This window comes from Gorilla gorilla, chromosome 23 (genome assembly GCF_029281585.2).
Source record: "Gorilla gorilla gorilla isolate KB3781 chromosome 23, NHGRI_mGorGor1-v2.1_pri, whole genome shotgun sequence".
NCBI lineage: Eukaryota > Metazoa > Chordata > Mammalia > Primates > Hominidae > Gorilla > Gorilla gorilla.
The window spans coordinates 15344623-15921338 of record NC_086018.1 but is presented as its reverse complement, the minus strand read 5'-3'; the positions used below and the strand labels follow the sequence as shown (position 1 = coordinate 15921338).

General features: G+C 46.7%; 7 protein-coding genes, 1 long non-coding RNA gene and 3 pseudogenes across 69 annotated transcripts in view; 6 read left to right on the top strand and 5 right to left on the bottom strand.

The window, feature by feature from the left end:
- Positions 1–109530, top strand: part of MICAL3 (microtubule associated monooxygenase, calponin and LIM domain containing 3) — a 238472-nt gene extending 128942 nt beyond the window's left edge. For 4 of the 32 annotated variants that reach the window (XM_055374866.2, XM_055374865.1, XM_055374867.2 and 1 more), the window contains exons 10-40: positions 109–235; positions 1611–1707; positions 3924–4071; positions 6327–6523; positions 8121–8233; positions 8324–8386; positions 9491–9664; positions 11187–11270; positions 14235–14333; positions 16118–16174; positions 21868–21975; positions 24567–24674; positions 25398–25584; positions 31407–31495; positions 32405–32492; positions 55636–55831; positions 65494–65744; positions 69809–69946; positions 71075–71137; positions 74536–74649; positions 75426–75566; positions 76087–76169; positions 78375–80193; positions 80720–80814; positions 84950–85000; positions 86699–86809; positions 88568–88661; positions 103388–103453; positions 105875–105974; positions 106105–106178; positions 106260–109530. In XM_055374866.2, the coding sequence (XP_055230841.1) occupies positions 109–235; positions 1611–1707; positions 3924–4071; positions 6327–6523; positions 8121–8233; positions 8324–8386; positions 9491–9664; positions 11187–11270; positions 14235–14333; positions 16118–16174; positions 21868–21975; positions 24567–24674; positions 25398–25584; positions 31407–31495; positions 32405–32492; positions 55636–55831; positions 65494–65744; positions 69809–69946; positions 71075–71137; positions 74536–74649; positions 75426–75566; positions 76087–76169; positions 78375–80193; positions 80720–80814; positions 84950–85000; positions 86699–86809; positions 88568–88661; positions 103388–103453; positions 105875–105974; positions 106105–106178; positions 106260–106444 (5320 nt within the window). In that variant the 3' untranslated portion in view covers positions 106445–109530. Of the gene's footprint in view, positions 1–108; positions 236–1610; positions 1708–3923; positions 4072–6326; positions 6524–8120; positions 8234–8323; positions 8387–9490; positions 9665–11186; positions 11271–14234; positions 14334–16117; positions 16175–21867; positions 21976–24566; positions 24675–25397; positions 25585–31406; positions 31496–32404; positions 37231–55635; positions 55832–63048; positions 63264–65493; positions 65745–69808; positions 69947–71074; positions 71138–74535; positions 74650–75425; positions 75567–76086; positions 76170–78374; positions 80194–80719; positions 80815–84949; positions 85001–86698; positions 86810–88567; positions 88662–93638; positions 93690–103387; positions 103454–105874; positions 105975–106104; positions 106179–106259 lie in introns of those variants that run through there. The other 28 variants (XM_055374883.2, XM_055374882.1, XM_055374884.2 and 25 more) reach the window with 22 other exon arrangements.
- A 6283-nt stretch (positions 109531–115813) lies between these two features.
- Positions 115814–119795, bottom strand: LOC129529654 (uncharacterized). The gene is made up of 4 exons (XM_055375387.2): positions 118992–119795; positions 118795–118888; positions 116224–116409; positions 115814–116056 (listed from the first exon to the last, which is right to left on the bottom strand). The coding sequence occupies exons 1-4, from the start codon at positions 119654–119656 to the stop codon at positions 115814–115816; spliced, it is 1188 nt and encodes a 395-aa protein (XP_055231362.1). The 5' UTR covers positions 119657–119795.
- Positions 119796–122658: 2863 nt separating this feature from the next.
- Positions 122659–163699, top strand: BID (BH3 interacting domain death agonist). Of its 3 annotated transcripts, none has more exons than XM_055374862.2 (6): positions 122659–122808; positions 147687–147756; positions 153846–154056; positions 158358–158497; positions 159616–159828; positions 162255–163699. In XM_055374862.2, exons 2-6 carry the CDS (start codon positions 147745–147747, stop codon positions 162264–162266), a joined length of 588 nt encoding a protein of 195 aa, XP_055230837.1. In that variant the 5' UTR covers positions 122659–122808; positions 147687–147744; the 3' UTR covers positions 162267–163699. The 3 variants fall into 3 exon arrangements, with proteins under 3 accessions (XP_055230837.1, XP_055230839.1, XP_004063032.1); XM_004062984.5 differs by lacking the exon at positions 122659–122808 and adding an exon at positions 123168–123580; XM_055374864.2 differs by lacking the exons at positions 147687–147756; positions 153846–154056 and having other exon boundaries at positions 122694–122808.
- Positions 163700–167200: 3501 nt separating this feature from the next.
- Positions 167201–274726, bottom strand: BCL2L13 (BCL2 like 13). 17 transcript variants are annotated; one of them, XM_063704950.1, is made up of 9 exons: positions 274651–274726; positions 264908–265506; positions 249424–249594; positions 214568–214675; positions 208757–208913; positions 201708–201777; positions 195512–195655; positions 192489–192562; positions 167201–171210 (listed from the first exon to the last, which is right to left on the bottom strand). In XM_063704950.1, the coding sequence occupies exons 3-9, from the start codon at positions 249542–249544 to the stop codon at positions 171081–171083; spliced, it is 804 nt and encodes a 267-aa protein (XP_063561020.1). In that variant the 5' UTR covers positions 249545–249594; positions 264908–265506; positions 274651–274726; the 3' UTR covers positions 167201–171080. The 17 variants fall into 17 exon arrangements, 15 of the variants coding, with proteins under 15 accessions (XP_063561020.1, XP_063561011.1, XP_063561014.1 ...); XM_063704941.1 differs by lacking the exons at positions 192489–192562; positions 249424–249594 and having other exon boundaries at positions 264722–265506; XM_063704944.1 differs by lacking the exons at positions 201708–201777; positions 208757–208913.
- On the top strand, positions 262080–262193 carry LOC115932025 (uncharacterized; annotated as a pseudogene).
- A 7-nt stretch (positions 274727–274733) lies between the features above and the next one.
- On the top strand, positions 274734–308165 carry ATP6V1E1 (ATPase H+ transporting V1 subunit E1). 2 transcript variants are annotated; one of them, XM_004062979.5, is made up of 9 exons: positions 274734–274954; positions 284041–284106; positions 289925–290034; positions 290383–290449; positions 300256–300345; positions 301343–301411; positions 303166–303260; positions 305720–305807; positions 307598–308165. In XM_004062979.5, the coding sequence occupies exons 1-9, from the start codon at positions 274922–274924 to the stop codon at positions 307658–307660; spliced, it is 681 nt and encodes a 226-aa protein (XP_004063027.1). In that variant the 5' UTR covers positions 274734–274921; the 3' UTR covers positions 307661–308165. The 2 variants fall into 2 exon arrangements, with proteins under 2 accessions (XP_004063027.1, XP_063561029.1); XM_063704959.1 differs by lacking the exon at positions 284041–284106.
- Positions 308166–309801: 1636 nt separating this feature from the next.
- On the bottom strand, positions 309802–341208 carry SLC25A18 (solute carrier family 25 member 18). Of its 8 annotated transcripts, none has more exons than XM_063704957.1 (12): positions 338292–341208; positions 330649–330711; positions 318391–318512; positions 318144–318231; positions 316959–317081; positions 316705–316760; positions 315466–315556; positions 314578–314696; positions 313055–313220; positions 312277–312431; positions 310686–310761; positions 309802–310257 (listed from the first exon to the last, which is right to left on the bottom strand). In XM_063704957.1, the coding sequence occupies exons 4-12, from the start codon at positions 318161–318163 to the stop codon at positions 310116–310118; spliced, it is 948 nt and encodes a 315-aa protein (XP_063561027.1). In that variant the 5' UTR covers positions 318164–318231; positions 318391–318512; positions 330649–330711; positions 338292–341208; the 3' UTR covers positions 309802–310115. The 8 variants fall into 8 exon arrangements, with proteins under 8 accessions (XP_063561027.1, XP_055230836.1, XP_018874039.2 ...); XM_055374861.2 differs by lacking the exon at positions 338292–341208 and adding an exon at positions 330827–331352; XM_019018494.4 differs by lacking the exon at positions 318391–318512 and having other exon boundaries at positions 318144–318363.
- Positions 330575–342693, top strand: LOC109024594 (uncharacterized). The gene is made up of 3 exons (XR_002004104.3): positions 330575–330657; positions 337502–337572; positions 342611–342693. It is a non-coding gene; the product is annotated as an uncharacterized lncRNA (long non-coding RNA).
- A 1263-nt stretch (positions 342694–343956) lies between these two features.
- Positions 343957–534364, bottom strand: CECR2 (CECR2 histone acetyl-lysine reader). Of its 5 annotated transcripts, none has more exons than XM_055374858.2 (19): positions 533818–534364; positions 423372–423466; positions 403464–403647; positions 401489–401628; positions 400310–400414; positions 397914–397963; positions 396013–396182; positions 389137–389220; positions 377030–377183; positions 363297–363426; positions 361970–362007; positions 361796–361887; positions 361404–361530; positions 359727–360115; positions 358562–358690; positions 357526–358372; positions 350972–352388; positions 348406–348517; positions 343957–347707 (listed from the first exon to the last, which is right to left on the bottom strand). In XM_055374858.2, exons 1-19 carry the CDS (start codon positions 533941–533943, stop codon positions 347702–347704), a joined length of 4395 nt encoding a protein of 1464 aa, XP_055230833.1. In that variant the 5' UTR covers positions 533944–534364; the 3' UTR covers positions 343957–347701. The 5 variants fall into 5 exon arrangements, with proteins under 5 accessions (XP_055230833.1, XP_030861148.2, XP_030861146.2 ...); XM_031005288.3 differs by having other exon boundaries at positions 350972–352391; positions 359811–360115; XM_031005286.3 differs by having other exon boundaries at positions 350972–352391; positions 533818–534363.
- LOC109024509 (dnaJ homolog subfamily A member 1-like) lies at positions 380664–383125 on the top strand (annotated as a pseudogene).
- LOC129529554 (telomeric repeat-binding factor 2-interacting protein 1-like) lies at positions 480237–498676 on the bottom strand (annotated as a pseudogene).
- Positions 534365–576716: the final 42352 nt, after the last annotated feature.

Below are 576716 nucleotides of genomic sequence, written 5' to 3'. Positions count from 1 at the left end.
TTGTCAGCATGTCAGGTGACTTGCTGCGCTGTCAGAACAATCATGAAACGAGAGGGAGATGTTCATGGTGCTGGTCCCGACTCTGAGTATATTGTTGTGTTATTGCAGGGAAAGTATTTACAGGTTGCTGCCTCAGACCACCCCTGAGAATGTGAGTAAGAACTTCAGCCAGTACAGTATCGACCCTGTTACTCGGTATCCCAATATCAACGTCAACTTCCTCCGGCCAAGCCAGGTAAGACCTTCTTGTCAGTATTTACATCTGGGCCCATCTGCAGGACCGATGAGAATTCTGATCTGTTGAGATGCGTGCATCTATTAATACCACACATACAAGGATACTTTTTTAGTCATCCAGGTAGATGTCTCTCTGAATTGGTAGAAGTAGATAGTATTTTCCATCAACAGATTGAGAGCTAAGGCATAGAGTTGTTAAATGACTTAGAGAAAATCAAACATGATAGGAATCCAGGCCTTTATGCCACGTCTTCTAATTCAAATTCTTACTTTAGGGAAGAGCACTTGCCCGTTAGTGAGGAGAGGTAACTTCCACCTGTGTTGTTGCTGCCGGTCACGTGTGACTTACATTGTCTGAACCTCAATTTCTTTACCTGAAAAACGGGAATAATAATCCCTGACTACTCACAGGATTATTGTGAGGACAAAAGAGATTGTTCACTTGAAAGAATTTGTTCTAGTGTAATTTTTTTTTTTTTTTTTTTTGAGATGGAATCTCGCCCTGTCACCCAGGCTGGAGTGTGGTGGCACGATCTTGGCTCACTGCAGCCTCCACTTCCTGGGTTCAAGTGATTCTCTTGCCTCAGCCTCCCGAGTAGCCGGGATTACAGGCACCCACCTCCACGCCTGGCTAATTTTTGTATTTTTAGTAGAGATGGGGTTTCACTGTGTTGGTCAGGCTGGTCTTGAACTCCTGACCTTGTGATCTGCCCACTGCGCCTGGCCCCTAGTGTAATTTTCTGTTCACCTTCTAGTTGAAGTTTATACCTTTAGGCCTTCTGTTAAGAGGCAGCATTATTAGTAGTCCAACCGAGACTCTTAGAGGGACCTCCATGACCGAGTAACTAATTTTTTCTCTTCTTTTTTCTTTTTTTTTTTTTTGAGACAGAGTCTTGCTTTGTTGCCCAGGCTCTCTGGGGTGTGGTGGCACTATCTCAGCTCACTGAAGCTTTGACTTCCTGGTCTCAAGGGATCCTCCCACTTCAGCCTCCCAAGTAGCTGGGACTACAGCTAATTTTTAAATTTTTTGTAGAGACAAGGCCTCCCTGTGTTTCCCAGACTGGTCTCAAACTCCTAGCCTTAAGCCATCTGCTGGCCTCGGCCTCTCCAACTATAGGGATTATAGGTGTGAGCCACCGCACCCGGCCCTGTGTAGCTGATTTCTAGCACAAAGTCCCACAGTTAAAATGTGTTTGTTTTTCTCAAACCCCACCTTATTTCATAAAAGATTTAAAGGTCGTCATCCTAACTTCTGTCTGAACTTTGCCCAGCCTTCTATCCCAGACTTTCCTTTCAGCCATTCTGCTCTTAGGTAGGAATTTGTTACTTGATATTTGATTTTCTTTCTGTTTGACTTTGTAAATTTCTGCCAGGTGCGCCATTTATATGATACTGGCGAAACAAAAGATATTCACCTGGAAATGGAGAGCCTGGTGAATTCCCGAACCACCCCCAAATTGACTCGCAATGGTGAGTTCTGGTGGTGGCTTTTTAAAATGCAGGCAGCCCCTTCAGAGAAGTCTGTACTCATTCCCTGAGCCACAAGGTGCGGTCCGAGGCAGTGGCTGAAGTACTGTCTGAGACAGTGGCTCTCAACCCAGGGTGATTTTGCCCTCCAGGGGATACTTGGTAGTTGTCTGGGGACATTTTTGATTGTCATGATTGGGAGTGGGTACTCCTGGCCTCGAGTGGGCAGGAGCCAGGGATGCTGCTAAACATCCTGCAGTGCACAAGACAGGTCTCCACCACACAGAATTACCTTGGCCTGAGGTGTTACGAGAGCACAGAGAGAAACCAGATACAGACGCTGGGCAGAGGGGAGAGAGGGAGAGAGTGTGAGAGCTAAGGTTTTGGGAGAAGACTTTGTGGAAAAAGTCTTTGGCTGGGTCCTGCAACATAGCCAGGATTCAGTGACAGGTGAGGACCACTCCAGATTTTGTATGTATTGAAGGCCCTGAATACTTTTTTGAAAGAGAATGACATGAGCACACCTGGTCAGCCACACGTGAGAGGGGATGGAGGAGGGAAGTACCAGAGGCAGGGAGAACAGGTAGAAAGACCTCGCCATAGTCAGGCTGAAGGTGGTGGAGGCCCAGATCTGGGCCTGATGCTGGGGATGAAGAAGGGAGGAGGCAGTGGAGGAGACCTCAGACTTTGGGCCAGGTGAAACTGGGTCCCAGGCCAAGCGCAACTGGGTCCCAGGCCAAGGTTTGCTGCTGGTGAATTGTGCGGCCTGGAAAAGGTGATTGAATAGCTCTGAACTTCAATTTCCTTGTCTGTGAAGTGGGGGCAGCAGTGTCTACCTCACATTGTGATCATGAGTGCCGGGCCTGTGGTGGATGGTCATTGCCATTGTTGGTTATGTGAGAGAGAATGGTAAGGAGGTGAAGTCGATGGGCAGGGGCAGTTGATCGCCTTGTGGGGCAAGAGGTAGGTGTTTGTAGATGGTGCTACATCAGTGTAGGCAAGGCAGAGGGAGGGCTGAGAGGGTTGAGAGGTTTGAGTCATTTGGACATTGTGAATTTGACGTGCCATTGGGATGCCAGGGTGGATGTGAGGACCAGCAGGCAGCTGGAAACATTTGCATTTTTCTCCACTGGAGCGTCTTCTCTTTGAAAGCAGAGAGTGTATCTTTATTCACTGTTTTTATTTTAGAGCATGGAATATTGAAGTTGCCTGTTACATATTGGATGGTTGGATATACACATAGGAGACAGATCTGAGTAAAAGCTCATTTCTGAGCCAAGAGATGGCACCAGAAGGTGGTTTTATGTGTTATCGCAGAATACATTTTCATGGCGAAAAACCTAAATGAAACAGGATTTTCATGATACTTGGTTTTTAGCTTATGTTCACAAATTACTAAATGACTTAGTACAAACTTCAGTTGCCCTCGGTAAGGGAACAGACTTTCTTGGATATAAATAGTTCGTAGATTCTCTTGAATGGCCGATATCAGAGCTCTTCTGATGTGATTAATAATAGGATTTTTAAAGAGGCTGTTCAGCTTTTAGAAGACGTTTCAATGAACTGTAAAAAGCATCCCAGCACATGTGTTTGCCTATTCAGTTTCTCAGGGTTGAGAATTCATAGTACAAGGTGCCAAGCTCTGTTCGGGGACTGTCTGGTCTGGGGCCACAGCGTTGTCAGTGGAGCCCTGCAGGGCTTCTTCTCTTGGCAAGTTATGCAGTGCCTTGGAAGTGCAAGGGCAAGGCCTGGGTGCTTTGGGTTGAACGTGCCACCCTATAGAATGGAGCCTTTTCTCCTCTCCTCTTCCCAGTGTTACTTTGGAGGGGGTAGGCTTCCTCAGCTAGGTGCCAGCGACTGTCCGGGAACTCAGAGCTGCTGTAAGCAGGCTGGCCACACAGTAGGTGGCGCTCCTCCACCTCAGTGCCGTGGGGACAGCGGCTTGTGGCTGTCAGGCTGTGGTCCCTCAGGGTACTGGGGGGTGGACGTTGACCTTACAGTCTGGATAAACTAGTAGTTTCTTTTCTTAGGATTCACTGTCATGATACCATTTGCATAACCTTATTCCTCACTGTTTTCTTTGCATGGAAACTAGTGTTGACTGTTTCGTCCCTACCCTCAGTAATTTTTCAAAGTGGACATGTGTCCTGCAAAGAGGATTCTCTGTCAGCATTACCAGGTGACCACACCTCCAATAATAATGTGTTTTGTTGTTTTAGAGTCTGTAGCTCGTTCAAGCAAACTGCTGGGTTGGTGCCAGAGGCAGACAGATGGCTATGCAGGGGTAAACGTGACAGATCTCACCATGTCCTGGAAAAGTGGCTTGGCCCTTTGTGCAATTATCCATAGATACCGCCCTGACCTGATGTAAGTTGTGATCAAACTTTGTGTTTTTTTATACTCCTCAAGGATCTCAGACCACTCTGCTATCAAGTAACATTTTGTCCTTTTTCCTAGAATGAGGTACATAGTAAGATACTTTCTCTAGAAGGCAGTGATTTTGATTTCACTATATTTGAAACTCTGTATGTCATGTATTATATAGCTCAACCCAGGAATGATTTTTATTTTTGTTTTTTTCCAATTTTTTTTTTGTGCTCCTATAGCTGAGTTTTAAAAATCACAACACTCATAAGTCAAAAACTGGTTTTGACACCCACCTGGGCCTGTTAGCTTCCCACAAAGGAAAACTGTTTATTGGCCCCGGTTGAACTCTTCATTTCGGCCAGCTATCTCTCAAATTCTGTGGGTCACAAGGGAAACCTGGCTAGAACATTTGGCCAGCTCAAGGCAAATGTGTCACTACTAACAAAGCAAAACATCATGAACAGTTGACCAATTTATGATGGTTCATTGGTATTTTCTCTGTGTTAAAGACTGCGTTTTTTACAGACATACTCTGTTGTCCTACCCACCTATCCCAGTGACATCTCCTTTGGCCATTCTCCACTCACCTGTCTACAGAATCAGAGTTCTAGGGTGACCCCAGGTCAGCTGTGGGGACCAGCACACCCAGGTTCCCCCATCGGCATTTGTTACCACGGAAGCCAAACAGAAGGATTCAGAAGCAGAGCATGTTGCATTATTTTGGTTTCCTGTCCTTTTCATCATTAGGTCCACTTAAGGGGCCAATTTCTGTTTGTTTTGTTTAATGATTGCTTAAGGAATCCTACAAGATACAGTTGCTATTTATATGATGGTTATAAACTGACGAGGCAAGAGCTGGTAAAAATAGCCTTGTGCAGTGTGGATTACAAATGGGGATTTCTGGTGTGCTTGGATGGAGGTAAGTGACCTCTGGTGCTCCTGTCACTTAGCTCACCCAGAAGTTGATAGCAAGTAAGTAAAAATAGGGCTTATTCACTCCTGCCAAAGAAAGGGGGTGGGGCAAGGAAGAGCAGCTTGGGAAAGATTGTGATCAGTGGCAGAGGATGGGCAGGTGAGTCAGCTCTGTTCCAAAGGGAACAGGCAGAAGTGGTTGAGGGAGCCTAGCAGGTGGGGGTGGAGGGGCGCCTGGAGAAGGTTAGGGGACCGTCTTCTAGGAAGGCAAAGCAGCACAGGGACAGCGCGGCACTGTTCAGCAGCAGTGAGGTCATAGTTTCAGAGGCTGAACCTACGGTGAGGAGGAGTTTGAGAAAATGGAAAATGCTGTGGGATCCTAGATTAACACAGAATTAAGGGCTGCTGGGTTAACCTGAAGTCATGTAAAGAAGAATGCGATCAGTCTTCTGAAAAGCAAGAGGCTTAAACCCAGTAGGAAATGGCCATTAATCTAAATAGGAAACTTAGCAATGGAAAAATTTTTTGAGGAGGATTTTGGAATTTCCCCTCCAGGAGAAGGCTAAGATTGATCAGAGCTGATTTAGTACCTTAACAGCTTGTCAGGTCTAAGGGCCATGGTGGGTGATAGTCCCAGGCCTGTAGGAGCAATCTGATCCAAATGGGAGATGTATCATGTTTTGACATTAGTTTAATGTAGATGGGCCATACACAAGGATCAAGATATATTAAAGATAGTTCCTATTATTTTTTATTTTTATTTTTGGAGACAGGTCCCGCCCTATTTCCCAGGATAGAGGGCAGTGGCACAGTCATAGCTCATTGCAACCTTGAACTTGCGGGCTCAAGTGATTCTCCTGCCTCAGCCTCCCAAGTAGCTAGGACTGTAGGCATATGCCGCCATGCCTAGCTAATTTTTAATTTGAATTAAATTTTTAATTTAAATTGAACTCCTGGGCTCAAGCAATTCTCCTGCCTCACTCTTCCAAAGTGTTGGGATCACAGGTGTGAACCACTGTGCCCAGCCAGTCCCTATTCTCGAGCTCACATTTTAGTAGTAAATTTGTGTTACTAGAAAAATGAGAGTCGTTTTTTGACTTTCTCCCTTTTTTTTTCTTTGGTGGGTAGACCTTTAATCACTTCCTGAGGTTGCTTTGCTTTTCCTCAGTAAAAAGAAAAAGAACAAGAGGTGAGATAAGACAGGTTTGCTCTCAGATGTCAGCGATGCACAGCACCCTGGATTTTAGCTGAAAACGGAGAAAGGACGATGACTCCAGGATACTGCGTTTCTGTTTAAGGACAGTCAGCCTATCTTGATATGTTTTCCTTGTCCTGTTTCTCAGAGATTTTGATTCTTTGGATGAGCAAAATGTGGAGAAGAATAACCAACTGGCTTTTGACGTTGCTGAGAAGGAATTGGGCATTTCTCCCATCATGACAGGCAAAGAAATGGCCTCCGTGGGGGAGCCTGATAAGCTGTCCATGGTGATGTACCTGACTCAGTTCTACGAGATGTTTAAGGACTCCCTCCCTTCTAGCGGTAAGGCCTGGGAGGAGCTGCTTTGCGGCCCCCTGCTGCTGTGCTGTGGCCCAGCTGTTCCTCCTTCCTTCCGACTGTCCCGCAGCAGTGCCACCAAACACAAAGTTACTCTGTGTTTTTACCAGTTAGCTGTCAGGGAAATCTCTGGAGCTTTGCTTCATTATTTCTCCCTTCTCTAGTAGTGTGTTCTCAACCCCTCCTTTCTTTCTCACTGCGTTTATAAAAATGCAGAAATCGTTCTTGTGCCGTCTTTTTCCATGACCACCACCTTCTAGTGCTCGTGCTCTCAGAGCCAGTCTTTTTGAAGAAGTGGTTTGTGCTTGTGGCCTCTGCTTCTGCACGGCCCAAACTTTGTAACGGGTTATAATCCGGCTTCTCTTCATACCGCGCTACTGCAGCTGTTCCCCAGTGAGGAGGATTCCCACCTCATACTCTTTTCTCAGTTCCCATCTCTCATGCACTTGCTTTTCTGCATTGTTGAGCACCGGAGAACGATGTCCCTTTTCATGGAATTATCTTGTCTCCTCTGTGTCTGTGATCCTGAACCACTCTTGTTCCCCTTCTTTCTCCTGTCACTGTGCATTCTCTGGCTTCTTTCTACTCCTACTTGTTAGCACTTCCCAAAAATCTTTGCTTGGCTCTCAGCTTGCTGCCTCAGGCTCTCATAGTGCTACAAAAAATATTCCTGTTGTCATTAATTGTCCCTTAGAGTAAGTGTAGGTTGAGGCTAGAGTGTTGGCTGTGGGGTCTGACCTGGATTTACAGTATCCCAGGCTTCCACTTGGCCTTAGGCAAGTTACTCAGTTTTCCTGTGTCTCACTTTCCGTCAACCTGTCTTGTAAAATGGGGTAACGGGTGTAAAATGGGGGTAATATGTATAATTACATTGTGATGTGCCAAGAAGGATGTTTGGCCAGTGGAAGTACTTAATAAATGTTAGTGATTTACTATGAATTAATGACTATTTTAAAAATTGCTGTTGTTACTAATGAAACATTGAAATCCAAAAAGCTTGTGTTACCACCCTCCAGTGCTTTCCAGCCCATATATTCTTGTAAGGATCTGTGGCTTTTCCTGGTTAGCCATGCCGTTCTTACAACAGAAAGCCACAGCTCTAACATCGACGTACCCATTCAGTGCCACCCCCATCTGTGTGCAGCTCAGAGTGTGGCATCTGCATACACTAACACCAGGAACCCTGAGTTCATCGCCTCTCTGCTTTTCTCTCTCCCTCCCTCTCTCTCTGTTCTGAAACTTTTGTCACAAAAACGAGCCTTCAGCACTCTGCTGTAACTAACAATCACAGCCAGCTTCCAACTTTTGAAAAGCAAAAGTGCAGGTTTTGGTAACTGTAGTAGATTGGGAAGAAGCGTCATTTTTGTTTATGTGGATGAACAAAAGAAGGCTCAATGTCCATACCCAAGTGTGCATTTCCTCCGTGGCGTTTCCTACTGAGACCACATGCTTGTCATGAAGCTGGTGAACCTTTAGAGCCTTCTGAGGCTCTGCGAACCATCCACGAGGGAGAGTAGTTTTGGTCAGGATTTTGCGGCGCCCTCAAGGGCTGTGCTTGAACATCACTGGTTTCTATTCCCAGACACCTTGGACCTAAATGCCGAGGAGAAAGCAGTCCTGATAGCCAGCACCAGATCCCCTATCTCCTTCCTAAGCAAACTTGGCCAGACCATCTCTCGGAAGCGTTCTCCCAAGGTATGTGGAGGAGTCTCTTGATTGGCTGCAAAGCTAATGGCAAGGTATGTATGGCTAGAATAATGCAGTTTCCCTCCTCCCTTGGTACAGGATAAAAAGGAAAAGGACTTGGATGGTGCTGGGAAGAGGAGAAAGACCAGTCAATCAGAGGAGGTGAGATTCACTTGGGGAATTGCTAGAATGGTCATGTGGAATAGCCCCTTTTGGTTAAAATTCTTCATTTCCACATTGGTATTGCTAGGTCTTTTCATATTCATCCTTTATGAGAATTTCTGTTGGGCTTTTTCTTTTCTTTTTTTTATTTTCTTTTTATTTTATTTTATTTTTTTTGAGACAAGAGTCTTGCTCCATTGCCCAGGCTGGAGTATAGTGGCGCGATCTGGGCTCACTGCAACCTCCACTTCCTGGATTTGGGTTCAAGCAGTTCTCCTGACTCAGCCTCCCAAGTAGCTGGGATTACAGGCATGTGCCACCACACCCAGCTAATTTTTGTAATTTTTTTTTGAGACAGAGTCTGACTCTGTTACCCAGGCTGGAGTGCAGTAGTGCAATCTCGGCTCACTGCAACCTGCACCTCCAGGGTTCAAGCGATTCTCATGCCTCAGCCTCCCAAGTAGCTGGGATTACAGGTGTGCATCACCATGTCCTGCTAATTTTTGTATTTTTAGTAGAGACGGATTTTCACCATGCTGGCCAGGCTGGTCTCGAACTCCTGACCTCAAGTGATCCGCCCACCTTGGCCTCCCAAAGTGCTGGGATTATAGGCATGAGCCACCACACCCGGCCAAATTGTTCTAATTTTTTAGTAGAGATGGGGTTTTACCATGTTGTCCAGGCTGGTCTCAAACTCCTGGCCTCAAGCAATCCACCCATCTTGGCCTCCCAAAGTCCTGGGATTACAGGTGTGAGCCACCATGCCTGGCCTCTCTGGTTTTTTCTGTGGATGTTTGCCTTTGTTTAATTTTCCAGAGCACACCAGGGATGCACACATGTGTACCAGGGCCTCCTTGTCTCTTTGGATCACACATGTGTTCGAGGGCAGTGGCTTCCTGGAATGTGGCAGTACCAGCACAGGTCCCAGTACTCTTTATACGGCCCTACCTCCCAGCTTGCTGTCTCCGTGTGGACACGGGAACCTTGAGAGCTGAGCCAGTCCACCAGCCCCCATGCCAGGTCCTGAGTGCACTTCTGTGAGGGAGGGGCATGGGGGGAGCCTCCTGTCACAGCGCCGGGTTCTTCGGGGTTGGCATTGACCAGGAGGAAGCTCCTCGGGGCCACAGAGGAGAAAGACCGACCCTGGTGAGCACTCTGACAGACAGGAGGATGGACGTTGCTGTTGGGAACCAGAACAAAGTGAAGTACATGGCGACCCAGCTGCTGGCCAAATTTGAAGAGAATGCGCCCACACAGTCCATCGGCATACGGAGACAGGTAAACCCAACCCGTGCCCTACCCACACCGATTTGGTCAGATCACACAAGAAGGGGGGATCTTTTCCATCCATTGAGATGGGCTGTGTCACAGACCCTGGCTGGCGTTCGTGGGCTGGCGTCTGGCTTTCCCTCGCCTGACTGCAGCAAAGAAGAGCCCTGTATATGCTTGCTTCAGGCTCTGAGGGTTGCTCCGTCCTCAGTGTTCAGGCCTGAGGTGTCCACTGACAAGAATCAGCAGAGGGATCTAAAAAAATCTGTATTCATATACCTGTACATCTGTACACGTTTGCAGACATATTTAAATTCTAGAGAAGTACACACTTACTGAGGAAAATGCTGAAAAGTACAGTAAAGGTAATTAAGCCACCTGTAATTCTATTAATTAATATTTTCCTGCCCTTCTTTCTGGTGTTTTTTTCAGTGTATTCTTGTTTTTGTAGATGAGGTCATTCTTAACATATACTTTTCGGTTCTCCTTTTTTCATTTAACCATAGGCATTCCCATGTTGTTCCTGACTCTTTACAAGCACCTTCTGGAATGTGTGGGCATCAGGCTTCTCTTAGCTGTTGCTCTACTGTTGGATGTTCGAGTTGTTTCTCATCTTTGGATAAACGTTCTTATGATAAAGCTTCTTTTGTGTGTTGCAGCTGTTTCCCGGGATATTTTCCTAGGAATATGAGCATTGAGTGCTAAGCAGCACTCCCACATGCCATGCATGCGAGTGCATGGCAGCAGCTTGTGGCTTGGGGTGTCTTGGTTAGGGCGTGTCTCTCCCCTTGCTTGTCTAAAAGTCACTCTGACTTCTTACAAGAGGCGGGGCTGGGATTTTGAAGATTCGCACTGAAAGTGTCTCATAAATCTCAATGATAACTGGAGAGAGCAGCCGGAGGGCAGGGCTGCTTCTCTGAATTTCCCTTCTCTCTCTCCGTCTTTTCCATGCCCATCAGCCATTCTTCCTATGGACCAGATGGGTGGGAGCAGCTTTGCTTGGAGTCTGGCCATAATTAACTACCTCCCACATCTAGTCTTTGCACGCCAGTCTTTTCATGCTATGGCTCACAGAAAAGGTGATGATATTCATTGATAAACAGTTGTGGTTGTCTGGAGGCTCTGGCAGCCCCAGGTGCCCCTACCTTGGGAAGGCTGGAATGCTGTCCGTTAGAGGAAGGTTGCCTCTAAGAGAAGGTTGCTTTCCTCATTTTGGATGGGAATATTAGTTTTCCAAATCAGAATTAGTGGCTTAGACTCAGAGAACATTTAGCTTGGAAAAGAGATGATGCGTATTACAGCTTCTGTCTTCCTTTTTCTGTTCTTTTGCATTTGCTTTTGGTTTGGGGGAGGCTGTTAGCTTTGCTTTAGAAGTGTAACTTTCTAAGAATGAATCCCCCTCTTCCCCACAGTTCACAGATATGGGGCTGTCGCCTGTGAGTTCTTTCTGTTCTTCTCCCACCTTAATGTATTTTTATTTTGTTTTGTCTCCATGTCCTGTCCCCACCCACACTTGGCCTGTGTGTCCCAGCTGACACAAGAGCGTGGGGCCAGCCAGCCGTCCTGCTGCCTGCCTGGGCAGGTTCGCCCTGCCCCCACCCCCCGGTGGAAACAGGTAAAGGAACTGCCAGGGCCAGGATGGGTGCTGTCTCTCCAGGCCTTCCTACCCCTCCTCCTGAGTCAGCCAGGGTTCAGGCCTGTGCTCTGGAATCCTAGCTCATGAGGGCAGGAAATCTCTGCTCATTCGAGTAGTAGCTCTGGGAAAACATTGAACAGGCAGTGCTGATTGATTGCATGATTTATGTAACTCCTGGGGATTTGAGAAAGTTAAAAGGGAGACTGTTGATTTGGTTTGAAACTCGCTGAAGCTGTGTGGTAGGTGGCTCACCCAAGGGTACCCGCGCTCTTGGGTTTGCTGTTGTCACGTTTGTCTCAAGTTGACTTTTTTCTAGCATGTTTCCTCGTGACCTTGGGAGAGAGAATTCTGAGTATGTCAGGCCTGAGAGTTGGGTTGTAGAGCCTTTAACATTAAATAGGAGAATGTTATCCAGGAAAATAGTCTGGAACTATGAGTTTGTGTTTGTTTTAAATCCTGGATGAAGGTATTCCTGGACATTTTCTTGGTGTTTTCTCTACATTTAAATTAATGTTTTTGGAAATTTTCACTAAAACCTTGGCAGGATCTCCTGGAAAGCTGCTTATCCTAAGTAGTACAGAATAGGGCAGGTGATGGCACACGCTTTCTAAGAGAAAACCCAGCAGAGGAATTGGGAGCCCCAGCTGCGTTTCCTCCGTGTCACAGCTGAGCAAGTCCCTGCTCTCGAGTGGAGCCAGGGTTGGCTACCTCGTTGTCCGATATCATTTAGGTCTGCTGAGATGCTGAGAGGGCCATGAGCTGGCCCTGGATGCCGTCAGTGCCTTCCGTAGTCGGTCTCCCCAGCCTCCTGTGCTGTAAAGTGAGTTTATTGTTAGGAGATACTGAGGAGTGGTGAGTTGGGTTTTATTTAAATTACTTACATTCAGGCAAAAATGTTCCTTTCTAACCATTCTTTGATAATATAGCACATTAAAGGCAGGTCCCAAAAGGCTGAGATGGAATTTTGGGAGCAGTGTCCAAACTCACAACAGAAGGCGAATTCACTCTTTCTCTGTGCATGAGGGAGGTCTTCTGAAAAATGTAATTGGAAGTTTACTTGCATTTTATTTTCTTAACCTTTGCCTTGATGTCTAGGTGGAAGATATGATTTGAAAGATGATGCTTAGTTGCGGATCTGTTGCAGGGGAAAGTGAACTCTAAATTGGATTCCAAAACCTCTTACAGTATTCATAACGGGTGCCTGAGGTGGGAGGAGCAGAGGGAGAGGGAGGTCAGGAGTGACATAGGCGAGTGGGGGAACAGGTGGTTGTGGCTGGAATGGCACTGAAGGGTCGCCAGAAGCACTCTCCCTGGAGAATGTTGGTAGTCCCTGCCAGCGCAGCTTGTCACCTGAGTCGGTATGGTCATGGTGGAGTAGGAGACTGGCAGGCTGTGTGGGCAGTGGAATAGAACCATGAAAGTCAAACGCAGGTTCTGTGGGATGGGCACCGGAGATTACAGTTGGAGACAGTGTAGCTGGGCAGATGTATAAATGAGACTTGATTGGTGAGAAATCGTTAGCGGTGAGAACCCCGTTAGGTTCTTTGGTACAGGGGATATCCAATAGGGATTTGCGAATTTACCAGGTGGCAGGGAGATAGCACTGTGAACCAGAACTCACAGTTCTTATGTCCATGTGAAATGTATAGTATTCACATAGAACTTCCTCAGCTCTAAATCATGCATTTGGGCCTTCTAAATTTATCTCCTGAAAGAGAGTTGGAGTTGCAGTGCCAGATACTTGCAGAAGCCTGGGACAGAGGAACTCCAGTGGTACCCAGGCCCTGTGTCTGATGCCTCCCATGGCTGGCCCTCCGCATCTCCCTTCAGGAAGCAGGGCTGACTGGCAGCATCCCATTGTGACTCATGGTGCTTCTCTGGAGGTGGTTCAGAGGCAGGAGGGCATTGCCTGGCAGGACAGTGATAGCTGAGTTGACAGAAGGGCCCGCTTCAGCCTAGGTCACCATATGGAAGAGGGAAAATAATAGCAGCTCAGCCTGCCAGTGGCTTCTCTTTATTTCCTTACTTTGTAAACACTGTGGCTCTTCCCTTCCCCACCCTTTTGCCTTTTGATCTCAGAAACACATCCTGAAGGCAAGCTCTGTGCGTTAACCAGCCCTAGTTTGGAAGTAGATTGTCATGGGAGCTCTGAGCGAGTACGGGGCTGTTTCCCCAGACCTCGTGGCTTCCCTGCTCCCCGGCTCCCTGCATGCTGCCCCATGGGTCACCTGGGCACAGGGAGATGAGACTTTCCTTGGAAGGTATCAGAGAGGCCTGGGAATGTGTGATTGTTTCTCAAATACCAGCGGCTTTGTAAATTGTAGACAGACTCTCAAAGGGAATACGGTGGAGGGGGCAGAAATGAGGGAAAAGCCAGGGACATGTATATGGCATTCAAATGTTAGTAAGACACATTTAATTTTGACATCATGCTCCTGCCTTTCTTGCATTTCCTTGTTAGTTTCCTGGAGCCCTTTGAGCGCAGGGACTGAGAGGAGGGCAGCAGTGCCAGCCACTATCACAGCTGCTCCCTGAAGGGGCTGCTGCTTCGCTGCATTGGATGCACGTGACCAAGCCCTTGAGAGGGGGTCTCTGTGTCCCCTCTTAGTGGTTGGCCTGTTTGCCCTCTCTGCTCATCAGCAAGCCTATTTCTTGTATCCCCAACTTCCCTGAGAAAACTGTTGCTCCCTGGCACCTGGAAAGTGCTGCACCACTGGTTCTCCCCAGTCCCGCAGATCACCCCTGTGGCTGTGCCTATCAGAAGGTGCACCTCCCACCTGGGGGCCCACGGGAGACCACTGGGCTGCCCTCTGAGAATGGAGGGGCAAGGAAAGGCCTCCCTGGGGTGCTTCTGACAAACACCCTTCAGTCCTCCCAGAACCAGCTTCCACGTGGCCACTGTTTGAATAATGTTCTCTCTGTTTGTGTCTGTTGGTGTAAAAGCAACGGGAAAAGGAGTGTTCTCGGACCTGCCCCAAAAAAGTGATCACCCTGTCTCCTCCCCCTACTCCACCTCCCTGTCGGGCACATGGCGGCCAGCAGGTGATCCTCTCTGCATGCTCCATGTTCCTGTCTCTGTCTGCCTGCCTGTCTGTGTAGGTGGCTAGTGTAGAGACCAAGTCACTTTCCCTCTTACCAGCAATAACTGTCAAGAAGAAAGGCCATGCGTAGAAACCGTTTGTGGTGGAAGCAACTTTTATGGCCCTCAGGATGGTGCATCCTACATTCACACCTGACCCTGGTCAGTCCCACCCACATCATGGAAACACGACTGTCCCACCATGAACTAGAAGTTCAACTGTAATTGATGTTTGTCATGCATCCGAGGCCCAGGAGCCCTGAGAGCAGCCTGTTTTTCTAAAACCCCACTGAAAGCAGCCCTTTTCTCTCGCTGCACAGTGAGGTGGAGTAAGGCCTTCGGGCACTGCCGCAGGGCTTCTCCACGTGAGTTTCGTTCCTTCTGATTCTGGGAGCTCTGCCTCTTGCCCGTTCAGCATCTTCCAACAAACACTCCTCCCCCCTGCACTTGCACGCCAGGCACAGCATTCAGGAGCAGCCCCATAGTCAGCCACAGCTGTGGCCAGTGAGGACAGCAGGCGTGTGTCTGCAGCATGTTTGTAGGATGGCATTGTTGACCTTCATGGTATGTTTCTATAAAATGTGAGTTTCAAGAGCAGGATCTATGGAAAGATATTTTCCCACCTAGGGTGGCCTGTTTAAAGTGTGACCGTATTAATGTGACTGATTTTAAAGGCCCCACCTGTGTCCATGGTTCTCAGAACTGAGCCGTTGCAGGTTGAGCAGCTGCTGGGTGCCTTCATCTACACAAGAGCTAGCCGTCCTCAGCGTCCGCTGTCGCCTGGGAAGCACGCTCAGTTCTTCTCAAGCTGTGTCTCCGTCAGTTCTCACAGTAACCCTGTGAGGCAGGTGCTGTTACTGGCTCCGTTTTACCAGGGAGGAGACTGAAGCATAGGGTGGAGAGGCCGGGTCACATGTCTGAGCCACATAGTAAGCAATGCAGCCAGACTCGAATCTGGCTTGTGGGACCGGGGCTATGCTCTGGCCTCCCTCTGCCCACACAGGCATTATGCTCACGGGTGCTAGATAGGAGCAGCCACGTCAGAGGCCTTGGGGCTGTTTTTCCACCCGCACGTGGCTGTAAGGTGAACCCTTAGCCAGCCAAAGAGTAATGCGAGGAGCCTTCCCTGGTCCTGTGATTGCCGCTTCTGGCTCCTCGGATGAGCAAGGCCATGTCCCTACCTGCAGGTCTCTACCCTTTCACATATACCTTCCTGTCCATTTGCCAAAACACATTCACTTCTCCCTTTAGTAAATTATGCTTTGGCCCGATGCTCCTATTCAGGAACCACTTCCCACTCTGGAGTTTCCTCTGGACTGCTGTCTTAGTCATTTATTCTAGCCAATTTCCACCTCCCCACCTTTGCTTTCTAAAATGTCTTGTTGTGGAATGTGTCACCCTTTTAACCTGCCTCTCCTTCTAAACCTTCCATTTGATGCCTCTGATCTTATGCCACTGTGTGAAAGAAATATGCTTGTTCCAGCTTTGTACTAACCATAGTTCTTTATCGATCCGTGTAGCTGGCCTCATCGGAGGCCGGTGGGGGGCGGAATGGCTGTGCAGAAAGTCGGCCTTGTGTCATGGGATTTGATACAGATGGGATTATGGTTACCTGGGGATGGGGTTAGTAGGGGAAGGCGATATGTGTTGAACTCTGCATTTCTGCCCCTGAATTTCCCACTGTCGTTTAGTAGGTCCAAATAGAGCGATATGCATGGAGCTTAAGTTTCTACTTTGTTGCCAACAGACATACAGGGATCTTGATGCTGACAACCGTGGCAAGCAGAGCCCCCACCATGAGAGGGTAAAAGAGCATGAACCCGTGGCATGGGATGCTGAGAGCCAAGCACACGGGGCACGCTGTGGTGGTGGGGCAGCGGGAAGGGATGTGGGGGACGGCCCCCTCCCCTTGCTTTTTGCACGCTCTTGTCACCCAGCCAAGAGCCAGAATTCTTTTTGCTAGCAGTGTTGACCAATGCAAATAGCATTCACTGTAAAGCAGTCACCCATCTGGCATTCAGATGGGATGCTGATCCTAAATGTGTGTGTTCTTGTAAAGGGCCTTAATGACTTCCCATTTCTGCCCACTGTTCCCCTTCCAAGACCATGCTATTTCTACCCCCAAACTATGTGCCAGTGATAGAGTAGTAGCATTGGACTGTCAGATACAACTTCTTAGGGAGAGGGTCTAAATCAGTATTCAAGTGGCATTCAACAGTCACGGATCTTGAAGTGGAAATCCTAAGAGAGCCAAAGCTCTTACCAGCGTGAGGATTTTTCCAGTGGGATGAGAATGAGGGGGAGAAAGGTAGGTGATGGCAAAATGGGGCTGTATCCGTGGAAAGCTTTAGTCTTTTCTGAAAAACTGAGGGGAGAAATTACTGATTGCAGCTGGCCATCGTATAATGTGAGGGATAGCCGAGATGCCCAGTTAAAGAAGCCGGCTTACTTTATGAAACTTTTGTTCTTGTTATTCCTACCCTTAAAGATCTCCAAGTGGGTACAGCTCTGCAGCTAGCGGGAAGAATCATCTCTAGTTGTTAATCTCACAAAAGCCATTTTGGTTTCTAACTCCCTTCTGCCTTTGCTCTCTGAGAAATGCAGTTATGGCCAAGCAGTAAATTAGGTTACCCCTCGGACCCGATAGGAGCTAATCATAGTGCCATCTTCCTGCGCCCTCTCACCAGGCTAGCAGCGGGCAATGTGTGTGCTGCCTGAACCTGGTGCTGGGTCGGGGAGTGGAGACTGGGCTGGAGGTGGGGGTCTTTCCCACCCCCTTTCCATGGCCTCGCCCCACTGTGCTCACCCTTTCTGGGGCTGCTCTCCCACAGCGCTGTGTGCCGAGCCTCTTTCTCCCTTCTTCCCAGGCTGTGTCCCCTCAAAAAGGAAAGCAGCCCTTTTCACTGAGCAGGGCAGTGCCCTCCATTTTGCGGATTGTGTATTTAATGAGATGCTGATAATGTCTAATGAAACAGCGCCTAAAAGAAGAAGGGAGGGGAAGGCCGGGTGCGGTGGCTCAGGCCTGTAATCCCAGCACTTTGGGAGGCCGAGGCAGGCGGATCATGAGGTCAGGAGATCGAGACCATCCTGGCTAACACAGTGAAAACCCGTCTCTACTAAAAATACAAAAAAATTAGCCGGGCATGGTGGCGGGTGCCTGCAGTCTCAGCCACTCGGGAGGCTGAGGCAGGAGAATGGCATCAACCCAGGAGGCAGAGCTTGCAGTGAGCCAAGATCGCGCCACTGCACTCCAGCCTGGGCGACAGAGCCAGGGCGACAGAATCAGACTCGGTCTCAAAAAAAAGAAGAAGGGAGGGGAGCATGTTGAATAGGAGAGACTGGCAGTGAGAAACAATTTGAAGTTTAGGGCTGCGGTGCAGAGAGGGGATGAGTTAGGGTTTTTGAGCTCAGGAGGCAATAAGGCTTGCAGAGATGTTTCTCTCTTTTTCCCTCTGAACTGGTTTCTGCACTCCTCAGTGCAGGGCTCCAGGCTGGATACTTTTGAGGACACTACTTAAGTTCTTTTCTTGGACTCTGCTGCCATCCTCCATAACCTCCCTAACCTCCATAACCTCCATAACTTCCCTAACCTCCCTAACCTCCATAACCTCCCTCACCTCCATAACCTCCATAACTTCCCTCACCTCCCTAACCTCCCTAACCTCCATAACCTCCCTAACCTCCATAATCTCCCTAACCTCCATAACTGCCATAACCTCCATAACCTCCATAAATTCCCTAACCTCCCTAACTTCCATAACCTCCCTAACCTCCCTAACCTCCATAACTTCCCTAACCTCCATAACCTCCCTAACCTCCATAACCTCCATAACTTCCCTAACCTCCATAACCTCCATAACCTCCCTAACCTCCATAACTGCCATAACCTCCATAACCTCCATAAATTCCCTAACCTCCCTAACTTCCATAACCTCCATAACCTCCCTAACCTCCATAACCTCCATAACTTCCCTAACCTCCATAACCTCCCTAACCTCCATAACCTCCCTAACCTCCCTAACCTCCATAACCTCCCTAACCTCCATAACCTCCATAACTTCCCTAACCTCCCTAACCTCCATAACTTCCCTAAATTCCCTAACCTCCATAACCTCCATAACTTCCCTAACCTCCATAACCTCCCTAACCTCCATAACTTCCCTAAATTCCCTAACCTCCATAACCTCCATAACTTCCCTAACCTCCATAACTTCCCTAACCTCCATAACTTCCCTAAATTCCCTAACCTCCATAACCTCCATAACTTCCCTAACCTCCATAACCTCCCTAACCTCCATAACCTCCATAACCTCCCTAACCTCCATAACCTCCATAACTTCCCTCACCTCCCTAACCTCCATAACCTCCATAACTTCCCTAAATTCCCTAACCTCCATAACCTCCATAACTTCCCTAAATTCCCTAACCTCCATAACCTCCATAACTTCCCTAAATTCCCTAACCTCCATAACTTCCCTAACCTCCCTAACCTCCATAACCTCCATAACCTCCATAACTTCCCTAACCTCCATAACCTCCCTAACCTCCATAACCTCCATAACTTCCCTAACCTCCATAACCTCCCTAACCTCCATAACCTCCATAACTTCCCTAACCTCCATAACCTCCCTAACTTCCCTAAATTCCCTAACCTCCATAACCTCCCTAACCTCCATAACCTCCCTAACCTCCATAACCTCCCTAACCTCCATAACCTCCATAACTTCCCTAACCTCCCTAACCTCCCTAACCTCCCTAACCTCCATAACTTCCCTAACCTCCATAACCTCCATAACCTCCCTAACCTCCCTAACCTCCATAACTTCCCTAAATTCCCTAACCTCCATAACCTCCATAACTTCCCTAACCTCCATAACCTCCCTAACCTCCCTAACCTCCATAACTTCCCTAAACTCCCTAACTTCCCTAAACTCCCTAACCTCCATAACCTCCCTAACCTCCCTAACCTCCATAACTTCCCTAAACTCCCTAACCTCCATAACCTCCCTAACCTCCCTAACCTCCATAACTTCCCTAAACTCCCTAACCTCCATAACCTCCCTAACCTCCCTAACCTCCATAACTTCCCTAAATTCCCTAACCTCCATAACCTCCATAACTTCCCTAACCTCCATAACCTCCCTAACCTCCCTAACCTCCATAACTTCCCTAAACTCCCTAACCTCCATAACCTCCATAACTTCCCTAACCTCCCTAACCTCCATAACTTCCCTAAATTCCCTAACCTCCATAACCTCCATAACTTCCCTAACCTCCATAACCTCCCTAACCTCCCTAACCTCCATAACCTCCATAACTTCCCTAACCTCCATAACCTCCCTAAACTCCATAACCTCCCTAACCTCCATAACCTCCCTAACCTCCATAACCTCCCTAACCTCCATAACCTCCCTAACCTCCCTAACCTCCATAACTTCCCTAACCTCCATAACTTCCCTAACCTCCCTAACCTCCCTAACCTCCATAACCTCCCTCACCTCCATAACCTCCATAACTTCCCTCACCTCCCTAACCTCCATAACTTCCCTAAACTCCCTAACCTCCATAACCTCCATAACTTCCCTAACCTCCATAACCTCCATAACCTCCATAACTTCCCTAAACTCCCTAACCTCCATAACCTCCCTAACCTTCATAACCTCCATAACCTCCATAACTTCCCTAAACTCCCTAACCTCCATAACCTCCCTAACCTTCATAACCTCCATAACCTCCATAACTTCCCTAAACTCCCTAACCTCCATAACCTCCCTAAACTCCCTAACCTCCATAACCTCCCTAACCTTCATAACCTCCATAACCTCCATAACTTCCCTAAACTCCCTAACCTCCATAACCTCCATAACTTCCCTAACCTCCATAACCTCCATAACTTCCCTAACCTCCATAACTTCCCTAACCTCCATAACCTCCATAACTTCCCTAACCTCCATAACCTCCCTAACCTCCATAACCTCCATAACTTCCCTAACCTCCCTAACCTCCATAACTTCCCTAACCTCCATAACCTCCCTAACCTTCATAACCTCCATAACCTCCATAACTTCCCTAACCTCCCTAACCTCCATAACTTCCCTCACCTCCATAACCTCCATAACTTCCCTAACCTCCATAACCTCCCTAACCTTCATAACCTCCATAACCTCCATAACTTCCCTAACCTCCCTAACCTCCATAACTTCCCTAACCTCCATAACCTCCCTAACCTTCATAACCTCCATAACCTCCATAACTTCCCTAACCTCCCTAACCTCCATAACTTCCCTAACCTCCCTAACCTCCATAACCTCCCTAACCTCCATAACCTCCCTAACCTCCCTAACCTCCATAACCCTGCATGTGTACTCGCCCTCTCTGCCCCACCCCTACCCAGTCCCCCACTCCTCCCCTTGGCTCTGACTGCTCTGCCCCCCAGGGGGCTACTGAGTCTCCCTCTTGCTTCCTTCTGGGGGCGGTGCTTACAGCCATCCTCTCCAGCTCCCTCTGGGGCCTGTGTTACTGAGCCCAGGGCCAAGGAGCTGGCTGAGTGTCTCAAGCAGAGGCTGTTGAAGTACCAGCTAACTGCCAGTCTATGTCGCCACCCCACGGAGCTATGAAGTGCACGTGGCTGAGGTAGGGAGTGTGACCGATCTGGCTTGGAGCTGGAGGAGCAGAGGGCTTCCTAGCATCATGACTTAATGCCGTCCTTCCCACCTGTAAATAGTTCATTCTGAACCTGGTGGGAAATGAAGCAGTTATTGGTTGCCAAAGCTTTCGGTCACTGCCTCACTCTCTGGGGACTGGGTTCCTAGCTGCATGGGCCCACGGCTAAGGGAGACCCTTGCCCAGTTTTGTTACGTGTGCTATGTGCAGTCTGCAGAGGATTTGGGCTCAAGTCTTTTCTCCTCATCTTTGCTTGGGATTCAGCTGGCTCTTTGGCAAGCAGAGCCTCTCTGAGCACTAAGTGGAAGGAAGAGATGCTGCATTCCTGGCCCTTCTGTAGAAGGAGCGAGCTTCACTCTAGATTTGCTGTCTCCGCTGCCTGCTACTTCTAAGGCCAATGGAGTGATAGGGTGGCGGGAGAATCTTTTTGCCCTGGAGAAATCCCAGCTCAGGCCGGGGGTTGCTCGGCAGAGCACAGAGCATGTGAGTCGACAAGCCATCCCCCTGCCCCTCCTGCGGGCTGCCTTACCCACTCAGAGGGAGGCCGAGGCTGTGCCGGGCGGCCCACAGCTGCGGGACCGCGTTCCAGGGTGTGCTCTGCTGCAAGCATGAGGGAAGGACAGTTAAAAGCAAAACGGAAGCCTTGCATGGGCCGCTTATGCTTCTGGAGCTACTTTTTTTTTTTTTTTTTTTTTTTTTACTACACATGGTATTTAGATAAAGGTCTAGAGTAAAAGGCTTTACAACTGCCAACCATCTTATGTTCAGAGGTCAGTGTGTGACTTAATTTAACATTTCCTTTACTTTTGTTTTTCTCCATCTTGTATTTTATAGCCAGAGCCTGAACCTCCTCGTCGATTTTTTGTCGACCAGTGGGAGCTTTCTCTTAGTCTCCGCTCCTCTGCCCGCCCCGCCTCTCCCTCCTCCGACTCCCTCCGACAGGTAGCATGGCCTAGGACTCACTAAAACTCTGCCCTCCACAGCCTCCACTCACATCACTTTCGCAAGTGTCATGTACCCCAGGAGGCTGCAATGTTCCTCACTTGGGCCCGTCTCCTGTAGGGAGCCGGCTGCATGTGTTGCTGTTTGCCTGTGTCGGTCTCGTGTGTGAGGTCTGTGGCACACTCCTCAGCTAAAGTGGCTGCTGGCTTTCATCCAACTGTATCTGACACGTCCAGGTCTGTTGATGTGAACCCGCTTTGATCCTATTTCAACTATATCAAATAATGATAAATGTTTTGCAGCCATTGGCTTTTTTAACTTCACATGTCTTCCAAAATAATATGTGTTAAAAAGTAGGAACCACAGTGTAATTAAATCACCTTAATGGAGGGGTGACGATGCGGTATTCTGGCTGCCTGTTGTCATCATTTGAGGAATGTACGCGGCTGTCACCTGAAGTAGCGCTGGTCCAGTTGTAGGGAGTTTCTAGAGAGATTGGAAGGTCTCTTTGCCGCTCCTACTGGTATTTCCCATGCCTGAGTTGACGCCAGACCTCACGTCCTATGTGCATGGTAGCATATGCACGCGTATGGTGTGCGGCGGGATCTGAAGTAGCACTGGTCCAGTTGTAGGGAGTTGCTAGAGAGATTGGAAGGTCTCTTTGCCGCTCCTACTGGTATTTCCCGTGCCTGGGTTGACGCCTATGTGCATGGTAGCATATGCACACGTATGGTGTGCGGTGGGATCGATCCCGCAATTGCCACATTTCTGCTATTTTTTATGAGTGATGAGAAGGAAACCATCGCTTTTCATGCCAGAAACAAATAGAACTTGAGTCTTCACCTCTCTTGCAGGGATGCTTGTCAGTGTTGCCAACTTGCTGAGAACTGAATGTGGCAGATGCCTTTGCACGGGCAGCCCCAGGTTTAGTTCAACTAAACCCAGATGGTTTAGTTCAGGAGAAAAGGGTCCTGGCTGAGCAGTGAGGGCCCAGGGCTGGCTTGGTGTCCTGGCCTCATACTTGGCATCTGGCCCACACTCCCCTGTGTCTGCTGCAGAATGAGAGAAATGCCATTTTCTGCTCCCTCAGTGTCAGCTGTTAAGTTACCTGCTCAGCTCTGCCTGGTGTCTGTCTGTCCCAAGCCTCAGTTTCTTTAGTGTCCCTAAAGAAGGTTTAGATCTGAGAGCCACGTGTTTGTCTTGACCACTAATAGGTATAATCTGTGACGTTAATGGGCAAATAGCACCAATCCTTGGGAATCTTATTTTTGAATTAAAAGCTATAATTGCTTCTTCAGTTCAGCTGAGCCTTGAGCTGAGCCACAAGAACGGCTTCGTCGTGTGTGCATCTGTGAGCCCCTCGAGCGCCTGCTTCCCCCTGCCCGGTGCTTCTGTGTTTCTTCCTCACACGAGGCCTTATGCGTCTGTCCATTCAGGCCATGTCCTAAGGGGGCTGTTGGCATCCCCGGGATAATGGCTTATGGTGAGTTTCTGAGTCAGAATTAGGGTCAGGTTCCCCCAGGGGGCAGGGAGCCCCCTTACTCCATGAAGTTCATGAGAGGAGCATCACCCACATGGTGGCATGGCCATCTCCACATGGAAGGGTGACTTGGTCGTGGGAGTCTCTAGAGGACTTCCTCTCGGGACAGGTCAAGGCAGGGCTGCCTGGGCACCCAGCTTAGGTGTGAGCAGGGCGGCTCATGATGGAGACGTGGAAGTTCTCCTGTGGTTTCAGTGTTGCCAGAAAGAGGCTTGAGTTGGTTGGGTTTTTTTCTCTTACCTTTCTTCAACCTCTAAAATAAGCCCTCCTGGCCTAGAACACATTCCCACCTCCCTGGGCTGGTGGAGCAGCTTGGCTGCATGGCCACACCTCGTGGCCAACATGCCCAGCCCAGTCTAGAAGGCTCTGGCCTCAGCACCTGGATGGGCCACACGGGCCTCATCATGCTGCCCTCAGACCCCCAATAACATCAGCAGGGAGAAAGGGCTGAGAAGGCTTCTTCCAAAACAGCCTGGGAGCATTCGCTGCCTGTGGCAGGCATTGTGGGGTCAAGCGTCAGGAAGCAGGAAGAGCTGGCGACGTGCGCTACCCACACAGAGGCGGCCTGTGCAGGAGTGAACATGGTTCCTTCTGAGTGAGGAGATGGCCTCCTGGACCGTGAAAGGCGGGCTCAGCCTGGGCACCACTGCGTGCATGGGGGTGCCCCTCGAGTTCTGTGAATGCAGCCCAGCTCTGCAGGACCCAGGCCCTGCCTGCCTGTCTCTGTGCGCGTTCGCCCTGCCTTCTACCACCATTCCCTGGAACTGTGCATTCCACAGAGATGGGAGAGACCCAGTTCTTCCCAAGGAAGACACTTTCCCTGCAGCCGTCCTGCCTGTGCCGGTACCCCTGTGTGGACACTGACGCGATGTTTTTCTTCCACCCGGTTTCCCTGCCTGTGAGCACTGTGTTGGCATGGTTTGCTGCTGCACCTTGTATTCAAATTGCACTTCCCAAAGATTTCTTTTTTTCCCCGTGTCTTCTTAATTTATGTATTTTTTTCCTTCTCATTTCCCTTCATTCTGGTCATTTTGTAATCTTCCACCGATAGAAGTGTATAAAGATGTACACGGGCGGAGTGAGCTCATTGGCTGAGCAGATAGCCAATCAGCTTCAAAGGAAAGAACAACCCAAAGCCCTTCTAGACAAGAAGGAACTGGTAAGAGACGCCTCCAGGCACTGTGTAGCTAGACCCAGCACAGCCATGGGAAACACACCTGTGTGCTGAGTCACTTATAGCTTGCGTAGCCCGTGTATGCTATGCGGTAATTGCTTTTGAGGTTGTCTGGGTTTTGATAACCAAATTCCTAAGACTGCAGTAGTTGTTGTGTGAGTCCAGGGACCCACATATATTCATGTGAACTATGTCAACACGGAATAGATACAGATACAGCTACCCTCAGAACAGAACTCTGCTAGCGTTTCCATTTGAGCTGGGGACCCTCGGGCCCCTTCCTGCCTTCTTCCATGTGTGTGTTTTCCATCATGCCCCTCCCACCCCTTCTCGCCCCTCTCCCTCCATTGCTCTTTCTCTAAGACTCTTTCTTGTCGATATTTCCCGGCGTCGCCAGGCTGTATCATAGCATTACTCAAGTCTGGTGTGAAGCACTGTGATGCTGGCTCCCTCGTCAGCAGCAGGCTGGCCCGGGCTTTCGCGGTTGTGCCAAGTGTTCTCTGTCAGTGCGTGGAGGCAGTGACTGTGGCGGTGCCGTCACTCTGTGGCAGAGCCAAGAGCACAGTTGACTGTAGCCAGTTAGAAGTCTGTCTCAAAGCAGACCCCTTAGTGAGGGTTGGCTTTGCTCTCGCAAGGCTGTGCCTCTAGGAGGGCCTGTGTGGCACTCCCTGAGGTGCTCCCCTTCCTCCCGACCGCCACTTCCTACAGGGCTCCATGAAGAAGGAGTTCCCGCAGAACCTGGGAGGCAGCGACACATGCTACTTCTGCCAGAAGCGGGTCTACGTGATGGAGAGGCTGAGTGCCGAGGGCAAGTTCTTCCACCGGAGCTGCTTCAAGTGCGAGTACTGCGCCACCACCCTGCGCCTCTCGGCCTACGCGTACGACATCGAGGATGGTGAGACACCCTGCGCCTCCGGCCCCACTGAGAAACTGCTTGGACAGTGTTTCCATCTGAGCTGGGCGCCTTTGGGCCCCTTCCTGCCTTATTCCATGTGCGTCTTTTCCATCATGCCTCTCCCAGCCTTTCTTGCCCCTCGCCCTCCATCACTCTTTCTCTAAGACTCTTACTTATCAGTATTTCCCAGCGTCACCAGGCTGATGAGAATGGCATGCATTTACCTAAGTCATTTCCCTGACTTCAGGGACACTTACTTGCTTTCTGACCTCAGGGTGGGAACTTGAGATAAAAGGAACACAATAAAAATAAGGTTTTTTGTCTTTACAGAAGGGGACTTGCACGTCCATAGACGTCACATATTTTGCCTAAGGTTGATGATGACAGCAAGTTGGAGCTGGGTCTCAGGCCCCTAGGTTCTCAGACCTTTGCTCTTGGAGATGTCTGCAAGGTGGCCCGTGTTAACACCTCTCTGGCATCTGTCTGATCTCTCTCTGGTGGATTGCGAACCATTGCACAGGGCCTGAATCTGATTTACTGTGGTGTTCAAGGCCTGGTCTTTGGCAACATGTGCTGCCAGTTTTTACAGTGAAAAGACCTTGATAAGGTAACAGTAGAGAATTCTGCACGCAGACGATAGAGCCATCGTGATGGGCAGAGGCAGGCTGGCCGCCATCTGAGGACCCTGCATTGATGACCCCCAGCCCCATTCCTATAGGATGCTGGAGGGACTTCGTGGGAGGCAGTCTTATAGATTCCAGAGTAATGAGGGGGCCTAGATTAATAGGAGAGGCAGTAATCTTTATAAGGTGGCATAAAGACCTTGACATTGATAGAAGATTGCGTGACTGTGAGATTATAAAGTGAGGTCATATAGGAGAGGGATGCCATGCCGTTAGGACCTAGTCACTTCAGCTGTCCTGAGGGTGAACAAACAGTCACCTCTGTTAGAAGGAGCAAGGAAGGAGCCCAGAGAGGTGAGCCGAGAAAGGCTGACTCCTGTCATGGTGCCTGGCCCTTCTGCTATGTTGGTAAAAAGCACTCCCGAGTCGGGGAAGAATGGAAGAATTAGGACGCTGTTTAGATAAGGCAGGCAGATTGTTTGCTGTCAAGTCTTCTGTTCCACCTCTCCCACACACCTGCTCTCTGGATAGCTCATTTGATCTCAAGGATGGGGCCTGGCAGAGGGAGCCACCCAACCTCGCTCAGCTGTCCCTGATGCTCAGGGTGTTCTAGTTAGCCTCTCACCGTGGAGTCTGCCCGGAAAGAAGATGTCGCAAGGTGCAGCTAATTGACCTACGGGTACTTTTGCCCATGGGTGTGTGTGTGCATCTTTGCTGCATTCTGTGAAAGATGCAGAAGTGTAATGTGTGCCTCCAGGAGCTCACTGTCCTATGGGGATGAGGCCCATGAGGAGTAGCAGGCGACACGAGTGTGTGCAGCGAAAGGCTCGGTTACACAGCCTAGGTTGTCGCTTTGTAGAAGCACAGGGGAGGGGGAAATCTGTGAAGTTCAAGAGCATCTTGGGATGACCTCCCTGACCCTTGGCTAGACTTTGAGCGAGAAGGGTATGGTGACTGAGTAGAGGGCAGAGGTGCGCACCTGGTGGGAGATCGGGTGGCAGTGAGAGGCCGAGACAGGATGAGGCCAGCCTGGTTGAGTGCAGTATTGTTAACACTGGAGCAGAGAAGACAGCCGTTCTAAACCAGCTCCCCAAATTTTAACCCAGATAAAATTTTCATCAGCTTAGCCCTCCACAGTCCTCCCCCTCGTCTGTCAGAGGACAGATGGACTAGAGCCAGGAAGGAACTTTCGGGGCACCGAAGTTTTAGCCTGTTTTTTATCCAAGTTGCCAAGTGTCTCAGAAATCTAACTGAAGAGGCTCAGAGAACAAAGAATAAGCTGGGGAGGTTGTGGCAGGAGGAAGTAACCGAGGCCTTGTGCTGCGCCCCAACACATCACGCCCTTTGTCCTCACAACAACCCCATTAGGTAACTTTTTATTACTGTAATTAGAAGTCAGGAAGCTGAGTTCAGAGAACTTGTATGTTGTTTGTCCAAATTGACACAACTAGTAATAGCTCACTTGCACCAAATGACACCTGAGATTTATTCCAGGTCAGAGATTCAGGGATTGTGACTCCAGGCCTGCTGCCAACTCCATACTAGTAAATTAAGAATCATATTTGAAGATGTCCCCATATTTTACTTGTGGTGCTATTTGTTCTGTCTTCAGCTCTTTCTGGAGGATGCCGTCTGCTCAAACACAGAGCTGCTGTTTCTTTTTTTGCAAAGCACTAGCTCATTTGTGATCGCTGCCAGCTCTTAAGACAAGGACTCAAAGTTAGTGTCAGGCCCTTCCCTGTCATCTTGAGAAGAGACATACGCTACCTCCACAGGTGGTGTGTGCAGGGTGGCCCTCGTCAGTGACGAGCCTGAGACTGTCTCCATCCCTGCAGCAGCCTCCAAGCCAGCCATGCATCTTCCACTTGGACCACTGGTCTCCTTGCCTCTGTTACACCCCAGTCTGTTTCCACAGAGCAACCGGAGGGATTTTAAAAGGTGTGACTTGGGTCTCACCAATGTCCTAGCCACTGCCGTGCAGACAGAGCCCACAACCTTGTCCCAGGTGGAGAGAGCATTGCGTGTCCACCCCAGCCTCTGCCATCAGCTGCCCCCAGCATGCTGCACTCTTTGCTCCAGTGTCTTTCCATCCCGTAAGCATGATGAAGCCACTGCTCCCTTAGGACGGGGCTCTGCTGTGTCCTCTCCTGGAGCACACCCCCTGGTCTCCACAGGGTGAGACGCCTGTGTTTCACATCTCCATGTGGCGCTCCTCAGAGAGGGGTCTGGCTCTTTTGATAGAGGGCAGCTGCCCAGGCACCGGTGCGCCTGTGTGGTTCTCCATGCAGGGCTCGCACTGTCTCATCCATGCGTCTGTGGAGAACCATTCTGTCTGCTTGCCTGGGGGCACTCAGTGGAGAACCAGTCTGTCTGCTTGCCTGGGGGCTCTCGGTGTTCAGATCGGTAGCTCTCATACAGCGGCACTCGGGCCTGGGTGAATGAATGAATGAACGGCCCACTTGACCTTGGGTTTGCCCTGTGGCCATCTGTTTTCTCCATTTCACTTTTCCAGTTACTCCCATATTCAGTTATCAGGATTCCTTAATTTGGATCATTGAGAATCAGTCACTTGACTGAATCACCCACAATTCGTAGCTAATTAAAAACATAGCAAGGCTGGGTTTACCACTGAGGCAAGCATAGTAGTGTCATGGTAGTGCAGGCTCTGGCACCAGCATCCTGGACCACATCCGCCTCTGCGGTTCACTGACTGTGGGACACGCTGGGCAGGTCACTCAGCCTCCTGTTCCTCGCTGAGAAAGAGGTGGGTACTAATGGCACCTGCCTCACCAGCTTGTTTGGGGATTAAATGAGTTGATAGATGGAAAGCAGTTAAAATAGTGTCTGGCACTTGGTAAATGTTAACATTAAAATTAGCTTTTTTTTTTTTTAATTTAAAAAGCAAAAAGTGCCATCGTGTTGAGTTTGGGAAGGCATATGGGGAGATGCGTACATGTGACTTGTGCCACCTCATTTAATATCTCCACCTATGAGGGGGGTACTGTGTTCTTCTCCATGGGAGGAGATATTTTCCAAAAGACAGATGAGTTCACACGGCTACTGAGCAGTGGAGACAGTGTTGGAACGGAGATCACACTTAGCGCTCACATTGCTCGCATCATCTATACTGCCTTCCTAGAGAAAACAGTTTTCTGGAACTTCTTGATTAGGCTTGGAGGACTTGTTTCTGAAATGTAAACCTCTTTTCTTTATTAGTTTAGGATACCAAAGCAGAGTTCAAGGAGGATTCAGTTGAGTTCAATTGAGTTATACTTTAAGATCTGGGATTCCACTTTTGCAAAAACAAGCAAATTAATGTAGGAAAAAAATAGAAGGAAGAAATGAAAACCATGATAACATTTTAGTTTTCTGTTACTGTAATAAGCAAGGCTCTTGGTTACAAGTAATAGAAACCCAATGCAGATGACAGTTGAAGCCTTAACTTTATAGCTTCCATCCAGATAGCAGTCCCCAGGGAAGGGCTGTCCCTTCCCTCACCTCCCTCACCATCCCCATAACGTCTCCAGCGAGCCTGCCTTTGGCCACATGCCAGTCCCCAGAGCACCCTGTCCTGGGTGGGGTGGAGGGAGTGAGTTGCCGAGCGGCCTGGGTCATGCGTTACTGGTGGTGGAAGGTCAGGCCACGTGGTTGCCAGCCCCTGTCAGTCTCATGGAGGAGGGAGGGGTATTTCTTAAAGAATGAGATACAAAACAGACCAAAACAAGTAGCTCATGATCCAAGCACTCATACATCTTATCTTATCCTAATTATTGGTGGCCAACATTTACAAAAGCTGAGTGGCTTATTCAGATGGGAAAAGGAAGTTGTGGCCAAGCTCCAGGCAACAACCTGTGGCTCCACTCCCCTGGTGGAGAAACAGGCGGTAAGACTGGCAGACTTTTGGCTGTCAGGTGTTGCCACTGTAGAGTCTCTGCATCCTGGCCAAGTGCCAGTGGCCAGTGAAACATTCTGTCTGAGAAAGTATACTAGGCATTATGAAAATTATTTAAAATTTGTGTCTTTCTAATAGATTTATTCAGCATTGGATAGGGAGTGCAGGTAAAACAAGTCAGTTTCTCTGAAGGAAAAGAAGAAAGATATAATCAGATCATCAGGGAAAGGGAAAGGGAAGAATGCCATCTTGCCTTTATTTTCTTTGACTTTTAGGTCCTCTTATTGTAGCTTTGAGATCAGGAAAGCTCATTTGTCTAAGAAGCACTCTCTACAAATGAGGAAAATGAAATGGGATTACTTCTGTTTCAACAGTTTCTATAGTAGGGTTTATCACTTGAGATTCAAAAGTCGTCAGTCGCTCTTTAAGTGAGAGTAAAAAAGAGTCAGAAAAAAATGACTGCGTGGGTTAATTCCATTACCAGAGTCATGGGAAAAGCCAAGTTCAGTGGTGTTCAGATTTTTCTGACGACACCCGCCACGGGGATGCACGTTACATTGAGACCCAGACACAGCTGCAAGTTCCAAGAAATAACGTTTTATTCTCATCATGCCACAGTACACTCTGCATTCGATTCTATTCTATTCTATTCTATTCTATTCTATTCTATTCTATTCTATTCTATTCTATTCTATTCTATTCTGTTCTATGCTGTTCCATTCCATCCTACTCATAGTCCATTGCAGTATTTTTTGTTTTCTAATGTCCTTTCCTGCTGATCCTGACCCTCTGAGGGGACTGGGAGGGGGTGAGAGATAGGGTGCGGGAGGGGGAGCAGCAGAGATGGGCCTGTCAGAGCCAATGCCAGGCGATGCCCCACCCCTGCAGCCTCCACGCCTCCACGCCTCCACCCCGCACTTGTATTCATTCTTGGTTTCCCCAGCAATGCTACTCCCAGCGTTTCATGTGACCACATCTTTGTTCCTCACACACTGCCACTTTGTTTGCTGGCCCTGCCACACAGGCCTCACATCTTTGCTCTGGGCACTGATTGGGTGATGGCTTAATGGCCTTCACATTCCCAAAGGAAAAGACCCCCTTCAGGCCAAGGGAGAGGAGAGCTAGAATCAAAGTTTACCCGGAGGAACTGGCTTCTCTGGACAAGAAAGCTGGGTCCAGGGAAGGCTGGGTGGCTTGATGGCCTCGTGAGGCTGGAGGAGATGGAAAGGAGTGGCTGAGACCAGGGAGGCACGTTCAGGATCCGTGCCTGGCTCATTGCCTCTGTCCCTGCCTCTTGCTGTCTGCAGGTAAATTCTACTGTAAGCCACACTACTGCTATCGACTCTCTGGCTACGCACAAAGGAAGAGACCGGCAGTGGCTCCCCTGTCTGGAAAGGTAATGGTGACTATCCTGTAAGTGGGGGAGAAGCAGTGGGTGTTGCAGCAGTGTGGCTATGGGCCGGGGGCGGCCAACCTGCAAATGCCCCTGCGTCCTTGCCTCTCCTGGGAACGGGGAGGGCCCGAAATGCAGTGGCAGTCCCGGGTGGAGAGGGAACCATCTTTTCATGGATGATCTGAGGTTGCCTCGCTAAGGTAAAGGCTCCACCTGCCGCCTGAGTCGGACCCAGGAGATGATGCAGCTCTCCATCTCAGCTGCGTAGACATCTGCCCTCGTCAACACACATCTTTCTGAGAGGACACCCTGCCACTGGGGTGATGCCGCCTCATGTTCCACATGATTAGAGCCTCCTCCAGAAGGGCAGGGTGGGAGAGGAGACTGTTGAGAGGATCCCTCGGTGGCCCCACCCTCACTCCCCACACCCAAAGGGCGCCCTGCCTGCGGGGCCTTTCACTAGTTCTGTGAGTTATTTGTCTGTGAATTTTTTCCTTCCTTATCCTCTTTTTAATGAGGGTGGTCCACCTGTCTTTGTCGCGGTGAACCCAGCAGTCTCTTCAGCATGGCTGCCACCTTGTCAGCACGCCTGCCTGTCAGTCCTCCTTGAGGGCTTCTGTTGCCTGCAGAGGGACTGGCAGGAAGAGGTGCACCTAGGTGGATCTAGACTTTGACTCCCGGTGACTCAGGAGGCTGAGGTGGGAGGATTGCTTGAGCCCAGGAGGTCGGGGCTGCAGTGAGCTATGATGATGCCGCTGCACACCAGCCTGGGTGCCAGCAAGGCCCTGTCTCTTAAATAAATAAATAAATAAAATTTAAAACCAGCGTGTCAGATTGTCAGTGCCTCTAGGGATTTGAGGATTTGAGTGCATCAGTCAGAGTCACTCTTCTTTTTCTCATGAACTTTCCTAGGAGGCCAAAGGACCCCTGCAGGATGGCGCCACCACAGATGCAAACGGACGGGCCAACGCCGTGGCCAGCTCCACTGAGGGAACCCCAGGTAGCCTCACTTCCTTGTTTGGCTGGGTGGCGCGTCACTCCCTCGGCCTCTGTGACAAGGCCAAGGGCATGAGCCAGCACCTCCAAAGCAACATTTCTTCATTCGGGCATCAAGTGGCCCAAAACCCTCTGGACTCCTTTTTCATGTGCCAGCTGCTTGCGTTCGGAGTCCCCTTTCTCTATGGCCTGTCAGAGGTGCTGGTGCAAATCAGAGGGGAGTTCCACTGGCAGGCTGTGGCCCAGTGATGGGGCCGTCCGGTGGGCGGCAGAGCCGTGAAGTGCTGTCCCTCAGCCCCGTCCCGCACCATCACACCTGAGGGCGGCCCAGGTCCTGTGTAGGTAGACAGGAGCTCGCAGGCGCTCAGACACTGCTCCCATCACCCGCCCTGGTGAGGCCAAGGCCACTCGGCCTTCATGCAGTTTGCTTCCAAGCTCCTCTGACGGTCTGGAGCTGTGTTGATTAAGCCCCGTGGTCTTGTTTTGGGTTCACCTTCACTTAAGATTCTGCGTCCTGTTCCCTGTCACTGTGTGTGGATGAGCTGTGGCTGCTCTCCTGTCTGCCCTGCACCGTGATGGGACATGCCCTGTCCTGACCCCTTGGCCACTGGGCTTGTCATGAGGTCCAAGCCCTCACCTGTCCCACTTTCATGACCACTTCCTTGTGTTGGGAGGTGAACAGTACCATCTCTACAAACACATTTATTCTTGTCATAGCATGACAGGACTCGCAGGGTTTGTGGGTACCAGGCCTGTTGGGAAGAATTATGTAGCTTTTTCCTTAAAATGGCCTCTCTCAGCAACTTGTAAAACTTGCCTGTGAGATGCGTCCAGAGCTCCACAAACTGCTGGGTGTTCTGAATGTCCCACATGCAGCTCCAGGTGGTTCATGGCCCAGGGTCACTGTGGCAAGAGGGGGCCAGCAGGGCTGTGTTTCTGTCTGTCACACTTTCCTCTTGTTCAAAACACATGTATCTCAAGCAGCTATATACAAAACTCATAAAAATTAAAGATGGTCAGCCAGTGCCAGGAACTGTGGAGGAGGAGTTGGTCATAGAATTTCCGTGGTGGGACAAGAGAATTACCCATTTGGCCTTCAACGAGAGGTTCCCAGAGTTGCATCCTTTCCCTTCCCTATCAGCTGGTTCATGTAGGCCTTGTGGTGCTCATTCTGGGAGAGGGAAGATGCGCCCAGAGGCTAGGCTGTGTGCCCTGGGAGCCATGAGAACCCAGCCAAGCCAGGTGAACGCAGCTTCTGCTACTGCACGTGCCCTTATTATCATCTGAGCAAGTTTTTTAAGTACCCTGCAGGTGGGACCAACATTTTATAGCCATGTTTCAACCATTAATGACTTTTAAACCTTCTACAATCTTGAAGATCTTTATAATCCATCTTTCTCGTGAAGTACCCACAGGCCTTTGCAGCTGACACTCTCAGAGCGTGGGCAGAATCACTGGTAGAGAAAAATAACCAAAGGGGTCTAGACAGAGACTTTGGCTTTATGCTATAGAATGTACATTCAGTTGGAGAGAGCACCACCTTGTTAGTCTGGGCCCTATTTCATCAGAGATGGATTTTCTGAGGAACCTGACTACTCAGTAGAACAACTCAAAAGAAACTAAAATTTCCATTTCGGTTTGGAGTACAGAACATTTTTTAAGAAGAATTAAACACAGTGAAGTTTAGGTTATTCCTGAATGATGCCAGGTTTGCTGACTTTCCCATCTGGTCAAGGTTGCCATTCTTGCCATCTAATTGAAAGTATAATGGGTTTCAGGTTTTTAGGAGTTCTAAAGAATTACGGGTTCCATAGAAAATAAGAGGAAGAATGTTCTACATAGTGGGGAGAGAGGATGAGAGTTGGCAGTGTGGTTAAAGAGCAAAACCACCAAGAAAGAGTCAGAGCCCTGAGGACGTCTCTGTCCACGTGGTTCTTGATTCTGAGCCAGAAGGTGACTTGGTATAGCACGGGAGTTCAAAATGTGGTGTCCCAAAGGAATCACAGTGTGGACCCTTACAGTTAATGACAGGCACTGTCCCCCAGCTTGGGTGGCAAAGGCCAGTGAGCTCAGGGCTGAGGGGCTTACCCTCCGGCAGCTCAGAGTCCGGAACATCTTAGTCCGGCAGCTCAGAATCCAGGGCACCTTGCTTCCCGGTGAGCTCACTCTGCTGCTAGCCTCAGTAGAAATGGAACAGAATTATGGGCAGTATTTTATGGCTGGCATGAAATAGATACCTTTTTCTCCTTTGATAGAGATTTCCTTCTTTAAATATGAAACTGAAGCTTTGAGGACTTAAGTAGACTTCCTTTTGAAAAGTTTCAGAAAAGCTCAGGTGTGGCCAGGCACAGTGGCTCATGCCTGTAATCCCAGCACTTTGGGAGGCCGAGGCAGGTGGATCACGAGGTCAGGAGATCGAGACCATCCTGGCTAACACAGTGAAACCCCGTCTCTACTAAAAATACAAAAAAATTAGCCGGGTGTGGTGTGGTGGCGGGTGCCTGTAGTCCCAGCTACTCGGGAGGCTGAGGCAGGAGAATGGCGTGAACCCAGGAGGCAGAGGTTGCAGTAAGTCGAGATCACACCACTGCACTCCAGCCTGATGACAGAGCAAGACTCCATCTAAAAAAAAAAAAAGAAGAAAAGGGAAAGCTCAGGTGTTTCAGGGTCCCAGAATGTATGTTGTAGAGAACAGTCATTAGCTCAGGCCCATGGTAACCGCCTCCACTGTGCACTCGACCAGTAGAGGCGATGATGACGGCACTTGATTCTCTTGTGTGTAACTCAGCCATCCTCCCTAGACCCACGTCCCCAGGAGGCAGGGCTGGTAAAGCTATGACTGGGCAGTGTTTGACCCAGCTGTGCTTTTACTCTGTGCCTCCTCTTTATATTGTGGCATTTCTCTCTTCTCCTTTATGTTCTTTTTCTTTTTATGCCAAAATTCTTGCTGTTGCCAAAACAAAAACAAAAAAACACACCCATACCCAATTACAACCCGCAGTTCAAAGAACCACTCTAGGTCGGCTTTAAAGTATTGTCTTTCTCTGGTAACCAAATCTGTACCTGCTGCCTAATTTAGTGTTTGGGGGCATTGTTTACAGTATTTCTGTTTGTAATGTGCTTTTAATATAGAAATCCTCTTTTTTGTTCTTAAATCTATGAATGCTGTGTTTCCAAGCTTATACTTACTACTGCGTGTTAGTGGTCCTGGCACAGATTTTCTTACCCTGGCCTTGTACTGTCCACCATGACTTTAGAAAAAGCTTGAACAATAGGCAGAGAAAGGAAATCCCCAAAAGGGATTATTTTCCCCTTGGACATGAGAAGTTTAGTTACAGGTTTCTTGAATTCGTTTTTGTCCAGAGGAATCCTCTTTTTATCTGATATGGTTGATGACCAAAAATGAAGCAGGGAAGCTGAAGGCATAGCCGGAAAGGAACAGAAGAGCTTTTTCCCCGAGTGCTCATCACCGGGTTCATTACCGGCCAGAGATGGACGGGGAGAAGCACGTTAGTTTCCTGTCATCTTATGGAAAAGATGATCTGAAGTTAAAAAGTGAAGGTCACAAGTGGCAGTTGCCTGACCCCTGTCCCCAGACATTCCTTGCCCGATAACCATGAGGTTCCATAGTTCGGATCCTGAATGGGCCTTTAGGAAATGCAGGCCTTTCCCACACCAGCTAGAAGGGTAGCCAGGCAGTAGAATTTCATTCAACCCTAGGGTTCCCACCTGACAGACGGAAGTTAGGAAGTCTTACTGCTTCCCACATCCCCTTCCCTTCTAGGCATTTATGGAAAGCCTTTTAGTGGAGCAAGAGAATTCTGCAATCCAGCTTACTTCCCACCTTACCCCAAGAGCCATAGCTGACGGTGATGTGTGAATGTTTATATATAGGTACACGTTTGTATGTATATAGATCTAATTGCACATATATGGGTAGATATTTATTTATATATTGCACCCTAAATTATAGTAATTATAATCATTGTGAAGCTGTTTCTAAAGCTGCTTGTTCCTGGTTCTGAGAACCACGGGAGCCTCACACTGGGGAGCCGTACTCCAGGTCAGGGCTTTGGGGATGCACAGCAGCATAAGAGCAGCACGCCTGTAAGGAGGTGAGTGGGTGGGTGTCTCAGAAAATGAGCAGCACGCCCCCAAGAAAGGGCCCCAAGAGCAGACTGGGAACGCAGGGGGCTGCTGCCGCCAGGGCACCACGGAGAGCCGGGCACCCGCATCACATGTCTCCTGTCTGGCTCCACTGAGTTAGCCGTTTGAGCCCACTCCTGTCTTTTGGTGGTTAGTGCATCTTCAGCTCTTTTCTGCAAGACACTGGAACATTCTTAGGCTGTCCCAAAAGGAGTTCCACCATAGCCTTTAAGGTCCGAGCAGGGCACCAAGGGGTTCACTTTTCTCCTGAGCCATTCAGCTTGGGGTGCCTGCGGGAGGGGCGGACAGCCAGCCGGCTTCCCGGCGGCGGTACGAGAGCCCAACAGGAGAGGATTAGCTGTGCCAAGGAACACGCCACTGCTGCCTGTCTACTGCCCGCCTTCTCTCAACTTTTATTTTTGCCTTTGTTTTTAACTTGTGCTCTTGTGAGTTCTTGGTGTGTTTCTTTGTGAGTTTTTATTTAATTGTGTAACTTTGTTTTTGCTGTTTACTGTGAAACCAAGGTGTCGTGCTTTTAATTTTTTTTTTTTAACAAATGTTACATTCTTATTTAAGAGAATAAATTCCAAACAATCTTCGGGTTTCTGAGTTTTTCTTTTCCTTCCCTTTCTCTTGACCAGAGGGTGGGAAAGGGGGAAGCTCAGGCAGGTCTTGGGAGTGAGCTTGAGGCCACTGTGGCTCAGGACTCCCACTCCGGGGGGTCAGCAAGACAGCAGAGGTGCAAATTGGGGGAAATAGGTTTTTATACCTGACATAGCTTCCCGTTAACAGAGGACTCCTGTGTAGGGGCTGGAGTGGTGCAAAGTTTTGCTTTGCAGCAGCTGCAAGTGGAGAAAAGCAAGAAGGATGCCACCTGTGCCCATGGGCCTCAGGTGCAGTCCACCAGCAGGAGGGCCCGCAGGCTGGGTGGATGGAGGGGTAGAAATGCCACACAGAGCCTGGTCAACCATAGGGACATAGAGCCAGGCACCTTCTTCCTGCCTCCAACTGTGGCAGGGAGCTGGGGCCAGGGGCGTGTCTGTCTTCTGCCTGGAGGCTCTGCCAGGCGTGCCCACAGGCACAACAGCCTTGCTCCTGGTAAGGTTGAAAGTTCTTGCTCTTTCTTCCTGAGCTGATTTCTCTCTCATGCTGTCTTTGGTGTGACCTGGACGCTAAGCTGGGATATCTGATTCTTTTTGGCCCTTCTCCAGCCTGGAGGGACTAGCCTGTATTAAAAACAGACTATTCCCTTCTCACACACACCGCTGCTGGCATTAGCAGCCATGGCACTGTTCCCACATTTTGCCAGCTGCAGTGGGCACAGGCCTAGCCTCATGCTGAATTGGCCCAAGAGAGGGCACTGTGCTGTGGTGGGCAAAGCACTCAGCCCCGAGTCTGCACCTGCCGGGCCCTAGGCACTTGGGTGTTCTCACATGAAAGAGCCCTCTCTGGCCTCCATCCCCCTGAAGCAGCTCTCTTGGAACGTGAAGAGGTCTTGGCTTCCCCATAGATCAGAGCAGCAGGGCCCTGGGGTCTGCTTGGCATTCTCGACAACCACAGTCCAGGTTAGGGAGGGCCTCACCCCCCAGTAGCTCACAGCTCTGCTGTGACACTGTCATTTTCCTCAGAGCCTTGATGGTTCCGAGAGTCTGGGCGGTGTCTCCTGGCCTGCTTATGTCCTTCCTCCCCTCAGCCCCCCAGGTCTGTAGCCTCTTGCTCCCCTTTCTCTGAAATAAGTCAGTCAGTATCCTAGTGCCTGCAGAAGGGAGAGAAGGAATTGGAATGTGGGGGGCGCAATAAGTGACAAATTAAGCGTCAGTAATAAAGATGGATACATACGTGTGCATAATTTTCAAATCTCAGCCCCTGGCTGCTGTTGCCTGCCCATCCCCCAGCAATAAAAGGGAGGGGACCACTGCTGTTCAGAGCGATGCCTGAGGCTTCCAGCAGGAAGGTGGGGACACCCAATGTGATTCTGTGCTGCCCATTGGGAACACCCCAGAAAATCCCCTTTGGATCTCAGTTTCCTTCTGAAACTTCTTGAAATCTGTTCTTTTTTCTCATAAATTCCCTGTCAGTTTCCCTAATTAACACACTGCCTAAGAGGGAGGCCGTGGCACAGACATGGAAGGAGAGCGGCTGTGAAAATGGGCCACTCTTATTTTTATGCTAAAAAATAGGGCAGGATGATGTCGTATAGGACCCGGTCCCACAAGTGCTCCCCAAGATAAAAACACCCATGTGGAGCTCTGAACGGCAGCAGCCAGGCAGAGATTTCAGAAGGAGTCTCTCCGAATTCCAGCCCCTTTCACGAAGCCCTGAAACCTCCTTGAGACTCAAAAACCAGCCCTTACCTTGCAGTTCACCCAGCCAAGCGCCTCACAAGTGCCAGCAAGTAGATTAGTCATAATGAAACAAGGGGTGGTGAGGCCCATTGGCACTCCTGCCCAGATCAGGTCATGGCACTGTGGGCTCCTCTCACCACCACCCGGAATTCTCAGCGCCCAACACCTCTTTCTTTATAATTGCTCCTTGTCTCCTCACCGCTTACCTTGGCAGGAGGGGGTGGTAGGCTTGAACGCAGAAACACGTTTCATTGCCCGGGAGGGGATGCGGGCCTCCAGGCGGATGGGACTCTCCATCAATTACTTCCGGGTTCTACCAGCCACGTGAACACCAGCTCCATTTTACTTCCTGTGGGCCAACTTCCACATCACTTTGCAAAAGCAGTTTATGAACACTTTCTGAACATTTTGGGGGCCCTTTAATGGGTCTCCAAGAAGGACAGTGGGCAAGAGGTTGAATCACTGCCAGCATCTTCACCCTAACTCAGGCTAGCTAAGCCCAACCTTGTCACTGATGTGCTTTTCCTCCCAGCAATAAGTATGCCGTGCATAGGCAGAATGTGCCTAAAACGGGAAGAAGGCACACGCCCCTCAGAAGGCCCTTGCTGGCATGAAAGGAAGTTTTGGAACACCCTTCCACAGACAGGGAATCTAGGGCCCCAGCTCTGCCTTGCTGCAGACTCTTGGGGCCATGCTGGGACAGCTACTAGAAAAATCCTTACAGAACTTCTCTTGGCCTCTTGTGTTTTCTTTATCTCTATTTCTTTCTGTACTTACCCAGCTCTTTGTGCTTCTACATTAATCACATGAGACTGCCCAGGTGTGACTGTTAAGTGACTGATTTCCTTATTCTGTGTTCTGTGAAACATCAGAGTTATTGCCGTTTGATCACTCTTATTTCATAGTCAGTGCAGCCTGATTTCTTTTAGGTCCATGCTTGGAACTGTTGGTCTTCAGTAATTGTTTTACATTGAGTAGTCCCTGTTCCCAGAAGAACCCAAAGCATTTCAGTCCAGTGCCTCCTGCCTCGCTGGGATTCCAGAGCCTTCTGCAAGGTTGGATTGTCCCTGCACCTGCATCTCAGTGTTACCCTGCCTCAGCCAGTGCCAATTCCCCAGGAAAGGAGAACCAGTGGAAGGGCACGGGCCCTGAGTTGTTCTGGTGACAGGCGCTCCTTAAGGTAGAATTAATTCCTGAAGACCAACACCAGGCAAGGTCCCAAGGGCACCAGAACTCAGGGCTTTCGTGGGTCTGGGTTTTCCTCAACAAAAACCTGGCAAAACCAGAGCCATTTTCCTGGCAGAGGCCTAAATGAGTATGTTTTCATGCTGTTCTCATGTTCTTCTGGGCTAATGAAGCTGGGAGCACTGTGTAAGAGAGCTCCAGAGAGGGGCGTAGCCCGGGCACTTGCTCGCTGCCCAGAGCTCAAATCTGAAAACTGAGAAGCATGAGAAGCCGACTCTCCTGCACCTGCGGGAGAAGAGCCACGCCGCAGGCCGTGTTCCCCAACCTTGCTGGCACCAGGGTCTGGTTTCGTGGAAGACAGTTTTTTCACAGGCTGGGGTGGGCAGTGGTTTTGGGATGAAACTCTTCCACCTCAGATCATCAGGCCTTAGTTGGATTCTCATAAGGAGCATGCGGCGTGGGTCCCTCACATGCTCACTTCACAATAGGTTCCCGCTCCTGGGAGAATCTCGTGCCGCCGCCGCTGATCTGACAGGAGGCGGAGCTCAGGCTGTGACACTCACTAGCCAGCCACTCCCCTCCTGCTATGCGGCCTGGTTCCTGACAGGCGGTGGGTCTATGACCCAGCCCGGGCCACAGCACAGGGGGTGGGGACTCCTGCCAGAGTAGTTTTCATGGACAAAGTACAACCTGGTGACCAAGGAAGAGCTGGTATCGATTAACAGGATTACGGCAGCAATTTATTTATTGTTGCCCTGTTCCCCAGAACTAAGACTCTAAAAAGACCAGGTTACAGTGAGACCAGCTATAAAATTTCTTTCCTACCATTTTACTACCAAGAGACTAGGTCAGTAGGTTCTTTTAAAAGTAAACATTTTCTTCTAGAGTTTCATCTAACGTGAATTACTCTGAACCAGCTGCTGCCTTCCTTTTGGCCAGTTCAGCCTTCTTGGGGCATTGGCGTTGGTAGAGGCACGGGAACGCTGGGGTGGAGGGTGCAGGGAAGAGGGCTCTGCGATCTCAGAGAAACAGGAAGCACTGGGTGCTTAGGAGAATGAAGGGCCAGGGAGGTAAAAGTCAGTCCGCACTGGCTTGCTCTGTTGCCGAGAGCCAGCAGCCATCCTTCATGCTGCTCAAAAGACCGTGCTTAGGGCTTGTCTGTGTTTGCAACCAAGAAAGCCCTCTTCTCTGCTGAAATACTTTCCCCAAATAAAAATCGACAGTAAAGCTTGCAGTGCCGTCACTCCTGCTGTTTTCCCCACATGTGACTGATGTTGATCAGTTAGCCCTGGGGGCCCTTGCCATACTCACTCACAGAAGACGATGCTGGGAGACACACAGTAGCGGCAGCAGCGGTCGCTAACATGTAGCACGCACTGTGCACAGGCCCTGAGCAGATGCTTTGTGTAGCTGACCTTGGATCCTCACAGCAGCCATAAGGGAGGCAGGCCCCATGTTGCACATGGGGAAACAGGCACACAGGAGTTAGGCAGGCTTGGCCAAGGCCACGTAACCAATAAACTCAGAGTTGGGCAGAGGCTGTGCAGAGGACACAGGAGCTGCCCTTCATCATTCTCTGCAGCCTGGGCTCGGCAGCGTGGGCGAGAGGCAAGAACCCTATGTGTAGATGCCCTGGAGAAGCCGGTGAGTTTCCATTTCATTATTCCTGGAAAATACAGGTCTCCCAATTTGACAACCATCCCAGAGTTGGGCATGTGCCTCTGGAAAGACAGCACATTAAATAAAGGCAAAGGATTTCATCACTGAGGTGCAATGGGGGAAGTCATTAAAGAAATGGAGGAAGAGAATGACAACCATCCGAATTGACTGTAAATAATATGAAATGGACTTTCTCTTCATTTTCTCTATATCGTCCTTCGTTTTGGTCCTCTCGAATCCAGCCTGAGGTTTTGTTATGAAGAGTAAGCCCTTCCTCCATCCGTCCGCCCTGCCAGTGATGTGGAGGATTGGGGAACATGCTTGGGGGATGTTTTTTCTTCGAGTTCTGGTGTAACTGCTTCTAGCTTATAAATCTGTTGGCTTTTCCTCTACCACCTCATTTTCTGATACATTTCAAAGGCCTGAGTGAAGGTGGAGCTGACACTTCCATTGTGTTACAGCTTCACAGCTGCCATTCACAGTCCTCTTAAGACATTGCCTGCCCTGGGCCTGTGTGGGGTTAGGGATAGGGGAAGGAAGGGATGATTTTGTACCTCTTTTCGTGCTGAATATGGACATTCTGATCTACTCAGGCTTGGGCCACTCTGTACTGAACTCACACGTAAAGTGACTGACTCGTAAGTCTTTGGGCTAAGTGTGCATGGGAAGTCCTGGTTGTGCCTGCCAGCTGCAACGTGGTTCAGCATAGAGAGGTTTTCAGGAAGCCTCCTGGGCATGTGTGGCACGGCCTGGCCTGACCTCGGCAAGGCACACTGTGGCAGGGGCCCTCAGAGCTCTCAGGTTGGAGGTTTCTGGAAAATGGGGAAAAAGAAGAGTTGAGGACACAGCACAAAGGTAGGTGTGTTTTTCCATGCCATGTTCTCCCGTCAGTTTTCTTCCTGGGTTTAGTGAGACGTCCTGCTGTAATGTCCAAGTGGAACGTTCTGTCTGTCAGAGGCTTCTAGCATCCAGCCAGGAGAAAATGAGTGAAAGGCGAGAAGCCCATCAGATTCATCTCTGGTGGTCTCCTTTAATTCCTGCGGCCTCATGCACATGACGAACATGGACGGAGGGGTAGGGGATGTGCAGGTGCCCTCCAGGGGCATTGCCAGGAGGAGCAGAATCACCTTCCATCAGTAGAGTCGCGTCATGAGACAAGGGAGAGTTCAGGCGGCTCATGCAGCTACTTGGGGTGCAGGTGCTCAGCGAGTGGCAGTGACCAAGTTTGTCACAGCATGCACCTCTCTCATGGATTTCCTGTCTGTGGACGGCAAGCCCAGAGCTACCTGTTCACCAGGCAGTTCTCGGTTGGTCCTCCATGTACTGCACTCCTGCTGGTCAGGCATCGCACCTTGGCAGCCACGGTGAAGGGTCGTGAGCTTACCACGTCAGACCTTGTGGAGAGTTGGTTGGTCGGCCTGTTTGGTAAGAGATTAGAAATAACTTGATATAACTTCTAAGCCAGGGCTTCTCCAGCTCAGCACTGTGGACGTTTTGGGCTGGATCCTGCTTTGCTGTGAGGGCTTCTTGTGCCTTGTGGTGTGTCAGGTGTGTCCCTGGCCTCTCCCCATCAGACATCAGTAGCACCCCCTCCCCAAGCTGTGTCAACAGAAAATGTCTCCAGACATTGCCAAGTGACCCAGGGGAAAAATCACCCCAGTTGAGAATCACGGATCCAGACTAAAGTTAGAAGAAAGGACATGACATTGACATGCTGTCAGCCTCAGTTATATTGTGGGAGAAGTGGGGGTGGGGTAGAGGAGGCCATCAGGATAGAGGACGGTGAGAATCAGAAAAGTGATCCTGAACAGTGTTGCCAGCTTCCAGCCCAGGCCTCCAGACCTGTCAGCCCCCACAAAACCGTGAACACACTTCCTAGTGGCTGTGCTTCCTCACACGTCGGGACCCCGTACGAAGACTGCATGCCGTAGGACGGACGGGTGCAGATCATTTTAGAAGGCAGACCTGCAAAATAAAAGCAGAGATCCTGTGTTGTTTCTGTACCCCAGTGGATGTGCACACCCTTTGGTGGTGGCCCCAGCCTCAGAGAGTGGAGCTGGGTCTCAATGGAACCAGCACAGATCTTGAAACAGAAGATGTGAATTTGAGTTTCAGTTCTGCCACCTGTCATGCTTGCCGTCATAACCTCTGTGAGCCTCAGTTTCACCAAGTGTAAAATTTTTAAATGAAGAAAAATGCGACCTGCTCCTCTGTCTGCTAAAGTTGTTGTGAAGAGCGCATAAGTTAAGATGTATGAAACTTGTTTATTTAAAAGCATTACAAGAATATCATATGTGATTGTCATTGGCAAGGATTCCAGGAAATTCTGGAAGAATTAGAGTGAGGGTGAATTAGAATCATTTCTACTGGCTGTGTACGGGCCTCCCTCTCTGGCCTGTGCCTGCTGTGGGGTTAGGACAAGGTGGCCCGTTGAGATATATCTTCAGCCAACAGAAGCTGGGGGAAGCAGAAGAGGTGAGAGCTTGGCTGTCTCCAGGCTGCAGCAGAGTGGGCTGGGGGAGTGGACCTTCGTTGCGTGCCAGCTGTTCTGAAGCACGGTTAAATCTCCATGGCTGCTTGGCTAAATTTGGCATTGCTTTTTCCCTCAGCCTGCGTGAATGGGATGTGAAGTCACCTACTGATTCCATGACACCCTAGGGGCTCTTCACTATAGTAACAAAAGCACAAACAGTCCTACACAGGATTTACATTGAGCTAAATATTCCTTTTTTTTTTTTGAGATGGAGTCTCGCTCTGTCACCTAGGGTGGAGTGCAGCAGTGCGATCTTGGCTCACTGCAGCCTCCATCTCCCAGGTTCAAGCGATTCTCCTGCCTCAGTCTCCTGAGTAGCTGGGATTACAGTCACATACCACCATGCCCGGCTAATTTTTATATTTTTAGTAGAAACTGGGTTTCACCATGTCAGCTAGGCTGGTCTTGAACTCCTGACCTCAGGTGATCCTCCCGCCTCAGCCTCCCAAAGTGCTGGGATTACAGGCATGAGCCACCAAGCCCTGGCCTTCATTAAGCTAAATTTTCAACTCCTAACCTGAAAGTTGGAAATGTGAGTAGGAGCCAGGTAGCTTTCTCTTAGGCAGAGCAAGGGTTTATGCGTGGTCCCAGGGCCTGTCTGGGGTTGCTGGTTAGACCCAGGAGCCTCAGGTGGCCTCTTTGGAGGAAAGGAGGGTACCTGATTTCCTCTTGGAATCAGTGCACCAGTGGGTGTTTTATGGGTGATGATAGACCCGCAGCTGCTCAGCTGCTGCTGATGCTGTAGAAAGGGTGCCCCGAGCCTGGGCTGTGCGCTCCTGCACCATCAGCCTTTGTTCTTAGTGTCTGTCTGCTTGTTTAGAGCCTCTCCATCCCGAGACACTAATGATTCTCTTCCAGGCCAGCCTCAGTGGCCCTCCGACAGGTGAAAACAGAAGTGTGACTGTGATCGATGTTTCTCTTCCAGGCCAGCCTCAGTGGCCCTCTGACAGGTGAAAACAGAAGTGTGACTGTGGTTGACGTTTTACAGGGTAGTCATGGGCACTGCGGCAGGCAACTTTAGTTTCTTTCCGAAAACACATCTGCAGCTAGCCAAGGGAGTATGTATATGTGATTTTGTGTCTTTAAAAGAAAGGCATCTGAACCTATTTAAGAGAAGCCTTTTGTTGGAACGTGGGTTTGTCTCTGTGGATCCTGCGATGTAGACCAAGCCTGCCTGAGGCTGTGTGGCTGCTCACAGGAGGGTCACATCAGAGCTGGCTTTGGATGCATTCTGGACTGAGAGTGTCAGGGGCACTCTGCTCTGGAGGACAGGAGGGTTGGAATAGAGCCTGGAGTCTTGGGGAAAGCACGTCAGCCTGGACTTGCTCGTGCTGACCCATGTCCTCCTCTGCCCTTCACCCGCCACGTGTCAACACTGGGCCCCTTTCTGGTGAGCAAGCTGCTTCCCAGAACCAAACTCCTCTCTACCGTGAAGTGAAGTGCTTGTGTCAGGACATCAAGCCATTCGAGGTAGTCTCTTTTCAGAACTTTGATGTCCTCTGTGCCATTGGCGTCTTCGTCAGAATTTCTCTCCTGAGTGCTGTGAGAACTGTTGCTGTCTTGGTAGACTTGCCCTTTTCATGAGGCGGCCGTTCCCATTTGTTCTTGGGGCCCTGCGTAGCACCGAGCTACCTGACAGGCATGGTGGTCATGAAGTCTCTCTGTTAAGATCAGGAAACCAAGGCCAGAATATGCTCAACATTATAGTGGAGCGAAGCTCAGACACAGGATTAGAATTCTTTATCCTGATCATTTATTCAAAACACTTTATTGACTGTCTACCCTGATGCACTGATGGCTTCAGGAACACAAAGATGATGAGAATAATCCCTCTCCCCAGCAGAGCCTCTGGTTTTAAAGTCCATTGAGACCTGAACAGAAGGGGAGAGATGCCCTAATAAAGACGTGTATAAAAGCCCTTCAAGGGTGTGAAGTGGAGCCAGAAGCAGGATCGGGTAATGACGGCAGAAGTAGGGGGGAAGCCATCCTTCCTGTCTTCACCTGCCCCTTAGGATTTGAGAGATCAGCCCTGCAACTATTGACTTGACAGATTACTTGTTATGTAACTGTATGGAACCTCCCGGTTCACGAGCCACGTATTTGAACCAAAGAGTTAAAATATTTCAAATCCCAGCGCATAACCGCTACCCTTTCTGAGATCTTACCCAGCTACATCCAGGTGGGCAGGTAATGAAGGTAGACAGCTAGAGCGCAGCACTCGTGCAATTTAAGAGGAGACCCAGCTGAATTCCAGTGCTTTAGACATGTCCACAGCCTCCCAACGCCAAGAAGCAGCCATCAGGAAGGATGGCCTGGCCAGTTGATACAAATCAAGTCAAGGTTTACCTGTGAGATGGTATAACACGTGAAAAATACGTTTTCAGGAGAGCCGCATGACACACTGGTGAGTTGTATGTTACTGGAGAGTCGGGTTTATAGCTTAAAAGAAACCTCTTTGCCTTGACCAGATACATCGATGTGTACCAGGATTTCCATTTGCCAAAAAGGCACCTTGGGAGATGATGTAATCATAACAGTAAAAATAACCTGACAGTAAAAAACTAACTCGGCCAGGCACGGTGGCTCATACCTGTAATCCCTGCACTTTGAGAGGCCGAGGCAGATAGATCACCTGAGGTCAGGAGATCGAGACCATCCTGACCAACATGGTAAAACCTCATCTCTACTAAAAATACAAAAATTAGCTGGGCATGATGGCAGGCGCCTGTAATCCCAGCTACTCAGGAGGCTGAGGCAGGAGAATCACTTGAATCCGGGAGGCAGAGGTTTGCAGTGAGCCAAGATCGCACCACTGCACTCCAGCCTGGGTAACAGAGTGAGACTCCATCTCAAAAAAAAAAAAAAAAAAAAAAACTAATTCAAAAGCAAAAGTTCCACAGGGTCACACAGAGTGAGAGCAAAGGACTGTGGTGATGAGGAGCTCTCGTCCACCCTAGCGGTGTCCTCACTGCAGGGGTGTCCTCGGCATGCTTGGGAAACAGTGTTTGGGTCTGAGGGGTGGCCCCCCTCCCATTTGGGTGGTTTTCCCTGGTACAGAACTGGTTTGTTCCCTATTGGGTTTTTTCCTCTTTGGCCTCTGTAGCATATTGTATTTAACTCAGAATTTCCCAATTCTTCTGATAAGTATCTTCAAAGCAACTGAATTTCCCAATGAGCCCATGTCACCTGCTTTCCCACTATTCTCAGTGCCCCGACATACAAGTAAAGTTACCCAAATGAAGAATAGTTCATGTGTAGCAGGCAGTTAAAAATTCCATCCTGGGGCCAGGCGCGGTGGCTCACATCTGTAATCCTAGCACTTTGGGAGGCTAAGGTGGGCGGATCACAAGGTCAGGAGTTCGAGACCAGCCTGGCCAACATAGTGAAACCCGTCTCTACTAAAAATACAAAAATTATCCAGCCTGATGGCGCGCGCCTGTAATCCCAGCTACTTCGGTGGCTGAGGAAGGAGAATTGCTTGTACCTGGTAGATGGAGGTTGCAGTGAGCCGAGATTGCACCACTGCACTCCAGCCTGGGTGACAGGGTGAGACTCCATCTCAAAAAAAAAAAAAAAAAAAAATATATATATATATATATATATACACACACACATACACACACACACACACACACACACACACACACATTCCATTCTGGGCCAGGCACAGTGGCTGATGCCTGTAATCCCAACACTTTGGGAAGCCAGGGCAGGAGGATCACTTGAGGCCAGGAGTTTGAGACCAGCCTGGGCAACATAGCAAGACCCCGTTTCTAAAAAAAATTCAAAAATTAGCCAGGCGTGATGGCGCACACCTGTAGTCTCAGCTACTCAGGAAGCTGAGATGGGAGGACCACCTGAGCCCAAGATTTTGAGGCTGCAATGAGCCATGATTGCACCGGTGCACTCTAGCTGGGACAATAGAGTGAGACCCTGTGTCAAAAACAAATTCTTTCCTGCATGATTGGTTGGAAGGACTCTTAGAGACTAGGGTTAGCCTTAGCTCTGGCTCATGTGAGTCTTTGGACATGTTATTCAACATCACTGACTCAGAGCCCTCAGTGTAATCACAGGGACTTGTGGGATTTGTGATGTTTAAGGCCGTGTGTAGAGCCTGCCTGTCGTCGTGCCCGGCACAGGTAGTCGCTCAACAAACACTGCTGCTTATCCCTCATCGCCCGCTTCACAAGCAAGAAATACCTCATACCATGTGATCTTGGAAAAACTCTTGTGAACACACTCTCCCTGCCAGTAGGAAGCCACAGAAGAAGTTTGTTGGAGGGCAGCGTGTGGGGATAGAAACCACCCTGACATAGCAGTGGCTTAGAAACTTCCTTTCCACACATGGCTCTGGGGCTTGCCCTCCTGGAATGAGAACATAGCTGTCAACGGTATAAAAATGTGAGCCCCATCAAGCAGCCTCTAAGGCTAGTGAATGGGGCAGCAGAGGAGAAAAGCCCAAGTTGGTGGCACCAGGTGCCTGAGAATAAGTGCAGGAAGACCTTTTGTACACTGTAGGGCCCTTTTAACAAGCCCTCTGAATCTTTCCTACCCGGGGTGACTTCTCCTAAAAATAGGCTAGAGCCCTTCTCCCGCAGATACCAGATGATGTGCAGCTTGACCAGAGGAGTGGTGAAGTCCCCGAGGCAGGTAGTGACCCATCCCACTACTTTAGGTTTCTAAGTCAGGATGGTAGCCATGTTGCCAGTGGGATCTCCTGTGGGAACTTTAGCTCAAAGCAAGATAGGAGTGAACCAGTATCCAAGCTGATTCTTCACTGTATTTTGACCAGCCCAGATCAAGGCAGTGGGGTCCCTCTGCAGCTTCATACATTCCATAGGCCTGGCCCTAAACTGGAAAATGTCTGGGCCAGACATGGTTCCGAATGTTTCGGAACAGCCACACTTCACGTGGTTTCATCCCCGTTTCCCAGTATGTGAGGACGTGTGGGAGAACATAGGGACTGTACTGTTTCCAACTTGAACGGGATCAAACAGATGGAGGCATGGATCCCGCTTACAGCCCTGTCCATGATCTGGACTCTGTGCGAAGAGGGCACCCCAGTTTCCCAGGGTGATTTTGTGAGTTTCTGAGAACTGTGGATCAGGCAGCATGAACGTCACTGTGACCGATTTTGCTGCAGATCTGGAAACTTAGGCTCATGCTGCCAACCTGGCCGTTTCTTCACATTTCTCTTCCTTACATCTCCCCTGAGACGTTGCGGTTCAGAATGGGTTCATGGCTTGGTGCTTCCTTTAGTTCAAGAAGATCGGGGCAGGGAAGGCTTTGGGTGGACATATGGGGAAGGTAGCTGAAATGACGTTAGCTGGGCTGGGTGTGGTGGCTCACGCCTATAATCTCAGCTACTTGGGAGGCCGAGCTGGGAGGATCGTTTGAGCCCAGGAGTTCAAGACCAGCCTGGGCAACATAGTGAGACCCTATTCCTACAAAAACGTAAATAAGAGAAATAACCAAGCTGAAATGATGTTAGTTGATCTTTCTTCAGAGTCACAGCGAAAATACCCAGTACCGCCTGGTAAAAGCAGTAGGAATGAGAGGGACTACTTAAGGAGAATCTCTGAATTCCAAAATGGCAGGAGCACACTTCTCAAATGGATGAGTCATTTCAGTCAGCGCCATTCTTGCAGGAAGGTGACACCGGAAGGTGGTCACTGTTGGCCCCTTTTATCTCCCTGAGGTCATCAGCCTCTCTTAGCAGATGGGTGACACCCATAGGCTATCAGAATGTGGGCTGCCCCAGGGCACAGATCTTGTCTGCTGTGTCACTGGTGTGCCTGAGCACCTGCAGGGTGTCTGGCTGGAAGCAGGTGGTAAAGAAACATTTGTTGAATCAGTGATTGGATGAATGAACCCCTGGAGCCATCCTACTTACAGATGTGGGAAACAGGATGGGAATCAGTCTGTGTACACAGCACCTTTCCTTCAGTCCTTGTCAGACTCGGATTCCATTCAAACTTTCCCAAGCTCATGAAGAAGGAAAGGAAAAAGGAGTGGGAGGACAGGCCAGAAAGAGGCAGAAGGAGGCCCTCGACATCCTGATTTCCTATGCGACACCCTTCTCAGTGGCCCGGAGCCCTGAAGTGTCCTCAGCAGCTGCTGTGCCGAGTACAGGGGGGCTTTGCCACCACTGCAGGGAGGAGGAAGAGGAGCTGCCTGCTGAGGCCCTGGGAAGACCCTGCCTCTTAGTATCCTCTGCACCCGCCGATGCCTCTCCAGGAGTCAGGTGGAAGCAAATAAAGCCCCCTGCCAGCTCTTGCCCATCAGCCAAGAGCAGGTTGTCCTGTTAGGAGAAACGTTTCTTCCAGAATGATGTATGGAGCTCATGCAGGCAGTGACTATTCCAAAACAGAACCTGAGGTGCGGCCCAGAGCCTTTTTCCTATTTAGGATATGGCCCAGATCCTGGGAGCTGTTTCCTTGTGGTATGTGTGGGGCTGTAATTGGCCTCCCTGTGACCTGAGAGCTGCCTGCCCTGACTTAGTGAAGACTTGGCCTTGGAAATTATTGCACATCTTTCATCCCGCTTTAAGCTGGAAAGTCCCTGTTGGGCTGTTGTTGCACTAAGGCATGTGAAGCAGAGGGCGGGAGGTAGGGCCAGCTAGCCTGACAGGCGGGGTGCACTTCGGCTTTGCAATCCAGCACCTTGCAAAGTGCTTGTTTACATCTGCACTCCTGCTCTCTCCTCCTGGGTTCTGCCATTAGTTGATGAGGGAGGAGGTCACAGGGCTGTCTTCGCTGCCCAGGCCCCTGCTGTTACCGCTCTCACTATCTTGGTTTCTCATCACCGCCTGATTCATCTGACAGAAAGCCCCTTGCTCAGGACAGAGAATCAAGGATGCTGATTGTTTCGATGTGTTTGTGTGTGTGGTTTTTTTTTTTAATTTCCCATGGTATTTTGAGGTGAAGGGCTGGGAATGTGGAGCATATTTTGGCAGTTGGTGAGTTTGGGGTCCTTGCCCAGTGTCCTCTGAGTACCACCTTCCCTTTGGAAACACTGAACCCCCGGGAATGGCCTGCCAGTGTGCTTCCGTGTCCTTGTCTCTCCACAGGGTGAGCTGGAGCTCTGTGTGGACCTGGCTCAATGGCCTGGTGGGTCTGGCACAGGAGAGGCAACTGCTGCCTCCCAGCTCCCCTTTTCCACCATCCCCAGCGCAGCATTTCTGCAGGCTTTCTCCAGGGACTGGCGTGTGAAGGATCTGAACAGTTCCCAGTGCTTCTGGTTTCTTTTTTGTTGGTTGTAGCCAAGCCCAAAATTAAATCAGCATTTCCCCTTCCAGAGCTCCGGCCCTGGGCTTGGACTGCCAAGTTCTGTTGCCTGACAACCCATTAGTCTGCGGGATTTGCAGAATCTCCAGGGCAATAACAGTGGGAAGACTGAGTGTCTGTCATTCCAGATGCCAGATTCTCTGCTCCAAGAAGCTTTCATGAAGTGCTGTGTCCCTCACCTAGAAAATTACAGTGGGGAGGAGACAGTGGTGAAGATGCCCAAAGGGGAAGGCAGATAGGGCTGTTGCGAACATGTGCCTGGTTTTTCTTCTCGTTGTAAGTCTTGGGACAGCATGGTGATCTCCTGAGTGATGCCTTTCCTCCTCATGTTCAGATCTTGGCTCCAGGGCTCACTAGCTGTGTGACCTGAACTTCAGTTACTTCATTTGCAAATGATAGTGCCTACCTCACAGAATGTTTTTTTTTTTTTTTTTTTTTGCAGCCGGCTAACTCCATATGCCTCCAGAACACCTTTCTTGACTCTGCCAGGTGTGCTGACTCACTCTCTCTCTATGTTTTCCCGTGAGTGCATACGTGGCTCATGGTACTTGACACGTGGTACTGAAAGGATTCCTGCAGGGCCCTCTCCCAGGTGCTACTGAAGCTCTTTTAGAGTAGAGAGTGTTTTAATCTGCTTTGTTTCCCATGGTCCTAGTAGAATTCTTGCCAGACAGTATGCGTTCCCCACGTTACCCACGTCAAACAGACACCTCTTGGATGTTTTCCTTCCCGAGTTTCGTTCACTCTACTGTAAAATCGCTTCCCTCTGAATTGATGGCTGTTAGTTGTTTGTTTCCCTGAAGTGGTAGTTCTTATCCTATTTTTCTTCTCCCATCTAAAAGAAATACCACTTTTTGTTCCGTATTTATGGAATTCCCAGAAAGCTGATTCTTGGGTAGTTGCTTGACTTTATCTCCCTTTCTCATCTGCTTTCCATTGAATGGCAGTTGTCAAAAATAAATGATGGAAAGAATCAAATGGCGCCACAGACAGTGTATCCTCAGCCCTCCCCTGTTCATTATGGGGTGGCCGCCATGGATTTTGATGAGGAGAAGGAAGGGATGGGAAGACTGGTATTTGGGAATGATGAGCTTGTGCAGTTAGGGCCTTTGCTGTCCCAGGCCTGGGAGGGCAGGTTTGGAGAAACTTGAGGCCGGATCTATCAGGATTGCTCTCTGCCTCTTTTCTGCCATTACCTGTAGTCCACATTTCCTCATCTTCAAGATGCCCTAGCCCAGCATCATAGCATATTCTTTTTGTGCCCTGAGCTCGGTGTTGAAGAATGGAGCATGATGTTTAAAAAGGTCCCCCAGCAAGGATGCAAAGGCTAAAACAAGTGGGCACGTGTACAGGGCACAAGTGAACTCAAGTATTCGTGTTTTGCCCCTTCATCACACCATTACCTGAATTTGTATATGAATACGCCACTGGATCTTGCTTTTTTAGTAAAGATTCTCTAGTAAATTCGAAAGATGCTATTTGGTGGAGGATGCCAGTAATTCCAACAGATGTGCCAAGACCTTATCCTGTGACTACCAGGGTTCGTTAAAAGCTCTTTCTGAGGCTGCCACAAAGACGTTCAAACACTGCACACAACAGAATTGCAGGCCTTCAGAAAACACTTTGTGCACAACCTGTCATGCCACAAAAATTGCTAAATCACCTGCCGCTTTCCTTTAGCCAGGTTTTGCCTGATGGACCACCTGTCTCTCAACACTGGCTTGTATGATGTGGCATGCCAAAACCCAGCGTTGTCTCCTAGAGCTTAGATTCCTAGAGCTTAGGAATCGGTGACCTGCCCAGCCAGGATGCCAGCCCAGTCATGACCTGCTCCCTCCAGCACCTCTGCCCCTTCTCTGCCTCCTTGAAGGTCTGGTAACACAGCCGGGCATGGTGGCTCCCGCTTGTAATCCCAGCACTTTGGGAGGCCAAGGCGGGCAGATCACGAGGTCAGGAGATTGAGACCATCCTGGCTAACATGTCTCTACTAAAAATACAAAAAAACTAGCCGGGTGTGGTGGCGGGCGCCTGTAGTCCCAGCTACTCGGGAGGCTGAGGCAGGAGAATGGCGTGAACCCGGGAGGCGGAGCTTGCAGTGAGCCGAGATCGTGCCACTGCACTCCAGCCTGGGCGACAGAGCGAGACTCCGTCTCAAAAAAAAAAAAAAAATGTCTGGTAACACCAGGCTGCTACCACATGGCACTGTGCCTCAGCCCTGTTTCTCAGTAACGACTGTTCGCTCTCCAGAGCCTGTGGATGCAGCTTTCCAGAAGTATGCACACAGTGGTGGGGAAATATTACTGGACACCAGACTTGCTGCTTCACTCATGTTTCCTGGGCACTCCCCAGGTGGCAGGCGTTAAGTGGAAGAGGAAGGTGACCGTGTGTGTGGGGTGCAGGGTCAACACGCACCCCCACATGTGTATGTGTGCGTCGTGTCACTCGGTGTCCATGACGGCTCTGGGAGGTGGGTGGTGCCATCATTTATCTATCAGGAAACGAGCTCTGAGGAGTTCTGTAAAGTTTCTAAGACCCTTCAGCCAACTACTGGTGGAGCCAGGCATCTGGAAGATGAGGAAATCCGACCTGGGGTTGCCCGCCTCCACCTGGACCCGGTGCTACTCATATTACAGGGGACACACCAGAGGACTCATGACAGCCTCCTCTGACCAGGATCAGGAGGACAAGGGACGTCAACAGAGAATAGTGGTGGTGATAAGGGAGGCAGCAGAACTGTTCCATGTTAAAGGAGACCAAAGCACAGTTGCAAAACACATTTTCAAAAATCCGAGTCCACAGCAGTACTTGAAAGTATAAAGTTAAAAATGGGAAAAGTGCTTCTTTACCAAAGAATGGTAGTGGAGGAGGAGTGATGGGATTTTTTTTTTTTTTTTGAGATGAAGTCTCGCTTTGTCACCCAGGCTGCAGTGCAGTGGCGCAATCTCGGTTCACTGCAAGCTCCGCCTCCCAGGTTCACACCATTCTCCTGCTTCAGCCTCCCGAGTAGCTGGGACTACAGGCGCCCACCACCACGCCTGGTTACTTTTTTGTATTTTTAGTAGAGATGGGGTCTCACTGTGTTAGCCAGGATGGTCTTGATCTGATCTCGTGATCCGCCTGCATCGGCCTCCCCAAGTGCTGGGATTACAGGCGTGAGCCACCGCACCCAGCCAGAGTGATGGGATTTTAAAATCACCTGGTGTGACGCCCTGTGCACACAAAGGACTCCCGCCAAGGTCGCCGACGATGCTGAAACCACAGGGTGAAAGGACGCAGGCAGGGCACCCCGTGGCTTCGGAAGCCCACGGAGGACTGATGGGGAAGTGTGCCTGTGCATTGCAGAGAGGCCTGGGTGCCACCTCTGTGAGCGGTTGGGCCTGGTGTCCTTCCTCTGAGCAGCAGTGCTGCGGTAGGGGCAGCATCGCCCACATGGCCTTATGAAACCGAAAGTGCCTTATCTAACTGTGAGGAGACAGATCCGCAGCATGAGACGTTCTTCAGGCAGCTGGCCAGGCCCCCTCAGTGGTGGGGCACGTGCCTGGTGGGGACTTGGATCCCAGGGCAGGCAGTGGGGGAGGCACCTGGTGGGGGCCTGGATCCCTGGGGCAGACTGCACCGGGGATGCCCTTCTCAGGCAAGGCTGCTTCAGGGGCACCTGGCTCCTGGCTGCCTGCGGTCTGGCCCACACCCCTCACCACCAGTCACTCTTGCGGGGAGACTGTGTCTCCCCTCTGGGGGCCGGGTTCAGGGTGATGAAGGAGAGAGAACGCTCTGACCTGGAGGGCAGACAAGGCCACCTTCCTTTCTCCTGCAGAGTGAAATTCCCACTCTCATGCCAGGGTCCTTCTCTGGCCTCTGGCAACTCTGCGAATGCTCTGACCTTTGTCCTGCCCCACATTCTGGCAGGAGGGCCTGCAGCCTGGGTGTCAGCCCCCACCCCCACGCCCCGTCTGTGGTTGGACCTCAGTGCAGTGCTTCTGTGCTTGTCTGCAGGTTCAGGCGTGAACGGCCTGGAGGAGCCCAGCATCGCCAAGCGGCTGAGGGGCACCCCAGAGCGGATCGAGCTGGAGAACTACCGCCTGTCCCTGAGGCAGGCTGAGGCACTGCAGGAGGTACCGGAGGAGACTCAGGCCGAGCACAACCTGAGCAGCGTGCTGGACACGGGCGCCGAGGAGGACGTCGCCAGCAGGTCAGCACGCAGGGCTGCAGGGCGCCCACCCGCCACACGGCCCTAAGAGCCTCCTCACCTCTCTGTGTCTCGGTTTCTTCTCAGTGAAGGGAGGCCTCCTGTCTTTCCTGCTGCCCGCAGTCCATTCTCCCCAGTCCCTTTTAGGTTCTTAGCCTCATCTTCTAGTCAGTGAGGACTCCTCCATCAGACTCAATTCAGAGATTCAGGAAGTATTTATTCCTTGAGGACCTGACATGTCCCCAGCTCCAGGTTTGTCATTGGGAAGGAAAGTGGCAGGCTCTGCCCCCGGGTTATTCACAGATTCAGCAGAGGGAAGGACGGGCACACGGGGAGGGACTCTGGGTGATTCAGCCACCAGTGCACCGGGCCGTCTTGAGGGAGGCCTAGTCCGTCTCCCCAGGCATCTTTTTTTCTCCTGTAGGTAAAGAAAGGGACTGAAAATGTGTGCCCCAGGGGCCGCATGCAGCACCAGTGGATGCATGCTTAGGCAGTTCCAGAGCTGTAATCACATCCAGCTGGGTGACACCTTTGGGGATGTGCATGCTATAACCCCAGGACTCCCTATATCCACTGCCCTGCACCCCAGGGCTTCCAGTATCAGCGGAGAAGGCTTCAAAGTGTTCAGCCGATTACAGATGATCAAGAGAGCCAAGAATCAAAAGGGGGGCTGGTGTCCTGCGGGGCTTCAGGGCAGAAACACAGGCTGCATCCCCGAGGGGCAGAGGCCTCGAGTGGCCTTGGAGAGCATTTGAATCACACACCAGGCACCTTGATTTAGCCATGATGAAGGGAACATGTGGGGATAAGGAGAGCAGAGCAGTTTTTTTAAGGTCCAAGAACGCTTTCCAGAAGGTGTTTGCTGGGCCGAGCTGCTTTCAGCTGCACCCGCCACCTCAGCCCTCATGTCACACACCCTCTGCCTAGATTCATTCTTGGGCTGCCTCACAGACCGCTCCTCCGTGCATGCCAGGGGCAGCCTCTGCCTTGGTGTCTGCAGTTCCAAAGCTGTCACTGATGGCACATCCTCATCCAGAACTCTGCTTCCCTATCCAGAGCACCCATGGAGGCCCCACTCTCCCCACTGTGCCCAGATGAGGGGGAGCCCACTCTCTCTCTACACTGACCCTGCAGTGAGGGTGAGAGATGCTGTGTGTCAAAATGCATTTATAAACCCTTGAGCAGAGCTACTGGCTTGACCTTGGGCTGAGTGTGGGTCAGCACCATTTTCTCCACTGTAATTTATAAATTGTGAGAGGCAGTAGGGCAGCAAGTTCATGTAATGTAGCAAGGACATTCCAGGAAGGCTAACCCCTGGCATTTATGGCAGGTATGACAGGAGGGCAGCACAGAAAACATGAAATCAGTCAGCATCTACGCAATGCAATACATGCCTCATCTTACTCAGATTGAAGTTAAAAAAAGATTTTAAAACTAGCATTCATGCTGGGTGCAGTGGCTCATGCCTGTAATCCCAGCACTTTGGGAGGCCAAGGTGGGCACATCACTTGAGGTCAGGAGTTCAAGAGCAGCCTGGCCAACATAATGAAACCCTGTCTCTACTAAAAATACAAAAATTAGCTGGGCATGGTGGTGCACACCTGTAATCCCAGCTACTTCGGAGGGTAAGGCATGAGAATTGCTTGAACCTGGGAGGCGGAGGTTGCAGCGGGCCGAGATCATGCCACTGCACCACTGCACTCCAGCCTGTGTGACAGAATGAGACTCCATCTAAAAAAAAAATTAAAATTAAAATCAAAAAATAAAATAAAGGCCAGGCACAGTGGCTCACACAGGAGAATCACTTGAACCCGGGAGGTGGAGGTTGCAGTGATCTGAGATCACACCAGTACACTCCAGCCTGGGAGATAGTGAGACTCCGTCTCAAAAAAAAAAAAAAAAAAGATAATTAAAAGTAGCATTCAGTGCTATACAGAATGAAAAACAGTCTCTTAAAAGTGAAGAGCCGGGTGCGGTGGCTCACGCCTGTAATCCCAACGCTTTGGGAGGCTGAGGTGGGCGGATCACTTGAGGCCAAAAGTTCGAGACCAGCCTGGCCAACATGGTGAAACCCCATCTTTACTAAAAATACAAAAAATTAGCCGGGCATGGTGGCGGTCGCCTGTAATCCCAGTTACTCGGGAGGCTGAGGCAGGAGAATCACTGGAACCCAGAAGGCAGAGGTTGCAGTGAGCCGAGATCGTGCCATCAAACTCCAGCCTAGGCAACAAGAGCGAAACTGCATCTTAAAAAAAAAAAAAAAAAAAAAAAAAAGTGAAGAGCCCAGCCAGGTGTGGTGGCTCATGCCTGTAATCCCAGCACTTTGGGAGGCTGGGGTAGGCAGATCACTTGAAGTCAGGAGTTCAAGACCAGCCTGGCCAACATGGTGAAACCCTGTCTCTACTAAAAATACAAAAACTTGCCAGGTGTGGTGGCACGCACCTGTAATCCCAGCTATTCAGGAGGCTGAGGCAGGAGAATCGCTTGAACCCAGGAGGCAGAGGTTGCAGTCAGCCAAGATTGTGCCACTGCACTCCAGCTTGGGCAACAGAGGGAGACTTTGTCTCAAAAAAAAAAAAAAAAAAAAAATGAAGAGCCCGGCCTGGTGCGGTAGCTCATGCCTGTAATCCCAGTACTCCAGGAGGCCAAAGCAGGCAGATCACCTGAGCCCAGGAGTTTGAGAGCAGCAGTAACATGATGAAACCCCGTCTCTACAAAAAATATGAAAATTATCCGGACCTGCCTGTAATCCCAACTACTCAGGAGGCTGAGGCAGGAGAACCACTTGAACCCAGGGAGGCAGAAGTTACAGTGAGCCAGGATCATGCCATTGCAATCCAGCCTGTGAGACAGAGCAAGACCCTGTCTCAAAAAAAAAAAAAAAAAAAAAAGCATCTAGGGGAAGGAGCTATAAATGTTGTCTTACTTTCCTGGGTGGCCGTAGGACACAGGACAGGAAGTGCGTGGTGTTTTTCTCTGTCTTCCCTACAGCACCAAGCACAGAATTGGGTGCCTTTCCAGCCGTCGGTCCTTCCTTGCTGAGATGTTAGACTGGAAGATGAGAAATGGCATCATTTTAAGGCATTAACCGTTCCAGCCAAGGAACTCTCATTTCACAAGTTCAGTGAACTCTTAACTTTGGCCTCTGCTGCAGGGGACAGCAGCGTGATGTTTCAGAACCTGACTTTGAAGTCAAACAAAGCCTGGATTTGAAGCCCAGTTCTGCCACCTGCTAGCTGTTGGCAATTTACTTAACCTCTCCCTGCCTCAGTTTCCTCATCCACAAAGGTGCTGCACTTCATAGGTTTGTTTTGAGGATTAAGGCGTATAAAGCACGGACAAAGCCTGATGCCCGGAGTTACTGCTCCTGTTACTCTCCTGGTGCAGCACAGGTCTCCCTCACCGCAGGGCCAGGGGCAGGGCCAGGCAGCCTTGTATTGGTTTCCTTAAACGGGATTGATGCCGGGACTTGGGCTTGGCTCAAGCTCACCCTGTCCGAGAACGTTGGTAACCAAGCTTTCCCATGCCAGAGTCACCCAGGGCTTGTGATGAAAGCACAACACATTGGGCTGAGTTTCTGATTCAGCGCCTCTGGGGTAAAGCCCCAGAATTTTTAGTTGTCAAAAGTTCCCAGGTGATGCTGTGGTCCAAAGACCACAATTTGAGAAACACCACTTTAATGTTTCTAAATTTCTCTGATAATAAACATCACCTGGGATGCTTGGTTAAAAATATAATTGCAGCCAGGCATGGTGGCTCACACCCGTAATCCCAGCACTGTGGGAGGCCAAGGCAGGAGGATTGCTTGTGTCTAGGAGTTCAAGATCAGACTCTGCAACAGAGCAAGATCCAGTCTCTACAAATTAGCCAGCGTGGTGGTACGCTCCTGTGGTCCCAGCTCCTCAGGAGGCTAAAGCAAGAGGATCGCTTGTGCCCAGGAGTTCGCTGCCTGGGTGACAGAGTGAGACCCTGGCTCAAAAACAAAACAAAACAAATGTAATTTCTAGGCGCTCCCTGGAGTATCTAATTCAGTGGGTTTGGGGTGGAGGCCAGGAATGTCAGTGTCCAACAGACCCCCCAGGTGAGTCTCATAATCAATTCATGGTTTAGTCACACAAGCGCCTGTAAATCCCAAGCCTTGTCACAGACCCTTGGCCCAGGCCTAATCAGCTTCATGCCTCTACCTTGCAGGCAAGGTGGGGCCTGTCTCCTGGAGGAGACCCTGGAAATAGCAGCTTTGTTTTCACTGGAAAGGCCAGTTGGCCAAAGCCAAGGGAGGGCTGGCTTTGTGATGTTTGTGTTGTTTTCCCTGACTGCCTTCCTTTCTGGAAGAATGTGCCCCGGGCAGCAAAGGCAGCTGGTGCAGTGCCCACGTGCTGAAGTTCTTTAGCATTTCCACATTCTTGGCTCTAGAGAGAAGTCAGGAGGGCTAGCACACACAGGTATGTTTTCTGATGGGACAGGCGAGGTCACAGAAAAGTGGATGGCAGGCGTTGCTGTCTGTCAGAATAACACGAAAGTGAGAGAAGGCCGCTCTTTCAGAATAACACCACAAGTGAGAGAAGGCCGCTCCCTCAGGGCTGGCTGTGAATAAATGGGGATTTCTGCCTGTTCTCTCCCTCCCGTCTCACTCCCTTTTCCTGCAGAGGCAGCTCCTGAGCCATTGCTGAGCAGGATGCTAGTTTTAGCATGGATTACATTTCCACCGTGTAAAGCCTGCTGCATGATGTGCATCTTCTCCAGCCGCCTCCTCAGCAGGAGAGGGTTTGCACAGTTGTCAGGGAAGGGAACCTAGGGGCATGGCCCAACAGGACAGAGGATTTGAGTCCCTCTGATTATGAGCGGGTTAATTTAAAAGTGAAAACCATGGTTCCCCATTGCCCTTTAAAAACCACCCAGGGGCCGGGCACAGTGGCTCATGCCTGTAATCCCAGCACTTTTGGAGGCCGAGGCAGGCAGATCACAAGGTCAGGAGATCGAGACCATCCTGGCTAACATGGTGAAACCCCGTCTCTACTAAAAAAGTACAAAAAATTAGCCAGGCGTGGTGGCGGGCCGAGTAGTCCCAGCTGCTCGGGAGGCTGAGTCGGGAGAATGGCGTGAACCTGGGAGGCGGAGCTTGCAGTGAGCCTAGATCGCACCACTGCACTCCAGCCTGGGTGACAGAGCACGACTCCATCTCAAAAAAAAAAAAAAACACCCAGGAACTTCAAGTGGTTCCTGGCAGCAGCCTGCTCTTTCATGGTAGGATCTGCTTGAATTCCTGGTCTGCACTTCTCAGGTTGCATCCAGGCAGGCAGGAGCTTGATCAAGACCTTCTTCCTGACAGTAGCCACCCTGACAGAGGCTACTGGCTGGGAACTCTTGGGTTCTGGGAGAACCACCCAGGAAGGCACAGCATGACTCCGTGTGGACCCTGGTGGGAATCCCGACTTCTCCTTATGCAAATGACCCAACTTCCTCAGGCTTCGGTCTTGTCATTTATAAAAGCAGCGCAGCCCCGTGACCTAGAGCATTTGTGCGATTAAATGAGCTACCCATGGGAAGCACTTTGTGCTGCGGGCACGCGGTCAGGGCTGCCCTCCGTCAATCACTGTCATCCTCGGATCCGCCCCTCTTGACACAGCAGAGGACTGCAGAGCACGTCAAGTGGAGCAAACCTTGTCTGTTTAGAATCAAGTGCATGTGCCTGTTGGATTTCTTTCCCATGCTAGGTCTGCCAGTGTCTCAGTGAGAAGACAGCTGGGGGGAAATTCAGAGCAGGTGCTTTGAGTTGAGTAGCTGGGTATAAACTGAGGCAAGGAGGGATTTTGCTGGACGCTCTTCTAACTGGAACAGCCAGCACCTTCTGATGGAGGCTTTACCGGGGGACAGTCGGGGTGCAACCTCTGACATCTCTGAAAGTAGCGTAAGCCTGCCCTGGCTTTCACCGCAGCCCCTGGCACATTCCTGCTGTCCTGGCCACACTTGGCCCTGTGAGGAGCACAGTGGTGACCCGGCACCTGCCCTTGGAGAGAGTGTGACCCTGGGGGAGGCAGACCCCAGTCAAGCAATCTCACAGGACAGTGCGTTGTCACCAGTGCCAAAACAGATCCTGTGAGGAGGGCAAGGTGATCCTGATGACTAGATCTGACCCCGTCCCTCCTGGGAGGCAGTTCTGAAAAGTCAGCCTCCCCAGAGGGAGGGAGAAGTTGTCTATGTTGCATCTGTTTCTGGTATAGTGATCCTCTGTGCTTAAGAAGTTTCCAGGCTAAGGTCCAAAGGGTCGGCCACACTGCAGGTTCCTCCCTCCTCTGCACCTTTCCTCCAGAGATGCAGGTGCTTGGAGCCTCAAGGTACTGAATTCACACTGCGAATCTTGTGTGTGACGCACAGGACCTGGGCCGACCCAGAGACTGCCCCAGTCCTTTGAAAATCATGGACTGGAAAGGAGTTGGAAATTCCTGCCGGGTTCCTCTGTGTCCTTCATGAAGAGAGGGTGGCCTGTCTGGGAGCTGCAGAAGCAAGCGCCAAGGTGTCTGGGAGGTGGGCTGGGTTTGCAGCTGATGCACGGAGGTGAGGGTTGCTTTCTGCTGTCTTCTGTGCTCCCGTGGTCCTTGAGCTGTTGTGAAACCAGCTGATGCGACACGGCTGTGGGCTGGCCTCGCTGGCCTCATCTCGGGGCATCTATTCAGTGCCCACATTGTGCCTGTGCAGCTATCCTCACGACATGGCACAGGGGGAGGATAGCCCTGTGCTGAGGCCCCCTCCCAGTGAACTGCAGTGCGGCCCTGCCCTGCTGCCAACTGCTGGGCAGCCTTGCACAGGCCCCGGCTGCTCAGCTGGGAAAGAGGAACCAGGGGGCCTTCCCTTGGCCCAGCGAAGATTTAAGATGAACATAGATGCATCCTTAGCCTTATTTTATGTTCAAACAGTGTTAAATGACATGCACTAGGTTATGTATTGTTGTTCATTAATAAGAAAGTAAATTAATGAAAGCACAAGCGTAAGGCAGAAAGAATACCAATAAAGGTAATGCTGAAAAATAACCAAAATCCAGATGCCAAGTTTTCCGTGGCCCAGATTCTTAGGTTTGCCCACTTTCGACCTCTCCTCCCGGCCCTCCGCCCACCGTGCTTGTGTTCTGCTGCGCTTTAGCATGATGTGCGTACACCTTTCCTTCCCTTGAGAATAAGGAGCTTTTGTTATTTTTAATTTATTTTTATCTTTATTTTTTGTAGAGACTGGGTCTCCCCATGGTTGCCCAGGATGGTCTCAAACTCCTGGGCTCAAATGATCCACCCACCTCAGCCTCCCACAGTGCTGGGATCACAGATGTGAGCTACCGGGCCCAGCTGAGCATAAGAGTCTTTTCTGTGTCACCTTTGTGTTCCCTACAGTGTCTAGCAAGTGCGTTGTGAGGGGAAGATAATTGAATAAATTTTATCCAGGTAAATGAACGAGTGAAGCTGATTCACTACCCTGAGCTCCTTGCAGTATATTCTTTTGTCCACTGGCTGAGCTGTAGGTGCTCAGAAATGTTCACCGAGTGAATGAATGAACGTGTCATTGAGCAAACTCAGAGAGCACAAATAATCAACTCACAGTCACACAGCCAGCCAGTAGCAGAGCTGGTGTGGCACAGTGAGGAAATGGCCAGCTGAAAAGAGGGAATACAGCCCACAAGACTGCCCCACTTCTGACCCCAGTGGCGAATTCCGGAGTCTCCCAGAATCACCCACAGGTTTGATAGTTTGCTAGAGCTCGCAGAACTCACTGAAAGCTGTTGTACTCATGGTTATGGTTCGTTACAGGAAAAGGGTACAGATGTCAGTGAGCCAAGGGAAGAAGTACATAGGGTGAGTCCGGGAAGGAACCAGACTCAGCTTCCATTGTGCTCACTGTGGGGCCAGGACAGCTGTACTCTCTTGGTCTCGATGTGTGACGATACGCCAGGAGTATTGCTCACCTGAGCAATACTGAGACCCTGTGTTTGGAGTTTTTATTACATAGGCAATGATTGATTGATTGATTGTCCACATGGTTGATCTCAGTCTCCGGGTCACTGGATACTGTGCGACCCAAAGCCTCACCCTAATCACATTCCTAGACTATGCAACATGAACCGGGGTCTCCGGCAAACAGTGACAGCCCCATAGGCAGGGCATCCCAGGCGTGTCTAGGTTACTTTCATGGAGCCAAGGACAAGGGCTGGGGTCCTCTCTTTGGACAAGGCGAGATTTCTTCACCTGGCAGCGATTGCCCTGGCAGTGCCCCTCAGTGCTCATCGTGGTGTATTCACTGGTTCGCCCTCTCACACACAAGCAGGCTGGGGGAGAGCCTGCCTGGGCAGAGAGAGGACACACCCTCGCAGGAGGTCAGGGCAGATGCCCCCTCGTGCCTGATGCTTCTTGGATTTTGTTGGGCCAGAGGTCGGGCCATGGCTTTAACGTGAAAGCTGATTTCCCCCGGCCTCTCACTGCAGGCAAGGCCTCTCCTGAAAAAGATGCTTTGGGAATTATCAGACCACGAAACACTCAGAAACATCTCCATTTGTGCAGCAGTGTTGGGGTTTTGCGTGTATTGGAGCCCCACAGGTTGCAAGGAACCCAGTTTTGTTCCTGTCCTGCCTCCCTCCACAGGGCAGGAGTGGGGTACACTGCTGCAGGAGGGTGGCCAGAGCGAGGAGCTACGGTTTGGGTAGTGTCCGTTGTGGCATGTGCATTCTTACAGGTGTGCGGCTTCCTATGTCAGCCGCGCTTGCCTGCAGCTGTGAGGGGAGTGCTTGGCAGTGCAGCAGCTGGCAGGAGCGACGGCCCTGGGGTTGGAGGTTTGTCTCCACCCTTTCCCCATCGTCTCTGTCCGGTGGCTTTGCAGTGAGCGATGCCTTTGCCGTCATTTCCCTGTGTCCCCACAGTGTCCTGCTCAGGGATTGGCACGTGGTAGGGTTCTGAGGAGTGCCAGGAAATGGAATCTGTCGCCCCACCCCAGCACACAGACCTTGATCATCAGCCAGTTAAGTCCAGGCCTTTCTGGGTCCCCCCTCCCCCCACCACACCCACAGCTCTCCTGAGAGGCTTCTGACAGGCCGCAGTCACACAGAATTGAGTTCCTCTAACTAGACAGTGGGCCAGGATGAGAGAAGACTTTCCATTCTCAATTCCCAGGGTCACGGGTTTATATCAGAATGAGTCCACTGCCCTGCTTGTGCCCTCAAGGCCGTCTATGAAACGTAAACCAGCGATCTCAGTGTTTGCTGCTTGAAGCACCCTGAGGGATGGGGCTGTGGCTTGAGTTTGAGCGGCTGCAGTCAGGAACTTCCATGGGCTCCGTGAGGAGCTGCTCTCCCAGTTCTGCACACCCCCCTCCACAGGCAGAGGCTGGGCCAGACCCACAGGCAGCCTTCGGTGGTCCCCTCCCCACCCCATCCACCTGAGGAGAAGTGCGTGAGGTCTGTGAGCAGGAGGCATTCTTCCCTTTGTCCCCTTAGTCGGGCTTGGGTAGGTGGCTTCTCATGCCCGGGTATCCTGTCCTGCTGATGCCGCTCTCTCCTCCCTCCTGTCTCTCTCCGCCTGCTCAGCAGCTGCTTTGCCTGACATGCATTGTTTCTGATGGTGGCCCTTCCCCTTCCCCTTCTCAGTTTTTCTTCATTCCCTCACTCTGGCTATGTGGTTATTTCCTCACAGTAGTTCCGAGTCTGAGATGGAGGAAGAGGAAGAGGAGGAGGAGGAGGAGCCTCGCCTGCCCCCATCTGACCTGGGTGGTGTTCCATGGAAGGAGGCTGTGCGGATCCATGCCCTTCTGAAAGGGAAAAGTGAAGAGGAGCTAGAGGCCTCGAAGAGCTTTGGGCCTGGGAATGAAGAGGAGGAGGAGGAGGAAGAATATGAAGAGGAGGAGGAGGAGGACTATGACGAGGAGGAGGAAGAGTCCAGTGAAGGTCAGAACAAAATCTCTGCTCCGAACTCTGCCCTGTCCCACAAAGTGATCTGTTTCATGCGTGAGTGTAAGAGGTTTCTGGGGCTGACGTCACACGGACGTGCCTCCTGCACAGCCCAGGGACCACCCCTCCTGACATAAGACATGGGGGGCAGAGGGGAGGACACCGTAGCGTTGAGCAGGCAGTTGGCAGTGGAAGTAATGTCCCTTGTGCACATTGGTTTAGAAATTGGAAGTGGAAGGCAGAGAGCCAGTCCAAGGACTCATCCAAGTTAGGCCACTCCTACTTGTCTCCACCTCGTTTTCTCTTTTTGCCCTGTAGTTTCAGTTGAAAAAATTAATAAGGAAAGGGAATTTAGCTTTCTAGAGGATTCCCTGATCCTAGTCTAGGGTTTCGGAGGTGGCTATGAGCTTAGTGCCCACTGGATGGGGCTCAGTTGATGGCACGCAGGGCAGCGTTTTGGGGACAGTGTCCTGAAGGGATACTCAGGCCCAGGGGCCAGCCACTCTGGCTGGTTCTGAAATAGTCTCTTGCCTTGGACTTGAGATTTTTCAATTCTGCCCCTATCTCTGGCTGTGTGTGGCCTCAAGTGATGAGGAGGGACTTGCTGGGCCTGTGCAGGAGAGAAGGCCATTCTTTCTCTGCTCCAGCAGTGCAGAAGTCTGGGGGGTGGTGAAGACGGAGCCAGGGCAGGTGGAGATCGGAGTCCCCAAAAGATAGATGTGGAATGAGCAGGAAGGACATGACCTTTAATTTCTGAGCACCAGTGACTCCCTGCAGCGGTCAGAGGAGCGGTTGAGTTCTCAGTGACCCCAGGCCCCGCAGAGCTGGCACTGTGCTCATCTCTGCTTCTCCTGGCACCTGTGGGCTTGCTGCCCAGTCCCAACCGGGGGTCTGTTTTCTCTGGCACACAGGGCTGAGCCCTTTCCTGACAGGGCTCATGTTCCTGATCCAGTCCCCCGGGAGCTGTGCAGCTCCAGGATGTTGGCCCCAGTGAGGTGGGTTGGCAGAAGGAACCGCACCCTTGGGCGTCCGCCAGAACAGCTGGCGTCAGGGACTTCCTCGGGCTCCCTAAGGACCTGCTCTCCCAGTTCTCTACTCTTCCCTCCGAGGCAGAGGCTGGGCAGGACCCACAGGCAGCCCTTAGTAACCCGCACTCCACACCCTGTCCGCCGTAGGAGAAATGGGGTCTGTGAATCTGGGCTCTCCCTCCATGCTGCCGTGTCTGCGGAGCCAGGTTCTGCGTGTCCTCTGCTAGCCAGCGGAGTGAGCATGCACAGCTGGTCCAGGGCACAGTGTTTTGTTTGCATTGTTCCAGACATCGTCATCTCCATCTGATGATGATCACTCGGCAGCTTTGAGCCCTGGCACAGCTTAGGGTCGAAGCACGTTCCCTTTTCAGGAGAGTTGAGCCAAGCTTTCCTTCACGCAGACTTAATTTCCTGGACTTAGTGCTAACGTCAAGACCAAACCTGTAGGAAAAGAGCTTTAACTACACAAACACATACTGACAGATTCAGCCAAACTCTGAGAGTCCCGGACCGGAGCCTGTGTCCCTAGCGCAGGTGTGTCTGTTGGGCAGCCGACGGTGCCTGTGCAGGCAGTGGCTGGACACCACTACTCCCTTCTCTTCCCTCCCTGCTTGATCGCGCTGTGGGATTCCTGATGCTGTGTGGGTCTCTGGCTCCCCCTGCCGTAGAAGGGGAGTACTGCCCCTGGGACACAGAACTGCAAGGCCAGTGGCGCCAGGTACCTCCCACAGGAAGAAGATTTGAGGACATTTAAAGGTACCCACTTTACCCCGTGCCCACCTTCTACCCCAGCTCCCTGACAGCCATCCAAAATTTGCCTCCAAGAGCATGTCTCACAGACAAAGGTCTGTGTTTTATGGAACTGTGCTGACGGGCTCTGCACACATCTCACTGGACTACTCTCCCTGGTCCCAGCCTGCCCAGAGAGTCAGGCGCAAAGTAACATGTGAGTCAGAAGAGGTTCTGGAGGAAGTTGGAGAAGGCTCCAGAAGTGGCCTCATGGAATGCGGCCCCATCTATGCCGCATATGTTTTGCTGCAAGCTCATCTCCAGCCAAGACTTGGCTCCTTCTCTGATGCAGGAAACCTATCGCCAGCGCAGGTGCCTTTAATGTTTCTCTGAGAAAGGAGGAAATGCTGGCTTGTGCTGTCGATAAGTCCCCAAGGCTGCATGTATTAGCAGGAAGCACAGCAGGACTCTGAGAGAAGAACGCGTCTCTTCTCTTTGTTGCTGAGAAGGTAGAGAGAGGCCCTGCACTCTTTGACTTACCTTCCTCAGTCCTGTGCATCCAGGCTGTTAGGTGACTCTGCTGTGACTTAGTCCCACCCAGCACCATAAAGAAAGGCAAATTGACGGCCGGGTGCAGTGGCTCATGCCTGTAATCCCAGCACTTTGGGAGGCCGAGGCGTGTGGATCACCAGAGATCGGGAGTTTGAGACCAGTCTGACCAACACGGAGAAACCCTGTCTCTACTAAAAAATACAAAAAATTAGTCGGGCATGGTGGCACATGCCTGTAATCCCAGCTACTTGGGAGGCTGAGGCAGGAGAATTGCTTGAACCTGGGAGGCGGAGGTTGCGGTGAGCTGAGATCATGCCATTGCACTCTAGCCTGGGCAACAAGAGCGACACTTCATCTCAAAAAAAAAAAAAAAAGGCAAATTCACCTCAGAAAAAGTCCACAAATCTATAGAGACCAGCAGCATCTGTAGAGACCAGCAACTCCAACAAGGGGCTAATACCCCACATACGGCTTGCAGGGCCAGCAACAAATCTATAGAGACTAGCAGCTCCAACAACGGGCTGATACCCCACATACGGCAGAGCACAGGGCCAGCATCACACTGGGTGGTCTTGCTGGTCCTTTCTGCCCATTTCACATTCCCTGTTGCTTGAAGAGGCTGTCATAGTGACTGAAGCCAAGGCCAGATTGTCTGGTTAGACTCAGAGGAGGCATGTCACCCATTCCCAGATGGAAGCTGGCTCCTGGCAGGAACACGAATCCTTCAGATCAGGTGGCACCTGCTGAACAGCCACCTTCCCTTCCCAGTTGCTGGCTGTCCCTTTATCTTAACCCAACTGTGTGGCACGGTCCAAGCACTAAGTACAGGGATCCCACAGGGCAGGGATCCGGAGGGGCCACTGGTGAGTTTCCATGTAGCTGAGAAACCAGGCCTTGTTTCCAGAGGTGATAAGCAGGGCACCACATGGAGTTCTCAGGTGAGGGCTTTGACCTCAGAGACTGTTGGTCTCATTCTCGCCCGTGAAATTCCAAGGGTTTGGAAACGTACATGAAAGAGCTCTGCTTCCCCAGCCATCACCTCCCCTGACTCTACCCTCTGCTGGGATCCGTGTCCTTGCCTCAGACCCAGCATGCAGCATGAGGTCCACTAAGGGACGGGGACTTTTTCTCTCCAGCAGCAGCTCCAGCTGCAGAAGATGCAAACCGAAGTGCCAGCAAAGTCTATCTCTGTCCTGTGTGAGCTGGCCGGCTGGCGGCAGAATGACACAATCTCTTCCCACCTCTCTCGTCACCTGGCCATCAGCTGGGCGAGTGGTGGTGGGCACCTTGCTGTGTGACCAGCAGAGGGGCAGGATAGTGCATCCTGGGGTCTCACACTGTGCTAGGGACAAAGCAGGTCCTTGTGACCCCTTGGGGCTGGGCCTGCAGAAGCAGGCTGGAATCTGCTCTTTTTCCATCTTGGTGCATGGCCACCCTGAATGCAGCTCAGGGTGAAAGGAGCCTCAGAAAGGAACGTGTGATTCTCTTCACTGAATTGAATGGTACATATACGGCTGGAAATGACCAGGTCACACTGAATGAGCAGAAGGACTGTGCGTGTGTGTCTGTGTGTCCATGCGTCTGTGTGTGTGTGTGTGTGTACATGTGCATACATGTTCTTAATTTTTACTTCTTTCTGATTCATACTGACCCTGGCCAATGCTGTAACTTCTCTTTCTGTTTCCTTTCCCATGCTATTTCATGCCCTCCTTCCCCACCTCATTTCTCCACCCCTTGACCCTGGGACACTAGCCGGGAACCAGAGGCTCCAGCAGGTCATGCACGCGGCGGATCCTCTGGAGATCCAGGCTGACGTGCACTGGACTCATATCCGTGAGAGAGAGGAGGAAGAGAGGATGGCGCCGGCCTCTGAGTCCTCTGCTTCCGGAGGTAAACACTCCCAGCCCCAGGCCGCAGTGTGCCCCGAGCACCGCCCGCCTGCTGCCTCTGTCGCCACAGGGGGCCTTTCTGTCAGGGCAGAGCCACCCATGAGGTCACACACGGGAGCCAGGCGCATCCCGCTTTGCTGCTGTCAGTTGTGACACCTGTACTTTTCATCTGAGGATATGTAAAGTTCTCTGTGGATTAAGAGGTTGTGGACTCTTTCTCCATTGATGCAAAATGGTAAAATGAATCTGATCTTGGGTAAACCAAGAATTTTCTGTCTTTCTCTCATGTCTCTGGTCACCGCTGCTCTTTCCTCACTTCGTAAAACGTTCTGGTACTTTTCTCAGAGTGTGTCTGGACGTGAATGTGCGTTGGCAGGAAGGGGGCGGGAGGGGCATGTTTGGAAGTGAAATGAAGTCTTGGGAAGAGATTTCTGTCCAGGAGGCCTCCACAGTAGCATCGTCTCCAGCCCCAGGCTTTAGGTGTGACGGTCTGTGTCACACAGTAGGATGAGGATGAACCTTATTCTGGCTTTTTTAAATAAAGGAATAGCGATAAGAGAAGGACCGTGGAGACTGCTGAGGGACATGGTGGCTGCTGTGCCATCTTCCCTGGCGTGCTGTCTTCCAAATACCCACCCTCGGAGTCATCTCTGCTGTCACTCCTGTGTGTGCACATTTTCATTCAGCGCCGGTCACGGGCCACACCCCCTGCCAGGCTCTGAGCATACAAAAGGGGCATTTCCTGCCATCATGAAACAGCATCTAATAAGACGTTTGTTCCTCCGTGGCCCCAAATCTTCACCTGTAGGCAAGACCAACCTCCGTTTCCGGCTTCTGGTGGCACCATGAGCACCCGCATCACTGGGCTGGCCTGTGAGCTGGGGAGCGCTCTGCAGCCCTGGGCCGGCGGCGGCCCTACCTTGGGTTTTCCCTCTTCTCTTCTCATCCTGATTCTCCATCACACAGGCTAACAACAGGGCTCGCACCCCTTGTTGGTGCCGGACAGGCGTCTGTCCTGAATGCCTTCTCAGTTTCTTTCTCTTTGGGATTTTAAGGATGACCTTGGCTCTCCTCGTTGGGAACACATATTGCTGTGTAACTTTGTATTTGTCGTCTGTTTTAAATTCAGTGCCCGACCTTCCCTCCATACGCCACGCGGCGGTGCAGGCCTGGCTGGAGACGGTCTCCGGAGGTAGTCTGGTGATGTTCACTCTCTCCCCACTCACCGTAACCTCTCTCTAGGCGGCTCTGCTGGTACCTTAACACTAGACTCCTGGGCCTGTTGCAAGTGCATGCCAGGGCGGCAGAGGCGGGTGGGGGTACCTGCATGCCTTGCCAGACAGCCCGCCCTTGCATGGATCAGACGCACACCCCCCCCTTCAGGGCAGCTCGGAGGGAAATGTGAGGGCAGGCAGGACAGACACAGGCAGGTTTTTATTGATAGAGTCGGGTAAAAAGGCCAAAGCCAAAGGAACGTTTTTGGCACTGAGAGTTTTAAAATGTGTTGAGAATGAGGTGGTTACCGATTGAGTGTGAAAGGGGAGGAATCAGAAGATATTCCACAAGCCTACCAAGCTATCAGAGAAGGAGGCCGTCAAAACCAGGGGTTTATGGGAGGATGACGGTGGAGAGGGAAGAGCAGAGGATGGGCGGGTGCTATTCAGCAGAAAGTGGGGACAGGCTGGGTGTGACCAGGGGTGACACCAGCCAAATCCAGCCCGAGCTGCAGGCGTCTCTTCAAGTACAAGAGATCGTTGAGCAGCCTGAGTTGTCCTTCCTACATGTTTCTGGAAGTGTGTGTTTCTCACTGAGGGGCTACTGGCATTTGGGGCAGGACAGCTCTTTCCCTTGCAGAAGGTTTAACATTCTTGGCCTCGGCCCTTGGAGTGTCCGTGCAGCCTCCACCACCTATGAAGACACCAAAAATCCCTCCACGAGTTGTCAGACACTGCTGGAGGAAGGGCAGTGTTATCGCCAACAGCACCACTGTCCTAGCGGTCACTTCTGGGATGCGGACATGGGAGCTTGTGGGGCTTCAGCAGCCTGTCCTTGTGTCCTCCCGGCAGTGGGAGAAACAGGCACACACAGCCGCAGGGAAGGGCCACTGCTCTTTGCGCAGAGACGGCCGGCTCCTCTTCTAGATAGCTTGGGTCCCTAGGGCGGTGGGGCAAGAGCCTCCCAGCTGGCGGCTGAAGGAAACCAAGAGCTGAGCGGGTCAGTGGCTCCTGGCTTTCATAGCACATGGCTCATCAACCTGCGTGGCAGCTTCTAGCACCCTGCACTCCGTCTTAACCTGAATTTCACCCCCAGATCCACCCCTCAAGCTGTGTCTCTTTCAACACTGCTGCTGCTGCGTTGATATTTCTCACCTGTTTATTTTTTTTTTTTATCTGTGTGACGATTTTTCCTTTCAAGGTACTGCCAAGGAGTGTAGACTTCTCACCCGCCTGACTCTACCACAGGCATTTCTTAATAGAAAGTCTACAGGAGAGCCGCGTGAAGGACCCAGGCACCAGGGCGGGATCAGGCTAACCCAGGGTGCCCTGGGCTGTGCCCGGCTGGGAGGCCTGTTTGGGTCTCCTTGGTGCTGGCCTCCAGTTCCCTCGCCAGCAAGAGTGTAGAGTTGCCATATTGATCCCTGGGCACCCAGATTCACCCCAACAAATCTGTCAGGCACAGTGGCCCTCTCCATGGGATGGGCCAGATTCTGTTCCAAACGGGGCGTTTGTTCCTCCTTTTCAGAATCGGTGTAGTGCAGCCATGAATTCTTTTATCTTTGCTTCAGAAGTCCCACTCCCTGGTGTTTGATGAACTGTCTTCCTTGAGTGGCCAAAAGCAGTGTTCTCACACCGAGGTTTTAACCAATAGAAATACTTGAGGCATTTCACCCCTGCTTCCCCCAGCAGGTGCCGATGCTGTAGGATAGCATTTGGCATGGCCAGCAACGTGGGCCACTCTGGTATCTCAGGGAGGTACATGGCCCTAACTGTCAGCTAGTCTGGGAACCCGCCTATCTCTCCCTGTGACGTGGGCCGTCTGTTCCCTTCCAAACCTGTTTCATACAGTTCTTCAGACACTAGATTTGAACCGTCATCTTACAAACTGTGCATAAAAGATAAACATAAGCTTAAGGAATTATTAAAGAAACAGAAAATCATATAACTGCCACCCTGTTCAAGGGATAAAACGTTACCAGCATCTTCTAAGTGCCTGGCCTGTGGAGAGAAGATTACTTCCGAGGCTGCGCCCTCCCATTTCCACATGGCTTTTTAAGAAATCCACCTAACCGGGCGCCATCAGTTCCCTGCTCCCCAGCCTGGGGCTTTGATCCGTGCGGACTCTTGTATATGGACATCAGAGCATAACTCCTTTCTCCTGAAATTAAAACCCTTAGGGGTAATTTGAGGGTGGCTGGGCTTGAACCCTAGGAGAGCCCGCAGGCCCCCGGCCAGTGGTCCCGTGAGTCTCAGGTGGTGCGGGTCTCACAGTGTCCTCAGAGCAGAGCGTGCCGCCCTCTTCCTGCTGGTGCAAGTTCGGAGTGTGGGAGTGGGGGACGGTGTGTGCGTGCTTAGGGGCCGGCTCCTGGGGAGGGGAAGTTGTCGAGGGTTTTGCCTCATTTTGCAGCCCTGAAGGGCCACTTGGAGTCCAGAGGATGAACTTTACATACCTTCAGCCCCCAGTGCTCTCCCAAAGTATTAGTATTTCTCTAAATTATTGCAAGGGAAGCTCATCTGGTGCCCCTGCACACAGCGCTGTGGACAACCCCCTCAGCTGGCTGGACCTCAGACTTCTCGCTAAAGAAACGGTCCCTCTAATTATATTGCAGGCTGAGTGTTTCTTACCTGAAATGTTTGAGACCAGAAGTGTTTTGGATTTCGAATTTTTTTCAGATGTTGTAATCTCTGCATATACATAATGAGAGATCTTGGGGATGGGACACAAGTCTAAACACAAAATGTATTTATGTGTCATATATACCTTGTACACGGTAGCCTAAAGATAATTTTATATAATATTTTTAATAATTTTGTGCATGAAACAGAATTTTAGGTGTGACTGTCACCACGAGGTCTGCTGTGGAATTTTCCACTTGGCCTCTTGTCAGTGCTCAGAAAATTTCAGATTTTGGAGCATTTTGGATCTTGGATTTTCAGATTCAGGATGCTCAGCCTGCATTATGAGGGCTGAATGACCCATGGTGTGTGAGGCGGTCAGCACACAGCCAGGCTTTGGCAGATGCTGCTGGGCCGAGGCCCAGAGAAGCAGCATTTCCCCTTCCACCCTCCTCCAACTGAGGTTCCTACAGCAACCTTTGGGGGAAGAGGAACAATGCCCCCACCTTCAGCCGCTCTTCTCTTCCCACTTGGCCCCTAGCATTGAGAAATGCCCACCTCCTGTGTTTGGGGGCCCCGGGCCCCCCCAGCACCCATGCTACGTGTGGAGAGCCCCCTGGGCCTGGCAGCATCTCCCCTCTCCTGGGGCCTGCATGGCAGCGCCCTGAGAAAGGCAGTACCTCTCGCCCCCGTGAAGATGCAGCCTGTCTTGTCTGTCCTCCTTTTCTTCCTTCCTTTGAACCTTTCTGCTTTGCAGCCCCATTGGATGAGAATGACCTAGAGGAAGATGTGGACTCAGAACCAGCCGAGATACAAGGGGAGGCAGCAGAGGATGGGGACCCAGGGGACACTGGTGCTGAGCTGGATGATGGTAGGGGTCCGCCCTCCCCGCCCCTGTGGTGGGAGCTCAGGGAAGATGAAGGCAATATGCTTTCCAGCAAAATCAAGCTCAGTGAGGCCGCCGTTGGGCCTCCTGGTTCCTTCTTGGCTCCACCGTGGCTGGAATGCATCTCATTCCACCCAACCACCACCTACCCACGAGCACCAGGCGACTTGGCCTGCAGTCATCCAGCTGCAGCTGGGTGCCTGAGCCAACCTGTGGCTTTATACAAGGCCTTTAATTCTGCTGACTGGCTCCCAAAGCTACATACCTGGAGATGTGTTCTGCATCGCAGTCTGGTTGTGGGGGGCTGAGGGGGTCAGGGACGAGGCTGGGAAGAAGGAGAAGAACCCAAGCTTGCAAGGGGGCGCAGGCCTCAGCTGTGGAGTTGGAGTGGTGGTCAGGGCTACTGAGAGGAGGAGGTGCATAGAAGTGGGCCTGTGAGGCCAGGCCTGCCCTCCACAGGCACACCCTGTCTTTCTCTGTCGCAGCCCATCATGTGTGACTGTTGCTGTATTTTAAAAGAAACAGAGCCCCACAGGCTTTGTTGCGGCCCCGCATTGCAAAGGCAGGAGGGTGCTCTTGGCCGGGCCCCTCAGGAGCGGGGGTGGTCTGGTAGGCAGGTCTGTCCCTGCGTAAGAAGGGCCTCCAGGCCTGCACCTGAGCAGTTGTGTTGCAAATGAGCAAGTGGCGCGGCTGCTCTCAGGTGGAAAAGGAGTTGGCCTCACTTAGGGTGTGCACCCACTTCTGCCCCTTCCCTCTGCCAGATCAGCACTGGTCTGACAGCCCGTCGGATGCTGACAGAGAGCTGCATTTGCCGTGCCCAGCTGAGGGGGAAGCAGAGCTGGAGCTGAGGGTGTCGGAAGATGAGGAGAAGCTGCCCGCCTCACCGAAGCACCAAGAGAGAGGTGAGCCTGTCGTTGATGGGAGAAACAACTTTCAGAATTCCTACGAGGGCCATATGCACACAAGAGTGGCTCAGGGGCCAGGCGCTTCAGAGCAGAGCCACGGTGCACGCCAGCCTCCGAGGTGTGGGCAGCTCCTTGCCTTTTCCTCCTCTGTCCATCCTCCCTGTGCCACAGGCTGCTGCAGTTGCTTTGGCCAAAGGCCCTTTCCTTGCGTAGTTTGGGTCTGGGAGAAGGTAGAAGGTTTGTCCTGAAGCTCTGTGTGCAGAGTCTGCACATGGAGGAAGCCCACGGCCTGACCTGGTGTTGACAGGAGCACCTGCAGAGAGTGCCAGGCAGCCCCGGGAAGACAGTTCCAGGACCCTGGCCTCTGAGAGAACCTGTGCTTTCCAGGAGAACTGGGAGCAGACTCAGCGACTCGCCCTCTACCCTCCCCTCCACCCTCTGGGGCTGGCTGATAGGGGTGCCTTCCTGACACATGGGGGGGCTTCCTCTTGTAAGTCCCTGTGTTCATTCTTTTCAGGTCCCTCCCAAGCCACCAGCCCCATCCGGTCTTCCCAGGAATCAGCTCCTCTGTTCATTCCAGTCCACAGCCCCTCAACAGAGGTAAGGGTTTGGGGCTCGCTGTGGGGTACAGAGAACTAATGGGACCCCAAGGACACATAATAACTTCTCTGTTTCAGGGCCCATGGTGTGGGTCCCACCAAGACTGGGGCTAACATAGCCTGCTGGCCTCCTCATTCTGAGGAACACTGAAAACTATCATCCTCCTTGTACTAAGTGGAGCTGTTGATGACAGGAGTGGCCTTGGAGTTCCAGCTCAGTACTCTTGGGGATGAGGCCGTCTGGGTGGTACCTACTACCTCTGCCCCACTCTGATCCCAAACCTGAGTCGTCTACCCCGTGTCACTGTGTTAGGTCCACATACCACACACCATATGTTTAATTTAAACATAAATTTAGTAAAAATAAATAATTTATTATATTTAATAAATGTATAATAAACATAGGTGTATTAAAACTGTTTATAAATATAAATTTATTAAAATTTATGTTTATAAATATAAATTTATTAAAATTTATTAGAACAAATTTATTTTTTATAAATTTGTAATATTAAAAATAATATAATTATAATTTTTATGATAAATGGCATAAAACATTTGATAGTTTATTAAAAATAAATTTGTTTAAATTAAAGCAATAATATCGATGGGATGGTTGGTTTGATATGACAAATGCATTTTTAACATTATGTTAAAATAAATGTATAACCATTGAAATTTACAACATCTGGCCAGGCGCGGTGGCTCACGCCTGTAATCCCAGCACTTTGGGAGGCCGAGGCAGGCAGATCACGACGGTCAGGAGATCGAGACCATCCTGGTTAACACAGTGATAGCCTGTCTCTACTAACAATACAAAAAATTAGCCGGGCGTGGTGGCGGGCGCCTGTAGTCCCAGCTACTCAGGAGGCTGAGGCAGGAGAATGGCATGAACCCAGGAGGCGGAGCTTGCAGCGAGCCGAGATGGCACCACTGCACTCCAGCCTGGGCGACAGAGCGAGACTCCGTCTCAAAAAAAAAGAAATTTACAACGTCCATGCAGACAGCCTGTGGTGTGCGAACCGCATGGAGAATGCTGCGAAGCCAACTGTGACAGCAGGTCCTGTGGAACATGGTTTGGGAAATACTGTCTGCAGGCCAGATCAGGGAGAAAGCTGGAATATAAGGCCTGCATCTGCTTGATTTAGTCTTTGGGATTCTAGGAAGCATGGAACTATTCAGTGATTTTTTTTTTTTTTTTTTTTGAGAGAGGATCTCACTCTCTTGCCCAGACTGGCATGGGCAACAGTGCAGTGGCATGATCACGGCTCACTGCAGCCTCCCAACTCCTGGGCTCAAGCAGTCCTCCTGCCTCAGCCTCCCAAAGTGCTGGGATTACAGCATGAGCCACTGCGCCTAGCCCGTTCGCTGATTGGATTTTTTTTTTTTTTTTGAGATGGAGTCTCACACTGTCGCCCAGGCTAGGATGCAGTGGTGCGATCTTGACTCACTGCAAGCTCCACCTCCCGGGTTCACGCCATTCTTCTGCCTCAGCCTCCCGAGTAGCTGGGACTGTAGGCACCCACCACCACACCCGCCTAATTTTGTTTTTGTATTTTTAGTAGAGACGGGGTTTCACCGTGTTAGCCAGGATGGTCTCGATCTCCTGACCTCGTGATCTGCCCACTTCAGCCTCCCAAAGTGCTGGGATTACAGGTGTGAGCCACTGCGCTCAGCCGTCTGTGAAATGGGGAGGCTTTGTTTGAGGCTCTTGGATGGGGTGATATAAGGGCTGGTGCAGGAATCTCTGCACATCTTTGAGCTTCCTGGGGAGGACAATTTGATCATAATGCACCGTGATAAATAGCTATGGTAAGTCTTCTTACAGTCCTGGCCCCTCTGTACGTACGTCAGGGATCTTGGCGCTCTGGGGCCTCCTGGAGGGTGAGAACTGCATTCCTCTATGTCCTTTTGGCCAGTGTTCCTGTGAGTGGACAGAGAATATAGGATGTATTTGAGATGAACCAAATCCTGAAAACCCAGTTTGTCTAAACTAAGCAGAGTGGTTCTAAGGTTCTAAACACTGAACACCTGGAGCAGAAAGTGGAAAGGGTTCTCCTGGAGCTGTTCTAATAACAGCTGGAAGGACGGGGAAGTCCTGCAGCAGGCACAGGTGCAGGCACTTTGAGTGAGAAGGCTCCCCGAGGATGCTGCTGGCCGTGAAAGCCCGCACCTTCTCAGCGGCTTCTGTCTTCCTTCCCTGTAGGTGCCCCAACTCCCAACTGTCCCTGCCGCCACCCAGGAGAAATCACCTGAGGAGCGCCTTTTCCCTGAGCCTTTGCTCCCCAAAGAGAAGCCCAAAGCTGATGCCCCCTCGGATCTGAAAGCTGTGCACTCTCCCATCCGATCGCAGCCAGTGACCCTGCCAGAAGCTAGGACTCCTGTCTCACCAGGGAGCCCGCAGCCCCGGCCACCCGTGGCGGCCTCCACGCCCCCACCCAGCCCACTCCCCATCTGCTCCCAGCCCCAGCCTTCCACCGAGGCCACTGTCCCATCCCCTACCCAGTCCCCCATACGCTTCCAGCCTGCCCCGGCCAAAACATCCACCCCACTGGCCCCTCTCCCTGTCCAAAGCCAAAGTGACACCAAGGACAGACTGGGCAGCCCCCTTGCTGTGGACGAGGCCCTCAGACGGAGCGACCTGGTGGAGGAGTTCTGGATGAAGAGTGCGGAGATCCGCCGCAGCCTCGGGCTCACACCTGTGGACCGCAGCAAGGGGCCCGAGCCCAGCTTCCCCATGCCTGCCTTCAGGCCAGTGTCCCTCAAATCCTATTCCGTTGAAAAGTCTCCCCAGGATGAGGGACTCCACCTTCTCAAGCCTCTGTCCATCCCCAAAAGGCTGGGCCTGCCAAAGCCGGAGGGCGAGCCGTTGTCCCTGCCAACCCCCCGGTCCCCGTCCGACAGAGAGCTATGCAGCGCCCAGGAGGAGCGCAGGGAGCTGTCCAGCAGCTCTGGCCTGGGCCTGCACGGGAGCTCCTCCAACATGAAGACACTGGGCAGCCAGAGCTTCAACACCTCGGACTCCGCCATGCTCACGCCCCCCTCCAGCCCGCCCCCGCCGCCGCCCCCGGGCGAGGAGCCCGCTACCTTGCGGAGGAAGCTCAGGGAGGCCGAGCCCAATGCCTCGGTGGTCCCGCCGCCCTTGCCTGCCACCTGGATGCGGCCCCCCCGGGAGCCTGCTCAGCCCCCCAGAGAGGAGGTGCGGAAGTCGTTTGTGGAGAGCGTGGAGGAGATTCCCTTTGCTGATGATGTGGAGGACACCTATGACGACAAGACTGAGGACTCAAGCCTGCAGGAGAAATTCTTCACGCCCCCGTCCTGCTGGCTGCGCCCCGAGAAGCCTCGCCACCCGCCCCTGGCCAAGGAGAATGGGAGGCTGCCTGCTCTGGAGGGGACGCTGCAGCCACAGAAGAGAGGGCTGCCCTTGGTGTCCGCGGAAGCCAAGGAGTTGGCCGAGGAGCGCATGCGAGCCAGGGAGAAGTCCGTGAAGAGCCAGGCGCTGCGGGACGCCATGGCCAGGCAGCTGAGCAGGATGCAGCAGATGGAGCTGGCCTCAGGCGCCCCCAGGCCCCGCAAGGCGTCCTCAGCACCCTCCCAGGGCAAGGAGCGCCGGCCTGACTCCCCCACACGCCCCACTCTCAGGGGCTCCGAGGAGCCCACCCTGAAGCATGAAGCCACCAGCGAGGAGGTCCTCTCCCCGCCGTCGGACTCAGGGGGCCCAGATGGCTCTTTCACTTCATCCGAGGGCTCCAGTGGGAAGAGCAAGAAAAGGTCGTCACTCTTCTCCCCCCGCAGAAACAAGAAGGAGAAGAAGTCCAAAGGCGAGGGCCGGCCCCCGGAGAAGCCCAGCTCCAACCTCCTGGAAGAAGCCGCCACCAAACCCAAGTCCCTGTGGAAGTCCGTCTTCTCCGGGTACAAGAAGGACAAGAAGAAGAAGGCCGACGACAAGTCCTGCCCCAGCACCCCCTCCAGCGGGGCCACGGTGGACTCTGGAAAGCACAGGGCGCTTCCCGTCGTAAGGGCAGGTGCGTCAGCAGCCGGGTCTGCGTGCAGGCAGAGCGGGAGGGGTGCGGGAGGGGCTGGGGTCACTGGGGCTCTCAGGATCCACACTCACATGCTCCCCGCCGAGGGTTCTCAGGAGCCGTGCTGACCTGGAGAAGGGACCGAACCGTGGGTTCACAGGGCATAGCCAGCTTAGTAACAGAATTCTCAAAGCCAGCTTGAAACCGGACCAGGAAGACTGTGGAGGTTTGTGCCCTTCCTAAAGTCAGACGACCCCAGAGGGGCCCACTCGTGCACAGGGCAGAGGGCAGTGCTACCAGGAGGGGCTGGGCAGGCCTAGGTGCCACCCGCTTAGCGTCAGCTCTGCCCTGCCCAGGCAAAGGTTGGTGTCCCAGCTCCTGGCTCCCCAGGATGGGGGATGGATCCCTTAAACTAAAATGAATCCAGCCCCCCACCCGGCCTCCTTGGCTGCACATGGGAGCGTAGGAGCAGGAGAGGGCTGCGCCTGCTGTCTGGCGCCGTCCTCACGTGGCCTCCCTCTCTCCACAGAGCTGCAGCTCCGGCGCCAGCTGAGCTTCTCCGAGGACTCAGATCTCTCCAGCGACGATGTCCTTGAGAAGTCCTCACAGAAGTCCCGGCGAGAGGTGGGTAGTCAGGCAGGGGGGCTTCACAGGGCCTGGGGCCCTGTCTGTTCATTGTTGGGCTTTGGTGGGGTAGAGGAGAGGGAGAGCAAACCGGAAGCCAGGGATGGACAGCTAGTGGCGCATAGCCAGCTGACTGCTGACCCAGCCCTATGCACTGAGGCAGTCACGCTGGGCTTTCTACATGGGAGCTAGGGCCGTTGGCATCCACAGCAAGGGCTTCTGATTTCTTGTGAAGAAGAAAAGACTGGAGCCATTCCTGTGTCACACTCCCCTTCTCTGGAGGAGGCAGCCTGGCATTGTCTTTCTTCATAGGTGATCCCGCGGGGAGCAGCCCGCCAGCCCCAGGGCCTGGAGAACACTGCGCAGTCCAGGGCTGCTGGCAGGAGCTGGGACCTCAGGCACTGAGCATTGTGCCTGGTCCTGCCCGTTTGGTGGGTTTGATAGTTAGGGAGGGTTTGTCGTCTTAAAGGACTGGTCCGGGAACTGACCTGCAGGGCTGCTAGGTCTGACTCAGCCCCTCACTTTCCAGAGCCCAGGACTTTGGGTGGATCCAGTGAAGGTGGAGGGAGAGGAATCAGAGCACACTCTAACAGGCACCTGTCAGCATACAGGGTGGGCGGAGCTCTGCGGAGTGTCATGTCACCCCACCTCCACTGTCCAGCCCTGGGGCCTGTGCTCCTCCTCCTGGCTGGGGGCAACCCGGCTGTCTCCTGCTTCCTGCCTCCCTTTTGCGTGAAAAGCTTCCCCAGAATGTAGCATGCCTTCATTGCAAGGCTTCTGGGGCTTGGACTTGAGTCTGCCCTCTCCTGCCATCCAATAGCCCAGTCAGGGTGGGCCATGGTGCGCCTGAGCCCGTCACGTGCCCATTTGGTGAAGATGGCTCCTGCAGCCTGATCCAGTTCCTCTTTAAATAACTCGGCAAACTGGACGCTTTATTTCACATCCCCTCCTTGGTGCATTCGTCTCCCTTGGCCTTTCCAGCTCTTTGGCCCCTCTCCTAGAAGACTCTAGAGAGCCAGACCTCTCCTCCTGCTCCACCCTCTACAGAGCCAGGCTTCCTGGTGCCCCAGCCAGGCCAGCAACTGAGTTAGGGTTGGGATCTGCGCCTTCTCAGGGACCGGGAGAGTGTGCCTTCATCAAGGCTCCCAGTCGAGCTTTCCCAGTTGCACTGGGGCTGAGCTGAGAATTCCCCTGGGTTTCTATGTGGGTCCCTAAACACATCCCAATACTGGTGACGGGTGCTGCTTTAGGGGGTCAGCAAAGAATGGAGAATGTGGTCCCAAGCTCACTGCCTCAGTGGTGACAGTGTGGACATTCAACCTATTGTGTCAGCTTGGCCACCCACCTCCCTCATGTTGCTGTGGTGGGCAGTATGCCCACTGCTTCTCCATCCATGAAGCACCTACTGCCTGGGTTGGCTGTGCCAACGCTGGTACTTGGTGAGCCTCCCCAGGGCCCAGCAGATACGAGGAGCAAGGGAGAAACAGGAACAGGACCCCAGGAACAAGCTATGGACACCAGTCATGGAACCCTAGAGCCAGAGGGCGGCCTCTAAGGCCCCACGCTCCAGGGGCACCCACAGAGGCAAAGCCATTTGCTAGACGTCACATACGGAATACTAAAGCCAAAGCCAAGCCTGGGGGACAGACAGGCTAGCGGATGGCCGACCTAGAGGACGGCTGAGGACCGAGGAGACGGTCGAGCTAGGGGATGGATGACCTACGGGACGGCCAGGCTAGGGGATGGATGACCTACGGGACGGCCAAGCTAGGGGTTGGGTGACCTAGGGGACGGCCAGGCTAGGGGATGGATGACCTAGGGGACGGCCAGGCTAGGGGATGGATGACCTACGGGACAGTCGAGCTAGGGGATGGATGACCTACGGGACGGCCAGGCTAGGGGATGGATGACCTACGGGACGGCCAGGCTAGGGGATGGATGACCTACGGGATGGCCAGGCTAGGGGATGAATGACCTAGGGGAAGGCCAACCTAGGAGACAGATGACATGGGAGACAACCGAACCACGGGCAGCTGACCTGACTTCCGCATGGTGTGGAGTCAGCCTGAGCGAGGGCTGGGTGCTGTGCCTATTCAAGACATGGATGCTAAAGAGGAAAACAAACCAAACAAAAACAGCCATAAAGGACATTTTGGGAACAATTAAATTCAACTGAGGACTGGATGATAGTATAAATGTGTAATATTATCAAATTGTTAAGTTCCTTGCAAGTGATAAAGGCACTGTTAATGTACTTTTATGTAGGAAACTTATATAGGAAAATGTCTGAGTTCTTAGGAAGTCCATCCTAAAATGTTTAGGGACGAAGGGTCGTGGTATCTACCAATGATTCATTACAAAAGGTCATATAAAAGATGACATACAGATGAAGTGTGTGGCAAAATGGTAACCTTTGGCAGACACAGGTGAGAGGCATGTGGGTGTTCATTGTCTTCCTCTTTCAACTTTCCTGTGGGTTTAAATCTTTCAAAATAAGTGTGGGGAACAGGGGCTGTAAAGTGAGGATGGGGTTTGACCTGCCTCGGAAGGAGGAAGCCCCTTCTGCCAGGCCAGGATCCTGGGGCCACTCCAGCAGCAGACGCCTCCTCCCGCCTCACAGCATCTGTGAAACAAGAGCCTGGGTTTTGTTTTGTTATAAATTTTTAAACCAGTCAAAATACTTATTTTTTATTTAAAATGTTTATTATAGAAAATTTAGGATAATTCAGACTTTTAAAAAGTCACCTGTAGCCCAACCTACAAGAGAGAACTTGTGTTTACCTCTTTTCTAATTGCTCCCATTTGACTTTAAATACAAGCAATGCAGCTGCCTCTTGAGCCCTGCGGCCCACCAGGGTGTGGCCTGGGTACCCTGCCACCCCGCATCCAGATTCACAGCAGAACGTCAGCTCCTGTGGCTGGCCACCACCTCAGGCACACAGGGACGGGTGGTGACTTCGCCCCTCCCAGCCCGGAAAACGGGTAGATTGTGGGAAGGCAGCCACTGCCCCCCATTACTGTTGACATCAGCCATAGGTGAAGATGTTAGTGCTGTTCCTTGGGGTGTGGTCCATAGTTCCTGTGGGCTTTTTGCAAGCCGCTTCGGGAAATCATCTGTCTCTTTTTCTGAACCGGCTTGTTCTCATAACGACATTCTCTTGTTCTGATTTGTGGGAGAGGTGGGTCCACCTGAGGCAGGCGGGACACAGGTGCTCAAAGTCGAAGGAGGCAAATTTATTCTTCCCTCGCCTGTAGGCTTGGGAAGCACAGCTCCGCACAAGGCCGCCCCACAGATGGGATGGATGGAGCAACAGGGAGCGCGGCTGGGGTTGCAGCCTGCCTGGAATTCTCAGGACTTCCCTGTCTTGTGCGCCACCACACACCCTGGTTTCCTTAATGCCTTTCAGCCGTTTAATATGGCTGGTGAGACCACAAGAGCAGATGTGACTCACCTTGACCCTCAGAGCGGCTCTGCACAAGGTGTGATGGAATGAGTAGAGGCTCCTGCTGCTGCCTGACATGCTTTTGGTGAACAGCACTTACTGATGCTAGTTCAATTCCCTTTACCGGGCACAATCAAGAAATGGCAGCTGGGTGGCACACAGGAACACTGCCAGCGGAGGGCCTTTTGGGAGAGATGGGCGGTTTCCCTCCCAGTTTTGTTGTGTCTGTCTCTGAGAGCAGGACCCCCTTTCCTCCCGCACCGCACTTCCACTCCCCCGGAGCATTCAGCAGGAAGAAGTGGGCTGAATTTCCACAAGCACATGGTCACTCAAGGAGAAAAGCATCTAGAATCACATATTTTAACAGCTTTAACTTTACACAAGGGACAGTGAGATGAGGCGAGTTTTGGGGGTGGTGAGGAAGAAGCTGTTTCTTCCCAGTATAAGAGTGAACCCCGGCCGTATTCAAAACCGGGTCCACTCAGACACCGCCACTAGGATCTTCACACCCAGATTCCTACCTAGGCAGTCCTGTGTGACTTTGTGAAAAATAATCTCGTGTTTTAAGTCTTGTGTGTTTGTTTTCAACTTCTAACTTATTTTGCTCCATTTCTGTGTTCTTAATTTTTAATTTGTTAATCATTATTATTATTACTATTCTGTTTTGTTTTCTGATGCCATCCGCTTAAAAGTCGATTTATGTACCACACGCCTTGGCATTCAGGAGATCGTGTGCATCAAAGGTAGTGTCTCGTTCCCGTCAGCTGGTCACCGTTGCATGCATGTCTGTGATTAACCACCCGGCGCCGGTGCCGGCCCCGGCCCTCCAGCCACATCCTCACTAACTGTGTTTGTGCGTGCATGGGGCTGTGGCACACACTGGCAGCAGTACTTCCGTTAGCCACGTCATGAGTGGGAAGGAGGATGAGACACCTGCTCCTCACCGGCTGGAGTGCATGTGGTCATTTTGTTCCAGGTTCCTTGGGTCGGGACACAGCTGCCGCTGTGGGGCTGGGCACCCCAGAGAGGGGCAGTTCAGCAGTCCTCAGCTCTGATCAGCAAGGCGCAGCGCTGAAACACCACTGATGACCCTTAGGGACTGCCTGTTCAGGGGACCCTCTGTCATTTGAGCTCTTCAAGTGAAGATGATGAGTATAGACCCCAAGTCATGTTTGTCTTTGAAGTCTATAAAAGTTTTCTTGTTGGCCAGGTATGGTGGCTCACACCTGTAATCCCAGCATTTTGGGAGGCTGAAGTGGGAGAATCACTTAAGCCCAGGAGTTTAAGACCAGCTTGGGCAATATAACGAGATCCTGTCTCTACAAAAAAAAATTGTTTTAATTGTCCGGGCGAGGTGGCACACGCCTATAGTCCTGACTACTCGGGAGGCTGAGGCAGGAGGATCACGTGAGTCCAGGAGTTTGAAGCTGCAGTGAGCCATGATCGTATCACTGCCCCCCAGCCTGGGTGACAATGAGACCCTCTCTCAAAAAAGATCTTTTATATAGTCTCCTTGTTTCATTTTCTTAGAGGCAATAAAGAGGGTCTTATGAATAAAGGCAAATCCCCAACCTTTGCCCCTCTTGTTGCCCACGGTTTGTTCAAAGCATCTGATGCTCCCTTGAGCCCTTGGCACCCACGTAGGCAGGGGGCTGTGGCTGTCCAGTCCGTGGACTTGCACTGGATCAGGCCATTGCCTCCTCTGTTCTCGATGGCGCTAGGCGCAACAGCCCTGGCCAGGCCACAACCTCTCTTCTTCCTAGCGGCCAGCGGCTGCCTCTGCAGACCCCAGAGTCAGTCCAGGTTCGCCTCCACAATTCCTTCTTCAGACTGTACTTGACTTAAAAGAGAAACATCCTTGTTCTCTCTACTTGGGCGTCATTTCTTGGAAGACTCTCATGGATACTGCTGTTCTGAAGAAAGTGACCTTTGATACCAAACAGGAAAATAAAAGGATCCCGATTTCTCTCTTTGCTTCCCCTGTAAGCCTCCTAGAAGCAGGAGGCTTGGTGAAACAGCCTACCAATGTTTTTCCTCCCACAAAGTTTTAAAAAGACCAGACATCGTTATTTGGGAAGCAGGTGATCTCAGTGATAAAGGAGCGTGTGTCCCTTTATTGTTTTAACTGCCTAACAGTCGGTCCCCACTCAGCCTCCTGTGCCTGTGTAGAGGTGGGGAAATGTCTCACTCTGTGGATCTTAGGTGTGCCCGTGGCACTGAGGGCTGCTGCAGGCTGGGGACTCTGCAGACCTCATGCCTTCTGCCTATCAGCACCACCGTCCTCTTAGCACTCTACTCTACAGGGGACAGCTTGTCCTATCTGCCCGGGTACCAGCTCCGACATGGGGGACAGATCTCTCCAGGCCCCTGCTGGCCTGCTGCCCACCCCTGTCCCAGGCCTCCGTGCACCTGACTGAGGAAATTTCTCTTGTTCTCTCCAGCCAAGAACCTACACAGAGGAGGAACTGAATGCCAAGCTGACCCGGCGTGTGCAAAAGGCAGCTCGGAGACAGGCCAAGCAGGAGGAGCTTAAGCGGCTGCATCGAGCCCAGGTAAAACCTTGGAGGATGGGACCAGGGCACATGCATGGGAGGGTTGGGCAGCATCTCCCTATCCACCCAGCTGCTCCCTGCCACACAAGCACAGTGCAGAGCAGAGCAGAGGTAGACGGGCCTTCCTGCCATCCAGGTCACCTTTGGCTAGTGCAGCCACAGAGGCCCTGCCTTGGTGGAGCTGTCAGTCAAAAGGGAAGAGCAGGCCGGGCGCGGTGGCTCAATGCCTGTAATCCCAGCACTTTGGGAGGCTGAGGCAGGCGGATCACTTGAGGTCAGGAGTTCGAGACCAGCCTGGCCAACATGGCAAAACCCCGTCTCTACTAAAAAAACAAAAATTGGCTGGGTGCGGTGGCTCATGCCTATAATCCCAGCACTTTGGGAGGCCAAGGCGGGCGGATCACAAGGTCAGGAGATCGAGACCATCCTGGCTAACACGGTGAAACCCCCGTCTCTACTAAAAATACAAAAAATTAGCCGGGCGTGGTGGCAGGTGCCTGTAGTCCCAGCTACTCGGGTGGCTGAGGCAGGAGAATGGCGTGAACCCAGCAGGTGGAGCTTGCAGTGAGCTGAGATTGTGCCACTGCACCCCAGCCTAGGCGACACAGAGAGACTCTGTCTCAAAAAAAAAAAAAAAAAAATTAGCCAGGCATAGTGGCGGGCCCCTGTAATCCCAGCTATTTGGGAGGCTGAGGCACGAGAATCGCTTGAACCCGGGAGGTGGAGATTTCAGTGAGCCTAGATTGCACCATTGCACTCCAGCCTGGGTGAGAGGGCGAGCCTCCATCTCATAAAAATAAGAATAAAAATAAAAGGAAGAACCCTGCATTGAGTTTCCCGAATCCCTTGTTGTAGAATAATCATTGTAAGTCACCTCATTCAATTGTGAGGACTGTCACCAGGAGTCCATTTGTGGCCCCTCAGCCTCTGATAGGCCTGGGATTTTTGTGGGAAGAGGTCAGAGGTCAGAGCTCTCCTCCCATTCTCCAGCTTGTCTTCAGGCTGCACAGACCCTGAATCTAGACCATTGTAGATTTCTTTTGTTTTGTTTTGTTTTGTTTTTTTTGAGACGGAGTCTCACTCCGTGGCCAGGCTGGACGCGCAGTGGCGCTGAGCTCACTGCAACCTCTGCCTCCCTGGTTCAAGCGATTCTCCTGCCTCAGCCTCCCGAGTAGCTGGGATTACAGGCCTGTGCCACCACATCCAGCTAATTTTTGTATTTTTAGTAGAGACAGTGTTTCACCATGTTAGTGAGGAGGGTCTCGAACTCTTGACCTTGTGATCCGCCCACCTCAGCCTCCCAAAGTGTTGGGATTACACGGATGAGCCACCGTGCCTGGCCTTCTCTTTTAAATTTTTATCGTAAAGATGGGATTTCCACTGCACTCTTCAGGAACCCCCTCCAGCACTCTAGCAGTCTTGCCGTGAGAACAGTCTGAGGTTCTGGTACTCAGGCCTCTCCTGCCACAGATTACATCCACTTCCTGTCTCTGCAACACTCCTGGGAGGGTGGTCACTACTTGAGTCACGTCCACGCGCTTTGATGCTAACTAGCAAGGCCCGGAGCCTGGCGTCTACACAAGCTAGGTGGTTCTGGTGCAGGTGTTCTCCACGCCACACCCTGAGCGCACCGCCCACAGACTAGAGCCCTTTCCAGAGCGGCAGCTCCTTTGTTTCCCCTCATGTGGATGTGGAGTTGTGTGTCCTCCTGAAGCAGGGCTGGAGAGCCGGGTGCTCAGTCTGTGCTGTCTGTCATAGATCATCCAGCGGCAGCTGCAGCAGGTGGAGGAGAGGCAGCGGCGGCTGGAGGAAAGGGGCGTGGCTGTGGAGAAGGCGCTCCGGGGCGAAGCAGGTACTGCCGGGCTCCCTCCTAAGCTCTGCTCCTGGAGGAAGCCCTCCCTCCCGCCGTGGTAGGCTAGTTTTGCTTCACTTCACCTGGAATTCAGCTCCTTTTCCAGCAGGATTTTCTGGGGCCCTTCATCACTGAGATTTGGGGCTTCCTGTTAAGCAAAAGAAAATACCTGTCTGAGACAGCCCCAGGCCCATCCTGCTCCACAGCCCCTCTGGGCTGCCATTTCCCATAGAGTGAAACTCAGTCCCCGGCATGCTGATGGCGAGCGCTGGCTCTTCCCCCTCCTTCCCACCCCACCATTTACTCTAGGAGGGAATAACTGGGAGTGAGGGAGATTGAACCGCAAGGAACCATCACAGAACTGCACTGAGCAGGTCCCCAGCCTGCACCCCACAGACCCCCTCCTGTCGTTAGTTCCCTGGGACCTTCCTGCCCACAGAGCCCTCAACACCACTGGTGGGGGAGCATGTGGCCACCCTCGGCACACACAGATTTCCAGAGGGCACCCAGGCCCTGTGTCTGCTGAAGGCTGGTCACTTAGGGCAGGGCTGGAGAGGCTCAGGGCATGTGACCAGCCGACGTGGAGCAGACTCCGGGGAGTGGCTGGCAGGGCCCTGTGCTCGTGACTGCTGCTCCTGGCAGGGAAGCCCTGGAGAATGTGATGCGCTCATTCCTGCCATTCCATCCAGGGAACCTGCGCGGCTGCGCTCAGCATAGTTGGGCACAGAGAATGCAAGGGAGTGCCTGAGGCATCTCTGGCCCCACGGCCCAGGAAGTCCTATTGGTTCAGGACCTTGAAGCTGCAGGACCAGCCCTGGGGGTGCAGTGGCCACTCTGCCTTCTCAAACATCCACAAATCTTCGTCTAGTTTCTGGATGGGGGAACTTCCGTCTCTTTATAGCCTGCAGGTTCAGCGTTTAAATTGTGAGCTGGGGATGAAGAAAAGGAGTATCCTCTTACTTCCTCACTCTAGTGTGGCAGAGGGGAGCAGGGTGCCTCTGCTGACAGGCAGGCTCTCTGTGAAATGGAAGAACTGGGAGGAGGCGGCCAGGAGCAGGGCCAGCTGCTGCCATATGATCTTGCTCAAAGACTGACCCATGGGCTCATGGGAAGTGCCTGGTGTCAAGATGAATTCCTGTGGCCTGTAGGACTGAAGTTTGTGTGGTGGGGAGTGAGGGAGTCCAGAATGGAAGTAGGTCTCCTTTCCCAGGCCCTTTAAGGCCTGGAAATTGCAGCTTATCGGTCTACTCAGTGATGACCTTCAGTCAAAGAGATGGGATGGGGAGAAAGGTGAGGATGTGGATGTTCTTGGTTTGGGCTCACCTGATGCTGTTAATGCATGAAGTCCAGGCTACCAAAGGAAATGCAAAAACTTGAAGCACTTAGCATCCGATAGGCTGAGACGACTGGGATGTGTTACTGTGAGACAAGCACAGCAAGGAGATTTGGGTTCACCTAAGAAGGTCCGAGGTTTCCCAGCGAACCTGCGGTGCCCCTGCCCCCCTGCCCTGCTCTGCGCGCTCTGATTTGGCCTCCTCAGTTAAGCCTGAGCCCAGATGGAGTTGGCCCCAGCCCACCTGTGCCCGACTGCGTCCGGGCCTATGGGGCCCTGCCCTCGTGCCATTTCTCTTCTTGCAGAAGATATCAGGAGAGAGCCTAGGCTCATCTTCATTCCTTCTTGCCCTTCTCCACAAATCACTTCTGCCAAGATGGAAAGCAGTGGATAGATCTCAACACACAGACAGAATAACCACATTTCATGGTTTAAGCCCTTCAGGAAGAAGACAGCGCCCTGCCCTCCTTACTCATGAGGTTGAGGTGGTGGTGCCATCAAGGTTGGTGGTTTCTGTAAAGCACTTGAGCGCCTGTGGCCTCCGTGAAGTCTGAGTGTAAAACAGTGCTTCGATGCCCCTGTCACAGGCCCTGTTATTCCAGCTTCTGCCAAAGGGCCGGAAAATAATATACCATTGAAGATTGGCGTTAGGATTTTGCCAGAATTATTTCTTCTACTCATTAGATAATCACATTTCCTCAAACATATACAACCCAAATGCCGTCTAAGTCAGTGGTTTTCAAACTTGTTTTTCTAGCAGCAGAACCCTTTTTACAAGATGATAAGTTCAAGTTTAAAGTCAAAAAGAATTACTCTCAAATGTTAATAATTAACACAGATTTGAAAATACAGGTTATAGCAGAGAGTCGTGGACATGACCAAGCCCCGGCATCCAGCCAGTACACACAAGAACTGTAGTTGCTATAAGTGACAACACGGTTTTTTTTATTTGGTTGGTTTTTGGTTTTTTTAACAGCTTACTTGGAAATCTCAGGATTTCTGCAGTTTAAATGATGTAGACACTAGAAGTTTAAAATGAGGCAAGAGCTTTTTTTTTTTCCACAGTTGGATCATAGCAAATCTAACAGCAGTTCCTATTCCTCATGACAAACAAGTCTCAAACAAGAGGCTCCCAAACAAAGTGAACAAAAACCCAGCTATGCTGTAATACCGCAGCAAAACGTGTTACCCACCTACATAAAGGGACTCACTGACAGGCGTGCGTGCTGTCACTGAGCTGTAGCTCTCCTGGACAGACCCTGAACGGTGGCAGGTGAGCACTATGCTGCAGGCCAGAATTTAAATAAATAAATGAATAAAATGTCCTCTTCACTAACACATTTACAGGGAGTTCAGCCACTTACACACAGAGAGAGGTGGAAACTTGATCCTGAGGGCTCCACAAAATCAAGCTCACCTGGCAGCACAAATTATTGGGTTGATGGTCTCCAGTGGGTGAAAAGTTGGCATATAAAACATTTGGGCCGGGCGTGGTGGCTCACGCCTGTAATCCCAACACTTTGGGAGGCCGAGGTGGGCGGATCACCTGAGGCCGGGAGTTTGAGACCAGCCTGACCAACATGGAGAAACCCCATCTCTACTAAAAATACAAAAAATTAGCCTGGCATGATGGTACATGCCTGTAATCCCAGCTACTCGGGAGGCTGAGGCAGGAGAATCGCTTGAACCTGGGAGGTGGAGGTTGCAGTGAGCCGAGATCACACCATTGCAGTCCAACCTGGGCAACAAGAGCGAAACTCTGTCTCAAAAACAAAAACATTTGAAGATGGTGTGTCTTATTTTAATAAGGGCTCTTAAAAGAGCTACAAGTATTTGTACATCAGGTATTTGGGAGACCCCTTGGAATGCCTTTGGAAGAACCTTAGGGTTCCACAGAGGCTTGAAAACCACTGTTGTAGTGCAAACTCCTTCCTTTAGATGAGTCTTCAGCAGATATCTCTATCCAAAGATGTTTCTGTTCTGTTTTTCAAGACGGGCCTTAGTAGCTCTGTTGGGATATTTCGTTGTGATGCATTTGAGAAACTCTCTGGAATTTTCAGGAATTATGGTTCCTACCATAAGAATATAAGAATTTCCAAATATGTTCCTTCTCTTACGTGAATACATCCCTTCCAAGCTGGTCTCCCGTCACAGTTCCCCGTGGCCCTGCCCCTCCTTGGCCGATGCCGTCTCTGAAGCCCAGGTGTGCGTGCTGCTGCTGCTTTCTCTCCTGCTTCTGCGTCCCGTTCCTCTTCTTAGTCTTGTGGCACCTGGCTGAGCCCTGAAGAAGGCAGTGGCAGCTGGGCATGATAATAATCTGGAGTCTTCTCATCATGGCAATCTGCCCTTCCCTGGGGACTGTAGTAAACTGGCTGGAACCTGCCATCATCTCACTTGGGGGTCTCCAGCTTCCATCACCGTCTGAGGGCGTCAGACTTTGTTAGCCAAGCTGCCTTTCCAGAGAAGCGCTCTAGCATGGACCTGCCATCCCGTTCTCCGTTTGTCTAAGGTATGACGACGTATGGCCAGGCTGCAAGGATTAGCTTCAGCACCTTTGATCCTAGGGCCAGGCCACAACTTAGGTAATTTCCAGTCCTGGGGCACCTGGGAAGCCTTTTTGTTACAAAAACACTGACTCAGCCTTGAGCATGCATTGAAAAACTGGGGCAGGACCGCATTCTACCACTGTCTGCTGTGTCACTCTCAAGGGGAGGCCCTCAGGTGGGACCGGAGGCTGTGAGGATCTGCATTCAGAATGCGGGATTTGGAGAGAGGGCAACACCATGGCGGCCGAGTGCTGTGCTCTGTGTGTCTTTATGATTCTGGGGAGATGAGGACCGCCTGCTCAAGCCCAGCCTCTCGGCAGTGCCCAGTCTGCATCTCAGGCGTGGAAATTACATAGCGCTCTTGGCCAGACAGCTGTGGAACTACCAGGCTAGGAGTGCCCCAGGCCGGCACACCTCCAGGAGCCTTCGGCCGAGTGCCTGGGGGAAGAACTCTGCATGAGTCTCTGCTCGTTTCCTGTTGTTAAGAAGGCCCACTGAATTTGGAGGCCTAAGCCTCGAAACAGGATCCCCTTCCTCTCAAACCCATTCGGCAAAAGTGGGTCTGCAAGGCATTTGATAGAGTCAGCAGTGGGGTCGTGGGAATTCCTGGGAGAGCACTGACTGCATGAAACCTAAGGATTTCAGAGCTTCTGTAGGACGTTTACCTCCTGCCTCCAGCCCCTCAGCCTGGGGCTTCCAGTATCAGCAACTGACACGCAGGCAGCCCCGCTCTATTAACTCTTAGAGAAGGTTCAGTCCCAGGGGCAGGAGTTCCCAGCAAAGCCAAAGCCTCTGTCCTGGCTGATCCGTGGTGTACGTGGGATCATGTTGATAGTGACCATTGACTCCCCACAGTGGGTTTTAGTTACCGCCCTCCTCCCACAGCCACGCAGTATGCAGATACGGCATGTGTGGACATGCAGTATGTGATGCACTTAGGCACGCATGCTTTCCAGCCGTTCCTCTGCCGCCTCGCTTTGTCTGTGTTTCTTGCGCTCCATATCATTGATTGCTCCATATCATATCATTGATTGGGTATGGGGGGACAGGAGGGCTACCTGATGGAATAACTCTCTCTTCACCGATTCCTTGTTGTAGACTATTGGGGAGAGTCTTATTACAGTGACCTCATCGACTTGCATCTGGGTGGTATGTATGGCAGCGCCTGTGCTGACACTAACCCCGCTGACACCCTTTCTCCACCCACGCTTCCCAGTCCCTGCTCACAAAAACAAGGAGAAATCAACCCAATAACCAAATGGCAAAAGCACAGACCCTTTTCCAGCTCAAAACAGAGCAGCGTGCTGATCTCCCCGCTGCCCACATGTGCTCCAGAGGAAGATCTGAGCTTGCTTTTGCTGCCTGGGGTCGTTTTTAATTTTTTATAATAAAACTTTGCCCACCCGACTCCACCAGCCTTGCATCTGCGTCCTGGTCCCCTAAATACACACACTCCAACACAGCTTTTGCCCTGAATCTCATCTCTCACTGCTTGTAGGAATCATATCTGCTAGGGAGCTCACTGCCTGCCACACTTACGCAAAGAAGCAAACATGCCAAGATCTCAGCCCGACCATTTTCACTGGGTCGTGCTCTCATTTCTCCCAGAAGAGCTGAGTGCGAGGGAAAGGCTTCTCTGTAGTGATTTCTGCCCGGAGTCACCAAACTCAAAGCCAGGTTGACGGGTGCCCATAACAACGTCTCTCCCTCCTTGCTCTGTCCTGGGGCTCACTTCGTACTTCTTTTCAGTGAAGACAGGAAAAGCTCAAGGCCGTGGTTCTCAGTGTGGTCCCTGGACCAGCAGCAACATCACCTAGGAGCCTGTTAGGAAGGCACAGCCTCAGGCCCTGCCCCAGACCTGCAGAATCAGAAACTCTGGGGTGAGGCCTGGTTATCTGCTGTAACAGACCTTCTAGTGGGTTCTGATGCTCTCTAGAGCAGGAGAACCACTAGCTTAGAGGTTGCAATATGTTTGGCATCTTGCCATTTGTGTTAGTTCAGAGGAATGGCTGACCCCCATGTCTCATTTCTAAGCTTTGGGCAGCTTTTCTCCTGGGCAGCTGCCATTCTGTCGAGGGGAATCCTGGGGACTGTGGCTCCTCCTCCCTGTCCGTGTGTCCTTGATCTGGCAGTCTGCCCCCTTCATCTCCCCGTGGAGGCTCCATGCCTAGAGGTAGTCTTCAAACAGAAGAATGGCCAAGATAATTGTCTCATGTTTTACCCTGACCCCATTCCTTTAAGAGGGTCACTTCTTGGCCCATTCATTTAAAAACCAATGTCATAGTTCTGTGCTTCCACCTATCAGACAGTGCCACATCCAAGGCGGGGCTCTCACCTCCCTGGGAAGAGAGACTGTTGCTGTCTGTGCTTCCTGTGTTCTCCAATCCCACGCTCCCACGGACCCACGCCCTCGGAGACTCCCTCAGTGTCCCAGGGCTTCTGGTGTGTTCAGGGACCTCCACACTCAACGGCCACTGGTGCTGCAGAAGGGCCGGTGCTTACATTCCAATTAACAGACCCTTTTCCCATCTAATGCCTCTTGCCTTCTCCTAACACCACCTCGGGAGTGTTTATGTCTATGCTAAGTGAATTTCACTGTGTGAAAAAATTCACACCTGTTATCCCAGCAATTTGGGAGGCCAAGGCAGGTGTATCATTTGAGCCCAGGAGTTTGAAACTAGCCTGGGCAAGATGGTGAAACCCCGTCTCTATAAAGAAATTTTAAAAATTAGCTGGGCATAGTGGCACATGCCTGTAGTTCCATCTACTAGGGAGGCTAAGGTGGGAGGATCACATGAGCCCAGGAGTTTGAGGCTGCAGTGAGCTGTGATCGCACCACTGCTCTCCAGTCTGGGCAACAAAGCAAAACCCTGTCTCTTAAAAAAAAAAAAAAAAATTGTTTACATTCAGAATCTCCTGGAAGGGGCTGTCAGAACGCGTTTCTTTAGGATTGTAGCCACACTTCCCTCCCAGTTCAAGATGCCGTTAACACTCCCATCGCATCTCCTGCTTGCTTTGTTTTTTGGGTTTGTTGTTGTTGTTGTTGTTTGTTTGTTTTTTTGAGATGGAGTCTCGCTCTGTCGCCCAGGCTGGAATGCAGTGGCGCGATTTTGGCTCACTGCAAGCTCCGCCTCCCAGGTTCAAGCGATTGTCCTGCCTAAGCCTCCCAAGTAGCTGGGATTACGGGTACCCACCACCCCACCCGGCTAATTTTTGTGTTTTTAGTAGAGACGGGGTTTCACCATGTTGGCCAGGCTGGTCTCCAACTCCTGACTTCAGGTGATCCGCCCACCTCAGCCTCCCAAAGTGCTGGGATTACAGGCCTGAGCCACCGCGCCCAGCCCGCATCTCCTGCTTTCTTTACCCGCCCTTGCTCGAGTGAGAAGAGGTAGTGAGCTGCTTTCTCCTCTGGGTTCCCGGACTGCAGCTACTAGCTTTTTGGATTTAGAATTCCAGCAAGTTCCAGGGGGAAATGAAATAAATAGAAAAAGGAAACTCAGGATGCCTTGTGAATCAGACAGTGCCCCACCACTGACACTCATAACCCTTTGAAGGTGGGCTCATCAGCTCATCACTTCCCCTTTCCCAGACCGTTATGCTGTGTAAATTCAAGACTTCTCGGGTTCTGCCCACCACGTGGGGGCTGCTGCTCGAAGGGGACATTCCCCACTGCAGGGAGTCTCTTGTGGACTTCAGGCCCTGTTCTCGCCACGCCCATGAGGACGACGGCAATGCCAGAATTAGGTTTCTTTTCTGTTTCTGCTCTTGTGTCATTCTTAGAGCACTTAGTAATATTCGTTAATTGGAGGGAAAATCACCCTTTTGAGATCTGGAGCCTTATATGTAAAACCTGGTTGCCCTTGCCCCTCTGTGCTTGCATCCCCAAAAGGCCACCCCGAAGCCCCATTTCTGTGCCATAGCACCCATCTCATTTCTCCCATGGGCAGAGCAAAGCTCCAAGCAGCCCTCGGAGCATTGGGAATGCCACCTCCTGTCCAGAGGGGCCGACTCCTACCCCTGCCCCGTGCTCTGTGTGTCACGCTCCAGGCTCTTTCAGTGGCTCTCAGTGAACTACCTAAAGGCTCTGAAAGTTCCTTTTTTCAGCCACAGAGTATAAAGAATGAAGATTTCCCTTCCTCACATAGCTGGACCTTGTGATTTCCAAAGAAATCATTAAAAAGACTCAAAACAACCCTTGGACCAGAGAGGAAGGGTCCCCAGGTGGCCACTCCCCTTCTTTCTTCTTCCCTGGGACCCTGAACAGGCCCGGCCCAGCCTGCTTTATTGCACTAGAACAGACAGATGACTGGAAATCTAGAAGAAAACCACATTTCTTCTAAAACTGATTGAAAATACACACACATAATTTCTAGTTTTCGGGGACCTCATCTCTTGATTTATATGTCTCAAAGGAAATTTAAAGAACACAAAAGGTTTAGAAATGTAACATGAAGGACTGGAGGTGGCCTCTTGCTGTTGTGAGATGGAGGTGCAGGGACGCCAGCCCCTGCCCTTCTGAGCAGCCGTCTTCCTGTTCTCTCTGCTTCTCTGAGTTTCATGTTGATAGGTTCTTGGTTTGCCTGACCAGTCCACCATCAGCTTGGTTCTGCTTTGCTTAGGAACTTTGGAACCTGCAAGGTTTCCCAACGCGCGCGCGCGCACGCGTGTGTGTGTGTGTGTGTGTGTTTTAGAGCAAGGTTTCCCAACGCGCGCGTGCGTGTGTGTGTGTGTGTATTTTAGATTGTAATTCTTACATGCATTTGTTTGTTTTTTTGCCTTCACTTTTCCTCCCAACCTGGAGCTTTATCTCTGCACTAAGTCTGTGTAGCACCGGGTGTCTCCCAGCCCCACTATGTGTATGCTAGACTGGGCCTGCCGGACCAGCCTCACCCTGTCATGACAGCTGCTTGCATGTCTGCAGTATTGCACACCAGCCAGCTGGGACCCCTGTCAGGGCCATGGTGTTTGTCATCGCCCGAGGTTTTAGACTGGACCTCAGCCTTGCAGTGCCAAGGCTGCCCCAGGCCAGGAGCATGGCATTGGTGGTGCCCACCAAATAGGCTTCCTGGGTTGGGGACTCAGAATAGCCGACTGCCTTCTTAGTCAGCAACCCATTTGGTCAGTCTTCCCTCACACTTCCCAGGCTGCATAACCTGAGCAAGGCAGAGTGGAAAATCTACGGTGGCCCCACTCCGTAAACCTGAGCCGCCAAGGAATTCCAGCCCTGAGCACTTTGCTTTGTGAAAGTTTTTGAGACAGGGTCTGGCTCTGTCACCCAGGCTGGAACCCACCCAGTGGTGCCATCTCCACTCACTGCAACCCCCACCTCCCGGGTTCAAGCAATTCTCCTGCCTCAGCCTCCTGAGTAGCTGGGACTACAGGCGTGCGCCACCACGCCCAGCTAATTTTGTGTTTTTAGTAGAGACGGGGTTTCACCATGTTGGCCAGCCTGGTCTTGAACTCCAGACCTCAAGTGATCCACCTGTCTCGGCATCCCAAATGCTAGGATTACAGGTGTGAGCCACTGCACTTGGCTGCTTTCTGAAAGTTTAATCCAGTCAGTTGGGCATAGCCATGACAGGTAATGCCCCTTGTGTTTCCCAGGAAAAGGTGACAAAAGCTCTTTGGTGTCTCCGACAGGAGTTCAATAAAAAGGCATTGCTCTGGCCGGGCACGGTGGCTCACACCTGTAATCCCAGCACTTTGGGAGGCCGAGGCGGGCAGATCACAAGGTCAGGAGATCGAGACCATCCTGGCTAACATGGTGAAACCCCACCTCTACTAAAAATACAAAAAATTAGCTGGGTGTGGTGGCGGACGCCTGTAGTCCCAGCTACTCAGGAGGCTGAGGCAGGAGAATGACGTGAACCCGGGAGGCGGAGCTTGCAGTGAGCCGAGATCGCGCCGCTGCACTCCAGCCTGGGTGACAGAGGGAGACTCTGTCTCAAAAAAAAAAAAAAAAAGGCATTGCTCCAACACTATTTATCATTATAATATTTATGTTATTATTTATAGTGGTACTATATTTAGCAGTAAATATAGTGGCATCACCGCCAAAACAAGTGTGAGAAATGAGAGTCCAGAGAGTCCACCCTGGTAAGCTAAGGGCTGCACGTGGCTGCCCAGAGAGGCAGGAAAGTGGAGCCTCAAAATATGCCTGAGAATAAGCGAGCCTCTTTCCTGTCCCTGACGCCTTGGAGTGTGATCCTCAGAGACCAAAGGGAACTGAAAACCAAAAATGATCTCTATCTATGCAGGATGTTCCAAAAGTGTGGCTGAAAGGGGAAGACGTTAACCTTGGGGCTCTACAGAGTTTGTGTGTGCGTGAAACACACAACAGCATATCAGAAGGGAGGGTGTGGGGCCAGCCTCCACCTCTTGCAAGGCTGGTATTCTAAAACGCTTGCAAGCTGATTATTTGGGATTCTGTATTTTCATGTGGAAATACAGTTGTAAATGGTGGCTCGGCTCATAAAAAGCCCATTTTCCTCATTACACCTCTGTGTGTGGTACTAGTCTGGTGACACTCCAGGACCTAACCCGTGTTCCCTGGAGAAATGCAGCATTCCAGGCTGGGGCCTCTGGGCTCTAGAAGTCTCCCTCGTTGGCCCTCTTTTGGTCTGCTGGACACTGCTTTAGGGACCTCCCCAGCTCTGTGGTGATGGTGCCTTTGTCCAACCAGGGGGAGCTGGGAGCCTGTCTAGTGGGCAGAGGTGGAGACCAAGATGAGGCAGGTCCCCGGGGCCAGTTGTCCAGCAGGCCTGGAGGACGGCCCGCCGACGTGCCTGCCCACTGTGGCTGTGGCCACCTCTGTGTCCTCTGCTGGCTGCCACGTGGTTAGCGTTGGTGGCCGGTGCATTTGGGGTGCTCAGTAAACATTTCTGGCATAAATTATTAGTCTCCCGCATCATCCTTACCACAGGCCATGATTCATGTATGATATTGCTGTTTTTGATATCAGCATCCATGTAGAAGCCAGTGGGTTAAATAGAACCAGGCAGAATTGAATGATTGAGTCGGAAATGCAGAGCATCAAGCCAGCACCCACCGCCACACAGATTGTCACTGGTGGTTGTCGGGCTATGAACAGAGTTGGGCCTTTGTCTTGGCCCCTCTGGGCTATTACTACTTATTTATTTATTTTTTAGAGATAGGGTCTCACTCACCCAGGCTGGAGCGCAGTGGTGCAGTCACAGCTGTCTGCAGCCTTGACCTCCCAGGCTCAAGCAGCCCTCCCACCGTAGCCTCCTGAGTAGCTGGGACTATAGATACTCACACTACCACACCCAGCTAATTGTTGTAGAGACGGGGTCTCACTGCATTGCCCAGGCTGGTCTCGAACTCCTGGGTTCAGCAGTCATCTCACCCTCGCCTCCCAAAGTGCTGGGATCACAGGTGTGAGCCCCCGTACCTCCGAGCTTTCTGACCGTATCCTCACTAATCCTTGTGAGCAAGGCACTCAAGCCTCTGCTCCCCAGTCTCAGGGCTATGGCTCTTGGATTTCGAGTACCAGAAGGACTAAGGTAGGCCCTGCCTGCCTTCCAGATGACCATCTAGGTTCAGTGCATGGGCTCATCTGCTTGCTTGATTTTCCACCTGCCCGGGTGTCTTCTTGATGCAGTGTGCCAAGGTGAAGAGTCTTGGTTGGAGAGAAGGTGGGAATATAGAAGTACAAGTACAGAGAAGGGGACCTGCCCTACAGCTGGCCACTCTTTCCCCCACCCTGTTGGCCATTCTACCCCACACTGGGTCTTGGGCCCATGAGAGGCAGGGCCTGGAGTGAGGTGCTCGGTTGTGCTAAGGGCCAGGTGGTAGTGTAGGGGGTACCCCGACTTAGGAAGGCCGGGCCTGGATTCAGGTCCTGCCTTCACTGTCTCCCCAGGCACAGACAAAACAGACTCTACTTACCCTCTCAGGGCCTCTTCAGAAGACGAGGCAGGAAGGGACATCAGGCCTCCCTTCCAGGTGTGACATTCTGATCAGGGTCTGTGGGACTGCTCTTCCTTGAGCTGCCTGAGACGTCAGCATTTGTTACATTTGCCTGGAGCCTGTGTTGAAGAGGGCAAGCTCTGAGTTCAGAGTGGGCAAGAAGATTTGGCTTCTTTTCCAGGCTCTGCCACACTTAACTCCTTTGAGCCTCAGAACCCTCATTTGAATTTGCCCATCCTGGCAGCCACACCTGGCCGGTGTGAGGATCACGTGGGTGGTGCATGCGAGGGCGCCCTGAAGCCGGAGAGTGCCATCCGTGCCCATCTCACGCGCTGCTCTGGACAGGCCTCACTCCCTGGTGGTGTACTGTTGCTTTTTGAAATTTGGTGACAGGCACTGCCTGCCCGCCAGGTGTCAAGCGAGTGGCACTAAAGAGCCACCCCTGGGTCACACGTCCAAAGGAAGTGCTGCTTCAGAGGGAAAGATGGAGCCGATGTGCCCCCGAGTGTTGGGGACGCAGCAGAGTGCTCCAGGGAGGAGGGGTCCTCTGACCAGGACCCGCTCACTGCTCGGGAGCTCAGGAGGGGTGGCCAGCGCCCAGGGCACGCAGGAGTGCTTTGAGAAGTGGTAAATTATAGCACCTGTTAGCAACAGATGGAAACCCGTTACCCTGATGTTGAGAAAAACCAAAAAACTTCCATTTGCCAGAAGCTTGACAGCATCTTTGTTCTTAGAACCAGTGAACCAAGTCTTCTATTTCTTACATCCCCCTAAAAGGCAAAGCATTTACTATAAACCCCCCACCCCCGCCCCATGCATGCTCAGTCAGGTTCCAGTCGGGTGGAACTCCCCTTGTTGGATTGGTTTTTCCCTTCCACTTCTTCTTTTGAAAATTGTATTGATTGGGCATTTTTTCTGATTATAAAAGTAGCCTCGCCCGTTGTAGAAGTGTGGAGCGTACAGGGAAGTCCGAAGGTAGCGGCCCCGCAGTGCAGCTCGGACTCGCCGGCCGCTCACACGCGCTTCTGCCTCTTGCTAGGAGAAAGCCTTTTTGGCTTCTTTAAATGCTTGCTTTACCTGATGCTCCCTTTTTCTAATTTCATTTCCTAATTCTGTTCCCAGTATTCTGTTATATTGTTCTCTGTGTTGGGAAGGGCGTATGAGGATGTGGCCTACATAAAAACAGCTGAAAGCTGTATTTTGTGCTGTCCAGAAAGCAGAAACATATGTTGTAATTATTACCCGTGCAGACGCCTGCCTCTTCCTTTTGAGTGTGTTTGGTTGTGTATCACATGGGCGCTGTTCCGCTCCACAGCATGGCCTATTCACCTGTGACACCAGTCCCAGGAGGTGGCAGGGACTGTTCACTGATGTATTTGATGGGATTCATCCAGGTGTTCCAAGCCTCAAGACAGACTACACTTTGAAGCCGAGGTTGACTGTAGGTCGGCTGTAAGGCAGAGTGTATTGCTGAGGAAAGAAATCCTCCCTCGTACCCATGCATTCGGCCGGCTGTGCCGTGTGTGCTTAGCACACTGGGTACACTCAGCATTTCACACGCATGCACACTGTCCCTGGCTTTGGTTTTGAAGTTGTACCCAATAGCAGATTCAGTGTGCCCAAGGTACTATGCGCCACGCTGGAAGGGTTGAAAGACAGAAAACACCTGTATTCATGCAGCTGCACCGCTGAGTGGCCTCTCAGCCAGCTGTTTGTCTTGTTGGCCTTCTGTTGAGTAAAACAAGGCCATTTCTTCAACCCTGTTCTCTCTGTAAACCACACACTGCCCTCCCCGCGGGCCGAGGCCCCGTGTCTTCCTGGGCTCTGTTGTCCCTGTGTGTGCTCTGTGGTTCTGTGATGGTCCCTTGCCAAACTCCTCTCCCTCGTCCTTGAGTAGCCATCAGACCCCAGATCTAGAGATGTCTCTCTGCGCACTGTCTCTCGATGCCCCGTCAGCACTCCTCTCAGCATCGTTCCTGTAAGTTTTGGCGTGTCCTGTCAGCTCACCCCTTTGGTCTCACAATCCAGAGTGTGACAGCCCCCAGCTGCAGCATGGGGTCCCTGCACAGCCATAGAAGGGCCAGAAGGAAAGGGGGTGGTTGGCTCTCCCTGTTCCTGGGGGAGAGAGGGGACAGTGACACGGATGGGTGGAAGTCACCTCTGTGTTTGTACATTTCCCCAAAATTGTCCTGGCTCAGAATTTGAAGGAGCGCAGGTGTGAGCGTCCTGGAGGCCCGTCACAGGATGGCGTGCTGCCCCCACAGACTCAGAGGCCCCTCCTTGCCCTGCACTTGTCAAGGCCAGCTTTGCCTCAGGCACATACCTGTGGTGACATCTTAGAGGATTCCACGTGGGTCCGGGAGGTGACCCCAGGTTGTCACCTGCAAGCCTGGAAGCCATGTTGGCCACTTATTGAATGCAGTCTGTCTCAGAGCCAGGCAGACCTATCCAGGGGCTTTGAGGAGGGGGCCCAAGGCCCCAAAGGCCCCTGTATGACAACCCAGATGCCACTGCCCTCCTGATAAGGAGTAGAGGCAGGAGGGCCCTGTGGCCCGAGTGCTCCCGTCATCGTGTAGGGAACACATCATCCCTCTTGGAAGAATCCACACTGTGGCTCTGGCCCCACGCCCCCTCTGTGATGCTGCCAGAGCTGGGTCTGCTCTTGTTCAGTTCCGTGCTGAAAAAAGGACTTAATTCATTTGTAGACTTTGTTTCCCTTGTTTCTGCTTCTCCATTTCTTGTATTATTTTCTTTTCCTCCTGTTGTTCCTTTCTCACTTTTTATGCTTTTTGTCCTCTGCTTGTTTTTATTCCACCTTCTCCCTGTCCCTCTCCACTTCCAAATTCCTGCTCCTCTCCTCCTCTTCCTTTTTTGTCTTTCTCCGTCTCCTCCTCTTCCTTGCTTGGTCCCTTTTGAAGTTGAGCCCAGTGGCGGGACTCCACGACGTAGACCTCTCTCCTTCTGCCCTTGCTGTGTCCAGGAAGGTAACGTAACCTCGCCAACCCCATCCCCACTGCCTCGGAGGGGGTGTAGCAACACTAGTCAAACACAGAGCCAGAACCCACCTACCTCTCTCTCTTTCTTTCTCTCTGACCCTCAATAGTCCTGTTACAAAATGTCATGAGTCTGTGGCAGTTTCTAAAGGTACAGTATCCCTTTGACTGTCTATGGGGAGGACCAGGGTGCAGAGTAAAGCCAGAGAGCCTCCAGGTCTGGGTCCTTCAGGGCTGCAGCATTGGCTGGCCCTTCATGGCTGGGGCTTTAAGTCTCAGATCCATCAGATAGAGGGGCAGGGATGCAGGTGAGGAGCCTCCCGCCTGCGTGCAGCGATTTGGATGGGAGAGTCAAGGAATACTGTCCTTACAAAGACTGATCTACACCAGTGCCCTCGGGCCCCTTTCCAAACAACCACTGAAAGCAAACCTCTCTACCTCGTGTCTTGCTGAGTGTGTGTGTTTTAAGTTTGTCTGATTTGAAGTCTGTTGTGGTGATAAGATTGTCGTTGAAAGGCATGTGGGGGGTGTGGCCGTGACTAACCCTGCTAACTCTTACCTGCCGTCCACAGCGCTCACCCGACTCTCGCTCACACACCACAGCCCCTGCCCGGTGGCCGTGGGCGAGCTCTCCATAGCTAGTGAGCGCTGTCCGCACGTCTCCGGTGGCATTTTCTGTATCTTCGTGGGGAGGTGGGCAGCGGGAGAGACTCCCTGGTGCCGCCGTGGCCGGGCGCACTGGACAGCTTGCATGCCTCGGGCCCCTCCTCCACGGCCATGTGGGCACATTGTGCAGAGACGCTCCGAAAGCAATGCATGGAACTGAGTGGGGACTGGCTTAAAGGCCAAGACCCAAGCCTATTGGATTGGGTGAGGAGAGCGCTGGTCCCCTGACCCTCAGGCACACACTCCACAGTTGCAGGCTGGACAGGCTGGGGGGTTTCCGTCCTTCAGAGGAGGCTCAGGGGCAGGAACCCCCTTGGGAGCAGAACCGCATGTGCACTAGGGCACAGTACAGACACTAACCCCTGCTTGTTGAACATGGTGCATTTCTGCCTCCTTGGTGTGGCCACTGGGTAGAGACTAACTGTCTAGCAGACACCACTGCAGATAAGAGATGTGTCTGTGTACCGTGTGCCAGAAAGGCAGGTGGAGAAAGGCAGCTAGCAGTGAGGGAGGACTCGGGCTGTGGCTGGCCCTTCTGAGGCTGTGTTCCTCACACTCCTGGGCTTGTCTTAACTGGCCTAGAACGCCCCCTGCCAAGGGACACAGAGAGTGCAAGGGCCTCTGAAAGATGTCCCCATCTAGTGCCCCTTAACCTGAGGCCCATGGATGGACCCCAGGAAGCCCAGGAGCAGCTTGGAACTCTGCATCAAATGGTTTGCTCTGCACACATAAGCATTTTTCTAGGAAGAGAGTCCCTAGCTTTTATGAGATTCTCAAAGTGGTTTGTAATCCAAAAATATTGAAGAGCCACTGACACAGTATGTATTTTAGGCAGGACCATACTTTTGCCATGAACTTCTGTGCTCCAAGGAAAAGGACCTTGTTCTCTCCTTGGGTGGCTTGGTCCCTTGGAGACTTCTTCTGTCCTCCTGCCACAGTGAAGCCCAGCGGTCAGGCCGTCCCTAGGGGAGGTTTGGTATTGGCACCTGTTGGTTCAGGCAGCCTGAGCTAGCAGGCAGCCACCAGACACAGGCATTCTGTTGGATTGGACCAGGGCAGGGCGTGGCCACCTCCTTCCATCCCCAGGGGCTGCTAGTGTTTCTCTGCTCTTGGTGAGAAACCCTGCGGCCATCCTGAGATGCCCTGCATCGACCATGCGGGATCCAGCGGGAGAGCATCCGGAAGCTTGATAGGCCACAAGTTAAGGGGTGGTGTCTTCTCTTCCTGGTCAGGAGGTAAACAAATGACAAGGCATCTATTCTGGTGGCCCCTGCAGAGGGGCAGTAGCCCAAGAAAGAGCTGAGTTAAATGAGCATGACCTGAGGGCAGGGTGCAGTTTACAAATTCACATTTGTCTCGTTTACAAGACGGGTTTCCTCCAAGGAGACCTAGTACATAGCAAGTGCCAAATAAACATTGAGTGGCAAAAAAGAGGGAAAGCAATGTAAGTCATCCTAAGAGAGCACACAGAGCAGGAGGGGTAGAAACCTGCCCCGGGGAGGGCAAGGTCCCCGCTGGCGAGGTCGCTGACGGGGTGAACAGGGATGGCAGGACACGGGAAAGTGCAGGCCCCGGGAAGGGAGACGCCGGGGCCCCATGGCTGCAGGCAAACCTTGGGCCTGGCTTGGGAGTGGAAGTTCCGGCAGCATCTTGCTCGGCCCTCTTTGCACATTTGCCCTGTGTGATTCCTGCGGGCCAGGGTGGGCGCAGCACTCCCTGCACCCAACACAAGCGTTCTCTCGGCAGGCATGGGCAAGAAGGACGACCCCAAGCTGATGCAGGAGTGGTTCAAGCTAGTGCAGGAGAAGAACGCCATGGTGCGCTACGAGTCGGAGCTGATGATCTTGTGAGTGGCCTTGGGTAGGGGGCGTTGGCGCTATGCTTGTCACAGCAGGCATGGAGGTCCTTCCGGATTTGGGGGTGAGGGGTAGTCCCCAATCACTGTGGCTTGTCTCCCTCCTGCCCTGCCTCCTCAGTGCCCGGGAGCTGGAGCTGGAAGACCGGCAGAGTCGACTGCAGCAGGAGCTCCGGGAACGCATGGCAGTGGAAGGTGAGTGGGGTAAGGCACCCATGGAGGCCAGGGTGGGTGCCACCTCCAGGCCCCTCACCTCATGCCTTCTTCTCCTTCAAGATCACCTTAAGACTGAGGAGGAGCTGTCAGAAGAGAAGCAGATTCTCAATGAGATGCTGGAGGTGGTGGAGCAGAGAGACTCACTAGTGGCGCTGCTGGAGGAGCAGCGGCTCCGGGAGAGAGAGGAGGACAAGGACCTGGAGGCTGCCATGCTGTCCAAGGGCTTCAGCCTTAACTGGTCCTGAGCTCCTACCCAATGCTCCATTTTCTGTTGGCATCCGCCTGGCCAGGCAGTGGCATCCAAACCACCCGGAGCCGCGATCTGAGGAGGCCTGGCACCTCCTTGGAGTTTACGCTCAGATGCCCGTGTGCTGCTTGGAAAGTGGTCGAGTCCCGCATGCAGTGGGGAGCCCCAGGTGACAGTGGTTATCTGAGACGGCTCCACCTCCTGGGAGGAGGCCCACCTGGACCTCCCACTCAGAGGAGGAGCACGGCGTGTATGGCATGATGCAGGGGACCACCCCGTGCGCTCCCTGAGGATGTGCTGGCTGTGCCCCTTTTTTCCACTGGCACATTTGGTAAGAGAGGGAAGCTGCTCCCCGTCAGAACCACAGTGCGCCGTGCGAGGGGCACTGTCTTCTTCATGCTCCCTGGAGCACCACCAAAGAAACGTAAACAATACCCCATGAAAGCAGGGTCAGGGGTCAGGGTGCGATCGAGACCCAGGATGGGGGCGTCCAGTCATGCCCACCCCAGCATCACAGGAGACATGGAGGTGCGGGCAGGCTCCTGAATTATTATGCAAATTAGGAGGACGCAGGAGGGGTCTGCCCTCCAGCCGAACACCACACACTGGACCCTAAGTGGCCAAATGCCTGGGCCGCTTGCTGGCTGTGGCCTGAGGCTTGTGGGTTGCTGCATTTTGCTTGTAGTTCACAACCATTTTGACACTGGAAAATGCTGACTTTGGGGGACAGGATGAGGCCCTACATTCTAAGCCCCCAGTTGGCAGACAGGCATTGTCCCTGTTCCACATTTATGTCGGGACAGGAGATGACCTTTTCCTCGGTGTTTTTCCTGTGTTTGCACATTGAAATGAAGCTGACAACCTGGCAAGACGCTCAGCCGCTTCAAACCCTTTTTGTCAATTAACTTATTTTTTAATACTTGAAAAGAAGTAACTTCGTTTGTATATCTTTACTAGAGGAACTGATCACCTGCGCCCAGGTGCGGGAGCCACAGCGGTATCTGGTGCGTCCTACGCAACCTGGTCCTGGGCTGCCCAGCGCTCGTCACGTGCATCTATTTATTAGCCTTTCTCTTCGTATCACTGGCCTGGCTGGCATCAGGGAGCTGCCCAGAACCCCTGTGTGGGTCCTCCTCACAGCTTTCTGTCCCTCCTCCATCCGGTGCCTGCCTCACCCTGGCGCTAGACCATCTGGACCACTCATGTGATGAGGGTGCATTTCTGTTCTGTTTTGGGCCAGGCCAACAGCAGAGCTGCCACTCTCACCCTCCCAATGAGAATTCTGGCTCTGCAGAACTCCCCCTTGTCTCAGTTTGGGGGCCAGGGCATCACCTTCCTCCGCACATATGTTAAAGAAGGTTTCAGGATGGGCCCTCATCCACACAGGCCAAGAGGGTGCAAGGTGGGACCCTGGAATCATGTGGCTGGTGAGAATTCCCTCCTCCCAGCCTAAGATTCACCCAGACGGAAACGCGAGTGCTGCAGTGGATGCTGGGATGCAGGCTGGCGCCTCTCAAGCAGATCAGCGACTCCCGCCCTTCCTTCCAAAGGCGACGGGCACCTGCCTTGTGCCGGATCTTCATGGGGACATAAAGGGCGAGCCCCGAATCACTAGCTCCTATAGCCAAACCGTTCCTTTCTCACGGTTCCGCACCAGCCTGGCTGTGTACAGCTCATCGAACCACTGAGCTAATTGGGGTGGGGTGCTTGTCCATCAAAGCAGTTAGCACATAGCCCAGCGAGGAGCCATCCGGACCAGACCCGCCTGCCAGGGGCGCTCCAGCCGCCTGCCGCCTCCGTGGGCTGGGGCCAGCTGGGAGCAGAGGCCTGGCCCCTCCAAGGCGTCCCGCAGTGGAGCAGGCTGAGTGGCTGTGCTGACCTTGGGCTTTCCATGGGAACCACACTGTGCCTCAACTTGAACATTCATCCCAGCTGCAAAGGAGCAAAGAACCTGTGTCATCCTTGTCTGTCCAGAAGCTGCCATCTCTCTCCCATGCACATCCGGGAGATAACGCCGCTAGTGGCCGCCGCAGCGCTGATTCTCCACCTGTTCTCACATGAGGCAAAGGTCTCCTTTTCTTTTCTCTTTACTTAAAAAAGGGGAGAGGAGGGTTTCTAGATTCCATCTTCAAACCCCAGTCATCCCATAAAATTGGACGTGGGAAAAGACCTTCGCTGCCTGCGTGGCTTTTCCCAGACCTCCTCGAATGCCACAAAACCGGTCCAGCCCCGGCAGAGCCGCCTTCGGCCCTTGTAGCTCCTGCTGGCCCCACAACAGGCAAACAGTTTGCAAAGTGGCTTGGAAGGAGTGTGGCCTAGGGATCTGCTATAAGTGGCCAGACGTAGCAGGAGAGCCCAGTGTCACCTTCTGGTCCCGGTCAGCCTTAACACTGTGGCATCCTCCACAGCACACACGGCAGCCTGCAGTCTGGAAGGCGGACGCGAGCCTTTGCAGAGAGGTGCCACAGAGCCGCAGGCCTGCACAGCAGCCCCAGCCTTCTGCTCCTGACTGTGAGGACACCCAGTTCTAGTAGAGCACTTTTTTTAAAGCTCCCATTTTGTAACCACTAGTTTGCGGTTGACTTGAGTACTCTGGTGACTTCCTGCGTCAGGCGTTCTCAAGCTGTGAGAATGTGCGCAGCTCCAGACAGGTTTTCTCTCGGAGAGTTAAGTCTTCCCTTGAAGGCAGGGAAGCAGGATGGATACACATATATCACACGCATAAAACACCAGGCGCGGGAGCAGCCCAGACTCGAGGCTGACTAAACTGGAGGCTGAATACCATGGAGGTCCACATGCAGCTTCCCTGGAGGGCAGGCCGGAGGCGCTGCTGCCCCTGGGCTTGAGGATGCTGCACCCCGTGGGCTTCCAGGCCTGCCCAGATGATGCCTTCAGGCCTCTGCCCCTGGTGGCCATCCTCAGGCCGATTTTGACCAGCAATGATAGACTCTTCTTAACCCTTTCAAAATAAATTTTTCAGTGGGACAGAAAGGAGAGTTAAAAAACATTTTTTTAAAGGTGGTAACATCTGACCCACAAAGGGAATGGGTCTGTTTTATGCAAAATAAAAGTTTTTCAAATAAATAGTGTGTTTCTTAAGTCATTTTACTGTGTTTTTCAGGTGGATGGTGTAGGTGCAAGGTATGATGCATCTAGCTTGTGCCTGGGTGCGTGCAAGACGGTTTAAAGAATACACGGTTTTTTTTAAGTTTGTGCTTTTTTTTAGTCCTCCATAATATCCTGGCTCAGCCACCAACTGCTGTCACTTGAGTAAATGTCTTAGGCAGCCAAGTCTGAGAAGCAGCCACTCTTCAGACGAAGCCCCAGTAGCTTCTGGAAGGGAAGTGTGCTCTTTGAATTGGAGATACTCTGAGTCAGGGCGATGCTGTGGTCCTGGCAGCCCTCCTTCCAGCCCTGCCTGGCTCTGTCCTGCAGCACAGCTGACCCGGGAGTCCATGGCATGGGGTCTGCAGCACCCACGCCTAAACCTTTCAGATGTTTCAACGATCTCGAGGTCATTCAGTGCGTAGGGTCACTGCTCGTTAGCCTGAAAATTGTCCCCAGGAGATTACAGGGAACAGTCCTGGCCAGCTCCTCTTTCTTTGCTCTAAGAAGCCTCCGAGGCATGCTCCAGCTGTCTCTCTAACCCCTCCCTTGGTGTGTTGCATTGTTGGGAGCACGGCTGACCCTGTGACCATCCAGGGGCGCCATGCAGGGAGGTAAAGACCGCAGCAGCTGTGTGCACGTGAGCCACACCGCCTACAGGCAGCTGGAAGCCACTCAGTGGAAGCTGGCTCCCAGTCCTTCCAGCTGCGTTCCCAGCTATTCCAGAACAAAGAAAGGCCTGGCTGGGACAAATGTGGGTGTGTCAGGTAGAAGAGAGGACAAAAATGGATGAGCAGCTCAAAGTGCATATCCTGTGGCCCTAGAGGACATCCCGTACAAGGAGAGCTGGGTCACGTGCCTGTTGGGAAAGGAAATGGGGCTTGGTAGTCACCTGACCCCCAGGCTCTTGTTCCTCAGAAGGGCTTGCTTGTCAGAGCTGCACCAGGCAGCCTTGGGCTGCAGTTCACAGCCACCTCAGGTGGCAGGAAATGATAAGTATTGCTTTAGGGAGGACACCAGAAAGGAAGGCTGCTGGGCCAGGCCAGTGCCACTGTCAGAAGCACACAAAAAGGCCACACGCCGTGGCGCACGCCTGTAATCCCAGCACTTCTGGAGACCGAGGCATGAGGGTCACCTGAGGTCAGGAGTTCAAGACCAGCCTGGCCAATATGGCAAAACCACGTCTCTACTAAAAATACAAAAATTAGCTGGGTGTGGTGGCACACACCTGTAATCCCAGGAGAGCCTGAGGCAAGAGAATTGCTTGAACCTGGGAGGTGGAGGTTGCAGTGAGCCAAGATTGTGCCACTGCACCCTGGGTGACAGTGAGACTCTGTCAAAAAAAAAAAAAAAAGTATAGGCTTTATCATTTTTAAATTTTAAAAACTATCTTAAAACAAAAAACAAGAAGCTCTTCTTTCATGAACCACCACATCTAACAGCTCCAAAGTCCCTCCTGAACCCTGAATCCTCACATAGTCCCATCTTAAGAACCAGCCAAAAATGATGAAGGGACAAGACATGCCATTTTATTCCATTTTATAAGCTGGCCACACTGGCCCACGTACTAGACCCTCCCCTCTTCGTGTCCCCTGCTTGGATGACCTCCCCAGTGATGCCCAGTGAGGAGGGTGAGGCCATACCACCCAAATACTGGCCAGGGGCCGGAGCCTCCTGCCGCACACAGCACAGGAGCCTATGAGACCAGGCCCATGGCCCTCCCAACAGCCTGTGGCTGCTCAGCTTCACCAGGAGCTTTTTCAGCAGCCTCTTCGTGTGCCCCCTGCCCCAAGGTCTTCCTGCAGCGAGGGCTTTGCCGGGGAAGGCAGAGAAGTCCAGTTGCTGTGGGTAGGCCACATGTGCCACAGCCACTGCCAGAGAAGCCACCTACTGCCAGGACGGAGGAGGGAGACAGTCCCTGTGCTGCACACACAGCCCCTTTTCATGCCCCCGTGGCCTCCGAGCCACAGAGTGCACATCCAGTACTGGAGCAGGCTGTTTCCAGCCGTGGGGCCCGGGGTGGGGCCAGGGTGGAGTGGCTCAGGACTAGGTGGATGGGGCTGAGGGCCTCCCTGGACAGTCAACACCTGAACCGTGGTGAGGCTGCCAGTATTGAGTGGTCCCCAAAGTAGCCAGGGACAGCATCCTCCAGACGCGGTAGGTGCGTGTGGAGCTACCTCACGCAGCTGTGTGACACGAGACTGACTGCAGCTGCTGGTGTCTGCCCACCCACAAGAGGGCGGCAGGGAGCACAAGGTAGGTGAGCACCAGCTCAGTGTCCTGGCGGGATGTGTTCCTGTCTCTTCCCCCAACGTCAGCCTGGTCACAGCACTCACCTGGCCGGCGCCTCGCATTCCTCCCACCGACTTGGGACTGCTGACCAACTTAGGATGGGGAAGCACGTGGGAAGGCTGGAGGTTCCAGAGTCGGGGCCTGTGTAGATGCACAGATGCCTCCTGGTGGGAGAACCCTAGGAGGACTCGGGAGGCAGCCCCCTGCAGCTCGAGGCCAGCCTCCCTGTTTCACGAACTTGCTGGGCCCCTGTGGAGTCCGTGTTCCCAGAGCGTTCAGCCGGCCCCATTGCCCCAGCCACCCCTCCACCCAGGCAGTAGGTCAGAGCTGGTGTCCCAGCAGCAGCTCCAGGGACAGGCCACGGGTCCCTGGGTCTTCACAAGGCCATCGTCAAGGATGAGGGATTTGTCCAGATGGGTGCTGGAGTGTCAGCGTTGAGGGGCTGCTCAACCCACAGGCACCCGGCCCAGCAGGCGAGAGGAGCCTCTCAGTGGTCAGCCCCCATGAGTGTCCAGGGCCTGCCTTTCTTTTCTTTTTTCTTTTTCTTTTTTTTTTTTTTTTTTTGAGACAGTTTTGCTCTTGTTGCCCAGGCTGGAGTGCAATGGTGCGATCTCGGCTCACCACAACCTCCGCCTCCCAAGTTGAAGTGATTCTCCTGCCTCAGCCTCCTGAGTAGCTGGGGTTACAGGCACACGCCACCATGCCTGGCTAATTTTGTATTTTTAGTAGAGATGCGGTTTCTCCATGTTGGTCAAGCTGATCTCGAACTCCTGACCTCAGGTGATCTGCCCACCTCAGCCTCCCAGAGTGCTGGGATTACAGGCGTGAGCCACTGCGCCTGGCCCAGGGCCTGCCCCTCTAGCCCCCGGTTGTCTCCCCGGCAGAGTGGCTGCCAGGTCTTTCTTGGGAGAAAAGGAGAGAGAGGCACCTGGCAGCCAGCAGCTCCCTTTCCCCAGTGGGTCTCACTTCTTTTAAAAATGTTTTTAGAGAATTAAATACCTTTCAAAAATGTATCTCGGACCAAACTTGTTCCCTCGGGGGGCTGGGATGCGTTCCACCCGGAGGCCCCAGCACAGGGACCACCTGCCCAGCCAGACTGCCTCAGCAGGCAGCTCCTGCAGGTCCCGACTCTCTCGGCTCCTCCATGGCCAGTCATTCCCGCCCGTCCCCTGCGCTCTGTGTCTGTAGCTGCTAAGTTGCCGCTGCTGGCTGGTAAGAGAATTCTTCCTGTCCTTCCCCTGGTGTGGCCATGTATTTTGACAAGAAAAGACAAGCAGGAAATTGTCTTTTTCCCCAAGCTTCTTGCCCACGTCAAGGGCAGGCCTGCTCCACCAGCACCTGCCAATGCTTTGTTATTTCGGAGCAATCGCGTGCAGCTAATGGGAGGGGTCTCTGCTGTTGGAGAGGGTGGGATGGGAGGAGTCTCAGAATCAAGATCCAGGCAGGATCAGGGATAAAAAATTGGAAACCCACTTATTTCAAGCCAGGATTGTGATAAGAAGGACTTTGGTGAACAGCCCTAGGGTGAGGCCCACAAGCAGAAGCAATCGGATGGCACCAAAGACAGCACCGGCCCCCAGAACCCTGCAGAGCCTTGAGTAAGCGGGGAAGGTTTGCTGGCCTTCCCAGGCATGAGCATCCTATCCCTGGCCCCAGGGAGGGTGTAGTCTCTGCTCCCACCAGGTCAAGGTTTGGAGGAGGGTGAAGAACTTCGTGCATGAGACAAGGGGCATCAGAACAAGGTCCACCCCCAGCCTCCTCCCCCTAGCACCATCCTTTCCTCCTTCCTGGAGAGTCCTCCAAGGCCCCGGGGAGAACTAAAGCACAGCCACGCTCTTGGCAAGGCACCATGGCAGCAGAGCACGTAGGCGTAAGCACATGCGGTAGAGAGATTTGGTGTAGAGAAATAGAGATTAAGTAGGGCTAAGGCAGCTATAAACGTCATAGTTTTAGATGCATTTTCAGGTGCGAAAGAATTGCCCTTGGCTTTGAGAGCTGGACGGTGAGCTCAGCTGGGGCTGGGAGCCAGTGGCACCGTGTAGTACTGAAGCTTTCCCACACAGGGCCCAGGGGTGGCAGCGCCCCATCCAGGAAGTCCCCTGGGTGGATCCACCATTCAAAACTTTCCTGTCCTTTTCCTCCACGCCAGCGGAGATACAGGGTAAGAATCCCTAATGCAGGATTTCCTTTGAGCATCATGTCGGCAAAGATTCCAAAATCTGAAAAATTGAAACACCTCTGGTCCCAAGCATTCTAGATAAAAGGATACACACCCACCTGAAGGCCCCCCCTTTCTCCATCAGCACCTCTAAAGATGATCCCAAGAGCCTTCATCCCTCTCTCCAGGAAGATCTTTTACTGGAGGCCACGTGCCTGTGAGAACCAAGCACTAGACCAGGCGTCTGCCTGGCTGGCTGATGCCGGACGCGGCTCTCCAAGCCTGTTTCTACCTTTGAACCAGGAAAAGAACATCCACTTCTCTGCCCCGTAAACAGATCCTAGACGCTGAGCACTTTGGGTTTTGTGGGGTGCTGGGCCATCCCTCTGTGGCTGCCTGAGTTGGTCCCATACAGGCATCCCTTCCCTGAAGGCTGACCCGGCCCTGCCCACGGCACGCCTGGGAGCGGTTCCTGCCCAGGCCTATGGCCGGAAACGCCACAGTGGCTCCTCTGGCTGGCATGAACTTCACGATGACACCTGGGTCTCAGTGCAGTTTGTAGGAAAGGAAGGATGCCACGGGGTCAGATCGGGTGTGGGGGAGATTTGGTACACAAGCGAACACAGGAATGAAGATGGCAGAAACGTCACGTAAGGCGAGGCGTGTGTCTGCTGGCCTCTCGCCTATCGCAGGTCTGAACTGCGCACAGCATAAGGCTGCAGTGCTGAGACTCAGCCCCTCCCCGGGGGGCCACAGCCTGGGCCGTTCACTCTGCACGTGGCAGTCTTGGTTTCTGCATCTTTGAGCAGAATGCTAGACACAGCGGTGGTTTGCCCTCTGCTCAATATCCCTCTAACAAATCACCATGCAAAACATTCCAGCTGGGCACAGCCACCCCACGCCGGGACCCCCACACCGGGACCTCCACTCCCTTCCCTCTGCTGGGTGTGATTTGGCCAATATCCAAAGAGTTCACTTCAGAAAGGGCAGGGTGAGAGGAAGGATATCATGGGGGTCCCTGGGCTGGGCCAGCCCTGGGGCAGACGCCAAAGTGCCCAGCTCCCTCTGGGAAATCCTGCTCGCCCTGCCCCAGCACCCATTCTGAGCCACAGCCAGACTCTGGGAGGGCCGTGCTTGGAGTTTTCCAGCCCTTGGGCCTTAGGAGTTAGCCCTCTGAAAGTTGGTGGCGAGGGCTCACTAGCAGCTGAGGGTTGTTGGCATTAGATAGAGCAGTCCCAGGGAAAGGCTGCTTGAAGCAATATGGGAAACCCCAGACTGGTCTTTCTGCAACAGCTGAGTCATGCCAGCCTCCCAGAGCTTCTGCAGGGTCACACCCGCCCAGCAGCGGGGCTGGGGAATTCCTGGGGTCTACTTGCCTCCGCTCAGTGGGTGGGACTGGTCTTCACCATGGCCGTGATTTCACCATGGGGGTGAACATGATTTTCAGCCCTCCCAGGCTCTGGTCCTGCATCTCGCCATCTCTCCCCTCTCCTCTAGCAAGACTCTTGCCCTCACAACCCACCGGCCCTTCAAGGCCCAGCGCCTGGGGAAAGCACCTCCTAGGCAGGGAGCCACCCAGCCAGGCACCACCAGCCAGGCCCTTCTCTAGGCTGTCAGGGCAGAGCCCTGGGTCTAGGCAGAGAGGGGAGCTCTGTGGTCGGTGCTGACTTGGCCAGGAGCCACCAGCCCCGGTGCTGTGGCCCTTTGATGTTGGCTGAGAGCCCTGGGCCATCCCTGCAGCCCCAGTTCCTGGGGTACTAACTGCAGGGAGGGCTCTGTGCACCTGGCCTCCTGCCATGTGATGGTGTGCGTTCACTCTGTTTTTCCACCCCAGGTCTCGGGCAGGCGTTTATTGTCGGTTTCTGTCCCAGAGATGAGGGGAATGGGGTGGCCAGGAAGGAGGAAGCCTTCACTCCAGCAATCAGGCCCCCGCCAGTACTGGGGTGGGCTCCAGTTCAGGGGCTTAGGAGGCACCATGGAACGCATGGGCTTATTCCCAGGGGAGCAGAGGCCTTGTGCAGACCTCACCTCCTGCAGTGTCGGGGGATGAGATGCCTGGAAGGGCAGGAGGGAGAAATGGCCCACTTGGTAATAGCCATTACCGCGTGTCAGCCCTGGCCAGCAGGGGACAGGCCACCTCTGCCCCTGCCTCCCCAGCCCTGTCCTCCGGCCAGGAGGACACTGGCCCCTCCACCCCTCATTCCTTCTGCTTCTGAGAGCACCTGAGCTTCAGTGAGAGCACAGCAGCCTGGCCGGGGAATGAGCGGCACCTGGAGACAGCCCACCCTCAAGAAGAGCATGGAAGTGTCTGGGGCGGATGGTAGGGACAGGGGCTTCAGGACAGGGGAAGGCGGTGGGGGCAGCTGGCAGGGAGGGGGTGAAGTTCCAAGTGTGCACTGAGAAGGGGACTGGGGTGGAAGGGGAAAAGGGCAGTGCGTGGCAGCCCCTCTGCTCCTGTCTTTCTCCCCATGCCCCTCGGGAGCCGCCATCCAGCCTCCACTCTGAAGGACCTCCCACAGGGACCCCAGCCACCCCACTCACAGCACACAGAGCTGCTAGGAGCCTCCCACCGCACTGCCAGGTAATCACAAGCCACGCTTCCTGAGCGCATGCTGGGTGCCTAAGACCTTGCGTTTCATGTATTCATAGCCCGCCTCTGAGGAATGTACTATCATCTCTTTAATGACAGGAAATTGGGGCCCAAGAAACTTGATCTGGGGCCTCAGGATGCAGGGAGCTGGAGGCCAGCTTTTCTGGGGGCAGCCCCTGGCCAGTTACAGCTCACGAAGCTCTTCAAGGATAGAGCTGAGAAAACAAACTCTGAAGGCTGAGCTCTTAACCACCAAGCTAGAGGCCTCCCGCCCTCCTCTTGACCTCCGCCCTGGGAGGCCTGCCCAGACCCCCGTGCCCACGCTCCCTCTGCCCTCCAGATGCACAGATGCTTCTGGTCAGAACCACGCCCTGCTCTTCAGTGCACCAGTGTCCCTTGTAGAGTTCTCTGTCCTGGCTTCTATCCCAAGTCACTTGGGAGTAAGCTACGCGCACTGTCTCCCCATCTTCACCCAGGGATGTGAAGAGCTGATGACCGCAGAGACGCTGGATGGGACAGCATCAATCTCGGCACTCTTGGGAGGAGAACCTCAGAGGAAAGCCGGGACCCCGTCACACTGAGCTAGCAATATACCAGGTCCGGAGCTCCCAGTCTGTTACTGCAGCGAGCCTGCGGAAAGAGTCCGCCATCAGGAAGGTGGTGGACTTCTTTCTCCAGGTGCCGCCACTACTGCTCTGGAGCTGTGGGAATGCTGCAGTCTCCTTCCACAGAGAACGTGCTCTCCAGGTGCGTGGAGTGCCTCAGCCGACAGCCTCGGGCTGCAGCCACAGAGGCCACGTGCTCCAGGCACTGAGCCAGTGGTATGGGGGTCTGTCCCTTGCTCCTGCAACAGCATCCTTGGCCCCGAGCTGCTGTTGGTGTCGCAGCAGGGCCCTATCAGATCTGCTTCACAGCCGACCAGTTCTCTTCCTCCCTCTCTCCCCTCCCAGGGGTCCGATCCCCATTGTGATCTGAAGGCTGTCCCTGTCCAATCCCGCCCCTTCCTCTTGGGTGTCACCTCCCACCGAGCTTTGTCTCAGCATCTGCTTGCCGGAGGATGGAAACTGACACCTCTGTCCTCTGCTGAGTAATACCAAGACGAAACCCAAAGGACTTTTCTCTTTTGTTTTTTATTTTTATTTTAGAAACAGGGTCTCACTCTGTCGCCCAGGCTAGCCGTGCACTGACACGATCACAACTCACTGCAGCCTCCGCCTCCCGGGGTCAAGCCATCCTCCCACCTCAGCCTCCTGAGGAGCTGGGACCACAGGCACACACAAACATGCCTGGCTAATTTTTTATCTTTCTTATTTTTTGTAGAGATGAACATCTCACTGAATTGCCCGGGCTGGTCTTGAACTCCTGGTGGCCCAGTCTGGTCTCAAACTCCCAAAGGACTTTTGAACAAAAACTCTCAAACTCATTGTTCACCATGGAAATGCAAAATCAAAATAGCACCGAGCTATCATTTTGTACTATTAGACTGGCAAAGGTTTGGAGGCTAGATCCTGCCCAGTGCTGGTGGGGATGGAGCAGGGCGGCCTGCAAGCCCTGCTGTGGGATTAAAGTGTACCACTGGGGAGACCTCACCACAGGCCCACCTTAGATGGGAGCTCTGTCCCTACAGTTCGGTCCCCAGATATCTCTCTAAAGAAACCCTCATTTGGGCTCAGAGCACCGTGTTTGAGGATATGAATGAGAGTGGCTCGTCATGGCGGCAAGTTGGAGGTCACTGGGGTTCCATGGTTTGGGAAGCAGATGGGCAAAATGCAGGGCTGCCCACAGTGGGGACCCCATGGCACTGGAGGCACACGTGCAGCAATGTGGAGGGACCCAGCAGATGGAGCTGGGTGGAGAAAACATGCCAGCTCACATCTCAGTTAAAACACACGTGCACGAGCAACAGCACACTTGCTCGTGAGACTGCCTAGGAGCCAGTCCACGGCGCGGAGAGAGCCAGCAGCGCTGTCTCATTCACTGTCTCAGTCCAGCTTCCAGCCCTGCGCCATCCTCACGCGAGAGTCCCTCAGGTGTGCGGCAACCTCAGCTCTGCACAGCCAGCCTTGGACACCCACAGCGCAAACAGGGACCCTCCCAGAGCTTCCCCCAAGCCCTCCCCTGGCCTGTGTGCGGGCGTCTGAGCGGGTGGAGGCCAGCCATGGGCTCTGCTTCCCTGTGAGCCAGGGTCTGGGCTGAGTCTAACCTGGAGGCCCAGGGTGAGCTCCGGAGAGGTCACATCATTCCAGGAGTTTGGAGGGATCCAACACAGCTCCCCTGAAGTTGGCTGTGACTTGGGCCTGTCAGAAGCAGCCTGAGAGGAGGGTCGCAAGTGACCCAGACCTGGGAAGGAGGGAAAGGTTTGAATTTTGCAAAAAAAAAAAAAAAAAAAGATAACTTTGCCCTTTTCGCTTGACCTTGGGGAGACAAGATGGGCGTGACGCCTCCCGAGACCGGGAGAGGAAGGCCACCTGGCGAAGCTGCAGTCCCAGCATTATCTGTATGTTAAATTGATGTTTTAAATCAGAGTTGATATCCAAGTAATTAAAGAATAAATAACAAGCACAGGGACTAGTGAGAGGCTGGGCCAGATTCTCTGCAACCCATATGGCTTCACCTACTTTCCAAACCCCCGGTTCTGTGAGGACCGAAAATGACCATCCCAGACTATTCCAGAAACAGCCTGGGGATTCTGAAAGTTTCCCAGAGCATAGGCAGTGAAAGAGAGAGAAGCTCAGCCCTTCTGGAGGGGACGGGTGGCTCAGAACAGAAGGTGGAAAGGGAGAGAAGCTCAGCCCTTCCAGAGGGGATGGGTGGCTCAGAGCAGAAGGTGGGGATGCAGTTCTGCGGGCGCCATGGCCGAGCACCACAGACCGGGGACTTGCACAACAGAAGCGGGTTTCCTCACAATTCTGAGCCGGAAGGCGGAGAGAAATGCGTGGGCAGGGCTGGGTTCCCCGGACGCCTCTCTCCTTGGCGCAGAGACGATGTGTTGTTCTCCCCGGGTCCGTTCCTGTGTGGGTGTCCGTGTCCCCATCAGGACACCAGTCAGATAGGAGGAGGGCCATCCACTGACCTCACTTAACCTTAATCACCTCCGGAAAGTCCCTGTGTCCAAGCACAGTCACGTTCTGAGGTCCTGGGGGTCAGGGCTTCAACTTACGAATTTTGAGAGCACTCAAGTCAGCCCACAACAGTGGACTTTGAAATAACCTTTTAGGAACTGGACTCCTCAAGGACGCTTTAGAAAATGCCGGCCTCGTTCTGTTGCAAAGGGGTAACTGAGGAAGAGGGTCTGAATTTTCACAGGAAGACGAGCCCGGTGGCAGGAAGTGACAGTGAGAAACTGCAGCATAAAGCGGAAGCAAAGGCCGACTGTGACTATGTGGTCGCCAGCTCGCCTTCCCCGTGAAAACTTGCTGGATTTTGTGTTTCATTTTCGTTGCCAAAAACATCATTCAGGTCGGGTGCAGTGGTTCATGCCTGTAACCCCAGCACTTTGGGAGGCCGAGGTGGGAGGATTACCTGAGCCCAGGAGTTCAAGACCAGCCTGGGGAACACAGCAAGACCCTGTCTCAAAAAAAAAAAAAAAAAAAAAAAAAAGGCCGGGTGTGGTGGCTCACGCCTGTAATCCCAGCACTCTGGGAGTCCGAGGCGGGCAGATCACCTGAGGTCAGGAGTTCGAGAGCAGCCTGGCCAACATGGTGAAACCCCGTCTCTACTAAAAATACAAAAATTAGCCAGCCAGTCATGGTGGTGGGTGCCTGTAATCCCAGCTACTTGGGAGGCTGAGGCTGGAGAATCACTTGAACCCAGGAGGCAGAGGTTGCATTGAGCGGAAATCACACCATTGCACTCCAGCATGGGTGACGCAGCCAGACTCCGTCCAAAAAAAATTTTTAAAAAATTAGCCAGGCGTGGTGGTGCATGCCTGTAGTCCCAGATACTTGGGAGGCTGAGGCAGGAGGATCACTCGAGCCTGGGAGGTCAAGGCTGCAGTGAGCTGTAATCGCACCACTGCACTCCAGCATGGGTGACAGAGCTAGATCCTGTTTCAAAAAAAAAAATAAAGTCATCATTCTCTCATGTATGTGTATATTGTTTCATTTATTAAGGTATAATTTTACATACAGTAAAACTCACCATTCTTCGTGCAGAGTTCTCACAAAAGTGTACAATTGTGTGGCATCCACCACAATCCCTATATAGAAGAATCCCATCATCCCTGGAGTTTCCCTGGGCCTTTCCATAGCCCCCCAGTCCCTCACCCCCTGAATTGTTTTCTGGCACCCTGCCCCCCTTTCTTTTTGAAGTGGTTGTTTTGCAGGAAACATCACCCTCTCTCATTTTACAAATACTGCAGACAGATTTTGAAGCCCAAAGCATCATAGAGGCAGCAGATCAGGACAGGGAGGATTGAGGCGGGGTGGCTCTACCCTGACTGTAAGAAGCACTTGAGAGACCTGCAAAAAGCCAACAGGAGAGGCAGAGACTGTGGGGGCCAATTGGTACAGGTCCTGCCCTGCATGACAGGGCCAGTGGCCCCCACAGTGCTGAGGATAAAATCCAACTGCTCATCCAGGCTGCTGGAGCCTCCTGCCTTCAGGCCACCCCACTGGCCTCTTGCCCACTGTGCCCCACTGTCCAAGCTCTCGCCTGCCCTGGGAGGGGCCCCTGCAGCTTCTTGTGCCGAGGTGCACGTCCCTCTCTTTTCCCATCTGGGCGCCTGCTGACATTGTGCCGTGAATTTGAACACCACCCCGCAGATGACCTGGCCTCAGCCCATGAAGTTTCCCTTTCGTCTTCTGCAGGGCACCGGCCCCTGATGCCATCTGATGGTTTCCCTGCTCACAGGATCTTCCATTTGCTTAGCCCCCCAGAGTGCCCAGCCCGAGTGAAGAGCATGCAGGAAACAAGCCCCTGTCCTCGTGGAGGCTACATTCCGAGAGGGGAGGTAGGCAACGCACACACAAACGACTCCGTAGTATGTCATGCTGCGATGCTGGCTGTGGAGGAAAATGAAGTGAGGCCTGGTGAAAGCCAGAGGCCATGGGGCTGCCGAGGAGGAACAGGGACAGGGCAGGATTTGCTTAGAGCAGGGCAGGTCGCGTGGGACTCTGCGGGCCACTGAAAGGAACTTGGCTTTTATTCAGAGGATGTTAAAGCGTGAGTGACATCCTCTGACCTTTTATAAAAGAAGCAAGAGTCTAGGGAGCCCGGGTAGAAGTGAGGGCGTCTGGAGGAGCCACAGCGGGCTCAGGGAGTGAGCCCACGCGAGGGCGCAGAGCAACTGGACGCTCCAACAGGGCTGGTGGGAGTGCCGAACGGTGTGCATCACCTTGGAAAGCAGGCAGTTTTTAATACCATGAAGCTCGTCCAGCCCTATGATTCGCATTTCCACTCCTAGGTATCACACTCAAGAGAAGTGAAGACGCCCACAAAGGGCTCTGCAGCAGCACTGTCGGTGAGAGCTGCATCCGGGGATGCATGGACTGGCCTGTCATTCCAGCACTTTGGGAGGCCGAGGTGGGAGCATCGCTGGAGCCCAGGAGTTCGAGACCAGCCTGAGACCTCCAGAGGTGGAGACCACCCCCCACCACCACCTCCACTAAAAACTGAAAAAGAAATTAGCTGGGTGTGGTGTGCGCCTGTAGTCCCAGCATTATCTATATGTTAAACTGATGTTTTAAATCAGAGTTGATATCCAAATAATTAAAGAATAAACAACAAGCACAGGGACTGGTGAGGGGCTGGGCCAGATTCTCTGCAACCCACATGGCTTCACCCACTTTCCAAACCCCTGGTTCCGTGAGGACCGAGAATGACCACCCCAGACTGTTCCAGAAACAGCCTGGGGATTCTGAATGTTTCCCAGAGAATCATTAGGAATTATCCCAGCGGCGCTGGAGTAAGTGGCCAACTTAAAGTTAAACGACACTGTCTGAAACAGTCGCGTAAGGGGTAAGGGCGGAAACCCTGGTTCTCACTGCGCTGCCGGCCCCCCGCCCCGCTCCACAGCCCCGCGCCGGCGCGGGCTCCCCGGGTCCCCGCAAGCCGCCGGGGGCGGGCCGGGGCGGGCCGGGGCGGGCCCGGGCGTGGGGGGCCGAAGGAGGAAGCGCGCGGGGCGCCATAAGGAGGAAGCGGGTAGTCGACCGTGTCCGCGCGCCTGGGAGACGCTGCCTCGGCCCGGACGCGCCCGCGCCCCCGCGGCTGGAGGGTGGTGAGTGCCCCCGCGCCCCTCCCGGGGTACGCGCCGAGCCCCAGCCCGGGACCCCTGCCTGCCGCCTGCCCCGGAGTGGAGCTCAGGGCCCGCCGCCCGCCCTGGGCCCGACCGCGGTGGGAGCCAGAGGAGGGGAGGCGGGGGGTCAGAGCCCCCGGCCTCAGCAGCGACCTGAGGGCCGGGTCTCTCCCGCCTCCCCTCCGCCCGGGCGCCCTCCTCGGCGCGGCCCGCAGGTCGGTGCTGAGGGTCGGGTCCGCCTCGGAGGCGGGGAAGGCTTTGTTGTGTCCTCTCCACGTGGCCTGGGGACTCAGGGGACGGGTGCGGGGCGCGGGGAGGGGGAGGGGCCGAGGCCAGCCCCGGAGAGGAGAAAACCCGCGGGCCTGGCCGGGTGCAGGCCACCCTTGCCGGCGGATCCGAATCCCCGCCCACGCCGTGGTCTTTCCAGCACCGCAGACACCTGCCGGCTCCTCCCGAGCGGAGCTCAGGGCTGACAGAGCGCGGTCAGAGCGGCCGCTTACTGGGGCTCGCCCGCTCCTTAGAGCACTGGCAATGATGTGCGGATCCTCGCTGCTGCTGCTGGGAAACTGTTGAGTGGCTGAATGACCCCCGGGGACCCTGGGAGAGCTCTGAAGCCCTCAGCCACCAAGTGGCTGGGCTGGCAAGGGTTCATTCATTCATTCAACAAATACGAATGTGCAGCGGTGCTGCACATTCGGTCATGATGGCTCGGTGGGCAGCGAGGGGCCGGCTGGAGGAGCACAGTGCGGATTCTGTAAGTGGGCTGGGGGCTGGGCCTTCTGCGGCTGGACCGGCCTTCACCTGCAGGCAGGGTTGGGGCAGGTGAGGAGCAGATGGACCCACCCAGAGCTCTTCCACCTTCTCAGGCTTGCACCCCCTTCCTGGAGCCTTATCCACACCCTCAGTCCTCGCTCTCACTGTGGGGGAGCTGCAGAGGATGCAGTTTTTCCACATTCCATCTCCACCCACAGGAGGCTTTGAGATGGGGGGAGCTCTCCTGGGCCTGAATGTGTGCCGTCCTGGGGCCCTGCAGTCCCCTGGGAGTGATGACCGAGACCAGATTCCCTGAGCCGGAGTCTTAAGGGTGTGGGGAGCGCAGAGGGATCCTCTGGCATCAGGAGTTGAGGTAGACAGAGCTCCAGGGAGGAACTGCTGGGAGGAGGACCCTGGCCAAGCCTCTGCCTGCGGCCCGGGATGTGCGTCCCTGCCCCTTCTGCCCCTCTTGCCCAGGGAGGGAAGAGGAAATGCGGGGTCAGCAGTTCGTGGCTGGGGTTTAAAGGCAGGGATCTCCCAGGAAGGGCACAGGAGCATGAGGAAGCAGCTCGTGTCTCTGTTCATGAGATGTGAGAGTGGTGACTGAGACGAGGGGTGCAGAGACCTGCCGTGGCTGGGGCGAGGTGCTGTTAGTGCTTCTGAGGAGGTTGGGCAGGATAGACGGTGGCTGTCAGGTGGTCTCAGGGTTGTGCAGGAGCTTGCCAGAGAGGGAAGCGGGGCATGCCCCCAGGGTGGTATGGGGGATTCTAGGGGGAGGGTGCCTGGGTGGGAAGGGGTGTCGCATGCCCAGCTCAGAGGCCTTGCTTAGGGGTGCTCACAGGCTCGGCTGACGTGAGGATGCTGATCGAAGGAGCTGAGGGTCCCACTCATTTGCAAGGGGGAACTGTCTGCCCAGGAGCCCCAGCATCCCCAGCAGTGCCCAGGCCCCTGGACTGACAAGGATGGATGAGGGTGATGGAGGCGGATGGACATTTGACACTGGAGCCTGCCTTCCAGGCAGAAGGGCCGTGAGTCATCCTCTCTCCGGTGCCAAGTGGAGGGGCTGAGCAGGTCCTCGACGTGACCGAGGACTGTGCCCATTTTTTCAGGGGACCCGGAGCGCTGGCTCTGGCTGTCAGCCCATGAGAGACCTCCCTGCAGAGCTGTGGCCTCTGGAAATGCTTCCTGTCGTTGACATCTGGTCACCACTCTCCAGCTGGGGCTGTGGAGGGCAGCACAGGCCTGGAGTGTCCCCGAGAGCAGCTGGGCGTCTGCCCCTGCCCACCCCACAGGGCCTCCCACTCACAGGGCCTAATTAGCAGCTCCATGGCTGCCATACCTGGCGGACCGCCCTCAGCGGCCACATATATCCTTGCCCCAAGCCAGTGACAGGTCTGAAGAAGACACTGATGGAGCTGAAGCACAGGACAGAGACAAGCACCTGTGTGCCGGACGCTCACGGAGCACTTGATGTGTGCTGACTGGCTCACATCACGGTGGTCAGACGAGGGTAGCATCCCCATTCTCCAGATGGTGTAACTGAGGCAAGGAGAGGCTAAGTAACTTGTCCAAGGTCACACCCGAGGGAGCTGGACTTCAGGGTCTCAGCTCTGAGCATCAGGCACACTGCCCAGATTCCCCCTCCACATGTCACACCTGTTAGGCCACTGGGGGTAAGGAGCCTTTCTGTGGCCTCGCTCCCCTGTGAGCCCCTGGGAGGGAGGCAGCCCAGATTCCAAGGCAGCGAGTGACGTGTGTGGGAAAGGGGAAGCTTCCGGGGCAGGGGTTCAGAAACCTCGCAGTGGGGTTTTCCCCAAGAGCCACTGCTGGCAGGTTCCTACAGCCCCATCCAGCCCCAACACAGCCTGCCTCTTTTCCTTCCTCTTCCTCCTTTTCTCTTTCTGCCTGCGTTGGTCCAAAATGGGGAAGTTTCACATAAATGGCAAACAGGCCACAAAGCAGCTATTTCTGGAGGTACTGCTGCCTTGCAGATTGAATTCTTGGTTGGCATTTTAGGTGTTTGTTTTCAGGATCCTTTTCTGTAGAAGAAGCCAACAACTAAGAAAAGGAGGAAGTGGCTTTGGGAGGCTGAGACGGGAGGATTGCTCGAGCCCGGGAGGTCAAGGCTATAGTGAGCTGTGATTGCACCGCCGCACTCCTTGAATCCTATCAGCTTGGCCAGGGTGGGGGTGGGAAGTGAGGTCTTAAAGGGGAAAGACCAGCCGGGCGCGGTGGCTCACGCCTGTAATCCCAGCACTTTGGGAGGCTAAGTTGGGTGGATCATGAGGTCAGGAGATCAAGACCGTCCTGACTAACACGGTGAAACCCCGTCTCTACTAAAAATACAAAAAATTAGCTGTGCGTGGTGGCGGGCACCTGTAGTCCCAGCTACTCGGGAGGCTGAGGCGGGAGAATGGCGTGAACTCAGGAGGCGGAGCTTTCAGTGAGCCGAGATCGCGCCACTGCACTCCAGCCTGGGGGACAGAGCGAGACTCCGTCTCAAAAAAAAAGGGGGGGAAAGATCACCATCTGGATCATAGACCAGACCTGAAAGGGGGCTGATCACTTTTAGGTACGTAGAGTAACTGGAAAGACACACTGTCCTAGTGGAAGCCGTGGGTGGCCTCTGTGGCTGCTGTGGCCCCAGGGGAGGAGATACCTGTCTTCTGGGGCTGCGGCTCAGTCTGGCTCCGGGTCCGGATCACCAGGGAGCTTTCTGCAGAGCATCCTGCCTGGGCTTTGCCTGGTCTGCATGGGATCCCCCAGCCTGTGGCTCAGCCCGCTTCTATGCTCACAGCCATGCTGGCGCCGGGGGCAGTCCTTGGCTTCCCTCCTCGTTGGCTTAACAAACCCCCTTTGTTCAGAGGAAGGAAAGTGTGTGCCGTGGCCTGGTGGGACAGGCTGGGCTTGGAGGTGCCAAATGTCCTGTGTGCTTGGGGACAGCTGCTGAACCTCACCGCCGCCGTCACGGCCCTTGGCCAAGAGCTTTCATCCAAGGCTGGCAGTAGTTGCTCTATTTCTGTTATGGGGCACCTCTGCATCTGTGTTTGGTTTAATTTGTGTAACTGAACGTCTCATTTTATTCCTCACATTCATTCTGTGAAGTTTCCCTTGTCTGGGTGAGTGTTCAGGTGACTACAACCCTGGGTCCGGGATGGGCGGTGTTCCAGGAGCTCCTGCTTGGGCCTCTCCCATTCTCCCCCAAAACCAAAGAGAAGGGAAAACCCTTTGTAAGTGGATGTCACATGTCAGGTGCTTTTTCTGATACTGCATGTGATCCCACAAGGCAGGGAGTGTCTCCTTTTACAGACGGGGAAGGTGAGATCACATTGCAGGTTCAAAGCCCGACATGACCTGTCCACCTTTACAGCTTCCCTCTCTGGGCTGGGAGTGCGTGAGGGCTTCTTAAAATGCAGATGGACTTGGGGGATTGAGCTTCTCTGGGGTTCTGGTGTTTTTCTAGGGAGAGCCATCTGGGGTCAGGGCTGGGGTGGGGACAGCAGGAGAACAGGACAGGAGTGGCAACCCAGGGCCAGGGAAGGGAGTAGGCAGGGGTAGCATATGGGGGTGGAAAGAAAGGGGCCAGTGGCACGAAGGCCCCTGGGAGGCAGCAGCGTGTCCCTCCTGGGGGTAAGTCCAGGAAGGTGGCCATCCCCGAGGAGCTCCGTTCCTGTGACAATGAGGCTAGGCCTGAGGGCACCGGAGGCCAGCGGGCAAGTGCACACCCCCAAGCCTGGCGAGGCACCACGTGACCAGGCCTGGTATTGGGACTGGGAGTGGCTCCTGCACCAGCTGGCATCTCCCTAGAGACAGGAAGGTGGGTGCCTCCTGGGTTCAGCTGGGAACTCTGAGCTTTGGGTGCTGGAGGTCACTGTGTTTGGGATGGCTGCCTCCTGGACCCAGCTGCCTCTGTGTGTGGAGTCAGTAAGGCACCGTCCTGGCCGCGGAACTGAGGCAGGCATGCTATGAGAAGATAAAATTGCCTTAACAACTGTCCCCAGGATCCTTCCAGCAGGCACTTCCTTGCTGTGCCCTGGAAAAGCGGGGTGGCACTCTGGATGACAGCACAGCCTCAGGGTGCTTCTCTGTGGCCCACACACCCTTCCGGCCCAATGGCCACCTCCGTTCCTGTTTACCCAAGCCCCACTTCCCCTGAAATCCAGGCAGGGAGAGATGGGGCCTGGCTGTGAGAACCCTGGCCCCAGGTGTCACCATTTCCCCAAAAGCCTTGTTTCTCCCTCTGGGTATCCCTGAGGACCCCTGCAGACATCCAGCCCCAAACCCGGCCAACTGAGCAGGGAGCCCAGCTAGGGGCCTTTGTGGAAGGGTCACCCGTGTACTCACACCAGCAGCCAGCCGCTCCTGGGTCATCAGCCCCTCCATAGGAGAGGGGAGGCGTTTCTGCCAGGGGCTGGGTGGCATTTCTGCCAGGCAGGGGCATGGCGTTGGCACGGCACAGGCCCTGCTGTGCTCTGTGAGGCTCTGCCCTGACTTTGACTCTGCCTGGGACGTGGTGACAGCCTTGTTCTTTATTTAGTTAGTTAGTTATTATTTATTTATTTATTTATTTTTGAGACGAGTCTCACTCTGTCGCCCAGGCTGGAGTGCAGTGGCACGATCTCTGCTCACTGCAAGCTCCACCTCCCAGGTTCACGCCATTCTCCTGTCTCAGCCTCCTGAGTAGCTGGGACTACAGGCGCCCACCACCACGCCCGGCTAATTTTTTTTTTTTTTTTGAGACGGAGTCTCGCTTTGTCGCCTAGGCCAGAGTGCAGTGGCGCGATCAGGGCTCACTGCAAGCTCTGCCTCCCGAGTTTCACGCCATTCTCCTGCCTCAGCCTCCCGAGTAGCTGGGACTACAGGTGCCCACCACCATGCCGTCTAATTTTTTGTATTTTTAGTAGAGGAGGGGTTTCACTGTGTTAGCCAGGATGGTCTCGATCTCCTGACCTCGTGATCCACCCGCCTCGGCCTCCCAAAGTGCTGGGATTACAGGCGTGAGCCACCGTGCGGCCCAGCCTTGTTCTTTATGACAGAGTCTACAGAGAGTTCAGGGAGGGGCGGACCAGGAGGCTTACCAGAGGCTCACCAGGGATTCTGGAGTGGCTGAGGGATACCTGCCTTCCCCTGCCATCCACCATGCCCCACCCAGAAGCCCAGGGCCTGGGCAGGGGAGGGAGACAGGACTCCCGGGTCACGGAGACCTGGAGAATAGGGGTCCACTGACTTCCGGGGCCTGTGGTGGAGCCTCCGACCTCTGGGAGGGGGCCCCAGTCACCTGAAGAGGCTCTTGCCGCCTCATGTCTCCTCCTGCTGGCTGCCTTTTCAAAAACCATTTGATTGAGACATACTGCACATGCCATAAAATTCACCCATTAAAGGGTACAGTTCAGTGGCTTAGTGTATTCACAGTGTGCGACCATCACCACCGCCTACAGGCAGAACATTTCAGTAACCCAAAGAGAAGCTCCAGATACACTGGCGGCTCCTCCGCAGCCCTGGCAGCCCTAATCTTTCTGTCTATGGATTTGCACATTTAGGACATTTCATACTAATGGAATCACACACTACGTGGTCTTTTGTGACTGACTTCTTTCATGTAGCATATTTTCAACTCATGTTACAGTAGGTGTCAATGTATCATTCATTTTTTATTTTGTATTTTTTGTAGAGACAGGGTCTCACTGTGTTGCCCAGGTTTGCCTCAAACTCCTGGGCTCAAGTGATCCTCCTGCCTTGGCCTCCCAAAGTGCTGGCCTTTTCTTGGCTACCAGAGGCAAATTCAAGCAGCAATGGAACTTTTCACTTTGCGGACCGTTTCTCCGTTTTCTCTCCGTGTCTCTGTTTCCCCCGCCCCTGACTCTGTGTTCTGTTGGTTTCTGGCTTACCCATGGCTTGGTGGCATCAGTGATTGAGCATTGGTTTGTGGTCATATTGTTTTGCTCATCTTTGTAGGCGGATGACAGAGATCAGTTCTCTGTGGTCAGATACGGATAATCTGGATGATTGGACTTCGTTCTCTGTGTCCTTAGCCTCTTTTGAGCTCAATTCAATTCAGAATTTTGTGTCCACCAGGAAGAATACCTCTTTGACACCTGGTCCAGGGAGTTTTCCAGTTTCTGTGTTTACTCTTGCCCTGGGGCTGAAGTTGTAATTCAGAAAGGCCTTTGCCTCTCACTAAGTGAATGTGGAAAACTTTTTTTGAGTCATTGGGTAAGGTCATGAAGTGTCTTGAATTGGAGGAACTCTATTCTGATTGGTTCGTGATTAGCTTATGTAAGTAAATATTTCTAAGATTTCCAGAACGTAGGAAAATCGTACTTCTAATAATTTATTTCTTTATTATAATTTTTTTTTTTGAGATGGAATCTCACTCTGTCACACAGGCTGGAGTGCAGTGGCGCGATCTCGGCTAACTGCAACCTCTGCCTCCTGGGTTCAAGAGAGTCTCCTGCCTCAGCCTCCCAAGTAGCTGGGATTACAGGTGTGTGCCACCATGCCCGGCTAATTTTTGTATTTTTAGTAGAGATGGGGTTTCACCATGTTGGCCAGGCTGGTCTCGAACTCCTGATCTCAGGTGATCCTCCTGCCTTGGCCTCCCAGAGTGCTGGGATTACAGGCGTGAGCCACCACGCCTGGCTGTACTTCTAATAATTTTAATGCACTAGACTTTAAATTTAAAAAGAAATTCTTGGCCGGGCATGGTGGCTCAGGCCTGTAATCCCAGCACTTTGGGAGGCTGAGGCAGGCAGATCACGAGGTCAGGAGATCCAGACCATCCTGGTTAACACAGTGAAACCCCGTGTCCACTAAAAAATACAAAAAATTAGCCGGGCGTGGTGGCAGACGCCTATACTCCCAACTACTTGGGAGGCTGAGGCAGGAGAATGGCGTGAACCCAGGCTGCGGAGGTTGCAGTGAGCAGAGATCACACCATTGCACTCCAGCCTGGGCGACAGAGTGAGACTCTGTCTCAAAAAACAAACAGACAAACAAAAAAGGCTGGGCGTGAAGTGGCTCACGCCTGTAATCCCAGCACTTTGGGAGGCCGAGGCGGGTCGATCACCTGAGGTCGGGAGTTTGAGACCAGCCAGGCCAACATGGAGAAACCCCCTCTCTACTAAAAATACAAAATTAGCCCGGCATAGTGGTGCACGCCTGTAATTCCAGCTACTCGGGAGGCTGAGGCAGGAGAATCGCCTGAGCTTGGGAGGCGGAGCTTGCAGTGAGCTGAGATCGCACCACTGCACTCCAGCCTGGGTGACAAAGTGAGACTCCATCTCAAAAAAAAAAAAAAAAGAAAGAAAGAAATTCTTCTTACAGAAACAAACTGGAATATTTTAAGAATCTTAAGTTCAGGCCAGGTGCAGTGGCTCACACCTGTAATCCTAGCAATTTGGGAGGCTGAGGCAGTAGGATGTCTTGAGTCCAGGAGCTCGATACCAGCCTGGGCAACATGGCAAGACCTTGACTCTACAAAAAATGAAAGATTAGCCGGGCATGGTGGTTGTGCCTGTAGTCCCAGCTCTGGAGGCTGAGGTGGGAGGATCGCCTGAGCCCGGGAGGTTGAGGCTGTAGTGAGCTGTGACTGCACCACTGCAGTCCAGCCTGTGGAACAGAGCCAGACCCTGTCTCCAATAATAATAATAACAATAATCATCTAAGTTCACGTAATTGATGTAAATCTTTGGCAAATGAGACTAATAATTTGGGTTTAAAAAAGCTATGTCTTTTCTTCAGTTTTTTTTTTATTATTATACTTTAAGTTTTAGGGTACATGTGCACAACGTGCAGGTTTGTTACATATATATATATACATGTGCCATGTTGGTGTGCTGCACCCATTAACTCGTCATTAGGTATATCTCCTAATGCTATCCTTCCCCCCTTTTCTTCAGCTTATCAGCATTAGCTATAATACAGGTGTACCTTTTATTCTACTTGGCTTCCTCCCCTAAACTTCTACGGGTTTACTTATCAAATCAGCTAATATTACTGTTACATAATGTTTAAGATTATGAAAAATATAAGTTTGTGTTCAAATAAATGTGTTCATTATTCTGAAAGTGTACTGTACCAAAATAAAGCTTAGGCAACTTAAAACCTTGGACTGATATTAAATGGAGTTGAGTAGGTATTCTTTGGATATCGACATACTTACTCGGTAAGACAGAATAGTAAAACATTGGTTACTAGGTATACCTAGGTTTTTTTCAGCTCTAAAAAGAGGCCGTATCTTGGCCTGCAGTCATGACCTTGGCAAGTCACTTCTTTCAATGCCTCAGTTCCCCATCTGTCAAATGGGGGTGATCACACTGACCTAGCTCACAGGGGTGTTGTTATGAGGCATTGTAAGTGAAAGTTAATAGAATACCACAGGGTGCTCTGTGGAGGATGTCTTGGGTGCTCTGTGGAGGATGTCTTGGGTGCTCTGTGGAGGATGTCTTGGGCCCTCTGTGGAGGATGTCTTGGGTGCTCTGTGGAGGATGTCTTGGGTCCTCTGTGGAGGATGTCTTGGGTGCTCTGTGGAGGATGTCTTGGGTCCTCTGTGGAGGATGTCTTGGGTGCTCTGTGGAGGATGTCTTGGGCGCTCTGTGGAGGATGTCTTGGGTCCTCTGTGGAGGATGTCTTGGGCCCTCTGTGGAGGATGTCTTGGGTCCTCTGTGGAGGATGTCTTGGGTGCTCTGTGGAGGATGTCTTGGGTGCTCTGTGGAGGATGTCTTGGGTGCTCTGTGGAGGATGTCTTGGGTGCTCTGTGGAGGATGTCTTGGGTGCTCTGTGGACGATGTCTTGGGTCCTCTGTGGAGGATGTCTTGGGTGCTCTGTGGAGGATGTCTTGGGTCCTCTGTGGAGGATGTCTTGGGTCCTCTGTGGAGGATGTCTTGAGCCGGACACACAAGCTTTGGTCCTCACTGAGCTGTCTCCAAGACTGAAACTACTTACTGACTCGGCAAATTCTCTACCCCCCACCCCTCATCAAATCTGCTAGTTCAGATGTTGACAGTGTTTTCACGAATGTTGGAATCTTACTAGTCCAGACTTACTTAGGATGTTGTTGGGGAAGGCACTTGGGATTTTCTGTGTCTTGCATTCACAGAGGGAGGCCATTTCAGATGCAGGAGCATTGGATTAGGGAATCGTGAGGCAGAGATGCTACTGCTTATTTCTCTCTGCAGGTTGGGGATGAAAGTTCCATTCCGCATGGGTTTGAAGCAGACTCAGACTGCTTTGTCTCCAGATCAAAGCAACCCTCAATGGTTTTGATTTATGTCATTGCTTACCACTCCCCAACCGATCCCAGGACAGCTGGGTCACTGTACCCCTTTGTGGTATCTGTACCCGGGCCTCTCCTTCCTCATAGGGACAGCTGATTCAATAAATGTGACCACCTTATTTCCACCCCCCCCAAAAAAAGCTACATTGGAATTATTTTTCCTAGAAATGTGTGTAACACTCAGAATTGGGCGTTGATCCTTAAAGCTTCATCTGATTCACTGTATTCAGCATCTGTGATCTCTTAGTGTCTGCAGTCTTAACCTAATCTTGACCTTTTTTCCCTCTGGTTTGAGAAAACTTTGGACACTATTTCTGCTTGCCCAGGTGTGGGCTCAAGAGCCTTACTCTTTCCATCTCAGTGTAGGGGCACAGCCAGCGCCTCTTCCCAATAGGGCTCTTTCTCCTTTCCCCCTCCTTGGCCCTAGATTTGTAATCCATGAAAAAGCACAAGGTCCTGGCTGCTTGCAGTCACATTCTGGTTCTCTGTGTTTTGTGGACTGTGCTCTCACTGTTCACCCAGCACTAGTAGTACCAGACGGTTCTGTGGAGTCCTGGGGAATGGAGAGAGCACAGTCTGACGCCCTGCCAAGTAGCCATGAGTTGACTTGCCCATGGTCCGCTGGCTTTCCCACCACTTCCTACAGGATGGGATCTAAGAGACTCAGTAGCTGGGTTTCTTTCAGCACGCTGTACTGTCCCAAGTAGCAAACAAATCACTCTGTAGCCAGATTTCTGAATGGAAATGAGAAATTGAATTCTCCATGGACTTTTAGGTTTATGGGGGAGTTTTGGTTGTGTTTCCTGGTTTTATTTCAGCCAAACATGTCTGCTTTTGATTTTTTTTAAAAAAAATTATAAGTGGTCTATATATATGTTCACCTTTTAAATGTCAATGTTTAAAAAGAGTAAGCATTTATGTGTTTCCATAACTGACATCTGATACAGACCTCATTCTCTCCCCCTCTTCTACCCTTCTCTTTTCCCTCTTTTCATACTCTTGTATTGGTTCTAATAAATGGTTGCTTTTCAAAAAAAAAAAAGTATGTTTTCATGTTGAGGAAGCATAGAAGGGTGCGAGTGGCTGTGAAGGCTATGGTGTGTGTGCCCACAGGCATCTGCTAAACATGTGTCTGGCAGACAGCTCTCAACTGTCAGCCTGCGGTTCTCTGTAAAATGGAAGTCAGTTACTTTGTTAAAAGTTATAATAAGGCCAGGCACGGTGGTTCACGCCTGTAATCCCAGCACTTTGGGAGACCAAGGCGGGCGGATCACCTGAGGTCAGAAGTTTGAGACCAGCTTGACCAACATGGAGGAACCCTGTCTCTACTAAAAATACAAAAATTAGCCAGGTGTGGTGGCGGTCACCTGTAATCCCAGCTACTCGGGAGGCTGAGGCAGGAGAATCACTTGACCCAGGAGACGAAGGTTGCAGTGAGCTGAGATTGTGCCACTGCACTCCAGCCTGGATGACAGAGCCAGACTATGTCTCAAAAAAAAAAAAAAGTTATAATTAATACAGATGATGGAGACAAACAGCTATGTAAATGCTTTTATTTTTCAAAGAAAAAATACAGGTGGCCAGGCGAGGTTTCTCACGCCTGTAATCCCAGCACTTTGGGAGGCTGAGGCGGGTGGATCGCCTAAGGTCAGGAGTTTGAGACCAGCCAGGCTAACATGGTGAAACCTCATCTCTACTAAAAATACAAAAATTAGCCAGATGAGGTGGTGCATGCCTGTAATCCCAGCTACTTGGGAGGCTGAGGCAGGAGAATCGCTTGAGCCCGGGAGGCGGAGGATGTAATGAGGCAAGATCGCGCCATTGCACTCCAGCCTGGGTGACAGAGTGAGACTCCGTCTTAAACAAACAAACAAACAAACAAACAGGTTTTGTTTTCTTTCCTCAAAGCAGCACTTCTCAAACTTTTTGGTCTCTAGATCCCTTTATATATAAAAATTATTGAGGAACCAAAAAGCGTTTGATTAAGTAGGCTTTTATCCCTATATTCTGTGTTAGAATTAAAACTGAGAAATTTTAAAAATAGGCCAGTCACAGTGGTCCTTACCTGTAATCCCAGCACTTTGGGAAGCTGAGGCAGGAGGATCACTTGAGCCCAGGAGTTTGAGGCTGTAGTGGGCCATGATCGTGCTACTGCACTCTAGCCTGCTTGACAGAGTGAGAGCCTGTCTCCAAAAAAAAAAAAAAAAAAAAAAAAAAAAAAAAAATTTGTTCATTCATTTGAAATTTGTGAAATTGTTTAATTAAATTAATTAATAATTAATTTTGAGACGGAGTCTTGCTCTGTTGACCAGGCTGGAGTGCAGTGGCCTGATCTTGGCTCACTGCAACCTCTGCCTTCTGGGTTCAAGCAATTCTTCTGCCTCAGCCTCCCGAGTAGCTGGGTTACAGGTGCACGCCATCATGCCCGGCTAATTTTTGTATTTTTAGTAGAGACGGGGTTTCACCATATTGGTCAGGCTGGTCTCAAACTCCTGACCTCAGGTGATCCACCTGCCTCGGCCTCCCAAAGTTCTGGGATTACGAGCGTGAGCCACCTCGCCTGGCCGACGTAACTATTTTATAAAACAAAACATTTCTATTGAGAAGAACAGCATTGCGTCAGTGTTTCTGCAGATCTCCTAGGTGTCTGACTGAATAGAGGATACCTGGACTCTCGGTTGTTGCAGTACCTCTTTTGCTCAGCCCCTGGGAAAGTCCACTGTACCCTCATGAGAGAATGACAGAAGAAACTGTGTTATGGAAGCTTTTCAACCTCACAGATTCTCTGAAAAGGGCCTCAGGCACCCTAGGATATCCTGGTCCACACTCTCTCCTAAAGCGATTTACCAGTGTTTTCCAGAATATGGTAAAAATGACAAAAAACATAGTGAAGGGCAAAACTAGGTATGTGCCTTTTATCATCATGGTACCTGAGTCTGAAAAGCAGCAATGAATTATGTCACAATTTTAGCAAAGTTTGCTGGCCTTGATGGTCTTGCCTTCTTTGTTTACTCATTAATGCCTTTGCCTTCAAAGTGAAAGATTATGGCCAGGCGCGGTGGCTCATGCCTGTAATCCCAGCACTTTGGGAGGCCGAGGCGGGTGGATCACGACGATGTCAGGAGATCGAGACCAGCCTGGCTAACACGGTGAAACCCCGTCTCCACTAAAAATACAAAAAATTAGCCGGGCGTGGTGGCGGGCGCCTGTAGTCCCAGCTACTCGGGAGGCTGAGGCAGGAGAATGGCGTGAACCCGGGAGGCAGAGCTTGCAGTGAGCCGAGATCGCGCCACTGCACTCCAGCCTGGGCGACAGAGCGAGACTTCATCTCAAAAAAAAAAAAAAAAAAAAGTGAAAGATTATTCTTTCCTTTCTGTGTAATGCACCTGGATGGCAGAGGTTCTGTATAGCAGAATCATTTTTGATTCTTTATGTTGACTTTATTATGTTTGTGCTTATTTAAGGGGAAAAAACAAAGAACAAAGGTTCATCACTTGTGAAAGATCAGGTTTGTTTTGTTAATGGATAATCAAGTCTTCTCTCTCAGACACCCGCGAGCCTGCCTTAAACAACTGTCCAGATTGCCTCTAAAACTGTCCCTGAGACTCTGAGTGCCCCTGGAAAATCACAAAGATTTGGTCATTCACCTTATAAAAAGAAAAATGCCATAGACATAATGAGGTTTGTTTTAAGCGTTATCTTGTAAGACCCGCACGGGAAGAGTGGTTGTCAAATCACGAGACGCTGGCCACAGCTCCTTGGTTCGGTGTGTATGTGTAAATGTTATTCATGGAAATAATTCAGAAGTTCTGGGCTTGGCGGGAGGCCCCGTGCTTGTCAGTGCCCTCCCTTGCTCTGTGTAAGATATTTTCATTCAGAAAATATCTGAATGAAATATTCAGAAATATCTGAATAACGCATCTGGCCAGATGCATTAGAAAATCGTTATGAAAAGAGACTTTGAGTCTTCCCATGCTGATGTTCCCCACGTGGGAAAGGATTGCCTGGTGCTTTCACCAGTGACTAATAGAGCCTCTGGGCCCAGGCTTGTGCACGGACATTACCTCAATGGCTCTCAGACCACCCCAGCGCGCCGGGCCAGGGCTTCGTGAGGCTGGAAGCTGGCTCCGAGTCCTGCAGAATGCGACGGGCTGCTGAGGGAACTGAATTGTGGTGGTTTGCTTAGAATATAGCTGATGTGTTCATTTCTGTTTTCTAGATGTAAGAGGAAATGCTTTCTCATTCTTAGTGTCTGTAATCCGTAATGATTTAGTAGGCTCTGCTCTGGTAGATGGATATGAAACTTTTTTTTTTTTTTTTTTGAGACAGATTCTTGCTCTGTTACCCAGGCTGGAGTGCAGTGGCACGATCTCACCTCACTGCAACCTCCGCCTCCTGGGTTCAAGCGATTCTTCTGCCTCAGCCTCTCGAGTAGCTGGGACTACAGTTGCCCATCACCTCACCCGGCTAAGTTTTTGTATTTTTAATAGAGCTGGGATGTAGAGTAGAGATGTTGGCCAGGCTGGTCTTGAACGCTTGACCTCAAGTGATCTGCCCTCATCAGCCTCCCAAGGTGCTGGTAGTATAGGCATGAGTCATTGTGCCCGGCCAGATATGAAACTTTTTTTTTTTTTTTTTTTTGAGATGGAGTCTCACTCTGTCGCCCAGGCTGGAGTGCAGTGGCACAATCTCGGCTCACTGCAAGCTCTGCCTCCCGAGTTCACGCCATTCTCCTGCCTCAGCCTCCTGAGTAGCTGGGACTACAGGCGCCCACCACCACGCCCGGCTAATTTTTTGTATTTTTAGTAGAGACTTAGGGTTAGCCAGGATGGTCTCGATCTCCTGACATCGTGATCCACCCGCCTTGGCCTCCCAAAGCGCTGGGATTACAGGCGTGAGCCACCTCGCCTGGCCGAAACATTTCTAAATGATATTGCTTTCTCGGTGAACCCCCATTCTCACTGTCTCCTTATTTTTTTGGTGATATAGTTATTTGCATAGGTTCAGTAAGAATCTGTCCTTTTTAAAATTGAAATTTGAAATTTAAAAAATTTTAAACTTTAATAATAATAATAATTTTTAGAGATGGGGCCTCACTATGTTGCCCACGCTGGCCTTGAGCTCCTGGGCTTTCAAGCAGTCCTCCCACTGCAGCCTTCTGAGGAGCTGAGATTACAGGTGCACACCACTACACCTGGCTCTGTTTTTTGTTTGTTTGTTTTGAGACGGGGTCTCACTCTGTCACCCAGGCTGGAGTGCAGTGGCATGATCTCGGCTCACTGCAACCTCCGCCTCCTGGGTTTAAGCGATTCTCCTGCCTCAGCCTCCTGAGTAGCTGGGATTACAGGTGCACGCCCGGCTAATTTTTGTATTTTTAGTAGAGACGGCGTTTTCTCCATGTTGGCCAGGCTGGTCTTGAACGCCTGACCTCAAGTGATCCACCTGCTTTGGCCTCCCAAAATGCTAGGATTACAGGTGTGGGCCACCGCACCCAGCCCACACCTGGTTCTTTTGTTTTTTTTTTTGTTTTTGTTTTGTTTTTTTTTTTTTTTTTGAGACGGAGTCTTTTTCTGTCGCCAGGCTGGAGTGTAGTGGCGTGATCTCGGCTCACTGCAACCTCCACCTCCCGGGTTCAAGTGATTCTCCTGCCTCAACCTCCTGAGTAGCTGGGACTACAGGCGTGCACCACCATGCCCAGCTAATTTTTGTATTTTTAGTAGAGACAGGGTTTCACCATGTTGGCCAGGATGGTCTCGATCTCTTGACCTTGTGATCCACCCACCTCGTCCTCCCAAAGTGCTGCGATTACAGGCATGAGCCACCACGGCCGGCCCACCTGGCTCTTTTTTAAGTGTATATTTTTTATCGTGGTAAAATAGATATAGCATAAGATTTCCCACTTTAAGCATTTTTAAGCGTACAGTTCAGTGGCATTCAGTACAGTCTCATTGTCGTGCAACCATTACCACCAACCATCTCCAGAACTTTTTCACCTTTCAAAACAGAAATGGCACCATTAAACGCTAACTTGCCACCCCCAGCCCTTGGCAGGTGCCTTTGTACTTTCTGATCCTTGTGAAGTTGACTACTCTGGGCACCCCTTGGAGATAGAACCACATGTATTTGTCCTTTCATGACTGGCCTAGTTCACCCAGCATAGTGTCTTCAAGTTCATCTGTGTTGTAGCGTGTGTCCATTGTATGTCACCCCATGTTTTATTTTTCCACTCATCTGTTAGACATCTGGACTATTTTGGCCTTTTGTTTGCTGTTAGCATGGGTGTGCAAATGTGTGTTTCAGGCTCTACTTTTCAGTTCTTCAGCATAATACCCAAAAGCTGAATTCTAGGTCAAATGGCAGTTCTAAGTTTAATTTTTTGAGGGACTGGCATCTGTGCCTTTTCTCAAACTAAAATATAACTGGATAAGTTCCTAGTGCAGCCAGGGCCTTCCCTGGAATGCCGTATTTGTGAAGGATGCTGACCAGCCACTTCTAGAGGAACTGAGGCGACCGTGGACTCAGTGCCTGCGAGGTCTCGGCCTCCTGGAAAGAGTAGCTCGGCCCCAGCTCACAGCGTGGCAGGAAGGTCACTTGCCAGCAGCTGGGGAACTTAAGCTCTTTGAGGGACCTGAATAAAAGAGACATGAGACTGAATGTACAAACAGACATGACTGGACCCCATTACCTTCAAGGACCCCCAGGAGGCCACAGGCCAGCTTGTGGAGCCGGGTGCTGTCACTAGCAACCATCCGGGAAGCCATGCAGTAACTAGAGTCTATGCTGTCAGCCCCACATGGCCAGGGCTTGATTGACTGGCAGCTTCCTGAAGTTTTGTCTCTGCTTCCATCCAACTTGAGACCAAGTAGAGAATCCATAGGTGCACGTAATGGATTGATGGGTAGCTTCCCTTGGAGCCTCTCCCAGGCAAACGCGAGTGACAGCGGCCGAGTCCCTTGCTGTTGGGAGCTCTGAGAACACACCCTCTCGCCTCACCTTTGGGTGGGCTTCACTCGCACAGGCACTACAGGAGAAACCTGCTGGAATTGCTTTTTTTCTTTTTTGAGACGGAGTCTCGCTGTGTCGCGCAGGCTGGAGTACAGTGGCGCTATCTCGGCTCACTGCAAGCTCCGCCTCCCGGGTTCATGCCATTCTCCTGCCTCAGCCTCCTGAGTAGCTGGGACTACAGGCGCCCGCCACCACGCCTGGCTAATTTTTTTGTATTTTTAGTAGAAACGGGGTTTCACCGTGTTAGCCAGGATGGTCTGGATCTCCTGACCTTGTGATCCGCCCGCCTCGGCCTCCCAAAGTGCTGAGATTACAGGCATGAGCGACCGCGCCTGGCATTTTTTTTTTTTTTTTTTTTTTTTTTTTGGGACAGAGTCAGGCTCTGTTGCCCAGGCTGGAGTGCAGTGGCGTGATCTCGGCTCGCTGTAACCTCCACCTCCCGGGCTCAAGCAATCCTTCCCCAGTAGCTGGGACTACAGGCACACGCCACCATGCCTGGCTAGTTTTTGTATATATTATAGAGACTGGGTTTCACCAGATTGCCTAGGCTGGTCTTGAACTCCTGGGCTCAGGTGATCTGCCTGCCCTGGCCTCCCAAAGTGCTGGGATTACAGGCGTGAGCCAGCGTGCCCGGCCAAAGCCTGGTGGTTTCTTAGGCTTAGTTTCCAGCCCTCCAAATAGCAGATTGTTGATGGTTGGTGTTCAAGGGCAATCTAAGATTCCTTTTGAAGATAGCCAGGGAGAAGCTGCTTTTGTGCCCTCATTGCTGTTTGACACTGCATGGCCCTAAATTAGTCAAAGAAGCATAAGGAGGCTTAGTTAAATTGAACTCTCACTGCACCATGTAATGGTCAGGTCAGTCTCATGAGTCCTTCCCTTTTGTGTTAAAGAATCCTTTGCGGCCGGCATAGTGGCTCACGCCTGTAATCCCAGCACTTTGAGAGGCTGAGGGGGGTGGATTGCAAGGTCAGGAGTTTGAGACCCGCCTGGCCAACATAGTGAAACCCCATCTCTGCTAAAAATACAAAAATTAGCTGGGCATGATGGTGCATGCCTATAGCCCCATCTGCTTGGGAGGCTGAAGCAGGAGAATCACTTGAACCCAGGAGGTGGAGGTTGCAGTGAGCCGAGATTGTGCCATTGCACTCCAGCCTGGGTAACAGAGCGAGACTCCATCTCAAGAAAAAAAAAAAAAGAAAGAAAGGAAAGGAAGGAAAGAAAGAAGGAGGGAAGGAAAGAAGGAAAGAGACAGAAAGGGAGAGAAACAAAGAAAGGAAAGAAAGAAAGAAAGAAAGAGAAAGAAAGAAAGAATGAAAAGAAAAGAAAAGGACAGAAAGAAATGAACTTTGCCCAGTGGAAAACGACCAGTGCCTTGTGGCTGTTGGGCCCAGTTTTGCGTCAGTTTGTGAACACATTTCCAGTTTCCCCGTTGCCTGCGCACACAGTTCTTGGACTCCTTTGAATGGTTTTAACATCGCTGTTTCCCCTGTTAAAAAATGAGTTAATAAAACCTTTCACAGGTGTTCACGTAAGAACAACAACAGGCCGGCTGCAGTGGCTCACGCCTGTAATCCCAGCACTTTGGGAGGCCGAGGGAGGGTGGATCATGAGGTCAGGAGTTCCAGACCAGCCTGGCTAACATAGTGAAACCCCATCTCTTCTAAAAATACAAAAATTAGTCAGGTGTGGTGGTGTGTGCCTGTAATCCTAGCTACTCAGGAGGCTGAGGCAGGAGACTTGCTTGAACCCAGAAGGCAGAGGTTGCAGTGAGCCGAGATCGTGCCATTGTACTCCTGCCTGGGCGACAGAGTGAGACTCCGTCTCAGAAAAACAAACAAACAAACAAAAAACCAAAAAAGGAAATCACCTTCTCCAAACCCTTTATTTTTCTTTTCTTTTTTTTTTTTTGAGACGGAGTTTGCTCTTGTCGCCCAGGCTGTAGTGCAGTAGTGCGATCTCTGCTCACTGCAACCCCCGCCTCCCAGGTTCAAGTGATTCTTCTGCCTTAGCCTCCTGAGTAGCTGGATTACAGGTACGCGCCACCACACCCGGCTAATTTTTGTATTTTTAGCAGAGACAAGGTTTCACCATGTTGACCAGGATGGTCTCAGTCTCTTGACCTCGTGATCCACCCGCCTCAGCCTCCCAAAGTGCTGGGATTACAGGCATGAGCCACCACGCCCGGCCTCCAAACCCTTTATTTTTCTGAAGACACCAAGGCCCAAAAAAGTGAAGTGTCAGGAATTCCTTTCCCTACCCCTCTGCTTTTCTGATTAATTCTTGGGCATTCTTCAGCCCTGACCCAAATGGCACTGCCCCTTCTCTGGGTCATCAATCTAGGCCATGGTCCATGTGTGTTCACATTTCCAGGTTGGAGCTTTCCTTGGCACTGCACGGAGCATGCTGTGAAGTTTGGTGGGTGGATCGACGTTCCTAGAGCAGCACGATGTTCCTAAATTAGCGGGCATGGTGCTGGGCGCCTGTAGTCCCATCTACTCGGGAGGCTGAGGCAGGAGAATGGCGTGAACCTGGGAGGCGGAGCTTGCAGTGAGCTGAGATCATGCCACCGCACTCCAGCCTGGGCGACAGAGCAAGACTCCGACTCAAAAAAAAAAAAAAGAAAAGAAAAGAAAAAAAGAAATTCAGGCTGGGTACGGTGGCTCACGCCTGTAATCCCAGCATTTTGGGAGGCCGAGGTGGGCAATCATGAGGTCAGGAGTTCAAGACCAGCCTGCCCAACATAGTGAAAGTCCGTCTCTACTAAAAATACAAAAATTAGCCGGGTGTGGTGGCACACACCTGTAGTCCCAGTTACTCAGGAGGCTAAGGCAGGAGAATCGCTAGAATCTGGGAGGCGGAGGTTGCAGTGAGCCAAGACCATGCCATTGTACTCCAGCCTGGGTTACACAGGTGAGACTCTGTCTCCAAAAAAAACACAAACAAAAACAAAAACAAAAAAACTGGAAAAGAAATTCAGTGAGTCAGCTGTTTCCTGTGAGTGGGACTAGGAAGACAGGGATGATGTTGACCAAGGAGAGGACTGCCCTGCAGAGATCTGGCCCTTAAAAATCTTCTTCTGGGAGCACCTGTGTGCTGTGCTTGTCCCTGTGTGGCCCATGCCTCTATCTAACCAACTGCATGGGTTTTCAATGAGTTCCAGGACATTTGGCTTCCAGAGTGCATGGGAGGCACATAGGCCTCAGAAGCAAAGCTGGCATCTGAGCATACTCGTGAGGGCCTGGCGCCCCCTGGCTCAGCAGCAGCGAAGCTGCCCCCTGCCCTCCCTGGGCACCCTGGAGCCTCAGTCGTGTCTCCGAAACCAGGGCAGAAGCGCCTTCCTGGCGAGGCTGCAGTGAGGATTGGAGGGGAGGCCTGCGGAGGGGCCTGGCGGTGCCTGCTGGGGTCCTTGTTGTCAGAGATGGTATTTGTCACCCCCGTCCGGCAAAGTCCTGGAGACTGGGGGAATGTCACCCCCATCCTGCAGTCCTGGAGACTGGGGGAATGTCACCCCCGTCCGGCAGAGTCCTGGAGACTGGGGGAATGTCACCCCCGTCCGGCAGAGTCCTGGAGACTAGGGGAATGTCACCCCCATCCAGCAGAGTCCTGGAGACTGGGGGAATGTCACCCCCATCTGGCAGAGTCCTGGAGAATGGGGGAATGTCACCCCCATCCTGCAGAGTCCTGGAGACTGGGGGAATGTCACCCCGGTCCTGCAGAGTCCTGGAGACTGGGGGAATGTCACCCCCGTCCGGCAGAGTCCTAGAGACTGGGGGAATGTCACCCCCATCCAGCAGAGTCCTGGAGACTGGGGGAATGTCACCCCCGTCCTGCAGAGTCCTGGAGACTGGGGGAATGTCACCCCGGTCCTGCAGAGTCCTGGAGACTGGGGGAATGTCACCCCCATCCGGCAGAGTCCTAGAGACTGGGGGAATGTCACCCCCATCCAGCAGAGTCCTGGAGACTGGGGGAATGTCACCCCGGTCCTGCAGAGTCCTGGAGACTGGGGGAATGTCACCCCCGTCCGGCAGAGTCCTAGAGACTGGGGGAATGTCACCCCCATCCGGCAGAGTCCTGGAGACTGGGGGAATGTCACCCCCGTCCTGCAGAGTCCTGGAGACTGGGGGAATGTCACCCCCGTCCTGCAGAGTCCTGGAGACTGGGGGAATGTCACCCCCATCTGGCAGAGTCCTGGAGACTGGGGGAATGTCACCCCCATCTGGCAGAGTCCTGGAGACTGGGGGAATGTCACCCCCGTCTGGCAGAGTCCTGGAGACTGGGGAAATGGCACATGCAGGGCTCGGCACCTCACCCTGCTCACTGCGAGGGCCTCGGGGATCCTGGCTGTGAGTGTCCTGGCATGAGGGCAGCCTCACTGAGGTGAGGCGGGGTATTTCCCGTTTCCCATCTGCCTGGCCGTCTTCCCACTGGCCCTTGGAAGAGAGAGGGCATGAACTCCTGGCTGCGTGAGTTTCCTTCTTACTGGCAACTTTGTTTAGGAGTTGGGGTGGGCATAGTGCCGCTATTGACGGGGGAGCCTCTGTGGTTTCCAGGGCGTCTGCATCCACGCCCTCCTAGGCCCACTCACAGCTGCAGTTGACTCATTGGATTTCTTCTTAAGTGACAAATGAAGCCAGAGGTTACCCGATGCAGGGCTGGTGCTCCACCTAAAGTTGACCAGCCAGGCCTAGGAATGCCGCTCCCTGCTCCTAAAGCCCTCCAAGACCGTTGCCTAGGGGAGGCGGCCTCATGTCCCAAGGGATGGGGCCCCCAGGGTCTGGGCCGTGTGGCCTCAAGGCACAGCCCAGGGGAGCTGCCCTCACTCTGTCCTCTCCCGAGACTGCCACAACACCTCGCCCCTCTGTTATCCCATATGATCATGGATTTGATAGAAAATGTCCCATTGGGGGGCTGGGCACGGTGCTTCACGCCTGTAATCCTAGCACTTTGGGAGGCCGAGGCAGGCGGATCATGAGGTCAGGAGATCAAGACCATCCTGGCTAACATGGTGAAACCCCGTCTCTACTAAAAATACAAAAAATTAGCCAGGCGTGGTGGCGGGCGCCTGTAGTCCCAGCTACTCGGGAGGCTGAGGCAGGAGAATGGCGTGAACCCGGGAGGCGGAGCTTGCAGTGAGCCGAGATTGGGCCACTGCACTCCAGCCTGGGTGACAGAGCGAGACTCCATCTCAAAAAAAAAAAAAAAAAAGACAGACCGGGCGTGGTGGCTCATGCCTGTAATCCCAGCACTTCGGGAGGCCAAGACGGGCGGATCACAAGGTCAGGAGATCCAGACCATCCTGGCTAACACGGTGAAACCCCGTCTGGACGAAAAATACAAAAAGTTAGCTGGGCGTGGTGGCAGGCACCTGTAGTCCCAGCTACTCGGGAGGCTGAGGCAGGAGAATCCCTGGAACCTGGGAGGTGGAGCATGCAGTGAGCCAAGATCATGCCACTGCACTCCAGCCTGGGCGACACAGTGAGACTCCGTCTCAAAAAAAAAAAAAAATGTCCCATTGGGGTACTCATCACAGCCCTGTCTTTAGTGGTGACAATGCTAAGCTATTCACATGCCCAACACTGGGGTTAGTGGTATTCACTGTGTATGTGACACAGCAGCATGGGTTAGTGGTATTCCTCCGTGATGTGACAACATCGGTATGGGTCAGTGGTATTCTGCTGTGTATGTGACACACCAGTTTGGATTAGTGGGTATTCTGCCATGCATATGACACTGGTATGGGTTAGTGGTATTCGCTATGTATATGAACACACTGGTATGGGACTTCGGCCCTGAGCACTAGTGACACTTTGAGCTGGATGAGTTGGTTTGAGCTGATGAGCGGTGCCCCCACTGCTACCTGCTAGGTGCCAGGAGCACACCCCCCATAAATGTCTCCAGACAGCTCCAGATATTTCCTGGGTATCCAAGTCGCCCTGGCAGAGAAACACTGCATGACACACAGCGTTAGGGTCTGGTGGGAGACTCACCGCGGTGCCAAGGTGGCTGCAGTTTGCTTGTGACGTGGGCGTGTATCTGAGTGTGAAGGAAGCTGGTTTTTGTGAGCTGCCTCCCGAGCTCGGAGGTGACAGTGGGCACTTTCCCCACAGAGACCCCTGAAGTTGTTCCTTGGAGAACAAAGTGGTGAGGGGCGGGGATTCCAGACCTTGAGGCGGAAGCTAGGGTCTGGTCCACTGTTCTGTGGACTGGGCAGTGGCCCTGGGAGGTGCCGTGGCCTCTGTGGCCTGTTTCCTGGGGTGGGGTCTGTCTTGCGCTTTGTCTCTTGTGGGTGCAGACTCCCCTTCCTCTGCTGTGGAGCCGGCAGATGGCCCCGGAGCCGGATCCTGGCGCCTCCCTGTCCACATGCAGCTCAGTCATTTGCTCTTGGTCCCTTCCTATGAAATGCACGGCCACACACAGCCAGGGTTTCTCCTGGGCTCCCCAGAGGGAGAGTAGGGTGCAGCCTGCAACAGTGCAGGGTCCCCAGGCCTGTGTGAGCCCCCAGGTGGGGAGGTGGGTGATGCGCCTGTCAGTGCTGCCTCCTGCCACCTCCTCTCTGCCTGGGCACAGGCTTTCTCCTCTGTTTGCTTTTTATTTCCTATGTATTCAGGAACCATGTGAAATTGCCAATGCTTGGTTTTGTCCTACAAAATGGCCATTTCATTTGGTTCAACCTGATATTGTGTCTACACACACACACGCACACACACACACACACACACAGGCAAATACTTTTTAAAACAGGATTATTCTATTCACAGTGTTCTGTAGAAATTTGTGTTCAGTCTTTTTAAGACAGCTTACTGTACTGATGCCGCACAGATCTTTTTTTTTTTCGAGACAGGGTTTCACTCTCGCCCAGGCTGGAGTGCAGTGGTGCGATCTCTGCTCACTGCAGCCTCCACCTCCTGGGTGTAAGTGATCCTCCTGCTTCAGCCCCCCAAGTAGCTGGGCCCACAGGGCTTGCATCACCACACCTGGCTAATTTTGTATTTTTGTAGAGATGGGGTTTCACCATGTTGGCCAGACTGGTCATTCTTTTTGAGATGGAGTCTCGCTCTGTCGCCCAGGCTGGAGTGCAGTGGCGTGATCTCGGCTTACTGCAACCTCTGCCTCCCAAGTTCACGCCATTCTCCTGCCTCAGCCTCCCGAGTAGCTGGGACTACAGGTGCCCGCCACCACGCCCGGCTAATTTTTTGTATTTTTAGTAGAGACAGGGTTTCACCGTTATTAGCCAGGGTGGTCTCGATCTCCTGACCTCATGATCCACCCGCCTCGGCCTCCCAAAGTGCTGGGATTACAGGCGTGAGCCACCGTGCCGGGCCTAATTTTTTCTATTTTTAATAGAGACGGGATTTCACCACGTGGCCAGGCTGGTCTTGAACTGACCTCAAGTGATCCTCCTGCCTCGGCCTCCCAAAGTGCTGGGATTACAGGCATGAGCTACTGCGTCCAGCCGGAAGATTTAATTTTTTAATTGTCAAATCCATTCTCTCTCTTTATAAACATTTTACATTTTATGATAATAAAATAATTTGTTGAGCCCACGGCCCGGTTTCCCTGATGCCTGAGGTCTTCCTGGGGCGGCATGAGAGGGCTGAATTCAGGTGCGGGGTCGGCCCCAGGGCACTGAGCGCCTGGGTGAGTATCTGGAATGAGGAAAACAAAGCTTGGCTCCGGCCAAGGAGAAAGAAACTCAGGATGCGCTGCTCAGGCCAGGACCTCGGCTCAGCTGCCATTTCTGGAGCACAGGCCAGCTTCGTCGTCCTCCCGAGGGGTCCTGACCAGGGCTTCCCAGGAGCAGCCGCCCACTCTGTGTGTCCCTTTCCAGGTCGCCACTGGGACACTGTGAACCAGGAGTGAGTCGGAGCTGCCGCGCTGCCCAGGCCATGGACTGTGAGGTCAGAGGCCAGATCCCCTGCGGGTGCCTTGTGGGGGGCGGGGTCGAGGGGTAAGGGCCTGCATGTCCCCCACCACGCATCCCTGAGGGCTGAGGCTGGGCCCGCCTGGCCCTTATCACAGCTCGGCACAGACGAACCCCGCCCAGCCCCTTCACTGAAGCAGGCGGGAGCCGGGAAGTCCTACCTTTCCCTGTCCTGCGCCTTCCTTGCACTCCGCTTGTGGTGCAGCCCCTCCACACCGCGCCTGGGGCTAACTGCAAGGGTGAGGGGCTTTTGGTTTAAGACCATTTAACAGCCATAGGCTGTGGGTCCCAGCACTTTGGGAGGCCAAGGCAGGAGGATTCCTTGAGGCCAGGAGGTCGAGGCTACAGTGAGCTGTGATTGTGCCAGTGCACTGCAGCCCTGTCCAAACAAACAAACACGAAAGAGATTTAAGAAGAAGAAAGTGGGCATTAGATAAGCACTTCATATAATTCTCTCAACTGTAAAAGCAAGACAATACTTATCTTGTCTAACCCATGCCATTGCTATGAGGAGCAAATAAATCAATAAAGCTCAAATAAAAGTACTGTAAACTGTAAGGTGTTTCAAAAATTTTTTAACCCACTGGATTTAAATTTCCCTTCATAGCTGGGCGAGGTGGCTTAGGCACATAATCCCAGTGACTTGGGAGGCAGAAGCGAGAGGATTGCTTGAAGCCAGGAGTTTGATTGAGACAAACCTGGGCAACATAGTAAGACCCCGTCTTTATAAAGATAAAAGCGGTGGAGTTCTGGGAGGGGAGCCCGGAGCCCCCGCCTTCAGCAGGACGCTCCCTGGATGCTTCCTTGTCTCTCCTTTCCTTTAAATGGTCTGGGGAGAGAAAAATCACAGCACACGGGTGCTCTCTCCCACCCGCTGCATCAGATCCTCCTCCCCTCCCTCCTGCCGAATTCTGCAGCCTCTGGGCGCCTCACGCTGTCCTGGCAGCCTCTGGGAAGGCATCTGCGAAGTCTAATGCCTTGGCACTTAGTGACTGCGTCGCAGTTCCTGAGCATGGAGAGCACCCGGCACCTAGGAGGTTCTCAAGCTGCCCCTACTGGGGGTCCTTTCCAAAGGTGGGGATGGTGTGGATTTCAGCGTGGTGGCTGGAGGGCTGAGGCAGTGGCTCGAGTTTGATATTAGTTACATAAACAGAGGAGATTGCAGGAGCTCCCCCGGCCCTGATCCAGGCTTGTTGTCAGTGTCCAAAAGACCACTCTGGGTGCCACTGTCCCTTCCCACCTGCCGCTGCTGTTCCGGCTTCGCGCTCTGGCGGCCTCCGCAGGTAGAACACCACCGTCACCCGCGCAGCGCCCTGACTCGCCGGAGGAGGCGCCTGCCCTCCCGCCCGCCTCTCCCCGGCCCCCTCAGTGAGGGAGGGTGGACGTCGCCACTCCCCTTTCTTGCCTTCGGAGTGAGGAAGCCGAGGCGGCAGTAAGGCAGCCCGCCCAGGGCCACAGAGCTGGGGTCACAGCGAAACACTCCGAAACTTTCTTTTCAATTATAGGGTTCAGCCTTTTTTCCCATCAGAACTTTAATTCTGTGTAGATACTTCTATTTTTTATTTTTATTTTTTTTTGAGATTGAGTCTCTGTGTCGCCCAGGCTGGAGTGCAGTGGCGCGATCTCCGCTCACTGCAAGCTCCGCCTCCCGGGTTCAGGCCATTCTCCTGCCTCAGCCTCCTGAGTAGCTGGGACTACAGGCGCCCGCCACCACGCCCGGCTAATTTTTTGTATTTTAGTAAAGACGGGGTTTCACCGTGTTAGCCAGGATGGTCTCGATCTCCTGACCTCGTGATCCGCCCGTCTCGGCCTCCCAAAGTGCTGGGATTACAGATGTGAGCCACCGTGCCCGGCCTTATTATTATTATTTTTTTGAGACGCAGTCTTGCTCTGTCGCCCAGGCTGGAGTGCAGTGATGTGATCTCCGCTCACTGCAAGCTCCGCCTCCCAAGTTCATGCCATTCTCCTGCCTCAGCCTCCCGAGTAGCTGGGACTACAGGCTCCCACCACCACGCCCGGCTAATTTTTTATATTTTAGTAAAGACGGGGTTTCACCGTGTTAGCCAGGATGGTCTCGATCTCCTGACCTCGTGATCTGCCCGCCTCGGCCTCCCATAGTGCTGGGATTGCAGGCGTGAGCCACCGCACCTGGCTAATTTTTGTATTTTTAGTAGAGATGGGGTTTCACCATGTTGCCCAGGATGTTCTCGACCTCTTGACCTCATGATCCGCCTGCCTCGGCTTCCCAAAGTGCTGGGATTACAGGCGTGAGCCACCGCACGTGGCCAGCACCATCTTTTCCTTTCCACTGGAACTGATCTTATTATTTTTGCCTCCATTAGATCATTTTTGTAACATGTCTTGCAGGATTTACTGTCTTGATCATTTCTCTTAACATATTTTTTTCCTGTGATCTAAAAAGATAAAAAACTATCAATTCTTTTATCAAAAGTGGATCTAGAGGCTGGGCATGGTGGCTCACGCCAGTAATCCCAGCACTTTGGGAGGCCAAGGTGGGCAGATCACCTGAGGTCAAGAGCTCCAGACCAGCCTGGCCAACATGGTGAAGCCCCATCTTTACTAAAAATACAAAAATTAGCCAGGCGTGGTGGCACGTGCCTGTAACCCCAGCTACTTGGGAGGCTGAGGCAGGAGAATCCACTGAACCTGGGAGGCGGAGGTTGCAGTGATCTGAGATGGCACCATTGTACTCCAGCCTGGGCAACAGAGTGAGACTCTGTCTCCAAAAACAAAGTGGATCTAGAAGATCAAAAAAGGGCATGGTTCCATATTGGCACAGCACAAGCTCTATTCTTGGAATTAAATGGCATCCATCTTCCGAGCCCACTCCTGTCCTGCAGGGCCGGCCCAGCCTGTCCCTGAGGCACTGGTCCAGACAGGAGCCTGTCCACACAGCTGTCCACTCAGTGGGCCCAGTGCTTGGCTTCACGGTCACTTGCGGCACCTGGACCTCCTCTGGCAGGTGCCATTCTTTCCTCTCCCTCCCTGCCGCCTCGAGTCTTTATTTTCTGTGGGATCTTGAGTTTGATAACCTGACCTGCCCTGGTGGCAGCGCCGCTCTGTGTCCAGATTCTGGATGCCAATTTACCAAGCGCAGGTCAAAAAGAAGTCCTTGGGCAGCGGCTGCCTGCGTTAGCTTCTTGGGGCTGCTGTAGGCGGTTCCAAGCGGGAGAGTGGCTTTAAACAACAGACACAGATCCCCTCCCGGTTCTAGAGGCCCAAAGGCTGGGATCCCATGTTGTCCGGCTGCTTCCTTCTGGGGTGCTCTCCCGGCTCCTGTGGCTGCCTCTGTCTTCACATGGCGTCCTCTCTGTGTGTCTCTGCTTAAATCTCCCTCTCCTTTCTCTTACAAAGACACCAGTCATTGGATTTAGGGCCCACCCTAATCCAATATGACCTAATCTTAACTTGATTACATCTGTAAAAACCTTATTTTCAAATAAGGTCACATTGACAGGTACTTGGGGTTAGGACTTGCGCTTTTCTTTTTGGGTGACACAGCTTAGCCCAGCACTGCTTGTGTCACCAGGACTGTCGCTTGAGGCAGGAATGAAGCACATCCTGTTTGTAAGCTGTCTTGTGCCATGCGGCTGCTCCATATAAGAATTGTTAGGAATTGATGCAGTGGAATTTTCCATACAATTTTTCTTGTCTTCAGAAACAACTTTGGAGGAGTAAAGGCTGAATAGCAATACACAAGCACCTTATTTTATTTTATTTTAGATTCAGGGGCACGTGTACATGTTTGTCACATGGGAATATTGTGCACTGGTGGGGACTGGGCTTCCGGTATCGCACGGAGAGGGACTCTTTCTGCGCTCCCCCGCCCCCGCCTCCCTACTGTAAAGTGCCCGGTGCCTGCTCTCTCCATCTTTGTGTCCATGGGCACCCATTGTTTAGCTCCCACTTATAAGTGAGAACAGTCAGTATTTGATTTTCTGTTTCTGAGTTAGCTCACTTAGGGTAATGGCCTCTAGCTCCATCCGTGTTGCTGCAGAGGACATGATTTTATTCTTTTTTATGGCTGCAGCAATACACAAGCTCCTTATTTTTATTTATTTATTTATTTATTTTTGTTGTTTGTTTGTTTGTTTTGAGATGGAGTCTGGCTCTCGTCCCCCAGGCTGGAGTGCAATGGCGCGATCTCGGCTCATTGCAACCTCCACTTCCCGGGTTCAAGCGATTCTCCTGCCTCAGCCTCCCAAGTAGCTGGGACTACAGACGCCCACCACCATGCCCGGCTAATTTTTGTATTTTTAGTAGAGACAAGGTTTTATCATGTTGGCCAGGCTGGTCTCAAACTCCTGACTTCGTGATCCGCCCGCCTTGGCCTCCCAAAGTGCTGGGATTACAGGCGTGAGCCACTGCGCCCAGCCAAGCTCCTTATTTTAAGCATTTTTTTTTTTCTTTTTTGAGACTGGGTTTCACTTTGTCACCCAGGTTGGAGTGCAGTGGTGTGATCATGGCTCATTGCAGCCTCAAACTTCTGGGCTCAAGTGACCTTCCCGCCTCAGTCTCATGAGTAGCTGGGACTGCAGGTGCATGCCACCTTGGCTAATTTTTATTTTTTGTAGAGATGGGGGTCTTGTTGCCAGGCTGGTCTCAAATTCCTGGGCTCAAACGATCCTCCTGCCTCTGCCTCCCAGAGTGCCGGGATTACAGGCATCACCTAGCAAAGCATTAAAACAATTTGCTGCCGGGCGCAGTAGGTCACACCTGTAATCCCAGCACTTTGAGAGGCCAAGGAGTTGGGGGGAGTTGGGGGGCGGGTGGATCACGAGGTCAGGAGTTCGAGACACCAGCCTGACCAACATGGTGAAACCTCGTCTCTACTAAAAATACAAAAATTAGCCGGGCATGGTGATGCACACCTGTAATCCCAGCTACTCAGGAAGCTGAGGCAGGAGAATCATTTGAACCCAGGAGGCGGAGGTTGTAGTGAGCTGAGATCACACCACTGCACTCCAGCCTGGGTGACAGAGCGAGACTCCATCTCAAAACAAAAACAAAAAAACAATTTGCCCTGTAAGAACTGTCCTCTAAAAGTTTTTGGTTTTTCTAATGAAAAATATTATGGACTTAGAGAATAGAAATAAATTTCTGCCTACACTTCCATCTTCCCTCCCACCCTTCTCTGGCAGCCCAGGAGGTCTTTTTGTGTGAATCTGCGCAGATCTCAGCGTCCCCGCCCTTCTTTGTGTTTTGTTCTCTCTTCCACCTTAGGTCTTTCTCTGGTCTGGGCACACCCAGCTGCAGGGCTCACCTTTGCCTGTAAGAATACAGCCCCCAAACACAGTCAGTACCCCCAGAACAGTCCCTGCCATCTGTGGCGGCACAGACGCTGGCCAAGCTGCAGCTGCCAGTGCTGCCCAGGGAGCTGGAGAGCTGTCGGTCAAGAGCCCAGCCCCTCTGGGTAGAGCAGGAGCCAGCGCCACCACTCCCTGTGGGGTTCGGATTAAGGACACACCCACCCAAAGTAAACCAAGCTTGGCCAAAGGCAGGTGCCCAGCTGTGGTCACCACTCCGCAGTAGTTACTGAAAATCTTCCATCTGCCCAATACCCTCCTGAGCCCGTGAAGGAGGTGAGCGGAAAGAGGCTCCGCCTGTTGGAAGCACAGCCAGGAAAGGTGGGCTCAGATTGCTGAAGCCTGCAGGGGAACTTGAAGAAAGCGTGCAAGCACAGGATGGCGGATGATGCCCACATGACACTCGCTCGCCTCCCCGGAACAGCCTGTGGCCTTCTCACCCAGTGGGAAGCTCCCCAGCCACGTGTTTCAGGAGGTCCAGCAGATTCCTCTGCAGAGGAATCCCTTTCTGCAGAGTCGGGGCTCGCTCCCTGCCATCTACGGGCGGTGCTGCTTAAAGCTGTGGCTGCAGACCTTGCCTCTGCCTGTTGAGACCTCCTGCAGGGCCCTCCAGCCCACAGGGTCCCTCAGCTCTCTGGGACCTGTGAGGCTCTTTGGGCCAGCTGCAACTGGAGCTCTTTGCAGGAGGGGCCTCTGGCCTGGCTGAAGTCCCGTCTTCCTGACTCCCCTTTCCCCTCAGGTCAACAACGGTTCCGGCCTCAGGGATGAGTGCATCACAAACCTACTGGTGTTTGGCTTCCTCCAAAGCTGCTCTGACAACAGCTTCCGCAGAGAGCTGGACGCACTGGGCCACGAGCTGCCAGTGCTGGCTCCCCAGTGGGAGGGCTACGATGAGCTGCAGACTGACGGCAACCGCAGCAGCCACTCCCGCTTGGGAAGAATAGAGGCAGGTAGGCGGCCGGCCCCACCTCCTTCCCCAAAGCTGGGCTTTTCTGTTGCCAGTAACATTCAGGGAGCCTCAGGGCTGGAAGGGACCCCCGGGCTCACTCTGCCTCTGCAGTTTCAGCTGCCACTTACGCTGGTATCACTTAATCACTTGACTGGTCTCTACTTGATTCCCTCCAGTGCTGCTGAACTCACTGCCTACCATTTTTGGGTGACTCTGTTAGAAAGTTCTTCCTTTCTGTTGAGCCAGAATCCCATGTACTGGTCTTGAGTCCCTTGTCTGGACCAACATAGAATGGTGTTTTTATCCAATTTTCCAAATGTGATTCTGATACAAAGATTGCAGACCACTTGTCTGGATTATATAACCCAAGGGGTTCTCACACTTGGCCTTGTATCGTTTCAAGGACCTGGAGCTTTAAATGCTGGTGCCTGTGTCTCACCTCCAGAGATTCTGATTGGTTGGTCTGGGCATTGCTGGGTCTGGGCAAAGCCCCCAGGTGGCACTACCGGTGCGGCCCCTGCCTCCCCAAGCAGGCCTGGCTGACTGTCCCATTGATTGAGGCCCACTGGTTTCACAGTGACTTTTGCACTGTCTATACCTGACATATTTCCTTTCATACATTATGCTCCGTGATTACCTATACAAGAACACAGAAGTATTTGGAACCTCATTTCCAGATGAGGAAACCCAGGTCCAGCAAAGGGTAAATGACTAGCTCCAGATCACACAGCTTGTGGCCATGTTACCACTGGGACATGGGGCCAGGCCCCTTCTTGAGGTGGGGCTCAGCCGCCCTCCCACTGTAGGGCACTGACTCCAGGTCACCATGGTTTCCAGACTGTTCACCTTTCCTGTTGCTGATCCCTGCGCTCTCCTCCAGCCTCCAGCTCCACTCTCCTTTGCCAAGGGGCTGCTTCTGCAGACAGGGGCTGTCCCAAGTGGAGGCTGGGGGCGAGTGGAGGCTCACCCACTTCCAGATCCGGCCCTGCGACGCTGGCTTTCAGTAGTGTGCACATTGGAATTACACGAGAAACCTTTTCCAAATGCAGGCCTTGGGCCCTACTCCAGCTGCCTGCATCAGGCTCTTTTAGGGCGGGAGACTGCCCAGAGGATTCTGACGCAGGTAGAATCCCTGCCCTGAAAGCCTGCAGGGATCTCCGGACCCTGGTCCAGGCCTTCCGAGCTCAAGGGTTGCGCTGCCCTCTGGTGGCTGTGGGGGAGACCAACAGCTGACCCAGCCTTCTGCCTCCCACCTGTCTTAGATCAGGTGCTTGAGGACGTGGCTGGAATTCCCCACTAGACCGGGGTAGGGGGAGGTGTCTGAGAATGTCTCTGCCTTCTAATCCAGCCAGCATATCTTCTGGTTCTCCCTGAACTGAGGAGAAACACCAGATCCCTTTGGGAAGGGCCAGGAAGGGCAGGAGTGGACGGGCACAGCTCTACTGTCAGCACTGCTGTGGGGGCGACTGTAGCCCCAGTCTGCCCTGGTGTTTTTCTCTCGCTCTTCTCCATGCCGGCCTTTGCCTCTAGACTGAGAAACCGGGGTTGACTCAAGTGGCACCTGCAAAAGTGATCATGGCAGTTCACTTAGCCTGCAGGTGACAGGGACTGTGAATCTAGTCCCTGGTGAGCCTGGAAAGAGGGGCAAGGTAGAGGCTCTGGCTGCCGGGGTTTCTTTGGTGAGTCCGTTCACTCAGCTGGACACAGACGGATCAGGAAAGATTCCTGTTGCTACTCGGCTGGTGGCCAGAGGGAGAGAGGATGTGTCCGTAACTGAAGCAAGGTGGATAAGCTTCGGGAACGAGCGAGGCACAGATTCGGTGCTGGGGGAGTGATGAGGTGCTGGAGGAGCTGGGTGCTCTGCTCTGCAGGGAATCAGGAAAACTTTGGGGCTGCAGCTCCAATTGAGCTGGGCCTTGGGGGTTGGGTATGTTTGGTTCCTTGGAAACTGGGAAGAGGGAATGGCCATCTTTTAAGCAAAAGCCCAGCGGCTATAAACGCTACAGTGAGGCTGGGTGCAGTGGTTCATGCCTGTAATCCCAGCACTTTGGGAGGCCAAGGCAGGTGGATCATGAGGTCAGGAGTTCAAGACCACCCTAGCCAAGATGGTGAAACCCCGTCTCTACTAAAAAAATAATATAAAAATTAGCCAGGCGGGGTGGCGGGCGCCTGTAATCCCAGCTACTTGGGAGGCTGAGGTAGAGAATTGTTTGAACCCAGGAAGCGGAGGTTGCAGTGAGCTGAGATTGTACCACTGCACTCCAGCTTGGGGAACAGAGTGAGACTATGTCTCAAAAAAAAAAAAAAGAAAAAAAAAAGCTACAGTGAGTAGTTGAGTTTGCCTAGGAAGCGTGGAAGTTAAGTCAGACGCACTTTCAGGCTGGGTCATGACTTGTCACTTAAGCAGAGATGAACACTTGAGAGGTTTTGAAGAGAAGTGATGTGGCAGCCTTACTGCATGTTCCATGGACAGACTCCAGGGAGGCCGTGAAACCCCCAGAGCACAGCTTCTAAGAACGTGCCCACTCCTTAGCACCTCACTTCTCCCAACCCTGCCCTGCTCTGAGGTCTGTGCTGTGAAGGTGGCCGAGTAGACTGGACGGCAGGGAGTGGGGCTGTCATCATCAGATGAGAGCTAAGGGGACCCCCACCAGGGTGGTGGCAATGGCAGAGGGTAGGCAAAATGCTTATATTTGCAACATAAGGTGAGATTTGACAGCTGACTGAGGGTGGGAGCAGCAGCCAAAACCAAAAAAGCCAGAGGGAAGTTGCAAGCACAGAAAAAATAGAAGATTTAATGGGAGAAATAACAATAGCTGGCATCTATTGAACACTTACTGGGAGCTAGGTACAGGGCCCATTCATTCATTCATGCAATTAAAACTTTTTTTAAGAAACGGGGTCTTGCTCTGTTGCCCAGGCTGGAGTGCAGTGGTGTGATCACAGCTCACTGCAGCCTTGAATTCCTGGCCTCAAGGAGTCCTCCCACCTCAGCCTCCTGTGTAGCTGGGATTATAGGTACGTGCGGTACACCTGGCTCCCTTTAAAAGTTTTTTGTAGAGGCAGGGCACAGTGGCTCACACCTGTAATCCCAGCACTTTGGGAGGCCAAGGCAGGAGGATCACAAGGTCAGGAGTTCGAGACCAGCCTGACCAACATGGTGAAACCCATCTCTACTTAAAATACAAAAATTAGCCGGGCGTGGTGGCGGGCGCCTGTAATCCCAGCTACTCAGGAGGCTGAACCGTGAGACTTGCTTGAACCCAGGAGGCGAAGGTTGCAGTGAGCCGAGATCGCACCACTGCACTCCAGCCTGGGTGACAGAACAAGACTCCGTCTCAAAAAAAAAAAAAAAGTTTCTTGTAGAGGCAGGGCCTTGCTTTGTTGCTGGTGCAATCACGGCTCACTGCATCCTCTAACTCCTGGCCTTAAGCAATCTTCTGTCCTCAGCCTCCCAAAGCACTGGGATTACAGGCATGCATGACCAACACCTGGTCCCTGCCATTGTTTATTGAGCACCTACTGAGTGCCATGTATTAAGTGCTGGGTATTTGTCAGTGGACAAAACAGATTAAAAAAATCACAGCCCTTAGGGAGCTTACCCTCTGGCAGGGGCGTCAGACAATAACACAGCAAGTGCTGAGGAAGAAACGGAGGCGGCAGGGAGCGTGGCAGTTGAGCGTGGCCTTCATGGAGCTGCGACAGTGGTACTCGGGCAGGGGCAGCACGGAGGCTGTGCGCCAGAGGAGGAGGACTGAGGGGCAAGGGGGAGAGCTCTGGTTGGAAAGGCAGGGGAGATTCTCCAGGGCCTTGCCGGTGCCAGTGACAACTGGGGTTTTCCTGAGACGGGACTGCGAGGAATGGGGGCTCTCAGGCTTGAGAGGGCAAAGGTGGGTCTGGGATGCCGTCTGCCCACAGGGCCCCTTCCCCAATGGCTGCCCAGGCCAAGGCCAACCCTGTTGGGTTGTGTGGTGTGAGCCATGAAGCCGCTGCCAGGCTTGTACCTCAGGCGTGGTCGTGATGCCCCAGCTTCACCGGCCCTGCCTGTGGGGACGTGGTGCCTGTGTGCGGGAGCCTGGGCCTCAGCCGAGGCCCTGAGCTCTGGCACTGCCCAGAACCCAGCTCAGCGCTGGTACTCAGCCCGCCCGCTGTGGCCCTGGTGGAGTGGAGCACGTGCCCAGTGGGGGCTGGCCTTGTCCCATCGCGGACCTGTCCTTTCCCGGGGCAGGGTGGTGTGGGAGAGGGTATCAGGGACATTTTCTGAGTCTGCTCTGTCTCTGCCGCCCCTGCCTGAACACACAGATTCTGAAAGTCAAGAAGACATCATCAGGAATATTGCCAGGCACCTCGCCCAGGTCGGGGACAGCATGGACCGTAGCATCCCTCCGGGCCTGGTGAACGGCCTGGCCCTGCAGCTCAGGAACACCAGCCGGTCGGAGGAGGTGAGTGAGGGCCTGAGGACCGCGTGGGCGGGCAAGTGAGCCAAGGGGGCCTGTCCCCTGCCTCTCAGGCAGCCCACTGTCCCGTGAGGCCACTCAACTCGTGACTGTCAGGTCCAGAACTCTGACGAAGTAACTGGACGTAGGGCATGGTTCATTGCCTTGCAGAAGATTTCAGCTGGTTGACATCGAGGAAACCTGAACCTTAAATCAGAGTAAAGAGTTTAGGGGTAAAAGCCTCTAAAAGATGAACGAAGCGTGTTTGGCCAACAGAAGAAACAGACGCTTCCTTTGGTTGTAGGGAGTTTAATAATGGTGCCAGTGAGAACCGTAAGCCCTGGGAGTGGTGCCTGCTGCTCTGCTGAGCTCCTTGGTTGGAACCCACACAACTTTCTGAGCTCTACCATCTGCTTGGCACTGTTGGGGATACAAGATTGGTCCGGGGCACTGTGTCCCCAGAACACTTAGCGGAGAGAACTACATCCTCCCAACTGCCAAATGCAGGCCTGTAGCGATAGGAGCTGAGAGGAGAGAAAGTTCCACTTTTTCGACTCTACCAGCTGAAAATGCAGGCGTCCTCACCTCCTAGAAATCCAATCATGCTTCTGTTCAGCGGGGCCAGCCTGTGATGTCCCAGCAGCTGCCTAGAACGCAGGAGTGGCTGGCGCACTCCCATGTAACTCTGCATATGCGCCGACCGCCTGACGGTCCTTGCCGGCCTCGTAGTCTGTGTCTAGTGTCCCCCAGGAACCCCCTTCCTCCTGTCCATTCAGCTAGGTCTGCACCAATAAAATGGGCCTAAGGCGTCGCAGGTGGTCACTAGTTCTGGACTCGAAGTGCCTTGGGCGCAGGGATGACCCAGGCTTCTTGTATCCCATCACCGTCTAACAGTGGGCACGTGGGCTCACCACACATGCGTTTGCTTACCGAGCCCCCTGCAGGGAGTGATCGCAGTCTTCCCTTTCCATTGCCTCTCAGAACTCAACTGTTTCTCATTCTTTCCGCCCAGGAGCCCTGGATACTTAATAAATACTTTGAAGTGCTTCTTCGTACTGGGGACTGTCTTTCCTTTGAGAGGGAAGAGTATTAGTAAACCAGGTTCTGTGTGCCCCTCTGTGCAGGACCGGAACAGGGACCTGGCCACTGCCCTGGAGCAGCTGCTGCAGGCCTACCCTAGAGACATGGAGAAGGAGAAGACCATGCTGGTGCTGGCCCTGCTGCTGGCCAAGAAGGTGGCCAGTCACACGCCGTCCTTGCTCCGTGATGTCTTTCACACAACAGTGAATTTTATTAACCAGAACCTACGCACCTACGTGAGGAGCTTAGCCAGAAATGTAAGAACCCTTGAGGTCAGCTCCTTCCCTGCCTGCTGCCCATGCCCTTTTCTCTGGAAGGTTGAGAAGCCCAGCAGGGCCCCTGCCTCTGATGCCAGCACAAGGGTTACAGGCTGTCCTGCTCGGGTTTGGTTTTGCTGTTGTGAGCTAGAAAGCTGTGTGTAGAAGGTGACGAAGAGCACCCAGAGTCCTTTGGAGCTTTAGCAGCTTACTATTGGAGACATGCTCCATTCAGAGGGGTGGCAAAGGCTCACGTCACACTCCTGGTGGGGTCCTCAAGGCACAAGCAGGTACAGAGTGGAAGGAAGGGGCTGGAGGGCTCACAATGAGCTTTTCAGACCTCTCACCTTGCCATAAAAAATAAGTGTAATGTGGCCGGTGCGGTGGCTCATGCCTGTGATCCCAGCGCTCTGGGAGGCCAAGGCAGGTGGATCACCTGAGGTCAGGAGTTCCAGACCAGCCTGGCCAACAGGGTGAAGGCCCGTCTCTACTAAAATACAAAAATTAGCCGGGCATGGGGGCACACACCTGTAGTCCCAGCTACTCAGGAGGCTGAGGCAGGAGAACTGCTTGAACCCTGGAGGCAGAGGTTGCAGTGAACTGAGATCGCACCACTGCACTTTAGCCTGGGTGACAAAGCAAGACTCCATCTCAAAAATAAAGGTGTAATGTGAACCAAAATGAGTAGTCAAAAAAGGGGAGGAACTGTCTGAAATCTTTTCCAGAGCACATCTGTCCCATAACCAGGTATTACAAGTCACAGTCTAAAGGCTGGGCATGGTGGCTCAAGCCTGTAATCCCAGCGATTTGGGAAGCAGAAGCAGCGGGATTGCTTGAGGCCAGGAGTTTGAGACAAAACTGAGTAACATGGCGAGACCCTGTCTCTAAAAAATTTATAAAAATAATTAGCTGAGGGCCAGGCGCGGTGGCTCACGCCTGTAATCCCAGCACTTTGGGAGGCCAAGGCAGGCGGATCATGAAGTCAGGAGTTCAAGACCAGCCTGGCCAAGATGGTGAAACCCCGTTTCTACTAAAAATACAAAAAAAATTAGCTGGGTGCGGTGGCGGGCGCCTGTAATCCCAGCTACTCAGGAGGCTGAGGCAGGAGAATCGCTTGAACCCTGGTGGCAGAGGTTGCAGTGAGCCGCAATCACGCCACTGCACTCCAGCCTGGGTGATGGGGTAAGACTGTCTCAAAAAAAAAAAAAAATTAGCTGAGCACGGTGGCGTACGCCTGTAGTTCACGCTGTCATGGAGGTTGAGGCAGCTCCTCAGGAGGCTGGGGCAGAAGAATCTCTTTGCTTGAGCCCAGGAGTTCAAGGCTGCAGTGAGCTATGATTGTGCCACTGCACTCCAGCCTGAACAAAAACAAGACCTGTCTCTAAAAACAAACATACAGTGTTCACAATGCTGCCCAAGAAGGGCCAGTTTTTGCAGCTGCCCCCATGTAGCAAAATCTGGTGCTTCTGTTTCATAGACCCAAATGGAAATTAAGTGGATGTGTCTTATTTGTAAATTTAAAAATATTAGTGAATGTTTGGGAATTTTTTTTTTTTTTTTGAGACAGAATTTTGCTCTTGTTGCCCAGGCTGGAGTGCAATGGCACGATCTCAGCTCACCACAACCTCCGCCTCCCAGGTTCAAGCGATTCTCCTGCCTCAGCCCCCCAAGAAGCTGGGATTACAGGCACACACCACCACGACTGGCCAATTTTGTATTTTTAGTAGAGATGAGGTTTCTCCCATGTTAGGCTGGTCTCGAACTCCCAACCTCAGGTGATCCGCCCACCTCGGCCTCCCAAAGTGCTGGGATTACAGGCGTGAGCCACTGCGCCCAGCCTAATGTTTGGGATTTTATGACATGTCAGAAGCATTACTTCAGGCTTTGGTTTTTAAGTAAAATAGCATCTAATCCTCTACTGAGAACTCATAAGAAAACATTCCTTATATGCTGTGGTCTTCAGTTATACAAGCATTTTAAAAACAGGAGAATGAATATAAATCTTAAATCAGGCATTAAACCCAGCTGAATTGTTGGAAGGAGGTAAGCCTGAGACCATTCCTGGACAGCTTTTACCAACACCCATGTAAAGGGGGAATGGGCGGGCAAGACGTGTGCAGCAGTCTGTATGGACAGCTTACCAGAGACTGAGGGCTGAGGCAGAATCGTGATTCCTCTGACCCAGCAGGGGCCTCCTGACACCGTCAGTGCCTTGGAGATGTGAATACCCACCTCACCGCCTGAACAGTCTGTTTTTGCAGTTGCCCCCATGTAGCAAAAAGTACGATGCACGGATAGGACTTTAGGGCTCTGGAGAACGTGTTTTTGCATAAACCCCAGCTTTGCTCTACTGTGGCACAGAGCTCTGGAGGCTGGTTTGTGAATGAGCCTAGCTGATTCTGGCTTTTTCTCCTTTCTTGCTCTAGGGGATGGACTGAATGGACAGTTCCAAAAGTGTGACTGGCTAAAGCTCGATGTGGTCACAGCTGTGTAGCTGCTTCCAGTGTAGACGGAGCCCTGGCATGTCAACAGCGTTCCTAGAGAAGACAGGCTGGAAGATAGCTGTGACTTCTATTTTAAAGACAATGTTAAGCTTATAACCCACTTTAAAATATCTACATTAATATACTTGAATGAAAATGTCCATTTACACGTATTTGAATGGCCTTCATATCATCCACACATGAATCTGCACATCTGTAAATCTACACATGGTGCCTTTATTTCCACTGTGCAGGTTCCCACTTAAAAATTAAATTGAAAAGCAGGTTTCAAGGAAGTAGAAACAAAATACAATTTTTTTGGTAAAAAAAAATTACTGTTTATTAAAGTACAACCATAGAGGATGGTCTTACAGCAGGCAGTATCCTGTTTGAGGAAAGCAAGAATCAGAGAAGGAACATACCCCTTACAAATGAAAAATTCCACTCAAAATAGGGACTACCTTAATACTAAGGAACCAACAATCTTCCTGTTTAAAAACCACATGGCACAGAGATTCTGAACTAAAGTGCTGCACTCAAATGATGGGAAGTCCGGCCCCAGTACACAGGGGCTTGACTTTTTCAACTTCGTTTCCTTTGTTGGAGTCAAAAAGAACCACTTGTGGTTCTAAAAGGTGTGAAGGTGATTTAAGGGCCCAGGTCAGCCACCGTTTACAAAATCAGGTAACTAACTGCATGCACTTTTTCTCTTTCCATGACATCAAGACTTTGCTAAAGACATGAAGCCACGGGTGCCAGAAGCTACTGCGATGCCCCGGGAGTTAGCCCCCTGGTAATAGCTGTAAACTTCCAATTTCTAGCCATACGCTCAGCTCATCCATGCCTCAGAAGTGCATCTGGAAAGAACAGGTTTCTAAGCATAAAAGATGAAAGAGCAGTTGGACTTTTTAAAAATTCAGCAAAGTGGTTCCCTCTCTTAGGGACAGTCAAAACCAAGTCACTTAGGTAGTACCAAAATAAATGAGGAAAAGCTTAGCTTTAGAAACAGTGCAACACTGGTCTGCTGTTCCAATGGTAAGCTATGTCCCAGGAATCAGTTTAAAAGCACGACAGTGGATGCTGGGTCCATATCACACACATTGCTGTGAACAGGAAACTCCTGTGACCACAACATGAGGCCACTGGAGACGCATATGAGTAAGGGCACTGACGGACTCATGATTTCTTCTTACCAGATGCTTTCCTGTTCTTTAAAAGAGTTTAAAATCATCAGAAAGGAAAAACAAACTCTATATTGTTCAGCATGCAATACATACCACGCTAGGGCTGGCTCAATTGAAAGTGGGCAAAAGCTTACAAATACTAAAAAGAAGTGCTGCCGCGCAGTGTGGAGGCCACTGTTTGGAAATAAATCTTCCTAACACTACGACTTTTCATGTTTTGGAGTGGACTTTTAAAAAAGTTTTCCAACCACAATGGAAACAGGTTGAACCACACTGCGCCTACACATCCATCCATCCATCAGCCATTATAATCAGATTCTCACTGGGGGAGGCGTTTTCTTCCCAAAGGGGCTGTATGCAGTCATCACCCGGAACTAATGGAGAAGTGTTCTTAAGCAGCAAGTGACTCTGGACCACCTCTCACACACTGACTCTTCCACAGCATCTTCACCTGCTTCTGTTTCACTTGAATTCATACAGTAGGCCACCATTTTGTAACAGGTCTTACTGTAAATTCTTCCAGACCAAGTCTGAGATAGTCTTGGTTGTAAAGCAAGACCGTCACCCCTTCTCCCAAAGCCAACATTATAATAAGAGTCCATTGTCTCAAACACAAATGTTCCAGTCTTGAGCACTTCCCAGCCGTGGTGACTCGGGCATATCCTGGCAGTTGGTGGATTTTGCCCTGTAACACAATCCTTGTGGATATGATTCAAAGGTGACTTTAATTCAGAGAATGTGTTTTCCTTTCTGTTTTAAAAATATTTGAATTAAGTGATGGAAATTCCTTTGTTAAACATCAAACGCTTTCTCCTTGAAAAGATGCTTGGTGTATCTCAAAGTCACGTGGGACATTTGGTGCATTCAGAAGGTCAAATCATTCCTGACCTCTCCTCTTAGGACCCAGCATTAACTGCTGCGATACTCAAGGCTTCCTTAAAGGATCACAGCACTGGCGCCTAGTTTTATTGTCCAACAACTTTATTAGTTGTGCTAGCTGAGAATTGGAATATAGAGTCCTTTGAATGTTACGATCTTGTTTTCAGAACCTGGAGTCAAACCAATTAAGTATGGACTTAACAAAGACAATTGATGATGTGAAATGATACCGCCTGTCAAGGGCATAGTTACCATGTGGATAGAAAGATGAATCCATTGATTATCTTCAAATCCCATGTATTCTCTCTAGCACGTTGCTTCTGACAGAAAGAATAACTCACAGATTTGAAGTTTGTTCCTTTCCCCTGATGAAGAGTAGATTGGCCAAAAGGTAGATGACAGGAAGGAGGAGGAGCCAGAATGACCCACAGTGATCAGTTCGGCAGCGCAGAGCGGCAGTGCAGAGGCTCATGGAACTCGCACGGAAAAAGGAAACACATGCTGCTTAAAATGCACGTTAATTATCCAGATTACCATTCAATTCCGGTATTTTTGAGATGAGAGCATTTGAGCCAACACTAAATTGACCTTAATTAAGGAATGAGGTAGGAAGAGGCACTTTTAATCTGGAGGAAGAAATAAATGGAAGACTGTAATAGGAAAAATACAGGTCTAGGAAAAAAATAATTTTTTTCCTTTGATGCTGGCCAAGGACCCCTCTACATAATACAGTTCTCCTGCTGGAAAGCATCAGGGACAAACAGTTATTCCAAGCTCTGCAACAGGGAAGACTGTACTTTGACCTTCTTTTCCTGGGGAAAGGGAACAACTAGTAATCTTTAAATGTCAAAACTTTTCTTCTAAATAGTACATTCATTAACCAGTTTCTTCTGGTGGTGCAAAGAACACTCACCACAGTGAGCAATACCACTATTCAATTTCCCCTTTGGAGAGGTGACAGCGGGGTAGAATCACCTGGAGTCAGCTGCTAGTCTTTAACTGATGACAAGGCCTTGCAAATACCCCTGAGAACAATTTCACTCTGAGCTCACAGGGAAGCAGCAGTCTGGTGTGGGCTCCTGTGGTGTAACCATCAAATGTGGAAGACCTGATGGTGTTAGTGTGTGGGGATGCCGGGCTGAAATTCAACAGCCTTGCAAAAAGAAAGGGAAGATGGGATGTGTTAATATTGTAGTGGCATGCACTTTCCAGGTCTCCATGAAGCTCTCTTTATATATGAGGTAATTGAATGTCACTATTCTGTACCATACAGCAGGTATTATCTAGCCAAGGTTATAATTACCATGAAGTGCTGTGGAATGTAGTAGGAGGCTTTTCACTGGGAAGATCCTCCAGGAGCTGACGTACTTGTGGCCATACCTGGTCAACCCTCCTAAGTCCCCAACCTCTTTGTCTGTCCAGAGGCCAAGCAATGCTTCCAGGTATTCCCCTACTTCACTCCACAGCCCCACCCTTATGATGGCGTACGCAGGGGAGAAGGGACGAACTCGAACAAACAGAAAAAGACCAAGAAATGCATCGTGGTGCTGTCTTCACCCCCCTCATTTAGCACTTTGTGATAACTGCTGGGACAGATTGCCTAACCTTGTCTACAAGCAAAAATATTTAATCAAGAAAGCTAATGAAAGCTCATCGGCAATGACTGTGAATTCTGTAACCACAAAGCATCTCACTCAACGTCTACAGGGAAAACAGCTACATAATTGGAAGCTGAGACCAGTCCTGGACCTAACCCTCACTCTTGTTTTTTTGTAGTAGAACATGCTTAATATTTAAGTGAGCCTATATGGTGCCTTTGTACAAATTGGAAAAATACTTCCCTTCTCCCACAGCCCACAGCATGGTGAGCAGAGCACAGGCTGCACGTCGGAATTTGTCCCCAGTCCGTCCTTATGCAGTAAACAACTGGCGCAACTGTTTGCAGGGGACCTGCCAATACTGCTTTGCAGTGCCAGGAAAATAAAAACCGGCAAAATCATTGCCTTGCCTCTCCTATGCTTGAGGACGTTAGAAAAACTAACTCTGGGCCGGGCACGGTGGCTCACGCCTGTAATCCCAGCACTTTGGGAGCCCAAGGCGGGTGGATCACGAGGTCAGGAGATCGAGCCCATCCTGGCTAACATAGTAGAGACCCCGTCTCTACTAAAAATACAAAAAAAGCAGCTGGGTATGGTGGCGGGCGCCTGTAGTCCCAGCTACTTGGGAGGCTGAGGCAGGAGAATGGCGTGAGCCCGGGAGGCGGAGCTTGCAGTGAGCCGAGATTGTGCCACTGCACTCCAGCCTGGGCGACAGAGCAAGGCTCTGTCTCAAAAAAAAAAAAAAGGAAAAAGAAAAAGAAAAACTAACAAACTCTGATTAGGTTCTTCATTCTGTAATATGGGAATAAAAGGAATACAAACAGCTATTACAACTGTGAAGGTGAAATAAGGTATGTGAGAGCACTAGAACCATCTCTGGCATGTTATAAATGCTCAACTAGTATTTGCTAAAATATAATTATCGACATGAATTTTTTTTAGGAAAAATTATACACCCTAAACTCAAATGGATGTCGTAATTGAGAGATTATCACTAAGGGCAGGTTTTGGTGCACCAGAGAAGAGGAAGCATTATTCTGGTATCCAGTATGTCGCTGAGGTGTTAAACGAGATAATGCTTGTGTGGGAATTTGGGCAGAAGCTCTAAGTCGTGTCTGTTAGCAATCAGCCTACAAGGCCGTCTTGATGGGTATGATCACCACCTCAAATTCTTGGAAAGATAAGTTTGTGTGGAAAGATGTAAGAAATTAACAGAAAGGGAAAATTCTTAGCTACAAAACGTTTTATTTCTATAAAACATCTCTTAAAATAATTCAAACACTGAAATGTCCACATCTCATACCTTTCAGGAGAAAGGCAAGGAGACTACTTGCCTTACTTTCATATTATTGAGGGAATCAGCGCAAAGCCTGAGGAAATGAACAGTAGCTGTGGGTCAAAGCCATGTCTCCAGGTTCACGGCTCACTCCCCCAGGACAAGCCTAGTTAGGTAGTGGCTGCATCTGGTATCCCTGGGACAGAAATGCAGGTGAGAAGGGGTATCAAGAATGCCTCGAGGGGGAGATGGGTGAACCAGAAGGTCAACAGTTGCATTTCTTGATCTAGAATGTTCTCTAGAAGGGAATGATGATCATGAGAGTCCCCTTAAGGCACACCGCAGGTACTGACTGATTTCTGTGGGCCCAGAATTACCACTTTAATACAGAGAGGATAAATTGGCGTTCTTTGTTTTTTTCCCCCAATAAATCATTACCTTCAACAGAGCAGTTGAGATGAGGTCTAAGGACTAACAAGAACTTTTCTATAAACAAGTTGGATTTATTCTGAATCTTTCCTTCACCTTAGACTTAGAGGGTATAAGTTGGAGGCGGAAGGAATGGCCTCCTACTATCAGCTCCTCCCCCCAAAAGGAGGGGAAGCTTGAGAAATAGTTTTTTAAATGTATGAGCAAAAAGCAGGAGCTGCAGTAGGAAGCAGTCCTCATGAGGGCTGTTCCCTTCCACTGCTGGAAGCAGAGGGTGAGGACGTGAAGGAAGAACAGGGATGCTGTCGCATCCTGTTAACTCAGGAGCTGACCAAGAGCTACCAGAGAAAGCCAATGGAAAACACTATCTAGTTCCATTACCGTGAAATGCAACTGGCCAAATCACTGTGGAGGAATGTCCAACAGGTGGGAAAATAAAGCAGCAAGTAGCCGCTTCCATACCACATTTCTTCCTTATTCTTTCCTTTTGTGGGCAACACAGGCTCCAATTTCCTAAGCCTCACACCTCCTTTCAGCAGCTCAGAGATGAACCTGGCTTCGATTGGTGCTTGAATGCGCTCAGCCAGTGGGGTGTGAGGATCCAGAACTGGCAAGTGTTAATACTGGAACTCATAGGATTTATTACTTTTTAAAAATCAAGATAACACACCAGTTTGCTCTTCACCTATGCAAACACAAATATAGCAATTAGAATACAGAACAATCAATGCAACTATCAGAGCCCATGAAGAAGAAAATCATTGCCTCAATAATCCCATTCCCCCCATTCACCTCTAATTACTTAATCCAAGTACACAAAAACCCTTAAAACATCACTCCCTAAATGGGACACTAAAACACAGAACAAAGACATGCTACAGGATAAAGCTGGAAAGACACACAAACATACTCCCAGACCTTGTTTTGACCAATTTTTAAATATTGCTTTAGGGAGATTTTATTTGAAAACATAAATTTCAAAAAGAAAGCACATTTAAAACATCAGGTTTTGGTGATCAGGGTAGGTAAAGTATTTTTATTATAAATTTCAGGATCTAAAAAATAATTTATTACATTTACTAAGATAAATCTAAGATGACCTTTTTAAACCAAGCCACGTGTGCCCTGCATAGTGACGTCGTGGCCCTCGGGCATGGAAAGACACAGGTCTACCCTTCCTTTAGGGCTGGAAAGACACGGGTCTACCCTTCCTTTAGGGCTGGAAAGACACGGGTCTACCCTTCCTTTAGGGCTGGAAAGACACGGGTCTACCCTTCCTTTAGGGCTGGGATCAGCCAGAGGAAAGAAAATTATGCCGATGCTCAACTAGCATATACTGATTAGGACTATTTTGGTTTATTACCCTGGCATTGAAGAATTCAGGTGAAGATGCCACCACTCTTGAACTCTGAAAGCCAAACTAGAATCTGCAGAGCAGCCTCAGTCTTAAAATTCAAGCTTCTTTTTCCTACTTTTTATTTCAGTGATATTTAGGACACTCTCTATTTCATAAGAGTTATGATCTAACTGGCTCTATAAGCCCAAGAATAAAAATCCTTACTCCCTAGCAAGAGACCCATAGAACTCATCAGTAGTAAGACTAAGGTCCCATATTGGAAAAAATATACTAGCCCAAGGTTATAGACAGGGACCATCCAGCAATAGAGATGTTGCTGGCAAGTAACCATAGTGGTGGGTGACAACTAGCGAAAAGGGCTGAAGAGACCTCAGAAGGTCATCCGGGTTATCCTCCTGCCTTGACACAAGACACATGTGTCTCTCTAGCCAGAGTTACTTGCAATTGCACTCACAAGTGGGGACCCCAGGTATCTTTCATGTTATTTTCTCTGTGTACATATTTCGAAGATTCCCAAAGGCAGCATTTTTACAAGGTGGAGCTGCAGGAAGCTTCGGGGACTTGACAGGTCTGAGTCCAGAGCAAGCCCTCGCCCGTGGGATCTTAGCAGGAACCTGGGGGTGAAGAGGAACAGTGCAGTCCCTGAGAGGCAGCTGAGAGTACGGGCGAGCACCCTCACACTCCAGGATGAGGGGCGGGGGGGCAAAAAAAGAGTGGGTGCAGAGCCCAGCCTGCTCATCAAGAAAGATGAAATTCTAAGGAGATTAAGAGCTAACAAGTCAGTAGCTGAGGAGTCCACAGCTAAGTTCTCTCAGCTGGGAATTTCTATCCCAATTCTTCCTAAGTAAACCCTCTCCCGCTAAAGCAGTGGGTCTCAATAGGGGATGTTCACAGGGGACATTTGGCAATGTCTAGAGACATTTTCGTTTGTCATCTCTGGGAGGGGGTGCCACTGGCATCTAGTGGGTGGAGGCCAGGGGTGCTGCTGAACAGCCCACCACACCCAGGACAGCCCCAACACAGAGAACGGTCAGAACAGCACTAGTGCCAAGGCTGAGAAACCCGGTCCTGGAGGGGGTGCTTTACCCCTAAGATTCTCAATTTAGCATGAGCCGAGGCCCTTGGGATTTACAGTCAGATGAATGTGAATGCCCCACCTCAAGGCCTAACATGCCTAACATGCCACTGCCATGTTGAGCAGAAGTCCCCAATTATCCCAGAGTGTTCCACAAATGTCCAGACAGCTGCTGGAGGTTCAAATTCCAGCCAATACAACTCCAACCTTACATCCTTCTGTCTTTCTCTTCTGAAAAGCCTCCTATTTCTTTCTCAGAGCCAGGGCTACCCCGATGGCCACTGCCAGGATGGCAACAGCAGCAGCCCCTCCAAACAGCAGTATAGACTTGCCCTCAGACAGCGGCATGGGCTTCATCTCACCGGCGGGGGACAGTCTAGACTTGCCCTCAGACAGCGGCACGGGCTTCTTCTCGCTGGCAGGGGACAGCTCTTCCACAAGGCTCTCTTCCCTTGCATTTATCTCCTTCTCACTCAGCAGCGTTTCTGTGGGTTCCGGCGCGGGGACCACCTCCTCCACTTCAGTAGGTTCAGTTGTTGCTGCTTTCACCTCTTCTTCATCAAGTTCTACAAAGAGAGATGTAGCAGGGCTGGATTTCTCAACTGTGATCACTTCTGTGTCAGGTTCCCTTGTCCCCAGCAGGGAGGTGGCAGTGATATGTGGAAGCAAGGGAGCTGGGGCTTCAGGAAGTGCCTCTTGCAGCTCCCGTGCTGGCAAGACCACAGAAGCCACAGCAGCCTCTTCCATGCCCTCGGGTACCTCTTCTTTCTCCACGTGCACAATGTCAGAATTAGAGGAGTTGTTCTCACTCTTCTCTCCAGCTCCGTTGCTGTCTAAGCTTTTCACTTCTTCAGGATCCATTGCAATCTGCTGCCAGGACTCAGGGCCTAGTGACACTGGCAGGCTTTCTGTGTGCCAACTCTGGCTAGCTGACAGCGACACAGGTAAGCTCTCAGACTGCCAGGAAGTGGTCACAGTTGGAGACTCTGGGGGACTGACTTGTCCAGAGTTGTCGCTGGGCAGGATGTAAATGTCATTGCTATCTTCTGCAGTGATTCCAGGGTATTCCTCCTCCTCTGACTCAAGACTAAACACAGTGCCCTAGAAACGAAGGACAAGCGTCAATAATAAAGAATGGTCACTATTTAAAACATAAACATCAATCTGGAAAGCAAATTCTTTCCTAAACTGAAGTTCTAGGAATGAAATACTGTTTAAACCTACATAGTTTCTGAATGGAATGCATGTATTTGTAGGCCAATGCAGAGAAAGAATTTTTGACAGTCTTCTGAGCAGTTTCCTTGAAACTAAAAAATCCTAAGTTAATATACATTCAGTGTAATTCACATACAGGCTGAGAGCATCCTAATCTGAAAACCTGAAATCTGAAATGATCCAAAATCTGAGGTTTTTTTTTTTTTTTTTAAGATGGAGTCTTGCTCTGTCTCCCAGGCTAGAGTGCAGTGGCACAATCTCAGCTCACTGCAACCTCTGCGTCCCAGGTTCAAGCGATTCTCCTGCTTCGGCCTTCCCAGTAGCTGCAATTATAGGCACCTGCCACCACGCCCAGTTAACTTTTGTATTGTTAGTAGAGATGGGGTTTCACCATGTTGGCCAGGCTGGTCTGGAACTCCTGACCTTCAGTGATCCACCCGCCTTGGCCTCCCAAAAGTGCTGGGATTACAGGCGTGAGCCACTGTGCCCGGCCCAAAATCCGAAACTTTTTGAGTGCTGAAATGACATCACAAGTGGAAAATTCCACACTTGACCTCATGTGATGGGTTGCAGACAAAACACAGTCAAAAATCTGCTTCATGCACACAAAATATTATATATATATTTATGTTATAAATATTGTATATTTACAAATTAATATATTAATATTATATAAAATTACCTTCACTCTATATGTATAAGGTGCATACAAAAAGAAGTAAATGTCATGTTTGGGCTTTCCCATCCCCAAGACATCTCATCACATACACACAAACATTCCAAAATCAAAAAAAAAAAAAAATTAAAATCCAAAACACTTCTGATCCCAAGCACTTTGGATAAGGGATACTCACCCTGTATATTCAATGCAGTAATTAATGCAAAACAGCAGAGAAAACAAAGGCAAGACCTTGTGCTCAACGAATTTATCACTTAGTAGGGTATACAAATAATGCTATGTCATAGTCCAAGTGCTATTAAGAGTTCATATGGCAGTGCTGCTTTCCTTAGAAGAAGAAGAAAAAAAGTTCAGATGGGAAAAAGACCTCTTTGGGTAGAGGTCAGAGAAAGCAGGGAGATCACAGAAAGCTTCACGGAGGGACTAGCATTTATATCAGACATCTGAAGAATGGGTAAGATTTTGGCAGGCGAAGGGTACACAGAAGACACAATGCAGGCAAAAGCACAGAGACAGGAAAAAAAGAAGATAAGGACAGAGCCCTGTTTAATTAATGCAGAGTGCACATGAAGAGTAGAAGGTCAGTGAGGACAGGACCATGGAGGAACCTGAATGACAGCTAAGAAATATGGACTTTATCCAACAGGCGATGGTTTGTCACTGACATCTCTGAGGTACAAAATTATAATCAGAGCTTTGCTTTAAAATTCCTCTGATGGCAGAGCCAGAATGGAGAGATGCTGCAGACACAGAGACTCTTGCTTCTTTTGTCAGGAAGTCTGAGTGAAAGCAATAAAGCCCTACAGCACAGGCCTTGTGTCCATGTCTATTAATAACAGGCCACCGTGTGCCTACTGCTTATCAGGGTTGTGTCAGGCACAAGGGCTACGAGAAAGAATGGGTCTATTCTTACAGAATTTACTAGGCAGCTGTGAAGACTGACATATGAATAACTAACTTCAATATGATACAGAAAGCTTTATAACAGGTGTATGCACAAGGGGCTAGGCCAACCCAGAGGGTAAGGCGCAATAAAAGGACAGGAAGAGAACCAATGGAATGGAATGTCACAGAGATGTACAGAAATTGTCATACAAAGACTAGACAACACTCGTAAAAGCTACAGGGAATCTGAATGGAATATGTAAAGCAAATTAATTTCTACTTCATTTTATGATTATGGTTGCTATTCAACTGAAGTAGGATAATTTCATTCTTCAACCGAAACCAAAAACTTTCTACATACATCAAGGATCTAACATAAATCAAAAGTCTATCAGCCCCATAAAAAAGGAAATAAGAAATACAAATAAATCACACGACCATGATGTCGGCATCATACTGCACCACTTTCTACCTCAACCCTTGCTCCAGCCACTTCAGAGGCCCTGGTAAGCATCAAGGATGTTCTATGAGTATGGAATAAGCAGGGGGGTAAAATAATACAGTATGACCACAAAATTCACAGTCAAAAACAACTGGCTTGTATCCCAGCTCCAACTGTGTACCAGCTGTGCGAATGTGGATACCTTGCTTAAACTTTTAGACTTCAATTTCTTCACAAATAAAATGGGGATGACTGACTAGATAAGATTGTTTTTGTTGTATTTTTAGAGTTGGGGTCTCGCTCTGTCACACAGGCTGAAGTGCAGTGGCAGGATCACAGCTCACGGCAGCCTCAACCTTCTGGTCCCAAGGGATACTCTCGCCTCAGCCTCCTGAGTAGCTGGGAATAACAGCATGGGCCACTGCACTCAGCTAAGTTTTTTTATTTTTTGTAGAGACAGGTCTCTCTATGTTGCCCAGGCTGGTCTCAAACTCCTGGCTTCAAGCAATTCTCCCACCTCAGTGTCCCAAAGTGCTGAGATTATAGGTGTGAGCCACCACACCTGGACTTGAGTTCATTTTTAAAATGAGGTATAGTTTTTTTTTGTTTTTTTTGTTTTTTTTTTGAGACGGAGTCTCACTCTGTCACCAGGCTGGAGTGCAGTGGTGCGATCTTGGCTCACTGCAACCTCCGTCTCCCAGGTTCAAGTGATTCCCCTGCCTCAGCCTCCCGAGTAGCTGGAATTACAGGTGCACGCCACCATGCCCAGCTAATACTTGTATTTTTAGTAGAGACGGGGTTTCACCATGTTGGCCAGGATGGTCTCAATCTCTTGACCTCGTGATCCACCTGCCTCGGCCTCCCAAAGTGCTGGGATTACAGGCGTGAGACACCGCGCCCGGCCCGAGGTATAGTATTTATAGTGCTTAGATTAGTACTTTGTACATAGGAAGTAATCAGTAAGTTATGCTATTTCATAACTTGCTATTGTTTGTGTTGTCATTTTAATTGTTGTTTTTGGTGGTATGGTGGTAGGACAAAGAGCTATTCTAAAATACCAACTGGATGGGACAATAAGGAAGTGAAAACAATTGGAAACAATACCCTCCCTTGGCTAAAGAAGGTAATTTACAAACTTTTCCTTCCTCCTCCATCTCTTCTAAGCAGAGATAACACAAAACTGTAAAGTAAAATCTGTCTTTAAAAATTACAGTACTGCAGTATACAATTAGGAAAATTGGAGGGCCCATTGGCTTGGAAGAGAGAGAGGGCTTCTAGGCCTCCCAGCTTTTGAGGATGACAGCTTGCCCCAGCCTCAGGGTAAGGACCACTGGAATGGTCCAGAAGAGGATGCATTCAGGAGAGGGAGAGACGGAGAGGGAGAAAGAGAGAGGGAGAGAGGGAGAGGGACAGATAGAGAGAGACACAGGGAGGGTTTGGTTCAGCTAAGTAAGCAAAGACATGGAGATCCTAACCGGAAGCTGTAATCAGGTCTCAAGCTTACACATTTTGCAAGGATTTTCATTAGCATCATTTTTAATACAGAAGGATTTCAAACAGTCTTCAATACCCTCAGGAAAGTTTAAAAATATATATGGTTCATCCACACTATTTAACTACTATTAAAAAAGAAGTACATTTTTAAGTCCAATGTGGAAGGAAGCCCATATTGTACAATAACTCTACATAAAAAACTACAAAGTATTATTGAGAGAAATTAAAGATATCCCAAGGGGATATATATATCATGCTCATAGATTGGAAAACTATTGTAAAGATGTCAACTATTCCCAAATTAACCCTTTGGTTCAACACAATCTCCAATATAAAATCCCACCAGGTTTTTTCTTATGGAAATTGACAACTAATTAATTCTAAAATCTGTATAGCAATTTAAAAAGGCCAAGGAAATTAAGCTGATCTTGAAAAACAACAACGTTTGAGAGCTGACACTACCAGGTATCTACTCAACCCATTACAAAGGCACACTGATTGTATAAGCATGGTAAGAGCTTAAAAATAGGCAATTAGACCTGGCTGGGCACAGTGGTTCACACCTGTAATCCCAGCACTTTGGGAAGCTGAGGCAGGAAGATCATTTGAGGCCAGGAGTTCAAGACAAGCTTGAGCAACATAGTAAGACATCATCTCTACATACACACACACACACACACACACACACACACACGCACACACACACGCACCTGTAGTCCCATCTACTCAACTCAGGAGGCTGAAATGGGATGATCCCTTGTGCCCAGGAGTTTGAGTCTGCACTGAGCTATGATCGTGCCACTGTAGTCCAGCCTGGATGACAGAGCAAGACCTTGTCTCAATTCCAAAAAAAAACAGAGGCAATTAGACCAATTAAATAAAATAGAATCCAGAACTAGATATATAAGGTCACATGATTTGTGGCAAAGATAACTCTGTGGGAAAATGGATGGTATGATCCTATTTACTAAATGCACATATATACATATCTACTTATTTGCATATATTTATACATAATAAAATGTTTATATAAGCAAAACACATGTTTAGAAAAATGTACACCAAACCATTATGAGTTATTTCTAAGGGGCAAGGTAACAAGAAAAGTGTGCATCATAAAAATTTCTTGGCCGGGCGCGGTGGCTCATGCCTGTAATCCCAGCACTTTGGGAGGCTGAGGAGGGCGGATCACGAGGTCAGGAGATCGAGACCATCCTGGCTAACACGGTGAAACCCCGTCTCTACTAAAAACACAAAAAATTAGCCGGGTGCGGTGGCTCACGCCTGTAATCCCAGCACTTTGGGAGGCTGAGGTGGGTGGATCACCTGAGGTCAGGAGTTTGAAACCAGCCTGGCCAACATGGCGAAACCCCGCCTCTACTAAAAAATACAAAAATTAGCCAGGCGTGGTGGCGCATGCCTGTAATCCCAGCTCCTCGGGAGGCTGAGGCAGGAGAATTGCTTGAACCCGGGGAGCGGAGGTTGCAGTAAGCTGAGATCGCACCACTGCACTCCAGCCTGGGCGGCATTAAGACTTCCGTCTCAAAAAAAAAAAAAAAAAATTCTTATAAATGTCATGACTTAAAAAAAAACTATTTCTATTTATTTCAAAGAATGTATTTTTTTAACCACCCTGAAGCCCTCTCCCAAGCCCTGGACTAAATGGAATAAAGCTTTTTGCAGCATAACAAAATTTTTTAAATTAAAAAATAACAAAAATTTAAAAACTAAAAGAATGTAAATATGAACAGGGCTCTGCTACTTCCTGGGAACATGAGATTAGTAGATACTCAACAATCCCCACAGGAACTGTGGAACAATTTGAATCAGGTGAAGAGGCTCCTGAATGTCTGAATTTCGCACATCTCAAATGCAGCGTGGGGCACGTGGAAATTTTTTTTTTTTTTTTTTTTTTTTTTTTTTGAGACGGAGTCTCGCTCTGTCCCCCAGGCTGGAGTACGGTGGCACGATCTCGGCTCACTGTAAGCTCCACCTCCCGGGTTCACGCCATTCTCCTGCCTCAGCCTCCCCCCGAGTAGCTGGGACTACAGGCGCCCGCCACCATGCCTGGCTAATTTTTTGTATTTTTAGTAGAGACAGGGTTTCTACTATGTTAGCCAGGATGGTCTTGATCGCCTGACCTCGTGATCCACCCGCCTCGGCCTCCCAAAGTGCTGGGATTACAGGCGTGAGCCACCGCGCCCGGCCTATTATTATCAATTTTTAAAAACTTTTTATTCTTTTAGTATTGAGATTCATATTCATAAAATTCACATAACATAAAAATTCATAGCCAGGCACAGTGGCTCACACCTATAATCCCAACATTTTGGAAGTCAAAGGAGAGAGGATCACTTCAGCCCAGGAATTTGAAACCAACCTGGGCAACACAGTGAGATCCCGTCTCTAAAAAAAAAAAAAAAAATTAAGGCCGGGCATGGTGGCTCACGCCTGTAATCCCAGAACTTTGGGAGGCCGAGGCGGGTGGATCACGAGGTCAGGAGATCAAGACCATCCTGGCTAACATAGTAGAAACCCTGTCTCTACTAAAAATACAAAAAATTAGCCAGGCATGGTGGCACATGCCTGTAATCCCAGCTACTTGGAAGGCTGAGGCAGGAGAATCACTTGAATCTGGGAGGTGGAGGTTGTGGTGAGCCGAGATCGCGCCACTGCACTCCAGCCTGGACAACAAGAGTGAAACTCCATCTCAAAAAAAGAAAAATTAAAAAATTTAAAAAATTAGCTGGTCTTGGTGATGTACACCTGTAGTCCCAGCTACTCAGCTACTCAGGAGGCTGAGGTGGGAGAATCACTTGAGCCTGGGAGGTCAAGGCTACAGTGAGCCATGATCGTGCCACTGCACTGCAGCCTGAATGACAGAACGAGACCCTGTCTGTAAATAAAGAAATAAATAAATAAAATGAAACCCACAATTTCTAGGTGTACCATTCAGTGGTTTTTAGTATATTCATAGTGTTGTGCAACCACACCACAATTACCAGAAAATTTCCATCATCCCAAAAAGACACCCTTTGGTAGTCACTCTCCATTCTCCCCCTTTTCATCCCCTGGCAATCACTAATCTACGTTCTATCTCTACGGATTGCCTATTCTGAGAAGTAGAAATGGAGTCATACAATATAGCCTTTTGTATCTGGCTGCTTCCACTTAGCATAATGTTTTCAAGGCCCACCCATGTTGTAGCATGTATCCGTACTTCATTCTTTTTTTTTTTTTTTGAGATGGAGTCTCACTCTTTCGCCAGGCTGGAGTGCAGTGGCGTGATCTCGGCTCACTGCAACCTCCGCCTCCCGGATTCCAGCGATTATCCTGCCTCAGCCTCCTGAGTAGCTGGGATTACAGGCGCCCACCACCACGCCCAGCTAATTTTTGTATTTTTAGTAGAGATGCGGTTTCACCAAGTTGGCCAGGATGGTCTCGATCTCTTGACCTCATGATCCACCTGCCTCGGCCGTACTTCATTCTTCTTTATGGCTGAGAATAATATTTCATTGTATGTAGGCACGACATTTTACTTATTAATTAGCTGGTGAACATTTGGGTTGATTTTACCCTTTAGAATAGTGTTGTTATAAATGTCCATGTACTAGTTTTTGTTTGAATGCTTTTGTTATTTTGAATACAGCAGGAGTAAAACTGCCAGATCATATGGTAATTTTACGTCAAATTATTCTCCAAAAAACTTAGAAAAATATTTCCAAATATTTTTGGAATTCCAAAACATTTCTGAAAATAATGATGTTGAACATCTTTTCATGTGCTAATTGGCCATTTGTACATTTCCTTTAGAATGATGTGTAATTCAAATCTTTTACCCATTTTTAAATAGAGTTGTGTTTTTATGTTGGATTGTGAGAATTTTTTATTCTTTTTTTTTTTTTTTGAGACAGAGCCTTGCTCTGTCTCCCAGGCTGGAGTGTAGTGGTGCCATCTTGCCTCACTGCAACCTTGGCCTCCTGGGTTCAGGCAATTCTTCTGCCTCAGCCTCCCAAGTAGCTGGGATTACAGGCATGCACCACTGTGCCTGGCTGTTGTATTTTTGTAGATACGGGGTTTCAACCCCGTTGCCCAGGCTAGTCTTGAACTCCTGATCTCAAGTAATCCACCCACCTCAGCCTCCCAAAGTGCTGGGATTACAGACATGAGCCACCACACCTGACCGCGTTTTTAATTCTTAAATAAGACTGCTACAAAATTAGATACTGATATAATTGCAAGGTGCTTGTAATTGGGTTGAGACTAAATGAAACAGGGAGATAAACAAGGTATCCTAAAAAGCAGTTCTATGAGAGGAACTAGTAGTCTATGCTAATTAATAATTTTTAAAAATCTTCAAAAAGATCTCTGCCATTAGTGCCATTCCTCATATGGATTCCTTTCCCAGACTTCAAATCCCACATGGCTAAAACAGACTGTCACTGCTATAATCTTACGGGATTTCATCTCTTTCAAACTCTCATTACATTTTCATTAGTATAGGCATAATGTAAAACCATTACACATTTCTGGGACCATCATCAATAATGAATGCTAACAAAGAGTACCTCACAACCAAATGCAGTACTTAAAGTCTATATATCCATCAACTGCAGAACTCACGCAATACAGCCAGCCAGAAGAGAACGCTTGTCTTACTGAAGACTATAAACTACAAGTACTAACTCTACATCACTTCTGTCTTACCCCATACCTAATATTTTGGCTAGCATCTATCTCATCATTTTCCCCTCCTTTTATTTAATCATTAAGTACTAAATATATCTCAACGTATTTATTCCTAAATATATCTTCTAATATCTAAATACATCTCTTCCCTTCCATCAACATTTTCTGGTATTACTCTAATATAAGCAATCTTCTTTTCCCTCCCTCTCTCCCTGTATTACTCTAATATAAGCAATCTTCCCCTTCCCTCCCCTCCTGTTCTCTTCTTTTCTCTTCTCTTCTTTTTGAGACAGGGTCTCTCTCTGTTGCCCAGGCTAGAGTGCTGTGGCAAGAACACAGCTCACTGCAACCTCTGCCCCCAGGACTCAAGCAACCCTCCTACTTCAGCCTTCAGAGTAGCTAGGACCACAGGCATGCACCATCACGACTGGCTAATTTTTACATTTTTTGTAGAGACGGTGTTTTGCCATGTTGCCCAGGCTGGTCTCAAATTCCTGATCTTAAGCAATCTGCCTGCTTTGGCCTACCAAAGTGTTAGGATTACAAGTGTGAGCCACCACGCCTGGCCTCAATCGTTGTCTTTCATAAGAAGCAATGCAAAGACTCCTAAAAGCCTGCAATCCAACTTGGATGATACAAAAAAAACAGTAAGTTAAGCCAAAAATCTGGGAATCATATTGGGTTTCTCCAATTCCTGGCTTCTTATCAGGAACTGTGCTCTTTAGGTGCTGGTAATAAAACAATCTCTACCTTCAAAGAGTTTAAAATACAGTAACAGAGGCCGGGCATTGTTGTCTCACACCTTAAATCCCAGCACTTTTGGAGGCCCAGGCAGGAGGATAAGCTTGAGCCCAGGAATTAGAGACCACCTGGGTAAGATGGTAAGACCCCATCTCTACAAAAAAAAAAGAAATAGCATTGGAGACAAACAGGGTACTCTGGGAACATGACAGATTCACGGAAGAGGGAACAACAACATTGGATCTTTTTTTTTTTTTTTTTGGAGACAGAGTCTCACTCTGTTGCCCAGGCTGCCTGCCACCACACCTGGCTAACTCTTCTAATTTTTGTATTTTCACTGAAGATGGGTTTTCACCATGTCAGCCAGGCTGGTTTTGAACTCCTGACCTCAAGTGATCCACCCACCTCAGCCTCCCAAAGAGCTGGGATTACAGGTGTGAGCCACTGTGCCTGGCCAAAGTTGGATCTTAAAGAATGAAAGAGAAAACCAGCAGATCAAAGATGAGCAAGATATTCCAGGCAGAAGGAAAAGCATACACAAAAACATGGTGCTGAAAAGTATCATCATATATGCAGACTACTGGCTCTTCTGTATGCCAAAGCATAGGACAGGGGGTGAAGAAAGGCAAAGCTGGAGCTGGAGAAGGAGGAAAGATTAGGCCAATGAACGAGAAGTAAAATATCAGTACCTTTTCTGATATAAAACATTGCCTCTATCAGCCTCTGTCTCATAAAAGGTGCATGTTTCCCCCTCAGTCTTGCTGAGACATGAATTCAAGACCCTGTCCCACAATATGGCACCTCTTACACACCATCAATTACTTAGAGGAGAAAAGATGAATCTAAGGTACCATCCGGCCATTACATAAAGGCTCAGTTTGAATGTTACAAAATAAAGTAGTTCTACATTTGAAGTCTATTTATATTTTTCTGACTCAGTTAAAAAGCAAGCGGGCAAACTCATACAATATTTAGAATGATACATTATCCCTTCTTGAGCACATTAATGTTTTCCTAGGAAACCAAACATAAATTTTTGAAAGGCTACAGCACAGTGAAGGGCATTAGAGGAGGTAAAGTCAATCTTTCTTCTCTATTGCTAGGGCCATCATTTAACCCAAATCTCTCTGTAATTATGTGCTAGGTGTTTCCTATGGGAGGGGAGGCTTCTCCTGGCAGGTTACTCATTGTGCCCTACAAATGCCATACTAAATTCCCAAGCGCTGTCTCCTTATTCACACAGATACTGGTATTAACATTTTAGGGGAGCAGAAAAGGTTGTGCAAATATGATGAAAGGTATTAAGACCTCTCTCCCTTAAAACTGTGCTTTCACACAAAGCAGCATACCATTTTAGAGGGAATTCGAAACTCCCTGAGGCACATCTATGGACCCCAATTTAAGACCCTGACCTGGCTCCATCAGGGTCTGGCTGAAGTTCCACTGTACTTAATCTTCCTCTCTTATTCCTCCTGAACTCCCAGACCGCACTGAGTCTGGACCACACAAACTATCAAAATATCTGTTTTGTACCATACTTCTCACTAATTTTTTCACATGTATTAGTCATCTTCTCAATGACATCATAAATACTTCAAGGGAGAAAACATGCTTTAAACTTCTTTGTTATCCCCCAGGTAATGCCTAACATATGCTGAGCAAACAGTAATGCTCAATAAATGCTTGGATGATGGGAAAGTTGGTCCCATCTTTGATATAAAAGCTCTAAACATCAAGTACTGTTAGGTACGGCTCTTTATTCACCTCTGTATTTCCATACCTCTGAACTGTACCTGTGTCTTTGTTGTCCAAGGTCACACAGCACTGGTGCTAAAAACAATTCCAACCCCCAAACAGAATGACTGAAGTCACACTGTCCCATCAATCCAGAAAATCCAGAATGCTCTCCTAATTCTGCCCATCTGAATCCTTCTTGTTACTTCTAAACTCATAGGATTTATCTGTTACTCCTTGCTATAAAACATACAGGAAATAGTGTGGATCTGCCTTATAACTATAAGCTCCTGGAGACTAAGGATATATTCTTGTTGCACTGGTTTCACTTTTCTCAGCCACACTCTTCCCATGTGCCTCATAGGATTCAATACATATTTTATTATATTAATATAATGTTATGTATAGTTACATTAATATAGGCTGGGTGCAGTGGCTGACGCCTGTAATCCCAGCACTTTGGGAGGCCGAGGTGGGGGGATTGTTTGAGCCCAGGAGTTCGAGACTAGCCTGGGTGACATAGTGAGATCCTATCTCTACAAAAAATACAAAAATTGGCCGGGAGTGGTTGCGCATGCCTGTAGTCCCAGCTACTCAGGAGGCTGAGGTAGGAGGATTCCTAGAGCCTGGGAAGTGGAGGTTGTAGTGAGCCAAGTCTGCACCACTGTACTCCAGCCTGGGTAACCGAGACCCTACCTCAAAAAAAAAAAAAAAAAAAAATATATATATATATATATATATATATATATATATATATATATATATAATTAACACTGAAGTCTTTGGAAACTTAGTAAGGCTGGCCCAGTTCTTGAACCTGGGGTCTTTTCCACTGAATAGCTGTCACTTCTCTTTCTGCATCTTTGCCCACATTGATGAAACATTCTTTTCCTTTCCTTATGATTTTTAGTAGAGACGAGGTCTTGCTATGTTGCCCAGGCTGGTCTCAAATTTCTGGGCTTCAGTGATCCTCCCAAAGTGCTGGGATTACAGGCATGAGCCACCATGCCCGGCCAGAACACTCTTTATGTGCAACATAATGTGTACCATAACCTGCCGTTCTAGACCTGCAAGTCTCTCTGAAGAGGAAATATATGTTTTCCAACTTCTACTATAAACAAAGAAGAAAGACACTCAGTGGAGGTCTACACAAGACTGAATAATCTCAGATCATAACCAAAGCTCAGTTTAGGATATATCATAAACGGTTCAAATATACAAGATTCAAAACATAATAAACACCTTTCTACGTTCTAGTAGAGGTCTTTTGTTACTGTTGAGTCATGGTCCCCCCAAGCTACCTAAGCTGATCTAACGAATCCTTGCTGCTTTTCAACAAAAGTCCTTTACTTACTTCAAGATGTGACCATACTTCTTTACAGAAGCCTTTCCTGATTAAGCCCTACTTTACTTCACAACTACCATTTTTTTTTTTTTTTTTTTTGAGATGGAGTCTCACTCTGTCACCCAGGCTGGAGTGCAGTTGCACGATCTTGGCTCGCTGCAACCTCCGCCTCCCGAGTTCAAGCGATTCTCCTGCCTCAGCCTCCCAAGTAGCTGGGAGTACAGGTGTGCGCCATCATACCTGGCTAATTTTTTTTTGAGACGGAGTCTCACTCTGTTGCCCAGGCTGGAGTGCAGTGGCGCAATCTCTGCTCACTCCAAGCTCCACCTCCCGGGTTCATGCCTTTCTCCTGCCTCAGCCTCCCGAGTAGCTGGGACTACAGGCGCCCGCCACCACGCCCGGCTAACTTTTTGTATTTTTAGTAGAGACGGGGTTTCACCGTGTTAGCCAGGATGGTCTCAATCTCCTGACCTCGTGATCCGCCTGCCTCGGCCTCCCAAAGTGCTGGGATTACACGTGTGAGCCTCCGCACCCAGCCACACCTGGCTAATTTTTTTTAAAATACTTTTGGTAGAAATGGGGTATCACCATGGTGTTGGCCAGGCTGGTCTCGAACTCCTGACCTCAAGTGATTCGCCCGCCTCGGCCTCCCAAACTGTTGGGATTACAAGCATGAGCCACTGTGCCCGGCCCATTTTTTTTCTTTGTATAGACAGTCCCCAACTTATGATGGTTCCACTTACAATATTTTGACTTTACCATGGGTTTACCAGAGCATTAAATGCATTTTCGGCTGGGTGCGGTGGCTCATGCCTGTAATCCCAGCACTTTGGGAGGCTGAGGTGGGTGGATCACGAGGTCAAGAGATGGAGACCATCCTGGCCAACATGGTGAAACCCCATCTCTACTAAAAATACAAAAATTAGCCAGGCATGGTGGTGCATGCCTGTAGTCCCAGCTACTCGGGAGGCTGAGGCAGGAGAATCACCTGAACCCGGGAGGCGGAGGTTGCAGTGAGCTGAGATCATACCACAGCACTCCTGCCTGGGCGACAGAGCGAGACTCCATCTCCAAAAAAAAAAAAAAAAAATGCATTTTCAACTTATGATGGGTTTATTTATTGGAATGTGCCCCATCATAAATTGATGGGCTCTATATTCTACAATACCTACTAAAGAACTGTACTTTACCATGGCTTTCTTGATATTTGTTTAGTCTGAGCAACTAAATAATTGGCTCTTTTATGTTTAGGGTGTGTTTAACTAGTAAGTACAGAATCAGCATCTAATCAATTCATAGTCACATTCTTATGTTGAAGAGAGAAATGTAAGATTATTATAATCTCTGTTTCAAGAGTCTGTTATGCAGTTGGGGAGATTATGTAACATGGAGGTCTTCAAACTTTGCTACCTAGAAGCACATTACAACCCATAACAATTAAATTAGAATCCTTAATAAAGGTAGGACCCAGGCATTATATCTGGTTAAATGCAAAAGGGTATAATTCTGCTGTAATCGATTTAACCTTATTCTTGGTCTCTCCCATACCCGAAGCCCATACATACTCTGGCACAATGAACAGGCATAGGTAAGATGATTAAAACATTTCATTAACTCTTAAGGTAAATCGCTTCATCCACTGAATATTTACAATCACTTCAGTAATATCCCAAACTTTGCTGATTCTTGGTAAGTCACCAATAACAAAGAATGACAGTAGGCAACATGAATTAAAATAGCTACTGTTTACTTAGGGAAACATTTCTGTAATCTTCCTGAAAGACTGGAGGTCCAAGACGGAGGAGAACCCACTCACCAAAGCCATATCAACAGTTAAGCTAAATTTTCCTGTAAAGTTGTATTTACCTATCTTTTTGCCAGAACATAATCCGAATGAGTCATGCAGATCCTCTAACATCTGTTACTAAGGAATTACTGTGTCACATGATTTATATACCCAAAGGCTTATCTGTTTATTAAGTCATCTCTTCAAAAACCTCCATTTTGTGAAGATCAGAAAGAAAGGCTCAGGTACAGAGTAATTTTACAAGGAAGAAGAAAATGGTAGTATAAGGTAGCACAAAGTTCCCATTTGTCCCTTACTAACTGTAGTACACTTATGTTATTTATTTGCTCTTTCAAAATTTCCAAATGAGAAACCAATACTATGGCTTAGCAGCTTTGTAATCCTCCATCCTCAAATCTCTGTAATGTAATGTCACTAACAGGAAAGTGATGAGGCATTGTGGAGGATTAAACTTTTTTCATTATTGAAACTATCAACATTTTAAAACTAGGCTAAGTCTTTTTGTTAAATGAAGAAAAAGTTGGGAAAGTTAATATACAATACTGAGTAAATCTGTCACAGTCTCACCATGAGAGGATCATCCAATTTTATCAAATAATTTGCATTTCAGAGTTACGAAAAATAGTCAAAGAACATCAGTTACTTCACTACAAGTGGCTTAGAACAGTGTACTCTTCCTAGTCTTTCACTTACATTAAAAATTTACACCAAAAAAAAAACCCTTCAAAAAACGTTATTAAACTCCCACCTCCAAACTTGTGTTACCTGGAGACAAGGAACATAATTTCTTATGTTCTTTATTCTTAATCTTGGAGTCACCTCTGCTCTCACTTTCTATTCATACTATACAAGTTTTGTAATCTGTTTTCATGCCATGTCAAAAGATGTGCCTTACAATTACACAGTTCTTCAAACAGAAGGGTCATCCAGTGATCAGAGAGGTCTCAAGTGACAACTGATAGGAATTCTCAACAGGTTACTTATCTGCTCTTCTAAAAACAGAGCCTCTAATAGCAGTAACTGATTAAATAAGCAAAAACAAAAACAAGAGCCATAACGAAAACACTAAGAATTTTAGTTCTCAGTAAACAGACCTTTAGGGCTCTAAGCCAAGTAAGTAAAATGGAAATTTCAAAAGTACCATCATGGCTGGGCATGGTGGCTCACACCTGTAACCTTAGCACTCTGGGAGGCAGAGGCAGGCAATCACTTGAGCCCAGGATTTTGTGACCAGCCTGGGCAGCATGGCAAAATTGCATCTCTACAAAAACATACAAAAATTAGTTGAGTGTGGTGGTGCATGCCTGTGGTCCCAGCTACTCGAGAGGCTGAGGTGGGAGGATCGTTTGAGCCCAGGAGGTAAAGGATGCAGTGAGCCGAGATTGTGCCACTGCACTCCAGCCTGGCCAACAGAGTGAAACCCTGTCTCAAAAAAAAAAAAAAAAAAAAAAAAAAGGCCCATCATGAAGAAATAAGGGAAAAGTCAACAAACTGAAAATTAAAAGTAGAATGTCTCTTCCTTTTATGATTATTTTTTAATGAGGGTCTCACTCTGTCACCCAGGGGCTACAGTGCAGTGGCATAATCGTAACTCACTACAGCCTGAAAATCCTGGGCTCAATAGATCCTCCCACCTCAGCCTCTTGAGTTGCTGGGATTACAGGCATGAGCCACCCCACCACCACGCCTGGCCTTTCCCCGTATTTTTAACAGCTCAAAGTTAACAAAAGATTGAAGAACGTTCTTTGTTCCACATCTAGAGGATCTTTTCATCTCATCTAAGACATTAGATCAAGTTTGTCTGATCACAACTTTGGCGTAATATATTGTTTAAAAGCCAATTCAGATTTATTTATTATTTTTATTTTTATTTTTTTTGAGATGGAGTCTTGCTCTGTCGCCCAGCCTAGAGTGCAGTGGCTCGATCTTGACTCACTGCAAGCTCTGCCTCTTGGATTCACACCATTCTCCTGCCTCAGCCTCCCGAGTAGCTGGGACTATGGGTGCCCACCACCATGCCCGGCTAATTTTTTTGTATTTTTAGTAGAGACGGGGTTTCACCGTGTTAGCCAGGATGGTCTCGATCTCCTGACCTCGTGATCCGCCCGCCTCGGCCTCCCAAAGTGCTGGGATTACAGGCATTTATTTATTTTTTATTTTTATTTACTTTTTTTTGAGACAGAGTCTTGCTCTGTCACCCAGGCTGGAGTGCAGTGGCGTGATCTCAGCTCACTGCAACCTCCGCCTCCCAAGTTCAAGTGATTCCCCTGCCTCAGCCTCCGGAGCAGCTAAGATTACAGGTGTGCGCCACCATGCCCGGAGAATTTTTTTTTTTAATTTTTAGTAGAGACGGGGATTCACCATGTTGCTGGTCTCAAAGTCCTGACCTCAAATGATCTGCCTGCCTCGGCCTCCCGAAGTGCTGGGATTACAGGTGTGAGCCACTGCACCCGGCCAATTCAGATTAAATAGCTTTATGTCTTGCTGTCATGGCCTCCCTACCTTACAATGTATTTCTGTATTTAGGACATGTGACATTTTAATGAAGATTCACTGAACATTCTGTGCTGTTATGTAAGAAGTCTTACAAGAAAGAACAGATTACTAAGCTTTTACTCCTGGGGACCAATTCACATAAAACAAAAATATAAAAATAGCCTCTTTTTTCTTTTTTTTTTTTTTTAAGACAAGGTCTTACTGTTACCCAGGCTGGAGGTCAGTGGCACAATCTTGGCTTACTGCAGCCTTGACCTCCCAGGCTCAAGTGATCCTTCTGCCTCAGCCTCCTGAGTAAATGGGACCACAGATTACTTCCAGTTAATTTTTATATTTTTTGTAGAGATGGGCTCTCACTCACCATGTTGCCCAGGCTGGTCTTGAGCTCCTGGACTTGGGCAATCTGCCTGCCTCGGCCTCCCAAAGTGCTGGGATTACAGGAGTGAGCCACTGCACCCGGTCAATGTTTTCTTTTGTTTTAATAGCACTCTGTTGCCTAGGCTGGAGTGCAGCAGCACAATCTCAGCTCCTGGGTTCTGCAACCTGGGTTCAAGAGATTCTCCTGCCTCAGCCACCTGAGTAGTTGGGATTACAGGAACCCACCACCATGCCTGGCTAATCTTTCTATTTTTTATTTCATTTATTTATTTATCTTTCCTGAGACAGAGTCTCTCTCTGTTCACCCAGGTTGGAGTGCAGAGGCGCAATCCTGGTTCACTGCAACCTCCGCCTCCTGGGTTCAAGCAATTCTCCTGCCTCAGCCTCCCGAGTTGCTGGGACTACAGGCATGCACGACCATGCCTGGCTAATTTTTGTATTTTTCATAGAGATGGGGTTTCACCATGTTGGCCAGGCTGGTCTCGAACTCCGGACTTCAGGTGATCCGCCCACCTTGGCCTCCCAAAGTGTTGGGATTACAGGCGTGAGCCACCACGTCCAGCCTCAGTTTTATATTTTTGAGACAGGGTTTTGCTATGTCACCGGGCTGGAGCCTCTTTGTTTTGTTTTGTTTATGAGATGGAGTCTCACTCTGTCGCCCAGGCTGGAGTGCAGTGGCGCAGTCTCGGCTCACTGCAACCTCTGCCTCCTGGGTTCACGCCATTCTCCTGCCTCAGCCTCCCGAGTAGCTGGGACTACAGGTGCCTGCCACCACGCCCAGCTAATTTTTTGTATTTTTTAGTAGAGACGGGGTTTCACCGTGTTAGTCAGGATGGTCTCGATCTCCTGACCTTGTGAGTCACCCGCCTCAGCCTCCCAAAGTGCTGGGATTACAGGCGTTAGCCACCACGCTCGGCCGAGCCTCTCTTAATAATTAATGTCATAATGAAGAGCAGGCTTTCACTAAAAGAAAAAGAGCTGTTTTGGATAATATATTACTTACAACTTATCATATTAGAAGAATAATATCTACAAGTAGCCTCGGAACCATTCTAACAATCTAAATAGTTTTTAATACAAAATATTTGTGTTGTTGAGAGTATCTGTCTCTTTGGCTTCACTGACATAAAATGCAAAGGAGTAATTTCGAGGGCTCAAAAATATAAAACTCATGGGATAAACCATGAGTTTAAATATGCACAAAGAAGCAGAGAACTACGTCTTTTTTGTTTTTGTTTTTAAATAAATGAAGCCAAAGGGTTTGAGTAACTTGCCTAAGGTCCCTTAGCTTGCTATGACAAATTGGATAGCAATAATAGGTAACCCTTATATAATTCTTATCATGTGCCCTTCTAAAGTCTTCACTTCATCTATTGAAACCTCACAACAATGCTATGAGAGGATTATTATTACTTCCATTTCACAGACATGGAAACCAAAACAAGTAAAGAAGATAAGTAGTTTTCCCAAAGTAATAAAGCTGGGATTCAAGCCCAGGCAGTTTGCCTCCAGGGTCTGTATTTTTACCAACTATGCTGTCCTACCTCTTAGATGAAGTCCCTGATTGCTTTCTGGTGCTTTTCTGTCTGTAATATAGTACCTTTTGAGTTAATGGCCAGAAGTATTCATAGATAGAACATGTTATACTTGGTTTTTTTCAAGCAAACACACAGATACATGCATTAAACTCTTCAATTAAAAAGGGAAGTAGAGAAGAAACATAAGTAGATAAAAGGAATGTAACAAAATAAATGTAAAATAAAATACAAATATAACTTTGCTTTGGTGGTAGGAACTAAGTAAAAAACTAAGTAAAGGAATATATCAAAATAAATGTAAAATAAAATACAAACATAATTTTACTTTGGTGGTAGACCTAAGTAAAAATCAGGTTGACAATCGCTCAGAGACCTATTACAAAAATTGGCTGCATCATGATGTCTATATTGATTGTATTTTTTTGTTTCACTTTTTTTTGGTGGGGGCAGGGGTCACATCAGTTACAAATTATTCTGCCCCCTCAAGCAATATTTTACCTTCTGAGACACAGCTGCTGCTGAGCTGAGCTCCTATGAACTTAACTTTTCCATCTGAAGAAGCTTTGGCAAAATTCCAAAGCCCATCTACATTGGTAAATTTTCTAAGGACTCATTTCCCTTAAGATTTATGCCAACAAACCTCTAACATTACTTCTCAGACTTTATATATATATATCTGTCAAGAAAAAGAGCTGTTTTGGATAATACGTTAGTTACAACTTACATTAGAATAACATCTACAAGTAGTCTTAGAATGATTCTGACAATCTAAATCATTCTTAATATAAAATATTTGTATTGTTGGGAGTATCCATCTCTTTGGCTCCACTGACACAAAACACACAAAGGCTCCACTGACATTTTGTAACTTTGAGGGCTCAAAAATATATAACTAGCTGGGATCAACCAGCTAGTTTTATATTTTTGAGCCCTCAAAGTTGCAAAATGGAAACAGATCACTGCTTTGGACCCTTATAACCAAATGCGCCTCTCAGATCATTATTAACCTAAAATAAGAAAATGGAGAGTGTTGAAGAAATTACAGAGAAGTAATTTTCCACCCAACTTGATGAGGAAGATCCACAAAAAATACATTTCAGAGTATAACACAGTAAACATCCACACCCACATATACAGCAGGCAGATTTCCCAAAACAGTACTTACTCTTACTAAATTGATTTTAGCTGCAACCCACTTCATTAATTTCAGATCATCCCTGTGTGTCACCTCCCACAATATGAAAACTATTCTAACAAATTATTAACCTAAAAGCTTCCAAGAGATAGTCTTTAAATATCCTAGATTAAACAAACAAAAACCTATTCTAAAATCAGAAGCTTCATGTCAAGAGAAAATGACAAAGATTAATTTTATTCAAAATACTTAAATATTACAATAGACATTAGATGACATTCCCTCCAGTAATCTTTTATGGAATCTAAAAGTAAATCTTTCACAAGAAGTATTTATCGAGTGACGATGGAGAAAGTAAAATACAAGCCTTACCACAGTGGACTTGCTCTGCCCTTTCCAGGAGACAGACAGACTTCCAACGTAGCAACACAAGCCCAGGAAATGAAAAGAGAACGAGGAGGGAGGGAGCAAGGATGACTCAGGGAGAATCACAGCACATGAACCAGTCTGTGCCCTCACCGGGCTGCAGGGCAAATAAAAGTCAAAACTGAAACTAAGAGGAAACGGTGATCAGACTTAAGGAGAGGGAAAAAACCCACACTCTTCAGAGACGCATGTGAAAACCTGGCATTTGTAAAAGTGTGACATTTTCACAAAACACTTTCACATCATTATTTTTGTGAGACAGAGAAGCTATTCTTCCCTTTTTGTAGTTGAAACTGAGGTTCAGAGAAGTTAAATGAATCCTTCCAAAACACAGGGCTAGTATTTGGCAGAGCTGGGGCAAGAAACAAATCTTGTGATTTCTAATCCTTTTCTCAGTTCATCATTCGCCGGGTAAAAAGGCAGAGTGGAAAAAAAAAAAAACAAGGTAGAAAGAGAAAACAGGCTGGGCAAGGTGGCACATGCCTGTAATCCCAGCACTTTGGGAGGCCAAGGGGGGAGGATTGCTTGAGGCCAGGAGTTTGAGACCAGCTTGGGCAACATAGTGAAACCTCTCTCTGCAAAAAATAAGACAAGTGTGGTACTGCATGCACACCTGTGGTCCCAGCTACTAGGGAGGCTGAGGTGGGAGGATCACTTGAGCCCAGGAAGTTGAGGCTGCAAATGAGCCATGATCATGCCACTGTACTCCACCCAGGGCAACAAAGCAAGACCCTGTTTCTAAGTCCTAGCCATTTCTGTTAATAATTCAGAAAACAAAATATTATTTTTCTCCTTCAAATCTATATGTCCAAAGCCTGCCTGTTCCTAACTGACTATGTGCTATCACTCCATTCATCCAACAGATTATGGCTGCTGGCACCACCTCCTCTGCTGCAGGTTTTCAAAAGGAGCTGCACCTTGAGAGGTAGGCAGTTTGTTTCACTTGATGTTGTGTTCAAGTGACTAATGACAAATACATTCCCCGTGGAAATCATACCACAGGCTTTATATAACAGACATGCGATATCATGTGGTCAAATGATTCTCTTCTGGAAGGGTTTTAAGAGCTGTCAATGTAATGTTCAGCACACAGTATCTTAAGGAGATTCATGTTGACAGCTTATGTCACAGGATACATTTTCACCAACTGGCATTAAAAAAAAGCAATATCAGCCGGGCGCAGTGGCTCACGCCTGCAATCCCAGCACTTTGGGAGGCTGAGGTGGGTGGATCACGAGGTCAGGAGATCGAGACCATCCTGGCTAACACAGTGAAAACCCATCTCTACTAAAAATACAAAAAATTAGCCGGGTGTGGTGGCGGCCATCTGTAGTCCCAGCTACTTGGGAGGCTGAGGCAGGAGAATGGCGTGAACCTGGGAGGCGGAGCTTGCAGTGAGCCAAGATAGTGCCACTGCATTCCAGCCTGGGCGACACAGCGAGACTCCATCTGAAAAAAAAAAATGCAGTATCTTGGGTTTTGTTTGTTTGTTTGTTTTTTTGAGACAGAGTTTTCGCTCTTGTTGCCCAGGCTGGAGTGCAATGGCATGATCTCAGCTCACTGAAACCTCTGCCTCCCTGGTTTAAGCAATTCTCCTGCCTTAGCCTCCCAAGTAGCTGGTGTTACAGGTGCCTGCCACCACACCCAGATAATTTTTTTTTTTGATCAATCAAAACCTTTAATGCTCAGTTTTCACAAACACAATCAAGTCTATCAAATTTCCAGATTTACAGCAAAATGTGCCCCCTAAAAAAGTGTACATTCTTCAGTTTCTCCTGTACTTTTTTTTTTTTTTTGCCTATCTTTCAAAACTGAGCACTAGGTATTTTTAACATAAGCCATGTCATATGTACAGTTTAACTATGTTTCAGGAATAAACAAAATTCATGATATTTTAGTAACTCATAGTGTATTTATAGAATGAAAAGTTCTCTATCAAAACACTTTTCAGTGGGAAAAATAAATAAAATAGACAAATGGATCTACACAAAGTAAACATTAACTTTGGTAGATTTCAGTGCAGTTCATAATAAGCATATTTGCCCTTATTCCCCCAGAGCTGCTCAACTAAGAATTTTTTAAATACTTTAACTGAGATTTTACTATGTTGACATTTGTTTCTATTCCACATCATCTTCAGCCACACCCAGATGATTTTTGTATTTTTAGTAGAGACGAGGTCTCACCATGTTGGCCAGGATGGTCTCAAACTCCTGACCTCAGGTGATCCGCCTGCCTTGGCCTCCCAAAGTGCTGGGATTATAGGCATAAGCCACTGCACCCGGCCTAATATCTTAGTTTTAAACACAAGCAAATGGAGAGCTTAGACCTAACAATGTGAAATACAGATTGGACATTCAAATTTAGAGATAAAACACATTTGAAATATTAATGAAGGCCAGGTGCAGTGGCTCATGCCTGTAATCCCAGCACTTTGGGAGGCCTAAATGGGTGGATCACTTGAGGCCAGGAGTTTGAGACCAGCCTGCCAACATGGCGAAGCTCTATCTCTACTAAAAATACAAAAAGTAGCTGGTCATGGTGGCACACACCTGTAATCTCTGCTAATCAGGAGGCTGAGGCACAAGAATAGCTTGAACCTGGGAGGCGGAGGCTGCAGTGGGCTGCAATTGCGCACTGCACTCAAGCCAGGATGACAGAGCAAGACTGTTTCAAAAAACAAGAAGTATTAATGAACTAGTTATCCATGCAGTAGATCTTTTCTTTTGGCACAGATAGTGGAGTTGAATAATATACTTACTTTCTCTGTAACAAATTACAATCACCAAACAAACCTTGATGTACTACATCATCATAAAACTGAAAGTTGAGAAGGGAGTGCATAATATTCCCTGCATTTTTCTTCCCTTGTTGTAAAGCACCATATGGGATAAGTGGCAGTTAACCTGGGATGTCTCCTGGCTACCATACAAACCATACACTACAATGGCCAAAGGTTTTAAAAAGTACTAAAGTAGGAAGACAACAATAACAATAAATTGTCACAATTCTTATTTTTAAGAACAGCTCAAAAAATATTTTTATTTTCCTAAGACAAATGTTCAGGATTTTATTCAGTAAGCATTTACCAAGCACGTAAACCTAGTATGTTCGATATTAGTATCCATAGTAATTAAATTTACATATTTTAAAAATTAACTCAAACCTTCAGATGCATAGTGGCTAAAAAACAATAATGAGTAGTATACTTTATGAAAAGTACTCTCTCTACAGAATCACTGACTGTTGGGCAAATTACAAAAAATAAACTTAAAAACCATTTCTAGGCCCAAAGAAAGAAAGAGAGTCCGCATAAATGTCCAGGGGTCAATAATTACAACTTTTAGTCACCTACAATTGACAGAACTAAAGGGAAAATGGAAAATCTACCACCATAGTAGCAAATCGAACGTGTCTCTCTTAGTAAATAATTAGACAAAATAATTGGAAATGACTGAAAGATTTAAAATACGTAATTATTAAGACTGATTAAATGTAAATGGACACGTACAGACTTCTGCACCAACCATTAGAGAATATATGTTCTGAAACATACATATACATGTGTGTGTATATACATATACGTGTGTGTGTGTGTGTGTATATATATATAGTTGTTGTTGTTGTTGTTGTTGTTGCTCTGTTGCCCAGGCTGGAATGCAGTGGTGCCATCTTGGCTCACTGCAACCTCTGCCTCCCAGGTTCAAGTGATTCTCCTGCCTTGGCCTCCTGAGTAGCTGGGATTACAGGCACATGCCACCAAGCCCACTTAATTTTTTGTATTTTTTTGTACAGATGGGGTTTCGTCATGTTGACCAGGCTGGTCTTGAACTCCTGACCTCAGGTGATTCACCCACCTCAGCCTCCCAAAGCACTGGGATTACAGATGTGCACCACTGCACCCAGCCCTATATATATATTTTTTAAATTGATCATGATAGTAGGCTATAACTCAAGTTTCAATGCCATGATGGTCGTGCTTTCTGATGAAACAGAATTAAATTAGTAATTGAAAACAAAATTTTTAAACCTGTAAGTATTCAGAAATTAAAAAATACATTTCTAAGTAATTCAAGGGTCAAAGAACATATAAGGAAAATTTATAAACAACTGAATCAACTGAATAATAATAATAATTACATATCAAAAAGTATGGGATAGAGCACGGCACAGTGGTGGGCACCTATAGTCCCAGCCTGTGCTCTTGGCTATTCAGGACCTGAGGCAGGATCACTTGAGCCCAGGAGTTTGAGACTAAAGCCTGCCATGATAGTGCCAGCAATTAGACACTGCACTCCAGCCCGGGTAACACAGCAAGAACCCATCTCTTAAGAAAAACAAGAACAACAAACCTATTTTTTTTTCAAGAAAATATTTTTAATATATAACAGCTCATACCCAGCCACCTTGCTGAATGATGTACTCTGCCGAATAGTCCTCCAGATATGTCACGCCAAACTGCAGCAGTGCGCTCAAAGGTTCTTGACCACGTCTTGTCAATTCCAAAAGCATTTGTCGTAGCAAAACCAGAGGCACCAAAATCTTCAATGCAAAGATGAGAGAATAAAAAACCACACTGAAATTCTTATAATGTGTTTTATATGTTCAACTACTAGAAAATTATATTTAAATGCATCATTAAGGTATTTTATTTTCATTATATAAAGGAAATAAAACAGTAACTTCTATTAGGATTTTTCTGAATACTGCATGTAGGTTTTATACAATAGGCAGGTAGAAATAGTTATTGAAAATAATTAGGCATGTGTGCGCATGTATGTGTGTGACAGAAATAACATATATAGAAGGAAATTCACTGATGCATTATTAATTAATCGATTTCTTTTTCCTTTTCTTTTTTTTTTTTTTTTTGACATGGAGTCTCGCTCTTTCATCCAGGCAGTGGCACAGTCTTGGCTCACTGCAGCCTCCGCCTCCCAGGTTCAAGCAATTCTCTGCTCAGCCTCCTGAGTAGCTGGGATTACAAGTGTATGCCAGGACGCCTGGCTAATTTTCGTATTTTTAGTAGAGACGGGGTTTCACCATGTTGGCCAGGCTGGTCTCAAACTCCTGGCCTCAAGTGATCTGCCCACCTCGGCCTCCCAAAGTGCTGGGATTATAGGCGTGTGCCACCACGCCCAGCCTGAAGCATTATTTATAACAGCAGAAAACTAGAAAAACAACCCAACAGGGACTAGTTAAATAAATTATTGCCATCCAGTAAAATATATAGTTGTTAAAAAGACTTAGATTGCTTACTACCCAATCACCACGATTTACTTTAAGTGAAAAAAGGCAAGTTATAGAAGAATACATACAGTACCATTTGTGTAATAAAAACATATACACATATATATGTCTATATAATCCTACAGGGTCTCCAGAAAAATACGCAAGAAACTGGTAATAGTGGTTGCCTAAAAGGAAGGGAACTAGGTGACTGGCAACAAGGATGAGAGAAAACTTTTATTTTTCAAAGCATATCTTTCTGTACTTTTTTGCATTTTGTACCATGTGCTTTTATTATTTGAAAATAAGAACTTTTAAAAATTAAGAGCTATCTTGTAAAACTCATCAAAAGTCAAACATAAAAGATGCCATTACAATCTATACCTAATAACCATGTGGCTCAATACTTAAAAGTTGTCAAAAATTACAACAGAAACTAACTAGAGTCCCTGTCTTCCCTTAAAAAAAAATGCATATTGAAAAAAACTAAGTATTCAGGTAGCCATCTGCATGCAATCTCTTTTGTCTAAAACATCAAGAGGTCCATATGCCTGCAAAAGGAATGCAAAAGGAAATGAAACCAATTCCAGTTGCTTGTTAGTAGACTGCCAAGGAAATAACTGAGGGACGACAAAATACTTCTGCAGGAGGACAAACAAAAAACAGTGAGTTTATATTTCAAACTAATATTCCTTGGCTTCTAAAGAAAGGAAGAGAAAGCAGCCCTGGGGGAATCTCTATCAAAATCTGAAAGGAAGAATGCAATGAACACATAATATCTTTACTTCTTGACATTCTAAAGGCACTCCAGCCCAAAATATATTGAAAACTCCTTCTTAACAATGATGGAGTAGTATAGGGCTATAAAGAAGAATACATTAGGCATTTCCTCAGTAAGAAAACTTACACTATTAAACAAACAAACAAAAAACTGTTTATATTTTGCCTCGGGTAGAAGCAGGTAAGGAGTGGCTTATGAACCAGTGGTGCTAACCTGTATATCAACTTAAAGGCCCGGGATGTTCTGGACTTCAAAACATTCTAATTTCCCATAATAATCCACAATAATATAACATTTTAAAGTTATTCATGTTTAAGCTCTATTACCTCTTGGGGAAATGAGTTGTAAATATTTTATGCTTGTTATATAAAATACCACTTAGTTTTATTTGTTCCAAATTTAACTCTTTCATATATCGAAAAGCAGACACCCTAGTTTTACTATGTAAGAATCTAGTGATAAATCTGCAATTCTCTTTCACTCCTGGAAGAGGAGTGAAAAGCCTCATTCACTAGACTTCCAGTCTGAAATCCACTATTCTCTTATTCTGTTTTTCATATGGCCATTGCTCCATTGCAATGCAAAGTGATCCATTTGATCACTTAAGTTCCCTTTTCTGGATCTTCCCTATTGCAGTATCTTTCTTGAAACGCAGTAACCACAGTGCAGAAACGTCATTTTTCAGGACGGACATTTTCTATGCGGTTGGTAATACGCTTCTTGGTGGTACATGCTATGTCAGATGATTCGTTTTTTTCCCTTCATTCCTCATACAGTTATTAAATGACTACCATATACCAGGCTTACCTATTTGGCATGCTATCTTCAGGGACCTGTATGATGACGTCCAAGGCCACTGTACCGTTTAGATTGTCTTTAAGCAGCTAAATCCTAAGAGGATTTACACATAATCCTACACACAAAGCTCCATGAGTTAATTCTACAACTGACCTCCATCAACTTGACATTTTACTATCCACAAGAATTTTACATAATCTGCACAACTGATTTTTTTTGGACTCTCATCTCCCACATTACTTTTTTTAAATGTTAAAACAAAACTAGATCCCCAGGCATCCACTCCTAGAAGAACCCACGATTCACATGTCTAGGTCTAAAAAGTCAGCAAATAGTTTTATCTTTGATTCTTTCTCAAAAGTCATTTCCTTACTGGATAACAGTAATCCCCAAATCATATATAATTTTTTTCTTCAATTGTTTTTGCAATGAAATGCTAAAGTATTTTTGACCATCAAAACAGATTACCTCCACTGGCTTACCTTTATCCACACACTTATTTAATCTCCTGACATCTCTTCGTACACTATGTGGTCTCTTTGTTTAACAGGTTAGACCTACTTAAATTTAGGGACATTATCCTTTTATTAAATAATATATGAGCTTGCTTGGTGTAGAAATGAAACGTACTAATTTATAGTTCTGAGAGTCCCTTTCATTACAATGAATATTTATTTATGATAACAGTGACATATTTTGCTCTACCAATCTATTTAACCCTTCTGTGACTTAACAGTCCTAATAAAAATCATATTCTACAAATTTTATCTGTACTGAATTCATTGATTAGGTTTGTCTTTGATTTGTGTGCTTCAAAATACAATGTAAGAGACAACCAGATATTATATGTCACCCAGTGTGATGCAATAGGAAATAGATAAAACCACCCATTAGGTATTCTTGCCAAAAAGATTGAACCTGAATCTGATCAGGAAGGAAATACAGACACAGAAGAACATGTTAAGTGACATCTCAGTGATATAGTCAATAAAACCCAGAAACGAGAACATTTTACAGGAAAAATAACTTGTAACTGAATTAAAGAGAGGAAAAAAGAGGGAGGATAAGTCTACATATTAAAAGAGACTTCAATCACATATTATATTACTCCATTTATTTGAAATGTCCAGAAATGACAAATTCATTAAGACAGAAAGTAGAGTCATTGTTGTCGGGGGCTGGGAGGAGCAGGAAAGAAAATGGGGAGTAACTACTAACGGGTGGAGTGACTACTAATACGTACGGGCTTTCTTTTCTTTTTTTTCTGAGACAGTCTGGCTCTGTTGCCCAGGCTGGAATACAGTGGCATGATCTCGGCTCACTGCAACCTCCACCTCCCAGGCTCAAGCCACCCTCTCACCTCAGCCTCCCAAATAGCTCGGCTCGGAATACAGGTGCACACCACCATGTATAGCTTTTTTTTTTTTTTTTTAGAGACAGGGTCTTGCTATGTTGCCCAGGCTGGTCTCAAACTCTTGGGCATAAGCGATCCTCCCACCTTGGCCTCCTAAAGTGCTGGGATTACAGGTGTGAGCTACTGTACTGCATCCAGCCCTTTATAAAATCTATTTCAGGCCAGGTAGGGTGGCTCATGCCTGTAATCCCATCACTTTGGGAGGCCAACAGAGGCAGATCACCTGAGGTCAGGAGTTTGAGACCAGCCTGGCCAACATGGCAAGACCCTGTGTCTACTAAAAGTACAAAAATTAGCTGGGCATAGTGGTGGGCACCTGCAAGCCCAGCTACTTGGGAGGTTGAGGCAGGAGAATTGCTTGAACCCGGGAGGGAAAGGCTGCAGTGAGTGAGCCGAGATTGCACCACTGCACTCCAGGCCTGGGCAACAAAGCGAGACTCCAACTTGAAAAAAAAAAAAAGGCCAGGCACAGTGGCTCACACTTGTAATCCCAGCAATTTGGGAGGTTGAGGTGAGCAGCGGATCACGAGGTCAGGGTTGGAGACCAGCCTGGCCAACACAGTGAAACCCCATCTCTACTAAGAATACAAAAATTAGCTGGGCAAGGTGGCGGGTGCCTATAATCCCAGCTATTTGGGAGAATCGCTTGAACCTGGGAGGCGGAGGTTGCAGTGAGCCAAGATCAAGCCACTGCACTCTGGCCTGGGCGACAGAGTTAGACTCTGTCTCAAAATAAATAAATAAATAAAATAAGTCTATTTCAAATGTCTATATCAGAGAGAATATTTTCTCTTATTCCAAAAAAAACAAACAAGGCAAATAGATATCTTAACAAATTATGTACCGATAGGTAACATACTAATACTCTATTAATAGTGACTATTTGAGAATAAGGTCCCATGTGTTAAAGCTAATATAATAGCTGCTGTTTACTGAGCTTACTATGGTGCCTGATAATATGCTTAATAAGTACTGAACATGTATTATCTCATTTAATTCTAATAAAACTTATGAGACTAGTATTATTGTTTCCCATTTCACAAATGAGAAAACTAAGATTCAGAGAGCTTCCTATAACAAACCTGCACATACACGTCCCCTGAATCTAAAATAAAAGTTGAAACTTTTTTTTTTTTTTGAGACGGAGTTTCACTTTTGTTGCCCAGGCTGGAATGCAATGGCGCAATCTTGGCTCACCACAACCTCCGACTCCCGGGTTTAAGCAATTCTCCTGCCTCAGCCTCCTGAGTAGCTGAGACTACAGGCATGTGCCACCATGCCCGGCTAATTTTGTATTTTTAGTAGAGACGGTGTTTCTCCACGTTGGTCAGGCTGGTTGCAAACTCTCAACCTCAGGTGATCCGCCCACCTAGGCCTCCCAAAGTGATGGGATTACAGGCATGAGCCACTGCACCCGGCCGAAATTTTTTTTTTTTTTTTTAAAGAGAACCTACCCACAGACATATATCCAGTCCATGGCAAAGCTAAAATCTGAAACAAGTTTGGTTATGTACCTAATATACATCAATTAGGTACATAAGGTGACATGTCTGACTCATGACAAACAATTCCAAATAGAGGTAGGTGTCTGTAAAAGTAACTGTCCTGAATTTTCTCATCTCTAGCACTGTATCCCTCAGCGCTGCCCTTCTTTCTCATACCGCACTAAGCCACCCTATACTGCAGCCCCCTATACCCTGCCTTCTCAAGGTGCTAAGTAGATAATACAGTCTAAGATAGTAGATAAGCAATATGTACAGTGGAAAAAACAGAAGCTAGAATCAGATCTTAGCTCTAGTGTTGGTTCCAATATTGACTGGTCAAGGGATTCTAGGCAAGTCATTTAACTTTTCTTTCTGATTACCTACCTAACTAGCTAAGTAATAAACAAGACCTAATAAAATCCATTCTGTCTTATGCAAAGGATGGTTGGGATGCTCAAATGGTATGTGACACGAGACACTGTGTAAGTTATAAAACATAAATGGTATTATTCATCTAAGAGAACAGGAAGAGGCTACCTCCCAAGTGAAGTCTTTATTTATTCTTTTTCCCCAAGACACACTCACATGTTAATAAATATATAACCATCTGGAGATAAATGTTATGTCTAACACAGAGAAATGAAGAAATGATGGGAAAATTGGGACAGAAAGGAAGGGACCATACTATAGGACACATAATTTTGAGCCAAGCAGGACCTTGCAGCATTAATTGAAAAACCAGTTTAACCAAAAATATCCCCTTAACATAGATTTGTGCATTAAAGAATGAGCTCTAACAGTTTTCTGCTGATGATGCTAGCAATTCCTCCTACGTCTTATCATTAACACACTAAAATCTTTTAAGAGAAAAGATCATTGTGATGATACCTTATTCCAGCCGCTGGCATGAACTGTGGTCTCCAGTGTACATTCCCGAAATGCCTGATATGTCACTGGCCTGTAGAGATTTTTTTAAAAGTCTGTGTCACAAAGAAGGAAAATTCTATATTTCCAGATGAATACATATACAGTCACTATTCTGTTGAACTTTTTGCTAAACTGACAAGGATTATTCAACATACTGTTTTGTACAAGACGTGGCTTTTCACACTAGTATGCACTTTTTTCAAGCATTCTATAAGCTGTGATGCATGCCTGGGAAATAGTTAATAACATAGCAAGATAAATGTATATTCTAGTAATTTTTTTGTAACTGCTTGGAACTTACAGGATAGGATTTTTATGCTGCAAAGAAATACCTGAATTATTAATACAGGATAAAATAATAACAAAAATGATCTCATTAGCACAATGAAAACCAGAATTTTAACTTTTTTTAAAGGCAAAAAATCTAAAATATTTTAAGACTAAAGAGACATGTCACTGGAAGACTTTTCATATTGAGGAGACAAGAGTTGAAATAAATATCGCAATAAATTGAGTCCACTTTTTAAATTTTTAATTAAAAAAATTTTTTTTGGCCGGGCATGGTGGCTCATGCCTGTAATCCCAGCACTTTGAGAGGCCGAGGCAGGTGGATCACGAAGTCAGGAGATCAAGACTATCCTGGCCAACATGGTGAAACCCCGTCTCTACTAAAATACAAAAAATTAGCCAGGCGTGATGGTGTGTGCCTGTAGTCCCAGCAACTCGGGAGGCTAAGGCAGGGGAATCGCTTGAACCACGGAGGCGGAGATTGCAGTGAGCCGAGATCGCACCACTGCACTCCAGTGTTGGGAGTTTACAAGAAACGAAGGCTCAGGGAAGGCTGAACGTTACCATGCTAGATTTAACTATTGGCATGAATATTTTGGTCTTTCCTTCTTCCTGAGTATCCAGGAAAGTACATTTTCCAGCCCCTTGCAGTTAAGCAGGGCCATGTGGTTAGCCCAGCCAATGAAATGTGGGTGGAAGTGATGGGCGCCACTTCCTGGCTGAAGCAGGAAGAGACTTTCTGTAATTATCCAGTCTTTTTCTCTTTCTTGCCCTGGTGGTGGTAGACGAGGCTGTGTTGAGGTCCTGGAACCATAAGTTCCAAGTGGTTCCTCGCATTGCTACGTGGCCACACCTGTAGCAGATGTGCATGACGCCAAAGGAACTTTTCTCTCGTGAAGTCACTAAGATTGAGGGATTGCAGCAAATCTCAGCCTACTTCAATTAATACATCCTACAGCTGGGAAGTGGTGTGGCTGGGATTTGAACTCAGATCTCTCTGACCACAGACTGAAAACAGAATCAGGGAAGATGGTTGTAGATTCAGGGACACACATTTTCCCCACGACCTGCATTTTAACATTTTGAAATCAGGTTTCATCTGATAATCAATGGCACCTCACCACAGTTGTTGGCCTGTTGGATGTTAAGATTCTGACACATGCCATGACAATGTCTCGATGTCACATGTAGCTAATGAGCATTAGAAACGTGGCCAGTGTGCTGAAAGTATAATATACACACTAGATTTCAATGAGAAAGAAAAAACAATCTAAAATAGCTCAATAATTTTTGGTACTGAATACATGTTGAAATATTTGCACTGGTGACAGTGCAAGACTCCGTCTCAAAAAAAAAAAAAAAAAAATTTTTTTTTTTAAATGGAGTCACCTATGTTGCCCAGGATGGTCTCAAACTCCTTGGGCCCAACTGATGCCTCCTACCTCAGCCTCAGTGCTAGCTGGCATTACAGGCCTGTCCCACCACCCCTAGCTGGAGTCCTATTTCTAACTTGGAGTGTTATGATACAAGGGTAGAGAGATAAGCCTTTCTGATTATTTCTATGTAAGTCCTAGTCATACCAAAAACTCGAATCATTGATAACACTCACTCATTTGTTGAGTGACTTCAAGTACTTTATTTAAAGCACGGTTTCATGCATAAATTTTAAAAACAAAAGACTTGGGGACCAAGTAACATATGAAGGCATCAATTGTTCAGATAATAGATTTAAAATTTAAAAAATCTATTAATTAAAAATTAATAGATTAAAAATTTACCTTCCCTCCTTTTGGGCAAAGTATTAACAAACATGTTAAGAAAGAATGGGCTGGGTGCAGTGGCCCACGCCTGTAATCCCAACACTTTGGGAGGCCAAGGCGGGTGGATCGCTTGAGGTCAGGAATTCAAGATCAGCCTGACCAACATGGCGAAACCCGTCTCTACTAAAAATACAAAAATTAGAAAAAAAAAATACAAAAATTAGCCTGGTGTGGTGGCACTCTCCTGTAATCCCAGCTGCTCAGGAGGCTGAGGCAGGAGAATGGCTTGAACCCAGGAGGTGGAGGTTGCAGTTGAGCCGAGACTGCGCCACTGCACTTCAGCCTGGGCAACAAGAGCGAAACTCCATCTCAAATTAAAAAAAAAGAAAAGAAAAGAAAGAAGAGAAGGAGTCTCGCTTTTGCAGGGTTTTAAAATCCCACCCCAGCCAGGTGCTGTGGCTCATGCCTGTAATCCCAGCACTTTGGGAGGCTGAGGTGGGTGGATCACCTGAGGTCAGGAGTTCAAGACCAGCCTGGCCAACCCGGTGAAACCATGTCTCTACTAAAAATACAAAAATTAGCTGGGCGTGTTGGCGCATGCCTGTAATCCCAGCTACTCAGGAGACTGAGGCTGGAGAATTGCTTGAACCCGGGAGGCGGAAGTTGTAGTGAGCCGAGATTGCACCACTGCACTCCAGCCTGGGTGACAGAGTGAGACTCCGTCTCCAAAAAACAAACAAACAAACAAACAAACAAACAATAAATAAATAAATAAACTACCCCAAAGGCATTTTTATGCTCTGTCCACTGTGACCTATGACTTCCTTAGTTTAAGAATATTTAAGATTGATAATAGCTACCACTTACTGGTAGCTTATTATGTTAGGTTTTAATATTTTATATATTTATATTTTATATTACATATTATCATATCACATATTTGGAAACCAAAGCTCAGAAAAGCTCAGAAATTATCCCAAACCCACATAGCTGGAAAGCAGCAAGGCAGGAATTCACACTCAGATCTAGTATCAAACGCCATTATACTACTCCCATTTCAAGTTAAGATTCTGACACATGCCATGACAATGTCTTGATGTCACATGTGGCTAATGAGCATTAGAAACGTGGCCAGTGTGCTGAAAGTATAATATACACACTAGATTTCAATGACGAAGAAAAAACAATCCAAAATAGCTCAATAATTTTTTGTACTGAATACATGTTGAAATATTTTAGATGTACTGGGCTAAATAAAATATTAAAAATTTTAAATTTCATTTTATTTTTTACATGGCTGCTAGTTTTTAATTACATATTAAAACTACATTATATGTGACTTGCATTGAATTGCACTGGTCTAGATATTTCAGAAAAGAATCCTGATGACACAGGCATCATTCTTTCACCTAAGTCTGTATCAAATCAATACTACAGTGATGCTGAAAGGAAATGAGATACTAGAGATGGCCTCTGTAATGATGAAATGTATACAGCATATACTATCTTCCTGGCATCACCTTCCCATTAAAGTGAGCCTAGTACTTTTCAGATGCCTTGGGCTAAGTAGCAGATTCGTGTAAACCTTGAACTTCAGCAGATACTACACAGTCTACCTACCTATAGTCTCCCTGAAGCTTTACTTGCGTATATCAGTCCCCTCACTTCCTTTCCTGAACTGTTTGGTGCTGCTGGGGGTCACAGTAGTCCTTACTGGTTGTTTGTCTACCAGGCTAAAGTATTTTAGCATCGTTCTGAATGAAACATGATTTGAAACATCATATACACAGACATACATGCACAAAAAATGCAGCAGATTAAAACATTCAAAGGAAATCAAATACATAGAAAAGTAAGTAGCTCAATAACCAATCCTACCTAGTGAGCTATTAGAATAGAGCAAAGAAGAAAAGAGCGGGGCAGGATACCTTTTTGAAACAGCTGTTGTTCTTCTGTAAGAAGGGTTCGGCAATAACTTCCTACATTAACAAAACCTTTTGGAGGAATCAGTGGTATTTGCTACCTTACGATACTGCCTTCAACGTTTATAATACTTCTAGTTTATGTAGTTTATCATCCATTAGTTATTTTCAAGGTACTAGTAACAGAGCTTAAAACTTCTAAAAACAGATTTCTGAAAAAAGAAAGAGACCTGACTTTGATACATAATCAATTTCAAAAATAATTCTATCAAGATTTGGGAAAAAAATAAACATTCGTCCAAGCCAATTCTCCTTTAAATAGAATTTGCTGTGAGAAGACATCAATTTTTCCTGTAGATCATAAAAAGGACTTCAGAAACAATACTTTTAAAAACTTACATAACACTGTTTTTTGAAGAGCTTATACTACACCATAAAGTTAAAATTAACACGTGGAGAATTGAAACATTAAGGGTGACATGGTTTGCTCCAAGCCAAAGTCTGTATCAAATTTGGAAAAAGATTCTTTTTTTTTGTTTTTGAGACAGAGTCTTGCTCTGTCACCCAGACTGGAGTGCAGTGGTGCAATCTCGGCTCACTGCAAGCTCCGCCTCCCAGGTTCACACCATTCTCCTGCCTCAGCCTCCTGAGTGGCTGGGACTACAGACACCCGCCACCACGCTGGGCTAATTTTTTGTATTTTTAGTAGAGACGGGGTTTCACTGTGTTAGCCAGGATGGTCTCAATCTCCTGACCTTGTGATCCGCCCGCCTCGGCCTCCCAAAGTGCTGGGATTACAGGCGTGAGCCACCGCGCCCGGCCAGGAAAAAGATTCTTTTAAAAGTCTGCACCTTTCACTTCATTATTTTACTCCTGGTCCAGATAACTTTTACATTTTTGTGGAGAGAGGAGTGAAGCAGCAAATTTCTTTCTTCAAGTCTTACATGTAACCTCAGAATATAAAATATATGAAAGTACACGTGCTCTGGTTAAGAAGAGTGGGAAAATAAATAAATAAGGCTAGGTACAATGGCTCACACCTGTAATCTTAGCACTTTGGGGAGGCTGAGGTGGGAGAGTTGCTTGAGGCCAGGAGTTATAAGACTAGTCTGGGTAACATAGTGAGACCCTCTCTCTACAAAAAATTTAAAATAAATAAATAAAAAAGAAAGAAGAGTGGAGAGGCCCTAATGAGCTTAACCCACTTACTATCTCTCACTTCTTCAGGACCCCTGCAGCACCTCTATGCCTAAGGCTCCATAGAACACTTTTTGAAAACAACTGCTGTAAATCCAAATTTCCTGTGTAAGTTTTATTTCCCAACACCCATATACTTCTCTCCATATTTATATTTAAGTTTTACTATATATTAGGTTAAGAAAATCCAAATATGACTTTTTTAATTTTTATTTTTAGAGACAAGGTCTTGCTCTGTTGCCCAGGCTGGAGTGCCACAGTGGTGTGATCATAGCTTACTGCAGCCTCAAACTATTGGGCTCAAGTGATCCTCCCACCTCAGCCTCCCAAGTGGCTGGGACTACAGGAACATGCCATCACACTGGCTAATTTTCTAAACTTTTTTTTTGTAGAGACAGGGTCTGGCTATGTTGCCCAGGCTGGTCTTTAACTCCTGGCCTCAAGCAGTCCTCCCGCCTGGACCTCCCGAAGTACTGAGATTACCAAATACGATTTCATTTCACTGTTTAAGCATAATTAGTATTTTTACATTTGCTCATTTCCCAATACTACGCAACAAAAAATCAAATTCTCCTAAAACCCAAATTACTTTCTTCTAACAAATGGTAATCGATATATACTTTGCTTACAGGAAAATAAAAAAAAAATTTTTTTTCTTTCAGATGGAGTCTCCCTCTGTCATCTAGGCTGGAGTGCAGTGGCATGATCTCAGCTCACTGCAACCTCTGCCTCCTGGGTTCAAGCAATACTCCTGCCTCAGCCTCCCGAGTAGCTGGGATTATAGGCACCTGCCACCATGCTCAGCTAATTTTTGTATTTTTACTAGAGATGGGGTTTCACCATGTTGGCCAGGCTGGTCTCCAACTCCTGACTTCCAGTGATACCTCCACCTCGGCCTCCCAAAGTGCTGGGATTACAGGCTGATTTTTAATATTTATAATAAATGATTTGGTTCTATTTTAATACTTTCCTTATTACTAGCTTCTTGCCTTTAGCTTTAATATGGTCAGAACCATAGCTAGGAGAGAAGTTCCTTCTATAAGAATGTAGAAGCAGTTCCATTGGCAGATGTGCAACCCTAAAGTTGAGCAACTTCTGGGTTACAGATATAACGGTTTTTTGGGGTTTTTTTTTTTTTTTTTTGAGATAGAGTCTCGCTCTGTCACCCAGGCTGCAGTGCAGTGGCAGGATCTCGGCTCACTGCAACCTCTGCCTCCCGGGTTCAAGTGATTCTCCTCCCTCAGTCTCTCGAGTAGCTGGGACTAGAGGCATGCGCCACCATGCCCAGCTAAGTTTTATATTTTTAGTAGAGACGAGGTTTCACCATATTGGCCAGGCTGGTCTTGAACTCCTGACCTCATAATCCGCCCACCTCGGCCTCCCAAAGTGCTGGGATTACAGGCGTGAGCCACCGTGCCCGGTCAATAAAATGTTAAATACAGAATTCTAAAACACAGATATAATGTTAATCCCACATTACAACGCACAAAACGCTAGCCATTATATTTATGTCACCACTAGAGGAAATGGCAGTAAAAAGTGGTCGGGGGAAGTGAAATAGCTTGTATTTACTACTTGGTAAAAGCATTCGTTGAAACCTGACAGCTCAACATATAAATACAAATTAACAAATCTATGTTGGAATAGCTAAATCACTCCTTTAAAGCAAAACTGTCATTCAAAACACAGAGATGCTTTGGGAAAGCAAATGAAGACAATGTAAAGAAAAGTGAGAAAAGAAGTGACACTGTTCACCTAAAACACAGCCCTAACCAATCCAGTGCTGCATGAGAGATCCAGAGACTACTTAAAGAAGCACATCCCACTCAGCAGTGTAACTCACTGGCTCAGGAGCATTTGCAATGCTTTATGGAGAGGCTCTTTCAGTTCCTGGGACACTTTTTCTCCAAGATGGGCCAAGCAGTCTTCCATTGAGCTTTCTGGATTGGCAGGGCTGAACACTGGAGAAGTGTGACGGTCAAAGCCTGTGCTGGTGAAGGCTGAAGATAGGACAAAAGAAAAACCTAATATAATAAACAATATCTATAAAATTAGCTGGGTGTGGTGGCACATGCCTGTAATCCCAGCTACTCAGGAGGCTGAGGCAGGAGAATCACTTGAACCCAGGAGGCAGAGGTTGTGGTGAGCCAAGATCACACCATTGCACTCCAGCCTGGGCAACAAGAGGGAAACTCCGTCTCAAAAAAAAAAAACAATAATATCAAAAGTTGTGCTATAAAAGGTCACAGGATTAAGACACCCACTATTAGGAACAAGCTAATCACTACAAGCCACTTAAAAAGGTCAGATAATCATTGTGGACATTAATCTTTGTTGGCACGTAAACACTGATAGGTCATAAATTTAGAGGTTCTTTTAGGTTTTGATGAAAAAGCTTAGATTTAAGAGAAAAGAAACAACTAAACTGACATGTTATAATAAGCTAATCGATTTAGTTTATGATTACTGACCAACAAGTATAATAATGATAAATGAGAAGCAATTCCTGGCTCTATTATCCTTCTCTTAAAATTCTGTTTTTAAGATTTTGTTTTACATTTATAAAACTGGCACTTATATTAGATTCTAATCATCCTCAGAGGATGAGTCCATTGCTTTCATTTCCTTATTAAAATGAACTTTCAACCTTAATATTACTACACATGGATAAATTTTCAAACTATTATATGAAGATTATACAAACAAGTATAAAAGTTGAACCAGAAGCCGAGCACAGTAACTCATGCCTGTAATCCCAGCATTTTGGGAGGCTGAGGTGTACAGATGGTTTGAGTCCAGGAGTTCGAGACCAGCCTGGGCAACATGGCAAAACCACATCTCTACTAAAAATACAAAACATTAAGGCTGGGCGCAGTAGCGCATGCGTGTAATCCCAGCACTTTGGGAGGCCAAGGCTGGGCAGATCACCTGAGGTCAGGAGTTCGAGACCAGCTTGACCAACATGGGGAAACCCCGTCTCTACTAAAAATACAAAAATTACCCGGGCGTGATGGTGCATGCCTGTAATCCCAGCTACTCAGGAGCCTGAGGCAGGAGAATCGCTTGAACCTGGGAGACAGAGGTTGCAGCGAGCCAAGATCGTACCATTGCACTCTAGCCTGGGCAACAAGAGTGAAATTCCTCAAAAAAAAAAAAAAAAAGGGGCCGGGTGCGGTGGCTCGCGCCTGTAATCCCAGCACTTTGGGAGGCTGAAGCGGGCAGATCATGAGGTCAGGAGATCGAGACCATCCTGGCTAACACGGTGAAACCCCGTCTCTACTAAAAATACAAAAAAAATTAGCTGGGCCTGGTGGCAGGCGCCTGTAATCCCAGCTACTCGAGAGGCTGAGGCAGGAGAATGGTGTGAACCCAGGAGGCAGAACTTGCAGTAGACCGAGACTGCGACACTGCACTCCAGCCTGGGTGACAGAGCGAGACTCTGGCTCAAAAAAAAAAATAATAATAATAATAATAATAATAGCTGAGTGCTGTGGCACACGCCTATAGTCCCAGCTACTGGGGGGCTGAAGTAGGAGGATCACTTGAGCCCAGGAAGTCAAGACTGCAGTGAGCCCTGATCATGACACTACACTCCAACCTGGGCAACAAAGTGAGACTCTGTCTCCCCAAAAAATAACCAAATTAATTAAATAAAAATAAAATAAAACTTGAATCCAGAAAAAGCAGTCATAACTTGTTGTGGAGACTTAACCATCCCCTAACTGCAGGAAGAGCAAGCAGAGTAACTTGTTCCAGAGTACATATGCGATGCAAGGCATCGGCTACCAGGAAAGCAGGCCGCTTGCACCCACTCCCAAGATTTAGCCGTCATCTGCATAAAGTATTTATTGCATTAATCTAACGTTTACTCCTATAAGGCTGCAAATTTTACTATAGAGATAAGTATGTGTTTCTTTATAAAGTGCTTGCCTCCGAGAAAGATGCAAATGGCTGCAAAGTTCACAAATACTTTGTTGTTTGAGCAAGCTGGAGAGGATCCATTTTAATGGTCTAACTTAGATAATATGGGGTTCAATAAGTGAACGTATTTAAACCTTTTGTTACTCTCTTCTTCTTTCTACCTTTTGCCCATTTTACTATGCAGCAGTGCTGTTACCAGAATATACGTGAAGAGAATCAGAAATTTAATCATTTCAAAATGTTGATAAAGAAATATAATGGTCGGGCACGGTGTTTCACACCGGTAATCCCAGCACTTTGGGAGGCCGAGGCGGGTGGATCACAAGGTAAGGAGATCGAGACCAGCCTGACCAACGTGGTAAAACCCCACCTCTACTAAAAATACAAAAATTAGCCAGGCATGGTGGCGGGCGCCTATTATCCTAGCTACTCAGGAGGCTGAGGTAGGAGAATCGCTTAAACTCGGGAGGCAGAGGTTGCAGTGAACTGAGATCGCACCACTGCACTCCAGCCTGGATGACAGAGCGAGACTCCATCTCAAAAAAAAAAAAGAAAAAAAAAGAAATATAAAAGACAAGACTAACATTAGGTTTCAGGATTATTTGTACATTTCTTTTTTTTTTTTAAATGGTCTCACTCTGTCACCCAGCCTGGAGTACAGTGGCATGATCTTGGCTCACTACAACCTATGCTTCCTGGGTTCAAGAGATTCTCATGCCTTAGCCTCCCAGGTAGCTGGAATTACAGGTGTGCACCACCATGCCTGGCTAATTTTTTTGTATTTTTATAGAGGCAGGGTTTCACTATGTTGGCTGGGGTCATCTCAAACTCCTGGCCTCAAGTGATCCACCTGCTTCAGCCTCCCAAAGTGCTGGGACTACAGGCACCGCACCTGGTCTCGGGATTATTTGTACATTTCTATCTGTATTTTTTCTCTACTAACGAGGAACTTGAGTTATAAACATAATTTATAATTTTGATCATTAAAAATTATTGGGCAGGTGGGGTACGGTGGCTCATGCCTGTAATCCCAGCACTTTGGGAGGCTGAGGTGGGCGGGTCACGAGGTCAGGAGATCAAGAACATCCTGGCTAACACGGTGAAACCCCGTCTCTACTAAAAATTACCAAAAGATTAGCTGGGTGTGGTGGTGGGCGCTGTAGCCCCAGCTACTCTGGAGGCTGAGGCAGGAGAATGGCATGAAGCCGGGAGGCGGAGCTTGCAGTGAGTCGAGATCCCGCCACTGCACTCCAGCCTGGGCAACAGAGCGAGACTTTGTCTCAAAAAAAAAAAAAAAAAAAAAAAAAGAAAAAGAAAAAATTATTGGGCAATATATGTCCACACAAAAACTTACACAAGAATATTCACAGCAGCATTATACATAATAGTAAACAAGTAGAAACAACCTAAATTTCCATTAACTAATGAATGAATAAACAAAATATGGCACATCCACACAGTGGAATATTATTTGACTGTAAAAAGTAATGAAGTACTGATACATGCTACAACATGGATGACCCTTGAAAACATTATGCTAAGTCGGCCAGGTGCAGTTGTTCACGCCTGTAATCCCAGCACTCTGGGAGGCCGAGACAGGTGGATCATTTGAGGTCAGGAGTTGGAGACCAGCCTGGCCAATATGGTGAAACCCCGTCTCTACTAAAAACAAAAATTAGCTGGGCGTGGTGGTGGGCACCTGTAATCCCAGCTATTCAAGAGGCTGAGGCTGGAGAATTGCTTGAACCTTAAAGTTGGAGGTTGCAGTGAGCCCAGATCATGCCACTGCATGCCAGCCTGTGCAACAGAGCAAGGCGATGTCTTAAAAAACAGCAACAACAACAAAAATACATTATGCTAAGTAAAAAATGCCAGTAACAAAAGATCACACAGTGGCCAGGTGCAGTGGATCGCGTCTTTAATCCCAGCACTTTGGGAGACCGAGGTGGGCGGATCACCTGAGGTCAGGAGTTCGAGACCAGCCTGAGCAACATGGAGAAACCCTGTCTCTATTAAAAATACAAAAAATTACAGGCCGGGCGTGGTGGCTCATGCCTGTAATCCCAGCACTTTGGGAGGCCAAGGCGGGCAGAAAACAAGGTCAGGAGATCGACGAGACCATCCTGGCTAACACGCTGAAACCCCGTCTCTACTAAAAATATAAAAAATTAGTCGAGTGTGGTGGCAGGCGCCTGTAGTCCCAGCTATTCGGGAGGCTGAGGCAGGAGAATGGCCTGAACCCAGGAGGCGGAGCTTGCAGTGAGCCAAGATCCCGCCACCGCACTCCAGCCTGGGCAAACAGCCAGACTCTGTCAAAAAAAAAAAAAAATACAAAAAATTAGCCAGGTGTGGTGGTGCATACCTGTAATCCTAGCTACTCAAGAGGCTGAGACAGGAGAATCATTTGAACCTGGGAGATGGAGGTTGCGGTGGGCCGAGATGGTGCCACTGCACTCCAGCCTGGGCAATGAGAGCGAAACTGCGTCTCAAAACACCACCACCACCACCACATAGTGAACTATTCTATTTATGTATATTTCCAGAATAGGCAAATCAATAAAAACAGAATGGAGATCAGTGGGTGCCTGGTGTGGGGTGGGGTTGGGGCCTGGGGCTAGTGGGAATGGGAAGTGGCTGCTAATGTGTATTGTGTTTAAGGAGGACTGAAAGTGTTCTAAATTTAGATCGTGGTGATAAATTCTGTGAATACACTACAACCACTGAATTGTACTTTATTATTATTATTTGTTTAATAAATAGAGACATGGTCTCCCTATGTTGCCCAGTGTGGTTTTGAACTCAGGGGCTCAAGCAATCCTCCTGAGGCCTTGGCCTCCCAAAGTGCTAGAATTACAGGCATGAGTCCCTGTGCCCAGACTGAACTGGACCTTTTAAGTGAATTTTATGGTATGTAAAATATATCTCAATAAAGCTGTAAAAATATATTTATATCATTGGGCAAGATGTTCAATGCAGCATTAGCTATGGAAGACAAAACCGGAAATAATGCAAATGCTGTGTAGTCGTCGTCCAGTGAAAAAAGGAATAATAATCCAAATGCTCCCCTCAATAATAAGGGAACAGGCCAGGCATGGTGGCTTACACCTGTAATCCCAGTGCTCACTACTGCACTCCAGCCTGGGCGACAGAGCAAGACCCTGTCTCTGAAATAGTAATAATAATAATAATAATAATAATAATAATAATAATGGAATGACAGAGTAAAAACATTTATTCAGTGAATGAAATTTCATGCAGTTAGTAGAGTAACTATTTTTAAAGTTTATGTTGTAATGTTAAGTGCAAAATAAAATGGCTATAAAGTTGAATGTACATTATAATTACAGTTATCTATAGTATATATGTATGCAAAAATAAAAGCGTATGCTTACTTTTTCCTTTTTATGTCGTTATTACTTATAAAGGTAATACTAAATACAAATCAAACCATAGTGAATGGAAAGAACCTTAACATGATCATTTATCCGATACTTAACATGAGAAACTGCTACATCTAACCTGTTAGGTATAGTTGGGGAACTTCCATCAACATATCCTCCAGGAAAGAAAAAAGGCTACCTTCTAGTTTTACCCTTATAAACTTCTACCAATGTATAATTGGTGTAAGTTGTTAACTGTTGAGAACACCCCACTGTAAAAATCAAATTAAACCAACAGTAAACCATAACAAACAGAATCTGCTTATTAACTAGAAAAATAAGAATAAACAGACCTTCAGAAATTTCTTTGTCCAGAGATTTTAGCTCTTCTTCAATTTCAGTTTTAACTTTTAATAAAATTTCTTGATCCAGAGATTGTGAAGCTGTATCTAGTTGAACCCCTAAAAGCAACAAAAAAGGTTATTATTGAAAGAGGGAGAGAGAAACCGTTAGAATATAATAGCACTTTTTTTTTTTTTTTGAGACGGAGTCTCGCACTGTCACTGGGGCTGGAGTGCAATGGCATGATCTCCGCTCACTGCAACCTCTGCCTCCTAGGTTCAAGCGATTCTCCTGCCTCAGCCTCCCAAGTAACTGGGATTATAGGCGCCTGCCACCACGCCTGGCTAATTTTTTTGTATTTTTAGTAGAGACAGGTTTCACTATGTTGGCCAGGCTGGTCTTGAACTCCTGACCTTGTGATCCGCCTACCTCGGCCACCCAAAGTGCTGGGATTTCAGGCGTAAGCCACCGCACGTGGCCCTACAATAGCAATTTAATTGTTAAGCCAAAAAATGCAAAATCAAAATTCATTATCAAAATTAGGGGCGGTAGGAAATCCTTTTTGCAATAATTAAAAAACAAAAATCAAAAACAACCTTTAGTAGAAATATTTGGGCCTATGGATTGAGAGTGAGTAAGTCTCCACCTTTCCAGATGTTTCTGCCAGAAACAGGGAAATTGAGCTGAATCCTCAGAAACACATTAACTCAAGAGGAGGTTGGGAAAGATGTATCAATAAGTCGGGCCAGTCCTCTCTTTTTGTAGACGATGTATCCTTTTTAAAAAGTATGAAGATGGAATATGATAAAAACAAAAAGAATTCATGTTATTAATATTTCAGTGGTGGTGGGAGATGTCCATTCCCCCCACTTCAAATTATATAGATCCCTAATTGTATCTCACTTTTGGACACATTTTTAGATGATATACTTCTAGCATTTTATACATGCTTTGTAATTTTCTTTCTTTTCTTCCCCCAACCCTGCCCACAACAGTTAGCTGACTGCTGCTTAAGTCCACAAAGCACACAACTGAGGCTAAAATTCCACCACTGTGGGCATAACGATTTCTTTGTACCAATCACATTAGATTTATGAGTTATGCTCATCATCAGTCTCTCATGCTTATTACTGGTTAATTCTATTTTGCTACTAAGTTTTCTAAATACAGCAAGATAATTATTTATCTTTGCAAGTACTAAGGTACAAAAAAAGATACTGCTGAAGCCTGAAAGCAGTATCTCTGTCATTTGACAGTCCAGTTTCACCCAAGTTAGTTTTAGTGATAACAATATACAATAATGGCTAATATCAAGTGCTGGGGGCACTATACTAAGCACTTTGTATGTACATGTACGTATGTATGTATGTATGTGTATATACACATATGCTCATTAAATGCTCCTAACAACCCTTTGAGATAGGTATTACTATTATCCTCAATTTGCAGGTGAAAAACCTAAGGCACAGGGAAGAAATGTGACCAAGGGTGCACCAACAGCAGAGCTCAGATACAAACCCAGGCAGTCAACTTTCAGGGTCTGGGCCCTAACCCCTGCACAATGTCGCCTCTCGCCATTCTTGCAAGCATGGACTATATTAAATCAAACACCCCAAAGTCCAGGCCTGCCTCTATGACAGTGATCACGGCACAGCAGTTCTTGTTCTTGGGCTTTTTGAGATTTCAGGCTCTTAAGAGAATGTCAATAAAATAATGGCCCCTCCTCCCACAATGTTTGGCAAGCAATTTTAGGGCATTCATGGACCCTCTCAGGACCTCTATAAGCCTTGGTTTAAACTCTTTACTAATTACCATCTAATTTTCCTTTTTTTTTTTTTTTTCAGACGGAGTCTCGCTCTGTCCCCCAGGCTGGAGTACAGTGGCGCAAGCTCTGCTCACTGTAAGCTCCGCCTCCCAGGTTCACACCATTCTCCTGCTCCCAAGTAGCTGGGACTACAGGCGCCCGCCACCACACCCGCCTAATTTTTTGTATTTTTAGTAGAGACGGGGTTTCAGCGTGTTAGCCAGGATGGTCTCGATCTCCTGGCCCCGTGATCCACCTGCCTCGGCCTCCCAAAGTGCTGGGATTACAGGTGTGAGCCACTGCGCCCAGCCCATCTAATTCTCCTTCTTTCCCCCTCCCTGAATCCACATACTCACACCCACTGCATAATATAGTCCTCTTTCATTTGGCTAATGTACTACAGTTTTGTACTATTGGGTAACCTGACTTAATGAGCAGTGGCCAATGATCACCAACCACTAAAAGGCTCCAGGAGACAGATCAAGACGAGTAATCGCGGGGCATGGAGGTGAGACAGAGTAGGAAATGGGACTTGGCCCCACCCCACTAATGTGTTTTTCCATACGTTCTCAGTGACCACCACACCCTACAGCACCACCCCAACTGGCACCATACCTGCTGACCAGACCTCGCAGGTATGGTATGAAGAAACTATAGGCAGCAGCCTGCCATAAATCTTACTCAAGGGAGTGAGCTCTACCACTCACACGAGCTCAAGGACAATGACCAATCCTAATCACCAGCCTCATTATAATACTAAAATCACCACCCAGGAAGACGCTTATCTGCCACTTTCTGATCATATGTTAGCACGATTCCTTACCGTGTCTGCACTCCACCCCACACACGTAGTGATGCTCACTTACCTCGTGAATCATGCATGTCACCCTCCTTAAGACACCGCAATGCACTCCCCTCAGAGAGCCAGCTGGAGAACCCCTCCTCCTGTGCTGTCTCCCTTATGTCCAACCTTTCTAGGTATGAGTCTTTTTTTTTTTTTGAGACAGAGTCTCGCTGTCTCCCAGGCTGGAGTGCAGTGCAGTGGCTTGATCTTGGCTCACTGCAAGCTCCACCTCCCAGGTTCACGCCATTCTCCTGCCTCAACCTCCCGAGTAGCTGGGACTAAGGCGCCTGACACCATGCCCGGCTAATTTTTTGTATTTTTAGTAGAAATGGGGTTTCACCGTGTTAGCCAGGATGGTCTTGATCTCCTGACCTCGTGATCCGCCCGCCTTGGCCTCCCAAAGTGTTGGGATTACAGGCGTGAGCCACCGTGCCCAGCCTTTTTTTTTTTTTTTTTGAGAGAGTTACGCTCTTGTTGCCCAGGCTGGAGTGCAATAGCACAATCTCGGCTGACTGCAACCTCCGCGCCCCCGGGGTTCAAGCAATTCTCCTGCCTCACCCTCCCGAGTAGCTGGAATTACAAGTGCCTGCCAACACGCCCGGCTAATTTTTTGTATTTTTAGCAGAGATGGTGCTTCATCATGTTGGCCAGGCTGATCTCGAACTCCTGACCTCAGGTGATCCGCCCGCCCCAGCCTCCCAAAGTGCTGGGATTACAGGCGTGAGCCACCGTGCCTGGCCCATAAGTCTTAATATAGCCTTGTCTGGGAAACCTGCTTGGCCTTGTGTCAATTTCTATTACACAGGAGCCTAAGAACCTGTGGTTGGTAATAAGGGGAAAAAACGAACAAAGAAAACATCTGTATCCAGAGACTAGAACATAAAGGAGACCAAAACGTTTCTCCTGAATTCAAAGTGGGCAAATTTGGGGGTAAAACAGCACAGTTCCTTTTAAAGCTTTAAAAGCTTATATAAAAAGCTCAAGTTCTCCCTACATTGCAAAAATATTCTTTCTTGAATAATTTTTTTTATTCTACTTTCAGGTGACTTCAGTACCACAGAGCATTTAAACAAAAAATTTAGGATAAAAAGAGCCAAACCAGCCAGGCGCAGTGGCTCACGCCTGTAATCCCAGCACTTCAGGAGGCCAAGGCGGGCGGATCACCTGAGGTCAGGAGTTCAAGACCAGCCTGGCCAACATGGTGAAATCCCGTCTCTACTAAAAATACAAAAATTTGCTAGGCATGGTGGCAGGCACCTGTAATCACAGCTACTCGGTAGGCTGAGGTGGGAGAATCACTTGAACCCAGGAGGCGGAGGCTGCGGTGAGCAGAGATCGCACCATTGCACTCCAGCCTGGGCCACAAGGGTGAAACTGTCTCAAAAAAAAAAAAAAAAAAAAAGAGCCAAACCAATTGACATATGCAGCAGAATCCACATTCCCGGGACATGGGCCAGATTCACAATCACATCAATAATCCCAGCTTGGTTTTTAGCCAGAAGCATTCAGGGAAGTCAAGATAATTCAGAGCCATCCTAGGAATCTCACTCATTTCTGGAACTTAAATTCCGGCTTACCTGAACACCCAGAGGATGCTGAATTGTATACTTAGCAACTAACCTTCTGTTAGAGGAGAGTGGTTTTTCATTTCCCTAAAGACTTGAGATAAGTAACTTGTGGGGACAATGAAGCCCCTACCTGGGTGTGGGGGAAGGGCCCTGCAATCAACTATAATACACCATGCAAGAATTTCAGCAGAAAAACCAAACAAGCAAACAAAAAGCAGCATGAACTGGGCCACCAAGTTGCAGGTCTACCTACTATTCATTTATCCACTGAAGAAACACTGACTACCTGCTATTTATCAGGTCTGTCCTGAAGCATCTACATAGCACAAAAATGAGTAAGATTTGTCCAGCACATGAAACTATTTATATAGACTGGGGAAGTTCAGGAAGGGCAGGACAACAGCAAGCATTTACAAAGTACCTGTTACTTAACAGGCACGGTAGTAAACATTTCCTATGTGTTATTTCATTTAATTTCCCAGTCAACCTTATGAGGGATGAAATAATAGTTCCATTTGAAGATGAGGAAACTGAAGCTTGGATAGGTTCTACCACTACCATAAAGAAGTTATAATTGGAACTCTGGTGAGTCTGACTACAAAATCGTTAATCCAGGCTGTGCTCTCGTCATCTTCTGGTTGGGTGGCTAGGAATGAAAGATCTCAGAAACATTTCTGACATGATTAAATAGTTAACAGAGAGCAGAAAGGTTGTCTATATCGGTGATACTGTCTTCTGACAGGGACTTTCATGTCCCCTTATTTAATCTTCACTTCAGTTGGGTGTGGTGCTCATACCTGTAATCTCAGCACTTTGGGAGGCCGAGGCAGGAGGATTGTTTGAGCTTAGGAGTTCAAGAACAGCCTGCACAACATAGCTAGACCTTGTTTCTACAAAAAATAAAAAAAACTAGCTGAGCATAGTGGCATGTTCCCATCGTCCAAGATACTCAGGAGCCTGATGTGTGAAGATCACTTGAGCCTGGGAGGTCGAGGCTGCTGTGAGCCATGACTGCACCACTGCACTTCAGCACTTCTATGTATTTTATGTTTCTAGACAGGGTCTCACCCTGTTGCCCAGGCTGGAGTGCAGTGGCACTATCATGGCTCACAAGAGCCTCAACCTCTTAGGCTCAAGCGATCTTCCCACCTCAGCCTCTCAAGTAGCTGGCACTACAGGTACACACCACCATGCCCAGCTAATTTGTGTGGGTTTTTTGTTTTTGTTGGTGTTTTTTTTTTGAGACAGAGTCTCGCTCTGTCGCCAGATCATGCAATGGCGTGATCTCGCCTCACTGCAACCTCTGCCTCCCGGGTTCAAGTGATTCTCCTGCCTCAGCCTCCCGAGTAGCTAGAACTACAGGTGCACACCACCACACCCAGCTAATTTTTGTATTTTTGGTAGAGACAGGGTTTCACCATGTTGGCCAGGATGGTCTCCATCTCCTGACCTCGTGATCCGCCTGCCTCAGACTCCCAAAGTGCTGGGATTACAGGTGTGAGCCACCACGCCCAGCTGTGTGGGGGTTTTTCTTTTTTTTGGTAGAGACAAAGTTTTGCCTTGTTGGCCAGGCTGGTCTCAAATTCCTGGGCTCAAGCAAGCCGCCCACCTTGGCCTCCCTCACGCTGGGATTACAGGCATGAGCCACCAGGCTCTGCCTATGTTTTCATTTTTTGCAACCAAATTAAAGAATCCCAAATTCTCAGATGGGCTTTGAATTAATTAATTCTATTAAGGTCAAGAAACTTGATTATTCTATCATCCACGGGTATTTAAAATACCTTTATAAAACAAAAGGTTAAACATTTTTATGTATCACAGATTCTGATTCATTTTCTACTTTTAAAGCTGACAAAAATAACATGGCTTTAAGCGACACAAAACACTTTCCTTATGAGCTGAGACTAACCAAAATAAAATTCAAACCCTTTTTTTTTTTTATTTTTTATTTTTTGAGAATAGGGTCTCACTATATTGCCCAGGCAGGTCTCAAACTCCTGGGCTCAAGCCATCCTCCTGCCTCTGCCTCCCTAAGTGCCAGGATCCTTAAAAGTTGAAATGTAACACAAAGGATCTCCTCAATGTCACCAATAGCATATACTTTGCTTAATGACATTTCACTTACTTCTGCCTAAGTAAATATCTTTGATAAACTACATTCATAAAAACTTGAAAATGTTACATAAAACAATCTATTACGCAAAAACTTGAGGCCAATTTATCCTAGAAAGATCCTATGCCAATTTATCCTAATCTTTATAAATTCTCATAAAACATAGAAGTCTACCTTTACAGATAAGCTTCTATTAAATCTCCATTACTGTTTATAATTATAACAGGTTTTCCCTTTAGAAGTAATTTGTAGTGTTGGATGGCTCTGCAACAGCTCTGATTAATATAACTGCACAAGATACAGTGATCTCCAGAATATATCATGACATTATTAAGGGAAATCAAACACAAGCTCAGAAATTAATTCACGGCCCATGCTATTTCTTGCAATAAAATTCTCTCTTTCCCTTCCAGCTTCCTGGAAAACAGCCATAAAGTGGTTGATAAGCTTTGGAGTCAGGCCTTCTAACTCTTCACTTGGTCAAGGAAAATAATCTTCTTGACCCTCTCCTCTTTATGATTATTTTTTTAATTGAGACAGAGTCTTGCTCTGTCACCCAGGCTGGAGTGCAGTGGTGCAGTCTCGGCTCACTGCAACCTCCACCTCCTGGGTTCAAGCAATTCTCCCACCTCAGCCTCCCAAGTAGCTGGGAGTACAGGTGTGTGCCACCACACCTGCCTAATTTTTTTGTTTTTAGTAGAGACAGGGTTCTGCCATGTTGGCCAGGCTGGTCTCGAACTCCTGACTTGAAGTGATCCGCTTGCCTCAGCCTCCCGAAGTGCTGGGATTACAGGCGTGAGCCACCGTCTCTCCTCTTATATAAAATGGGAAAATAATACCCACCATGAAGGGTTGTTGTGAAGAGTAATGAGATAAATGCCCAATCGACAGGTGCTCCCACTCCCCAATTCTTTTCATGCTCTAAAATTGTATTATTAGATAATTATCTTTCCTGGCCCCTTATCTCTGTGAACAGAAATTAGCTCATCACAGATTTTTAATCAAAGATGCTTATACAGAACCTGCTTTCCACACTGTGAAAGGTAGGAACAGCAGGACAACCTCTGTCAGTTTAGATAATGCCATGTAATATAAAAAAAGGCTGTTTTAACACAAACTAGGAGAAATCTTGACAGGCAGTTACTCTTGCTCTTCAATTGCTGCTAGAGAGAATGGCTTAATATGTGTTGCTTAAATTTGTTGGACATTGCACAACAAACTGATTGGGGAAGTTTTACTAAAAAGCTGTATTCCTGAATACCAGATATTCTGCAACCTGTTTCCAAGGGTGGCTTGCCTCTAATGGACTTGCCTTCAATTTTTTTCCAGGCTAAGGTAATCTCTGTCATACTCAACAATGTAAGAATTTTGATCAATCACTGTCATGAGCTACAGTGAATGAACATGCTTTTAAGAGAAATCAATCCTTCTTGTAGCTACTAACACTCCTTCAAACATACTTCAATGACAGAAACAGAAATAACAACCAGGCTGAAAAAAGTTAGCCCTCTATTTCACAAAAACATTTCTAACTTAATATCTATCATTCTACTCTTGACCTCCCCTTAATTAGAAACTCAGAACACCTAAACGTTTTAGACTTCTTGCAGATAATATAACCTATTGGATCCATTTTTCTACAAGGTTTGAATTGTAGACCTCATGATTTGCCCACCCTGGTCTCCCAAAGTGCTGGGGTTACAGGAGTGAGCCACCGCGTCTGGCCGATATTGACAACATTTTCTACTGCATTTCTGTGTCCTATGTTATAAAGCTCTTAGTGGGAAAAAAGAAATCTTTTAAAAAACTATTTTCCAACCAAAAGGAACTAGTATAGCTTCTAAATTATAGGGGGAAAAGATTCCTGGAACTAAATATACCCTCTGTTTTACAGTATATATATATGTGTGTGTGTGTATATACATATGTATGTATGTAGGTATTTGGCTTTGCCAAGAACCAAATTCACAGCTCAGCACTAGTATAATTGTAGAGGATCTCACAGACTACTTACCTATCTATGATCTGTTATTCCTACTATAGACATGTACAATTTTCCTACTCCTGATTTTTTTATTTACTATTTGGATTTTTCCATTATGCATCATTATAAGCCACATTAAATTATATGTGATAAGGAATTTTTTAAAAAAGTATTACTATTTGCATCCAGTATGAACTCACTGCCAATTTCTCACTATCTAACAAAACAAGCCAGATGCAGTAGCATGTTACAGTCCCAGCTACTTGGGAGGCCTAGGCAGGAAGACCCCTTGAGCTCAGGAGTTTGAGGCCATAGTGTGCTATAATCATGCCTGTGAGTAGCCACTGCACTCCAGCCTGGGCAACATAGCAAGAACTCATTTCTTTCTTTCTTTCTTTTTTTTTTTTTTTTTTTTGAGACAGAGTCTCACACGGTTGCCCAGGCTGGAGTGCAGTGGCGCGATCTCTACTCACTGCAACCTCCGCCTCCTGGGTTCAAATGATTCTCCCACCTCAGCCTCCCTAGTAGCTGGGATTACAGGCGCCCGGAACCATGCCTGGCTAATTTCCTATATTTTTAGTAGAGACAAGGTTTCACTATGTTGGCCAGGCTGGTCTTGAACTCCTGACCTTGTGATCCGCCCGCCTCGGCCTCCCAAAGTGCGTAAGCCACTGTGCCCAGCCAGCAAGAACCTATTTCTAAAAAACAAAACAAACAAAAACCTCAAACATATTATTCTACATTTTTGCTTAACATAAACTGCCCTTCTGTTTCCTGATAATTCAAATTCTGTCTATCCTTGAAAAACCAATGTAACTCTCTACTTCAAAATGTCTTCACTGACTACTATGTTTACAGGTCTATCACTGACCTTAAACATTTATACATTTAGTCTGTGTCACAAAGTTTAACACTTAAAAATACACTATCCTATGCTGTTTGATGATTTTGTACTTTATTATCATCATTCTAAACAGATTGCAAACACTTTGGGATATACTTCCTTTGTCCTAGACTTGTGTGAAATATGGACTAAAAAAATTTTCAAATACTTGACAGCTACCACTATCTACTATGATAAAAACTTAGAGTTACAATGTATAGATGTATATGTACAGAGGAAAAGCTCACTGTATTCTCTATGTATACATGGCAACCTCGCTAGGGAGAGGAGACACTTAAAAAAACACAATAAAATAAGAATTATAAATAAATTCAAAGGAATAAAAAAAAACAAAGTTCCCATTCCAGCAGGTGTAGCTTAAAAATACAAATAAATAAAAAATACAAAGTTATCAGTATATTTTGAGGACAGCTCAAATGACAAAAGGTAAAAGAAATAAGGCCGGGCGCGGTGGCTCACGCCTGTAATACCAGCACTTTGGGAGGCCGAGGCAGGCGGATCACGAGGTCAGGAGATCGAGACCAGTCTGGCTAACACAGTGAAACCCCATCTCTACTAAAAATACAAAAAAAAAAAAAAAATTGCCAGGCATGGTAGTGGGCGACTGTAGTTCCAGCTACTCAGGAGCCTGAGGCAGGTGAATGGCATGAATCTGGGAGGCAGAGCTTGCAGTGAGCCGAGATCGCACCACTGCACTCCAGCCTGGGTGACAGTGACAGAGTGACGCTCTGTCTCAAAAAAAAAAAAAAGAAAAGAAAATGAGAAGTCATATTGCATCAGGCAAATATGAGAACAGACCAACTGCATAGATAGGAAGATAAATAGAGCATTTACTTATGGCGATGAATCACGATGGAGATACTGAGAACTAGGAATGGAAAAAATAAGACCTCCACTATTACTTGCATACTTACGAGAGTTTAATCAGTGACTGAATCACAGAACTTTACAGGTTTATAGTCTGTAAAGGCTGTCAAGTCTATCCTCATTACATAAAGAATATGAGACTTCAGAGAATTTAATGACTAGCCCAAGTTCTAATAAATCACAGAGAAATAACATTAGAAACTACATATTCTGGTAAATAGAATTATTATTGACTCCCAGGACATACAACTATAATTTTTGACACACAGTAACAAGGAATACATGAATGCTTTATCTGCCATCTGTCATCTGCCCCTTTTTGGAAAATCTACATACCCACAACATACATACACCCACACACATCCAATCACACCACCATCAATACCACCATCATCCCACAAAGTAAATGACAAAAATGTCATGGTTACCATATGCCTCACCCCACCATATTACAGAAAAGCAGCTGATTAAAGGAGAGCTTATTCTCTTGAGACTAATGTGATGCTGATTACACATGACAAGTTGTCATACTTCATAATAAACCATGTGGAAAACCTAAACCAGAAAATGTCTGCTGCTGTTAGGACACAAAGGCTATTTATTTAGCTGACCAGTGACACAGAGAGATTCAGTGATTTGCATTTAATTAATCCTCTCCACCTAGTTTTTCTAAAGCACAGAGCTACACAGTGGGGCCAATGCTGCATAAATTCTGGACTATAAACCGAGATACAAATATTTCAAAGACAAACAGACTTTAGCACACTAAGTCCCACCCACTTGTTTCAAATGAAGTCAAGTGAGTCAGTAATCATTATATTCCAGCCCTAAAATTCATTCAGAGCTATCAAAGTGAATAGAAGATTAACAAGTTTAGCCAAGTTGAATGGACTAGAGCTCCCAGAGCAAAATACTTTCGAAATCTATGGTTCCCCAAACTGGAAACACATTTAAATTACCTATAAAACACATTAAATTATAGATTCCCAAGTCCTAGCATGCAGTATCTGGTCCTGCAGGTCTAGGGTAGAGCTCCATGATCTTTGTTTTAGCAAGTATTCAGGCAATTAGCCTTGCGATAACACTCTAGACAGTACAAATAATTACAATCAAATAAAAAAGGTCCACTGAACATATAGACAGAATGGTTCAATTGTTCATTAAATAGCAAAAACAAATACCTCAAAATATACCTTACTGGACCAGCAATTAAGAAACCAGATGTTGGCCGGGCACAGTGGCTCATGCCTGTAATCCCAGCATTCTGGGAGGCCAAGGCGAGCGGATCACCTGAGGTCAGGAGTTTGACACCAGCCTGGCCAACATGGTGAAATGACATCTCTACTAAAAATACAAAAATTGGCTGGGCGTGATGGCGCGCTCCTTTAATCCCAGCTACTCAGGAGGCTGAGGCATGAGAATTGCTTGAACCCAGAAGGCAGACGTTGCAGTGAGCAGAGATTGCACTACTGTACTCCACTCCAGCCTGGGAAAGAGTGTGAGACTCTGCCTGAAAAAGAAACCAGATGTTTGGGGCAGAGTGGCACTTTGGGAGGCTAAGGCATAAAGATCGCCTGAGCTCAGAAGTTTGAGACCAGCCTGAGGAACATGGCGAAACAAACGTCTCTACAAAAAAAATAAATAAATAAAGGAGCAAGATTTTTTTTTTTTTTTTTTTTTTTTGAGATGTAGCCTCACTCTGTTGCCCAGAATGGAGTGCATGGCGCAAACTCAACTCACTTCAACCTCTGCCGCCCAGGTTCAAGCGATTCCCCTGCCTCAGCCTCCTGAGTAGCTGGGACTACAGGCGCCCGCCACAACTCCTGGCTAATTTTTTTTTTTTTTTTTTTTGAGATGGAGTCTCGCTCTGTCACCCAGGCTGGAGTACAGTGGCATGATCTTGGCTCACTGCAAGCTCTGTCTCCCGGGTACACGCCATTCTCCTGCCTCGGCCTTCCCAGTAGCTGGGACTACAGGCACCCACCATCACACCCACCTAATTTTTTTGTATTTTTAGTACAGAAGGGGTTTCACCGTCTTAGCCAGGATGGTCTCGATCTCTTGACCTCATGATCTGCCCACCTCGGCCTCCCAAAGTGTTGGTATTACAGGTGTGAACCACCGTGCCCGGCCAATTTTTTGTATTTTTAATAGAGACGGCATTTCACCATGTTAGCCAGGATGGTCTCGATCTCTTGACCTCATGATCTGCCCGTCTCGGCCTCCCAAAGTGCTGGCATTACAGGTGTGAGCCACTATGCCCAGTCTTTTTTTTGTTTTGTTTTAAACAACCAAATTCCAGACAGCCAATCATGATTGCAGTTTTCAGGTTCTAGCGTTATCATACCCCCTAAGCATCTTGCAGATTGGGAGACAGACTGATGGAGGACAGATCTGAGGGAAAAGAATGCAGAATTCCACCATGCACCACCCAAGGTCTGGCTTCATAGTGGTCGAGATCAACCATCTCCTGTTCCTGATAGAAAAGCTAAGATAAGAATGAAACAGTACACATCTCTGGAAATAATATATTATGGCTCAATTTCAAATTGGGTTATACAAATCTGCCTTGAAAAGCTGATGTAAGCCGGGCGCAGTGGCTCATGCCTGTAATCCCAGCACTTTGGGAGGCCGAAGCAGCCGAGGTCAGGGGCTTGAGACCAGCCTGACCAACATGGAGAAACCCCATCTCTACTAAAAACACAAAATAAGCCAGGCATGATGGCACATGCCTGTAATCCCAGCTACTTGGGAGGCTGAGGCAGGAGAATCACTTGAACCTGGGAGGCAGAGGTTGTGGTGAGCCAAGATCGCGCCATTGCACTCCAACCTGGGCAACAAGAGCGAAACTCTGTCTTTAAAAAAAAAAAAAAAAAAAAAGCTGATTTGAGATAGCAGGACTCCCCAAATTGATCTACACATTAATGTAATCCCCATCAAAATTCCAACTCTGTTTTTTCCAGAAATAGACAAGCCAATCCTAAAATTAATATGGAAATGCAAGAGACACAGAATAGTCAAAGCAATCTTGGAAAAGGAAGAACAAAGTTGAAGGGCTCACACTTCGTAATTTCAAAATTTACTACAAAGCTACAGCAATAAAAATAGTATGGTATAACAACAGGTATACAGACCAATGGAATTGAATTGAGAAGGGAAAAATAAATCCATACATATATGGTCAATTGATTTTTGAGAAAGGTACCAAGGTCAATCAATGGGAGAAAGAGTAACTTTTCAACAAATGGTGCTGAGACAACAAGAGATCCCCATGTGTATTAGTCCATTTTATTTTGTTTATGAAAGAATACCTGAAACTGGATAGTTTATAAAGAAAAGGAATTTATTTCTCACAGTTCTGGAGGCTGAGAAGTCCAAGGTTGAGGGGCTGCCTGTGACCTCAAACAGAGTCCCGAGGCAGCACAGAGTATTACATGGTGAGGGGGCTGAGCATGCTAATGTGTGAGCTCCAGGTCTCTCTTCCTCTTCTAATAAAGCCACTGGTTCCACTCACATAACTCATTAATCCATTAACCCACGAATGGATTAATCCATTTGTAACGGCTACTATACTTTGCTTTGTTTAAACCCTCCAAATCTCATGTTGAGAGTTGATCCCAAATGTTGGAGGTGGGGATTAATGGGAGGTGTTCGGGTCACGGGAGTGCATCCCTCATGGATGACCTGGTACCATCTTCAAGGTTCTCAGTGAGTTCTTGCTCAGTTCCTTTCTGCCAGAACTAGTGGTTAAAAAGAGCATGGCACCTCCCTTCCTATTCTCACTGGCCTCTGTTCTTGTCATGTGATCTCTGCACACATGAGCTTCCCCTTTCCACCATGAGTGGAAGCAGTTTGAGGCCCTCACCAGATGCAGACGCCAGTGCCATGCTTCTTAAACAGTCTGAAGAACCAAGAGCCAGGCCAGGTGCGGTGGCTCACGCCTGTAATCCCAGCACTTTGGGAGGCCGAGGCGGGCAGATCACGAGGTCAGGAGATTGAGACCATCCTGGCTAACATGGTGAAACCCCGTCTCTACTAAAAATACAAAAAACTAGCCGGGTGTGGTGGCAGGCGCCTGTAGTCCCAGCTACTCGGGAGGCTGAGGCAGGAGAATGGCGTGAACCTGGGAGGCGGAGCTTGCAGTGAGCTGAGATCGCACCACTGCACTCCAGCCTGGGCGACAGAGCGAGACTCCGTCTCAAAAAAAAAAAAAAAAGAAAGAAAGAAACAGGAGCCAAATAAACTTCTTTTCTTTATAAATTACCCAGCCTCGGGTGTTCCTTTATAGCAATATAAATGAACTAAGACAAGGACAACGTGCTCAAGATGCAATTACCTCTAAAAGCCCTCATCTCCTAATACTGCCACATTGGGAGCTAAGTTACAATATGAATTTGAGGGGACACTGAAACCACAGCACTATGCAGAAGAACTTATCTGAATCCCTACTTCAAACCATATGTAAAAATTAACTCAAAACAGATCAGGCCAAGCGCAGTGGCTCACGTCTGTAATCCCAGCACTTTGGGAGGCCGAGGTGGGTGGATCACAAGGTCAGGAGTTCGAGACCAGCCTGGCCAACATGGTGAAACCCCGTCTCTGCTAAAAATACAAAAATTAGCCAGGCATCGTGGTGCACGCCTGTGGTGCATGCCTGTAATCCCAGCTACTTGGGAGGCTGAGGCAGGAGAATTGCTTGAACCCAGGAAGGTGGAGGTTGCAGTGAGCTGAGATAGCACCACTGCACTCCAGCCTGGGCGACAGAGCGAGACTCCATCTCAGGAGAAAAAAAAAAACACAGATCAAAGACCTAAATTTAAACTAAAACTATAAAATTCTCAGAAGGAAACACAGATGAAAATGTACATGACCTTGTATTAGCCAATGGTTTCTTAGATAAGACACTCAAAGCATAATAAAAAAACGTAAGACAGGTCGGGCGTGGTGGCTCACGCCTGTAATCCCAGCACTTTGGGAGGCTGAGGTGGGCAAATCATCTGAGGTCAGGAGTTCAAGACCAGTCTGGCCAACATGGTGAGACCCCCATCTCTACTAAAAACACAAAAAATTAGCCTGGCATCGTGGTGTGCGCCTGTAATCCCAGCTACTTGGGAGGCTGAGGTGGAAGAATTGCTTGAAGCTGGGAGATGGAGGTTACAATGAGCCAAGATAGCGCCACTGCACTCCAGCCTGGGCGACAGAGCGAGACTGTCTCAAAAAAAAAAAGAATAGGCAACTACAAGCCCTTCCTCATGCTCTCAAAAAAAATAAATAAATAAAATAAAGACAAACTGGAATTCACCAAAATTAAAAATGTTCGTATGTCAAAGGATACTGCCAAGAAAGTAAAAAGACAAACTATAGCATGAATGAAAATATCTAGCAATCATGTATCTGATAAGAATCTGGTGACCAAAACATATAAAGAATTCTTACAACTGCCCGCGGTGGCTCACGCCTGTAATCCCAACACTTTGGGAGGCCAAGGCGGGCAGATCACTAGAGGTCAGGAGTTCCAGACCAGCCTCGCCAACATGGTAAAACTCCGTCTCTACTAAAAATACAAAAATTAGCCAGGTATGGTGGCAGACACCTGTAATCCCGGCTACTCAGGAGGTGGAGGCAGGAGAATCGCTTGAACCTGGGAGGCTGAGGTTGCAGTGAGCTGAGACCACACCACTATATTCTAGCCTGGGCAACAGAGCTAGACTCTGTCTCAAAAACAACAATAACAACAAAGACTTCTTACAACTCAATTTAAAAAAACTCAAGTAGGCCAAGTGCGGTGGCTCACGCCTGTAATTCCAGCACTTTGGGAAGCCAAGGCGGGCAGATCACATGAGGTCAGGAGTTCGAGACTAGCCTGACCAACATGGCGAAACCCCATCTGTACTAAAAATACAAAAATTAGCCGGGCGTGGTGGTGGGCACCTATAATCCCAACTACTCAGGAGGCTTAGGCAGGAGAATCGCTTGAACCCAGGAGGCGTAGGTTGCAGTGAGCCAAGACTGCGCCATTGCACTCCACCCTGGTGGGGTTGGGGGGAAACTAACTAAAAATTGAGCTACCATATGATCCAGCAATCCCACTGCTAGGTATATACCCAAAAAAAGGAATCAGTTTATCAAAGAGCTATCTGCACTCCTATGTTTGCTGCACACTGTTTACAACAGCCAAGGTTTGGAAGCAACCTAAGTGTCCATGAACAGATGAATGGATAAAGAAAATGTGGTACATATAGACAACGGAGTACTATTCAGGCATAAAAACAATGCGATCACCTGTAATCCCAGCATTTTGGGAGGCTGAGGCAGGAGGATCACTAGGTCAGGAGTTCAAGACCAGCCTGGCCAACTGGTGAAACCCCGTCTCTACTAAATATACAAAAATTAGCTGGGCATGGTGGCACATGCCTGTAAACCCAGCTACTCGGGAGGCTGAGGCAGGAGAACTGCTTGAACCGGGACCCAGGAGGCAAAGGTTTCAGTGAGCTGAGGTCATGCCACCGCACTCCAGCCTGTGCTACAAAGCAAGACCCTGTCTTAAAAAAAAAAAAAAAAAAAAAAGAATGAGGTCCTGTCATTTGCAACAACATGGATAGAACTGGAAGTCATTGTGTTAAGTTAAATAAGCCAGGCACAGAAAGACAAACATTGCATATTCTCACTTATTTCTGAGATGTAAAGAAACAACTGAACTCATGGACACAGAGAATAGAAGGATGGTTACCAGAACTAAGAAGGTTAATGGGGGTCTGGGGGACAGCAGGAGGTGGGGATGGTTAATGGGTTAAAAAAAATAAATAAATAAAGAATGACTAAGACCTACTATTCAACAGCCCATTAATTGTACATTTTAAAATAACTTAAAGAGTAACTGAATTGTTTGTAATTCAAAGGATAAATGTTAAGGGGACGGATACCCCATTCCCTATGATGTGTTTATTTCTCATTGCATGCCTGTATTAAAACATCTTATGTACCCCATAAATATATATATACACCTACTATGTACTCAAAAAATTTAAAAAAATAAAAAAAAATAAAAATACATTTAAAAATTAAAATTAAAAATAAAACCACAATGAGATACACTCAATGAGATTACAGCACATCCCCTAGAATAGCTATGTTGGCAAAGAGATGGAGAAACTCTTACATATTGTTGGCAGGAAGCAAAATGACATAATCACTTCATAAGACAGTTTAGCAATTCCTTATAAAACAAAATATATTCTTTTCACCATACGACCCAGCAGCTGTGCTCTCTGGTATTAACCCAAATGAGTTAAAAACTTACATACACACAAAAACCTACACACAAATGTTTATTCATAACTGCCAAAATTTGGAAGGAACTGAGATGTTCTTGAAAGGTGACTCAATAAACAAACTATGGTATATTCATACAACGGCATATTATTCAACAATAAAAAGAAATAAGCTACCACAATAAGGCACCACTTCACAACCTTTAGGATGGTTAATATTAAAAAAACAGAAAACAAATGTTGGTAAGAATATGGAGAAATCAGAACCTCTGTACACTGGTGATAGGAAGGTTATTTATGCTGTAACATAGATGAATCTTGAAAACATTGTGCAAATATGGTTTGGCTGTGTCCCAACCCAAATCTCACCTTGAATTGTAATAATCCCCATGTGTCAAGGGTGGAGCCAGGTGGAAACAAATAAATCATGGGGGTGATTTCCCCCATACTGTTCTCATACAGAAAATTGGTACTGGGAGTGGGGCACTGCTATAAACATACCCGAAAATGTGAAGCAACTTTGGAAATGGGTAACAAACAGGCAGAAGTTGGAACAGTGTGGAAGGCTCAGGAAAGAACAGGAAAATGTGGGAGAGTCTGGAACTTCCTAGAGACTTGTTGAATGGTTTTGACCAAAATGCTGACAGTGATATGGACGATACAGTCCAAGTTGAGGTGGTCTCAGATGGAGATAAGGAACTTATTGGGAACTGGAACAAAGGTGACTCTTGCTATGTTTTAGCAAAGAGACTGGTGGCGTTTTGCCCCTGCCCTAGAGATCTGTGGAACTTTAAACTTGAGACAGATGATTTAGGGTATCTGGCAGAAGAAATTTCTAAGCAACAAAGCTTCAAGAGGAAGCAAAGCATCAAAGTTTGAAAAATGTGCAGTCTGATGATGCAGTAGAAAAGAAAACTCCATTTTCTAGGGAGAAATTCAAGCCTGATACAGAAATTTGCACCAGTAACAAGAAGCCAAATGCTAATTGCCAAAACAATGGAGAAAATGTCTCCAAAGCATGTCAGAAACCTTCCAAGCAGCTCCTCCCATCACAGTCCTAGGAGGGAAACAGTTTCCTGGACGAGGGCCAGGGCCCCCTCCTGCTGTGTGCAGCCTCCGGACTTGGTGCCCTGCATCCCAGCCACTCCAGTCGTGGCTAAAGGGGCCAAGGTACGGCTCGGGAAATGGCTTCAGAGGGTGAAAAGTCCTAAGCCTTGGCAGCTTCCACATGGTGTTGGGCCTGCGGGTGCACCCAAGTCAAGAACCGAGGCTTGGGAACCTCTGCCTAGATTTCAGAAGATGTATGGAAATGCCTGGATGTCCAGGCAGAGGTGTGCTATAGGGGTGGAGCCCTCATGGAGAACCTCTGCTAGGGCAGTGCAGAAGGGAAATGTGGGGTGGGAACCCACACACAGAGTCCCCACTGAGGCACTGCCTAGTGGAGCTGTGAGAAGAAGGCCACTGTTAGCCAGACCCCAGAATGGTAGATCCACTGACAGCTTGCACTGTGCACCGGGAAGAGCCGCAGACACTCAATGCCAGTCTGTGAAAGGAGCCAGGGGGGTGGCTATATACGCTGCAAAGCCACACAGGTGGAGCTCTCCAAGGCCACGGGAACCCACCTCTTGCATCAGCACAACATGGATGTGAGACATGGAGTCAAAGGTCATTTTGGAGCTTTCAGATTTGACTGCCAGCTGGGCACGGTGGCTCACACCTGTAATCCCAGCACTTTGGGAGGCTGGGGGGGGCGGGGTGGATCATGAGGTCAGGAGTTCAAGACCAGCCTGGCCAAGATGGTGAAACCCCATCTCTACTAAAAAAAAATACAAAAATTAGCTGGGTGTGGTGGCGGATGCCTGTAAGCCCAGCCACTGGGGAGGCTGAGGCAGGAGAATTGCTCAAACCCGGGAGGCAGAGTTTGTAGTTGGGCTTACTTTAAATGTTATTAAAAACAACACCCATATTTTAAAAAACAAAACAAAATAAAAACTCCAAAGCAAGTAAACTCTCACAGATATATAATGTTGAGGTGGAAAAAAATTCTGTGCACAGAAGATGTCATCAAGCTAGCCAACCAGAGATACCCACTTTTTGTAGGCTTGTCTCCTACAAAAATACCTAAATAAATAAATAAAACTCAAAAAACAGGGCTGGGCATAGTGGCTCACACCTGTAATCCCAGCACTGTGGGAGGCTGAGGTGGGTGGATCACCTGAGGTCAGGAGTTTGAGACCAGCCTGGCCAACATGGTGAAACCCCATCGCTACTAAAAATGCAAAAATTAGCCGGGCGTGGTGGTGGGCACCTGTAATCCCAGCTACTCTAGAGGCTGAGGCGGGAGAATCACTTGTACCCGGGAGGCAGAGGTTGCAATGAGCTGAGATCATGTCACTCCATACTCCAGCCTGGGCGACAACAGTGAGACTCCGTCTAAGAAAAGAAAAAAAAAACCTCAAAAAAAACAAGAGATCCCAAAGAAAACGAAATCTATAAAAATGTTTGGAATTCAAATTAATGATCTTAAGGAAATTCACTGAGATACAAGAGAGTACAGACAATTCAACAAAATCCAAAATACAATTCATAATCTTAATTAGAAATTCAATAGAGATAATATAAGAAAAAACCAAACGGAACTGAAGAACTCAAAAGAATAAAATAAAAACTACAATTAAGAGCTTCAACAATAGAACAGAACAAGCAGAAGAGTTTTTTTTGTGTGTGTTTTTTTTTTTTTTTGAGATAGAGTCTCGCTCTGTCACCAGGCTGGAGTCCAGTGGTGTGATCTCAGCTCACTGGAACCTCCACCTCCCGGGTTCAAGCAATTCTCTTGCCTCAGCCTCCCGAGTAGGTGAGACTACAGGCACACGCCAACACGCCCAGCTAATTTTTGTATTTTTAGTAGAGACAGGGTTTCACGATGTTGGCCAGGATGGTCTCCATCTCTTGACCTCATGATACACCCGCCTCAGCCTCCCAAAGTGCTGGGATTACAGGCGTGAGGCACTGGGCCTGGCCAAGCAGAAGAATTTCTAAACTTGAAGACAGCTGTTTTGGAATAATCGAGTCAAGCAAACAAAAAAAGAATAAAAAGCCAGGCGCAGTGGCTCATGCCTGTAATCCCAGCATTTTGGGAGGCCAAGGGGGGCAGATCACCTGAGGTCAGGAGTTCAAGACCATACCAGCCAATGTGGTGACACCCTGTTTCTACTAAACATACAAAAATTAAGCAGGCATGGTTGTGGGTGCCTGTAATCCCAGCTACTTGGGAGGCTGAGGCAGGAGAATCACCTGAACCCAGGAGGCGGAGGTTTCAGTGAGCCGAGATCATATCATTGCACTCCAGCCTGGCAACAGGAGCAAAACTCCATCTCAAAAATAAATAAATAAATAAATAAAAGAATAAAAAAATGAAGAAAGCCTAGTAGACCTATGGAACATGATTAAGCAAACAAATATTCAAATAATGGCAGTTTGAAAACAAAAAGAGATGGGAAAATGCACAGAAAACCTATTTTGTGAATTAATAGCTAGAAACCATCAAAGTCCTGAAAGAAATGTGGACATCCAGATCCAGGACACTGAAAGGGTCTCAAATAGATTCAACCAAAAAAGGTCCTCTCCAAAGCACAATACAGTCAAACTGTTAAAAGTGAAAGACAGAATTATAAAAAAGCAGAAGTGTCAAGTCACATAGAAAGGAATCTCTATTAGGCTGGGCGCGGTGGCTCATGCCTGTAATCTCAGCACTTTGGGAGGCTGAGGCGGGTGGATCACAAGGTCAGGAGATCGAGACCATCCTGGCTAACATGGTGAAACCCCATCTCTATTAAAAAATATAAAAAATTAGCCGGGTGTGGTGGCGGGCACCTGTAGTCCCAGCTACTCAGGTGGCTGAGGCAGGAGAATCACTTGAACCCGGGAGGCAGAGCTTGCAGTGAGCCGAGATCGCACCACTACACTCCAGCCTGGGTGACAGAGCGAGACTCCATCTCAAAAAAAAAAAAAAAAAAAAAGAGAAAGGAATCTCTATTAGACAAAGAGCAGATTTCTCAAAAGAAATGTTGAGAATGGAATGATAAATCCAAAGTGTTACAAGAAAAAAACTGCCAAGCCAAGAATATTACACTCATGGAAGCTATTCTTTTTTTTATTATTATTTTTTTTGAGACAGGGTCTCACTCTGTCACCCAGGCTGGAGTGCAGTGGCATCATCTTGGCTCACTGCAACCTCCACCTCCCAGGTTCAAGCGATTCTCCCACTTCAGCCTCCCAAGTAGCTGGGATTACAGGCACGCACCACCACGCCCAGCTAATTTTTGTATTTTTAGTAGAGATGAGGTTTCACCATGTTGGCCAGGACATGGTCTCGAACTCCTGACCTCAAGTGATCTGCCCACCTTGGCCTCCCAAAGTGCTGGGATTACAGGCATGAACCAGGAAGTTATTCTTAAGAAACAAAGGTGAGGGCCGGGCGCAACGGCTCATGCCTGTAATCCCAGCACTTTGGGAGGCCAAGGCGGGCGGATCACAAGGTCAGGAGATCGAGACCATCCTGGCTAACACGCTGAAACCCCCTCTCTGCAAAAAAAAATACAAAAAAATCAGCCGGGCGTAGTGGTGGGCGCCTGTAGTCCCAGCTACTCGGGAGGCTGAGGCAGGTGAATGGCATGAACCCAGGGGACAGAGCTTGCAGTGAGCCGAGATCATGCCACTGCACTCCAGCCCGGGCGACAGAGAGAGACTCCATTTCAAGAAAAAAAAAAAAATAGAAATGAAGGTGAAATAGTCTTTTGCAGAAAAGCAAACTCTGAGAGAATGAATCACTAGACTGGCCTTACAAGAAATGCTCTAGGAAGTCCTACATCTGGAAGTGAAAGGACAGTAACTACCATCATGAAAACACAAGTAAGGATAAAACTCACTAGTAGCAAATTAAAAAGTGAGGCCTGGTGCAGTGGCTCACACCTGTAATCCTAGCACTTTGGGAGGCCAAGGCGGGTGGGTCACAAGGTCAGGAGATCGAGACCAGCCTGGCCAACATGGTGAAACCCCGTTTCTACTAAAAATACAAAAATTAGCCGGGCATCGTGGCGCACGCCTGTAATCCCAGCTACTCAGGAGACTGAGGCAGGGGAATTGCTTAAACCCAGGAGGTGGAGGTTGCAGTGAGCCGAGATTGCTCCAGCCTGGCGACAGAGCAAGACTCAGTCTCAAAAAAAAAAAAAAAAAGAGGAAGAGTAACTTGTGAGGCTGAGGCAGAAAGAGTTTGCCTGTGAGACTTTACCAGGTACTGCCTCATTTTGCAGGCTCCATTCTGCACTCCAGCAAGAACTTCAGTTGCTTCAGGTACAGTTCCAGCAAGCCCTTGTGTGGTATCCATTAGATCTCTAGGGGTACGGCTGCCGCTACCTAGATTTCAAAAGACAGGGCCTCCTGCGGAGCCATGGGCTCAGGAACCCAGCCCTCAGAGATCCACGAAGCCCAGAAAGGGGGCCAGACACAGAGCTGCCAGAGGGACAAGGTCACACAAAATCATGGAGGTTAGGGCCACCTGAAGCCTTGGGAATCCAACTCCTGCCCAGCAAAACTTCAAGGGTGGACTCCTGCCCTAGAGCGTCCAGAAGGTGGGATCACTGTTCCAGTGGATCAGGAAGAGACATTAGCTCCTGTGTGTCCAGGTGTGACTTCTGTTTCAGTGGGCTTGGGCAGCAGAACATTAAAAGGATTATTCTTAAGCCTTAAGCAATTCTAATGAAATTTCACCCCTTGGAATTTGGGCCTAAAATTCTTTTTTTCCCCCCAGGGATCTGCCACTTCGTGACCTAAAATTCTAATGGAATTTGACATGCTAGGTTTTGGGCTTGCTTGGGACCTGTCTCTCCTTTCTTCTTTCCTAATTATCCCTTTTGGAATGGGAACGTCTATCCTATGCCTGCTGCAGCATTGTATTTTGGAGGCACATAACTCATTCGGTTTCACAGGTTCACAGCTGAAGGGGAAACTGCCACAAATGAATTATACCTTGATTTTCGCTCATACCTAATTTAGATGATATTAAGATGAGACACTGGACTATGGACTTCTGAGTTGATGCTGGAACAAGTTAAGATTTGGGGGGCGGCCGAGCGCGATGGCTCATGCCTGTAATCCCAACACTTTGGGAGGCCGAGGTGGGTGGATCACCTGAGGTAGGGAGTTCGAGACCAGCCTGACCAACATGGAGAAACCTCGTCTCTACGAAAAATACAAAATTAGTAGGGCATGGTGGCACATGCCTGTAATCCCAGCTACTCAGGAGGCTGAGGCAGGAAAATTGCTTGAACCCGGGAGGTGGAGGTTGTGGTAGGCCAACATCATGCCATTGCACTTCAGCCTGGGCAACAAGAGCAAAACTCTGTCTCAAAAAAAAGAAAAAAAAAAAGATGTGGGGGACTATTGAGATGTAATGAATATATCCTGCATGCAAGAACATGAACTTGGGGTCAGGCACAGTGGCTGACACCTGTAATCCCAACACTTTGGGAGGCCAAGGCGGGTGGATCACCTGAGGTCAAAAGTTTGAGACCAGCCTGGCCAACGTGGTGAAACCCTGTCTCTACTAAAAATACAAAAGAAATTAGCTGGACATGGTGGCAGGTGCCTGTAATCCCAGCTACTCGGGACGCTGAGGCAGGAGAATCACTTGAACCCGGGAGGCAGAGGCTGCAGATCATGCCATTGCACTCCAGCCTGGGCAACAAGAGTGAAACTCTGTCTCACAAAAAAAAAAAAAAAAAAAAAAAAAAAAGAACATTAACCTGGAAAGGCCAGAGGTGGAATATATAACTTGTCTTGCTCTAATCCACTGAGTCTTTATATCTACTTTTGGTACCTGTGGAGTTCTATGAGGCTGAGGTATAAAAACCACACATTTCTCATAACATTAATTCCAGGAACCTTTACTCCCAAAATGAAATGCTGTATAGACACAATCCCTACTGTCGAGGTGCTAACCATTTATGCATTAATCACTGCAAGGCAACTGCTCAGTTAAGACTCCTTATAAATCCATCACTGAAAATGCCTGTTGAGTCTAAATACCTGAGTCTTAGAACAATGGAATCAAGCAGTTTTTAAGATGACATGTGAAAAATTAAAAAGATATGCTATGTGTATGATAATTCGTAGGCCACATATTTATTTTGCATAATAATCTCACCATAAAAATATGATTGCAGGCCAGGCACGGTGGCTCACACCTATAATCCCAGCACTTTGGGCGGCCAACATGGGTGGATCACGAGGTCAGGAGATCAAGACCATCCTGGCCAACATGGTGAAACCCCATCTCTAGTAAAATACAAAAAATTAGCCGGGCATGGTGGCGCACACCTGTAGTCCCAGCTGCTCGGGAGGCTGGGGCAGGGGAATCGCTTGAACCCGAGAGTCGGAGGTTGCAGTGAGCTGAGACTGCACCACTGCACTCCAGCCTGGCAACAGTGCAAGACTCCACCTCATAAAAAAAAAAAAAGAAAAAAAAATATATATACATATATGATTGCAGTTTGACTCAGTAGTTTGCCTCTAGGTAAGTTAGCAAAAGTAAACAACCGAACAAAAAAAAAAGGAACACATGGTAGAGGTGCTCTTAACTGACTTCCCTTTAAGTCATTTGCTGAATTAAGTGACCCACTATACGTTCTGTTTTTTGAGACAGGGTCTCACTCTGTCACCCAGGGTGGAGTCCAGTGCTGTGATCATAGCTCACTGCAACCTCTGTCCCCAGGGCTGAATCATCAATCCCCACCTCACCTTAGCTTCCCAAGGAGGTGAGACCACAGGCATGCACCACCACCTCCTGCTATTTTTTTTTTTTGTACTTTTAGTAGAGACGAGGTCTTGGCATGTTGCCCAGGCTGGTCTTGAACTCCTGAACTCAAGTGATCTGCCTGCCTTGGCCTCCCAAAGTGATAGGATTACAGATGTGAGCCACCATGCCTGGCTGGTTTTTCTATGAAACATATTAAATATTTCTATAGGAAACTGAACACATGCAGCTAGTAGACTACTCTCTCTGGGTTTTTTTTGTTTTTTTTTTTTTGAGACAGGGTCTCCCTCTGTCACCCAGGCTGGAGTGCAGTGGCACAATCTCAGCTCACTGCAACCTCTGCCTCCCAGGTTCAAGGGATTCTCCCGCCTCAGCCTCCTGAGTAGCTGGGATTACAGGTGCATGCCACCACGCCCGGCTAATTTTTGTGTTTTTAGTAGAGATGGGGTTTCACCACATTGGTCAGGCTGATCTGGAACTCCCGACCTCAGGTGATCCACCTGCCTTGGTCTCCCAAAGTGCTGGGATTACAGGTGTGAGCCACCGTGCCTAGCCAAGTAGACTACTCTCTAGGACACTTGAATAAATTCTATGCTTACCAACAATCACAGTTATTTTATCCCCAACTTGCTTATGAAAGTTAAAGTCATTGAAACTGTATAATTTATTTAAAATCATGGACATCACTGAAATAAGATTATGAAAAGAAACTTGATGTTTCTAAGAAAGTTAATATTTAAAACAAATTTCTAGATAATTTAGAAATTTTTTTTTTTTTTGAAAGAGAGTCTCTGTGTATCACCCAGGCTGGAGTACAGTGGCGTAATCTCGGCTCACTGCAACCTCCACCTCCCAGGGTCAAGTGACTGTCATGCTTCAGCCTCCCAAGTAGCTGAGATTATAGACACACACCACCACACCCGGCTAACTTTTGTATTTTTTGGTAGAGATGGGGTTTCACCATGTTGGCCAGGCTGATCTTGAGCTCCTGGCCTCAAGTGATCCACCCGCCTTGACCTCCCCAAGTGCTGGGATTACAGGCATGAGCCACTGCACCCAGCCAGATGATCTTAGAAGTTTAAATGAAATCCAATTTAAATGGTTTGGGAAGTTATTTTAAAACATCGTTATCAAATTGAGTGTGAGAGAAAAACTGTAAAACACAGGCAGTAAATCATAAAAATCTAGATGATTTTTCAGATTGTTTTATAAGTATCTTTATATTATTATTCTACTATAAACGAATTAGAAATCATAGGTAATAGACATGATTTATGCTAGAAACATGAAATTCCAATCAACAAATCCATATTCAAAGAAAAAACCTTGACCCAACGTCAAGATACAGAGACAGGGTCTTACTACGTTCCCCAGGCTGGTCTTGAACCCCTGGGCTCAAGTGATCCTCCCACCTTGGCCTTGCAACCTGGTACAGGCATGAGTCACTGCACCTGGCCAACCCTTTCAATTAAAGTCCTACTACCAACCCCAGTGATCTAGGTAAGAAGGCTTTTATGGTAAACTAAAAATTTAGAGCAGTGCCACCGACTTTTTTAAAAATTGGAAATCATTTAGTTGGTTACAAGAACTTGCCAAGAAGAAAGAGAAAACTGGCCGGGAGTGGTGGCTCCCACCTGTAATCCCAGCACTTTGGGAGGCCGAGGCAGCTGGATCACCTGAGGTCAGGAGTTCGAGACCAGCCTGGCCAAGATGGTGAAACCCCCAACTCTACTAAAAACACAAAAAAATGGCTGGGTGCAGTGGCTCACACCTGTAATCCCAGCACTTCAGGAGGCTGAGACAGGTGGGTCACCTGAGGTCAGGAGTCCGAGACCAGGCTGGCCAACATGGCGAAACCCTGTCTCTACTAAAAATACAAAAATTAGCCAGGCATGGTGGCGCGTGCCTGTAATCCCACCTACTAAAGGAGCTGAGCCAGGAGGATCACTTGGACCTGGGAGGCGGAGGTTGCAGTGAGCCAAGATCGTGCCACTGCACTCCAGCCTGGGCAACAGAGCGAGACTCCGTCTCAAAAAAAAAAAAAATTAGCCAGTCGTGGTGGCAGGCATCTGTAATCCCAGCTACTCAGGAGGCTGAGGCAGGAGAATCGCTTGAACTAGGCAGGTGGAGGTTGCAGTGAGCCAAGATCGCACCACTGCACCACTCCAGCCTGGGCAACAGAGCGAGACTCCATCTCAAAAAAAAAAGGAAAAATGTAAAAGATAATAATAAAAGGAAATCATTCAAACACACAATAAGGAAGATGAAGTACAGAACATGTAAATATGAAATGTTCCAAATTAAAACTGAATGAAAAGTAAAAATCACAATTGATTACAACTACATAAAACTGTATATACTGATAAAGATTAGAAAACAATAAAAGAAAAACAGTTCCTCTGGGAGTTTGATGAGATTATAAATATTTGGTATCGCATGATGTTTTATGACCTTTTAGTCATTTTGATATAATTTTGTTTAGATAGCCACCTATGTCAGGGCATTAAAATATGATTCAATTTTCAAAAGTAGAACACACCAACTAGTTACATTTAATTATTTACACTAGCTTTCTTAGGACACCATCTGTAATCCATACTACTGAATTCCATCATTTCTGAATTCTTACTACTACTCACTCTTAAGCTAGAATGGCAGCAGACAAATAATAGATACCTCCATTGCGGTGGTAGAAATTTATGGATAAGAATATTTAAGAAGGACAGATGCAATACCTCACGCCTGTAATCCAGCACTTTGAAAGGCCAAGGCAGGAAGATCACTTGAGCCCACGAGTTTGAGACCAGCCTGGGCAACACTGCAAGACCCTGTCTTTACAAAAAATGTAAAAATTAGCTGGGCATGGCGGTGCGCACCTGTGGTCCAGCTACTCAGGAAGCTGAGGTGGGAGAATTGCTTGAGCCCAACAGGTACAGGCCGTAGGGAGCTGTGTTCTCAACACTGCACACCAGCCTGGGCAAAAGAGAGACTCTGTGTCAAAAAACAAAAACAAATGAAAAGAATATTTAACAAGGTGATGTTACATTTTATTTATTTTATTTTTATTTTTTTTTTTTTTTTACAGTCTCGCTCTGTCACCTAGGAGTACAGTGGCATGATCTCAGTTCATTGCAGCCTCGGCAGACTGGGCTCAAGTAATCCTTCCACCTCAGCCTCCTGAGTAGCTGGGATTATGGGCGCGCACCACCATACCCAACTAATTTATTTTTATTTTTTGTAGAGGCGGGGTTTCGCCATGTAGGCTGGTCTCGAATTCCTGGGCTCAAGTGATTGGCCCACCTCGGCCTCCTAAAGTGTTGGGATTACAGGTGTGAGCCATGACACCCAGCCTGATGTTATATTTTAATGAAGAAGACTAATTCAGGTTTCAGTAAATTTTTTGTTTGTTTTTTTGAGATGGAGTCTCACTCTGTTGCCTAGGCTGGAGTGCAGTGGCACGATCTCAGCTCACTGCAACCTCCGCCTCCCGGGTTCACGCCATTCTCCTGCCTCAGCCTCTCAAGTAGCTGGGACTACAGGCACCCACCACCATGCCTGGCTAATTTTTGTTTTTTTCAGTAGAGACGAGGTTTCACTGTGTTAGCCAGGATGGTCTCGATCTCCTGACCTCATGATCCGCCCGCCTTGGCCTCCCAAAGTGCTGGGATTACAGGCGTGAGCCACCACGCCCAGCCCCTCAGTAACTGTTTTAAGCATGATTTAGGAAGCAAATTATTTGTTTAAAGGAAATATACAACTTCACAATACAAAGAATTGTGCTAAAAACTCTACCAGAAATATAAATTCATTGTGTAAATCTAATATCCCTGAAATAATGTCAATTAAAGTAACAATTATACTGTAAATTTTAAAATAATTATGCAATTTTTTTTTTTTCTGAGATGGAGTTTCACTCTTGTTGCCCAGGCTGGAGTGCAATGGTACGATTTTGGCTCACCACAACCTCCACCTCCCGGGTTCAAGAGATTCTCCTGCCTCAGCCTCCCCAGTAGCTGGGATTACAGGTGTGCGCCACCACACCCACCTAATTTTGTATTTTTAGTAGAGACAGGGTTTCTCCATGTGGGTCAAGCTTGTCTCTAATTCCCAACCTCAGGTGGTCCGGCTGCCTTGGCCTCCCAAAGTGCTGGGATCACAGGTGTGAGCCACCACACCCGGCACATAATTATGCAATTCTAATCATGTCATGGTAAGTGTGAAATCTCTAAGGACAGATGGATTTCTATTTATTTACGTGTACACAGTACATTTTTACTTGTACTAATGGCAATCATTTAAAACAGCAAGCTCTCAAAAAGCATTAAAAGCAGTTGCTTCTGAGGGGAAAAGTTCAGCCCTTTGACTGTCAGCCACTTCAAGAACCTCTGGGACAGAGGTTCAACCTTTATCCTTCACCTAGAGAAATTTTATTATAAAAAGAAAAGTTTACAACACTAGCTTAAAGTTTTTTAAAAAGTACCACTTAAAAAATGAAATGTTGGCCAGGCACAGTGGCTCACACCTGTAATCCCAGCACTTTGGGAGGCTGAGGCAGGTGGATCACGAGGTTAGGAGTTCGAGACCAGCCTGGCCAAGACAGTGAAACCCTGTCTCTACTAAAAATACAAAAATTAGCCAGGCGCAGTGGCGGGCGCCTGTAATCCCAGCTACTTGGGAGGCTGAGGCAGGAGAATTGCTTGAACCCGGGAGGCAGAGGTTGCAGTGAGCTGAGAACGTGCCACTGCACTCTAACCTGGGTGACAAAATGAAATGTCCAGCATTATCTCCAGAGAAGTTAAGAAAAAAGAAATGGAGCCGGGTGCAGAAGCTCATGCCTGTAATCTTAGCACTTGGGAGGCCAAAGCAGGCAGATTGCCTGAGCTCAGGAGTTCAAGACCAGCCTGGGCAACATGGTGAAGCCCCGTCTCTACTAAAAAAATACAAAAAAAAAAATTAGCTGGGCGTGGTGGCATGCATCTGTAGTCCCAGCTACTTGGGAGGCTGAGGCAGGAGAATTGCTTGAACCCAGGAGGTGGAGGTTGCAATGAGTCAAGATCGTGCCACTGCACTCCCACCTGACGAGAGCGAGACTGTCTCAAAGAAAAGCAAACAAATAAAGAAATGGAATAATAAAAAACATTACAAAAGTTGAAATAGTTGAATTAAATAAATGAGGTGTAGACTGGGTGTGGTGGCTCACACCTGTAATCCCAACACTTTGGGAGGCCAAGGTGAGTGGATCACTTGCGGTCCGGAGTTCAAGACCAGCCTGGCCAATGTGGCAAATCCCGATCTCTACGAAAAATACAAAAATTAGCCAGGTATGGTGGCGCGGGCCTGTTCGAGTACTTCCAGCTCCTTGGAGGCTGAGGCAGGAGAATCGACTGAGCCCAGAAGGTGAAGGTTGCAGTGAGCCAAGATCATATCACTACACTCCAGCCTGGGCACAAGAGCAAGGCTCTGCCTCAATCAATCAATCAATCAATCAGTAAGTGTAGAAATAAACCAATCTGATCAATTTATAAAAATACATTCCAAAAATAAGTTCCTCAACTGGTACAATGGATTGTCTTTAGTCAGTTTATCAAAAAATCAATTCTTGTTTCTTCGAACATTCTTGAAAATGCATAACTGCACATTTCTTTGGGGAAAAAAATCCGGAAATAAGCCACTGTTAAAAAAACAGTATTTTCCATCCCACAACTAGTGGATCTTAACAGTTCCTTTAAAATGTTTATATGTAGGCCAGGCGCCATGGCTCGTGCCTGTAATCCCAGCACTTTGGGAGGCCAAGGTGGGGTGGATCACCTGAGAACAAGAGTTCGAGACCAGCCTGGCCAACATGGTGAAAACCCATCTCCACTAAAAGTACAAAAATGAGCTCGGCGTAGTGGCACGTGCCTGTAGTCCCAGCTACTCGGGAGGCTGAGACTCAAGAAACGCTTGAACCCAGGAGGTGGAGGATACAGTGAGCCAAAATGGGACCACTACACTCCAGCCTGGGTGACATAGCAAGATTCTTGTCTCAAAAATAAATAAATAAAAATAAGAATAAATAAATTAAATGTTTGTATAAATGAAGATATCTAAGAGATTTTACTTTTCATATAAAGCTGTAGTGGAGTATCATTATTATCATGCTCACCTCTTCTCAGAACTAGACTGCAAATCCACTTTGTTGTTGCTTGTCATCATTTCAGGTTTCTTTCTTGTTTTTTTGTTTTGTTTTGTTTTCTTTTTTGACGGAGTCTCATCACTCTGTCGCCCAGGCTGGAGTGCAGTGGCATGATCTCGGTTCACTGCAAGCTCCACCTCCTGAGTTCACGCCATTCTCCTGCCTCAGCCTCCTGAGTAGCTAGGACTACAGGTGCCCGCCACCACACCCAGCTAATATTTTGTATTTTTAGCAGAGACGGGGTTTCACCATGTTAGCCAGGATGGTCACGATCTCCTGACCTCGTGATCCGCCCGCCTCAGCCTCCCGAAATGCTGGGATTACAGACGTGAGCCACCCAACCCAGCCAGTTTGTTTGTTTTTTGAGACGAAGTCTCGCTCTGTCACCCAGGCTGAAGTGCAATGGCACAATCTCGGCTCACTGCAACCTCTGCTTCCCAGGTTCAAGCAATTCTGCCACCTCAGCCTCCAGAGTAGCTGGGACTACAGGCATCCGCCAACATACCTAGCTAATTTTTGTATTTTTAGTAGAACCAGGGTTTCACCATATTGGTCAGGCTGATCTTGAACTCCTGACCTCATGATCCACCCACCTTGGCCTTCCAAAGTGCTGGGATTATAGGCGTGAGCCACCGCACCTGGCCTTTTTTTTTTTTTTTTTTTTTTTAGATGGAGTCTTGCTCTGTCGTCCAGGCTGGAGTGCAGCGGGGCGATCCCAGCTCACTGCAACCTCCGCCTCCCGGGTTCAAGCAATGCTCCTGCCTCAGTCTCCCAAGTAGCTGGGATTACAGGCGTGCACCACCATGCCCGGCTAATTTTTGTATTTTTTAGCAGAGACAGGGTTTCATCATGTTGGCCAGAATGGTCTCCAACTCCTGACCTCAGGCGATCCGCCCGCCTCGGCTTCCCAAAGTGCTGGGATTACAGGCGTGAGGCACCCTGCCCAGCCAGGAATATTAAATCTTAAAGCTAAGAAAAACCTCTGGTAATTATAGACCTCTAAGAAAACCACCATTACCAATACAAATATGAAATACACTAAAGGCTTTTGTTAATGTCTATGTGTATATAATACATACATATATATTCATGTATTCTTTCACATTTGCCAGTTGTTGAAAATTAAAAAACAGAATATACACAGATAAAAAATGAATTAAAATTTGCTATCTGGTGAAAAGTTTATTTAGCAGCTTAAAGAGAGATGAAGAAAGGGTGAATTGGATGATAAAGAAATGTCGGCCGGGCGTGGTGGCTCATGCCTGTAATCCCAGCACTTTGGGAGGCTGAGGAGGGCAGATCACGAGGTCAGGAGATCGAGACCATCCTGGCCAACATGGTGAAACCCCGTGTCTACTAAAATTTCAAAAATTAGCCGGGCTGGTGGCATGCGCCTGTAATCCCAGCTACTCGGGAGGCTGAGGCAGGAGAATTGCTTGAACCCGGCAGTCGGAGGTTGCAGTGAGCCAAGATCGCCATTGCACTCCAGCCTGGAGACAGAACAAGACTCATCTCAAAAAAAAAAAAAAAAAAAAAAAGAAATGTCAACCAGGTGTGGTGGCTCACGCCTGTAATCCTAGCACTTTCGGAGGCCGAGGCAGGCGGATCATGAGGTCAGATGATCAAGACCATCCTGGCTAACACAGTGAAACCCCATCTCTACTAAAAATACAAAAAAAAAAGTTATCCAGGCATGGTGGCACGCGCCTGTAGTCCCAGCTACTCGGAAGTCTGAGACAGAAGAATCGCTTGAACCCAGGAGGCGGAGGTTGCAGTAGCCGAGATCGTGCCACTGCACTCTAGCCTGGACAGAGCGAGACTCTGTCTCAAAAAAAAAAAAAAAAAAGAAAAAAAGAAATGTCACAGAGGGCTTCACAGACAGATAAATGGAGATAAACTAGGAAAATGATAGTGAGATATGGAGGAACAGACAAGATCATGTACGTCTTCTATAAACAGCATAATGTGCAATTGATTGTAGCACAAAGTAAAGTAGAGAAGATGAGGAGAGTATTCAAAGATACAATATTAAATAATTTTTCCAGAGTAAACAAATGAATTATTAAATTCAGGAAGCCAAACAATCCCCATTGTGGATGTGTAAAACATAAATTTTATTTGTTTTGGATGTGCAAAACACTTATTTTGGCTGCTTTTTAGAATTTCTCTGGCTTGGTGGCTGTTTCCCTAAGATGTGTTTAAGTTTGAAACACCAGCAAAGACGGAGAATCTCTAAAAAGCAGCCAAGCTGGCCTGGGGCTCACGCCTGTAATCCCAGCACTTTGAGAGGCCAAGGCGGGCGGATTGCCTCAGCTCAGGAGTTTGAGATCAGCCTGGGAAACAGGGTGAAACCCTGTCTCTACTAAAATACAAAAAACTAGCCGGGTGTGGCAGCGTGCGCCTATAGTCCCAGCTCCTTGAGAGGCTGAGGCAGGAGAATTGCTTGAATCCGGGAGGCAGAGGTTACAGTGAGCCAAAATCATGCCATTACACTCCAGCCTGGGCAACAGAGTGAGACTCCATCTCAAAAAAATAAGGCAGCCAAAATAAACTGTTTCATTATGATGGAACACTTAGTAGAATGACAACAGACTGCTCAACAATTGTAAGTGAAAGTATAACACAATAGACTGATATTTGTGAAGTATCGAAAAATGTAACTGCCAATAGAGGGCTGCAGGTGCTTTGGAAATATCTTTCAAATAGAATAAAATGAGTTAGGCGCAGTGGCTCACACCCATAATCCCAGCACTTTGGGAGGCCGAGGCGGGCGATCACCTGAGGTCCAGAGTTTGAGACCAGCCTGGCCAACACGGCAAAACCTCACCTCTACTAAAAATACAAAAATTAGCCGGGCATGGTGGTGTGCACCTGTAATCCCAGCTACTCGGGAGGCTGAGGCAGAATCGCTTGAACCGGGAAGGTGGAGGTTGCAGTGAGCCAAGATCATGCCACTGCACTCCAGCCTTAGAGAGAGAGTGAGACTCTGTCTCAAAAAAAAAAAAAAAAAAAAAAAAAAGAATAAAATGAAAAAAAAAAACTTCTGTTTTTTGCTTCTGGAAATGGAAAGAATGGCATAACAGGTTATTCTTTTTTGTGTGTTTTTGGTTTTTTTTTGAGATGGAGTCTCACTCTATTGCCCAGGCTGGAGCGCAGTGGTGTGATCTCAGCTCACTGCAACCTCTGCCTCCCGGGTTCAAGCGATTCTCCTGCCTCAGCCTCCTGAGTAGCTGGACTACAGGCACATGCCACCATGCCCAAATAATTTTTGTATTATTAGTAGAGGCAGGGTTTCACCATGTTGGCCAGGCTAGTCTCGAACTCCTGACTTCGTGATCTGCCCACATCAGCCTCCCAAAGTGCTGCCATAACAGGTGTGAGCCACCGCGCCCAGCCCTAACAGGTTATTCTTACAGGCTTATTAGTACTATTTGATAACCACACATATAAATTAGATACATATACTTTTATATATAAAGTCCTTATTACAATTTACTATAACCACCATAAGCCAAAGATAATACCTTGGGGTGAGGAAAGATGTTGCTCTTGCAGCTTCTCTTGAGAGACGAGTCCCAAGTAGCTAAGAACAACATACTTTGTTTCATAGTGAAATCCCAGAGGCACAGTAGAAGAGGACGCCATTGAATTGGCTGGTGAGGCTCCAAAAAGGTCTACTTATGGATGTGTAAAACCTAAGAACAAAAAAGTAATTTTTTCAGTTTAAAGTTTATTACATGCCACTTTAACAGTTGTTTCACACCAAAATGTCTTGTGCAACTCTGTTTCTTTTGAGGTAGAGTCTCGCTCTTGCCGCTCAGGCAGGAGTGCAGTAGCGCAATCTCAGCTCACCACAACCTCTGCCTCCTGGGTTCAAGCCACTGCACTCCAGCCTGGCGACAGAGCAAGACTCCGTCTCAAAGAAAAAAAAAAAAGTACTGCACATACAATTACATGCAGTACATAATACTTGATAATACTAGATGACTTACTGGTTTATGTATTTACTACACTTTTTATTGTTAGAGTGTACTCCTGCTTATTAAAAAAAAAAAAAAAGTGAACTGTAAAGCCTCAGGGCAGGTGGTCCTCCAGGAGGGATTCCAGAAGGCATTGTTACTGGAAATGTCAACTCCATGGGTGTTACTGCCTCTGAAGACTGTCCAGTGGGACAAGATGTGGAGGTGGAAGACAGTGATATTAACAATCCTGACTCTGTGTGGGCCTGGGCTAATGAGTCTGTTTGTGTCTTAGTTTTTAGGAAAACAGTTTAAAAGGAAAAGGAAAAAAAAAAAAAATTTAAAAACAGAAAAAAGCTTATAAAATAAGGATATAGGCAATGCATGGTGGCTCACGCATGTAATCCCAGAACTTTAGAAGGCTGAGGTGGGACGACTGCTTGAGTCCAGGAGTTCAAGACCAGCCTGGGCAATATAGCAAGACTCCATCTCTACAAAAAAATTTAAAACATTAGCTGGGCGTGGTAGGGCCTGCCTATGGTCCCAGTTACTCAGGAAGCTGAGGCGGGAGGATTCCTTGAGCCTAGGAGGTCAAGACTGCAGCGAGTTATAATTGCACCACTGCACACCAGCCTGGGGAACAGTGCAAGACCCTGTCTTAAAAAAAGAGAAGATAGGCCAGGCACGGTGGCTCACACCTGTAATCCTAGCACTTTGGGAGGCCGAGGCGGGCGGATCACGAGGTCAGGAGATCGAGACCATCCTGGCTAACACAGTGAAACCCTGTCTCTACTAAAAATACAAAAAAAATTAGCCGGGCGTGATGGCGGGCACCTGTAGTCCCAGCTACTCGGGAGGCTGAGGCAGGAGAATGGCATAAACCCGGGAGGGGGAGTTTGCAGTGAGCCGAGATCACGCCACTGCACTCCAGCCTGGGCGACAGAGCGAGACTCCATCTCAAAAAAAAAAGAAGAAAAAAAAAGAAAGAAGACAAAAAGCTAGGTGTGCTGGCTCATACCTGTAATCCCAGCACTTTGGGAGGCAGAGGCAGGTAGATTGCTTGAAACCGGCCTGACAACATGGTAACATGGTAAAACCTTGTCTCTAAATAAATGTTAAAAATTAGCCAGGCATCTGGTGCACACATATAATGCCAGCTACTCAGAAGCTGAGATGGGATAACTGCTTGAGCCCAGGAGGTAGAGGCTGCAGTGAGCCATGATCACGCCACTGCACTCCAGCCTGGGTGACAGAGCAAGACCCTGTCTCAATAACAAAAACAAAAATAAATAGAAGATAAAGCTTTCTGATAATTTTTTTGTGTTCATTCAACACACATTTATTAAGCTGCAAGGTACTCTATAGGCATTAGACATGAAGACAAACATGATAAATCACCAGACCTCAGGAGTTTTCATAGGAAACCAAAAATACATATAACAAAAATACAGACTGGAAAAAGAGGCAATGTTGGCAAAATTTAAGATCTGTGATAAGCAAACTAAGATAAATATCCTAGAATGATAAACAATTTTTAAAAATAGAAGCAGAATTTCAAATATACAAAATAAAATGGCTATAGATATAAGTGGCTGGCACAGTGGCGTATGCTTATAATTCCAACACTTTGGAAGGCCAAGGGAGGAGGATCACTTGACACCAGGAATTCAAGACCAGACTGGACAACACAGTGAGACCCTGTCTCTACAAAAAATGAAATTAGCCCTGGGTGTGGTGGCATGCGCCTGTAGTCCTAGTTACTTGGGAGGCTGATAGGGCAGGAGGATCACTTGAGCCCAGGAGCTTGAGGTTACAGGGAGCTATGATCACATACCAATGCACTGCAGCCTGGGTGACAAAGCAAGACCCTGTCTCAAAAAAAAAAAAAAAAAAAAAAAAAAATCATACCGGAGGTGGTAAGGAAGACAGACTGAAGAGTAGAGGCAAGGAGACAAGTTAGGAGAATATGGGAAAACCTCAGCAAGAGATGTAAGAAGGCATGAACTAGCATAGGAACAGAACACTGAAAAGGGAAGGATGGATAGGAAAAAGGTTAGGAATTCAAAGATCTATTGGTTAACTCAATGAGAGAGTGACCCAGGAAGCTGTAAGGTAAGTGGTATTACTCCTGTTTCTCAAATCAGATAATATAGGAAGAGTCGGTTTTGGGAAGGATAAGGAAATCACTTTAGGGTATACAGACAGTCCCCGACTTAACGACAGTTTGGCTTACAATTTTTTCACTTTATGACGGCAGTGCAAACGGGATATGCATTCAGTAGAAACTGAACTTGAAGTATCCATACAACCACTCTGTTTTTTCTCTTTTTTTTTTTGAGACTGAGTCTCACTCTGTCCCCCAGCCTGGGCAACAGAGTAAGACTCCGTCTCAAATAAATAAATAAATAAATAAATAAAGAGGTCTAGGCTGGAGATACAAAATTCTAAGTATTCTGTATAAGTCAATCAAATTACCTAAGAAGACTGAATGGCCCAGCGCCACGGCTCACGCCTATAATCCTAGCACTTTGGGAGGCCAAGGCGGGTAGATCACGAGGTCAGGAGTTCAAGACCATCCTGGCCAACATGGTGAAACCCTGTCTCTACTAAAAATACAAAAATTAGCTGGGCATGGTAGTGCATGCCTGTAATCCCAGCTACTCGGAAGACTGAGGCAGGAGAATTGCTTGAACCGGGACCCGGGAGGCAGAGGTTGCAGTGAGCCGAGATCGCGCCACTGCACTCCAGCCTGAGTTAAAGAGCTAGACTCCGTCTCAAAAAAAAAAAAAAAAAAAAAGAAGAGTGAATGGACGACGGAGTGTGGTGGCTCACACCTGTAATCCCAACACTTTGGGAAGCAGAGGCAAGAAGACTGCTTGAGGCCAGGGGTTCAAGATAGCCTGAAAGAAAATAAAATTAACTGGGCATGGTGGCACATGCATGTAGTCCCAGTTACTTGGGAGGCCGAGATGGGAGGATAGCTTGAGCCCAGGAAGTTGAGGCTGCAGTGAGCCTGGACTGCACCACTGCACTCCAGCCTGGGTGACAGAGCAAGATCCTATCTTTTAAAAAAAAACAATGTGAATGAACAGTGATTTTTAATGGGAGGGGTGTGTCAAAATGTCAGAGGGACTATAGTTTGTAAAAGAATATTCAATATACTTTCAGACTTGGAAAAGGAAAATCACCTATTATTTTCAGACTACAGACTATAGAAGGTAAGGCTCAGTAAATTTTCAGTCTTCTTTGCAGCAGTGATTCTCAGTGCTGGGACAAGAAGGAAAAATAACGTGCCTCCCACCTCCAATGCCACCAGAATAGGAGCCACAGAAATTTTTATATACCTTATTTTAATAAAGGAGACATAGGCTACAAAACATGTTCAGAAATACTGGTATAATCTTAAAAAGAACACATTAGAATCCACTAACATTTAAGGGGTAGTCAAAAGATGAGAAGCTGGAAGAGGAACCCTTTCAGTCCAGATTGAAACAGAAAGGTAGAAAAAAAACCAGGAAAGACTGTAATCACAGAAGTCAGGGAGGCACTTCAATAAGAAGGCAGTGAACAACTGTGTCAAACGTAGTAACATGTCAAGAAGAATGAAAATAAGAAGAGCCAGCCGGGCGCAGTGGCTCATGCCTGTAATCCCAGCACTTTGGGAGGCTGAAACGGGCAGATCACCTGAGGTCAGGAGTTCGAGACCAGCCTGGCCAACATGGTGAAACCCCATCTCTTCAAAAATATGAAAATTAGCTGGGCATGATGGCAGGCGCCTGTAATCCCAGCTACTCAGGAGGCTGAGGCAGGAGAATCGCTCAGAGCAGGGAGGTGGAGGCTGCAGTGGGCCAAGATTACACATTGCACTCCAACTTGGATGACAGAGCAAAGCTCCATCTCAAAAAAAAAAAGAAAAAAAAGAGGGGAGAATAGATAAAATTAATAACAATCTAAGCTTTTGGAAGTCTCTTCAGCGGCCAGGCACAGTGGCTCACGCCTGTAATCCCAGCACTTTGGGAGGCCGAGGCGGGTGCATCACCTAAGGTCAGGAGTTTAAGACCAGCCTGGCCAACATGGTGAAACCTGGTCTCTACTAAAAATACAAAAATTAGCCAGACATTGTGGCAGGTGCCTGTAATCCCAGCTACTCAGGAGGCTGAGGCAGGAGAATCACTTGAACCCGGGAGGCAGAGGTTGCAGTGAGCCAAGATCGTGCCACTGCCCTACAGCCTGGGCGACAGAGCAAGACTTCGTCTCAAAAAAAAGTCTCTTTAGCAACAACCCTCTTTTGCTAGAAAATAAAAAAGTCTCAGTATTTCTTTGGTAGCAGGAAGAAGAAAGTATTTATATTTTGAATAAATGCTTTAAATTAAAAAATTGGCCCAGCGTGATGGCTCACGCCTGTAATCCCAGCACTTTGGGAGGCCGAGGCAGGCGGATCACCTGAGGACAGGAGTTCCAGACCAGCCTGGGCAACCTGGTGAAACCCCGTCCCTACTAAAATACAAAAATTAGCCAGGCGTGGTGGCACGCGCCTATAATACCAGCCACTCTGGAGGCTGAGGCAAGAGAATTGCTTGAGCCTGGGAGGCAGAAGTTGCAGTGAGCCGAAATCATACCACTACACTCCAGCCTGCGTGACAGAGCTAGACTCCGTCTCCCAAAAAAAAAAAAATTGAGCCGGGCACAAATTCATGCCCATAATCCCAACATTGTGGGAGGCTGAGGCAGGAAGCAAGCTTGACCCCAGGAGATTGAGGCTGCAGTGAGCCTGTGATAATACCACTGCACTCCAGCCTGAGCGACAGGGTAACACCCTGTCTCTAATTAAAAGAAAAAAAATTGATATTCTTGAATTTGTTGTATTCAAATTTGTTGTATTTATCAAGAATCCACATCACTGAAGTCGTTTGCCAACCCAAAAGCCAGAGACAAACTACAAATCACCAAGTTTCCAAATTTGATTTTTAGCCTAAGGTTCCTCAAATTTTCTTATAAAACCTGATTGTGTAACTATAAATGCAATCTTAATCATGAATTTCATCATCTTCCACCTTTAACTCTAGTATATATGCTAAAGCCCATATATCTATATATTTGGTGAAGGATTATATTTATTCATTTAAATGTAGTATACAGTTTTCAGACTTTAAATGCATAGTTGTCATTCTGGTTATAAACATACCAGACCTACAGTATAAAACAGCCATTCAACTTTTTTTTTTTTTTTTAATTTTTAAATTTTTTGTAGCGATGGAGTCTCACTATGTTGCCCCAGCTGGTCTCAAACTCCAGGCCCCAAGTGATCCTCCAACCTTAGCCTCCCAAATTGCTGGGATTACAAGCATGAGCCACCGTATCTGGCCCCAACTTCTAATTTAGCTTCAGCTTCCAGTTGTGTAGCAATGCAGCAGCTCCTTCAGGACTATGGTTAAATGGGGAAAAGTCAGATCCCAAGAACACTATTATATAACTAGCACATTTATATTAAATTATAGGACAAAGGTATTGATAACAGGCCAAGTGTAAACTCCACAGCACTACTACAGGGTTATGTCTCTAAGCACAAAATGGGAGAGGACACCCACTTCCTTTGCAACATTCTGCAGTGTCTAATAAGTATATTGCACAATGAACTTTTGCATTTCTTTTTTTTTTTTTGAGACAGAGTCTCTCTCGCCAGGAGTGCAGTGGCGTGACCTCGGCTCACTGCAACCTTCGCCTCCTGGGTTCAAGTGATTCTCCTGCCTCAGCCTCCCAAGTAGCTCGGACTACAGGGGTGTGCCACCAAGCCCGGATGATTTTTTGTATTTTTTAGTAGAGACGGGGGTTTCACCGTGTTAGCCAGGATGGTCTCGATCTCCTGATCTCCCGATCCGCCCACCTTGGCCTCCCAAAGTGCTAGGATTACAGGTGTGAGCCACCGCGCCTGGAGGGACTTTGGCATTTCTAATAAACATCATATATAAATTACATCTTCGTGACATCTGTTTCTAAAGCATTTTTCTATGTGTTGTCACAGTAATCCTCTATACTTGAATGAAAATTTTATAGATGGAGAAACAAGAACAATTTATTTGCCTAAAATCATACAGCTAGGTAACAGCACAACCACTTAATTGGGTACACCGTCTTCACTTCCTCTTAGACCTTAACTGTATTTATTCAACACATATTTACTACATGCCAGGTAATGTACTAGGTGAGAGGAATGCAGAGGTGAAAACACTAACACTAGTAATACGGAAGGATACGGTAGCAAAACAAGGTGGTTTTTATAGTATCACAGATCCAGAGTACTGAAAGAAGCAAATTTGTCAGTTTTGAGAATGGACAGGGGAAAAAACAAAAAGCTAGATTGGATGAAAGGTAATTATGACGCGGGACCATCACCTAAAGCTTTTGTAGAAGCACTGTGGGAGGCCAAGGCAGGCAGATCACGAGGTCAGGAGTTCGAGACCAGCCTGGCCAACACAGTGAAACCCCGTCTCCACTAAAAATACAAAAATTAGGCCAGGTGCGGTGGCTCATGCCTGTAACCCCAGAACTTTGGAAGGCCAAGGCAAGCGGATCACAAGGTCAGGAGATCGAAACCAGCCTGGCTAACATGGTGAAACCCTGTCTCTACTAAAAATACAAAAAAATTAGCCAGGCGTGGTGGTAGGCGCCTGTAGTCCCAGCTACTTGGGAGGCTGAGGCAGGAGAATGGTGTGAACCCGGGAGGCGGAGCTTGCAGTGAGCCAAGATTGTGCCACTGCATTCCAGCCTGGGTGACAGAGCGAGACTCCATCCCAAAAAGAAAAAAAAAAATATATATATATATATATATGTAGTTTATACACGCACACACACACAAATTAGCTGGGCGTGGTAGCAGGCGCCTGTAATCCCATCTACTCTGGAGGCTGCGGCAGGAGAATCACTTGAACCTGGGAGGCAGAGGCTGCAGTGAGCTGAGATCGCACAACTGCACTCCAGCCTAGGCGACAGAGCTAGACTCTATCTCAAACAAAAAAAAAAAAAAAAAAAAAAAGACAGATATTTCAAGATTCTTTTCAAATGATGAGAGGGACATATAGTTACCTTTACTCATTGAATTTTATCTAATAGGACCTCTTAAAATTCAAGTTAGTACAAGTGTTCTTGGTATCAAGAAGTGAGTAAATACATAGATGATCTTAACTATAAAAATTGCTATCTTGGCCAGGCGCAGTGGCTCATGCCTGTAATCCCAGCACTTTGGGAGGGTGAGGTGGGCGGATCACCTGAGGTCAGGAGTTCGAGACCAGCTTGACCAATATGATGAAACCCCGTCACTACTAAAAATACAAAAATTAGCCTGGCGTGGTGGCATGCACACCTGTAATCCCAGCTACTTGGGAGGCTGAGACAGGTGAATCGCCTGAACTAAGGAGGTGGAGGTTGCAGTGAGCCGAGATCGTGCCATTGCACTCCAGCCTGGGCAACAAGAGCGAGAAACTCTGTCTCAAACAAACAAACAAACAAAAAACCTGCTATAATTTGTACAATTCAAACTATTAAACATAATATGTAACCCATCTGTTTCTTTCTGTGCCTTACTCTTTTTACTTTGTTCCTCTATTAAGTTTCAAGTAGAGTTGTCCCTTGGTACCCATGTGGGATTGGTTCCAGGATACCTGCGGATACCAAAATCCTCAGATGCTCAAGTTCCTTATACAAAATGGTGTGGTATTTGTATATAACCTACTCACTTCCTCCCTCTCATATACTTTTAAGTCATTTCTAGATTACTTATAATACCTAAGACCATGTAAATGCCATTAAATAGCTGTTATACTGTATTGGTATCATTTGTATTGTTTTTATTGTTATTTGTGTTTTTTTTTCCCAAATATTCTCCAATCAAGACTGGTGGAATCTGCAGATATATGGAAACTGGATAAAGAGGGCCAACTGTGGTTGCCAGCCAAACAGCCTAAGGAAACCTAGACTAACTTCATGCTGTGTTTATGTATTCATTTGGTGTCATCTCCAAAACCAGCCACAAATAAAACATCCATGAACCTTTAACAACAAATGTATATCCACAATTCTACAATATATGGTTCATTTTCTTTTCTAAACTAGATTTCTATTACAAGTACCAGTCCAAGTTCCAGTATGCTACCAGTGCTGATTATATTGTAGAAATTAGACACATTTTATGAAACATAATCAGAAGGTACACAGCAGCTATTAAATCCTACTATAAACCCGGCATGGTGGCTCACGCCTATACTTCCCAGCACTTTGGGAAGCCAAGGTGGGTGGATTACTTGAGGCCAGGAGTTGGAGACCAGCCTGGCCAACATGGTGAAACCCTGTCTCTACTAAAAATTAAAAAATTAGCCAGGCGTGATGGTGTGTGCCTGTAATCCCAGCTACTCAGGAGGCTGAGGCATGAGAATCGCTTGAACCGAGAAAGCAGAGGTTGCGGTGAGCCTAGATTGCACTCCAGCCTGTACGACAGAGTGAGACTCTGCCTCCCAAAAAAAAAAAAAAAAAAAAAAAAATCCTACTATTTTCTTATGTAAAGCAAATACGCAGCAACATGACAGTCTTTTGTATTTGTTTCCCAAACTTGTCCCATCAAATTATTTTGGATGCCTATTTAAAAAGAAATTCCTAGGATGGGTGTGGTGGCTCATGCCTGTAATCCCAGCACTTTGGGAAGCCGAGGTGGGTGGATCACGAGGTTACGAGATTGAGACCATCCTGGCCAACATGGTGAAACCTCGTCTCTACTAAAAATACAAAAAATTAGCCAGGCATGGTGGCATGTGCCTATAATCCCAGCTACCCAGGAGGCTGAGGTGGGAGGATCCCTTGAACCAGGGAGTCAGAGGTTGCAGTGAGCTGAGATTGTGCCATTGCACTCCAGCCTGATGACAGAGCAAGACTCCGTCTCAAAAAGAAAAAAAAAAAAAAGAAATTCCTAGCACTCACATTAGATATACTAATTTAGAGTATCATACTGTATTCTCTAACCTCACAGAACGAAAACCAAAACACCCTATAGTTTAACACACTTTAATAAATTATTTCGAAAACCTGTTTTTAAATTTCCTTCCACTAAAATATTATAAGATTATTAAATGCAGTCGGGCGTGGTGGCTCATACCTACAATCCCAGCACTTTGGAACGCCAAGGCAGGCGGATCATGAGGTCAAGAGATTGAGACCATCCTGGCCAACGTGGTGAAACCCTGTCTCTACTAAAAATACAAAAATTAGCTGGGCGTGGTGGCACGCACTTGTAGTCCCAGTTACTTCAGGGGGCTGAGAGAGGAGAATGGCGTGAACCCAGGAGGCATAGGTTGCAGTGAGCCGAGATAGTGCCACTGCACTCCAGCCTTGTGACAGAGCAAGAATCCGTCTCAAAAAAAAAAAAAGAATTATTAAATGCTCCAGTAATACAGAGTTGAACACAACTATAATCCCAGTTTATAAAGAGAAAAATAAAAATTCACAGATAAATCCATCACAAATCAAAAATCTGTAATTTTAAACATTAAAAGACCAGGCAAAGTTGCTCATGCCTGTAATCCTAGCACTTTGGGAGACCAGATGGGCAGATCACCTAAGGTCGGGAGTTCGAGACCAGCCTGGCCAACATGGTGAAATCCCATCTCTACCAAAAATACAAAAATTAGCTGGGTGTGGTGGCTGCATTCCCAGCTACTCAGGAGGCTGAGCCAGGAGAATCAGGCTTGAGCCCAGGAAGCGGAGTTTGCAGTGAGCCGAGATCGCACCACTGCACTCCAGCCTGGACAACAGAGTGAGATTCTGTCTCAAAATAAAAAAGTTGGCCGGGCGCGGTGGCTCACGCCTGTAATCCCAGCACTTTGGGAAGCCAAGGAGGGTGGATCACAAGATCAGGAGATCGAGACCATCCTGGCTAACACGGTGAAACCCCATCTCTACTAAAAATACAAAAAATTAGCTGGGCATGGTGGCAAGTGCCTGTAGTCCCAGCTACACACCTCCTGGCATGAACCCAGGAGGCGGGGCATGCAGTGAGCCGAGATCGCACCACTGCACTCCAGTCTGGGCGACAGAGTGAGACTCCATCTCAAAAAATAAATAAATAAAATAAAAATAAAAAAGCAAACAACAACAAAACATTAAGTTTCTTGGCTATCAGCTCTTTAGTCTCATGACTCACTGGTGGCTTGAATAGGGAATTTTTTTTAAGTTCCACAAGTTAACATGGAGTCCAAATCTATTTTCTAATCCATGCTTTACCAGCTCCTATTGAATTGTAAGACTTTCTCTGAAAGAAAGAGAGTAAAATAATCCTAATAAAAATTATGAAATGGCCGGGCGCGGCAGCTCACACCTGTAATCCCAGCACTTTGGGAGGCTAAGGCGGGCGGATCACCTGAGGTCGGAAGTGAAGACCTCACAAGAGTGAAACTGCATCTCAAAAAAAAAATTATCAAATGGTAAAAAATTCACCCCACCCATCTGAAAAATGCAACTGGACAAGTATCATTTTTAAAACTCAGCAGACACTAGAACTCTAGTGTAGACACTACCCCCTTTCCAATTAAAACAGGCCTAATTGTTCAATCTTGTGTTAAGAGCTACCCAAAAATATATTCACTCAGCAGTTGGCATTTGCAGATAATTCAGAGAACTGCCTTACTTTCATCCCGTCCTAGATAATCTGACTTTCACAATAATTAGGCTTCCTGTATATGGCTTGTGTAAATGGAGGACATAAAATTCAGTTACTCTGTTCCACTTCCAGATATATACCAGAGAAAAATGAAAACGCGTCTACACAAAAATTTGCACATGAATGCTCAAAACAGCATTACAGACCAGGCGTGGTGGCTCATGCCTATAATCCCAGCACTTTGGGAGGCAGAGGCAAGAGGATCACTTGAGTCAAAGAATTTGAGACCAGCCTGGGCAACATGGAAAAACCCCATCTCTACAAAAAATACAAAAAAAATTAGCTGGGTATGGTGGTGTGTGCCCGTAATCCCAGCTACTTGGAAGGCTGAGGCAGAAGAATCGCTTGAACCCAGGAGGCAGAGGTTGAGGTGAGCTGAGATGGCACTATTGCACTCCATCCTGGGCAACAAGAGTGAAATGCCATCTCAAAAAAAAAAAAATGCCCATCAACTTATTTTTAAAATGTGGTATGTCCACACAATGGAATAGAATGCAGCAATAAAAAGGAATAAAGTACTGATACACGCTACATCTTTGATAAACTCTGAAAACATTATGCTAAGTGAAAGAAGCCAGACAGGCCGGGCGTGGTGGCTCACGCCAGTAATCCCAGCACTTTGGGAGGCCAAGGTGGGTGGATCACCTGAGATCAGGAGCTGGAGACCAGCCTAGCCAACATGGCAAAACCCCGTCTCTACTAAAAATACAAAAATTAGCTGGGTGTGGTGGCACGCACCTGTAATCCCAGCTACTCTGAGTTACAGTTACTGAGACTGAGTTACAGTCTCAGTCTACTTTGGGACTGAGTTAGGTTCAACCTGGGAGTCCAAGGTTGCAGTGGGATCGTGCCACTGCACTCCAGCCTGGCGACAGTGAGACTCCGTCTCAAAAAAAAAAAAAAAAAAGAGAGAAGCCAGACACAAAAGACCACATATTGGCCAGGCGCGGTGGCCCACACCTGTAATCCCAGCACTTTGGGTGGCTGACATGGGCGGATAACAAGGTCAGGAGATGGAGACCATCCTGGCTAACACAGTGAAACCCCGTCTCTACTAAAAATACAAAAAATCAGCCAGGCGTGGTGGCAGGCGCCTGTAGTCCCAGCCACTCGGGAGGCTGAGGCAGGAGAATGGCGTCAACCCGGGAGGCGGAGCTTGCAGTGAGTCGAGATGGCACCACTGCACTCCAGCCTGGGCGACAGAGTGAGACTCATTCTCAAAAAAAAAAAAAAAAAACAACACATATTATGTGATCCCATTTTTGTGAAATCTCCAGAATAGGCAAATCCATAGACAGAAAGTAGATCAGTGGTTGCCCAAGGATGGGGGTAGGAGGACCAGTAATAAAGAATGACTGCTAATGGGTATGGGAGTCTCTTTTTGAGGTGATGAAAATGATTGTGGTGGTGGGTGCACAACTCTGTGAATATACTAAAAAGTATTGAATTGTACAATGGTGAGTTGTATGGTATGTTAATTATATGTCAATAAAGTTGTTAAAAAAAATCAGCTACTCCAATCCTTTTGCGGTTCATAAAGAACCAAGATGACTGGGTTTCATGCTAATGCATGACATGTGCCTCCCTCAAATCATGTTGTCTCATGGGCTTATTGGCACATTACCGTCTGAGGAAGAACAAGAAAAAAAAATAAACCAATCTGAAAATACCACCCACCCCCACTTTGTATATATATTAAACAAGAACTCTTGGTGAACATTTATTTGGAATAAGATACAAATAATCCTGTCTGAAAAATGATAAATGCAGACTGGAACTACTAAGTGAATGTTTAACACTTGTGTTTTGTCTGCCTAAAGTATTTCACAATAAAATACATATCTATTTAGGCCGGGCGCGGTGGCTCACGCCTGTAATCCCAGCACTTTGGGAGGCCGAGGCGGGCAGATCACGAGGTCAGGAGATCGAGACCATCCTGGCTAACACGGTGAAACCCCGTCTCTACTAAAAATACAAAAAATTAGCCTGTCGCGGTGGCGGGCACCTGTAGTCCCAGCTACTCGGGAGGCTGAGGCAGGAGAATGGTGTGAACTCAGGAGGCAGAGCTTGCAGTGAGCCGAGATCACGCCACTGCACTCCAGCCTGGGCGACAGAGCGACACTCCGTCTCAAAAAAAAAAAAAAATTATATATATATATAAAAAATTAATAAATAAACATATATATATATTTTTTTGAGTCAGGGTCTCTGTCATCCAGACTGAAGTACAGTGGAGCAATCACAGCTCACAACAGCCTTGATCTCCCGGGCTCAAGCAGTCCTCCCTCTCGCCTCAGTCTTCCAAGTAGCTGGGACCTATGCCTGGCTAATTTTTTTTTTTTTTTTAATTTTTTGTGAAGACAAGGTCTCCTTATGTTGCCCAGGCTGGTCTCGAACTCCTGGGCTCAAGCAATGCTCCTGCCTGAGCCTCCCAAAGTGCTGGGATTACAGTGAGCCATCGCATACAGCCAAATGAAATGTTGTTAATGATTATTACTGTTGCAAACCACTTGTCCTAAAAGCTTAATGTGTGTGATATTTAATACATGTTGATTAGATTATGTGCTAGTAAACACAAGTCTGTTTTTTTACAAGACTGGTTGGATATAGCCTTAGGCATCTTTCAATTGAATTCAACTACTGGTCCTTGCTGTAGGAGACAACTTAAAATAAAATAAAAAGTGAATCCAACTACTGAATATACTCTTCCACATAAAAAATGAGCCATTGGAAAAAAAATACAGAACAGTACCTGACCATTCATAGTAAAAAGATTTTCAATACCCTTAACTGCCTATTACCAAATGAAGAATACTTCACTTGGGGGAGAGAGGGGGTTAAAAATGAAAAGAATACTTCATGCGGCGGCGCGGGGATGGTTAAAAAAAAGGTATCACCGTGCGCGGTGGCTCACGCCTGTAATCCCAACACTTTGGGAGGCTGAGGCGGGGGGATGACCAGAGATTGGGAGTTCGAGACCATCCTGACCAACATGGTGAAACCCCGTCTCTACTAAAAATACAAAATTAGCCCCGCGTGGTGGCGCATGCCTGTAATCCCAGCTACTCGGGAGGCTGAGGCAGGAGAATCGCTTGAACCCAGGAGGCGGAGGTTGCGGTAAGCCGAGATCGCGCCATTGCACTCCTGCCTAGGCAACAAGAGGGAAACTCTGTCTCAAAAAAAAAAAAAAAAAAAGAAGGTATTTGAAGGGTGTGGCAACTCATCCAAGGTCACACTAGTCAGGGCAGAGAGCAACATTCTGCTTTATACTAAACCTCCAGGGGAAATCTTATAATTTCGCCAAAGAAGTTTTTGTTTTGTTTTACGTAACAACAACAAAAAAATAAAAGTAAGGAGGGAGGGCTCTCAGCTTAGTTCAAACTTCTAAACAGAGACAGTGAGATAGCTATTTTGAATAAACAAACACTTGTGCAGGGAGTGGCTAAGAGCTAACCAAAGCCAGCAGTCAACAGCATGTGAACAACTGGCCAGATCCGTCCGATTTTCAACGCTAGGTTAGAGCCTCCACTCAGAAAGTCGGTTATGAAGGCAAGAAACAGGATCTTTACAGAATGTTGGGAGGATAAATCAAAAGGGGAAAATGACTCCGTGTGAACTGTACTGCCTCCAAGGGCAAGAAGGCAGTTTTTTTCTGAAAAAATAGGTGTCAGAACAGCAGTGAGTTAAGGTTAAGAAACAAGACTTCTAACAATCTCTGAGAAGAAACGACTAAGACTGGCAAAGCTAATCTTCAAGCGTTCTAAGTGAATCGCAGGAAAACCTTTCCCTCAACCAAAAAGAAGTCGCCGTTCCCCAGTTTAGCCCTAAAAATGGACCCGGGTTTTCCACGTGAAGCTGTCTGTGGGGAAGGACAGCGGCGTGGAGCCAGAGCCGAGCTCCTCCGCCTCCGGCACCCCACGCCGGGAGAAGCCTGCTCAGCGGCGGGGCCGCGCGGCCAGGTCCGGTCATGGTGAAGCGGACCCCTAAGCTCCGAGCACCTTCGGGCGAAGGAGCGCCGGTGTAGACACACACACTCAAACTCACGCGTCGTCGGAACCACTGGGGAGTCTGTGGCTCGATACGGTCTCTGGGCACTTTCCTACCCAGGTGAAAACCACCTCCTCACCCAGCTCAGCCTTCCCGGAACCCCACTCCCCTCACCTGGCCCTGGCCCCTGCCCCAGAAGAGATGAAAGAGGCGGCGGCGGCAGTTGCTTCCGACAGGGTCCCCCAGCGGCGGTGAGTGCTCCGACCCGCGGCCCTAATCTACCGCCGCCGCCATGTTGGAGGGTGAGGTCACCCCGGCGTGCCTTCGTCACGGCCGGCGTCGGGGCGGGACCAGAACTACCTGAGATCCGGAAGGGTATCCGGAGCGGAAGGACCGACCAACGGAGGCCGGAGGTCTCTCCGTGCAGATGTGACCTGAAGACCCAAACCCTCCTAGCCCGCCCAAATCTATAATTGCGACGTTCGGAAGTTCCGTCTCCCAGATCATTTCCGGAGTCGAGGGGTTGGGATTCTGACCGGCTGGTCGCTGTGTTGGAGGAAGGGCAGGCGATTCCAGGGAAAGAAACCTTGCTGCATGCACAGGCTATGTTCAGTTCCACAAACATGTATTGCGTTTCAAGTGTTTGCCAAGGGAGCAGGTCAAATAAGTATCTACACAGTCACGACAGCCTCGATGTTCGCCACTAGTTGGGGCAGATGGTCCTTGAAGGTTGGGAAGGAATTCCGGGGAGGGAATATAGCGGGGAGGTGTAGAGAGGTCCTCCTAGGCGAAGGGAACTGGCTGAGCAGAGGCGCCAGGGCATGAAGGAAGTCTTAACTAGTAACCCGCTTTTGTTAACAGTACCTGGAACACACAGCGCCTGGAACATACTTAACTTGTATTAATGGATGTTTGTTTACTTGAATCCGAGAGTTCTTTGGAGGAGTATCGGAAGGTATCTAGGAGAGAGGATACAATGTGTTTTAGGGAGATCAAATTGCCCGTGGTGTGTGTACTGAATTGGAACAAGGAGGGCATTGACAATAAGGAGTTAGAAGACTGAGCCAGATCAGAAGTGATAAAATCCTGATGGGGAGTGACTGCCAGTGGATACAGAGTTTCTTTTTGGGGTGATGGTGGCACGACTCTTTGAAATACTGAAAACTACTGAATTGTACACTATAGGTGAATTGTATGTTATGAGATCTATATCTCAACAAGGCTATTCTAAAGGAAGTGATAAAAGAGTTGAACTGCTATTGTGGGGCTGGTGCCACAGGATGCTTTTTAAGCCCGAGTGACTGAGGAAAGCATGGTGCCATTAATAGGGACATAAAATTTTGCAAAGGAAAGGCTTAGTGACCTTGGAAAACTAATAGTACAGGCCGGGTGTGGTGGATCACTCCTGTAATCCCAGCACTTTGAGAAGCCAAGGTGGGCGGATCACTTGAGGTCAGGAGTTTCAGACCTGCCTGGCCAACATGGTGAAACTCCCCATCTGTACTAAAAATACAAAAAATTAGCCGGGTATGGTGTCACGCGCCTGTAATCCCAGCTACTTGGGAGGCCGATGCAGGAGAATCGCTTGAGCCTGGGAGGCGATGGTTGCAGTGAAATGGGTAACCAAAAATGAAGACTTTTTGTTTGTTTGTTTGAGGCAGAGTCTCACTCTGTCGCCCAGGCTGGAGTGCAGGGGCGCGATCTCAGCTCACTGCAACCTCTGCCTTTCGGGTTCAAGCGATTCTCCTGCCTCAGCCTCCCGAGTAGCTGGGATTACAGGCATGTGCCACCACGACAGGCTAATTTTGTATTTTTAGTAGAGGCAGAGTTTCTCCACGTTGGTTAGGCTGGTCTTGAACTCCTGACTTCAGGTGATCCACTCGCCTTGGCCTCCCAAAGTGCTGGGATTACAGACGTGAGCCACCGTGCCTGGCTTTTTAAAAATTTTTAATAGAGACGGGGTCTCACCATGTTGGCCAGGCTAGTCTCCTACTCCTGACCTCAAGAGATCCGCCTGCCTCAGCCTCCCAAAGTGCTGGGATTACAGGCGTGCGCCACCGCGCCTGGCCCTAATTTTACTTTTAAGGTCTGTGCAGTTCACTGTATGTACACTTTACCTAAAAAAACTTTCAAAAATGTAACATGCAATAATTTATTTTGGGAGGTACTTATGTTACCAATTTGGTACATACTTAAGTTCATTTCTTTCACATTGCTCTCAGTCTTTTCCTTTATTTATTTATTTATTTTTTATTATTATTTTCTCGAGACAGAGTCTTGCTCTGTCACCCAGGCTGTAGTGCAATGGCGTGATCTCAGCTCACTGAACCTCACCTCCTGGGTTCAAGCGATTCTCCTGCTTCAGCCTCCTGAGTAGCTGGGATTACAGGCACCCACCACCACACCTGGCTAATATTTTTTTTTTTGTATTCTTAGTAGAGATAGGGTTTCGCCATGTTGGCCAGGCTGGTCTCCAACTCTTGGCCTTGGGTGATCAACCCTCTCGGCCTCCCAAAGTGCTGGGATTACAGTCGTGAGCCACCATGCCTGGTCTTACTTATTTATTTTTTTAGAGACAAGGTGTCGCTTCTGTTACCCAGCCTGGAGTGCAGTGGTACAATCATACCTCACTGCATCATGGACCTCCTGGGCTCACAATTGTTCCACCTCAGCCTCCCAAGTATCAAGGACCACAGGCTTGTGCCACCACACGTAGCTTTTTTTTTTTTCTTTTTTTTGAGACGGAGTCTCCCTCTGTTGCCTGGGCTGGAGTGCAGTGGCAGATCTTGGCTCACTGCAACCTCAGCCTCCTGGGCTCAAGTGATTCTCCTGCCTCAGCCTCCAAAGTAGCTGGGACTACAGGCGCGCACCACTATGCCTGGCTACATTTTGTATTTTTAGTAGAGACGGGGTTTCAGTGTGTTGGCCAGGCTGCTCTCGAACTCCTGACCCCAAGTGATCCACCCACCTCAGACTCCCAAAGTGGTGGGATTACAGGCGTGAGCCACCGCGCCAGGCCACACATGGCTACTTTTTAAAAAATGTTTTTGTAGGCCGGGCGTGGTGGTTCACGCCTGTAATCCCAGCACTTTGGGAGGCCAAGGGGGACAGATCACGAGGTCAGGAGATGGAGACCATCCTGGCCAACACAGTGAAACCCCGTCTCTACTAAAATACAAAAAATTAGCCGGGCATGGTGGCGCGCACCTTCAGTCCCAGCTACTGGGGAGGCTGAGGCAGAAGAATCACTTGAACCCGGGAGGCGGAGGTTGCAGTGAGCCGAGATCACACCACTGCACTCCAGCCTGGGCGACAGAGTGAGACTCTGTCTAAAAAAAAAAAAAAGATTGTTTTTGTGGAAATGGGTATGTTCCCCAGGCTGCTCAGAAACTCCTAGCCTCAAGCAATTCTCCCATCTTGGCCTCCTAAAGTTCCTGGCCTTCCCTTTTTAATTTTATTTTTTGAATATATATTTTGAGACTAGACATACAGGTCAATGGAACAGAACAGAAAACCTAGAATTGTTAACTAATTTTCAACAGAAGTGCTAAGGCATTTCAATGAGGAAAGAGATTGTCTTTTCAGCAAATTGCATAAAATAATATAGCCCTTTTATAGAAATTATTTGACTTTAATCACAGCAGTTTATGGTATTTGGAGTTTTTTTATTTAATTTGCTTTTGTTTTAGTAGAGATGGGGTTTCACCATGTTGGCTAGGCTGGTCTCAAACTCCTGACCTTGTGATCCGCCCGCCTCAGTCTCCCAAAGTGCTGGGATTACAGGTGTGAGCTACCACACCTAGCCCTTTTTTATTTAATTTTTTAGTTTTTTTTTGTAGAGATAGCGTCTTGCTGTGTTGTCCAGGCTGGTCTTGAACTTGTGGCCTCAAGTGATCCACCTGCCTTGGCCTCCTGAAGTGCTGGGATTATAGGCATGAGCCACTGCACCTGGTCAGTTTTCGGGGGAGTTTTGGACAGATTTTAATAGGCGCTACAGATCTCTAGCCTACAGGCTAATGTGGTTATCGACTCTAAACTAGACTCTATTCATTTTATTCATTTGCATTCATCAGTTGTTTGTTGCTTTTTTTTTTTTTCCTTTTGAGACAGAGTCTCCACTTCCACTCTGTTACCCAGGCTAGAGTACAGTGATGTGATCATGACTTACTCTAGCCTCGACTTCCCAGGCTCAAGCAATCCTCTGGCCTCATCCTCCCAAGTAGCAAGGACTACAGGCATGCACCAGAAAGCCTGGCTAATTTATTTAATTTTTTTTTGTAGAGGCAGGTGTCCCACTATGTTGCCCAGGCTGGTCTCAAACTCTTGGGCTCAAGTGATCCGCCTGCCTCAGCCTCCCAAAGTGCTAGGATTACAGGTGCCAGCCACCACGCCTGGCCAATCAATTGTTTATTGAATCCCTGCCATTAACCAGGCAGGGTGCTGGGTGCTAGCAAAAGCAATGATAAGTACATCAGACGTGGTCCCTCTTGTGAAGCTAACATCTTAGTTGGAAAACCAGAAAAGAAAAACATTGAAACAGAAAAAAGTAAAAATAATTTAAGATGATGGCATGGGCTGGGTGCAATGGCTCACGCCTGTAGTCCCAACACTTTGGGAGCCTGAGGCGGGTGGATCATGAGGTCAGAAGTTCCAGACCAGCCTGGCTAACATAGTGAAACCTCGTCTCTACTAAAAATACAAAAAATTAGCCGGGCATGGTGGCTCGTGCCTGTGGTCCCAGCTACTCGGGAGACTGAGGCAGGTGAATGGCTTGAACCTGGGAGGTGGAGGTTGTGTTGAGCCGAGATCACTCCACTGCACTCCAGCCTGGGCAACAGAGTGAGACTCCGTCTCAAAAAAACAAAACAAGACAAACAAAAAAAAGGTGGTGGCATGTCCTGAAACAGACAAGGGACTGGAATAGAGAAGAAGGTGAGAGAGTGACCAGGATAAGCTCTCCCCAAAGAGATTTTGAGACCTAAAGGATGAAAAACAAGTTAAGTGGTAAGTAGAGGAAAATAACTTCTCAAGCAGAAAAATAGATGTTTTCAAAAAAACTGAAAGGCAACCGGTAAAGCTTTGAGGTGGTGTGCAAAGGGAGGAGGGGTAATGAGGGCAGGCAAGTATACAGGGCCAGATCCAGTGGTGTCATCTACTAGAGCCAGCAGAAGGCTTCAGGAGCAAGCGGAAGCCATGACAGAGTTGTAAATTGGGGAGTGACTTGATGCCATCTGCCATCTAGGTTTTAAATCACTGTAGCATAGAAATTTGGTTGGAAAGAGGCAAAAAGTGCAGACACCTAAGTTAGAGTTACTATTTTTTGGCTACACTTTGTTTTTTCCTTTTCAAATTATTTGCTCAACATTTAAAGACACATGATTTACATTTACTTCTAGTCTTTCACGCTTTGTCCTCCTGAGCAAACTCCAGAGTTAGCTTATTTATCCTGCTGATTCAGTATCTAGTAAACCTGCCTGGGAGTAGGTGAGAGCACATGAACCGTCCCTTTCTGACTAACCTGACAGGAATCTAGGCCAGTGACTTTGGTGAAGCCACAAATAGGCTTATCTAGGAGGGAGTTTTTTGAAACTTGTCTGAAAATATGTTTTAAAGTGTCTCCACAAGGCCTAAGAATGTAGGAGAAAATTACATTTGGAAAACTACCAACTGGCTCATCTTTGCATGTATTCATAACAACTTTTTTCCCTCCAGAGGTTATCCCTGTAAAGCTTACCACATTCTTTTCAGACAGGACCTGGCCTGTTCCTTGGTGAATCAGCAAAACTGAAGAAAATTGAGTTTTAAAGAGAAACTAACATGGGGGAGAAGTGGGTGCTGCAAAAGGGGATAGTAACTATACCTACGATTTGTTTTTCAAGTGAAGTCTTGAAGTAAATGTGACAAATGTTAATTGTTAATTTTGGGTGGTGGTGCATGATATGGGAATAAATTATTCTTTGTACTTTTTTGTATTTTCTAATGTCTCAAAATAAAAATAAGTAAATCGTGGTCAGGCGCAGTGGCTCATGCCTGTAATCCTAGCACTCTGGGAGGCTGAGGCGGGTGGATCACCTGAGGCCAGGAGTTTGAGACCAACCTGGCCAACATGGTGAAACCTTGTCTCTACTAAAAATACAAAAATTAGCTGGGCATGGTGGCACGTGCCTGTAGTCCCAGCTACTCGGGAGGCTGAGGCAGGAGAATTGCTTGAACCCGGGAGGCAGAGGTTGCAGTGAGCCAAGATTGCGCCACTGCACTCCAGCCTGGTGACAGAGCAAGACTCCCATCTCCAAAAAAAAAAAAAAAAGAAGAAGAATCATAAAGATTATCACACTGTTTTCCAAAAAACAAAAGCACGGTTGATCTAGACAGTGCTACATCCGCTCCAGATATTAATTTCAGAAACAATTTGACATGTAGCATTAGACTGCTGCTTCTACTCCCCAAATCCTGTCATTTGCAGAACACTGTAAAAATACAGGAGAGATTGTAATCAAAATGCGTTAATTCCACCTCAACCTGACCTAGGGATGCTAGAGGGTGGAATGCTCCTCTAGCATATTCCATACTCCTGGAATCTGTTTTTTAGGACGATGAAGAATGAGGCTATTAATGCAAAAGATGAACAAAATTAGACAAATAATCCAATCTAGTTTAGCTCAATAGTGATCAAGTTAAGGTCAATTGCATCAGTTTCTCTTGCCCTGTGTTATTGTTCTGTGACTAAATCCTTCCTTTATCCAGCATTATCAGTACTCTCAAATATATATACCAATATGTACACCAATCTGTCCTACAAGGAACACTGTGCACTAGTACAAATGGAAAAAATGGCAGCATGTATTAATAAATATATTAATAAATGGCAACGTTTATTGTCCTGTGGGTAAATCTTTCCTTTATCCAGCATTATCAGTATTCTCAAATATGTATACCAAATATGTATACCAATCTGTCATACAGTACAAGGAACATTGTACACTAGTACAAATGGGGAAAAAATGGCAGCATGTATTAACAGCCTTCAAAATATGTGTACCGGCCAGGCGCCGTGGCTCACGCCTGTAATCCCAAGACTTTGGGAGGCCAAGGCGGGCAGATCACGAGGTCAGGAGTTCGAGATCAGCCTGGCCAATATGGTGAAACCCCATCTCTACTAAAAATACAAAAATTAGCTGAGTGTGGTGGCACACGCCTGTAGTCCCAGCTACACAGGAGGCTGAGGCAGAAGAATCACTTGAACCCGGGAGGTGGAGGTTGCAGTGAGCTGAGACTGCGCCACTGCACTCCAGCCTGGGCAACAATAGCGAAACTCCATCTCAAAAAAAAAAAAAAAAAAAAAAAAAAAAATATATATATATATATATATATATGTATGTACCATTCCTACTAAAAGGACAAAGAGCTGAGGTGGGAGGATCCCCTGAGCCCAGGAGTTCGAGACTAGCCTGACAAACACTGCAGGACTCTGTCTCAATTTTAAAAATAAAATTGAATAAAAGGGACAAACGGACATCATGTACTTTCTGATGTGTTGCAAAGAGGACACAATATTACACATGTAGTACTCCTGCTATAATGCGTAACCTGAATCTAATTATGAGGAAACTGTCAAAACCCAATTGAGGCTGGGCGTGGTGGCTCACACCTGTCATCCCAGCACTTTGGGATGCCAAGGCAGGCAGATCATCTGAGTTCAGGAGTTCCAAGAACAGCCTGGCCAACGTGGCAAAACCCTGTTTCTACTAAAAATAAAAAATTAGCGGGGCGTGGTGGCGGGCGCCTGTAATCCCAGCTACAGGAGAGGCTGAGGCAGGAAAATCTCTTGAACCAAGGAGGTGGAGGTTGCAGTGAGCCGAGTTTGCACCACTGCATTCCAGCCTGAGCGACAGTCTTCTTTCTCAAAAAAAAAAAATTGAGTGATTTTCTACAACTGGCCTATATTCTTCAAAATGTCACTACCAAGAAAGATAAGTCTGAGGAAACTCTTCCGTATTAAAGGAGACTAAAAAGACATGATCACTAATGCAGTAAGTGACCCTGGATCCAATCCAGGTTATAAAGGTTATAAAGTAAGGTTATAAGAAGGTTATAAAAGGTTAAAAAGTAAGGTTATTAAAAAAAGGTTATGGCTGGGCGCGGTGACTCACGTCTGTAATCCCAGCACTTTGGGATGTGGAGGCAGGCAGATCACCTGAGGTCGGGAGTTCAAGACCACCCTGGCCAATGTGTTGAAACCCCGTCTCTACTAAAAACGCAAAAATTAGCTGGGCGTGGTGGCAGATGCCTGTAATCTCAGCTACTGGGGAGGCTGAGGCAGGAGAATCAATTGAACCCGGGAGGCGGAGGTTGTGGTGAGCTGAGATTCTGCCACTGCACTCTAGCCTGGGCAACAGAGCGAGACTCCATCTCAAAAAAAAAAAAAAAAAGAAAAAGAAGGCCGGGTGCAGTGGCTCACACCTGTAATCCCAGCACTCTGGGAGGCCAAGGCAGGTGGATCACGAGGTCAGCAGTTCAAGACCAGCCTGGCCAACACAGTGAAACCTCATCTCTACTAAAAATACAAAAATTAGCCACGCATGGTGGCAGGCACCTGTAATCCCAGCTGCTTGGGAGGCTGAGGGAGGAGAAGCACTTGATCCCGGGAGGCAGAGGTTGTAGTGAGCTGACACCATGCCGCTGCACTCCAGCCTGGGCAACAGAGTGAGACTCTGTCTCAAAAAAAAAAGAAAGGGTTATAAAGTACATTGATGGATTGATGGGACAAAGGAATTTGTTTTTTGAGTTTTTTTTTTGAGACGGAGTCTCACTCTTATTGCCCAGGCTGGAGTGCAGTGGCATGATCTCGGCTCACCGCAACCTCTGCCTCCTGGGTTGAATCAATTCTCCTGCCTCAGCCTCCCCAGTGGCTGGGATTACAGGCACGCACCACCACGCCTGTTAATTTTGTATTTTCAGTAGAGACTGGGGTTTCTCCATGTTGGTCAGGCCGGTCTCGAAATCCCGACCTCAGGTGATCTGCCCGCCTCTGCCTCCCAAAGTGGTGGGATTACAGGCGTGAGCCACCGCGCCTGGCCTGGGACAAAGGAAATTAATGTTCAGCCTAGTAAACTAAATTTCCTGAATTTGCTACATCCTCGTTCTTATGACACACTAAAATAGGAAGTGTGTGTGTGTGTGTGTGTGTGTGTGTATGAAAATAAAGTGTTAATGTACATGTAGCAAAATGTTAACAATTGTTGAATCTAGGTGAAGGGAGGTCAATGCAGTATTCTTACAAGTTACTATATCTCAAATTTCTTCAAGATAAAAAGCTAATAAAAATGGTGGGTAACCATAGCACAGTAAAAAGAAAAAAGTGGGTGTACCATTTGACCTCTTATTCTACTATTAGGAGTCAGTCTATCCTAAAGATAAAGGAATTTTCAAAAGTTTTTGCCTTTAGGATTTTGGGGAAAAAAACGGGCTTGAGGTAAATCCAAATAAAAACAAATGAGCCTGGGGGGATTTCTGTCCTAATATTCCTCTAAATAGGACCTGGGAAGGCTTTTGAAAAATATATAGGCTATCTCAGAAAAGTTCCAAATAAATTATGTAGCTGCTCCACCCTAATAAGGAAGTTGAGCAAAGCTTCCCACTCCCTAGGTGTGGGCTTTGTATAGTGGCTTCCTTCCTAAGACTACGGTATGGAAAGGGGGTTAAAAAAGGTAACTTCAGAGTGGAGAAACCTACAAACCCTACTTTATTCAGGTAATCAAGGTTGACATGAATAGTCAGAAATCATGTATCCCTTTTTTTTTTTTCTTTTGGTAGAGACGGGGTTCCTCTATGTTCTCGAGCCTGGTCTCGAACTTGAGGTCAAGCGATACACCCGCCTTGGTCTCCCAAAGTCTCCGGATTGCAGGCGTGAGCCACCACGCCCGGCCAACAATCATGTACCCCTAAGCCCATAACCCTGTGTAATTATGCGAAAAATTCCAATAAAGGCGCATTCTCCAATATACCTAACCAGTACGCCTCAAAACAGCCCGACTAATTTCAGATAGAGGAACTCCTTATCTTTTCTTCCTCCTACCCAAGATCCCAGTTTAGGAAAAAAATACCGGTCAGGTCACGAGTCAGCGACGTAGAAGGACCCGAGGACGCGCCCACAGGCCGGGACAGTGCGGGACTTCCTGGGCGTCGCTCTCTTCCCATTGGCTGAGAAGGGTCATGAGGACGAACTGTGCAGTCACCTGGCAGGAACCGGAACCCGCGGTTATAAAGTAAAGGAACCCGAGATCTGCGCAGGGGTTCTCTTTGCCGATTTCTCTCACCTCACCTTTCAAACCTAAACTCGAGCCTGCTGCTCACCGGCCTAGCATTGCTCTCGCCATGGCTCTCAGCGATGCTGACGTGCAAAAGCAGGTGAGGGGCTTGGTTGGGTCTTGCGAAGCCGCGGCGGCAGTCCCGGGGAGTGGGCTGGAGCCCGGCTAGGGGAGGCCGCGGGCCTTGAGCCGCCCAGATGCCGCAGGAAGGTCCCTTGCTCCAAGTCACTAGATCCAAGAGGTCGGCCTGAGGACGGAGATTTGCCCCGCAGCTCATGTGACTTTTGCTCGGGTCTTGGGCACTGCCCGCTTGCCTGCGCGCTGCCTTCTTGAACGCCCTGGCTCTTTGCCTCCCACCTCAGCATTCCCTGTTTTCCAATGGTATTCACTGTGCCTAGTCGGACAGAGATCTGTGCAAGGATTGAAAACAGCCTTGTGGCCAGGGGCAGTGGCTCACGCCTGTAATCCCAGTAATTTGGGAGGCCGAGGCGGCCGGATCACCTGAGGTCAGGAGTCCGAGACTAGCCTGGCCAAAATGGTGAAACCCCGGTCTCTACTAAAAATAGAAAATTAGCCGGACGTGGTGGCGCGCGCCTGTAATCCCAGCTACTCGGGAAGCTGAGGAAGTAGAATCGCTTGAACCCGGGAGGCGGAGGTTGCAGTTAGCCGAGATCGCGCCGTTGCACTCCAGCAGGGGCGACAGGGCGAGACTCCCTCCGGAAAAAGAAAAAAAATAAAAAACAGCCTTGTCACTTTTTTTTTTTTTAACCCTGAGGGAAGTGCTTAAGGCTATATGATAGGAAAGAAACAGTGCGGGGGGAAGAGACCTGCTTCCAACCAGTGTTGTTTTGACAAGGTCGTTCACTTTATGAACCGTGTTTTTTTCTTTTTTTCTTTTCTTTTTTTTTTTTTTTTTTGAGACGGAGTCTCACTGTCACCCAGGCTGGAGTGCAAGGGCGCGATCTCGGCTCACTGCAACCTCCGCCCCGGGTTCAAGCGATTCTCCTGCCTCAGCCTCCCTAGAAGCTGGGATTACAGACTCGCGCCCCACGCCCGGCTAATTTTTGTATTTTTTTTAGTAGAGGCTGGGTCTCACCATATTGGCCTGGCTGGTCTTGAACTCCTGACCTCAGGTGATCTTCCCACCTGGGCCTCCCAAAGTGCTGGGATTACAGGCATGAGCCAACGCGCCAGGCCTGTATGTACTGTTAATCATCATTTTGGGGAAGTCCCCTCTATCATAATGGATTGTAATGATTGGTCTCCCACTAATGTGTGTGTTAACATTTGTGAAATACAGGCTGGGGCCGGGCACGGTGGCTCACGTCTGTAATACCAGCACTTTGGGAGGCTGAGGAGGGCGGATCACCTGAGGTCAGGAGTTCGAGACGAGCCTGGCCAGCATGGTGAAACCCCATCTCTATTAAAAATACAAAAAATTAGCCGGGCATGGTGGCGGGCGCCTGTAGTCCCAGCTACTCGGGAGGAGGCTGAGGCAGGAGAATGGCGTGAACCCGGGAGGCCGAGCGAGCCTGGGCGACAGAGCGAGACTCCGTCTCAAAAAAAAAGATTGTCTGGGCGTAGTGGGGTGCGCCTGTAGTCCCAGCTACTCAGGAGGCAGAGAAAGGAGAATCGCTTGAAGCCGGCAGGCAGAGGTTGCAGTGAGCCAAGATTGTGCCACTGCACTCCAGCCTGGGCGACAGAGTGAGACTCCATCTCAAAAAATTTTAATATTAATAAATACAAATACACGCCAGGTGTGGTGGCTCACACCTGTAGCCCCCAGCACTTTGGGAGGCTGAGGTGGGAGGATCGCTTGATCCCAGGAGTTCAAGACCAGCCTGGGCAACATAGACCTTATCTCTAAAAAATTTTTTCTTAAAAAATAAGCCAGGCTGTCTGGGCATGGTTGCTCATGCCTGTAATCCCAGCACTTTGGAAGGCCGAGGTGGGCGTATCACCTGCGGTCAGGAGTTCCAGACCAGCATGGCCAACGTGGCAAAACCCTGTCTCTACTAAAAATGCAAAATTAGTGGGGTGTGCTGGCATATGCCTGTAATCCCAACTACTAGGAGGCTGAGGCAGGAGAATTTCTTGAACCCGGGAGGTGGAGGTTATGGTGAGGCGAGATCACACCATTGCTGCCTGGGCAACAGAGCGAGACTGTCTCAAAAAAAAAAAAAAAAATTGCCAGGTGTGGTGGGGCACACATGTGCTCCTAGCTACTTAGGGAGGCTGATGTGGGAGAATCATTTGAGCCCAAGGGGTCAAGGCTACAGCGAGCTATGATCATGCCACTGTGCTCCATCCTGGGTGACAGAGCAAAAGACCCTGTCTCTAAAAAAAATAAAATAAATAAACAAAAATGTGTCAAATGGAAGACCGCTTTTTCTTTTCTTTCTTTCTTTATTTTATTTTTTTTTATTTTTATTTTTTGAGACGAAGTCTCGCTCTGTTGCCCAGGCTGGAGTGCAGTGGCATGGTCTTGGCTCACTGCAAGCTCCACCTCCTGGGTTCATGCCATTCTCCTGCCCCAGCCTCCCGAGAAGCTGGGACTACAGGCGCCCGCCACCACGCCTGGCTAATTTTTTCTATTTTTTATTAGAGATGGGGTTTCACCGTGTTAGCCAGGATGGTCTTGATCTCCTGACCTCGTAATCTGCCCTCCTCGGCCTCCCAAAGTGCTGGGATTACAGGCATGAGCTACCGCGCCTGGCCAGGACCCCTTTTGCTTACATTTAGGAGCCTCAGTGCCTAACGGTGTTTGGCACCAAGTAGATGTATCAGAGTTTATGGGAAAAAATTGTTGTGGAAGTTGTGAACCCACATCAGTTTTCAAAGTGTGTAATCAGTCCATCAGTCCTGGGAAACTTTTTTTTTTTTTTTAAGTGCCATACCTTCAAGTCTGTAGGTATTAAGAATTTTGTCATGCAAAAGACTCTCAGGGGAATATAGTAGCAGTTTATAAGCCTATAACTAACAAATCAGAATCCTTGCATTTAGTAATCATATCGCCGATAGATTTTTCAGAGAAGGAAGTTTAAGGCTGCAGTTTTAATTTGCACATAGTTTAGAGAACTAAGTCCTTTTTTTTCTGAAGTACTGTGCTAGGAAAATTCTCTTACTAAAGCACACTCACTGTCTTATGAATCTTCTGAGATGAGCAATAAAATTTTTTCCTGGCCGGCTCACGCCTGTAATCCCAGCACTTTGGGAGGCCAAGGCAGGCAGATCACCTGAGGTTGGGAGTTTGAGACCAGCCTGACCAACATGGAGAAACCCTGTCTCTACTAAAATTCAAAATTAGCCGGGCGAGGTGGTGCATGCCTGTAATCTCAGCAACTCGGGAGCCTGAGACAGGAGAATCGCTTGAACCCAGAGGTTGCAGCAAGCCGAGATTGTGCCATTGTACTCCAGCCTGGGCAACAAGAGTGAAACTCGGTCTCAAAAAAAAAAAAAAAAAAAAGTTTTTCCTTGGATGTTTCCATTTCCTTGAAAATGTCTTTTCATTTTATTCTTAACCTAATATGCACTAAGACGAGTGGGTATTTCTTCATTTTGTGGTTCTGCTAATGCCAAAGGGTAAATAGAGATGACAAAATTAGTATCTATGGAGAAGTTTAAGAAATCATACAATATTCTTACAGAACGAAAGGGTTTTTTTGAACCTTTTTCACTACTTCTTCTGTTCACTGCTTCTTCTGCTTCTTTCAATATAGGAAAAGCTTGATGCAGTGGAAAAGTAAAATGCCCTCCATATACTCTTAGTGGCCACAGTGCTAATTCTCTCCCTCTTGTTCCTTTTCTTCCCTCCTTGTCATAATATATTGAAGACTAAGGCTTCCATAGGAAAAGCTAGTATAAAGATAAAGCTATAGTTCCTTGGAATCTAGATCAAAATGATTTTTTTTTTTTGAGATGGAGTCTTGCTTTGTTGCCTAGGCTGGAGTGCAGTGGCGCGATCTCAGCTCGCTACAACCTCTGCCTCCTGGGTTCAAGCGATTCTCCTGTCTCAGCCTCTCCAGTAGCTGGGACTACAGGCGTATGTCACCACACCCGGATAATTTTTTTGTATTTTTAGTACACATGGGAATTCGCCACGTTGGCCAGGCTGGTCTTGAACCTCTGAAGTGGTGGGATTATAGGCGTGAGCCACTGCGCATGACTTATTTTTTCTTTTTTTTTGAGACAGTCTTGCTCTCTTGCCCAGGCTGGAGTGCCATGGCGTGATCTCAGCTCACTGCAGCCTCTGCCTCCCAGGTTCAAGCGATCCTCCTGCCTCAGCCTCCTGAGTACCTGGGATTACTGGTGCCTGCCACCACGCCCAGCTAATTTTTGTATTTTTAGTAGAGATGGGGTTTCACCATGTTGGCCAGGCTGGTCTCGAACTCCTGACCTCGTGATCCGCCCGCCTCAGCCTCCCAAAGTATTGGGATTACAGGCGTCAGCCACTGCACCTGGCCTATTTTTTATTTATGTAAAATTGAAAGAAGGAATCTTGTCTATTTCCTATAACCCTTCATGCTACATGAAAGCTTGATGAGGACAGTGTGTGTTGCTTACTGTATTCTCATAAGTAAATAGATGAAGCACCAAGCCCATAGTAGATGCTTAATAAATCCTGAATTCTCTGAGTTCTCCATTACACGAAAATATTTGTGTATATTTGCTTTTTTCCTGGGGAGTATGGTAATTTATTTCATCAAATTTACAAAGAAACCTGACTCTAAAAACCTTAATTACTGAGCAGGAAGAAGAAACTGTTTTTTTAAAGGTCAAATTTTCTGCCTTAGGGGTGGAGTTAAATGTCCTTAAGGGGTTGACTATATCTCTTCTTGGAACTCTTAAAAGAATATGATCATGTTAACTGTAAATAGGCTTCTGACCTGGGTTAGAATTAGTGCAGTTTGCTCTAGGCTGTGCTGGTCTGGTCAAATCTGGTAGCCAAGGGTTCAGCAGAGTGCTAAAGGCAGATAATCCAGGTCCAAATCAGGGTTCACCTTTAGAGGCCAAACTTGTAGCATTTATAAACACCGGTTTTGATTACTGTATTTAGTTAAATGACTTTTTTTTTTTTTTTTGAGACAGAGTCTTGCTCTGTCACCCAGGCGTGATCTTGGCTCGCTGCAACCTCCACCTCCCAGGTTCAAGTGATTCTCCTGCATCAGCCTCCTGAGTAGCTAGGATTGCAGGCGCCCGCCACCACGCCTGGCTAATTTTTGTGTTTTTAGTAGAGACCGGGTTTCACCGTGTTGGTCAGGCTGGTCTTGAACTCCTGACCTCGTGATCCACCTGGATTGGCCTCCCAAAGTGCTGGGATTACAACCGTGAGCCCGGCTAGTTAAATGACTTAAAATTCCAGATAGAATAAGTTCAGTGAGACTTCAAACTAAACTTGTAGACACCATTACCATGACCCCTCTCCATACTCCCAAATTTGTGGAGCTGATCTTTTAAGCAAGGTCAGTGATTTCCCACACACGTAGGTCTGGATTAGGTACCCCAAGTATTTCAAGGCTCAAGATACTGTAAGTACCGTGTTATCTATAACATAGGTTTGATCATCATAACTTTTTGGCTTCTTAAAAGTAGGATTGGAAACACGATGGTGGCCACAGAAGTTGGAATCCACTGAGTGTGTAACAACTCACCTGCCAAAATAAGAAAAAAAAGAAAAGTAGGGTGGCTCCAAGATTTTTGATAAAACAAAAAAACTGTCCCTTCTAAAATCCTCCTATATGTTTTTTGTTTCATTTTGTTTTGTTTTGTTTGAGATGGAGTTTCGCTCTTCTTGCCCAGGCTGGAGTGCAGTGGCACAATCTATGCCTACCACAACCTCCGCCTCCAGGTTCAAGTGATTCTCCTGCCTCAGCCTCCTGAGTAACTGGGAATACAGGCATGCACCACCACACCTGGCTAATTTTTTGTATTTTTAGTAGAGATGGGGTTTCTCCATCTTGGCCAGGCTGGTCTCAAACTCCCAACCTCAGGTGATCTACCCACCTTGGCCTCCCAGGGTCTTGGGATTACAGGCGTGAGCCACCATGCCCAGGCAGTAGTGTTTTCTTTTCTTTCTTTTTTTTGTTTCATTATACTTTAAGTTCTGAGATACATGTGCAGAATGTGCAGGTTTGTTACATAGTGATACGCGTGCCATGGTGGTTTGCTGCACCCATCAACCCATCATCTACATTAGGTATTTCTCCTAATGCTCTCCCTCCCCTAGCTCCCCACCCAGTAGTGCTTTCTTAATTCGTTTTGGTACACCTATGTATACTTAAGATTTATGATATCTTGTGTTATATGGAGAAGCTGCTATGGGGATCGTTTACAGATTGTTAAACCCTAAAAAGTACCTGGGATACCTTGTATTCCTTAGAAGTCTTGAAACTCCCAACAGATTTGCATTCATTCACAAATTTTTTTGAGCACCTCCTATGGTGGTGGTTGTTCCATGTTCTGGGTTCACACTGGCATAAAAGACAAGATCCCTGTACTCAGTGGTGCTTACCTTTTAGTAGGATAATTAATAAACAAAATGAATTAATGACCTAAAGATCCTATGTCAATTTTTAGCTTTTTTTTCCTTTTTGGATTTCATCACTCCCTTAGGAAATGAAGCTACCATCGCATCCCACAACCAGTGAGTTTGATGAGCTGTGTCAGTTGGATTTTTACTTGGGTATATTTTATATCTGCCACAAGAGATGATACTTCATTTATGAGTCTAAGTTGGATTATTTCCCAAGCCCCATTCGGAAGCCTTCATTGGACTTTATTCTCCAATTGTAGCCGGTGATCTAGGAACCTTTAACAAGTTCCTAGCCTCACAGTTCAGTTGAGGATAGGGACAAATAAGCAACAATTACAAGTTTAGGTGCCATGATAGAGGAAGTACAAAGTACTCTAGGTACAGGAAAGATTTCCCTAAGGAGGTGATAGTTATACAAGCTGAGGCCCAAAAAGTTAGAAGGAAGAATGTTCCAAATGGAAGGAAGAGCATGTTTGAAATCTTGGAGATGAGAAAGAATGGTGAGCTCAAGGAACTGAAATAAGTTTAGTATGGTAGGAACTAAGAGTCTGAAGATGGTGAGTAGTGAAGGGTTTGTTGTTTCATATGATGCTTGAAAGGTAAGCAGTGGGCCGAGTACGGTGGCTCACACCTGAAATCCCAGCACTTTGGGAAGCCAAGACAGGAGGATCGCTTGAGCCCAGTAGTTCAAGACCAGCCTGGGCAACATGGCAAAACCCCTCTCTACAAAAAATACAAAAATAAGCTGGACGTGGTGACACGCACCTATGGTCCCAGCTACGCGGGGATCGCTTGAGCTGTAGAAGGCGGAGGTCACAATGAGGCGGGATTGTGCCATTGCACTCTAGCCTGGGAGACAGAGACCCTGTCTCAAAAAAAGACAGATAAGCAGTGATAAGATCCTGTACCTTCTAAAATCTTTATCTTAAGTGGGGGTAGAGTGTTACATGATAAGATAGGCATTTTGAAAGCATCTCTCTGGTGGCAATGTAGAGTGGATTAGAAACAACAAGAATAGTGGCAGGAAGACAAATTTGGAAGCTGTTGTAGTAGTTTAGCTGAGAGGAGATGATGGCAAGGACTATGGTAGTCCATCCAACGATGGAGCGAGGTGGGCAAGGTAAAGAACTATTTTTTTTTTTTGAGACAGAGTCTCGCTCTGTCGCCCAGGCTGGTGTGCAGTGGCGCGATCTCGGCTCACTGCAAGCTTCGCCTCCCTGGTTCACGCCATTCTCCTGCCTCAGCCTCCCAAGTAGCTGGGACTACAGGCGCCCACCACCACGCCAGCTAATTTTTTGTATTTTTAGTAGAGATGGGGTTTCACCCTGTTAGCCAGGATGGTCTGGATCTCCTGACCTCGTGATCCACCCGCCTCGGCCTCCCAAAGTGCTGGGATTACAGGCGTGAGCCACCACACCCGGCCAGTAAAGAACTATTAAGAGAGAATTAATAGAACTTGGTGATTGCTTGGATATAAGGACTGAGGTAGGAGGAATAGTCACAGTTGGGTGTTGGTGCTAATCCCTGAGAGAGAGCTCAAAGTGAGAAGTGGGGAGAAGAGTGGTGAGCAGTTCAGTATTGAATGTGTTGAATTTAAATTACTATGAGTAGGATGTTCAAAAAGAGCTGTCTAGGAGGCAGAGTGGAAGAGTATGCCCCCAAAAGAGTGGAAGAGTATGGCCCCAAAGGAGACTGGAAAGGAGAACAGGAGGAAGTCATGGACGCAAAGGGAAGATTGTTAAAGAAGGGAAGGTTGCTCGCCGTGCGCGGTGGCTCACGTCTGTAATCCCAGCACTTTGGGAGGCTGAGGCAGGCGGATCACAGGGCCAGAAGATCGAGACCATCCTGGCTAACATGGTGAAACCCCGTCTCTACTAAAAATACAAAAAATTAGCCGGGCATGGTGGCGGGCGCCTGTAGTCCCAGCTACTCGGGAGGCTGAGGCAGGAGAATGGCCTGAACCTGGGAGGCAGAGCTTGCAGTGAGCCGAGATCATGCCACTGCACTCCAGCCTGGGTGGCAGAGCGAGACTCTGTCTCAAAAAAAAAAAAAAACAAAGGGAAGGTTGCTGAACACATCAACTGATGCTGAAAGATCAAGTAAGAAAAGGCCAAGATCAAGGGGCGAGGAGATTGTCACTTTATGAGAGAACTGTCAGTGGAGTACAGAGAAGGGTGCAAGTGAGACTGCAGTGTTGAGAGAATATAGATAGCTTTTCAGCATACTTTCTTACAGGTGGAGAAGAGAAAGGGAGGGTGCTGGCTGACTTGTATTCCAAGTTCCTTGAGAGGAGGATGAATGTCCTATTTATCTGTGTTATTGAGTATTGTATCTGGTCTATTTTCTTGAACAAATTTTACATCCTAAGTTTCCTGAGAATAGGAATGATCTCACTTATCCTTGTACTCAGAGCCTAGCACAATATGCATTCAGTAAGTGATTGACTTTTTAAAATTTTTAGTAGAGATGGGGTATCTGTGTTGTCCAGACTAGTCTCCAGCTCCTGGCCTAAAGCAATCCTCCCTCCTTGGCCCCCCAGAGTGGTAGGATTACGGGCGTGAGCCACTGCACCTACCTATGATTACTTGTTCAATGAATCAGAAAAGATATTTCCATATTTTTGAACTAAAAAATAAAACTTTTTTTCCTTATAGATAAAGCATATGATGGCTTTCATTGAACAAGAAGCCAATGAGAAAGCAGAAGAAATAGATGCAAAGGTGAGATTCATTTTCTAGTTTTAAGAAGTTATCAAGGTTTCCATATTGTTTTGCTTTGCTAAATAATATTGTTAGTAAAACTGCTTAACAACAGATTGCATCGGACTGATAAAAATGTCTCTTCCTTCCCTCCCTCCCCTCCTTCCTTCCTTCATTTTTTTTTTTTTTTTTTTTTTTTGAGACCAAGTTTCACTCTTGTCGCCCAGGCTGAAGTGCAATGGCGCGATCTCGGCTCACTGCAACCTCCGCCTCCCAGGTTCAAGTGATTCTCCTACCTCAGCCTCCCGAGTAGCTGAGATTACAGGCATGTGCCACCAAACCCAGCTAATATTTGTATTTTTAGTAGAGACGGGGTTTCACCGTGTTGGCCAGGATGGTCTCAATCTCTTGACCTTGTGATCTGCCTACCTCGTCCTCCCCAAGTGCTGGGATTACAGGTATGAGCCACAGTGCCTGGCCCCTTCTTTCATTTTGAGACAGTCTCGCTTCGTCACTGGGACTGCAGTGCAGTGGCCTGATCTCAGCTCACTGCAACCTCTGCCTCCCGGGTTCAAGTGATTCTCCTGCCTCAGCCTCCCAAGTAGCTGGGACTACAGGCATGCACCATCACACGTGTCTAATTTTTGTATTTTTAGTAGAGACAGGGTTTCACCATGTTGGCCAGGCTGGTCTTGAACTCCTGACCTCAGATGATCCACCCGCTTGGGCCTCCCAAAGTGCTGGGATTACAGGTGTGAAACACCGTGCCCAGCCCTATTTATTTACTATTTTTTTTTTTTTTTTTTGAGATGGAGTCTCGCTCTGTCGCCCAGGCTGGAGTGCAGTGGCCAGATCTTGGCTCACTGCAAGCTCCACCTCCCAGGTTCACACAATTCTCTTGCCTCAGCCTCCTGAGTAGCTGGAATTACAGACATCCGCCACCACGCCTGGCTAATTTTTTGTATTTTTAGTAGAGACAAGGTTTCACCACATTAGCCAGGATGGTCTCGATCTCCTGACCTCGTGATCTGCCTGCCTCAGCCTCCCAAAGTGCTGGGATTACAGGCATAAGCCACCACACCCGGCCTTTATTTACTTTTTAATTTAAATTTTACCTTAATAAATTCCTCATTGGAAATGTCTGTATCTTTAACATTAAAAAATAAATTTTCCTTTCTAATTGTTGTGATGCCAATAAGTGTCCTGAAATTTTATGTTAGAGGGTAGAAAAGTAATGTATGATTCATTTTCTCATGGAAACCAAAATTCAGATATTTAACAACCGTGGCGAACTGTGATAGGTGACTAGAGAAGGTTGTAGTGTTTCATTGTTTAGCTTTTTTGTTAATCTGTGCTCATTGCAAAAAAGTAAAGTTTGGGCCGGGATTGGTGGCTCACGCCTGTAATCCCAGCACTTTGGGAGGCCAAGGCAGGCGGATCACCTGAGGTCAGGAGTTCAAGACCAGCCTGGCCAACATGGTGAAACTCCATGTCTACTAAAAATACAAAAATTAGCTGGGCATGGTGGTGTGTGCCTGTCATCCCAGCTCCTCGGGAGGCTGGGGCGGGAGAATCGCTTGATCCCAGAATGCAGAGGTTGCAGTCAGCAGAGATCGTGCCACTGCACTCCAGCCTGGACAACAGAGTGAGACCTTGTCTCAAAAAATTAAAAAATAAAAAATAAAAAGTTTGGAAGTATATAGGGTATAAAATGAAAACCCCACCCATTACAAAGGTGACCTTCCATCAGCATTTAGAAGTTTTATATATATTTCCAGTTGCACATTGCTTATGCCAATTTATATTCCTTAACAGTATATCAAAATGTTCTTTTCCCAAGGTATAATCATAACACGCATTTTTTAAAGCTTGCCTTAAAAATATTACCAAAATATGGCCGGGGCGGTGGCTCATACCTGTAATCCCAGCACTTTGGGAGGCTGACACAGGTGGATCACCTGAGGTCAGGAGTTCAAGACCAGCCTGGCCAACATGTTGAAACCCCATCTCTACAAAAAATACAAAAATTAGTTGGGTGTGGTGGTGCACGCCTGTAGTCTCAGCTACTCAGGAGGCTGAGGCAGGAGAATCACTTGAACCCGGGAGGTGGAGGTTGCAGTGAGCTGAGATCGCACCACTGCACTCCATCCAGCCTGGGTGACAGAGTGAGACTCTGTCTCAAGAAAAAAATCAGTAAATAAAATATGACCAAGATATATTGTTTAATATTTTCATTGTCCTTTTAGTACAGCCTTAAATTTTTATGTGCCTGGTACTCTAGAAATAAAACTCTCTGAAACCTTGGGCTATTTGACTAGTTTATCATTTGAAGAAGAAAAGACTATTTTCCCTCTCACTAATACATAACAGCTGATAGGATATTGCTTAATATTGTTTTGATGGTGATAGTTTCTTGTATGACTCTTTCTGGATCAAATACAGAAGTCCTATTTCAGCTATTATTTCAGGAAATGCATTTCTTTTTTTTTTTTTTTTTTTGAGCTGGAGTTTCATTCTTGTTGCCCAGACTGGAGTACAGTGGCGCGATCTCGGCTCACCACAACCTCCACCTCCCGAGTTCAAGCAATTCTCCTGCCTCAGCCTCCCAAGTAGCTGGGACTACAGGCGCACGCCACCACGCCCAGCTAATTTTTTGTATTTTAGTAGAGATGGGGTTTTACTGTGTTGCCCAGGCTGGTCTTGAACTCCTGAACTCAGGCAGTCCACCTGCCTTGGCCTCCCAAAGTGCTAGGATTACTGGCGTGAGCCACCGCACCTGGCCTCAGTAAATGCATTTCCGTCTCAAATATTTATTTATTTTATTTATTTTTGAGACGGAGTCTCCCTCTATTGCCCAGGCTGGAGTACAGTGGTGCAATGTCGGCTCACTACAACCTCCACCTCCTGGGTTCAAGCAATTCTCTTGCTTTAGCCTCCTGAGTAGCTGGGATTACAGGTCCCTGCCACCATGCCCAGCTAAATTTTTTATATTTTTAATAGCGATGGGGTTTCACCATATTGGCCAGGCTGCTGTGGAACTCCTGACCTCATGATCCGCCAGCTTCAGCCTCCCAAAGTGCTGGGATTACAGGCATGAGCCACCACGCCCGGCTTTTGTTTGTTTGTTTGTTTGTTTGTTTTTTGAGATGGCGTCTTGCACTGTCGCCCGGGCTGGAGTGCAATGGCACGATCTCAGCTCACTGCAACCTCTGCCTTCCAGGTTCAAGTGATTTTCCTGCCTTAGCCTCCTGAGTACCTGGGACTACAGGCACCTGCCACCACGCCCAGCTAATTTTTTATATTTTTAGTAGAGATGGAGTTTCACTGTGTTAGCCAGGGTGATCTTGATCTCCTGACCTCACGATCCGCCCACCTTAGCCTCCCAAAGTGTTGGGATTACAGGCGTTAGCCACCGCGCCAGGCCAATTTTTGTATTCTTAGTAGAGATGGGGTTTCACCATGTTGGCCAGACTGGTCTCGAACTCTTGACCTCATGATCCGCCCGCCTCGGCCTTTCAAAGTGCTGGGATTGCAGGCGTGAGCCACCTCTGTCGCCCAGGCTGGAGTGCAGCAGCGTAATCTCTGCTCACTCTAACCTCTGCCTCCTGGGTTCAAGAGATTCTCCTGCCTTAGCTTCTGGGTAGCTGGGATTACAGGCGCCTACCCAGGCCCAGGTAATTTTTGTGTTTTTAGGAGAGACGGGCTTTCACCATGTTGGCCAGGCTCATCTTGGAACTCCTGACCTCAAGTGATCCGCCTACCTCGGCCTCCCAAAGTGCTGGGATTATAGGCGTGAGCCACTCTACCTGGCCTGTTTACGTATAATAAAATAACGTATAAAAAATTAATATTTTTTTTGGATGGAGTCTTGCTCTGTCACCCAGGCTAGAGTGCAGTGGCATGATCTCGGCTCACTGTAACCTCTGCCTCCTGGCTTCAAGCAATTCTCCTGCCTCAGCCTCCCAAGTATCTTGAACTACAGGCGCCCGCCACCACGCCTGGCTAATTTTTGTATTTTTAGTAGAGATGGGGTTTCACTATGTTGGCCAGGCTGGTCTTGAACTCCCGACCTTGTGATCCGCCTGCCTAAGCCTCCGAAACTGCTGAGATTATAGGCGTGAGCCATGGCGCCCAGCCCATAATTTATATTTTTAAATATATGCGACACTTACCCATGAGGGAAAAAAAATTTTTTTTTTTTTTTTGAAACGTCTCGTTCTGCTGCCCAGGCGTGATCTCGGTTCACTGCAAGTTCCGCCTGCCGGGTTCACGCCATTCTCCTGCCTCAGCCTCCCGAGTAGCTGGGACTACAGGCGCCTGCCACCACGCCCGCCTAATTTTTTGTATTTTTTAGTAGAGACGGTGTTTCACCGTGTTAGCCAGGATGGTCTCGATCTCCTGACCTCATGATCCGCCTGCCTCTGCCTCCCAAAGTGCTGGGATTACAGGTGTGAGCCACCGTGCCCAGCCAACTTTTTTTTTTTTTTAAGAAGAGTTCGCTTTTGTTGCCCAGGCTGGAGTGCAATGGCGTGATCTCAGCTCACTGCAACCTCCACCTCCTGGGTTCAAGCATTTCTCCTACCTCTCCCTCTTGAGTATCTGGGATTACAGGCACGTGCCACCATGCGCGGCTAATTTGTGTGTGTGTGTGTGTGTGTATTTTTAGTAGAGATGGGATTTCTCCATGTTAGTCAGGCTGGTCTCGAACTCCCGACCTCAGGTGATCTGCCCGCCTCAGCCCCCCAAAGTGCTGGGATGGCAGGCGTTAGGCCACCATGCCTAGCCTTTATTTTTTATTTTTATTTTTTTAGATGGAGTTTCCCCTCTTCTTCCCCAAGCTAGAGTGCAGTGGCACGATCTTGGCTCACCGCAACCTCCGCCTCCGAGGTTCAAGCGATTCTTCTCCCTCGGCCTTCCGACTAGCTGGGATTACAGGCATGCGCCGCCACGCCTGGCCAGTTTTATATTTTTAGTAGAGACGAGGTTTCTCTATGTTGATCAGGCCAATCTCAAACTCCTGACCTTAGGTGATCTGTCTGCCTTGGCCTCCCAAAGTGCTGGGATTACAGGCGTGAGCCACTGCGCCCAGCCAACTTTTTAATTTTTTTAACTTCATTTTACAAGAGAGGACACTAAGCCTGAGGTTACTCGACCACATTTTATGGGCAGTAATCTGGATCTTTGTGTTTTTTTGAGACAGAGTTCTGCTCTGTCGCCCAGGCTAGAGTGCAGTGGCACGATCTCCACTCGCTGCAAGCTCCGCCTCCCGGGTTCACGCCATTGTCCTGCCTCAGCCTCCTGAGTAGCTGGGACTACAGGCGCCTGCCACCGCGCCCGGCTAATTTTTTGTATTTTTAGTAGAGACAGGGTTTCACCGTGTTAGCCAGGACGATCTCGATCTCCTGACCTCATGATCCACCCACCTCGGCCTCCCAAAGTATTGGGATTATAGGCGTGAGGCACCGCACCCGGCCAGGATCTTCTAAACTTTCAAGTTCTGTGTCATATTTATTGGCCCACCAGTAAGCTAATGGATTAAGTTTCGAACGTGTGGTAATTTTTTTCATGAGCAGAATATTCTACCCAATTATATCCTTTAGTAACTTGTCGGTTACTGTTATCCTTGACGAAATTTTTAGTTTCCTAGTACGTCATTTATAATGAAAATTGCTGATCTTTCCTTTTGAATAAATTAGAATCCTTGAAAATGAATCACAATAAATTTTCTGTTTTATATATGAAATTAGTGTTCATAAGCAAGTAACGCAGGTCACCAGCTGTTTAAAACTGTTAATCAAAACTTGATGTAATGAATTAATATTGACTAATTTCCCTCTAGGCAGAAGAAGAGTTCAACATAGAGAAAGGTCGGCTTGTGCAAACCCAAAGACTAAAGATTATGGAATATTATGAGAAGAAAGAGAAACAGATTGAGCAGCAGAAGAAAATGTAAGTAGATCCTGGTGGCAGTAAGTATTAAGCTAAGAAGTTTTCTGAAGTCATGAGATGAAGACAGAGCAGGCGCTTTGGAGTCAGGCATATATAGATTCAGGTCTTAACTCGACCACCTACTACTAATCTGACAAACTGTTTAACTTCTCTTTCTTCATTTGTGAAAATTGAAGCTTGACAGTATTATTCAAAGATTAAACTGCAGGCTGGGCAAGGTGGCTCACGCTTGTAATCCTGGTGCTTTGGGGAGGCCAAGGGAGGAGGATTGCTTGAGCCCAGGAGTTCGAGTTCTTTCTCTACAGTTTTAAGTTGTTACTAACGCTATTTTTCAATACCGTTTTGCAGTCAGATGTCCAATTTGATGAATCAAGCGAGACTCAAAGTCCTCAGAGCAAGAGATGACCTTATCACAGTGAGTAATTAGCCCCTATTAGTTATAAAATTATTACATGTTTATTCATTTGCCTGTTGTAAATTACTAGTTAACATTAATTAAGGAGTTGATTGAATAATTTTTAGAGAGAAAACATTCCAATTATTATAATAAATACAAAAGTGAATAAGAGCCAAGGCCTGTATTGAAGGACCTTCTGATCTAAAGAGCATGTAAGACTCTCCTGGATTATAGCACACACTATGGGTGGACCGCACAGTAGTACATGAGGGTACAGGGACCAATGAGACTGGAACCATAGGATGGTTAATACAGAGGCCATGAGTGTGAGGCTGAAGAGCTTCACCTGTTTTCAACAGAAAGCCGTGGAAACTTTTGTATTATTTTGTGGAGAATATCATAAATAAGGCTCATGATATAAGCGTGCAGGCTAAATTTAACAGGGAAGAGGCTGGAAAAAAGAAAACCATATGGAAAGTATTATAGTCCTCTAAGGAAGAGGGCAGAAACCTTCAGAAGCATACCACTTCATTGAGAAAGTGTAGAGCTATTTGGATTATATTCATAAGCCAAACAGGGATGCCTGCTGTTTCCACTGTTACTCATTGTGACTGTGGAGGCCCTAGATTCCTTATGAGTTGGAGAAATGAGAGTTACATAAATATTGGGATAGAAGAAACAAAATTACCATCTTTGCAGATATGGTTATTCAAGCAGAAAATATAAGGTTCAAAAAACATAAGATCCTATAACTAATCCAGCAATGTGACTGGCTACAAACACAATAGGAAATGAATAGTTTTCCTGTATGCCAACAATAACCAGTTTGCAAGTAAAATAAAAAGTAGATCTCTCTATAATAGCTACTGAAATTATTAAATTACTAGGAGTAAGTCCTATATGAAAACAGCTATAAAACTAAAAATATAGAACTTGAAAAAATGGAAGACATACTGTTTTCTTAGATGAGAAAGAAACACAAACCAGTATTCCAAGTTGTCAGTTCTTATTAATTGATGGTGGCAGTGAGAACTGAGTAGCAGTGTTAGTGTTGATGGATTTTACAGGAAGACTTTCCAGACATTCATTGACTCTGCCTTTTCTTCCAAGTCCATCACTAAATTCTGAGTATCAGGTGTGGATAGACTAGGAGAATGGTGGCTCCATTAACAAAAATGGGAAGTCAAGATGCTGAAATGTTTCGTTAAGAAAAATAACTAGTTCTTTTTTCTGTTTGTTTGTTTTGGCATCCCTGGGTGGGCTGGACTTTTGGACATGTTTGAGGGACCAAGAAACCTCCAGACGTAAGTGTCAGTGAGGATGTTAAGTGTAAAGGACTGATATTTAGGACACCATAGAGATGATTTACTAACATAACTCCTATATTACTTCATATAATAAAAGTTGCCCCAAATTTAAGTGCTTTATCTGCTTTGAAACTCCAGGAATGTGAGAAAATACAAAATCTGTTGCCAATTTATCTTGCCACATGGGATTAGTTCATCCCCTTTAAAATACAAAAGAAAGAGTCAAGAGTTTCCTGGGGAAATGTTGCCTGCAAAATGTTACTAGCTCAGGACAACTGTTATTTTGCGTCTTCACTAAAGCGTCAATAATCAGGAGTTGATTTCCTTCCAGGGGATTCAAATTCCTTTAGCAACTTGGATTGACTGAATTAATTTATAACAGGCTTTTACAATAATAATATGTCTTAGGGAAGGTAGTTTGTTGTAGAAGGGCTTGGGGCTTAAGAGTCAGTCAGCTATGAGTTTAAATGTCAACTCTGCCATATTCGTTTGTCTAAATTACTGTTTCTGACCCTCGGTTTTCTCTTGTATTCATTATCTATGTTATGTATATTCATTATGATGTTTGGTTCAGAGTGCTTATGAGAATCGAATGAGAGAACACATTTAAGTCCTCTGGCATGTAACATTTGTCATATCGTGTTTAAAAAATGTTAGTTCCCTTTCTCCAACCCCATCTCCGTCTCCACCAGTGATAACCCTTCCTTCTAATAATAGGCCTGTGTAGATAAAATATTCTTAGCTTATTGGGTGCTAATGCCCAGAAAGCCTCTTGACTATAGTCTTTTCATTATTTATGCCCAAAGTAAGAAATGACAACTGTGACATCTACTGCATAGATATTATTATTTGTACAATTCAAAAAAGTTTAGAGGCATGTAATGTTAATGTCTTGGCAGCATTCCTAAATATAAGTAGCAAGGGCTATAACACACAAGGTTATAGCAAAAGATTATAGTCTTAGCTAGTTAATAGGCTTTGTAATTAGGTTTTTTATTTGGTTTGTTTTTTTATGCCACCTTTTTGAAGGTTAATAATATTAAGAGTGGAAAAGATTCTGAGAAAGATCATCTAACATATTATAGAAATGGTTTTGATGATACATTCTCTGATGCTGTCCTGCCTTAGATGGTATACCGACCTTTCATAACTGGATGTAAACAACCCATAGGTCTAGTGGATTTGACTTTACTTGTAATTTTAACTTGTTATTTATTGCCCTTATTTTCTCTTTGCTTTAATTTTTTAATCCACTTGTTTATATTTTATTAGTTATTTTTTCTAATTTGCTTTTTAAAAAACGTAATTAACGTTTTCATTAGATATACTTCTGTAAGCTGCCTTAAATCTATTAGAATATATAAATAATTACTAGTTGGCTTTTAGAAGGAATTTTTTTTTTTTTAAGAGGCATGGTCTGGCTATGTTGCCCAGGCTGGAATGCAATGGTGCAGTCATAGCTCACAAACTCCTGGGCTCAAGCAGTCCATCCCACCTCAGCCTCCTATGTAGCTGGGATTACAGGCAAGAGCCACCATGCCTGGCCTCAGAGGGAAAATTTGAAGTGGCATAGATAAGAAAACTTGACACCTAAAATTCAGATCATTCATTCATTTATCAAATACTTCAATGTCGGTGCTTCTCAACTTTTTTCCCTTCTCTCTGGAATATTCATATGGTTATTTTACATTTTAGTAACATCTCTCATGACACAGTGGTTTTCAAATTTTGAGGTGGAGGATATTAAAAGAAAGTGTGGGGCTGGGCGTGGTGGCTCAGGCCTGTAATCCCAGCACTTTGGGAGGCCGAGGCAGGCGGATCACGAGGTCAGGAGATTGAGACCATCCTGGCTAACAACGGTGAAACCACGTCTCCACTAAAAATACAAAAAATTAGCCGGGCGTGGTGGCGGGCGCCTGTAGTCCCAGCTACTTGGGAGGCTGAGGCAGGAGAAAGGCGTGAACCCAGGAGGCGGAGCTTGCAGTGAGCCGAGATCGCACCACTGCACTCCAGCCTGGGTGACAGAGCAAGACTCCGTCTCAAAAAAAAAAAAAAAAAAAGAGCAGGATGGGCATGGTGGCTCACGCCTGTAATCCCAGCACTTTGGGAGGACGAGGCGGATGGATCACTTGAGGCCAGGAGTTTGAGACCAGCCCGGCCAATGTGGTGCCCTGTCTCTACTAAAAATACAAAAAAATTAGCTGGGTGTGGTGGCGGGCGCCTATAGTCCCAGCTACTCGAGAGGCTGAGGCAGGAGAATTGCTTGAACCTGGGAGGCGGAGGTTGCAATGAGCTGAGATCCCGTCATTGCACTCCAGCCTGGGCGACAGAGTGAGACTCCGCTCAAAAAAGGGAAAAAAAAGGAAGTGCAGTTGTATGGAATGAATTTTTTTTTGTTTGTTTTGTTTTGTTTTGTTTTGTTTTTTGAGACGGAGTCTCGCTCTATCGCCCAGGCTGGAGTGCAGTGGCGTGATATCAGCTCACTGCAGACTCTGCCTCCCGGGTTCACGCCAGTCTCCTGCCTCAGCCTCCTGAGTAGCTGGGACTACAGGCGCCCGCCACTGCGCCCGGCTAATTTTTTGTATTTTTAGTACAGACAGGGTTTCACCGTGTTAGCCAGGATGGTCTCGATTTCCTGACCTCGTGATCTGCCCGCCTCGGCCTCCCAAAGTGCTGGGATTACAGGCGTGAGCCACTGCTCCCGGCCAATGAATGTGTTTTAATTTCAATTTAGGATAGTTTTCCAAAATACAGTAATCCATCATATTCTTTCAGAGATGGGCTAGCCAGCTGCCATGGCTCATGCCTGTGGTCACAGCACTTTATGAGGCCAAGGTGGGAGTGTGGCTTGAGGCCAAGAGTTTGAGACCAGTCTGATAAATATAGGGAGACCCTGTCTGTACAAAAAATTTTTTAAAATTAGCAAGGTGTGGTAGCGCATGCCTGTGGTCCCAGCTACTCTGGAGGCTGAGATGGGAGAATCACTTGAGCCCAAGAGTTTGAGGCTCCCGTGAGCTGTGATTATGCCACTGCATTCCAGCATAAATGACACAGGGACACCCTGTCTCTAAAAATAATAAATAATAGAAACAAAAAGAAATGGGCTAGAGAAAAATAATTCTTTTTATGACCTTGAAAGACAAAGCAGTCATTCAGTTTATACCACATGTCTTTCCCGGATTTAGTCACTCTGAGTTTGTCTGCTGACTTTAAAATTGTTGCAAACAAAATTCTGGTTTTGGTACTCATGTTATCCCTCAGTTGTCACTCTTCTATTTTCATGTCATAACTCAGTTGGGTTCCCTTGAGGCACTAAGCTGTTTGAATTTAACAGTACATTTATCCCATGCGTCCCGTATCGTGCTGGCCCCTCTAGGACTCTGCAGTCTAATAGGACCTGGACAAGATAATATATCTCCACTACAGCTGTTTGAGCATGACTTGAAGTATTAGTCATGGGATAGGATACAGAATGGAGAGAGCAGTGTGAGTGAAAAACCGAGACCTGAATTTGACATGTGTGGGAAACGGAGGTAGTCTGGCAGAGTGGGGAGTGGGCAGAGAACAGGCCACATATTAGGGTCTAATTAGAAGGGCCTTGAGTGTCTGCTGAAGAATATGGACTTCATCCTTTTGGCTAATTCTCTAACTTTAATGGGCATAAAAATCACCTGGGGGACCTTGTTAAAATGCAGATGTTCATTCCCATTTCCAGAGACTTTTATATTCTAGTCAGGAGTCAGCATTTAAACCAGCAGCTCCGGGTAATCTTGGTGCAGGTAGTCTGAGAACCACACTTTGAGAAATAGTGTTTAATGGTTACATTTGTGTTAGAGAAACCTCACTGGTGACCATGTGGAGTAGAAACAAGGAGGGTATGGCTTACCTTCCAGGTCGAGAAGTAGAATGGTGGCAGCAGAAAGAGAAGACAGGCCTATTCCAGAGATCCTAAAAAGGTAGGAATCTGTAGGACTTGGTGACTTACAGTTGTGATGAGTGAATGCAAAGGAGTCAAGAATGACATAAGAGTTTGTAGTCTAGGCAACTGGTAGATGGAATGAAGATTAGAAATATGGGAAGAACAGGCTGGGCGTGGTGGCTCACGCCTGTAATCCCAGCACTTTGGGAGGCCGAGGCAGGCGGATCGTGAGGTCAGGAGATCGAGATCATCCTGGCAAACATGGTGAAACCCCATCTCTACTAAAAATACAAAAATTAGCTGGGCCTGGTGGGGGGTGCCTGTAATCCCAGCTACTTGGGAGGCTGAGGCAGGAGAATTGCTTGAACCAGGGAGTCAGACGTTGCAGTAAGCCAGGATCACGCCACTGCACTCCAGCCTGGCGACAGAGTGAGACTTCATGTCAAAAAAAAAAAAAAAAAAAAAAAAGAAATATAGGGAAGAACAGGTAAAGGATGGTGAAAAAAATCATTGTGTTTGAATTGCCTTAGGATTCCAGGTGAAGCTCTATGAGTCTGTTAGGAGAGAAGAGGAGTTTATGTGGAGACAACACAGAAGTCCCTGCTGGAGCTGTGGTTTTGGATGGAGAATTAGAAGAGAAGCGGACCAAAAAAACTGAGAAGCATCAGATTTAATAGAAAATAAATTGCTAAGGAAACGTGGGGGAAAGCAGTTATGTTGGAGAATACAGAGAAGCCAAGGGAATGGCAAACTCAAAATGGTCTCTAATACAGTGTTCAATGTTTGAGAGAATCACAGTGGGAAGAGCATGGTGGTCTTTGGATTTGGCAGTCAAGATGTCGTTTTTCACATTTGCCAGAGCAGTTTCATTGGACTGATGAAGGCAGAAAGCCAGATTGTTATGGCGTGAGAAGGGAGAAGTGCGTGTGAGGTGAGGAGCTGAAGGCAGCGTGCGTGGCCTGTTCACAAGCTGGGCTGTGTGTTTTAATCTCTTTTGGAACAAATCCAAGTATACTGTTGCATGCAACTTGAATTCAGTATATAGCTTGAGCTTTTATATTATTTCTCTGACTTATAATGAGAAGTTTGAGAAGATAAACATTTATGTAATTTCAGTTATTCTAAAGATACTTGTTTCTTTTTTAACCGCTTACAGTCTTAACTTCTTGCCATCATTGAACCCTGTAAATAAGAGATGTGGAGAGTTGAGGAAACAGACTGTGAAATGATACCGATCAAACAGGATTCAATCTGCATAAAAGCACACATACATGCTTTGAGTGGATTTTGCTATTTCTAAACTTTTTACTTCTAGTTTTATCCATAGAATAAGAAGTTGTGAAAGGAAAGGAAGTTGTCACGCAGTTAGAAAAGGATATTGACAAAAGATGGAAGGAAGGGGAAAAATACAGAACTGGGGTAAAAATTAAAAGAAAATAGGCAAGTTGTTTGGTGCTTTGGTCTAAGTTGCATAATCCTTTATAGATATTTTTCTGTGTTGATCCTTTTTCCTTGCCTGCCCAGGTGTTTTCCAGGATTAAGAGCGTACGCTTTGGAATTCCTTTGAGGTTTAAGTTCCATTTTTACCATTCCCAGCTGTTCAGTAGGCAGATTTTTAAACCCCATTTTACTCCTTTGAACCCTTCATTTCTTACTAAAAAGTAGGAGAAGGCCAGGCACCATCCCTCATGCCTATAATCCCCACACTTTGGGAGGCTGAGGCAGGAGGATAGCTTGAGCCCAGGCATTCAAGACCAGCCCGGGCAACACAGTAAGACCTTGTCTCTACTAAAAATTTAAAAAATGTAGCCAGGCGTGGTGGTGTCCCAGCTACTCTGGAGGCAGAGGCAGGAGGATTGAGCTATGATTGTGCCACTGTACTTCAGCCTGGATGACAGAGCAATGCCCTGTCTCAAAAAAAAAAAAAAAAAAGAGAGAAACATCTACCTAAAGCTTATTTAGAAAAAAATTAGATCACCTAGGTAAAGTGACTAGTATAATGCCTAAAACAAAATGAGTGTTGAGTGAATGATAGTTCTTTATTATCATTTCCCCAAACCGCAAAACTTACAAGTTTTCTTTTTTCTTTTTCTTTTTGAGACGGAGTTTCGCTCTTGTTGCCCAGGCTGGAGTGCAGTGGTGCGATCTCGGCTCACTGCAACCTCCGCCTCATGGGTTCAAGTGATTCTCCTGCCTCAGCCTCCCGAGTAGCTGGGACTACAGGCATGTGCCACCACGCCAGGCTAATTTTGTATTTTTAGAAGAGATGGGGTTTTTCCATGTAGGCCAGGCCGGTCTCAAACTCCCGACCTCAGGTGATCTGCCTGCCTCGGCCTGCCAAAGTGCTGGGATTACAGTCGTGAGCCACCATGCCTAGCCATAAGTTTTCTTTTCTTTTCTTTTCTTTTTTTTTTTTTTTTTTTTTTTGAGATGAAGTCTCACTCTTGTCCCCCAGGCTGGAGTGCAATGGCGTGATCTCAACTCACTGCAGCCTCCGCCACCCGGGTTCAAGCGATTCTCCTGCCTCAGCCTCCCCAGTAGCTGGGATTCACCATGCCCTACTAATTTTTTGTATTTTAGGTAGAGACCTCAAGTCAGGAGTTCAAGACTAGCCCGGCCAACATGGTGAAACTCCATCTCTACTAAAAATACAAAAATTAGCTGGGCGAGGTGGTGCACACCTGTAACACTCGGGAGGCTGAGGTGGGAGAATCGCTTGAACCCGGGAGGTGGAGGTTGCAGTGAGTTAAGATCAGGCCACTGCACTCCAGCCTGGGCGACAGAGCGAGACTCCGTCTTCAAAATAATAATAATAATGTTTCTTTAAAATAACTATCATACAGTATGATTACTTTTTCTCCATTTAACAAGTGGTGTGCTCTGTTTAACTTTACTTACAATTATAAATGAGTGAAAGTATGATTCATTGACCAATATATGGCATTAAATCTTGTTTGTTTTAGGGACAGAGTATGTATTATAAACCAAAATCTTAGAATAAATAAATAATGTTTAAGTGTTAAAAGGTTCTAAAGACAGAAACTATATTTATCACTTGGTATTTGGAATCTTTGCATTTGGGGCTTAAGAAAGTCAAATGGCCAGGTGTGGTGGCTCACGCCTGTAATCCCAGCACTTTGGGAGGCTGAGGCAGGCGGATCACGAGGTTAGGAGATTGAGACCATCCTGGCTAACACGGTGCAACCCCATCTCTACTAAAAATACAAAAAAATTAGCTGGGTGTGGTGGCGTGCGCCTGTAGTCCCAGCCACTTGGGAGGCTGAGACAGAAGAATTGCTTGAACCCAGGAGGCAGAGGTTACAGTGAGCTGAGATCGTGCCACTGCACTCCAGCCTGGGCAACAGAGCGAGACTGTCTCAAAAAAAAAAAAAAAAAAGACTTGAGTTTTCTTTTAGCCCTTAAGCCTTATTACTTAACAAATGATATCCAGTGTGTTCTCAGCCATATGAGATTTGTTTCCTGATAGTATTCCTATTTTAGTTATTTTTATTATAGAAGTCAGTGTTTATTGGAGACAGATTAGAAAATACAAACTAACCAAGAAAATTGAGGCTGGATATGTTGGCACACTCCTGTAATCCCAGCACTTTGGGAGATCGAGGTGGGAAGATCGCTTGAGGCCAGGAGTTCAAGAGCAGCCTGGGTAATATAGCAAGACTCCATCTCTATAAAAAATAAAATAATATTAGCTGGGTGTAGTGGTACACGCCTGTGGTCCCAGATATTGAGGAGGTTGAAGCGGGAAGATCACTTGAGCCTGGATGGTCAAGGCTGTAGAGAGCCATGATTGTATCACTGCATTGCAGCCTGGGCAACAGAGCAAGACCCTGTCTCAAAAACAAACAAAGAGGGCTGAGTGCGGTGGCTCATGCCTGTAATCCCAGCACTTTGGGAGGCCAAGGCAGGCGGATCACCTGAGGTCAGGAGTTAGAGACCAGCCTGGCCAACATGGTGAAACCTTGTCTCTACTAAAAATACAAGAATTAGCTGGGCGTGGTGGTGGGCGCCTGTAGTCTCATCTACTCAGGAGGCTGAGGCAGGAGAATTGCTTGAACCCATGGGCGGAGGTTGCAGTGAGCCGAGATTGCACCATTGCACTCCAGCCTGGGTTAGAAGAGCGAAACTCCATCTCAAAAACAAACAAACAAAATTGAAATTATTCGTAATCTGGCCTTCCAAAGGTAGACTGTTGGTATTTCGATCCATAGCCAGACATCTGTTTTTTTTTTCCTTAAAAAAAATGGGGTAATCTTGTATAACCGTTCAATAGCTTGATTTTCAAAGTTACATCGCACGCATCTTTCCATGTCAGTCACTTGTGTCGATTTCTGAACTGATGGTTACCTGAGCTATTCTCTGCTAGGCCGTGGACTCCCTGGGAGCAGAGATGGTGTTACATGCTTCCTTGTACCCAGCACAGCCCCTGCTTTATCTCAGATCTCAGGGAATGTGTGTTGAATGAAAATCCAGCAATAAAATGTGAGGCAGCTGAGCATGAGCCAGGATCAGCCTCACAGTGGGTTCTGAGCCGACTGCCCAGATGTGTAGATAACTTTTATTTTTTCTAATCTTTGTAGGACCTACTAAATGAAGCAAAACAGAGACTCAGCAAGGTGGTAAAAGATACAACCAGGTACCAAGTGCTGCTGGATGGACTGGTTCTCCAGGTACCCTCATAGACCAGATCTACTGTTGATAGCCACAGTTCTGAGAAAATTTAGAATGCCTGTTAGAGACCAGCTCTATTTTTTCCTGCTTTCTCATTTCTCTAGTTTTTTTCCTTTCACCCTTTTTTTTTTCTTTTAGCTTTTTTACTTTCACTCTTGACCATATCTAAAATGTGTGCTGCATAGGAAAATAGTAAATCTGTCTGGTTGGATAAGACTTCCAGGCCTACTACTCAATTATGTAGTCTTACATGACTTAAGGGTCAAATTTGCTTGCAATGGCTAGCTTTAAATTCCCTTAATTTGATTTTGCCACTAAAATACTTGCTTTAGATTTAGGATTCAGACCAAACACTGTATATGTTTTAATTGTTTACTGCTGAGCTGTGAATCCTTATTTTACTTATGTTAATTACAATAATATTTGTCCTCAGCTTGGTTGATGTAATATAAGATGTCTGCATGAATTTTGTTTCTATCACCAAAGGTTTGGGTTCATTTATCTGGTTTGGGATAGATAGATCTTTCCATGGTCTCATGTGGTATATGCCATCTGTTAGTGGAACTTAGCAGGGGAAATTTTTCCAACCTAAATGAAAGAACTGTAGAAGCATCTTATTTTACTGTTGCTTTATTTTATTTTATTTTTATTTTTGGAGACAGAGTCTCACTCTGTCAGCCAGGCAGGAGTGCATTGACATCATCTCTGTTTACTTCAACCTCCATCTCCTGGGTTCAAGCCATTCTCTTGCCTTAGCCTCCTGAGTAAGCTGGGATTATAGGCACATACCATCATGCCAGGCTAATTTTTTGTATTTTTAGTAGAGATGGGGTTTTGCCTTGTTGCCTAGGCTGGTCTCGAACTTCTGAGCTCAGGCAATCTGCCCGCCTTGGCCTTCCAAAGTGTTAGGATTACAGACCTGAGCCACTGTGCCCGGCCTGTTGCTTTGTTTTATAGTTTGCATTTTCTACTGACTGTATCTACTATTTCTTCCAGGGTTTGTACCAGTTGCTGGAGCCCCGAATGATTGTTCGTTGCAGGAAACAAGATTTCCCTCTGGTAAAGGTAAAGAACTTAGGATAATTTTTTCCCTCCCTCCCTCCCCCCTCCCTTTCTTCCTTCCCCTCTCTCTCTCTTTCTTTTCCTTCCTTCCTTCTTTTCTTTTTTTTTTTTGGTGGAGTCTCACTCTGTTGCCCAGGATGGAGTGCAATGGTGGGATCTCCACTCACCTGCAACCTCTGCCTGCCGGGTTCAAGCGATTCTCCTGCCTCAACCTTCCAAGTAGACTAGCTGGAATTACAAGCGTGCGCCACCATGCCTGACTAATTTTTGTATTTTTAGTAGAGGGGGGGTTTCACCATGTTGGCCAGGCTGGTCTCGAACTCCAGGCTGGTCCTCAAACTCAGGTGATCCACCCGCCTCGTCCTCCCAAAGTGCTGGGATTACAGGCATGAGCCACCGCGCCTGGCCGTAAAAACCCACTTCTATCTTTTATTCCAGGGATCTAGTTTCCTTTTTTTTTTTTTTTTTTTTTTGAGATGGAGTTTCGCTCTCATTTCCCAGGCTGGAGTGCAATGGTGCGATCTCGGCTCACTGCAACCTCTGCCCCCCCGGGTTCAAGCAATTCTCCTGCCTCAGCCTCCCAGGTAGCTGGGATTACAGGCATGCACCACCATGCCTGGCTAATTTTTTGTATCTTTAGTAGAGACAGGGTTTCACCGTGTTGGCCAGGCTGGTCTCAAACTCCTGACCTTGTGACCTGCCTGTCTCAGCCTCCCAAAGTGTTGGGATTACAGGTGTGAGCCACCGTGCCCTGCCTTTCTTTTTTTTTTTAATTGTGGTAAAATACACATACCATTTTAACCATACATTGTGCCATTAAGTACATTTACAATATTGTGCAGCCATCACCACCATCCATCTTCAGAACTTTTCCATTTTCCCGTACTGAAACTTTGTGCTCATTAAACACTAACTCTCCATTATTTCTCTTCTCTTCTCCCCCATTCACCTCATATAAGTGGAAACATTCAGTATTTGTCCTTTTGTGACTGTTTCATTTCACTTAGCATAATGCCTTCAAGGTCCCTGTAGTGTGGGTCAGAATGGCCTTCCTTTGTAAGGCTGAATAATATTCCACGGTATGGATGCCCCACGTTGTGTTTATCCGTTCATCTGTCACTGGACACTTGGGTTACTCCCACCTTTTGGCTGTTGTGAATAATGCTGCTGCAAACATGGGTATACGGATATCTGTCCTGCTTTCTATCCGTTTGTCTGTATACCCAGAAGTAGAATTGCTGGATCATGTGGTAATTCTGTACTTCATTTTTTGAGGACCTGTTATACTGTTACTTTGATAAGAACCATCCTTATGGGTATGGCATGGCACCGCTGTTTCTGGTGCCTGCTGTCTCCCCCTCATCTGCAACTGCCAGTTTAAGCTCATGTCAGCAGCCAAACTTCTCTTCCCTCCCTTCTCTCCTTACCTACCCCCAGCTTCTAACACTCTCAGTTGGGGGGAATAATGTATCTTCCTCCTGCTGATCCATGTTTCAAATCTAATAACTGCCTCTGGTGTGTTTAATCACCTGCCAAGCCCTGTTAAATCTTGACAGAAACCATTCACATCTCTTCCCTCCTGTGTGCAGACTGTCATTTTTCCTCAGTGGCCGTGCCGTTTTACATTCCCACCAGCGGTGCCTCTGTTCTTTTACATGGGATAAATGGAGGTATCCTTGCTTATATAGTCTGTTGAGTTTTTGGATACTTGCTTCATAGTTCCTAGTGACACCTCTCATTGTGTTCTATACTTCCAGGCTGCAGTGCAGAAGGCAATTCCTATGTACAAAATTGCCACCAAAAACGATGTTGATGTCCAAATTGACCAGGAGTCCTACCTGCCTGAAGACATGTAAGGAGTATTCCTGCTGCTAACAGCTACCTTCTCTCCCTGGGAGAGTGGCCTTTATACCAGGCCTTTTTTAAATGGTATTTTCACCAACACACTCTTAGACACAAGGCTAGAGCTGTGGTGTGTTCTACTTGCAGCCGTTCCTGTTGTTCTTGCAGTGCTCTCTTGCTCTCCCTTGCTGGCTGGCTACATATACTCTAAAAGTCTAGTTTGGCCGGGTGCAGTGGCTCACGCCTGTAATCCCAACACTTTGGGAGGCCGAGGCAGGCAGATCACAAGGTCAAGAGATCGAGACCATCCTGGCCAACATGGCCTAGGGAGCTAGACTCCCTATCATACCAGTCCACCCTCTGCTCAGTCCAGTCCTGTCTCTACTAAAAATACAAAAATTAGCTGAGCGTGGTGGCACGCGCCTGTAGTCCCAGCTACCCAGGAGGCTGAGGCAGGAGAATTGCTTGAATCCAGGAGGCGGAGGTTGTAGCGAGCCAAGAACACGCCACTCACTGGACTCCAGTATGGCGACAGAGCAAGACTGCATCTCAGAAAAAAAAACAAGTCTGGTTTATGGTCACTGCTTTCCTTCTGCGGGGAGGTGGCCCCCAGAATGAAAGCTAGGACCAGATCTCTGTATTGGATGCTGAGGTAGATACTCCCTCCTTCTAAGTAATAGTTACCAAAACAAGAATTGTGTATGCCTGGTAGTTAGGTTCCTTAGAGATAGAATTGCAAGTATGAGTGGTATTTTTATGACTGTGAGGAAATGACAGAACATTTCTGGGATCAGTGTTCCTAACAAGCTTCGTGTAGTTGGGGTAGGCGGTAGAAACTCCTGACAAGGGGAGAGCCAGTGCCATTTTCTCGATTTCACTGGCCTGTCTGAGGCCACCTAGCCACACTACTGACTAACATTGAAGAAAGTCCCTTGGACACTTTTTTTTTTTAAGATAGGCAGTCTCACTCTGTCACCCAGGCTGGAGTACAGTGGCATGATCTTGGCTCACTGCAACCTCTGCCTCCCTGGTTCAAGCGATTTTCCTGCCTTAGCCTCCTGAGTAGCTGGGACTACAGGCGCCTGCCACCACGCCCAGCTAATTTTTTTGTATTTTTAGTAGAGATGGGGTTTCACCGTGTTAGCCAGGATGGTCTCGATCTCCTGACATTGTGATCTGCCCACCTCGGCCTCTCAAAGAGCTGGGATTACAGGCGTGAGCCACTGCACTCAGCCTCTTTTTTTGTTGTTGTTGTTGTTTTTTGAGTCAGGGTCTCTTTCTATCACCCAAGCTGGAGTGCAGTGGTGTGATCTCGGCTTGCCGCAACCTCTGCCTCCTGGGTTCAAGCAATTCTCCTGCCTCAGTCTCTCAAGTAGCTGGGACTACAGGCACGCCCCACCATGCCCAGCTAATTTTTTATTTTTAGTGGAGACAGGCTTTCGCCATGTTGGCCAGGCTGGCCTCAAACTTGAGTTTGGGAGCACCTCGGCCTCCCAAAGTGCTGGGATTACAGGGGTGAGCTACCACGCCCAGCCAGCAGTGGCATCTTTTATCAGACACACATGCAGTTGTGATAGGGCCTCATCAGTAATGAGCAGGATTGGGCTTAAGAAAACATTCAGATGAGGACTGAGTGATTTGCAAACTGAGATGAAATCTTCTCTTTTTCATTTTGTTGGGGAGGGCTGGCTGTGATAATTAAAACAGGTTTTGTAACATAAAATCAAATTGACACAGGCTGGGCGCGGTGACTCACTCCTGTAATCCCAACACTTGTGGAGGCAGAGGTGGGCGGATCACCTGAGGTCAGGAGTTCAAGACCAGCCTGGCCAACATGGTGAAACCCCGTCTCTACAACAATACAAAAATTAGCCAGGCGTGATGGCAGGTGCCTGTAATCCCAGCTACTGGGGAGGCTGACGCAGGAGAATTGCTTGAACTCGGGAGGCGGAGGTTGCAGTGAGCCAAGATCGCACCATTGCACTCCTGCCTGGGCAACAGAGCGAGTCTCAAAAAAAAAAAAAAAACAAATTGACACATAGTGTCACTTGGTAAATGACAGTTATTGAGATGAATACAGTCAGTTCTCTGTATCTTTGGGGTCCACACCTGTGAATTCAACCAACTTTTTCTTTTCACTCCCTAAACATTACAGTATAACAACCATTTACATCGTATTAGCTATTTTAAGTGCTGTAGACATGATTTGCAGTATAGGGGAGGATGTGTGATGGTTGTATGCAAATACTGCACTGTTTCATATAATGGACATCTGGGCGGGGACTGGGGTTTCCTGAAACCAACTGTGCGTTACATCTTCAGAAGCTTTTTCAGTTCCTTTCAAGCCTGTTGCTTAGGTTGCGCAGTCTACACACCAAGACAAGGGCATTCCTCTGCGGGAGTAAAGGGTACCATGTATCTTTCTCAAGTCTTTGAAAATGATTATTTCCTGTGCTTTTTTTTTTGCAGAGCTGGTGGAGTTGAGATCTATAATGGAGATCGTAAAATAAAGGTTTCCAACACCCTGGAAAGCCGGCTGGATCTCATAGCCCAGCAGGTGAGTGTGGGGGTACTTCTTGGTAGTTGGTCTGCTGTTACTTTGAAGTGGGACAGAGAACATGTGTCCATTCACTGGTATTTGGGATTTGTTGCTGTCTTTCCACAGTTTTGGACATTTTCTCAAAAAAGAATGAGAATTGGGCATGTAGTAGCATTTGCTGAGGTGGTAACATTTACATGAGGGTGAATTTGGGGTCAGAACAAGGGTTTTGTTGACCTAGGATTCGAATATGTACATTTTACTACATGTAAGGTGCTGACAAATTCTTTCTCTAACAGGAGTGATGGGAACTAAAGGAAATACTTGTGTTTTTTTGTTTTGTTTTGCTTTTTTGAGATGGAGTTTCACTCTTTTTTGCGCAGGCTGGAGTGCAGTCTCGGCTCACTGCAACTTCCACCTCCCAGGTTCAAGCGATTCTCCTGCTTCAGCCTCCCAAGTAGCTGGGATTACAGGCACATGCCACCACACCCGGCTAATTTTGTATTTTTAGTAGAGACGGGGTTTCACCATGTTGGCCAGGCTGTTCTCAAATTCCTGACCTCAGGTGATCCACCCGCCTTGGCCTCCCAAAGTGCTGGGATTACAGGCGTGAGCCACCGTGCTCAGACACAAATACTTATTTAAAGGAATTATCATAAAGCTGCTGGCTTTTCAGATGTTTCCAGATTTGTACACAGGAACTCTAGGAAAGAAGCCAGGAAAATTCCATTTGTTCTAAAATGCTGGGCATCTTCTAGACTTCTAGTGGTAGTCTATTGCTGTGGCTGCCGACCTAGTTATTCCCTGACCTAGATATGCAGTTTACTGTTTATGCAGATACTTGTCTTATAACTAAAGCACTTTCACCTTGATTTTTTCATATTCGGGTAACTTAAACCTCAGAACATTGTTTCCTAGTAGCCACTGTCCCATCCAGTATCATAGCCACTACTCACTTACGGATATTTAATTAAACCGAAAAATTCAGTTTCTCAGCACACAATAACCACCTGTAGCTAGGACTGCCCTGTTGGACAGCCGAGCCTTGGAAGTCCAGGGTTAAGTTCTCCTGAGGATTCATCAGTGGCTGTAGCAAGTGCTTCCAGCCTAAGCTGGCATTGGAAGTGTTCTTTGCAGCTGCTGTGGCCATAGTAGGCACTCAGTAAATGTTTGTTGAAGAAAGAGTGTAGGTGACCCAGCATATTGTGGTGAGATGATTATGATGAGTTAAGTCTGAGATAGTAGTGACTTTAGGTTTTTGTTTTTGTTTTTTTTTTAATATGTCCCTTTTGTAAGCAGTCTGAACCCCAGATTTGGGATGAGTTAAGTTTCTCACCAAGGAATGTGTTACTTGCTTCAGGGAAGGAGAGGGTGGCTTTGATGTGCGTGGCTTTGTGAGTCCTTCCCAGCCACGTAGAGGTTCATGGCTTTCCACCTGTGGTTAAGATGTGCAGCACTCTGGCCAGGCTTGGTGGCTCACGCCTGTAATCCCAGCACTGTGGGAGGCCGAGGCGGGTGGATCACGAGGTCAGGAGATCGAGACCATCCCGGCTAACATGGTGAAACCCCGTCTCTACTAAAAATACAAAAAAATTAGCCAGGCATGGTGGCAAGCACCTGTAGTCCCATCTACTTGGGAGGCTGAGGCAGGAGAATGGCGTGAGCTTGCAATGAGCGGAGATGCGCCACTGCACTCCAGCCTGGGCGACAGAGCGAGACTCCGTCTCAAAAAAAAAAAAAAAAAGATGTGCAGCGCTCTACAACTTCTTCAGCTGACATTGCGTATTTATTACACTTTCTCTCCACAGATGATGCCAGAAGTCCGGGGAGCCTTGTTTGGTGCAAATGCCAACAGGAAGTTTTTGGACTAAGCCTTCAGGAGGTGGAGCTCGTCCTCAGCTCTCCTGCTGTGATGTGGAAGCTTCTGATATTTGAAGAAACACGAATGTCTCTGTAGCTTCCTCTTCACTGCCCCAGTATTGCTCTGTATTTATCAGCGATGCCCCTCTGTCACTCATGCCTTGCCTAATTGTTCACAATGGTGGAAAGCTTCATGTAATATGATCAGGACCCATCTCCAGTTCTTCTGAAAGTGTGACAGTGTCCAGCCGGTTCTGCAGCACTAGGGGAGGGGGCAGATGGTGGTTGCATGGGCTTCCTGGGTCTCCACTCTCCGTCTGGCCTAAAGGTGATGTATTTGGTGTTTGGCCCTGCAGTCCCCACTCTTGAGGCTTAAGGCGCATGTGGCACACCACTCCTTCCAGCAGTAGTCGCTTTACTGTTACCTGTTTAGGCCTAGAAGTTTTCCCTCATCTGTAAATGTGATTTAAAATCTAAGCCATGAATATGCTTTATTTATTAAAAGAGTTATGCGGATTTAATGTGATTTCTAGTGTAAGGCACTACAAATTTAGGTTTTGACAGAGTCAAATTCTTACTGAGGCACCTAGAAAAGAAGTATTTTCCCAATCCCCGTGGCACTTGATGGTGACAGCTGTCAGCACCTGGACCTGTTAACCCTCTGGGGGTCCCCTGGGCTGTTGCCCGTTGTTCCCAGCCCATCACCAGGAGCATTCTTTCCACCCTTGCAATCTTCCACACACCCCACATGGCTCTTCAGCGTGACCTGGCCTCTAGAAGGGCTGCACAACTTTATTGAGGAAATAGTTTTATTAGTGTTGCCCAAATGAGAAAAACCAAGTTGTTTGTTTTTTCTTTTTCTTTTTTTTTTTGAGACGGAGTCTTGCTCTGTTGCCCAGGCTGGGGTGCAGTGGTGCCATCTCGGCTCACTGCAAGCTCCGCCTCCCGGGTTCGTGCCATTCTCCTGCCTCAGCTTCCCGAGTAGCCGGGACTACAGGCGCCCGCCACCACACCCAGCTAATTTTTTGTATTTTTTGGTAGAGACGGGGTTTCACCGTGTTAGCCAGGATGGTCTCGATCTCCTGACCTCGGATCCGCCTGCCTCGGCCTCCCAAAGTGCTGGGATTACAGGCGTGAGCCACGGCGCCAGACCCCAAAAAACCGAGTTATTTTGGAGCAGGTCACTGTGTGCTGGAACCAGATCCTTTCACAGAGGCCCTGTTCTTCCTTCCCTGTCCCATGTTTTATTTTTCCGTAGGTGACGACTAAGAGCTGCCCAGGGCCTTACAGCTAGTACATGGTGGAGCTGGGACTTGAATTGAGGTCTGTCTCTAGGGCCCACACTCAAATGCAGTTCTCATAACAGAGAGTGAGGCCCCCAAGGCTGACCATGTTAGCACCATCCTCTTCCTTGTTAGCCCAGGTTTCGCAGTAGGTGGGACTATTGTAAACACCAGCTCCTGCAGAAGGTGCTGATTTTCTTAGGACTTGGCCCTGCTGCTGTGACATTATCTCTCCTGTAGCAGCCTTTGGGGGAGGAATCGAGGTGTGTGAGCAGGGCTCTCACAGCAAACTCAGCTCCTCAAGACGATTCACTTATGAAGGGATAGAATCAAGGCTTAAAACCCAGTGTCACTAACAAGCAGATATTTCCCTATGGCTGTGTTCCTCCACCCCCACAAGTAACAGTTTGAAGAGTGACGGGGGTCTGCTTCTATGCCCTTTTTAATGTTTGGTTTTGAAATGGACGTAGAAAAGTAGATGGTGACAGCATTCACTGCAGCCTCTCTGCTGTACCCACTGATGAACAGATGAGATTTTAGCCATTCACCTTTATTTCAAAGTGTTCCTTGGTTACAGGGAGGGGTGTGCAAGAGCCTGGGCTCTGGGGGAGGGGCTGGGCTGCCCAGTCAGAGCCAGCCTCAGCCCCCTCAGCCATCCAGGGATTCTAAAGGGTGCTTGGTCTCAAACTAGGTGCTGACTCTGAGGGCTTTCACGGTCCGTTGAACTTCTGATCCTCCTTTTCCTCAAAATCAGTGCTAGGACTCATAAGTTATGGAGTCCAAGATTAACAATGCTAAATCCTCAAGCTGACTGAAGAATGCCGAGTTTGACTGTGAAATAGAAATGTTAAAATACAGAAACAACCCTTCTATTGTGACTACCTGTTAAGGTCCTGCAATTAATACAACGAAAGTACCATTTTTGTTGAAAAGTAGGTGGTTAGGGGCTTCCAAAAGCCTCTGGTAGCTGTGCCCACAAAGGAAAACGAGCGTAGACACGAAGGGGAAGAAGGCTGTGCTCAACTTGTTAGAATATAGGGCTGTTTCTCCCGAGATTGAGGTAGCACTACAACGCAGAGGACCAGGCAGGCCAGAATGGCCCCACCTGCCCTTGCCCCCTCTAGGCTAAGTAAAACAGCTAGAGAGAGGGCGGCGAGCGCAGGGACTTGACCTCCAGCTCTGTCTAGTCAAAACACTTTAAGATGCGCTCTCCAATCCCAATAAAATAGACCCCTTGAGCAATCCCAAAGAGAGGTGCTATGACCAGTGCCCGGCAGCCAGCGCCTTTCATGAAGGCAGATGGTCCCTCCTGAATCCAGAGTTTCCTGGGGAGAAAGAAGAGCCAGTGAGCTGATGGGCAGGGGCGTTCTGCAAGCAGCCCTCAGTGGCAGCCTCTCCATTTGTGCACCTCTCATTTGAGAATAGTGCCTTCCACAACAAGAGCAGGAGGCCAACGGTGTGGGAGCTGTGCCTCGCCCGCTAGGTGCACGCAGGTTGGTTACTTATGCAGTTGGGTCAAGGCCTTGGAAACAGGCTTGATGTGGCTAGAATCTTTGGTGAGAGATGCTGTAGGGATGCCAGGAAGAAGAAAAAGGCTCCCAGTACATTCCGTTTTCTTTGAGAGGTGAGGGAAAGACAGACTTCAAAGAAACCCAGAGCCCAGCAATTCAAGTTGGTCTCTAAATCTGGTCTAGGCAGACACCCACGCAGAGGAACCTGTCCCAGGACCATTTGAGGGGCCACTGGCTCTCACCTGGCACAGTCGGTGATCCCACTGTATATGTCCTCACCCAGGCCTTTCTTGAGGGTTTGGATTCGAGTTTTCAGAACTAAATCAAGTAAAAGTTAAAGTAAGTAGTGAACAGCTTACTTTCGGTGTCCTCCCCTCAACACTAAGGGGCTGGGTCCTCCTTTAGAGCCACCAAATATAAAACTGACTCATAGGCTGGGCGCAGTGGCTCATGCCTGTAATCCCAGCACTTTGGGAGGCTGAGGTGGGCAGATCACAAGGTCAGGAGTTTGAGACCAGCCTGGCCAACATAGTGAAACCCCATCTCTACTAAAAATACAAAAATGAGCCAGGCATGGCACGTTCCTGTAGTCCCAGCTACTCATGAGGCTGGGGCAGGAGAATCGCTTGAACCAGGGAGGTGGAGCTTGCAGTGAGCTGAGATTGTACCACTGCACTCCAGCCTGGGCAACAGAGCAAGACTCCGTCTCAAAAACAAAAAAAAAGAAAAAAAAAACGGTCATGAGGCCAGTTCTGCCATTGTGTGATCTATAAGTGGAGGTCTTCCTCTTTGGGCCTCAGCTATAAAATAAATGAGTCATGTTACTGTGGCTTTGTTTGGTTTTGTTGAGACAGGGTCTCGTTCTGTTGCCCAGGCTGGAGTGCAGTGGCACAATCAGCTCACTGCAGCCTCAACCATCTGGGCTCAAGTGATCTTGCCACCTCAGCCTCCCAAGTAGCTGGGACTACAGGCATGCACCACCACACCCAGCTAATGTTTTCACTTTTTTTTTTTAGAGACAGGGTCTCACTTTGTTGCCCAGGCTGGTCTCAAATTCCTGGGCTCCTGTCTCGGTCTCCCAAAGTTTTGGGATTACAGGCATGAGCCGCCGCACCTGGCCAGGTTACTGTTGGTATAGGAAGTCTACCGGCAAGTTTAGGGAGCTGGAGGCAGCCCTAACATGGAGGGAAGCATTGTCTTCTCACGCTGCGTTTAGCTCCCACCATTAGCCCCAAATTTTATGTATTTATTTACTTTTTGAGATGGAGTCTTGTGCTGTCACCCAGGCTGGAGTGCAGTGGTGTGGTCTTGGCTCACTGCAACCTCCACCTCCTGGGTTCAAATGATTCTCCTACCTCAGCCTCCCAAGTAGCTGGGACTACAGGCATCCGCCACCACACTCTGCTAATTTTTTTTTTTTGCATTTTTAGTAGAGACGGGGTTTCACCATGTTGGCCAGGATGGTCTGAAACTCCTGACCTCAGGTGATCCAAAAGTGCTGGGCTCCCAAAGTGCTGGGGTTGCAAGCGTGAGCCACCACACCCGGCCAGCCCCAAATTTTAACACATCAGCAATAATTTATAGCTGGGGCTCACAACTCTTCTGAGGGGATGAAAAGCTAAAGCAATCAGCATCTTGAAGGTGAGGGATGTGTCAGGGATGAGAAACAGAAGGAAGGTCTCTTGGGACCCACTTTCTCCATGAGGGCCTCTAGTGAGCCTCTGCCAGCAGCCAGATTGCAACCCAGTATGACTTCCAGGGTCAGGCTGTTTCATCTATAAGTGCAAAATTACTGTTTATCCCATAGAAAGGACACATCTCCCAACTCCTTACCATCTAGAGGCGTCACTGCGACCGCAGCTACGGAACCTGCCACACAGCCTGACACAAAGGAATGTGCAAAGGACGCCTTACCGGCGAGCTCGTTGAACCCCAGGTTGTTAAGGTTGGCAAACAGTGGGAAGTAGATGATGGAGAAAGGAATGTCTCTGCAGAGGAGGAAGGAGAAACACTGAGCTCCGAGCTGCCCTGGGGCTGCCACCCAAGGTGAGACAATGAGCTTTGCTGTGAGCTGTGGGGCTTACAGTGAGAGGAGCCACGGGGACTCATCCCTTCTTTTGTGCCCCGTGAGCGTGGGTGAGGGACAGCAGGGGACAAAAGAGCTGTTGCCATCTGTTCCGCCCTCCCAGCTCCTTCCTCTGCCCTGCAGCACCTGCAGCCTCTTGACTGCCAGAGGCAAGTCCGAGGCGGGAAATGCATTCTGTACAGGGGCAGGCAGGCTAAGGGAAGATGAGGGGCCTGGCCACTCATTACTATGAACTCTGCGGTCCTCTGTAGACAGGGCTTTCTTAGGTGCCTTTGGGCCACAAAACACCCAGCCTTCCTGTGGGCCTGGTCATCACTATGCAAGCGGCCTAAAACTTTAGTCTTCTAGGTACCCATTCTGTGCCACCCTGGCCAGTTCCAGACAAAACAGGAAGCATGGAAATCGTTTGCTCACCTGGGTTTGGATATTCTGGGAAGGACACAGAGGCAGATAGGGACAACCAGCTCTCTGGCCCTCGTGCCCTCCCCCGTGCACTTGTCCTAGGGAACCGGAAGAAAGGCTCACCTGAGGAGAGTGGCACCCAGGCCCTTGTAGAGCCCAGCCAGGCCCTGAGTGCGGAGCAGCTCCCAGGCAATGAGGGTGGCAGAGGGGCGCCTGTGGGTGGAAGCCGAACCAGTTGTGTAGGACCTGGAGGTGGAGGGTGCTGAGGCCGAGCCCTGATGATGGACGGCTGGAAGGGAAAGGACAGACCTCATCACTACCTGGTCCCCAACAGATGCTACGAAACACTCCTGAGTGTGGCTCTCAATCTCTGCCCCTGGGACAGTTCAGAGGCCAGGCTGACACCTCAGCTGGCATCCAGAAGAATGTCCTAATTTTAGAATGTTAATTTTTGGCTCTGAGGATGTCTTCCTAAGGTCTACAGTATCTCAGGAGCTATCCCAATGCTGAGAACACTTCCCAAGAGCACAGCCACAGCCTGGCCCGCTTGCTTCTCCGCCACGTTCCTTAGGGCTCCATTCCTTACCCTCCCATTAAAACTGGTTTTGATCTGGCTTCCATTTCTAAACAATTTCTCAGCCTATGTAGGTCATTTTTATTTTTAGTTATTTTATTTATTTATTTTTTTGCAGTGGTGCGATCTCGGCTCACTGCAACCTCCGCCTCCTGGGTTCAAGTGATTCTCCTGCCTCAGCCTCCCTAGTAGCTGGGGTTATAGGCACGTGCACCACACCTGGCTGATTTTTGTATTTTTAGTAGAGATGGTGTTTCACCATGTTGGTCAGGCTGGTCTCAAAACTCCTGACCTCAGGTGATCCACCTGCCTTGGCCTCCCAAAGTGCTGGGATTACAGGCATGTGCCACCATACCTGGCTGATTTTTGTATTTTTAGTAGAGAAGGTGTCTTACCATGTTGGTCAGGCTGGTCTCAAACTCCTGACCTCAGGTGATCCACCTGCCTCCCAAAGTGCTGGGATTACAGGCATGAGCCACCGCACCCGGCCGGCATTTCTTAAAATCTTTAGGAGATCAAGTCTAATTGTGAAGAAAATGTGACAGAAGCCTTAAGTATTTTCTGACCCTCTGAATCAACATTCTCGTTTCTGCTATTTGTTCTAGAGCTGGCAGCATTGATGAAATGGGTAACCATAAATGAAGACTTTTTTTTTTTTTTTTTGAGACAGAGTCTCACTCTGTTGCCCAGGCTGGAGTGCAGTGGTGCAATCTCAGCTCACAGCAACCTCTGCCTCCCAGGCTCAAGTGATTCTCCTGCCTCAGCCTCCCGAGTAGCTGGGATTACAGGCATGCACCACCATGCCCGGCTAATTTTTGTATCTTTAGTAGAGATGGGGTTTTACCATGTTGGGCAGGCTGGTCTCGAAATCCTGACCTCAAATGATCCACCTGCCTCGGCCTCCCAAAGTGCTGGGATTACAGGCATGAGCCACCATGCCTGGCCAAAGACTTCTACCTGCTTGGAAAGTTGACTGGTCACACAGCCTAGCAAATGAGGTTGGGATGTGGGATGTGCCTGGTTCCAATCCCAGCCCTTTACTGTTCCCATAGGAGGTGGGGACAGGCCTCACCCAGGCGTCCAGCATCCTGCAGCTGAATCTTGAGCATTTCCATGGGACAGGTCACCACTACCTGGCACATCCCAGCCCCACACCCGGCAAGCATCTCCATCTTCAGGTTCCGCTGCATCCTATGGGAACAGGCGTCAGGCTCCTTCAGCCGCAGGCCACAGGCCTGCCCTGGTGCAGCTGCCCTCTTGTGAGAGGGGGACTTTCCCTGGATGGCACCCGTGGCTGCCACTCACTCAGCTGGTCAAGTCATCAGCTAGCCCTTAGGTGTGGTCTCTGTACGGACAGGGGACTAAGTTTAAAGCAAAGCCTGCTAGGGAGGTAGCACCGCATGGAAGCTGAAAACAGTGACAGAGAAAACTACCCAGACCAGGCGTTGTCCTTGATCCCTTCAGGAACATCACTGGGCAATGTGAGGCACAGAGAGAGCTAGAAAGTGTTTGGGGGCTGATTTGTTTTTCCCGAGATGAGGTCTCACTCTGTGACCTACGCCGAAGTGCAGTGGAGCCAACATGGCTCACTGCAACCTCGACCTCCTGGGCTCAAGCGATCCTCCTTCCTCAACCTCCTAAAGTGCTGGGATTACAGGCATGAGCCACTGCAGCTCAGCCACAGCTTGGTGGCTGATTTTTAAAAATTTATTGGCTAGTTGATGGATTTGTCTGTATATGCTATATGTTCGCTATATTATCTGTCACACTTCCAAAGTATACCAGCTCATTCTCTCCCTTCACTCTCCAGCAGCCCAAACACACACCAGCCCTCAGCCATGTGTGCACATATTTATATGCATGCAGGCAGGTATACTGAGGCACATTTGAAATCTTCTTCCTGCCATCTCTCCCAAAAAACACACAGTGAAGGATCCAACCCCACCCCACCTGGCCATACCCATCTTCCATGAGCAGCTGCCGGAAAAAGTCGTTGGCCGCCAGCTTGATGGCCTTCTCTGGAGTGACCAGAGTGAGGTTCACTGCAGCCCCTGGAAGTGAAGGACAAGATGGGGAGTCAAGGCCATCCCAGAAATAACAGTTCCCCGGGTCTGCCCTTCAGCCCTAGCCAGGCCAGTCACTGAGTGAAGGGCATTTTTGGGGCCAGGTGGGGCTCCTGAGCCTAATTCACTGAAATAACTTTCCATTCCCACTCCCTACCACATTCTCCTTTTTTTTTAGATGGAGTCTCGCTCTGTCGCCCAGGCTGGAGTGCAGTGGCGCGATCTCGGCTCACTGAAAGCTCCACCTCCCGGGTTCACGCCATTCTCCTGCCTCGGCCTCCCTAGTAGCTGGGACTACAGGCGCCCACCACCACGCCCGGCTAAATTTTTTTTGTATTTTTTAGTAGAGACGGGGTTTCACCGTGTTAGCCAGGATGGTCTCGATCTCCTGACCTCGTGATCCGCCCGCCTCGGCCTCCCAAAGTGCTGGGATTACAGGCGTGAGCCACCGCGCCCGGCCCCACATTCTCCCCTTTTTACGTATTTTTTTCTTACAGACTCCTCAGTTTGGTTATCAGGAAGCCATTTTATTTTTGTTGCTGCTGGTGGGGTCGCTGATGATAAAACAGCAGTTCCAGTGACAGGCGCCAGGCGCAGGGACTGGGGTTCCGCTCCTCTGTGCCGCACAAGCCAGTCCCATTGGCTGCTAGCTCGGGGCTGTCTAGGGTTTGTGTTTTGCTTCTCGGCGGCACAAGCATACGAGCTCCGGCTCAACTCCAGCTTGGGATCCATTGTCCAAGGTACCTCCTGGCTGGGGACCCCGCAGGGACCGCAGCAACGCTGGACCGAGCTGGGGAGGAGCCACCCAGAACTCCTTGCCAGGAGCTCAGGCCCCGTCGCTCAGTCCCTTTCAGCCTCTCTCTCTTCGCTTCTAGCCAGGCAGAGAGAGGCAGGCAGGTAGGGAGGGCTCGCCTGCTCTTACTGAGGCGGTGGCGGGGGGTGTGCTCTGTGGGTCTCCGGAAGCCTTACCAGGACCCAGAGTTGCCTCTGTCTCCACCCAAGAGCACAGAGCTCATCAGGAAGGACCCCCTGGCAGCCCTGGCCCCATCCCCGCAGTAACGGAAGGAACACCAGTTCCCCATGTCCCATACGCTCACACCTGCTGCCCAGCCTCCCAGGGGACCTGAGAAGCCCACCTCGGTACATGCCGAAGAAGCCCTCCGCCCGAGCCGTCTTCATCAGGCAGTCGATCCTGGAAGCAGAGGCCAGAGTAGGAGTAAGTGTGCAGCGGGCCTCCCAGCCGCCTCCATGCCCTGCTCCCGCGGGCACATCCCAGCTGATCAGATCCCCAGTCCCCAGGCTCACGCGCGCTGCCTGGAGACTGGAGGGAAGGGGGCCCCATCCCTCCCCCGGGCGCCTCTGCCCTCCACGCTCGCCTGCCAGCACCTACATTCCTTTGTACATGGCTTTCCCATGCTGGTTCTGCAGGCGAGTCTTGGCCAAGTCGATGGGGAACACGCAGGTCACCCCCACGAGCCCTGCTACACCTCCATTGATGAGTTTGGCTGTGATGCTAGGACAGGGGGAGGAGAGAGGCAGAGGGAGGGGCAGGTTAGGGAGCGGATGCAGCCAGGAATGGGCAGGGGCACAGACAGTGGGGAACCCCAGCCCCACAGGTGTCCAGAGACCCTCTTCAGCCTCCCTGGCCCAGGTCTGGTCCAGACAGGACAGCCGCACTCACCCGGGTGAGGCATCTTGCTGCAACCCGGGAAGTCCCTGGAGCTGGGACCTGCAGGGGCTTCTGGGAGGAGCCCAGCTCTGCCCCCATGGGCCGCCACCAGGGCACCGCTCTGCCCCAAGCTTCCCCGGCCCGTCCTCTGGCTCCTCCGCAGGCCTGGAGCCACGTGTGCAGTTCTCACACAAACGGACTGAAGGTCAGGCAGAACTGAGTTTGCATCCTGACTGTGACCTCTCCTCTCTGGGCCTGCATTCCCGTCTAACTCACTCCAGGGTTGCTGAGGACTATGGAAACCGTGCCTGTGGGGGAATGCCAGCTATTGTTCATAATAAGAGAACAGGCACTTCCCACAGTGAAGGCTTCAAGTCGGTCAGCCCTTGAGGTGACCTAGTTCCAGCCAAAAGTAAAGCCACAGTTTAGATAACATGGCCTCCCACCCTGCTGGGTATAGGAGCTTTGGAAGACGGGAAATAGAAAACAAAGCTTTCTCAGACTCCTTGGAACCCACCAAACTTTTCTTATCTTTCAGGCGGGAGGCAGACTGTGAACAAAATATTTGGAGATGGATTTACCTGGAAGTGGTAAGAGTAGATGATAGTGGGCTTTTCACAAAGGAAGAAACTTGGGACGATAAAGAGAACTGTGAACTTAATTTTGTAGTTAGAGAAGATGAACCCAAACAATTAAACCATGTTGAACAATAACATATATGTGCACAGATGCTTGTGTGTACGTTATTTGCTGCAGTAGATGTAGTGTATATGTTATACGGGGGACAGGGGTCTTGCTCTTCCCTAGGACTCAGCTTGTTCTTCAGAAACCTGGATGTGCTATCACCACAGCGACTCTCTGCCAGGCCCAGGGCCCAGGGCCTCAGGCTGCCCCAGCCGAGCTCACCTCAGATCCTGGTGGGTCATTCTGCAGGGGCTGGGGATCCCAGGACACAAGGCTGCTGGCTCCTTGGGGTAGCCGCTGTTGGGGCTGTCTGGGGGAAGAAGTGGAAGCTTCCTTGGCTCTGGCCCCGTAGCAGTGTGGACAGAGCACGGGTTTTGAGTGCAGCCTGGCCCGAGCCACCTTCCCGGCAAGTGACGACCTCCTTGGGCTGCAGCTTCCTCCCCTGCAAAGTAGTCAGAGAAACACTCACCTCACAGATGGGCGAGGACGCACGTCACTAGTGGGTTCATGCGGCCCGCTTGCTCCACTTTTTTCCCTTCCTAAACCTTTTGGACTTTGGGATTCAAATCAGAATCCTCGAACTTTTGGACTCTGGGGATCAGATAAGAAGGAAGGGGAATGAGAGAGAAGGATACAGCAGCCTGCTGAGGCTGGAGGAAAGGATGTCTGGGGCATTTTGGACAGAGGCATGGGAGTGGCGCCGGAGGAAGCAGAAGGGATGGAAAGGATTTTAAGAGGAGTTGCTATGAACTAGGAATCCCTCTCTTGGTGTCCAAGGACTACAATAAAATACTTAAGATGGCCGGGCGTGGTGGCTCATGCCTGTAATCCTAACACTTTGGGAGGCCGAGGCGGGCGGATTGCCTGAGCTCAGGAGTTCGAGACCAGCCAGGCCAACGTGGTGAAACCCCATCTCTACTAAAAATGCAAAAATTAGCTGGGTGTGGTGGTGGGCTAGTAATCCCAGCTACCTGGGAGGCTGAGGTAGGAGATTGCTTGAATCCAGGAGACAGAGGTTGTGGTGGAGCCGAGATCACACCACTGCACTCCAGCCTGGGCGACAGATCAAGACTGTCTCAAAAACAAACAAAAAACCCACTTAAGATGCTCCATAGTTACTTTTTGGCTATTAAACTGTGTTTTCTGAAATTCATGTGATCTTGTTGAGAAACCAAACTACATTATATTCCTAATTGACAAGTGGAAGCTACAACAATTATGACAGCTTCTGAGGAGGGGGCCTGCTATTTTTTTGAGATGGAGTTTCGCTCTTGTTGCCCAGGCTGGAGTGCAATGGCGTGATCTCAGCTCACTGCAACCTCTGCCTCCCAGGTTCACACCAGTCTCCTGCCTTAGCCTCTGGAGTAGCTAGGATTACAGGCATGTGCCACCACACCAGGCGAATTTTTGAATTTTTATTTTTGTATTTTTTCCGACCTCAGGTGATCCACTCGCCTCAGGCTCCCAAAGTGCTGGGATTACAGGTGTAAGCCACCATGCCTGGCCAGAGTGGGGCTGCTTTAACCCCAGAGGAGCGGTGTAAGGAGCAGCTCTCCGGACTCTCTCCGCTTGGGCGCAGGCTGGCCCGGGCCCTGAGGAGCCTCTTCTCTCCGGTGCCCTGAAGCTGCTTTAGGGTCCCCAGCTCTCCTGCACTCCTCACTGCTCTCCAGCAATTGAGAGACTGGTTGCCAGCAATTCTTTGCTGTCTCCAGCTATTTTGTTTTGGGTAAGAAAAGAGAGGAGAGGTGGGGGAGACATTAGTCTTTCTCTTGGTGCCACACTAATCCATTCAGGAAGACATTTGCTGAGTGCTGGGCACTGCTCCAGGTCTGGTGACATAGTAGTGAACAAAAGACACATTCTAGTTCTCAAGGACTTAAGTTTGGCCGGGAACAGTGGCTCACGCCTGTAATTCCAACACTTTGGGAGGCTGAGGCGGGTGGATCGCCTCAGCCCAGGAGTTCAAGACCAGCCTGGGCAACATAGTGAAACCCCGTCTTTACAAAAATACAAAAAATTAGCTGGCCATGGTGGCCCAGCTACTCAGGAGGCTGAGATGGGAGGATTGTTTGAGGCCGGGAGGTGGAGGTTGCAGTGAGTCAAGATCACACCACTACACTCCAGCCTGGGCAACAGAGCGAAACCCTATGACCCCTAAAAAAAAAAAAAGAAGCAGGGCGCAGTGGCTCATGCCTGTAATCCCAACACTTTGGAAGGCTGAGGACGGCAGATCACCTGAGGTCAGGAGTTCAAGACCAGCCTGGGCAACATGGTGAAACCCTGTCTCTACTAAAAATATAAAAATTGGCTGGGCACAGTGGCGGGAGGATCACAAGGTCAGGAGTTCAAGACCAGCCTGGCCAACATAGTGAAACTCCATCTCTACTAAAAACACAAAAATTAGCGGGGAATGGTGGTGCACGCATGTAGTCCCAGCTACTCAGGAGGCTGAGGCAGGAGAATTGCTTGTACCCAGGAGGTGGAAGTTGCAGTGAGCTGAGATCACGCCACTGCACTCCAGCCTGGGTGACAGAGTGAGACTCTGTCTCAAAAAACAAAAAACAAAAAACAAAAAAAAACCCCACAAATATTAGCCTGTGTGGTGGCGGGCGCCTGTAATCCTAGCTACTTGGGAGGCTGAGGCAGAAGAATCACTTGAACCTGGGAAGTGAAGGTTGCAGTGAGCAGAGACTGTGCCACTATACTCCAGCCTGGGCGATAGAGATTTTGTCTCAAAAAAGAAATAAATAAAACAAACAGTTTATATAAAGTAAAAAAATTTTTAAAAAGGACTTAAGTTGGCCAGGCGCGGTGGCTCACACCTGTAATCCCAGCACTTTGGGAGGCCGAGGCGGGCGGATCACGAGGTCAGGAGATTGAGACCATCCTGGCTAACACGGTGAAACCCCGTCTCTACTAAAAAATACAAAAAATTAGCCAGGTGTGGTGGTGGGTGCCTGTAGTCCCGGCTACTCGGGAGGCTGAGGCGGGAGAATGGCGTGAACCCGGGAGGTGGAGCTTTCAGCGAGACGAGATCGCGCCACTGCACTCCAGCCTGGGCGACAGAGCGAGACCCTATCTCAAAAAAAAAAAAAAAAGGACTTAAGCTCTGGATGAGGAGATGATGATAAACAAGATAAGGAAATCCTAAGGATAGCAGAGTGATAAATACTATGGAGAAAAAATATTCAGAAGGGAAGGAGACAGATGTCAGTGGAGGTTTGACCAGGGAAGGGATTGTTCCTAAGGAACCGAGGGAATGGGCCACAAAGGCCTCTGGGGGAGGAGCATTTGCAGTGGAGCAAGTGCAAAGGCCCCGAGAGCAGAGTAAGGCCCGCGAGCTATGGGGTCAGCAAGGCGGCCAGTGAGGAGTGAACCCGTGTAAGACAAAGCCACAGAGCGAATGAGCAGAGGCGTGACCATGGAAAGCCTCATGGGCCGTTGGCTTTTACTCTGAACAAAAAGAGAAGTTGGTCAGGCACGGTGGCTCATGCCTATAATCCCAGCACTTTGGGAGGCTGAGGCGGGTGGATCACGAGGTCAGGAGTTCGAGACCAGCCTGACTAACATGGTGAAACCCTGTCTGTACTGAAAATACAAAAATTAGCCGGGCATGGTGACATGAACCTGTAATCTCAGCTACTCAGGAGGCTGAGGCAGGAGAATCGCTTGAATCTGGGAGGTGGAGGTTGCAGTGAGCCAAGATCACACTATTGCACTCCAGCCTGGGTGACAGTGAGACTCCGTCTCAAAAAAAAAAAGAGAAGTTGGAGAGTTTTGTGCAGAGGAATGACATGCTCTTGCTAGGTGCATTTTGGATGCTGTTTTGAGATAGCAGAGGGGCAAAGAGAGAAGTAGAAAGAACAATGAAGTTACTGTAGTAATCTAGGCAGGGGGCGAAGGCTGCTCACCCCCGCGAGTGGTGGCGAGGAGTGGTTAAGGTTAAACTGTGGATATATGCTGAAGGCAGGGCAAACAGGATTTCCCCAAGGACCAGATGCAAGAGGGAGAAGAAGCAGCTAGGGGACAGTGCAGTTTCTGGTCTGAGAAACTGGAAGAATGGGCTTGTCACGTGGTGTTTGGACCCATAACATGCACAAATTGGATCTGTTGGCAGAGGAGAGGTAGCTGGTCCGTAGAGAAACATACAGAAAAGCAAAGCAGCACATCTGGAGAAGAAACAAAAATGGGGACATTCTGGGGTGGTTTAAATCCCCACTTCCAGTTCATTCCCAGTGGCAGTTGCATTCCTGTCCTTGGTTTCTGTGACACTCAGCTGTCACAAATTGACCTTATGCCTAACTTGATAGGACTGGAGATTAGTTCCTGATACTTTTTTTTTTTTTTTTTTCTGAGACAAGTTCTTGCTCTGTCTCCCAGGTTAGTGTGCAGTGGCACAATCGCAGCTCTCTGCAGCCTTGAACTCCTGGGCTCAAGGGATCCTCTGGCCTCAGCCTCCCAAGGAACAGGGACTACAGGTGTGCACCATCATGCTCACATAATTGTTTATTTTTTGTAGAGATGGGGTCTCACTATGTTATCCAGGCTGGTCTTGAATTCCTGAGTTCAAATGATCCTCTAGTCATAACCTCCCAAAGTGCTGGGATTACAGGTGTGAGCCACCATGCCCAGCTGGTTTCTGATACTTCTAATCAAATGTCTGATCCCCCAAATTAGCCCTAGGAGTGAGAATTTGGAAATTACACACCCCAGGGTGTGGAGCCAGCTGAGAGGAAGTAGGGCGCGGGCCGTGAAGCCCCGGGCAGGGTTGGCAGCTGGCAGCTCTTGGGCAGCTCCGTCTGTCATCTCTCGAGGCTCACCCCAAGTGCTTTAAAAGCTGGAGCTCTAGGGGGCTCAGTGGCAGAATGTCTGGAGTTAAAGTGCACAGGCTGCTCTGAGACATCTGGTAAGAGATTATGAGAGAAAGACATGCTCCAACTCCAAGTGGCTGCCTTAAAAATGGATAGGACACTGCCGGGTATGGTGGCTCACGCCTGTAATCCCAGCACTTTGGGAGGGCAAGGTGGGCAGATCACAAGGTCAGGAGATCGAGACCATCCTGGCTAACACGGTGAAACCCGTCTCCACTAAAAATACAAAAAAATTAGCCGGGTGTGGTGGCGGGCGCTTGTAGTCCCAGCTACTAGGGAGGCTGAGGCAGGAGAACGGCGTGAACCTGGGAGGCAGAACTTGCAGGGAGCCGAGATCGCACCACTGCACTCCAGCCTGGGTGACACAGCGAGACTCCGTCTCAAAAAAAAAAAAAAAAAAAAAAAATAGGACACAACTGTTTCTGTCTGAAGCCAGGGAGTCCAATAATTGAGAACATTGTGACTGCTCTTATAATCATATTCCCTGCTGTTTCTAGAACTAAATTACTACTTTAGAAACTGTGGGCCGGGCGCGATGGCTCACATCTATAATCTCAGCACTTTGGAAGGCTGAGGCGGGCGGATCACAGGGCCAGGAGATCGAGACCATCCTGGCTAACATGGTGAAACCCCGTCTCTACTAAAAATACAAAAAATTAGCCAGGCGTGGTGGCGGGCGCCTGTAGTCCCAGCTACTTGGGAGTCTGAGGTAGGAGAATGGCGTGAACCTGGGAGGCGGAGCTTGCAGTGAGCTGAGATCGCGCCACTGCACTCCAGCCTGGGTGACACAGTGAGACTCTGTCCCCCACCCCAAAAAAATTAGCCAGGTGTGGTGATGGGCGCCTATAATCCCAGCTACCTGGGAGGCTGAGGCGGGAGAAACGCTTGAACCCAGGAGGCGGAGGTTGCAGTGAGCCAAGATCACGCCATTGCACTCTAGCCTGGGCTACTGGAATAGGGGTATTTAACAGATGCCAGAGAAATTAGGGACACCCGAATCCCAGGGCCACTCCATAGCATAGCTAACAGATGTGATAATGTTTCCACCCACGGAGAGCACTTGGCTGGAGGGTGAGCCTCTCTACCCTGAGGCTGTACCAAGCTGCCGCAATTCCAGCCCCGGAAGTTCCCTTTAGCAGGCCTATGCTAATCAAAGCCTATGACTTGACAAGATTCCTGGCAGCAGTAAATGCATTAGTAACAGGCAACGAAGGCGAAACCATTAGCCAGGCAAGGTATGAAAGGAGTCATAGCACCATGAAAACCCCAAACCTGGCACCAGGGCCAATAACTGCCCCCCAAGGCAACCCACAAGCCTAAGTGTTAGTCACGCTACAGATATTTGTTGAGTGATTACTGTATGCCATTTGCAGTTCTAAGCAGCAGGGACACAGCTGGGGAACAAAGCAAGGCCTTGCCCTCCACAGAATTGAATTCCTACTGGTTCCGGCACTGATGGGAATAGACTTCTTTTTTTTCTTCTTTTTTCTTTGAGACGGAGTCTCACTCTGTCGTCCAGGCTGGAGTGCAGTGGTGCGATCTTGGCTCACTGTGTAACCTGTGCCTCCTGGGTTCAAGCTATTCTCCTGCCTCAGCCTCCTGAGTAGCTGGGACTACAGGCTCACACCACCACGAATGGCTAATTTTTGTATTTTTAGTAGAGATGGGGTTTCACCATGTTGGCCAAGATGGTCTCCATCTCCTCACCTCCTGATCTGCCCGCCTCAGCCTCCCAAAGTGCTGGGATGACAGGCTGGAGCCACCACGCCCGGCCCCCTCTACCTTCTTTTCTGAAGGAATTTAGAGTGTGTAGGGGGTATTGGGGTAGAAAAAATCATCTAAGTGCTGGGATGCAGAACAATGAGAAAACACATGTGGAACTCTTTGGAAACAAAGTGGGAAAGGACTAGAAAAACAGCCACCTGGAAGACAGAGGCTCCCTGTCACTGCCTTGGGATGCAGCATCTGGCCATGACATTGTGTCACTGTGCACTGGGAAGACAAGTGCATTCACAATTTACATGTGATAACTGAATCATATTGAGAAGAAGAAATTTGATACATGGGAAATAGCATGTTTGCATGTTCTTAGTGTCAAAAGGTGGAAATGCAGTGGGTGAGCATACCCCATTCTAGGACTTGCCCTTTCCCCCTTGCTATTCCAGGTTAGTTGCACTGGGAACTGCCATGTCCCTGGAACTCCATCCCCTGGCTACTGTTCACTGTGTAAGGATGGAGACCTGACTTAAGCTGAATGATTCAACCCCTTCCATAGGAATTTTTAAAGTGTATGCAGCCTCTTTTAGGGGCATTTTACCTGTAACAGATAAAACTTGGGGCCCATCAGCAAACTTGTCACATGATTGAGGAAACAGAGATAAATAAAGCAGACCCGCAGAGATGATGCAAGGCGGGAGAGACTTCTGCCTTATTGCTGCACAGTGATCCACTTTATTCCTGACCTTGACCACAAAAAGGGTCTCCCACTATGCTTCTAATGAGGTGACTTATTGTCTTAAGATAGTCGAGTTTTGTAACTTGGTAACCAAAGAGTCCTTAATAAATACCTTTTTTAAAACCCTCACATTCCATTTAATGGCAACTGAGCGGCTTAGACAGTGCGTGCTGAAAGGCTCAGAGGTGTGCAGAGTCACTAAGGGCTGGCTTGGAGAAGTGGGCCTTAAAGAGTAAGAGAGCACGGGGCACAGTGGCTCACACCTGTAATCCCAGCACTGTGGGAGGCCGAGGCAGGTGGATCACCTGAGGTCACGAGTTTGAGACTAGCCTGGCCAACGTGGTGAAACCCGGTCTCTACTAAAAATGTAACAATTAGCTGGGCGTGGTGATGCATGTCTGTAATCCCAGGTACTCAGAAGGCTGAGGCAGGAGAATCGCTTGAACCTGGGAGGCGGAGGTTGCAGTGAATTGAGATCGCACCACTGCACTCTAGCCTGGGTGACAGAGCGAGACTCCATCTCAAAAAATACATATATAAATAATAATAATAATAATAATAATAATAAAGGGAGCATTGGCCAGGCACGGTGGCTCACGCCTGTGATACCAGCACTCTGGGAGGCCGAGGGTGGGTGGATCACGAGGTCAGGAGTTCGAGACCAGCCTGGCCAACATAGTGAAACTCCGTCTCTACTAAAAACACAAAAATCAGTCAGGCGAGACGTGGTGGCACGTGCCTGTAATCCCAACTACTCGGGAGGCTGAGGCAGGAGAATCGCTTGAACCCGGGAGGTGGTGATTGCAGTGAGCCAAAACGACGCCATTGCACTCTAGCCTGGGCGACAGAGCAAGACTCCATCTCAAAAAATAAAATAATAATAAAAAAAAGAATAGGGAAGCATTTAAAAGCAGAAGGTGGGGCGTGCAGACCCTGGATGTGGGCTTGGTGTGAGCAGAGGGTTCAGGGAACAGAACTGTGGGAAAGAGGCTGTAAAGGCAGGTTAGGCCACACGTGGGGAGCCTGGGTGGCTAGAGACAGCATGTGCCCTCCTAAAAGGGAATTTTTTTGTTTTCTTTTTGATTGGCATTTTCACGACATGGAAAGTGAATTTTTAAATGTGATCCTGTAGGCAGTAACAAAACACTGAATACTTCTTTTTTTCAGGGGACAAGATCTGGCTCTGTTGCCCAGGGTGGAGCGCCATGGCGCAATCTCAGCTCACTGCAACCTCTGCTTCCCAGGCTCAGGCAATCCTCCCACCTCAGCCTCCCAAGGAGTTGGGACCATAGGCGTATGACACCATGTCAGGCTATTTTAAAAAAAAAAATTTTTGTAGAGATGGGTTTTGCCATGTTGCCCAGACTGGTCTTGAACTCCTGAGCTCAGCTGATCCGCACACCTCCACCTCCCGAAGTGTTGGGACTACCTGCGTGAGCCACACTGAATGCTTTTAAGGGGGAAAATACCGCATTGAATGTAGTATGAGGACAATTATTCTGGAAGAATGGGTTGCGGGGAGTCAGTGAGAGGCCAATTAGGAGACCCTTCAGAGTAAAACAATGAAGTGGAGAGGGAGGGATTAGGGAGAAGGGGTAGAGAACAAGGGTTACTGGGAGAGAACTTTGTAGAGAGCCTTGGTGACTGTCCAGGGCTGAACCGCAGAGAACCATGGAGCTGTCTCAACTCTGAGGAATGAAGGATGCAAGTTAGGAACCGAAGCTGCCTGCAGGGAAGGAGAGAGATGGGGTCACTGGGGCTTCAGGAACTCTCTCCTCAGCACTGTGGGAAGGAAGTCAGCCAGCAGGCACACCGGCTTGACAGAAAGAACACCTCAGCTGCAGACACCATGCTGCTGTGGTTGGCCTTGGGCTAGTCCTCCAGCCCCCAGGTGCCCCATTTCCAGGAGTATTTCCAGATACCGAGTCCTACCTCCTCACCACTCCAGACTCTATTTTTCAAACGTGGAGGTGGCTAAGGATGGTTCTGGTATAGAGTCAGAAGCAGACAGGTTTTGGGGGGAAGTGGGGAGGAAGTCAGAGAGGAGGTGCAGCATTGTCAACTGATCTCACCACTCAGCAGCATTCAGAGGCTGCTCCGGCCACCCCTGCCTGAATCCCACCACCAGAACTAACCTGTGGTCCACCCTGTCTGTTTTGCTAGAAAATAATGAGCTAAGGGGAATGATCCATGACTTTTTGTTACTAATGAACATCTGCTCCCTTTCTTAAAGTGCTTAAAGTAACAGAAAAAAAAGTAGAAAATCCAGAAGGTACAGAAAACTGTAAAAGGTCTCACTCTGTTGCCCAGGCTAGAGTGCAGTGGCGTGATCTTGGCTCACTGCAGCCTCAACTTCCTTGACTCAAGGGATCCTCCCGCCTCAGCCTCCTGGGTTGTTGAGACTACAGGTGTGCACCATCACGCCCGGTTAATTTTTAAAAAATTATTTGTAGAGGGCTGGGCGCCACGGCTCATGCCTGTAATCCCAGCACTTTGGGAGGCCGAGGCAGGCGGATCACGAGGTCAGGAGATTGAGACCACCCTGGCTAACACGGTGAAACCCCCGTCTCTACTAAAAAATACAAAAAAATTAGCCGGGCGTGGTGGCCGGCACCTGTAGTCCCAGCTACTCGGGAGGCTGAGGCAGGAGAATGGTGTGAACCCGGCAGGCAGAGCTTGAAGTGAGCCTAGATCGCACCACTCACTCCAGCCTGGGTGACAGAGCGAGCCTCCGTCTCAAAAAAAAAAAAATTATTTGTAGAGATGGGGTCTCGCCATGTTGCTAAGGCTGGTCATGAATGCCTGGGCTCAAACAGTAATCCCACCTCAACCACTCAAAGTGCTGGGATTACAGGCCTGAGACACCACACCCAGTGGAAAAGTGATTCTTTTTTTTTTTTTGAGATGGAGTTTTGCTCTTGTTGCCCAGGCTGGAGTGCAATGGCACGATCTCGGCTCACCGCAACCTTCACCTCCAGAGTTCAAGCAATTCTCCTGCCTCAGCCTTCTGAGTAGCTGAGATTACAGGCATGCGCCACCATGCCCACCTATATTTCTGTATTTTTAGTAGAGATGGGGTTTCTCCATGTTGGTCAGGCTGGTCTTGAACTCCCGATCTCAGGTGATCCGCCCACCTTGGCCTCCCAAAGTGCTGGGATTACAGGGGTGAGCCACCGTGCCCAGCCGATTCTCCTTTTTTGAGATGGAGTTTCACTCTGTTGCCCAGGCTGGAGTGCAGTGGCGTGATCTCGGCTCACTGCAACCCCTGCCTTCCAGGTTCCAGTGATTCTCCTGCCTCAGCTTCCTGAGTAGCTGGGATTACAGGCACGTGCCACCACACCTGGCAAAATTTTTGTTTTTTTTTTTCTGAGACGGGAGTCTTGCTCTGTTGCCCAGGCTAGAGTGCAGGGGCATGATCTCGGTTCACTGCAACCTCCGCCTCCCAGGTTCAAGCAATTCTCCTGCCTCAGCCTCCCAGTAGCTGCGATTACAGGCACGAGCCACCATGCCCGGCTAATTTTTGTATTTTAGTAAATACGGGGTTTCACCATGTTGGCCAGGGTGGTCTCAAACTCCTCACCTCAAGTGATCCGTCTGCCTTGGGCCCAGACTTTTTTTTTTTTTTTTTTCTTTTTGAGACAGTCTCACTGCATTGCCCAGGCTGGAGTGCGGTGGTGTGATCTTGGCTCACTGCAACCTCTGCCTCCTGGGTTCAAACAGTTCTGCCTCAGCCTCCCAAGTAGCTAGGATTACAGGCATGCTCCATCACACCCGGCTAATTTGTGCATTTTTACCCTGTTGTCCAGGCTGGTCTTGAACTCGTCAGCCTCAAGTGATCTGCCCACATCAGCTTCCCAAAGTGCTGGAATTACAGGCCTGAGCCACTGTGCCCCGGCTGGAGAAGTGATTCTTAATACATTGTAACTGAGGGTCATATTGTGAACAAGGCACACTATTTAGAGAAATGATACTAGCTGCTGAGCTGCAGGGAGGAGCGTGCTGGAGTTTTCCAAGCTCCTCAGATCACATCGCTTTTCGTTCTTCCTGTTTAAAAATGTCCCATTCCCTTGGCTTGACTCCTCTGGCTTCCCCTTCTGTGCAGCCACTGCTAGATCACCACAGATTGTCCCTCCGGATGCCTGAGGGCTCCTAACTCAGCTCCTTGCCTTCAGCCTTGTTGCCCTCAAATCCACCTTCCAAACGGCCAAGTGGGTGAAAGGGCGCGGGGGCTGCCTTCCCACGGCTCTCGGGACAGGCTCCCACTCCCGCACAACCTGCCCTGGTTTTCCTCTCCCTCACCCCCTGCTTTCAACTTTTGCTTTCGGAACACGTCAGTCTTGCATCCGAGTCTTGCACATACTGTCCCCTTCACCCAGGACACTCTTTCCGCATCCAAACCCAGTGATTTACAAACTGTTCTTTGGGCTTCAGCTCAGACGTCACCTCCTCCCACATGCCTTTCTGGAGTCACCCCATTCTTGGCTAGGAGCCCTCTCCTGTTAACCCATTGAATATTCAGTTGCAGCACTTACTGCATTACATTGACACTGACTTGCTTCCCCATGAAAATTACCAGTTATTTGTGAGTTAAGATGGTCTTGAGGCTGGGCACGGTGGCTCACGCCTGTAATCCTGCACTTTGGGAGGCCGAGGCGGGCAGATCACCTGAGGTTAGGAGTTCGAGACCAGCCTGGCCAACATGCTGAAGCCCCATCTCTACTAATAGAAAAAAAAAATTAGCCAGGCATGGTGGCATGCACCTGTAGTCCCAGCTACTCGGGAGGCTGAGGCAGGAGAATTGCTTGAACCCAGGAGGCGGAGGTTGCAGTGAGCCGCCATCATGCCACAGCACTCCAGCCTGGGCGACAGAGTAAAACTGTCTCAACAACAACAAAAAGTCTCGGGGCAGTATCCTGGCCATGGCGCAGAGGCATCCAGTAAGCATCCTCAAATCAAGAAGCCACAATGACTCCCCATCTGACTTTGTTGTCAGACTTGTCACGAGACTGCTGGCTCCACTGTAGAGCTGTGCTCATTTCTTCCCACTGTGAGGAGCTGGGTTGGGGGCCTCAGGGTGATGACCACGTCCCCGCCTACTTCCTCTTATTAGCAGAGCAAGGGTGAGTGTTCCCAGGAATGAGCCCCTCACACTAGTAGCCAGGAGCCAGTTCTTGACTTATTGCCAAGAAAATCACTTGCTTCCTGGCTTGGATGTTGCCTGGGATACCCCATGGTCAGGGGCGGCCACTTCCTCGTGCCCACCCCTTCTGACTCTATCCAACAAATGGGATGAGTGTCCCTGTCCCACTGGCTGCTCTTCCCCTTTCCCCCAATGGTTTATTTGCTAGAAGAGTCTTTTCCTACCAACTCTGAGCTTGATGCAGACAGACAAGACACTTACCTGCTTTCGGTAAGAACCTCTGCCTTTTCTGGAACCCAGGATATAGTTCAGATCGCTGCTGAGCTGCAGGGAGAGGTGGCTTTCAGTGTCAGCCAGCCTGGGCTGGTTTTCCCTTCTGTGGTCGGTTTCCCTCCCTCTGCCTCCCCCTCATCACCACTGCAGGGTTCCAGACTCTCACCGCACACTGCACCTTCAAATAGGCTGGGTTTGAAGCAAAACCCAAAGAGGCTACTATCCAGTCAAGCCACGCTGTACCTCCCCAGGTGGCAAGTAGGTTGCTGTTTACTTTGTTGCTAGTATGACTCGGACAAAAAGTCCAGGCTGGGAAAAGATTTTAACAAGGCAGCTTGGGGGTGAGGGGAGATTCACCGCCCACTCAGAGACCTGGAAGCCAGGGAGGAGGACAAACACTGAAAATCAATGCAACGCAAACACTTTTGCAAGACATTTGGTGCCAGAAGCAAATCTCTGCTTCTCAGTCTCATGCACTTTTCTTACTGCTGATAACCGGCTATTTCAATGATCCTGGGAGGCATCCTCCCTGCAGGAACACATTTTCCGTTCATTTTGCATGTATTTGTTGGGGGCTATCACGTGCTCAGCTGCAGGAGGGCTGCAATGTAGTTTTGGCACATTCTCAATGCTTAAGAATGTTACAAGTGTAAAAAGCAAAGAAGAGGGCTGGGCGTGGTGGCTCACGCCTGTAATCCCAGCACTTTGGGAGGCCGAGGCGGGCGGATCACGAGGTCGGGAGATGGAGACCATCCTGGCTAACACGGTAAAACCCCGTCTCTACTAAAAATACAAAAAATTAGCTGGGCGTGGTGGCGGGCGCCTGTAGTCCCAGCTACTCGGGAGGCTGAGGCAGGAGAATGGCGTGAACCCAGGAGGCGGAGCTTGCAGTGACCTGAGATCGCGCCACTGCCCTCCACCCTGGCTACAGGCTTGGCGACTCCATCTCAAAAAAAAAAAAAAAAAAAAAAGTAAAGAAGAGGTTCCTCTTAAAAGACTTTCCTCCCCATCTAATTAAAAATAAGCAGTAATTTCTCTTAAAAGCAAAATTTATTCAAAGACCTGTGCTAACATTCTTAAATATCTACCAGCCATAATAAAAAAAATCAATGTACTTTATACAGGCCGGGCACGTTTGCTCACGCCTGTAATCCCAGCACTTTGGGAGGCCGAAGCAGGTGGATCACAAGGTCAGGAGATTGAGACCATCCTGGCTAACACGGTGAAACCCTGTTTCTACTAAAAATACAAAAAATTAGTCAGGCGTGGTGGCAGGTGCGTGTAGTCCCAGCTACTCGGGAGGCTGAGGCAGGAGAATGGCGTGAATCCGGGACGCGGAGCTTGCAGTGAGCCGAGATCGCGCCACTGCACTCCAGCCTGGGTGACAGAGTGAGACTGTCTCAAAAAAAAAAAAAAAAAAAAAAGAAATCTATGTACTTTATATTCTCAGCTCCCACAGTTTAGCCTAAATATTTGCCCTGCCATACTTAATACTGGTCCAAACAAACATTAGGTCATAGCCTGTTCCTCTTCCTTATTTAAAGGTGTTTTTATCTTTCTTGATATTCCACAAGTTCCTTCCTCCTTCCTTTATTCTCCTCTGCTTTTTTTTTTTTGAGATGGAGTCTTGCTCTGTCACCCAGGCTGGAGGGCAGTGGTGCCATCTCGGCTCACTGCAAGCTCAGCCTCCCACGTTCACGCCATTCTCCTGCCTCAGCCTCCCGAGTAGCTGGGACTACAGGTGCCCACCACCATGCCCGGCTAACATTTTTGTATTTTTTTAGTAGAGACGGGGTTTCACCATGTTAGCCAGGATGGTCTTGATCTCCTGACCTCGTGATCCGCCCGCCTCAGCCTCCCAAAGTTCTGGGATTATAGGTGTGAGCCATCGCACCTGGCCTATTCTCCTCTACCTTTGCCTCTTTTAAAAAGTTGTAAGTTACTAGCCAATCAAAACAAATACAAAATATAAAGTCCCATTCCAGCCAAAAAAACCAGACACAGCAATAAAGTTGACCCATCAGGTTATAAACGACCCTGTCTCCTTTGTTCAGTATACTCTCGTGACAAAACTGCCAGCAAGTGTACCCTTTCTGCAGAAAGTATAAAAATGGCCTTACTAAAAAAATTAAATTTATATTCAAGTGCTATTTCTTTACGGCACCAAGGAACAAGCATTCCTACCACAAGTGAGTTGTGAACTCAATGCTGCTTGAGTTAAGGAAGGTTTCTTGGAGTTTTGGAGACATGGAAAGGTCTCAGGAAGAAAGTGGCAATTGATTTTGGGTTGGAGGAAAGGCAAAGATGTTGATGGAATTATAAAAGCAAGGATAGAGAGGTAAAATGGAGATCCACTGGCAAATTGTCTAATTTGGGGCAAAAGGCTGTTAAACCACGTTGGATCTAGATGAAACAGGGCCCTGCTGCCAGGCGAAGGATCTGGGAGAGGTGAAGAATCAGCATTGGATACTTTGAAGTCAGATGCACGTTCAGACTCCAGCTCCTAAATTATGAAGTAATACACTTTAGGCAAGCTACTTTAGTGCTTTTTTCATAAAAGGGGAATGGGACATCCATGTAACAGGATTGTAATTAATCTTAAATGAGGCTGTAGAGTGGACTTGAGAATAGGATTGCTTTTGAAATAGTTTGAATCTTAGTTTACTGCTTACTAGCTGTGTGACCTTAAACAAGTTACTTAAGTTGTCTGTGTTGCTTGTTCATCTATGACATGGGACTCATATCTAGATGTAGTGCACTTAGTACAGTGCCTGGCACATAAAAGGTATTCACATGCTAATTCTTTGTAAAATATACATTATTTTTGAGACAGTGTCTTGCTCTGTCGCCCAGGCTGGAGCGCAGTGTTGTGATCATGGCTCACTGCAGCCTTGACCTTCTGAGCTCAAGCCATCCTCTCACCTCAGCCTCCCAAGTAGCTGCGATTACAGGCATGCCACTATGCCTGGCTAATTTTTGTTATTTCTTTGTAGAGACGCGGTTTTGCCATGTTGCCCTAGGCAGGTGTACAACTCCTGACCTCAAGCCATCTGCCTGCCTCAGCCTATCAAAGTGCTGGGATTACAGGTGTGAGCCACCACGGCCGGCCCATGCTAATTTTCTTCCCACCTTTTCTGGTGGGCAATGGAAAGCTGATAGAGGATGCTATGGAGTAGGGACCCGACGGGACAGTTCAGGTCTCTGGCAGTGCCAAGTGGTTTGGACAAGTCAGGGAGATTACACAGTAAGCTAGGCAAAAGAGAAAATGACAGCCTGGGCCAGGCACGGTGGCTCGGGCCTGTAATCCCAGCACTTTGGGAGGCTGAGGTGGGCGGATCACCTGAGGTTGGGAGTTCGAGACCAGCCTGACCAACGTGGAGAAACCCCATCTCTACTAAAAATACAAAATTAACTGGGCATGGTGGCACATGCCTGTAATCCCAGCTATTTGGAAGGCTTAAGCGGGAGAACCGCTTGAACCCGTGAGGCGGAGGTTGTAGTGAGCCGAGATTGCGCCATTGCACTCCAGCTTGGGCAACAAGAGTGAGGCTCCAGTTGGAAAAAAAAAAAAGAAAATGACAGCCTGCTCACAGGAGGTAAGATATGTGAATGGTTTCTGTGAAGATTATACAGGGCTTGGCGGGTGATTAAACACGCCAGAGGCAGGTATCAGATTTGAAACACGCATCAGCAGGAGGAAGATACATTATCCCCCCATTGAGAGTGTTAGAAGCGGGGGTAGGTAAGCAGATGGGGAGGGAAGAGAAGTTTGGCAGCTGACATGAGCTTAAAGTAGCAGTTGCAGATGAGGGGGTGACAGCAGGCACCAGAAACAGCGGTGCATTGCCGTGTCACACCCACAAGCATGGCTCAAAAAAACAGAGATCGGCATTGGTGCGGATGTAGAGAATTGGAACCCTTGCTGGTGAGAATGTAAAACACGGCAGCCGTGGTGGAAGACAGTATGGCAGGTCATCAAAAAAGTAAACACAGAGGCCAGGTGCGGTGGCTGACGCCTGTAATCCTTGTGTTTTGGGAGGCTGAGGTGGGAGGATCACTAGAGCCTGGGAGTTTGAGACCAGCCTGGGAAACATCCAAGACCCCATCTCTTTATTTTTTGAGACGGAGCTTCACTCTTGTTGCCCAGGCTGGAGTGCAATGGCACTATCTCGGCTCACTGAAACCTCTGCCTCCTGGGTTCAAGTGATTTTCCTGCCTCAGCCTCCAGAGAAGCTGGGATTACAGGCATGCCCCATCATGCCTGGCTAATTTTGTGTTTTTAGTAGAGACGGGGTTTCTCCATGTTTGTCAGGCTGGTCTTGAACTCCCGATCTCAGGTGATCTGCCTGCCTCGGCCTCCCAAAGTGCTGGTATTACAGGCGTGAGCCAACACACCTGTCCAAAAAAATTTTTAAAAAATTACTCAAAAAAACCCCAAACAAAAAATTAGCCAGGCGCTGTGGTGTGTGTCTGTAGTTCTAGCTACTTGGGAGGTCGAGGAAGGAGGATCATTTGAGCCCTGGGGTTGGAGGCTGCAGTGAGCTATGATCATACCACTGCACTTCAACTTGGCAAGACCCTATCTCTATTAAAAAATAGAAAACTTGGCAGGGCGTGGTGGCTCACGCCTGTAATCCCAGCACTTTGGGAGCCCGAGGTGTGTGGATCACGAGGTCAGGAGATCGAGACCATCCTGGCCAACATGGCGAAACCCCGTCTCTACTAAAAAATACAAAAAATTAGCCGGGTATAGTGGCAGGCACCTGTAGTCCCAGCTACTCGGGAGGCTGAGGCAGGAGAATGGTGTAAACCCAGGAGGCGGAGCTTGCAGTCAGCCGAGATTGCACCACTGCACTCCAGCCTGGGCGACAGAGCAAGACTCCATCTCAGAAAAAAAAAAAAAAAGTCAAAAAAACTCCAAACAAAAACTTAGCCAGGTGCTGTGATGTGTGTCTGTAGTTCTAGCTACTTAGGAGGTTGAGGAAGGAGGATCATTTGAGCCCTGGGGTTGGAGGCTGCAGTGAGCTATGATCATACCACTGCACTTCAACTTGGCAAGACCCTATCTCTATTAAAAAATAGAAAACTTGGCAGGGCACGGTGGCTCACGCCTGTAATCCCAGCACTTTGGGAGGCCGAGGCGGGTGGATCACGAGGTCAGGAGATTGAGACCATCCTGGCCAACACGGTGAAACCCTGTCTCTACTAAAAATACAAAAAGTAGCTGGGCGTGGAGTGCTGGAGTGCAGTGGCAGGATCTCAGCTCACTGCAATCTCTGCCTCCTGGGTCCAAGTGATTCTCCAACCTCAGCCTCCTGAGTAGCTGGGATTACAGGCACCCGCCACCACACCTGGCTAATTTTTGTATTTTCTGTAGAGATGGGGTTTCACCATGTTGGCCATGCTGGTCTTGAACTCCTGACTTCAAGTGATCCACCTGCCTCGGCCTCCCAAAGTGCTAGGATTACAGGTGTGAGCCACTGTGCACGGCAAGAGTCAGTGTTTAACAGGGCAGAGCTTCAGCTGCAAATGTTCTGGAGATGGGGAGGGTGGATCATGATGGCTGCACATCAACATGAATGTACTTAACCACACTGAGATGCAGACTTCCAATGATACAAAAGGCAAGAAAGCTGGGTGGGTAATGAAGCTAGTAAGGTTACATGTAAACACAAATGTGCGGCACTAGGGTGTGAGGGGGAGGCGTTAGTATTAACGTAGCTTATAATCAAACGGCTAGGAAAGGACTTTTAAAACATTAGGCAAACTATAGGAAATACAGTCTGGAAATTAAATTGTAAATCATTTTAGTAATAAAAAATTTGGAACAGTGGCAAACAAATCCAAAGGACAAAACAACAGCAGCAGGCAACATCCAACAGGCATTTGGAAAAGGGTGGCCAGAGTATGGCAAAAAAATATGAATTAAAGACAGAATTAGGCTGGGCACGGTGGGCTCACGCCTGTAATCCCAGCATTTTGGGAGGCCGAGGCGGGTGGATTACGAGGTCAAGAGATGGAGACCATCCTGGCTAACACAGTGAAACCCCATCTCTACTAAAAATACACACACAAAATAATTAGCCGGGCGTGGTGGCAGGCGCCTGTAGTCCCAGCTACTCGGGAGGCTGAGGCAGGAGAATGGCGTGAACCCGGGGGGGGGGGGGGGGCGGAGTTTACAGTGAACTGAGATCATGCCACTGTACTCCAGCCTGGGTGACAGAGCGAGACTGTCTCAAAAACAAAACAAAACAAAACAAAAACAGAATAAGTCTGCACAGAGTGACAAATGAGGCTGCAGGCAGAAATAAGAGCATCCCCAGGGAGGGCTCCTGGGCTCAAGCGATCCACCCACCTCACCCTCCTGAGTAGCTGGGATCACAGGTGCACACCATCAACCTGGCTAATTAAAACAATTATTTTTTTGTGGAGGTGGGGCCTCATTATGTTGCCTAGGCCTGATTTTTTTTTTTTTTTTTTAGACAGAGTCTTGGCTCTGTCCCCCAGGCTGGAGTGCACTGGCTCAATCTTGGCTCAGTACAGCCTCCATCTCCCAGGTTCAAGTGATTTTCCTGCCTCAGCCTCCCGAGTAGCTGGGACTACCACACCTGCTACCACGCCTGGCTAATTTTTTGTATTTTTAGTATAGACGGGGTTTCACCATGTTAGCCAGGATGGTCTCCACCTCTTGACCTCGTGATCCGCCTGCCTTGGCCTCCCAAAGTGCTGGGATTACAGGTGTGAGCCACCGCACCCCAGCCAACTTAAGTCCTTTCTAAAAAAATTTTTTTACTTTATATAAACTGTTTGTATTCTTTCTTTTTTCTATGCTATGCCTCAGGTTTGAAGATGTTCAGCTCAGATTACCTGCATCTAAGGACCAAAATGTAAATGCCAGGGCCATTCTTCCAGGTCAGTTTGCATCAGAACCATGCAGGTTGCATCTGTTGCTAGTTACAAGAGAGAGCTGGGCCCTTCTTCAGTTTAAGGTCTTAGGCGGGATGCCAAAATCTGCATTTCCAGCAAGTTCCCAGATGATGGCCAGGCTACATTGTGAGAACATCACAATAGATCACGTGAGTGAGAATGATCAGGGCAGGCTGAGGTGGTGGGGAGAAGAACACCATCACTTCTCCCAAGCTGCAGTTTCTGCAGATCTATGCTGCCTTTGGGAAATGTTTAGCATCACACCGGACATAATTACTTGCGCTGCATTTTCTGAATTACGCAGTCTTCGTCTTAGAGTGGAGCCAGGGCAAAAGAGGAATTCAAGCTGGAACAAGGAGTCCGAGAAGACGCGACTGCTGGACAGAACAAGCGATGAAGCCAGTCCCCAAACTGATGAGCCTGCAGCTCCATCCAAATTAAATGGGCTGAGAACATCAACACTCCACCCTCCCGGTACGATTGCATTGCAGGGAGGAACCAAAAATATTTTTCCTTCATCTGCTATCTCAGCTAAGCAGTACACTCTTTCTAGCACCTCACTAGAGTCCAGTTTTTCTGTATTCTGTATTCACAATACAGGTTTATTATGAACTCTGAGCAGATGAGGCTATTTTTCCCCCTTTTGGTTTCTTAGTAACTAGGCAAAGTACAAGGCTCACGGTGGGTATTTAATAAATACTTACTGACAACTTGCCTGCAAGCGAGTCGACGTTCATCTCAGTTGTTGAGGCACTCACGGGCCAGGCTTCACTCGACTCTTCTCACTGCCCACTCAGTTCCTTCTCAAAGCAAAGCCCGTGGATATATCCAAGGAACTGGCTTCATTGCTTTTAAAAATTCTGTCCAGCTTTAACTGGCTAGAATAGGGGTCCTCGTCCTTGTCATATGCTGTCCAGAATGATGTCCAAATCCAGGATTCTGGGAGCATGTCATGCTTTCTCGAACCTGCAGGAGTCTCAAGGGCACCTGCATTGATATGCATGTCATGGCTGTAGAAGGGGGCTGGGACTGCAGCACACAATAGCCAAATCTGGGGATTTTCCAGATGGCTTCGCCTTCTTGGCTAGTATTTTGCAGTCCATTTTTCACTGAAGGTTTTTTATAAAACTGCTTAAGGAAACTAGGGGAGTGAGCATTGCTAGCAGAAAGGGGACTAAAATAGATGCACAGAGGTCCCTTAAAAGTCCAAAGGAACACCACAAGGCCAGGGAAACATCTGCAGGGTCAATGCAGAGAAATCAACAGCAGTTGTGGGGGAGGACAGTGAAGGCAGCCACACAGCAGGCAGCTGCTGCTGGGTCACCCAGGGCTCTGCCGCGGCTCCATGACCGCCCAGAAGGAAAGGTCCCATGATACCTCTTGCATAACAACTGCATGACATAGGCCGTCCACCTTCCAGGAAGATTCCAGGGTAAAGATCAGCCCCCAAATAGCCCGTCTGGATGGTTATTTTCTCAATTCCGTTGGTAGCACTCTCAGAGAACATAGAGTATAGCAAAACGGAGCCCACAAAGGGGCTGATTTATAAAACTTGCGTTGCCTTTCCTTCCAGTAACACGAATTGGTTTAGAGACAAGAGACATTAATCTTTAACAAGAGAAGCACCTATGGATGTCTCCAAATGTCAAAATAGAAAGTTGATCAGAACTTTTGAGACTAATCTACAGTAACAATGTATAGCTTCCTGTCTCCCTAAATCTTGCCCGAGTAGCTTTTATGCTCTTATTTTAAGAAGCTCACTAGGATTATCTGTGTAAGATATATTTACCCAGGATGCTTAACAAGCGTTAAACAGTAACAGTTCCAAAAATAGAGCCACATTTACACTGCCTACTGCACTGTTTTGAAACAGTTAACCAGTGGAAGATGCTAACTTTTGGTACATATATTTGTTGCTGGTTTTGGCCCGAAGAAGATAAATCTGGAAGCACTCTAAATGGCTAAGTTCCTTATAAAAAATAAAGGCCGGGCACAGTGGCTCACGCCTGTAATTCCCAGCACTTCGGGAGGCTGAGGCAGACAGATCACTTGAGCTCAGTTCTAGACCAGCCTGGGCAACATCGTGAGACAAAAAATTAGCTGGGTGTGGTGGGGTGCCCCTGTAGTCCCAGCTGCTTGGGAGGCTGTGGTGAGAGGACTGCTTGAGCCTGGGAGATTGAGGCTGCAGTGAGCTGAGACCATGCCACTGTACCTAGCCTGGGCAACAGAGTGAAACCCTGTCTCAAGAAAAATTAAAGCCTATCAATAGCTAAATATGTCAAAAAAAACATTCTGGCCTTTGTTTGGTGAGAATTCATGTCACGGTAGGAGGAAATCTGAAAGTTAGGAATCAAAGTTTGCATGCATTTTAAGGGTGTGCTACTGATATGCAAAGGGAGTGGGTTTGCTAATGCCATCCCAGCCACTGATGCAGCTGGACTGGGCTCTAGGAAAGCTGACAGAACAGTGAAGGAAGCCAGGCCAGAGTGGTGCTCCTCCCACCCACTGGAAGATTCCATCGAGATGCACAATTTGAGTAGCATCATGTCTGATCTGGGGTTTACTAGTGATTTTTTAAGACAGGACCTCACACTCTTGCCCAGGCTGGAGTGCAGTGGTGCGATCTCTGCTCACTGCAACCTCTGCCTGCAGGGTTTAAGCAATTCTCCTGCTTCAGCTTCCTAAGTAGCTGAGATTACAAGCGTGTGCCACCATGCCCGGCTAATTTTTGTATTTTTAGTAGAGACGGTTTCACCATGCTGGCCAGGCTGATCTCAAACTCCTGACATCAAGTGAGCCACCGTGCCCAGCCTGATTTTTCACTTTAAAGTTGATTTTTGTTTTGTTTCAGAAATTATACTGAAATGCAACTACTAAACAAGAAAAGTATGGTTGGCATAAAATGTTTTATCGGAGAAACACTTCATGGGAGAATAACTGAACAGTTTTAAAATAATACCAGGGTAAAAGGCTCAAAAATTTGTTAGCCAATAACAACAGAGTATCAGTGGGGACAATCAGACACCAAACAACTGGAGGTTAAAAGGAGAGTGAACAGATTACTGCCTAGAAAGGGACAGCCCCAAGCATGGGTTTGGAAACGGGTACTAATTGTGGTTAAATTTTTATGGAATGAGGATTACTTCCACAGCCAATTACAGATGCTCCTCAACTTCCAGTGGGGTCACCTCCAGATAAACCCATCATGAGTTGAAAATATTGTCAGCTGGAAATGCACTGAATCCACCTAACCCACCGAACATCACAGCTTACCCTGCCTCAAGCATGCTCAGCAAACTTATGCTAGCCCACAGTTGAGCCTCCTTTTTTATTTTTATTTTTTGAGACGGAGTCTTCCTGTCGCTCAGGCTGGAATGCAGTGGCGCGATCTTGGCCTCCTTTTTTATTTTTTGAGACGGAGTCTTCCTGTCGCTCAGGCTGGAATGCAGTGGCGCGATCTTGGCTCACTGCAACCTCCGCATCCCAGCTTCCAGCGATTGTCCTGCCTCAGCCTCCCAAGTAGCCAGGATTACAGGCACCCGCCACCACGCCCCGCTAATTTTTGTGTTTTTAGTAGAGGCAGGGTTTTGCCATGTTGGCCAGGCTGGTCTCGAACTCCTGAGCTCAGATGATCTACTTGCCTTGGCCTCCCAGAGTGCTGGGATTACAGGTGTAAGCCAGCACACCTGGCTGAGCCTCCTTTATAATACAGTGTTGAATATGTCATGGAGTTTATTGAATACCGTACAGAAGGTGAAAGAGAATTGTTGCACGAGGACTTGAAGTACAGTTTCTACAGAATGTGTCTCATTTTCAAAAACTCCTAAGTTGAATGATCATTAAACTGGGACGGTCTGCATTTAAGGACAAAACAGGAGTTTTGGTGTCTTAAGACTGTAGCTAATTTCTAAGAATGTAGCTACTTTCTTTTTTTGGGACAGAGTCTTGCTCTGTCACCCAGGCTGGAATGCAGTGGTGCGATCTCGGCTCACTGCAAGCTTCGCCTCCCGGGTTCACGCCATTCTCCCGCCTCAGCCTCCCGAGTAGCTGGGACTACAGGCGTGTGCCGCCACGCGCGGCTAATTTTTTGTATTCACCGTGTTAGCCAGGATGGTCTCAATCTCCTGACCTCGTGATCCGCCCGCCTCAGCCTCCCAAAGTGCTGGGATTACAGACGTGAGCCACCGCGCCTGGCTGAATGAAGCTACTTTCAAACTGTTCTCCCAGTAACTGGAAATAAAACATAAATGACCTTGGCAGGTATAAGATTGCCCGCTTGCTTAGGCTGGAGCTCCCACTTCTGGCCATGTGTGTGCACAGCGGGCTCCAGGCTGGAGCTGCCCCACTGCCCCACTGTATACTCCTTTCCCATCCCAGGCACCCTAAAGCCTGCAAGGAGAGAAGTCGTGCACCTCAGGTGTAGTAACCTTCTGAAAGCGGACGCCTTTACCAGTGAGATGCTGACGGCCGGGCCAGCTTTGCGAGGATCAGCTGTGAGGAGCGTTTTATCCCTGACATGGTTTAGAACTGCCAGTCAGTACATGACTGTTATGAAGTTCTCTGGAACCATATTCCTCTGTCCCATGCACAGGACCCGTGCCCCACCTCCATGGATTCTGGATGCATGAGAATGGACGAGGGGTGGCATTTCAGCTGGTGGCCTTGTGGCCTAGTTCACGCCTTCGTCCTGATGGAAGTCTGGGTTTGCCCTGATATGGAAATGACACATGGACAGACACACCACACACACAGAGGAGCCTTGCTATTTTAAGAATGTACTTTATACAAAATAACCAGTTCGTATGGAAATAAATCTACAGACCTCCAAGGATCAAAAAGCTTTTTAAAAAGTTCTTTTAAAAAATTATCCAACACACAATATTGAACTAACTATTGAGGTAAGTGTCGCTCTCAGTGAAACAGGGAATCAGCAGACCACGACAAAATATACACAATATAAAAATAAATAGCATTCCCCTTTCCAGTACTGGCCAGAAGGTTCACATGGTTTCTGCTTTTGCAGCAGGAGCAGAGGCTCCGGACACTGTGTGCCAAGGCTGGTGGAGACTGACCGGGGCCCCAGGAGCTATGCACAAGGCAGGAGAGTGAGGTACCTGAGCCCTGGCTAGGGAAGGGAAGGGAAGGGAAGGGAGGGGAGGGGAGGGGAGGGGGAGGGGGAGGGGGAGGGGAGGGAAGGGGCTGCATGGTTTCCTGAACGGGGGTCAGCATTTCAATAACTTATGCAATATCCATACCCCTGCTCCCACCCCACCCACCCCTTTCAAAAACACAAGCAGGACAATCAACTGCTCGTCAGCAGTTCTGACGTTAGAGTTCAGTTAGTCCTCTTGTGCAGGACAAGAGGGAGAAACTAGGTAGGAAAAGGTCAAGCCGAGCCCGGAACAGTCCCTCCGCACATCTGTCTAGCACAGAGCAGGATCAACATCCAGCCTGGAGGCAAAACTTGTGTCCCAGCTTAATCTAAAAAATGAAGGTCGGGTGTGTTGGCTCACGCCTGTAATCCCAGCACTTTGGGAGGCCAAGGCGGGTGGATCACCTGAGGTCAGGAGTTTGAGACCAGCCTGGCCAACATGGTGAAACCCCGCCTCTACTAAAAATACAAAAATTAGCTGGGAGTGGTGGTGCGCGCTTGTAGTCCCAGCTACTCGGGAGGCCGAGGCAGAAGAATCCCTTGAACCTGGGAGGTGGAGGTTGCAGTGAGCCGAGATCGTGCCATTGCACTCCAGTCTGGGGGACAAGAGCAAGATTTCGTCTCAAAAAAAAAAAAAAGAAAAGAAAAGAAAAAGAAAAACGGGATGCAGTAACATTCACCCAAACACTACTGTCCCAAGGGGAAAGTGCGTGAGGCTCGGTGTCCTATGGCTGCACGGCAGAGTCCAACCCAAAAAAGAAATAGGGAGCCCAGCTTTTTCTCACGCAGCAAATGGCAATCACATTCTTTGTGCCTATGCAGTGATGTGAGTCCACGAATAAAAGCCTCTGCATTCTCAACCGAAATAAGAAGTATCCTTACTGAAGCCAGTGTCCGGAGAGTCACCGGTGGACACACCACACCCCAGGAGCCCCCGGATTGGGCAGTACATGGCTCACTAATATATGGGACTGATTTTCTGCAATGCGGGTCCATGGAGAATCGCAGAGGGTGAACTGACTGACAGACAAAGACGGGCAACAATGCTAGAAAACCTTCAGCCTTTCCTTTCTATGGAAACCAAGGTTCTCTGCAAGCAGGTTGGGGTTCTGACACTACTCAACTGTCCTTACCTTGTGACTACAGGATTAGGCCTTCCTGTGAAATTTCAAATCAGGTCTTAAGAGCAGTGTAGTATTTACAGATTTGAACTTCCATTAAAAAAAAAAAAAATTGAACCAAGAAGTATGGATTGCAAACTTGTTTCTGACAGCTGTGGTGACTGCAACACTGGGATTTTGTGGGCCTGGGATGGCATCTGCCAGCAGTAATCAGCAAAAATAATATAATAACTATACAGCAGATAAATGGCATGGGATAATGACACCAAATGCTTAGTCACAAGAAGCACTTTCAGGGAACAAGCCAGAGTAAATAGACATTTAAAGCTGAGGTCTGACTGAACTGAGGGGCACAAACTGCAGGTCTTAAGGTTTTCACTAAGCCTAACGAAGAGGAGCATGAGAAGGCCTTCTGAGAGCATCTGGCCCGGGCTCAGCGAGAAGATACGAACTGTTGATGAGCAGCTCGTGTGTACGGCCAGGTAAACTAAACCAACCTGATGAAGGCTGGTGATGAAGGAGAGGCGGAGAGGTGGGATGGAAAGTTACGTCAACAAGAATCCTGCAGGGTTTGTTCTTATTTATTCTCCACATTCATTCACTGTAACAAATTTCAGCCAATAGCTCCTGCTACCTTTTAACTGAGGGGAAAAAGTAGCTGAATTAAAAACTATTTTTTAATTCTGAGGGGAAAACAAACCCAGAATCCTCCTAAGAAGCTCATCTTTTCTCTTGGGCCTCAGGGACACAAGTTTCTAACTTATTAACAACTCTACTAAAGGTGAGCCATGAGTGTTAAATCAAAGAGATGCAATGGTATTTCCCATTCTCCACGATCTCAGCTATCCCCATCCTCCTGGGGACCACTGAGAGCCGGCACGCTGACAAGGTGACAGTGACCCACAGGGTGAAATGTCCTTCTAGCTTGAGAGCAAACCTTTTCAGAATACCTTACACACTACTTCCTAAATATAACATATCACATAACCATCATTTTCCTAATGGAGAAGATGGCAAATGCATTTGCATCTGCTTTAAGACATTGCATCTGCTTAAGACACTTGGAAAGAGAAGTGCTAGAGGAGGAGGAAAAGGTGAGAAAAAGATCCTGCGTGGGGATGGGTGGACTAGGGGTTCACAGCAGCTCACGGTCCTGTGGATTCCTGCGACCTTGCAGCTCCAGACAGCTTACAGCAGATCTGCACTTCAAAGACCAGTGAAAGCTCAGGACACTCCCTGGACAATGGACGAAGCACTAGTACCTATAAGGCATGGACACATTCCCACACAGGACGCAGGAAGGCTGACAGTTCTGCTGCTGCTGTTGTTCTTGTTCACAGTGTTATAATACAGTAGTTCTATTTCCTATTGCTCTTCCTTAATATTTTCTGTCTAAAACCAAGAAGGGAGATTAAGGATAAAGGGATTTACTGACTTTTCCTGTATCGTTCACAGCATCGCTCTAGCAACAGCTGATTGGGGCGGTCACTGGGAGAGAGAGGAGACAGGATTACCTGGAAGAGTGTGCACACAACTGCTCAAGGACCACGAGGGCAGAAGGAAAGGGGGCAATGGCCCAACTGCTGCTTACAGCCACTCCCACCCAGGCCCCTGGGGTAGTCATGGGGAGAGGCCCACAGTGACAGTGCTCCTGTTAAGGAGAAGTGAGAGGCCTCTGATTCAAACCAGCATTACCAGGAAAAGAGAAAGGCTGTCAGTGGCCAAATTCTCTGGGCCTAGACCAGGTCTAACCAGCTCCAAACTAGCTTTTTTCCTCCTCCCTGCTTCTGCACAAACACAGAAACTGAAGTAGTAATGCCCCATGTTAGCGGATACCAGCTAAAGGGCAGACCCATCCACAATCCTTCTGTCCTCTTCACTCTTCTAAACCAGGTTATGCCAGTGATAGGTTTCTAACAAGAATTAGGATCCAGTGAGAACACAGGCTCAAAACTCAATCCACTTGCAAATACATCAAATTTAAAATTAAAACCTCTCTGAGAGAAAAATCTGTATTTTTGTGCATTATACCTTAGAGGCACCTGTGTTCCCTACTCAACTCTCAAATCTGCCTGAGCCCTAGGCAGCAGCACCAGGTTCAGCATTTGCGTACGGATATGAACTTCCATCATCCTGGAACTGGTGTCTTGGCTTTCATTTCTCTATATCATGCATGCTTCCGATTAGCTTCCTTTTCCACGGACAGCGTATGTTTAGCAAACTGTAAACATGACAGTTCCATGCTTCACTAGGAATCCTGGAATTGGAGGGAAAGACTCTACTGGCCCCTCCCACAGTTGAATTTATAAAGAAACTAGGGCAGATTAATATTTCATAGAGACTCTTCTACTATCCCAAAAGCATGCTTAAAAATATGCTATTCTTTACAAAGACCTGTAATTTCAGTATTTTCCTTAGTTTTTTCTTTTGTGGAATATTCAAAAGTTTAAAACATGGGTCCTAACTTTGGTGACCTTTCAGCTAAAATCAAATACAGAATGCTAACGAGGGAGAATCCAGTGTAATTCAACTCTACAACTGTAATAAAGTAATTTAATACTGTAAAATGGTTTCCTATCACAGATACAACAGATAATTCCAAGAACTTGTTCTTGATAGCTATTTTAAATCACCATGACTGATTTTACTATGATTCACTTAAAACGAATAAAAACTATATATACTGAAATATTCCTAAATTCAAACTGTAAATCTATAGAATACATTTTTCCTATTCAAACCTGTGCAATTCTTTATTGATACTAAAATATACAAACCTGAGTAGTCACTTCCACAAAATGTGATTCGTGCCAGAAAGCTGTGTGTGGTGCCTTCTAGATCACAGTCCTGACAGGGAGGTCTGTGATGAGGATGATTCATCTTCTAATACGTGAAACACTCTAGCGATCCCAATTCCTGATACTGGTTTACAACTATTCGGTAGGGCTGGTGGCAAAATCAGGAAGGGACACCACTTTCTCAAATCCAGGATTTGGGCCACCAGCGTGAGAGAGCAGCCTGTCTTCCAGGCTGAAGCTTCTAGTAGTCTCCTGAGAGCACTCTGCCTCCAACGGAGACACCAGGTGCTTAGGGGACAGGTGTTCTCTCTCAGGCTGACTGGAAGGAAGGAAGGCCTTTAGCTATTCTGAAGGCTTGCTGGCCACTAAGGAAACACAGTGACATATTACAAGATCAAACCTTTCCTACCCTCATCTCCGGCTCCCAGAAGTACTCAGTGTGACATGATTGTAAACAGATAAAAATCACTCCAGTGCTGTGTGCCCACCAGTTAGGACCCCCATTTCTTCCGCATCCCCACCCACCCTTCCCACTTTATGTACAATACATTCACCACCAACAAAAATTATTTTAAAAGGCAACATGAAAATTCTGTAAACTGGACCCAGCTCCAAAACCATTCATACTAAGAGTAGTCCCTTCCCCAAATATATACCTGAGTTTAGCTGCTCATCAAAGTTTAAAAGCACCACTCCATTCTTGAGTATACCCCCTCCCCCAAGTTTAAAGTGATTTTCCCTGAAAAGTGTCTCAGGATTTGGAAAAGTCATCACTAACTCCACGTTCATTAGTTTTGCCTGACTGTCTACATCAGCTGTGCAAGAGATCCCTGGCCGAGGACCTTTGCAATCTGTGGGTCAGTCATCTAAGGAGTGTCCTTTTAGGGCCCGTGACTGGCTCCAGCTCAAGTATGGCACGAGTGGGTCGCCGTGAAGGGGTGGAGCAGGTGATGGGAATAGAGCTGACAGGGCACTCCCCAGTTCTCCACATTCCAGTCTTCGTGTGCAGCTTTCCATTGCTTGGGGCTCATTTCCTCCTTGGACTAGCTCTGAAAGAAACAAAGACATTTTAAACAAAAATAAAAATTGGGTTGTTAAAAAAAAAAAAAAAAACTTAAGTTAAGCCAAAGAGTGTCCAAGCTCCTCATCTGTGAAAATGGCTTGATTCTGTTTCATCAGTTACAGTTTACTCCCAGAGGGTAGGTTCTAGAGTCCTGGACTTCTCAATTCAGATCCCAGTTCCAGTGCTTAACAGCAGTAAGGACTTGCACACTGGGAAATGATGACGATGCAGCCAATGAGAACTACTTTGTGGGGGTCAAGGGAAAGACTGCATGGGAGAGAAGCATTGCATGAGACAACGCATGGGAGAGAAGCAGCACTCAGAGGCAGCTATTACTACTTTAAAACCCACCAACTAGTCTCTCTCCAATGAGAAAGGTGGGAAGCATAAAACAGACAAGGGATCATGGCAGAAAAAATGTTTGCAGATGGCTTGGAAAAAATGAGGTTTAAATACTCACCAAATAGGTATACATTCCATATCACAATAGGAAAAAGAGACATGTGAGAGGTGACTTCCGAGGCCTCTTGCTCTTTTTCCGAGTGCCAAGGAAGCACGATACAGGCAAAGTTCCTGTATCCACAGGATACCTTAAAACATTTTTTCAGGACAGCAAGGGTGTCATATACTTACTTCCTACCACCTGGAGGAAGAAGAACAGCTCTAATTTTTAGTGATCCTTACCTGATCCAGGGGAAGTGTTGGAGGCTTATGAGGCGGCACCTCCTCCTGTGATGTTGCTGCTGTGGGGGTCTTTGGGAACGAGGCCTGCGACTGGACTGGGTGCATCTGCATTCTACAGCCATGAGAAAGAAGCAATGAAGAATTAATGAAGACGTGTTAACAACAAAAGAAACAAGACACTGTAGTCACGAGGGTACTGCCTTCATCACCCCGGTGATCAGGCCTGGAATCATCCATACAGGGACAACTCGACATTCTGTGCCCCCTGGAGCAGTAAGTGGCACGCACACGCACCACCTACTGCACTCCTGACAAAAGTGTTTAATCTGTTTTTTTTTTCTTTTAGAGACAGGGTCTTGCTCTGTCACCCTGTTAGAGTGTAGTGGCAGGATCATGGTTTACTGCAGCCTCAATCTTCTGGGCTCAAGTGCTCCTCCTGCCTCACCCTCCTGAGTAGTGTGTGCTACCATGCCTGGCTAAGTTCTTTATTTTCACTAGAGACAGGATCTCGCTATGTTGCTGAGGCTGGTCTCGAACTCCTGAGCTTAAGCAATCCTCCTGCCTCAGCCCCCGAAAGTGCTGGGATTATAGGTATGAACCACTGCACCTGGCAGAAGAGTTTCATCTACACACAAGGAGACTGTGTGATGAATCTGGAACACTCTCCATGATAACTGGCCTGGACTCTTTGGAAAACAAAACAAAGATATGACAACGGCTATAAATTAAGAGGCTAAACAGACACGGCAGCCAACTGCAAATCCATGAGCCTTCATTGGATCCTTTATCAGAAAAAAACAATAAAAATAAAACACAAAGAAACGGCTCTAAAAGACACTCTGGGGACAACTGAGGAAACAGAAACAAAAACTCTATTAGATACTGTTATTTGCCTTGAGTGTGGTAATCATTTTGAAATGGTGCTCCAAGGAATGTCCATTCTTAGGAGATGCATGCTCAAGTATTGAGGGGTTAAGGGCCATGATGTCTACAATTTACTTTCCAACAGCTTAGGAAAAAAAGCAAAGCAAAGAAAACAGGTATTTAGAGACATATAAAGCAAACACGACAAAATGTTAAATAGTAGAGAGGGTCTAGCAGTAAGATGACAGGATGGCACTGAGGAGGGGCACACTGGTTTTCATGCTGAATGGTACTGGTTTCAAGATTATGTTTCATAACTTTTTTTTTTTGAGACAGAGTCTCGCTCTGTTGCCCAGGCTGGAGTGCAGTGGCATGATCTTGGCTCACTGCAAGCTCCACCTCCCAGGTTCACGCCATTCTCCTGCCTCAGCCTCCCGAGTAGCTGGGACTACAGGTGCCTGCCACCACGCCCGGCTAATTTTTTGTATTTTTAGTAGAGACGGGGTTTCACCATGTTAGCCAGGATGGTCTCAATCTCCTGACCTCGTGATCTGCCCGCCTCGGCCTCCCGAAGTGCTGGGATTACAGGTGTGAGCCACCGCGCCTGGCCGCTTCATAACTTTCATTTGTATCTATGGATTTGAAAACTTCCTGGATGGCAGATCACCTAACTGGATCTGGAGAACAATACTAAACAAGCATGTGTGAAAGAAGTCTCATGGGGACTTGTTTGCATTCTGGATAAACCTGGTTTTCTCATTCAATGATAGGGTAAGAAACGAGAGGTATGTAGTAAAACTTCAATACTACATATGATCTCCTCTTCTATTCCTGGGTAGGCCTATTTTTTTTTTTTTTTTTACCTTGGTCAGAGTGTCTCCACATGGCAGCAATGTTGGTTGACACAGGCTTGCTTACAGCTCTCAAACTGTGGTTATTAAGTTTATAGTATCATACAAAACTCAGCCAGGTGTGGTGGCGGGCACCTGTAATCCCAGCTACTTGGGAGGATGAGGCAGGAGAATCGCGTGAACCTGGGAGGCAGAGATTGCAGTGAGCAGAGATCGTACCACTGCACTCCAGCCTGGGCCACAGAGTGAGACTTAATCTCAAAAATAAATAAATAAATAATAAATAAATAAATAAAGTTTACAATATCAAAATCTAAGTCATTTAAATGCCAGTTCATTTTCATGAGGGGAAAAAATTTCAAAGATCAAGTTGGGCTCTAAGTCTAATACCTTCCTACAGAGTGTACAACATCAATAATTCACATACTTTTTTTGTTCCTAGACCATTAACTGTTATCTTCATCTCTAAGGCCATTTTTCTGTTTAAAATGAACATCCAGGCCAGGTGTGCTGGCTCATGCCTGTAATCTCAGCACTTTGACAGGCTGAGGCAGGAGGATGACTTGCGCTCAGGAGACTAGGACCAGCCTGGGCAACACGGTGAAACCCTACCTCTACAAAAAAAAAAAAAAAAAAAAGTTAGCTGGGTGTGGTGGCACGTGTGTAGTCCCAGTTACTTAAACAGCTGATGCAGGAGGATCCTTGAGCCTGGGAGGTCGATGCCGCCGTGAGCCATGATCACACCACTGCACTCCAGCCTGGGTGACAAAGTGAGACTCTGTCTCAAAAATAAATACATAAAATAAACATCTGTTCTTTCTTTAGGGGGAAAAGCCTGAATGCAATCTTACCCTGATGGTCTGTACATTTCCTGGAAAGGTCCTCTTATTCCACTTCTAGTGCCAATTTGTTCCATCATCACAGCTTGAAAGTGACCCAGGCCTTCTTCCTGGCAGCGATAGATGGGACCCTCCTGAGAGAGGCCGTTGGGCTGGGTGGCCCCTGGGTGGTGAGGTGGGAGGGCAGCCACAGGGGAAGAGTAAGCCCTGGGCTGAAAGTGACTGGCCGGCCGCTGAGGGGTATAGGGAGGCCCCGTCTGCAGCATCACACCGTGGGGTGGAAATGCAGATGAACCAAATCCCATTCCTGAACTCAGAGGCGGAGGAGGAGTTCCATAGAGATACTCGCTGGCTGACAATGAGCTCTGCCGCTTGGTAGCTGCGTTATGGTTGTCCAGGTCTAAAAATTCTTTGGGACTCTCTGGCCTCTCCATAGATTCATCCAGCTTCTCTTCCTCTGGACCAGGATTCTGCCCGTCATTTGGGACTTTAGCAGCCACTGCATCCATACGGGTTGGAGAAGTTAAGGCAGCATTCAGTGTCTCACAGCCTTGCAGACTGGCCATGGCATTCTTATCTGAGAAGAGGGACCTCGGTGGGGGAGGCTGACTGGCTGGGGGTCCGCTTGGGCTTCCCTGGGGATGGAGAGGTCTCTGCCAGTCAGAAAAGCTCTGTGGACAGGCATAGTAAGGAGTTCGCTGATAGTGGTGGTAGGAAGGCTGTGGCGGTGGGTGGTAGGAATACCTCATTCCTTGTGGGGGGCGATACCGGGGAAAGCCTCCAGAATGTGGGTGGTTAGACTGAAAGCCCCTTGGGGGAAAATGCTGGGGATGGGATGCTGGGGACTTCCCTCCCATCACAGGGCCCACACCCTGCAGGCCTGGACTGATGTGGTAATGGGCAGCTGAATTTGGGTACTCTAGGCCAGGCATATACAGCGGGGGAAACTGGCTCACAGTTCCTCCCGTCAAACCGGGGTCTGTGCTGGGCGGTGTCGCTGCGTTCTGTCCCGTGCATGGCATGGTTTCCTGCAACGTTCTGCCTCTGGGGCAGAGCAGCTTTTCGGAACCACTGCTACCAAGGCCCTTCCCCTCCGATCCACAAGGAGATGCTTCCCCAATGACTCCGTTCTCGGATAGAGCGCCCCTGTCTGCCACCGTGGAGAGGTCTCTCACGCACCCTTGGGCGGCTGGGCCGGGGTAGCTGCTATCCGAGGGCCAGGGATTCTTGCCCTTCATTGCTTTACAGTTGTCCGCAGATTCGGAGGAGCTGCTTTTGAGCTCCGGGCCCACTGTTTCCCTTTCTTGTGGTGAGCTCTGCCTGGTACAGTCAGTCTGCAGGGGAGGTGTGGGGTGAGGTAGTTGTGTGAGGTAGACCCCCTCTGAAGTACCAACACCTGGTGGTTTCTCTTCAAGGCCAGGCAACGGCTCTGCTGCAAAAAAAAAAAAAAAAAAAAAAAGGAGAAAAAATAATTCAGTAGCTGAAATGACAGTATTAATGTGAAGAACATGCCTGAGTCAGATTAAGGTGGATGTGTGGTGATTCAAGCCCCACCTGGAAATTGTTTGAGTCCCTGAAAGAGGGCAGGACATTGGGGTCCCTGTACACTTCCTTTCACCCCTTTCATGGATACAAAGGTAAAACCTAGCACCTCTACATTCACTCTTACAGTGGGCCGGAGAATGGAAATGTCCTTAACCGTGGGTTGCCCGATTCGTAAGAGGCTGAGAGACGGCTTGTGGCTCACGGACTCTAGGCAGATGCATGTGAAACACACTGGGAGGGGATGGTTGTCATCGGAATCGCTGGCCATGCTGGGAAGCTCTAAAATGGGATGCAACCAGAAAGAACAGGGCATGACGGGCGCTCAGGAAGGCCAAATGCCTGGTTTCTGCTCCACGAGAATAAAAGCTCCACAGGAGGGACTTCTCCATCTCACTGTCCTCTCAGTTCATGCACACACAGACTCAATCACTTTGTTGAATGAATACATTCATTTTGTCTGCATGTCTTGAAGACAAGACGCCTACAACATGAAACTCAAAAGGCATCTTTAGGGGCCGGGCGCGGTGGCTCACACCTGTAATCCCAGCACTTTGGGAGGCCGAGGCGGGCAGATCACAAGGTCAGGAGATTGAGACCATCCTGGCTAACACGGTGAAACCCCGTCTCTACTAAAAAATATAAAAAATTAGCTGGGTGTGGTGGCGGGCACCTGCAGTCCCAGCTATTCGGGAGGCTGAGGCAGGAGAATGGCGTGAACCCAGGAGGCGGAGATTGTAGTGAGCCGAGATTGTGCCACTGTACTCCAGCCTGGGCGACAGAGTGAGACTCCATCTCAAAAAAAAAAAAGGCATTTTTAACATATTATGGAAATTTACTAAGCCCAATCAAATTAATTAGACTCCTATGCTTGTTTACATCCTCAGAATTCTTTAACTTACTATTCGACCTAAAAATAAGGTCTTAACTAAGACTACAATATACAATAGTGTGTAAGTGTGTGTATATATCTATATAAAATAATCTTTTTTTTTTTTTTTTTTTTTTTGAGGCAGAATCTCACTCTGATGCCCAGGCTGGAGTGCAGTGGCGTGATCTTGGCTCACTGCAACCTCCGCCTCCTGGGTTCAAGTGATTCTCATGACCCAGACTCCCAAGTGGCTGAACTTACAGGCCTGCACCACCATGCCCGGCTAATTTTTGTATTTTTAGTAGAGACAAGATTTCACCATGTTGGCCAGGCTGGTCTCAAACTCCCGACCTCAGGTGATCCACCCGCCTCAGCCTCCCAAAGTGCTGGGATTACAGGTGTGAGCCACCTCGCCCAGCCAAAATAATCTTTTTATTATCTTTCTAGGAGGACAGTTGTCCAGGTGTGATGAAATTACCATCCTGGTAACAGATCTGAAGCACAAGGTTAGAGATTCTTAACAACTTTTAAAGAGCTATTAACATAGCTCAGGCTACTTGAAGCTGGCCCTAAAGGGCAATGGTACAAATTACAATGAAAGTGAAAAACCGTACTTTTCATTATTCAGCCAACATTAAACTTAGCAACTAGATTTAACTGAACACGATTTTTTTTTTTTTTTTTTTGAGACAGAGTCTCGCTCTGTCGCCCAGGTTGGAGTGCAGTGGCGCGATCTCGGCTCACTGCAAGCTCCGCCTCCCGGGTTCACGCCATTCTCCCGCCTCAGCCTCCCGAGTAGCTGGGACTACAGGCGCCCGCCACCATGCCGGCTAACTTTTTTGTATTTTTAGTAGAGATGGGGTTTCACCGTGTTAGCCAGGATGATCTTGATCTCCTGACCTCGTGATCCACCCACCTTGGCCTCCCAAAGTGCTGGGATTACAGGCGTGAGCCACCGCGCCGGCCTAAACAGGATTCTTGTAAAGCTCTGAATTCCAGAACTCACTTGAAATCAATATTAGAAAATTCTGCTAGAGGTTGTGTTAACAAAGTAGGACTTTCCACAAAAGAAATACTAAAAGGTTTTTTTTCCCTAACCATTTTTTTTCTTTTTTTAAAAGAGTCGGAGTTTCAACTCTGTCGCCCAGGCTGGAGTGTAGTGGTGTGATTGTGTCTCACTGAAACCTCGAACTCCAGGGTTCAAGCAATCCTTCCACTTCAGACTCCCAAGTAGTTGCGATTACAGGTATGAGAAACACAAAAATTTAAATGAGTTCTAACCCTAACATCAATTTAATGTGGAATCTATTATCTTTTTTTTTTTTTTTTTTTGAGACGGAGTCTTGCTCTGTTGCCCAGGCTGGAGTGCAGTGATGTGATCTCGGCTCACTGCAACCTCAGCCTCCCGGGTTCAAGCGATTCTCCTGCCTCAGCCTCCCGAGTAGCTGGGATTACAGGCACCCACCACTGTTCCCGGCTGATTTTTGTATTTTTAGTAGAGACGGAGTTTCACCATGTTGGCCAGGCTAGTTTTGAACTCCTAACCTCATGATCCACCCACTGTGGCCTCCCAAAGTGCTGGGATTACAGATGTGAGCCACCGTGCTCAGCCAGGAATCTATTATCTTAAGTCCAAGTGTGTCCATTCTCCTGCCAGGTACTGAAGAAAATTACATGCATGCTAGATATTTATCTTAGAAATAAGCATTAATTGGAAAGTATTTTTTTTTTCCATTTTCTACCCTAGTTTAATGTTTATTCCTCTTAAACGGCATTTTTTTTTTTTTTTTTTTTTGAGACGGAGTCTCGCTGTTTCGCCCAGGCTGGAGTGCAGTGGCGTGATCTCGGCTCACTGCAAGCTCTGCCTCCCGGGTTCAAGTGATTCTTATGACCCAGCCTCCCAAGTAGCTGAACTTACAGGCCTCTACCATCACGTCCGGCTAATTTTTGTATTTTTAGTAGGGAAAAGATTTCACCATGTTGGCCAGGCTGGTCTCAAACTCCCAACCTCAGGTGATCCACCCGCGTCAGCCTCCCAAAGTGCTGGTATTACAGATGTGAGCCACTGTGCCTGGCCTAAATGGTATTTCTAAGAAACTGCTTCAAGATTTGCTAGATCTCACTATTGGCCATTCTTAATAAATCCAGGTATGTATCCAAGGAACAGAAATTCACTTGATAACTTTCAAGATGGTATTGAGACATGGTTTTGCTCTGTTGCCCAGGATGGAGTACAGTGGTGCAATCATAGCTCATTGTAGCCTTGACCTCCCTGGGTTCAGGTGATCCTCCCACCTCAGCCTCCCAAGTAGCTGGGACTATAGGCATGAACCATTTTTTTTTTTTTTTTTTGAGACAGAGTCTCACTTTGTGGCCCAGGCTGGAGTGCAGTGGTGTAATCTTGGTTCACTGCAACCTCCGCCTCCTGGGTTCCAGTGATTCTCCTGCCTCAGCTCCCTGAGTAGCTGGGACTACAGGCACCTGCCACTATGCCTGGCTAATTTTTGTATTTTAAGTAGAATGGGGTTTCGCCACGTTGGGCAGGCTGGTCTTGAACTCCTGACCTCAGGTGATCTGCCTGCCTTGGCCTCCTAAAGTGCTGGAATTACAGGCATGAAGCACCATGCCTGGCTAATTTTTAAAAATTTTTTTTTTTTTTTTTTTGAGAAGGAGTCTCGCTCTGTCGCCCAGGCCGGAGTGCAGTGGCACAATCTCGGCTCACTGCAACCTCTCCCTCCCAGGTTCACACCATTGTCCTGCCTCAGCCTCCGGAGTAGCTGGGACTACAGGCGCCTGCCACCACGCCCGGCTAATTTTTTGTATTTTTAGTAGAGATGGGGTTTCACCATGTTGGCCAGGATGGTCTCAATCTCCTGACCTTGTGATCTGCCTGCCTTGGCCTCCCAAAGTGTTGGGATTACAGGCATCAGCCACCGCGCCTGGCCATTTTTTAATGTTTTAGTAGAGACAGTCTTACTCTCTTGCCCAGGCTGGTCTCGAACTCCTGGGCTCAACTGATCCATTGGCCTTGGCCTCCCAAAATTCTGGGACTGCAGGCATGAGCCACCAAAACTACTGCCCGGCTGACAGTACTTTTTTAGAGGAACTATGATGATGCAGTGGGTAAAGCACAGATGCTGGATCTAGTCTGTCTGGGCCCAAATCTCAGCTCTGCTACTTACTAGCTGGCTGAGAGCAAATAATCTAACATTTCCATGCCTTGGATTTTTCATCTGTAAAAACAAGGATAGTAACAGTAGCTATCTCGAAGGCTTGTTCTGAGAATAAATGAGTTAACGTATAAAAGTCTCAGGAAGGCTCATGCCTGTAATCCTAGCACTTTGGGAGGCCAAGGCAGGCGATCACCTGAGGTCAGATGTTCAAGACCATCCTGGCCAACACGGTGAAACCTTGTCTGTACTAAAAATATAAAAATTAGCCGGGTGTGGTGGCATGCACCTGTAATCCCAGCTACTCAGGAGGCTGAGGCAGGAGAATTGCTTGAACCTGGGAGGCAGAAGTTGCAGTCAGCTGAGATCGTGCCACTCCACTCCAGCCTGGGCAAGAGTGGGACTCTGTCTCAAAAAAAAAAAAGTCTCAGGAGTGCCTGGCACAGCAAGCGCCCACCTGCGCAGAGTCAAAATTATGACCAGAAATGGGATCGACGGACCAAGAGAAGGACTGTGATTGGCCCAAATCTGAGAAGTTCAAGAAAGAGAAGCTGGGAAGGCCGGGCGCAGTGGGCCTGTAATCCCAGCACTTTGGGAGGCCGACGGGGGCAGGTCACAAGGTCACGAGATTGAGACCATCCTGGCCGACACGGTGAAACCCCGTTGCTACTAAAAATACCAAAAAAATTAGCCGGGCGTGGTGGCGGGCGCCTGTAGTCCCAGACACTCGGGAGGCTGAGGCCGAAGAATGGCGTGAACCCGGGAGATGGAACTTGCAGTGAGCCGAAATCACACCACTGCACTCCAGCCTGGGCGACAGAGCAAGACTCTGGCTCAAAAAAACAAAACAGAACAAAACAAAACCAAAAAATAAACAAAGAAAGAGAGGCTGGGAACCAGATTACACTTGGTTTGATATGCTGTGTAAAAAGATTACTCATGAAACAAGAGCTTAAAGAGCCCAAAGTGACAGTGTAAATTACCTTGGTCATTCTCAGGCTCTTGTGCTTCACTGTTCTCCGGTGCCCTCCCAGGGTTGCCCAGGGCAGGCTTGGGGGCTGACACAGTGACCGACATTGGGTGAGCTACCTGCGGAAAAGGGCCAGGTAAACGGGGGTGTGCAGGCTGGTGGGGGTGGTAAGGCACACCTGGGGGGCAGACGCGGGAGGAGAGCTGCTGCATCGCAATCATCTCTGGGCTGTCCATCATGGAGTCCCCTCCCTGCACCCCCCGCAGAGCCTGGGCAGGTGCTCCAAACAAAGAACTGGGTGCTGGCACTGGAGGTGGCTGTAACCGATGTCCAGCAGACTTGCAGGGCGGTCGCATGTACCCTGAGGAAGGAACTCCATGAGGTAGGAAGCCTGATTGGTCAGTCCACTGGTTGGGGGGGACAGGTGGTCTCATGACTCGGGAATCCATCACGTGACCGAGAGTGCGAGGCTGGTGAGAGGGTCCTGGCCCCAGGTGGGGCTTCTCATCTGGGCCCAAGGGTCCTTGGTTCGTAGCACCATGGTTCCCATTCCAGACAGCAGAGTGTACTCGATTCAGGTACTTGTACGATCGATACATATGGCTGGGAGGAATTTCTGAGCTTTCAGGAAAGTCTGGTGGCCGGGCTGGAACTCCCCCATGCCGGGGAGGAATGAATCCTGGCTGGAACTGAGCTGGAGCATACATGCTTCCATCCTGACTTGGGCCACTTATCTGCCCAAGCTGCAAGGATCCAGGGTGTGGGCCCATGTTAGAAAGGTGTGTCAGCCCCCCGCACATTTGCTTCTCCTCTGGTGTGCCTAGCCTGGGTCCTCGGAGGCTGTTAATTCCAACTGGAGGCTGGCAACGAGAAAAGGCAGCACAGTTACAGACTCACAGAATAAGGCACACTTTGTGACATGCTTCTCTATGGGAACAGACTCTTCGGGAAAGGACGCAATGAATGACATTTAACCTGGAAAGAGACTTTTTCTCTGAAATGTACCTGTGGGACCCCCTGCACCTGCACCTCCAGAGTAGGCTGCTTACCTGCATGGTGAAAGGCTGACGCTGCTGCACAGGCTCCCCGGGGTGTGGCTCCGGGACTCCAGAGGAGCCATACAAGGTGGCAGGATCTGATCCTCGCAGAGGGCCAAATGTTCCTGGTACTGCTGGCCTCTGCAGCACATTGAACAAAGCAAGAAGAGGAAAAAGGAAAGGCACAGACTTTAGGCTGACAACAAGGGTTTTCCTGAAGATGAACGTTCTACTAAAATAAAACAGACGACTAAACCTCGGCTGGAGACAGGGAGACTGTGAACACACGTGCTCACCCGCATCAGGGCTTGCCTATGAGCCTGAAGCAACTTCCCTCTCCAGGAGATACAAGATTAAATCAGTGTTTCTCAATCTCTTTTTTATTACTCCTCCTCCCAAGGATCCATTTTAGCCGTTTCTCCCCAGTTGCCTGCTACCATGAAATCTTATAATGTTGCAGATATACTGTACCTTTATGTACTACATGTATACCTGTGCTTTATACAATAAAGATTACATTTTTTTTCTTTTTTTTGAGACGGAGTCTCACACTGTTGCCCAGGCTAAGGTGCAGTGGCACGATCTCAGCTCACTGCAAACTCTGCCTCCTGGGTTCAAGCAATTCTTTTGCCTCAGCCTCCTGAGTAGCTGAGTAGCGCCAGCACACCTGACTAATTTTTGTATTTTTAGTAGAGACAGGGTTTCACCATGTTAGCTAGGCTGGTCTTGAACTCCTGACCTCGTGATCGCCCACCTCAGCCTCCCAAAGTGCTGGGATTGCAAGAGTGGGCCACCGCGCCCGGCCAGATTACATATTTTTTAATCCCAATTTTTGCCCACATTGAGAATACCTAATTCAAGTGATTGAGAAAAAGGAGGATTTAGAATAAAGGAACGGCTAGACACAGTGGCTCATGCCTATAATCCCAGCACTTTGGGAGGCTGAGGCAGAAGGACTACTTGAGGCCAAGAGTTTGAGACCAGCCTAGGCAACATAGCAACACTGTGTCTCTACTAAAAAGTAAACAAAATAAAATCACATGAACGAAGGACTCACAGGGAAAAAGATTCCATACATACACGGAAGTATTTTGCAGGAAGTACTAACTGAATGGACTCTACATTCCTATGAACTCAAACTAGGAGAAACCGCAACAGTCTCCACTCTATTCCTTACCATCTGGTTTAAAAAGGGTGCCTGGCTGGGTGTCCCACCACAATGCAGGGGATGAGAAAAACCTCGGCCATTGGAAGTGCCCACCTCCCGCGGGGGCTGTGTGGAGCTGCTGCTCTGATCGTCCCCAGAAGAGGGTGCTCGGCGTGTGGGGGGCAACGACTTTCCTCCATTCTCCATGGGCTGCTGTTTCCTGCTGGGCCCTTCTGGGTCCCTGGAGCGGGTCCAAACATGGCTCCCACCACTTCGCCCAGCCCGACTCCGTCTTTTCTCCCGCTTTTCATCCTCTCGAATCCAAAATTCTTCATCTGTGTCTCCATCTTCTCCAGGAAAATGTTTCATCATTGCCCGATGGAAACACCTCTCTAAATTATCAGACATCTTGGTATACTCTATAGGAAGACAGAGGATTGACTTCTAGGTATAGTTTACAGAAATTGTTTATAGAAACTATAGTTTATAGAAACTATAGAAACAGAACTATAGGTCACAAAAGACAATTCTAATAAATAGAAGATGCAACCTGGGTAAACTATGAGTTTAATTCACCTTTAGGGCACATTATATTGTAGAGCTATGGATGCAAGATGAAGAAGACATGGTTTCTATCCGTAAGATGCCCAAGGTTGTATGGTTGGGACAGGGCCTCTAGGACTATTAAGTCAAACCAGGCTGAGCACAGTAACTTATGCCTGTGATCCCAGCACTTTGGGAGGCCAAGGCAGGAGGATCACTTGAGCCCAGGAGTTCCAAGACTGGACTGGGCAAGAAAGCGAGACGCCCGTCCCTACCAAAAAGAAAACATTAGCCAGGTGTGGTGGCACATGCCCATAGTCCCAGCTACTTGGGACTGAGGGAGGAGGATCCCTTGAGCCCAAGAATTTGAGGTTGCAGTGAGTCATGTTTGCCCTACTGCACTCCTGCTTGGGTGACAGAGTGAAATCCTGCCTCGAGGTTAGTAAATAAAGAAAAAAAGAAGCCAGTAAAAATTTAATTCTTTAAGGCTAAACTGCAGAAATACTAAATAAAAAATGGCTGAACCTGCTGTTCTTAAGCAGGGCATTTTTAGTTAATGCATAAATGACCCAAAGTAGAAAGAGCCATTTCTTTTTTTTTATATATGTAGATATATATTTTTATTATACTTTAAGTTCTAGGGTACATGTGCACAACGTGCAGGTTTGTTACATATGTATACATGTGCCATGTTGGTGTGCTGCACCCATTAACTCGTCATTTACATTAGGTATATCTCCTAATGCTATCCCTCCCCTCTTCCCCCACCTCACAACAGGCCCCGGTGTGTGATGTTCAGAAAGAGCCATTTCTACTTTGATATTGGAGATCTACTACGCCAGCTTCCCCAGATGGTTGAAGAGTCAGCTCTATGTAGGGTCAGTCCCCTCGGTGGTTAAAGAGGCACACACAGTATAATCCAGACCCAGACTGGTCTCCAGGATGAGCCAGTTAGCTGCCAGCTGCACTCTATTGTCCTGTGGGGCAGGAGAGAATCCCTGGCAGATACTGTATAAGTGGCTGGAATGGTCAATCCCATGACTTTTCATACACATTCTGTTCACTGTCCTACAGAAAAGGCACTAGGATGTGTATTTGTAAAAGAGAAGGCATTTTATTCTTGATTACAGATATGTATCTAGCACAAACTCCTTCCCTGCTTACCACTACTTTCCCCATTATACTTTCGACAATTCCTGAACATGGTCTTCATGTCATTTACAAATTCCTCCTTGGTACAGTATAAACCTCCATTCAGTTTCTTCTCCATGCTGGAAATATCCATGGGGGCCTAAATGAGACACATAACTCTTTATAGTTAAAATATGCTGAGAGCAAACATTCCATAGAGAGAGAGAGACAGAGAGAAAATGAGAATTCAGCAATGCTGATCTGTAATGAATAACAGATAAAACGAGAAACATCACATGAACTTTTGACAGTTGAAAAGAAAAACATATCAAAAAATATATATATATATTTAACAAGAAACAAACGACAAAACCCAAGAAAGATATACACACTATAGTAGGCATTACTGGAAAGACAACTTCTACCTTAATAATCTGATAATAGTTAGGGGCATAAGATTCATCCACAGGTTCCAAGAAGGGCCAGGAATCCTTGTGAGCCTTTACCACGTCTAGAACTGAAAGCCAGAGAAGAGGTCTTAACACACTCACAGAGGAAAACTTCCATCACAAACAGAACAGTGGAGAATGGGAACTAACCTTTATACATAGCAGTGAAATCATCGTCCAACTCAAAGCTGTAAATCACAAAATAAGAAATTAATAGTAACTCTGACCACCTTCTCTCCTGAGCTCTCTCAGGTCTATCGCAGACACACCTGACTGAACTAAGATTTGGAATAGTCCTAATAGTGTGGTTTAGATGAGCCTGTGACACTGATAACACTCCCTGGAAATACAATGAGGGACAGTGGACCTTAGCAAAACTGGGAATGTCACTTTCCTCATCTATAAAATGTGGGGTTGGCCTGGATGATCCAGAACTTTATGGTTCTAGAATGTTTAGTTATTTAATTGCACATTCTTTATTTACTTATTTTGAGACAGGATCTTGCTCTGTTGCCTAGGCTGGAGTGAAGTGGTGTGATCACAGCTCACTGCAGCCTCCATTTCCTGGGCTCCAGCAATCCTGTTACCTTAGCCTCCTGAATAGTTGGGACTACGGGTGTGTGCTACCATGTCTGGCGAATTTTTGTATTTTGGGTAGAGGTGAGGTTTCACCATGTTGCCCAGGCTTTATAGCACAATCTTTTTTTTTTTTTTTTGGACAGAGTCTCACTCTGTCACCCAGGCTGGAGTGCAGTGGCACGATCTCAGCTCACTGCAACCCCCACCTCCTGAGTTCAAGTGATTCTCCTGCCTCAGCCTCCCGAGTAGCTGGGACTATAGGAATGTGCCACCTCACCCGGCTACTTTTTTTTTAAATTTTTATTAGAGACGGGGGTTTCACCATATTGGCCAGGCTGGTCTCGAACTCCTGACCTCAGGTGATCTGCCCACCTCAGCCTCCCAAAGTGCTGGGATTACAGGCGTGAGCCCGGCCTATAGCACATTTTTAACTAGGGTTTATTTTAGTTATGAATATTTTTGTGATCTAAAGAATAATCCAAAAAATCATATGATAAATGAGCTCATGAACACTGAATGTGTATCTGCCTCTTGAGTTTAGTAAGGAGTCAAGACAAAGGGTACCTAGTACTGTCACGGGAAGTAATTACTTTAAAAAGAATAAACTTCTATTCACATTTCCAAGGAGCTAATTTACATAATAATCAGATTCTGATTTCATTAAATTGAGGGGATGAAGAAAGAAGAGCTTAGTGTTAAGTATCACAGAGTGTGGCAGCAAGAGTGTCAGAGGCCAGGGTAGCTAGGCGTGTCTGTGTGTGCAGGGCCCGCCCTGTGCACTCACACATGGTGACCATGTTACCCAACAGGGCTGTTCTAAGGATGACATGGGGCAAGTGCCTGAATGCTTCATAAATGCTACCACTTGCTACTGCTGTTGTTGTTACTAAATACTCACAGGTCTTTAGTCTTTTTTTCCTCTCTCATGGGGGAACTGGGGTCCAGATGGGAAAGTTCTGGAGGGAGCTCCTTTCCTTGAGCCAGCAGCCATGCCCTTTCTTCCCTGAGCTTTCTCCTCTTCGCTCGATCTACAATGAACACAAAGGCTGAGTGAGCTAAGCACACTCCAGACACTGACATGGCGTGTTCCTTCATCACTGTGAGAGAAGGAAGAACCAGGCCACCAAAGCAGGATTATGAAGCAACTTCTGCTCCCTGTGCCACCCTCTTTTTGGTAATTAGGATGTTTCTACAGATGGAATGCTTTAAGACAAGGGTAAACTAATTGAACTTGTTTCCTCACTCACACTGAGCTCAAGGTGGGAGATGAAGGTGGCAGGGCAGGCACAGGGTGGGCAGGAGGGGAGGGAGCAAGGCAGAAGAAAACAGAAGAATGGCAGTCGAAGAAAAAGGAAAAAGTACAAGGTTGAATGAGGACTATCTTCTTGGATTACTTGAGGCCATTCTGATCTTTTACTTAAAAAAAGCAACATCCGCGAATCCTTTTTTAGGACCAGACTCTCAGTCCATACACACACAGATTTTAAACGCACGCCCCAGCTCTTGCCATTCTGCGTTTATGAAGGCATCCATGCAAGCAATGGTCTGCTCCCCACCCCACCCCCAGATCAGGCAGCAGGCCCTGCCGCCAGTGGGATTTTGGCTGGGAAGAGGGGAAAGATGCCAGCTGGGATTGGCAAGGAGCTGGAAGGCAGGGATGATGATTTTCTTCCTGGCTCCCAGCCACAGCCATGAGAAGCACACTTGGCATTCCACTCCCAGCCTGATGGGGCACTTACCACTTGCAGGGAACAAGGAGGTAGGGGCCAAAGAAAAGAGGCAAGGAGAAAAATGAGACTGCCAGACAGCAAGGCACAAAGATGGAAGGGAGGAGAAGCCAGCAAGAGCCTCTATTTTCTTTTCTTTTTTATTTTTATTTTTGAGACGGAGTTTTGCTCTTGTTGCCCAGGCTGGAGTGCAATGGCGCCACCTCGGCTCACCACAACCTCTGCCCCCTGGGTTCAAGCGATTCCCCTGCCTCAGCCTCCCGAGTAGCTGGGATTACAGGCATGCACCACCACGCCCAGCTAATTTTGTATTTTTAGTAGGGATGGGGTTTCTCCATGTTGGTCAGGCTGGTCTCGAACTCGTGACCTCAGGTGAACTGCCCACCTCAGCCTCCCAAAGTGCTGGGATTACAGGAGTGCGCCATGGCGCCCGGCCTGAGCCTCTACTTTCTTCCCCAGTTCTAGCTTCTGTTCCACAAGGGATAGGATCTTTGCCTGACTACTGCTGTGAGCAAGACACGATCCCTGTTGGGTTGCATTTGACTTGAGTTTTTGTTCCTAAATTATTTTCATTTGTGATGCTAATCTATATCTCCTTTAATCAATGAAAAGAAGTTTGCTATCACCAAATTTTAAGAAAAATTTTAAATTTTTAAAAATTATTTTGCTTTTTTTTCGACTTCTAAGAAAGTTCTCTAAACCAACTATTTTTTTTTTCTGGAAAAAAAAAGAAAAATTTCAACCATAAAGAAAACTGTAAATTAACGAATACGCATGTATCACCCAACCTGTCAAACTTTAAACATTTTGTCTTATTAATGTTAATACAGTATTTCATGGTATGATTATTCCACAGCGTAACAATCCATTATTCTCCTTGATTCCAGTTTTAGAAGTTTGTAAACAATAGTATCAACAAAGTTATTTTAAAACATGTCTTCTCAAGCATGTGTGTAAGGATTCTCTAAGATGTGAACCCAGCAGCAGAATGACCAGATAGAAGTAAAAAGTATATATGTAAACTTCATCAGGCACTGTCAAAGGGGTGTCCATCATTTCCAAAAAGGTTACAGAATTTTTTTTTTTTTTTTGAGATGGAGTCTCACTCTGTTGCCCAGGCTAAAGTGTAGTGGTGCGATCTCAGCTCACTGCAACCTCCGCCTCCCAGGTTCAAGCGATTCTCCTGCCTCAGCCTCCTGAGTAGTTGGGACTACAGGGGTCTGTCACCATGCCTGGCTAATTTTTTTTGTTTTGTTTTGTTTTGAGACGGAGTCTCACTCTGTCGCTCAGGCTGGAGTGCAGTGGTGCGATCTCGCCTCGCTGCAAGCTCCGCCTCCTGGGTTCACGTCATTCTCCTGCCTCAGCCTCCCGAGTAGCTGGGACTACAGGCACCCGCCACCACGCCTGGCTAACTTTTTGTATTTTTTAGTAGAGACGGGGTTTCACTGTGTTACCCAGGATGATCTTGATCTCCTGACCCTGTGATCCACCTGCCTCGACCTCCCAAAGTGCTGGGATTACAGACATGAGCCACCGCACCTGGCCTTTTTTTTTTTTTTTTTTTTTGAGACAGAGTTTCACTCTTGTTGCCCAGGCTGGAGTGCAATGGCATGATCTCAGCTCCCAGCACTTTGGGAGGCCGAAGCAGGTGGATCACGAGGTCAGGAGATGGAGACCAACCTGGCTAACACAGTGAAACCCTGTCTCTACTAAAAATACAAAAAAAAAGAAAAAAAAATTAGCCAGGCGTGGTGGCAGGTGCCTGTAGTCCCAGCTACTTGGGAGGCTGAGGCAAGAGAATGGTGTGAACCTGGGAGGCGGGGCTTGCACTGAGCTGAGATTATGCCACTGCACTCCAGCCTGGGCAACAGAGTGAGACTCTGTCTCAAAAAATAAATAAATAAATAAAGTAATCAAATATGTCAGTTCTCTCTCTTTCCTTATGGTTTTTGCTTTTTGTACTTAAAAATTCTTTTCTATCCCATCTACAACTTCTTCAGAAAGGTTCTGGCCTTTAGTGTATCTGCAACTTATATAAGGAGCAGGGATGTAAATTTTTTCCCTATAAATGAACAAGTGTCCTGGTACCACTGTTCTCTCCCAAGAGACAGGGGTCTCGGTCTGTTGGGATCATAGGTCACTGCAACCTTGAACTCCTGTGCATAACGGATCCTCCCAAATCAGACTCCTGAGTGGCTGGGACTACAGGCACACACCACCACGCCTGGCACTGTTTCTGAAAAACCCATGTTCTCTCTCAAGGTCTGTTTCTGGTCTCATTGTCTATCTCTATGCCAATACCATTCTCTCTCAATCACTGCAGATTTGATCTCATTATGTGGCATAATGATTGCCCCTATCGTATTGTTTTTGCAAGTTATCATGCCCTTTGCTTGGCCGGGCATGGTGGCTCACATCTGTAATCCTAGCACTTTGGGAGGCGGAGGCAGGCAGATCATCAGAGGTTGGGAGTTCGAGACCAGCCTGACCAACATGGAGAAACCCTGTCTCTACTAAAAATACAAAATTAGCCAGGCGTGGTGGTGCATGCCTGTAATCCCAGCTACTTGGGAGACTGAGGCAGGAGAATTGCTTGAACCCCAGAGGCAGAGGTTGCGGTGAGCTGAGATCACACCATTGCACTCCAGCCTGGGCAACAAGGGTGAAACGCCGTCTCAAAAACAAACAAACAAACAAACAAACAAACAAACAAACAAAGGCCCTTTGCTCTTTTATATGAATTTTAGGAACAGTGTGTTGAGATCCACAGATTCTTTTTTTTTTAGGAGACAGAGCCTCACTCTATCACCCAGGCTGGAGTGCAATGGTGTGATTTCAGGTCACTGCAGCCTCTGCCTCTCAGGTTCAAGCAATTCTCGTGCCTCAGCCTCCCGGGTAGCTGGGATTACAGGTATATGCCACTATGCCTGGGTAATTATTGTATTTTTAGTAGAGACGGGGTTTCACCATGTTAGCTAGGCTGATCTTCAACTCCTTAGCTCAAGTGATCCGTCCACCTCGGCCTCCCACGGTGCTGGGATTGTAGGTGTGAGCCACTGTGCCTGGCTATCATAATTTTTTTTTTTTTTTTTTGAGATAGAGTCTCACTCTGTTGCTCAGGCTGGAGTGCTGCAGTGGCACTATGTTAACACACTGCAACCTCTGCCTCCTGGGTTCAAGCGATTCTCATGCCTCAGCCTCCCAAGTAGCTAGCGGGGATTACAGAAGTGCACCAACATGTCCAGCTTATTTTTGTATTTTTAGTAGAGACGGGGTTTCACCAAGTTGGCCAGGATGGTCTTGATCTCCTGACCTCGTGATCTGCCCGCCTTGGCCTCCCAAAGTGCTGGGATTACAGGTGTGAGCCACCGCGCCTGGCCGGGTCATGCTATCTTTTAATAAAATTGTTCATGTTGACATTTATAGAATAATAATGAGCGGCTGGGTGCAGTGGATCATCTGAGGTCAGGAGTTCAAGAACAGCCTGACCAACATGGTGAGACCCCATCTCTACTAAAAATAACAAAAAAAATTGCCAGGCGTGGTGGCACATGCCTGTAATCCCAGCTACTTTGGAGGCTGAGGCAGGAGAATTATTTGAACCCGGGAGGCGGAAGTTGCAGAGAGCCGAGATTGCACCACTGCACTCCAGCCTGAGCAATAGAGTGAGACTCCATCTCAAAAAAAAAAAAAAAAGAATAATAATGAATATACCTACTTGGTGAATTTCTTAGCTGTAATAGTTTCCTGGGTGATTTTCTTGGAGTTTCAAGTCATACACCACTCCAAATATGTATACATACCTATGTATTTTTCTTTGTAGACACTAAATCCTTACAATACAATATTAAATGGAAACAATAGAGGAAATCCTTGTGTTTATCCTGACTTTAAAGGGAACACTTCTAATGTTTCCCCATCAAGTAGAAGGTCTGCCTAGATTATTAAGATATTGGCTGAGGAAGTTCCATTCTATTATTCTAAGTTTGCAGAAAACCCCAGGAAGGCCTGCAACTACTAGAAGCTGGAAAGGCCATGGACTCTCACCTACAGTCTTCAGAGAGTGAAACCCTGTCAATACCTAGATTTTGGATTTCTAACTTCCAGGACTATGAGAGAATAAATTTCTGCTATTTTATGCCACCTGGTTAATGTAGGTTGTTATGGTAGCCCTAAGGAACTAATAAAAAAATTCAAAATTCAAGCCACTACCCACCCCTTCCTTTTTTTGAGACAGGGTCTTGCTGTTGCCCAGGCTGGAGTGCTATGCACAACCACGGCTCACTGCAGCCTTGACCTCCTGGGCTCAAGTGATCCTCCTACCTCAGCCTCCCGAGTAGCTGGGACTACAGGCATGCACCACCATGTCTGGCTAATTTTTAAGATTTTCTGTAGAGATGGGGCCTCATTATGTTGCCCAGGCTGGTCTTGAACTCCAGGACTCAAGTAATTCTCCTTCCTTGGCTTCCCAAACTGCTGGGATTACAGGCATGAGCCACTGCACCTGGCCATCAATCCCATAGTCCCCTGAGGTCTGCTGTTGCTCCTATCTGCTATCACTATTAAGAACATCCTCTCAGGGTAATCCACCTTTTCTAAATTGGTTGTTTTAGGGAACAGAATGTTCTATAATTCAGTTCCATATGCCCACATATAATTTATATCCAGTTTATATCTCTTCTTGCTTTCTGTATCTGAGGATCAGGGTTTTTCATCAAACCAGAAAACTACTCAATCATTGTTTCTGAACATTCTCTTTGCCTTACCATATTGATTCTTTCCTTCTAGAACTTACAGTGAACACATACAGGACCTTTCATGCTTTCTGCCACCTGCATCTGTTATGAAGCCTTTTCTGATAGTTGCAAATCCAATTTTCATGTTCTGCTTTGTGATGCTGGGGCTGGGATCCTGCACATACAACTCCCTTCTCTGCTGGTTTTATATTCTACCAAAGGGAGCATCAGAGGGACCATGGGAGGCACGCTGAGGAGGACAGCGATTTCCTTCCATTTGCTTGCTGATGCCGTTCAACTCATCCTAGGATGGATGGTCCTGCATCTGCGAAGCCGCACTTGGCAGCGGGAGTTTGCCTGCCTTCATAGTGCTAGCAGTGGGGCTGCAGTCCCCCACCTCTGACAATCCCACTTCCTCCGTCTGTGTCACCACGGGGATCCCTTTAACCTTTTTTTTTTGTTTTGTAACTCCCATTTTACCAGAGTCATGTGATGTTTTCCCTGCTGAAGTAGCTAGTGTAGTTTTGGTTTTCAAGGCTGGACCCCAACTGATTAACTACAAGTTACTTCTTTCGTCATGGCCGGCTTCATCTCATTCTAGTTACCCAGACATATCACCCAAATGAGCATACAATTCAGTAGCATTAAGTGTGTAAGTAATGTTGTGGCGCCATCACCGGTATCCATTTCTAGAATCTTTTCATCACTCCAGTCTGTAACGTTAAACACTGACTCCCCATTTCCCTCTCGCCTCAGCCTCTAGTACAAAACATTTGTCCACGTGTGTCCTGCTGATATCACTTCGTGTAATACCTTCAAGGTTCATCCATGTTGTAGCATGTTTCAGAATTTCCTTCCCTCTTAAGGCTGAATAACACCCCATTCTAAGTGTACACTGCATTCAGGTTCTCCTTTTATCCACTGGTGGACACTTGGCTGTTTCACTTTTTGCCTTCTGTTTTGTTTTTTTTTTTCTTTTTTGAGGGGGACAGAGTCTCGCTCTGTTGCCCAGGCTGGAGTGCAGTGGCATGATCTCAGCTCACTGCAGCCTCTGCCTCCCGGATTCAAGCAATTCTCCTGTCTCAGCCTCCCGAGTAGTTGGGACTACAGGTGCACGCCACCATGCCCGGCTAATTTTTTTTTTGTATTTTTAGTAGAGATGGGGTTTCACCATGTTGGCCAGGATGGTGTCAATCTCCTGACCTCGTGATCTGCCTGCCTCAGCCTGCCAAAGTGCTGGGATGACAGGCGTGAGCCACTGCGCCTGGCCTTATTTTTTTTTTCTTAATCCACTTTCCTCCTTTCAAGTTTCTTTAAATAAATAAAAGCTCTGAGTCCTCTCCTTGAAAGTATGCAGTCATCTGCCGGGCGCGGCACCACTGCACTCCAGCCTGGGCGACAGAGCGACACTCCGTCTCAAAACAACAACAACAACAACAACAAAAGTATGGGTAATGTAACATTACAGGAGTTTTGAAAAAAAAAAAAATTCAGGGAACTCCAAGATGAGTGACCATCAGCACTGTTGAGATGCTAGAATATAAATACCAGCATACGACAGAGGAACTATTTACAGGTAAGATCTTCACATCATTATGAAATTTCTTCTCAGTCATTCCCAACACAAATATTACTCATTACGTTAAAAGGACCTGCAGAATAAAATCCTCTTAGAATGTCACACAAAGCTTGTTTCTCTGAATAAACTGTTGTAATTTTTAAAAGTGTCTGATTAGTACATAATTGATTATTTCTCTTTTTTTGTAGTTGGAAGCTACTAAAAAGTCTGGAAAAGGTTATTGTAAGTATCTTATGGCTTACAAAAATTCCTTCCATAAGAACTATCATGGGAGGCAGAGCGAGACTTTGTCTCAAACAAACAAAGAAAACTATCATTTGTGACTTTAAATGTGTGTCAGAGACTGTCCTGTTTTCATTTAATCCTTCCTCTTTTTTTTTTTTTTGAGACGGAATCTTGCTCTGTCGCCCAGGCTGGAGTGCGGTGGCGCGATCTCCGCTCACTGGAAGCTCCGCCTCCTGGGTTCACGCCATTCTCCCGCCTCAGCCTCCCGAGTAGCTGGGACTACAGGCGCCCGCCACCACGCCCGGCTAATTTTTTGTATTTTTAGTAGAGACGGGGTTTCACCGTGTTAGTCACGATGGTCTTGACCTCCTGACCTCGTGATTCGCCCACTTCGGCCTTCCAAAGTGCTGGGATTACAACCGTGAGCCACGGCGCCCAGCCCATTTAACCCTTCTAACAAGGTCTGCACAGCCCATCCCAATGCGACCCTGGGCTACCTGCTAGGACTCAATTCATGCCCAGCCAGCCTTCCTGTGCTTGCTCCGCTCCGCTCCGCTCCAGCCGCGCCGTGACTTCCAGCCAGCCTTCCTGTGCTTGCTCCGCTCCGCTCCGCTCCAGCCGCGCCGTGACTTCCAGCCAGCCTTCCTGTGCTTGCTCCGCTCCGCTCCGCTCCAGCCGCGCCGTGACTTCCAGCCAGCCTTCCTGTGCTTGCTCCGCTCCGCTCCGCTCCAGCCGCGCCGGGACTTCCAGCCAGCCTTCCTGTGCTTGCTTTGCTCCCCTCCGCTGCAGCCTCGCTCTGGACTTCCTGCTGCATATCCCTGCCTCGGTGCCTCTGCTCTTGTCTGCACTGCGCCTTCCGCTTCAGGCACTCACGGGTCAACCTCATTCACTTTATTTAAATGTCAAATCTTCAGAGAGGGCTTTCTTTTTTGTCTGAGACAGGGTTTTGCTCTATCACCCAGGATGTGTTCAGCAGGGGAAATCAGCGCTCACTGCAGCCTCGACCTCCTGGGCTCAAGGGGTCCTCCTGCCGCAGCCTCCCAAGTAGCTGGGACCACAGGTGGAGCCACCACGCCCAGCCATGTCACTCTTTACCTGTAAACCTGCCTAATTTTACTTCAGATCACTCACTACTATTATCCCACAATATTTGTCTACTCTCCACCTTCTCACCACTGGAATGAAAATAGTACTTCTGGCTGAGTGTGTGCTCACGCTTGTATTCCCAGCACTTTGGGAGGCTGAGGCAGATGGATCACTTGAGGCCAGGAGTTCAAGACCAGCCTGGCCAACACGGCAAAACCCCATCTCTACTAAAAATACAAAAATTAGCCGGGTGTGGTAGTGTACACCTGTAATCACAGCTACTTGGGAGGCTGAGGCATGGTAATCACTTGAACCTGAGAAGTGGAGGTTGCAGTGAGACCAGATCATGCCACTGCACTCTAGCCTGGGCAAAAGAGTGAGACTCTGTCTCAAAAATAACAAAAAAGAAAAGAAAAGAAAAGCCATACTTCTCTGCTGTGCTATCGAATGCCAGATCATATTCATTCATAATAACTATTTTTTTTGTACCCATTAACCATCCTACCTCTCCCCAACCCTCCACTATCGTTCCCAGCCTCTGGTAACCATCCTTTTACCCTCTGTCTCCACGGGTTCAATTATTTTGATTTTTAGATCCCACAAGTAAGTGAGAATATCCAATGTTTGTCTTTCTGTGCCTGTCTTATTTCATTTAAAATAATAACCTCCAGTTCTACCCATGTTGTTGCAAACGACTGCATCTTTCTGTTTTTATGGCTGAATAGTACTCCCTTGTGTATCAGTACCACATTTTCTTGATCCATTCATTTGCTGACGGACACTTAGGTTGCTTCCAAATCTTGGCTATTGTGAACAGAGCTGCAAAAAATATGGGAGTGTAGTTATCTCTTCAATATATTGATTTCCTTTCTTTTGGGTGTATACCCAGCAGTGGGATTAATAGATTTTATGGTAGCTCTCTTTTTAGTTTCCTAAGGAACATCTAAGCTGTTCTCCATAGTGGGGGACTAATTTATGATTTCCTCTTCTCATTCTCACCAGTATTTGTTATTGCCTGTCCTTTGGGTATAAACCATTTTAACTGTGTAAGATGATATCTCATAATAGTTTTGGATTTCCATTTCTCTGATGATCAATGATGCTGAGCACTTTTTTCATAAGCTTGTTTGCTTTTTTTTTTTTTTGAGACAGAATCTTGCTATATTGCCCAGGCCGGAGTGAAATCTTGGCTTGATCTCTGCTCACTGCAACCTCTGTCTCCCAGGTTCAAGCAATTCTCCTGCCTCAGCCTCCTGAGTAGCTGGGATTACAGGCGTGTGCCACCATGCCTAGCTAATTTTAGTATTTTTAGTAGAGGCAGGGTTTTGCTATCTTGGCCAGGTTGGTCTTGAACTCCTGATCTCAAGTCATCTGCCCGCCTCGGCCTCCCAAAGTGCTGGGATTACAAGCATGAGCCACCACACCTGGCTTGTTTTTTAATTTATTTTTATTTTTTTGAGACAGGGTCTCGCTCTATTGCCCAGGATGGAGTGCAGTGGCATGATCTCAGCTCACTGGAGCCTGGACCTCCCAGGCTCAAGCTATCTGCCCATCTCAGCTTCCCAAGTAGCTGGGACTACAGGTATGAACAACCGTGCTCAGTTAATTTTTGTATTTTTTGTAGAGATGGGGTTTTACCGTGTTGCCGAGGCTGGTCTTGAACTCCTGTGCTAAAACAATCTGCCAGCCTTGGCCTCCCAAAGTGCTGAGCTTACAAGCATGACTCAACATGCCTGGCCTCGTCTGCATTTGTATGACTTCTTTTGAGAAATCTCTATTCAAATATTTTGCCCATTTTAATATCCGATTATTAGACTTTTTCCTAAGAGTTGTTTCAGCTCCTTCTATATTCTGGTTATTCATCCTTTGTCAACTGGGCAGTTTGCAAATGTTTTCTCCCATTCTGTGGGTTGTCGCTTCACTTTGCTGGTTGTTTCCTTTGCTGTGCAGAAGCTTTTTAACTTGATGTGATCCCATTTGTCCATTTTTGCTTTGGGCGCCTGTGCTTGAAATCAATGTCCTAGAGGGTTTCTCCAACGTTTTTTCTGGTAGAGTTTCATAATTTGAGGTCTTAGATATAATTCTTTTTTTTTTGAGATGGAGTCTTACTCTGTCACACAGGTTGGAGTGCAGTGATACAATCTCAGCTCACTGCAACCTCTGCTGCCCAGGTTCAAGCGATTTTCCTGCCTCAGCCTCCTGAGTAGCTGGGATTACCAGTGCCTGCCACCGCGCCCGGCTAATTTTTGTATTTTTAGTAGAGACGGGGTTTCAACACCTTGGCCAGGCTGGCCTTGAACTCTTGACCTTGTAATTCACCCGCCTTGGCCTCCCAAAGTGCTGGGATTACAGGCATAAGTCACCACGCCCGGCCTTAGATATAATTATTTAATCCACTTTGATTTTATTTTTGTATGTGGCAGGAGATAGGGGTCTAGTTTCATTCTTCTGCTTATGGATATCCAGTTTCCCCAGCACCACTTGTAGAAGAGACTGTCTTTTCCCCAGTGTATGTTCTTAGCACATGTGTTGAAAATGAGTTCGCTGTACGTGTGTGGACTTGTTTCTGGATTCTCTATTCTGTTCCATTTGTCTGTGTGTTGTTTTTTATGCCAGATCCCCATATTGTTTTGGTCCCCACAGGTCTGAAGTATAATTTGAAGTCAGGTAATTCCTCCAGGTTTGTTATTTTTGCTTAGGACAGCTTTGCCTATTCTGGGTCTTTTGTGGGTCCATATAAATTAAAGGATTTTTTTTTTCTATTTTTGTGAAGAATGTCATTGGTATTCTGGTAGACATTGCATTGAATCTGTAGATTACTTTGAGTAGTATGGACATTTTAAGAATACTGATTCTTGTTATCCATGAATGTAGAAAGCTTTCCAGTTTTCGGGTGTTCTTTTCAATTTGTTTCATCCATGTTTTATAGTTTTCATTATAGAGCTCTTTCACTTCTTTGGTTAATTCCTAGGATTTAATTTTATTTGTGACTTCTGTAGATGGGACTACAATACAGGCATTATTAATCTTACATTACAGAAACTGAGCCATAAAAATGAGTTTTGGACCTGCCTATATAAATTAAAATGACAGGTGTACCCAATAAGGACCCTATTAAATAAAAAAACACAATTCCACTAAAAAAAATAAACAAATAAAAGCCAGTTATTATGTCCTGAGGAATTTAAATGTGGCACTGGACATAGCCAATTATGGAAGATCTTACAAGTGAGATATACTACATAGTATGACACAGGCTAAAGCTGTAGATTATATGCACTAAGGGTTGTTTTTTTTATTGAGACAGAGTCTTGCTCTATCGCCCAGGCTGGAGTGCAGTAGCACGATCTCGGCTCACTGCAACCTCCACCTCCGGGGTTCAAGCAATTCTCCCACCTCATCCTCCTGAGTAGCTGGGATTACAGGTGTGAGCTACCACGTTTGGCCATATTGGCCAGGCTGTCTCAAACTCCTGACCTCAAGTGATTCGGCCACTTTGGCTTCCCAAAGTGCTGGGATTACAGGCGTGAGCCACTGTGCCCAGCTATCATTTCTTTCTTTCTTTTCTTTTCCCTCCCTCCCTTCCTTTCTTTTCTTTTTTTTTTTTTTTTTGAGATGGAGTTTCACTCTTGTTGCCCAGGCTGGAGTACAATGGCACGATCTCGGCTCACCGCAACCTCCACTTCCTGGGTTCAAGCGATTCTCCTGCCTCAGCCTCCTGAGTAGCTGGCATTACAGGCATGCCCCACCACGCCCAGCTAATTTTTTGTATTTTTAGTAGAGATGGGGTTTCTCCATGTTGGTCAGGCTGGTCTCGAAAACCCGACCTCATGTGATCCGCCCCCCTTGGCCTCCCAAAGTGCTGGGATTACAGGCATGAGTCACTGTGCCTGACCCCTCATTTCTTTATTAATTCTAAAATCCTTAATGTGGGCAGGCACAGTGGCTCACGCCTGTAATCCCAGCACTTTGGGAGGCAGAGGCGGCAAGATCATTTGAGGTCAGCAGTTTGAGACCAACCTGCCCAACATGGTAAAACCCCATCTCTAAAAATACAAACATTAGCCGGGTGTGGTGGCACGCCTATAGTCCTAGCTACTCGGGAGGCTGAGGCAGAGGTTGCAGTAAGTGAAGATTGTGCCACTGCACTCCAGGTGCGCCACAGAGTGAGACTCTGTATCAAAAAAAAAAAAAGAAAAAAGAAAAAAAAGGGCCAGGCATGTTGGCTCATGCCTGTAATCCCAGCAATTTGGGAGGCCAAGGCAGGCAGATTACGAGGTCAGGAGATCGAGACCATCCTGGCTAACACAGTGAAACCCTGTCTCAACTAAAAATACAAAAAATTAGCTGGGCGTGGTGGTGGGTGCCTGTAGTCCCAGCTACTCGGGAGGCTGAGGCAGGAGAATGGCGAGAACCCGGGATGCGGAGCTTGCAGTGAGACGAGATCATGCCACTGCACTCCAGCCTGGGCGACAAACCGAGATGGAGTCTCAAAAAAAAAAAAAAAAAAAAGATCTTGGTAGGAATGAGGTGCACATAATAGGTTAAGTAACTTTCTGTTACTTAATAGGTACATAAGGCCAGAATACTTCAATTTTCTTAGCCAAAATTTACTGAAATCTTGCCCTGCAAAACACTGCATTCAAAAAGCCAAATCCATATGCTATGCTGTTGTATTGAAAAAGTAAAAATATTCAATACACTTATTTAAAAGGTAAATCTTGGACTATCTTCAATTACACCAAGTGATCTGTTATCACATGATTTTTCAGGTTGAACTTATAAATACAATTGTTATCTAAGAAAACATCTAAAGACAGTTATTATCCTTTGCTTGCAGAACTCTAAACAGAAAAAAAGTGGCCGGGTGCGGTGGCTCACGCCTGTAATCCCAGCACTTTGGGAGGCCGAGGCGGGTGGATCACAAGGTCAGGAGTTCTAGACCATCCTGGCTAACACGGTGAAACCCCGTCTCTACTAACAATACAAAAAATTAGCCGGGCGTGGTGGCGGGCGCCTGTAGTCCCAGCTACTTGGGAGGCTGAGGCAGGAGAATGGCGTGAACCCGGGAGGCGAAGCTTGCAGTGAGCTGAGATCACGCCACTGCACTCCAGCCTGGGCGACACAGCGAGACTCCGCCTCAAAAAAAAAAAAAAAAAAAAGAAATTGCTGGAAACAACTTGGATGCATGGCAGGACTTAGCTTGAGCTGGCTCTGGCTACAGGACGGCTGGTCGACAGACATGCACCTCTCCAGACCACGCGGACACTGCACATACCTTCCACTGCCTTGACCTTCTCCTCCAACTCGCGTTTCCTCTCTTCCTTTAGCATCTGCTCCTGCTCCTTCTTCTGCACTGCTAGAAGAATCTGACGCTCTTCTTCCTCCTCTTTGCGCTTTTGTTTTTCTATTCTGGTCAGCACAGGAGTCTCCTGTGAGGAGCCAATGAGCACATCCGGTCAGTACACAATCATGCAAGATAAGCTCTTTGCTCTCAGTTCATTGAATTCAATATTTTCAACAAATAATATTAGCTAGGGACTTTATATCACGAAAAGCTGATTTTGTTATCTGTAAAATACACATATGGATATACATAAATGTTAAAACATAAGGGAGATTCAAAACAGGGTAAAACTTTTGTGTCCAACAATTTATATAATTTGTGGTATTTAGGAGACAATCTTATGGATAATTTACTGGAGAGAAGAGAAACTGGGGCAGTTCAGAGATGTGTTTCTTTAGAGTTAACATCTGATAAAGGGAAGCTTTTTTTTTCTTTTTTTCTTTTTTTTTTTTGAGATAGAGTCTCGCTCTGTCGCCTAGGCTGGAGTGCAGTGGTGCGATCCTGGCTCACTGCAAGCTCTGCCTCCCGGGTTCAGGCCATTCTCCTGCCTCCGACTCCCAAGTAACGGGAACTACAGGCGCCTGCCACCACGCCTGGCTAATTTTTTGTATTTTCACTTGAGATGGGGTTTCACCATGTTAGCCAGGATGGGCTTGATCTCCTGACCTCGTGATCCACCTGCCTCAGCCTCCCAAAGTGGAGGGATTATAGGTGTGAGCCACCGTGCCCAGCCGATAAAGGTAAGTTTTAAAAAGCACTAGGAAGTTTTAAAAAGTATACTAGGATGAAAGACAGTCACTCAACAGAACACAGTTCCTTTTTTTTTTTTTTGAGATGGAATCTCACTCTGTGAGACTGGAGTGCAATGGTATGATCTTGGCTCACTACAACCTCTGCCTCCCAGTTCAAGTGATTCTCTCGCCTCAGCCTCCCAAGTAACTGGAGTTACAGGGTACCTGCCACCACGCCCAGCTAAGTTTTGTATTTTTAATAGAGATGGGGTTTCGCCATGTTGGCCAGGCTTGTCTCGAACTTCTGACCTCAGCCTCCCAAAGTGCTGAGATTACAGGCGTAATACTCCAACCTGGGGGACAGACTCCTGACCTCAGGTGATCCGCCCACCTCAGCCTCCCAAAGTGCTGGGATTACAGGCGTGAGCCATGGCACGTGGCCCAGTTAGTAGACTTCTCAATGTCATTTTCACCATTCAAAAATCTATGAGCCTGACTTTAGAAGAGTTTACAGGTAAAAATCTGGAATGAACAGGAGGGACAAAAATAAAAACTGCATACGTTAACACTGTACCCATAAGGTGTCTCAGTGTAACAAACAGAATTAAATAAAACCCACAAAATCTTTATCCTATAACCAGAGCAGGCCAGTTTCAATATGGTGGATGTTGATTCTGAAAAGGGGATGCTATGGACACTTGGCAAGGACGACTGTCCCGAAGACTGCAACTCTGGCCACTGCTTCCCGAATAAATGTCTGTCAAGCATCTTCCCTAAATTTTGCCATAATCCCTGCTCTCACTTCCACCCCACTTCCCAGGTTCTTAATTGTTCCAGCAACATCTTTACCCAGCTGAGATATGATGAAACTGCAGTTAACAAAGCAAAGTAAAACAAAACTATTTGCCTTTGCTCTTTTCAGATGTATACTGATGCCAAAAAAACACCATAAGGTATCAGTTGACTCACATGGGCAGGGGAGAGAGAGGAGGTAAGAACACTGAGCCTTGTCACTACAGTAACCAAAACAGCATGGTACTGGTACCAAAACAGAGATATAGACCAATGGAACAGAACAGAGGCCTCAGAAATAACACCACACATCTACAACCATATGATCTTTGACAAACCTGACAAAAACCAGTAACGGGGAAAGGATTCCGTATTTAATAAATGGTGCTGGGAAAACTGGCTAGCCATATGTAGAAAGCTGAAACTGGATCCCTTCCTTATACCTTATACAAAAATTAATTCAAGATGGATTAAAGACTTAAATGTAAAACCTAAAACCATAAAAACCCTAGAAGAAAACCTAGGCATTACCATTCAGGACACAGGCATGGGCAAGGACTTCATGACTAAAACACCAAAAGCAATGGCAACAAAAGCCAAAACAGACAAATGGGATCTAATTAAACTAAAGAGCTTCTGCACAGCAAAAGAAACTACCATCAGAGTGAACAGGCAACCTACAGAATGGGAGAAAATTTTTACAATCTACTCATCTGACAAAGGGCTAATATCCAGAATGTACAAAGAACTTAAAGAAATTAACAACAACAAAAAAAATCAAACAACCCCATGAAAAAGTGGGCAAAGGATATGAACAGACACTTCTCTCTTTTTTTTTTTTTTTTGAGATGGAGTCTCGCTCTGTCACCCAGGCTGGAGTGCAGTGGCGCCATCTTGGCTCACTGCAAGCTCCGCCATTCTCCTGTGTCAGTCTCCTGAGTAGCTGGGACTACAGGCGCCTGCCACCACGCCTGGCTAATTTTTTGTATTTTTAGTAGAGACGGGGTATCACCGTGTTAGCCAGGATGGTCTCGATCTCCTGACCTCGTGATCCGCCCGCCTTGGCCTCCCAAAGTGCTGGGATTACAGGCGTGAGCCACCGCGCCCGGCCGAACAGACGCTTCTCAAAAGAAGACATTTATGCAGCCAAAAGACACATGAAAAAATGCTCATCATCACTGGTCATCAGAGAAATGCAAATCAAAACCACAATGAGATACCATCTCACGCCAGTTAGAATGGCGATCATTAAAAAGTCAGGAAACAACAGATGCTGGAGAGGATGTGGAGAAATAGGAATGCTTTTACACTGTTGGTGGGAGTGTAAACTGGTTCAACCATTGTGGAAGACAGTGTGACAATTCCTCAAGGATCTAGAACTAGAAATACCATTTGACCCAGTGATCCCATTACTGGGTATATACCCAAAGGATTATAAATCATGCTACTATAAAGACACATGCACACGTATGTTTATTGCGGCACTATTCACAATAGCAAAGACTTGGAACCAACCCAAATGTCCATCAATGGACATCAATGATAGACTGGAATAAGAAAATGAGGCACATATACACCATGGAATACTATGCAGCCCAAAAAAACCAAAAAGACGAGTTCATGTCCTTTGCAGGGACATGAATGAAGCTGGAAACCATCATTCTCAGCAAACTATCACAAGACAGAAAACCAAACACTGCATGTTCTCACTCATAGGTGGGAACTGAACAATGAGAACACTTGGACACAGGGCGGGGAACATCATACACCGGGGTCTGTCAGAGGGTGGGGGACTGGGGGAGGGATAGCATTAGGAGAAATACCTAATGTAAATGATGAGTTGATGGGTGCAGCAAACCAACATGGCACATGTATGTATACCTATGTAACAAACCTGCACATTCTGCACATGTACTCTAGAACTTAAAGTATAATAATAATTTAAAAATCCTACTTACAATAAAAAAAAAAACCTGAGCCTTGTCAAAGGGAAGATTTCATTGAAAGAGAATTGTGATGCTTTATGTATGTCAGACCCCAAAATGAGAGGAAAACAGGTATATATATATATATCAAACATGAAAGTTATTTACATAATTACCTATGTGTATTCTGGCCACTCTCCCCCACAACAAAAGACAATAGGTGTAAACATGTGAAATATTCTTCTTTCGTCAGTACAGGGTACATTAAATAGAATCTAACATTTTAATAAGGACTGAGCAAATGCAAGCCAATTACTTATGAAATTGTAATGTTAAGTCACTCAAGACTTGATAATCTGGCCAGGCACAGTGGCTCACGCCTGTAATCTCAGCACCTTGGGAGGCCAAGGTGGGTGGATCATGAGGTTAAGAGATTGAGACCATCCTGGCAAACATGGTGAAACTCTGTCTTTACTAAAAATACAAAAATTAGCTGGGCATGGTGGTGTGTGCCTGTAGTCCCAGCTACTTGGGAGGCTGAGGCAGGAAAATCGCTTGAACCTGGGAGGCGGAGATTGCAGTGAGCCAAGATTGTGCCACTGCACTCCAGCCAGGCAACAGAGTGAGATTACGTCTCAAAAAAAAAACAGACTTGATAATCTAAACAAACATAGGAAGTGTTCATGTGTTAAGTCAGTGGAGGGGGAGAAAGAGAAAAAAGCCAAAAGCCAATAACCTAAATCTTACGAATATATAATTCTTTTTTTGTAATGAGTATGACTTATTATTCTTAATATGTAATATCTCACAATCAGTTAATAGTGCTCCCCTCAAACAAATGGAACACGAACACAAAACTCACAAACAATATACAAAGCACACGAGGGGCCGGGCATGGTGGCCCATGCCTGTAATCCCAGCACTGTGGGAGGCCAAGGTGGGTGGTTCACGAGGTCAGGAGATCAAGACCTTCCTGGCTAACGTGGTGAACCCTGTCTCTACTAACGATACAAAAAATTAGCTGGGCATGGTGGCGGGCGCCTGTAGTCCCAGCTACTCGGGAGGCAGAGGTTGCAGTAAGCTGAGATTGTGCCACTGCACTCCAGCCTGGGTGACAGAATGAGACTCCGTCTCAAAAAAAAAAAAAAAAAAAAAAAAAAAAACCACCTGAGGGAACTTTCCAGATGCTTGGTGTGAGGTGGAGGAGCAGTGGCTGCATGGACTGCATAGAACTACAGGCCCCTCCCCACTCCCCACCACCAGCCTCAGCCCACTCACTGGCTACAGAAAATTGTGAAAGAAACCACTTACTATGACATTTTGGGGGTCAAACCTAATGCTACCCACGAAGAACTGACAAAGGCTTAAAAATGGCTTTGAAGTAATACCCTGGTAAGAATCTAAATGAAGGAGAGAAGTTAAATGGATTTCTCAATCTTGAGAAGTTCTCTCTGATGCAGAGAATAGGGAATTCTATGACAAAGGAGGACAGGCAATTAAAGAGGGTGGGGCTGGTGGCAGTTCTCATTCCCCCATGGACATCTCTGCTAAGTTTTTTTGGGGGAGAAGGAAGGATACTGAGAGAAAGGAGAGGTAAAAAGTCCTACATCAGCTCTCAGTAGTCTTAGGAGATCTATACAATGGTGAAAAAAGAAAACTGGCTCTGCAAAAGAATATGATTTGTGACAAATGTGAAGGCAGAGGTGTTAAGAAGGGAGCAGGATCCTGCTGTGCCAACTGCTGAGGTGCTTGAATGCAAACAGTAATTCATCAATAAGACCTGGAATGGTTCAGCAGATTCAATCTGTGTGCATGGAGTGCCAAGCCCATGGGGAAACCATCCGTCCTAAAGATAGACGTGAAAGCTGCAATGGAAGGAAGACAGTTGCAGAGAAGGAGATTCTAGAAGTCCCTATTGACAAAGGCATGAAAGATGGCCAGAAGATAACATTCCGTGGTGAAGGATACCAAGACCAGAACTGGAGCCAGGAAACATTACCACTGGGGTAGAACAGAAAGACCATGCTGTTTTTACTTGACAGGGAGAAGACCCTTCCCTGTGTACAGACACACAGCTGGCTGAAACACTGTGTGACTCCCAAACGCTAACATCTACTTTCGAGACTGAACCATGGTCCAGGTCAGAATGTCAAGCACGGGGATATCAAGTGTGTGCTAAATGAAGGAATGCCAATTTACTGCACACCGTATGCAAAGTGTCGCCTCATCACTTAATTTATGTAAACGCTCCTCAGAATGGCTCTCTCTCCTAATAAACTCTCTTTGCTGGAAAAACTTCTACCTGGTAGAAAGGAAGTAGAAGAGACTGATGGGATGATCAAAAAGAACTGGTGGGCTCTGAGGCAAATCAGCAAAGATGGCAGCATTACAATGGAGAAGCATATGAGGGCAAGGAACACCATCTCCCAGAAGAGGTGGTCAGTGTCAAAGCCCTTAACTGGGCCAGTGAGTAACACTCACTGCTGGCATTTTATCTGCAACAGTGACTGAGTGAAGGCCTGTAACCATAATATGCTCACTGCTTCCTATTGTTCTAAATATTCAGCTAGAGAAGTGTTTTAAAGGTAAATGAAGAATAAAAGCAATGATAAAAGCTCTGACTTTGCCCTGTATGTACGATGACTTCGGTGTGCAAGACGAAATTTAATACCTGTAAAAACTACTTTAAGAAGCTCTCCTAGCATTTTAAGGCCAAGCCTTGTGACTGATTTCAGTTGTGTACGTGGATAAGTTTAGGCTGAAAAGCAATGCTAGGTATACGTACTGGCTTCGGTGTATGAACCTTCACCATTAACCTACGAAATTAAAACTGTATTTAACCGGCCATTAGAAAAAGACCCAAGCTAAATTTGTAGAGCAGTGTTGGTCTATATAGTTATTTGTATTAAGTGGGATTCATTGTAATGCCTTTGCATTTATTGTGTGGCTTCAAGTGTTACTCGAAGATGGCATAATATATAACTTAACCTGTGGTATCAGTGGTAGAAATGATACCGGTATTCCTCCGTTCTCACACTGCTATAAAGAACTACATGAGACTGGGATATATGAATGAAAGAGGCTTAATTGACTCACAATTCCACAGGCTGTATAGAAAGGATGACTGGGGGGCCTCAGGAAACTTATAATCATGGCAGAAGGTGAGGGGAAAGGAAGCACATCTTAGCACAGCGAAGCAGGAGAGATAGAGACAGAAAGCGCAAGTGCGCATGTGCGACGGGGGATGTGCCACACACTTTAAAACAACCAGATCTTGGCCAGGCGCGGTGGCTCACGCCTGTAATCCCAGCACTTTGGGAGGCTGAGGAGGGTGGATCACGAGGTCAGGAGTTCAAGACCAGCCTGGCCAAGATGGTGAAACCCCGACTCCACTAAAAATACAAAAATTAGCCAGGCGTGGTGGCAGGTGCCTATAATCCCAGCTACTCGGGAGGCAGAGGTTGCAGTGAGCTGAGATCACGCCACTGCACTCCAGCCTGGGCGACAGAGTGAGACTCCGTCTCAAAAAAAACCCGAAAAAACAATAAACAACCAGATCAGCCGGGCGCAGTGGCTCACACCTGTAATCCCAGCACTTTGGGAGGACGAGGCGGGCATTTCACCTGAGGTCGGGAGTTCAAGACCAGCCTGACCAACATGGAGAAACCCCGTCTCTACTAAAAATACAAAATTAGCCAGGCGTGGTGGCAGGTGCCTGTAATCCCAGCTACTCGTGAGGCTGAGGCAGGGGAATAGCTTGAACCCAGGACATGGAGGTTGCAGTGAGCCGAGATGGTGCCATTGCACTCCAGGCTGGGCAACAACAGCAAAACTCCGTCTCAAAACAAAACAAAACAAAACAAAACACCAACCAGATCTCCTGAGAACTCACACACCATCACAAGAACAGCAAGGGGGAAGTCCATCCCATGATTCATCACCTCCCACCAGGCCCCTCTCCTGACATGTGGGGATTACAATTTGAGATGACCTCTGGGTGGGGACTCAGAGCCAAACCATATCAAGACTTTTCTAAAGAAGGGATTTATCGTAATATGCCACTTCTTGAGGGCTTGCACTTCGAGATTTGTGTTCCCTTCCGCTGTGCCATCCATATGTATACACAGGCGCATGTACATACGTGTATATATGTATATATACATATAAAATGTATACACATACAAATATAATAAATGTGTATATGTATGTACATAACTGTAAATATGTGTGTGTGTATGGATATATATCCGTATATATATCTCTATATTTTGATCAATCCTGGTTATCTGTCCCTCTCCTCTTTGGACCATAAGCTCCTGAGTAGTGACTTCCAGAGCCAGGTAACATAGAAATTCAAGTGAAAAAACCTTTACACGAAGAAGTCACATACATATATAATATAGGAAGGTATTCCTTAGGTATGTTCAACAGGCTCACAGTTTAAACCATTTGACTTATGTCCCCAAAGTAACTAATTTAAGGCTGGTACTGGCCGGGCGTGGTGGCTCACGCCTGTAATCCCAGCACTTTGGGAGGCTAAGGCAGGTGGATCACGAGGTCAGGAGATCGAGACCATCCTGGCTAACACGGTGAAACCCCATTTCTACTAAAAATACAGAGAATTAGCCGGGCGTGGTGGCGGGCGCCTGTAGTCCCAGCTACTTGGGAGGCTGAGGCAGGAGAATGGCTTGAACCTGGGAGGTGGAGCTTACAGTGAGCCCAGATTGTGCCACTGCACTCCAGCCTGGGCGACAGAGCGAGACTCCGTCTCAAAAAAAAAAAAAAAAAAAAGGTTGGTAGTACAGCAAATTATGAACAGCTTTTATTGTATGCTTAAAAATCTCATCACATGTTCACATGCTTAAATCTGGGTATCAGAATTTAAACAATTCTTGAAATGTATGAATGTCTCAATATACTGATTACAAAGTATCTTAAATATAATGCTCAATAAGCAATAAATGCATAGAGGAAAAGCCTGAAGCAAATACGTAAAAACGTAAATAGTAATGATTCCTGAGTTGTGGGATTACCAGGTCTTTTACAGTTTTCTACATGTAGTCTCCACATTTTCTATAAAGACATGGTGGGCAGGTGGGAGCCTGCACTGGCCACGCCCAGCTGTGGCTTCTGCCCTTGCGGATGCCATCTGTCCCCCTAGTTATTGCTCCACCTGTCTCAGACCACTTTCTCCACAATCTGCCCCCTCCTCCAGCACGGCCCTGCACTTGCAAACACCTCCTGCTTAGCTGGATATGTCTGCCTCACATTTCTCTGGGCCTTTTTTCTTTCATCAGCATGGGTTACCATTTTACCATTTTAGCAGTTTCCCATCTGATGTGAATTCTCAACAATTACAATTTTACCTAAATGACATTAAACACATGAGAAAAAAAAAATAATCTATGTTGTGAACAACAAATCTGCTTTTCTTTCTTTCTTTCTTTCTTTTTTTTTGAGACGGAGTCTTGCTCTGTCGCCCAGGCTGGAGTGCAGTGGTGCGATCTTGGCTCACTGCAAACTCTGCCTCCCGGGTTCACGCCATTCTCCTCCCAAGTAGCTGGGACTACAGGCGCCCACCACCACGCCCGGCTAATTTTTTGTATTTTTAGTAGAGACGGGGTTTCATCGTGTTAGCCAGGATGGTCTCGATCTCCTGACCTTGTGATCTGCCCAACTCGGCCTCCCAAAGTGCTGGGATTACAGGCGTGAGCCACCGCGCCTGGCCCACAAGTCTGTTTTAAAATTCCTGTGCTGATTTTCAGCACTAGGCTGATGCAAGGTAAAGCAAGTCTTGATGAAAACACCACTAAAAAACAGGACTCACTTTTTGTAGTGTTTTAACTATTAAAGAACCAGTACAACCAAATGAATGACAACTGGCCAAGCAAAAATAAACCTGCACAGTTAACAAAAATGTGATACTGTCTTAGGCTGCAATTTTTTTCTTTAAAAGGTGAGGTCAGTTGCAAATGGGAGAGATGATGGTGTATGAATGCTTTACAGATAAGAGTCCTGCTAGAATCAAGGGGGTTTTTAATGAGAAGCTAATGAGAAACAACACTTTAAAATCCAGTCAAGGACAATTCAACAGAACCCCTGGTTTTAGCAATGCCCAACATGCTGTGCCCTTACACGCTCCCCTCTCTGAGGGCAGGTATCAGACTTGCTGGCACCCTTGCTCCTGTTAGCAGCACATTTGAGACGAACACCCAACAAACAGCTCCCTAGCAACAGCAACGACCAAAGTGTCCGGACAAAAATAACCACTGCATCCCAAATCCCTAAGTTCAGCGAGACAGTCTCCCCTCACTGATATTTTCCCCAAGAAGTCACAACTCAAAAAAAAAAAAGTCTTTTATCAGGCAATAAGTTTGGACTGCTGAGTGACCAATAGAGGTCAGAAACCCTGCCTCCATGCTTAAAAAGTCATGTCACCACTAAGGGTTTTTCTCCAGGATATCGGGGACCACAACAGATAGTTTACAGTCTCTGTAATACTGTGGTTTCTTTTTGTTCGAACTGAAGAGTAGAATAAAAGAAAGCTCAAACACTGCCAAGAATAAAAGAAGAAATTTTAGTGTTTGATGCCAAAGTTTTGCTTGGAGCAATGAAGGACGTTTCAGTCTATCCAGCCTGCTACGCAGTCTGAAGTGTAAGTTATGGCATCTAGGAATACTCAGTGCAGTGAACAGTAAACAGAAAACGGAGCTTGCAAGGAGGTGTGAACTGTCAAGGTAATAAAGACAGCAGAGAGAGCCCAACAAGGCCAGGCTAGAAAACCATTTGAGAACATGGCTGAATACCAGCGACCAAAGGCCACTCTGAAATTAGTGACTGCTAGGAGGAAGAGGATACTGGAGAATGGAGGTCAATCATGAATAGAATTGTCAACCCCCAGGTAATTAAACATCGGGCAAGACATATCTCTGAGTTAAAAAGAGACAGATGTGAAATCAAAATATACTGAAGTAAATACAAATTTATAAATTAGCTTTCTCTTTTCAGGGCTCAAGGTAGAATGTGTTTAGTTACTGACAAGATCTCTGTAATAGAACATCGTGTCGTCACTCAAATTTAAGATCCATGAAAATGTTACTGAAAGGCAAAAGGAAGGCTCCGTAACGTAACAATTCAAAGACATGGTCCAGAGTAAAACTACTGTCCCTTAACTCAAAACTCTCTACGATCACTGAACTGTTTAAATATTCGATGAAAGAGTGCCCAAAGGAGATAAACGGTTAAAAAGTGTTGTCCCTTCCTACAGTGTGATGTGATGTGATAAAGTAATTTAACTATTTTTTTTTCAGAGGTGGGGTCTTGCTATGTTGCCCAGGCTGGTCTCAAACTCCTAGGCTCAAGTAAATCTCCTGATTCAGGCTCCTGAGCTACATTACAGAATGAAAATGCCGAAACACAGTCAGCTCCAGAATGCTGCTTGGACAACTCCTTTAATTAGTGGTTGCACCAAATATTCTTTCTTCACCTAACATTATATCTCAAACTCCCACATGATGCCCTCTCTCTTTCATGTGACCTAAACATTTCCCTGCCCTCCCATTTATGTTGTTTTGCTTTGTGTCTTAGAAGAAATGTGATTATCTACCCTCCATGGCGAGGTCTTGACACCTAAGAATTTCATCTCCCCACAGATCAGCCAGATCCACGCTCTCTCATTCCTGGACCCTTTTCAGGTCCATGCTACATCTCCAATTAGAAACAAAACAACAAACTTGCCACAAACTCTCAGGTTTTCTTTTCTTTTTTTTTTTTTTTTTTTTGAGACAGAGTGAAACTCTGAAGTTGCCCAGGCTGGAGTGCAGTGGTGCGATCGCAGCTCACTGCAACCTCTGCCTCCTGGGTTCAAGCAATTCTCCTGCCTCAGCCTCCCGAGTAGCTGGGATTACAGGTGCCCGCCACCACACCCAGCTAACTTTTGTATTTTTAGTAGAGATGGGGTTTTGCCATGTTGGCCAGGCTGGTCTTGAACTCGTGAGTATAAGCAATCCACCTGCCTTGGCCTCTTAAAGTGCTCGGATTACAGGCATGAGCTACCTGTGCCTGGCTCTAATATATACTGTTTTTTGACCATATATATTTATATCATTTTATATAAATTTATATAATTTCCTGTCTCTGTGCTTTTGTTTCTACTACTCCTGTAGTGTGGGATGCCTTCTGCCCCACCTCTCCCACCCTCTTTGCTCTCCCTCCATCAATCCCAGCCATCTCAGGATTCAGGTCAAATATGGCTCTGCCTACTCAAATTCTCCTTCCGTTGCCCAGCTCTAAATCCTCCCATCTTTGCATTTGTGAACTGCTCCTATACATGCACCTATTGCAGTACGTATTCTTATTAAATGTGGACATGCCTACCATCCCAGGAGATTGTCAGAACCAGAGTGTGGCCTCACGTCTTCTAATTCTTTCTCTTTCTAGAAATGCATCCTAAGCATAAGATTGCTAAATAAACATTTGGGGTTTAGGAAAAAAAATGAAGGAAAATAAAAAGGCAGGAATGGAAGTACATGAAAAGGATCCGTCTCTTTCATCAGGAAAGCTCCTCCTCGCTACTCTCACACACACTCACCTCTTGCTTGACGGGTTTGATGGACAGGTGGTCAGACATCCACCTAGGATGCAACTCTGCCTTTGTGCGCTGTGGACGTTTTCCCTATAGTTAGAAGTGAAGAAGAGAAAGGAAAAGATAGATTAGGGTGTTCTCAACTACTGATGCTGCTGCTGCTGCCGCCGCCAGTAAAAAAGTGGCCAATGAGGCACACAGGTTAGGGCCAAAGGCTTCCTTAGGACAATCAGGAACCACTGCTCAGCTGTGTAGGGACAGAAGCCAGTTTATTCTCTTGAAAAAATAAAAACAAAAACTTGGAGACAAACAAGTGTCTTTTATAATATGTATCACTGGCAAAAAACTCCCTTAACAGTTTAAACAGTAAAAAAAAAAATTATCTTCCCAAATTACAAAGGGAAAGCCATGCTTTATCACCTTCAGCTGAAGGGGCGGCTCTGGGAGGGGGCATGAGGAGCAGCTGGAGGTGGGCTGCCGGGCAAAGGCAGCACAGTGGCAGCAGTGAGAAGTGAGAGCAGTTGCCCAGGAGGGGAAGCCAGGGAGAGAGCAGGGGTGGGAAAAGGGCTCAGCGAGCAGAATGCGGTGAGTGCCAAGGAAATGCACCAGGCTGGAAAGCAGTCCTTATAGGAAATTTCAAAGAAAGAGCATGGAGAACTACTTGTATCTAGGTTACTACTTTTGAAGGCCACGGTTTATTAGCACACGTAAGTTTTGCAATTTGTAAGGAATGAGCCCCATGGCTTCACCAACTGTAACCTACTACTAAAAGGTAACAAGCAAAGGCCTTCCCTTAAGATAACATAACTTCCGTGACTTCCGCATCAAAAATCTGCATTCTCCAGGGTCAGTTCTGGCACCACTTAATCCATTAGGTAAGGAATTATAGGATAGAAAATGACAAGAAGGGGTGGTTTATACAACTTAAACATACCGCAAAGCCACGGGGGTACATTTAATGAGTCAGCAACTTTAGAAAGCTTTTCTGTTTCGGGCTGGGTGGGGTGGCTCACGCCTGTAAACCCAGCACTTTGGGAGGCCGAGGTGAGCGGATCACGAAGTCAGGAGATCAAGACCATCCTGACCAACATGGTGACCAACATGGTGAAACCCCATCTCTACTAAACATACAAAAAAAAATTAGCCAGGCATGGTGGTGCGTGCCTGTAGTCCCAGCTACTCAGGAGGCTGAGACGAGAATTGCTTGAACCTGGCAGGTGGAGCTTGCAGTGAGCCGACATCATGCCACTGCACTCCAGCCTGGGTGACAGAGCGAGACTCCATCTCAAAAAAAGAAAGAAAGAAAGAAAGAGAATGACTAGTGCCTAATGCAAATGCAAGCCCAATTATCAAACGCTGTCATGACCTTCTTTAAGTACTTGTCCCGAAAAACCTAGCCCAGCAGTTTCCTGAAATATACCTATATGCTCTTTTTTTTTTCATAGGTTCTTGTTCTGTCGCCGAGGATGGAGTGCAGTGGTGCAATCATAACTCACTGCAGCCTCAAACTACTGGCCTCAAACAATCGTACCACCTTGGACTCCCAAAGCACTGAGATAGCAATTATTTTATAAGCCTCAAGACTCTAACAAGATCTCAACTTTAAATACAGTAAAAACTTATCAGGGAACAGCCTTCCAAAGGGATTATGCCAGTTTACCATGATAGTTGCAAAAATGACAATGCCAGCTTCACTTCAACCCTGCCAAATCAGATAAAAGCTACAAATGAGAAAAATGCTATTCTTGATACAGAACGTGAATGTTTCCCTACGCACTTTCCCATCGCCGCATCTGTAAACCATCTATACCCTTAGTCAATTTATTTGTTGAGAAATTAAAGTTTATAAAGCTGTATATTCTGTAACATGAGCAACAAGCTCTACCAGTATCTACATCGCCTTTTATTTAAACAACAACAAAAAAAAGGTTTAAGTAAACTTTTATATGGCCATCACAGCAGGACTTACCTTCTGATAATTATTTCAAAGTTTAGAGGACGATCATATAATACCTCCACAAAGATGTATCAAATCTTCTGATGGCGGACAGAGAAGGATTAATGTCATCCATTATTGCCTTTATGTTACTATAAAATGTGGGTTTAGTTTTCTATCAAGGTTTCTCATCAATTATCCACTACCATAAACAACGGGAGAGGACCGAGTGTCTTTTGATTGCCAAATACTATGCTCTGTACATTGACATGGGTTCTTTGTTTAATTCCCACAAAAACTTCTGTCAAGTGATAGCATTTCATTTTACTAATAAGAAAACTGAAATGGACCCCACTTCTACAAAAAATTAAAAAATTAACCGGGCGTGGTGGTGTGTGCCTATAGTCCAGGTACTCAGGAGGCTGAGGGAGGAGAATCGTTTGAGCCCAGGAATTCAAGGTTACAATGAGCTATGATCACGCTACTGCACTCCAGCCTGGGTAACAGAGTAAGGTCCCTGTCTCTGTTAAAAAAAAAAAAAAAAAAAGAAAAGAAAAGAAACAAGGTGAAATGGAATGGTATCAAGAAACTTATCCAAGGGACAGGACAGGCGAGTGCCACAATATAAGCAGGTTTGAAAGAAAAGCTCCTGACTCTTCCACATACCACATTAACCCCTCTTCCACTGCCCCGTTTCTTGTGCCTCCATTACACACTGCATTTTCTTTTCTTTTTTTTTCTCGATCTGTCGCCCAGGCTGGAGTGCAGTGGTGCGATCTCATCTCACTGCAACCTCTGCCTCCTGAGTTCAAGCAATGCTCCTGCCTCAGCTTCCTGAGTGGCTGGAATTACAGGCACCTGTCACCATGCCTGACTAATTTTTGCATTTTTAGTAGAGATGGGGTTTTGCCATGTTGGCCAGGCTGGTCTTGAACTCTAGACCTCAGGTGATCCACCCGCCTCGGCCTCCCAAAGTGCTGGGATTACAGGCATGAGCCACCACGTCCCTGGCCCCAGGTCAACATTTTTAAATGTTGCATCTTACTATTCTTTATTGTGTTACACTGTATAAGACTCCAAAACAGTATTACCAGTAAGATAGTCTCAAACATTACTCTTTTGGTAACAAGATAGCTTTTACTTCTCGCTATTAACAATCTGACACGCAGTCATGTGTTATACTTAACAATGAGGATACATTTTGAGAAACCACATTCTTAGGTGATTTTGTTATGTTTTCAACACTATAGAATTCAGGGACTAGATGGCATAGCCTACTACACAGCTAGGCTATGGGGTACAGCCTGAGGGTCCTAGATGGTATAGCCTACTACAATCCTAGACGGTGTAGTGTGCTACACACCTAGGTTATGGGGTATAGCCTATTACTCCTAGATGGTATAGTCTACTATATACAACCCTAGATGGTAGGGCCGACTACACACCCAGACTACAGGATATATAGCCTATTGCTCCTAGGTGGTGTAGCCTACTACTTACAATCCCAGACACACAATGGTAAAGTATTTGTGTATCTAAACATACATAAATAGAAAAGGTGCAGTAAAAATACAGTATAAAAGATTTAAGAACTGGCACACCGAGATAGGGCACTTATCATGAATGGAGCTTGCAGGACTGGCAGTTGCTCTGCTGAGTCCGTGACTGAGTGGTGTGAATGTGAAGGTTAGGACATTGCAGTACACTGCTGTAGACCTTGTAAACACAATGCACTCAGGCTGCACTCAATTTATAAAAAGAAATGGAATTGTGCTACAGTGTCATAAAGGCTATGATGATAGGAAATTTTCAGCTCAATTATAATCTTATGGGACCACAGTGGTATAAACGGTTTGTCATTGACCAAAACATGGTTACTCGGGGCATTATTGTATATACTATGGAATGAGGAGAGTATGTTTAATTTTATCAGGTATGGCGTTCAAAGATATCTGTATCAGAACGAACAGAGTAGCTTCCAGTTATTTCTTTCATTTTGGAAATGTTTGGAAGTTATCTTTTCCTTGAAGGTTTAGAAAACTTTACCTGTGAATAAATGGATCCTTCTGTGAGAACTCCCTAATTACTAGTCTGCTAAGATTTTCTACTTCCCAATTTAGATTTTTCTTACTATACTATTCTTCTGGTTAATAGGACTTCATTGAGGTTTTTGAACGTAAAAGCACTATCTATTTCTTTGAAAATATCAAATCCATTATTTCTTTCTGGTCTGCAACTCCATGGTTCTTGAAAATTGTATTTAAAGATTACCCTATTTAAGGGTTACCTTATTTGAATTTTTCTCCTTTTGAAAAGAATCAATGCTTGAAATTTTTAATCAAAATCATCAGTTTTATGCTTTAAGTTTTTTTTCCCCTTAATTCTTCTATCCCCCAAAATGTTAGGCTGAATATAGCAGTAAAAAAGCAGAAATGATAAAAGAAGGCTTAAGGTGACTGGGTATATTTCCAGATAATTTAATGTGCCATGACTGATGATATCAATAAAGTCATATGCAAGGTTACGCAAAGTCATAGAAACTATCTCTTTACATCATTGTTACTTTAAGAAAATTAGATTATATATTTTAATTCCTAGAAAAATTGTTGCAGTGAATTGCTGATCACAAAAACGGAATGCAATTATCGTACATGAACTTAAGTACACTGATGGTGAAACGGAGGTTTTCTGGATCATCCAGGACGGCGGAAGTCTTGAAGCACTGTTTGTAAGTTCCCGTTATTAGAGAAAGATAATTTCTAGGACTTTCCCTAAAGCATCAACCTGCTTAAGGGTTAGACACAGCACCAGATCTACAATAAATTAAATAATACATTTGACATGTTTGCCTCCCTGTAGGTACTGCAGTGATGATTTACAAATACTTTCTCTTCATATTTCACTGGCAAGTGGTCAAACATTTCTGGTCCTCTATTAACATGTATCAATAATCAGAAATATTATTATCGATATGAAATAAGCAAACTGAATAATTATCAACCAACCACCATAGAAAAGGCAAGGCAGGCTAAATGTTGTGGCTCACGCCTGTAATCATAACACTTGGGAGGCCAAGGTGGGTGGATCACTTGTGGCCAGGAGTCAAGACCAGCCTGGCCAACACAGCGAAACCCCATCTCTACTAAAAATATAAAAACATTAGCCAGGCATGGTGGCGCACGCCTATAGTCCCAGCTACTTGGGAGGCTGAGGCATGAGAATCGCTTGAACCCAGGAGGTGGAGGCTGCGGGGGGCCGAGATTGTGCCACTGCACTCCACCCTGAGTGACAGAGCGAGTCTCTGTCTCAAAACAAACAAACAAAAAAACAAGAAAAGAAATGACATTAAGTGTCGTGGCTGTTAAAAAGATGAGTAAGACATGGTCCTTGAGATGAAGAAGCCTGAACTCACAAAGATATAAAATAAGCATAAAGAAACATGTTAAGCGACAAAAGGCTGGGGGAAACAAGGACAGTTCATGGACGTAGTGACATTTAAGTAAGGCTTTTGAGAGAGTAGTATTTAAATGGGTAAGGAAGTAGAGAGGGGGCCAGGTGTGGTGGCTCACACCTGTAATCCCAGCACTTTGGGAGGCCGAGGCAGGAAGAGTGCTTCAGCCCAGGAGTTCAGGACCAGCCCAGGCAACATAGGGAAACCCTACGCACAGATAAAATTAAAAGATTAGCCAGGCGTGGTGGCATGTGCCTGCAGTCCCAGCTACTCGAGAGGATCACTTCGGCCTGGGAGGTTGAGGCTGCAGTGAGCTATGACTGCACCACTGTACTCCAGCTTGGGAAACAGAGCAAGACCCTGTCTTAAAGCAATAAAAGCTGGGCACAGTGGCTCATGCCTATAATCCCAGCACTCTGGGAAGCCAAGACAGGAGGACAGATTGAGGCCAGGAGTTTGGGACAAGCCTAGGCAGCAGAGCAAGACCTCGTCTCTACAAAAAATAAAAAATAATTAGCTGGGTGTGGTGGCATGAGCCTGTGTCCCCAGCTACTTGGGAGGTTGAGATGAGAGGATCACATGAGCCTGGCAAATCGAGGCTGCAGTGAGCTGTGACTGCACCACTGCATTCCAGTCTGGGCGACAAAGTGAGAGAGCTTGTCCTTAAAGAAAAAAAAAAAGGCTGGGTGCAGTGGCTCACACCTGTAATCCCAGCACTTTCGGAGGCTGAGGCGGTATATCACTTGAGGTCAGGAGTTCTAGACCAGCCTGGTCAAAATGGTGAAACCCCGTCTCTACTAAAAATACAAAAAATTAGCTGGGCGTGGTGGTGGTATGAGCCTATAATCCCAGCTACTCAGGAGGCTGAGGCAGGAGAATCGCTTGAACCTGGAAGGCAGAGGTTGCAGTGAACTCAGATTGCACCGCTGCACTGCAGCCTGGGAGACAGAGAGAGACTCAAAAAAAAAAAAAAAAAAGGAAAAAGAGGATGAAAGATGTTTGAAAATGCATGAAGTAGGGTGTACATGCATGATAATATGGGGCATATGGTTTATGAGACTATAGCTTGCCCTGAATTTGGTGAAGAGGACACAATCAGGTAGAGCCAGGCAAAGGGCTGGCAATGGAGCTACAAGGACAAAGACAAACCCACAAGATTTTTTTTTTTTTTAAAGCATTACACAGGGACTCAAGGAATGTTTCCTGAGGAGTGTATGGGAGAAGGAAAGTTGGTTCCAGGCTGTGAAAAGCCACCGTCACTATTGGTGGGTGGTAGACACTGAGGACTTTCTGGGGGAAGGAGAACATGATACGACCCACAGTGAAGGAGAGGGGGTGGCATGAGGTCCCATTCTAACACTGGAGTTCAGACAGGATGGAAGCCTGCACTATTTCCAGGACAGTGGGGTGTATGGGGAAGGTCTCATGAATAATCCTTAAATAATGCAGCATCAGGCCTAACACTGAGGAGGACAGAGCAGAGAGTGTGGCGCACCTTCTGGGCGATCATGTTGCAGATCTCAGGCAGGAAGTCCTCACTGAGGAGCTTGTAGAGCTGCCGTTCTCGAAGGGAGGTCCTCTCGCGAAAACTCTCAGTGACCTGTCTCCACTCTTCTTCTGTCTGGCACAGGAGCCACCAAGTACCTTGGCCTGGCCCTTGGGACCCTAGAAGATAAAGCAACGGATTCACTACAGGAGATCCTATGAGGACCTTTCCTTATTTATTCTCAATTTTGTTTCTACTGTGGGTCATGACTAAAATAAGGAACTCGGCCGGGCGCGGTGGTTCAAGCCTGTAATCCCAGCACTTTGGGAGGCCGAGGCGGGCGGATCACGAGGTCAGGAGATCGAGACCATCCTGGCTAACACGGTGAAACCCCGTCTCTACTAAAAATACAAAAAAAAAAAATTAGCCGGGCGCAGTGGCGGGCGCCTGTGATCCTAGCTACTCGGGAGGCTGAGGCAGGAGAATGGCGTGAACCCAGGAGGCGGAGCTTGCAGTGAGCCGAGATCACGCCACTGCACTCCAGCCTGGGTGACAGAGTGAGACTCCGTCTCAAATAAATAAATAAATAAATAAATAAATAAATAAATAAATAAAAATAAATAAAAAAATAAGGAACTCAAAAAAGAGACCTATTACTTTTTAATTTTATTTTTTTTTGAGACAACATCTGGCTGTATTGTACAGGCTGGAGTGCAGTGGTGCCATCTCAGCTCACTGTAACCTCTACCTCCTGGGCTCAAGCCATCTTCCCATCTCAGCACCCCCCAAGTAGCTGGGACTACAGGTGTGTACCAGCACATCCAGCTAAACTTTTGTATTTTTCGTAGAGACAGGGTTTTGCCATGTTGTCCAGGCTGGTCTCTAATTCCTGAGCTCAAGTGATCTGCCTGCTTCGAACTCCCAAAGTGCTGGGATTACAGGTGTGAGCCACTGCACCTGGCCTACTTTTAAATTTTATTTATTTATTTATTTAGAGGCAGAGTCCTGCTCTGTTGTCCAGGCCGGAGTTCAGGGGCACCATCTCAGCTCACTGCAGCCTCCGCCTCCTGGATTCAAGTGATTCTCCTGCCTCAGCCTCCCGAGTAGTTGGGATTACAGGTGCCTGCCACCACGCCCAGGTAATTTTTGTATTTTTAGTAGAGATGGGGTTTCACAATGTTGGCCAGGCTGGTCTCGAACTCCTGACCCTCAAGTGATCCATCCACCTCGACCTCCCAAAGTGCTGGGATTACAGGCATGAGCCCCCACAATGGCCTCTTTTTGACTTTAAAGTTGACAATGTATACTTCTGGTTTTCCTGTTAAAGTCATTGTTAACAACTAAAAAAAAATGTAATGTCTAAAGGCAATACAAATATAACTACTGTGAATTTAACAAGATAGATATTCACAGTCTAGAAATGATTAAATATATTGACAGAAATGGTTTTGAGTTTGAGTCTTTGCAGAGTCTACCCTGCCGCAACTACACTGTGCAAACTGGTATGTGCCTCCCATTTTTATGTTATTTGGATTACAAAATTAAAATCTAGGTAGGAAACCAGTATGTAGTAAACCTATAAGGAAACCATTGTGTCACGAAGCACTGACATTAAAAAGACCTCTCTTTGAGAAGCTGGTTATTCACTCCAACGTTAAGGTGTCTATTACACTGTCCCCAGTAAACAGGGCACTAGTGAAAAGATCTAGTTTTGATCTTAATCCTTAGTCAAATGATGAGCTGGGCACAGGATAAGGTGTGAGGAAGAGAACTGAAGAAGAGTACGGGGGGTAGGTAAAAGGCTATTGCAATAACCTTTACTTTGTATGACTCTAGAAAAAGAGTCAACACCCTAGCATAAATGAATCATATTCATTTAATTCTTTCTAAATGCCAGTAAAGAACATTACCATGTCTTGTCTGTGGCTCGGATGCCAAGGAATTTTCTTCCTGCTTTTCACTGAAACACAGGAAAAAGAGTTGCCAATTAAAACAAAGACAGGACCAAAATTGTTCTGTGCCACCCCAGGATGGTAGACCCCATTAATTTAACACAAAGAGAGTGTATGTGTGTGTGTTAAGGGGACAAGGCTTGGAGGCGGAACGCTGAATAAATGAACACTAAGATGCAGGCATGCTGGTCTAGGAGGGAAGTACTGACATACAGCTACCCTATGTTATGGCAACAGTATCAATGCATAAGAAAACAGTAACTTTTATTTCTTATTTTTATTTTTTTGAGACGGAGTCTTGCCCTGTCACTCAGGCTGGAGTACAATGGCGCGATTTCAACTCACTGCAACCTCCGCCTCCTAGGTTCAAATGATTCTCCTGCCTCAGCCTCCTGAGTAGCTGGGACTATAGGCACCCGCCACCAGGTCCAGCTAATTTTTTTATTTTTTAGTAGAGACGGGATTTCACCATGTTGGCCAGGCTGGTCTTGAACTCCTGACCTCATGATCTGCCTGCCTTGGCCTCCCAAAGTGTTGGGATTACAGGCGTGAGCCACCGTGCCCGGCCAGAAAACAGTAACCTTTAAAACTTTTTTTGGAAATCAAACAGATGCACTGTTTTTTTTGTTTGTTTGTTTTTGTTTTTTATCACTGCTCCAGTCAAGAGAGAGATGCAACTGTTAATAATTAAATGCCAAGAAAAAAGAACTGTAGGGATTCCAATGTCCTCCTCCCTGATTCAGGGCCGCACTGAAGACAGGTGTATTTATTATAATTGATCCTTACCTAAGGCAGAGGGTTAAGAGCATGGGTTCCGAAGGGGGAATGCCTCTATTCAAGCTGTGCCACTTACAATGTGACCTCAGGAAAGTTAATTAACTTTCCCCCAAAATGGAGCTATTAATAGTGCCTACCTCACAGGGATGTTGGAGATTAAATGACAAAATGCAAAGTGTATAACGCGTTAGGATGAAGTATCATTTTCACTTGTATCCCTGAAACAGAAAGGACACTCTGTGGACTTTTCGATTGTTTTCAATTAAAGTTTCTATGAGAATGAAAATGTTCTATATTGGCATTATCCAATAAACCATGTGGCTGCTGAGCATCTGAAACGTGGCCAGCGTGAACCAGAAACTGAATTTTAAATTTAATGAAAAAATATTAAAATACTGGCTTACACACACAGCTCTAAAGGAAAAAAGTCACCAGTAGAGGGTAGCACAAGTCCATGGATGCTTGTTAAAATGATTCTACAGTCCCAACCCTAAGCTACTGTGATTCTTGATACTTATGGGGAAACGGAGACAGGTATCACGCAGCTTTCTGAATATCAAAGGACGTGTGAAATCCTAACAAACCTGGAAACAGGTGTTGATACATAAAACGTTAAGTAATTACAGGACATTTGTCACAGAAACGGATAAGCAAGAAATAGGCAGCTGCAATCTGAAGCTGAACTTCTGTAAAGTTAAGTGGATGCTGACTGAGTTAAAATCAGGATCTGAGTGATCTACATTCTTTTTTTTTGAGATGGAGTATCGCTGTGTCGCCCAGGCTGGAGTGCAGTGGCATGATCTCAGCTCACTGCAAGCTCTGCCTCCCAGGTTCACGTCATTCTCCTGCCTCAGCCTCCCGAGTAGCTGGGACTACAGGCACCCGCCACCACGCCTGGCTAGTTTTTTGTACTTTTAGTAGAGACGGGGTTTCGCCGTGTTAGCCAGGATGGTCTCGATCTCCTGAGTGATCTATATTCTTAATCTGATTTCCCAGAAATATTTCTTAGTGGTTAAAAAATGACACGGTGAAATTCAGCCTAACTCAAGCATTTAGATTAAGTAGGAAGGGAAGAAGCCACTTGTCCTGAGTTATCAGAATTTTTAAGAATACAGCCTCACTTCACTAGGCTTAGTGATTGAGCTGATCCTTAAGTAAAAAGTGTATTTACACAGCATAGGTCAGATTTTGAAAAGTCCTATAGCAAGATTCACATGGTGAAATTTCCTAGACGATAATGACATATAAAAGAAAATCCCCCAAGTATCTTTTTCTTTGCTAAAATTAAATATAAAATTGAAGAACGAAAAAATTTGTCTTGTTCAATATAATCCTCATTAAGTGCACATCCATCGTCTAGTAAGAGGACTCGCTTAGAGAGGGGAGGTGACTTGCCAGATGTCACACACTAAGGGCTTCCTGACTGTACTGCACACGTGGTAATTTCATAAGGATTCAGTTTCAGGTTGCTATAATAATGTACTTCGCATGGCACAGGCAAAATAAAGAAAAAGGAATGAATGAATGAAGGTCCCTTCTGCCATGGTCTATGACCACAACTAACAAGATTTTCTTACCTCAACAGAATCTCCTCCTGCAGTTTCTTCCGTTTTGGGGGTCTTCCTCTTCTTTTTCCCGTTTTTCCAGGAATACTTGAGACATTTTTTTGTCCTTCACTTTCCCTAATAAATAATATTAAATAGAAATGTTCTGGCACAGGATTGGCATTGCTACATATGATTTTAAAACAGTATTTCTGGCCATGAGATTACCAAAAAGGATTAAATGTAGCAGTGAAAGGAAAAGGGAACAGCAACTTCCAGTCTTCATTATTAGACTGTGGATCTGAGGAAAACTAACATTTTGCAATACTAAAATGTGCTTAAGATCTAACACCTTCTGAAGAGCAAGCATGCTCCTAGCAATAAGAAAGCCTAAATAAGAGGTTAGCACTGTTTTGGGATGCTATGGAAATGCGGCCTCTTTCTTACTTAGTAAAGCTTATGTTTCAGGCATCATTTAAGTTCCTTCTGTTCTTAAACTGATGGATACTGACGTTCATAAACTACATCATTAAATTCTTTTTTTTTTTTTTTTTGATGGAGTCTCGCTCTGTCGCTCAGGCTGGAGTGCAGTGGCGCGATCTCGGCTCACTGCAAGATCAGCCTCCCGGGTTCACACCATTCTCCTGCCTCAGCCTCCCGAGTAGCTGGGACTACAGGTGCCCGCCACCACGCCTGGCTAATTTTTTGTATTTTTAGTAGAGACGGGGTTTCACCGTATTAGCCAGGATGGTCTCGATCTCCCGACCTCGTGATCCGCCTGCCTCGGCCTCCCAGAGTGCTGGGATTACAGGCATGAGCCACCGTGCCTGGCATAAACTACATCATTAATTCTAGTCGAAATAAGGAGATCTCAAGGACTGATGATGCAAGATGAAATTGTTACTGCAGTGAAATGATTGTGCTGCTGAGAAGAAACCTGCTATATTAAAATAGCCTGTGGCAAGAGGAGTGGCATTTCTCAGAAACCTCCTATCAAGAACTTCAGATTAAAAAAGTATATTTAACCCCTCTGGTAGCAGAGAATTAATTCCTTTGTTTTTGCATGAAGTATCTCCTTACCATCTCTTTGCAGGCATGCTTAGGGAATTCCTTCATTAGGAAAAAAAAAATTGTGCTGTAGAATTCTGATGCATTTAATCTTAATGACATTTTAATACAGTAGCTATCATGCCCTGACATTGAAGAACATACCTGCTCAAAGAGAGTTCTCCATTGGATTTTCCTTGCACCGGGTCCTCTTTGTACATTCGTGTTCCATAGAAATACCAATATAGTGCCCCAGAATTGTCTTCACCCAATGGCTCCACACGGAGACTGTCTGCATCCAGACCCTAGACAGAGCAAGAAAAAGGGGTTTGGGGAAATGGGGAACAAAATGCACCAGGAAAAAACCAAAACGAGGATTCCAAATTTACACTCAAGCATAGCTCAAATCTAAAAATGCCCAAGTATCGCTGGGCGCGGTGGCTCACGCCTGTAATCCCAGCACTTTGGGAGGCTGAGGTGGGCAAATCATGGGGTCAGGAGTTCAAGACCAGCCTGGCCAACATGGTGAAACCCCACCTCTACTAAAAATACAAAAAATTAGCTGGGCATGGTGGCACGCGCCTGTAATCCCAGCTACTCGGGAGGCTGAGGCAGGAGAATCGCTTGAACCTGGGAGGTGGAGGTCGCAGTGAGCCGAGATCATGCCACTGCATTCCAGCCTGGGCGACAAAGAGAGACTCTGTCTCAATAAATAAATAAATAAATAAATAAATAAAAATGTCCAAGTATCTTATGTAATTTTCAGTCGGCATAAGAAACATGGATATAATGGGAAGGTGGTACCTACTTTGAGGAACAAGAGATGGAAATATTACAATGCTCCCTATCCCCACCATTGTTCCCTTTTCAAAAAAGAGAGAATCCAACAGCAATCCTGATGAACAGTTTACAGATTTGGCTGGGAGCGGTGGTTGTTTTATGTGAGCACACACGAAAAGAAAGACAAGTACAACCGGGTGGATCAGGCACGGGGCAAGCTTTGCCCCATGGGATCCTCTGTGGCAGTTCCGGCATAACCTCCTGTGACCTCTCACTCCAGCTGAGCTCCAGTGACAGGGCTCCCAATTTACCTCGGGGGCTGACCTGTACTGGCCTTCTCACTGCTACTGAAGTCCTTGAGTCCTCAGCAAAGACTGTGCTAAATTACACAATGATTTTTTTATAATGTGCCCATAACCAGAGCTCAACCGAGAAGTCATCACCACATTTAATCACTGATGATGGAACAGGATTAGAAACTGACTTCCCTACGAGTGAAAGCAATAACCCACACTCTCCCTTGAGGATATACTTTTTGTTTTTTTAAAGACGGAGTCTCGCTCTGTCACCCAGGCTGGAGTGCAGTGGCGCAATCTAGGCTCACTGCAAGCTCCGCCTCCCGGGTTCACGCCATTCTCCTGCCTCAGCCTCCCTAGTAGCTGGTACTACAGGCGCCCGCCACCACGCCCGGCTAATTTTTTTTTACTTTTAGTGGAGACGGGATTTCACCGTGTTAGCCAGGATGGTCTCGATCTCCTGACTTCGTGAGCTGCCTGCCTTGGCCTCCCAAAGTGCTGGGATTACAGGCGTGAGCCACAGCACCCGGCCCCCTCTAGGATATACTTTTAAACAGATAACCACACCAAGGGGAAGAGAGAGGTGGCCACAGCTTCCTTCAACACATTTTTTGTAACGTGGATGTGTGTAGAGGATGACCTTCACTAGCATATACGGTTTCAAGTTCTTGGAGATTTCAGTAAATATTTCAATTATATTCAATCAAATTTACACCCTGAAAAATAAAATTCAGTGGCTGATTTAGTTGCAGGTTTGGCTGATGACAGAACAAACAGGGTCCTCTGGTTGTACCTATTGCAGATAGGACTCAGTGCACGTCAAGGAAGATGAAACCAGACTAGAAATTAGACCAAAACAACGTACTTCCATAGGGATGCACATCTTGCATCTCCGTGGCTACAGCAATCATGGTTTTCCACACAGTGTTATTGGCAACGAATAGTCCCAAGACTAGTACCACAAGCCAAACTCTGGCTTAGTATCTTTGGGTTTTACGTTCTGACTACATTTCTGCTTGCTGGCTTTTCACAGCTATGGGGAAAGGTTCGCCAGTTAAGCACACCTTTAGAAGATCGAAGACATCGTCTGCATCCAGCCGGTAATCACAGAGTCGGTGCAGGATCTCCACCCGTGTGCGAAGAGGCAGGTCCTGGAAACTGGCTTCCCTCAGAGGGTTGGGCTTCCCTTCTTCGAGCTCCCAGCGGTAGTTGATGATGTCCTCTAGGTAGCTGTGGAATGTCTGAGGCCTAGACCAGGGCCCCAAACACAAAAATACATTAATATAAAATATAGGTTGGTTGGGAGAAGGAGAGAGAGAGAGAACTCATGATCTGACAGCTAACAGATTTTTGTTTTTATACAGACAGGGTCTCGCTCTGTCATCCAGGCTAGAGCACAGTGGCAAGATCTCAGCTCACTGCAGCTCTCCTGGGCTCAAAAGATTCTCCCACCTCAACCTCCCAGGTACCTGGGACCACAGGCATGCACCACCACACCCAGCTAATCTTTGTATTTTTTGTAGAGATAGGGGTCTCCCTATGTTGCCCAGGCTGTTCTCAAGCTCCCAGGCTCACACGATCCGCCCGCCTTGGCTTCCCAAAGTGCTGGGATTACAGGGGTTAGGTAACACGCTTGGCCCAGTTGACAAATTTTACACAGAAAGCAGAAATGAAAAACAGTAACAGGAAGTCCCTCATGAAGTTTCAGCCTACTTACATGGATATTGTGTTTTGTCAACTATCAAGGAAGATAAATACATAAAGAGGGTTTTTCACAGAATAGGTTGACTTTAAAGCCCAAATAGCACATTCTGGTGGAATGGGTAAAAGCATAATCAAATGTGTAGGCTATGAAGCTGAGGCAAAAGTCTCACCCGCTACGCGTACAACTGAAGACACTCTGCGGTTCAGACAGTACAAAGTTGGGTTCGTGACTTAGGTGGCGAGAAAAAAGGAAAAAAGAAACGCATAGTTGGCCTAACCTAATTTATATTTCAGGTTAAGATACAAAGGCAGAAAGTCCTCCAGAATACAAATGGCTACACTGATATGCAACTATAATTTCATATTCTATTATACATGAACTTTAAGGCATGAACACTGCATTCTAAATTTTTTTTTCTTTGATTTTTCTTTCTTTCTTTTTTTTTTTTGAGACAGAGTCTCGCTCTGTCACCCAGGCTGGAGTGCAGTGGCTCGATGTCAGCTCACTGCAAGCTCCACCTCCTGGGTTCATGCCATTCTCCTGCCTCAGCCTCCCGAGTAGCTGGGACTAGAGGCGCCCACCACCATGCCCGGCTAATTTCTTTTTGTAATTTTAGTAGAGACCGGGTTTCACTGTGTTAACCAGGATGGTCTCGATCTCCTGACTTCGTGATCCACCCGCCTCGTCCTCACAAAGTGCTGGGATTACAGGCATGCGCCACCGCGCCTGGCCTTTCTTTGATTTTTTCAGAGATGGGGTCTCAGCATGTTGCCCAGGCTGGTCTTGAACTCCAGGGCTCAAGCAATCCTCCCATGTCTGTATATTAAAATTTGAAGATAGTTTTTCTGCAGAGAACATTTAAGACACCTAGAGGGCAATTTAAATTTTTTCTTCAGTACAGTCTGGAAATCCCATAATTGCATTAAATATATTTTTTCCCATATGGGGTCTCACTATATTGTCCAGGCTGGACTCAAACTCCTGAGCTCAAGCAATCCTCCCATCTTGGTCTCCAGAGCATCTGGACTATAAGTGCGTCTTACCACATCCAGGTGTAAATGCCTTTTTTTTTTTTTTTTTGAGACAGAGTCTTGCTTTGTCACCTAGGCTGGAGTGCAGTGGTGCGATCTTGGCTCACTGCAAGCTCCGCCTCCCAGGTTCACGCCATTCTCCTGCCTCAGCCTCCCGAGTAGTTGGGACTACAGGCGCCTGCCACCACGCCCAGCTAATTTTTTGTATTTTTAGTAGAGACAGGGTTTCACTGTGTTAGCCAGGATGGTCTCGATCTCCTGACCTCATGATCCACCTGCCTCGGCCTCCCGAAGTGCTGGGATTACAGGCGTGCGCCACCACACCCGTTTGTTTTTTTTTTTTTTTTTAATGGAGTTTTGCTCTTGTAGCCCAGGCTGGAGTACAATGGCGTGATCTTGGCTCACTGCAACCTCTGCCTCCTGGGTGCAAGTGATTCTCCTGCCTCAGTCTCCTGAGTAGCTAGGATTACAGATGCCCACCACCATGCCCGGCTAATTTTTGTATTTTTAGTAAAGACAGGGTTTTACCACGTTGGCCAGGCTAGTCTTGAACTCCTGACCTCAGGTGATCCGCTTGCCTTAGCCTCCCAGAGTGCTGGGATTACAGATGTGAGCCACTGTGCCCAGCCACGTATTTTGATTAGTACCTAAATATGCCTTCCACGTAATAATGTGCTGTTTGTTAGATGGTTATTTTACATCTCAACTATTAAGAATCAAGATCTAATTTACCTCATGCTTGATGTGAAAAGTTTTTTCTTATTAATAAGCAAAGAGGCCTAAAGAAGTTATTGGTATCATTTTAAAATTAGGCAACTACTATGTTGACTATGGTAGTTATATTTGCAGCAAAGTGAAAGGAAATATTTGTGGAAAAAATTAAGAAGGCTTAGGCAAATAAGAAATTAAACAGTTTGCCGGGCACGGTGGCTCACGCCTGTAATCCCAGCACTGTGGGAGGCTGAGGTGGGTGGATCACAAGGTCAGGAGTTCGAGACCAGCCTGGCCAATATGGTGAAATCCCATCTCTGCTATAAATACAAAAATTAGCCGGGCGTGGTGGCGTGTGCCTGTAGTCCCAGCTACTCAGGAGGCTGAGGCAGGAGAATTGCTTGAACCTGGGAGGCGGAGTTTGCAGTGAGCCGAGATTGCGCCCCTGCACTGTAGCCTGGGCAACAGAGTGAGATGCTGTCTCAAAAAAAAACAAAAAACCAAAAAAACACTTAAACAGTTTGCTTTTTCAAAGAGAGAAGAAACATCTTTCCCCTACTCTTACTATCTCACTGGGGAAAACATGAGTATGGCAGCTTTATCAAAATGCAGCGTAACAGTTCTAACGATCAGGGCTCTCACAAATCTCACTAGACTACAGCATTCACATTCAGCACACGAGCACCGGCCATTAATGAGTGCTTGAACCTTGCAGGGTTTGGACTGGCTGCCTCTCCATTGTCTGTGAAGTTGCTACCATCCCTTCCGGAGTGAGGAGCTGGGCAAAGAGTAGTTCAAACTCACATTAAAATGCAGACAGTGTCGTAACGGTGAATTTGAAAATGAAAAAGTTTGGCCGGGCGTGGTGGCTCACGCCTGTAATCCCAGCACTTTGGGAGGCCAACATGGAGAAACCCCGTCTCTACTAAAAATACAAAATTAGCCGGTTGTGGTGGCATATGCCTGTAATCCCAGCTACTCTGGAAGGCTGAAGCAGGAGAATCACTTGAACCCGGGAGGCAGAGGCTGTGGTGAGCCAAGATTGCGCCATTGCGCTCCAGCCTGGGCAAGAAGAAACGCCGTCTCCAAAAAGAAAGAAAGAAAGAAAATGAAAAAGTGTTTTTTTTTAAAAACTGCTTTTTTAGTAGCCAGAAGTGTGTAGAAGACAATCATCCTTTGGCAATAAATCTCTTTATCTACCGCATGCTTTTGAGAATTTCTAATGTACACCAAGTTCCACAAACACTAAAGTCTGTTTTTTCCTGCAATAAAATAAAACATGGAATCAGTGAAATCTGTATCATTTCACCAGAATAGCAGCTTCACTGGAGGATGTGCAGAAGATGCTGGGCCAGGGAGCGAGACCTTTCTTATTCCAATGTGAGGTTGAGAAAGTACAGGCATACCAGCCCACAAACACTGCGTGTGCATCCGCAGTGCTGCTCCTTTAGCCAACAGTCTGTCTGGAAGCCCTTACTTGTCTCAAACAATTCCATGTTTCAGATTCCTTCCCAACAGGCCTATTGTCCTACTCAGTTTAAATTACATCACTTTTGCTAAAAGCTTTCTTAAGGCATCTATCTCCATGCCACCTTAACTAGGAGACACCTGAGGGCCTACAATCCAAGACAATTCCATTTCCTTGTATGTAGATCAACCTTCTCCTAGAAATCTACATCTCCTTTTAAACATCAGAAAGTGAATAGGGAAAAATCTCTTGAGGGCAAAGGCACTGGCTAAGGGTGATTTGAAATAAAAAGGCTTCAGGAAGCTAAAAATCAGGCTAATTCTTTTGACTTACTGGTTCTTCATCTTCTATAGGACAGAAAACACTTAATAATTTGACAAAGACTACATACTTTCTCCCCCAGAAAAATGAGCACACAATTTTGCATGTACTTTCAGGTTTTACTATTTAAAGGAAAAAGAGGCCGGGCGCAGTAGCTCACGCCGGTAATCCCAGCACTTTGGGAGGCCGAGATGGGCAGATCACTTGAGGACAGGAGTTTGAGACCAGCCTGGCCAACACAGAGAAAGCCTGTCTCTACTAAAAATACAAAAATTAGCCAGGCATGGTGGTACGTGCCTGTAATCCCAGCTACTCGGGAGGCTGAGGCAGGAGAATCACTTGAACTCAGGAGGAGGAGGTTGCAATGAGCTGAGACTGCACCACTGCACTCCAGCCTGGGCAACAGAGCCAGACTCTGTCTCAAAAATAAAATAAAATAAAATATAAAGTAAAATAAAATAAAGGAAAAAGAACAGTGGCACTGTGCTGCTAAAAACGAATGTGTACATATTTTTAAGCTTCTCAAGTTTAGATTACCTGGAACATTCATTCACTTACTCATCCATTCATCTCCTTGCAACTCCCTCTTAATGACTTAGTAACTCTCATCATTCTGAAACTATCTTGAACTATAATAAAACATTTCATTTAAAAATAGTAATGCAAAGATCAAACCAAACGGAATTTCTCAGAACAACAAGGTCTGTTTTATCTCTTGTCTAGGAAAAGTTCCAAATACTCTTAAATGACCCATTTTCGCATTCATTTTCCATCCTACAAAACAGCAGTAAGAGACTGGCTCTTAATTACCTCTTTTTTTCCCTCTATGAGTGAAAGAGCAAGAAAGACTGAAAATAAGAATGAGTCAACAACCTTTCCAAACTCTTAAAGTTAGCCATTTCTTAGAGGCCCAGCAGAGAATTTCTCAGCTTGCTCCAGACAGAACATGCTTCTACTGCTGAGACCAAGGACGGCACGACCTGATTCAAGTGTTCCAGCACAAGCCTCTGCCGGCTGGAACTGGCAGAATTCTTCACTGTGTAGGACAACACATTGTTAATATCTGCACCCTGTTTGGGGAGATCACAAGAAGGCTCTTAAGTTCTTTGAGGCATGTGTTAGGGACATGAAAGGGCAGCCATGGTCTCTCTACAGGGGAGCAATAAAGGTTTGGCACCAGGCTTCCCAGAATGGAGATAAGATGAAAAATCAAATTGCATTCTCCCATTTGCTACAACAATTTGTGAAGCAAATGAAATACATGTACACACAGGCCACGTTTAACATGAGTACTGAATTGAGATAAATATTCTGGTTCTAGTAGTAAAGCAACAAGTAAAAGATTCTGTATGAATACTTGATAAAGCATTTATTCTCGAAGCTTATAAAAAGACCAGGCCAAAATAATTAAAATAACAGTTCTTCTTCTCTAGGGCTGTAGAATAGCTACTATATCCAACATACTAAAATCAACATGACAGCCAAGATAAGTTAAAATCATGGTTATTTCAAATTAAAGGAAAATATGGTTAAGGCAGAATCTGCAAAACATCTTTGCCTAGAGAAACATGTACATAATACAGATTTTTACATGTGTTTATGAATGTTTATGTTGGGTAACCAAGAAAGTGAATAAACCCCAAATGTATCTTTAAAATGATAAAGGCTATTTTTTTAATGGAACCTAAATACTGTACAGATGAAGTGAGAAGTCTCAAGTATCATGTATAAGGCATGAAGAGGTACAATAAAAATTCTGAATAGCTCTGGATAAAATTTAAGGATATATATTGTTTGCCCTACGACTGCTACACACACACACACACACACACACACACACACACACACACACACACAGAATAAGAAGCCAATAGTGGAAATAAAGTGATACACTTAAAACAAATTCATGTGCCTAAAAGAAAGCATTAAAGGACCAACAAAGGAACAAAAAGCAGAAGGCAGCAGAGAAGTTTCTCAACCTTAGCCACTTGGGAAATGCAAGTCAAAACCATAATGAGGTACCACCTCATGTCCACTATAATGGAGGACGTCAAAAAACACACAGTAACAAGTGCTGACCAGGATGCAGAGACACGGAATCCTCACACATGGCCGGTGGGAAGGCTAAGTGTGCAGCTGCTGTGGAAGTTTCGCAAAGTTGCACTGAACTACCAACCCAGCCACTCCAACTCCTAGGTGTACACCTCAGAGAAAAGGAAAACACATCCACACACAGACTTGCGCACAAATGTTCAAAGCGGCAGAATTCCTAACAGCCAAAAGCTAAAATCTGCGTACATACCCATGAACTGAAGGATTAAGTGTGTATCCACACAATGAAGTATTATTTTACCATAAAAATGAATGAAGTACTGATTCATGCTACAACATGGTTAAAACTTGAAAAATAACTCTAAGTGAAAAAAGCCAGATACAAAAGGACACTTCCCATATGGCTCCAGTTACTAGATGGGCCTACAACACTCAAACCTGTGGAGACAGTAAGAATAGTGACGCTGGGAAGTGGGGTGGGAGGAAACAGGGAATGATTGCTAATGGTACAAGGTGTCTTCTGTAGGGTAATTGAAGTATTCTGCAATTAGATAGTGGTGATGGTTGCACAATTTTGTTAATACATAAAAACCAATGAATTGTACACTTTAAAAAAACACAAGGAGGCCTGGCGTGGTGGCTCATGCCTGTAATCCTAGCACTTTGGGAGGCTGAGGTGGACAGATCATCATGAAGTCAGGAGTTTGAGACCAGCCTGGCCAATATGGTGAAACCCTGTCTCTACTAAAAATAAAAAATAAAAATAAAAAAAAAATTAGCCGGGCGTGGTGGCATGCACCTGTAATCCCAGCTACTCGGGAGGCTGAGGCAGGAGAATCGCTTGAACTCAGGAGGCGGAGGTTGCAGTGAGCTGAGATCACACCACTGCACTCCAGCCTGGGTGACAGAGCGAGACGCCATCTCAAAAAATAAATAAATAAAAATACAAAGATTAAAAGGATAGAAAATGATCTACCAGGCACAGTAAGCATGAGAAAGCTGAGGATTAATATGAGACAAAGCAGATGTGGAGACAGAGTGTCACATAAGAAGAAATGGAACAACTTCCCAGGACTATATAACAAAGCTACCGCTACACATCCAATAACAGGACACCACAACCCATGAGACAAAATGGGCACAACTAATGGGAGAAATAGATCCACAATCAGAGAGATTTTAATACTGGCTTCTCATTAATAGAACACACACACACACACACACACACACACACAAAACAGTAAGGAACAGATCTCAACAGTATTACCACTAACATACTAAATCACAAATTTAAATAATACACTTTTGGGTCACAAAAGAAATAAAGGAGAGCATGTTTTAAACAATAATATAAACATCAAAATTCGCAGGATGCAGCCAACCATGGGTTAGAAGGAAATTTAAAAGTTTTTTAGGGAAAATTTATAGCTTTAAATGCCTGTTTTTTGAAAAAAGGCTCAAAAACAGTACTCCAAAGAAGCAAAAAAAAAAAAAGAAGAGCAAACTAAAGCCAAAGTAAACAGAAGAAATAAAAAAGAGAAATCAATAAAATAAAAAAGCAAAGAGTAAAGAAAATTAATAATATAAAACAGTTCCTTAGTAAACATTTAAAAAGTTGATAAGGCCTGGAATGGCTGCTCACGCCTGTAATTCCAGCACTTTGGGAGGCTGAGGCTGGAGGACAACTTGAGGCCATGAGTTCAAGACCAGCCTGGGCAATATATCAAGACCTGTCTCTACAACAAATATGCTTTAAATAAGCAGGGTGTGATGGAGCATACCTATAGTCCCAGCTACTCAGGAGGCTGAAGCTGGAGGACTGTTTGAGCCCAGGAGGTCGAGGCTGCAGTGGGCTATGATCACAGCACTGCACTCCAGCCTGGGTGACAGAGTGGGAACCCTGTCTCAAAAAAGTCAATAAATAAATTAAATAAGCATCCCTAATTTAAAAGAAATAAGTAAAACACTTGGCCAAATATTTCATCAAAAAAGACATATACAAATATATGGTAAGCACATGAATAACCACTCCACATTACTAGTCATCGGGGAAATGCAAATTAAACCCACAATGAGCTGCCACTTTCAACACAATAGGATTAGTAAAATTAAAAACAGCAGATGTTGGCAAAGATAGGAAGTAACTAGGCCGGGCGAGGTGGCTCATGCCTGTAATCCCAGTACTTTGGGAGGCCGAGGCAGGTGATCACCTGAGGTCAGGAGTTCAAGACCAGCTTGATTAACATGGTGAAACCCCCTGTCTCTACTAAATACAAAAAATTAGCTGGCGCATGCCTGTAATCCCAGCTATTTGAGAGGCTGAGGCAGGAGAATCACTTGAGGTGGAGGTTGCAGTGAGCAGAGATAGCAAGCACCATTGCACTCCAGCCTGGGCAAAAAGAGCAAAACTCTTGTCTCAAACAAATAAATAAGTAAATAAAAATTTAAAAAGATACGAAGCAACTGGACTGTTCAGATATTGCTGGTGGAAACGTAAATGTGGCAAGTGTTTGGAAAATAATTTCACAGTTTAAGTCAAACATACTTTTACCATGTGACCCACCAGCAATTCCCAAGAGAAATGAAATTAAGTGCACACAAGCATTTGTAAGCAAATGTTCACAGCAGCTTCATTCATAATAGGCTCCAACTGGAAGCAACCTAAGTGCTGTCCCAAGAACAGATTCAATAAACTGTGATGTATTTTTCACTAGATGCAATTTAGTCCCCCACCCCCTCAAAGGAATAAACCACTGATACAAACAACGGCACGGGTGAATATCATACAGGCACTATGCGAATGAAAGAAGCTGGTGTGAGTTCATTTCACACTGTGTGATCCCATTCATACAGTTCTAGAACAGGTTAGGCTCCAACTATAGTGACAAAAATGTCGTCAGTGGTTGCCAGGTGTACAATGTAGGTATGGGGAAGACTGACTACAAAGGAAACTTTCTGGGAAGACAGAAATGTCTATTTTCTTCAGTAGGATAGTGACTATGTGGTGCCCTCATTTGTTACAAAACACTGGCCTATGTTAACAAAGACACGATGAACGTACTTAACAGAAGTATTGTCATTTCCAAAAAGATGACAGATATTTCTGTAAAGAGAACCCAAAACAATAAATGTTTGTTTATAAGGGACCTAAATTAGGGAATCTATTACGCAATGCTAGATCCGTAATTGAAAATTAAATGAGGCCGGATGCGGTGGCTCACGCCTGTAATCCCAGCACTTTGGGAGGCCAAGAGGGGGCGGATCACCTGAGGTCAGGAGTTTGAGACCAGCCTGGTCAACATGGTGAAACCCTGTCTCTACTAAAAATACAAAAATTAGCCGGGCATGATGGTGGGTGCCTTAATCCCAGCTACTTGGGAGGCAGAGGCAGAAGAATCATTTGAACCCGGGAGGTGGAGGTTGCAGTGAGTCGCGATCAGGCCATTGCACTCAAACCTGGGGGACAAGAGCGAGACTTCTCTCAAAATAAATAAATAAATAAATAAATAAATACATGAAAAACTGAATATACAATGTTGATGAATTACCGTTTCACCCACAGGACAGTGGGTGAAGACCATACTGAAGCACAAATCAGTCTGTGTTCTATAAAGAGCACTCTACTAAAGATGTACGGACAAAAGGAAAAACATTTTAGCAGTAAGTATTATCATCATGAGTATTTAATGAAAAAAAATTTTTTTGAGACACCCAGGCTGGAGTGCATGGCGCGATCTTGGCTCACTGCAAGCTCCGCCTCCCGGGTTCACACCATTCTCCTGCCTCAGTAGCTGGGACTACAGGCGCTCGCTACCAAACCCGGCTGATTTTTTATATTTTTTAAGTACAGACGGGGTTTCACCGTGTTAGCCAGGATGGTCTCTATCTCCTGATCTAGTGATCCACCCGCCTCCGCCTCCCAAAGTGCTGGGATTACAGGCATGAGCCACCGCGCCCAACCAATGAAAAATACTTTTACGCTGCTTAAACCGTAGCTCAAAACACAGTTTGATTCAATCGTAGCTTTACTTTGACAGCGAAGAGCAAATCAGAAGTTCCTATTTTCCACCCAGTGCTCAATTTGCCAGGTTACTTCCCAATGGACAATAAAGGTGCTGAAAGAGCCACCAGTTAAATTCCTAAAGTATTTTTATTGATACAGGACCATAAAACCCACTGACCAGATTTGCAATTCCAGGGAGAATATAGAAGAAAAAGTATGTAGTGTTGCAAAGAACGTGTTAGTATCAAATCAAAACTCTGCTTAAGTTTTATATTGAAAGAGAAAGGCAAAGAATTGTCAAAAATGAAGAATCCACTTTTCACCATCGAGCTGAAAAACAGAAAGTGAGCAATGCCTTAGATTAGTGACCTTCCAGCGAAGTCCTGGACCAGCAGCGTGCAGCATCAGCACCACCCAGAACTTGCACAGCATGCAGGTTCCCAGGCCCCAGCCCAAGCCTACGGAATGAAACGCTGGTGAGGCCCAGCGATTTGTGTCGTAACCACCCTTGGGTGATTGTGTTGTAAGGCTGGAGAATCACCACTTGCGCTTATTCATACCTTCTGTCTTCTCCCTGCTTACCAGGTATGATAACTTTCCTGAATTGCGATAAGCTTTCACTTGATCATCTTCGTTAAGTTTTCCATATATATGTATCCTTATTTGGTTCTCCTTGCCTTACACTTAATAAGTCACTGGTGTGTATGCTTCTGTGACTTGCATTATTTGCCTAACATTCTTTCTAATGGCCTAGTTTTTCCTGGGGAGAATGCACAGCTGTAGTAAGGTTTGCCCTCAGCTCCTCAAGGCCACCCGTGTTCCCAGCCATGTGGGCTTTCCCAGTGGCTGAAGCTTCATCCAAGCTGCAAGGGGTGTCTCCAAAGTGTGACAGTGAACACTAGCATGTGACTGACACGCCCCCAGTGGCGTGTCACATACAGGCACACAGGGTTCCACAGCATCACGGGGGCCTCCTCGGAGTCCAGCGCCACGCCTTACACCCAGGAAAATACCACTTTATTTTGGCAACAAAATGAACAAATTCCTGAAAAATCATTTGAATTGAGACTTTATTCTCGATGTCTCTCAGGCTTATACCAGTTTTGTTTTGCCTTCGTCTCCTCAGGTAAAAAAATAAACTACTTGATGATGAGCTTCCTTTTATGTCTAAGTTGTTGACTATGAACTGCAGATCAATCTAGGATTTAAAAACCCTTTTAGATGGGCACGGTGGTGCCTGCCTGTCATCTCAGCTACTTAGGAGGCTGAGGTGAGAAGATGGCTTGAGCCCAGGAGTTGGAGGCTGCAGTCAGCTACGACTGCGCCACAGCACTCAAGACTGCGCTGAAGAGTGAGATCTCGTCTTCAAAACAAAAACAAAACAAACAAAACCCACGTTTTAAAGCAGAGGTCCACAGAAATAACTGATTTCTACTGAAATCATATAGATACTGCAGATATTTCCAAATAGCACTTATGCTCACTGAGACCTGAAGACAGTAATTTTGGGAAATTAGCTCTGCTGTTAGATGAATACAACACTAACTATATCAAAAATTTCATTCTTCAATACTTTGCTTTCTTTTCTTTTTTTGAGACAGGGTCTCACTCTGCCACCCAGGCTGGAGTGCAGTGGCACCATCTCCACTGCAACCTCCGCCTCCTGGGCTCCACTGATTCTCCTGCCTCAGCCTCCCGAGTACCTGGGACTACAGGTACAGTGCGCCACTGTACCCCACTAATTTTTGTATAATACTTTTTGTAGAGCCGGGGTTTCACCATGTTGCCCAGGCTGGTCTCGAACTCCTGAGTCCATGTGAGCGGCCTGCCTCGGCCTCCCAAGAGTGTTGAGATTACAGGCGTGAGCCACCACGCCTGGGCAATACTTCACTACTTTTCAGTATAATTGGGTTCAGGTGTAATCTTATGATTTCAAAACATTATTTTTAGATGGGGTTCACAGGCTTCCTTAGTATGTCAAAGAGTTAAAAATCTTGTTTTCAAGGAAAACTGTTTTACTTAACATTTTTCTTCTATATTTCTCATTTACAGCATGGGGCTGCAGTTAGGAGTCAGAGGTCTAGGAAACAGATCTGTACCGTCTCAATTACCAGCTGTGTAACCTTGGGCAATTTATTTAACTTCTCTGTGCCTCAAATTCCTCATCCTTGATGGAAGGATGGGAGAGGACTTTCTATCAGAGGGGCTGTCGGAAGGATTAAATGAGTGTTCTTGAGAAGCAGTCGGCAGTGTCCAGGACATAGGACATGCTGGCCAGTATCATTTCCATGAGTAGACAGTGTTATGCTGTCCTGTAAGTGCAAAAACCTCAGGTTGGAGAGTACGGTTGAAAGGAAATGTGGCTTCTATATTTCAATTTTAAAGATTAGATTGAGTCAGTGGAACTGGAATAGTAACTAGCTTCCCTAAATACAGGCAGGAGTCAGAAAATTATAGCCCGAGGGCCAAATCTGGCCTGATGTCCTTTTTTGTTGAGACACACTTTCACTCTGTCGCAGAGGCTGGAGTGCTGTGGCATGATCTCGGCTCACTGCAACCTCTGCTTCCAGGTTCAAGCAATTCTCATGCCTCAGCCTACCGAGTAGCTGGGACGACAGGCGTCTGCCAATACACCCGGCTAATTTTTGAATTTTTAGTAGAGACGTGGTCTCGAACTCCTGACCTCAAGTGATCCGCCCACCTTGGCCTCCCAAAGTGCTGGGATTACAGGCTTGAGACGTTGCGCCAGACCTCCTTTAAAAACAAAACAAAACAAACAAACAAAAAACAGCCTATAATAATGGTTTTTATATTTTTTAATGGTGGGGGAAAAAAATTAAAAAAAAAACAACAATAGAAAAACAGTCTTTCCTGGCAGGTGAAAATGATACAAAAGTCAAACCTCAGTGATTAGAAAGTTCTAATAAGACACAGTCACTATTGGTTTTTCTGTATTGCCTATGGCTGCTTTCATAGTGACAGAGCTGAGTGGCTGCAACACAGAGCCTAAAATACAAGGTGGGTGTGCACCTGTAACACTAGTTCCTCAGGATCAGGAGGCTGAGGCAGGAAGATTGCTTGAATCTAGAAGTTCGAGGCTGCAATGGGTTAGGATTGGTCCAATGCACTCCAGCCTGGGGAACAGAGTGAGACTCTGTTGCAAGTGACAGCCTAAAATAGTCACGCATTGCTTAACATAAAGGATATTTCTAAGAAATGCATGGTTAGGTGATTCTGTTGCTGTGGAAACATCATAGTGTATTTACATAAACCTAGATGGTAGAGCCTACTACACACCTAGACTATATGGCATAGCCCACTGCTCCTAGGCTACAAACCTATACTGCACCTGACTGTACTGAATACTGTGAGCCACAGTAATGGAATGTTAAGGATTTGTGGGTCCAGACACATCTAAACATAGAAAAGGTATAGTAAGGACAAGGTACAAAAGATTTTTAAAATGGTGTATCTGTATAAAGCACTTGTCATGAGTGCAGCTTGCAGAACTAAAGTTGCTCTGGGTGAATCAGTAACTGAGTAGTAAATGAATGTGAAGGCTTGGCACATGACTGTACATCACTGTAAACTTTCTAAATGCTGTAAACTTAGGCTATACTATGTTTATTTTAAAAAAAACCTTTCCTTCAATAATAAATTTAGCTTACTATGACATTTAAAAATTCACAAACTTTTAACTTTTTGATTCTTTTGTAATAACAGCCTAAAACACTTTTTAGAGCTATACAAAAATATTTTTTTCTTTTTTTTTCTGCTCTGTAGCCACAGCTAGAGTGCAGTAGGGACCGTAGCTCACTGCAGCCTCCAACTCCTGATCCTCCCACCTCAACCTCCCTAGTAGCTTAGACTACGTGCATGCACCACCATGTCCAGATAATTATTTTAATTTTTTTAGTAGAGACAGGGGTCTTGCTATGTTGCCCAGCTGATTCATTTATTTTTATTTTTTAGTAGACACGGAGTCTTGCTATGTTGCCCAGGCTGGTCTCGAACTCCTGGCCTCAAACCGTCCTCTCACCTCATCCTCCCAGAGTGCTGGGATTACAGGCATGAGCCACTGTGTGGCGGCCTTCTTTATATCCTTATTCTACAAGCTGTTTTCTATTGTTGAAATTTTTTATTTTTTACATTTGATCTGTTTTGTTCAAAATGAAGACAAAAACACACACATCAGCCTAGGCCTACACAGGGTCAGGATCATCAATATTACTGTCTTCCACCTCGACATCTTGTCCCACTGGAACGTCTTCAAGGCAGTAACATGCACGGTGCTGTCATCTCCTGTAACAATGCCTTCTTCTGGAATCTGTTCTGAAGGACCACCTGAGGCTGTTGTATATTATAGTTAACTTTTAAAAAATAACTAGGCTGGGCGCGGTGGCTCACGCCTGTAATCCCAGCACTTTGGGAGGCCAAGGTGGGAGGATCACGAGGTCAGGAGATCGAGACCATCCTGGCTAATGCGGTGAAACCCCGTCTCTACTAAAAATACAAAAAAAGTAGTCAGGTGTGGTGGTGGGCACCTGTAGTCCCAGCTGCTGGGGAGGCTGAGGCAGGACACCGTCTCAAAAAAAAAAAAAAAAAAAAGGAGTTCAAAACCATCATGGCCAACATGATGAAACCCTATCTCTACCCCAAAATAAAGAAATTAGATGGGCCTGGTGGTGCACGCCTGGAGTCCCAGCTACTTGGGAGGCTGAAGTGGGAAGATCGTTTGAGACCAGGAGGTGGAGATTGCAGGGAGCCAAAACTGCGCCACTGCACTCCAGCCTGGGTGCCAGAGTGAGACCCCGTGTCAAAAAAACTAAACAAAACTAGAAGGAATACACTCTAAAATAATGATTTAAAGTACGGCATAGTAAATACAGAAACCAGTAAGAGTTGTTTACTATCAACTATTACGTAGTGTACATGACTGTATATGCTATGTCTTGTCTCGCTCTGTCGCCCAGGCTGGAGTACGGTGGCATGATCTTGGCTCACCGCAAGCTCTGCCTCCTGGGTTCACGCCATTCTCCTGCCTCAGCCTCCCGAGTAGCTGGGACTACAGGTACCTGCCACCACGCCCGGCTAATTTTTTGTATTTTCAGTAGAGACGGGGTTTCACCATGTTAGCCAGGATGGTCTCGATCTTCTGACCTTGTGATCCACCTGCCTCAGCCTCCCAAAGTGCTGGGATTGCAGGCGTGAGTCACCATGCCACGCCCTCTTTTTTTTTTTTTTTTTTTTTTGGAGACAGAGTCTCGATCTGTCACCCAGGCTGGAGTGCAGTGGCGTGATCTCGGCTTCCTGCAAGCTCCACCTCCCGGGTTCATGCCATTCTCCTGCCTCAGTCTCCCGAGTAGCTGGGACTACAGGTGCCGCCACCACGCCCGGCTATTTTTTTGTATCTTTAGTAGAGACGGGGTTTCACTGTGTTAGCCAGGATGGTCTTGATCTCCTGACCTCGTGATCCGCCCGCCTCGGCCTCCCAAAGTGCTGGGATTACAGGCGTGAGCCACCATGCCTGGCCTGTAAGTGCTAGGTCTTTATATGACTGGTAGCGCACTAGGTTTGTTTATACCAGCATCACCATAACCACATGAGTAATGCATGTGCAACCATGTTACAAGGGCAATAACATCTCTAGGGGATAAAAATTTTTGTGTCTATCACAACCTCGTGTGACCACTGTCGTACATGAGGTCTGCCACTGAACAAAATGACAGTATGTGATGCATGCCTGTATTGACTATCTGGCCCTTTACAAAAAACATTTGCTGGCCCCTGTTCTAAAACATGCAAACCACAACGGAAAAGGATACAGACAGTTGCTTGAGTCAAAATCTGTTTTCTGCTGAGCCTTTGGAGGAACTAGGCATAGTATTTCTATACATGATGATTACTCTCACTCATCATTTCGTTTAATCCTCATAATAACTTTACTGAATATTGTCACTAATTCCATTTTATAGATGAGGCGAATTATGCACAACTAAATGACTTTTTTTTTTTTTTTTTTGAGACAGAGTCTTGCTCTGTCACCCAGGCTGGAGTGCAATGACACGATCTTGGCTCACTGCAACCTCCACCTCCCGGGTTCACGCCATTCTCATGCCTTAGCCTCCCGAGTAGCTGGGACTACAGGCGCCCACCACCTCGCCCGGCTAATTTTTTGTATTTTTAGTAGAGACGGGGTTTCACTGTGTTAGCCAGGATGGTCTCGATCTCCTGACCTCGTGATCTGCCCGCCTCCGCCTCCCAAAGTGCTGGGATTACAGGTGTGAGGCACCGCACCCGGCCTTTTTTTTTTTTTTAAAGAGATGGAGTCTCGCTCTTTCGCCCAGGCTGGAGTGCAATGGTGCGATCTTGGCTCACTGCAACCTCCGCCTCCCAGGTTGAAGCAATTCTCCCACCTCAGCCTCCTGAGTAGCTGGGACTACAGGCGTGCACCACCACGCCTGGCTAATTTTTGTATTTTTAGTAGAGACCGGGTTTCATCACATTGGCCAGACTGCTCTTGAACTCCCGACCTCAAGTGATCTGCCTGTCTCGGCCTCCCAAAGTGCTGGGATTATAGGCATGAGCCACTGCGCCTGGCCGAAATTAAGTAACTTTTTAAGCTGCATATAACAGTTTAGTCTTGGAGGCGTAACAGGTAAACATTTACTTATCCAAATTTCTCTTTAGAATGAGATCAAAGTAGAACTTCAGACAAGAACGAGTGTACATTCACAGTAACTGCATGTGGAACCATCATTTTAGGCAATTCCCTTCAGGGAAAAAAGTAAAGTAGATTGTAGTGTTCTTTCTTGTCCGGGTTCTCTGTTACACAGGTGTGTTCAGTTTGTGAAAATTCATTGAGCTGTAGAATTAGGAAATGAGCACTTTTCTTTCTCTCTCTCTCTCTGTGTATCTGTGTGTGTGTGTGTGTGTGTGTGTTTGTATTATACATGAGTAGTAAGTTTCAAGATGACTGCTGTCACTGGTACCTTGATCACAGACCTGTAAGCTAACTCGAGCTAAACACACCAGTAGTGGTTTGTCCAGGCTCCTGACCCACAGAAACTGTAAGATTACACTTTTTGTGGTTTTAAGTTGCTAAGTTTTAGGGTAATTTGTTACTTAACAGTGGATAATACAGCTTGAAGCAGACATGACTATTAACACTGAAAAAAGAGATAGATAATAATCCTAGAGAGTCGAAAGAATACTAACTCAAGAAAAAAATCAAGGCCAATAAACTCTGCAAATTAAAGACAGATACAGGGATACGGTATTCTATTATTTAATAAATACTTGTAGGGGCAAGGCACAGTGGCTCACACCTGTAATCCCAGCACTCTGAGAGGCCAAGGCAGCAGGATCACTTGAGACCAGGAGTTCAAGACCAGCCAGGGAACACAGACCTTGTCTCTACAAAAATTGTTAAAAATCAGCTGGGGATGGTGGCACAGTCCTGTACTGAGCTACTCAGGAGGCTGAGGTGGGAAGACTGCTAGAGCCCAGGTTGAGGCTACAGTGAGACAGGATCCTGCCACTGCACTCCAGCCTGGGTGAAACAGCAAGACCCTGTCCCCCCCCCCCCCCCCAAAAAAAGAAAGACCACATTGTAGGGATGTCAATTTTGCCCACATTTCTTCATAGGTTTATTTGATTCTAGTTAGAATGATTAGATAAGGGGAGTTCTTAAAGAACAGGACATAACTTTGTAACCACTATCTGGAAGAACAAACAAGCAGAATTAGTTAAGATCAATTTTAAACAGAAGGACAAATCAGAGGGATGAACTCAGCCACGGAGGAATATCCTATGAGAGAAAACAGCCCATATGTGAAGGCTCAGTTCACAAGTCACTCTCTTACTCCAGGTTGTATGCTCTGTTAATATGTTGTATTTTTATTTCTAAGCACTTACTGTTGTAATTACATAACTGGCAAATATATAATCATTACTGTAATGATTCGTGGACCTCCCTGTCAGAACTGTGAACTCTAAGAGATCTGGTGAGTGTTTGTGCTGCCAGTACCTACTAGTCTGTGTACAGAGGGCTCACAAGGATCATCCAAGCAGACACTCTCACACACTGATCATTTAAGGCTAAAATACAACCACCTCTGTGACGGGAAACCTGGCAAAAACCTTTAAGCCTTGCTTAAAATGAAGATCTTAAATGGGCATATCTTTTGACTGAGTGATGTACTTCCAGGAACCTGGTGAATTTTGTACAAAGCTATGCATTATATATGTTTATAACAGCTAAAAGCTAGACATAACTTGTCAGCTACCAGACTGGATTATTTGACAATGACATTTAGAAAATGTGGTTATAAGAAAACTGATTGCTATAATGAAAAAAAATTCCAGGTTATGAAAATGTGGAATTAAACACAAGGTATGAATACAACAGTGCTTAAAAATTACAAACTCCCAAGTCTACATGCTAAATAGAGAACGGAAGAAAATATTCTAAGGTATATTTTATGTGTATTTTTATTTACAAATACAACCTGGGTATTCTAGGGGGAAAAGTCATTATACTTAGTGCAGGAGCAATAACTCTCCCCTAGAGAATGCAGACTTCCACCCTGAGAAAAACAGCATTTACATCTCCTTCTTACCTTGTCTACAACTTCACTGCACATTAACAACAAGCATCGTTTCCCAGCCCTAACAGAATTCATTAGAACAAAAATATCTGATACTTGGCCAGGCGCGGTGGCTCACGCCTGTAATCCCAGCACTTTGGGAGGTTGAGGCGGGCAGATCACGAGGTCAGGAGATCGAGACGATCCTGGCTAACACGGTGAAACCCCGTTTCCACTAAAAATACAAAAAATTAGCCGGGCGTGGTGGCGAGTGCCTGTAGTCCCAGCTACTCGAGAGGCTGAGGCAGGAGAATGGCGTGAACCTGGGAGGTGAAGCTTGCAGTGAGCCGAGATTGCGCCACTGCACTCCAGCCTGGGCGACAGAGTGAGACTCCGTCTCAAAAAAAAAAAAAAAAAAAAAAAAAAGATACCATTTTACCTATCTGAGAAAGGCAAACCATAACAACTCAAACCCCCTACATGGCATCAGAAGGCAAGAGACCGGGAAACCCATCGCATCTCACCTTTTTGTGAGTTTGCCCTGTAGTTCTGTCCTATATAGACACGTAGCAAAGAAATGTGTATTAAGTAAAGATCAAAACAAGAGGTCCTATCAGGACTCTCCTTTATTTGTCTCCATACATCACATTTTGCTCAACGTCTCTACACATCTCTTTTTTTTTTTTATTACATCACTGCTGCTGGCTATGTAAACAACAGAAGACACTCAAATGACAGAAAGGTAATAAAAACTAGTTTTGATTTCTTAGGCAATACTTTACCAATACTGCAAAATCAGAAAAAGGCAAATATAAGAAGAAATTCTACACTAAAATATGTTAGCTGGGGTATCCAAGAGTAAGTGATATGGATTTGTGAGAATGAAATAAACTCAAAGATTATGATGGAATAAAAACCCAACTGCAGAATGAGCCAAACACAGCCTGGAAATTTACGTGTACGTCCTCCATCTACACTGTCCCGTGATGCCTAATGATCGGTTCTGGTTTGTCACAGGAGACAGGAAACATCACTATGGTTGGTTAATTAGTTCTCGGCGCAAGAAATGCTTAGAAAGATCAGAATTACTCACGTGATATCTCTTCGTTGATAGCAGCCCTGAAGCAGGCAGGCAATCAGGTCACTGATAAACTCCACGTCATCTCTGTGAAGAGCGGCTTCTAACTCCTGAGGGAGGGAGAGAGGGAAGTTGAGAAATCAAACAGAGATTTCTTAAAATACACGCCCCTTCCTACCGCCAGCACAAGCCCTAAGAACTGAATGGTCCCAGCAGCGGAAGGACTTGCCAGAGATCAGCTCTGCCCTTCCTTCTGGCTACTGTGAGAAGAGCAACCAGATTCCGCGTTTTCTTTTTCCCAGGGTTTTATTTCTCTCACTACTCCCTCCCCATTCCTCTTACCGGCACATGAGAAGAAACACACATAACTCTTTTTGATAAATCAATGCTAGCTGCATAATTAAAGAGCTTAACTCTTTGATTATATATAATCGAGTATAAATACAAATGTGCTGTACTGCTATTTTAATCGCAAAAGAGGAAAGGAGTGCTCATGTAATTGTTTATGAAACATTTGTCATTTACTCAACCTTCTCAAGAGATAAACCATCTGCAACAGCTTTAAAGAACCACTGTATTTTGAATGGCATTTGTTAGTAAGTGATAATGACAATTTTTATTTTGGGATGCCACACCTACATGGCTGATGAAAGGTGATTGCGAGATCCAAGGCTAATCTTACATCATCTAAACAGAATGAGGTAACGTCTGTGTGAATGTCTTTGCTTTCCTTGGGGTTCAGCTTGCCTCGACACGGTATTCCAACAAGGAATTGTTTGGAAAGGGGCCACTGGACAAAAAATGGTGGTGGGGAACTTTAGGAGATCCTATTTCCCTTCCCAACACCCCCATCTTAGATGACAGAATATTTTCTAGGCCATCAAGTCTCCTACTAGAAAAGTTTGCCCACATTCTTTCAACCAGGATGCAATCTTCTGCATGCAAACCATTTCCCAAGAGTCTGCTCCCTATGGTTTGACTTGCTCATAACCAGATCAGTAATCCCCAGAAAAACCAAACTTCTGACAATCTTATTAACGGTTCTGAAAAGTACGAGATGTGCATAAGATGCAAGTTGTGATCTTAACAGCAATTACATGATAGCAGACACAAAACGGGGTGGGGTTTCCTTCTTATATAGAAATAATATGGCTCTGGCCAGGCATGGTGGCTCACTTGAGGTCAAGAGATTGAGACCAGTCTAGCCAACATGGTCATACCCTGTCTCTACTACAAATACAAAAATTAGCCAGGCATGGTGGCATGCACCTGTGATCCCAGCTACTAAGGCTGAGACACAAGAATCGCTTGAAACCAGGAGGCAGAGATTGCAGTGAAATGAGATCGTGCCAGCGTACTCCAGCCTGGGCGACAGAGTGAGACACTGTCTCAAACAAACAAAAAACACAAATCAATCAGTACTAGCAGATACAGAAAACACGCTATGGGAGCTGAGAAGAAAAGGGTTACTTCTGCTGTGGAACCCTGGGAGATTTCGTCAGATGGTAATTGTGACCGAGTGACAATGGAGAGAGGCAGGGCATGACCAGGTGCAGGAGGATATTAGGTTCAGTTTAACTATTCTGTAGATTATGTGAAGGGGAGTAATGTAAGCTGAGATTGACAGGCGATCCTGAATACCCAGCTAATGAGTTTGGCCTTTCTTCGGGAGACAATGGAGATCTACCTCAGTTTATTTCTATAGAGAGGCAAAGTGAGACTAATCTAGCTGCTGTGTATATACAAGGAATTCTAGTGGTAGAGGGTGGGAGGGGAGATGTTAGCCCAAGCAACAGCACAAGAGGAAGGTTCTGAAGGACTTACTAAATGAGAGAACGGAGAAATAGGAATTCAAGATCTGCCTCAAGTAAAGGCCAGCCGAGGCAAGGGAAGACTTGAATGGCTCATGTTTTAATCTGTGCACTGGGCAAGCCTCCCAGTGACTTATAACAGAAGCAAAATCTTCAAAGCCAAAAATCCCAGGCCAATCTCATTTGATAGGTAAGTCAGAATCAGCTAGAGCCAGAAATGAAACTACAGATCACGTATTTCCATTCTCTCAATTTAAAGATGTAGAAACTAGCCGGGTGTGGTGGTGCATGCCTACAGTCCCAGAGTCTTGGGAGGCTGAGGTAGGAGGATCACTGAGCCCAGGAGTTTGAGACCAGCCTGGGCCACACAGCAAGACCCTGTCTCTTTTAAGGGAGAAAAAACAACAACAGCAAGATAAACTAGGTCCAGAAAGGTTAACTGGCTTCTCCAAGGGCACTCAGCAAATCAGTGACAGAGCTGAGTGGAAACCCAGGTCACCGAGTTCAGTGTTCTTCCCACAACCAAGCTGCTCCCCCCGGCCAATGTTCTCCATTCTAGAAAGGCCTGATGGTTTCTACAATGACAGTGACCACCCCAACCACTGTGTCTTTTCTCTAACAGCCCTCACATGTACCATTCTCCCTAGGTGGAAATCCCGTCCCTCTGCCGAACTGTACTGCAGTTCTTTACGGGAGAAACTTTATCTGCAAAGTCCTCCCAGCCAAGCTCCCCCACGCTGCTCCCACCAGTGCTCACTGTCACTGTGGCGTCCATGCATCCCCATGTTTCTACACGTCCTGTTCTGTTCCCTTCCCTGCCATCACAAACTAAGAGCACAATCGGATCGTGACTAAAGGTGCTACAGTCTGTACTAACTGATTTCTCCTAAGATTTTTTTAAGCAAGGAAGTACCAAATTAAATAATAAAGGCAACACTGGAGGCTGAGATGGGAGGATTGCTTAAAGCCAGAAGTTCAAGACCAGGCTGAGGAACATAGCGAGACCCCATCTCTACAGAAATAAATAAATAACAAAGGCCACATTTGAGAAGATAAGCTAAGAACTGGGAGGGTGTTTTCAAGGAGGTGACTGCATAAAGTTTGCCGTATGGTTCATGTGGCATCTCCTTAGAGGATCACTTTTACTATGTGGTTTCCAAGAAATTTAATTACACCTTTTTCTCCATCTCCACCTTCGGCACACAGACATCCTCTTCTGGCTTCCGCCTTTATCATGGCCATTTTCATCAGCGCTGCCTAGGTTCTAGCTGGAATACTATCCTCCAAGGAGGCAAGACAAGCTTTCTACATTGTAGCAATAATGTCAGGAGTGCCTTTTCTTCTAACACAATAGAAAGTAGAATATCAGGGATGCTGGACTAGCTCTTCCAAGGAGAATCGAATAGGCTTAAATGGTCCCTCAAAGGACACACATAGGGAGAGGAACTCTGCGTCATTTATTAAATATTCCAACTCTTCTCCCTTACCTACCATATTCCCCATTTCACCATCCCTGGAATATAGTAACTAACTCATGAAGTCATTAAAAACAGGGTTCAACATGTAAAATTGCTTTTTAAATATAATTCTATGATATTATGTTTACTGTGTCAGAAGCCACCCAGAAAACCCACCAAAAAATTTGCAGGTCCAAGCTAACTTGTGAGGTGATGAAGACATTGCTGAACTTACCCCTGGAGCTCAGCAGAACTTAAAATGCAGAATCAGTAAAGATGAGAACCAAGAATAGGTGATGAACCCCTGGAGAGTAAAGCCTTTTCTCTTTCCCTTTAGTAACTATAAACCCCCACAGTTAGTACCAAATGGATAAACCAAAGCACAGTAAATACAAGCCCTGGTCTCACCATCCTGTGATGAAATACAGAGGAAGAATGTTCTATCAAAACAGCCAAGGAAAGAAACATGAGAGCTATTTTTAATCCTGCTGAACAGAAGAAATGGCCAAACAGTTAAAATGCTGGCTGATCAGTTAAAATGTTTCCCCATTATTTTAATGGGTATGGTGTTTCAGATATGTGGCTGGCATTTGGAAGACGAAACAGTTTTGGATATCTCTTTGACAACAATGTGAATCTACTTAATATTACTGAACTGACCACTTTAAAATGTGTTTACTACAATAAATTATTTTTCACATTAAAAGTGTCTATTTTCAAGGGTTGTAACAATTAAATGAAGCAATGGCACACAGTAAATGCCACATGAAAACATTTATCTTACAATTATTTCATCTTCCTCACAATGATAGTTTGTGGAAAAACAGCGAAGTGTCCTTTTCAAAATTCGGAGGTTTCTAAACGATAGAAATTCAAATGCTTTTAATATATGGCCTGCTGTGTTCATGTGCCAATAAAACTATCTGCAAGAACTATTTGGAAATCCAGGTTACTACTTACAAAGCTTTACCACTTAAGGTTTCAACCCAGAGCTTAAGTCTTAGACTAAGGCAATAAGGGACTCTACCAAAAATCTCCACCCCAACCTTTTCTCTCTTTTCTTCTCACTTTCTCTCCTCCTCTTTTGTATTTCCTTTTCACTGTGAGCATTGAGCTGTGAGCACAGAAATCTGAACTTTGCCAAGATGCTCTGGGACAGAAGAGGAAGGGGGGAAAAACAGCAGAAAAGGCAGCTAATCAGCATAGGGCAGGGAGACCAGTTACCACTGCCCCTCTGCAGCTTCAGAGAGTAGCTGAAGGGAGTAACAGGATTTGCCGCCTTTGCAGCTGGCATCACAGCTCATTAGGGAAAAGTCTGTTCAACATCCTTCCACCTTCTCCACCCTCAACGACAAATCCTTCGAGCCGTGCAGTGGCTGCTGGGAAAAGAACTCAGAAGTGAGCAAGGGGACTAGCCCCAACCTCTCACAGCAGCGGGAACAAGCAGAAGAAACAGGGCCTTTACATACCTCTTAAGAAAAGTAGTTTACCATTCTGCACTTCGGCAAGTCCTGCCGGCCTAATACACGAAGATAATTTCCAGACTGGAGACAGTCAAGTGACATATGCAGGATATTGCTAAATGCCTTTATTGTAACCCTAACAGCCCATTTAACACACCTTTTCTTAAATAACATTACAGGTACCTTTTCTTGTTTGATGTGTTTCTAATCCCTGCATAAATTTTCATTAATCTTTTGCTAAAGAGGTAGTAAAGAGAAACTCTTTTCTTCAACTTCTGATTAAGGATCGAGATCACAGATCTGTACTACTGCCATTCGGTCACTGTAATTCCTTTGAGTGTATTTAAGGAGGGGGAAAATGTTTAAAGAAAAAAAAAATCGTGTTTGTTGTATTTTATGTAAGAGGGTTACAAATCTTCCTAATTTGTACGGGGACCAACTACTACGTGGTATCTCTGTCAAAGGACAGAGATCTTCTGTATAGGACCCGGAACCGCAAGGACACAAAGGAGATGCAAAGCAGGCCTCTTGAAGGACTGTCCCAGCTGCTATCCAAGAGAGAATGCCTGGAGTGTGGGCTCAGAATACAGAAAGAAAAAAAGCACACTGGCCTCCAGAAGGCTCCCCTGACTTTGACAGCTGATGCTTTCTAACTTGGTATAAATTAATTTAATCCCAAAGGCATGCCCCATGCCAATTTACACTGTAAAGTATAAATCAGCTCAAGTGGGTATAATGGTGAGGGACCTGAAACCAGCTACATAACACTTTCAGTTGGCCAAGAGATGGATCCCAGGCGTCCCCAAAGGCTGGCCAGGTCCGTGTTGCTGCTTTGCTGGAACCATGTCATTCCTCTCAGCCTTGCATCAAACAGCTGTGTCACTGGCTCAATGCTGAGTAACACAGAAAGGAAACCAAAATAGCTCCTCCCCTCAAATATGACTACAACTCTAAATATTAGGTTAACTGGAAAACACTAATTATATCAATATATGTGTACATCTAGAATAGGTTTTCTGAAAATGTGTGAATTACTAAAACTGTCTCCAGAAGTTAAAAAAGGCTAAGAAGAAGTTCCATGAGTCTTCTCCCATAAAAAATGTCCATATGGCCAGGCGTGGTGGCTCACACCTGTAATCCCAGCACTTTGGGAGGCTGAGGCGGGTGGATCACCTGAGGTCAGGAGTTCGAGACCCACCTGGCCAACAATGGTGAAACCCTGTCTCTACTAAAATGCAAATATTAGCCAGGAGTGGTGGGGGGTGCCTGTAATCCCAACTACTGGGGAGGCTGAGGCAGGAGAATCGCCTGAACCTGGGAGGCAGAGGTTGCAGTGAGCCGAGATCACACCCACTGCCTTCTAACCTGGGCGACAGAGCCAGAGTGTCTCAGAAACAAACAAACAAACAAACAACAACAACAACAAAAAACCCCACACTCATATTAACAATTCCTGAGCACTGCGAAAGTTGGAAACTATGCAGCATGCTCTAGGTTTGTTTAATCCATTTTGATTATCCTTTCTTTGTTCAAAAGTCTTTGGTGTCTTCCAGTACCTAACACAATTTCCTAGGTGACTAGAACAATTATACTAGGTGACTAGTATACTGGACAAGCATGGCCAGAGACAAAATCTGGAAAAGCAGGTTCGCAGCTGACCACAGACAGCCTCAGATACCAGATGGAATCATCTGGACTTCATCGCTTAGACCCAATTTTCCAATTAGGATGTGAGTGTTCCCTGGGTTCCACGGTGTGTGGCTGGAATATAAAAAGCCACAGGGTAAAAATGGCACAGGTTCCTAGAGTTTTACTTCGACTTTGTATTGCTGTTGCTTGTTGTTTGGGATGATATTTTTACCTTAAATACTTGCATGACTCTTACAGATAAAATGGGAGATGTCATTAGAGAATTTATATTCAGAGCTGATTTGGAATACAGCTCCAGGCCTCTGAGGTTTGGAGTCATCATTCTCTGCTACTAGGAGATCACTGCTGAATTAGTTGGAAATTGTGTTAAGTACTGGGGAGTCACCAAAGACTTCTGAACAAAGAAAAGAAAGAATAATCAAACTTGGAAGGTTAATTTGGACGTGGTCTGCAGAACACACTGTTAGTTAGGGAGAGAGACTGGAGGGCGAGAAGAACCCTGGTCTAGTCTGGGAAGAGGTGACGGGGCCAGTGCTAGAAATGACAGTGGAAATGGAAAGAAATTATGGAAGAACAGTTTCAGACACACAGTCAGTAGGGTTTTGCAACTAACTGCAGGTGGAGAAAAACGGACAAGGAAAATTTTAGGTAAGTTTTAATCCTGTCCAGGAAAAGAAAAGATTATAGTATCTTTAACGGATAAACAGAAATAGGGGAGATAAAAGGTGGGGGGATGGTGAGTGATGCCAGAGATAAGGTCCTAGAAGTTTAACGTGGGACTTCATCTTCCGATGTTCTAGGTCTGGTTGCTCTTACATGATTGTGTCCTGGTCTCCTGTATAAGAATAATGAAAATGTGCATAGACAGAATTTTTTTTTCTTTTTTTTTTTTTTTGAGACAGAGTCTCTGCAACCTCCACCTCTCAAGTTCAAGCAATTCTCCAGCCTCAGCCACCCGAGTAGCTGGGACTACAGTCCTGCACCACCATGCCCAGCTATTTTTTTTATTTTTAGTAGAGATGGGGTTTCACCATGTTGGTCAGGCTGGTTTCAAACTCCTGACCTCAAATGATCTGCCTGCCTCAGCCTCCCAAAGTGTTGGGATTACATGCGTGAGCCACCATGCCTGGCCCACAGAAAATTTTATATACAATTTCAGTGTGTGTGTCTTTGAGTGTGGTAGGTTCCTGTGATTGAATCAATTCAATCAGCTCAGCATCTTAGGACCTGTGATAGTGGGAAGCCACACGAGCAGAAAGGCAGCTGTGGCATCTGAAGACATACTATGTGCCAGGCTCTGTTATGTGCTGGGGACACAAAGAAGAAAAAGAGGACCCTGCCCTCAAATAGCAAAGATCTAGGAGGGAGGACAGGCCAAAAACCAGTAACCTTTTCCATGCAATGTGATGGATGCCACGGCAGAGGCATGCTGCTATGAGGACAGCAATAGCTGAAAGGCCAGCTGAAATGCCAGCAGGCATGCAAGAGAAGAGGGCAACAGCACAGGACTCCAGCAACATGCAGGTCACCGCCAAGGAAGAAATGCTAAGGTGAACGTGTGAATGAAGATTTCCAGATATGCTTGAAATCCAATCAAGAAGAAATCTGGAAAGGTAGGACAATTAGGAACAGCCTGGGTAGGATTATAATGAAGAAAAGAGAACTGGATTCTTACTGAAAAAAAAAAACAATGTTATCATCAAAAGAGGATGCGCTGTATGCTGTCCATCATGGGAAAGAGGTCCCAAGATAAAGAACTGGCAGTAATCATCCCCCCTGCTCGGGGAGAGACAGTGATGACGCGCTGTCGCGGGCCAAGAATACTTTATCAGCCCTGGGAGAAATGACCCCGTCGAAACTAATTCTTCCCCTTCTAATTCTCAACTCCTAGTATTAGAAGGGTGGTGTGTGTTGAATGGCAGGTAAACGTGAGGACCATGAAAAGTACTGCTGGTCTCAGTGTGTCCCCCAAAATTCAAGTACTAGAAAGCTAATCCCCAATGCAACAGTGTAGGGAGGTAAGGTCAGCACATAACACAGAGCCTGGCACATGGTATGTCTTCAGATGCCACAGCTGCCTTTCTGCTTGTGTAGCTTCCCACTATCACAGGTCCATAAGATACTGAGCTGATTGAATTGATTTAATCACAGGAACCTACCACACTCACAGACACATACACACACTGAAATTGTACATAAAATTTTCTGCATAATCACTAACAAGAGGTGATTGGGTCAGGAGGGCTCTGAATGGATTAATGCCATCTTGGGAGTGGGGTAGTTATCAAGAAAGTGATTTCCTTATAAAAGTGAGTTTTGCCATCTTGCCCACTTCTCTCACCTTCTCTTGTCCTCCTGCCTCCCGCCATGGGATGACAAGGTGCCACACAACAGCCCTCACCAGATGCTGGCACTCTGATACTGAATTTCCCAGTCTGAAGAACTACGAGAAATACATTTCTTTATAAATTACTCAGTCTGTGATATTTTGTTACGGCAAAACAGTATGGACTAAGACAGTTACATATCCAATTTTAAATACATGAAATATAATTCTGAGACTTGGGGCCTATGGTCATCATGGGGCGGGGGGTTGCTGGTTTTTTGGAGAGACAGGGTTCTTGCTCTGTCGCTCAGGCTGAAATGCAGTGGTATGATCTCATTGCAGCCTAGACCTCCCAGGTTCAAGTGATCCACATCAACCTCTGAGTAGCTGGGACTACAGGCATGCACCAACAAACTCTGCTAATTAAAAAAAAATCTTTTGTAGAGACAGGATCTCACTATGTTGCTCAGGCTGGTCTTCAACGCCTGGTCTCAAACAATCCTCCTGCCTCAGCCTCCCAAACTGCTGGGATTACAGGTGTGAGCCACCACACCTGGGCAATATAGTTAACATCTTAAACCTACAAAGGTGAGGGCCAGACTTGGTGACTTGAACACAACCACAACAAAGCAAGACACAGATTACACAGAAATGAGGGGGCAGGGACTGAAAAAACTTTCTTTTATTCCCTAGTATCCCCATTTCCTTGAAAGACACCTTGAAAGAGCCCAAAACATGAGCCCACATATTACTTATTTTCAGTAAGATGCTTAAACAACAACAAAGGGCATACTCCCCTTTCTTCTACAAATCCCTTTTTCTTAACACAGGGACCTGCTGTTATCTTCCACAAACCTTTTGTATTTTAAGTACCTCCATAGCCAAAACAAAAGACAAGCCCCGTTTAAGGGGCTACAAAAGACGACTGCCCTCTCCTTCTACCAAGAAGGACCTAACTAATGACTGTCTTCTAGGAAACTGTTTCTGGGACAGTATACAGATCATATATGCAAAAACAGAACACATTTCACATCAGCTCATGGTCTCAAAAGATTGTGTGAATTCTCAGCAGTTCTCTTTCTGATGACCCATGGGGTAGTGTAGAAGAGAAAGCAGAAGCCAGCTCCCTTGGACTGGTTTAGTCTCCACTCTCTCTCTCTTTCTTTCTTTTTTTTGAGACTGAGTTTTGCTTTTGTTGTGCAGGCTGGAGTGCAATGGCATGATCTCAGCTCACTGCAACCTCCGCCTCCCAGGTTCAAATGATTCTCCTGCCTCAGCCTCCCAAGTAGCTGGGATTACAGGTACCTGCCACCATGCCCGACTAATTTTTGTATTTTTAGTAGAGACGGGGTTTCACCATGTTGGCCAGGCTGGTCTCGAACTCCTGACCTCGTGATCTGCCAGGCTCGGCCTCCCAAAATGCTGGGATTACAGGTGCGAGCCCGGGACCTTTTAAAAAGTGCCCTAGGTGAATCTGATTATCAGCCAGATTGCGGAATCTGCTCGGGAAGTAAGCACTGGATCTCAGTCCCTCCCCTTTGTTATCGCTGTGATGCTCACCCAAGTCCTGTCCTAAGGGTTTCATGGCATCTACAGATACGTTCCTCAAAGCGAGTCACCCAGCTGAGAGAGATCTCACATGTGTTCCGATTGTTCACTGGCTTCTCATAAGAGGATTATGCTGCCCATCATCACTGACATCAGACTTGTTCCTATGGCTTATGAAAATGTTCTGGTCAATGAAATATGAGTGAAGTGACATATACCACCTCTGAGCAGAAGCTTAAAAGATTATCACACTGTTCAAGTATAGCTGTTTTCCCCTTATCCCAAATAGGAACTGCTCCTTTAATCTAGACAGCGGAAGGAAGACAGAAAGCGCAGAGTCAACAGCTGATCTGGAAAAACTTTATGAACACTCCCCTGATGTTTCTGTGGCTGCTAAGTACTGAGCTTCTAGGACTGCTTGTTACTGCAGCATAGCCATGCAAAAGCACATACGGGAACGAGGAAGAGAGAAACACTGAATGTAAAGGAAAAAAATGAAAGGTTTTGGCCAAGCGCAGTGGCTCACACCTGTAATTCCTGCACTTTGGAAGGCCGGGGCGGGAGGATCACAAGGTCAGGAGTTCGAGACCAGCCTGACCAACATGTGAAACCCTGTCTCTACTAAAAATACAAAAATTAGCCAGGCATGGTGGCACGCGCCTGTAATCCCATCTACTCAGGAGGTTGAGGCAGGAGGATTGCTTGAACCCGGGAGGTGCAGGTTGAAGTGAGCTGAGATAGTGCCACTGCACTCCAGCCTGAGCAACAGAGCAAGACTCCCTCTCAAAAAAAAAAAAAAAAAAAAAGGCAAGGTTTTAAGTAACAATAGCGGTTACCATCTTGGGGACAGATACCAGGTTTCCATTCTTTGGCTTATTTACTCTGCACAAAACTCTTCAAAGTAGGTATTAATGGCATCATTTTACAGAAAACTAAACTATGGGCTGACATAAAGGGTTTTCAGTGTAATTATCTCTCACAAAATAGAGTTACCTTGAATCCAAATGCTTAGAAAGTTTCTTCTAAGATGCTCATTCAATTGTTTTAATTTTGAGTAATAGAAATTTGCTTAAAGAAATGAGGGAAACGACAATAAATAGCCTGAAACCAACCTCAATCAATACAGGTTATGGATTTTTACAGAGGTCACTTGATTGAATCCATTTTAAAAGGAGCGGAAGGCCAGGCGCTCTGGCTCATGTCTGTATTCCCACTTTGGGAGATCAGGAGTTCAAGACCAGCCTGGCCAACATAGCGAAACCCTGTCTCTACGAAAAATTTAAACCCTGGAGGCGGAGGTTGCAGTGAGCCGACGAGATCATACCACTGCGCTCCAGCCTGCGTGATGGTGCAAGACTCTGTCTCAAAATAATAATATAAATAAATAAATAAATAAAGGAGCGAGGGGTAGTTACTTTACCATGTTCAGTAAATGCTCTGAGGATTCAATAACACGTGTTGTATTCTCATTATTAAAATCACTTTAGGCAGCGTGCAGTGGCTCATGCCTGTAATCCCAGCAATTTGGGAGGCCGAGGTAGGTGGACTGCTTGAGGACAGGAGTTCAAGACCTGCCTGACCAACATGGCAAAACCCTGTCTCTACTAAAAATACAAAAATTAGGCTGGGCGTGATGGCTCATGCCTGTAATCCTGGCACTTTGGGAGGCTGAGGTGGGGGGATCACGAGGTCAGGAGTTCATGACCAGCCTGGCCAAGACGGTGAAACCCTGTCTCTACTAAAAATACAAAAATTAGCCAGGCATGGTGGCACGCACCTGTAATCCCAGCTACTCAGGAGGTTGAGCCAGGAGAATCGTTTGAACCCAGGAGGTGGAAGTTGCAGTGAGCCAAGAATGCACTACTGCATTCCAGCCTGGGTGACAGAGCAAGACTCTGTCTCAAAAAAAGGAAAAAAATAGGTGGTGAATGCCTGTAATCCCAGCTACTAGGGAGGCTGAGGCATGAGAATCACTTGAACTCAGGAGGTGGAGATTGCAGCGAGCTAAGACTGTGCCACTGTACTCCAGCCTGGGAGACAGAGTGAGACTAGGTCTCAAAAAAACAAAAAACAAAACAAAACACAAAAACAGTTTAAATAGAAATATTTGACCAGGCGCAGTGGCTCACACCTGTAATCCCGGCACTTTGGGAGGCCGAGGCGGGTGGATCACGAGGTCAGGAGATCAAGACCATCCTGGCTAACACGGTGAAACCCCATCTTTACTAAAAATACAAAAACTTAGCCGGGCATGGTGGTGGGCGCCTGTAGTCCCAGCTACTCAGGAGGCTGAGGCAGGAGAATGGCGTGAACCCAGGAGGCGGAGCTTGCAGTGAGCTGAGATCGCGCCACTGCACTCCAGCCTGGGCGACAAAGCGAGACTTCGTCTCAAAAAAAAAAAAAAAAAAAAAAATTTAAGTATTGATGTTTTAATGATCATGAATGTGCACCTACCTATAGGTCAAATACCCAACTGTCAAGTGAATTAGAAATTGTGACTTAGAAAAATTTTCAGAAAATACTATCAGAAGTACATTGAAAAACTTAATAGAGAGGCTGACGTGCTCTCGAAAACTGCACGTCAATACTTTCCTTCAAAAGGAAGTTCTGGACTGGGCACGATGGCTCATGGATGTAATCCTAGTGCTTTGGGGGACTGAAGTGGGAGGACTGCTTGAGTCCAGGAGTTTAAGACCAGCCTGGCAACTTTGTGAGATCTCATCTCTACAAAGAAATTTTTTTAATTAGCTAGGTATGGTGGTGCATGCCTGCAGTCCAAGCTATTCAGGAGGCTGCAGAGGGAGGACTGCTGGAGCCCAGGAGTTCGTGGCTGCAGTGAGCTATGAGCATGCCGCTGTACTCCAGTCTGAACGACAAAGCAGAGAAGAGAGAGACCTTGCCTCAAAAGAAAAAAAAAGACTTTTATTCCTTAAAAATGTAATAAGCATAACAAATGTTGGTAGCTGCCAATATTAACTGAATTGGGCCAAGATAGTGAGGGGTGGCAGAGCAAAGATGCCTTCTGTCAAACCCCTACTCGTCAGAGATAAGCAGCAGGGAGAATATGGCCACTTCTTTGACAACTTAAGAACTAGGAGTTTTCTTTTAATTATGTGGACACCTTTTTAAACTTGATACTAGTAAGAAATTTCATCAGTTGGCCTAAAGAGAAGAAATTCCTGCCTAAGCAATTACCTGTCTCAACTGATGAAGCAGTTAACTAGTGAAACTTCATTAAAATGATTGAAACCTCAGAGATGGTAACAAAAACTTCTATACAAAAATCTTAATGACAGTATTAGTGATGCAAACAAATTTTCATTCCCACCATTGTACTGCAACCAAGCCAAATTTAACAAATGGTTCTCAGCCTCCATCATACTAAGTTTAAAAGCAGCATTTAAGTTGATTCTATCTTAAAATAATTTCTTCTCTGGCTTTCAGGACACACCTACCCACCACCGCACTGCTATTTCTTTTCCGTCTTTGCTGTTTTCCTCGCCCTAACCCTCCAACTCTACTGCTGGAGAACTACCCCTTGGACCTCTTCTTTTCCCTGCTCTTGCTTCCCTTTCTGTTCTACACCCACTGACTCTTGATAGCTCTTTCAGCATCATGGCTCAAAATCCCATCCATTAGGCTGGCTCTCATTACACCTCCCCACCTCTCCTCAACTCCGGAGTCCCCTTATCCCAGTGCCCGTCCCCGACGTCAGCAATGAATGTCAAACAGGCAGCGCAAACTTAATAGAACCAAACCGAGCTTTGGATCTCACCTCTTCAAACCTGATTCCCTGTAACTCCCCAGTCTCAGTAAATGGCATATTTCTCCAGCAAAAACTTGAGGCATCCTTGACTCTTCCCTTTTTCTCTCTTTTCACATCTAGTCAATTAACAAATCCTGATGACTATATTCAAAAGAGATTCAGAAACCCCTCTCTTCTCACACCATCTCCATGGCCCATTTGTCTGAGCTTCATCCATTTAAAAGCTTCCTCACCAAACTCCCTGCTTCTCTCTGTCTGCTCCTCATATCAACAGCTAGTGAGCCTTCGAAACGTGAGTCAGAGCATTCCACCCCTTTGTACCAATGTCTCCTTTAGAACTAAATCCAAAGTTTATATGACCTCTAAGACCTCACCTGTCAGCCTCCTGCTGACACGCTAACATCGCTTCTCACTACTCTCATCCTTGATCACCTCCCTAACTCATACTGGCCTCTTACCTGCTCCTCAGACACACTCAGCACTCCCGACTGGGGCCTCTGCACTAGGTTCTGCCTGGAATAGCCTCTCCCTCACTTTCTATAGGTCCAGTCACTGTCTCGTCCCTCTACTCTGCTTTATTTTTCTAACTAACCTACCAGCTATTGATTATATGCATTTATTTTCTGTCTTCCACCACTATTAAGTAAACCCCTTGAGGAGCTTTGTCTGTTTTGGGTTTGTGGCTGTTTCCCCAAAATTGTATTTGCCCACAGTGAGTATTTAGTAAATTTTTTTTGAGACGGAGTCTCGATCTGTTGCCCAGGCTGGAGGGCAGTGGCACGATCTTGGCTCACTGCAACCTCCACCTCCCAGGTTCAAGCAATTCTCTGCCTCGGCCTTCTGAGTAGCTGGGATTACAGGTGCTTGCCACCACACCCAGCTAATTTTTGATTTTTAGTAGAGATGGGGTTTCACCATCTTGGCCAGGCTGGTCTTGAACTCCTGACCTCGTGATCCACCCGCCTTGGCCTTCCAAAGTGCTGGGATTACAGGCGTGACCCACTGCAGCTGGCCTAGGACAGGCAGGTTTTGATGACCTAAACTTCGCACCGGGACTTCCAAACTGGTTCCCCATATCCAATACAGACTAAACCTCTGCCCAGTTAAATTTGTTTAAATTCAATTCTGACGATATTGCTTTCGTGTAGAAGCCTCCAAAGACTCCTCGCAATTCATCAGATTAAGTCTGTATCCTGAGCTTAACATTCAAAGCCTCCCCAAATGACCTCAACCTACACCTTCTCAGTATTATCTTAAGATCTTTATCTTTTTTTTATTATTATTTCAGATGGAGTCTCGCTCAGTTGCCCAGCCTGGAGTGCAGTGGCACGATCTTTGCTCACTGCAAGCTCCGCCTGGGACTACAGGCGCCCGCCACCATGCCCGGCTAATTTTCTGTATTTTTAGTAGAGACAGGTTTTTACCGTGTTAGCCAGGATGGTCTCGATCTCCTGACCTCGTGATCCGCCTGCCTCGGCCTCCCAAAATGCTGGGATTACAGGTGTGAGCCACCGCGCCTGGTCAAGATCTTTATCTTAAAAAAAGTAACAGGTACTGCCGAGCATGGTGGCTCATACCTGTAGTCCCAGCACTTTGGGAGGCCAAGGCAGGTGGATCACGAGGTCAGGAGTTCGAGATCAGCCTGACCAACATGGTGAAACCCTGTCTCTACTAAAAATACAAAAATTAGCCGGGTTTGGTGGTGCGCACCTGTAGTCCCAGCTGCTGAGGAGTCTGAGGGAGGAGAATCACTTGAACCCAGGAGACGGAGGTTGCAGTGAGCCAAGGTTGTGCCATTGCACTCCAGCCTGGGCGACAGAGCGAGACTCCATTTCAAAAAAAAAAAAAAAAAGTAACGGGTACTTCCCAGTCTTGACTCATGTTGTTTCTTCTGTTGTCATAGGCATGGTTTCTTCACTCCCACCCAATCCCATCGCAGAGGAAAAACATGGGAAACATCTGGAACGAAGACTGACTTCTGTGTATTCTGGTGCACAAAGGCTTGCCCATGAGAAGGGCTCACACACTTGGGCTCACTGGAGAATGCGAATTGCTTTTACCTGGATAAATTGGTCTATTGATAACGAAAGCCATCAAACTCCTCACCAGGAGTTTCAGGAGAAAGTGCCTAGCAAATGATGGTAAATTCTAAATGAGTCCTAACCCCAACAGGAAGTACAGATGGGGTGGGAAATATAGGGAGTTTGTTGTATCTATTTTTCTGCCTGAGGCATCCACCATCTTTGAATACTTGAAAGAGAATGGGACTTGAAAAATACTGTCTCACAAACAGAATATTTAAAAGAGGATAAAGGAAATAACTTTCTTAAAAAAAAATCACCATTGTTTTAGGAGACTGGTGGGAATCAAACTTAATATCAATAAGTTGTGTATCAGCAGTTGCTTTGGATAAAAAAGAATAAACTCTGAACCAACAGAGAAAGAGAAGAGAAGCTTTCCTCATATCAGATTGACTAGGACCTACAATAAACAGAACGTCCCATTTCTACAAATAAGAGCTGCTAGAGCTGCTGGCAGAGCAGCACGACCAGGGAAACCCATCGCGGTAATGGGCGATTCCCTGATGCTGCGAATTAGGGAAGCAACCACAGGATTGACAGGTCTACAAAGAGACACACAGCACCCCCAAACAGGTCTCCAGGATGGAACTAAAGGCCAGCTAAGACTAAGCCAAACTTCGTTAGTTTTTGTGGGGATGAAACACTGCTGCTAACCCCAGAAGAGACCTAGAAAGGATGAAGTCCTAGGCAAGAAAATAAAGATTTGATATAAACATTAGAGATTTCCTTCCCCTCCACCCCAAAAATGAAGTTTCACTTTGTGGGAGAGAAAGCTGTGATGTGAAAAGATAGGCTGCAGCTGTGTAGATAGTGTTTATTAATGTGATTCAACGATTGGGACATAAGGATACCGGGGATGACAGGCACTGGCTAGAGGCAGAGACTCTCCATACAATCTAAGACTTGTCAACCTGAAGGTCTGAACTAAAATGAGAGGGGAAGAGAAAACTGATGGGGCAAGAAACTGAAGCCCCAGAATCAAGACACCTGGGTCACTGGGGAATACATGAATCACATGTGAATAACCTTCAATCCCTCTTAAGAATCCAAATCGAGACTGGGCGCGGTGGCTCACGCCTGCAATCCCTGCACTTTGGGAGGCCGAGATGGGTGGATCACCTGAGGTCAGGAGTTAGTGACCAGCCTGGCCAACATGGTGAAATCCTGTCTCTACTGAAAATAGAAAACTTAGCCGGGCATGGTGGCATACACCTGTAATCCCAGCTACTCGGGAGGCTGAGGCAGGAGAATTGCTTGAACCCAGGAGACAGGTTGTAGTGAACCAAGATCATGCCACTGTCCTCCATTCTGGGTGACAGAGCAAAACTCTCTCAGAAAATTAAATCTAAATTTTTTCCAAAGAAGAAACCTCAGAGAAGACTTCAAAGTTGCAAGTGTATACAGAGAGGTGTCATAGGTGAGGGGCTATCAAAGACACCAAACTGCCTTCTGGGCTGGAAGAGGAAGTTATAAAAATAAAGAAGTCCAGGCATGGTTACACGAATATGTAGTCCCAACTACTCAGAAAGCTGGAGAAAGGAAGAGGAAGAGAAGAAATAGATCAATGGAGTAGAATAAATACCCTGAGAAACACCCGCACAGCACATACTAAGCTGCTACTGGTATAAATACTTGTGGCCCTTCATAAACCCAGCTTACAAAGTTACATGCTCAGCTTAAGGAGTTAAAAGGATAAGAGGCTTCTGAAGAATTTGTTTCAAGACAGTTGCTTTAGGTTGCATATTTGGAAAACCCATGTGAAAAGCCAGGTTGCCTGTGTTGAAGATTTTCAAAGAGTGAAGGATGCACAACAGACTTCCATCACAAAGAAGTTCAGGAGTTTGCAAAGTGGCTACAAAGAAGCAACTATAATAATTTTGGCACGTGGCTTTCATTGTTCTCTTTTTCTATTTCTCTGTATTTTTGGTAGTATGAAATTGCATCTTTGGGCAGGTGCTGTGGCTCACACCTGTAATCCCAACACTTTGCGAGGCCGAGGCCGGGGGGAGTCCCTTGAACTCAGGAGTTCAAGACCAGCCTGGGCAGTGTGGTGAAACTCTGTCTTTACAAAACAAAATACACACACAAAAAAAATTGGCTGGGCGTTGTGGCGCTCAACTGTAGTCCCAGCTACTCGGGTGGCTGAGATGGGAGGATAGCTTGAACCCGGGAAGTTGCAGAGGCAGTGAGCTGTGGTCATGCCACTATGCTCTAGCCTGGGACACAGGGCTGGGACGCAAGGCCGGGCAGGGCAAAGGAAAAGAGGAAGAAAGAAAGAAAGAAACTGCATCTTTGCTCTGGATCTTTTTTCTAAAATATAAGCCCTAGAATGACCCCGGGGGTCCTTAGGCCCTGAGTATATCACCCTGCAGGTTCTTACTGTAACTGGAATATGCAACAGACAACTAAAATCAATCCTTTGGAATCTAGGCTTCCTTGGTCTGTCCTTGAAATACTTTTGTGTAACTCAATAATCAGAAGGGAGAGAAGTGCTTAGGGTAAGAAGGGATGATTTGCTTTTACTTTTTCCAAGTATAAGTTGCTTTCTTCTCAAAATGATGTAGTCAGTAATTCATAATGACTCATTTTCACAAAGCTATAGGTCACTATTATTTAAATGTGCTAACTTCACAATTTTTAAAGCTCCTGAAGTGAGATTTTTTTGCTCCTTTTAAAGGTATTTTAAAACTAAGTACCTAGACTTAGGTTAGACACACAGAGTAATACAAACAGTAAACTCAAGAAACCTGCTCCTTCATAACAAAAAAAGTCAGCAAAGTACTCTCTATTTTTAAATCAGTGCTTTCCAAGAATATTTGGTAATAATAACCCTGTAGCTTTAATTCTTCCTTGCATGATCCATATGTACCTAAGTGTTTTGTTAGATTTTACTATTCATTCTGTTTTTAAAAATAACACTTTTTACTTTGAAATAATTATAGATGTATTATATAAACACTGTATAGGGAAATCCCATGTGATCTTCATCAAAATTTCCCCAATGGTAACATCTTACATAACTATAATATTAAAAAGAAAAAAAAACTCACAATGGCACCATTTTACCCACTGTATTAAAACTGCACCAGTTTTACATGCAGTCACGTGTGTGTTGTGTGGTTCTATGCATGCTTTTTTTTTTTTTTTTTTTTTTTTTTTTGGAGACAGAGACTTGCTCTGTCGCCCAGGTTGTAGTGCATTGGTGCGATCTCGGCTCACTGCAACCTCCAACTCTTGGGTTCAAGCAATTCTCTGCCTTAGCCTCTCAAGCAGGTGGGATTACAGGCGCCCGCCACCACACCTGGCTAATTTTTGTATTTTTAGTAGAGATGGGGTTTCACCATCTTGGCCAGGCTGGTCTGGAACTCCTGACCTCGTGATCCACCCGCCTCAGCCTCCCCAAGTGCTGGGATTACAGGTGTAAGCCACCGCACCCGGCCAATTCTACGCAGTTTTATCATATGTATTGAGTCATGCAGCCACCCCCACAATTAAGATGAAGAACAGTGCTATCACCACAGGGCTCCCTTGTGTTACTTCTTTACAGCTATGTCCACTCTCCTCTCACCTTATCTCTAATCCTTGGCAACCACTAATCTTTTCTCTGTCTCTATAATGTTATTATTTCAATGATGTTACATGTAAATGAAATAGTATCATATATAAGCTTTTAAGATTAGCTTTCTTTCACTCAGCACAATTTCCTTGAAATGTCTCCTAGTTTTTGCATGAATCAATACTTCATCTCTTTTTATTGCTGAGGAGTAGTCTATGGAATGGCTGTACCATGCTTTTGTTAAGCATTCACCAACTGAAGGACATCTGGGTTTTTGCAACTTGAGAGGTACAGCAAATAAAATCGCTATGTGTATTCATTTACAGGTTTTTCCTTTGGCATAAATGCCCCAAAAGTGTAACCGCTGGGTCATATGGTAAATGGATGTTTATACTTAACAAATGTTTATTGAGCACTCGTGCAAGGCAACCGTCTAGGTGTTTGGGATACAGTGGACAAAATGGAGAAAGCTCCCTGCCCTTGGGGAGCTTATGCCTCAGTGAAGAGTTCCTGACAAAAAATAGGCTATAGCTCAAAAAATTTTACAAAATGATAGAATTTTATTAACGAAAGGTATTATGAATGAATTGCAAAAATATCACACACAAGAAAATAGAATTGAGCTAGATTCCAAGACCCTATTAGTTCAGAAAGGCCTAGACAGAGAGCAAGACAAAACTAGTAAATATAGGCCAGGCGCAGTGGCTCACGCCTGTAATCCCAGTACTTTGGGAGGCCGAGGCGGGTGGATCACTTGAGGTCAGCAGTTCCAGACCAGCCTGACCAACGTGGAGAAACCCCGTCTCTACTAAAAATACAAAATTAGCCAGGCGTGGTGGCGTATGTCTGTAATCCCAGCTACTCAGGAGGTTGAGACAGGAGAATCGCTTGAACCCGGGGGGGCGGAGGTTGTGATGAACAGAGATAGTGCCACTGCACTCCAGCCTGGGCAACAAGAGGGAGAAATTCTGTCTCAAACAAACAAACTAGTAAATATAAATTCCAATTAAATAACCTGACCAGATAGGGAGCAAATGAGATTAACAAGGATTAGAGACATAAACATGTACTACATGAAACTCTACCCTTATTCTAAATGTGTTAAAACATTTTTGCTCATCTTTCTTTTAAATATGGAAGAGTGCACATGAGGCCCCAGATGTAGAAGAGTAACAATATATCTACAACACAATGACATTTTTGTTACCTGTTTATTCTAAGATCTGAATTTATTTTAGTCCATCTCCATATTGTGATGCTGTAATAAATGAAGGCACTTTTACCCCAAGGCCAAGACAGAACAAGCTGGTTGTCCTTATATAAAACCAGTGCTTGAGGAAGGCTGTTACTCTTTTTTTAAAAAGGGGATGTTTCTGAAAATTTTCTGAGGAAAACAGGAATTTCTCAATTATACTTTGTGATGTACAATATCTACCATATTTTCTGAAACCATAAAAAAATTACAGTTTTAATTGTGGAATAAACAATTACTACTGTGACCAACTTGAAGGGCTTTTTGCAGATAAAAATGTAAATTGTTTCAAATTACAAATGACAAAATTATTAGGGCACTGAAAAGTAGATCACTTTGAGAAAAACAAAATTGATTCCAACAAATTTAATGTTCTATATTGCCTTTTCACCTCTTAGAAGAATGGCTGTGAGGAATTTGCAAACTAAGAGGAACCAAGATGGCCAGAAAATACAGCATATTATAAAATATAATAAAAGGGTGATTTAAACCTATGATGTTGGGATTAAATAAAATGGAAGAGAATGGAAAATCCAAAAGCAAACTCAACTATACATAACATTTTAGAATATAGTATTTTTATCAATGGTACAACAGTAGACTATTCAGTGTGTTGCAATAATAATAATAATAATTGACTAAACATTTAGGGGTGAGGTTTTGATTCTACCATGCATCACAGGGATTAAATAGTTAAATATTTAAAATACAATGGTGAAAACTAGAAGAAAATGTGGGTATCACAACCCACATGATTTTGGATCTGCTGATCCCTCCTCAGTTGAGCCCTGATATGAGACCACAGCCTCAGCTAATACCTTCACTGCAGCTGAGCCACAGAAAGTGTGAGGTCATAAATGTGTGCTGTTTGGGGCTGGGTGCCGTGGCTCACACCTATAATCCCAGGCGGATCACCTGAGGTCAGAAGTTCGAGACCAGCCTGACTAACATGGTGAAACCCCGTCTCTACTAAAAATACAAAAATTAGTCGGGCGTGCTGGTGTGCACCTGTAGTTTCCTGAGGGGAAAGCGAGGCAGGAGAATTGCTTGAACCCAGGAGGTGGAGGTTGCAGTGAGCCGAGATTGCGCCACTGCACTCCTGCATGGGCAACAGAGGGGACTCCGTCTTAAAAACAAAACAAAACAAAAAACAGTGTGCTGTTTTAAGCTGCCAAGTTGCGTACACCATACACATCAATGGATACCTAATACAGGCCATATGCAAGAAAGACATTATAATGATAGACCATGAACTATAAAGTGGGTCAGGAGAGTAGGGAGGAGAAAAGATGAACGATCAATATGTGTAAATCCTGGGAAGATGAAGATTGCCAGAGACAAGGTTCTAGGATGAGCTGTGTTTAAAAAGTAAAGTAGAGGTTCCTCTTCAAAGACTTTCCTCCCCATCTAATTAGGAGGAATAAATAGTAACTTCTCTTAGAAGCAAAATTTATTCAAACACTTGTGCTAACATTCTTAAATATCTGCTAGCCGTAATAAAAAAATCAATGTACTTTATGTTCTTAGCTCCCACAACTTAGCCTAATTATTTGCCCTGGCATGCTTATACTGGTCCAAGCAAGCATTAGGTCATAGCCTGTTCCTCTTCCTTATTTGAAGGTGTTTTTACCTTTCTCAGCATTCCACAAGTTACTTCCTCCTTCCTTTGTTCTCCTCTGCCTTTGCCTCTTTTTAAAAGTTCTAAGTTGCTAGCCAATCGGGACAAATACAGAATGTGAGGTCCTGTTCCAGCCAATGGAAACCGGACACAGCAGTAGGGTGGATGTGTCAGGTTATAAATGACCCTGTCTCCTTTGTTCGGTGTACTCTCATGGCACAACTGCTGGCGAGTGTACCCTTTCTGCAGAAAGTATAAAAATGGCCTTGCTGAGGAAATTAAATTTATGTTCAAGTGCTATTTCTTTATGGCACCGGGAAACAAGCATTTCAAACAGCTGGAAATGGTCAGAGTGGTATGCTTAAAATTAAAACTTTGTGGAATATGCAGTTTGTAAATAATAAGGCCTAGGTTTTTTCTCTTTGTGTCACATTCATAAGATACTAATATGTATTTGTACAGGCTCATGAAGGGCAACAGACCTGTTTTCTCCCTGCTGACTCAGACCTGCCCAGCTGCAGGGTTTTTTTTTTTTTTTTTTGAGATGGAGTCTCGCTGTGTCGCCCAGGCTGGAGTGCAGTGGTGTGATCTCAGCTCACTGCAAGCTCCGCCTCCCGGGTTCACGCCACTCTCCTGCCTTAGCTTTCCGAGTAGCTGGGACTACAGGTGCCCGCCAGCACACCTGGCTAATTTTTTGTATTTTTGGTAGAGAGGGGGTTTCACTGTGTTAGCCAGGATGGTCTTGATCTCCTGACCTCGTGATCCACCCGCCTCAGCCTCCCAAATCCCTCATACCTGCTGAGATTACAGGTATGAGCCACCACGCCTGGCCAGCTGCAGGTTTTTGTGACAGGGTCTCACTGTCATCCAGGCTGGGGTGCAGTGGTGCGATCATGGCTCATTGCAGCCTCAAAATCCTGGACTCAAGAAATCCTCCCACTTCAGCCTCCTGAGTAGCTGGGACTGCAGTCATGGGCCACCACACCTGGCTAATACTAACTAATTTGTATTGAGCTCTTATGTGCTAGACACTGTGCTAAACTCTTTACATGCATTGGTCCATTTTACAAATAAGGTAAAAAAAGACAGAGGTGCACTTCTGAGTGTACAGTGCTGGTAAGTGGCAAAGCCAGCATTTGGCCAGGCTGACACCTGGCACCTAAGTAACCATTCTTAACACAAACTCTTTATGACCACTCTGACCATTTCCAGCTGTTTGAAATGCTTGTTTCCCGGTGCCATAAAGAAATAGCACTTGAACATAAATTTAATTTCCTCAGCAAGGCCATTTTTATACTTTCTGCAGAAAGGGTACACTCGTCAGCAGTTCTGCCATGAAGCCCAGACACAACTCTTACATGACCGTCACTCATTTAAAGTTTTCAGGAATGTGAAATTTCAGACAAAACTTATCAAAGTATAAAATTCCTATCAAGGAAAAGTTTCTAAAACCAAAATATAATTCTTGTGCCAGTCATGTTGGTATCATTAATGGGAAGGAGAATTTAGGGTTGATGTATCCTTTTTATATACAGTAATAAACTATTCTAGATGTAAATGAGATCATCATGTACTGGCCAAATTTTAAGGAAACCGACACCCTCATAAATGGTATAAACCCTAAGGTAAGTTGGCAACACTTATTAATTTTTCAAATCCACGTACTACTCTAAATACAGTCATACTTTTTTTTTTTTTTGAGATGGAGTTTCGCTCTTGTTGCCCAGGCTGGAGTGCAATGGCACAATTTCGACTCACCACAACCTCCGCCTCATGGGTTCAAGCAGTTCTCCTGCCTCAGCTTCCCGAGTAGCTGGGATTACAGGCATACGCCACCATGCCCAGTTAATTTTTGTATTTTTAGCAGAGATGGGGTTTCTCCATGTTGGTCAGGCTGGTTTTGAACTCCCGACCTCAGGTGATCCACCCGCCTCGGCCTCCCAAAGTTCTGGGATTACAGGCGTAAGTCACTGTGACCGGCCCATACATATTTTTATAGCCTGCACGAAAAGACCTAAATATACAGCCATAGGTAAAATTATGGTATATTCATTCATACAATGTACCACAATGCGGTCATGAGGTGTGAGGGGAAAGATTCCTATATTTCAATAAATATCCGATAAACATTTGTGTGTCTATTATGTTTCATAAATAGGGTCTTGTCATGGTGGTCAATGAGAAAGACTCCTGCTTCCACAGGGCTTACTGCTAATGAGGAACACGGACATTAAAAAACCAAGATTTTAAAAAGTGTGTAAGATGTGATGAGTGACCTCTTCCTTTTATAGCTTCCTCCCTCCCTCCCTAGTGATCTCACCCTTCTTCAGCGCTTGAAGAACCAGCTATACTCTGAAGGCTCCAAAAATTACCTTCCCAGCTTAGAACTCTAGACTATATATACCCAGCTTCCTACTCAATGACCAATGCCTAATAAAAATATAAAACTTACTATTTCCAAAACCCGAATACAGATATCACTCACTCCACAAGTATTCCTCCCTTAGTCTTCCCCATCTCGGTCAATGGTACCTGCACCTCCATTCTTTCAGCTACTCAGCTCAAAAGCTTTGGTATCACCTTAACTCTTCTCTCTCACGCCATATCCCAGTCCAGCAAATCCACCTTCAAGAGACTGATTTTCACTACCTCTACCTTCACCACCACATTTTTTCCCCTATTCTCCCTCTTATACTTGATGGTCTATTCTCTCCACACATACCAGAGGGATCCTTTTAAAAAAGACTGCCACTACTCAGAATAAAATTCAGCCTGGAGTGGCAGCTCACGCCTGTAATCCCAGCACTTTGGGAGGCCAAGGCGGGTGGATCACTTGAGGCCAGGAGCTCGAGACCAGCTCTGGAGAACATGGTGAAACCCTGTCTCTACAAAAAATATAAAAATTAGTCTGGCGTGGTGGCTCACACGTGTAATCCCAGCTATTCCAGAGGCTGAGACAGGAGAATCACTTGAACCCAGAAGGCGGAGGTTGCAGTGATCAGAGATTGTGCCACTGCACTCCAGGCTGGGCAAAAGAGCCAGACCCTGTCTCAAAAATAAATAAATAAATAAAAATAACTTTCAAACTTCTATCATAGCTTGGAAGGTCCTAAGCGATCTGACGTCCCACAACTTAGGGTACTAATTCCTACTATTTCCCTTGACTTACATCAGGCCCACTGAACTTCCTGTCAGTCCACTAACAGGCCTCAAGTCCTTCACGTTTGTTTTGTCAAGCTAAAACTCCCATTATTTTGAGACAGTTGTATGATTTATCTTACTCTTTTTCTTTGAAGTAAAAAATAGCTATGGAATGCCATGGAGTTCATATACACCAAAGGTAGGAACTCTGGCTCACTGCTATATCCCTAATGGATTTTAATGCAAATAATTTGGGTAATTTGAGTTGTAACTGGTGAAGGATGCTTTGCTGCAATGATATTTAATTTGAGACCTTCAGGATGTGAAGCAGCCAGCCATACACTGGAAAGAACTTTCCAGGCAAAGGAAACCACCATTGAAAAGCCCTGGGCTCTGGTGCTTGGAGGAACGGAAGAATCCTGTGAGGCTGGAATGGAGCAAGCCCCATGGAACTGAGAAAAGAAAAGAACTCTTATCTGAGGAATGTGAGTCCTTCTAAATTTTCAGGCCCAGAGAGGCACTAAAATGAGATTGCAATCTCGTCCTAGCTTCCCCTTGAGCTATGCATTCATCTGGAAACTGCTTGCCATAGCCACAAGTAGGTATGCATATAAATTAACCTAATAATGCTACCTTCACCACACAATGTACAACCAATCCCTAATCAGTTATTTTTGTAAGCCAAAAAGAATTCCTGACAAACCACTTTGTATCAGTCCCACTCCCTGTCTCCCTTTTCACCTTTAAAAATCTACCTGTAATGGCTGCCAATTGAAGTGCAGATTCAGGGCAACTTGAGTCTATGCTCCTAGGCTGCAAGCCTCAAGCCTGGCCCACCTGAACTCTCTACTTAAATTAATTTTGCCTCAGCTTCTTCCTTTCAGGTAGATGAAGCTGGCAGGGGGCAAATCACAGAGGTGGATGTGTAAACCATGGCACCAAGTCTGTCCTCTTTGACACGGAGTGGGAACGCTTATAAGCAGGTCAGGCTCTGACACGTTCATTACTCTAGCTGCTGCTAGTGCATGGAATAGAAGGGACAACGAAAAGCAGAGGGACCAGTGAGAAGAGAACTGTAATAATCCAGGTATGAGATGAGGATGGTCTGGACTAGAGTGGCAGCAGGGATGAGATACAAGATCTGTGCTGACAGCAAAATCAACAGTTTAAGTGGTAAGGAGCAAGGTGAAAGAAAAGCAGAAAGCTAGGAAGACTAAGGTTTTTGTGTGGGCAAAATTTCAGTTGAAAGATGCCATTTATGATAATGGATAAAACTGGATTAGAGGTTGGGGAAACCAGACTGATGGAGTAATGTACTATTATTAAATAGAAGGAAGTACATTCACACAGATAATGGTTGTATACGCACAGATTATTTGTGGAAAGATAGGTTAACCAGGAAATCTTTTCACTGCATAGGTTTCATACTGTTTCAATGTTTTAAGTGAGGTGGGCTCACGCCTGTAATCCCAGCACTTTGGGAGGCCGAGGCAGGCGAATCATGAGGTCAGGAATTTGAAACCAGCCTGGCCAATATAGCAAAAACCTGTTTCTACTAAAAATACAAAAATTAGCCGGGCATGGTGGCATGCACCTATAGCCCCAGCTACTCAGGAGGCTGAGGCAGGAGATTCGCTTGAACACGGGAGGCAGAGGTTGCAGTGAGCCGATGTTGCGCCACTGCACTCCAGCCTGGCGACAGAGTGAGACTCCATCTAAAACAACAACAAAAAGTTAATATATCACTTTTTCCCATTAAAACCTAATTTTAAATAACAACAAATTACTTTTCCTCAAATGAATCTAAACTATTTCCATATATATTCCAAACTTAAGACTGTTCAAATTCCCTGTTAGAAATGGAGAGGAAATTCAGAAGGCTAAAAGGGCAAGTTCAACTACTCCCACTTGCTATTTACTGTTCTCATTCATTAAACCCAGAATAATCTGTTTATTACCAAACTGCTGCATTTGGGGATACCATCAGTTTACTCATTCATTTAGCTGGCATGCTGCAGTGCTGCCTGGACAAGAGCCTTGTCCTCAAGGAACCACACCTGATAGGAATGTGGCTACATGCGTCAAAGGAAGCATCACTCAGTGCCCTGTGGGCCTAGACTGGAGTGACTGACATTTCCGGGGGAAAAACTTATCAGACCACTGCAAGTGTCCAGACACTGAAGTACAGAACAGGTCAAAAATGTTAAGAAATAAGAATTGGTTGGGCTGGGCATGGTGGCTCACGCCTGTAATCCCAGCACTTTGGGAGGCCGAGGCGGGCAGATCATGAGGTCAGGAGATCGAGACCATCCTGACTAACACAGTGAAACCCCGTCTCCACTAAAAATACAAAAAATTAGCCGGGCGTGGTGGTGGGCGCCTGTAGTCCCAGCTACTCGGGAAGCTGAGGCAGGAGAATGGCGTGAACCTGGGAGGCAGAGCTTGCAGTGAGCCAAGATCATGCCACTGCACTCCAGCCTGGGCGACAGAGCGAGACTCTGTCTCAAAAAAAAAAAAAAAAAAAAAAAAGAACTGGTTACCAATTAGATGTGCGGAGCTGAAAAAAATGGGAGAACTCCTGAGACCCTGTCTTAGTTAGGTGAATAGTGGTGCCAATTACCAAGACAGTGCAGACAGGTGGAACAGCTGGTGTGTGAGTCTGGGTTTTCCCTAAGTGTCTGAGAAACAGACAAACAGGTGACAGCATCCAGTAAGAAGTGTAAAGCACGGGAGGCAGAGTTTGTATTCAAGCCACGGTCCTCTGCTACAGCTTCAGAGATTTTACCACTCTGGGCCGGAAAAAAGAACATTATCATTTAAATGGGGGATAAAAGAGGTGGGACGTGGTGGTTCACGCCTGTAATTCCAGCACTTTGGGAGGCAGAGGCAGGCAGATCCCTTGAGGTCAGTAGTTCAGGATCAGCTTGGCCAACATGGTGAAACCCCATCTCTAAGAAAAATACAAAAATTAGCCGGGCATGGTAGTTGCCACCTGTGGTCCCAGCTACTCGGGAGGCTGAGGCAAAAGAATCACTTGAATCCAGGAGGCAGAGGCTGCAGTGAGCCAGACCGTGCCACGGTACCTCAGCCTGGGCGACAGAGCGAGACTCCATCTCCAAAAAAATAAATAAATAATAAATAAATAAAAAAGAGGAATCTGAAAAGGAGAAAGAAGAACAGAAGGCTTGATAGTATTAGGAGGACAGCATCTGGGAATCCAGGATGGAGGGAAGGATCCACTATTACATTTAAGTGCTACAGAGTTCAAGATGAAAGGTGACTGATTTGGCAATAAGGAGTCAACAGAAAAGACAGTAGACTTAAGCTGGACAAAGGAAAACAGCAACGGATGGGGCCAGAGGATCACTATTCAGGTCCCAAAGTATAAATACACTGCTGATAATGTGGGCTGTCTCTTATGGAAAATCAACCGTGGAGAAAGCAGTGACTTAGGGCTTTATGTAAACAATTTCATTAATCCTCAGCAATGCTATGAGATAAATGCAAAAATGGGAATTCATCAGGAAAAACCAAAGGTCACATAACAAATGGAGGCAACTACTGCTAGTTGATGTCAAAGTTACCTTCCATTACTTTACTTCTTTCCATGCATCATATACGATAAATTATATTAATTATATTTACAAAAACTTAATGATAAAAGAATTATAACACAACAAAGTTGAAACTAGACTATTTTTATCAACTAATCTGCCCTGATTGTTCCTACTAGCCCACCTGTTTAATTTGCTGAAAGTAGTCATATCCAACCAGTTTTTAGTCATGGACGTGTAGTACACACATCTCACATCCTTCTCGTTTGAGCTAATTACATGTGGTAAAAGTATAGTGATTATTATCTGACATGAAAAGGAATTTAAAATACAGACGTTACTGGCAGTCTATTCATCTCCCAGTACCTAAATATCTATTTGTATTTTCTCCGGAAAACTATTTAAAAATAGTGTAAATCCATTCCTTAAAACTCTCTAAAAAATTGTTACCCAACATTATCTCAAAGTATTAAGATGGAAATTGCTCTAATGGACCTGTACCTGTTCTCTATTTGCACTGTCCAACACAGCAGCCACGAGCCACATAGCCACTTAAAAACAACAACAAACAAACAAACAAAAAAACACTTGAAATGTGGCTACCATGGCTAGAGAACTAATCTTTACATTTTATTTAAGGTAAACTTACATAGCTGCCAGTGGCTAATACATTGGACAACAGGGCTCTGAACAATGGTTCTCAATCCTGGCTGCACACTAAAACTGCCACGGAGAACTTTTTAGATCCTAATGAGTAAACTAAAGCCCCCCACCGCCCCCAACCCCCGGCTTTTCTTTTTTTTTTTTTAAGTCTCTGGGCATGGGACTCAGGCATAATATGTGATTTTATTTTATTTATTACTCCTATGTGATTTTATTTTATTAATTACTATTTATGAATGAACGAATGAATGAATGACAAGGTCTTGCTCTGTTGCCCAGGCTGGAGTGCAGTGGTACTGTAAACGCACCAGTCAGCACTCTGTGTCTAGCTAAAGGATTGTAAACAGCCGGGCACGGTGGCTCACGCCTGTAATCCCAGCACTTTGGGAGGCTGAGGTGGGTGGATCACGAGGTCAGGATATCAAGACCATCCTGGATAACACGATGAAACCCCATCTCTACTAAAAAATACAAAAAATTAGCTGGGCGTGGTGGCAGGTGCCTGTAGTCCCAGCTACTCGGGAGGCTGAGGCAGGAGAATGGCGTGAACCCAGGAGGCGGAGCTTACAGTTAGCAGAGATCCCGTCACTGCACTCCAGCCTGGGCAAGAGAGGGAGACTCTGTCTCAAAAAAAAAAAAAAAAAAATAGATTGTAAATGCACCACTCAGCACTCTGTAAAAATGCACCAATCGGCACTGTGTCTAGCTAAAGGACTGTAAACACACCAATCAGCACTGTGTAAAAATGCACCAGTGTTCTGTAAAATGGACCAATCAGCGCTCTGTAAAATGGACCAATCAGCAGGATGTGGGCGGGGCCAAATAAGGGAATAAAGCTTGCCACCTCAGCCAGCAGCGGCAACCTGCTCGCATCCCCTTTGTGGAAGCTTTGTTCTTTCAGTCTTCATAATAAATCTTGCTGCTGCTCACTCTTTGTGTCTGCACCAACTTTTTGTTTTGTTTTGTTTTTGAGACAGAGTCTCGCTCTGTCACCCAGGCTGGAGTGCAGTGGCAGGATCTCAGCTCACTGTAAGCTCCACCTCCCAGGTTCACATCATTCTCCTTCCTCAACCTCCTGAGTAGCTGGGAACACAGGCGCCCACCACCACGCCCGGCTAATTTTTTGTATTTTTAGTAGAGACGGGGTTTCACCGTGTTAGCCAGGATGGTCTCGATCCCCTGACCTCGTGATCCGCCCACCTCGGCCTCCCAAAGTGCTGGGATTACAGGCAAGAGTCACCGCGCCCTGGGGGTCCGCACCACCTTTAAGAGCTGTAACACTCACCGCTAAGTTCCGTGGCTTCATTCTTGATGTCAGTGAGACCAAGAACTCATCGGAAGGAACCAACTCTGGACACAGCACAATCATAGCTAATCATAGCTCCTAGGCTCACTCAATCCTCCTGCCCCAGCCTCCTGAACAGCTGGGACTATAGGCATGTGCCGCAACACCCGACTTGGGATTTTTAAATGTAGCTAAAATAAAACAACTACTGCTCCAGAACAGTGTTTTTCAGTGTGCACAGAATGCACCTCCCGAGTTTTTTTTAATGGCTATTTTGATTCATCTAGGTCTGGAGTGAGGTATCTGCAAACAAGCTCCTAGGTGATGCTGACACCATTGATCCAAGGACTGTGCAGTTCACCCTCCACATCCACAGGGCCCATGCTGGCAGATTCAACCAACCATGAACAGAAAACATTCGGGAATAATACAAATAAAAAACCAACATGGTGTAACAGCTATGTATATAGCATTATAGCATTTACACTGTGTAATGTAGAGATGGTTTAAAGTATACAGCAGTGGCCAGGTGCAGGGTCCTAGCACTTTGGGAGGCTGAGGCAGGAGGATCACTTGAGGTCAGGAGTTCGAGACCAGCCTGGCCAACATGGCAAAACCCCATCTCTACTAAAAATACAAAAATTAGCCAGGCATGTTGGTGCCCGCCTGTAGTCCTAGCTACTCAGGAGGCTGAGAGAGGAGAACTGCCTGAACCTGGGAGGCAGAGGTTGCAGTCAGCCAAGACTGCAGTCAGCCAAGATTGCACCACTGCACTCCAGCCTGGGCGACAGGGTGAACCTCTGCCTCAAATAATAATAATAATAATAATAATAATAATAATAATAATAATAAAGTATAGAGCAGAATGTGCATAGGTTATATGTAAATACTATACCATTTTATATAAGGAAATTGAGCATCCACGAATTTTGGTATCCACAGGGGTCGTGAAATCAATCCCCCATGGAAACTTAGAGATGACTGCACTTTGAACAGCAAGGCTCTTGAACCAATTAAACTGTTATGGCATCCAATTCATGAGTTCATTTATTATTTTCTAGAGGCAGGGTCTCGCTCTGTCACCTAGACTGGTCTCCTGGCCTCAAGCAATCCTCTGACCTCAGCCTCCCAAAGTGCTGAGGTTACAGGCAATGAGCTACCACACCTGGCTGCATCAAATTCTTCTCAAGGAAATGAAAACCTATAGATCTTAGGTCATAAAGTATAATGCTTCCTTTACATAAAACAATTAGACTTATAACTTAATATGAGGTATATGAATAGTCTAACAAATCCAAATTGTGAATATGTATTATAGTATTCAAAAGCATTTAAGGATATAAAAGTAGCAAAATAAAGAGAAAAATAAAATTATAGCTGTTTGAGAAGTCAAAGATCAAATCAGTTCTTCAAAGAGAAATCAGCACATTCTTTTTCATAGTAAGGATACTTGGTTTTTTTGCGGAATATTCTTTTTAGTTTAGCGATCAGATTATTATCTGTATCACCTTCCTGGAAAAGTACTGCTACTATCCTGATGTAATTAACACAGTAAACCCAACGGTGCTCCTACTGAAAGCTTTTACTAACCCTTTGATTTTAAGTAGAAGAAAAACATTTACTTCTGTTTAAGCCTTAGCTTGCCCTGACTAGTTCTTTCAGGATTAGTTCTAGGCTGGGTTCAGTTTGGTGTGAAAAGGACGCTATTGCAATTTCTCATTTTGTATGACTTCTCCCATGAGAAATCTTGATGGTGGTAGTTCAAGTTTTTTTTTTTAGGTGGAGTCTCACTTTGTCGCCCAGGCTAGAGTGCAGTGGCATGATCTCACTGCAACCTCCTCCCGGGTTCAAGCGATTCTCGTGCCTCAGTCTCCCGAGTAGCTGGGACTACAGGTGTGCACCACCACGCCGGCTAATATTGTGTATCTTTAGTAGAAATGGGGTTTTGCCATGTTAGCCAGGCTGGTCTCGAACTCCTGACCTTAACTGATCTGCCCGCCTTGGTCTCCCAAAGTGCTGGGATTACAGGCATGAGCCACTGCACCTGGCCAAGGCTATTTTTAATTACTCCTTACCAGCCTGACAACCTAGAAGAGTTGCTTATTCATATGTCACCTGGTGCTTCAGATGCCAGCTGAGGAATTAACACGAACTGTATTAGCCAGCAAACGCTTCACTGTCTGCAATCAACTATGGAAGTATACTGTGAAAAGAAACCACCAGGGCCTGAAAGAGAGGGTGACAAGATGACTGAGCTGTACTAAGCTCCAGGGGAGACCACAGACCGACTAACCAGAGGCCGGGTGCACTGCCAGTCCGACCAGCCAAGTGCGTATGTGTGCCTGCACATGCAAATACCTGGGAGGAAGGGTGAAGCCTACAGAGTTTAATTAATGTTTTAGTGGACCAAAAAAGGTGGTGAACTATCTAAACAACCTTGCCTTTACTTTAGTCATCTCATTCTGCTTTTTTACGGTACGGCTAAATTACTTTTGTTCTCTTCCGTCCTACGTTTCAAAATGTTTTCCCAGTCTGAATCTCCGTGCCTCTATCAACTTTTATGTCTCTCCTCAGCTTGTCAGGCTGATCTTAAGAGCTGACACCCCTCCATGCCTCCTGGAATCTGGTAAGTAACCTAAAAAGATAAAGTAGGCTAAACCAGGAAGGAGATTAGGAGGAGTGGGGAGTCACCCGGAAGTCGCTCTAAAGACAACAGTGGTGCACAGAACAGGCGATGTGAAGGTGCGGGGTGCTGCGGCAGAGAAAGGCCCGTCCTCGCTGCCTACTTCAGACAACTGAAGCTGCTAAGCCGGAGTCAATTTTAAGCAGTAACTTTTTTTCCATCTCTTCTTCTGGGTCAGAATTAGAGATGAGTAAACTCCTGGGACTGAATATGATCTTGTCTCCTCCCTGCTGGTGCCTTTCCACCATCTGCCCTTGGCTCCCAGGGAGTCTCTAAGACTCCTGCTGCTTAAAGGGATTCTGCCCTTTTTTCCTTTCTGAATATTCTAAGATTAATTCCACAGATAATAAAACTATGTAAAATATTATTACAATTACAACAAGTCACAGCCAAACAGAATTTTAATAGAGAAATTGCCCAGAGCAACATTATTGACTGTTAAAATTAAAAACGGGAAACTTACCTTAAAGCACATCAGCTCTAACTGGATGCCCAACATTCTACCTGCCTTGCTTTCCTGGGCATTATGGATTTAAGGATTTGTAGAATGGCTGCTAAGAGGTTTTGTTTGTCCTTTAAGAAAACGAGCTAGAGGGCAGGAAGAGACGCTCAGAAGCAAACAGTACAAAGAAACACACCAGGACATACCACTGGCAGACTGGACAGCAAGTAAATGGAGCCTGATGAAAGAATAGAAAAAGGTTCCACTATTCCAACAGAAGAAAGGGTTTTCTTCCAAGATAAAGTTTAAAAAATAAAACAACTGCAAATGCAAAATGCCATTAACACCTATGACTCATTCAGTCATGAAGCAAAAATGTGAATGATTCTAGGGAAGCCTGTGAATTACTATTATCATCTAGTGATTGGCCAGGCGCGGTGGCTCACTCCTGTAATCCCAGCACTTTGGGAGGCCAAGGAGGGTGGATCATGAGGTCAGGAGTTCAAGACCAGCCTGGCCAAGATGGTGAAACCCCGTCTCTACTAAAAATACAAAAATTAGCCAGGCGGTGGTGGCAGGCGCCTGTAATCCCAGCTACTCGGGAGGCTGAGGCAGAGAACTGCTTGAATCCGGGAGATGGAGGCTGCAGTGAGCTGAGACCGCACCACTGCACTCCAGCCTGGGCTACAGAGTGAGATTCCATCTCAAAAAACACAAAACAAACAAAAAAACCTGTGGTGTGATCAAAGCTCACTGCAGCCTTGAACTCCTGGGCTCCAGTGATCCTCCTGCCTCAGCCTCCCTAGTAGCTAGGACTACAAGATATGCATCAACTACGCCCAACTAATTTAAAAATATGTATGTATTTGTAGAAATGGGGGTCTCCCTATGTTGCTCAGGCTGCTCCAGAACTCCTAGCCTCAAGCTATCCTCTCCCACCTTGGCCTCCTGAAGTTCTGGGATTATAGGTGTGAGCCACCACGCCTGGCCTGATCTGCATTTTTTAACAAGCTTCCCTCACCATGGATTCCCAGGAGCTCCAAAGTGAATAGTGTTAAGGGGACCAAATTCTGAATTTCACACGGAACTCTTCTAGTATGACATGCTCTTGTTTTGCGGTTCTTTTTCTGTCTTTCCCACCTTGCATCTTCTTCTGAATTCAAAATAGGTAAAGCTGCTGATAATGTAAATAGCTTCCCAACTTTGTATAATTTCAAAGAGACCAGAGTTTGATTCTAGTAGAAGATGGTCAATGAAAATGAAGTCAACAGGTCTGCCACCCGCTTCCTGCAGAGAAATATGTTCAGAACATCCAAATCCTTTCCTTGTGAGAGACAAAAATTGTAAGACAGAGTATGGTGTGTGATATCACCTCCCTATGGAACTTTATTTTATACTTGAACATGTTCCATGAAATTCTTACCACAAGGTGAGTTATACATCTTAATCACATTTCTGTAAATTCTGTTTCATAAAGGACTTTAGCCAAACAATTATTTATCATCTTTCTTAATCTTGTTTCCATTTAAAATTCTTCAAACCAGAAATAATCTATCAAGACTGGAAAAACAATCTATTCATAGATCCAGGACTGAGACATCTAGATAACTTATTATCCTCTGGCAATATCCTCAAAAAAGAAGGATTCATTCATTCATTCAAGTAACGGGGGGTGGGGTCCACAGAGTAAGACACAGGGAAAGCATTTAACCCCTAGTCAATCTCCCCCGGCTACTTTTTAAAAGAAAGCTTTCATCACGTTAGAATAAATGATGCACTATTCTATACAAATCATGGTGAGTGATTTAAAACTGCCATACTACAATACAAATATTATTTGCTAAACTAAAATAAAATTGAAGGGCTCTGTGTTAAGATTATCAGCCTAGTACGGTATCACAGCTGTGCGTTCCATCATATTCCTCCTATATCTGGCAGCAGGAAAGATCTATCTAGGGCCATCCCAGATTCCCAACAACAACCAGTATACTTGCTCCCTCAACACGCATCATTTTAATGTGTTAATAGGCCAGGCATGGTGGCTCACGCCTGTAATCCCAGCACTTTTGAGAGGCCAAGGCAGGCGGATCACCTGAGGTCAGGAGTTCGAGACCAGCCTGGCCAATATGGTGAAACCCCGTCTCTATTAAAAATATAAAAATTAGACGGGCGTGGTGGCATGCACCTGTAATCCCAACTACTCTGGAGGCTGTGGCAGGGGAATCACTTGAACCCGGGTTGTGGTAAGCTGAGATCACTCCACTTCACTCCAGTCTGGGTGACAGAGTGAGACTCCATCCCGCCCCCTGCCCCCGCCCCTCCCCCCCAAAAACAGTGTTAATAAGACCTGACAGTCAGCTGAATACCCATGAAATTAGAAATATAACCATCAACAGATACAAGGCACTACACTTTCTTGAACATTTGGTTACTAAAAAAAAGTCCCAGAAAACACAGGGGATGTCTGTAATGATTGTATAATCATCATGTTGAGAAAGGAGTGGAGGGGTAGGGATCAGAGGGTGGTAGTCAAATTTCTGTTTCTAATAAATCTGTTCGGAGACTTGAAATCAAGTTTTTCTTGTTTTCTTACATCACTTTGCTATATAATGCTATATAACCTTCCCTCTCATTACTTCAAGTTAGATATCAGATCAATAAATCAATAAAAGTCCCAGCTTCACTTCAAGAGACAGGGAATAGACAGTGTGGAATATCATAATAAGTGTAAGGACAGACCTGAATTCCACTCAAATTTTAGTTCCTTAGTTACTAGTGAGACCTACAGAGAGTCATTTCTCTGAGGCATTTTGTCTTTTCCATAAAGTTTTTATGCCGTAACAGACAGAGAAAGAGTTCCATTTTTCAATCAACAAGGCAAAAAATAGGCCAAGTAATTGGGAATGTAATAAAGGTGAGCCTATTTTACAACATCGAGTGGGAGCTAGGAAGCCCTCTGACAAATCTTTAAGCTGATGGAGCCTGAATGACTAATGACTATTTTAGTTTTTCCTTTTAAAAAATGATGTGAATAAATACAGATACCCCCCACAACACACACACACACAGTTTTATATAAATTCAAAAAACAATCATACTATTCATTCTGGGGGTTGTTTGTATACAATTTTCTTTCCTTTTTTTACTCCCTACTTCAGTAACTCCCCTTATATACAAACAAGTATACTTTTTTTTTTCCATGTAATCATATTCATATATACATACATGCAGACACATGCATCAATGTATGGGCGTAGGCCTTTTCTAATAGACTGATACTACCCATGCTTGCCTGCACATTTTCTATCTTGTGCAAATCTCTCCAAGTCAAGTGGTATAGTGTAGGTCCATTTCATTCTATTAAAAGGTGAGCTAATACTCCACGGTACGCAGGTAACATCCTATTCAGCCACCCCACTAATGACGGGCTTTCACTCTGTTCTCCATTTTAGGCCACACAGAACCACGCTGCAATGACATTCCTTGTCCATTGCACAGCAGTTGTTTTGTACCCATTGATTAAAATTCCAGGACTGGCATTACTGGAGCAATGAGAGTACATACATTTATGTATTTTAAATTTTAATAGGTACTACCAGATTGTTTTCCAAAAAGGCTGATCAGTCTAATTTTTTTGTTAGTAAAGTATAAGAGTATTCCTTTTCCTTTCCAATCACAGATATTACTTAATAATTTTTGCCAGTCAGATCTTTTCAGATTTTTTTTTGTCATTAAGATTTATTCTTTTGTGACTTGCAACCTACTCATATCCTTTGCCCATTGTTCCACTGGGCTGTTTGTATATTATAATATTAACTGTCTGTCACCTGCTTTGCAAATACTTTTTTCTTAAATCTGTTGCTTGTCCATGTTTTTTTATGCCTTAGAACAGGAGGTTAGTAAGCTATGGTCTACCATCCATTAGTATAAATAAAGCTTTACTGAAACACAGCCTTCCTTGCCCATTCATTTTTGTAGTAAATTCGGTAACTGCAACAGAAATTATCTGGCACTCAGAGCCTAAAATATTTAATATCTGACCCTTTACAGAAAAAATTTGCCAATACTAGCTATATGGAACATCCAAAAAAAAAAAGGGAGTGTTTCTTCTCCCATAGAATTCATGTTCCAAAAGGATTTTTATGTGTCTTATTCACTGCTAGAAAAAATATCTAGCAAGTAGTACACATTAATTTTCAGAATTAATGCTAGGTCTTCTTGCTTTTATATATATATATACTTTAAAAAAAATGTGTAGAGATGAGGTCTCACTCTGTTGCCCAGGCTGGTCTCTAAGTCCTGGCCTCAAGTGATCCTCCCAACTTGACCTCCCCCAAAGTGTGGAATTCCATGCATGAGCCACCATGTCCAGCCAAACAGTATTAATATAAGAAAAAAAGAAAACAACTTTTTTTTCTTAGCGATTACAATTTTATTAAGTTTCACTGTGAAAAATCAGTAAGAAATAACACACTGAAGTTTTTCAGCTGGAAATCATCCCAATAATGACATACCTTATGACAGGGTTGTTCAATCTTTTGGCTTCCCTGGCCCACACTAGAAGAAGAAGAATTGTTTTGGACCACACATAAAATATGCTAACACTAATGATACCTGATGAGCTTTAAAAAAATTGCAAAAAAAAAAAAAATCTCATAATGTTTTAAGAAAGTTTACGAATTTGTGTTGGCCTCATTCAAAGCCGTTCTGGGCTGCAGGCGGCCTGCGGGCAGGTGGGTTGGACAAGCTTGCCTTATGGGAAAACATTTTGGGCTCATTTTGATGTTAAATTGAGTAAGTTGTTTTAAGAGACTCCATATACAGGAACCAAATCACGGTACTAAGGACAATTTACTCTCATTATAAACTACTTGTCAGTCGACAAGTCTCATCAAAGTGATTAAATATTTTCAACCCAAAACAAGTGATGAGAAAGGAAAACATTTTCCCCACTAAACTTCTCAATACTATACAACTTTAGGTTCTGGGCACAGCTTGTCTACAATAAACACAAGATAAGCCCTGTTCAGGTTGAAAGGGACTCATTTTAGAAATGTTCTGTTTGTAACGCATGTCATCTGGGGCATTTTTGTTGTTACTTTGCTTCCAAGCATAACTTTACAATGCATTACGATACTACTGCATGTTATATTCAGCTTGCTAAAGAAATGCATTTTTAAAACCCCAAATATAATGTACAATTCTTTCAACTTTTCTGTTCATTTGAAAGTTTTCATAATAAAATACTGGGAGGAAATATTCCTAGATCACAGAAAAAAATTTTCATTAACATTAAAGTCTCATTTCTATTACTCCACAAAAGAAACTTTGTCCTTTTAAACTATTAACTTACAGTAAGTAACATCCATCTTTCAAATTCATGGTCAACATTGGTTAACATTCACACTATACATCCTTGAAGTCGAAGGAAATTTTTCCTTTTATCTTTGTAGACACTATGGAAAACCTTCATCACTCCTGCTAAGAAGCAGTGATGCTCACCTTGCATTTTCAAGTCTGACAAACTTTAAAAATTTTTTTAATCCGTATACTATTTAGAAATTTCTATGGACAGTCAACAGTGTGACACCTTGATAAGTCAAAGCATACATAAAAAGAAGTCATAAAAAAGCAGGAACTCCTACTTACAAAGTATGTCTACAGTAATACACTATGAAAAATCTATTTCAGGTCCTCAATGACGGTATGGATGGGGAGGTACATAATGAAAAAGAAACATCACATGATCAAAAACATGTCGAGGAAGTGTATGTATGTGAGTTCCAATAAGCTGGAATTTAAATAGAAAGGTTGAAGTCACAGCAAGTAGATGAAAGGCGGCCCCTTTAACATTTGCTCCTGGAGTCCAGCAACTCTCAGCAGTTGGCTGGAGACTAAGCTGGCCGATCCTGTGGAGCTTCAACAAAGGGACGAAACAAACTGAGTCCCCAGGGCCCCCCTCCCGACAACGCGTGAAACAACTTGATAAATGATTGCTCTGTCAGGGGATGAGGAGATGGAGACGTCTGGGAGCAGAGGGGGAATGTATCTAATTTAGGAGGCCAAGGGGGAAGGGGAAGACAGGGAAGGCAGAAGCGCCGACAGGGGCAAGACCATCTAATGGCACTAACACTCAAGCAGAGAACTAGAAACAAACACCAGACAACCCAACAGCATCTCTGAGAGCTGCAGTCATCAGACTGCAGCAAGAGACTTGGCAGAGGCCAGTTCTCCCCAAGTCACTAGGATTTTAAAAGGAAAGTTTTCACCTTCCACAACCCATTCTCCAGCCTCAAGGCCAAGCTTCAGAAAGTGCTGCTCTCATATTACTTCATTCATTTGGGGATGACATGAAATACAAAATCCTTTTCCCCACCCCCAGTTCCTGCCTAAAGATTGCTGATTCAGGCCTGAAAGCCAGAGGCGCAAGAGCCCAAGGCTTAGCTCACTTAAGGAAACATTAATTACCCTGAAACAAAAATAGGAGTTCACATCTGGGGCTCAACACTTACCTTCTCCTCCGCCCCTTTTTCTAGAGTGTGAGCACCCGCTATTTATACAACCTCTTCCTGACCGAGGACTGATACTGGTCCCGCAGGACTTCCCTGTCTGGGGAGAACTTACTGGTGACAAACTCAGTCAGCATTGCACAGGCATTTCAGAAGTAGGAACAGAGGCAGCTCAACTTGAGAAAAAGGTTGTCAGAATTGGAAGTAGTACAAAAGCAGTTTCCCAAAGAGTAGCTGGTTAATTCATAAGGGATACTCTGGCAGCTTAAGCATCTGATGAAAGACCATTAAGGAAGTCTACAAGTCAAAGGTGGGAACAAGCAACCCAAGTCTTTCTTCTGTCACTCCAGTTTCTTATTTTATGAACTAGAGACAGCTAATGTTGTTGCTATAATAGAAGTGCTGTGTTGTATTATTGTGCATAGAACTTTATTTAAATGTTGAATTAAGCTTGGGCTGTAGTTGGCATAATTTAAGCTAACAGCAAATGGTACATCAAGAAACTAAAGGCTGGGTGCAGTGGCTCACACCTGCAATCCCAGCACTTTGGGAAGCTGAGGCGGGCAGATCACGAGATCAGGAGATCAAGATCATCCTGGCTAACACCGTGAAACCCCGTCTCTACTAAAAATATAAAAAATTAACCGAGCGTGGTGACACGCACCTGTAGTCCCAGCCACCCAGGAGGCTGAGGCAGGAGAATCTCTTGAACTCAGGGGGCGGAGGTTGCAGTGAGCTGAGATGGTGCCACTGCACTCCAGCCTGGGTGACAGAGCGAGACAGACAGAGGGAGGGGGGGAGGGAGGGAAAGAAAGAAGGTAAAGAAAAGAAAAGAAAGAAACTAAAGTTTCAAAAAATTTACCTTTGCTTTGCCCAGCACCCTTGGAGGATGACTGATAATTCACAGCTATGACCCCAAATCTAATTTAGTACAGTGTGTTTCAGAACATCTGATGTATTAATTAATTTGGCCAGAGAGACACTGTATAAGGGATGGGATGACTATGAAAAAAAATCACTGTTTCACTGGATTAAGTTGGATAGTCCTGCTCCTATTGTTTTTTTTTTTTTTTTTTTTTTTTAAGAATTAAAAGAGCTCTAGGGAGTCTATTCTAGACTCCCTAGAATGTGTTTGTGGCCTGTCCAGAATTTTCACTGGACCACACAAAAATAGAACTTGCTAATTCCCCAGACATCTTTCTTGTCAGGTTACACAGTTCAAAAGGTGCTCAGGGTTTCCTAAACTTAGAGATGAGAGAAGAGGCACTGCACCATGGATCTAACTTTTGTGAATTCTAATCAGCAATTCACAAAAGTGAGATCTTACAATTATAAAACCCGGTCTCCAAATTCTACCTTGCTTTCCGATCTTTCTGCCAAGGTCTGAGTCTTAGAAATATAAGCAAATTCCTGTTCATGGACTGTCAATCTGAAAAGACTGTCAACTAGTCAGTTTCATGGAATGCATAAGAAATTGCAAACTGGTAGCAGGCAGCAACGTTTGTTTTGGTCTGCAGTTTTGTTTTGCTTTTCACTGGTTGTCCAACATGAAAGAAAGAAAGAAAGAAAGAAAGAAAGAAAGAAAGAAAGAAAGAAAGAAAGAAAGAAAGAAAGAAAGAAAGAAAGAAAGAAAGAAAGAAAGAAAGAAAGAAAGAAAGAAAGAAAGAAAGAAAGAAAGAAAGAAAGAAAGAAAGAAAGAAAGAAAGAAAGAAAGAAAGAAAGAAAGAAAGAAAGAAAGAAAGAAAGAAAGAAAGAAAGAAAGAAAGAAAGAAAGAAAGAAAGAAAGAAAGAAAGAAAGAAAGAAAGAAAGAAAGAAAGAAAGAAAGAAAGAAAGAAAGAAAGAAAGAAAGAAAGAAAGAAAGAAAGAAAGAAAGAAAGAAAGAAAGAAAGAAAGAAAGAAAGAAAGAAAGAAAGAAAGAAAGAAAGAAAGAAAGAAAGAAAGAAAGAAAGAAAGAAAGAAAGAAAGAAAGAAAGAAAGAAAGAAAGAAAGAAAGAACTTTGGAGGAGCTTACATAAAAATCTGGGTATCTCCCTTTGCTTGAAAAATCAAGTCTGACTGATTCACAGTTCTTCATGACTCAGCTGGCACTAACAGGGGGCTGCCTCTTAGACTGGACATGGATCCTCCAACTCATTAACTGCACATCAGGCCCCATCCCCTCCATTAAGTTACCTGTCTGGCCCTGCAGGCTTCTGAGTTTCGACATTAGCCCTACATCAATGAGTAGCAGGTTAGCTCGTACTTCAACAATACCCCATGCGTGTTCCTTCCTTTCTTTCCATCAGTGCCAGATAATGCTGGCTGCTCTCAAGTCCCCCTTGACTTGACACTATCCTTTCACTGTAACACCCAGGATTCAACAAAATACTCTCTGACTAGGTAAAAAGATGAGACTCACTGCCTTTATTCTGAACAGCAGTAGGTAAAGGTATCCCACACCCAAAATGACCATAAAAGAAAGTGCTCAAGAAAATACACACAAACAGAACATAAAACAAGACAGGAGTGACAGCTTAGCTACGGGGAGCAGCAGAGGGGGTGCGGGCACAAAAAGAGTGGGGGGTTCTAATCCATGGTGGGGGTGAACTTATTTCTAGACTGCTGGGAAAGTGATTAAGGCAGCAGCCTGAAGGGTTAGTGTCCAAAAAGGAAAGTTAGACTACTAACTTAAGTTGCCCCTGAAGAAGGCCTACTGTACTGCCACCATGTAAAGCGGTGAATCCTAAAGCAAGATTCTTGCACTGCCTGCATCAGAGTCTCCAGAATCCGGCCTCAGAAGCTGCATTTCAAATTAAACAATCCAAGGTTCTCAAACACTCAAGTTTGGAAAACAACTAAATTCCACTACAGCTGCCTAGAAGGATGGGTCTGGACTCAGAGCATGACCTCTCCTGGATCCTTCCTCGCCTTCGTTCAAGCTGACTTAACGTGAGTGGCCTTTCCTCTGTGTTCCCACTCACCTTGACAGAACAATAGTCACACCATGCTTTAACTGTTCATTCTCCCAAGAGAAGCAAAAGGCCTCTTCATTTTTTTTTACCCTCATGGACAGAAAAAGTGGCCTGACACAGAGTAAGTACTGCTTATTTAACAAAATACGTTATTTCACTCTGTGCCTTACTTTAAAACACTGGGGGAAAAGGTCTGACTAAATGATTTCCAGTGACCTTAGTTATATTCTAGCAACTGTTTTATGCCCAGGGAACTATTTCTCAACCTATTTTTCATTACCACCCTTATAAGGAATCTTTTTAGATTCGCTCCCCATTGTCCCCAAACCATGAAATTTTAGTATGACAGAAACAGGTTGTGTATTGCAAAAACCATCATAATAGCTAAGCTTTTTTCATCACCTCCCCCTAAAAGAACCAATTTTCAGCAATAGCTCCTCCTTGATAATGCATTCAACTGTATTTGGATATTCACAGTAACACTGTGAAGACAGGAGGCCGGGTACAGTGACTCATGCCTGTAATTCCAGTACTTTGAGAGGGCGAGGTGGGTGGATCGCTTGAGTTCCAGAGTTCAAGACCAGCCCTGGGGAACACAGAAAAACCCTGTCTCTACAAAGAACACAAAAATTAGCCGGGCATCGCAGTGCGCACCTGTAGTCCCACCTACTTGGGAGGCTGAGGTGGGAGGACTACTTGAGCCCAGGAGGTCAAGGCTGCAGTGAGCAGTGATCGAGGCACTGTACTCCAGCCTGGGCAACAGAGCCAGAGTCTGTTTAAAGAACAACAATAAGGAAAACAAACACAATGGGATGACAGGGGAGAATGTAACTCTAAAACGTTAATTTTAACTTCTTTGAGCAAATCAACACATGGTTTGAGTTGACATGTGTTACTGACAACCTTTAAAATACCTTTATCAGTTCTACACATAAGCTTTCCCCAAACTGGGTATTATATTAACAGCATTCCTTTAAAATCTACACACTATTATTGAGACAGACTACATGTGAAAAGTGTTTCTAAAGATTTTTTAAATACAGCAATATGAGGCCTTCACACACATATTGACTTTAACCAGAAAGTGATATTGTTCGTATCAGTTCAAAGAATTAACTCTCCAGTTTGCCAACGACATAAGCGATAAACGATTCCACCCAAAAATCAGTGCAGTACTTAGGCAACCAGAAATGTAACACATGAGATGGGGATGTAGCTCGGTGATAAGAGTGCAAGCTTAGAAATGTACCAGGAAAAACACCATACAGAATGTGTTATATTTATGGGTAACAATAAAGCATCTGACTGTCACCAATACTGACATGAACAAGTCTGTTAAAGCCACACTCAGACAGAGCTGGGTGTGCTGGCTCACACCTGTAATCACAGGGTGAGGTGGGAGGATCACAGTGAGACCCTGCCTATACAAAAATCAAAATTAGCCGGGCATGGTGGCGCCTACACTCCTAGGTACTCAGGAGGCTGAGGTAGGAGGGTTGCTTGAGCTCAGGAGTTTGAGGCTGCAGTGAGCTTTGATCATGTCATGACATTCTAGCCTGTGCAACAGAGCAAAACCCCGTCTCTTAAAAAAATAAAAATAAAAAACAAGTGTTGGCGAGGATGTGGAAACACTGGAATCCTCATACACTGCTGGTGAGAATGTGAAGTAATGCAGTGACTTTGGAAAAGTCTGGCAGTTCTTCAAAAGGTTAAACACAGTAATCATATGACCCAGAAATTCAACTAGCTATAGACCCAAGAGAAATAAAAACCTAGGAGCACACAAAGAACTTTTACAGGAATATTCATAGCAGTATTATGGATAATAACCAAAAAGTAGAAACAACCCAAATATCCAACAACTGATGAACAGATGAACCAAATGTGGTATTACCCACACAGTGGAATGGTATCTGGCAATAAAGGAATGAAGTACTAATGACTGCCACAACATAAATAAACCATAAAAACATTCTGCTAAGTGAAAAAGCCAGGCACAAAGGGCCACAGTAGGGCTGTGTGATTCCACGTACAGGAAATGTCCAGAGTGGGCAAATCCATACAGGCACAAAGTGGGGCTGTGTGATTCCACTTACAGGAAATGTCAAGAGTGGGCAAAATCCATACAGGCACAAAGCTCAGTGGTTTCCAGAGGATGGGGAAAAAGTGAGTGGAGTGTGCCTGCTGAAAGGTCTGGGGTGTCGAAAATGTTCTAAAATTGACTGTGGTCATGGCTGCGCACTCTAAATATACTAAAACCACTGAACTGTACACTTCAAATGAGTTAACTGTACGGTTTGTGAATATCTCAATAAGCCGCGCCCCTCCCCAAAAAAAATCTGTGAAAAAATACGAGGGATACTAGAAAACGTGTTTGATGTTACAACACGCATCAGTAAGAATTACCACTTTAGTCTTTTTTTTTCCATTTTAAGTCATGCTCCAATGATACTATTCAAAATATAAATTCAAAATATAAATATAGTTTTCTTTGCTCCTATTTTAATTTATTGAATTCAGGTGAAACAGTAGTATATAAAAGCAAGGAACTGCTGGTAGTTATTCAAGATCTACATGCAAATAATTTTATGCCATAGCTCCAGATGGAATGGATCACTTTTAGAGCCGATGAAGTTCAAACAAAATATATGTTTTGAAGAGTGTTCTAGACCATAAATTTACTGAGAACAGGAAACATGTATGTACAATAACTTCTGTGTCAGGCACTATGACTCATGTTTTGCACAGACACTATAATCCTCCCATCAACCTTGTGAGGTGAGTAGTATTGCCTTCATTTGAAATAGCTCAAAACCAAATATCCTCAAGACCAGTTCAATTAATTACTGTAAGTTTCAGTTTCTTGACCTGTAAAAGAAACAGCAATCCTACATACATCAGAGTTGTAAGAGCTAAATGAAATAAGGTATATTAAATGCCTGATTAAATGGGCACTCAAATTTCAGAGTTTTCTTTTTTACCCCAGCTTTAGCAAAAACAGATACAGCATTCAGAAGCTAGCAAAATGTGTATGGATGAACAGGGTTATGATCAATACTCAAACATCAACACTGTCAGGTTCACCAAGATTCCCTTTAAGTTGTGAGCACTCGACCATGCAGCATGCACAAGAACTATAGAGACAGAGCACTCACAGACGAGGCACTGTTGTGATCAAATAAAACTAACAGAGTTAATCTGGTTTAATGATGTGCATTAGCATAATTATGGTAAATAATTATATATATATAAATAGTAGGCAATGATTTGACTATAACTATTATGACTTATGTAGCCAATGCAATTGTTTTCCAGGGTCATTTGAGAGCCAAGGAGTGAGCTGTTTTTAAAACCACCAAGAGACACTGCAGCCATGACCCAAAGGGATCATGCAACCTTGTTCTTTTCCCCAGCGAGTGTTTTCAAAGAAGCCTTGGCTGGATGCTGAGAAACAACTCCAGCTGTACAGAGTACAAGTCAGGCTTAGGATGAACCCTTCTTTCCTCAGCACTACAATCTGACAGGGCAGTCTAACCCAGAGAGAAAGCTGGCAGAAGGAGAAGGAAAATCAATCACACCCTGAGAGGCAGGAGCACTGTGGTGTGTGCTGGGAGTGGAGGTGGGAGAGGGTTAGAGATAATTGAGTGTGATGAACTACAAGGGCTGATGGAGAATAAATTGGCTGATAGAGCATCTTGAAGAATTAGGGGGTAGAATAAGTGTGCCAGATGGAAGGATGGCCAAAGGACATGTGGGAAGAGAGGGAGGGTGCAGAAAGGTAGGGCCCTTTCTACAGATACACATTTGCAATGTTCATCAGGAACCCGTGCACACCATCTTGCTAAACAAATGTGGGTATAGGTTATGTGCATTTTTCATATAGAACTGTACTGAAGTTTGACAACTGTAAGAGGCCTGACCTATGAAAGAAGTAATGCAGATAAAATGATAACAGCAGCATTTCAGAAGCCAGACATCACTGAATACAGGATGACGTGAATCAAGTTCCAATGTACCAATTATAAATCTAATAAAAAGGAAAACTATCATCAGCCCTGTGGTAAATAAAGAATGCCCCATATAGGAAATGAATACTCTCATACACTGTTGTTGGGGGCCTAAACTGGTTTAACCTCTATGCATAGCAATTTGGCAATATTCTCCTCTTTGTCGTAACTAAACTATTTTTTCTCCTAAGGAGAAAGTCCTTCCCTAGAGACTGCACTAATGGTGGCTTAGTCTTCCACCAGCCATATAGGACTTCTTACTGCCACTCTGACCATGAATGAAAACATCTTTTGAGGCTCATGCAATCAAGCTCTAGTTCTCTGCTTCTCCCTGTTATTCACTAATCTGCCCATTTCCTTATAATAAGCTGTAATCTCCTTCTGTCCCTCCCACCATCAACCTAAATGGTTGTGAAATCCTTACTTAGAACTCATCCAACGCTGTATAGTTCCTTTTTATCTTCCATAAGTCAACCCCCATTGATATAACTTACTCTGTATAAGCTAATCCAGAGATGCTGTCCTGTGAGATCTCTTTTTTCTTTTCTTTTCTTTGTTTTTTTTTTTTTTTTGGTAGAGATGGGGTTGTGCCCTACTGGCCAGGCTGGTCTTGAACTCCTGGGCTCAAGCGATCCAACTACCTCGGCTTCCCAAAGTGCTGGGATTACAGGTGTGAGCCACCGCGCCCGGTCTCCCTTGTGAGATCTTCATATGCCCTGCTCTCAAATCCTCACCTCCTGTCTTTTATCTTACTATGTCACATGTCATTCATATCCAAAATACCTATTCTGACTACATTGGAATCTCTAGTCCTTGCAATACTATATTTTCTTCCAATCTATTAGTTCCCTTCATCTATTAATTCTACCACATATTTACTGAGGACCTTCTTTGTACCAATCACTGTGCATTTCTCTTCATATCCACCCTAGACCATCCCCCCGCCACCATGATCAGTCACTTCAGTCATTCTCCCCATGATTCCAGACTCTGCTCTATCCCACCAATCCTTCTTTTACGCCTCCATGCAAAATCCCAACCCTGATGAACAATGATTGCATTTACATGTTCTCCTAGGCAGTTATCTGAGCACTGGAAAAATGAAAAACAATAGACTCACACATGTACACTGGTACCACTATAAGCTATCTCCATCATCAACCAAGCTCCACAACCCCTCTCCTGTTCTCCTAGAGGCCACTCCAAACATTTGTCTCTCTTGAGCACATTACCTCACCACGCCTATTCCCTGAGCATTCCCAGATGACTCTGCTGCCTTTATATATATATATATATATACACACACACACACACACACACACACACACACACACATAAAAACATTATTTTTCGCATCTGGGTGCAGTGGCTCACACCTGTAATCCCAGCACTTTCAGAGGCTGAGTCAAGAGGATCATTCGAGCCCAGGAGTTCGAGACCAGCCTAGGCAACATAGGGAGACCATGTCTCTATTTAATTTAAATTTAAAAAAGAAAGAAAAAGAAACAGTATTTTTCACTAGGAACAAACTCAATATTTTGAAAACTTTTATTGTGAAATAAGGGGGGAAATAATCATGCTTTTATCTTACCTATTTGAACTGTATCCAGGATAACCAAATGTTTGATGATAAGTTTCTCTTTATAAAGATATTCCAGTTATCTTTGAAGAATGAATGACCAAAAATTAAATTATCGCCATTGTGTAAGTACTGTGCACTCTGAAGGTACTAACGCTAAAAAGAAAAAAATCGCCACTGTGCAAGCCCTAAAAAATAATGGATCTAGGATCTAGGCAATAACAATCAATGTCTGCTCACATCTCAGAGACAGCAGACATTATGTGACTACTTCCATCACCATCCATTAACAATTTGTGTTCCCCCACTTTTGCAATCTAACCATCTGACAAAGGGCTAATATCCAGAATCTACAAACAACTTAAATTTACAAGAAAAAAACAACCCCATCAAAAAGCGGGCAAGGGATATGAACAGACACTTCGCAAAAGAAGACATTTATGCAGCCAACAGACACATGAAAAAATGCTCTTCATCACTGGTCATCAGAGAAATGCAAATCAAAACCACAATGAGATACCATCTCACACCAGTTAGAATGGCGATCATTAAAAAGTCAGGAAACAACAAATGCTGGAGAGGATGTGGAGAAATAGGAACGCTTTTACACCGTTGGTGGGAGTGTAAATTAGTTTGACCATTTTGGAAGACAGTGTGGCGATTTCTCAAGGATCTAGAACTAGAAATACTGAGAGATGTAGCCAGCTGGGCTTCTGGGTCAGGTGGGGACTTGGAAAACTTCTGTCTAGCTAGAGGATTGTAAATGCACCAATCAGCATTCTGTAAAAATGGACCAATCAGCATGACATGGGGCAGGGCCAAATAAGGGAATAAAAGTTGGCCATCCAAGCCAGCAGCCACAACCTGCCCTGGTCCCCTTCCGCACTGTGGAAGCTTTGTTCTTTTGCTCTTCATAATAAATCTTGCTGCTGCTCACTCTTTCGGTCCACACCACCTTTAAAAGCTGTAACACTCACTGCAAGGGTCTGCGGCTTCACTCCTAAAGTCAGCGAGACCACAAACCCACTGGAAGGAACAAACCCTGCACGCGCCACCTTTAAGAGCTGTAACACTCACCATGAGGTCCACGGCTTCATTCTTGAAGTCAACGAGACCAAGAACCCACCAGAAGGAATCAATTCTGAACACAATACCATTTGACTCAGTGATCCCATTACTGGGTATATACCCAAAGGATTATAAATCATGATACTATAAAGACACAGGCACACATATGTTTATTGCGGCACTATTCACAATAGCAAAGACTTGGAATCAACCCAAATGTCTATCAATGGTAGACTGCTTAAAGAAAATGTGGCACATATACAGTATGGAATAATATGCAGCCATTAAAAAAAGGATGAGTTCATGTCCTTTGCAGGGACATGGATGAAGCTGGAAACCATCATTCTCATCAAACTATCACAAGGACAGAAAACCAAACACTGCATATTCTCACTCTTAGGTTGGAATTGAACACTTGGACACAGGGTGGGGAACATCACACACCAGGGCCTGTCGTGGGGTGGGGGGCTGGGGGAGGAATAGCATTAGGAGAAATACCTAATGTAAATGACGATGGGTGCAGCAAACCAACATGGCACATGTACACCTATATAACAAACCTGCACGTTGTGCACATGTGCCCTAGAACTTAAAGTATAATTTTAAAAAAAAATTTGTGTTCCCCCAACATAAATCTGAATTTGATCAAATTTAACCACCAATTTATAGGACATGGAGAGAACCGAAGACATGTTAAATGATTCAATGGAGATAAAATCAGCAACTTCCCAACTGGGAAAATCTACAGAAAAAGAGAAACCTGGTTTCTCCAAAACATAAACTGCAAGAAAAAGGGGAAAGCTATAGAATAAAAAAATATTTAGGCCGGGCGTAGTGGCTCACGCCTGTAATCCCAACACTTTGGGAGGCTGAGGCGGGCGGATCACCTGAGGTCAGGAGTTTGAGACCAGCCTGGCCAATATGGTAAAACCCCGTCTCTACCAAAAATACAAAAATTAGCTGGGCGTGGTGGTGCATGCCTGCAGTTGCAGCTACTTGGGAGGCTGAAGCAGGAGAATCCCTTGAACTTGGGAGGCGGAGGTTGCAGTGAGCTGAAATTGCGCCACTGCACTCCAGCCTGGGAGACAGAGAGAGACTCGTCTCAGGGAAGAAAAAAAAAAATTAAAAGAATAGAACCATTTACAACATATGGACTTTATTTGCATGTGACTTTAAACAAATTGTAAAAAGCAGGGAGGACCACTATGGAAATCTGAAATTTGACAACATTACGGAATTCTTTTTAATCTTTTTATGTGTGATAATGTATTGTGGGTTTTTGTTTTTTTAAAGACCAGTGTCTTTTGGATAGACAAATGGATACATTCATGGATGAAATGATATGATGTCTGGGATTTGCTTCAAATAATCTGGGTGGGGGGAAACAGATAAAACAAGACTGGCCTTCAGTTGGTAACTGCCGAAGCTATACATATGATGGGTACCTGAGGGTTTATTTCCTAATCTCTTAGCTTGATATATGGTTAAAAAAGGAAATTCCTCTGTATCTCAGCCACCCAAAGCAGAATTCTGGGAAGGAGCACAGACGCCTTTCCCACAGTCCCACTTTGAACTATTCACCAATTTCTGTAGATCTTATCTCCTTTCCTTTCTCTTTAACATCGCTTTTATGGCCCCTATTCTTTATTCCCACCACCACCAGTCTAGTTCAGAGTCATCATCATCTCTCATTTAATTAAGTGTTAACCTCCTATCTGGTTTATCTCTAGATTAGACCCTTGGTCTATCCGCCTAGACTAGAAACCAAGAGTCAAAATAGTTCCCACTGTCTAGAATGCTGCTTCTCCTCTAAGACCCATCAACTCTGCCCAAGCTAATTCCTGCACTTGCTTCTTCAACATTTAACTCAAGCTCTGCTGTCCTGGGAAGCTGTTCTCAATCCCAAGTCTCATTTAGATGTATTTGCTCAGTGTGCCCAAGGTATCCTTTTGCATAGTCCTATTCCTCTCAGAGCCCATATAGTAGTTTAGTTATCTTCAACTTATTTGACTTCCTATACTCAGCACCTAAAACCTGACATGTTATAGGCCCTCAATAAATATGTATTGAAAGTAAGAATTACAAAGCACAAGAAAAACCAGGACCAAATAGGACCAGAACAGAAGGCAGCTTGACGGCTCTAAGCACAGTTGTTCTCACACCAAAAATCATTCCAGGGTGCTGCTACATACATATTCACCTGTGTTCACATACATGAGATTAAGATCCTCTTCCTCAGATACTAGAGGCAATTTATAACCTCTGAAGACCATACCACACTACACTTGGACGCTAAAAGGAGAAGCAACCATATTCATCTTTCCAAACAAATTTACTAAACAAAATAACAAACCAAAAGTAGTGAGAACAAGCGCAAGACACTTTCTTAGCATTTTTCAAAAGGCAAGTAAATGCATAGTTAACGTAAAAGCCAAGCTTCAAGAATAGACACTGTAAAGAAAGAAGCCTTAATTTTAGATATTAGATTATATCATTCTGAAACACAAGGACTCCGCCTTGTCTTCGACCTCTCTGTTGTCTGGCAAAACACCTAGTAAAAAGCAAGCAATCAATATTTCTTACATTAATGTCTAGGGCAAAAACATGGCTTTAGAAGTAACCATGGAGAAGACTGGTCACAATTCATAGGAGCTGCCCAGAGGGAGACAACAGTATCACTGTTGCCCGTGCCCCACACATGGCCTGTGTCTTTGTCTACTGGTTCTTGCATGAGAGAGGGACACCAATCCTCCCTTTCGTCAACAACCCACAGCTGCAGGTGCATTTCCACAGGGGGACGATGAGCACTCAGACATCGCCTTCCATTTCTGAGTGTACTTTGGCCATTGGGTGATCATGAACAGCCATGAGTGTGGGCCTGGAAGTGTGAGGAGAGATCCAACAATATGCCCGTTGAGGATGGCAGAGTATTTGAGCTCCACATCATCGTGCTGGACAATGAATACCAGGCAATGCTAAACGGCCATCACTGTTACACAGCTTTGCCCATCGACTGCCGCCAGGGTCTGTGAAGATGGTCCAAGTGTGGAGAGATGTCTCCCTGAACTCAAGGTGTGTTTGCGATTGAGGGAGATGACCACACTCCCCATTGTGGAGGAATCCCTTTTTCTACATGACCATGAGATTCCCAGAGCCTGCTAACAGAGTAATCCCTACTCACTCCAACCCTTAGCCTTGGTCATTAAAACTTTACCAAACTTAAAAAAAAAAAGTAACCATGGCCGGGTGTGGTGGCTCACACCTGTAATCCCAGCACTTGGGGAGGCTGAGGCAGGAGGATTGCTTGAACCCAGGAGTTCAAGACTAGCCTGGTAGGTAACAATTATCTTCTCAAAGTTCATTTAATTACTTAGCATATTCTGGTAACATAATATAAAAATATTTTAAGATGTGCTTACAATGACAGAATCTCAAGAGCTATAGGCTCTGAATAGAAGATGCAGAGTGACAAAAAACAAAAAGAATGGAAAATATTAAGGTGGAAAAGGCAAATTATTATTTATGCATATTGAGGCTTTAAAACGATGCTAAATGGGATTCCGGTTCAGCGTGTGAGGAGTTTGGAAGTCCGACTTAACAAGTAAAAAGGTAAACACACTGAAGACGAAACAAGTCTTCTCAGATTCCTCAAAGAGATGACGTCACAGGGCAAATCACAGTGCCCAAAACTGGAGACAGCCGGGAATACCAAGCATCACAACTGACCAGAGAAGAAACCTACAAGGGAACCAGTGCCTCAGGGTGAACAAATCTGAGAGCTAAAAACTCCAGGGGAACCCACTCATGGTGTACAGGGGGCAATTCTTCTAAGATTTACCTCTGGAGTTCTACCAGGTTATCATGGTGAGTATCAGAAAAATCCTCTCTTGCCAGAAGCAGGAGACCACTCTGGAAAGGAGCCATTCTGAAACAGGCCAGAGCACTTAATTCTTCTTCTTTTTTTTTTTTTTGAGACGGAGTCTCGCTCAGTCGCCCAGGCTGGAGTGCAGTGGCGCGATCTTGGCTCACTGCAGCTTCCACCTCCTGGGTTCAAGCGATTCTCCTGTCTCAGCCTCCTGAGTAGCTGGGACTATAGGCGTGTGCCACCACACACAACTAATTTTTTGTATTTTTAGTAGAGAGAGGGTTTTATCAGAGCCTAACTGACGCAGGGGAAGGGAACACCCAACTCCAGTCCAGTCTAGCCATCTTGTCCCATGAAGGGTGGGGGGATGACGGAGAAGCATGTGTGAAGTTCGCCATCCAGAGGCAGGTGCTCACTAAAAGGCTGAGACCTAATCCTAAAACTAAAGAACGCTTCCTGCTTTCCCACCCCTCACCACCACATTGCTAAAGGCCTACTTCACCCAGTATATCCTGTCCAACTACCAAGAAAAACTGCAAGGCACACTAAAAGGCAAAAAGTAGTGTGAAGAGGCAGAACAAGCATCAGACCAGACTCATCGGAACCAGGCTGAGAGAGGGCAGGGAAGTGGAATTATCAGGCAGGAAATTGAAACCAACTCTGATTAATGTGAAGGACTCTAATGGAGAAAGTAGGCAGCTTGCAGGAACAGGTGGGCAGTGTGAGCAGGGAGATGGGAATTCTAAGAAAAAATGAAAAGAAGTGCCAGAGAGCAAAGCATGGTGACAGAAATGAAGAATGCCACTGATGGGCTCATTAGGAGAGTGGACACCGCTGAAAAAAAGAATAATCTCTGAGCTTAAGGATGTATCAATACAAACTGAAAACCAAAGGAAAAAAAAAAAGACCAAAAAAACAGAAGATAATACCCAAGAACTCTAGGACAGGTACAAAAGGTGTAATATAAACACATGAAAATACCAAGAGGAGAAGAAAGGAAGAGAAGAAATATTTAAAACAACGACTGAAGATTTATCCAAATTAATGTCAGACACCAAACCACAGATCTAAGGAAGTTCAGAGAACACCAAGCACAATAAATGCTCAAAAAACTACTCTAAGGCCAGGCATGGGATCCCAGCACTTTGGGAGGCTGAGGCAGGCGGATCACCTGAGGTCAGGAGTTCGAGATCAGCCTGGCCAACATAGTGAAACCCCGTCTCTACTACAAGTACAAAAAATTAGCTGGGCCTGGTGGCGCGCGCCTGTAATCCCAGCTACTCGGGGGGCTGAGGCAGAAGAACTGCTTGAACCCAGGAGGTGGAGGTTGCAGTGAGCCGAGATTGCGCCACTGCACTCCAGCCTAGGCCACAGAGTGAGTCTCCGTCTCAAAACAAAAACAAAAACAAAACAAAACTACTCTAAGCATGTCACATTCAAACTACAGAAAAATACACATAAAGAAAAGAAAGAAAACATCCTGCAAGAAGCCAGAGGGGGAAAAAAAAAACACCTTCTCTATAGACGATAAGAATTACAATATATCTGACTTCTCAGAAACCAGACAAGCAAGACAAGAGGGGAGTGAAATAAAGTGATGAGAAAAAACCCACCGACCTAGAATTCTGTACCCTGACAAAGAATCCTTGTGTAGTGAAGGAGAATAAAGACTTTCTGCAACAACAATTGAGGAGATGTGTAGACCTGCCTTGTAAGAAATTAAAAAAAAAAAAAAGTTTTTTTGTTTTTTTTTTTTTAGTAGAGATGCGGTTTTATCAGAGCCTAACTGACCCAAGGGAAGGGAACACCCAGTGCAAGACGGAGTCTCGCTCTGTCACCCAGGCTGGAGTGTAATGGTGGGATCTCGGCTCACTGCAACCTCTGCCTCCCGGGTTCAAGCAATTCTTCTGCCTCAGCCTCCTGAGTAGCTGGGGTAACAGGCGCCCGCCACCATGCCTGGCTAATTTTTTTGTATTTTTAGTAGAGACACAGTTTCACTATGTTGGCCAGGCTGGTCCGAATTGTGATCCGCCACCTCGGCCTCCCAAAGTGCTGGGATCACAGGTGTGAGCCACCGTGCCCAGCCAAGAAAAAGTCTTGAGAGAATGGAAATGATACAGGTCAGAAACTCCGATCCACATAAAGAAAAAGCACTGGAGAATGAATGAGGCTAAAATAAAAACTTAAAAAAAAAAATTCTTAGCTAATCGGTGTGTTCAAAATAGGAATGGCAACAATGTATTCTATCATATACATTGATGTGTACTTATACATGTCTCTAAGTAAAATGACGGACAGCAACGATACAGGGATGGGAGGAAGAATTAGGACTATAGTTATTACGAGGTCCTCATAATACCTCTCAATGTGGGTGAGGGACAGGGGTGATATAAGTTATGTAATCTCTGTATCTTCCTCTCCACTTTTGCTGCAAATCTAAAACTTTTCGAGAAATTAAAAGTTTATGTAAGATAATAAGAAAGTGATAAATGCATACGGATAAACATTAAAGTGATAAAAGTGTAAATAAGATAAGCAGAAAATCCCTAAATCAAAATGCTGAGGTACAACTTTACTGTTTTATCATGCCATAACACAACCTCATTTTTTTTCAAATACAAAGTTATATTTATTTTCAATAATGAAAACAACACAACAAAGTGGAGTCAATCCACTAATTTTTATAATCTAACACAATGGTTGGGACAAACTATGCTCAATAAATAACACACTAACCAAGTAAGCTTATTCTTGAGACTCCTTAGGGTTGCGTGCATGTTTTAAACAAAATTGAATGAGTGGTGGGTAAAGAAAGATATCCTACAGAATTAACTGAGAAGGGTTCCAAGAAAAGAACAGCCAAGGAACAGGGTCCCCAAATACTAAGTTAGCAAAATGAATATGGCATTTTCAAAGCAGTCTAGAACTCAGAGCTCACTGAGAGAAATGACAAGGGTCTGGGAATAATCCATGTTCAAGGCCTCATAATTAAATCTTCCCATATTTCTAAATTCTTTATTTGGAATCCATCACAATCTAAAGGAGCTTCTGCCAAAGGATAGGAGATTACTTATGCTGCCTGAAATGGCCTATGCCTCCTAAATTTCCTTTGACTTCGTCACTAATATAGCAAGGGTTCCATTCCAACAAAGGATTACTACTATGTAGACCAACCCCCCTCTGGTTTAAATCTTCCTTTCATAAATATTGAAACTTGTTCAAGGACAGCTGTAAATACATCCAATTTGTTTTCTTTTTATCCTCCCCTCTATAACTCTGCTTGGCTACAAAATCTAGGACTCACAGAGCAACAGCAGCAATGGTCAGAAGATAAGTGCCAGTTCCAATGCGAGAACTCTCTAAAGTTAAACGGTCACAATTTTTTTTTAACCACCTCATCTGCCATGACTTTTTTCTTTTGTCATTATCTTGCCAATTATTTCTTTCGAAACTCAATCCTCTAATCCTCTGAGCTATATTCTGAGCACCAAATTTTTTGACCAATGCCACTCTGTTATCCCCATCATCTTTTTACAAACCTATGTCATCTTGTTGGGACCAAATGGGTTATCCATCAGCTCTCTGACCGCACGCTATGAAGGAGGAAACAGCCTCCAGCTCGCCACTATTCTTTAGGAAGGCCTGTGTAACTGTTGATAGATCCAAGTTAAACTTCTCCATTAACTGCGGAATCATCATAATGGCAGCTCCCACCTCCAGTGGAGAAACTGTTTCTTCTTCTTCTTCTTCTTCTTCCTGATGAGGCTGTGTTTCTGAGTCTTCCTCAGGCGTGGGGGATCCTCATCACACATTGTTAAATGTATTTCCAAATCAGGGCTCTCATCCACCACAACCTCCTCCAATCCCCGGGTGGCTTCTGCAAGCATCTTTTACAGCGCTTCTTCACTCTCCTGGATTTCTACCTTCACATGCTCTTCCTTCAGGCCGATGTGGAGTTCTCGCACTCTGTGGTTCCCATTATCCGCAGCCCGGTGGCCTGCTCCAGTCTTCCGCGGGAGCTTCTGGGAGGAGGGGCGCCCCAGGCGTCCCCTGGCAAGTGCTCGTGCTCCTGGCCCCGCGGGGGCTTCAGGGACCGCCACCAGGGCTGCGTGGGCGAGTTGTCCACAAGCCGCTGCTCGTGATGGAGCTGGGCAAGCAGCCATTTTCCTTCCCGTCAGTCAGGACAGCCACGTCATCCGCGTCTGGGAAGGCGCCTCCGCGGTGCCCTTGGCCAGGGCCCCTGGCTTTGTCTCTGAGCAGTGTCCCCTGAGGCGAGGCGGGGCCCAGCCGATAGGCTCCAGCTCCAGCCTCTCGCTGGCTCCACCAGTCCAGGATGTACCTGTGGAAATGAAGTGGCCCAGGGCTTCGGCCCGCGCCTCCCAGGCTCCTGGACCTGACAGTGCGGTCACCCTGCAGGATGAGCTCGGCCGGGCTGGGCCCCACGTGGAAGAACACAGAGCTGCTGTCCTCCCTCTCTCGTCCTCCCTCTCTCCAACAGAGTCGAGGAATGGATGGGTCCATTGGGGTCTTTGCCCAAATCCATCGCCTCCGCCATGTCTGACGCCGGGCACTAGAGGAGCTGCCCCTCGCGAGTGTCTGGCACACAGCGAGACTGACCTAACCTCATTTTTATATAGCTCATCTGGAGACCAGAAAGACTAAACAATACTTAAACAAAGTTAGTTACATGGTTGCACAGCTCACAGCTAATTATAACAGAAACAGAAAACTATTAGGAAAGTATGTGAACGGATGCAAGTAAAAGGGAGTTGGTTTCTGACATGAGGTGCAATAGAAACCTCCCTCTCCCAGTACCTATGGGGCTACTACAGTTCCGGGCAAAGACAGACACAGCTCAACAGAACGAAAATGAACCACTAAGCTACAGCGCAGTGCAGTAACACATAGGCTTGAGGATGCACAATTACTGGGACTAGATAAAAGTATATCCCATACATTAGCCTGGGAAGGACAAGTAAAACGGCATATGTTATGATTGCACTTATTTTCCAGGACAGACAAATTTATCTGTAATGAGAGAAATCAGATCAGCCATTGCCTGGGGCAGGGTATGTGTGGTGGGGCAGATTTGACTGCACGCAGCATGAGAGAACTTTCTTGGGGAATGAAAATGATTTATATTTTTTGGGGGGTGGTGGTTATACACTTGTATACAGCTGTCAAAACTCAACTGTATACTTACAATCTGTGTAATTAATTGTATACAAATTATACCTCAAAGATGATTGGTTTTTATGTTTTTTTTTAAGGCTAGGAAGTATAATACGTTCTATCAAGATTCTTCTCAAAAGCGGAAAATTTAAAATTGAGGGCCGGGCACAGTGACTCACACCTGTAGTATCAGCACTTTGGGAGGCCAAGGCAGGTGGATCACTTGAGGTCAGGAGTTCAGGACCAGCCTGACCAATATGGTGAAATCCTGTCTCTACTAAAAATACAAAAAAATTAGCCGGGCATGGTGGCACGTGTCTATAGTCCCAGCTACTAGGGAGGCTGAGGCATGAGAATCTCTTGAACCCGGGAGGCAGAGGTTGCAGTGAGCCAAGATCACGCTACTGCACTCCAGCCTGGGTGAAAAACAAGGGTCTGTCTCAAAAAAATACTAAAATAAAATAAGAGGCCAGCCTGGGTGTTGTGGAATGCTGCCTATAGTCCCAGCTGCTCGTGTGAATGGCTTGAGGCCATGAGTTGGAGGGCAGCCTGAGGCAACATAGCGAGATGCTGTATCAATTTAAAAAAAAATTTTTTTTCAGGCCACAAGTAGTAAACTGTAGTAAACTCCATTATATGGAAATCTCAGCTATCCAGAAGATCTGCTTCCAAGTAAATTCCAGAGAGCCACAATTTTACTTTTCATCCTAAGTAGAAATCGTAGCAATAACACCTTTAACCTAATTATTTTTTCCTCCCTTTTTACAAGACTTGTCAAAACTTGACAGTGATTAATATTAGTTTCACTAAGTACAGCTTTTTAAGTTGTTATAAAGATAGTGTCACTCAATGGTTGTTGGTAGGCCTACATTTAAATTTATCTAAATGCCATTTCTATTCAAATGCCTACAACAGAAACTTGTGAAACGCATGGAGTAAAGCCAATCAAAAAATAAGTTTCTTCAAGAATTAACGAGGGTAAAACATCTACCACTGTATGTGATAAAGTTAAATTCTTAGATTTTTTTTAAAGTCCCTTTGTCGTAAAAAAAAAAAAAGAATCTGACAATGTTGATGTGATATACGTATCAAGAGACTTTAAAAAGATTCATACTGTGACACTTTTAAGGAGTTACTATATGGAAATAATCATAAATGTGCACATTTGGTATCCAATGGTGCTTTATTTATTTAAAAAGAGAAAAAGTAAAGCTACTGACACAATCTAAGGTTCCAAATTGGAAGAACCATGATCCATCTATAATAGTACGATCAATGCCAGGCGTGGTGGGTTGCACCTGTAATCCCAGCACTTTGGGAGACTGAGGCAGGCAGATCACTTCAGGCCAGCAGTTCCAGACCAGCTCGGCCAACATCATGAAACCGTGTCTACTAAAAATACAAAAATTAGCTGGGCATGATGGCACGTGCCTGTAATCCCAGCTACTAGGGAGGCTGAGGCACGGGAATTGCTTGAACCCAAGACAGTGCCACTGTACTCCAGTCTGGGTGACCAGCGCAAGACTCTGTCTCAAAATAACAATATAATAATAATAGTATGATCAAGATTTGAACTCCTATAGCCTAGATTGTGGGACCAAAATCCTAACCAACATACCCTATTTGGTTTTGCCCATTTTACCATTCAGAGCATTAATGAGGAGGATGCAATTTGTCAATATCTGAGGGCAAAGGAAACAAATACAAAAAAAGTCAGTGGCAATAAAGGTACAGAAAAAAACTAAACATATATATAATCCATCTTCTTGACTCACAAAGCAAAAAGAAATTCTAAATTCCATATTAGTAATCATTTTAAGGAAGCGATAAATATAAATCACTGCTCCTTTCTTCATGTCTCTAGCTTACCTTTGAACTCTATATATGCGAACATATTTTATAAGAGATCTGTCACTATTTAGAGAGCCATATTCAAAGCTTCCCTTTAAGGTATCTCACTAAGAAAGGCACCCAACTCCCTTCACATTGACTGCAGGCTTCATGTTGTCACCATTTTAATCCAACACAAAAATGGGAAGGGCCTGGAAACATTAATGGCAATCCTAAAAACAGTTTCTTCCCAGAAATCGTGAGTGTACTGGGAAACCTGGACCTCTGGATTTGGTGATGAGCCCTCAAATCTCCAGTGCACAAAAAATTAAATCTAAGAGAAAGGTGTGTTGCAGTGGATGCTACACAACGGACCAACGGATGGACGGATTGATGGGCTGATGAACAAACAACAGAGAGGTAAAAGTTTCAAATTATTTGTAGATGAAAGTAAAGAACAGATAAACCAAAATTGCTGAAACCAACATTTTAAAGTTCCAATTTCTGACCCACTTAAAAACACAAACCTTCCATTTCACGAAGATAGCCTAAGGCAAAAGTAAGTATAAGTCCTGATCCACCCAGGCCCAGGTTTTCCTGTCGGAGGCTTCCCTACACTCCTTTAAGACATCTCCCCATTTTATCCTATGCATGGTGTAAATACCAACTGTAGAAGGCACAGTAATTTAAATGAACTATTAAAAAACAGTAGGCCAGACATCGTGGCTCACGCCTGTAATCCCAGCACTTTGGGAGGCCAAGGCAGGAAGATTGCTTGAGCCCAGGAGTTTGAGACCAGTCTGGGCAATATGGCGAAACTTCATCTCTACAAAAAATACAAAAATTAGCCAGGCACGGTGGCGCGCCCCTGTCTGTGATCCCAGCTACTTGGGAGGCTAAGGTGGAAGGATGGCTTGAGCCTGGGAGGTGGAGGTTGCAGTGAGCTGAGATTGTGCCACTGCATTCCAGCCTGGGCGACAGAGACCCTGTCTCAACAAGAAGAAAGAAAGAAGAACAAAGAAGGAGAAGAAGAGAAACTTCATTTCAGCTGAAAAAATAAAGAAAAGTCAATAACTGAGACTACAAGCCATATGTCTGTTAACAGGTAAGGTTCATATTCATTCATGTAATGACTTTATAGTGCCCACCGCTAGGCACTGAAGGCACCAACACGAATGGCTTCTAAGTGAATTAACCATTCATCTTACACATAATCCTATGCCCCAAGTAAGAGACAATTTAGTAAACATGTATATCATATATTTTACACTGTCTAAAATTGATTCTCACTTTATAAACCACACCTCAGAAATTAATCACTGGAGACCAACAGATGCCTTAAACATGTAAGCATGCCCCCAAACAGATACACCACTAAGAAAGGCTCAAGATAAATCACACACAGGCTCTGGGGGGTACTAGCTATAATCTACTCCCACTGCCCCCAACGCCTCACCCCAACCATTTTTCTCCCGTCCTAGAGAGCATGTGAAAATGTGAGTGAGCACAGGTGGGAAATGAACAATGAGAACACTTGGACACAGGAAGGGGAACATCACACACCAGGGCCTGTTGTGGGGTGGGGGGAGGGGGGAGGGATACCATTAGGAGACATACCTAATATAAATGACAAGTTAATGGGTGCAGCACACCAACATGGCACATGTATACATATGTAACAAACCTGCACGTTGTGCACATGTACCCTAGAACTTAAAGTATAATAATAAAAAAAAAATCAGGAAAAAAAAAAGAAAACTGATATAATAAATGGGTTTTGTTCTAAAAAAAAAAGAAAAAAGAAACTGAGTGAGAAAATTACAAAAATAACTTTGCATCTACTCTAACTTTTTAGGTATATAATTTGCCAACTTAGGGAATTCACGATCAGTAATAAAGTACCTGCAATACGCTTCAAAACTCTGTCAACACTGAGAATCTGTCTCCTAGGGATCTAGAGTGATTAATAATCCTCCTTCCGCCGGGCGCGGTGGCTCATGCCTGTAATCCCAGCACTTTGGGAGGCCAAGGCGGGCGGATCACGAGGTCAGGCGATCAAGACCATCCTGGCTAACAGTGAAATCCCATCTCTACTAAAAATACAAAAAATTAGCCAGGCGTGGTGGCAGGCACCTGTAGTCCCAGCTACTCAGGAGGCTGAAGCAGGAGAATGGCGTGAACCTGGGAGGCGGAGCTTGCAGTGAGCGGAGATTGCACCACCACACTCCAGCCTGGGTGACAGAGCAAGACTCCGTCTCAAAAAATAATAATAGGCCGGGCGAGGTGGTTCACGCCTGTAATCCCAGCACTTTGGGAGGCCGAGGCGGGCGGATCACAAGGTCAGGTGATCGAGACCATCCTGGCTACCATGGTGAAACCCTGTCTCTACTAAAAATACAAAAAAATTAGCCGGGCGTGGTGGCAGGCACTTGTAGTCCCAGCTACTCGGGAGGCTGAGGCAGGAGAATGGCGTGAACATGGGAGGCGGAGCTTGCAGTGAGCTGAGATCCCGCCACTGTACTCCAGCCTGGGCGACAGAGCGAGACTCCATCTCAAAAAATAATAATAATAATAATAATAATCCTCCTTCCAAATGCACATGAAATTTGGACTATCTTTAGACCACACATCTAGCTTACAGAATAGTCTGGCGAGCAGGCCCAAAATGTCATACTGAATACTAAATGAAAGACTACAGGTAGAGTCCTGCAGTGAAGGACTCTACCTCTTTTCCCTGCTGCTAAGATCCCCAGGTCTGAACAATGTTAATGGAGTCCACAAGCCAGGCAGCTGCAGAATAGTGAGCTTAAGGAAGTGAGGTAATCACAGCCAAGACACAGCAATACATTAAGAACGTGCCTCAAAACAATTAAAAGCAACCAAAACAGACTGCAGATCTTACAGGGTATTTGCTTGGAAACAAAGAAATCCTGCAAAGGAGTATGTCATGCCCTCTGCTGCTGTCAGTGCCCTGTTTTCCTCCACACTCTCCAAGGTTAGAACCATCAACCTGCTCTCTTTGTTCTCCTCTGTGTTTTCCCCACAAGAATACTTTTCTGATACTACTTCCCTTATGGGAGGGTTCATTCCCCATCAGATAACCCTCATCCACCACCAGCCTCACCACTGACTCCAGGAAGACCAAAGGCTCTGCAAAAGGAGTATTCCCAACAAGGCCAAAGAAAGGCATGTGCGCCCCAAGAGAGGGTGGAGGACAGGGCCAGGCACTCTCAACCTCAGACCAGTTTTAAAGAGGATGTCAGGCATCTCCTGAGGAAAACTTAACAACGTCTAATCAAAAGTCCGACTGCAGCCTAGCCGCAAAAAAAGCAGCATCGTCTTCAAAGAACAGAATGTGGAGGCACAGATACACAGACTGGCTGCACCCGCACTGCCACGAGAAAGGAAAGGGGCGGCTCTGCACGATGCCTGCCAGAGGTGGTCATGGTTCCATCCCCCTCACCCAGAAGGCCGCCCGCCACCTGTCTCCACACAAAGACACAATACAAGGCGGATGGAGACTCAAGAATGGCTTCAAAGAGCTTTCCAGGCAGGCTGAGGGACAGTTTCCTCAGCCTCCGAAGTCCTAATTTTCCTTTAGCAAGAGCCTCTGGAAAGAGGGTTCTCCACCTTGTCTCTGACCCCATAGCAATACCCTTCCATCACTTACCTCTGGTGAAGGTAGGAGGGCGGAGACAGCCCTTATGTCTCCCCAGAATGTGAAAATCAGCAAATGCTACCGAATTAGGAGCTGGGAGCCAAAGGCCTCTTTAGCCCTAAGAATGGGAGCCAAGCCAAACCCAGGCATGCTTTGGGCACACAAAGTAGTGAAGAGTGTGGGGGTGGGGCGGGGAATGAACAAGGAAAGAAGAGCTAGAAACTGAAAATGACGCGCAACTGTAAGCAGCAGAATGACTTTACCAACTGGACTGAATCACATTATCAATGGTGACAACTTCTATTACTGTATTTTGCAAACCAGACTCAACAAATAGAAATGACACTTCCCCAGTCTTTTCTAGTTATAATAAACAGAACTGCAGCCACAGCTAAGGATCATTGTTTATTTGACATGCAGAAGAAATAAGGCAAGTTTTGAGAATATTAGCCATGATATTAGAGAATACTGGCCATTAGAATATTTTATAAATTTACCAGTACATGACTTTGAGATTACACACTCCACTATAAAGTTACATCCTAAGGAAAAAGTCATGTATACACTTACACAGAGATGTCATCTTAGCACTGTTAGTCCATTTAAGACTGGAAAAAACCTTGACGTCCAACAACAGGACATAAGTGACAGCATGGCCATATCTGAATTACAGTGGCATTAGATCTACATATTAACATGAAAAACATTTATTATATATTACCTTTAAAAACCCATAAAATATATATCATATGATACATTTTACATGTATCTGTATATATACATAGGTAGACCTATACAGGCTCGAAGTAATTATAATTATTTTCTTTTTGCTTCTCTCAATTTCCTAAAATGTTTACAATAATTTTTTTGAAAGAGAAAGGTACTGTTTTAAATTCTGAGGTTTATGTAAGATATTTTAATAAAAAACAAAAACAAGGACCAAGGTGCCAAGGGTCTGGATTTTACCAGATAAATGGGAATATAGGTCCTATATTAAGGATCTGCCTAACCCAAGTCTTGAGTTCTTCCCATCTTGTATCTTATATCTAACATTGCCAAGTCTATCCGACCCAGCCTGATAATTACTTTCAGTGAAACCCAGCTTGCACATCCCAGGCCCATTACATCACATTCTTGCACTCAAGGGAGGCCCAGATGGATCTTTCACACTGGATTGGACAGCAGGAACTGATGGACTCGTTCCAAAGTGCTAAGCCACCATCTGCAGCCTTCTGTTAATTTTCTCCATCTCATCTGTCCCATTCCCAATTCTTTTTACATACCCATTGTACAAGTAATCAAGATTTGCCCTCCAGGTGTCTCTTCCCATAAGGCAGGTAGAAATATATGAAATTAAATTATTTTCAACTAAAGCAATGCCTTCACATGACTCTCTCAATCCAAAAACATTACTCTGTGCCTAACGCTAAAGGCCATGCAAAGTACTAAAAGAGCATAATATAATACACGGCCAGTCATGACAAAGAACTTTAGAATCCAACTGATAAAACAGAACTCGTAAATATGAAACAATGAGAAAATGATTAAGTCTTGGGCTTCCTATTAACTGCTAGGCTTGGCTCTACTGGTTCTAATCCCAATTCAACTCACTACCTATTATATGACCTTGGGCAACATCCTCATCTGTAAAACTATGAGTTAAACCTAAATTATCTCTAACATCCTTTCCAGCTTTTACCTTCTGTAGCTCTAGAAACAATGAATCAGAGAAAAGAAAGACAAATGTGGGCTTCTAGAATGTGTTATAAATTACCTAGGCAGAGACAACCACCAAGTGAATCTGGCAAGGAAAAAAATTTCTAGTCAATTAAAGCTTGTTTTGGCCGGGCGTGGTGACTCATGCCTGTAATATTACCCAGCAGTTTGGGAGGCTGAGGCAGATCATGAGGTCAGGAGTTCGAGACCAGCCTGGCCGACATAGTGAAACCCCATCTCTGCTAAAAATACAAAAATTAGTTGGGTGTGGCGGCGTGCGCCTGTAGTCCCAGCTACTCAGGAGGCTGAGGCAGGAGAATCGTTTGAATTCAGGAGGTGGAGGTTGCAGTGAGCCGAGACTGCACCACTGCACTCCAGCCTGGGGGACAGAGTGAGACTGTCTCAAAAAACAAAAAACAAAAAAAAAAACAATGCTTGTTCTTATTATACAAACAGGGGGATCAGAAAGTAAATGAAAGAAAACTATAACCATTCTCCTCCCATTAGAAAAATCCTGACAAGGCTTACGCTATATAAACAAATCTACTGTCAGTAGAGTGCGGCAGTGACAACAAAAAAAATAGTTGACAGGGCCGGGCGCGGTGGCTCACGTCTGTAATCCCAGCACTCTGGGAGGCCGAGGCGGGCAGATCACTTGAGGTCAGGAGTTCAAGACCCTGGCCAACATGGTGAAAACCCATCTTTACTAAAAATACAAAAACTAGCTGGGTGCGGTGGTGCGTGCCTGTAATCTCAGCTACTCAGGAGGCTGAGGCAGGAGAATCGCTTGAACCCGGGAGGTGGAGGTTGCAGTGAGCCGAGATACTGCCACTGCACTCCAGCCTGGGTGACAGAGCGAGACTCTGTCTCAAAAATAAATAAATAAATAAATAAATAGCAGACAGCAAACACTTGATTGAATATGTGTGAAGCCCTTTACTAGACACAGTTCAGAACACAAATATGGATAAAACACAGTCCTTGCTTTTGGAAATTTTATTTCATTCATTCATTCACTCACTCAGTAAATATTTATTAAGTACATCTACTATGTATAGGACAATTCTAGGTACTGTAAATACAAGAATGCATAGGATAGAGAAGATCCCTGCTCTGATATAACTCACATTCTTAGGGAGAAAACAGACTAAAGTAAACCAAAAAGGTCACCCCAGAAGAAGAAAACAGAAAAGAGTTATATGACAGAGATTGACTGGGTTGGGAAGAGAGGCGAGGGTATACTTTTCACTGGGTGATCATGAACACAAAATGTTAATAATCACTGACACTGACAGGAATTCATTGTGTTACTCTCTTTATAAAACTTACTTAAAATTAGGCCAGGCGTAGTGGCTCATGCCTGTAATCCCAGCACTTTGGGAGGCTGAGGCAGGCGGATCACGAGGTCAAGAGATTGAGACCATCCTGGCCAACATGGTGAAACCCCATCTCTACTAAAAATACAAAAATTAGCTGGGTGTGGTGGGAGGCAGGCAGATCACGAGGTCAAGAGACTGAGGCCATCCTGGCCAACATGGTGAAACCCCGTCTCTATTAAAAATACAAAAATTAGCTGGGTGTGGTGGCGGGCGCCTGTAATCCCAGTTACTCAGAAGGCTGAGGCACGCGAATCGCTTGAACCCGCGAGGTGGAGGCTGCAGTGAGCCAACATCATGCCACTGCACTCCAGCCTGGTGACAGAGTGAGACTCCGTCTCAAAAACAAGCAAACAAACAAAAAAAAAACAAGAAAACAACAACATTTAAAATTAATAAAACAGCACAAGCTATAGATAGGCTGATCAGGGCATGTTTCATTCATTGAGATGAATCTGAGCTGAAAGCTGGAAACCATGAGCAGTTGCAAAGGCCCTAAGGAGTTCAGAGTCTTTATGAAAAGAAAAGAAAGCTGATGTAGCTAAAGCTAGGAGAGAATAGTACGAGGTAAGGAAGGTAGAAGATGCAGAAAGTTTCTGTGGGCCCCACTAAGCAATGGTAAGGGACTTAGACTATTCTAAATGCAAGAGAAAGCCACTGGAGGGCTTTATGCAACAATGGGAAGAGAGAAAGATACTATGCTTGCTTTTGTTTCATGAATACAAGGTTAATACAAGGTAGGTGCTAAATCAGGTAACCCAAAATATATTTATGTTTAGCTATGGGATGAACTAACATGTTGGTGACATCTTTACCTCGCTAACCTTTTATGTGAACTGATAGTAGCATTAACTTCTCATTCCAAGCACACCAATCCCAGGACACTAATGCAGGACCTGGAATAGTGCTTCGGAAACATCTTGGGTGAGAAAGCAATCAGTGTAGGATTAAAAATGTTGTTACGGATGTCCAACAAAAATGCTGAGCAAACAACATGTGGGCTAGAATTTCAGACTTTAAAGATCTTACTTAGAAAAAAATGGCATTCTGGCTACCATGACAGCTGCCACATAAATGAAAAGGAAACTGAGGCATACAACAGATGAATGACTTGCCCAAATCACACAGCAAGCAAGAGAAGAATGGAGACGTTGGGATGTGAAGTCCACTCTCCTGACTTCCTGACCAGGGTTCTTTCCAGAGCACCACAAAAAAGCAAACATAAAAATAATTTAGAATCCACAGACAGAAAGCAGACGAGTGGTTGCCAGGGGCTCGGGGGTGAGGGGGCTGAGGGGGGTACAGGGTCTCTCCTTTTGAGGTGATAAAAACGTCTTGGAACTAGATAGAAACGACAGCTGCACAACATATTGAATTCACTAAATGTGACTGAATCATACACTTTAAAATGGTTAATAGTTAATTTTACGTTATGTAAATTTTGCTACAATTTAACAAATGAACTTGAAAAAATAAAAATAATAATTTAGAGGGGATCACCAACAACTGATGACAAGATTATTAGTCACCAAAGGTACAGTTTCGGACACCCATGTTCTAATGAAAACTCAAGATAAGCTGGCTTCAGACCAGCGTTTCTCAATCTCAGCAGTACTGACATTTTGGACTAGATGATGTTTGCTGTTGTTCTGAAGAGCTCTCTTATGCACTGTAGGCTATTTGACAATATTCCTGACCTCTACCCACACCCCTCTTCCCCTGAGTTGTGGCAACCAAAACTGTCTCCAGACACCGCCAAAGTCCTCTAAGGGGGCAAATCACCCCGTTGAGAACCACTGTTAGACAAAGTGCCTAACTTCTCCTATCTTAATTTCCTTAATCATCCACCTAAAACCTGAGGCTAAAATAAGGCCCTCTATTCACGGCTTTTTTTTTTTTTTTGAGACAGAGTCTCACTCTATTGCCCAGGCTGGTGTGCAGTGATGCGATCTCAGCTCACTGCAATCTCCGCCTCCCAGGTTCAAGCGATTCTCATGCCTCAGCCTCCCCAGTAGCTGGGATTACACATGCCCGCCACCATGCCTGGCGAATTTTGTGTTTTCAGTAGAGATGGGGTTTCACTATGTTGGCCAGGGTGGTCTTGAACTCCTGACCTCAGGTGATCCACCCGCCTTGGCCTCCCAAAGTGCTGGGATTACAGGCGTGAGCCACCGCACCCGGCCTCTTTCAATTATAGCCCAGTACGGTATTCTCATTCACCAGCCTTGCTCTATATCTCACTAGGATGATGCAAGCTTATACTGAAATAACTAAGGAAATAATTTTACACTGAATGATCCTTAAAACAACAACAAACTCCTCAAAGACAGTAAGTGGCTATGAAAAGAGTTTATCTTAAGTTTCTATCCAAAGAAAGTATTGGTATAAAAGCTTCCCATTAAACTTCAAGAACACGGCTAATAAGCTAATACTCAAGTTATCAAAGGACTGGTAGTTTCTGAATCTGCATTTTTTGATTTGTACTTAAATGCTTCTTATACAAGGTGCTTCCCTTTGAAACTCATTGACACATCTGCTTGTTTACCTCACCAGTGTTCAAGAAGGATTTTAGGTTCCTCCCTTTTCACACGAGAATACCCCAGGCATGCCAGGCAGTAAAGGGTTAATTTAATTAGTTCTGTGTATGCTCAAAGAATTACAAGCAACTTCATTTAATTATTAAGCAGCCAATCAGGTAATCTCTGTGGTTGATTAGTGCACTAATGAAATAATGTCTTCCAGTTCAAAGCTGTCACTGCAATCAAGAGACAGCTCTTCAGCTAGAAGAAAGAGCTGGCAGGATTTCCAGACTCATGCTAAGAATCTGGGGAAGGGAAATGAATCATTTCATATTTCACCCCTATTGTATTAAAAGATAAAGAACTCTCTGAATTGACATTTATAAGATACTCTAGCCAAGAACAGCAGAATACACATTCTTTTCTTTTTTTTTGGAGGGAGGGGTGGGGGGAGGAACAGAATCCTGTTCTGTCACCCAGGCTGGAGTGCAGTGGTGTAATCTCAACTCACTGCAACCTCCTCCTCCTGGGTTCAAGTGATTCTCGTGCTTCAGCCTCCCCAGTAGCTGGGATTACAGGCGTGCGCCACCACGCCTGGCTAATTTTTGCATTTTTTTAGTAGAGACGGGGTTTCGTCATGTTGGCCAGGCTGGTCTCGAACTCCTGACTTCAGGTGGTCCTCCCGCCTCGGCCTCCCAAAGTGCTGGGATTACAGGCGTGAGCCACCATGCCCGGTCCTACACATTCTTTTCAAGTGAAAATGAAACATTTACCAAAAGACACCATATTCTGGGCCATAAAACAAGCCTCAATACATTTAAAAGGATGCAAGTTATACAAAATGTCTTGTCTGACTAAAGTGGGTTAAATTAGATATCATTAATAGAAAGCTCTCTGGAAAATTCCCAAATATTTGAAAACTAATATTCTTCACACTTCTAATAAGTAATACACTTCTAATGTATTCATATTTCTAAATAACCCATGGCTGCAGGAAGAAATAGAAAGGGAAAAGGGGAAGACCTGAATGCTTTTTCTCTAAGATGAGGAACAAGACCAGGATGTCTACTCTGGCCTCTACATTTTATGGTTGGCTCTAGACGGTGCACTAAGGTAAGAAAAAGTAGTGGCTTCCACATTGCAAAAAGATGCAAAACTATCTTTATTTACAGACAACATGATCATCTATGCAGAAAATCCAATGGAATCTACAAACAGGCTGCTAAAAGGGGGGAGTTTAGGAAGGTTACAGATACAAGAGTAATATAACTCAATGCTATTTCTAATCCTAGCAAACAATTGAAAAAAAAATTTTTTTTTTTTTTTTTTTTGAGATGGAGTCTCACTCTTTTACCCAGGCTGGAATGCAGTGGCACGATCTCGGCTCACTGCAACCTCTGCCTCCTAGGTTCAAGCGATTCTCCTGCCTCAGCCTCTGGAATAGCTGGGATCACAGGCGGCAGCCACCACACCCGTCTAATTTATTTTATTTTATTTTATTTTATTTTGAGACGGAGTTTCGCTCTCGTTGCCCATGCTGGAGTGCCATGGCGCAATCTCGGCTCACTGCAACCTCCACCTCCCAGGTTCAAGCGGTTCTCCTGCCTCAGCCTCCTGAGTAGCTGGGATTACAGGCGTCCACCACCATGCCCAGCTAATTGTTTTGTATTTTTTAGGAGAGACAAGGTTTCACTATGTTGGCCAGGCTGGTCTTGAACTCCTGACCTGAGGTGATCCACCTGCCTCAGCTTCCCAAAGTGCTGGGATTACAGGTGTGAGTCACCGTGCCTGGCCTAAAACTTTCAAAAATGTATAATAGCATCAAAAAGAATGAAATACTTTGGGATAAATCTGACAAAAGATGGGAGATACCTAAAGAGTTGAGAATTTGAATATAAAACTTTTCTGTCAGAAATCAAAGAAAACCTAGAGAGAGAGGTACCATCATCATGGGTCAAAAGACTCAATAGTGTTAAGAGGCCCATTTTCTACAAATTGACCTAGATATTCAATACAACTCCAATCTAAATGCTAGCAGGCTTTTTTTGTAGAAACTGATAAGCTAATTCTAAAATTCATATGGAAATATAAAAAATATAAAATAGCCAAAGCAACTTTGAAAATGAACAAAGTGAGAGGACTAACATTATTTGATTTCACTACTTATTAAAAGCTGCACTAATTAAGATACTGTGATATTGTCTTGAAAACAGAACAGAGTGAACAATGACATAGAACAGGGTCCAGAAATGAACCCACATGTATATGGAAAACTGACTTGGGCAACTAATAAAGGATAGTCTTTTTTTTTTTGGCGGGGGGGTCGGGGGGATGGGGACAGAGTCTCACGCTGTCATCCAGGCCGGAGTGCAGTGGCACGATCTCGGCTCACTGCAACCTCCACCTCCTGGGTTCAAGAGATTCTTCTGCCTCGGCCTCCCAAGTAGCTGGGAGTACAGACGTGCAACACGACGCCCAGCTAATTTTTGTATTTTTAGCAGAGACGGGGTTTCACCACATTGGCTGGACTAGTCTCAAACTCCTGACCTCGTGATCCGCCTGACTCCATCTCCCAAAGTGCTAGGATTGCAGGTGTGAGCCACTGCGCCCGGCCAGGATGGTCTTTTCTACAAATGCTACTAAACACATGCCCCCTCCCCACTCAAAAAAAACCCCACAAACTTCGATCAGTACTTTATATCATATGCAAATTATCAACCCAAAATGAAGCACAGACTTAAATGGTAAATCTAAAACAATAAAACTTCTAGAAGAAAATGTAAGAAACAAACCTTTGTGACCTTAGATTAGGAAAAAGCAAAACCAGAATATATAACAGCTCAATAGACAAAGAGTCCAATTTTAAAATGAGCAGAATACCTTAACTAGAAGATCACCAAAGATATAAATAGCTAACACAGAAAAAGGTGAACATTATTAATGATAAGGGAGATGCAGATCAAAACCACATTAAAATAGCCCTTCGCCCCCCACTAGTGAATAGTGATAAGCAAAAGGACAGGAAATAACAAGTATTGATGATGTGAAAAAACTAGAGCCCCTTATTCACTACTGTTGAAAACAAATTGGTGTGTTTACTTTGGAAAACAAGTTTGCCAGTTTCTTTAGAAGTTAAAACATAACTCCAATTCTACTCCTAAGTATTTGTCCAAGAAAAAAAGAAAGCACACAAACACTTACAAGCAAATACATGCAGCTATTATCTATAATAGCCCCAAACAAAAACAATCCAAAAGCAAAAACGATACATCATCTGGTGAATGGATAAAAAGCGGGTATAGCCAAACAATGGCAGTACCAAAAGAAAAAAATGAGGACATGTCTAAAGGAGAAAGGAGTCAACCTGAAAGAATTTCCAATGGCCAAAGCTTGAAATAATTTGAGCAGCTAAGTAAACAGTATTAGATTCAAACCCAAAGGATAAGTATCAATGAGTCCACACTGATGACAACAGACTTAAGGAGACATGCGATGTCAGGTGGAATGCAGGAACAAATCTTGAAATGAAAAGATGGGGAAACTGCCGGGTGCGGTGGCTCACGCCTGTAATCCCAGCACTTAGGGAGGCCGAGGTGGGTGGATTGCCTGAGGTCAGGAGTTCGAGACCAGCCTCAACATGGAGAAACCCTGTCTCTACTAAAAATACAAAATTAGCCGGGCGTGGTGGCACATGCCTGTAATCCCAGCCACTCAGGAGGCTGAGGCAGGAGAACTGCTTGAACCCGGGAGGCGGAGGTTGCAGTTAGCTGAGATTGCACCATTGCACTCCAGCCTGGGCAACAAGAGTGAAACTACATTTCAAAAAAAAAAAAAAAGAAGAAAGAAAGAAAGAAAGAAAGAAAAGAAAAGAAAAGATTGGGAAACTGTTGGAATCTAAACAGTCTGAAGTTTAGTTCATAGTACTGCACCAATGTGAATGTCTTAGTTTTAACAAATTTACCATGATTATAAGAGATTAAACATGAGAGGAAGCTGGGTGGAGGGTTTATAGAAGAGATCAGCAAACTACAATCCAAGGGCCAAATCCAGCCTACCACCTGTTTTTATAAATAATGTTTGACTGGAACACATCCATTCATTTACTCACTGTCTTATGGCAGCCTCTGCCCTACATCAGCACAGTAGTCTTAAGAAAGACCATTTAGTGTAAAATATTTATTATCTGGCTCTTGACAGGAAAAGTTTGCTGAACCCTGATATACATGAAGTCTTTCTCTGTGCTGTCATTGTAACTATTCTATAAATCTAAAATGATTCTAAAGTAAATTTATTTTTTTAAAAAGTTAAAATGTTGGCCAGGCACAGTGGCTCACGCCTGTCATCCCAGCACTTTGGGAGGCCGAGGCAGGTGAACTGCCTGAGCTCGGGAGTTCGAAACCAGCCTGGGCAACATGGTGAAATCCCGTCTCTACTAAAAATACAAGAAATTAGCTGGGCATGGTGGTGGGCACCTGTAATCCCAGCTACTCGGGAGGCTGAGGCAGGAGAATCACTTGGATCTGGGAGGCGGAGCTTGCAGTGACCTGAGACTGCGCTACTGCACTCTAGCCTGGGCAAAAGAGCGAGACTCTGTCTCCAATAAAAAAAGTTAAAATGTTGAGCTGGGTATGGTATTGAGCACCTGTAGCCCCAGCTACTCAGGAGGCTGAAGTGGGAGGAGTGCTTGTACCCAGGAGTTCAAGGCCAGACTGGGCAACACAGTGAGACCCCATCTGTTAAAAAAAAAGGCGGGGGGGGGGGGGGGTGTTAAATATTCACCTACCATATGACCCAGTCATTCTACTTACAGGTACTTACCCAAGAGAAACGAAGGCATGTGTCTAAAGAATGGTACACAAATTTTTGCCAATAGGTGAACTCAATAAACAAACTATAGTACTATCTATCCATAAACTGGCATAGTACTCAACAATAAAAAGGAATCAACTACTGACACATGCTACAGAATGAATGAATCTCTATTTGCACTGAGTAGAATGAACAGGAACAACATCAAAAGAGTGTATATCTCATGTAAAAGTCTAGGAAATGTAAACTAACATACAGTGACAGAAAGCAGATTGGGGGGGTCACCCTGAGAGAAACACAGGTTGGGGTGAGACAGGGGGTAAAGAGATTACAAAGGGACACAAGGATATCACACCCTCGCGTGGCGCTGGCGGACATGTTCATCTTGACGTGGTAATGGTTTCACTAGTGTGTATATATATGTCAAAACTTGCCAAATTGTGCACATAAATATTTGCAGTAGATTATGTCAGTTATACCTCAGTAAAGCTGTTTTTTAAAATAAGTTGCAAAAATATTCTTCTGGTCTTCTGATATCAAGCATTATGAATAAATAGACTAATCCATCAACAAACCTCTTCAGCTACCAGTTTCTGTCACCCGTCCCTCCTCACCTCTGGAACACTCTTTCTTTAGGGGAGATGAAGATTCTGAATTGTAGTCACACTTGTTCTAGAAGAAGTCTTTAGAAAATCCTGCAAGAATAAGACTCCCCTGGGGACTGGGCGCGGTGGCTCACACCTGTAATCCCAGCACTTTGGAAGGCCAAGGCGGGAGAATCTCCTGAGCCCAGGAGTTCAAGACCAGTCTGAGCAACATAGTGAGATCTCATCTCTACCAAACAACAACAACAACAACAACAACAACAAAAGTCAAAAAATTAGCCAGCCACGGTGGCATGCGCCTGTAGTCCCAGCTACTAAGGAGGCTGAGGCCAGAGGACTGCTTGAGCCCACGAGGTTGAGGCTGCAGTGAGCAAGAGATTATGCCACTGCACTCCAGCCTGCAACAAGGAGAGACCCTGTCTCAAAACAAACAAAAAAGACTCTCCTGGGATCCTGCCAACAAACTATACACAGGCAAGTGAGATCCCAATTACCTGGATAAGCATCAAGGTATTTACAGAACAAACCCTCTGACCTCCCTCTTCTCTGCCCTTCTCAGACTTTCTGTCTTTCCCTTCGCTCTTAAGCCTGGGAGAAATGAAGATGTCAGCCAGCCTGGGAGTCAGAATGCAGCTCCGCCATAAAACAAAGACTTCAGAAACGAAATGACTCACGAGAAAAAGGACATTTCTCAAGAGCCTCCTAAGGATAAAGAGAGTTGGCAGGTGTGCCTAACTTCTCTAACCTTATTCAACACCCGGCAAGCATCTTCACTGAGTGACTTTGTACCCTGCTATCCATTCCAGACCTCCTCATCCACTCCACACACCTCAGTGACTGGCTGCCACTAAGTTCTGCCCTTCCCAGAGAGCTTTGTTTTTAAAATACAAACTCCTCTTCTTCAGTCACTTCATCTGAATTTGGCATATAACAGTTGAGGGTAATCCTAAAGATTACTTTGAAACTACAGGAAATATAATGTAAATACAACACTTATATATAAAACGTATTACCCAATTCCTAAGTCACACTAATGTGTACTTTGGACATTGTCCCTGCAGGCAAAAGGAAGGAAAATGAGGAAATTAAGACTAATGGGGAAGCCAAATCTGCACTTCAGATTTTTTAAAAAGTAATGGTGCTTTAGAACTTAATATATTATAAAATACATCCAACTATGATATATAAATAAAATGCTAACTGCAGAATTACAATAAGCATAATAATGAAAAACCATACCATGTGAGCATTAGCATGTCATCATTAAATGTGAGGTCCAAAATTCAAAGAGATGCCAAAAGAATGTATTTCTTAAATTTCAAGATTTCTGGACAAATTTTCCCTTAAATTCAAATACTGAAAGTTGGGAAATGATGAAATTACACTAAAATTTTTACTGTAGTAAAATCCACAATTTTACACACATGGTATAATCGCATCTGAGTGTACTTGTGCTCATCCTCCCATAAAAAAATCACCATTACAGGTTGGGTGCGGTGGCTCATGCCTGTAATCCCAGCACTTTGGGAGCCCAAGGCAGGCAGATCATGAGATCAAGACCATCCTGACCAACACAGTGAAACCCCGTCTCTACTAAAAATACAAAAATTAGTTGGGCATGGTGGCGCGTGCCTGTAATCCCAGCTACTCAGGAGGCTGAGGCAGGAGAATCGCTTGAACCCGGGAGGCAGAGGTTGCAGTGAGCCGAGATCACGCCACTGCACTCCAGCCTGGAGACAGAGGGAGACTCCATCTCCAAAAACAAAAAAAAATCACCATTACTTCAACTCCTCCACTAATCCAACACTAATCCAAACCCTAAGCACCCTTCAAAAGAAGCATCTTCCCAGGAGAAGACTTTGGACTGAGAACCATAAAATGTGAGAGCTAAAAGAGAACTTGCCTCACCAAAATATGAGAAAACTGAGGTCTACAGAAAGAAAAAGACTGCAAGGTCCAAAAGCTAAAACTTGGAGCTAAAGCCAGGATGGGCATCTGGCGTCCCACCTCCTGAGCCTTTTACTATACCATTAATGAGGCCTCCAAGTTTTCTGTCCCTGCTGAACTTGACCAACTCAGATCTCTGAGCCAGTGCTTCTCACACTTTAATGTGCATAATAATCACCTGGGAACCTTGCTCAAATGCTGAATCTGATTGAGTAGACAGATCCAGGGTAAGGCCTGAGATTCTGCATTTCTAACACATTCCCAGGAGGTGCTCACCATGCTGGTCTGAGGACCTCAGAGGGAGCCCAATATCACCTGATTCAACCAGTCCAATTTAGCATTACTTTACTATTTATGACTCCCAAGTCTATATTAAACCTCCCTGAGCCTCAATTATCTCATAAAAATATTGTTTTGTAATGTAACTACCAAATGAGATAATTCTGTATTAACCATCCTTGGCACATACTGAATGTTTAGTGAATAGTAACAGCTAATTTGAGCACAATTTATAAGTTGGCACGATTTGGGTATTTTACAAACTTGAAGGTATTTAATTCTCACGTTAACTCCACAAGCAGTACTGTTTATTCCCATTTCTAAAGATGAGAAAACTGAGTGTAAGGGCTGTTAAGTAAACTGTCCAGTGTCACAGAGGCACTGTGGATGGCACCAGGAAACAGACCCCGTCTGGCTCCAGAATCTGCATTCTTCACCACCACTTCTCTCAATAAATGTTTCCTGTTATTTTCTCCCAGACAAAAACTCCCTTCTGAAGGCCACATCTCCACTCAACTGTCTACTGCATAACTCAAAGTAAATGTTTCACACAGACCTCAAATTCAACATGTCCCACACTTATGACCTCACATACTCATCACCCCAGACTCAACCCTCATTTAATTTTCCCATCTCAGTGAAGAGTAAGCAACATCTGAGCAGTCACTGAGCCAGATCCGACGAGTCATACCAGGCCGGCGGTCCAGCTTTCTTGGGCCCAATGCTCCCTCTTTATAACACGTATTTTATATTTTATAATACCCCCCCCACTTTGTTATACCAAAATGCAATTAACAGATGATACAAATTCCTACATTCATAATCAATGTATTCCTCAACTGTAATCAGAAGCAGACATACCATAAAATATATAATAAAATAAATGTCAAAATGAAAATGCTTAAGCATGACCTCAGCAGAAGATGAAAGACGGGCTTGTTCCTCCCCATGCAAGCTAAGAGTACAGAGGCCGACAGACAGTGTTGCATGAACAATCCAACAGGACCACTGACAAAGATGATGACATGGTACAGAATTTCCCAAAACGGTGGAAACTCGTGCTAATGTTCCAAACAATACTAAGCATCATCTTTCCTACATGCACACCACAGGTGCATTACTAAAAGTTTCCATTTATTTTAAAACACCACAAAAATTAATTTGTGTTGGCCGGGCACGGTGACTCACACCTGTAATCCCAGCACTTTGGGAGGCCGAGGCGGGCGGATCACGAGGTCAGGAGATCGAGACCATCCTGGCTAACACAGTGAAACCCCGTTTCTACTAAAAGTACAAAAAATTAGCCGGGCATGGTGGTGGGCGCCTGTAGTTCCAGCTACTCGGGAGGCTGAGGCAGGAGAATGGGGTGAACCCGGGAGGCGGAGATGGCAGTGAGCAGAGATAGCGCCACTGCAGTCTGACCTGGGCAAAAGAGTGAGACTCCGTCTTAAAAAAAATAATAATAATTTGTGTTTATACGTAGGGTTTGGATTTAGATTCAAATACAATTTTTTTTTAACCTATATAAAAGCTCAAGGCTGGATGCAGTGGCTCATGCCTGTAATCCCAGCCCTTTGGGAGGCGAAGGCGGGTGGATCACCTAAGGTCAGGAGTTCGAGACCAGCCTGGCTGAAACCACGCCTCTACTAAAATACAAAAAATTAACCACGTGTGGTGGTGCGTGCCTGTAATCCTAGCTACTCGAGAGGCTGAGGCAGGAGAATCATCGCTTGAACCTGGGAGGTGGAGGTTGCAGTGAGCTGAGATCACGCCACTGCAACCCAGCCTGGGCGACAGAGCCAGAATCTGTCTCACAAAAATAAATAAATAAAATAAATAAAAAAATAAAAGCTCTTTAGGAGGGAGCAAATTCTTCACTGTGGAGAATGTCCCATGCATTGTATGTAACACTGTATAACACCTAGCATGCAGGTCCCACCCACTAACTGCCACAGATTCCCACAACACTGCCTCGGGATGACACTGCCCTGAAGATGCACTGTGCTAGGCTTTTCCTCTCTCACAAGCCATTGTCCAACCACATGCAGTTAATTCTGTCTCCTACTCTCAAATCCATGCTCTCATTAGATGTGTTATCCTTTCTACTTCACGTCCTGTCATCTCTCACCTACCCTCGTAACTTGTCCTTCTGGTTCTGGGCTGTTCATTCTATACTAACAGTGAAGTGATCTTTCTACTCTGCGGAGATTACTTCTCCATTCACTCAGCAAATATTTATTGCACACAGGTTATATACCAGGAATGTTCTAAACACTCAACCACATCACTCAGCCCTGCTTAAACTTCAACTGCCATTACCACAGCAATTTTCAAACAGTGCTTCACTCTTACCCATTTTATATGTTCAGTTTCTACATAAAATTTCCTTTTAACAAAGTGATGCACAGTTTTTTTGTTTGTTTTTTGAGACAAGAGTCTCGCTCTGTCGCCAGGCTGGAGTGCAATGGTGCAATCCCGGCTCACCGCAACCTCCGCCTCCCGGGTTCAAGCGATTCTCCCTGCCTCAGCCTCCCAAGTAGCTGGGATTACAGGCGCCCACCACCACACCCGGCTAATTTTTGTATTTCGTAGTAGAGGCGGGGTTTTGCCACGTTGGCCAGGCTGGTCTCAAACTCCTGAACTCAGGTGATCCACCCGCCTTGGCCTCCCAAAGTGCTGGGATTACAGGCGTGAGCCACCGCGCCTGGCCTTGTTTTTTTTTTTTTTTTTTTTGAGAAAGGGTCTCACTCTTGTCGCCCAGGCTAGAGTGCAGTGGTATGATCATGGCTTACTACAGCCTCAACCTCCTGGGCTCAAGCAATCCTCCCACCTCACCCTCTCAAGTAGCTGGCACTGCAGTAACGCACCACCACAGCCAGTTGTTTTTTTTTTTTTATTTTCGTAGAGACGAGGTCTCGATATATTGCCCCGACTGGTCTCCAACTCCTAAACTCAAGTGATCCACCTACTTCAGCCTCCCAAAGTGCTGGGATTACAGGCATGAGCCAAAACGCCTGGTCTCAAAATATTTTTAATTAAAAATGTTTTTAGAAAGTGAAAGAACCCAGGAATGAGAAAGAATATTCATGATACTTTTATTAATGCAAATAAATTATTTCTAATCAATAATATAAAAATAAACAACTTATTACCCTTTTACAACAAAATAAAAACCATGATGAACTTTTTGTGATAAGGGAAAAAAATCTGGAATTGGACTTGCATTAGACAATATTACGAAATTTTTTTTCTGTAGAAATATGAATGTTAAGTGGTTGTACAGGATAATATTCCTACTCAATGCGTGCTTAAGTATTTAAGAGTCAAATGTCAGCTGGGCACGGTGGCTCACCCCTGTAATCCCAGCACTTTGGGAGGCTGAGGCGGGCGTATCACTTGAGATCAGGAGTTAGACACCAGCCTAGCCACGATGGTGAAACCTTGTCTCTACTAAAAATACAAAAATTAGCCCAGCATGGTGGCGTGTGACTGTAATCGCGGCTACTTGAGAGGCTAAGGCATGAGAACCACTTGAACTCAAGAGGTGGAGGTTGCAGTGAGCTAAGATTGTGCCACTGCACTCCAGCCTGGGCGACAGAGCAAGACTTCATCTCAAAAAAAAGGGTCAAATGTCATGATATATGCTGACAAAAAAGTGTGAATTTTGTGTTTTTTTATTTTTGAAATGGGGTCTCACTCTGTCATCCAGGCTGGAGTGCGGTGGCATGATCTTGGGTCACTGCGACCTCCGCCTCCCAGGTTCAAGTGATTCTCCTGCCTCAGCCTCCCAAGTAGCTGGGATTACAGGGACACGCCACCACCCCCACCCTAATTTTTGTATATTCAGTAGAGTCGGGGTTTCACCATGTTGGCAAGGCTGGTCTCAAACTCCTAACCTCAGGTGATCTGCCCACCTCAGCCTCCCAAAGTACTGGGATTACAGGTGTGAGCCACCAAGCCTGGCCTAAAAGTGTTCGACCTCTTGGGTTCAGGTGATCCTCCCACCTCAGCTTCCCAAGTAGCTGGGACTACAGGAATGTGCCACCATGCCTGGCTAATATTTTTTAAGAGATGGGGTCTCGCTGTGTTGCCCAGGCTGGTCTCAAAGTGCTAGGCTCAAGTGATCCTCCCGCCTCGGCCTCCCAAACTCTTTTGGGAGTCTTTTTGTAATCACGCTAGGATTACAAGTGTGAACCACCACGCCCAGCCTGTCTTTGCTTTTTAAATTATCCTACAACCAATTATTTCAATAGCCTGCTCTTTTCATCATTATCAAATTCCCTCTGGGATCCCAAAGGATACGAAACTAAGCCAAATGGATGCAAAACTAACATGTGGTAATGTGGATTCTTCTTCCGCACCACAACCAACCTCTGAGCAAAATCCCTTTCAGCAGCCTGAGAGGAAAGTTTGCCCTTTGCAATGTGGACTGATTCTCTATGCTCAGAATTAAGCTGGAAAAGGCAATCAGAACTTCGCCTCTAAGGGTTAGCCCACTAGACTGTCCCAGACTACAATTACGGAAATACCACCTACTTCTTGAAAATTAAATAAAGAGTAATTAAACTACTTCTTACACACTATCAACAACATTTCAGGACGGGCACGGTAGCTCATACCTGTAATCCAAGCACTTTGGGAGGCCGAGTTGGGTGGACCACTTGAGGTCAGGATTTCAAGACCGGCCTGGCCAACATGGTGAAACTCCGTCTCTACTAAAAACACAAATAAAAAAATAGCTGGATGTGGTGGTGCATGCCTGTAATCCCAGCTACTCAGGAGACTGAGCAGGAGAATTGCTTGAAGCTGGGTGGCGGAGGCTGCAGTGAGCCAAGATCATGTCACTGTACTCCAACCTGGGCAACAGAGCGAGACTGTCTCAAAGTACAACAACAACAAATCCCAAAGATTCCAAAAGCAACTTCAAAAGTAACCATAAAGCTTTTAGAACAACAACAACAACAACAAAAACGGCCGGGTGCAGTGGCTCACGCCTGTAATCCCTGCACTTTGGGAAGCCAAGGTGGGTGGATCACCTGAGATCAGTTCGAGACCACCCTGGCCAACATTATGAAACCCCATCTCTACTAAAAATACAAAAAGTTAGCCGGGTGTGGTGGCGGGCGCCTGTAATCCCAGCTACTCAGGAGGCTGAGGCAGGAGAATCACTTGAACCCGGGAGGCGGAGGTCATAGAAGAAATCTTCTGTGATCTCAGGTTTAGGCAAAGATCTCTGATACAAAATGTCAAAAGCTCAATCCATAAAACAAAATCTAGACAAATCTAGACTTTCTCAAAATTAAAAGTTTCTGCTCTTCAAGACACTGTTAAGAGAATGAAGCAAGCCATGTACCAGGAGAAATAGCAAATAAGAACTAAGTCCCAATACATGAAGAACTCTTAAAATGCACTATTAAGAAAACAGCCCAATTCTGAAAATTTTGAATGGTGGCACCCACCTGTGGTCCCAGCTACTGGGGAGGCTGAGATGAGAATTGTTTGAGCCTGGGATACAGAGGTTGCAGTGGGCTGAGACTGTGCTACTGCATTCCAGCCTGGGTAACAGAGACAGATCCCATCTCAAAAGAAAAAGAAAGAAAGAAAATAGCCAAGAGACTTCAACAGACATGTCGCTAAAGTTTACGGATGGCAAATAAGCATTTGGGAAGATGCCGAGTATTGTAAAATCCAACCACAAGGAAATAGTGTTACGCACCTCTTAAGATAGCTTCAAACAACAACTGATAACAAACTCTGGATGCAAAGGAACTGAAAAGTCGCACACATAGCTACTGGGAACATAAGAAACTGCAAAAAGGCTTTCCAAAATTAAACATGCATTTATTATAGGACTCAACAATCTTATTCCCAGGTATTGTCACAAACATCTGTACGTGGAAGCTTAAGCAGCTTTATTTATGATAGCCAAAACTAGAAACAACACAAATGTTCTTCCTTTAGTGAAGGAACAAACTGATGTCCGTCCCAACAATGGACTGTTATTTGGTAATAAAAAGGAATGAGGTGCTGATACATGCGGATGAATAGCAAATGCATGATGCCAGGTAAAAGATGCAAGACTCAAATGGCTACATATTATACATTTCCATTTATATGGCTCCAGCCTGGGCAACAGAGCGAGACTCCATCTCAAAAAGAAAAAAAGAAGAAAGTCATAGAAATGTACAATAAACAGGTGTGGGAGGGGGACTTTAATGTATACAAACTATGCCTCAATTAAAATAATAAAAAGTAAATTACTTGGAAAACAGTTTGGTCACTTAGACGTACACTTACATATGACGCAGCAATTTCACTGCTAGGTATTTACCCAAGAGAATTGAAAACACGTCTACGAAGACCTGTATGTGAATATACTCAGCACCCTTATTCATAATTGCCAAACCCTGTAAATAACTCAAATGTCCGCTAACAGGAAAATGAAAAACACCCAAATGTCTATCAATAGAAAGACAGACAAATTGCAGTATAGCAGTAAGAAAAATGAATCACTGATATACTGATACACACAATACTGCTGCATCTTAAAGTCATCCTGGTGAGTGAAAGAAGCCAGACACAAAAGAATACGTAAGATATGGCCGGGCGCGGCGGCTCACGCCTGTAATCCCAGCACTTTGGGAGGCCAAGACGGGCGGATCACAAGGTCAGGAGATTGAGACCAGCCTGGCTAACCCAGTGAAACTCCGTCTCTACTAAAAATACAAAAAATTAGCTGGGTGTGGTGGCAGGGGCCTGTAGTCCCAGCTACTCAGGAGGCTGAGGCAGGAGAATGGCGCGAACCCGGGAGGTAGAGCTTGCAGTGAGCTGAGATCGCACCACTGCACTCCAGCCTGGGCGACAGAGCGAGACTCCATCTCAAAAAAAAAAAAGACAGAATATATAAGATTCTATTCGAGCCGGGTGCGGAGGCTCACACCTGTAATTCTAGCACTTTGGGAGGCAGAGGTGGGTGGATTCCTTGAGCTCAGGAGTTTGAAACCAGCCTGGGAAATAGAGTGAGACCTCGTCTCTACCACAAAAAAGATTCTATGGATAGCAAATTCTAGAAAAGGTAAACTAATCTACAGTGACAAAAAGTAGATAAGTGATTGCCTGAGACCAGAGTAGGGATGGGGTCAACCGCCAAGGGACACAAGGAAACACTGGGGTTGGATACAAATGCTCTGTATCTTGACTGATGGTAGTTACAAGGATCCATGCATTTTTCAAAACTCACACTACATACTTAAAAGGAATGCATTTGATGTATTTAAATTATAGCTCAATAAAGTTGATTTTTAAAAAACAATTTTCAATGAACAATCTGAAAATGAAATAAGACAATTCTATTCACAACAAGATCAAAATAATAAATTTAACAAAAACAGCAAAAACCTATACTTGGAGAAGTATAAAACATTGTTGAAAGAAATCAAAGATCTAAATAAATGGAAAAACATCTCATGCTCATGGATTGGAACACTTAGCATTGTTAAAATGGTAACACTATCCAAACTCAACTACAGAGTCAATGTAATCCCTATCAAAATCCCAGTGGATGTCTTTGCAGAAATTGACAAAACTGATTCCAAAGGGACCCCAAATAGCCAAAATAATCCTGAAAAAGGAGGAGGACTCACACTTCCCAATTTCAAAACTCACAAGACAGCATTAATCAAGACATAGTGGTACTGGCACAGGGACAGATATATAGATCAATGGAACAGAACTAAGAACCTAGGCTGGGTGTGGTGGTTCACGCTCAAAGCTTTAGAAAACCTACGCAGGAGCATCACTTAAGGCCAAGAGTTCAAGGCCAGCCTGGATAGCATAGTAAGACCCCGTCTCTCCAAAAAAAAAAAAATAGAAAAAAATAGCTGGGCATGGTGGCACACATCTGTACTCCCACCTACTCAGGAGGCCGAGGTGGGAAGATTGTTTGAGCCCAGGGTTTAAGGCTGCAGTGAGCTATGGTCACGCCACTGCTTTGGCCTGGACGACAGAACCAGAAACCGTCTTAAAAAAAAAAAAAAAAGCAGCAGCAGCAGCTGGGCGCGGTGGCTCACGCCTGTAATCCCAGCACTTTGGGAGGCTGAGGCAGGTGGATCACCTGAGGTCGGGAGTTCAAGACCAGCCTGACCAACATGGTGAAACCCTGTCTCTGCTAAAAATACAAAATTAGCCAGGCCTGGTGGTGCATGCCTGTAATCCCAGCTACTCAGGAGGCTGAGGCAGGAGAATTGCTTGAACCCGGGAGGCAGAGGTTGCAGTGAGCTGAGATTGCGCCATTGCACTCCAGCCTGGGCAACAAGAGCAAAACTCCGTCTCAAAAAAAAAAAAAAAAAAAAAAAAAAGAATAAAAAAGAACTCTTACACCTCAATAATAAAAATACAAACAGCCCATTTTTTAAAACTGGCAAAGGATGTGAACAGACATTTCTCTACACAATATATAACAAATGGCAAACACATGAAAAGGTGCTCAACATCATTAAGCATGAGGGAAGTACAAATCAAGACCACATGGAGAAACCACTTCACACCAACTAGGATGGCTAGAACCAGTCAGATAATAAGTATTGGCAAGGATGTGGAGAAACTGGAACACTCATATACTGCTGATGGGCAAATAAAATAGTGCTGCCACTCTATAACCAGGCAGTTCACAGGTGAAGCCTCGTTACTGTATGACCCACCAATTCCACTTCTTAGTACATACCTAACAGAACTGAAAACACATGTCCTCACAAAAACCTGCACACAAATGTTTAGAGCAGCATTATTTATAACAGCCAAAAGGGGGAAATAACCTAAATGTCCACCAATGGGTAAATAAAATAAAAATTATTATATACAATGTATAGCTTTAAATATAGCTATAAAAAGGAATTATATACTGATACTTTCTACAACTTGGATGAAACTTAAAAACATTATGCTAAATGAAAAATCCAATCACAAAGGGGCACATACTACATGATTCTACTCATTATGAAGGCCCAAAAAGGAAAATCTATAAAAGCAGAGAGTAACTTGCTTAGGCTGGGGAAACAAGAGGTAGGGAGAGCTGGGGAGGCAGGGAGCTCAAGGGTACAGGGTTTCTTTTTGAGGTGATGAAAACCTTATAAAGGTATGGTTACGGTGGCAACAGTTGTACCTATTTGTAAATATACTAAAACCCACTAACTGGAACACTATTTTCTGAGACAGAGTCTCACTCTGTCACCCAGGCTGCAGTGCAGTGGCGTGATCTCAACTGACTGCAACCTCCACCTTCCGGGCTCAAGCCATTCTCCTGCCTCAGCCTCAAGAGTAGCTGGAATTACAGGCGCGCGTCACCACACCTGGCTAATTTTTGTATTTTTAGTAGAGACGGGGTTTCACCATGTTGGCCAGGCTGGTCTTGAACTCCTGACCTTGTGATCTGCCCACCTCGGCCTCCCAAAGTGCTGGGACTACAGGTGTGAGCCACCGTGCCCGGCCTACTTGTTGAACACTTTAAATGAATGAGTTGTATAGTATGTAAATAATATCTCAATAAAGCTTTTTTTTTTTCTTTGAGACAAGGTCTTGCTCTGTCACTCAGGCTGGAGTGCAGTGGTATAATTTCGGCTCACTGCAACCTCCATCTCCCTGACTCAACAACCTCTACCTCCCTGGCTCAAGCAATCTTCCCAGCCCAGCTTCCTAAGTAGCTGAGACTACAGGTATGCAACACCATGCCTGGTTTTGTTTTATTTTATTATTCTATTTTTGAGACGGAGTCTCACTGTCGCCCAGGCTGGAGTGCAATGGCACGATCTTGGCTCACTGCAACCTCCGCCTCCCAGGTTCAAGCGATTCTCCTGCCTCAGCCTCCTGAGTAGCTGGGATTACAGGCATGCACCACCATGCCTGTAATTTTGTATTTTCAGTAGAGACAGGGTTTCGCCATGTTGGCCAGGCTGGCCACTGCGCCTGGCCAATTAAAAAATTTTTTTGTTGTTGAGACACGGTTTTACTATGTTCCCAGGCTGGTCTCCAAGTCCTAACCTCAAGCAATCCTCCCACCTCGGCCTCCCAAAGGACTGGGATTACAGGCATGAGCTACCAAGCCACGCTTATTTTTTTAAACAAAAAACATTTGTATTCGGCCGGAAGCAGTGGCTCACACTTGTAATCCGAGCACTTTGGGAGGCCGAAGCAGGTGGATCACCTGAGTTTGGGAGTTCGAGAGTTCGAGACCAGCCTGGCTAACATGGTGAAACCCCGTCTCTACTAAAAATACAAAAATTAGCTGGGTGTGGTGGCACATGCCTGTAATCCCAGTTACTCGGGAAGCTGAGACGGGGCAATTGCTTGAACCTGGGAGACGGAAGTTACAGTGAGCGGAGATTGCGCCACTGTACTCCCGCCTGTAAGAGTGTGAGACTCCGTCTCAAACAAACAAAAGCATTTGTATTCAACAATCACTTTAATCCACATAAGCACACTATATTGGTATATTTTTACAATTTTACTTCATTATACTTTGATTTCAAAATAATATGTGATCATTCAATTTATTTGTCAGTTAATTCCTTTCTCCCAAATGATTATAATTTCCATATTATTACCATAATCAAAATCTAAAATGAAAGAAAATGTAACAATAATTACCAGTTGCTGAGATCTATGTGGGCCAGGCCCTCACATGCTTGGCTCATTCGAACCTCACCACAGCCCTATGGAACACGAGACAACCAAGATGCAGATGAACAAGCTGAGGCTCAACAGGGCTAAGTGACAGGTCCAGACCTTGGGCAAAGCCTGGACCAGAGCCAGGGTGATTCCAATCAACTCTCTGTTGTAATTACTTCACTAGTATCCCTGCAGCTTGAAATTTAAATCATTTTACCAATGTTTCCCGGTTTCCCTATATCTAGGATAACTGGGTTGGCTTCCGCCTGCCTAAAAACAATTCCCCTACCAATCAACCAGTGTGTAAACCAGGATGGAGGTGTGGTACATCTATAAAAGACACTGTGGGGACAACTGAGGATATTTCAGTGTGAACTGTTTACTGGATGTTATTACAGAATTACTGTTAATTTTCCTAAATGTGAGTATAACATTGTGGTCATATAAGAGAAAGTCCTTATTCATAGGAAGTACATGTACATGTGAAACTATGAAGGGGTAGACTGTCATGACACAGTCGACTTACTTTCAAATGGTTCAGCCAACGTGGCAAAAATGTTAACAATTGGTACATCTAGAGTAAAGGGTACGCAGGGGTTCACTTATCTTTGAACTTCACCGAACATCTGAAAATTCTCAAAATAAAATAGGAAAAGCTTTAAAAAGCTGAAGCTTTAAAAAGTAATTTCACTTTCTGAACATTGTTTATCAGTGTTCATCTACTTTAGATTAATTTTCAAAGTTAAAAAAATCAAAGTCTTTTTATAAATTATATTTTTATCAGATATTAAAAACAAATGGTTTTGGGTCAGGAGTGGTGGCTCACGCCTGTCATTCAAGCACTTTGGGAAGCGGAGGTTGAGGCTGCTGAGCTATGATGGTGCCACTGCACTCCACTTTCGGCAACAGACCAAGACCTGTCTCAAAAAAAACAAAACAAAACAAAATAAAAACACCTGGTTTAGAATCAAACACTTAAACTTTATGGATGAAAACTGCATGCCAACTTGTAAAAAGGAATCTGGCAACTGTGATGTAATCACTGATTCAGGCAATTCCTAACGGGTTAATTTGCAGAAGAAACAGGATGTTTGCAAAGTATCTCCCCACAACGTACTTGTTAATTATAAGAGAAAAACAGTAACTTTGCAGTGGAAAGCAGACATCACCCTAACCAAGTGATCAAAGTTAGTAACCACCACCAATAAAGGGCACAATGAAAGTGATGTAACGGCTGATACTATGCACCAAGGGCACGGGCCTCTTCAGCACTCCCACCAAAAACACATGACCCAAGCTATCCTGAGAGGACTTCCAACAAGCCCAAGTGGAGGGGCCGTCAATAAAATAAATGGCTTTTAGTCTTCCAAAAAGGTCAAGCTCAAGAAAGACAAACACTGAAAAACGGCTCTATTTTAAAGGAGACTAAAGAGACTCAACAACTAATGGAATGCCTGATCCTAGACTGAAAACCTGAACCAGAAACAATTTCTAAAATAATAATATATTTAAAATTCATAAAAATAATGTACAAATTATATATATTATTGGCTCAATTGGCAACATCTGATATACTATCATCTACAGATCTTACTCAGTATTAAGTTCCTGATTTTAATAATTGTACTTATACGTATAAGAGAATATTCCGGCCAGGCACAGTGGCTCATGCCTGTAATCCCAGCATTCTGGGAGGCCGAGGTGGGCGGATCATCTGAGGTCAGGAGTTCAAGACCAGCCTGGCTAACATGGCAAAACCCCATCTCTACTAAAAACACAAAAATTAGCCGGGCGTTGTGGCGCATGCCTGTAGTCCCAGCTACTTGGGAGGCTGAGGCAGGAGAACTGCTCTAACCCAGGAGGCGGAGGTTGCAGTGAGCCAAGATCGTGCCACTGAACTCCAGCCTGGGCAACAGAGTGAGACTCCATCTCAAAAATAAATAAATAAATAAAAAAGAATATCCCTGAGCTGGGCGTGGCGGCTCATGCTTGTAGTCCTAGCTACTTGGGAGGCTGAGTCAGAAGGATTGCTTGAGCCCAGGAGTTCAAGACCAACCTGGGCAACACAGCGTGAGACCCCACCTCAAAAGAAAAAAACAATGTTTTTAAGGCATAAAAACACTAAAATGTCAAGGAGTGAAAGGTATCACGTCTTCAACTTATTCTCAGTGTAGAAAAACAGTAATTACACAGCTAGAGATGCCTAGCTAGCTAGCCGGACAGGCAGGCAGGCAGTTGGGAGATAGAAGAGAATGGTACCAAAATTCATGTAACTTTTATGATAAAATATAAAACAAAAAGTAACTATGAAGAAAGCTTGGTGGGGAGAAACAGGGAGATGGCAGTAAAGCACATGGTGTAAAACTGAACACGTGGGGAATCTGGGTAGGGAGCTTAGGAATTCTGTGTACCAGCCTTCTAAGTTTCCGTTAAGTCTGACATTACTTAAAAATAAAGTTTTTAAGGCCGGGCGCAGTGGCTCACACCTGTAATCCCAGCACTTTGGGAGGCCAAGGAGGGTGGATCACTTGAATTCAGGGAGTTCGAGACCAGCCTGGCCAACATGGTGAAACCCCGTCTCTACTAAAAATACAAAAGTTATCCGGGCATGGTGGAGTGTGCCTGTAGTTCCAGATACTCGAGAGGCTGAAGCAGGAGAACTGCTTGAACCCGGAGGCTGAGGCTGCAGTGAGCCGAGATCGTGCCACTGCACTCCAGCCTGGGCGACAGAGTGAGACTCCACCTCAAAAAAAATACTAAAATAAAATAAACAAAATTTTTAAAAAACCCAACCCAGAGTTACAGTAGAGTGGAAAAATGATAAAAGGAGCTCTTAACAGTTATTAACATATTTTATAAGTAATTTAAGCAATTGAAGAAAAAACTGAATTGCTTTCACTTCTAAAATGTCTCCTGACTCAGTGTTCTTTGTAAATTGCGTAAAAGATTCCTTTCTAATACCACGACACTAGCTAAAATTTAATCTCACCCACCTTCCCATATACTCTCAAGAACCCGCACTGGATGTCAGTTTTCCTGTCTGACTAGCAGTACCGTTCAATTCATTTACCAAAAAATGCCTCCGCATTTTCCTGAAGTCTGCCACCCGCTGGGCATGTGGCCTTGGGTAAATCACTTCACTCTGAGCCTGTTTCCTACAGTGCTGTCACGGTGATGCCTGCCTCACGGGGGAATTAAACAGATGGGTCAGTTCGGGCATGAGAAACACTTGAGACAGTGCATGGCACCAAAATTCATGTAACTTTTATGATAAAATATAAAACAAAAAGTAACTATGAAGAAAACTTGGCCAGGAGTGGTGGCTCATGCCTGTAATCCCAGCACGTTGGGAGGCTGAGGCGGGCGGATCACCTGAGGTTAGGAGTTTGAGACCAGCCTGGCCAACTTGGTGAAACCCGTCTCTACTAAAAATATAAACATCAGCCAGGCATGGTGGAGTGTGCCTGTAGTTCCAGCTACTTGGGAGGCTGAAGCAGGAGAATTACTTGAACCTGGGAGGCGGAGGTTACAGCGAGCCCAGATGGCACCACTGCACTCCAGCCTGGGCGACAGAGACAGACTCCCTCTCGGGACAAAAAAAACAAACAAACAAAAAAAAAAACTCAAAACTTAACACCTCAAATATAGAATGTAATACTAACAGAAGTCTAATGATTAAAAACACTAATCCTATCTTAGAAAAAAAAAATTGTTCTGGTTCTTGGTTGTCATGATAGTAAACAACTACAGATAACCCAAACGCCCCTTGGCTAAATGAGAGTCCCTCTACCCGATGGGTATTCTGCAGCTACTGGAAATCATGGCGTGCTGTGATTGAAAGGGCATTCTGTTACATAACACTGTCAACAGAATAAAGCAGGATTCAGAAGCATATAGAAAAGTATGATCTTGTGTTTACAAGATACTTAACATGTTATGTGCACACAGACAAAAGTGAGGATGTGTTAGGCTCTTTGAGGGGCAGGGCATGGAAGACTCCCTCAGGTGTGGTGGCTCCTGCTGGACACACGCCAGCAGGCTGGAGCTGGGGCCTTCCTGTTAATTCCTCTATGGCTGGGTCTCTCCCAGGCTTGCTTCCTCATCTGTAAGATTCTGGCTGTGTCGTGGCTGCTCACCATGACCTTTCAGCTTCTTTTCCACGCTAACTCGATAATCCTTGTATTTCCTAGGTTACGCTCCCAAGAATGGAAATTTCATTGGCCCAGTTCATCTTTTCTTGCGAGATGTGTTATAGATTACTGGCCAAGATATAGATTTGCTTGACAAGGGCAAGGAGGGGCAGGTACAGCTGCCAGATAACCTCTGAAAATTTCTGTAGAACCAGTGGAGAAATGAGACAAAAGAAGGCTTTCTGTTGAGCTGTAACTCCCTCTGGCATGGGGAACCTGTTATTAAACATAACACAGAACATAAATACCTGAATAGCTTATTTGTATACAAATTCTCATTACAAAAGGATCACAAAGTAACATTTAGTAGTCCTACAAAACATTAAACATGTAACAGAGAGAAACTAAAAACTGAAGTATTCCAAACAATCAACAGTCAAACAAGAATAAATCTAAAATTCTAATGAAAGAAAGGCACATCTCTGACCAGGTACAGTGGCTCACACCTGTAATCCCAGCACTGTAGGAGGCTGAGGCGGGTGGATCACCTGAGTTCAGGAGTTCGAGACCAGCCTGACCAATATGATGAAACCCCGTCTCTACTACAATTACAAAAATTAGCTGGGCGTGGTGGCATGCGCCTGTAATCCCAGCTACTTGGGAGGCTAAGACAGGGCAATGGCTTGAACCCGGGAGGTGGAGGTTGCAGTGAGCTGGGATCCCGCCATTGCACTCGAGCCTGGACAACAAGAGCAAAACTCCGTCTCAAAAAAAAAAAAAAAAAAAGGCACATTTCTGTGGCTGGATTTTCATTTCCATTTTACTCAACAGAAAGCTAAAATACTGAGCAACTGACAGTCCTAGGGTGACATAACCACATCCCAACAATTAGAGAGCGGTGGCACAAAGAAGGGGATTGATTACTGGTATAAAACATGGCGCAGAGTTTGGAAACAGGCTGAGAAAGGGGGTCCTACAACTGACCTCTTCAATACAACACCAAATGAAGGAACTGAGATTAATTTAACTTCTTCTTGTTACAATCGCTATATATTCTTTGTGAAAAAAGTTTTTTTTAAAATGCCCTTCCTTTCTCACCATGCTCTTAAGCTTCTCTGTTTGACAGGTCTTGTCCTCTCTCCTTCCAGCAGAATGAAGTTTTTTTAAGTCTCAGCCTCTCCCTCTCTGGTCAGAGTAACTCAAATCCCTTCTCTGAAGTCATCTTTGACTCCTTCAAATCACCAACTCAAAGGCTCTTTTCCATTGTCATTTTCCTAATACTTCTCTGCATCACTCAGCAATGCAGACCTTGTCGCTGCGGAGTCTGTCCTGTGATCACGAGTGGTACCACCATATGAGGGCTCAATGACACCTACCATGGGGCCGCCTGGCCTGCCAGGAGCCCCATTCCTCCGGCTTACATGATGTAGGGTAATCCGCAGTGCTGAAGGCACTGTTATTCCATCATTCGCAGCCAAAAATATCCTAAGCGACGCAACCTTCATCACATGCTCCCACCCTGGGGGTCATCCAGTCCCACCTACTCTTTCTTCAATAGCACCAGTGAGAAATGTCCTTTCCTGTTACCACTACCATCAGCGGTTCATGCCCCTTCTGCTCTAATACAGGCCCACCTCGTTGTACTGTGTTTCCCTTTACTGAACATGCAGATATTGCATTTCTTACAAACTGAAGATTTCGTGCCGATCCTGCGAGAAGCAAGTCTATCAGGGCCATTTTTCCAACAGTATGTGCTCACTTCATGTCTCTGTGTCACATTTTGGTAATTCTCACAATATTTCAAACATTTTCATGATTATTATTAAATCTGTTATGTTGATCTGTGACTAGTGATCTTGGATATTACAACTGTAAATGTTTTGGGGCACCAAGGATTGTGCCCACATAAAACAGCAAACTCAATTGATAAATGTGTGTGTTCTGTCTGCTCCTCAGACTGGCCAGTTCCCTGTCTCCCTCTCCTTGGGCTTCCCTATTCCCAGAAGCACATTTAAACCAGGCCAATTAATAATCCTACAATGGCCTTTAAGTGTTCAAGTGTAAGGAAGAGTACCATGTCTCTCACTTTAAATCAAAAGCTAGAAATGATTAAGCTTCATGAAGAAGGCGTGCTGAAAGCTGAAACAGGCCAAAAGCTAGGCCTCTTGAGCCAGTTAGCCAAGTTGTGAATGCAAAGGAAAAGTTATTGAAGGAAATAAAAAGCACTGCTCCAGTGAACACAGTAATGAGAAGGCAAAACAGCCTTATTACTGATAAGGAGAAAGTCTGAGTGGCCTGGAGAACAGATCAAAGCAGCCACAACATTCCCTGAAGCCAAAGCCTAATCCAGAGCAAGGCCCTTACTCTTCAATTCTACGAAGGCTTAGAAAGGTGAGGAAACTGCAGAAGAAAAGCTGGAGGCTAGCAGAGGTTGGTTCGTGAAGCTTTAGGAAATGTAACGTAAACATGCAAGACAAGGCCTCAAGTGTGGATACAGAAGCTGCAGCAAGTTATCCAGAAGATCTAGCTAAGATCATTAACGAGGATGAATACACAACAGATTTTCACTGTAGGTGAAACAGCCTTTTATTGAAAGAAAATGCCACCTAGGACTTTAATAGCTAGAGAGGAGAAGTCAATACCCCACTTCAAAGCTTCAAAGGACAGGCTGATTCTCTTAGGGGCTGGTGACTTACCGGAAGCCAGTGCTCACTGACCATTCTGAAAATCCTACGGCCCTTGAAAACTGTGCTAATGTATTCTGCCTGTGCTCTCTAAATGGGAAAACAAAACCTGAATAACAGCACATCTGTTTACAGCATGGTTTAGTCAGTATTTTAAGCCTACTTTTGAGACCTACTGCTCAGAAAAAAGTCACTACTTTCAAAATATTACTGCTAACTGACAATATACTTTGTCACCCAAGAGCTCTGATGGAGATATACAAGGAGATTAATGTGGTTTTCATGTCTGCTGACACAACATCCATTCTGCAGCCCATGGATCAAGAAGTAATTTCAACTTTCAAGTCTTATTATTTAAGAAATACATTTTGTGGCTGGGAGCAGTGGCTCACACCTGTAATCCTAACACTTTAGGAGGCCAAGATGGGAGAACTGCGTGAGGCCAGGAATTCAAGACCAGTCTGGGCAACACAGCGAGACCCCATCTCTACAAAAAATAAAATAAATACATTTTGTAAGGCAATAGCTGCCATAGATCGTGATTCTTCTGATGAATCTGGGCAAAGCAAATTTAGAACCTCTCAGAAAGGATTCATGATTCTAGATGCCATTAAGAACATTCATAATTCATGGGAGGAGGTCCAAATATCCATATTAACAGGAGTTTGGAAGAAGCTGATTCCAACCTTCGTGGATGACTTTGAGGGGTTCAAGACTTCAGTGGAGGAAAGAAATACAGATGTGATAGATACAGCAAAACAAATAGAATTAGAAGTGGACCTGGGCCAGGCACAGTAGCTCACACCTGTAATCCCAGCACTTTGGGAGGCCGAGGTAGGTGGATCACCTGAGGTCAGGAGTCTGAGACCAGCCTGGCCAACATAGTGAAACCCTGTCTATAGTAAAAATCCAAAAAAAAGAAAATCAGCCAGACGTGGTGGTGCACGTCTACAATCCCAGCTACTCGGGAGGCTGAGGGAGGAGAACTGCTTGAACCCAGGAGGCGGAGTTTGCAGTGAGCTGAGAGCGTACTGCCACTGCGCTCCAGCCTGGGCAACAGAGCAAGACTCCACTTCAAAAAAAAAAAAAAAAAAAACAAGTGGACCTGAAGATGTGACTAAATTACTGCAACCTCATGATGAAACTGGAATGGAGGAGTTTTTTCTTTTCTTTTTTAACCTTGTCTGAACACTAGATTAAAAGGAGTTGCTTCTTATGGATGAACAAAAAAAGTAGTTTGTTGAGGCAGAATGTATTATTCCTGGTGAAGATGCTGTCAACATTGTTCAAATGACAACAAAAGATTTAGAATATTCTAAACTAAGCTGATAAAGCAGTGGCAGGGTTTGAGAGGCCCAACTTCAATTTTGAAAGAAGTTTTACTGTGGGTTAAATGCTATCAAATGGCATGGCATGCTATGGAGAAATCTTTCATGAAAGGAATATTCAGACATGACCCTGCACTGGCAAAAAGACTATGACTCGTTGAAGGCTCAGATGATCATTAGCATTTTTTTTCTTTTTTTGGAGACGGAGTCTTGCTCTGTTTCCCAGGCTAGAGTGCAGTGACATGATCTCGGCTCACTGCAAACTCTGCCTCCCGGGTTCAAGAGATTCTCCTGCCTCAGCCTCTGAGCAGCTGGGATTACAGGTGCCCACTACCGTGCCTGGCTAATTTTTGTATTTTTTAGTAGAGATGGGGTTTCACCACCTTGGCCAGGCTGGTCTCGAACTCCTGACCTCATGATCCACCCGCCTTGGCCTCCCAAAGTGCTGGGATTACAGGCGTGAGCCACCACGCCTGGCCAATCACTAGGATTTTTAAGCAATAGTTGTTTTGTTGTGTTTGTTTTGAGAAAAGGTCTCACTGCTGCCCAGGGTGGAGTGCAGTGTTGCAAACTTGACTTGCAACCTCTGCCTCCTGGACTCAAGCGATCCTCCCATCTCAGCCTCCCATATAGCTGGGACAACAGGTGCACACCACCACACCCAGCTGATTTTTGTATTTTTAGTAGAGAAAGCGTTTCACCATGTTGGCCAGGCTGGTCTCAAACTCCTGGGCTCAAGCCATTCGCCAGCCTCAGCCTCCCAAAATGTTGGGATTACAGGCGTGAGCCACTGTGCCCAGCCTAAAATATTTTTTAATTAAGGTATATACATTATTTTTTAAGACATAATGCTACTGCACACTTAACAGGCTATAGTATACTGTGAACATAACTTTTATATGCCCTGTGAAACCAAAAATTTCATGTGACTCACTTTACTGCAATATTCACCTTATGGCAATAGTCTGGAACTGACCCCAAAATATCTCTGAGGTATGCCTGTAGCTAAAACTAGTCTTTCTTCTTCCAGTCTGTTCTATTCCAGCTACCAAAACCAGACTTAACCTAAAACACTTAGTATACAGGACTTCTTACTCTAAAACTTGGTTTCCCCACTGCCTGAAGAAAAATGATCACCAGTGAGGCCAGTCTTCAAGGCTTGTTGCAATGTTGCCTCTATGATCTCTCTCTCTCAACCTCTTTTTCTATTAGTCTCTATAAGGAAGGGGCTTTCTGGCCAGGCGCGGTGGCTCACGCCTGTAATCCCAGCACTTTGGGAGGCCAAGGCGGGCGGATCACAAGGTCAGGAGATCAAGACCATCCTGGCTAACACGGTGAAACCTCGTCCCTACTAAAAAAAAAAAAAAAATTAGCCGGGCATGGTGGCAGGCACCTGTAGTCCCAGCTACTAGGGAGACTGAGGCAGGAGAATGGGGTGAACCCAGGAGGCGGAGCTCGCAGTGAGCCAAGATTGTGCCACTGCACTCCAGCCTGGGCGACAGAGTGAGACTCTGTCTCAAAAAAAACAAAAAAAAAAATGTGGGGGCTCTCTGACCTAGCTAACTACACTGACTTACTCAGCATGACCCCCAGAAGCATGATGCTTTCTCCAGGAAGCGTTTCACTCGCCATCTCTGCCTTCCTCTGAACTCTTACAGCAATTATATTCCCTATCGCTCACTGGGCAAACAACATAGGTTTCACAATACCACTGCTGCCCTGCCCCTTTTTGACAGACAAATTCCCCCAGGGCAGCAGCACAACAGGGACTCTGCCACATACCTCTGCAACCTTAATATTAATAATGATGACAATAACACAAGGAAGGCTGATTGGGTTTTGAGATTTTCCCTTTTTTAAAAACATTTCACTTTAACCTTAAAAATGTGCATGTTACAGAAATCCAAGCAGAGTCAGGGGTAAGGAAGATGGGTTCCATTGCTGAAAGCGATGAAAATCCAGGGTTATGCACTCACTCCAAGAGCACTTGCACTAAAACTGGCCTATGCAAGATGACATGCAGAGTCGTGAAGTGTTCCATGTTAAAAAACAAAAAAAAAAGTCTAGAGTTACGTGTCACAAGCATCCTCAACCAAGCATCCCCCTCCCAATCTTCAACATTCCTGTAAGGAGGGCTGGGGGGCTGCTTTAACACCACAAAGGAAAATGGGGGGAAAGTCTTTCAGAACCAATGTGAAAAGCATTAGTACATTCGTGTGGATACTAAACCAAATCAATGCCAGTATAAGAGTGGAAAATAATCCAAAATTAAATTCCTTTATTATGACAACAGGTGAAATTTTTTCTTTAAAGCACCTTCCCCCCTGCCCACCCCCGTGTACAACAATGTTCCCTGAACAAAGAACTCCAGGCCTCTGCTATAAAAATTGTCCCCACACCTAAAAGAATTCACAAACAACCTTTCAGGAAGACTGAGAGACATAATGGGGAATGGAGAAGAGAAAGGATTTGCTAAAGAAGTAGATCTGTTAATTTAACACATTTTCTGTCAAGCAAATCAACTGTCCTCAGTGCCATTGTTGCTGAGACAATGAACACTCAGGGTAGGGCTGTTCATTAAAAGGAACCGGCCAGGAGAAGAAAACACTCTTGCAGTCAACAAGACTGCTGAACAGCATTTTTCAATTCTAAGAACTTATCCATTCTCAGGAATTATTAATTGGGTGTGATTTAAAGTTCAACATTGAAAACGTGAAGCAGTGAGCTTAATTGTGGCCCCATGGCTTCCTCTATTTTCATCACTTACTTTTGGAGGTGATGGGTGGGGAGGAGCAAGGGAGGGTACACACAGTCTGTTCTGACAGCCACTCACACATTCAATTCAGGTGGCCACATGCCTCAGTGACACAATGCCAAGTCACACGTCACTCCAGCAAACCCACCCTAGGGAAAAAGTAGACCTGATTTAGCTCATAAAGAGTCTGGGCTGTAGAACCAAAGCTAAAAGCTGACCATTCCAGTGTGAAACTTATACGCATATGACATCATTTAAACTGGCCAATGTCTTTTGTAAAGGCCACATGAGGTCAGGGACTTTAAAAAGGAGAATGAAATACTATCTTCTATATATTTTTGCATAAACCATATTACAGTTTAAATGAGTGTATGGCTAACGAAGTACAAAAAAGAACACATGAGAGAATTATTCAGAGGGGTCATCTGCCCTCTAAAGAGGAGAAAACTGCTTTTGGCTGTAGAACTGATTGACTTCACACCAACTTATTTACACAAATTCTCGGATTTAACACCTTGCTGCAGGCCAGAAATTCTACCCCTCCTCCACTGATGCCCAGAACAAACCCTAGGGCGTGAGTAGAGCACAAGGGAGTAGAAGAGAAAACAAAAAAAACAATGGTCAGACCTTAGTTCCCAGCCAAAGAGATAAAGAATAAAAAACAAGACACAGGGTCTCTGTGGGGATTGAATACCCCAAGATGGAAAAGAAGGACTTGGAGATGGACATTCAATGAAAAACATCTTCAAAAGCCACAGATAAGTGATCTCATTTCCTTGAAGTTCTATGGTATCTTTCTTCCAAGAAGCTCAAAGCCCTTCACAGTGCACTAGACTGCTTGAGTCACACTCACAATACCGTTTTCTCCCCAAACCAAAATAAAAATCTATTTGAATCCATAAAATATTTCACCATGCTTGCTGAGAGCAAAATTAAACATGAAAAATCATTAAAAAACATTTAGAGCAGCTTCAAGCTTATGTGGTCGCTGTGTTCTACACTGAAAATTCTGACAGAATAATGAACTTTACATATGCATATATCGCAAACACACACACACACACACACACACACACACACCTTCAACGTAGGTCCCACTGAACTTTTGACCTGGTCATGGATAACGCCCTCCCCAGTACACCACTGCTCAATGCTCAAGAGATCTGTCAAGAGCCTTGTGCCCTGACAGGCAATGGCAGCCGCTCCAGCCCCAGGCTGCAGCACAAACACCCCTCACCCCTCCTCCCTGCGGCACTAGGCAGCCAGGCCCTGCTTCAGGGAGGCCTTTTGTAGGGGAAGGCCTTTCTTTATCAGCCTCAGTCAGCTTCGCAGTTCCCTCCCTACTAGCCCCAAACTCTCTTCTTTCCTTAAATGACGCTCTAGGAAAGAGAAAAAAATTAACAAGGCCAGGCGCGGGGGCTCAGGCCTGTAATCCCAGCACTTTGGGAGGCTGAGGTGGGCTGATCACTGGAGGTCAGGAGTTCGAAACCAGCCTGACCAAGATGGTGAAACCCCGTCTCTACTAAAAATACAAAAATTAGCCGGGTGTGGTGGCACACGCCTGTAATACCAGCTTCTTGAGAGGCTGAGGCAGGAGAATTGCTTGAACCTGGGAAGCAGACATTGCAGTGAGCCGAGATCGCGCCATTGCACTCCAGCCTGGGCCACAATAGCAAAACTCTGTCTCAAAGAAAGAAAAAAATTAACAAAACATCTGTTTCCCAGGTTTGTGACATGTACAATTGCTGATGACATTCACATCTGGGAGCAACTTTAACTTCCTTAAATTTCCATAAACAAAAATACTAAAGGTTTGCATTTAGGGGAAAAAATGCCCATCACAAGGAAAAATTCATCTATCTCACATAGGGTGTACCTTCTATACAATGACCAACACTGAAAAGTCATCTCTACCTCACACACTAAAGTAATGATTCTCAAAAGCAGGACAATTTCACCCCCCCCCACCGGAAATATTTGGCAATGTCTGGAGACATTTATATTTGTCATGACTGGGGGTGCTATTGGCACCTGGAGCATAGAGGCCAACAATACTGCTAAACATCTTAAAACGAGGGCCGGGTGGGCCGGCTCACACCTGTAATCCCAACACTTTGGGAGGCCGAGGAGGGGGTCAGGAGATTGCGACCATCCTGGCTAACACGGTGAAACCCCGTCTCTACTAAAAATACAAAAAATTAGCCAGGCGTGGTGGTGGGCACCTGTAGTCCCAGCTACTCAGGAGGCTGAAGCAGGAGAATGGTGTGAACCCGGGAGGCAGAGGTTGCAGTGAGCCGAGATCGTGCCACTGCACTCCAGCCTGGACAACAGAGCAAAACTCCGTCTCCCAAAAAAAACAAAAAAACAAAAAAACAAAAAAACAGCCCGGCGCGGCGGCTCACACCTGTAATCCCAGCACTTTGGGAGGCCGAGGCGGGCGGATCACAAGGTTAGGAGATCCAGACCATCCTGGCTAACACGGTGAAACCCCGTCTCTACTAAAAACACAAAAAATTAGCCGGGCATGGTGGTGGGCACCTGTAGTCCCAGCTACAGAGGCAGGAGAATGGCGTGAACCCAGGAGGCGGAGGTTGCAGTGAGCCGAGATAGCGCCACTGCACTCCAGCCTGGGCAACAGAGCGAGCCTCCGTCTCAAAAACAAAACAAAACAAAACGCATATAACATTCCTCATATAACAGCTTCCCACAACAGATTTTCAGATCAAACTATCAATAGTGCCGAGGCTGAGAAACCCAGAGGATTAAAGGAACACACAATCTGGAGCTCACTCTTACTTTCCAATCATTCATTCCTTTCTCAATCCTAAGAGCTGCTGAAAAATGACTGTCCCCAAGTTTTCCAATATAAATTGACTGATATTTGTTAGAGGCTAATATAAAGATATAATAAAAGCATCCAAGGGATAGCATCCCATGAAATATGCAAATATGGAGGAAGGGTAGCAGCCATCTGAAAAGGTTATAATAGCAAATGAAAGGCAAACCACAAGCCAGAAGCTGTAAGTGGATCTTATTCAGAGTTCTAGCTATTGATGACATGAGATATAAGAAACAGACTAAGTGAAAGGGAGCGAAAGGCAGTGGCATGTGCCTGGAGTCCCAGCTACTGGGGAGGCTGAGGCAGGAGGATCATTTGAGCTCAGGGGTTCAAATCCAGCCTGGGCAACATAGTGAGATACTGTCTTTTTAAAAAAAAAAAATGAAGTAAGAATCACATAATTCAATGCCTTCAGCCTCCAGAATTCCTCAAAATCTCAAAGCACAAAATCTTAGGTCACTTTAAGGACACTAGAGATAGTGAACATGTCAATCTTCAAGTCTCAAAAGCTACTTTCAAAGTAGCTTATTTGCAGACAAGATGCCAGAGAAAGAGAAAGAAAAAATTCCTATAATTTGCAAACACACCAAGTATGGATTTGCAGTTTTCACTTGGTACGTAATTAATTTGTAAGACATGGATCCTAACCATGACCCTAACTGGTGAGTCAGCAATTTTCTAGATTAGTTAAGGGTGTTATTTATGCATGCTGAGAAACATTTCTACAATCACAGAACTTTAGACATAGGAACACCTAGGAATCACTGAGTCTATAGATGGGGCACCTGAAACCCACAGTCGTCTGCCTAAGAACACAACTTAAAGACAGGTGGGCCCACAATCCAGCTTTCTGATTGCTGCCTTTTGAAAATGTGTTTAGGGGCTGGGAGCAGTGGCTCATGCCTTTAATCCCAGTACTTTGGGAGGCTGAGGAGGGCGGATCACGAGGTCAGGAGTTCGAGACCAGCCTGGCCAACACAGCGAAACCCCGTCTCTCCTAAAAATACAAAAATTAGCCAGGCAGATGGCACATGTCTGAAATCCCAGCTACTCGGGAGGCTGAGGCAGGAGAATCACCTGAACCCAGGAGGCAGAGGTTGCAGTGAGCTGAGATCACGCCACTGCACTCCAGCCTGGGCGACAAAGCGAGACTCCGTCTCAAAAAAAAAAAAAAGAAAGAAAATGTGTTTAGTCACATCAACTACATCTAAGACCATGTACTTAGAAGCTCCCCTTTGGCTCTGTTCACACACCACATTTTTACCTAAACCACCTTTGCACTGCAGTTTTCCACACTCTGCCAAGCGCACTGCATTCTGAGCCCCAGCACACCATGGAATCCCACACTGAGCTCCCTTGATCAAAGGGGCAGATGATCGGTAGTACTGAATGCTGCCAAGGTGTATTTTAGGCTTTCCTAAGTGTATTCCAGAACATTAAGCAACTTAACTTCCCTTGCAAAGCGAGCCATGTGCTAACGCAGGCCGCCCTTCAGAGATGAGAAGGGGCTGCCCCTTCTAAACTGCAGAAGATCCCAACTGTGAAGCCTTTGAAGCTTCACATGGTAGGCACACACACACACACACCAAAGCAGCAAGCCCTTCCTTTCAAAGCGTGGGTATAAATAGAAAGGGGGCCTGGTATTCACTTTTAAAGAGTTACATTATGATAGCACATTCTCCCCTTTCAGGATCTTAGCCTGCACAGATCTGTCCTTCTGTAATTCACATCCTGTTCTTTGGCTTTCCTCCTTGGTGAGGGTGCAGATCCTGAATCTTTAGAAGGCATTTTATCCTCTAGTATGTTACATTAAATAGATTAGTGTGACAAAGGACTATTTTTTTTTTTTTTAGATAGAGTCTCGCTCTCGCTCTGTTGCCCAGGCTGGAGTGCAATGGCGCGATCTCAGCTCACCGCAACCTCCGTCTCCCAGACCCAAGGAATTCTCCTGCCTCAGCCTCCCGAGTAGCTGGGATTACAGGTGTGCACCACCATACCTGGCTGATTTTTGTACTTTTAGTAGAGACGGGGTTTCATCATATTGGTCAGGCTGGTCTTGAACTCCTGACCTCATGATCCGCCTGCCTCGGCCTCCCAAAAGTGCTGGGATTACAGGCGTGAGCCACCAGCGACAAAGCACTATTTTAAAAATCACTTTAAATCACTCACCTCCTCAGGGAGGCCCTACTAATCACCCTGTTTTAAACAGCAACAATCTACACCTCACCATAGCCCTGTGCAAGCCTCCACCCCACTCTACTTGGGGCCTTTTGACATTATATACGTTGTCTGTCTCATTGCACTAAAAAACAAGCAGGTATTTTTCTATTATGTTCACAACCATATCGGCACCTAGTACACTGCCTAAGGTAGTAGATGCTTAATAAACATTTGGTGGCTGGGTGCAGTGGCTCATGCCTGTAATCCCAGCACTTTGGGAGGCTGAGGCGGGTGGATCACCTGAGGTCGGGAGTTCGAGGCCAGCCTGACCAACATCGAGAAACCCCCGTCTGTACTAAAAACACAAAAATTAGCCAGGCATGGTGGTGCATGCCTGTAATCCCAGCTACTTGGGAGGCTGAGGCAGGAGAATCGCTTGAACCCAGGAGGTGGAGGTTGTAGCGAGCTGAGATCACGCCACTGCACTCCAGCCTGGGCGACAGAGTGAGACTCTGACTCAAAAAATATATATATATATATATATTTGCTGAAATAAATGAATGAATACTTGAATTTGTCCCTTTGCACTTAGTTCAGAAGTTTTTTAAAAAGATCTTCTGTACCCCACACTATTAAGAGCCAAAGAACTCTAGAGGTGCACTGTGGAATCTGGCCATTCCATATGGGTCTGGCCCGTCATTTTAAAGATAACAAGACCTGCAGAAGCAGTGCGATGTGGTAGAAACAGGCAGAATTTGGCCTCAAAGAACCTGAGATCCAGGTGAGAGTCCCTGTGCAAGCATTAGCCTCTGTAGACTTTCAACTTCCACATCTGTAAAATGAGAATACCCCTGCCTCATGGTGATGGTTAAGGCCGGCTAAGGAGAAAATGGGATAACATTTTGAAAATGTACCAAGTACTACGCAGTGTCATTTATCATCACGTTATTCTGACCTGCCCAAAATCACAGTCAGTTACAGCAGCACAATCAGAATACAAGTTTCCTAACTCCTAGTGCAGCACATCTTGTGTCACAAAAGTAGGCTTCTGAACCCCTAATTGGGGCCAACTTACTCTTTCAACTAGTTCAGGGCTTCTTAACCTCGTATGGGTTGGGGGCTGCTTCCAGAATGTGATGAGAGCAATAGGCCCTCTCCTCCAGCAAAGTGCACACACGTACACCAAAACAAAGTCTCCTACCCTGGTGCCAGGTTTAGGAAGCACTGATATGATGGATGTACTTACAAGTTTCTTTTAGCTATTTCTATTACTTAATGTTTAACAATCCATGCATTCGGCACTTGATTAAGGGGCTGGATTCTTCAAGGATGCACCAAGGGTGGAATTCAAGAATCTGAATATTGCCCCTAGATCTCATGCTGATTAGGTAAGAGATCTTACCCACGTACAAACACAACCAGGAAGGAGACACAAGGAAGGCAAAGGATTAAGTACTCAAAGGCAGGACACTCAGGAAAAAAGGTAGACAGGACAGATCATTTTGATCATGCTGCTACTATACAAACCATTCAAATAATTCTACACGACCATTTTGCAATGGCCACCTACAGACACCAATGCAGCCCCACATCCATCATGATTACTGAAAATCATTCTGTCCTCCCTTACCTTACTCAAGTGAGACACTGTATTTACTGTACAGGGCATTTGGCTAGGGGGAAAACAGTAGTAAATCTTGGAGAGGTCAATTAGCCTTTCTTCTTTTCTTGAATCAGGACAAAACTTAGCCAACCTAAGCCACTAGAATGTTAAACAATTATAAAATACTTGATTTAACTGAAGTGGTATAAAATTGCTGGTTCTGAAATATTAACAGATAATCTTCTGAGGCAAAGGAGGCCAGGTAAGAGCTTCTTTGGTAAATCTCCAAGTTCCATGTTAAGCACAAAGTAGGGGCTTAATGATATCAACTACTGAATTCAGTGTCATCCATCTGTTTATATCAACTACTGAATTCAGTGTCATTCATCTGTTTTCCAGCTATACCTCAATCTCATCTGAAAAGCAAAAACATCTAACCTACAGAACAATTACACTGCGGGCATATTTAGGAATTTCTAAGTATGTTAACAGTGAATCACTTTTATCCCTGAGTGGAAGGATACAATGTTAACAGTTAACTTTTATCCCTGATTGGTGACCATGGGTGGTTTTAATTTTTACCTGTATTTTATGATAATTTTCACGTTTATATAATTTTTTTTAGTATTTTTACAACTAGGAATTTTGAACTGAGATAAGGCATTACTATTATATACTTGACAGGTTTCTTGTCTAAAACTAAGAATCAAGTATGTTGACTCTTCTAAAGCAATCCTGTATATTCAAGGTTGATTAACAGAGTAAAAAGTTTTTTTATAATACAAAAATTAGCCGGGTGTGCTGGTGCATGCCTGTAGTCCCAGCTACTCCGGAGGCTGAGGCGGGAGAATCACCTGAACCTGGCAAGTGGAGGTTGCAGTGAGCCGAGGTCGCGCCACTGCACTCCAGCCTGGGCGACAGTGAGACTCCGTCTCAGAAAAAAAAAAAAAAAATTTTATTTAATACACACAAAAATAAAAATATCCACGTTTTGGGGGCAGTTTTCTAAGTGGAAGGTCTTAATCTCTTGGAGAAGTGGGGAATGAATCCTGCCAGCCCTTCACCTGTCTTAGAGATTGCTTCACTTTAGGTAAATGGAAGCCGAGTCCTTGAAGACTCTGCTTCCTCAATTTTCTATAAATCCATGAGTTCAGCCTGGTGGGATCTTTCCCACAGCTGAAAACTGGTTTCCTGAAATAACTGATATCCAACTTCTACTACTTGCTATTATTTATCATTTTTACCTTTTAAAGTTGCAGAAAATTAAGACTGTAGGGCCCTTCCACATGGCCTAACAGGTACGGCTCGGCATTTGAATTTTTTATCTTTTAATTAATTAATATATTTATTTTGAGACGGAGTCTCGCCCTGTCGCCCAGGCTGCAGTGCAATGGCACGAGCTCGGCTCGCTGCCACCTCCGCCTACCGGGTTCAAGCGATCATCCTGCCTCAGCCTACGGATGTAACTGGGATTACAGGAGCGCGTCACCATGCCTGGCTAACTTTTTATATTTTTGGTAGAAACGGGGTTTCATCATGTTAGCCAGTCTCGTCTCGAACTCCTGACTTCAGGTGATCGGCCCACCTCGGCCTCCCAAAGTGCTGGGATTACAGGGGTGAGCCACCGCGTCAAGAAAATACATTCTTAAATATTAATTTTTAAATCTCACATATAATCATTCCTAACAAAATTCTAATTTTTGATAACTACTAAAAAGCTTAAGTTAAAATTTCCATTAGCCATATCAAAACACACCTGAGATGGATTAGACAAAAACTGCAGGTGAGAAAAGTCACTTTGTTATCCACTGACTGAACATCTCCAAATAAAAACGAGTGTGGATAGTTCTTAAAACCTGCATGTTTGAAGCCAAATATTCATTTCTGTTGCATGTATTTCAAACAGCATGTATTTTAGCCCCAAAAAAGTGTCATTTCCAAGAAACACTGGAGTCAAAAGAGAGGACAGTCATATCAAATAGCCTTGCTTGTTCACCATGTAAACTACAGTGATTTTTCATGTTATACATATAAATTTGACCTCTTTAATCAGTTTACATTTCCTTTAGGAATTAAACCAGCTAATTCTCAGAAACCACAAGTTTATTGCTTATAACAGAAGACAAGTTATTTACAGGTTACTCTAAATATGCTGCGAGTACTTAAGGCAAAATGAGTTACCTCTAGCTTTTCATCAACAAAATGGGAATACATGGATTTTGAGACATGAAGTTTTTCCAACAATATTTTTAGGATGGGTCTTTAAACTCTGAACTCGTAATCCCAGCATCACCTCAACTTTATCTCGCAAGGAAGAAAAGGGACCAGGTGCAAGTTTACCAGCACCCAAGATGGCCCTGTCACAGGCGGCACCTCCCACCACAGCCACCATTTTGACTGCAGGATATAATTAAACTACTCACGATTTTGTACCAACTGAAAGAAAACACAGGACATCAGAGTAACTGAGAAACATCCTTTGACCTTTAGGATTCCCAACTCTTTAGCTTCCGTGGCTCTGTTTCTCTTCTTTCGTCAATATTAACAGTTGTCTAAAGAAAATTTTCATTAATAAAATTATGCTTGCTACATTCACGTTCAAACTTTGAAAACAAACGCTGTGGCGCCACGTAAAATGCCCGTTATTACCTCTTCCTAAAAAGTGGAGAAGCCCACATTTCCTCATTGTTTTAATCAGCTTAAGGAACTAAGAATCGCCAAAAGCCAGTGAGTGGCCTACACTATCTGTCTACATTCCTCTTCATTCTCCCATCCCCAACGCTTTTGATCTTTTTATTTTCCTGATTTCATTAACTGCGACGAGAGCAAGTTCCCACACTTCATTCACAGAAGAAGCAACTGATATTTCAGCAAACACGACTAAATCTAAAAATAAAGGTGAGGCAAAGAGCTCTGAAATAAACGAGTTAAAATCAACCCGAAAATGGCACAAAGTAAGATCCGTGGGGCTGGGGAGGCAACAACAACGATTTGCTCTTCCAAAAGAGTGGCTTTAATTTTGATTACTGCGTCGGCGAACCCATCCGCAGAACAGAAAACAAAAACTGACCAACGCAGTTGCCATTCACCTTTGTCCAAAGGCAAAAGGTGAAAAGTCACGACACATATTGCCATAGAACAGAAGGCAATTCAACCTGCCAACCAATCGACTATTTCTCAGCTCCTTCCAAAAATAAAAATAAAAATAGGAGAAAGGGGGCTGCCGCTGGGCTGGCCGATGCCTGGCCGCCGAGTGCGCCGCGCTCCGCAAGCTCCCGCCACCCGCCGCGCTCCAGGACCCTCGGGTTTCGGCCCAGTTATCACAAAGCCCCGGGCTGGAAAACACCTCCGGCCTGGCCAGAACGGCCAGCCCGTCCTCCGCGCTCGCCCAGGGGCGGATAATGGTGGCGAGATCAACTCCAAGGGCTCCCGAGCCCCGCGATAAAGAGACTGGATATTACGGGAAAAAGGACGCTGTGGAAGAATAACGGAGTCCCAAACTTTCCTTCCACACCTCCAGAGCCCCCCGCGCCCAGGCCCGGTCCCCACCGGCCCGAAGTTGGCCGGAGCGCCTCCCGGGAGCTTGGGGCCTCCGGGAGCCCCCGCCACGCGCCCGCCCGCCAGAGCGGGGCTAGCCCTCCCCGCCGGCCGCGGCCGACTCCCGCCCGGGTCCGAGTTAATCCCGCGCGGGTCCCCCCCCCCCCGCGCCCGGCCCCGCCGGAGCAGCTGGCTCGCGCCTCAATGGCACCGGGCGGCGAGCGCGCGCAGCCCTCGCGCCCACACTCAGCCCCAGCCCACCGGAGAAGTCCCGGGAGGGTCGCCGGGTCCCGCTCCCGCTCCCTCTCCCACAAAAGCACGGGCCCGCCCCGCCCTCGCGGTGCCTGCTCCTCCACCCCATGAGCCGGCGTCCCCGGCCCGACGCCCCTCGGCACCCGGGCACAGCCCGGCGGCCCCCGCCCGCCCTCCTGCCCTTTTGCGCCCTCCTCCTGGCCCCCGACTCCCGGCCGAAGTCCCTCGGGCCCCGGCCCCTCTGCGCGACGGCCCGGGACACCCCGCGCGGGCAGGGGGAGCAGGGGGCGCAGCGCGCCGCCTCCCGCCCGCGCGGCCACTCACCTCGATCTCGAAGTCGGGCAGGCGGAACGCGGTGCGAAAGAGCGAGCAGAAGTGCGCGATGGCCGGGACCTCCCACCAGGAGCGGAGCTCGCCCAGCCCGGCCGCGCCGCCCTCCTCCGGGCACATCTCCCCGCTGCGGCACAGGCGGCGGCCCCTCGCTGCCCGCGCTCTGCCCGCCGACCTGGGACTCCCGCCGCGGCAGCGCCGCAGCCTCCGCGCGGTCCTCGGCGGGGGCGGCGGGGCGCTCCTCCCGCTGCTGCCGCCGCTCGGCGAGTGCAGGAGCCGAGGGCGGGCGCCGGGCGGGGGGCGGCGGCGCGGGGGCCCGAGCTACTGAGGCGGCTGCGGCTGCGGCTGCCCGCGGGGTCCGCGCGCTCGCCCCATCCCGCGGCTGCGGCGGCGGCCGCCCCCAGTCCCCTACAATATAATCGAGTCCCCGCCGGAGAAACAGATGGGGCTAGGGGCGGAGCGGCCGGACGCGGGGCCTGGGGGAGGGGCCGCCCACGAGGAGGGGGCGGGGCTGCCCGCGCCACAACAACAACCCCCGCCCCCGCCCCACCCCCGCCCGGACAGCTGCACCGCCAGGGAGGAGGAGGGGCGGGGCGCGCGCCCCCGGGCCCAGATCCGCAGGACCTAGGGGGCGCGGGCCGCACCCCCGAGAACTCTCACGCGGCGCCCTCCGCCTTCCAGGACTTTGGGACTGGGGAGTTGAAGCACTTTCCCAAGGGAGGACGGCCAGGAGCTCTCCCACCCCCACTTGGCCTGAGTGGTCGCGTCCTTTTAAAGGGCCCGCGGGGTGGTGCTTTCGGTCGGGCTAGAGACAGAAACGTGCACGTGTGGGAGTTCAGTTATTATTGATGCCGAGGGCAGAGCCGGAGCAGGAGCGGGCTGTCCACCCTAGAAATATGAAGCCTAGAGAAGTGAAGTGCTTTCCACCTGTTTCTTAACGCTTTTATTCCAGCCGAGAACGGCGCCCAAGGAGCTCTGAAGTGGCTTTTTTCTCCGAGGGAAGAAGGCGGTGGGGCTGATTGAGCTGGAACGAAGTAGGATGGAGGCTGGAGAGCGGCGGGAAGGGTGGGGTAGGGGGAGGCACCAATCAGCAGCCAAGCGGGAAGAGCGATCCCCTACCCCAGGGAATGGACACGTGTGACCGCCCCGGAGAAGACGAGCTCGGAGCTCTGCTACTGCCCGGCCGCTGAAAGAGCTGCCTGGAAGAGTGCGCACAATGTGCTTGGAAGGCGGGGGGATGGGGCAGAGGAGATCGGGAAGCCGGGGACTGTGGTCGGAGGGGAGGAGACCCCCACGCCCCAGCGGAGGAATTGAATGTACTGCGGCCGAAGGGTGTTGGGGTGTGTGCTTTAGAAATGCTAACTGCTGTAGCGCGGTGGAGTACTGCTAAATCCTAAGAAAAAAAATCACCCCAGAAGCAGGCTAGAAGTTTGGAAAAACTCCATTGAATGCTCAGATATTTGTATTGGTCGTTGCACTTGCATCCTGCTGGTCTCAGAGGGCCGCCTCTGAGTTCGGTGGTCCACCTTTCAGATAGGAAACACTGCTCCTGGCGCGTCCCCCAAATCAATCAACTATTTATTGAGTGACAGGCACAATCACAAAGTGTACAAGGGTTAAACTCAAAGATCCTCTTCTACCTTTAAGTAGTGTACAATCTGGAGATAATTTATATGATAGATTTTGGAATGGGCTGTCTGGATAATTACCCCTCCACTCTCCCTCACTTTATTATGATAATAACTTGTATTTTTTAAGGCAGCATTCAGAAACATATTTTTAAATGGTTAGAGTATGTTCACGTGCATCTTCTGTGAATCTAGTAATCTCAAAATACATCATCTTCTAACAAGGGTCTCCTCCGCCCCCCACCACTCTCTCCTGGCACAGAAAAAAAACCCAAAGTTCTGCTCTTTCATTCCCTGGAACTATTTGATGATTTAAAGTGCATCCTCAAATTCTACCATGCTTTTTATTTAATGTTTGGCAAAAATGAGCTCACATGTGACTGCTCCCAAAAAGCCAAGCCTACGTTTGTGTGTGTTGGTGAAGCACAGCTACCCCGTGAGTATTGCATTAGCAAGGGAGATGGGAGAGGGACACAGGCCACCCTGGAATTGTCACGTAACCTGAACGAGGTGCTTTCTGGACTTGCTTCTCCGTCTTTATTTCCTCACAGTTTGACTTTGCACACTTTTTCCTCCTTGTGTGTGTTGGCCGGGCGTGGTGGCTTACGCCTGTAATCCCAGCACTTTGGGAGGCCGAGGCGGGTGGTTCACCTTAGGTCAGGAGTTCGAGACCAGCCTGGCCAACATTGTGAAACCTCGTCTCTACTAAAAATACATAAAATTAGATGGGTGTGGTGGCAGGCGCCCGTAGTCCCAGCTGCTCGGGAGGCTGAGGCAGGAGAATCGCTTGAACTCGGGAGGCAGAGATTGCAATGAGCCGAGATCTCGCCATTGCACTCCAGCCTGAGCAATAAGAGTGAGACTCCGTCTCAAAAAATAAAAATAAAAAAAAAAGTGTTACTGCGTTTCCCTGCCTTTATCTTTTGTCATCGTTTAAGCTTCTTCCCTCGCCTCTCAGTTGTCACCACTAGCCATCCTAGTAATATTAGTGCCTAGGACATTAATGACACCAGGAAGCAGAGGGATGAGATGATTTGGCTACCTTTTAGTACGGTAGTGTGTTTAATGTCGTTTACAAACACCACCCCAGCCCCAATTTAAAGGCTGAGCCATTGTCTTCCTGCCTCCTCCGCCCACTGCCAAGCCCCGGAAATCAAGAAGACTGTCCGGGAACGGCACGCGCCCCCTGGTGCTGCTCAGAGATCCGCCCTGTCTCTCAGGGCTCCTCCTCCCTTCTGCTGCCCTTTCCTTCTGAGGGTCTTCTCTGTTCTGTGGCCCAGCACACCAACTTTAGACCCATTTCCTCCCACCATTCTCTAACTCTGTTTGTCTCTACAGTTTTTTCCCTAGTTCCTCCACCTACCCTGCTACTCTGGCCTCAACTACCCTCTGGAACGGATCCTGGCCCCAGGAGCTGAGGGGTCTCAAGTGTCTTGGAATCAACTGTAAATCTCAATCTTGAGTTCCCTGAGTTTGGGCTCCAACCAGAGCTTTTCCATTTGGACCTTCTCTGGCCCTGTTAGGATTGATACCCTGAATCTTTGACCCTGCTTTGGACATCTGTGCCACGCCTCCCCTTGGACTTAACTGCCTCGGATCTATTTTCTGGACTTCCAGCCTAACCTCCTAGAATCTAGATTAATGACCCCCTACCCATAGGCTGGCCACTCACCCTTCTTCCCTTCTCCCTTTGATTCGGAGTGCTATTGTACTTCTCCAGCCTGGCCCATTCTTTCACCCTCGAAACACTAGTTGTATCATCTTCCTTAAAAACACACAGTTTGCCGGGGCGGTAGGTGACGCCTGTAATCTCAGCACTTTGGGAGGCCGAGGCAGGCGGATCACGAGGTAAAGAGATCGAGACCATCCTAGCCAACATGGTGAAACTCCGTCTCTGCTAAAAATACAAAAAAATTAGCTGGGCGTGGTGGCACGCGCCTGTACTCCCAGCTACTCGGAGGCTGAGGCAGGCTGATTGGTTGAACCCGGGAGGCAGAGGTTGCAGTGAGCGGAGATCGTGCCACTGTACTCCAGCCTAGCGACAGAGTGAGACTCAATCTCAAAAAAAGAAAAAAGAAAAAACACAGCTCATATTTTCTTTCCCCTTCTCATTCGTGCTGTTTTCAGTTTGTGAGCCAGTGCCACTAACTTCAGATAGTATTAAAAGTAGCAAGAAGTAATTCTTTCATATTCTCTGACCCTGAGTTCCATAATCCTCTTTGAATCAAATGTTTTCTATTTAAAAATCCCACAATAATTCGTTTGGTTTTTCTGTTTTGCTTATTCATTAATATTGCAAAAATATTTATGTTTCCCATTGCAAAATATGAAGTAATGTTAGCTATGTTGGGATTTATATAGGTTCCTGGAGGATAATCTGGGAAATGAACCACCCTTTTATTTTTTTACATATGGGGTCTCCCTTTGTTGTCCAGGCTGCAGTGGAGTGGTGCAGTCATAGCTCACTGCCACCTTACTGAGCAATCCTCCTGCCTCAGCCTCCCAGACAGCTGGCACTACAGGCCAGGCTAACCACATTTTTTGGTTTGTTTTTGTTTGTTTGTTTGTTTGTTTTTCCGAGACAGTCTTGATCTGTCACCCAGGCTGGAGTGCAGTGGTGCCATCATGGCTCACTGCAAGCTCCGCCTCCCCGGTTCACACCATTCTCCTGCCTCAGCCTCCCGAGTAGCTGGGCGTACAGGCACCCACCACCACGCCTGGCTAATTTTTTTTGTATTTTTAGTAGAGACGGGGTTTCACCGTGTTAGCCAGGCTGGTCTCGATCTCCTGACCTCGTGATCCGCCCACCTTGGCCTCCCAAAGTACTAGGATTACAGGCGTGAGCCACTGAGTCTGGCCTAACCACCTTTTTTATGACATTGTTTCTTTGGGAAATACACTGTTATTTCCAAAGGATTAATTTAAAAATATGTGCTCTGCTTTATTATTACTGAACCTTGGAAGAGATGAACAAAGGAAAGTGTGGCTTCTTCATAACCATCGTTAACCAGGACAAGCATCCAAGTCTTTTTCTTTTTCCTTTTTTTTAGATGGAGTTTCACTCTTGTTGCCCAGGCTGGAGTGCAGTGGCATGATCTTGGCTCACTGCAACCTCCGCCTCCTGGGTTCAAGCAATTCTCCTGCCTCAGCCTCCCGAGTAGCTAGGTTTACAGGCACGCACCACCACGCCTGGCTAGTTTTGTATTTTTAGTAGAGATAGGGTTTCTTCATGTTGGTCAGGTTGGTCTCAAACTCCCGACCTCAGGTGATCCACCTGCCTCAGCCTCCCAGAGTGCTGGGATTACAGGCGTGAGCCACTGCGCCCAGCCAAGCATCCAAATCTAACTGTTCAGCCAGTTTTCTCTCTTTGGAATCATTCTACTTCTCTCTTCTTCTTCTTATTTTTTGTTTTTTTGTTTGTTTTTTGAGATGGAATCTCCCTCTGTTGCCGAGGCTGGAGTGCAGTGGTGTGATCTCAGCTCACTGCAACCTCTGCCTTCTGCGTTCAGGCGGTTCTCCTGTCTCAGCCTACAGGTGCGTGGCACCACTCCCAGCTAATTTTTGTATTTTTAGTAGAGATGTTTCATCATATTGGCCAGGCTGGTCTGGAACTCCGAACCTTGTGATCCACCCACCTCGGCCTCCCAAAGTGCTGGGATCACAGCACTTTGTAATCCCAGAGTGAGCAGGGTCACAAGGCGTGAGCCACTGTGCCCTGCCTCTCTCTTCTATTTAAATTGCCCTTTCTCTACCTTTGTTTGCCAACCTGACCTGGATACTTCTTGTTTCAGTGCCAGAATCAAATTGGACCAGGAGAGTGTAGTATAAACATTATGTTAGCACTTTAGTCAACTGTGTATAACTAAGCCCAAGTATGGCACAAATTCTTTTTTTTTTTTTTTTTTTGAGACAGAGTCTTGCTCTGTCGTCCAGGCTAGAGAGCAGTGGCGTGATCTCAGCTCACTGCAAGCTCCGCCTCCCAGGTTCACGCCATTCTCCTGCCTCAGCCTCCGGAGTAGCTGGGACTACAGGCGCCTGCCACCACACCTGGCTAATTTTTTGTATTTTTAGTAGAGACGGGGTTTCACCGTGTTAGCCAGGATGGTCTAGATCTTCTGACCTCGTGATCTGCCCACCTCGGCCTCCCAAAGTGCTGGGATTACAGGTGTGAGCCACTGCGCCCGGGAGTATGGCACAAATTCTTGACACCCCTTCATGAACAGCTCAGCTTTTCTCATTAAGGAGCTGCATTCCATAACTCCCTATTCCCAAAGAGGGCTATACACCAAGCTAATTTAAAATTTTTAGAAATTAGGCTGGGCATAGTGGTTCACACCTGTAATCCCAACACTTTGAGAGGCTGCAGTGGGTGGATCACTTGAACCCAGGAGTTCAAGACCAGTCTGAGCAACATGGCAAAACTTCATCTTTTCAAAAAATACAAAATTTAGCCAGGCATGTTGGTACACACTGTAGTCCCAGTTACTCCAGATGCTGAGGTGGGAGGATTGCTTGAACCCAAGAGGTGAAGGTTGGAGGGAGCTGAGATCATGCTACTGCACTCCAGCCTGAGCAACAGAGCAAGACCCTGCCTCAAAAATAAATAGGCCAGGTGTGGTGGCTCATGCCTGTAATTCCAGCATTTTGGGAGGCCAAGGCAGGCAGATCACCTGAGGTCAGGAGTTCGAGCCCAGCCTGGCCAACATAGTGAAACCCTGTCTCTGCTTAAAATACAAAAATTGGCCTGGCACGGTGACTCACGCCTGTAATTCCACCACTTTGGGAGGCCAAGGCAGGCGGATCATAAGGTCAGGAGTTTGAGACCAGCCTGGTCTCGATATGGTGAATGTCCGTGTCTACTAAAAATACAAAAAAATTAGCTGGGCATGGTGGTGGGCACCTGTAGTCCCAGCTACTCAGGAGGCTGAGGCAGAATTGCTTGAACCCAGGAGGCGGAGGTTGCAGTGAGCTGTGATCGCGCCACTGCACTCCAGCCTGGCGAAAGCGAGACCCCAACTCAAAAAAAAAAAAAAAAAAAATTAGCCAGGTGTGGTAGGGTGCGCCTGTAGTCCCAGCTACTCGGTAAGTCAAGGCAGAAGAATTGCTTGAACCCTGGAGGCAGAGGTTGCAGTGAGCTAAGATGGTGTCGCTGCACTCTAGCCTAGGCAATAGAGCAAGACTCCTCAAAAAAACAAAAAAAAAAAAGAAGAAGGAAATGGCTAAAATAGTGGGATGCAAAGGACGTGACACAGGATGGAGACCAGGGTTATCAAAAGGAAATGGAAGGTAAGAGGCATCTAAAGGAAGAACCAACAATTCTTGGACGTATTCTTTTTTTTTTGAGACAGAGTCTTGCTCTGTCGCCCAGGCTAGAGTGCAGTGGCACAATCTCGGCTCACTGCAACCTCTGCCTCCCAGGTTCAAGCAATTTTCCTGCCTCAGCCTCCCGAGTAGCTGGGATTACAGGCACCCACTGCTGTGCCCAGCTAATTTTTGTATTTTTCATAGAGACAAGGTTTCACCATCTTGGCCAGGCTGGTCTTGAACTCCTGAATTCATGATCCACCCCTGTTGGCCTCCCAAAGTACTGGGATTACAGGCGTGAGCCACCGAGCCCAGCCAGATATATTCTTAAATCCAATCTATCTAAAATATTATTATTTCAACATGTAATCAACACACAAAAAAAATGAACTAAAAAAATTATTTTTTCATGCCAAGTCTTTGCAATCTGGTGTATACTATATTGTATATTTACAGGACATCTCGGTTGGGACTAGTTACATTTTGCAGTTCAATTCACCACTGTGGTTAGTGGCTACTGTATTGGGCAGTGCTGGTCTATAGTAACCTAAATAATCAGTACTCACTTGGCCCCTCTAAATTATTGATTCTTGGGGCTGGACATGGTGGCTCATGCCTGTAATCCCAGCACTTTGGGAGGCCGAGGCAGGTGGATCACCTGAGGTGGGGAGTTTGAGACCAGCCTGGCCAACATGGTGAAACCCCATCTTTACTAAAAATACAAAAATTAGCCAGGCGTGGTGGCGGTGTGCCTGTAATCCCAGCTACTTGGGAGGCTGAGACACGATAATTGCTTGAACTCTGGAGACAGAGGTTGCAGTGAGCTGAGATTGTGCCACTGCACTCCAGCCTGGGCGACAGAGAGGGACTCTGTCACTAAAAAATAAATAAATAAAATAAATGATCAGTTATTGGCTTTTAAAGACTCCAGGCGAGGATTCCCTAACCACTATGGCCTACTGCAGTGTCTCCCAACTCACCCCTTCCACCTCTTTCTCTAACTAAATCACAGCTCTTCCACTGAGAAGAGCCCATAGGGCTGCTATGCTTCTGTTTTCTCCCTGCCCCCTTAGAGCAGTCTACAAATAATTGATCATAATAAATGCTTGTGGAATAGATGTGTAGTACATTACTAATCTTTAGCATTCACAGAAAACACTAGTCACTCTCTCTCTCTTTTTTTTTTTTTTAATTTGAGATAGAGTCTTGCTCTTTTGCCCAGGCTGGAGTGAAGTGGCTCAATCTCGGCTCACTGCAACCTCCCCCCAGCCCCCGGGTTCAAGTGATTCTCCTGCCTCAGCCTCCCGAGTAGCTAGAATTACGGGTGCCCGCCACCATGCCTGGCTAATTTTTATATTTTTAGCAGATTATACTTTATAAAGTGTCAACCCCCTTGCTATTACTATGTAACCTAGGTTGTTTTTTTTTTGGGTGGGGGGTGTTGTTTGTTTTTTGTTTTGTTTGAGATGGACTCTCACTCTGTCGTCCAGGCTGGAGTGCAATGGTGCACTGCAACCTCCGCCTCCAGGGTTCAAACAGTTCTCCTGCCTCAGCCTCCTGAGTAGCTGAGATTACAGGTGTCCGCCACCAGCCCGGCTAATTTTTGTATTTTTAGCAGAGATGGGGTTTTGCCATGTTGGCCAGGCTGGTCTCAAACTCCTGACCTCAATGATATGCCCACCTCGGCCTCCCAAAATGCTGGGATTATAGACGTGAGCCACTGCACCTGGCCTGTTCTTTTGTTTTGTTATGCTTTGTTTTGTTTTGCTTTGTTTGAGACAGGGTCTCCCTCTGGCACCGAGGCTGGAGAGCGGGGGCACAATCTCAGCTCGCTGCAACCTCCACCTCGTGGGTTCAAGTGATCCTCTCACCTCAGCCTGCCAAGTAGCTGGGACCACATGCACACACCACCATGCCTGGCTAATTTTTTTATTTTTTGTAGAGATGGGGTTTCACCATGTTGCCCAGGCTCGTCTTGAATTCCTGGGCTAAAGCAATCTACCCGCCTCAGCCTCCCAAAGTGCTGGGATTATAGGCATGAGCCACTGTACCTAGCCTAGTGGGTTTTTTGTTTGTTTGTTTGTTTTTTGAGACAGGGTCTCACTTTATTGCCCAGGCTGGAGTGCAATGGCAGATCTTGGCTCATGGCAACCTCCACCTCCTGGGTTCAAGTGATTCTTCTGCCTCAGCCTCCCAAATAGCTGGGATTACAGGCACATGTCACCATGCTTGGACTAATTTTTTTTTTTTTTTTCGAGATGGAGTCTAGCTTTGTTGCCCAGGCGGGAGTGCAATGGCACAATCTTGGTTCACTGCAACCTCTGCCTTCCAGGTTAAAGCGATTCTCCTGTCTTAGCCTCCTGAGTAGCTGGGATTACGAGCCACCATGCTTGGCTAAATTTTTGTATTTTTAGTAGAGATGGGGTTTCACCATATTGGTCAGGCTGGTCTCGAACTCCTGACCTGAACTGATCTTCCGGCCTTGGCCTCTCAAAGTGCTGGGATTATAGGCGTGAGCCACTTCACGCGGCCTAGTGTTTTGTTTTGTTTTGTTTTGTTTGTTTTTCAAATGGTGTCTCACGATGTTGTACAAGCTGGAGTACAGTGGTTATTCAGAGAAGCAATCATAGCTTGCTGTGTCCTTGAATTCCTCGGGCACAAGGGATCCTCCGGTAACAGCATCCCAAGTAGATGGGACTGCAGACGTGCCACTGCACCCAGCTCTGCGTAACTAATCACCGCATTTTAAGATTATGTTTAAGCCTTTCATGTATACTTGATTTTCTATTTCCACTTAGTTTCTCCACTTTTCAGTGATTTCCATAATCCTTTTTGGGATTGTTTCCTGATCCTGATTTTTCCCTTGTATTGTTATCAGGCTTTTGGTTTCTATTTTCATATCACCAAGTTCCACATACCTCTTCATTTCACATGGCGTCAAGCTAAGTACTATATAAGTGAAACCACACAGGTATTTGTTCATCCTTTTTCCTTTAAGGCCAACAGCACTGCCCTGGCATCTAGGGCAAACATGGGCTGTAAAGGAACAAAGGGTAAGTCATAAGGAATTCAACAAAATTTTCCTTTATCGTGTCACAGATGCTATCTGTGCTCATCTTCAGGTCTCCTTCCTGTTGCACAGCCTCCCAGCTTCTGTCCCGCTCTCCCTCCAAGCTGCCATGGACCCTGTGGTTCTTACACTCTATTACTTCCCCTTCCATGGGAAGTTTGTCAGCGTTGAATGTTCTGCAAAGCAAGTTTGAAAAGTGATTCACTGCGGGGAGGTTCCAAAAAGATTGACAGGCCACCAGCTGGGAAAGAAGATAACAGAGACTACTGGAGAGAGAAAATGGCAGAAAGTTTTTTTTTTTTTTTTTTTTTTTAAAAACATGTTGGGAAAAGTAGCCAGTCACTATAAGAATTCACCATGGATGGGACGTGGTGGCTCACGCCTGTAATCCCAGCACTTTGGGAGGCCAAGGCAGGTGGATCCCTTGAGTCCAGGAGTTCAAGACCAGCCTGGCCAACATGGTGAAACCCAGTCTCTGCTAAAAATACGAAAATTTGCCAGGCATGGTGCTGCATGCCTGTAATCCCAGCTATGCAGGAGGCTGAGGTGGGAGGATCACCTGAGCCTAGGAGGCCAAGGCTACAGTGAGCCATGATTACCACGCTGCACTCTAGCCTGGGGACAGAGCCAGACCCTATCTAAAAAAAAAGAAAAGAAAAGAAAAAAAAAAGATGGCTCCCACCTGTAATCCTAGCACACACTTTGGGAGGCCTAGGCAGGTAGATCCCTTGGGCTCAGGAGTTCATGACCAGCCTGGCCAACATGGGGAGACCCCATCTAAAAAAAAAAAAGAAAAGAAAGAAGGAAAAACAAAAAGAAAAAAGAAAAGATCATTCACTGCGAATAGAGAATCTGTCAGAAATTATTTGGCTAATCACACTGTGCTCTGTATCAATGTCCTCCCATTTCTAGAAATTTCTATAAGCATTTTTCCAGTTAATTACCTTTCCTAAAGCCCAGGTTGAAGTGGAAACATGCCTAACGTACTGTGGCTCTTCTTTCTACCTGGCCACAGCACTCTCAGCACTCCTTAGAACAGAGACTTTCATTACTGTGGATTTGTGGGGCTTGCAAGCCTCAACGTCCTTCCCTGGTGCTTTAGTAACAGCTGCAAGGCTGCCTGAGAGCAAGCCTACGTGAGCAGCTCTCTTTATTTTGGCCCTTAAGATTGGTAATTTGTTATTGCCGTGAAACCCAAGTGTCAAGCTTGAAAGCCTCCTGACCCTGGTTGAGAAAGAAGATCAGCCCGGAGAAAGGAGGCTGCTGCTTTCTGGAGTATTGCTTCTGTGCTCTGGCTCAAGCCAGCCTGCATCAGAGCTGGGGGCTGTATCCTAACAAATATGTTTTCACAGCCGGGCGCAGTGGCTCATGCCTATAATCTCAGCACTTTGGGAGGCCGAGAACAGCGGATCACCTGAGGTCGGGAGTTGGAGACCAGCCTGACCAACATGGAGAAAACCTGTCTCTGCTAAAAATACAAAATTAGCCGGGTGTGGTGGTGCATGCCTGTAATCCCAGCTACTCCGGAGTCCGAGGCAGGAGAATCGCATGAACCCAGGAGGCGGAGGTTGTGGTGAGCCGAGATCGCGCCATTGCACTCCAGCGTGGGGAACAAGAGTGAAACCCTGTCTCAAAAAAAAACAAAAACAAAAACAAAAAAACTAAAAAACAAAAACAAAAAACAAATATGTTCTCACACTACACGCAGCCATGGAGGAAATTAGTACAAATGTTAGTTCACTCAATACCCAGTGGTGGGAATAAAATGGGGCTGAGGGAGTCCTTTCTACTGTGGGCATCCACTTTGATTCAGGACCAAAGTCCTCACCAGATTTTATGTCCTGCTGAAGGGCTTTTGTTCAATTCTATTCTAAAAACCCTAAGAATCGGCTGTCTTGCTGCTCCTGGGTTGCTTAGTCCCTGTTTATGCTGCTCTGTTCCAGAATTCCTCTTTGAATTCCTGGAGTGTCCAGCTCTGGCCTATCTCATTGTGGCATCTTCCCTTGTGCTTGACACCAGGTCAAACAGCTTTGTAGCATCTCATTTCTCAGTGCCATTCAGAAGGTGGTGAATCTTAATGCGTTCTTCCTTAATCTCTTTTCAAAGGGGCTACAATCCAAATTTCTCTTTCTTTTTAATTATTTTAGGTCCTTGTGTCATTCCTTTGGCCTCCAACCATCCCTACTCAGTTTAAAGGTTGCATTATTTTGGTGGACAAAGTGCCCAGGGTTGTACACATCTGGACTCAAACTCTTTAACTGGGCCTGAGTTATTTCTTCAGTTCATTTCATTCAACATGGAAATACACATTGGGGTCGAAAATTGAGTCTCTGGTCTCAGGGAGTTTTTAATGCAATTGGTAAAATAGTAAGATTGTCTGTGTAGCATAGACTATAAGTATACTACATAGTGTTAAAGTTATAAAGTGTTAGAAATAATCTAGTCAATTGCTCCTTTTAGAGGAACTCAAAGAAGAAAATTCTTAGTGTGAGCTAGAATGTTTGGGAAACGCTTCATGAGGAAGATGGGGCTTGAATTGGTGAGAAACACAGTTAGCTATCTTTATCCAGGATTTTAAAACTTCAATAAAATTGTAGGCTGAGTGCAGTGCAGTGGCTCACGCCTATAATCCCAGCACTTTGGGAGGCCAAGGCGGGCGGATCACGAGGTCAGGAGTTCGAGACCACCCTGGCCAATATGGTGAAATCCTGTCTCTACTAAAAATACGAAAAATAGCTGGGCGTGGTGTTGGGTGCCTGTAATCCCAGCTACTCGGGAGGCTGAGGCAGGAGAATCGTTTGAACCCAAGAGGCAGAGGTTGCAGTGAGCACAGATCACACCATTGCACTCTAGCCTGGGCCACAGGGCGAGACTCCATCTCAAAAATAAATAAATAAATAAATAAAGATTGTATTAAATTCAAAAGCAATTAGTTTAGAAATAATTTTTAAACTTAAAGTGATATTTAGGCTGGGTGCAGTGGCTCATGCCTGTAATCCCAGAACTTTGGGAGGCTGAAGAGGGCAGATTACTTGACGTCTGAAGTTTGAGACCAGCCTGGTCAATATGGTGAAAGCCTGTCTCTACTAAAAATACAAAAATTAGCTGGGCATGGTGGCATGTGCTTGTAATCCCAGCTACTTGGGAGGCTGAGGCAGGAGAATTGCTTGAACCCGGAAGGTGGAGGTTGCAGTGAGCCAAGACTGTGCCACTGCACTCCAGCCTGAGCAACAGAGCAAGACTCCATCTCAGAAAAATAATAAAAATAATGAAGTGATATGTAGTAGAGAAGGCAATATAGTGAAAAGGCAAGAGCAGTCTTGTAGGATTCATTCAAAAGATCTGGCATTCTAGGCTCGCTGTGGTGGCTCATGCCTGTAATCCCAGCACTTTGGGAGATCAAGGTGAAAGGATCACTTGGGGTCAGGAGTTCAAGACCAGCCTGTCCAACATGGCAAAACCCCGTCTCTACTAAAAGTACAAAAAAATTAACTGGGCATGGTGGCACGTGTCTGTAGTCCCAGCTACTCCGGAAGCTGAGGCATGAGAATCATTTGAACCCAGGAGGTGGAGGTTGCAGTGAACCAAGATCATGCCACTGCACTCCTCCAGCCTGATCAACAGAGTGAGAGTCTGTCTCAAAAAACAAACGAAAAATCTGCGGGCCGGGCACAGTGGCTCTCACCTGTAATCCCAACACTTTAGGAGGCCAAGATGGGAGGATCGCTTGAGGCCAGGAGTTTGAGACCAGCCTGGTCAACATAGCGAGACCCCAGCGACCCCATCTCTATCTTTACTTTTTTTATTTTTTATTTTATTTTATTTTGAGATGGAGTCTTGCTCTGTTGCCCAGGCTGGAGTGTAGTGGTGCGATTTTGGCTCACTGCAACCTCCGCCTCCCGTGTTCAAGCGGTTCTCCTGCCTCAGCCTCCCAAGTAGCTGGGATTACAGGCACCTGCCACCACACCCGGCTAATTTTTGTATTTTTAGTAGAGATGGGGTTTCATCATCTTGGCCAGGATTGTCATGAACTCCTGACCTCATGATCCACCCGCCTCGGCCTCCCAAAGTGATGGGATTACAGGCGTGAGCCACCACGCCTGGCCACTTTTTAAATTTTTTATGTTTATTTTTGGAGACAGAGTTTCACTCTTGTTGCTGGAGAGCAATGCAGTCTCGGCTCACTGCAACCTCTGCCTCCCAGGTTCAATTGATTCTCCTGCCTCAGACTCCCGAGTAGCTGGAATTACAGGCATGCACCACCACACTAGGCTAATTTTTGTATTATTAGTAGAGACGGGATTTCACCGTCTTGACCAGGCTGGTCTCAAACTCCTGACCTCAGGTGATCCACTCCTTGGCCTCCCAAAGTGCTGAGACTACAGGCATGAGCCACTGCGTCCGGCCTATCTTTTTAAATTTTTTTTGAGATGGAGTCTCACTCTGTCACCCAGGCTGGAGTGCAATGGCATGATTTCGGCTCACTGCATCCTCCGCCTCCCGGGTTCAAGCAATTCTCCTGCCTCAGCCTCCTGAGTAGCTGGGATTACAGGCGCCTACCACACGGCCGGCTAATTCGGCTTATTTTTGTATTTTTAGTGGAGAATTACTTGAACCCAGGAGGCAGAGGTTGCACTGAGTGGTGCCACTGCACTCTAACCTGGGCTTAGAGAGTGAGACTCCGTCTCAAAAAAAAAAAAAAAAAGAGGAACATGGAAATTAACTTCCCTTGCTTTTAACTTAAGATGAGGAGTAAACAATTATATAGCCTAAAGCTACCTGCACGAATTACAGTAAAAACTATTTGTCTTATTTATTACAATACACAAAGTCCTAGTCTGTATAAGCTATACTCATTATTTTACCCCAAAAAGAAAAAATTTGGTCAGGCCTGGTGGCTCACGCCTGTAATCTCAGCACTTTGGGAGGCTGAGGTGGGCAGATCACTTGAGGCCAGGAGTTTGAGACCAGCCTGGCCAACATGGTGAAATCCTGTCTCTACTAAAAATACAAAAAGTAGCCGGCATGGTGGTGTGCACCTGTAATCCCAGCTACTCAGGAGGTTGAAGCAGGAGAATCATTGAACCCGGGAGGCAGAGGTTGCAGTGAGATCACACAACTGCACTCCAGTGGGGGTGAGAGAGTAAGACTCTGTCTCACAAAAAATAAAAATAAAAAAAAAGAAGGAAAGAAAAACATTTTCCTTTTTGTGAATACAACTGTGGGATTGACATTGTTTTCCAATTTGATTTCCCCAATCATATTTTTCCCCATATTTTGGGGAATAATAATATGAGTAATAATTTTCATATTATTCCCCCATAAATATTTACCAAACAGTTAATATGTTTTAAGCATTGTTGTAAGAGTTGAAGACCTAGAAATTCCTATGAACTTCAAATCTATTATGTGTATACTTTCATTATTTTTAAAGTTAATCAGGTTTCCCTATCACCTTCTATCTTCATTAACGACAACTGAAGCAGAGTCTGTGAGATTCTTGTCTTTGCATGGCTGAAAAACTAAAAGGTTTTTGGACATTTAGTAGGAAGAGACCTGTTGGTGAAAAAGGAAAAGGATGGGGGGCACCCTGTGACAACTGTGGTTATTCTTGTATAGAGATGGATATGATTATGCTGTTAGGTTTAATCATGCTAAAAAATATGGCATTCCTGGTAAATCGCAGTCAGTCCAGAAGACAGCTTCTGACGTGCCCTCCTAAACCACAGAAACATTAGCTAATGTGATGACCTCTAAAAACATTCTGGCTGCGCCGGGCGCGGTGGCTCACGCCTGTAATCCCAGCACTTTGGGAGGCCAAGGCGGGCGGATCACGAGGTCAGGAGATCGAGACCATCCTGGCTAACACGGTGAAACCCCATCTCTACTAAAAATACAAAAAATTAGCCGGGCGTGGTGGCAGGTGCCTGTAATCCCAGCTACTCGGGAGGCTGAGGCAGGAGAACGGCATAAACCCGGGAGGCAGAGCTGGCAGTGAGCCGAGATCGCACCACTGCACTCTAGCCTGGGCGACAGAGCGAGACTCCATCTCAAAAAAAAAAAAAATTCTGGCTGCACACACCAACATGGAACACGTATACATATGTCACAAACCTGCACGTTGTGCGCTTGTACCCTGGAACTTAAAGTATAATTAAAAAAATCAAAAAACAAAACAAAACGACAACAACAACAACAAAAATATTCTGGCTGCAGTGGCTCATGTCTATAATCTCAGCACTTTGGGAGGCCAAGGCAGGAGGATTGATTGAGCCCAGGGTTTCAAGAGCAGCCTGAGCAAAATAGTGAGACCCTGTCTCTACGGAAAAAAAAAACATAGCCAGGTGTGATAGCACATGCCTGCGGTCTCAGCTACATGGGGGGCTGAGGCGGGAGGATCAGTTTAGCTTGGGAGTTCTGGGCTATAGTTCACTATGCCAACTGGGTATTCACACTAGGTTCAACATCAGTATGGTGACCTCCTGGGAGCAGGGAACCAGGAGGTTGCCCAACGAGGGGTGAATGGGTTGAGGTCAGAAACAGAAGAGTCAAAGGTCCTATGCTGATCAGCAATGGCATTCTGCCTGTGAATAGCCACTGCACTCTGCCTGGGCAGCACAGCAAGACCTCATCTCTAAAAAGTAGTAAATAAATAAATAAAAATAAAAACACTCTGATCTAATGGCCCATCCCTGCCAGACTAAATAACAGGAGTTAGCAAGCTTCTTAATTAATGGTAGAAAAGACAAATCTCCAGAAACAATCTATTGCAAAGGTTGGGAACTGTGGAAATGTCTCTAACAGTTACAGGCCCCAAATGAGTCCCCTGGCCTCGTGAGCGCATCTCATGTGCCCATTTGAAACTCAACTGCAATCAAATTTCCTGGCTAAAGGCTGGATGGTGAAGTGTAAAAAATAGTGTCTTCACCTTAAAATTCATAACAAATGGCACAGAGTAGCATTTCTTTTTTTTTTTTTTTTGAGATGGAGTCTCACTTTGTCGCCCAGGCTGGAGTGCAGTGGCGTGATCTCGCCTCACTGCAACCTCTGCCCCTGGGTTCAAGCGACTCTCATTCCTCAGCCTCCTGAGTAGCTGGGATTACAGGCGCACACCACCATGCCTGGCTAATTTTTGTATTTTCAGTAGAGACAGGGTTTCACCATGTTAGTCAGACTGGTCTCAAACTCCTGACCTCGTGATCCACCCGCCTCGGCCTCCCAAAGTGTTGGGATTACAGGTGTAAGCCACCAAGCCCGGCCCAGAGTAGCATTTCTTGTTGGCAGTTGGGACTGAGGCCAAAATGGAGGTGACAGAACCATCAAAGTGGGGGGAGTTCTGGGGGGATGGTCAGTGATTGGTCAACAGTGGTTGAAGAATGAAAGATTGTATATAGGCCAGGCAGTGGCTCACGCCTATGATCCCAGCACTTTGGGAGGTCGAGGTGGGTGGATCATTTGAGGTCAGGAGTTCAAGACCAGCCTGGCCAACGTGGTGAAACCACATCTCTACTAGAAATACAAAAAATTAGCTGGGCACGGTGGCATGCGCTATAATCCCAGCTACTCGGGAGGCTGAGGCATGAGAATCATGTGAGCCCTGGAGGTGGAGGTTGCAGTGACCTGAGATCACACCACTGCACTCCAGCTTGGGCTACAGAGTGAGACTCCATCTCAAAAAAAAAAAAAAATATATATATATATATTAGCCGGGCTTGGTGGCGTGTGCCTGTAGTCCCAGCTACTCAGGAGGCTGAGGCAGGAGAATTGCTTGAACCCAGGAGGTGGAGGTTGCAGTGAGCCGAGATCATGCCACTGCACTCTAGCCTGGGTGACAGAGCAAGACTCCATCTCAAAAAAAAAAAAAAAAAAAAAAAAAAAGGCCGGGTGCGGTGGCTCACACCTGAATCCCAGCACTTTGGGAGGCCAAGGCGGGTGGATCATTTGAGGTCAGGAGTTCAAGACCAGCCTGGCCAATGTGGTGAAACCACATCTCTACTAGAAATACAAGAATTAGCCAGGTAGTACTTGCACGTGCCTGTAATCTCAGCTACTGGGGAGGCTGGGGCAGGAGAATCGCTTGAGCGTGGGAAGTGGAGGTTGCGGTGAGGGCATTCCAGCCTGGGCAACAGAGTGAGATGCTGTCTCAAAAAAAAAAAAGAAAGAAAGAAAGATTGTATATAAATGAAAAAGTGTTATTTTATTACTCTGACTTAGGACTTGCTCATTGCCTGGGTGAGTGGAAAAGGCCTGTACAATTGCTAAGTGTTTCTTGCCCTCTTGTGTGGAAAAGCAAGGACTTGGTATTTCCAGGTCTCCCATCCTATTGTTTTTTTTTTCTTGATATACAAGAGTTCATTAACTCCAGCAAATAAAAAGCAAACTTATGCTGGTTGACTGCTTGACACTGCACTGGTATCTGGAGCACTGTCATAAGCTAGCCTGTACCTGCAGGTTGTAGTCACTTAAGCATTAAGCAGGTAGCTGTTCTGGGTTGCTCTGTCTTAAGGTAACTATGGTAACTATAAAAAGGATACTGTGGGATACTAGATTAATTTCTTCCTCATTGGCTTCCCAATCTAATTGACTCCATCGACATGAAAGGGTGACTCCCAGCTGCTGGCACCCCTGTCAATCCAACCAGGATGTGAAACATCCAGCTGTGTTTTTTCAGCTCTTTCATCGTCTTCATCTGAGAGAAAGACTCTGCTCGGATTGGTAGTGATGAGCCAAGGGAAACAGCATCAGAGAGGCTGCATAGGGGTGCAAAGAGGATAAACGAGTTTCCAGATATGCTGGTGCATAATAGGGATAGGTTATGAAGGAAAATTAAGTGGAAAGGAAAAAAAATGATATGCATTAACTCTTTGAAATTAAGGTGTTAGTGAGATAAAGACTCCCATTGTGCAAAGGGTGTTTAGCAAGATGGAGCCTGAGAAGAATGAAAGTCAAAAGTGCATTGTGATTTCATGGTCCAGAGATGCCTTAAGGGGCATGTGGGTCAACCTCCCACCCACTGAGGAATGCCTCCTGACATCTCTGAGGACACGTCAGCCTGCACTTGATCACTTTCCATTTACAGCATTGGGAGTCACTGCATCGGGAGGCAGACGACTCTAGTTTTGGTCAATTCTAACTATTCAAAGAATCTTCTTTTACAGTGAAGTGAAATCTGCCTTTCTGTAAATTTAACTTGATGATTGAAGAGTAAGATTAAAATGTATTACTCGGCCGGATGCAGTGGCTCATGCCTGTAATCCCAACACTTTGGGAAGCCAATGCGGGTGAATCACCTGAGGTCAGGAGTTCGAGACCAGTCTGGGCAACATGGTGAAACCCCGTTCTCTACTGAAAATACAAAAAATTAGCCAGGTATGGTGGTGGGTGCCTGTAATACCAGCTACTTGGGAGGCTGAGGCAGGAGAATAGCTTGAACTTGGGAGGGGGAGGTTGTAGTGAGCCAAGATTGTGCCATTGCACTCCAGCCTGGGCAACAAGAGTGAAATTCCATCTCAAAAAAAAAAAAAAAAAAAATTAGCCAGGCTTGGTGGCAGATACCTATAATCCCAGCTACTTGGGAGGCTGAAGCAGGAGAATTGCTTGAACCTGGGAGGTGGAGGTTGCAGTGAGCTGAGATCATGCCACTGCACTCCATCCTGGGTGACAGAATGAGACTCCATCTCAAAAAAAAAAAAAAGTATTACTTTCTCTTCCACGTAATAATAGCCCCTTGAAGACGCTAGTCAGTGCCACTCTAAGATTTATCTCTTCTGCAAGTAAATACTCCCACTTCATTTATTTAATATTTATTTTTTCATTTATTCAGAGCAGGACCCAGGTGTGAATTGTTCATTATTGCATATCCAGCAACTAGAGCAGTGCTTGGTTGTAGTAAGCAGTAAATAAAACAAAACCAAAACGAAACCAGAAATCATTTATCGAAGGTCTTTTCTGTGCCACGCATGGTATCCAACTGTAGATTTAGATTTACGAAGTTCAGTAAACCAGGGTCCATGCAGTTCAGCAATTAAAGTCTAGAGAGGAAGGCAAACAAATAAATCAGAGATTAGAGATCTGCATGTAGGCACAATATGTTATGGGGAGCACGGACAAAGAACATCCACACTAAGCTAGGACACCAGAGGACGCTTCCTGGACATGGAGATGCTTCAGTGCAGCTTGAAGGACATGTGTCCTTTGGGTGGACAAGGGGGAAGCTAAGAGGTGCAGTGGCATAAAATAGTCGCGTCACTCGGAGTGTCTGGGGCAAAGCATATTTGTTGGTTGTGGTAGAAGAATGAGGCTACAGATGTAAACAGGATTCAGGTGAGGAAAGTCCTTTAGTGCTCAGCTCAGAGTTAAAGCTTCATGCTGACACATTTGGAGAAGCCACTGAAAGTTTAAGCAAGAAAATGATAGAAACTGTTTACGTTTAGAACATTGGCACAATGATGGAGAATGGCTTGAAGAAGCAAAGGGAACAAATAGGTTGTAGTCAGAAAGACGAGTTAGAAAATAGACTGAAGTCACAAAGGCTGAAGTCAGTAATTCAGGCAGGAAGCAGTGAGGTCCTAACCGAAGGCAACAGCAGAGGGCATGAAGAAAAGGAGGAGTCAGGACAATATTGTGCAGCTAGAACCACAGGCTTTGGTGACTGATGTGTGTTCTGCTTGAGAAATACGTGTCCTAGATTACTTGTGTTGGGAATAACACTTAAAATCTTAAGGAGATTGAACACTCAAACAAAGGATTCTTAGCAAAGCAATTTTACTTTTGCGCAGAGGGGTGCTTTTCCTTGGCCGGTCACCATGAGAGCACATCTGAACAAAGGCGCACGAGTCCTGATGCCAAGTCCTGCCCCTGTACCCTTTCCCCATTGGCCGGGGTCGGGTCGCACAAGCTGAACTAATCCCGGTTGGCTAGACATTTGAACTCTTTTTAGATAAGGTGGACACGTAAGGGAGAGAGGGGAAAAGGGGAAAGGGTATCTGTAACGAGTTAGCGAGCTAGTCTTTTTTTCTTTTCTTTTTTTTTTTTTTTTTGAGACGGAGTCTCGCTCTGTCGCCCAGGCTGGAGTGCAGTGGCGCGATCTCGGCTCACTGCAAGCTCCGCCTCCCGGGTTCACGCCATTCTCCTGCCTCAGCCTCCCGAGTAGCTGGGACTACAGGCGCCCACCACCACGCCCGGCTAATTTTTTTGTATTTTTAGTATAGACGGGGTTTCATCGTTTTAGCCAGGATAGTCTCGATCTCCTGACCTCGTGATCCGCCCGCCTCAGCCTCCCAAAGTGCTGGGATTACAGTCGTGAGCCACCGCGCCCGGTCATCTTTTTTTTTTTTTAATAGGGAAAGAATGTGAGCTGGTACTGATAAGCCTGGTACTGTGGCGTGTCTCGGCATGTAACAAAGGCAGAAAGGAAAAAAAGAGAAAAAGGAGAAAGGGGTTTGAGGGTATATGAATTAAAGAATAAAGGATTGATAGGGCTATTTGAAGAGAAACCTCATCATATCCCACACTCGCGTGACTGGGCGAGGGATGACCTCACTGCCTGAAATCCAGACTATGGCTCTTCAGAGAAAGTTGAAGCAAGCAGGTATACACGTTGTAACCCTGAGGCACGATGAGCTGATGACCAGCCGGATGCACAGGACCAGCAGGGAGGTCCCAGTGGACGTGGTGCGGGAGCCAGCAGGGTGTAGCAAGCCCTTGGGGAGGCTCCCCAGGGAGGACATGGGAAGGGAGGGGGGCCAAGAACTAAGGACAGAGCTGTGGTCCTTCCCTCGTTCCTTTCTCGCATAGCATGGATTCAAGACTTTTGTTGTTGTTGTGGTTGTTGTTGAGACAGAGTCTCGCTCTGTCCCCCAGGCTGGAGTGCAGTGGCGCAATCTTGGCTCACTGCAACCTCCGCCTCCCAGGTTCAAGTGATTCTCCTGCCTCAGCCTCCCAAGTAGCTGGGACTACAGGAGCGTGCCACCACGCGCGACTAATTTCTGTATTTTTAGTAGAGACAGGGTTTCACTATGTTGGCCAGGCTGGTCTCAAACTCCTGACCCCAGGTGATCCGCCTGCCTCAGCCTTCCAAAGTGCTGGGATTACACGCATGAGCCACGGAGCCTGGCCCAAGACTTCTTTTTTTTTTTTTTTTGAGGTGGAGTCTTGTTCTGCCACCAGGCTGCAGTGCAGTGGCGCGATTCCAAGACTTCTTAAAGTCCTGTTGAGCCTTCTCAAGGTTCTTCTTGGGATTGTACCTAACAAATAAAACAAAGCAAAAGTTATTTCACCAACGCCCAGTATGACAGTGTTGCTTCCTTCCCTTGAGCTGATAAGCATGTTTATCTTAAGACAACCAAGCTAGCATTAGGGTTTTGGCAGCTCATCACATCATTGGTTCACATTGAGTCCAGAGACAACAGAAACCCCCCAATTTTAAAATAAACAGTCAGGCTGGCTGGGCATGGTAGCTCACACCTGTAATCAAACCAGCACTTTGGGAGGCAGAGGCGAATGGATCACTTGAGGTCAGGAGGTCAAGACCAGCCTGGCCAACATGGTGAAACTCTACTAAGAATACAAAAATTAGCCAGGCATGATGGTGGGCACCTGTAATCCCAGCTACTGAGGAGGCTGAAGCTGGAGAATTGCTTGAACGGGGGAGGTGGAGGTTGCAGTGAGCTGAGATCATGCCATTGCACGTCAGCCTTGGCAATAGATCAAGACTCTGACTCAGATAAATAAATAAATAAATAAATAAATGGTCAGGCCAAGATCTCCTTCAACTACTTTTCTGTAATTGGTTTTTGGGATTTGATTACACAATTTTATATTTGCCTACTAGAAGATGACCCTTTCAGCCTGCATTAAACAGGCCTTCACTGCTGTCCGAATAAAGGTGCCACATGCCAGTATCATGTAGAGAATGTAAAGAAGCTTCAGAAAAACACTGGAAAATAATAGCACCTACAGGAAGAGGCTGATGAGATGATGCTGCATTGTTGTCGCTGGAGAAAAGTCATGTTAAATATGCTAATTGGCTCTGCCAAAAACAATTATGATTTTTCAGTCTCATATGAGAGACTTTAGAAATACAGAAATGTATAAACAAGAAAAATTTTGAAATCACCCATAAAAATGTTCATGTCATTACATTAAGGGGAAAAGAATACAAAATTATATATATAATTTTATTTTTATTAAAAAATATTTGTGTGGCTGGGCACGGTGGCTCAAGCCTGTAATCCCAGTACTTTGGGAGGCTGAGATGGGCAGATTGCAGTCAGGAGTTCGAGACCAGCCTGGCTAACATGGTGAAACCCCGTCTCTACTAAACATACAAAAATTAGCCAGGCGTAGTGGCACACTCCTCTAGTCCCAGCAACTCAGGAGGCTGAGGCAGGAGAATTGCTTGAACCTGGGAGGTGGAAATTGCAGTAGCAGAGACCACGCTACTGCATCCTAGCTTGGGCGATGGAGCAAGACTCCATCTCCAAAAAAAAAAAATTATGCAAGGCAGAGCACTAATCTTTAAAATAGGTAAAATAATACTTCTTCATAGTGTTGTGAGGATTAAATAAGCAAAGTATTCCTGGCACACAGTAAATTTTTTTAAGTAACTATTATTAAGGAAATATAGTAAAAATATTGTTTGTCTTTGGGCTATATGACAACGATGGCCACCTCCTCAACCTTCTTTCTATTTTTGTGCATTTCTCAAATATTCTATTACGATTATGTGTCACCTTTATATGGAAAAAGATAAATTTTAATGGAAAAACAATACATACTAATTGTAGAGATATAGAAATAAACTAAAACACAGTATTGTAGAAAACAAAATTGCCAGCTGGGCACAGTGGCTCACGCCTGTAATCCCAGCACTTTGGGCGGCCAAGGTGGGTGGATCACTTGGGGTCAGGATATATATATTTTGTTTGTTTGTTTGTTTGTTTGAGACGGAGTCTTGCTCTGTCCCCCAGGCTGGAGTGCAGTGGCGCGATCTCGGCTCATTGCAACCTCCACCTCCTGGGTTCAAGCGATTCTCCTGTCTCTGCCTCCTGAGTAGCTGGGATTACAGGCACATGCCACTATGCCCGGCTAAGTTTTGTAATTTTAGTAGAGATGGCATTTCACTATGTTGGTCAGGCTGGTCTGGAACTCCTGACCTCAGGTGATCCACCCACCTTGGCCTCCCGAAGTGCTGGGATTACAGGCGTGAGCCAACGTGCCCTGCCTTACATAAATTTTTTTTTAGAGACGGAGTCTTGCTCTGTCACCCATGCTAGGGTGCAGTGGGGTGTGATCTCTGCTACTGCAACCTCCACCTCCTAGGTTGAAGCAATTCTCCTGTCTCAGCCTCCTGAGTAGCTAGGACTACAAGTGTGTGCCACTATGCCTGGCTAATTTTTGAATTTTTTTTCTTTTTGAGACGGAGTTTCACTCTTGTTATCCGGGCTGGAGTGCAATGGCGCGATCTCAGCTCACCTCCGCCTCCTGAGTTCAAGCGATTCTCCTGCCTCAGCCTTCTGAGTAGCTGGGATTACAGGCATGCGCCACTACGCCCAGCTAATACCGTATTTTTAGTAGAGACTGGGTTTCTCCATGTTAGTCAGGCTGGTCTCGAACTCCTGACCTCAGGTGACCCACCTGCTTCGGCCTCCCAAAGTGTTAGGATTACAGGTGTGAGCCACTGTGCCTGGCCTAATTTTTGTATTTTTAGTAGAGATGGGGTTTCACCATGTTAGCCAGGCTGGTCTCGAACTCCTGACCTCAGGCAATCTGCCCGCCTCAGCCTCCCAAAGTGCTGGGATTACAGGCTTGAGCCACCGTGCTCGGCCACATAAATATTTTTTAATGAAAATGAAATTATATATATAATTTTGTATCCTTTTCCCCTTAATGTAATGACATGAGCATTTTTATGGGTGATTTCAAAATTTTTCTTGTTCATACATTTCTGTATTTCTGAAGTCTCTCATAATGACCATGTGTTATTTTAAAAATAGTATTCACTTTTACTAATCATAGTAATGTATGTCATATAATGAATAATATACTAGAATAATATATAATACATGCTCAATGTGTAAAACTTTAAAACTACAGAAAAATCCACATCACGTAAAGAAAAAGTAGCCGGGCTCAGGGGTTCATGCCAGTAAATCCAGCACTTTGAGAGGCTGAGGGGGTGCATTGCTTGAGCCCAGGAGTTTGAGACCACCCTGGCCAACATGGTGAAACCCTGTCTCTACAAAAAATACAAAAATTAGATAGGCATGGTGGCGCGAGCCTGCAGTCCCACATACTTAGGGGGTTGATGTGGAAAAATCGCTTGAACCCAGAAGGCAGTGGTTGCAGTGACCCAAGATTGCGCCTCTGCACTCCAGCCCTGGTGACAGAGTGAGACTCTGTCTGAAAAAATAAAATAAAATAAAAATTAGCTAGGTGTGGTGGTGTGCACCTGTAGTCCCAGCTACTCAGGAGGTGAAGGTGGGAAAATTGCTTGAGCCCAAGAGGTCGAAGCTCCAGTGAGCTGCAGTTGCACCACTGCACTCCAGCCTGGGCAGTGAAGTGAGGCGCTGTCTCAAAAAAAAAAAAAAAGGAAGTAAGAAAAATAAAAATAAAAAAAGAAATGAATAAAAAAAATTGTTGAGGCTGGGCACAATGGCTCATGCCTGTAATACCCAGCACTTTGGGAGGCCAAGGGCCAAGGTGGGAGAATTGCTTGAGGCCAGGAGGTCAAAACCAGGTATCACAGGGAGACCTCACCTCTACAAAATAATTTTAAGGCCATGGCCAGGCATGGTGGCTCACGCCTGGAATCTCAGCGCTTTGGGAGACCAAGGTGGGTGGATCACTTGAGGTCAGGAGTTTGAGACCAGCCTGGCCAACATGGTGAAACTCTGTCTCTACTGAAAATACAAAAATTAGCTAGGCATGGTTGCATGCACCTGTAATCCCAGCTACTTGGGAGGCTGAGGCAGAAGAATCACTTGAACCTGGGAGGTGGAAGTTGTAGTGAGCTGAGATCTCAACACTGCATTCCAGCCTGGGCAACAGAGCTAGACTCTGTCTCAAAAAAAAAAAAAAAATGCCAGGCGTGGTGGCTCACGCCTGTAATCCCAGCACTTTGGGAGGCCAAGGCGGGTGGATCACAAGATGAGGAGTTCAAGACCAGCCTGGCCAAGATGGTGAAACCCCATCTCTACTAAAAGTACAATAATTAAGCACCTGTAATCCCAGCTACTCGGGAGGCTGCGGCAGGAGAATCATTTGAACCTGGGCGGCAGAGGTTGCTGTGAGCCAAGATTGTGCCACAGCACTCCAGCCTATGTGGTGACAGAGTGAGACTCCGTCTCAAAAAAAAAAAATGGATTTTAAGGCCATAGCGGGTACAGTGGTTCATCCCTGTAATCCCAGCACTTTGGGAGGCCGATGTGGGAGCATCACTTGAGGCCAGGAATTCGAGACCAGCCTGGGCAAAATGGCGAAACCCCATCACTACATAACATACAAAAATTAGCTGGGTGTAGTGGCAAACACCTGTGGTCCTAGAGACTCGGGAGGCTGAGGCAGGAGGATCACTTGAGCCTAAGAAGTTGAGATTGCAGTGAGCTGTGATTGAGCCACTGCACCCCAGCCTGAGAGACAGAGAGGGAGACCCTGTCTCAACAACTAAAAAAAAAAAAAAAAAAACCATAAAAAATTCAAAACAAGAAAAACTGCATGTAATACCATTACGTACATATATTACCATTAACATTGTTGTACTTACTATTAACACTGTTGTACGTCGTTATACATGTCTCTCATGTATAACTTTTGTATTTGGAAGACAAAAATCTACACTCTGTGGTCTCTGCTCTGCCCCTCCTGGCCCCTGCCTGCTGCTTGTCCTCCCTCAGTGGAAGCCTGGAATTGTGTCCTGACTGGTGTCCTTGCCTGCAGGCTCTTCTTTCCAGGCCACCCTGCACACTGTTTCCAAGTATCTGATCCTGTCACTTCTCCGCTTGAAAACATTTCCTGTCTCTGCATTGCTTACAGGATAAGTTCCAAACTCCTTAGCTCTGCATGCAAGATTCTCTACACTCGATCCCACCTACCTGCCTCCACCTCAACTTCTCCAACACAAACATAGGCCAGGCCCCTACTCTCCTCTGAACAATACACACTTTCCCACCTCCGTGTGTCTGCTGACCCTGATTCCGGAAGTTCTTTTCCTACACATACTTGAGGAAATTGTACTTGTCCTTCAAGATGCATCTCAGGCCGGGCCCGGTGGCTCACGCCTGTAATCCCAGCACTTTGGGAGGCTGAGGTGGGTGGATCACGAGGTCAGGAGATCGAGACCATCCTGGCCAACATGGTGAAACCCCGTCTCTAGTAAAAATACAAAAAATTAGCTGGGCATGGTGGCGCGCACCTGTAGTCCCAGCTACTCGGGAGGCTGAGGCAGGGGAATCGCTTGAACCCAGGAGGCGAAGTTTGCAGTGAGCCGAGATCCAGCCACTGAACTCCAGCCTGGCGACAGAGCAAGACTCCACCTCAAAAAAAAAAAAAGATTCATCTCAAAGGAGACCTCTTTGGGCCACCCTCCCAGTACTCCTCTGGAAGAGTTATTTTATTGCATGGCAGTGCTGTGTGCATATTCACCTTCCCTAAAACTTTGTGTGTCACCTCCTACCAGAGCGCAATCTCATGTAATAATCTGTGCACTTCTCGCACCTAAATGGTGCCTGATGCGTGATAGCCTTTAGTTGAATGCAGAAAGGAACATCTGTATGTTTGTCTTTCACTCAGCTAATCAAGCAACTAGCATTTCTGAAGTATTTACCATGTGCTCAGCATGTGCAAGACTGTAGAACTGTCAAAAGACTCAACACTTTTTAATTTTCAAATTAAATTAAATATTAAATTAAACTTATTTTAGAGATAGGGCCTTGCTCTGTCACATTGTCCAGGGTGGAGTGCAGTGGCTTACTGTGTAGCCTCTAATTCCTGAGCTTAAGGGATCCTTGTGTTTCAGCCTCCCAATTAGCTGGGACTACTGGCGGTCATCACCACACCTGGATAATTTTTAAAATCCTTCCTTCCTTCCTTCTTTCCTTCCTTCCTTCCTTCCTTCCTTCCTTCCTTCCTTCCTAACTTTCTTTCTTTCTTTCTTTCTTTCTTTCTTTCTTTCTTTCTTTCTTTCTTTCTTTCTTTCTTTCTTTCAGACTGGGTCTCTCAGCCAGGTGCAGTGACTCATGCCTGAAATCCCAGCACTTTGGGAGGCTGAGGTGGGCAGATCACCTGAGGTCAGGTGTTCAAGACCAGGCTGGCCAACAGGTGAAACCCTGTCTCCATTAAAAACACAAAAATTAGCCAGGCTTGGTGGTGGGCACCTTTAATCCTAGCTACTCAGGGGCTGAGGCAGAAGAATCGCTTAAATCCGGGAGGCAGAGGTTGCAGTGAGCCAAGATTGTGCCATTGCACTCCAGCCTGGGTGACAAGAACAAAACTCCATAAAAAAAAAAAAAAATCAGGTCTCACTTTGTTGACCAGGCTGGAGTACAGTGGCATGAACACCGCTTACTGCAGCCTCCACCTCCTGGGCTCAAGTGATTCTCCCACCTCAGCCCCCTAAGTAGCTGAAACTAATTTTTGTATTTTTTTGGTATGTAGAAATGGGGTTTTGCCATGTTGCCCAGGCTGGTCTTGGGCTCGAGAGATCCTCCTGACTCCCAGCCTCCCAGAGACCTGGGATTATAGGCGTGAGCCACTGCACCTGGTCTTAACATTCTTTTGTAGAGGTGAGGTCTCACCATGTTGCTTGGTTTTGAACTCCTGGCTTCAAGTAATCTTCCCACATGCAGGATGAGCCGCTGTGCCCAGCCTCAACATATTTTTTAAAATTTTTATTCATTTTTTTCTTTTTTGTTCTTTTTTTCTTTTTTTTTTTTTTTTTGAGACGGAGTCTAGCTCTGTAGCCCAGGCTGGAGTGCAGTGGTGCAATCTCAGCTCACTGCAACCTCCACCCCCCAGGTTCAAGCGATTCTCCTGCCTCAGCCTCCTGAGTAGCTGGGATTACAGGTGCGTGCCACCATGCCCAGCTAATTTTTGTATTTTTAGTAGAGACGGGGTTTCACTATGTTGGTCAGGCTGGTCTCGAACTCTTGACCTCATGATCCACCCGCCTCAGCCTCCCAAAGTGCTGGGATCACAGGCGTGAGCCACCGGGCCCGGCCTTCTTTTTTTTTTTTTTTTTTTTGAGACAACATCTCACTCTGTTGCCCAGGCTGGAGTGCAGTGGCACAATCACAGCTCACTGAAGCCGTAACCTCTTGGGCTCAAGTGATTCTCCCACTTCTACCTCCTGAGTAGCTGGGACTAGAGGTGTGTGCCATCACACCTAGCTAATTTTGTTTATTTATTTATTTATTTTAGAGATGGGATCTCACTATGTTGCCCAGGGTGGGTTTGAACTCCTGGGCTCAAGCAACCCTCCCACCTCAGACTCCCAGAGTGCTGGGACTACAGATGTGAACCACTGTGCCCGGCCTCCAAAATTTTTAAAAAAATTAATACAACAAAGATTTTTTGAGTGTGTAATATTTGCTGTGAGAATATTAAAGAAGTAAAAGGCATGGTTTTTAATCTCAAGAGAGGCTTTCAATCTATTGTATAGGGAGATACAACTTTGTTCCATGGAATGAATGTAAATAATACAAGCAAATTCCTGTGAAATGTAAAGGCAAGTGGAGGAGAGATGGCATAATGCCTGTGACAGAACACTGGACCAGGAGCTGGGAGGCTTGGTTCCTGCTTATCACTTGCTACCCGAACAAGGTAACCTTGGAGAGATCGCTTAATCTCATTTGGTAAAATCAATGTTTTGATTTCATTGCCTACTGAGATTCCTCTCAGCTCTTTGATTCTATAAGTAAGTGCTATGGGATACCGAAAGGGAGCAATGACCGTGGCTTAGAGTTGCTGGAGGAAAGCTCATGGTGAAGGTGAAATCTGAGCTGAACTTAAACTAGAGGTGAGGTCTGGATAGCCAGGAGAGGAGGCGGAAAGGCATTTCAGATATGGGGAACAACATCAACAAAGGGACAGGCAGAGACAGGATTGGGCAGGCGTGCTTGTGGGGTGGACTACACAAGGCTATCTTCAGTGGAGAATGTTTGTTAGAGAAGATTGGGAAACAGCTCGGGTAGGTTGCCTAGGGCCAGGAGGGACTTAAGAGAGACATATTGAAAGCAGTGAAGCTATTTTAGGATACTTGCAAAAGCCAGGAATGAGGTAACGAGGGCAAAGATTAGCTTTGCACCAGTGGGAAGTCAGAGCAATGGGTGATGAGAAGCTGCAAAGATAGCATCAGGAACCTGGCTTGGCCATACAGGCCGCAGGAGAGGAAATTAGTCAAGAACACCTCTTAAGTTTTAGACCAGAGAAAGTGCACAGACCAGGTTCTGACCCAGGTTCCAGTGCCTCCAGGAGACAGAATGGGATTCCCCAGCAGTAGGAGTGAAGACTACTGAAGCTCTTCCATACGCCACACTCCCGAGGACTCCTGCAAAAAACCTTTTAGAGACTATGTTAATTTAGTTTTTGTTTTTAGACACAGGGTCTCTCTATGTCGCCCAGGTTGGATAGCAGTGGCTATTTACAGGAGTGATCATAGCTCACTGCAGACTTGAACTCCTCCCCTCAAGAGTTCCTCTCATGTCAGCCTTCTGAGTAGCTGGGGCTACAGGTGTGTGCCACAGTGCCCAGCTCATTTTTTATTTTTTAATAAGATTTTCTAGTGTACTTTAAAATTCTCTGAGCTTGTAATATATTTTGAAAGTTTCAAATTTAACTTAATCAAGGAACTCATATGATTTCCTCTAGTCTCTTTAGAAATTAAAAGGTGTATTAAATTAGTAATATCCAAACGTAAAGATCCGAGGAAGACAAACATTGGTTTTATATGGATGGATTTTGTTAAAATAACATTGCTGGCGTGTTTGCTTCAGGAAGGTGATCTGGGTTGCTATTGGCTAGAGGTGAAAGGAAGATGTATTACTTATTCCCAATAGAATATAGAATACTTAAAATAAAAATCTAAACTATGAAAGCATACTGAAGAGAAATATCTTTTTGTTTTTTCTGAGATCAGATCCCGCTATGCTGCCCAGGCTGGTCTTGAACTCACAGGCTCAAGCAATCCTTCCTCCTCAGCCTCCTGAGTAGCTGGGACTACAGGTGCATGTCACCACACCTGGCTAAAAGAAATACCTTGTTGGTTTATTACATTTATTAATTTACATGTATTCATTCTTCAACAAATACTCCTGGGTCAAAAGTTATGCTATGATGCTATAAGCTGCAAAAAAACAAACAAGAAAAAGGGCAATGTTTGTTACCTTCAGGAAACATACTCCAGGAAGGGAGACAGAAGTAAGCGAACAACTATGCTGTAATTTTATTAGTCATGGTCCAGCAAGATATAGAGGCACACTCCGATGGAATTCAGAGGAGAAGGAAACGAAGGACTTTTTACAGAGGGGGAGCAAGGTTAAAGGAACCGATGTGGGATGTTGAGGCACTCAGGAACCAGAAAAGACAGGGAGCCACTGTCACCGCCAGGCCTGAAGGGGCACGGGTGCGGACAGTGTGAATGGCACCCTAGAGAGAGATAGGAGAAGGGACTGCCCTGCCAGTGCGAGAGTCATGGAGAAATGTAGTCAGTGCCAGAGCTAAATACCAAAGCAGGAACACAGCAGAGCAGGAAACATCCCATCCCTCTCTCCTCCTGCCTTCTGAGCCCTCAGTGGTCCCTCCAAGTGGCCCAGCCACTTACCACCCATCCAACTGGCAAGGGAGCCCGAGTGATAGATCTGCAGGGATCAGACTGTTGCGATGGAGAAGAGGCAGAGAGAGGACGGCAAGGGCCAGAGAATAACCAGCTCAACAATGTACTATTCTATGACAAAGGCAGAGAGGACAGAAAGTCAGAAGACCCTGCCAGAGAGGGACCAGGCTGCTAGAGATGGGACCTAGGCACAGCTCTGGAAACCGCTTTTGTGAGCAGAGACAGACACAAGGGTGGAGGGATGGAGCACTTGCTAGGTTCAGGATTAACTTGGCTACAGGTAACAACAACAACAGCAGAAGTTACTTAAACAATATAAAATGTATTGTCACAAAGGAAGACGGGTGTGGAGCTCTACAGTAGGGAGAGGCCAGGCTCCTTCTAAGAGCCCTACTGCTCTACCGTCCTCAACACACAGTTTCTACCTCCCGATGCCATCAGCCCTTGTGTCCCATCAGCAGGAAGGAGAAGGAGCAGTTTCATGCCCAGTTGAAAATCAGGGCTTCTATTCTGAGGGAAGAAGGAGAGGATGGATGTTGGAAGATAATTTACAATTTCTGCCAAAGGAAGGGGTAAAGGTGGAGTGATTCCAAACAGATGCCTTGCCTGAGATGGTTAACCATTTAAAGTAAACTAGAACCAGGCGCAGTGTCTCACACCTGTAATCTCAGCACTTTGGGAGGCCAAGGCAGGAGGATTGTTTGAGCCCAGGAGTTCGAAACCACGCTGGGCAACATAGCAGGACAGTGTTTCTGCAAAACTTCTCTTTTAAATAGCTGGGCATAGTGATGCACGCCTGTGGTCCTCAGTACTAGGGAGGCTGAGGTGGGAGAATTGCTTGAGCCCAGGGGATTGAGGCTGCAGTGAGCTATGATCACGCCACTGCACTCCAGCCTGAGCAACAGAGCGAGACCTTGTCTAAAAAAAAAAAAAAAAGTTAATAAATAAACAAAGGCCAAGTGCTGTGTCTCATGCCTGTAACCCCAGCACTTTGGGAGATTGAGGAGGGTGGATTGCTTGAGGTCAGGAGTTCAAGACCAGCCCAGCCAGCATGGTGAAACCCGGTCTCTACTGAAAATACAAAAATGAGCTGGGCGTGGTGGCACGTGCCTGTAATCCCAGCTACTCAAGAGGCTGAGGCAGGAGAATCACTTGAACCCAGGAGGCGGAGGTTGTAGTGAGCTGAGATCGTGCCACTGCACTCCAGCCTGGGTGACAGAGAGAGACTCTGTCTCAAAAATTAAATAAATAAATAAATAAATAAATAAATAAATAAATACTAGAAGATTACTTAATACAAATGGAAAATCATTTTTCCGTTGACAAGGCAATAGGTATTATGGGAAAGTTGAAGAATCAGGAATCAGAAATGCTGAGTTCTAGTTCCCCGTTTGTTATTTACTAAGCAAGGGACCTTAAGCAAACAGTTCACTTTCTGCATCTCAATTTCCTCATCTGTAAAATGAGCAAGTTAGTCTGTCTCTTTAAAGGTTCCCCTTTCTGTGTTTGCCAAAAAAAAATGTTTTCTCTATGCTAATACCAAGATTCACAGACGCTGTAAAATAATAAGATTATAGTCAGTTTAAGGTGAAAAACCTTGAGTTGCCGTGTTAATATAATCAATTTAAATGATACAGGTTTAGTTTTTTTTTTTTTTTTTTGGTTCTTTGCTGCTCTGAAAGGTCCTCAAAAAGTCTAGAAACATTCCAATTATAATATTTTGGGAATGTATACACACCCAAATGAAAAAAAATGTATGTATGTGTTCTCAAAATATTTCTAGTGGAAAAATTTGAAAATTATACTGAATTTTTCAGAATGAAGTAAAAAAGTAGACACTACATTGATAGTTTAACAAGCAGTCCTTCTTTTTTTTTTTTTTAAGAGAAGTCTCGCTCTTGTCCCCCAGGTTTGAGTGCAATGGCTCAATCTTGGCTCACTGAAACCTCTGCCTCCCGGGTTCAAACGATTCTCCTGCCTCTGCCTCCCAAGTAGCTAGGATTAAGTCGCCTGCCACGCCCAGCTAATTTTTGTATTTTTTAGTAGAGACGGGGTTTTACCATGTTGACCAGGCTGGTCTCAAACTCCTGACCTCAGGTGACCCACCTGCCTCACTGTCCCAAAGTGCTGGGATTACAGGCGTGAGCCACCGCGCCCAGCCAACAAGCAGTCCTTCTTAAAAATGAGTTGACCATCTGGCCAGGTGCAGTGGCGGACGCCTGTAGTTCCAGCTACTCAGGAAGCTGAGGTGGGAGGATCACTGGCTAAGCCCAGGAGATTGCAGTGAACCGAGATTGCACGACTGCACTCCAAGCTGGGCGACAGAATCAGACCCTGTCTCAAAAAAAAAAAAAAAAAAAAAAAATTAGTTGACTAATAAGAGAATAGAAGTTAGTAAGAGTATCTGTTAGATATTATTTCCTATTCAAACTGGGTTCCTCCTGTTTATACCCAGAGCTGACCTGGAGCAAACTTTCTTTTTTGTTTGTTTGTTTGTTTTTGAGACAGAGCCTCGCTCTGTCACCCAGGCTGAAGTGCAGTGGCATGATCTCGGCTCACTGCAACCTCCACGCCGCACCCCCCACCACTGCCTGACCTGGGTTCAAGCGACTCTCCTGCCTCAGCCTTCCAAGTAGCTGGGATTACAGGCGTGTGCCACCACATCCAGCTAATATATATATATATATATATATAAGTAGAGACAGGATTTCCACATGTTCCCCAGGCTGGTCTGGAACTCCTGAGCTCAAGCAATTCGCCCGCCTCGGCCTCCCAAAGTGCTGGGATTACAGGTGTGAGCCACAGCATCTGACCTACCAGTATTAATCTTAAGGAACCTAGAGATGTATCTGGTAAGACATTGTCCCCATGTAGCCTAGAGAATCGCGGGGAGACATAAATAATTCAAATGAACGATTAAGCGTTCTCAATATTAAGGTAAGTGGAGGGCATGATGTGATCCCAGGAAATGAGCTTGATAAGTAACATAGACATTTCACTAAGGTAAGATTTTGCCACCAGCTCGGCCCAGTTGCACACTGTTTGGAAATACAGAGTCTTTCCATCCCAGAGTGGTATTGCGGTTGGTGATATGATATAGAAACAAATGCCTCCACACCTCCTGATCTGCTTTTGCAGACCTCCAGCCTCAGTCCCTGAAGTCGCCGACTCTCCTGCATTGCTGCGTCTAGAAAGGAATGCCTTCCAGGTGATCCAGGCTCTGATACTGTGGAATATAAACAGGTTAATCAATAATAGCCCAGAAATGGACAAACTCTCTGAGCTGCAGCGGACCTCCAGTCAGTCCCTCCTGTTGTTGATGACAAACGGGGGGTTTGCACTGGAGAGGCACAGGTGGCCCAGTCATTCGTGCAGGCTCTGAGCAGCCTGCCTGGGTTGTAGCTTGGCTCCAGCGCTCCTGCTAGCTGTGTAACTGAGGCCGATTACTTCATCCTGAACACTTCCAGTTCCTCATCTGTAGAACAGGAATAGCAGCAGCACTTGTCTCATGGGGTTGGTGAGGATTATTAATTATTACATGCACAACACCTGGAGCAATGCTTAGCACACAGTGAGCTCTCAACAAAGGACAGGGATTATTGTTATTGCTGGTGCGCTTGGTGCTGAGAAGCTTGCTCATACCCTGGGCCCAGAGGAGGAAAATGGGTGGTCTTTACCTCAGTGACATGAGCCCTATTCTTATAAAATACAGGCGATAAGGCCTCTGCTTCAGCACAGGTATAATTAAGGCAAAACAACATAAAACCAAAACAAACAAACTTCAATGTGTTAAGGCCCTGAAGAAAGGGAAGGAGAGAACTCATTTAACTCATTTTAAATTTTTAATTTTTGTGGGTATATAGCAGGTGGTATATATTGAGAACTAATTTTTTTTTGTTTTTTAGATGGAGTTTTGCTCTGTTGACCAGGCTGGAGTGCAAGGTGCGATCTCAGCTCACTGCAACCTCCAGCTCCTGGGTTCAAGCAATTCTCCTGCCCCAGCCTCCCGAATAGCTGGGACTACAGGCGCGTGCCACCATGCCTGGCTAATTTTTGTATTTTTAGTAGAGACAGGGTTTCACCACATTGGCCAGGCTGGTCTCGAACTCCTGACCTTGTCATCCACCCGTCTCGGGCTCCCAAAGTGCTGGGATTACAGGCGTGAGCCACCGCGCCGGGCCGGAGAACTAATTTCTATAGACTGTCTCCCATGGGCTGCATATGTGGGGTGGGGCTATCGCTAGCTCCTTTTTACATAGGAAGAAATTGAGAACCAAAGAGGTTTTTCAAGCATACGTAGCCAGCAGTATTGGCAAGTCTATAGCGACAAAAGATTAGTGGTTGCCTAGGGTGGGGGCTGAGGGAACTAGTGGGGGAGGTTTGGGGAAAGGGGGAGTGACATTAACAGGTATGGGATTCTTTTCTAGGGAAGAGGAAAATGTTATAAAATGGATTGTGGTGATGGTTGCACAACTCTGAATATACTAAAAACCATGTAATTTTATACTTTATATGGGTGAATTATATGGTTTGTGAATAATGAAGTGGTTTATTGGGAGGCTGAGGCGGGCAGATCACTTTAGGTCAGGAGTTTGAGACCAGCCTGGCCAACATGGTGAAACCCTGTCTCTACTAAAAATACAAAAAACAGCTGGACATGGTGGCGGGCGCCTGTAATCCCAGCTAATCAGGAGGCTGAAGCAGGAGAATCGCTTGAACTGGGGAGATGGAGTTTGCAGTGAGTTGAGATTGCGCCACTGCACTCTAGCCTGGGTGACAGAGCAAGATCCTGTCTCAAAAATAATAAAATAAAATAAAGTGGTTGAATAAGAAAAAGTCCCCAGCCAGGAGGCATCAAAGCCTGGATTCAGACTAGGGCCAGGCCTGGGCGCTTTTCATTCCTGTCCCTCTCACAGAGATTGGAGCATGGGAACCCGCTCCAGGAAACACTACGCAGAAAAATCGTTCTCCATCCTAGAGATGGGCGGTTAAAGAAGATGCTTAGGCGCCTCAGGAGATGAAGTCTGTGAGCCATCAGCCTTTTGTGGCTCATGGCTTTCTTAAGAATAGCCAGGAGAGTGGGCCTCACCCAGTCCCGCCTCTGTGGGGAACAGCCCTGCGTTGTAAAGGAGGGTTTCCTGGGAGGGGCCCAGCAAACTAGAAATGGAGTGGCTCGCGAGTGAGCTATTGTAAGCTCAGAAACCTGGACACCGCCTGTCGCCTCTGTGATTTTTATTTCTCTTGTTTATTTTCTTTTTGGCTTTCCTTAACTTTTAGGAAAGTTCCTTTGGTACATTCCCACTAGTCCAAACTATGTTCAGGAGACAGGAAGACTTGGTGTTTTCCATGCTTGGGCCAGAGGGAGGTGAGGAGGAGACTTACTACTACCGCGGGCCAGGGCAGCCAGAAGCAGCAGAGGGGCACCCAGCCCCTCAGGTGCGCCAGTTAGGAGGGCTTCCCAGTCAGCTGCAGACGCTCTGTGACCTCCCCACAGCGGCTGCCTCCCTCTGCAGGCCCCTGTGAAAAGGGAGGACGTCAGAAGACCACCCCTTTCATGATTCCGGAGGCAGGGCAGAATGGCAGTCATCTTTGTTGCACTGGCAAATTCATTCCCTTAGCCCAGTTTTATTCGATTTATTTGACCAAGGAGAGAGAATTTGGAAGTTAGTATTATGTTTAAGCCAAAACTAACAATACTGGAACTTTATATACTATTCATGACTTTTTGTTTGTTTATTTTGTTTTGTTTTTTGAGACAGTCTCTGTTGCCCAGGTTGGAGTGCAGTGGCGCAATCTCGGTTCACTGGCACAGCCACGCCTGTCTAATTTTCGTATTTTTAGTAGAGACTGGGTTTCACCATGTTGGCCAGGCAGGTATCCAACTTCTGACCTCGGGTGATCCGCCCCCCTTGGCCTCCCAAAGTGCTGGAATTACGGGCATGAGCCACCGTGCCTGGCCTATTTAGTAGTTTATTTAATTTATAATTGCCTCTTTTTTGTTTTCATTATTTTAATTTTTTTTTTTTTTTTGAGACAGAATCTCACTCTGTTGCCCAGGCTGGAGTGTAGTGGCACAATCTCAGGCTGGAGTGCAGTGGCACAATCTCGACTCACTACAACTTCCACCTCCCCAGTTCAAGTGATTCTTTGCCTCAGCCTCCTGAGTAACTGGGATTACAGGTGTGCACCACCACACCCGGCTAATTTTTGTATTTTTAGTAGAGACAGGGTTTCACTCTGTTGGCCAGGCTGGTCTCGAATTCTTGACCTCAAGTGATCCGCTCACCTTGGGCTCCCAAAGTGCTGGGCTTCTGGAGGCGGAGGTTGCACTGAGCGGAGATCGCACCACTGCACTCCAGCCTGGGCAACAGAGCGAGACTCTGTCTCAAAAATAAATAAAATAAATAATAAAGTAAAGAAAAACATTATTAAAAAAAAAAGCGCTGTGCTTACAGGCGTCAGCCACCGTGCCTGGCCTATTATTATTATTTTTTTGAACAGAATCTTGCTCTGTTGCCCAGGCTGGAGTGCAGTGGTGGCACAACGCCAACCTCAACCTCCTGGGCTCCAGTGATCCTCCAGCTTCAGGCTCCTGAGTAGCTGGGACTACAGGCATGTGCCAGCACACCCGGTTAATTTTTAAATTATTATTATTATTTTTTGTAGAGACAGAGTCTCACTATGTTCCTCAGGCTGGTCTTAAACTCCTGAGCTCAAGGGATCCTCCCCACTCAGCATCTCAAAGTGCTGGGATTACAGGCGTGAGCCACCACGCCTGGCTAATTTTAAAAAATATATACAAATACAGATGGTGGTTTTGCTATGTAAAACAGATGTTAACATGTAAAGAAGTGCTGCAATGAATTGTTTTGATGAGAAGAATCACCACTGAAAATGTATTGTACTTACACTTTTTTTTTTTTTTTTGAAACAGAGTCTTGCTCTGTCGCCCAGGCTGGAGTGCAGTGGTGGGATCTCCGTTCACTGCAAGCTCCGCCTCCTGGGTTCATGCCATTCTCCTGCCTCAGCCTCCCGAGTAGCCGGGACTACAGGTGCCGCCACCATGCCCGGCTAATTTTTTTGTATTTTTAGTAGAGACGGGGTTTCACCGTGTTAGCCAGGATGGTCTCGATCTCCTGACCTCGTGATCTGCCTGCCTCGGCCTCCCAATTTACACTTTTTATTTTCTTTTTCCTCTACCCAGGCTGGTCTCAAACTCCTGGGCTCAAGCAATTCTCCAGCCTCAAACTCCTAAAGTGCTGGGATTACAGGTATGAGCCACCATGCCTGGTCTTTTTGTTTAAGGTACCTTACATACATACAAAAAAAGAAGTTTGAAAGAATTGTACGAGTTAAATCATTGTAGGAATTTAAACATTTGAGAAAAGCAGATGCTAACATGTAAAGAAGTACTGCAATAAATTGTTTTGATGAGAATAATCAGCACAAAATGTATTGTATTTACACTTTTTATTTTCTTTTTATTTTCTTTTTATTTTTTTGAGACAGAGTCTCACTCTGTCACCCAGGCTGGAGTGCTGTGGTGCGATCTTGGCTCACTGCAACCTCCACCTCCCTGGTGCAAGCGATTCTCCTGCCTTAGCTTCCTGAGTTACACTTTTTATTTTCCAAATTATTCACAATAAGCATGAATAACATTTACAACAGGGAAATATTATTTTAAACTTAATTAAAATAACATCTCCTTTTATTATTTTTCAATTTTCTACTTTTCTTTTCTTTTTTTTTTCTTTTTGAGACGAAGTCTCCCTCTTGTCCCTCAGGCTGGAGTGCGATGGCATGATCTTGGCTCACTGCAACCTCCGCCTCCCGGGTTCAAGAGATTATCCTGCTTCAGGCTCCTGAGTAGCTGGGATTACAGGCGCCTACCATCACGCCCGGCTAATTTTTGTATTTTTAGTAGAGAAGGGGCTTCACCATGTTGGCCAGGCTGGTCTCGAACTCCTGACCTCAGGTGATCCATCCGCCTTGGCCTCCCAAAGGGCTGGGATTACAGGTGTGAGCCACTGCGCCCAGCTACTTTTTAAATTTTTATATATAAACATGTATTATATTTAAGCCTTCTATAAATTTGAATTTCAAACATGAAGGAAGGGTTCTGCGTCTATTAGCTGTCCCTGTGTACTCCCTGATTAGGCGATCATGGTGTCTCCTCTGCTAGGTAAGCATCTCTCTGGTTATCTCTGTGTGTCCTGCATATTCAGAGTCACTAAGTACCACCCAGAAGCTTGACCATTTTTTGAAGGGTAGGAACAAGTCAAGACTGGCTGCCCTTTGGTGTTTTGATTTCACCATGGGAAGCTTGCATCACGTTGCTAGTTATTTGTACACAGCCATCTGCCCTGCACTGGACAGAGCTACCCTGAAGTGTGTCAACAGGCTGAGCAGGTTTGTCAGCGGCTGCTGTTACTCAGTGGTACAGAACATTGCTTGAAGCTGAGCTTCTGGGGACAACCCACTCGCTGCCATCCTGTTTCCCACGCAGCAGTTGTGCATGTGTGCTCCTCTTAGTCAGCCTCTTCGTGTTGCGCTCAGCCAATGGAATTGCAAGGTATCTAGCTCCTGTGCAGGTAAACCAGCTGTGTTCTTCCACCTTTCTTGTTGTTGATCTTGTCTTGTTTATTAAGTAAGTATGACTCAGGAATGAAGTTGATGAAGCTGTTAGAGAAATTAGATATGAGGTCCAGGGAAGGCAGAAGTCATAAAAACATAAAACCTTATCTGGGCTGGGCGAGGTGGCTCACGCCTGTAATCCCAGCACTTTGGGAGGCCAAGGCAGGTGGATCACAAGGTCAGGAGTTTGAGACCACCCTGGCCAAAACGGTGAAACCTCATCTCTACTAAAAATGCAAAAATTAGCCAGGCGTGGTGGTCTGTGCCTGTAATCCCAGCTACTCGGGAGACTGAGGCAGGAGAATCACTTGAACCCAGGAGGTGGAGGTTGCAGTGAGCCAAGATCCCGCCACTTCATTCCAGCCTGGGCAACAGGGTGAGACTCTGTCTCAAAAAAACAAAAACAAACACAAGCAAACAAAACAAAGCAAAACAAAACAAAAAACCCTTATCTGGGCTCTATGGATCTTTAACATAGTCTGAAATTATATGTCAGCTATGTTGACACCATGCATACTGTATCTCTGCCAGCTCCCCCAAAGACAACCTGGTCCTTCCTCAGACTGTTTTCTACCTAGGTCTTTGGTGTATGCCTGGGCCCTAATTAAGTTCAGGGACTGTTTTTCAAATCTGTATTGCTTGCTCACGATTGTCCTTGGCTTTATGGATTTTTCCTGGCATATCTTGTCATGTCTCCTACATTTTTTAAAAATAGACTTTATTTTTTTGGAGCAGTTATTTTTCAGACTTTATTTTTTTAAAACAGTTTTAAGTTCACAGCAAAGTCGAGCAGAAGCTACAGTGATTTCCTATATACCCTCATCCCCTGCATGCGTATCTGTAGCCTCCCATGTCATCAACTTCTTCCACCAGAGGGGTGCATTTGTTACCATCAATTAACTGGCATTGACACATCTCTACCACCCAGAGTCCATGGTTTCCATTAAGGTTCACTCTTTTTTTGTTGTTTTTTTTGGGGACAGAGTCTCGCTCTGTCTCCCAGGCTGGAGTGCAGTGGCACGATCTCAGGTCACTGTAACCTCTGCCACCCAGGGTTCAAGCAATTTTCCTGCCTCAGCCTTGTGAGTAGATGGGATTACAAGCACATGCCACCACACCTGGCTAATTTGTGTGTGTGTCTGTATGTGTGTGTGTGTACATATATATATATATATATATATATATATATATATATATATATATATATGTGTTTGTTTGTTTGTTTGTTTGTTTGAGACAGAGTCTTGCTCTGTTGCCCAGGCTGGAGTGCAGTGCTGTGATCTTGGCTCTTTGCAACCTCCACCTCCCGGGTTCAAGCGATTCTTCTGCCTTAGCCTCCCGAGTAGCTGGGACTGCAGGCGCGTGCCACCATGCCCAGCTAATTTTTGTATTTTTAGTAGAGACGGGGTTTCACCATATTGGCCAGGCTGGTCTCAAACTCCTGACCTCGTGATCTGCCTGCCTCTGCCTCCCAAAGTGCTGGGATTACAGGCATGGGCCACTGCACCGGGCCCATTTTTTTATTTTTAATAGAGACGGGGTTTCACCATGTTGGCCAGGCTGGTCTCGAACTCCTGACCTCAAGTGATCTGCTCACCTTGGCCTCCCAAAGTGCTGGGATTACAGGCGTGAGCTACCATGCCTGGCCTCCGTTAGGGTTCATTCTTGACGTACATTCTATGGGTTTGGAAAAATGTATAATAACATCTATACACCATTATAATATCATATTACGTAGTTTCACTTTCTCAAAATTTTTATTTTATTTTTAATTTTTTGTGACAGGGCCTCACTCTGCTGCCCAGGCTGGAGTGCAGTGGTGCGATCTCAGCTCACTGCAGCCTCTGCCTCCTGGGCTCAAGATCCTCCCACCTCAGCCTCCTGACTAGCTGGGACTACAGTGCATGCCACCACGCCTGGCTAGTTTTTGTATTTTTTTTTTTATAGGGATGGGGTCTCGCTATGTTGCCCAGGCTGGTCTTCAACTCCTGAGCTCAAGCAACCCGCTGGCCTCAGCCTCCCAAAGTGCTGGGATTACAGGTGTGAGCCACCACACCCGGCCTTAGTTTTTCTTTCTTTCTTTCTTTTTTTTTTTTTTGAGACATAATCTCGTTCTGTCACCCAGGCTGGAGTGCAATGGCATGACTCGGCTCACTGCAACCTCTGCCTCCCAGGTTCAAGTGATTCTCCTGCCTCCGCCTCCCGAGTAGCTGGGACTACAGGCACCCGCCACCACACCCAGCTTATTTTTTTGTATTTTTAGTAGAGACGGGGTTTCACCATGTTAGCCAGGATGGTCTCGATCTCCTGAACTTGTGATCCACCTGCCTTGGCCTCTCAAAGTGCTGGGATTACAGGCATGAGCCGCCGCACCCAGCCCCAGTTTTTCTTTTTTGTAGTACATCATATGGTCAGAAGCACACAGTTT

Coding starts and splice junctions, on each gene's coding strand:
- LOC129529654 (XM_055375387.2), bottom strand. CDS start 119,656: ATGGCCCTCCTCCTATCTGACTGGTGTCCTGATGGGGACACGGACACC. Junction 118,889..118,991: donor CCCAAGGTCAAGCGAAAAGG/GCAAAGTTATCT, acceptor TGCTTCTGACAG/GCCCAAGTCACAGCCAACTT. Junction 116,410..118,794: donor AGCTCACCCTGGGCCTCCAG/GTTAGACTCAGC, acceptor CTTCCACCCCAG/TCCCCTTCTCAGTGCACACT.
- BID (XM_055374862.2), top strand. Junction 154,057..158,357: donor CTTGGGAAGAATAGAGGCAG/GTAGGCGGCCGG, acceptor CTGAACACACAG/ATTCTGAAAGTCAAGAAGAC. Junction 158,498..159,615: donor ACACCAGCCGGTCGGAGGAG/GTGAGTGAGGGC, acceptor CCCTCTGTGCAG/GACCGGAACAGGGACCTGGC.
- BCL2L13 (XM_063704941.1), bottom strand. CDS start 265,172: ATGTTTGTGGAACTGAACATAGCCTGTGCATGCAGCAAGGTTTCTTTC. Junction 214,676..264,721: donor GGGGCAGGGGCCAGGGCCAG/GTGAGGGGAGTG, acceptor TGTTGCTTTTAG/GGGTTCAACTAGATACAGCT. Junction 201,778..208,756: donor TTGCAAATGCTCCTGAGCCA/GTGAGTTACACT, acceptor AAATCTCTACAG/GCCAGTGACATATCAGGCAT.
- ATP6V1E1 (XM_004062979.5), top strand. CDS start 274,922: ATGGCTCTCAGCGATGCTGACGTGCAAAAGCAG. Junction 303,261..305,719: donor TCCTACCTGCCTGAAGACAT/GTAAGGAGTATT, acceptor TTTTTTTTGCAG/AGCTGGTGGAGTTGAGATCT. Junction 305,808..307,597: donor TGGATCTCATAGCCCAGCAG/GTGAGTGTGGGG, acceptor TTCTCTCCACAG/ATGATGCCAGAAGTCCGGGG.
- SLC25A18 (XM_063704957.1), bottom strand. CDS start 318,163: ATGACCCACCAGGATCTGAG. Junction 317,082..318,143: donor ATGACCCACCAGGATCTGAG/GTGAGCTCGGCT, acceptor CCCCTGTCCTAG/CATCACAGCCAAACTCATCA. Junction 314,697..315,465: donor CAGCTGCTCATGGAAGATGG/GTATGGCCAGGT, acceptor CTGTTCCCATAG/GATGCAGCGGAACCTGAAGA.
- CECR2 (XM_031005286.3), bottom strand. CDS start 533,943: ATGTGCCCGGAGGAGGGCGGCGCGGCCGGGCTGGGCGAGCTCCGCTCC. Junction 400,415..401,488: donor GGAGAACTCTCTTTGAGCAG/GTATGTTCTTCA, acceptor ATTATTTATTAG/GGAAAGTGAAGGACAAAAAA. Junction 361,888..361,969: donor TTTCACTGCTATGTATAAAG/GTTAGTTCCCAT, acceptor TCTGGCTTTCAG/TTCTAGACGTGGTAAAGGCT.